General features: G+C 46.7%; 4 protein-coding genes and 1 long non-coding RNA gene across 34 annotated transcripts; 2 read left to right on the top strand and 3 right to left on the bottom strand.

Moving 5' to 3' along the window:
* The first annotated feature begins 2,623 nt into the window (after positions 1–2,623).
* Positions 2,624–57,781, top strand: TATDN2 (TatD DNase domain containing 2). 11 transcript variants are annotated; one of them, XM_057506698.1, is made up of 10 exons: positions 2,738–3,290; positions 3,430–3,837; positions 10,888–11,379; positions 21,968–22,849; positions 41,946–42,073; positions 45,056–45,239; positions 45,664–54,432; positions 55,079–55,153; positions 57,227–57,290; positions 57,537–57,781. In XM_057506698.1, the coding sequence occupies exons 2-7, from the start codon at positions 3,436–3,438 to the stop codon at positions 45,802–45,804; spliced, it is 2,229 nt and encodes a 742-aa protein (XP_057362681.1). In that variant the 5' UTR covers positions 2,738–3,290; positions 3,430–3,435; the 3' UTR covers positions 45,805–54,432; positions 55,079–55,153; positions 57,227–57,290; positions 57,537–57,781. The 11 variants fall into 11 exon arrangements, with proteins under 11 accessions (XP_057362669.1, XP_057362681.1, XP_057362663.1 ...); XM_057506680.1 differs by adding an exon at positions 56,708–56,785 and having other exon boundaries at positions 57,227–57,781; XM_057506672.1 differs by having other exon boundaries at positions 55,079–56,785.
* GHRL (ghrelin and obestatin prepropeptide) lies at positions 51,721–56,072 on the bottom strand. 2 transcript variants are annotated; one of them, XM_036923458.2, is made up of 4 exons: positions 55,934–56,072; positions 55,606–55,722; positions 52,625–52,733; positions 51,721–51,875 (listed from the first exon to the last, which is right to left on the bottom strand). In XM_036923458.2, the coding sequence occupies exons 1-4, from the start codon at positions 56,039–56,041 to the stop codon at positions 51,856–51,858; spliced, it is 354 nt and encodes a 117-aa protein (XP_036779353.1). In that variant the 5' UTR covers positions 56,042–56,072; the 3' UTR covers positions 51,721–51,855. The 2 variants fall into 2 exon arrangements, with proteins under 2 accessions (XP_036779353.1, XP_036779354.1); XM_036923459.2 differs by having other exon boundaries at positions 55,606–55,719.
* Positions 57,782–68,424: 10,643 nt separating the features above from the next.
* On the bottom strand, positions 68,425–104,071 carry SEC13 (SEC13 homolog, nuclear pore and COPII coat complex component). Of its 2 annotated transcripts, XM_036923454.2 has the most exons (9): positions 103,963–104,071; positions 100,850–100,894; positions 98,497–98,612; positions 96,063–96,214; positions 95,411–95,544; positions 79,885–80,018; positions 79,374–79,497; positions 78,358–78,504; positions 68,425–68,723 (listed from the first exon to the last, which is right to left on the bottom strand). In XM_036923454.2, the coding sequence occupies exons 1-9, from the start codon at positions 103,963–103,965 to the stop codon at positions 68,610–68,612; spliced, it is 969 nt and encodes a 322-aa protein (XP_036779349.2). In that variant the 5' UTR covers positions 103,966–104,071; the 3' UTR covers positions 68,425–68,609. The 2 variants fall into 2 exon arrangements, with proteins under 2 accessions (XP_036779349.2, XP_036779350.2); XM_036923455.2 differs by lacking the exon at positions 103,963–104,071 and having other exon boundaries at positions 98,497–98,646.
* Positions 68,666–75,109, top strand: LOC118931209 (uncharacterized). Its single transcript, XR_005032302.2, has 2 exons — positions 68,666–68,801; positions 69,229–75,109. It is a non-coding gene; the product is annotated as an uncharacterized LOC118931209 (long non-coding RNA).
* Positions 104,072–110,293: 6,222 nt separating the features above from the next.
* Positions 110,294–464,024, bottom strand: ATP2B2 (ATPase plasma membrane Ca2+ transporting 2). 18 transcript variants are annotated; one of them, XM_057506655.1, is made up of 28 exons: positions 463,882–464,024; positions 396,100–396,144; positions 358,982–359,080; positions 303,746–303,840; positions 224,723–225,239; positions 186,134–186,331; positions 179,890–180,147; positions 178,763–178,888; positions 167,530–167,655; positions 165,843–165,875; positions 164,605–164,664; positions 159,616–159,657; positions 158,632–158,790; positions 155,395–155,609; positions 151,715–151,957; positions 140,998–141,239; positions 139,736–139,970; positions 131,563–131,742; positions 131,280–131,367; positions 127,348–127,454; positions 126,679–126,870; positions 124,030–124,243; positions 122,198–122,409; positions 121,961–122,068; positions 119,917–120,099; positions 117,974–118,145; positions 114,050–114,104; positions 111,117–111,227 (listed from the first exon to the last, which is right to left on the bottom strand). In XM_057506655.1, exons 5-27 carry the CDS (start codon positions 224,919–224,921, stop codon positions 114,097–114,099), a joined length of 3,600 nt encoding a protein of 1,199 aa, XP_057362638.1. In that variant the 5' UTR covers positions 224,922–225,239; positions 303,746–303,840; positions 358,982–359,080; positions 396,100–396,144; positions 463,882–464,024; the 3' UTR covers positions 111,117–111,227; positions 114,050–114,096. The 18 variants fall into 18 exon arrangements, with proteins under 18 accessions (XP_057362647.1, XP_057362624.1, XP_036779332.1 ...); XM_057506664.1 differs by lacking the exon at positions 114,050–114,104 and having other exon boundaries at positions 110,294–111,227; positions 118,059–118,145; XM_057506641.1 differs by lacking the exons at positions 114,050–114,104; positions 117,974–118,145 and adding an exon at positions 302,778–302,954 and having other exon boundaries at positions 110,294–111,227; positions 463,882–464,023.
* Between the last annotated feature and the right edge of the window lie 98,383 nt (positions 464,025–562,407).

The following is a 562,407-nucleotide window of genomic DNA, read 5'->3' as shown; positions in this document are numbered from 1 at the left end:
AGGGTGGCTAAGAGATTGGGTGCTGGCTGTAAACGCTGGCTGTTAATAGCTGTGTGATCTTGAGCCAAGACAGGGAGTTACTCTGGGCTTCTGTTTCTTCATCTATACAATGGGGAGAATAAAAAGTACCTGTTTCATGGTTTGTTGTCAGGGCAAGGGGTGAATCCTGCCTGGTGAAAGCATTCAGCAGCCCCCCAAGTAAGGTTTGCTTTGTGCTGATATGTTACAAAACAAGGTGGGCTCCACCCCAGGCAAAGTTATCTCTGCTGACACCCATCTTAAGCTCTGGTGGCTGTGATGATTCACGCAGAGTGTGTGCCAGTTGCTCCAAATAGGACCTGGTATGTGGTAAGCACCTTACAATTATGAGCTGGGTGTTTCCAGGGCTGTTTGAGCAATAGAAGGCTGATGCCTATAGGATACTGGTTATCCACACGTATTTGCATTTCCAGACCAGGGCTTCCTGTGTCTCTGGAGAGGTAAATGGAGAACTTTGAGAATCTGATGAAAGCTATGGACCTCCTCCCTTCAGCAAGCTGTAAATACATATATATAACAATTCTGTATATGAATTCCAGGGGTTCATGGGCACCACAGTGTCTTTCCATTAATCCCATTAGGGAAGGCCTGATGTTTCTTTTTAAGTTAATTAGATGCACATTACCAAAAAACCCAAACAGTATAAAATGTTACATCATGGAAAGAAAGCCTTTTTCCACTTCAATAAGATCTTAGTCTCTTATTTCTTCTCCCCAGAGCAACCACTGTTACTAGTTTGGGGTATCCTTCCAGAGATGATAAAAACTTTTAAAATCTTTTTAATCATTAGGGAAATGCAAATCAAAACCACAATGAGATACCATTTCACACCTGCTCAGATGACTAGAATAAAAAAAATAGACAACAATAAGTGTTAACATGAATGTGGAGAAATTGGTGGAATTGTAAAATGCTGAGTCACTTTGGAAAAACAGTTTAGCAGTTCCTCAAAAGGTTTAAACATAGTTCCCATATGACCTAGCAATTCCATTCCTAGATATCTAAGAGAAATGAAAAGATACATGTTCATATTACACACCCGTGTTCATAGCAGCAATATTCCTAATAGCCAAAAAGTAGAAATAAGCCCAAGTGTCAATCAATGGATGAATGAGTAACAGAATGTTCAATATCCATATAATGTAATATTATTCCATAAAAAAGAATGAAGTACTGACACATGCTACAACATGGATGAACCTTGAAAAGATTATGCTAAGTTAAAGAAGCCCATCATTTCTGGTGATCACATTTTTACAAAACATCCACAACAGGCAAATCTGTAGAGACAGAAACTAGGAGTGGGGGCTGAGGGTTAGGGGAGAATTTTAGGAGGTGAGTAGTAATGGTCATAAGATTTGGAGTGATGAAAATGTTCTAAAATTATATTATGGTTATGGCTGTATAACTAAATATACTAAAACACCATAAAATTATACACTAAACCATTTTATATACTATAAAACCACTGAATTATATATGGGTGAATTTTATGGTATATGAATTGTATCTCAATTAAGCAGTTAGAAATACAAATACACAGAGGTTATTCTCAGAGAGTAAAATTTTTTATCTTGAGGCTCCACTTCTCATTATTTTATTAAATAATTATCATTATTATTTTGCTACACATAGTATTTCATTACCACTGTTCTGGAGCCTGTGTTTTTCACATCTGTCTTGGTCATTCTTCCTCAAGAATACTTTTGAAGGACTTCATTCTTTTTTCTGGCATTCCATTGTATGGATATTCCATAATTTATAATAATAGCTTCCATTGCTGGATATTGAGATTTTTTTTTCTTGCTATTACGAACAGTGCTGCCTTTTAAGTAGGTACTAATTTACACATCAAGTCCATCAGTGAAGTATGCGACTGCATTTCCCCAAATGTTGTTACTTAATAATATCATCATGCCTTTTGGTCATTGCCGATCTAATCGGTGAAATCAATTTATTTGTACTTTTTAAACCACTGAGGTGGAGCCATTTTTTCATATGTTAAAAGAGTCGTTGCGAGTTGTTTCTTTCTGTTCGTTGGTTCATTTCCTTTGCTCATTTTAATACTGAATTATCTTTTTGAGAATTTTTACATAGTAAGAACATCAGCGCTGTCAGGTGTCATGAAAATTTTTCTAAGTTTGCACCGTATCTTTTAACTTTGATACTTTTTTCCGGGCGGATATTTTAATTTTCAGTCTTTTTTTTTGTGGGCTTCTAACTTCTAATTCCAATTCTGCCTCTTTCTGGGTGTGTCACTTGGTCTCTCTGAGCCAGTTTCCTGTTCTGTAAATGGGGTGATGACACTGGCGTGGGGTCACGAGAGAATCCGGGTCTGAAACCGTCCAACGAAGGGTGCCAGAGTCCAGCCGCAGGGTGCACCACGACGCCCCCTTCCCCAACGGAAGCCAGGCCTGAGGAGAGCCGCGGCCTTGCCCCAGCTTCGCGCTCTTCGAGCCCACGTGATGGCTCCGCCCCGCTTAGCTTCCGACCAATGCTTCCAGGCCTCCTGACCAACAAGCGAGCTCCGTCTTGCTCGGAGTCCCGCCCCTTGCCTGCTTGAGCAATGGAAGCCCTCCTTTCGGCGCAGGACCCGCCCCCGCCGCACGCTGGGCGGCGGGCCGCAGGGCTTGTTCCGGGAGGCGGGCGCGACGGAGGCCAGTGTGGTTGGGTCTTGGAAAGGGGGGGACCAGCTGGGGGCCGCAGAACTCCGGCGGGCGGCGAGCGGGCGGTCGGGGCGGGACGTTTGCTAGGTGGGGGCTGTGGGGCCGACGGTTGGGCCGCGGCGGCAGGGACGGAAGGGGCGGCCGGCGGGCCGGGGTAGCTCTGAGGAGCAGACTAGGGCCCTGCCGACTTCTGAGGGGCGGCTCGGGCCCCTTGGGCCCGGGGCTGGTCGGCGGGGCCGCGGGAGCTGGGCGGGCTGCGCGCCCGGTCCGGCCCTGCCCTGCGGCCCGCCCTCAGCGTTCCGGGCCTCCGTGCCACGCGCCCGCCCAAAGACTGCATGTCCGGTCGCCATGTGTGGACCCTAAAGCGCCGTGTGGTCTGAAGCGCTTTGATATCTCTGAAGCGCTTTGACATCTCAGAAGTAGCGCTGTGCAAACTGAGGCGTTTGGTAATCGCGAAAGCACGTTGCAGGCTTGGAAACCGAACCGACGCCTTTAGTGTATCTTAGCTCGTTTGACTTCTCCGAAGCGCGTTGGCATCTCTGAAACCTTGAGAACTGTGATGGGCAGTGGAAAGAAGGGGGAAAGGTCAGTGAGGCCAGCCCCTGCCTCCGCCTCCGCCCTTCTGGCTTGTCCCCTCCCGGGGGCCCCGGGATAGCGGGAGTCTGCGGAGGGGCAGCCTGGAGGGGTGGTATTGGAATCCAGGTCCCCTTCTGGTATCTTGCAGGTGCCCATGGCGTCGGAGAGGCGCAAGGTCAAGTACCACTGGAGCAGCACTTCGGAAGGGTGTCCCCGCAAGCGCAGCTGCCTCCGGGAGACCAGTGATGTGGCCGCCTCCGGCCGGCCAGCTCATGACTCTGTGTTGCGTTCAGGAGGGGCCAGCAGCTCCAAGCGCCTGAAAGCCCAAGAGGAGGACGATGTGGCCACGCCGAGGTTGTCCTGGGGCTCATCCCGCCGCAGAAATTCCTCCTCCTCCTCCCAGTCCTCCGGCCCGAGTGTGGGCGGGGTTGCCTCCAAAGGCTGCCTGATTCAGAGCGCACGGGGGTTTATTTCGTCAGGGGAATCCCCTCTTCGCCCTGTCAACCCCTCTCTAGAAGAAATGGCTTCTCTAGAGGAGGAAGCCTGCAGCCTTAAGGTAGGTGGCTGCAATACTTTTGCAACTGGTGAAGCCCCTTCCAGGGCATGAGAAGTTGGGGATGGGAATTTTGGTGAAATGAGACTAAAAAAGGTATCTGGGGCTTCTTCATACAAACCCAGAAGACCAAGTAGATGGCCAGGGATTTGGCAACACTTTAGAACTACTTGGAAAGCTTTAAAAAATACTTGTGCTCATTCCCCACCCCCCCACCCCTTAATTGGGCTGGGGTGGGTAGTCTGGGCTTCCAGATTTTTAAAATGCTCCTCAGCTAATTGTATTGTGCAGCCAGGTGGGAGAGTGACTTCAGTAGAAGGTGGATTGAATGCTTGGGAGACATGTACTTGTTTTAGTTATAAATTTAAGGTTGTCTTGCCAATGGGTTTCAGCCCCGGGCAAGTTCGTTGTGGATTCAATGTGACCAAAGAAATTGAGAGCAAAACGTTGAGGTGAAAGGGTTTATTACCTGGCTTGTTCGCCCAGCAGTAGGTCAAGCACTAGCGTCTCTGCTTCTGCCCAGAGCACTGGTTGGAGCTCTTTATATAGAGTCAACAGCCCTGTATTGTCCACAGGTGTGCAGTGAGCTAGTCAACCAGGGCCAGGTGACAATCCTGGCCACAGGAACTCTCATTTTATCCACCAAGGTACTGTGTTCTTGTACTTTGAACCACTCTGCATCAGAACCAAAAATAAGAATTTGGTTCTTGGTGTAGTGTTTATCACCAAACTTAATGGTTTCTAGCACGTTGGGTTGGGACAGGGTTTGTTTTAGAGGTTAAACATTTAGTTCCCCCAAGGGAACTCTCAGGATGGTTTCATGAGTACTTAGGGCCAGACTGAGGAGTGCCTTTCACAGAGGAGGTAGAGCTCATCCACTCCTTCATTTTATATTTAAGATTAACAAAATTACTAGCTTTTTTGTGTGTGTGTGTGTGAGAGGTGAACATGAGTGTTAGAAATAGAAGCAAATACAATTCAGTCTCTTGGAGTCCACTGTTTCCCTGTGAGAGTAGAGTGAGCACTAGCTAATGTTGCCAACTGTACATTCGAAGGCCTCCGTTGTCCCAGGCAGTTGCATGGGATTCTCTAGTAACAAAACAGAAACCATTGCCCTCTTAAGAGTTTGGAGCTCTGGGTCTTAAGAGGTTAGGAAATTCTTTATGGAGAGGAAAGGGCTTATTTTGGTGAGATGGACTGCCTTGTAGCTACAGTGGTTTTATAAAAGCAGTACAAACAGGTCCTAAGAAAAGTGGGTTTGTCTTTAAGCCTTTGCTCAGTGCTTCTGTGGAACTGAGAAACTAGGCTGTATTTGGCTGTTTTTCCTGGGAAGCCCTTAAGTGAAGTGTTCCAGGTGTTTTCAGTTTAGTCTCACAATGCTTCTATGTGCACATGTCCCCCCCGCCCAATGGTGCGTTGAAAAGCTTTGTCTTGAATGTAAGAATACTGAACAGGACTCAGATATAAATTGGGTAAATATGGGGGTTTGCTCATACAGTTTAATCTTGTTAATCCTTGATATAATTTCAGTGGTTTGGGGCACAGCATAAAATATATCAATACATTAGATTTAACTTGCATGACAGTTACAGATATTGAAGACTGGTATCAGGAGGGACAGAAAATTAACCTTGTTTGGTCTTTCAGGTGTGCTACACCTGTGGCTCACACTGTCATGCAAACTGGGAACTCAGTCCTAATCCTAGCACAGACCCACCTTTTTCTCATTTAGGCCTGTGGGGTCTTGTTTTGCCAGGATAATTGAATGGTTAACCATGGAGCGATGAGTAGTTCTGTCTCAGGAGTCTTGGGGTCAGTGCCTTGGCTTCAGTCAATAAGCACTTGAATGTTGTGTGCCGAGCCCTCTGTTGGATGTGGAGCTACCAGGAGACACACAGTCCGGTGGGAGGACTGGAGAAGCTGCACACTTCGCTTCATGATGTGGTATGTTGGAGCAGAGAGCCCAGATGGAGGCTGGAGACCTAGGTAGGGGACAGAGTGCAGCAAAGTTTTTTAGCCAAGGGAATTTGGATTTTATTCTAAGCCATTGAGATTGTGCAGGGTTCTCTACAGAGGGAAGGCAGATTGGCATTTTCAAAAGATCAGTCATGGTGAGTGAGGATATGCTATGAGGATGCTGATGCTATCAGTCCTGTCTGCCCCTAGCACTGTCCACCTAGAGTGTGGGTGTTATTTGCAAACAAGCTAAGGTACTTTACTCCTCTTGATGAATTACGAAATTCCTCTTACCTTCTCCTCAGTCTGCACCTCCTCCCCCTCTGCTCTGCGAACTTGTTTGTCTTGTAAGTCCTAAGTTCTGTCAGCATGCACAGCTTGCTCATGAAAATGGCATGTTCTCCCCAGGTCCTTCTGAGGTCTCCTCAGCACTCTTACCTTCTACCCACCCATCCACCTGCTCTTTGCATTTGCTTTGTGAACTTTGAGGGGTACACACTTGGCTTTGTGGGTTCCCCTGCCCAAGCCTCAGCACAGATGTCTCTGTGCCATGTCACAGTATGTTCAGAGGGGAAGATGTTTGAGTTCATTCTGGGTGCTGTAACAAAACGGCACAGACCGGGTACCTTAAAAACAACAGAAATTTATTTCTTAAGCTTTTGGAGGCTGCAAGTCTGAGATTTGCCAGCATGGTCAGGTGAGGGCCCTCTTCTGGGTTGTAGACTTCCTGTTGTGTCCTCACCTGGCAGAAGGGGATGAGCGATCTCTCTCGGGGCCTCTTGTGTAAGAGCACTACTACCATTTGTAAAGGCGCCTCTGCCGTGATCTAATCATTTCCCAAAGGATCCATCGAATATCATCATCTTGGGGTTAAATTTCAACATACGAACTTTGAGGGGGATACATTCAGACTAAAGCTAGATTGGGCATTTTGGAATCCCTAGATTCCTACTGGCTATCTCCTTACTGTTGGTTCCTTATTACCTCTAGGACGAGTTTTGGAGCGGTTTTCTCAAATTCTAAGGTAACTGATGATCTTTGTTTATAAAGAAGGTTAAATGTGTTTATTATGAGCACCCTCACCTACCTTATATTTAGTCTTTGGTAAAGGTATATCTAAATTTCTACGTTAAATTTAGGGAACGAAGAGTGGAGGGGAAAATTTGGGCATTTATGATGTTACAGACCTTGATAAAATCTGATTCCCAGTGATTTACCTATAGGGTCTTGTGAAGTATATGGTATTATCTTTACATGTAGGTAACAAGTATTTACATATTGGTTATTAAATAATTGAGCACCTACTCTGTTAGGCACTTGCAACATGAGACTCGGTTAAATAACTTGACTAAGGCCATACGGCTTGTATGTGGCAGAGCTGTCATGTAATCCTTGATCAGTCTGGCTGTCAAGCCAGTGATCTTCTCACTGCTGCCCTCTGTGAGCATCTGCTCTGTCCTGGCCCAGCATTAGATAGGAGGGATTAGGAGGGCAAGACCGTTCCCTTGAGTACTCTGGGTGACACATCCCAGACACACAAAACCACTGTTTATCTTGGCTCTTGAGTGATGGTGCTTTTGTGTGTGGTCCTTTCCTGCATCTTCACTCAGCAGATGTCCAGTGCTTGGATGGAAGTCTGTGCTAGGGCCTGGAGATGCAAAGAATAGGGCAGTGGTTAGTCTAAGCAGTCATTCATCACAATGCAGTGTGTGGAGGTGGTACCAGGGATATTTGAAGTGCAAGGTATCTGTAGGAGAGGGGTGACAGGTGTGGGAGCTCTGTAAATTGTAAGTCCACTGGGAAAGTCCTCACACAGGTGTAATTTGAGTTCTGATAGATAAGGAGGAGGAAGGGACATTTCAGACAACAGAGACAACATGTGTCCAAAAAATGTCAGGAAATGCTGCTGGTCTGGAGCGCTTGGAACCCTCCTGGTTCCTGAGGGCCCTCCTCTCCCTCTTCTCTAGTTCCTTTCTTCATTCCCTGGGCAGCTGGGAGTATGGAGAAGAGTGGGAGATGATGCTCGGGAGAATGTTGGGAGCCAGCCTGTGAAGGGCTTCTGATGTCATGGTCCGGAGTCTGTGATGTGTTCTGTAGGCCAGTGCAGAGCCGCTGAAGGGTTTTAGGCAGATGTGACATTGTCACATTTTAAATGCCTCCTGGCACACTAGAGAGAAAGGATGGGAGGGAGTAGGCAGGGAGCTGGTTAGGAACTGTTAACATTGTTCAGGCTGGTGGTGATGAGGGTGGGACCAACCTCTCCACCTCATCTTTCCCTCCTGCCCTCAGAGATGCACAGTTCACCAACACTGCAGGAAAAATGAAATCTCTCCTTTTTGAAGCCAGGTGGTTGGTCTCTTGTCACGTGCTTTCTACCTAATCTTTACCTTCATAGCCCCCTATCCACTTTGAAACTCTTCTTGGGTGACCTGGATCCATTTCAAGTCCTCACAGTCTTGGACATTTCAGCTTTTAATACTGTTTCCCAAGTTTGGTATTTTTGCTGTCCTCCCTTAGTTTCCAGGATGTTAGAGGGAACTTGAGTTGGAATCCTGGTTCTGTCATGTCCTAGCCATGTAGCAGTTTCCCTCTCTGTAGGAGAGGGGTGACAGGTGTGGGAGCTCTGTAAATTGTAAGTCCCTATGAAAATAAAGTTTGTTATATTCTAGCCTTTTTTTTCCCCTGTAAGTATAGTCCTGGTCTTCTCTACCAGGGTTGGCACATGGGTGGCCCATAGGCTGAATATGGCCTGCTTGGTCCTTACAGTATTTAAAATTTTGGACAGTTCATGTTAAAAATATGTGCCTCCAATCCAAACTTCTACCTTGAGTTGAAGACTTGAGTGACTTCTTTTCCTTCCTCACTTCCTCCTCCTTTTGCTATTTTATTTTTCTCCCTGGTACTTTGCACTAATCTGTATATTGCTTTTCTTCTGGTTTTCCCTTCCCTCACCAAGTAGAACATAAGGTCTCAGAAGTTGGTATTTTTGTTTATTTTGTTGAATGCTGCCCTCCCAGATCCAGAACAGTGCCTGCTGACACATGGTAAATGCTCAACAGATACTTGCTGACTGGATGAAAAATGCATTCAGTTTTGAGATTTCTTGTTTTACTTAGAAAACCAGAGTCTATAGCTGTGGGTCTGTACTGCCAAGGAGCGGCAGATGGTTTGAGGTGATCTGCTGTGGCACTTCAGATGGTGCAGGGACTCCTCAGTCTGCTGTAGACCTCACCTTCCATTGTTGCCTTATACCTGGCTGGGGGGCAAGGAGAGGGACAGCTTGTCCCACAGGCAGAGGTGGAGAAGTCAAAGAAGGGATTTGGGCCTTAATGGAAAACTAGGTTATCAAGCATAAAGGGACACTGAGGCAAGAGTATCACAAGCAAAGGAGAAAAGATGTGTTTATGTATGAGTGTGTGATGAGTGAGAATGGCAGGTAGAGAAGTGGGCTGTGGAGAAGTGGGCTGGGAAGTTGTGGCTCTGTCCTGTAGGCAGGCCCATGGGGCCTTCACGTTTATTTGTAATATTTGTTAAGATTTTCTTAAGTATGGAAACATATAAAGAAAACCAAAATGGCTTATAATCTCATTTCCCAGATAATCCCTGTAGTCATTTCAAAAAATGTTCTAACATGTTAGAAATGGGTGAAATAGGTAAAGGGGAAGAGGAAAAAACTCAGAGGTTCAAATTGCAAGTCAAAGCCACTTTTTCTGTCCATCTCCCCAAAGTTAATAGCTCAACAATTTGAGTACTTCAGAAAAAAATACTAAGCCTGTACTGTTATCTAGATGCATGTATTTTCAAAGGTTTAGTAATTTTTTTTAAAACAAAGGTGTCACATGTGCTTCTTGGGGGAGAAAAATCAAATAATACAAAAAGCTTATAAAATACAAAAACTTAAGCCCCTTTTCCTTCTTTCCCTTTAATCCTAAAGACACCCATTAGAAACAATTTCTTCAGACTTTGAAATGCATACATGTAAAGCATTTTTGTCTTTTCAAACTGTGAGATTATTCTGCTTGTTGGTCAGCTTGCTTTTTACTCTCACTGTGTAACATGGACATCAGAGTTCCCTTATTCTTTAAAAAAGCTTATTGTTGTGTTTTATGGCATGTCTGTTTTCTTTATTGAACCAGTCCCTTATTGATGGGCTTTCTTGGAGTAGACTCCCTTTCCTCAGTAGGGAAAAAAGATTAGCCGGCTTAGTGTGATGTTCCTTTCACTAAGTATATATACGTTTGAGAGGAATTTAGTACAAATAGAAGCATAAGTTGTAGTGGCCATAGAGTGCCTTGGGATAATGGTAAATCCAGGTCACACAGCTGGGGAGATTTGGAGTTTACTGCTGTTGGGATGGTTCTGGGGGATATTATGGAGCATTCTTATCCCAGGCTGGGATTAAACAGGATTTGAGTTTCACAGCTAATTTATGCCCTCCTGATTTAGTGGGTTCAGAGGGGAAAAGAAAGGGTCTGAGACTCCACTTTTATTTATGTCTGAGCAGATTTGGGGTCCTGCGGATGGGTAGTTAGAGTCTCTGAATTGACTGTGGTGGGTTCCCTGGGGGATGGGACAGCTTCGAACACCAAGTTTTTGATTTTGTGGAAGGACTTAGCAGAGAACTTCATGGAGGCTTGGGGTGTAGTGGAAAGCATGCTGCCCTCAGGACGCAGGTGTCTACTCCTCCCTGGGCCTTGGGTTTCCTTGACTCTTAGCTGTGGGATTGGGTCAGCTGGTTTCTAGGAACCTTTCCAGTGCTAAAATTTGGAGCTTCTGTTCTGCTGGTGTGTGTTTTGGTATAGGTGGTAGTCCTTGCCCTCAGGGGGCTTATAGTCTAGTGTTATTAGACTGCTGATCCCTCACATCATCCTTCCTACTGCAGTATGAGGCTATTTTCTGATGAGCATTGCAGCCCCCTTTATGGGGACACTTCTCAGTGGGGTGGGATGGAAACCACCTCCTGGAGAGAATCTTGGTTGTAGCCACTGTCATTTCCACTTTGTTTGGTGCCATCACCTCTGATGTATAATTTGCCAAGTGCTTCATATATGAAGTCATCCTTGGGACAACCCTTTCACAATTTCTCTTTTCTTCCAGGTTGACTCCAAAGATAGTTCTCGAAACTCCGCGAACTCTGAATTTGCAGCTGAAGCTGAGGGTCAAAATGATACAATTGAGGAACCAAGTAAGGTCCAGAAAAGGAAAAGGGATAGACTTCGAGACCAAGGCTCTACAATGATCTACCTGAAGGCTATCCAGGGCATCCTGGGAAAGTCGATGCCGAAAAGGAAGGGAGAGGCCACCACTAGGGTGAAACCAAACATAGGAGAGCGTCCCAGCTGTGGAGAAGGGCCGGCCAGAAGTGTCACTGCACCAGCTCCTCAGGAAGGGAAAGAGTCAGCCCCGGAGGTGAGAGCAGAGGAGAAGGCTGAGCTGGAGAGGGGCAGCTTCTGTGGTAGGAGAGTGGTGATAGACCCTCAGGAGGAGCCGGCCGAAGAGCCGCCTGGTGACCGGAGGACAGTCATCGACAAGCATTCTCCACCCCTGGAGTTTTTGGATGACTCTGACTCTCATTTAGAAAGCCAAAAGGTGAGTCAGGCTCATGCCAAGCATGGGGTTTTTAGTTCTGTTGAGTAAAAAGGTATGTGGTCTTTCTAGTTGAGTCCTAAGTGCTAGTTATTAAAAGCAGTACTTTACTTACTCAAGACTCCAGGGTAAATTGGTGGTTCTCTTTTAACATACCTTTCAGAGTTTCTAAGACACATTCATCAATGCTATTTCTTTTCTTTTCTTTTTTTTTTTTAAGGATGTAAATGTTGGGATATGGCTCTAACAAGTCCAAAATAATAGGGGCTTCAAAAAAAAAAACAGATTTGCCTTAAGGAGGATGGCTCCCAGTATCAGGGATCCTAGTGTCTTCTGTCTCTCTGCTCTGCTGCCTCAAACCAGTTTCCATCTTGTGGTCTGAGATGGCTCCTCTGTTAGAACATTAACATTATCAGCCAGGAGGAGGAGGGAAGAGAAAAGTGTGCTCCCTTCCCTGTTCAGAGCTCGGTACAGAAGTTGCCCACATTGTATCTACTTATATGTGGTGACAAGAATCTAGAAACCTGGCCAACACATAGGGCAAGAAAGTCTGGAAAATTAGCTTTCATCTGGGCAGATTAATACCTAGATATATGTTTTGCTGTAGAACAAGGAAAGAATGATAGTGGAGAGGAAGTAGCAATTTAAAAAATTTTATTTTATTTTTATTTTTGGTATCATTAATCTACAATTACATGAGGAACATTATGTTTACTAGACTCCTCCCTTCACCAAGTCCCCCCCACATACCCCATTAGTCACTGTCAGCATAGTAAGATGCTGTAAAATCACTACTTGTCTTCTTTGTGTTGCACAGCCCTCCCCGTGCCTCCCCCACATTATACATGCTAATCGTAATGCCCCCTTTCTTCCCCCCCCCCTTTATCCCTCCCTTCCCACCCTTCCTCCCCAATTCTTTTCCCTTTGGTAACTGTTAGTCCATTCTTGGGTTCTGTGATTCTGCTGCTGTTTTGTTCCTTCAGTTTTTCCTTTGTTCTCATACTCCACATATGAGTGAAATCATTTCATACTTGTCTTTCTCCAGCTGGCTTATTTCACTGAGCATAATACCCTCTAGCTCCATCCATGTTGTTGCAAATGGTAGGATTTGTTTTCTTCTTATGGCTGAATAATATTCCATTGTGTATATGTACCACATCTTTATCCATTCATCTACTGATGGACACTTAGGTTGCTTCCATTTCTTGGCTGTTGTGAAAGAAATGTTTTTAAATGAGAGAAATTATAATCGTGCTCAGTTTATTCAGTCTCATGTTACTAATTCTTGTTTGGCCAGAATCTAGTTTTTTCCACCAGTTGTGCAGATTCTTGCCTCGTTATCCGAAATCTGTATTAGACATCCTTTGCTTAAATCTCCTTGGAGATGAGGAGGCTCTTTTGCAGGGACTTTTGCTGGATCTTCTGACAGTAACTGTTGGTAAATGACAGAAGACTTGAAATGGCCATTGTTAAAGATTTTGTGAGAGTTCATCATAATGCAGTCAATAAGGAAATTTGTTTATTTCTGTAAAATGTAGACTTTTAAATAACTATACTTACAAGTGATAACATACCAGAACATAGCAGATTTCTAGGAGTTTCATACTACTTCTAGAACACTTATATTAAAACTTATGTCTGTACAAATCTAAGATTTAGTGTCACTTATTTGACAAATCTCATATAGGTTTAAAAAAATTTTTTTGGCCTTTTATTGAAAGTGTAAAGCTTGATGTATTTTCACAAATGGAGCACATCACTCAAGGTGATGATAGGACTCCAATATTTCTAAATTATTGCTGTGAGAAAGCACTGTTTTTTAAAAGTTCCTGGATTTCTTTCCTGTAGCTCTAAGAGTAGAAGCTGCAATCTGTTTTGCTTCCCATATAGTTTTAACATACCAAATAAGAGAAGAAAGTCTCCTGACATATTCCAGAGATCCTCCAGAAAAATCTGAGAGTTAACTAGAGGTAAAAGAACTTCATTTAGAATCAGTTTTGGGAAGTATGTCAAAATTATCTAAATAGGTTTTAAGGTACTTGCCTAAATTAGAATTCCAGATCATTATGAAACAATACTTAGTTATCCACTTAACCAAAGTGGCAGTAAAAGATTTTAAAGGTAAATACAGAAGATTACATAGCTGTTGGAAGATTTAGCTCTTTCAATATTGAGATGATTCAGTTTTCTTAAAGATTAAGACAACAAGAAGCACAAGAAATTTTGATAAAAATTATTTTAAAGGCCAAATATCTTCACCATCTTTTCATTGTGCTCACAAGAGCAGACCAATAGTTTAGGAAGACTTTGTCCTTTTAGAAGGTAAGAAAATTAAGTATCAGGTTTACATAAGATCACTATTGATATTTAAAGCTTACTTGTGCTGCTCTAATAGCCAATTCAGTTTAATTTTAACCAGCTTAATCACACATTAAACTTCCTTATACACAAACCTCCTGCATAACAACTTTTCTTCTCACATTCAGGTTGTGTCCTAGGTTTTCCTTTGTTGGAGAGGAAGAAATTTCCTCTACCCCTTGAGGTTCTTCTAGCTGGTCTAAGAATCAAATTGAGATGAAGAGGAGAAAAAAAATCAAAGTTAAATTATGTACGTACGTACAGGGAAGCCATAGATGTGGGTTGCAAAGACAGGGAGAATATGGTATATGTCATCCTGAACCAAGGAGAAGGGGGAAGGGGCCTGAGAAGTCAAAGGAAAAGGGAAGTAACTCACAGGAATATGAGAAGAGTAAATGTTTAGCAAACAAAATACCTGATGGGCCACACAGAACAATGAGGCACAGAGAAATTTTTATCAGATTTTTTCACATTCCTTCCTATCATTCCTAGTTTACATTTATAATATAGCTAACTATGGTGATAGCTCTCCTCCAGGATTAGTCCCTCTGTCTAAATTATTTTTATGGGGTGGGGGTAGATCAAAGTAACTGAGTCTTTCGGGCCTTGTTGGTTTTTCAGCTCAAGTAGTCTGCATGGTCACAGTGGCACATCTTGGGGAGGCCTGCCCTTGGTCTCTACACCTTCATTAAATAAATAGCCTTTCACTTTTAAGACAAAATTACTTTCTTTCCTCTTTAACGTAAGTTTATGTCCATTCTTCAGACCTTCTTTTACCAAAAGCATGTATCTTTTTCTTGCATGCAGACATGTTTCCTTTTTTATTTCTAGTGGCTTTAATTACACTTAATAGAACTCTTCTAGAAACTTTAATTTCTGATGAAAACTAAGTAGTAAGCAATTGTGAACTGTTACACCAGCATTCTTTTGATGGGCAAATTTATGAATACTTTTCATAATTTCTAGAAACACGTGCCGCTTTGTAGTATAATCTTTCAGTAAGTACAAAACGTGTTTACTAACAGACCCAAATTTGTATTTAATTTCTCAGTAATAAGGAAGCCAAAAATAAACTAGTGAAGCATTAATTACTAACTAAATAAGATTTATCTTATTTGGAAGTGATCAAGATTTTCAATGAACAACTCATCTAATTACCTAGCTTAGCAAAACTAACAGTTCAGTTCATCAAAAAGATTTTTCAAGTTATTTTTATTTTATTAAAAATTTTTTTTATTAAGGTATGAGTGACATACACTCTTATGAAGGTTTCACATGAAAAAACAATGTGGTTACTACATTTACCCATATTATCAAGTCCCCACCCATACCCCAATGCAGTCACTGTCAATCAGTGCAGCAAGATGCCTCAGATCCACTATGTGCCTTCTCTGTGCTACACTGTTCTCCCTGTGGTCAAGTTATTTTTAGCTACACATATAATAGGTGAGTGTTGCTAAAAAGTTCACTGTATCAACACATCTCGGGCAAGGGAAACAAAATAAAAAATGAACAAATGGGACTACATCATGCTAAAAGGCTTCTGTATGGCAAAGGACACCCATCAGCAGAACAAAAAGGCATCCTACAGTATGGGAGAATATATTTGTAAGTGACATATCTGACAAGGGGTTAACATCCAAAATATATAAAGAACTCGCATGCTTCAACACCCAAAAAACAAATAACTCTATTTAAAAATGGGCAGAGGTTCTGAACAGACACTTCTCCAAAGAAGAAATTCAGATGGCCAACACGCACATGAAAAGGTGCTCCACATGGCTAATTATCAGGGAAATGCAAATTAAAACCACAATGAGATATCACCTCACACCAGTTAGGATGGCCAACATAGAAAAGACTAGGAACAACAAATGCTGGCGAGGGTGTGGAGAAAGGGGAACCCTCCTACACTGCTGGTGGGAATGTAAAGTAGTTCAATCATTGTGGAAAGCAGTATGGAGATTCCTCAAAAAGCTCAAAATAGAAATACCATTTGACCCAGGAATTCCACTCTTAGGAATTTACCCTAAGAATGCAGGAGCCCAGTTTGAAAAAGACATATGCACCCCTATGTTTATCGCAGCACTATTTACAATAGCCAAGAAATGGAAGCAACCTAAGTGTCCATCAGTAGCTGAATGGATAAAGATGTGGTACATACACACAATAGAATATTACTCAGCCATAAGAAGAAAACAAATCCTACCATTTGCAACAACATGGATGGATAGCTAGAGGGTATTATGTTCAGTGAAATAAGCCAGGTGGAGAAAGACAAGTACCAAATGATTTCACTCATCTGTGGAGTATAACAGCAAAACAAAAACTGAAGGAACAAAACAGCAGCAGACTCACAGAACCCAAGAATGGACTAACAGTTGCCAAAGGGAAAGGTACTGGGGAGTGTGGGTGGGAAAGGAGGGAGAAGGGGAATAAGGGGCATTACGATTAGCACACATAATGTGGGGATGGAGGGGCTGGGCACATGGAAGGCAGTATAGCACAGAGAAGACAAGTAGTGACTCTATAGCATTTGACTATGCTGATAGACAGTGACTGTTATGGTGTATGTGGTGGGGACTTGATAATGGGGGGGAATCTAGTAACCACAGTGTTGTTCATGTGATTGTATATTAATGATGCCAAAATAAATAAATAATAAACAAATAAATGAATAAATAAATAAATCCACATTATTCTAAACAAAAACAAAAAGTTGACTATCTATTCAGTTTACTTGTTCTTAGCTACCATGCCTAAGTTACCCTCAAAAACTTCATTAGATATCAAAGTCAGCCATAATCCCAAGCCTTTTTTTTAAATTACATTTTATAACAGATAACATCAATTTACTTGGTTTTAAATAAACCCAAAAAGAGTAAGTGTTTTAATTCTAATGCTTATAATATCTAAGGTATGTCTATTTAAATTAAACCAAACTTAAATCAGCTTTAATACCAAATATTTTCCCAGATCATGTGAACTTGAAAAATATTTGGGTTAGTTTTTGTAAGAATTGTTGAAAGTTTTGGGTTAGTTTTTGTAAGAATTGCTGAAAGTTGTAAGCCCAGTTCTTACAAGCGCTTGTCTGTCATATTCCAATTTGGCTAAAAACTTTTTCCATAAAGTTATTAAATCCTTTTAAATATCTTATCAGGTTTCAGCTGGAACAGACAATAAATATTTCTGGCAGTATTAGTCCCATGAAACCAAGAAGTGTCTTCAAATGGGATTTGAAATATATTTACAAGATCTGGAGTCACTCCCAAAGATAACCAAAGAAAGAACCAACAACCTACAATCCTAGGGAGGCAGAAAGCCAGTGAGACAAGCAAGAAAGCAAGTGCTATTCTGGAGAAGCAATAAAAAACCAATGGATTTGTTAAAGAAGGGACATCATGAAATCAGTCCTCAGACATTGGCCCTCAGCTGATCATTTGCAGGAGGGCGCAGGAGAAATTCTGCTCCTCCATTTCCTGTGTGTGTGTGTGGTAGACACTGTTTCGTTATGACAAATTTGGGTGTAGGGCCTGACATGCCAGGGGGAGTAGGGTGATAGCCCAAGTGCTTCCATATATATGGAAGTGGAGGAGCAGCAGAGGTATTCAGCTGAATTAATAGCTGGCACAGTTGGACAAAGAATGCATATATTTGTATTCACAGTGTATTGCACTGCCCACCAGGTGGATGCTGGTACATGCATCCTCTGATTGGCAGAGGCTGGAGAGAATGTTCTCACAAGGTCACAAAGCCAGGGTCTGAAGACACACAAGAAGACAAAAGGAAAACTTACATGCAGATTAACAGCTTTAGCTAAGCCTTGGGTTTTCTTGGAAGCCAAACTAATACCTAGGATGGAGTTGCCACAGGCTTGGGGACTGTGGTGTTAACAACGTGCCTAATTGCACAGAAATTTTCTTGAGGTTGGTGGGTGACCTAGTGTCAATCTGACCTGTTCTGTGACCTACTTATCCTATTATTGGAGTCATCTTGAGGTGGTGAGTGCTCTAACAGTCTTTAACTGCTTGACCTATACCTGCCAGTTTTGTGGCTCTGACTTCCAAGATGTTCTGTAGCAACAGGCCTCATCTCATATGCATATTTACAAATGACACAAAAGACACAACACACTCAAAAACTACAAGAAGGCAAAGGCCTTCCTTCTAAAGCAGGATCTGACATATTTTCCACAGGACAGAACATAAGGTATTTCATCACATTTTCCTCTCTTTACAAAATAATTCCAGCTGGAAAAGAGTACCAAAATTCAAGGATACATTACTGGCCACAGTTAACCACACCTCAGGGAGTATTGAGACCAGTCTGTATTAACAGTAAAACAAAAGTACATTAACACCCAAAACAACAGGGCACTGAAGGAAACAAAATCATTGGCCCCAAAACAAGGACAAGGGTGGTTATATGATTCCTTCTCACAGAATGTGGAAGTCAGTTTTTCTCTTTAGGTCTGTTATTATTTTCTTTATATATTTAGGTGTTCCTATGTTGTTGGGTGCATAGATATTTACAGTTGTTATATCCTCTTATTAACCTGATCCCTTTAGTATTGTGTAGTGCCCTTCGTCTCTTGTTAATCTGTTTATTTTGAAGTCTATTTTGTCTGATATAAGTACTGCTACTCTTGTCCTTTTTTTTTTTTTTTTTTGCCTCTACTTGAAGTATCCTTTCCTATCCTTTCACTTTCTGTCTATAGGTATCTTTAGGTCTGAATTGAGTCTCCTGTAGGCCACACATACGTGGTCTTGCATCTTTATCCAATCAGCCACCTGTGTCTTTTGATTGGAACATTTAGTCCCTTACATTGAAAGTAATTGTTGAAAGGTATGGACTGCTGCCAGTTTATTAACTCCTTTCTGTATGTTTTTGTAGTTCTCCATTTCTTTCTTCTCTTCTCTTCCCTTGTGATTTGATGGTTTTCTTTAGTGTTATGGTTGGATTCCTTTCTCTTTCCTTTTTTTGTGTATCTGTTACAGGCTTTAGGTTTGTGGTTACCATAAGGTTCATATATAGTCTCCTAGGTATATGACAGTCTATATAGGTTGATGATCACTTAAGTTTCAACACATGCTAACAGCACTATTATTCCCCTCTCCACATTTTATGTATATGATGTCATAATTTACATCTTTTTTTTTTTTGTAGATCCTTTGACTAATGTATAATTGATTTTACTACTTTTGTCTTTTGAGCTCCATACTTGCTTTGTAAGTCATTGGTCTGCCACTTTTACTGTAGGTTTGTTTTCCCTCATGAAAAATTGTTTTTAATTTTCCATTTAAAGAAGTCCCTCAATGTATCTTGTAAGGCTGGTTCCATGGTGAAGGATTCTTTTAACATTTGTTAAAGACTTTTTGTCTCTCCTTCAATTCTGAATGATATCCTTGCTGGGTAGATAATTTTTAGTTGTAGATTTTTCCCTTTCAACACTTTGAATATTTCATGCCACTCCCTATTGGCCTGTAAAATTTCTGCTGAAAAATCTGCCGATAGCCTTCTGGGGTTTCCTTTGTAGGTAACTCTCTGCCTTTCTCTTGCTGTTTTTAAGATACTCTGTCTTTAATCTTAGCCATTTTAATTTCTATGTATGTTGGTGTAGACCTCCTTGGGTTCTTCTTGGCAAGGGCTCTCTGTACCTCAGGACCTGGCTGGCTGTTTCCTTCCCCAGGTTGGAGAAGTTCTGAGCTAGTTCTTAAAAGTAGGCTTTCTGCACCTTTCTCTTCTCATTCTTGGACCTCTATAATGCAAATGTTGTTTTGTTTGAAGTTGTCTCAGGTAGCTCTTAGTATCTTCTCATTTTCAGAAATGCTTTCTTTCTGTTGCTCAGTACTTTCCACTACACTGTCTTCCGGATTGCTGATCTGTTCTTCTGCGTCTTCTAATCTGCTGTTCGGTTCTTTATTGCATTTTTCATTTCAGTCATTGTATCCTTCTGACTGATTCTTTTTATATTTTCTATGTTTTTGTTGAAGTCCTCCCTGAGTCTATCTGTTATTTCCCCCAGGTCATAAACAACTTAATAACCATTACTTTGAATTCTTCATCACATAGATCTCCATTTCATTTAGCACTTTTGCTGGTGTTTTGTTCTTATGATTGGAACATACTCCTCTGCCTCCTCATTTTGTTTGGTTCTCTGGTGTTCATTTCTATGTATTAGGTAGATCAGTTATGTCTCCTGGTCTTGAAAGTAGTGGTTTTATATAGTCAGTGTCCTGTGATGCCCGGAAGTGGAGAACTGCTGCTCACCAGAGCCAGGTGCTCTAGGGTTGCCCTGTGTGGGCTGTGCACATCCTTCTGTTGTGGCTGAGCCATGACTGCTGCTGCTGGGCTGTGGGCCTGGCTGCAAGCAAAGGCTGATTGCCATTGCTGTGCCTTACTGTGTAACACTGGTGCAGCTTAGTGGGTGGGCAGCTCCAGTGCTGGTTGGCTGTGGGTGGGTCTTGCACTCGGTGTGGCTGCCAGCAGTGAATGGTCTATGTGACTACTGCTGGGCTGGGCGTGGAGGGGATAGGTCTTCAGGGCAGGGCCAGCCACCTAGATGGATAATTTCAGAGCTAGCTCCTGCAAGTGGTCAGCTAGGCTGAGGAGTGGCTGGAAACATGACATCTGCCAGCCCTTTTACCCCACAGGGACTCCCTCAGACCCCTGCCACTTGGGTGCACTTCCCAGAGTTAATAAACCTCCTTTCAAACTGCTGCTTCTCTGTTGGGTCTCAGAGCAATCAGCCCAGCACTCTGGTCTCCACAGACAGAAGTTTGGCCTCCCATGGCCTTCCAGCTCTCCCTGGTGTTCAGCTTGACTGATTTTCAAAACCCAACGCTATGGGCACTTGTCTTCTGGGCGCAGATCCCCAGAGCCAGGAGTGCTGGGCATCTGGGTATTTGTCTCCTCTCTGCTCTGTTCCTCATTCTCTCCTGCTTGTGGTTGGAATGGGGAAAGAGTCTGGAACCTGGTCGAGCGTGGCTTTGACTCTTTACCTTCCTAAGTATGGTCTTCTCTTTTGTTGTTAGGTGTAGAAGGTCTGCTCTGCTCATCTTCTGGCAGTTCTCAGAGTAATCATGTTAGGTGATTAGATGTAACTGCTGCCTCGGTGTGTACCTCCTGTTCTGCCATCTTCCCACAGTTCTCCAAAAGCTGTTTTTGAAAAGCCCCCTAATTCTGATGTGTGCTAAGTTCAGGAACCATTTTACTATTTTTTCTATAAATTAATTCAACAAATGTCTATGAGTACTATATGCTAGGCAGTCTTCGAGGTCTTTGGGATGCATCAGTGAAGAAAAAACTTCCTGACCTTGTGGGACTTATGTTCTAGCAAAGCTAAAAATACAATGCAGTGTATGGTTCTGGTTACTGTTACCGCCTAGTTGCTTAGCATAACTGTTTCAGTTTGCTCTCAGTTGTGTGAGGGAGGAATTCAGAAAGATCTGGGTTGGGTAGGTCTCGCTGGGGGAGGAGGGAGTCTCTGCTCAGATATTGGGTTGGTTGCATCTGTAAGCATGGCGAGGCTGGGTGCCCCAGATGCCCACTCTCTTGACTGGCAGTTGATGTTGCCACCTACACGTGACTCCAGCATATGGTCCCAGGGTGGTTAGCTCCCCCTATGAGGAGTAAACTGAGAGAACCTGGGGGACGCTACAAAACCTTTCTGACCCCTTGGAAATTGAATGGTATCATTGGTGCTGTGTTCTTTTGGTTACAGGTGAGTCACCAGGTTGGCCCAGGTTCAAAGGGAGGGGTCAGAAACCCCACCTGTCAGTGGAGAATAGTGTCAAAAGAACTTGAAGGCAGATCTTCAAACTGCCATGACTGTGGTTTTGCATTTCGAATGTATTGGAGACTTGTTAGAGATGAGAAGCTGGGCACTGCTCTTCTCTCAAATCCCCAGTACACAGTGCATTCTCCAGGGCACTTTTTCTCAAGAGGGATCATTCAGAAGAGGGAGGGCATGCAGGTATAGTATCTCCTTTAGGGATGACATTTTGAGACTGTGGTTGTAGGTTTTTTCCCCCCAACCTGATATGACTGTTCATAGCTCTAACCTGGCTCATCTTCTGGAAATTATAAGGAAACCAGGTTACAAAGTGAGTTAAGGTAAAGCCTTTATCATGACCAGAAAAACAAGCCAGAGTTTATGTTCTTCTGATGACTGACTATGAGAGGCTGTCTTCACCCAGGAAAGCTCACCCATGGTTTCTTTTCTTTTTTGCAGCCTAAAGAAAGGGAGGTGGTGCTAGAGCACACCTCTTCAGGAAGTGACTGGTCCGATGTGGATGAGGTCTCCACAGTTAGATTCTCTCAGGAGGAGCCTGTCTCACTGAAAGTCTCTGCAGTTTCAGAGCCTTCTGCTTTCCCAACTGACTACGTCATGTACCCAGCTCATTTGTACAGTAGTCCCTGGTGTGACTACGTCAGCTACTGGACCAGCACTCCCAGGCCTTCTGGTTACCCCTCGCTGGGCAGCAGCAGCAGCGACACATTGCAGGTGGGGAGGAGCAGCAGGGGCCACCTGAGTGACTGCTCCTCCAGTTCTGCGGTGAGCTCCCCAAACACCTTCAGAGACCAGGAGATGGCAGAGGAAGGCAGGTCCCAGAATTCTCGTTCATTTCGTTTCTCCAGAAGCTCAGAAGAAGAGGTGAAGGAGAAAAGAATATTCCGGGAGGAGACACCTCCACGTCCTTGTGGAGGACACACATCCAGTTCCCTGTCAAGGAGCTATCGGGAGCCAAGCCTCGAGGAGGGTTTCATTGACACCCATTGTCACTTGGACATGCTCTATTCCAAGTTGTCTTTCAAGGGGACCTTTACCAAGTTCAGAAAAATTTATAGCAGCTCCTTCCCTAAGGAATTTCAGGGCTGCATTTCTGACTTCTGTGATCCTCGGACCCTGACGGATTGTCTATGGCAGGAGCTTTTGAAAGAGGATCTGGTTTGGGGGGCCTTTGGCTGTCACCCTCATTTTGCACGTTACTACAGTGAGAGTCAAGAAAGAAATCTTCTGCAAGCCTTAAGGCACCCCAAGGCTGTGGCATTTGGGGAAATGGGCCTGGATTACTCTCACAAGTGCACCACACCAGTCCCAGAGCAGCACAAGGTAATGAAGTTTTCTTTAGTTAGCATAGTTTCAGTTCCTCTGTTAGTTGTTCAGACCCCACTAAGGGTTTCTCTGCTTATGGAACCAAAGAATTTAGAATCCCTAGAAATTTAATTGCCCTTATCCAGACCATTTAGATGTCATTTGTCCAGTGTTTCCTAGCTATTTATCTTTCAGCTTTATTATGTGAGAGAGGGAGATAGGTATTTTGTGATTGCTTATGGCTAATGTTATGAATGTCAAGTGTTTGTTTTCTTTCCTTCATGGGAAGCAAAAAATTAAAAGTAAACTATATTTTTATTATTTTAAAGTCAGGTTATGCCCATTGCAGAATATTTGAAAAATATAAAAATGATAACTTCCCATTCCATCAGAGATAATGACCATTACCATCTTAATATCTTTTTGCACCCAGTATTTTTGAGCGTGGATATTTGGCAGGATAAGAGTAGTCATAGCATTTCAGCGAAGTTTCTGATTTGGAAAGGTGCAGGAAAAAGAGATGCCACATTACCAGGTTGAATCTGTTGTGTGCTGTCTTCCTGTTAGTACCTGTTAGGTCTGGGTCTGCACACCAAAAGTGCAGTCTTGGTGAGCGGGTGCATGGATCCCAGCCAGAGTGGAGTTTAGTGTACCAAGCTTGCCCCTTGGTGCTCTCCCCAGCCCTGCTGTGTCAACTTCTGCAGTACATGGATGCTGTGCCCTGTTACAGAGCGTCTGTGGTTAGCTTTGTGATTTATGAGAAGGAATCCTCCAGAACCAATGGTTTCTAAATTTTCCTTTGATCAAAGAGAAAATTAAAAGAAATTGTGGTGCTCTTCTGCTGAAGCCCAGGACTCCAGACCTTTGTATACCTTTAGGAGACAGAGATCCCAATTTGAATACAGCTGTCCGTGACAGCCAGTGGGCATGCACGGCTTCACAATAATTTACATAGGAAACAACTTCCATGTTCAGATGTTTCCAAAGGATCTTCTTTAAGATGGGTTTGGTAGGACCTGGTAGGTTTAGTAAATTCAGAACAGGATGATTTTTGACTTGAGGATCTGCATTTAGACAGGAGGTGGGATTTTTGTGTGTGAATATGTTCAGTTTTTTTGCTTTATTTACTGAGTTTCTAGTATAAGTAGTGTTTGTATTCAGAATTAGGTTCATCTTATTCATTAAATAAATTCCTCCCTGTCCAGAGTTCATTTCACTTCGGATGGTAATTTATTAGCCAAAAGTGAATGCGAAAGTACTAAATCTGAAACATAGGAAAATATAGATTTTTAAGAAAGTGAGTAATATTCAGTATTCTGATTTCCCAACTAGCTTCTATGGCTCGGGGCAGGTGTGGTATAGAAAGAGTAACAGTTCAGAAATGTATACACTAAGGCAACTGGATGGAGTGAGAAGAGTATGTTTAATAGTTGATGTTTATTGTATTCCTACCATGTACCAGGAAATACGGTAAGTATTTCACATAACTTTTTCCTTCATGTTGATGAAAAAATGCCTAAAGGCACATTGAAATAAAGACAGATTTTATTTGAGTTTATCAAATCAAGTTTTATTTGTGTTTATCAGAGTAAACTGAACATAGTCCAGGAGGCACAATTTATTCAATGAGTAGGTGTATTCCAGGGGGCTACAGACATGAAGGTTTTATATCCTTGAGGAGGTAGGCAAGAAAGTCATGACTTCAAAGGTATACGTTTCATTTACATAACAGGGCGAGTGTGTAGGTTAATATACGTCCTGACGCCAAATGGAATTAAGGGAAGGGATGAACATTCTTGCTTATTTTATAGATGCCGACCACAAAATCCCTGACTGACTGCATTTATGGGGGATGTTGAAACTGCGTTAGGTTAGGTATTCAGCCTGATTTAGTGACTTGGCCTAGCAGAAGTGACACCAGGTTGGGCTTGTGGTTTTCTTTTTAACATTTGTTAAATGTTATCAGACCTGCATGTAGAGGTACATAGAGCATTGCCACACAACAGACAACTTGAAGTGACAACAAGGTCTATTATTTGGCTTGGTGAGAATGGGACTCAGGAGTGGAAAATGGCGATTCAGAGGAAACAAATTGCTGGCCAGGGGAGGGCAGAACTGAATGTAGAAGAGAGGAAGATAAGAAAATATTTCTGTAAAATACTAGAGACTCCTAGGCTGGACAGGGGAAGTGGTTGCTGTATTCCTGATGTCAGTCTAAACTTCAGCACTGAAACAAGAAGCACCGGCGATGAGCAGATGCTGTAGTTGGATGTCTGTGTTGAGTTGGCATTTGCCTAAAAACTGAGTAGTCAGCAAGTTCTTGATGTGTCCTGCTGAATGTTTTATATTGCAGATTGAACAGGAAAAGCTTGTGGAAGGAGCATTTCTGGTCAGGTGACATGATGCCAGCTCTCGCTTGGTTTCTGTTACCTAATTATTTTCTGGAAGGATTGGAAAATAGAGAAAAGCCAAAGAATTTGGGGAAAAACCAGTAGTTGTCTTGCTACATAGAGCAGAACACTTTTAACTTTTTCCTTGTATATGTGGGTATTCCTAGATTCAACTATTGAACTTCCTATTTATTTAAATTCCTGTTTAACTTCTCTGAGAGATAGGTCCTAGATAGGTTGTATATGACTTGCACACATCAGCCAATGATTACCAGAATCTCTTGTTATCCGGAGTTTGAAAGCCAGGGTGAATGGACTGTCCTTTCGCACTTGGGCTGGCTGAACCAGGCTACTTCTGTGTCTTTTTTTTTTTTTTTTTTTTTGTTATCATTAATCTACAATTACATGAAGAACATTATGTTTACTGGGCTCCCCTCTTCACCAAGTCCCCCCCCCCACCCCATTACAGTCACTCTCCATCAGCGTAGTAAGATACTGTAGAATCACTACTTGTCTTCTCTGTGTTGCACATCCCTCCCTATGCCCCCCCCACATTATACATGCTAATCGTAATGCCCCCTTTCTTTTTCCCCACCCTTACCCCTCACTTCCCACCCATCCTCCCCAGACCCATTCCCTTTGGTAACTGTTAGTCCATTCTGTGATTCTGCTCCTGTTTTGTTCCTTCAGTTTTTCTTTGTTCTTATACTCCACATATGAGTGAAATCATTTGGTACTTGTCTTTCTCTGCCTGGCTTATTTCACTGAGCATAATACCCTCTAGCTCCATCCATGTTGCTGCAAATGGTAGGATTTGTTTTCTTCTTATGGCTGAATAACATTCCATTGTGTATATGTACCACATCTTCTTTATCCATTCATCTACTGATGGACACTTAGGTTTTTTCCATTTCTTGGCTATTGTAGATAGTGCTGCGATAAACACAGGGGTGCACCTGTCTTTTTCAAACTGGGCTGCTGTATTCTTAGGGTAAATTTCTAGGAGTGGAATTCCTGGGTCAAATGGTATTTCTATTTTGAGCTTTTTGAGGAACCTCCATACTGCTTTCCACAATGGTTGAACTAATTTACATTCCCACCAGCACTGTAGGAGGGTTCCCCTTTCTCCACAACCTCGCCAACATTTGTTGTTGTTTGTCTTTTGGATGGTGGTGATCCTTACTGGTGGTGAGGTGATATCTCATTGTGGTTTTAATTTGCATTTCCCTGATGACTTAGCAATGTGGAGCATCTTTTCATGTGTCCGTTGGCCATCTGAATTTCTTCTTTGGTGAACTGTTCAGCTCCTCTGCCCATTTTTTAATTGGATTATTTGCTTTTTGTTTGTTGAGGTGCGTGAGCTCTTTATATATTTTGGATGTCAACCCTTTATCGGATCTGTCATTTATGAATATATTCTCCCATACTGTAGGGTACCTTTTTGTTCTATTGATGGTGTCCTTTGCTGTACAGAAGCTTTTTAGCTTGATATAGTCCCACTTGTTCATTTTTGCTTTTGTTTCCCTTGCCCGGGGAGATATGTTCATGAAGAAGTCGCTCATGTTTATGTCCAAGAGATTTTTGCCTTTGTTTTTTTCTAGGAGTTTTATGGTTTCATGACTTACATTCAGGTCTTTGATCCATTTCGAATTTACTTTCATGTATGGGGTTAGACAGTGATCCAGTTTCATTCTCTTCCATGTAGCTGTCCAGTTTTGCCAGTACCATCTGTTGAAGAGACTGTCATTTCCCCATTGTATGTCCATGGCTCCTTTATCATATATTAATTGACCACATATGTTTGGGTTAATGTGTGGAGTCTCTTCTATTCCACTGGTCTGTGGCTCTGTTCTTGTGCCATTACCAAATTGTCTTGATTACTGTGGCTTTGTAGTAGCGCTTGAAGTTGGGGAGCGAGATTCCCCCAACTTCATTCTTCTTTCTCAGGATTGCTTTGGCTATTTGGGGTCTTTGGTGTTTCCATATGAATTTTTGAACTATTTGTTCCAGTTCGTTGAAGAATGTTGTTGGTAATTTGATTGGGATTGCATCAAATCTATATATTGCTTTGGGCAGGATGGCCATTTTCACGATATTAATTCTTCCTAGCCAAGAGCATGGGATGAGTTTCCATTTGTTAGTGTCCTCTTTAATTTCTCTTAATAGTGTCTTACAGTTTTCAGGGTATAGGTCTTTCACTTCCTTGCTTAGGTTTATTCCTAGGTATTTTATTCTTTTTGATGCAATTGTGAATGGAATTGTTTTCCTGATTTCTCTTTCTATTGGCTCATTGTTAGTGTATAGGAAAGCCACAGATTTTCTGTGTGTTAATTTTGTATCCTGCAACATTGCTATATTCCGATATCAGTTCTAGTAGTTTTGGAGTGGAGTCTTTAGGGTTTTTTATGTACAATATCATGTCATCTGCAAATAGTGACAGTTTAACTTCTTCTTTACCAGTTTGGATTCCTTGTATTTCTTTGTTTTGTCTAATTGTCGTGGCTAGGACCTCCAGTACTATGTTGAATAACAGTGGGGAGAGTGGGCATCCCTGTCTTGTTCCCGATCTCAGAGGAAAAGCTTTCAGCTTCTCACTGTTCAGTATGATGTTGGCTGTGGGTTTATCATAGATGGCCTTTATTATGTTGAGGTACTTGCCCTCTGTACCCATTTTGTTGAGAGTTTTTATCATGAATGGATGTTGAATTTTGTCGAATGCTTTTTCAGCATCTATGGAGATGGTCATGTGGTTTTTGTCCTTCTTTTTGTTGATGTGGTGGATGATGTTGATCGATATTCAAATGTTGTACCATCCTTGCATCCCTGGGATGACTCCCACTTGGTCATGGTATATGATCCTTTTGATGTATTTTTGAATTTGGTTTGCTAATATTTTGTTGAGTATTTTTGCATCTATGTTCATCAGGGATATTGGTCTGTAATATTCTTTTTTATGGTGTCTTTGCCTGGTTTTGCTTTTAGAGTGATGCTGGCCTCATACAATGAATTTGTAAGTATTCCCTCCCTTTTTACTTTTTGTGAAGCTTTAAGGAGGATGGGTATTAGGTCTTCACTAAATTTGATAAAGTTCAGTGGTGAAGCTGTCTGGTCCAGTGGTTTTGTTAGTTTTTTTTTTTTTTTTGTAGATAATTATTTTTTATTGAAGGGTAGTTGACACACAGTATTACATTAGTTTCAGGTGTACAACACAGTGATTCAACATTTATATACATGATAATTCTAGGTACCAGCTATCACCATACCAAGTTGTTACAATATTTTGACTATATTCCTTATGCTATACATTACATCCCGGTTACTTATTTATTTTACAATTGGAAGTGTGTACTTTTTTTTTTTTTTTTTTGTGAGGGCATCTCTCATATTTATTGATCAAATAGTTGTTAACAACAATAAAATTCTGTATAGGGGGGTCAATGCTCAATGCACAATCATTAATCCACCCCAAGCCTAATTTTCGTCAGTCTCCAATCTTCTTAAGCATAACGAACAAGTTCTTACATGGAGAACAAATTCTTACATGGTGAATAAGTTACATGGTGAACAGTACAAGGGCAGTCATCACAGAAACTTCCGGTTTTGCTCATGCATTATGAACTATAAACAGTCAGTTCAAATATGAATACTCATTTGGTTTTTATACTTGATTTATATGTGGATACCACATTTCTCTCTTTATTATTATTATTTTTAATAAAACGCTGAAGTGGTAGGTAGATACAAGATAAAGGTAGCAAACATAGTTTAGTGTTGTAAGAGAGCAAATGTAGATGATCAGGTGTGTGCCTGTAGACTGTGTTAATCCAAGCTAGACAAGGGCAATAAAACATCCACGTATGCAGAAGATTTCTCTCAGAACGTGGGGGTGAGGTTCTAAGCCTCACCTCTGTTGATCCCCAATTTCTCACCTGATGACCCCCCTGGGACTGTACCTGTCTTAGGTTGTTCCTCCCTTGAGGAATCTTACCCGTCTCTGGCTAAACAGTCGTCTTCCGGGGCCATGCAGGGAAATGTAAAGTTGGTAAGTGAGAGAGAAGCCTTATTGTTTGAAATGGTTAGCTTTTTATTTCTTTGCTTATTTATGCCCTGTGGCTTCTATGCCCAGCATTTGTCTTGAGGTATCTTTACCACTTGGAAGAATTATGATACTCGGTAAATTTGATATGAGGCACGAATTCTATTTAAGGGTTGTAATTAGGAAGGAAGAAGAAAAGCTATAGAAGTAGCAGGTGGCAGAAAACATGGGAAGATTGATTATTTCTTTGACATATCTTCTTGTAGAGTAACTTCAGCATGTATAGGTTTTAAGCTACTACTTAAATTGCGCACACACATTAACATAATAGGAGTATAGTTACATAACCAAAGCCTACCTGTAATTACCAGCCATCTCCAGTGAAACCAAGAAAACCAGTTAGGCACCTTAGGCATTTGTGAAAACTTGTCTATGATATGGTGGATATTGTCCAACTGAACTTGAACAGTCTGAGAGAAATCAGACAAATTAAAACAACCCATTCCTGGGGAATGTTCACATCCCTTATGTTCTTTTAACAGTAAATAGTCTGTAGTTGTAAGATTTTGGAGCGCTACAATTTGCACTTCTCCTAATTCTTGACTGAGTTCCAACAGTATAGATCCAGTCAAATTTGTTGTTTTACTGTATGCACAGGCCAGCTTAGATATCTCCTTCTTCATTCCCATGACAAGTCCAGGAACTGGTGGGATGGGTGCATCTACAGCTGTAGCAGTGCGTGAATCTTTGTTGGGGTTTTTTGATGATCATCTTCTGGTATGAGTCTTCCAGAGAGTGCTAATGTTGGAAGTTCTTTTTCATATCGTATCTTAGTTCATTTTCGGGGTAGCCCAATTAGGCTTTGATCCTCTGTATAAACACAAACAGGCCCTTTGCCTACACTTCTATATGCCCTTTATACCCTTGTGTAGAACTCATTGGAGGTCACCACACAGGAACTGCATTTTTTTTTTTTTTTTGGTATCATTAATCTACACTTAAATGACGAATATTATGTTTACTAGGCTCTCCCCTATACCAGGTCCCCCCTATAAACCCCTTTACAGTCACTGTCCATCAGCGTAGCAAAATGTTGTAGAATCACTACTTGCCTTCTCTGTGTTGTACAGCCCTCCCCTTTATCCCACCCCTCCATGTATGCTAATCTTAATATCCCCCTTCTTCTTCCCCCCCTTATCCCTCCCTACCCACCCTTCCTCCCCAGTCCCTTTCCCTTTGGTACCTGTTAGTCCATTCTTGAGTTCTGTGATTCTGCTGCTGTTTTGTTCCTTCAGTTTTTCCTTCGTACTTATATTCCACAGGTGAGTGAAATCATTTGGTATTTCTCTTTCTCTGCTTGGCTTGTTTCACTGAGCATAATACCCTCCAGCTCCATCCATGTTGCTGCAAATGGTAGGATTTGCCCTTTTCTTATGGCTGAGTAGTACTCCATTGTGTCTATGTACCACATCTTTATCCATTCATCTATCGATGGACATTTAGGTTGTTTCCAATTCTTGGCTATTGTAAATAGAGCTGCGATAAACAGGGGTGCATTGGTCTTTCTCATACTTGATTGCTGCATTCTTAGGGTAAATTCCTAAGAGTGCAATTCCTGGGTCAAATGGTAGGTCTGTTTTGAGCATTTTGATGTACCTCCATACTGCTTTCCACAATGGTTGAACTAATTTACATTCCCACCAGCAGTGTAGGAGGGTTCTCCTTTCTCCACAGCCTCGCCAACATTTGTTGTTGTTTGTCTTTTGGATGGCAGCCATCCTTACTGGTGTGAGGTGATACCTCATTGTAGTTTTAATTTGCATTTCTCTGATAATTAGCGATGTGGAGCATCTTTTCATGTGTCTGTTGGCCATCTGTATTTCTTTTTTGGAGAACTGTCTGTTCAGTTCCTCTGCCCATTTTTTAATTGGGTTATTTGTTTTTTGTTTGTTGAGGCGTTTGAGCTCTTTATATATTCTGGATGTCAAGCCTTTATCGGATGTGTCATTTTCAAATATATTCTCCCATACTGTAGGGTTCCTTTTTGTTCTATTGATGGTGTCTTTTGCTGTACAGAAGCTTTTCAGCTTAATATAGTCCCACTTGTTCATTTTTGCTGTTGTTTTCCTTGCCCGGGGAGATATGTTCAAGAAGAGGTCACTGATGTTTATGTCTAAGAGGTTTTTGCTCATGTTTTCTTCCAAGAGTTTAATGGTTTCATGACTTACATTCAGGTCTTTGATCCATTTTGAGTTTACTTTTGTATATGGGGTTAGACAATGGTCCAGTTTCATTCTCCTACATGTAGCTGTCCAGTTTTGCCAGCTCCATCTGTTGAAAGGACTGTCATTTCGCCATTGTATGTCCATGGCTCCTTTATCAAATATTAATTGACCATATATGTCTGGGTTAATGTCTGGATTCTCTAGTCTGTTCCATTGGTCTGTGGCTCTGTTCTTGTGCCAGTACTAAATTGTCTTGATTACTATGGCTTTATGTTAGAGCTTGAAGTTGGGGAGTGAGATCCCCCCTACTTTATTCTTCTTTCTCAGGATTGCTTTGGCTATTTGGGGTCTTTGGTGTTTCCATATGAATTTTTGAATTATTTGTTCCAGTTTATTGAAGAATGTTGCTGGTAGTTTCATAGGGATTGCATTGAATCTGTATATTGCTTTGGGCAGGATGGCCATTTTGATGATATTAATTCTTCCTAGCCACGAGCATGGGATGAGTTTCCATCTGTTAGTGTCCTCTTTAATTTCTCTTAAGAGTGACGTGTAGTTTTCAGAGTATAAGTCTTTCACTTCTTTGGTTAGGTTTATTCCTAGGTATTTTATTTTTTTTGATGCAATTGTGAATGGAGTTGTTTTCCTGATTTCTTTTTCTGTTGGTTCATTGTTAGTGTATAGGAAAGCCACAAATTTCTGTGTGTTGATTTTGTATCCTGCAACTTTGCTGTATTCCGATATCAGTTCTAGTAGTTTTGGGGTGGAGTCTTTAGGGTTTTTTATGTACAGTATCATGTCATCTGCAAATAGTGACAGTTTAACTTCTTCTTTACCAATCTGGATTCCTTGTATTTTTTTGTTTTGTCTGATTGCCATGGCTAGGACCTCCAGTACTATGTTAAATAACAGTGGGGAGAGTGGGCATCCCTGTCTAGTTCCCGATCTCAGAGGAAAAGCTTTCAGCTTCTCGCTGTTCAATATAATGTTGGCTGTGGGTTTATCATAGATGGCCTTTATTATGTTGAGGTACTTGCCCTCTATTCCCATTTTGTTGAGAGTTTTTATCATGAATGGATGTTGAACTTTGTCAAATGCTTTTTCAGCATCTATGGAGATGATCATGTGGTTTTTGTCTTTCTTTTTGTTGATGTGGTGGATGATGTTGATGGACTTTTGAATGTTGTACCATCCTTGCATCCCTGGGATGAATCCCACTTGGTCATGGTGTATGATCCTTTTGATGTATTTTTAAATTCGATTTGATAATATTTTGTTGAGTATTTTTGCATCTACGTTCATCAGGGATATTGGTCTGTAGTTTTCTTTTTTGGTGGGGTCTTTGCCTGGTTTTGGTATTAGGGTGATGTTGGCTTCATAGAATGAGTTTGGGAGTATCCCTTCCTCCTCTATTTTTTGGAAAACTTTGAGGAGAATGGGTATTATGTCTTCCCTGTATGTCTGATAAAATTCCGAGGTAAATCCATCTGGCCCGGGGGTTTTGTTCTTTGGTAGTTTTTTGATTACCGCTTCAATTTCATTGCTGGTAATTGGTCTGTTTAGATTTTCTGTTTCTTTTTGGGTCAGTCTTGGAAGGTTGTATTTTTCTAGGAAGTTGTCCATTTCTCCTAGGTTTCCCAGCTTGTTAGCATATAGGTTTTCATAGTATTCTCTAATAATTCTTTGTATTTCTGTGGGGTCTGTCATGATTTTTCCTTTCTTGTTTCTGATACTGTTGATTTGTGTTGACTCTCTTTTCCTCTTAATAAGTCTGGCTAGAGGCTTATCTATTTTGTTTATTTTCTCGAAGAACCAGCTCTTGGTTTCATTGATTTTTTGCTATTTTATTCTTCTCAATTTTATTTATTTCTTCTCTGATCTTTATTATGTCCCTCCCTCTGCTGACCTTAGGCCTCATTTGTTCTTCTTTTTCCAGTTTCGATAATTGTGACATTAGACCATTTATTTGGGATTGTTCTTCCTTTTTTAAATATGCCTGGATTGCTATATACTTTCCTCTTAAGACTGCTTTTTCTGTGACCCACAGAAGTTGGGGCTTAGTGTTGTTGTTGTCATTTGTTTCCATATATTGCTGGATCTCCATTTTGATTTGGTCATTGATCCATTGATTATTTAGGAGCGTGTTGTTTAGCCTCCATGTGTTTGTGAGCCTTTTTGCTTTCTTTGTACAGTTTATGTCTAGTTTTATGCCTTTGTGGCCTGAAAAGTTGGTTGGTAGGATTTCAATCTTTTGGAATTTACTGAGGCTCTTTTTGTGGCCTAGTATGTGGTCTATTCTGGAGAATGTTCCATGTGCACTTGAGAAGAATGTGTATCCTGTTGCTTTTGGATGTAGAGTTCTGTAGATGTCTATTAGGTCCATCTGGTCTGCTGTGTTGTGCAGTGCTTCCGTGTCCTTACTTATTTTCTGCCCGGTGGATCTATCCTTTGGGGTGAGTGGTGTGTTGAAGTCTCCTAGAATGAATGCATTGCAGTCTATTTCCCCCTTTACTTCTGTTAGTATTTGTTTCACATATGCTGGTGCTCCTGTGTTGGGTGCATATGTATTTAGAATGGTTATATCCTCTTGTTGGACTGAGCCCTTTATCGTTATGTAGTGTCCTTCTTTATCTCTTGTTACTTTCTTTGTTTTGAAGTCTATTTTGTCTGATATTAGTACTGCAACCCCTGCTTTCTTCTCGCTGTTGTTTGCCTGAAATATGTTTTTCCATCCCTTGACTTTTAGTCTGTACATGACTTTGGGTTTGAGGTGAGTTTCTTGTAAGCAGCACATAGATGGGTCTTGCTTTTTTATCCATTCTATTACTCTATGTCTTTTGATTGGTGCATTCAGTCCATTAACATTTAGGGTGACTATTGAAAGATATGTACTTATTGCCATTGCAGGCTTTAGATTCGTGGTTACCAAAGGTTCAAGGTTATCCTCTTTAGTATCTTACTGCCTAACTAAGCTCGCTTATTAAGCTGTTATATACACTGTCTGGAGATTCTTTTCTTCTTTCCCTTCTTTTTCCTCCTCCTCCATTCTTCATATGTTGGGTGTTTTGTTCTGTGCTCTTTCTAGGAGTGCTCCCATCTAGAGCAGTCCCTGTAAGATGCCCTGTAGAGGTGGTTTGTGGGAAGCAAATTCCGTCAGCTTTTGTTTGTCTGGGAATTGTTTAATCCCACCATCATATTTGAATGATAGTCGTGCTGGATACAGTATCCTTGGTTCAAGGCCCTTCTGTTTCATTGTATTAAATATATCATGCCATTCTCTTCTGGCCTGTAGGGTTTCTGTTGAGAAATCTGATGTTAGCCTGATGGGTTTCCCTTTATAGGTGACCTTTTTCTCTCTAGCTGCCTTTAAAACTCTTTCCTTGTCCTTGATCTTTGCCATTTTAATTATTATGTGTCTTGGTGTTGTCCTCCTTGGATCCTTTCTGTTGGGGGTTCTGTGTATTTCCGTGGTCTGTTCGATTATTTCCTCCCCCAGTTTGGGGAAGTTTTCAGCAATTATTTCTTCCAAGGCACTTTCCATCCCTTTTCCTCTCTCTTCTTCTTCTGGTACCCCTATAATACGGATATTGTTCCTTTTGGATTGGTCACACAGTTCTCTCAATATTGTTTCATTCCTGGAGATCCTTTTATCTCTCTCTATGTCAGCTTCTATGCGTTCCTGTTCTCTGGTTTCAATTCCATCAATGGCTTCTTGCATCCTATCCATTCTGCTTATAAACCCTTCCAGAGTTTGTTTCATTTCTGCGATCTCCTTTCTGGCATCTGTGATCTCCCTCCAGACTTCATCCCATATCTCTTGCGTATTTCTCTGCATCTCTGTCAGCATGTTTATGATTCTTATTTTCTTTTTCAGGAAGACTGGTTAGGTCTGTCTCCTTCTCTGGTGTTGTCTCTGTGATCTTTGTCTGCCTGTAGCTTTGCCTTTTCATGGTGATAGGAATAGTTTGCAGAGCTGGGACGAGTGACGGCTGGAAGAACTTCCCTTCTTGTTGGTTTGTGGCCCTCCTCTCCTGAGAGAACAGCGACCTCTAGTGGCTTGTGCTGGGTAGCTGCGCGCAGACAGGGCTTCTGCTTCCTGCCCGGCTGCTATGGAGTTTATCTCCGCTGTTGCTGTGGGTGTGTCCTGGCTCGGGCAGCTGCTCCAAAATGGTGGAGTCGCGTTGGAGGGGGAGCAGCCGGAGGCTATTTATCTCCGTAAGGGGCCTCCATGCTCCCTACAGCCCAGGGGATTAGGGTGCCCAGAGATCCCCGGATTCCCTACCTCGGTATTAAGTGTCTCGCCCTGCCCCTTTAAGACTTCCAAAAAGCACCTGCCAAAACAAAACGAGGACCACAAAAATAAATAAATAAATAAATAAATAAATAAATAAAAAATGGCCACTCGTTTTTCTTTATTCTCCAGCGCCAGCCTCAGGCATGTGCTCACTCTTCTTGCTGCCCTGTTTCCCTAGTATTGGGGTCCCTATCCCTTTAAGACTTCCAAAAGGCGCTCGTCAAAACAAAACAGAAAAAAAAGAAAAATGGCCGCTCGCTTTTCTTATGTTCTCCAGCGCCAGGCCTCCGGTACCCTCTCACCGTTCTTGCTGCCCTGTTTCCCTAGTATCCAGGGCCCCGCACACACACTGTGTCTGCACTCTGGCCCGGATGGCTGGGGCTGGGTGTTCGGCAGTCCTGGGCTCCGTCTCCCTCCCGCTCTGCCTATTCTTCTCCCGCCGGGAGCTGGGGGGAGGGGCGCTCGGGTCCTGCCGGGCCGGGGCTTGTATCTTACCCCCTTTACAAGGCCAAGGAGCTGGGTTCTCACAGGTGTGGATGTGGTCTGGATGTTGTCCTGTGTCCTCTGGTCTTTATTCTAGGAAGAGTTGTCTTTGTTATATTTTCATAGATATATGTGGTTTTGGGAGGAGATTTCCGCTGCTCTACTCACGCCACCATCTTGGCTCCACTCTTGTTTTGTTAGTTTTTTAAATTACCAATTCAATTGTTATATAACAGTCTATCTTCAATTGTTGATTATTTCAAACATAATCTATAGGTAGTTTTTCTCCCTCTTCCTCCTCATCCACACATTATGTATTAGATGTCATAATCTGCACTTTATATGTATCCCTTTACTGATTTCGTGAGTAGTTGATTTTGCTTCTTTTGTTTTAATTTTGTACTCACTTGGTAATTAATTATTCTCCTACCTTTAGGAGGATTTTGTTTTCACTGGTGAAAGCTCTTTAGCCTTAGGAACATTTCCATCTAGAGCAGTTCCCTTAACATATTCCTGTAGGGATGACTTTGTGGTGGTGAATTCCGTCAACTTTTGTTTATCTGAAAATTGTTTAATCCCTGCTTCAAATTTAAATGATCATGTTGCTGGGTAGAGGATTCTTTATCAGAGGTCGTTCTGTTTCATTACATTAAATTTATCATGCCACTTCCTTCTGTCCTGTACAGTTCCTGCTGAGAAGTCTGTTGATAGCCTGATGGGATTTCCTTTATAAGTAATTTTTTTCTCTCTGGGTGCTTTCAATAATCTCTCCTTATCCTTGATCTTTGCCGTTTTAACTTTCTTTTGAGATTATCTGAATGTATTTTCATAAGTGAATTGATAATTTCCTAATTTTCCAGAACAATCAGTAGACTATAGCTTGTCTGAGTTTCACAAAGTGACTATCCTCATGTCACCAACAACCAGATCAAGAACTTGAACTCTGCCCAGCACCCCAAAGCCCCCTTCAATCCCTCCCCCACCTCTTCTCTGAAGGCAATCAATATTCTACCTTCTATCATCACAGGTTATGTTTGACTCAATTAGAAATTTAAATAAATGGAATCATGTAGCATGTGCTCTTGGGTGCTTGACCTCTTTTGCTCAGTACAATGTTTGAGTTTCATCCATGTTGTTACATGTAGTGGTAGTTCATTTGCAGTACTACAGCACACCCCCTTGTGTTACTGTGCAAGCTCCACTGTCCTGTGGATGCATACTTTGTTCTTTCCTGTCCCCAACCGTCATGAATGCTGCTGCTGTGGTCATGCGTGTACATCTTTGGCACATAGCTGTACACATCTCTGTTGGAACTGAATCGCTACTTCATACAGTATGGCCTGTTTGGTCAGCCTCCACGGATATTGCCAGTTTTCCAAAGTAATTGCACTAATTTACATTCCCAGTGACAGTAAATGAGAGGTCCTAGTGATCTAAGCATTTTTTTCCAAGGTTTGGCTGGTTTTAAATTTTTATCAAGTAATGCATCTTCATGCCATTTTAATTGTATATCTTGGTGTTGTCTTGCTGGGGTTCCTTTTCTTAGGGGTTCTCTGTGCTTCCTGACCTGTGTTTCTATTTCCTTCCCCAGTTTGGGGAAGTTTTCAGTAATTATTTCCTTAAAGAGACTTTCTATCCCTTCATCTCCTTCTCCTTCTGGTACCCCTATTATGCAAATATTGTTTCTTTTAGATTGGTCACACACCTCTCTTATTCTTTTATTCCTAGAGATCCTTTTTTTCTGTTTTTTGACTATATTGTTTTCTGTTCCCTTATTTGCATTTCATTTACAGCTTCTTAATCCTGTAATAATCTGCTATTAAATCTCTCCATTCTGTTTCATTTCAGATACTGTGTTCTTCAGCTCTGAGTGGCTCTTTTTCAGGTCTTCTATCTTTTTGTTGAAGTCCTCCCTGAGATCTTGAATATTTTTCTGTAGAGTCATGAGCATGTTTATGACTTTTCCTTTGAAATCTTTATCAAGGAGATTGGTGATTTTTGGTTTTATTGAGCCCTCTTTCTGGGCTGTTTTGTCTTGTAGTTTTGATTGGAACATACTCCTCTGCTTCCTCATTTTATTGGGCTTTCTGTGTTTTTATTTTCTGTGGAGTAATAGCTTTATGAAGGAGGTGTCCTGTGGTGCCCAGCATCTCAAGATTCTACTTTCCAGTGTGGGAGCCCCAGCTGTTTCATGCAGTGGGTGGAGCCACCTTTCCTTCTGGCTTGTAGTAGTCTGATTCTAGGCATGCAATATGCTTAGGTGGTGCCTTTGTGATCAGTGCAGAAGTCTCCTGGAGTTTCTGGGGGCAGGGCTGACCTCAGCTTGGCCTGCAGCAATGGCAGGAGCTATAGGGTTATGTAGGTTAAAGCTCTGCCCAGGCCTGTCATGTAGAAACTGGCATCTGTTGGGAGGGAGGAGCTCTTCGGGCTGGATCTTGCAGGCACCTTCCCTTTTGGGTTGCAGTGGAGCCGAGAAAGCTGGGAGGTTCTCCCTGTGCCTATCCTGCAGCAAAGTCTGACACTACTGCTGGACCAAGTAGGTTGTCTGCTGGTTGTGCATGCAGGGAGGAGCCTCCGAGATGTGTTGCCAGTGAGAGGGATGGAGCATCGGGCTCCTGAGAGTTCCTGCCCTGTTCGGCTGAGGGCAGGCTGGCAAGGTATTGTCCACCTGCCCTTTTTCCTGAGAAGAGAGCATTGTCCAATACTCACCCCTCTGGCCCTCCTCCTGCTGCTGGGCAGTCTTTCAAACTGCCTGTTTTGCTTTTGTCTTGGGGAGAGGTGGAGCGTGTCTGTTCTCCACAAGTGGCTGGAATCTCAGCCTCCCCAGGTGTTTCATGTGTCTTTGTTGTCCAGCTCTACTAATCACCAGAACACCATGTAATATGGGCTTGTGCTCCTGTAGCAGATCTTCAGGGCTAAGGTGTTCAGCAATCCTGGGCTTCTACTCCCACCTGTGGGCTGGGGTTGGGGGAGGGCTTGGGTACCGCTGAATCTGGCTTTGCCATTTTACTCTTTTCTGTGAGATCTTCTCTTCTTCCCCAGATGTATGCATCCATTCTGTAGTCTGTTCTGTAGTCTTCAGGTCATTTTCAGATTTAGTTGTATTTTCATGTTTTCTGTGTTCTGGGGAAGAGGTTTCTGCCTTGCCTTCCTACTCCACCATCTTGTTCTCTGCCCCACCCCCCACTTCATCTGCATTATGACTTTCTTTAATGTCATGCTTGGATCTTCTCTTTCTATTTTGTGTAAGCATTATAGGTTTTTGGCTTATGGTTACCATGGAGTTCTTATATGACATCTGCGTATACAGCCACTTATGATAAGTTGATGGTCACTTGTTTAAGTGCATTCTAACAACACTACATTTTTATTACCCCTCCTCCACATTTTATATATATGATGCCTTCTCTAGCACCTTTGTATGTAGTGACTCCCTTAACTAATTTTAGATGTAATTGATCACAACACCTGTCTTTTTGACCTTCCGACTAGCTTTTAACTGATTGATCTACTAGGTGTATGTGTGCTTTCACTAGTGAAGTTTTCACTTTGACATTTCTCTTGCTTCTAGTTATAGTCTTATCTTTTCCTCTTAAAGAATACCCTTTAACATTTCTTGTAAGGCCATTTTAATGTTAGTGAACTCTTTTAACTTATGTACCTGTGAAGCCTTTTGTTTTGCCTTCCATCCTGAGTGATGACCTTACTGGGTAGTTTTGGTTGTCAGTCTTTCTTTTTCAACACTTTGAATATATCATGCCATTCCCTTCTGGCCTGTAGAGTTTCTGCTGAAAAAAATAATCTGACAGCCATATTACCTTTCCCTTTAGGTGACTGGTTTCCTTTCTCTTGCTGCTTCTAAGATTCTCTCTTTGTGTTTGATCTTTGACATTATAATTAGGATGTGTTTTGGTGTGGCACTTCTTCAGTTCATCTTACTTGGGACTTTCTCCACTTCCTGGACCTGGGTGTCTGTTTCTTCCCCTAGGTTATGGAAGTTTTCAGCTGTTATTTCATCAAATAACTTTTCTGCCCCTTTCTCTCTCTTCTTCTGGGACTCCTATAATGCGAATGTTTGGATCTTTAATGTCTCAGACCTCCCTTAATTTACCTCTTTTCTTTTCATTCTTTTTGCTTTCTGCTGTTCAGCTCAAGTGCTTTCCATCACTCTTGTCTTCCAAATCACTGATCAGTTCTTCTATGTCCTCTAGTTCACTCTTGACTGCCTGCAGTGGACTTTTTATTCTACTTATTGTATGCTTTGTCTGTGATTGATCCTGTTTTGTATCTTTGTAGACATTTTCACTGAGTTCTTCCGTTCTTCTGTCATGTCTGGTGTCATTAATTTGAACACTTTATCTGGTGGATTGCTTAACTCTGTTTCACCTAATTCTTTTTCTGAAGCGTTATAATATACTTCAGTTGCAAGCATTTTCCTCTGTCTCCTCATTATGTTTGACTTTCTGTGCTTGATTTTATGCATCAGTAGAAAGGCTCCAGTCATGAAGGACTGGACTTGTATGGGGAAGTTCTCCTGGACGGGCTTGCATGTGCCTGGTGATTTTGGCTGGCTGGCGGCAGACCTAGTGAGTGTGAGATGGGGGTGTCCTGATGTCAGGGCTCTCAGGGCATGGTCGGGGTTAGGGGGGACACAATTAGAGGGATTTCTGAGTGGATACTGATGGGATACATGCTGGCAAGGAGGCAGCGGGCCCAGGTGTGATCTCCAGGAAAGGCTCTCCTCCACAGCTACTGGCTCCCCGACCTGTGGCACAACAGCAGCTCACATGTGCTCCCCAGGGCTTGGTAGCACCTTGCTGTGTGTCTGCATGCAGCTACAGGGACAGGCATGGCCGAGGAAAGCCCTGCCTTGGTAGCTACAGCCTTCCATACCTGGTGCGCAGCAGCAGCTCACAGCTCTTGGGTCCTCGATGACCTGGTCTGTTACTGCAGGGCAGCCCCAGGCCCAGGTGTGGAATTCAGGGGTCCTGGCCTCCATGGTTCCTGGCTCCCAGACTGTGGTGCAGCAGTGGCTCCAGGAAGCCCGTCTACCCAGCTACTGAGGTGCCTCCTGCTGTGGTGCACTGGCCAGGATGTGCTACTCAGGGTAGCTGCAGCCTGAGTGTACTCTTTGGGCAAGGAAGGGGCTGGGTAGCCACCTAGGCCAAACCTGAAATAGTGTGTGTGCCCAGCCCTGTTCCCCCAGGAGTGCAAACAGTGGCGCCCAGGACACCTCTGACGACACCTCTGTGCTGGAGAGAGTTCCAGCCATTCACCTGCCAATGGTGGGTGCTTTAGTTCTGAGAATTGAGCTTTTCTGCTTACAGTCAAGGTGTGCTTTAAAGTGCGCATGTTTCCCTGTGCCCCAGGGCAGGGATTCTGCATCCAACTCCCTCAGTGATCCTCCTGCCCACAGAGTCCTTGCGCTGGGGTGGGGTTCCTTTTGTTACCATGGCTTCGTGTCTCCTGCTGCTTTTTTTGTGGTCTTTCTATCCCTCTTTGTGTACGTGCTCACTCAGGCCTTCGTTTTGCTTCAGGATGAATCTCTCTGTGTGTAGGTGTAAATTCAGCATGAAGGTGGGGGGAGAAGGTGGGTTCAAGCTCTCTCTATGCTCCCATATTTCCAGCATCAGCAGGCTTTTGAAGTGGCTTTAACCCACAGGCTTTGTCACTTGTCTTTCCGCAGGTGTTTGAGAGGCAGCTACAGCTGGCCGTGGCTCTGAAGAAGCCCTTGGTGATCCACTGCCGAGAAGCTGATGAAGATCTGTTGAGCATCATGAAAAAATTTGTGCCCTCAGACTACAAGATCCATAGGTTAGAAGGCTGGTGCCTCAGTGGCCAAATGGAATGAACACTTCTTTCTGTTTAGGATGTTAGGTGGAAAAATGAAAACTCACTACTCAGGATAGCACTGATAACACTAGATCTTTATGTAGTATCTTTTCTAAGGATTAACTATTGATTGAACCACATGAAATTTCGGATATTTAACTATTTTGTGCTTACAACATGGTAACTTCATATGGTTTGAGCTAATACCCTAACTCACCAATAAACAAGAAGCAGGCTTTTGTGACCCCTGTCCCATGTGGCTAATGTGGAGTCTTGGCTCTCAGAAGTGAGGGAGAGGCAGCTGGGGGTCCAGTGACTTAGCACACAGAATATTCCTAAAAAGGAATTTTCTTTTCTTTTTCTAAATTTGAAAGCTCACTATCACCCCCTCCCCTGACAAAGCCTAAGATGTGTTTTATGTGAATGTTATCTAGGGGTTCTTAAGTTCACTCTCTGATCTCCTACCATATGCCCATCCTGGGCATCAGCTCAGTCTGGGTCACCCTCCTCCCTGCAGGAGCTGAAGGAGACAGAGTGGTGACTTCCTCAGAGAGCGTGGGGTTGAGGTAGGCATAGGTGCTGCGGCAGCCAGAGCAGGGCCCGTTAGGAAGGCCTGGCTGGATGGGTCAGGAGGCAATGCCTGGGCAGGCTCTTACAAGATGGGTGAGATGGGTTAACTGAAAAAAAACAGGGTGTGGAACCCAGACCAGGTCTTGATGAGTGGCAGAAGCAGGGGAGGCTGTCAGGTCTCTGGGACCTGCCGTTTCGGTGCCAGGTAGAGAGAGTGTGGCACCTCTGACGGAGCTGTACACACCAGAGACCAGGCACAGCCACTTGGGCCTTCTGTGTTGGCTGGTTGGTTTTTCATTGCTTCATTTGTGGACTGACAGTAAAGGAAATCTAATGGGTGGCAGGTAGACCAGGGCTAAGATGGCCAAATGAGCTATGGGCCTGGAGGAAGCCCTGAATTTTCAGGTTGGTTAACGATACATGTTGCAATTAAGAAGAAAGTTCACCTGTAATCCCACTCCCCAATATTTTAACTTTTTGTTTCCTTACAGTTCATTTGACTGCATGGACGTAATTCTTACCTTCCGTAATTATAACCTTAGAGGAGCCACAGTTAAAAAAATTTTTTTTTTTAATTTTGGTATAATTAATATACAATCACATGAGCAACATTGTGGTTACTAGATTCCCCCCATTATCAAGTCCCTACCATATACCTCATTACAGTCACTGTCCATCAGCGCAGTAAGATGCTATAGTCACTACTTGTCTTCTCTGTGCTATACTGCCTTCCCCGTGCCCCCTCCACCCTACGTTATGTGTGCTAATCATAATGCCCCTTATTCCCCTTCTCCCTCCCTTCCCACCCACCCTCCCCAGTCCCTTTCCCTTTGGCAACTGTTAGTCCATTCTTGGATTCTGTGAGGCTGCTGCTGTTTTTTTTTTTTTTTTTTATCATTAATCTGCAATTACATGAGGAACATTGTTTACTAGACTCCCCCCATCATCAAGTATCCCCCACATACCCCATTACAGTCACTGTCCATCAGCGTAGTAAGATGCTATAGAATCACTACTTGTCTTCTCTGTGTTGCACAACCCTCCCCATGCCCCCCCATCATGTCTGCTAATAGTAATGCCCCCTTTTTTTCCCCCTTATCCCTACCTTCCCACCCATCCTCTCCAGTCCCTTTCCCTTTGGTAACTGTTAGTCCATTCTTGGGTTCTGTGTTTCTGCTGCTGTTTTGTTCCTTCAATTTTTTTTCTTTGTTCTTATACTCCACATATGAGTGAAATCATTTGGTACTTGTCTTTCTCCGCCTGGCTTATTTCACTGAACATAATACCCTCTAGTTCCATCCATGTTGTTGCAAATGGTAGGATTTGTTTTCTTACAGCTGAGTAATGTTCCATTGTGTATATGTACCACATCTTCTTTATCCATTCAGCTACTGATGGACACTTAGGTTGCTTCCGTTTCTTGGCTATTGTAAATAGTGCTGCGATAAACATAGGGGTGCATCTGTCTTTTTGAAACTGGGCTGCTGCATTCTTAGGGTAAATTTCTAGGAGTGGAATTCCTGGGTCAAATGGTATTTCTATTTTTAGTTTTTTTGATGAACCTCCATACTGCTTTCCACAATGGTGAACTATTTTACATTCCCACCAGCAGTGTACGAGGGTTCCTCTTTTTCTGCATCCTCATCAGCATTTGTTGTTCCTAGTCTTCTCAATGTTGGCCATCCTTACTGGTGTGAGGTGATATCTCATTGTGGTTCTAATTTGCATTTCCCTGATGATTAGCCATGTGGAGCATCTTTTCATGTGTCTGTTGGCCATCTGAATTTCTTCTTTGGAGAAGTGTCTCTTCATATTCTCTGCCCATTTTTTAATTGGGTTATTTGCTTTTTGGGTGTTGAGGTGTGTGAGTTCTTAATATATTTTGGATGTTAACCCCTTGTCAGATATGTAATTTACAAATATATTCCCCCATACTGTAGGATGCCTTTTTATTCTACTGATGGTGTCCTTTGCTGTACAGAAGCTTTTTAGCATGATTTGGTCCCATTTCATTTTTGCTTTTGTTTCCCTTGCCTGAGGAGATGCAATGAGGAGGAGCCAGAGTTTTTAATTCTGCTTCTCTTTTCATGTTGTAAGCACAACCTATTTCTGTGTTTTTGCCATATATATTCTTCGTGGTGACCATTTCACTGGCTCTGTAGCATTCTGCAGTGTAATGGGTCGATTGGTGAACATTACTCACCAAGAGGTCTCTTACCTGTGTTGAGCCAGCGCTTGTGTTTACTCTTGGAGTCCTTCCCCAGGCTGCAGTCCTTTCATTTCTGAGAATTATCAACAGGAAGTAATTGAAGGGGTAGTATGTCTAGAGGGAGTTGGGGGCTCCTGCAGAGGGGATTGTGAGCGAGCACTGATCTGAAAGTCTCCTCCTCCCAGGCACTGCTTCACTGGCAGCTACCCGGTCATCGAGCCCTTACTGAAGCACTTCCCCAACATGTGTGTGGGCTTCACGGCAGTCCTGACCTACTCCTCGGCCTGGGAGGCTCGGGAAGCTCTGAAACAGATTCCACTGGAGAGAATCATTGTGGAAACTGATGCTCCCTACTTCCTGCCTCGGCAGGTAGGGTGTCCTCATTCAGGCTGAGTTGAAGCACTGAGGAGAGAGGGTGGGGAGGTGGGTGGTTAACCATACAAGGTTGGCAGGGCCAGAGCTCCCCGACTACTAGGTCCCATTCTTGGCTGTGTAGGTATCTCCTTGTTGTTGCTCTGCAGAACCAAAAGTGAGGGGGCTGAGAAGCTGAAGGGTAACCACTCTCTTCCAGGCAGTGCAAAGCCCTACCCTGTAGAGGGTAGTCCAAGGAAGCGTGGGACCCTGCTCACCCAGAGCCCCCCATGACTAGGAATCTCCCTGCACCTGCAGGTAAAGGGGTCTCTCTAGGGCAGCCCCAAAGAGGTCCTTGCTGGGGAAGGGCTGGGGAGGGAGTTCTGTGTACTGGCCGCGTGCAGAAAGCACAGCGATGTTCTGAATGCTTAATGTCTTTCAGGTTCCCAAAAGCCTCTGCCAGTATGCCCACCCAGGTCTGGCCTTGCATACAGTTCGAGAGATTGCCAGGGTCAAAGATCTGCCGCTCTCACGCACCTTGGCCATCTTGCGTGAGAACACCAATCGCCTCTACAACCTTTAAGCTGAGAGAGTGCAGTCAGGAGTTACCCAGAAAAGGTCGTAAAAATCACATTATGTTTTTGAAAATCCGGACAAAAATGTTTTTGCTGCATTTTCTTAATGTAGAGAATGTTGTAAACATAGGCATGCATTAAAGCTGATCTGTCATGAGGAGACTTCATTTGGAACCTTCTTCCTTTTCTCTTCCCAACCCTCCAGGAAAACCAGTGGCCTGACAGAAGACAGGCTGGGTTTGAACTCCACGTGTATGTCCCAGGTCAGCGCTGTTTTCGGAGAGCCCATAGGAATGGAGAAAACGCAAACAGGATATTTTTCTTGAAACCTTGTCATAAGGCTTCTGCTGCTGGCTGGTGGGCAGGATCCGGCTGGGGTCAGAGGAGTGGGATGAAGGGTTGGGGTTTGCCTCATAGCCATGATGCTCTGGGGCAGTCGGTGATGAAGAGAGGCTCGTACTGGTGCAGCGAGTTTGCAGACCCAGATCCCCATTCTCTGCAGCTTGTTTCTGAGCAGTCTGTGAACAGTTACCCTCCTACTCATCCAGGCACATGTGGGAGTGTAACTTGGTTTTTGGTTCTCAGTTCTAAAAAGGAGCTCATAAGTGGGAGAGCTCCCCTGGGGACCTGCACTGGAGACCTGGCTCAGAGGTTGATTTTTCTGCACCCACTGCAGTCAGCCCGCTTCCTCCCCTGGATTGCTCTGCAACTTGGCCCTCTCTGTTGCTGCGTCACCTCTCCATCTGCACAGGAGGGACCTCAGGTGCCCGTCTCACTGGTTCCACTGCCATCAGTGTGGAGGGGGCACTAGGGCGCTCATTGTCCAGAGGACGTCCTGGCTGGTAGAGATCTGAACAGACTGGAAGACACAAGGAAGAGGCCTTCTTGAGGAAGAGGACCCCAAAGAGGGCGTTTCTGCTCACCGATGTTCATAGGGGTCGGTTTGCAGCGGAAGCTACCTGCTAGTCTGCTGTCAGGTCCCTGCCGCCCTTTGCTCCGTTTTTGCCCCCTTCTGGAATACTGGACCAAAAAACTCCTGTTTTATCCCATATAACAGCCCTCGTGTGTCCCACCCAGGTTGGGAGGTAAACCAATTTAAATATACAAAGCTCTGGTGGGCAGCCCAGCCATGTTTTATTGCCTCTGCAGAAGCTGGCCTGGTGTCTGTAAATCTTTTGGGCCTCTGCCTCTGTCCTTCTCAGTGTTGGAATTGAAAACCTCTCCTTTGACCTTTGAGCAGCCAGGTCATCCAGTTGTGAGCTCTGCTCTGCCCTGCCGGTGCCTTGTAAAGGTGTATTTGTTACAGGCCCTGGAAGGTTACAATGGCTAAGGGTTAAGTATGAGGACACTACACTTTGTCCAGAGGGTCCGTCACCCCAGTCCCCCTCAGTGAAACAGGCCATGCTGAGTCCCCTGCCTGCTTCTTGGAGGACAGGAGCTTATGTTGTAAAGTTCTTCACCTAATGCTGGATTCCTTTAGTGTTTTGAGAAGGTGCGTTTGAGCCTTGTAAGCTAAAAGAGAAGGGACTTACCACTTGCTATCTGTTATTTTCATCTTGCCCTGGTACACAGTTCACTGGCCTGAGAAATAGGCCTCTTTTCACTGTTGACCTTCCATGGATCAGCTGTGTCTGTGCCTCAAATTGCCTATATGGGGAATCCAGGGCCTTGTTCTACTTGGATCATTGGAGGACTGAGTATTTCGGAGTGCTTTGTCGCCCCCCAGTGGACTGCAGCCTGACTTGTCTCCTCAAGCCCTTAAGTCAGTGACTGCCCAAACAGGAAGCCAGCCGGTCCTGCGCTAGAGGATTAGAAGTGGACTGGTGGATGTCTCCCAGCCTCTGCAGTCCCCCTGCCCAGGTAAAGCACAAGGTGCTGTATTCTTTTATCTCTAGGATAGGATTATCATTTCTGTGCTGTTTGCAGTGAAGCATTAGCTGTATGGGCGTGAAAGCTGGAGGGCCATGCCTTGGATTCTGTTTTTGAGTGGCTAACTCGACTGTTCCGTGCTGCCCATCCCTATCCCTCTGTAGCCCATCCCTATACCCCCGACCATGACCATCTCTTTCTGGAAATAAAGTGATGGCTCTTCAGCCAACTCCTATGCTCTCCATGTCTGTGTAGATTTCTCTGAGAGACAACAGTGGTTTGGTGATTGGCCAGGTTTGTGACCTGAGGATCCAAAGTTCTGGAGGCCTTCTCATGTGTACATGAGAACTGTTGGAGTAACGGAATACCGGCTACGTGCCAGGTGTCCTCATGGGAGACGCTGTGTTCAGGCTGGACTGTAACCCCGGGAGGTAGGTGTTTCACTTGTGAAGAGCCTGAGAGATTAAATGTGAAATTAAGCTGGTAATAAGGGCACATGTCACCTTCTCAGCAGCTCTGCCTCTGAGTATCAGCTGTCATCTTACTACCTGGGGACACATATGTTTACTGCTTCCTGGCCTTTGAAACGTACATAGATACCTTCTTTTCTTTCTCTCTCTTCACAGAGCAGTGCAGTAGGAGGAGGAGGGAAAATCAGCCCACGGGGGTGCTGTGGGTGAATCAGTTATTCGTGGGCTTTGGCCTGTGAGCTCTGATGCCCTTGGGGAAACTTTGGAGGAAATTCTTTGACTGCTTGCAGTTAGTCCTGTCATTTTGTGCTAAAGTATTCTTGAACCCAAGTGCACAGCCAGAAGTAAACCTGTAAGGAGCAGGGTCCTGTTCCAGGAATGCTGAACAAATTGGAAATCTGTTGATGCCTCATGTTTGGGATGCATCACTATTTTCAGCATATTCCTTCGCCTCCTTAGCTCCTCCCCAGTCGAACAGTTGACTTGTCCACTCAGAGAGAGTCTGTTTTAGGCCGGAAATCTGCTGTTCTGGGTTCTTGGTGTTTCCACCTTTCTCTCTGTATTGTTTGGGACTAGCGCTAATCATTTACTGCCAGCACTTTAATTTTTGTGTCACCTACCTTTGTAAAAGAAGGGCAAATGGCCACTGAAACACAGAGGAGGGAACACTTCCCAGCAGATGGCAGCAGAGCTGTTGGTCAGTGGCGGCCACCTGCCTGACCACTGTTGACGCTGGCATGTCAGTGATGTTTGCTATTATTCAGAATGAGGCAGCCAGGTGTGGGTCTCCATTCTTCTGTTTGTACAGTCGTAGAGAATTTCTGAGCGCACATGTAAATACATGTGCAACTATACTAATGTACTACTCATGTTATAAAACACAAATAGTTTTTATAAGGATTTTTTTTCCCCACCAAGTATCTTGCCCACCCCAGGCATAAATACACCCACTTCAGGGAATCTTAAGTTAATGGTACTAAGTGATGCATGGAGGAGTAGGTCTCAGAAAGCTGACACAGTGACTGTGTGTGAAATGCTACGTGGTCTCAGTTTACTTTGGTAAATTTTATTTCTGCCAGTTGTGGACTTGAAAATGTCTTCACCTGACTCCAAGTTGGCCAAATGTATTATGAAAGAAAAGGAAAGATAAAAGGATCCTAGGCAATAGGACAGTAATACTGGAGGAGAGGCAGTAGAATATGAAAAGGCCTGGGTCTATGCACCACAGCTCTGGATATGAGTTGGCAGCGTATTTGCTATGTGACCTTGTTTGGTAGGTTGTTATGGAAAGTGATTTAGTTTCTCTGAGCTTCAGTTTTCTCCCTCTTAAGGCTTGTGAAAATTAACTGAAGTCATACTAATTACATGTGAGCATTTAGAACAGGACCTATTGCACAGGAGGCATGTAGTAAACGGGGGCTGTTGGAGTAACGGAATACCGGCTACGTGCCAGGTGTCCTCATGGGAGACGCTGTGTTCAGGCTGGACTGTAACCCTGGGAGGTAGGTGCTTCACTTGTGAAGAGCCTGAGAGATTGAATGTGTTGGTGTGAATCATCCGGCAGGTGTTCAAATGTGGGTCTGAGCCTAAAACCCACAGCTTTGCACCAACCGCTGCTCCCCAGCCCAGGTGTGAGTGTCTAGTCCACAGTGGGGGCTCAACCTCCACTTGAATGAATGACCTAGGCAAGTGGGCGAGCAGGGTTGTGAGTCCTTTGGGAAAGGGAGTGAGTCCTTGTCTGTGGGTCGGGGGGGAAGTGTCAGGTGGCCACTGGCATTCCTCCTAGGGCCTGGCACCCACTCGAGAGCCCAGTCCCTGGCTGCTGTTCCACCGGGTCAGGAGCGGTTTCCTGGGCCACTCTGACCACATGAGGGCCTTGATCCTCACGGGAAGAGGACTGTGGGCATGGTTAGTGATGGTCTGGGTTGCAGCTCTCCTAAATGATGGAGTGGGGGTGTGCCCGTGGTCTGGGACAGTGTGTTGGCCTCCCTCTCAGTGATGGGGGCTGGCTGGCCAGAGGCTGAGGATGGTCACTTCTGTCCACTTTCACTTCCTTTCTCCCCCTTTCCCCCCGCCCCAGTTCACCTGCTCTCCAATACCTTAAATTCCTTTAATGGTGAGTAATACCTTTCAATCTGTGATTATAACTGAGGTTTAGAGGCATACGTTTTCCAAAGCAAGGACTCAGTGAACTCACTGTGTAGACACATAGTCAGGTGTCTGTGGTCCCCTGAGAGATGGAAGAGCATGTGTGTGCTGTCCATTCAAGGATGGGCCTGTCGTCAACAGGGCCAGGACTAGAGAGATGGGGGAAGGTGTGTGAGAGGAAACAGGGCCCCTTTTCATGTTTTCTGTCTTGTGGAGGGTGCCACCTGACCAGGTCTCAGTTGTCATTAGTTACATGAGAGTGGACACCTGACCTCTGCCAGGTGGGCGATCTGGCTGTGCAGTGCACTGCGCGGCCTGCACTGGATCTGGTTGCCTCTAAGCCACTTCAGATAAGCCATTTAAAAGCCTGAGGATCTTGTTAAAATGCAGATCCTGACATATAAGGGCTGGTGGGGCCTGAGATTCTGCATTTGTAAGAGGTTCCCAGACAATGTGACCACGTGCAGGACCCTGGCAAGGGAGGCACTGGGTGTCGGTGTGCCTGCTGAGTATGACCAGTGGTTGTACTGGTGGGCCACGCCTTGAGTGCCAGGTGACCAGAACCATTTACTCAAGATACTTGGCTCCTAGAGCCCTCTGTGAGAGAGGCTTTTCCACAGTGTGGATGTCACCCCGATGTTCCCTGCAGAGGGCTGTCGTGCACACCCCTAACAGGTGCTCGTGCGTCTGGATCAGTAGGTGGCCAGTGCTTATCTTTGGAGCCTCCTTGTTCTTCGCCTTTTTCTCCCCTTAGTGATCCACCCATCCATCATCACCTACTCAGAAATCAGTGTTTATGCTGAAGTGTAAATGGCTAATAAGTGGCATTCCTTCCAGGAAGACTGGAATTAAGTTGTGGAACTTAAGGAGCAAGGCTCAGTTAGCTGGGAGCTGGAGTTGGAAATGTTTTGGAGCACCTCCCTGGTATCAGCAGGGAGCCTTGCCCACCCGAGGCAGAACCTGCTTTGCCCAGCCCTTCAGTAGTGGGTGAGAGGAAGGAGGGCAGTCGTTCCAGCCCTGCCAGCAGTGGCTGAGAGCCATTGTGGGCACCCCACTTACGTAGGATTTCAGCTGCCTGCTTTGGAACTCCCAGCATCCTGTTATCAGGGGCCGGTGGCTCTGATAATGTCAGCTGAAGTCTCTCTGACCAACAGTCTTTGCTTATTGTTGCTAAGCTCTCAGTGCAGCTTGGTGTGCTTAGGAAGCCCTGATATTTAAAGGAACTGTGCATTTCTTTCCTTTCTCTCTTGTCCTTCCCCCGGTAGTCTTACCTGCGTGTGTGAGTTGGTCTGACTTGGTTTTCTAAGAATGCATACCTGTCTGACCACATATGCTTCTCTTCTTTTCCCACTGACCATAGAACAAAAATTTTTTTTCCCAGTGAAATGTGAAATTTTCCCCTTTGGTGAAATTAATTCCCATTTTGAACACTCAGCCTACAGTTTGAACATTTATTCACCTCTTAAGCTAGTACCAGGCAGAGCTGGGAGTTGGTGCAGAAGTAATTTAAAAGCCAGGGGAGTGCCTCTTGAGTTGGAGGACATCAGATAGGCGGGCAGGTTCTGTGGATGATCACTTGGCTGCTGGGACCTCTGAAAAGCAAGAGGTCAAGTCGGAATTCCGCGCCTGCCATCTGACGGGGCTCTCCTGCCGCAGCTGTGCTGCACGTGATGGGCTGCTGTGATGGGGAGTGTGGACCATGTGACAGGGGAAGGTCACCTAAAAGCTGAATCTTGGTTTCCTTATCTGCGCCCTGGGTGTGTGGCTCCCCCGCCTGCCCGAGGTGGGTGGGGTGGAGGGCGATGCCATGTTGGTGAAGAAAGCAGATGTAGTGTGCTTCCAAAGGCAGGAGTTTGCCCCCTTGATCAGGAAAAAGTTGGGTGATTTCTTTTTATAGAGTGAGAGGGGATTCAAAACTAAACCAAAACCCTTTGCTTAACTGGCTGTGGAACCTATTCTGAATGCAGTTGTAGCAGTAATTCCTTTGGTTTGTGAAGTAAAGCTGCGTTGATACCAAATAATTTATACTCTCATAGTGGGTGTTCACTCCATTTTATGGCTAAGGAAATGGGGGTTCATTGGGGCCCCCAAACTAGTTAATGTGGTTGTTGTCAGAACATAGCATGTTCTCAGAATACAAAGACAGCACCCAGCCCCCTTCTGAGCTGCTCACGAATAGCGGGCCAGCCCACCCCATCACAGATATTTGGGAAAGAGGAATTAGAAGCTGTTTTTGAGAGGCAGGAGTCGGGGAAGAAAACTATATCGTGTTGCCTCCTGGGTGGGCTTACTTTTGGGATTCTGAGGAAATTGCATTGACCTGAGCCAAGCAAGGACTTACCATCGACCTCTTCCCAAAGGCTGTCCCGCAGGACCTTCCCCAGGGCCTGGCCGTGTTGGTGGTACTGAGCCCCTGACAGCTTGATTCCAACATCAAAGGGGGTGTTGAACTAGGAGGAGGGGCAGGGAGGACCCAGGAGGGGTCAGAGGCCACCCCCTGCCACCTCTGCCCAAACTCCCCCAGTCCCAAAGGAGGCCCTGGGCTCTTGGGGTCTCAGCACAGGGCGTGGGAGGGAGAAGGGGCTGGGGGCCCAGCAGGTACCACAAAGGGACAGCGCAGCCAGGTAACCCTGCCTTCTCAGGCCCGTTCTGTCTCCCCATCGTAGGAGGCTTACTTGCATTCCCACTCCTTACCTGTAAGGAGGTGGCTGATAAAAGCTGTGGGATCCCCTACTTCAACCCCCCTACCCCGCCTTGCAGTTTTGGAAGGCATAAGGTTGATTGCCAATGGTAGAATTTTGGACTTGGGCAGAAAGATTGGGGTGTGGGGGCACCGGGTGTATACAGCACCACCTGGGTCCTCTCCACACTGCCCCCACTTCCTTCCGTCCCAGGTGGCAGTCTCCTGCATGGCCCTTTGCTTGTTCCATGGAAAATCAGACAGGAAGCTGACCTTTTCCTAGAAAGATGCTCTGGGCCAGGTCCTTTCTTCTTTCCATGATGCCACCTCCTCCCTTCTACAGGGAAGGTGCCCCGTTTGCCCTGCTTTCTTGGCACTGGGCGGGATATCTTATTGGAGCTCAAAGCCTTGGGTAAACATGAAAGAGCTCTGTTTGCGGCCGTGCCACCATTTTCTCCAGTTGAGAGCAGAGACCATCTCTCTGTCTCTGTCCACCCAGTAGCTGCCTTGGCACCTGGCCATGCTGGTCACTGAGATGTCTGAACAAGTCAGTGGGCCTGCTGTCCTCCAGACCAGAGGTGTTATCCCCATTTTCAGGTAAAGCAGCAGAGGCCCAGAGAGGTTAAAAGACCTGCCTCAGGCTGCAGAGGGAGCTGGTGACCAAGGGCTCCTCCGCAGGACTCTGAGCCCACCAGCCCTGGAGCCTCTCCTCAGCTGGGGCTGCCACCGCGCCCAGCATGGGGCCCTCGCCTGGGCTGAAGGCCTCCCTCCGCGTCACATGGAGTCCTCGCTGCCTCCCTCCCAGGGAGGGGCCACTGCTACTCCTATTTTACAGATGAGCAGACATGCTTGGAGGAGTTATTAAAACGACAAATGGCTATTCCCTTTTAAAAATTTACCTTCCGCCATCGTCTCCACTGTGAAGGTGGAGTGAGTTTTAGGGAATTTGGGTCCTCTTCCGTCCCTGTGGCTAATGTGAGGTGGTCACATCACCTGAATAGACTTCTTAGGAACCACATGAGCACCAATCTGGGGACCCGCTGGCTGGTCTAGCACCCTGGAATCAGCAGCGGGGCCATCTGAGGCAGCATGGTGGCCGGAGATCTGTTTCTGGTGACTTGAAAAGGTCCCCCTAGCCTCTTGTCTTTTCTGCTTAGTGGGGGTTGTATAGGGAGGGGAGTGGGTAGGACTTGGTCACAAGTCTTCCAGCTGAAACCTGATTGTAGGAGGAAAATGTTGGGGGAGATGGAGGGGCCCCCAGTGAGTGGGGTGGGACCCTAGGATGGTAGGGGTTTGGGGGGGGCACCAGAGAGTTTGGCAGCCAGGTTTGCAGCCCCACCTCCCAGATGGTGCAGAGGCCGCACGGGCCATTTCTTCCAAGGCCAGCCTTCGCGCAAACTGGAAACTTCAGTTGTCCGAGCTGCGCCTTGTGTTGTCAGCCACAGAAACGTTTTCCCCATCTGGCTGAGGTGAGTACTGGCTGGCTGGGGCCAGCAGTCTCTCTGGGAAAGGTCCCTGGTTGTAGTTGAAGGGTTTGCAGGGATTGACTGGCGGTGTGGGTGGGTGGAGCTTTCCCATGTGTGAGGAGGAAGGGCCTGAGAACCCCTCTAGGCCGGTGAGGTCAGAGCGTGGGCTGGGGAGTCCATCCCTGGGGAGAAGAGGCGGGTGGGTGGGAGGCCGAGGCAGGACACGCCTCGGCTTGTCAGGCCAAAGGGACAAGTGAGAGGCACTCCCAGGCCACTGTGCACTCTGCTTGCCGGGCCAGACACTGGTTGTGAGCTCTGTCTTGTCTCCTCTTCCTTGTCTATAGAGTGAGGGCAGTTAATATCAGCTCTACTTACCTCACAGGTTGTTTGAGAGACCAAATGGTATGTAATGAGGGTAAAACAGTTTATACATGAAATCACAGTACACGGACCCTTGCAATTCAGTAATCACTGTTACTAAGTCCTGCTCCAGAGGAGTTCTGGTTCCACTATGTAGAGGTGTCCAGCCACCAAAACACTCATCAGAACCATTCCCTGAACCACAGCTGGTCTTTACAGAAGGTTCCAAGGATGGTGCCTATAAAATCCTTTACCACCTCCCTTGCCTAATCCTTCATTTCTCTCTCAGCTTTTCCTGTCCTGTGCACGATTTGTCATCCCAAACAAGCCTGCTGGCCCCGTTGTCATCTACAGATGGGGCCCGGTGAGTGCCAGCTGCTAGGGCTGTGCCAGCAGGAGCTCGCCTGGCCAGGGGCCAGCTCGGTGCACTCCAGCCCCAGGTGAGGGCTGAGCCAACCAGAAAGTGTTCTGCAGGGAAACACCTTCCGTCTGTGTGACCAGCTGTTTCTTCCTGTCTCTTGGCACCATATTTGCTGGGTCCCCTTTGAAATCGCCTGGGCCTGCTAGCACCCCTCCCTCCTGGGCTCACAGCTCCTTGTACCCCGTTCTGTAGTAGAAAAGTAGCTTTTCATAGAGGATTGCCTCTTGATGTGCAAAGACCTCATGGAGCCCAGTGCACAGTCAACTATTCTTGTGCTATTTTATGTTTCTTGGATAGCTGATAAGTGGGTCCCTGTTCATAGCCGTCTCTCCTTACCCTCCCCACTTCCTCATCCCCTCTACTGCCACAAAAACATAAACTGCCAAGGAGCCCACCCGCATTTCCAGCTCATCCTCTGCTCCATCCGCCTGACGTCCGTCTTCTGGGAGGAACCAGCTTTCTAGAGCTCGGGGCTGCAGTTTGGCTGGCGGCTTCTTGGACTCCTTTCTCTGCTGAAAAGAGGGGGTGTTCTCTTTAGGGCCCTAAGCTTCCACATGCTTCCAGAACCAGAGTGAGGTATAAGCCCATGGTCAGACACAAAGTCCTTTAGCTCTGGGAGAAGGCTGAAGCCCAGAGAGGGTGTACGGCCCAGCACACTCAGCCGGCTGCCACGTGGCAAGGTTGGCAATGAGATGCCCCGGGCTTTGTGGGGAGATGTCTCACCTGCACTTTCTGGTGTTCGGGGCTCAGGAAGCTGGAGCCTGCCATGGCCAAGTCCACCCAGAGCACGCTGAGGAGCAGCAGGCTGCAGATGGTCCCCAGGGAGGGCATGGCTCAGCTGGGTGGGGACAGATGGGCCTGGAGGAGAGAGGGGTCTCCAGGCAGCATGCCCTCCCCTCCCCGTGCCTCAGAATGCACTTGAGTAGGAGCCCAGCAGACAGCATGAGGGGATCCACCCTGGGGTTGTGATGACTGCCGAGTGGAGAGGCTCTTCCCACCCCTGCAAGAGGGGCTCTCTGCCTGCCTCCCTGAGGGAGGAGGGAATGGAAGGACATGCGTGCTCTTTTCCAAGGCTGTGCATTCAGGGCAGAGTGCCTGATAGTGGGACTCCCCATGTCCTTCTGTGCCAAGGAGCTTGTGCCAAGTTTCTTAAGGGGTGATGAAGGCGAACCAGCATGTTCCCCAGTCACCTGGGGAGATTGTGTCTCTGAGCAGCCAGGCTGCCCCAGGTTGTGTAGCCTTCCCTTCTGAGCAAAGGGCCTGTGGATGGCCAGTGGCCACAGTGTTAAACTCGTAAAGACCCTCCCCCCACCCCAATAGTCCAGACAGCAGACCTACCTGGGACTCCTGGTGTAGGTGGTGCCTGGTGGCTGCCTGGGCCTTATATAGGAAGCCTTGTGTTTGTTTTAAACCAGCAACCCCATCTCAGGGCAGCCTAGCTTCCGGGGGCTGATTTACATTCCTTGGGAACTAAAAATGCTCATGTCCTCTGGGTAGAAATCAACAGTGGAGGTCAAAAGTCCTGAGAGATTGCTGGGTTGGCATGGGGAGGCGCATCTGCTCAGCTGTCCCCAGGTGGGCATGGTCCTGGTGCAGGTGGGAGGCAGGGGAGAGGCTTGGGGGTCCTTTGCTGCTCTGTGACCTTGGCGTACGCCCCTTCCTGACCTTCCCTTCCTCCCTGGGTAGGATGCAGTTATTGTCCCTAGATCGCCAAGGGCTTGTCCAGCCCTGGCACATGCTGTTCCCTGACTGATGCTGCTCTGGCCCCCACAGACCTCTGGGGCACCTGGGGAGATTGTGTCTCCCAGCTGAGGTGATGTTCACGCCTCCTCAGTAAGGGAGACCCCATTGGATAGTGAGACTGCTGGCTGCACAGTGCCGAGCCACCCTCTCCAGGGAGCAGCTGTAGGGTCACTGCAAACAGTGGCCAAACTTCAGTCATTTCTTCTGGCTGGTGTATGGTAACTCTGCTTGGCTTGATGTTTCTTAATGTTCTGGCATGTCCCCTTCCCCCAGCCAGGTTCTCAGAGGGAACAGACAGGACCTGAGACAGAAGAGCTGTGACTGAGGACTGGTTCAGGTAATTACGGTGATTGGCTTTAGGCACAGCGCTAAAAATCCTGTGTGCCTCCCACGCTTCTCAGAGTGCCTTTGAGGATTAAGTGAGGGGATAGGTGTGAAAATCCTTTATATAAACCTGTAAAGTATCATGCAGAAGACAATTTGTTTTTACTGAAGTATCACTGATATGCAATTTTACATTGGTTTTATGTATACAACAGTGGTTCACCACTTACCCGTATTATTAAATCCTCCCCCCCACTAGTGTGGTTACTATCTGTCAACATAGGATGATGTTACAGAATCATCGGCTGTACTCTCCATGCTGCACTACTGTCCCTGTGACCAACTTATGATTGTGAATTGTTGTGCCTCTTTATCCCCCTTACCCACCCCAACCCACCCACCCTGGTAACCACGTCACTTCTCAGTATCTGAGTCTACTGCTGTTTTATTCATTCTGCTTTGCTTTGTTGTTATACTCCACAAATAAATGAAATCACATTTGTCTTTCTCCGCCTGCCTTATTTCACTGAGTGCAATACCTTTTAGATCCATGTTGTTGCAAATGGCAGGATTTATTTACCTCTTATGGCTGAATAACATTCCATCGTGTATATGAACCACATCTTTATCCATTCATCTACTGATGGACACTTAGGTTGCTTCCATATCTTGGCTATTGTAAATAGTGCAGTGATGAACAGGGAGGGGTACATATATCTTCTCAAATCAGGGATTTTGTTTTTCTTTGGGTAAATTCCTAGAAGTGGAATTAGTGGGTCAAATGGTATTTGTTTTTAGTTTTTGAGGAACCTCCATACTGCCTTTTACAGTGGCTGCACCAATTGACATGCCCACCAACAGTGCAGGGGGGTTCCAGTTTTTCCACATCCTCGCCAACATTTGTTGTTTCTTGTCTTTTGGATGGTACCCATTCTAACTGGTGTGAGGTGACATCTCATTGTGGTTTTGATTTACATTTTCCTGATGACTAGCGACATGGAGCAACAACTAGGTGTTGCACTAGGTGGAAAGACCTTGCGAATACATGCCATGGTTGCATGTTCTTGCATAAAAAGTTGATCAACAGTCCTGGGGGATTCCTTACCTGTCTGGAGTGCTTCATCTAATTGGACGCCAAGGCAGTGACTCCTAAGGGCTGAGTGAGTTGTCTACACGGACATTCTAGCATTTCAGAGGGCACTCCCTTGGGGCTGGGGCTCAGGGTTGGGAGGTTGGGAAGGGCTCCATGACAAGAGGCAGATGGTAGAGCTGGAGCAGGACTTTGGATGGAGGGTGTTGCTGCAAGCAGGGTGGTGCATGCGAAGGTGAGCAGAAGGCACGGGAGTAGAATGCTGGGGTGCCTTGGAGGAAGGTAAAATGGGGAGGTTGTAATGAAAGGCCTGGAAGGCGGTTCTGGGTCAGGTTCTGCACAGCCTTGAAAGCTGGTAGCCCAAGGAGTTTGAGCCTCATATGTAGAAGGGGGGCCCTGAAGGTTATTGAACAGAGGAGGGACAGAGCTGCAGAATAATGGAGGAGGTGGAAGCTTTTTATTTCATTGGAAGAAAAACTGAAGGGCAGAAGAGCCACAGTTTTCCTAAAGCCACACAGCCTTCAGTGGCACTCCTGGGACCCCACTCAGGTTCCTGACTAGAGTACAGTGCTCTCTGATGCACATCCTGCTTCCGCAGTGGACAGGTTTCCCAGGAAAATCACTCTGCTCTGAGCAGGATGGGACGGGCAGGACACTGAGGTGGAAGACAGCTGATCATCAACTGACCACCTGACTCACGGATTGGCTTCAGGGCTGTTGACTTGTGTAGAGACTCCAGGGCCAGTGGAGGCCCAGGAGGGCCTGCACTGCACCCCTCACACGTGGGGGACTAAGTACCTCCCGCTGGAAAACATCTTGCCCTCAGCCTGCTGTGGGGGCTAGAATTCCTCCTTCAGTCCAGCAGAATGTAGGCATGTCCCCTGGAGGCCTTCACTCTTGTGGGCCACCTGAGCTTAGACCTCTTGGCCCTGGTGCCCAGAAGGGCAGAAGGGGAGAAGGGTGGGGAGAAATCTGTAGGCTTCAGAGTAGACCTAGAGCTTTTTCAGAACTACTGCTGGTCAAAGAAACAGAAAACCAGCTTCAAAACCCCAGCTATGGTGACCAGGCACCTACTCAGTCATGAAGCGTCCACTTAATTTTGACCCTGGAGGCCTCTGGAGGCAGGAGCTCCAGTGTTGATCTTAGATACCACCACCAGCGAGCAAGCACCCACGCCGCTCTGTTATCTGTGGGAAGACAGGTCGCCTGCTAGTTGGGACACACCCTCACCACATACCAGAGTCGAGGCTGGTTGGTGGGAGGGGAGATCTGATGGACGTCAGAGCCACTGAGGGAGGAGCATGGTGACACCCGGAGAGCACCTGACTGCCACTTGGACTAGTGGAAGCAGGGGTGATGTGGGGACACACACAAACCTGAACAAGACAAATTTGGAAGAAGGCTGTGACTTGGGAAGGGACTGACTGTTCTCCTTGCTCACTGTCCTCTTTTTAAAAAAAAATTTTTTTTAAAGCTTGAGGTGTGTACAATAAAATGCACAAATCTTAGTGTGGTGCTTGGTGAAATATGATGTGTATATTCGTTCCTGTAACCATAGCCCAGCTTAAGATAGCAAGCTTTGTCACTCATTTTTTTCCCCCGTCACCTATTTCACCCATCTCTCTACCCGCCTCCCCTATGGCAACCACCAGTCTGTTCTCTATGCTTGTGATCTATTTCTATTTATTTTTTTTAGATTCTGCATACTGTGAAAACAGTATTTATTTTTCTCTTATTTCACTTAACATAATACCCTCTAGGTCCATTCATGTTGTCTCACGGATGGCAAGACCATTCTTTTTTGTAGCTGATATTCCATTATGTGTATGTATCACATCATCTTTATCCATTCATCTGTTCATGGACATTTAAGTTTCTTCCATAGCTTGGCTATTGTAAATAATCCTGCAGTAGACATAGGAGTGTGTATATCTTTTCAAATTAGTGATTTTTTTTCCTTGGGGTAAATCCCCATAAGTAGAACTGTTGGATGTTATGGTATTTCTATTAGTTTTCAGAAACTGCCATATGGCTTTCCACAGTGGCTGCACCAATTCACAATGCCACCAGCAGTGTACGAGGGCTCCCTTTTCTCTGCATCCTCACCAGTACTTAGTTCTTCTCTTGTTGATTTATCCATTCTGACTGGTGTGAGGTGATACCTCATTGTGGTTTTGATCAGCATTTCCCTGATGATTAGTGAGGTTGAGCATATTTTTGGGTGTCTGTTGGCCATCTGTATGTCTTCTTGGGGAAAAATGTCTATTCAGGTCCTCTACCTATTTTTTAATTGGATTATTTTTTTATGAGTTCCTGTATTTTGGATGATGAGCCCCTTATCAGATACATTGTTTGCAAGTATATTCTCCCTGACTGTAGGTTGCCTTTTCATTTTGCTGATGGTGTCCTTTGCTCTGCAGAAGTTTTTTAGTTTGGTGTGGTCCCACTTGTTTATTCTTGCTTTTTGTTTCCCTTGCCCAGGGAGATGTATCCAGAAAAAATTAATAGTGCTGATGTTCAAGAGTGTAGTGCCTATGTTTTCTTGTAGGAGTTTTAGGGTTGGGTCTAATATTTAGGTCTTTAATCCATTTTGAGTTTATTTTTATGTATGGTGTAAGAGAGTGGTCCAGTCTTCCCAGCAGCATTTATTGAAGAAACTTTACCCCATTGTATATTCTTGCCTCCTTTGTCATACATTAATTGAGCACACAGGCATAGGTTTATTTCTGGACTCTCAATTTGTCCCATTGGTCTATGGGTCTGCTCCTTTGTCAGCACCATACTGTTTTGATTATTGTAGCTTTGTAGTATAGTTTGAAACCAGGGAGCATGATACCCCCAGCTTTGTTCATATTTCTTAAGATTGTTTGGCTATTCAGGGTTTTGTGGTTCCATAAAAATTTTTAGAATTACATGCTTCAGTTCAGTGAAAAATGCCATTGGTGTTTTGATGGGGATTACACTCAATCTGCAGATGGATTTGGGCAGAACTGTCCTCATTCCTTTTACGTACGGATAACACCAAGGCTACTTCAGCATCTTCCTGTTCTGTATCCTTCTCAGAGCCTATTGGGTGCTCTGTGTATGCTTCCTCTGGGTTGCCTGCCAGTTAGTGATTTCCTTCCCACGGTGGGGCCTTTGAGGGCCTTCCTTACTGCATGGATGAGAAACACTCATCTGTGAATTACCTGCTGTGTGTAAATGGCGTCGGGGAACAGGTTAGATACTTTGGCATCTGAGAACAGATACTTTGTCCACTATAATTTCATTTATACTGGTAATAAGTTGGCTTACCAAGCACTTTTAAAAGTCTGAATGGGGCAGATTCTGGGGTTGTAGAAGTTTTATTTTTTGAGATAGATCTTTCTGGTAGAGGTTCTTTTTCTTCCTAGTTCTGACTTTCATAACTCTTAGGTCAGCATTGCTATATATCATGCCTCGAATAACAGCCTCATATGTAATTTTAAATTTGCTATAAATCACATTAAAATATGCCAACATAGATGAAATCACTTTAATAATATACTCTTTACAGTCTAATATATCCAAAACATTATTCGTTTGACATGTAACCAATGTAAACATGATTACTAGGACACTTGACATTGGTGTTCATTTTACTAAGTCTTCACAATTGGACTGTTTTATTTTTACAGCACATTTTAATTCAGAGTAGCCACATTTCTGGTGCTTAAATAGGCGCCTGTGGCTCGTGGCTATTGCAGCAGATGGGGTAGTTCTGGGTCGCTCATGGGGGCACTCTTAAAACTTCCTTAACCTTAGCCATGTGCTCTCTCAGTCCCTCCGGCTGTTGAAACCAAGCCTCTCCCACTGGGCTTCCTGTTCTGCCATTGTGGGGCTGTAGCCCCAGCAATTTCTTTCTTTCCCACCTTCAGTCTTCCTCTCAACAGCTTCTGCCTTCAGCCTTCAAACTACCCAGGTTTCTAATCCTCTAGTCCTGCCTGGATCCTGCCCTCCCCTCATGCTCCCATCTCCAGGCAGGATTTCCCTTCCCTTCCCTTCCCTTCCATCCCTTTCTCACTGTGCCGGCCCCTGAGAACACGATAGATTGACTGCCATCTCCACCATGGTCCTGGACCTGTTCTCTGACTTGCTGGTAGTGCAGCCTAAGTCTCGGGACCACTAAGAGCCAGAGGCCTTCAAGGTGAGGCCTTGGAGGGCCATCTAAACTCACTGCTGGGTGCAGCCTTGGGCTGGGCCGCACTGGATTCGTGGGAAGCTTGTAAGAACGCCGATTTAAAATGCCTCATTCTGATACTGATTCAGTAGATTGGGAAGGGGGTCCCAGAACCTGTATTTTAACGAGTACCTCAGGCAGATACTTTCTGAGTATAAAATTATACTTGGCTTCCAGCAGAAAATTTGGCCATGACTGTAAGGAAAAGATACAGTCTCTCCCTCAACATATATTTTAACTCCTTATTCTGGAAAATTTCAAACATACAAAAATGGTAGAGGAATATAAAGAGACTTGCAGCGCTCATCACCAGCTCCAGTTGTGCCACAGCTTCATCTATTTATCCTCCATGCTGTTACTTTTGGGGGGAATATTTTAAAAGTAAATCCCAGTGATCCTTAAAAAGTTCAGTATGCATCTTACCAGGTAGAATACCTAGTTGGTTTGTTTGAATCAGGGTCCAAAGCCCACCTCTGGTTGATTATCCTCTAAGTCTCTCAGTCTGCAACAGGCCCCCACCTGCTGCTGCTCTCTTCTGTCCAAGTCATTTATTTTAAAAACAGGTTATTTGTCCTGTACAATTTTCCACATGCTGGATTTTGCTGGTCACTTCCTGTGGTATTGTTTAATTGACCCTCTCGTTCCCATGCTTTCTGTAAACTGGTAGTTTTGTTCAGATTCAACTTTTACTTTTGACCAGAAAACTTCATTGTTACTGTTGTGTATTTATTCCCACATTCCAAATTACAAGTTGTACAGTGTCTGATGGCCCCACTTTTACTGATGATTGAAGAATAAGGTGTAGATGTGGGTTCAAGTGTTGATCCTATTCAGTTTAAAGTTCCCTGTTAACTTAATGGACTTACTTGCCATCGGTAATTGTCTTTGTCCATTATTAGGTAGTACACATGGTGATACTCTATTCTGTTGTTCCTTTCTACTCTATTAGCATTTTTTCACTCAGTTTTTTACTTACCTTGGCATATATGGCTTGTACAGTATGGGAAAGGCAAGATAAATACGTGATTTTTTTCTATTGACCAATTTTCAAAATAGGGTTGATGTCTTAGCAACTTCTAAAGTTTTTTTCTATCAGGAACTCATGGATGTTTAATGTAAGTGTTTTTATCAGTTATAGTCATTACTCTTTTAGATGCCTCCACATGTAATGAGTTGATTGCTATGGGCTACTAACACAACCCCATAGTTTTTAATCACTTCTTTGTTTTCTATCTCAGTAAGAAACCTTAGGCTTATCTTGTACGTGTCCTTCCTGACCTGAAATCAAGCATTTTCCTAAGAAGTCTTGGTTTTGTTTAGTGGAAAATAGTTTTGACACCCCACAATCTGGCCTAACTTGCTCTCAGGCCTTTTTAGAGATTAGAAAAATAAGTCATGATTTCATACTTTTTTTCAAATAAAATTAAGGTCACTGTTTTCGCTTCTTGAGTTTCATACTTATATTTCTTTACTTTATCTTGGTTTCTGGTTACATTAACAAAATTTGCCTTTATCTCATCGTATCTTACAATAGCAACATCATACTTTCAAAATAAAGGTATTAGAATTACTAACAATAAAACTACTAAATGTAGCTTACTAGGGATGTACAGACAAAACACTGTTAAAGTCACTTGAATATCTTCTGTGTGGTTATGCCATGGGCTTGACATAAAATGAAAAACACATTAGTTTTTCAGTTTTTAGGCATTTTTTTCCCTCCTATGATTCATTTTGTTGTTAATTATTTAACATTACATGGTTTCACAGTCAATGACATAAGACAAGGTACACGTGGAGACTCTGTCTTCCATCCCTGTCCCTTCCACTTTGTTCCTTCTTTCCCCCTATAAGTAACTTTTTGTTGTGATTCCTTTTCTTTGACCTATTCGTTGTTTAAATATGTACTGTTTAAATTTTCAAACTTTTGAGGATTTTTCCAAGTATCTTTCTATTGTTTTCTAGTTTATTTCCATTTTTAAAAGTTTTAGGTCCAGAAATTGATCTAATCTTGATAAATGTTCCAAATGCACTTGAGAATGTGTTCTCTCATATAAATGCCCGGTAGGTCAAACTGAATGATAGGTTTATATATTCTACAACCTTACTTACTTTTCTTGGTCTGCTTGTTTTGTTACTGAAAGAGGACTGTTGAGATCTCCAACTATAAATGCAGATTACCTGAGTTGTCAGTTTTTGTTTCACATACTCTGAAGCTCTATTTTAGAGGCACACACATTTAGAATAGTTGATGAATTGACCCTTTATTATTATGTCCCTCTCCCTCTCTATCCCTGATATTTCTTGAAGTCTACTTTATCTGATATTAGTATAGATACTTAAGTCTTCTTTTATATTGTTTGTTTATATAGTATTTTTAAAAAATTATGTCTGCTGTTTTAATCTGTGTTGATATTTAAGTGAGTTAAGTGAGTTTCACATAAACAGCATACAGTTGGGTCTTAAAAAAATCATTCTGATAATCTCTTATCAGGGTTCTCTCATTACTGTCTAGACTACTTGTATTTACTGTAATGACTTACGCAGTTTGGTTCAAATCTACCATCTGGCTATTTGTTTTCTACTTATCCCATCTGTCCTTCGTTCCTTTTTTTCCTTCTCTTTATGCATACTTATGGGTTGAGTATTTTTTTTTAATGGTATTTTCATTACTGACTTTTTAGCCATACTGTCTGCTTCATTCTTTTAGTGGTTGTACAACTTCAATAAATATGATGCCCCTTCATATATACTGTAAGACCCTTACAACAAAATGTCATTTCCTCACTTCCATTATTTGTGCTATTGTTACATATGTCTACATAAATTATGTAACCTCACAATGCACTCTAGTGTTTTTAGAGAGAGTAAGAAATAGAAAATAAGCTGTATTTACCCAGATATTTACATTTTCTGGTGTTCCATAGTGTTTGGTATAAATCCCAATTCTCATCAGGTATTCCTTCTGCCTAAGGAACTTCCTTTGACATTTCATGTCATGCAGTTTTGCTGGTATTAATTCTTTTAGCTTTTCTTCAAAGAAGTCCTTATTTCACCAGGTATGGAATTCTAGGCTTTTCTCTTTCCTTTCAGAACTTTAAATGTTTATGTTTTGCACAATTTCAGATGAGAAGCTGGCTGCCATACTTTTTATTTGTTCCTCTGTAATATGTCTCTCATTCTTTGGCTGCTTTTACAGTTTTTACTATGGGGTGTGTGTGTGTATGTGTATGTTTAGTGTTTCTTCTGCTCGGAGTTCCCTGATTTTCTTGGATCTGTAGGGTTACAATTTAACGCATTTTGGAAAAATTCTGGCTGTTTATTTTTTCTGTCCCCCTTTGCCCTCATATTTTTGTTTTTCTCCTTGGGACTGCAGCTTGCATATATTTTAGACTACTTGATACTATAACACAGGTCACAGTTGTTTCGTTTATATTTTATAAAGTTTTTCTCTCTGTGCTTCAATTTGTATAGTTTCTATTGCTATGTGTTCAGACTTACTGACCTTCTCTACTGCAGTGTCTATTCTGCTCTTACTCCCATCCGTGTGTTTCTCACTTCCAATATTGAATTTTTCATTTCTATAAATTCCATTTGCGTCTTTTTTGTATCTCTCATTTTTCTAATGTTCTTGTTCCTTTACCTTCTTAAATATATTTGTAATGGCTGTATTTAAGGTCTTTATCTGCTAATTCCATCGTCTCATTTCTGGGTCATGTAATTGTCTCTCCTGGTTATGGGTTATATTTTCCTGCTTCTCTGTGTGCCTGGTAAGTTTGGATTGGATGCTGGGCATTGTGAATTTTATGTTGTCAAGTGCTGAATTTTGTTGTTTTGCCTTTAAAGGGTGTTGGGCTTTGATCTGATACAAAGTGAAATTATTTGTGGATCAATTTGATCCTGTCAAGGTTTGCTTTTTCTGGACCTAATTTATGATGTAAAAGGCATGATCTTAGCACCCTACCCAAGGCCTTGCCCTATGTATTATGGTCTGGCTCTTGGGAACATGAACTGTCCCCATTTCTCTGTAAGTTCCAGGAATTGTTTGGTTTATTGTTTTTTGGTCATGACGAGTTCCACACCCTTCATATATGCAGGTTAGTACTTAGTCAAACACTCTGGAGACCCTTCTGCAGATTGCAGGAGCGTGTGTGCTCTGAGCAGCTCCCTCTTAGTATTCTGACCTGCCACTTCTGGCCTAGGCTTTCTGAACTCTGCTTTCTCTCCACCTGAGTGAGACCGCTTGACTCTTGCTTCTGCCTGGAAACCACCTCCTGGCAGTAAGCCAGGCAGGTGTGCCCCTGTCACTCGTTGCCCTTCTCCCAAACACCACCTGTTGTCCTGTGTCTGAAAGCAGTTCCCTGTACTTGGTGTGGTTTTCTAGTTGTTTACGGTCTGAGGGAAACTCATAGCTATAGTCCTTCATGTGTGCAAGTGGAAACCTCCCCATCTCTTTGAACTTACTTGTAAGTCAAAGCATATGAACCGTCTCCTAGTTTTCAGTTCACACTGGCTTGCTGAGTTTTCTCTTCAGAACAGATGAGTATCTGACACTTTTTGGGTTACCTGGCTCCTAAGACCCAACCTCCCTGCAACCTTTTACTTCCCTATGCTGGACCTGCACAGCTGTTATAGATAATGAACAGTCTGGGCCCATTCCTTAATGTTCTAAGGTTTGAAGACCTACCTACCTTCAAACCTGGGGGTTTGCTTGACTATCCTGCCTGCTGCTTTGTTTTTGTGAAAGGATTAAAAAACACTGTGGCTGCTACTGTCGTCTTGGCCTAACCAGAACTCTTGGTACCTTTTAAATTGTCTGTACGTTCATGTCATTTGCACTACTTGGCAACTGTGCTGGAAGATGATACAATATGATGCTTCCACTTGATGAGCCTATTTTGTGGTGAAAAAAACAAAATAAAACAAACCTGGGGTTTCCCTTGCCTCAGGAATGGCTAACTTGGTACTGCTCTTGCTAGTGGCAGTTTCGTTTACATCCAGATTAAGTGATCCTTGGTGTGGTATAAGGTACAGCTATGTTTGTTAGTGGGTTCCTGGCTATTGAGTGGGCTGGGTTCTGGCCTCTGTCTTCTCACTTCAACTAAAGTACTTCTATTGAACATGTGACAGAGGTGAAAGGTCTGGGGTGAGCACTACCCCTCAATTGTAGCTGAGACATCCCTTCCCTACTTTTGCCTTTGAGAGAGCTTTGGGGCTGAGATGGATCAGGATTCCAACACTGGCGGCTTTTCCACTGGGCAGGGGATAACCCTGGGTAGGCATTTTACCTTCTGTGCCAGCTTCCTCATCAGAAAGCCAGGGGTATGTATCTGTCAGGCCTGTTGCTGTGTGAACAGTTCAAGTGCAGTGCTAGCTGCTGATTCAGCGGAGGAGCTTAGGGCTTCTGCTGAGAGGTGATGCTCTTGATTAGGAGCAGACTGTGGTCCCTGCCAAAACCCATCCTTTCAGATAGGGTCAGTTTCTGTAGGTCACCCACATGTGTTATCTCATCTGAATCTTGCAAGATTCTGTGGAGTGACTTGGTTGGTCCCATTCTACAGGCAAGGATGGGCACTCCAGAGAGCTAGGATGACAGTCCCTGTCTAGCCTCCCTTTTACAGTGGTTTATGGCATCAGGATAAACTGACTCAAATATGCTTACATAGTGACTAACTAGAATTCAGACAGGGACCCAAGCAACTGGTCTTGGTTAATGCTGGTCTAATACACTGACCAACAAGAGAAAATGAGCTTTCAAGGGAGGTGTTAGGCTAATGCAGGAAAAATTGTAAACAACATGACTTTACTTCAGAACACCTTTGGCCTGAACTCAAAAGGTGCATAAAAATGGCCAAAAAACATATTTAAAATAATAATATATTTGAATATCATTCACCATTTCTTCATAATATGAATACTTTGAGCCAGACCTAACATTACAAACCTTATCACATCATACTAAGGCAAAGGAGCACTCTGGTTCTGTCTGTTCCCGCAGTTTGGTCAGCTGGCCTGGGAAGGGGCAGTTCTGGGATCTGGTCTTGTCACTGCTCATTCTGCTGGCCTTCTGTGACTGAGGTGGACACGGAACCCTGCCCCTTGTTGACATCACTGATGCACACCCACTGCCCGTCGACTGATTCCTTCCACAAGGTCACCTGCAAACCAGCACACACAGTCTGTCACAGGTCTGCACCCCTTATACCAAAGAGACCCCGACAGACTGCACTGGACAGGTAAGAATAGGATTGTGATGAAGGGGTGGGGAATTCAACAATAAGCACTTGGATCTGGGCACAAAAGTTCCTGAACAGCAGCTTTGCTAGCTTAGGCAGAAAAGGTGAGGCATAACCCCCATGTGCTGCAGAAAATGGTCCCTGGCAAGATCTGGGAGGTACCTGAAGGAGAGTCTCTCAGTTCTGCCCAGGCAGTACAGCTGCCTCATCCCTAGCCAACAGGAAGGGCTGGCAAGACCACCTACAAGCTGTGCACCTCAGCACCAGCCCCCTAGAGTGCTGGGTGGGTAGAGCTGATCGTCCCCAAATTACAGCCTGTAGGGCATGAGGTGGCTTGAGCCAAGACCAGAAATGGTGTTGGTTGCCTTAGGTTCCCTGATGCAGTGGGAAAAGCAGCTCTAATTAATCTCTCTCATGCTGCATACAGGCTTCAGACTGACAACCCTAATTGACACACAGGAAGTCCCCAGCTCTCCTTGTCTGCAGAACAAAACCAGTGGCCTCACCTGACCAGGATATTCTGTGCACACTCTTGCCTGATACAGTTCTCCAACCAGCCTTACTCTGCGTCCTGTTCTACTGCCCCAACTACAGTTGAGTAGAGAGCCACCCTGTCACAACCTCAAGCAATTGCCCTGCTCTCATGCTGTTACCAGCAGACATCCAAAACCTCTAAATAAAGTCTGGAAGAGGAGACCACTTCCTCCAATGTACATGTACCAATATAAGGAATCAAGGATCAGGAAAAATCAGGTAAATACTACACCACCAGAGGAAACAGATCTATCAAAGTACTTAGAATAATCCTCTTAAAAACACACAGACAGCTAAATGAAATTAGAAAAACAATGCATGAACAATACAAGTTTGACAGAGCAACAGAACTACCAAAAACCCCAACAAATTCTAGAGTTTGCTTCAAAAGCAGGACCTTTGACATTATCCAGTCAGGGGAGTTACAGGAATTCCAAGAGAAAGGGACAGGCAATAAATTTAAAGCAATAATGGCTAAAAACTTCGCAAACTTGGAGAGAGAAGACATCCAGATACAGGAGACCCAAAGAATCCCAAATAAGCAGAACTCATCAGGCTACACTGAGACACATTAAATTGTCTATTGTACAAATTGTCATTATACCTGTGAAGTAGTCCTTCAGAAATGAAGGGAGATTTTCTTGAACAAATAAATGCTAAAGGGAGTTCTTTGAGTGGAAGCAAAAGGATGCTAATTAACATCATCATACAAACTGAATGGTAAAAACAGTCACAGTTGGATTCTATAATATGGTAATTATTTTTTGCCTTTAAAATACTGTTGTAAGTAACCATAGTAACCACAAACAACATTTGTTACACATAAAATACATAAATTGAAACATGAATAACCTAAAATGCTAAGGGGATTAGTTTATCAAAACACTTTTTTGATTAAAAAGTCAAGGCATACTGATACCACAAAACATCAAAACATACAAAAAGCAGGATAAGAAGCAAGGAAATGACAAAAGTCCTTATTAATAATTACTTTCAATGTAAATGGATTAGCTTATCTAAAGCCAGGATGGCTGAATGGATAAAAACATAAGATCCAACAATATGCAGGTATAGAAGATACACCCTAGCCTTAAACAACACACACAGACTGAGAGTGAAGGGATGGAAAAAATATTTCAAGCTGATGGTAACCAAAAAAGAGTGGGGGATAGTTAAGGGTTCAATACATCAAGACTACGTAACAATTGTAAATATCAGTGCCCAAAGAAAACCAGAGCTAAAAGGAGACTGTAACACCCTACTCTCAACAGAAGGCTTATTAGACCACAAAACAAGTCTTGATGACTGAAATTATACCAAGTATCTTCTCTAACCACAATGGCATATAACTAGAAAGTTAATGAATACATAAACAGTTTTTGAACAACTGTATCAAAAAGTATTTTGAAACAAAAATGGAAATATACCAAAACTTATTAGACGCAGCAAAACAGTTTTAAAAGGGATGTTCACAGCAAGATTCTAAATAATTACCAAATTCTACACCTTAGGGAATAAAGAACCCGAGTCCAAATTAGCAAATAGAAGGAAATAACAGATTAGAGCAGAAACAAATCATAGACCAGAAAAACAGAATAACCCCAAAAAGCTGGTTCTTTGAAAAGATAAAAATGGCAACCAAGACTAACCAAGTTAAAGAAAGGACTCAAAAACAAGTGAAAAAAGAAAACAGTACAACTGATACCACAGATACAAAGAACCACTGTGGCTACTATAAATAACTGCCAACAAACTGGACAAATTCTAAGAAACATACAACATAACAATCAGAAAGAAACAAAATCTGAGTAATTTTCTATAAAAATAAACTAGAAAATAATTGTAGGGAGAGTGAATCAGTAATCACAACATACAAAAGCCCAAGAGCAGAGGGCTTCACTGGTGAACTTGACCAGTTAAAGAAGGATTAATGACCATTCTTCTCCAACTCTTCCAAAACAACAAAGAGAAGGAAACACACCCAAACTCATTTTATTGGGACAGGAGAACTGACTGACACTAAAACCAGAAAAATACACTATCAGAAACTACAAACCAATGTCCTTGATGAATATAGATGCGAAAACTGTCAAAAATAATAGAAAACCAAATTCAGCACATCAAAGGATTATTCACCACGATAAAATGGGATTTATACCTGGGATGCAAAGATGATTCAACTTATAAAAACCAATGTGATACATTAATAGAATGAAAGAAAATAACAAGATCCCCTCAATAGATACAGGAAAAGCATTTGACAAAATTCAACATCTTTTCATGATAAAAGCTTAATAAATTAGATATAGAAGGAATGTACCTCAACATAATGAAAGTCATATATGGTAAGTCCACCAGCTAACAGAGTAACTAGTCAGGTTTTCTCTCTGAAACTGTAGAGTAATGCCCACTCTTAGTACTCCTATGCAACATAATATTGGAAGTCCTACCTCGAGCAACCAGGCAAGAGAAATGAAACTGTCTTATTGGTAGATGACATGATTTAATACAAACAAAATCTTAAAAACTCCACTAAAAAACTGTTGGATCTAATCAATGAATTTAGTAAAGTTGCGGGATATAAAATCAACACAAAAATTGGTAGTATTTCTATATACTGACTATCTGACCAAGAAAATTTCCATTTATAAGAGCATCAAAAACAATAAAATGAATAAACTTAACCAAGGAGGGGAAAGATCTCTATTGTGAAAACTGTAAGACATTCATGAAGGATATCAAAGACACAAATAGATACTCATGTCAAGAGATTGGAAGAATTAATGTTACTACTACCAAAAGCCATCTACAGATTCAGTGTAATCCCTATCAAAATACCAATGGCACTTTTCACTGAACTAGAGCAAATAATTGTAAAATTTATTTGGAACCACAAAAATCCTGAATAGCCCAAGCAATCTTGAGAAAGATGGGGGGTATCACTCACACACGCTGGTTTCAAACTATACTACAAAGCTACAGTAATCAAAACAGTATGGTTTTGATTACCACAGGAACAGACTCATAGACCAATGGGACAAAATAAAGAGCCCAGAAATAAATCCACATCTGTACTGTCAATTAATATATGACAAAGGAGGCAAGGATATATGATGAGTAAAAGACATTCTTCAATAAATGGTGCTGGGAAAACTGAACAGCTACATGTAAAAGAATGAAACTGACACTGTCTTACACCATACACAAAAATAAACTCAAAATGGATTAAAGACCTAAACAAGATCTGAAACCATAAAACTCCTACAAGAAAACATGGGCAGTGCACTCTTGAACATCAGCACTATTAATTTTTTCTGGATATGTCTTCCTGAGAAAGGGAAACAAAAGCAAAAATAAGTGGGACCCCATCAAACTAAAAAGCCACTGCACAGCAAAGGACACCAACAAAACCAAAAGGCAACCTACTGTCAGAGAGAATATATTTGCAAATAATATATCAGATAAGGGGCTCAGCATCCAAAATATATGAAGAACTCATACAACTCAACACTGCAAAAATAATACAATTTAAAAAAAGGGCAGGGGACCTAAATAGACATTTTTCCCAAGAAGGCATACAGATAGCCAACAGACACCCAAAAAGATGCTCATGAGGGAAATGCAGATCAAAACCACAATGAGATATCACCTCACAGAATGAATAAATCAACAAGAAATAACAAGTGCTGGTGAGGATGTGCAGAAAACTGAGCCCTTGTACACACTGCTGGTAGGATTGCAGATTGGTGCCGCCACTATGGAAAGTAGTATGGCCATTTTTCAAAACACTAAAAATAGAAATACTATAAGATCCAGCAATTCTAATTCTGGGAATTTACCCCAAGAAAACAAAAATCACTAACCTGAAAAGATATACACACTCCTGTCTATTGCAGCATTATTTACAATAGCCAAGCTATGGAAGCAACCTAAATGTCCATGAACAGATGGATGGATAAAGATGATGTGGTACATACACATAATGGAATATTACTCAGCCATAAAAAAGAAATGAGGTCCTGCCATCCATGAGACAACATGAATGGACCTAGAGGGTATTATGCCAAGTATAATAAAAAAAAATACTGTTCCTACTCATATGTGGAAACTAAACCAAAAAATGGGAACATTCATGAAGACAGAATGGACTGGTGGTTACTGTAGGGGAGTGGGATAGGGAAATGGGTGAAATAGGTGAAGGGAAAAATATTAGAGTGTTTGAAATCAGTCTGCATCATGTATACATGTGAGTATATGCATGTCAAAATTCATCAAGCTGTACACTTAAATTTGCATTTTACTGTATGTGCCTTAATATACAAAATAAAAATATTAAAAACTGCTACAATTTGATAATTGATAGAGGAAGACAGCAGATCAGTTAAGTATGTCATTTAGTAAATAGTGGAAAAAGCAGCTAAGAGCTGAAAAAGTGTGCTCCTGGAGAGTAAGAATTAGCATACTGTTAAAAAAAATCATTAATAAAACCTACAAAACTAGGTACATGTATTGACAGAAAAAATAATTTTAAGAATTCCTGCTTTAGGTACAGACTTTATTCACTAAACATGCATTGTGCAGAGTACTATGGATTGAAAACATACTCAGAGATGGAATGCTATGGAGACAGCAGTAGAGTTCCTTGTAGGAAACAGGCTTACAAAGAAGATAAGGAAGCATAAAAGCATAGTGACAGAAGACCCTAGAACATGGAATATACAGCCAGGCACTTGGTTATGCCTTGTAAGCATTTCTGTAGGGCTCCCTGAGGCAAGTCAGGAGCCTGTTGCTTCTCCTGGGTGCCACCAAACCTGGGCTCTAGTCTTGACTTTGGAACTCCTATAGCAATAAAGAGGTTTGGATTACTTGTCCTTTGAGGGTCACTCCAGCTCCAAGATGAACTTGAGATGGGGCCTGCTTGATCTCTTTGGGGCCACTGTACACAAAAATGACCCTAGGCTGGGTAAAAGCCACCTGCAGAGGATCTTAAAGAGATATTTACCCACCATGTAGACAGCAGCATTATTCAGCAATAGCCAAAAGAAAGACTTCAATATCCATCAACAGATTAATAGATAACAATGGAATATTATTCAGCCTTAAAAAAGAAGGAAACTGATGACATGCTACTGCAGAGATGACCTCCAACTTGTGACTGGCTTATTATGGTACTCATATGAGGTCCCTAGAGGAGTCCACTTCCAAGAGAAAGCAGAACAATGGTTGCGAGAGGGAGCGGGGAGTAGTTTAACAGAGTTTCAGTTGGGGAAGATGAGTTCTGGAGATGGAAGATGGTGGTGATTGCACAACAGTGTGTACGTAACACTAACTGCATTGTTCACTTAAAAATGATTAAGATGGTAAACACCAGAAGGCAGATCCAAGATGGAAGTGTGAAAAGCCCTCCCCCATATACACGCCAAGTCTACACCTACACCTAGAGCAAGTCATCTTGGGGAAGAATGAAAGCATAAGTGAACACCTGCACCATAAGATTAAAAAAAAATACACATAAAAAATGGCAGGAGAAATGGAGACCCAGTAACAGAGAGACCCATCCCCAGGGCAGCCATGCAGTAGGGAGGGATATCACTGAGCTATCAGAACACAGACTCACCTGCCCTGGGGCACAGAAAAAAGGTGAAGTTGGAAGAGTTAAACCTGACTGCCAAATGGCAAAGGAAGAGCTGGAACTCTCTCTGGGATGGGAGGAGCTGTTAAGTGCCACTGTTCGCATTCTCCCTGGACACTCCTAGCTTGGATGGGAGCGGGGCGAGCATCACTGTTTGTACTACCCATGCAGATCCACAGTTCAGGTAAGGGCAGGGGCAGAGTGCACTCATCAGCTCCAGAGGTGAGTGAGGTAGCCTGCCAGCTCCCACCAAACCCAACAAGGTGGTCCTAGCGTGACATGCAGATTCACCGGTTTATACTCCTTTTATCCCAGACCACCCTGACTGCATGAACAAAAGGGATAAAATCTGTATGATCATTTCTATAGATGCTGAAAAAGCATTTGGAAAAATTCAACATCCACTCATGATAAGAACTTGCAACAAGGTGGGTATAGCAGGAACATATCTAAACATAATAAAGTCCATATAGGACAAACCCACCGCTAACATCATAGTCAATGGCAAAAAGCTGAACACTTTTCCTCCAAGATCAGGAGCAAGCCAAGGATGCCCACTCTCACCACTTTTATTCAACATAGTACTGGAAGTCCTAGCCATGGCAATCAGACAAGAAAAAGAAATAAAACGCATCCAGACTGGTAAGGAAGAAGTAAAACTGTCTCTATTTGCAGATGACTTGATACTGTATGTAGAAAAACCTAAAGACTCACCAAAAAACTATTAGAACTAATAAATGAATTCAGTAAAGTTGCATGTTACAAAATCAGTATACAGAAATTTGTTGTTTTTCTATGTACTAATCACAAACTAACAGAAATAGCAATGAAGGAAACAATTTCATTTATAATTGCATGAAAAATATTAACATACCTAGGAATGAACCTAACCAAGGAGGTGAAAGACCTATACTTTGAAAACTGTAAGACACTGATGAAAGAAACTAAAGATGACACAAATAAATGGAAAGCTATCCCGTGCTCATGGAGAGAAATAATTAATTTTGTCAAAATGGCCATGTTGCCCAAAGCAATCTATAGATTCAGTGCAATCCTTATCAAAATATCACTGGCATTTTTCACTCAACTAGAGCAAATAATTCTAAAATTTGTATGGAACCACAGAAACCCTGAATAGCCCAAGCAATCTTGAGAAAAGATGAACAAAGCTGGGAGATATCATGCTCCATAGTTTCTAGCTATACTACAAAGCTACAGTGATTAAAACTGTATGGTACTGGTACAAGAACAGATACATAGACCAATGGAATAGAGTCCAGAAATAAACCCAGGCCTACATGGTCAATTAATATAAAACAAAGGAGGCAAGAATATATAACAGGGAAAAGACAGTGTCTTCAATAAATGGTGTTGCGAAAACTGGACAACTACATGTAGAAGATCACTGTCTTACACCAAACACAAAAGTAAACTCAAAATAGAATAAAGACCTAAGTGTAAGCCATGAAACCGTAAAACTCTTAGAAAAAAACATAGGCAGGTATCTCGTAAACATTGGCACTAGTAATTTTTTTTTTGGATATGCCTCCCCTGGGCAAGGGAAATGAGCAAAATAAACAAGTGGGACTGCATCAAAGTAAAAAGCTTCTTCATAGCAAGAAAAAAAAATCAAGAAAATGACAAGGCAATCTACTGTGCAGAAGAATATATTTGCAAATGATATATCTGGTAAGGGGCTACTATCCATTCTATAAAGAACTCATGCAACCCAACACCAAAAAAGACAAATAACCCAGTTAAAAAATGGGCAGAATACCTGAATAGATATTTTTCCAAAGACAAACACATGGCCAACAGGCACATAAAAATATGTTCAACATCATTAATCAGCAGAAAAATGCAAATCAAAATCACAATGAGACATTACCTCTCACCAGTCAGAATTGCTACTCTCCAAAGAAATAACAAGTATTGGTGAGAATATGGAGAAAATGGAACCCTCCTACGCTATTGGTTGGAATGTAAATAGGTCTAGCCACTGTGGAAAACTACAGAGGTTCCTCACAAAACTAAAAACAGAAATACCACGTGACCTGGCAATTCTATACCTGGTAATTTACCCAAAGAGAACAAAATCAGTATGAAAAGACATATGCACTCTTAGATTTATTGTAATATTATCTGTAATAGCCAAAATATGGAAACAACCTAAATGTCCATCAATAGATGAATGGTAAAAAAGAGTGATATGTGTGTATATACATACATATAATGGAATATTACTTAGTCATAAAAAAGAATGAAATCTTGCCATTTTTGACATGGATGGGCCTAGAGGGTATTATGCTAAGTGAAAAAAGTCAGAGAAATATGAATACTGTATGATTTCACTTATACAAAGAAACAAAACAAATAAATCCATAAACTGAACACACTGGTGGTTCCCATAGGGAAGAGGGGTGGAGGGATGGGTGAAATAGGTGATAGGAAAAAAAATTAGTGAGAAAGTTTGGTATCTTGATCAGGGCAATGGTCACATGAGTATATATACACGTTTAAATTCGTCAGGGTGTACACTAAGATTTGTGTATTTTATGTACATCAATTAAAAAAAAGATGGTGAACTTTATTTGTATTTTGCCACCACTGGGGGAAAAAAGCTGCCTACAGAAAGGGAGAATGAGCCATGGCCATCTACCAAGATGCCATCTGCCATCAAAAGGCAGGGGTCATGTTGATTTTTCAAAGACATTTGCTCTGCTGCTATCCTGCCCTGCGCTGGCGTTTCTGTATACCCAAGCTTTCCAGTTGCTACTTTGGCTTTATATCTCTCCCTTTGTAAGGCTTATAGTATAGCAGAAATAGGTATACAGTGGGTGCATAATAAGTACTCATGAACTGTACTGAATTTTTTAAATATGCCTCCTTTTTAATTTAAAAATGTGACTTTATTAAAAAAGTTATTTAAAAATTAAAAAACATTTAAAAATTAAGTGTTGTGGACAAAAACCCTTTGATATTCTCTTTTGAGTTCTTTTTAAAATCTCTTTAATTTTCGGACAGTGGTGACTGCATGTCACTACAAGGTGAAATGGTCAAAGAGTTAGGGGGAATGCACAGCTAGGACAGTGGCTTTGGATCGAACTCAGGCCTGATTATTGGATAACTTTGTGATCCCTATGCAACAAATCACTTCTATTAATTTCTTTAGTATTTGTAAAAGGAAGGCAGACTATCTCTGGTCAGGCAGGGGTCATAAGATTTACTAATTAAGAATCATGCTCAACATGCTGTTCTCACGAAGATTCCTTCCAAGCCTGAGCTTTTCCAAGATTCACCTTCCAAAGTGAAACACTTAACTATGCTTTCTAGTGGGCAAAGTAAATACAAACAGTGCTCTGTCTGCTATGTCATGAAAATGGGGTGTACCTTATTGTCACCGCCCGAGACAGCCAGGATATTGGCTGTGATAGACCAGCTCACATGCCACACAACATCATTGAATTTGTGCAGCAGTTTAGGGCACCACGTATTGCCTGAGCCATCATCACAGGTCCAGATAAAGACACGACCATCCTGGGAAAAGACAGGCTAGAGTCAGGAGATGGGGCAGGGATCAGCATAGGTGATATCCTTGAATCTGGAGCCGTACTGGACCTTTACAGGAATAGAGTGGGGAATTTAGTGCAAAGCAGAGCCATGGACCTCTGAGGTCTCCATAGTTTTGATGATCAATTTTTAGCCCAGCATATGTGCTTTATCCCTTTGCCCCAGAAACACTTCAAATTGGTCAAGAGAGTCTCCCAGATTTCTTTCCTCATATTGGTTTCAGGTACAGACTTTGTCTCAATGGTCGATGCTTAAGTTCTCCCTGGGGTTTTCTCTATGTCTGCTAAGTTGCTTCCTTATTCGGGCCCCCTTCGGCTCTGTCTGTATTTTTTCATCTGAGGGAATGCCTGTCTAAAGACCAAACTCAGAGAATGGGAAGGGACAAGTTAGAAAAAAAAGTCCCTCTCAAATTTAGGACCAAATCATATGGCTCAAATGATGTATAAGGCCTGGCTTAACTTGTTTCTAGAGTGGTGGTGGCATATAATTAAAGGCTTGTCCTTGACCTTACTTTTGTGACCTGTGTGGGAAGAGTGGGCAGATAGATGAGTCCAAAGTCTTAGAATTTTTCACTGCCCTTGGTCCTTGCTTGGGAGCACCCTCAGAACTGTACCTGGGCACCTCCATCCCCTGATCCTCAATTTGGCCCTCTTGGCTCCTGACCAAAGCCACACTTCAGGATGACACAGCTCTACAAGCTCCCCCACAAGTACTGTCCAAAGGCGCCTGCTGTTCTGCCCTTACCTTTAAAGGGTTTTCCCTCAGGTGGACTGTAAGGGCTACTGAGACTTACTCTGAGATCAAATAACATGGGGTGCTCTCAGGTCTGAGCTGACCTGTGAGCAGCTGGCGATAGTGCTGGTGGGCAGGCCGATGGAGGGGGCCCAGGCCACATCCCGAACCCAGTCGCTGTGTGCTTCCAGCTTCTGCTCCTCTTTCCACTGGCCATCTTCCTCTTCCCTAACAGGGGACATCAGAAGGAGAATCTGGCAGGTGGAAGATCAAGTGACTGTCCTACACCTCCACTCCTCCCCCATCCTCCACAGGGGCCAAGAAGCTATTCCTGCTGATTTCATTCATTGAGTGGGATTTTCAGCTCACCAGCTAAAAAGAAATGCTCTGTTCCTCCAAAGCCAACTAGTCAGCAGATGGGAATCAGGTGAAGAGTAAAAGCACTTGAGCAAAGGGCTTTTTTTTTTAAAGGATGTCCTTCTGACAGATTAAACAGTAATGTATGGACAGGAGGGAAAGAGAAAGGTGATCCTGTTTCTTGTGAACTGTGGCTGAGCCATAGGTAGGGCAGAAGGTAAGAAGAGCCCCACTGAGGAGTCCACCAACCCCACTTACTTCCACAGCTTGATGAGGTTGTCACAGCCGCCTGATGCAAACTTCTTGATGTAGTTGGGCTTCTGCCCCGATGGCTGGTCTATGAGGCTTCCAGGCACAACGGCAGGGGCCCAGCTGACGGCATTGCAGCCAATCTGTAAAGAGGGCAGCAAGTGGGGGCTTTGCCCTTTTGCCTCATCCTAGAACACTGCCTCTGCAGACCTGAGGCTGCCTTTCATGTCCTGTCCAGTTCTCGGGGCTGGATCATGTAGGACAGCTGTTCAGTGAACTAAGGATTAGTCACCCATAATTCTCCTTAATGAGTCCTAACAGTGTTTGTATTTTTCAGCAATATGCATTTAAAGTAGGAACTAGGGACTCAGAAATTATAAAAAACAGAACATATTTCAAACATATGAAGGGAGGGCACAGAGTCACTAACTATAAGGCTTAATGATTTACTCTAAACCTCTCTTGTAACCACCACCAACTCAAGAAATGAAACTGCCATTTACCCAGGAAGCTCGGCCATGCCCTAGCTGAGTCACAGACCCTCTTCCCTTGTAAGTAAACACTATCCTATCAGTCTCTTCCTTTCTTCTTAAAGTTTTGTCACCCAAATGTGCATCCCTGGATGCTATAGTTCAGTCTTGCCATTTAAACATTTTTTTAATGATTTGTACATTTCCTAAGTTACAGATTCTTTCTGTATGTATGTATATATATATATATATATATATATATATATATATGTATTTTGCCTTATAATTTTTCCTTTGAAGAACCAGAGTCGTCTGACCTTAGTCTCAGGCTGGCTGTGCTGTTGCATACTCAGTTCAACTTGTTCCCCTGAATTCCTGAAAGTTGCCAGCTGGATCCAAGACTGAATTAGACTCAGGTTTGTTCCCTTTGCCAAGACCACAGGTAGGGGTAGACTCTCTCATCAGGAGGCTTATGTTAGATTCTCTCTTTACGTTACTGCCACTTGTCAATAACTTATGCCTCTTAACTTACTGGGCATTACAAATGGTGATACTGTGATTTTATTCATTTCTTTCATTTATTACACAGAATACTCTAGTCAGGGATAATTTTCTTCATTAATATTTGTTTCCCTGGGGGTAAGGACCATATAGAAAAGGCAGAAGAAATGCTTGACTCTTTCTGACTGCTTCCCTGTCATTCTCCAAAGATGACTGATTATGTCTTAAATATCATGAACTTGTGGATTAAAGCATATTTGCTGGATTTCAGTTTACTGCAAGTATTCTCATTTTTGACACTCAAACTGCCCATATGTGGCAGGAGCCTGTTCAAGTTGGCTCCTTTGCTATAACTCTAGCATGTCAACACATGTCTTTGATCATTTCTTTTCTATCTGGTACAACAAGATGTCCAGGCTCATCTGGTACACTTACTGCCTCGGGCCTGGGAGCAGCCATTTTTTCAAGGGCTCTGGTTTCTTTAGTAAGCAACTGTATTTCAAGACTATATCCTGGAAGAAAAGATGGCGGCATGAGAAGTAAGGCTGAAACCTCCTCCCAAAACCACATATATCACAAAAATACAACTAATCTTGAAAAAGCAACCGGAAAGAAGACTGCAACAGACTGCCTACATCTGGGGAAAATAGAAGACCGCATGGAAAAGCGTTAAAGTATCAAAGCCCCAGTCTGGTGGGACCCAAGCCCTCCCCCACACCCTAGCTCACAGGCTGGAGGAAGAAAAACAGAGCAGGGAGGGAGTAGAAGCCCAGGACTACTGAACACCCACACCTGGAGATCTGCTCCAGGAGCATGAACCCACATTACATGGTGCTCTGGAGATTAGCAGGGTTGGAAAGCAAAGCCAGGTGGAATACTTGGAGAGACTGAGATTCCAGCTGCTGTGGAGAAAAGGTGCCCACAACCAGCTGCTCCAGGACAAAAGGAGGGCACTTTGAAAGACTTCCCAATAGCAAGAAGGGCGTGAAAGGGGAAAGGATTACACAGAGTTTGCTTCTCAGGAGAAAGGACAGGTGGACAAAATCGTCCCGGCCTACATTGCCCAGCAGGTTGGGAACGTTCAGGAGCTTAAGGTGATCCATCCTCCTCCCTGGCAACACAGCACTGAGGTGCCCCCACTGCAATACGCAGCCTGCTGCTCCTTTCTCCCAGCCAGCACAGGTTCACAAACCTGCTGCCCCTGCCATTACGCCAGGCCAGCCAGAGGGTGGCCCTGCATATGGCAAGGTCATAACACAGAGGCTCCTCCCTGCATGCTTGGCCCACTAGCCCTGGCAGTGGAGGCAGGCACTGCAGCTGGGAAGCAAGAAAGACCTCTTTCATCCCAACAGGCATTGGCACCACTCACCTGTGACCCTCACCATTGCTCCAGGGGTGGGGCACCTCCAGAGAGTAGAGCTTCTGGGCACTAGAGGTTACCACCTACACAAAGTTATTAGTCCATAGGAATCATGAGAAATACGAAACAGCAAAAGAATCTGGTACAAACCAGAATCCCTCAAACACCAGAAAGAGGGCTAAATGAAACTGAAATCACCAATCTTCCTGATAAAGATTTCAAAATAAAAATCATAAACATGCTCATGGAGCTACAAAACTATTCAAGACCTCAGGGAGGACATCAAGAAAGAGACAGAAACTTTGAAAAATACAGTGTCTGAAATGAAACATAAAATGGAGGGATTTAAAAGCAGTTAAGATGAGGTGGTGACAGTAAATGAAATAGAAATTAGAGAACAGGAAAACAAAGAAGCTGAGGCAGAGAAAGAAAAAAAGATCTTTAGGAATGAAAGAATATTAAGAGAACTGTGCGACCAATCCAAACAGAACAATATTCTTATTATAGGGATACCAGATGAAGAAGAGAGAGAGGGGGATAGAAAGTGTCTTTGAGGAAATAATTGCTGAAAACTTCCCAATCTGGGGAAGGAAATTCTCTCTCAGGCTATGGAGGTGCACAGATCTCCAACACAGGGGACCCAACGAAGACAACACCAAGACATACAATAAGTAAAATGACAAAGATCAAGGACAAGGACAGAGTTTTAAAACCAGCCAGAGAGACAAAACAAATCACATACAAAGGAAAACCCATCAGACTATCATCGTACTTCTCAGCGGAAGCCTTACAGGCCAGAAGGGAGTGGCATGATACAATGAAGCAGAAGGGCCTCCAATGAAGAATACTCTACCAGCCAAGATTATCATTTAAATTTGAAGAAGGAATTAATTTCCAGATGAACAAAAGTTGAGGGAATTTACCTCCCACAAACCATATTATTTTGGAGGAACTGCTATTTATGGGAAGTGCACCTAAGGCTAAATAGCTGTCACCAGAGAAAACAAAACCACAGTAAATGACAGAGACAAATTAATTACTAAGCAAATGCAAAATTAAATCAACTACCCACAAAGTCAGTCAAGGGATACACAAAGAGTATAGAATATGATACCCTAATATATAAAGAGGGGAGGAGGAAGAAAAAAAAGAACCTTTAGACTGTGTTTGAAATAGCACAATTAAGTGAGTTAAGTAAGACTGTTAGATAATAAAAAAGCTGCCCTGAACCTTTGATAAACACAAATCTAAAGGCTGCAATGGCAATAAGTACATATCTATTGATAATCACCCTAAATATAAATGGACTGAATGCACCAATCAAAAGACATAGTTACAGAATGGATAAGGAAAACAAAGACTTGTCTATATGCGGCTTACAAGAGACTTACTTCAAACCCAAAGACACACACAGACTAAAAGTGAAGGGATGGAAAAAGATATTTCATGCAAATAACAGGGAGAAAAAAGCAGGAGTTGCAGTACATGTATCAGACAAAACAGACTTCAAAACAAAGAAAGTCACAAGAGACAAAGGAGGACATTACATAATGACAAAGGGGTCAGTCCAACAAGAGGATATAACCATTATAAATATCTATGCACCCAACATAGGAGCACCTATATATGTGAAACAAATACTAACAGAATTAAAGGGGGAAATAGAATGCAATGCATTCATTTTGGGAGACTTCAACACACCACTCAGTCCAAAGGACAGATCAACCAGACAGAAAATAAGGAGACCGAGGCACTGAGCAACTCATTAGAACAGATGGACCTAACAGACATCTATCTACAGAACTCTACACCCAAAAGCAGCAGGATACACATTCTTCTCAAGTGCACATGGAACATTTTCCAGAATAGATCATATACTAGGCCACAAAAAGAGCCTCAGTAAATTCAGAAGGATTGAAATTGTATCAACCAACTTCTCAGAACACAAAGGTGAAACTAGAAATTATGCAAAGAAAACAAAAAAGCCCACAAATACATGGAGGCTTAACAACATGCTCCTAATTAATGGATCAGTGGCCAAATAAAAACAGAAAGCAAGCAAAATATGAGACAAATGAAACAACAACTCAACAATGCAAAATCTGTGGGATGCAGTGAAACCAGTTCTAAGAGGAAAGTATATAGCAATACAGGCTTACCTCAAGAAAGAAGAACAATCCCAAATGAACAGTCTAAACTCATGATTAATGAAACTAGAAAAAGAAGAACTTATGAGGCCCAAAGTCAGTAGAAGGAGGGATATGATAAAGATTAGATGAGAAATAAATAAAATTGAGAAGAATAAAAAGAACCAATGAAACCTGGAGCTGATCCTTTGAGAAAATAAACAAAACAGATAAACCCCTAGCCAGACTTATCAAGAAAAAAAGCAAGTATACACATAAACAGAATCAGAAATGAGAAAGGAAAAATCACTACAGACACCACAGAAATACAAAGAATTATTAGAGAATACTATGAAAAATTATATGCTAACAAATTGGATAACCTAGAAGAAATGGACATCTTTCTAGAAAAAGTCAATCTTTCAAGGCTGACTCAGGAAGAAACAGAAAATCTGAACAGACCAATTATCAGCAATGAAATTGAATTGGTAATAAAAAACTACCTAAGAACAAAACCCCTGGACCAGATAGATGGCTTCACTGATGAATTTTCAAACATTTAGAGAAGACTTAATGTACATCCTCCTTAAAGTTTTCCAGAAAGCAGAAAAGGAGGGAATACTTCCAAACTCATTCTGTGAGGTCAGCATTACTCTAATACCAAAACCAGACAAAGACACCACAAAAACAGAAAATTACAGACCAATATCCCTGATGAACATAGATGCAAAAATACTCAACAAAATATTAGCAAACCCAATTCAAAAACACATCAAAAAGATTCTCCATCACGATCAAGCATGATTTATTCCAGGGATGCAAGGATGGTACAATATTAAAAAGCCATTAACATCATAACACCACATCAACAAAAAGGACAAAAATCACATGATCATCTCCATAGATGCTGAAAAAGCATTCAACAAAATTCAACATCCATTCATGATAAAAACTCTCAACAAAATGGGTATAGAGGGCAAGTACCTCAACATAATAAAGGCCATATATGACAAACCCACAGCCAACATCACACTGATCAGCAAAAAGCTGAAAGCTTTTCCTCTAAGATTGGGAATGAGACAAAGATGCCCACTCTCCTCACTTTTCTTCAACATAGAACTGGAGGTCCTAGCCACAGCAAAAAGACAACACAAAGAAATTAACTGCATTCAGACTGGTAAGGAAGAAATTAAACTGTCACTGTTTGCAGATGACATGATATTGTACATAAAAAACCCTAAGGAATCTATCCCCAAAACTACTAGAACTAGTAACTCAACTTGGCAAAGTTGAAGGATACAAAATTAATACACAGGGAGAAGGGGATTAAGGGGCATTATGATTAGCACACATAAGGTGGGGGGGTCACGGGGAAGGCAGTATAGCACAGACAAGTAGTGACTCTATAGTATCTTACTATGCTGATGGACAGTGACTGCAATGGGGTGTGTGTGTGAGGGGGACTTGATAATATGTATAAATGTAATAACTATAATATTTCTCACGTGAAATCTTTGTAAGACTGTATATCAATACCTTAAAAAACAAAAAAGGCCCTTTTGTTCCCAGACGAAGGTGACCTTGTTAGGAATGAACATGAGGTAAATAGACATGAGCAGCCAGGGAAGAGAAAATAAGGTTCAAAATAAAAAACCTCCCAGATAAGGTTCAAAGGAAAAACTGCCCAAATTCTGCCCATGGAGGGGGGCCCACGTGAGACAACAAAGGTCCCAACCAGATCCCAATGTGGGCACAACCAAACAGAAATAAGAACTGTCTAAATCATACCTCATCATGGGAAAGACATGCACACTGATAAGAATGGCTATACAGATGGACCTGTCAATCCACTAACCCGTTGTCAGAGGCGCCTCCTCGCCAGAACGTAATCTAAAGGCCTTTCGGCTAAGAGATGGGGCCTTTGTCTACCCTGACTCTGGCCCACTGCTCCCTTAGAGTGTATTCAAATAAAACTTTTGCTGTGCTTCATTATTTTGTCTCTGCCTTTCAATTCTTTGTTTTGGAGACAAGAACGGAGAAGAACCAACTCAGCCAGGTAACAAGCTCACCCAAAACAAGCCTCTTTCTGTTTGACTTCCTTGTCCTGCCTTTAAAATCCTCTCCCTTTCTGTTGCCCTTTGAAGTATCTCTACTTGCTAGAAGGGATGCTGCCTGATTCATTAATTGCTTAATAAAGCCAATTAGATCTTCAGATTTACTTGGATGAACTTTGTTTTTTAACAGTTTACTTATTCTAGAAATTTATAACAATGGAATCATTGTATATACTTTTAATTTGTTGCACCCAGTATAATTTTAAAATTCATTTCTACAGAGATGGAGACTGTGATATAATGAGTTATAAGAAATACATATTTGGTCATTCAGAGACCAAATAAATTCCTCAGAAATATTTGGTCTTCATCCACGGTTCCTGAAAAACACTTCAGAGCCATAAAGGTGAAATGGTGTTGCTCCTGGAGTAGGAGGTTTCCCGCCTGGGACAAGTTCTCTATGAATTGGATGAGACTGAATAAAGGCTAGGGCAAGAAGCTGGGGGCTTTAAAGGGGGTTTGATTCTCATGGCAGGTCTCAGTCTCCCATCTGCTCTGGCTTCCTTCCACCAGCCTCTGTTCTCTCCTAGTTCTCCCACCAGGCTTCCCCTTCTCCGCTCTCCAAGCCCCTGATCCCACTGCTTGCTCCCCACTCTCTCCCTGCACTCCCGGTGGCCTCTACTTCCCCACCCGTAGCGCCAGGAGGAACTCCTGGGCGGGTCTCTTGTGACTGGCGGACACCAGACCAATTACATACAAGGAACACGGGCATAGGTATTTCCTCTCCACCCCTCCCCAGGGCCTGTACTCTCAGTGACTGATCAGCAGCTCTGTCACAGGTAAACATCCTGACGCTATCATAAGCATGCAAAGCAGGCTCTTATATATACACAATGGGAGCTATTAAGGCCAAGTGGGACTCCTGGTCAGAAATTTCCATTTTCTTCACAAATGGCTATCCAGGCGGAAAAAGACAAATACCATACGATTTCACATATTTATGGATATAAAAACAAAGCAAAACAAAATGAAAAAAACAGTAGTAGTCTCATAGAGAAGTGACTAGTGGTTACCAAGGGGGAGGGGTCGGGTAGGTAGGCTGAGGGGAATAAAGGGGCACAATAATTCGCAATCACAATATAAGTTGCTCATGGGGATGATAGTATAGCATGAAGAATACAATCAATGATTCTGTAACATTTACGTTGATAGAGTAACCACAGTAGAGGGGGTGAGGATTTAATATGGGTAACTGGTGAAGCACTGTATTCTACATTTGAAACTAAGATTGTATATCAATGATACTTCAATTTAAAAAAAGGTGAAATGGCTTTCTTGTTATGTCAATGAAGACACTTTTTGAGACAGGGACTGTTGTTTTAGACAGAGTAGGGTGAGGGCCTTCAGAAGAAGCAAAACAGGATAATTACAGTCAGAACAACGTAACAATGTGCAGATAAACGTCTACAAAACTAGACGTTGGTAGAGTGGGGTGGGCATTAAGGCCAGTAAAGCCAAAGAGTTAACCAGTTAAAAATACAAAGCTCAGAAGGCCAGGAGGAACTTGACTTGGAATATTGAATACTCCCCAGACAAAGAAAAGTATCCAGCATAGGGTATGTTTTCAGTGTATAAATTAGCAACTGCTAAAAGGCCCAGCTTACTCAAGAAGAATTCTATCTTAAAGCTAAGATTGCATTTTAATCAGACAATAGCTCGGCCCACTTTGGAGGCAAGGCAGACAAGTTTTGATTGATCTGCTTCCAGACAGAAACTGCTATCCTGGGAGGGAATCTGATAAGACATTAAGTTTCTTCTTTTAATTTAACACAAAAAATTTACTGCTCTAAGATGAACATTCTGGGACCACTTAACAAACAAGTCCACACTCCCCTTTAAGTTTTGCTCCTATAACATCCCAGACCCTAAACCTTTAGGTGCTCCTCTCTCTGCGGGTGCTTGCACTTTCTAAGTGCGTAACCTTTTGCCTTAAACCTTTTTCCCAATCTTTCAGTATGCCTCTCTCTCTCTCTGAGGTAGCCCACATTCCCCTTTCTCTCAGTGTACACTTTCTCTCTTTAAATAAAGCCTAAACTTTCAGGGCACCTCTCCTCCCTGAGGTTGCCTGCACTTTTTCTCTCTTTAAGTAACTTTAAATAAAACTTTTACTCTGCTTCACTACTGTGTCTCTGCCCTTCAATTCTTGCAGCGGACAAGAACCAAGGAAAACAAACAATGCCCCCCTAACAGTTGGAACCTCCAATCTGCAGCCTGTGGGTCAGAAGCACAAGCAACAGCCTGGGACTTGCAACTGCAGCTGCATTTCTCAAATGATGTTGGGCATCTTTTCATGTGCTTATTGGCCATTTGTGTATCTTCTTTGGAGAACTGATAGGAAGGGGATTTGCACTGTATCATACCATGGGGTGCAAGGGGCCCACCATAAGAATAAAGGCTTGCAGAAATCTGACCCTTACAACCAGATATGAACCCAAGCATATGTGGTCAATTAATATACGATAAAGGAGCCATGGACATACAATGGGGAAATGACAGCCTCTTCAACAGCTGGTGCTGGCAAAATTGGACAGCTACATGTCAGAGAACGAAACTGGATTATTGTCTATTCCCATACACAAAAGTAAACTCAAAATGGATCACAGACCTGAATATAAGTCATGAAACCATAAAACTCTTAGAAGAAAACATAGGCAAAAATCTCCTGAATATAAACATGAGCAACTTTTTTCTGAATACTTCTCGAGCAAGGGAAACAAAAGCAAAAATGAACAAATGGGACTACAACAAACTAAAAAGCTTCTGTACAGCAAAGAACACATCAACAGAACAAAAAGCCATCCTACAGTATGGGAGAATATATTTGTAAATGACATATCCAATATGGGGTTAACATCCAAAATTATATATATAAAGAACTCACATGCCTCAACACCCAAAAAGCAAATAATCCGATTAAAAAATGGGCAGATATGAACAGACAAGTTTCCAAAGAAATTCAGATGGCCAACAGGCATATGAAAAGATGCTCCACATGGCTAATTATCAGGGAAATGCAAATTATTACCACAATAAGATATCACCTCACACCAGTTAGGATGGCCAGTATCGAAAAGACTAGGAACAACCAATGCTGGAGAGGATGTGGAGAAAGGGGAACCCTCCTACACTGCTGGTGGGAACGTAAGCTAGTTCAACTATTGTGGAAAGCAGTATGGAGGTTCCTCAAAGAGATCAAAATAGAAATACCATTTGACCCAGGATTCCACTCCTAGGAATTTACCCAAAGGATATAATTTCTCAGATTCAAGACAGATGTACCCCTATGTTTATTGCAGCACTATGTACAATAGCCAAGATATGGAAGCAACCTAAGTGTCCATCAATAGATGAATGGATAAAGAAGATGTCGTACGTATACACAATGGGATACTATTCAGCCATAAGAAATAAATCCTACCATTTGTAACTATGGATGGAGCTGGAGGGTATTATGGTCAGTGAAATAAGCCAGGTGGAGAAAGACAAACACCAAACGATTTCACTCATTTGTGGAGTATAACAATGAAGCAAAACTGAAGGAACAAAACAGCAGCAGATTCAGAGACTCCAAGAATGAACTAGTGGTTACCAAAGGGGAGGGGCTGGGGAGGACAGTTGGAGAGGGAGGGAGAAGGGGATTCAGGGGTATTGTGACTGGCACACATGGTGGCGGGGGGATCATGGGGAAGACAGTGTAGCACAGAGAAGGCAAATAGTGACTCTGTGGCATCTTACTACACTGATGGACAGCGACTGCAATGGGGTATGGCGGGGACACAGTAACATGGGTGAATGTAGTAACCACATTGTTTTTTCATGTGAAACCTTCATAAGAGTATATGTCAATAATACCTTAAAAAAAATAAAAAGTAAGCAAGTGCTTATACATCCTACAACTGGGATGAAGTTTGAAAACATTACACTAAGAAAGAAACCAGACACAAAAGGTCACATATTAAGTGATCCTTTTTATATGATATATCCAGAACAGGCAAATCCACAGAGACAAAAAAGCATGTGAATGGTTACCTGGGGAGGAGTAAGGGGGCAATGAGTACTTAATGATATGAGTGTTTTACTGGCATGCTGTAAAAATAGTGAAACTAGAGAGAAGTGGTAGCTACACATTTTGAATACATTAAATGTCAATGAAATTTTCACTTTATAATGGTTAATTGTGATATATGAATTTCACCTCTATAAAAAAATTAATTAAAAAAAATTTGACCCTGATAACCCACCAGAACTTGCTTGTATGGCAGTGCCTCTCACAAGGAGAACATTGAGCAAGATAGGGACACAGAAAGAAAGGATGCAGACCAGAGTCAGGGAGTGGAACAGAGCTGGGAACCCTCCAAAACAAGCTGTCACATTTGTTAACGCTACACGATAACTTAGAAAGGCTTTCCTTAACATCAGTTTATCAGGAAAACTAATTTCACATAAAAATAACAGAAAACTACTAGAGGTAAAAGAGCATACAAAGATTCCCTTATGAAGAAGAAAAGAATACACAGGAAAACATCTGTACAGGCAGTGAAGGAAGGACATGTGCACTAAACAGAATCAAACTCACCCACTCTTTCAAAGCAAGCTAAGAGATATTTTAAAAATAATAAAAGACCTGAAAAAACAGCACAAATCAAAATTTTTAAACTCAGAAATGAGGTGACAAAACTCAAAGAATTAGAAATAAAAACTATTTCAGAAATAAAGACTAAATTAGAAGAAATTTAAGAGCAAATAAACACAGCAGATAAAGCCTGAAGAGAAATAGGATGTGGAAAAGAGGAAATGTTTAAAAAAAAGAGAGAGAAAATGATTGAGAAAAAAATAGATAAAGCTGCCCAACATCATTAGAGAAATGCAAATCAAAACCACAATGACATACCACTTCACACCCACTTGGATGGCTATAACGAAAAAGACATGACAAGTGTTGGCAAGGATGTGGAAAAACTGAAATCCTCATACATTGCTTGTAGGAATGTAAAATGGTGCAGTAAATCAGAAAACAATTTAGCAGTACCTCACAAAGTCAAACAGTTTCCACATGACTCAGCAATTCTATTCTCACAAAAATTTGTATATGAATATTCATAGCAATATCACTCACAATAACTGAAAATGTCCTTCAACTAATGAATGTCTTAAAAAATGTGTCTATTCACATAATGGAATATTATTCAGCCACAAAAAGGAACAAAGCACTGATACATGCTAGGATACGGATTAACCCTGGAAACATGCTAAATGAAAGAAGCCAGTTACAGAAGACAACGTATTGTACAATTCCATTTAGAGGAGATGTCCAGAATAGGCGAATCCACAGAGACAGAAAGGAGCTGTGGTTGCCATGGGTGGGGTAGACAGGGTCTGCTGATGGGGATTCTTTTTGCAGTAATGAAAAAGTTCTTGAAATTAGATGGTGGTGATGGTTATGTACCTTCGTGAATATACTAAGAATTATAGAACCATATACTTTAAAAAATGGTGAACTGTCGGCGATCAGACCACACAAAGAAATAAAAGGCATCCAGATTGGCAAGGAAGAAGTCAAACTGTCTCTGCAGATAACATGATATTGTACATAAAAAACTCTAAAGAATCCACTCCAAAACCACTAACTCTAATATCTGAACTCAGCAAAGCTGCAGGATACAAAATACACAGAAATCTGTTGCATTCCTATACACTAATGATGAACTAGCAGAAAGAGAAATCAGGAAAACAATTCCATTCACAATTTCATCAAAAAGAATAAAATACCCAGAAATAAACCTAACCAAGGGAGTGAAAGACCTATACCCTGAAAACTACGGGACACTCTTAAAAGAAATTAAAGAGGACACTAAAAAGGAGATTCATCCCATGCTCTTGGCTAGGAAGACTTAATAATGTCAAAATGGCCATCCTGCCTAAAGCAATCTACAGATTCAATGCAACCCCTATCAAAATACCTACAGCATTCTTCAATGAACTAGAGCAAATAGTTCTAAAATTCATATGGAACCACAAAAGACCCCGAAAAGCCAAAGCAATCCTGAAGAGGAAGAATAAAGCAGGGGGAATTACACTCCCCAACTTCAAGCTCTACTACAATGCCACAGTAATCAAGATAATTTGACACTGGCACAAGAACAGACTCATAGACCAGTGAAACAGAATAGAGAGTCCAGATATAAACCCAAGCATATATGGTCAATTAAGGTATGATAAAGGAGCCATGGATATGCAATGGGGAAATGACAGCCTCAGCTGGTGTTGGCAAAACTGGACAGCTACATGTAAGAGAATGAAACTGGATTATTGTCTAACCCCGTACACAAAAGTAAACTCAAATGGATCAAAGACCTGAATGTAAGTCATGAAACCATAAAACTCTTAGAAAAAAGTATAGGCAAAAATCGCTTGGACATAAACATGAGCAACTTCTTCATGAACATACCTCCCTGGGCAAGGGAAACAAAAGCAAAAATGAACAAGTGGGACTATATCAAACTAAAAATCTTCTGTACAGCAAAAGACACCATCAGTAGAACGAAAAGGCATCCTACAGTATGGGAGAATATATTCATAAATGACAGATTCGATAAAGGGTTGACATACAAAATATATAAAGAGCTCACATGCCTCAACAAACAAAAAGCAAATAAGCCAATCAAAAAATGGGCACAGGATCTGAACAGACACTTCTCCAGAGAAGAAATTCAGATGGCCAACAGACACATGAAAAGATGCTCCACATTGCTAATCATCAGGGAAATGCAAATTATAACCACAATGAGATATCACCTCATACCAGTTAGGATGGCCAACATTCAGAAGACAAACAACAAATGTTGGCGAGGTTGTGGAGAAAGGGGAACCCTCCTACACAGCTGGTGGGAATGTAAACTAGTTCAACCATTGTAGAAAGCAGTATGGAGGTTCCTCAAAAAGCTCAAAATAGAAATACCAGTTGACCCAGGAATTCCACTTCTAGGAATTTACCCTAAGAATGCAGCAGCCCAGTTTGAAAAAGATATATGCACCCCTATGTTTATCACAGCACTATTTACAATAGCCAAGAAATGGAAGCAACCTAAGTGTCCATCAGTAGATGAATGGATAAAGAAGATGTGGTACATATACACAATGGAATCTTATTCAGCCATAAGAAGAAAACAAATCATACCATTTGCAACAACATGGATGGATCTAGAGGGTATTATGCTCAGTGAAATAAGCCAGGCATAGAAAGACAAGTAGCAAATGATTCACTAGTCTGTGGAGTATAACAACAAAGAAAAAACTGAAGGAACAAAACAGCAGCAGACTCACAGAACCCAAGAATGGACTAACAGTTACCAAAGGGAAAGGAACTGGGGAGAGATAAGGGGGAAAATGGGGCATTACGATTAGCACACATACTGTAGGTGGGTGGGGACATGGGGAAGGCAGTATATACAGAGAAGACAAGTAATGATTCTACAGTATCTTACTACGCTGATGGACAGTGACTGTAATGGGGTATGTGGGGGGGACTTGATAATAGGGGGAGTCTAGTAACCATAATGTTGTTCAAGTAATGATATCAAAATTTTAAAAATAAATAGATAAAATAAATGAAAAATAAAATTAAAAATTAAAAAAAGTATTAAAAAAAAGGGTGAACTGTATGGTATGTGAATTCTATCTTAATAATAAAAAAAGGTTAGAAACAAAACACACACACAAAACTCCCAGTTTCAGCTGCTGTCTTTAAACTGGCCAGCTAAGGTCTCTAGCAAATACTTGTTGACTATTTTGGGGTTACTCTTCTCCTACTGCTTCCTTCCTCCTCCTGCTAGGATACCAATACCATGCAGTTCCGTAGTTGTTTGTGATTCATTCTTCTCTGCTGCTATTTTGGAATTTGTGGAAATGCCTTGTTACCCACTTTTTTATAAAATGAGGTTTTGAGTTTGCTACCTAGTTGCTCTGTTGGTTTTTACATGGATATGTGGAAAGCCTGAAAAACTATGGAGTCACTCCCCACCATTTTCCCAGAAACCTCACAGTCTATTCATTTTTGTAAGTTAGTCAGACAGGGATCCTGAGGCCCCAAGTAACAAGACCATGAGAGAGGCTCCTGGGGCCTCGAGGGCTGGGCAGGCTGTGCATCCCCTAAATCTGAGAGCCTGTGTAAGTACAGTGTCAAGCTGGGAGCTATGCACTTTAAGTTTTCCTTTGGGTAGATTCCAGAAGTGTATGGGGCCTTCAGAGCCAGAATGGCTGTGCAGAGAGAAGGCACACAAATTCCAGGGTTCTGCCCCAGCACAGTGCCTTCTCTAAATCATTTATCTTCTGAGCCTCATTTGCCTCACCATGAAATGGGAATAGGACCTTTTACCTTGCAAATCTATATGTTTGTTAGTTTCTTCTTTCCTTCACAAACAATTGCGAAGATTACATGACACATAGTTGGGGTTCAAGAAATGTGTGTTCCCCACCCCCCTCCCAACTGTCCACAGTGCTTTCTTTTTTTACTGTTTCTACCTTAATGTTCAATAACTCAAAGTACAGGGAACTAAAATCTTACGATGCTTTTTACAACAACAATCAGTTCTCGGGGGACCCAATGACCACCGCAAGGCACGTCAACCTCAGGTGTCCACAGCAAAAGTGGTAGGTCCGCGCGATGCTACTGCTGCCTGGCAGGGCCCTGTCTCTCCCCAGCTGGTCAGCTTGCCAGGAGGAACCAGTGCCAACCCCTGCCGAGGGCTGCACGGGGCTGGTGCACCCTGGCCTCCTTGGATGCAGCCTCTGCCTGGTTTCAGAGATAACAGGTTAACAAGCACATCTGACTGGCTCCCCACCCCCACCCTGCTGCCACTGGCACAGAGCAGAGCAGTGACCCTTGTACCCCTCTGCGGGGTCTACAGGAGACACAAGGCAAAGTGACAGAGTCATCCCCTGCATGCAGGCAGGGCCTAGACTCACCGTGTGAGCGTTGTTGATCTTCTTCACTTCCCACTGGCCCTCTCCGGTGTAGGTCAGTAGGGAGATGGCCCCATCCGAGCTCCCACAGGCCAGGATCAGGCCATAGTCATGGGGGGCCCAGCACACAGAGTTCACTGCAGAAAGGAGGGAGGCACAGTGACCAGAGTTTGATTTCCAAAATTTGCTGTTTTACTGAATTTCTCAACTAAAATTTCAGAGATCAAAATACATACATACATACATATACACATACATAAAATTGCCAGATCATCAGGGGGAGGCTGCAATTCTGTCAATTAAGGAGATTAAAAAAAACCCATCACCTACTACTGTAATTTCATTAACTAAAGTCTATCTTAACAAAGAGCAGGAGGGACAATAACCTGAGACAGTTAAATGAATAAACCATTAAGATGAATAGTTATAGTGAGTAAGTCTGTAAGAAGCTCACTGTGTTGTCTTTGCTTTTCTCATTTTGCTCTGCACTGGCTTAGGGTCTGAAGGACTTACCTCTGCCGTGGACTAGCAGAAAAGCCAACCGAAGCCCCAGGGACAAACAAGGAGCATCGCAAGGGGAAAGGAACTAGAGCAGTAGCCAGAGGCCTTTGTCACCCAAGGGTCCCCCGCCCTCCCACTCCTGCCATAGTGTTACCCGAGGAGTCATGTCCTGTGTGCTCGTGTGTCTTCTCCCAGGTGCCATTTTCCTCTTTCCAGATAATGACTTTCCGGTCGTAGGAGCAGGATGCCAGGATATTGCCATACATGGGGTGGGCCCAGGCCACTTGCCACACAGGCCCCTCATGCCTGGAAGGGAAGACGGCCAGAGGCTGCTCAGACGGGCCAGAGGAACCCGCCATGCCCTGCAAGCCCCTACTTTGGACAGAACTGAATGGCTTCCTTGATAGGCAGATGCAGTATCTCAAGACAGAATAGCCTAAGAATTTCTGAAGGGAGAGCTGTATAATGGCATCTTTATAAAGGGACCTTTATTGGGCAGAGAGGATGCTGCAGCCCAGAGAAGTCACAGAGGCTCTGAAAGTGAGTCAGGACCCTCAGTGAGCCTCTGTCCCAACTTGGCAGAACCGCTAAGTGCCCCACAAATGCTCAGTATTTGCAGAGTGAGTTGTTTTTCGTTCTTCCAGATGGTCAATTTCTTGCAGCAGTATCCATTTCATTTAGAGAGTTTTCATTAGTCTTTTAGTTTGCTCAAAAGGCATGCCTCTCTCTTCTTTTCTGGTCATTATGCCTTCGTCTGGGTAAATGCTGCCTGAGCACATACCGGGTGCTGGGCTCTGTCTGGGGCCGTCTCTCTGGCCCAGGGCAGGGCGGACATCCTCCCACACAGGAGGCAGTGCGGCACAGAGGTGATGGGCCAGGCTCCTGCACACCCACTCCCCATTTGTTAGACCATGTCCTCCCCTTAGTCTCTTAATGGAGGTATCAGTAAGGCTTCTTTCATAGGGTGGTCAGGAGGGGAAATATTTATAACTCTTGTAAAGAGTGTAGACTAGTGCTTGGTACAAGGAAAGGAAAAAAGCACTCCATGACTCTTAGCTGTTATTGCTGCTCTGTGTTTGCTCCTTCACCCTGGGGCTGCAGATACTCCCCTACTCCTTCCTCTGGCTGGGAGAACGGCACATTCCCAGGTCCTACAAAGGAGCTGCTACTGAAATGCTCAGTTGACTTAAGTGTCCTACAACTAGCATAGTTTTAACTGAGGAAAATAGAATGGGCGTGTGAACTTTCTATCCCTTCAATATTTCACATTCTTCAAGCACAAGAGAATTGCAGAGCAGAAAGGACTGAGTGGCAGCAGATGTGATTTTTCTCTGCCAGGGGCAGCAGCCAGCCTCAACCTAGCACTCTCTGTCTGGCCAGGAGCTGCTGCCCAGGGAAAGTGGCATCTGACTCCTCAGTCACTCAATACTTGACACTCAGGAAGAGGGGTGCTTCTAGGCCCATCTCCCCAAACAGCATTTAGTTACATCTCCTTTAGTTCAGTTAACAAGTATGTACTGAGCAGCTACTTGTCAGGGGCTTGATCTCTCCTGTGCAGTCTGGTGAAGGCGACAGTCCCTTCTCAGAATAATGGCTAAAATATGCACAGCTAGGATTATAAAGGAAACCCAACTATACCGAAACATGGAAACTTTTAAGAAAAATTTGTGATACGTGACTTGTGTGCTTCTTTGTTAACACATTAACAAATTCCAGTGGCAGGTCTAATCACCTAGATTCAAGTAGTGATGAGCATAAATGCTGCTGTGAGTCAGCTACAACCACTACAATGTGATATGAAAACATCTGTGACTTCTGGTAACAAAGTGGCAGGTACCATCACTACTACTGTGATTTCTGGCTAACAGTCATAATCGGTGGAAATGTTAAATATCAGAGTCACTGAAAGTAAAAATATGATTTTTTTTCCCTTCCCTAGTTCACTCTCCACTGAATTCTATCCACAGAACCTTAGAGATCTTGGAAACCCAGATAAAGAGTCCCCATCTATTTGAAAGGCAGTGAACTGAGGGAAAGAACTAAAGATATGGCCAGAAAAATGAAAGCCAGGATCTTAAGAATCAAATTGCCAGGAGAAGAGTAAATCAAACATGTTTGTATTCACTCAATACCTGCCACAGGAAATTGGCAAAATTATGGGGTTTATAGAATCACTACTACATTCTTACATTACCATCCTGAGTGGCACTTGAGATGATGCTGGCTAAACTTGCAAGAAAAATAAAAGGTAGTTTCCCACCTTTGAACATAGCAGTAGCTACTGAAGGCTTGCTGTGGGGAGGCTCTACCTGTGGGGAAGCACCATCAGCCCATTTGACAGGGAGTAGGTGAGGGTTCCAAGAAGTCGACTGACTCTCTCACCCAAGGTCTTCTCGTGGGCATTTGGGGGGCAGAGCTGGGATTCACTCCTCGATCAAGTCTGCTGAGGAAAGCAGCTAGGTGGGACTCGGGTGTCCTCTTTGCTAACTGTACTGCAGGGCTGTGTGACCTGGGCTCTCAGCCTTTCCTGTCATGCCTAAGAAGCCCAGCCATTCTTCTACTCCCCACCCAGGGTTGCCTGCACTCACCCCCTGAGGTCAGCGATGAGGATCTGCCCTCCGTTGCGCACATCGAAGATTTTGACGGACCTGTCTGATGAGCAGGTGGCCAGGCGGGTGCCATAGTAGTCCATCTGTGCATCATGCTGCAAAGGGAGGACAGCTTGGGAGGCCCGCAGGCTGGGTGGGGCAGGTGGGGCAGGGCAGGACAGTAATCAGGACTCAGAGCCCAGTTTGAACCAAAATCTATCTGAATTTAACCTAACCTCAAAGAACCACCACTATCAGGCAGGAAGCTAGCATGTCAACATTCTCACTTGTCTCAACATCTTTCCAAAAGGGACAACAAAGACCATACCTAGCTGCTTATAGACCCTTTACATACACCGAAGTCCTTTCCATCCTGTCCCATAGGGTGGGTATGGGAGGAAAAAAGCTGGCCTAGCTTCCCTCTTCTTCCTCTTTCCTTAGGCCCCATGCCCTGAGGCTCTGTAGGCTACAGGGGAAGACACCAGATGTTCAGCGAGGCCCCAGAACCCAGGGCTAACCCTGATCCAAAGCAGGTCTCCTGACTACCTGTAGGCCTCAATCAGGCCCGCCACGATGCATATCTGGCACAGGATTCCATTCAGACATTTGGGCTCCTTCCTCCACTCATGCCCCTGGATCCTTTGTGCACCTTTGTTCCTGGGTTTCTACTTGACCTTTCTCCTAGTAGTATGCCCATTACCCGCTCTCCACCCAAGCCTTAGATGCGGCTGAGGTCTAGTCCCACCACTGACGAACAGACTTGTTTGATGTTGACTGGCCACCCAGACTGAGGGCTGGGCCCTGTCCAGAGCTCCTCGTCCACCTGGGCGATGGCTCCTTGGAGCTGCTATGCTGACCACCCTGCTGAACATACTGGCCCCTCCTGTTTGCTGGCCCTGTCTATTCCAAGAGACAGCACTTTCCTCAGCTGTCTCGCCTTGGGGATTTCAGGAACTATCAGCCATCACTCGTGGGGTTTTCAGAGCAATTACACCCTGCCAACAGAAGCGATCATTCTGTCTGCTTCAACATCCCTTCCTCACCTCCTGACCCAAGGAAAACATTCTGATTCCTCTTTGGACGTCAACCCTACACCCATTATTCCAGGTCTTGGCTTCTTGGAAGGCAGGAATGAAGGTGTTAAGATAGATTTCTCTGCAAGATAGATTTCTGAAGCCCTCAGCAGGGTGCTCTCACATACTTTGGGAGGAAGCAAGGCATCATACCTAAGAGATTTAAATCCTGTCTCCTTAGCTTACCTGCTGTGCAACCTTGGAAAAATTACCTAATCTTGAACCTCAGTTTCCTTACCTTTAAATGGGACTAACGATGGCATCTGCTTCAAGGGTTGTTTTGAAGGTTAAATGAGATACTGAATGGCAAGTATTCACCTGGAGTCTGACACTTAGTTGGCATGCCGACATTAGTCATTACTACTTTGCCTCTTCTGTTCCTCAAAATGAGCCCACACAAGTAGGCAGCATAGTCATTATTTTTCCCATTTTAGCTGTGAGGAAATCGTGTCTGGTTCAGAAAAGAGATTGCCTAGGGAATCTCAGACTGGATCTTCTTAGCTGAGGTACCATGCTATCTCCAAAGAAGTGTGGTCTTACAGCTGGACCACATACAACTGCTTTGAGGGAATATATACAACTTCGAAACCAGGCAACCTCTCAGAAGCCCAAAAGCAAGTACTGGCAGGCAGGGCGTGAGGGCAGGGACCCTGGGATGAAACGCTGTAAGCTGAAGGAGCAGGGTCTTGTTCAAAGGTTGCCTGGACTGCTTGGCCCTGCATGAAGCGGTCTGAATCTCTGCTGCTGAAGACTTTAACCTCTGAACCATCTCCCATGGCCCTGTTTTCTTATATTGAGCCCTGAGTTTGCCTCCCAGGAAACACCCTGAGTTAATGACTTTGGGTTCAAAGGGCTTTGTCTAGCCTGCTGTCTGTTGTGGTACAACCCGGCTCTGCCTTAGGCTTTCACGGTGCCTGCCCTCTGGTTTTGTATTCAGTCATCTTCCTGATCTCTCTTCTAGCTCCCTTTCCAATGGGGCTAAGAAGTGGCAGCAGCAGGAAGACAGGTGGAAAGACTATTGTCAAACCACTGCACCCACTGAGCCTCCATCCCAGAGCAGGTTACTTTGTTGGCCAGAGGACTAAGGGCCTTGAGCTACAAACCGTTCTCAGGCTCTTCCCATGGCTCTGCCAACTCAACCGCACTGCTGGGAGACTGACCCTGAGGCAACGGCCTGACTGGCAACAGCCGCAAAGCCACACAGGATTCATGCGAGAGCCAGAAATGCTTCTCTTCCACAAATTCCCATGTACAAGAGGGAGGGCTAAAGGAATACTTACAATCATGTCCTCATGGGAGGTGTCCACCGTGTTAATTACCGACACCTAGAACCAAAGATATCATTCATAAATGGACAGCAGTTAGAATGGAATCCTCTCATTAAATCTGACCACTTCTTATTTATTTATTTATTTTTATTTATTGATTTTTGCTATCATTAATCTACAATTACATGAGGAACACTATGTTTACCAGGTTCCCCCCTCACCAAGTCCCCCACACACACCCCACTACAGTCACTGTCCATCTGTGTAGCAAGATGCTATATAATCACCACCTGTCTTCTCTGTGTTGTACAGCCCTCCCCGTACACCCCCACAACACTATACATGCTAATCGTAATGCCCCCTTTCTTTTTCCCCACCCTTATCCCTCCCTTCCCACCCATCCTCCCCAGTCCCTTTCCCTTTGGTAACTGTTAGTCCATTCTTGGGTTCTGTGATTCTGCTGCTGTTTTGTTCCTTCAGTTTTTCTTCATTCTTATACTCCACATATGAGTGAAATCATTTGGTACTTGTCTTTCTCTGCCTGGCTTATTTCACTGGCATAGTACCCTCTAGCTCCATCCATGTCACTGACCACTTCTGAAGTTCCTGACTGCATTTGTTCATTTGTTTGTTCAGTAAACATTCACTCGAGGTAGCTTCTTTTTGCCAAGCACCATGCCAGCAATGGGAGACATAGATACAAATATGAGGTCCTTCTTGCCCTGAGAAGCTTACACATAAATAATCCTAACATAGGAAGATACATACTTTAATGGTGGTTTACATGTGCTACAGCAGCCTCAGGGCTGGTGGTGGTGATATGAACTGGGGCTTAGATGATGAGGAATCTGGCAGGTGGCACAAGGCAAAAATGTACAGTCCAGGCAGAGAGAATAACATGAGCAAAGAGCATGGATGGCAAGCAGTCCTGGCTACCGGTGAGGATGAAGAGTCACCGAGAGAGCTATGGGTGGTGTTTTCCCTTCTTGGTTACAGAGCCGCTCATGCTCCAGGCACTTTTTACATAACACAGTTAATATCTAACACTTGGAGAATTGATTCAAGTTTCTCCTGAGGGTGCTTCCTACACTGTCACCTACTGGGATCCAGGGTTTCACAGACTATAGGGCTGCAACACAGCTTCTTACCCATTGTGCAAGGTCCAGCTCAAATTGCAGCCCCATTCTTGAAGATTCCCAGATCCTCCAACTACCTGGACTCTGAGTATCTTCAACACTGGATGTCTACAACACTTTAAACTGATTCTTCCCCAGGTGAGTCCCCTGGTGCCGAGGTCTGTGTTGTCCACAGTTTTGAATCCTCTGGTCACCCAGCAAAGTGTTTTGCAATCAGAAGGAACTCAGTGACTACTTGCTGCACAAATAAGTAAATATATGAACAAAAACTGATAGTGCCCGACCACTGTTCTCTTAAAACTCTTGGGATGGAAAAGGGACTGAAAGGAGGTTTCAGTTTGGAACTAAGATTTCCTACTGTATCCTCCATTTCATCTTTTTCCAGCACAAGCCCTGAAGATATAGTCTGACTTGATTTTTCACAAAGGTGGACACTGGAAGAAGATGGCTGCAAAGCAGTTCAAAAGGTACACATCGAGTAAGAACATGTTCTTCCATCAAATTCTAGACTCCCTAAAAAGTGGGCCCCCACAGTCTGCAAAGGCAAGGAAGGTAGATAAAGAGAAGTCTCCTATGAGGGCCAATCCATCCAGGTTACAAAGTGTTTTCACATGTGCACTGGGAAGGACGAAGGGCAGAGTTAATAGGGCCAATCGGACAGAATAAGGCACTGACTGCCGCCCAGAGAGAGCACTTGCCAGAATCACGATCTAGTTAAAGGCCAATCTAGAAAATGAGTCCCACCTGCCAACTCCCAGCATACATAGCTTTCCACTCTAAATTGCCTATTTAAAACATAATGTAGTCTTTATACTGAAATCCCTAAATCACTGACTGAAGGCTAAGTAGGTTTAGGAAGAAAGTTTACTGGTAGTTTCACACCAGGTCACCAACAGACCTTAGAGATAATCAGCATTTTATTTTTAAACATTCTTATCCACCAGCCACGACTGGCGAACCATAATTCCAAACAAGTGCTTTTTTTTTTTTAAAGCTCCTTTTTAAAAAAAGCCCTTTCCTTGAGCTGGTTCTTCTTAAGTAGTAAGAGGCAGTCCTCAAAACAATTCAGGTCTTCAGAACCAGTTAATGAGTTAAAAATTCATTTAGAGAGAGCTGAATGTCACAGCCTAAAAAGACCCCACCTCTACCCAGCACCTGAAGACTAGAAGGCCAAAGAGAGGAGTAATTGCAGACACATTCCCCTTTAGAGCAAGAAATAAACCCAGCGTGCGGACTTCAACCAGGTTTCCTCAAGACCCCAGGCACGCCCATTTCCCTGACAACAATGGTTTACTGAGCCCCCTCACCCCCCCACTCTGCAGCAGGCTCAGATTAGATGCTTCATCCAGTAGTTCCTATTCATACAGTCAGTCAGTCAGTCACTGAGTGTGCAGGGAATGGGACACCACAGAGATTTAAAAAACTGAGCCCTTGCCTTCATTGTCATTCAGCTCATCCTTAACATCAGCTTCCTGAAGTGCACATAATGCGAGCGGGGTCCTACGCCGAGCAAGGATTTTCCACAAACATGTTGGGAGAGGTGGTAGAAGGGAATAGATAAGAGGGTTCGAATCCACTTTGCCACTTACAGCTGCGCAAGGGGCTTCATTCACCTCTCTGAACCTCACACTTGCTCGTTCGTAAAATGTTGGCAATAACAGCACCTACTTCACAGGGCTGGTCGGCGGAGATTATGAACAACGCTTGAGTTTACAAAGGGCTCAGGACACAACAGCTCCTACGGTGTGTTTTGGTTTTATTTTCAATTGCTGGGGCGAGAGAAGTAAGGAGGAGCCGGGCAGCGGCGCGGCCCGCGCATTCCGGGTGGTTCCGCGGCCTCCCCCGGTCTCCCCTTCCGCAAAGTCCCAGACCATGAGGCGGTGGAGGGGGGAGCTGAGCGGGGCCTTGAACCCCAGCGCGGTCAAGAAACCAGGGAGGGCCGCGACTGTGGCCGGAACCCCGCTCGGCAACCCCGGCCCCAACACTCACCATGGCTGCAGCGGTGGCGGTTCCCGGCCTCGGACGTGGCAGCTCTCGGCGGCGCCTCAGAACAGCTCACTTCCGGCGCCGGACTGGCTGCGGCGCCGCGGCGCGGAAGCCTCCGGGCAGCAACGCGCTCCTCTGGCACAAAGGTTCCGCGCTTCTCAGGAGCGGTGCCACGCCTTCCCACGGCCCCTCCCCTTCTCCAGGGAGAACGCGCGAGCGGAGGGGCTCTTGATTGCACAGGGAGCCTGATCCCCGGGGTTTTGGAATCTGAAGTTCTAGCCGATCTCTCCTGGCCAACCTTTCCCTTTAGACCCATATGTGAAAGGATTTATAACTCCAGCTTCACTATCCCCCCCGACTCCCTTCCCCGCAGCCCCGTCTCCCCCAACCCCGTTCTAAGTGCCACCTGCCTTTCTGTGAACACTGTAGGGTGATTATGTTTTTGGACGATGGGTAGACTGGTCCTAGTGCTTCCTTATTAGTCTTTCCTCGGGACCCAGGGTTGGGACCAGGGGCAGAGAAGGCCAGGGAATGCTTCCTGCCAGTGACTGAGCTCCTTCACCCTGCTCTCTCCAAGCCATGGGACCGACCCATGCCTCCAAACTGCCCCTTCCCCACAGTCCTGGGATCCTGTGAGTCAGACCCATCAGGTAGATACCGCAGACAAGGAGAGATTTTCTGCCAGGCTCCTGCAGCTAGAGCCCAGGACTCACTCGCTATGTCCCCAACCCTTAGGTCCCTGGCTTCCCGCAAGCACAGTGAGAATGCTGCACTGCTGGACAGAGCCTGGGGGCTCCCTTCAGCCACACTTGGTCTCACAGGCCCGGGCCCTTCATGGTGTTAAGGAATCAACGCCCATGTTCCTCTTGGGTAAGACACAATCCCTCACTTTCCTCGTTTGAAACTGGTGGGAAGAACCCTAGCTGGAGATGGTCATTGCTAGAGGGAAGATGTTAAGGCTCTGAGAGTGTGACAGATCCACATCAGTTAAGGAGCTCTGGAGAGGGGAGCAAGGGAGTGGGGTCTTACAGAACTCAGGGCTGGGCCTCTGGGCAGTAACCCGTCCTTCCACCCCACCCCAGCTTTCAAGACTCATTATTTCCTTCTGATGGAGAAATATTGCAGGGATTTGAGGGGGTGGTACTTGGGGTGAAGCAGGGAACAAAGGGGCAGGGCTCTTGGGTCTCCCATTCTTCAAGGGACAGGCTCTGGCCTTGGATCTGTAGCTATACCACTGATTCTCTGGGTGATAGGGTCACATCACTTCTCTCTGGAACTCACTTTCCTCAAGTAGAAAATGGGGATGATGTCATATCAGATATAATACAAATATAATACATGGGGAATAGTTGTTATTAAGGAATTTCCTGGTGTAGGCATGAAGTTGGAGAGACTGGGGATTTGGCAGAAGCAATGTAACTCTATCTTATTAATGAAGGTATTTGCTGTTGGAACGGAAAGGATTGTACTAGAGAGGTTTTGAGTGTTGACTCTGGCATCAATACCCTGTCTCCGTCTCACTAGGTGGGCACACCCATTACCTCTCTGAGCTGTTGTCTCCTCTTCTGTCAAGTGGCAATTACACTAATACCTTCTCTGAAGGTTGACGTTGGGATGAAATAGACCCTTGGATATGAAACTGTCTTTGGCAGTTGGATGGGCCTGTGGTGCCTGGTTTGGGGATCAGTTCTGCCTGAGAAGAGCTGGGACTTAGTGTGTGTGTATGTGGTGTGTGCCTGTGCAACCCTTGACCTTTGTACCAATATCGGGACTGTCTCTTGGTCTGGGCACTTTCTTGTTCTCTGGTGACCAATGCTCAGCAGAGGTCAGCAAAGTTCAGACTCTTAGGGTGACAGGCTCCTCTCCGCCTCCCCCTCCCTGGTAGGGGATGTTACCTACATCCTTTGTCCATATCTCCCATCACCTCCCTCTGGTTAATACCAGACCCCAAATCCCGCCATTCTTAGCATTCCCCAGTTTGTGCTCCTACCTCCCAGACCCTCTGCCCTGAATCTCCTCCTTCTCCTCCTCCTGAGGCCTCTTCCCCAGTCTTGCTCTCTGGGACTGTCAGTTATTCCTCATGGAAGGTAAATGACTCATAGTAGGTTAAACTTGTCTCCTGAAATGGTGGATGTGTGACTTGGTAGAAGGAGACTGACTACCAAGGAGCCGAACACCCTTGGGCACAGTGCCTTTACCTCCCAGGGACTCAGTTTCCTCCTGAGTTCAAATCCACAGAGGGCGGGGACCCAGCTGTCCTGCGGAAAAAGTCCTTGTGATGTGTACCGTGCCTGCATTTCCACGTGTGCATTTATTGTTATTGCTCAGGATAGTGTTGAAAAGGCAGACAAATCCCATTAATTACAAAGAGCACAAGCCAGAGATACAGAGATATAGTGTACAATAATAGCACAGTTGCTTCCCAGCCCATATTGTCCCAGAACCCCCCAGAGCCCAGGCAGCTTGTGGAAGCTGGAGGCGGCACCATTTCCTCGCTACTCTGTTATAAAATATGTGCACACAAGAGTTAGCAAAGTGTGGTGTCTCCCTAGAAGAAAAATCCGGAGGGAGAGCACCACGGGCACTACAAAACAGACTAAAGGGGCTGAGAAGGGTGGGCTCAAAGCAACCTCAAATACCTTGTTTTCAGTGGAGGGAGTGATGGGTGATCCGCCTCCCTCCACTTGGGCATGTAGGATCTCTAACAGAATCAGGGAAGCTTGCTGTGGAACATGGGAAAGACCTGGGGATTTTCTGCTGTGGTGTAGTTAGGTTTGGCTCTGAAAGATCCAAAGCCTTCAAGAAATACACCCCTGACCCTGCCCGGGATCTTCTAAGGTGGGATCTGAGATGTTTTGGGGTGAGTTTGGGTGGAAGGCATGTCACAGTGCAGCCGGTTGACAGCCTCCTATAAGTAAAGCAAGAATAGGGAGGGGCAGCCACGGCGGTGAGAAGGTCCAGGCAAGAGACTGCTGCATTGCCGAGGACCTGTCATACCACCACTGGAAACTCAGAATAAAAAGTAGTTCAGGAAAGGGAGGCAGGAATAAATGTTTCACCAGGACAATTAGAAATATAGACAAGTGGCCCACGTGTTCTGGTAGTTCCAGGTCTGGAAGAGACCCCTTTCTTGTTTGGACTGGGGTAGATGGAGGGCTCAGACTTTGGGTCCCAAACTGAGATTGGGGCTCAGTGGCCTCTCCTGATGACATCCTAGTTCAGGAGACAAGTGAGATGATGGGAGGAACACTGGGCTTCTGTTGTGATTCAGGGTGTTCTTTTTGTTTCTTCACAGGACACTCTTATTTAGTGACCCTGAGTGAACAGTACTTACAATGGTGGGGAAGATGTTTGCACATAGAATGACAGGCCCAGTATTTGGGGAGGAAGGAGGGCATGGGTGGAGATCTTGGCAAAATCTCTGTTTACCTGGAAGAACATATGTGAGACAATCACCAGGAAATTTTGTAAAAAAAGAATGAAGCGTTCTTATCCCACCATATAATAAAACATTCTATAAAGTGACGATAATTAAAACTGTGTGGCTGGTGCCAGGTAAGGGAACAGAAGAGAAATTCTAGAAATAGACCTAAGTCTGTCTAAGCTGTCAGTCAGTATGCAGTAAAGGTGGCATTTCAACATGATTGGGAAAAAGAGTGGCTATTCAATAACTGAGCTGCCCAGGAGGAGACAGGCCCACAGTCCTTGCCCCAGTGCAATCATTGTCATTGGTCTGGTCTCAGAAGCAGGGTGCCCTCCTTCTTGTCTACTCTGTGCTCTGGTTGGGACAAGGGGCCAAGGAGCCATGGTGAGGGGCTGGCGGGAACAAACAAGTCTGACTTAGGGAAAGGGCTGCCTGAGTTGCAGGAAGGAGCCCCTCAGTTTCCTCCCTGTCCACCTGTGAAGGTGGGTGACTACAGCCCCAGGGGGTCATTGAACGGGCACACTACTTGTCCCTCATCTGTTGTGGGAAGACAAGTTGGTGAGCTTAGACCTCACAACTGAATCTGCTAGCTTCACCTCGAGCCCTTGTCCAGAGGACAGAAAAGAAGCTAGCTGGATGGTGCAGTCCTAAACCAGAAAAAAGTATACATTACAGAGTATATAGTTACTATATTCTGTTTGATGTTGGTTTTTGCCCTTTTCTTTTAAACCACAGACATTTCAGACCACACTGCGGGAGTAAGAAGAGTCAGCAATTGAAAGCATAGCCATTGCATAGTATTAAATGAACAGAGACGGCGAGTTCTTTATTTACAATTATTGTCTAGATAAAAAAATTCATAAAAACAGATGAATGGTCGTAAATTATTTACCCCCTAATGGGGTAAACTGCCAAACGTACCCCATGCTGCTAGATATAGGACGCAGAGTACAAGCTTTATGTACTACAGTGAGTTTTGACAAACCAATCATTTCCTGTGTGTGTGTGTGTGTGTGTGTGTGTGTGTGTGTGTGTGTGAGCATCCATCATTCCTGACAAGAAAAGGCCAACACTAATGTTGGACATTCTTGGTCACTCCCGTCGCTCCCTATTCCCGAAGCTTGGCTCCGCTCAGAGAAATACCTCCTGTTTTCCTTGCATCCTGGCTCCAAATGAACAGGGAGCATGGCTTGCAAGCACAGCTTCCCTGATGTCATGGAATGAGGCCATGGACACAAAATTGGAACAAAGTGGCAGAGGGGAACAGAAACCCTTGAGAAAGGAAACTACAAAAAACATCATGTTCCAAATGCAGGTCTTCCCTTTCTCGGCAGGAGAGCAGTGGGCTGGCTTTTGGTGGTGTTTGTATTGGAATCCAATAAACATATGTGAGGGCTGGCCACCCCTTTGGGGATGCAGTTTCCTCTGCTGGGTACATTCAGAGATATTTCTTCACGACATTCAGGAGATGCTCTCGTGCAAAGAAGGTCCTCCTTCCAGGAAGGTTTTGCCAGGTTGGATGGGCTGACTTGGGACCCCAAACCCTCAGGTTTCTCCACAGCCATCCGGAGTAGGCCCTCCCAGCGGACTATGGCTCTTTTCCCGAGTGGCTCTCAACTTGTTTGTGGAAGAATTCTCTGGGCCTGGTGAAGGGAAGGGGCCAGGCTGAGACAGAGCAACTATGCGAGGGGTCCGTATGAGGAATGAATTTTGCAAACGAGGTGAAAAGTGTTTGGTTTTCCTCGAAGCATGGGACATCATCGATCATGGTATTCAAAATGTCTTTTGCACTGTACAAGTTTATGGAAAAAGATTGTATGCTGAAAAGTCTCAAAGCAAACTTTGTATTAAATACAAAAGTTCTTTTATGAAAAAAGCTGATACCCACAAAGTGCTTAGCAGTTAAGAGGCTGACATACAATTAAATAAACTCTTATTAAGTGGGGTTACTAGTGCTGTTATTGTCTTAGGGGGAAAATAACCACCTTTTCTCACCTGTGATACTGTAGGGTTTCAGAATGGCTTTCTGTCTGGGAAAGCAAGACTTGCTGTTGAAAGGCTACAGTATATATTGCGACTACAGGAAGACAATTTGGTTTAAAAAATCACACTGAATACACACCTCAATATACACATCATAAGGTTTGTTCGGATCTAAATAGTGCAGAGTAAAAGGCTATTCTTCAAAAATAAAAATAAAAGGAGCAAGTGTAATGATCTTCATCCAATATGCCAACAGCTCACCTGCTGCAATTTATAAGGAAATAAGCCCTAAATTACTAATTAAAAAAAAGTCAACACAATAGCATTTCTAATATTGCAACAATACCTCTATCTCTGTACAGACAGCGCCAAAGAGAACCTCATTTTGAAATGTTCCCAGTAAACTCAAGTGAGGGTCACTGAGAGAAAAGTCTTCCACCAATGCTTCTCGGGTTCCGGCGTCCTGGGGCCAGTGCTGTGAACAGGGAGGCCTCCTCTCCTCTTCTCCCTCCGTCTGCGGCCCATGGTGTTAGACCCTCCCGGATGGGAACTTGGGAGCACTTGACTGTTGCCTGGACCTTGGCGCTCCTAACATCATTGAGCGGAAACAGCAGGAAAAAATCAGAGCATGGCTATCGTAAAACATCAAGGATGCAATCCAGGGAAGTGTCTGTTGGGCTGAATGTTTTTACAGCATCTCAGCCACCAGTGTTTTTAAACTGTACAAATAGCCAAAGACGTTATCTACATGTTTGTAAACAAATTACATTCTTCTTTTAGGACATAAATAAGTTAAAATAGAGCTATTTAAGCAGAAACAAGGCAACATGCCGGCAAAGAAACTTTATATATCCATGTGTGTATATTTATATATATCTGTGTGTGTGTGTGTATATATATATATATATATATATATATATATATCTGCCTATCTATATGGACGTATACAATAGTGGAGAAGTATACGTTAATATAGATACAAAGAAATGGATATAACCGTGTGAGTGTCTATGAAGTTCTTCGGTTCCATTGGTGCAAATCTATTAGGTGAGTTAAGCTCTGCAGTTTGAAAAAGTTGTTAAATTAAACTATACAACTGAGACCATGCTGCACAAGCATTTCAAAACTCACAGACCCATGGACTGGATAGAGTCTCAAAGAGTCCATTTGCAGTTCACGCCTAAGAAAACAAACAAAAAACCCCTCCCCAATGCCCCCAAACCAAAGGAGGGGAGGACTGGAAGTGGACGGTACATTCATGCAGGGGATGCGCGGCCTGGTGGGTGCGTGGCTGGGTCCTGTCTGGGCGGGAGCCGGGAAGGGCTTGTTCTGGGAAAATTGCTCCCTCCTCTGAGCCCCTGGAGGAGATCCTGCCCCTTGCCTCAAAGTGAAAAAGAGTTCAAACAGCATCGCAGCCAGAAAAAGGGTCTGTTGGGTGGAAACATTGGTTTTCTCGCCAGTGTTTGGTTTCCTGTTGCTCGTTGCTGCTTGGGTGAGTGGGTGCCTGGATGGGTGGGTGCCCGGGAGGTGGGTGGCAGCGGGTCCTCAGCTAAAGCGATGTCTCCAGGCTGTGGATGGGGCTCCCTGGACTTGAAGAGGTAGCTGATTTGCTTGTGTCGGTCGTCAGGTTGATCCCGCTGTCAATGGCGCTGTTGTTCTTGTTGAGAGAGGAGGGCGGGCTCGAGTTCTGCTTGAGGGCGGCATCTTCCTCCAGGTCTGTGTCATCAATGAGGGGGATGTGGGGCTGCGAATCTTCGATCCGGAATTCAGGATGAGCCATGAAATTATGGATGGAGGTTCGAGACTCAGGCTTTTCTAGACCTTCATAGAGAGAGCTACGGAACGCCTTCACCACGCGGATCTGCAAGGAAAGCACAGGGGTGAGGAGCGCTGCCCTGGGGACGGGGTGGGGGGGAGGGGGCGACAGCCAAGCTCTGGGGGGCTCGGAGGAGGGGCGGGTGGGGCAGGAGTGGGGTGGTGAGGGCACAGCAGGTGGCTGGGCTCCACAGTCGCTGGGTGTTTTGAGCACGGGCAGGAGGGGAAAGAATGGAAGAAGAATGGAATATATGCATTCATGAGGTTTTCAAATTGTTTTGACTACAGTATTAGGACAGGAGGAATAGAGCCCATCAAAGAGACGATGGGAAACAGTGGTTAGAGGAAGCATGGTCCACTCGGCGGGCACCCAGACCTAGTGAGAGACTGAGCCTTGTTAACTTCAAAGCAGAGGTTCCACCATGCAGAAGGGGAGTGGGGCCAGGTGGGAATAAAGTAGGAAGGAGAAGAGGCTTAAAAAAAAAATTAATCTAAATAAAAAAACCCACACACAGTTAAGAAACCATACAACATGGAAGAGACAACGTGTCACCAACAGAAAAGGAGCAAAAAGGAGAACAGTTGGAGAGCCAGGATGAGAGAAGACACACAAGGGCCAAACAGAGAATGGGAACATCAAACCAAAGGCAGCGGAAGCAAACCAAAGCCAGCTCAGGGCTTTCTGGGGTGCAGAGCAGAGGCAGCCAGAAAGCACGAAGGAGCCAGGGGACTGATGACATTTGGGGCGTGAGCATGCCACGGTGGGGGTCGGGAACCACACGGCACACACAGACGGACACACGGCTACACTTGGAAGCCTGGACAATGTGAACAGAGGTCGTTTGTACCCAACGTTTCTTTCCTTCATGCATTTGGGAGGTAAACACTCGAGTATAGACTCAAAGCCCTGGCCAGTCAATGGAGTTGGCTTTGGGGTCCCTTATTTCCTGGGTGTTTTCTTTCTTTCTTTATTTGTGGCTTGAAAACACAAAACCAAAAAAATGGGGCCAGAATCAGATGGCCAAACCCAGCCCTGGGTGGGATTCTAGGAGGTATGCCACTGAGCCACAAAATAGAAAGTTCTTTCGCTTTCTATGCCCTGCTTGGAACCTGTGGTTCACTGAAGAATGGAAGGAGATTGGACACTGAGTCTTCCAGGTTAATGGAAGAGCCCTGGACTTGGCATCAGGAAGACCTGAAGCTGAGTCCTGGCTCTGCTCCTCCTGGTGCTCTGACCATAGGCAAGTCACACTACCTCGCCAGGCATCCTCTGTCCTGCCTTGCAGGGTGCAGAGAAATGGGACCCCCACTTTGAAGAGAGGTGTCCCTTCTCCAGGCGGTTGGGAGGGGGAGCCGTGCCTGCCTCTGCAAAGGGCTGATGGGATTGGGACAAAGGCCCCTCGCCCCCCCTCCCAGCCCTCCTCGCCGCGAGCCAGTGGCAGGGAAAGTGAGGCGGTAGCAATGCCCCCAAGGAGCAGAGACTCTGCCAAGGGACTGAGGATGCCCTGCGGGTCCTTCCTGCAGAGGTGGCTGTCCCCCACCATGTGCCTGAGGGAGGAAGAACCCCAGATGAGGCAGGTGTGGGGAGGCCCTTGTGGTCTCAGCTAAATCCAGGGGTGGTTCACTGGTGGGGCACAGATCGGAAAAGCCCTGGCCGTGGAAGTGTATTTTCTGGATGACTGTCTGATAGTTCTAAGTGTCATAGCTCAGGGCTTATTTTACTATTTTGTAGGGGAGTCTTTCTACTAAAGCACATCATATGCTCCTCTGTTGTTTAATTTAATGTGCACAGAGAAGAATTTAAGTGTGTCAATAATCCTTCTTGGTCTTGTGTAAGATCCCACAGTTTTGATTTTTTTTTTAAGTTTTTCTCCTTTGTTGTCAGCCATCATTACTAGTTTTGACTTTTCCTTGTTTTCTCAAAAGCATCTCTGTCCCTTTTCCTTCTTATGTGCTGTGGGCTGGGACTGTAGGGAACTCTGCTTGTTAAAATTGTGCTCTAAGTAAGAGGCATCAGGTACCAAGCAAGAGCCAGCTAGACGCCATGCATCAGTGCTGGCGCTCCACAAGGACCATTTGGCTGCTCTGAGACTTCTTTCTCCTTGGATTCCCTATCTGTGGCTCTGTAGAGATTATTAAATATTCTGGCCTCCAAATAGGTGGGCCATTACACCCTTGAGTAAGTAAAAACAACAACCAAAAAGGTGTTATGGGCCTCAGTTTTTTCATTTGTGAAATGGGAATAATAATTTTCATTGCAGCTGCCCAGCCTAGGGCCCAGTGTGTGCTGAGGCTGAACTGCAGTAAGATAACCAGCCGGAGTGCCTGGTGGAGGGAGGAGGGATGGTGGCAGGGCCCTGTCATGTGACTGATAACGCAGAGGGGACAACACACAATGAAATGTAGGCCCCTCCTCCTCCCCCTGGCATGGAGACAACAGAAAGGATGAACTGCTCTGGACAAGACTGTGGGGACAAGACTTTTCGGGACACCCCGCCACGGCCATCTCAAGAGTCCACTTCGGTTCTCTCCGCGGCTGAAATGGAAAAAAGTATGGGAAGAAAAAAGCTCTTCCATCTCCCCTCCCTGCCTACCCTACAGCCGACTAGGGAGGGCATAGGCTGCATTTGGGCATGGGGGTGAGGGGAAGGAACAAAGGGCCCAGTCTGTGGGACTGCAGACGTTTGGGTCTCCTCAGCACAAAAGGGGCAGGGAGACTCGCGCCCAAAGTCGGAGGGCTCGGAGGAAACACACAGGCCCCCGTCTGGGATGGGTGTGACATACTCGAATGTTTACCCGGCTTCAGGGAAGCCAAGAGTCTGGGATTGATTCACATTCATTTCAGGCTCAAGGTTAAAGACTCACAACCTTTTTAAATTTCACTCTCTCTTGCTGAACTCTGTGTCCAGGGTTCTCTAGCCCTCTAGGGAAAGAACACATGGAATATTCAGACAGCGGCGAGGTCTAGGGCCCCCCCCACCAGAAGCAAGCCATTTTCTCGCCAACCCAAGGTTGCACTAAATTAGTTACCAAAATGCTAGTGAGAGTTCCAGCTTTCTCTGCTTTCCTTCTTCCTGATGTCTCCCCCTAAGAGATGCGGACTCCTTGTCCTACCAGGCCTCAGAACCAGGAGTATGAAGGGCAAGTAGAGAGGAGATGCCCTGTCTAGCAGGGCCCAGTGTCTAGGAAGTGGTGGGTCTGTGGTAGGAGCCTGATGCTCTTGGCCTGGTGGCTCTGAAGGAGCAGGACCTTCACTGGTGAACATGGAGCCTGCCACAAACTTGCTACATACAAAGGTGTTTTTGAGACAAGTTAGAGTTTGAGGGGAGTAAGAAAGATGGTTATGCAGCCGGGCCTTGGGTCACAGACCTGAAGGCTAATTTTGTTCTTGATCCCCAGTCCATGCCAGGTTGCTAGAAATTCAAGCAGAGAAACAGTTTCTTTGTCTTTCTAGACCCCAGACTCCTTTTCACCATATGAGGCCGTGGGCACTGGGTCCAGACTGGATATTCAACCTCTGTGGGTTCCAGGTCTCTGGGCTTGTCTGGGAAGTGGTGTGTGGTTGTGGGAAGAATGAAGGCCTTTGGAGTCAGGCTTCTTGCAACTCACTTGCTGTGTGATCTTGGCCAAGTCCCTCTAATTCTCTGAGCATCAGTGTCTTTCTCAGTTAAATGGGTGTACTGGCAGAGCTGCCTTCCTTTTGTTTTATTTGTGAGGTGTATGTGAAGTGGAGGATGCAGGGAACTCTTTGGAAAATGCTGGGTGAGGCTCAGGTATAAGGCATTAGGGACATGCCAGTAAGTTTCTAGGGGAAGAAACAAACTCGTCTTTGAGTAAGTCAGGGGAAGAAAGTGAGAGAGCGGACCAGAGTTCCCTCCTAAACACTCAGATACCGGCCTGACCTGACCATCACGTCGCAGCATGCACCTGTCTGTCTGGGCCTCATCTCGCAGGGGTGCCGGGGAGGGATATGGGAGGTGGGCGGGGGGTTCCTTCCCCAATGTCAGGAGTCAGAAGTCAGCCCCAAGCACACACACCCTGCCCTAAGCCTTGGTAGTCAACTCTTGAACACCCAGGGGACATGAGTTGGACTCCTTCCAGGGCACACAGACCCTAGGGATTTTTGACTCAGCATGCACATGGCTACCCTCCTCTGCTGGAGAATCCCCAAGAGGGAGAGATCCCCCTGTGCAGAGGGGGCAGGAGGCAGCTCCCTCTCCATCCCACCGGATTGGGGGCCCCTTCTCTTTTTTCCTGGTCACCTGCTTTCCAGCTCCCTGTGGGAAGAAAGCCTTTTGGCTTCTGGGGGGACCGTACTCGGTAACTTAGAGCCTTGGAGACCAGGGGAGATGTCATGGTTATAGAAACTATTCAAGCAGAGGAGGAACTAGGCGATATTTACTTAGAGTTCACATTGTGACTGTGTCGACCAAAATGTGTGTGTGGAAACCACAGAGGTTGTGATCCCTTTTGGAACCAGTATCCTTGGGCAGAAGGGCCCCAGAATGACAGGCCATCGTCCTACAACAGAGAGCAGGGATACTAGATTCTCAAGGAGGCATGAGGCCTGGGGGAGACACAAGATGGTCTGTGGATGAGGGAGTCGTGCCTGACCAGCCTCCATGGGTCCTCTGAGAGAAGGAAGGGTGGGCAGAAGTGGGCATCGCTCTGAAGGACGAGTGTGGAGAGCTGATTGTTCCAGGACTGGCCTTACTAAAGGGTTTTATAATTGACAGAAGAAAAGGTAAGAATGAAATTGCCAAGATTTGAGATGATTGAATTATTTCTGCAAATCCTAGACTGTGAAAGCTAAGATGTGGGGTTCAACCAAGGGAAGACTTTCAAAGGCTGCGTGGGGCGGGCCCAAGAGGGCCAGATGGGCTGCCACACTTCAAGAAGGAGACTGAGGAAGGATGGACAAAGAACAGAGCGTGCACCCAGAAGCCAGACTTTGGGCAGTCAGTCCCAGCCGGAGGTTGCAGGAGTCACTAGGGAGGGTGGCAGGAACTGAAAACAATGGATTCGTTCCTAAGTGGCTCTTCAGGCTTGAACCCTTGGTCAGTGCGCTGATGGCGGCGCTGAGCAAGGCCAGGGCTGAGCAGAGCAGGAGTAGGTCAACTGGGTGAGGTTCTCTGATGCGAAGGGGGAGGAAGCTGGGTCCAAAGTGCCTCCTGCCCTGAGGAAGCCTGGCAGTGACTTCTTAGTGGCAGTGCCTCATAGACTCAGATACCACCTGCTCAACTATGTCTCCTCTTGATCTTGGCTCATCTGGCCTCCCCTCGGCTGTGTTTTTGTACTAATGAATGACCGTGGAAGGGCCTTCCACCCTTTTCTGCATCTTGCCTGTCATCTTGCATACCTGGCAGCACTGCCTACACTGCAAGGTCATGAGACCTGAGCAAATGCCATCAGGGTTGTGGGACACAAGCAAATGCCTTCAGGGTCGTGGGACATGAGCAAATGCTTTCAGTGTCATGGGACATGAGCAAATGCCATCAGGGTTGTGGGACACGAGCAAAGACCATCAGCCAGCCCTTTGCGGCTTGTGCCTCAGATGGCATAGCTCCTGCCCTGGTCTGTGGCAGGGGATGTGTGTTGTGGGTAGGTATTCTGTGTTTGGAAAGGGGTAGAGAGGCACTTTATAAATGATCAAGAGATGAGGCCTAGCATCTGTGCCTCACTGAAGAAGCCTGAGAGCTAAGTGAAGAGATAGGTACGGGGATCTGAGAGGAGTGGGCCTAAGGGCTCCCTTGCAGTTTGGGAGGGGCTGACTGGAGACAAGGTAAGGGAGGCAGGTGGGAAAGAGAGACTTACTCCATCTGGGCCTGAAGCCAGGGAGGGGTTCAGAGAGATCTAGACAAGGCCAGAGATGAGAGACCCTGGTCAGAAGCGGTGGTGTGATGAGATCAGCTTGGCTCCGCAGAAGAAAGTTAAGGAGGGCGTCACAGTCCCAGGCTATTTCTCAGATAAGGAAGGGCAGGAGCTGAGGGTTAGAGCAGATGCCTCAGGGCCTGCTGGCACCCAAACAGGATGCTAGGCTTGCCTCACCATTTTCCACCAGAGGTCAAGCTGAGTGGGTCAGGAGCCTTGTCCCTTCTAGGAAGGGGTTGGACTTTCAGTGTGCCCAGAAAAGTGTGTATAAGACAGCTGATGCCATCCGATGTGCAAGAGGAGAGGGCAGAGGGTTTTGGACTACTGTGGGTGGGGCCTCCAGGCTGTGATCTCCTTGGTGGCCTGGGACTGACTGGGACCTCTCAGCTATACAGACCCCTCCTTGGCTGGACCCCACTGTGACTGACTGTGACCTCTGAGGGCCATGACCCATGGTAACCCATTGCCTAACTCTGATTCTAAAAGACTGACCTCCTGGCCAACTCTGACCCTTGCCCTCATGCACCAGACTTTTCCTGACTGAGTATGACCTTAAACTGATTGGGACACTCTGTGACCCTGTGGTGGGCTGGGACATTTGATCACTGGAACCCCCCTGCTGAATGAATGGTGATCCTTTGACCTGGACCTTTTCACCACTTGTACCCTCATGACCCCCTGGCTGAGCAGCTAAACCCCAGACCCTGACCCCAGCCAACCCTGGCCCACTGAGTGACTGTCACCCCGTGACTGGCTGTGGTCTCCTGACCAACTGGAACCCTCCTTAATGGCTGTGGCCCCTCAGCCCACTGGGCCTGACCATGATGGCTGCTCCCCCCCACCCGTGTCCTTGGCGCCCCGGCCCCTGCCCGCCCAGCAGTGGCTTCGCTGGCGCCCAAGGCAGTAAGGGGTCACACTCACGCCCAGCTGCAGCAGGAGGAAGGCTGGTCGGAGAGGAAAGAGCATTGGACAACGACACGCGACTAGGGCTAGAGAGATTGGCTACGTCCTGGCTCTGGCTGGTGACGGAGGACTGTCTCCGCAGGGCCCCCTGAAAGGAGGCCCCGCTCTTGAAAGTATTGACTACTTCAATCTGCAACGGAGGAGAGAACGAGACAAGTTGCGAGAAGAATGAACACAACAGATACACGACTGACAGGCGCCACGCCACAAGGACAGCCGCAGCCACGGCAACGATGACAATGTCACTTAAATCAAAACAAAAAGTGCCAGGCACACTCCAAGGCTCTGAATGATGTCTGCTCAGCTCTGGGGCCATCCCAGGGAGGACACGGGCTGGACTTTGCCCTGTTCTAGCCGCGCAGGGGCCAGAGGGCTGGGCGGGGGGCTGGCAGGTGATTAAACATGGTGCTTGGAGGCAAGAAGGGTGCCTAGGCCCCTTGGGCCAGGCGCGGAGCCACATGGGGTTGGGGGGCATCTCAGTGCGGGCCATACCATTTATGAGCTAGGTGACTTGGGCAGGTTACCTCTTGCAGTTCCTTGTCCTTCAGAAGGGGCAATGCCACCTACCTGGCAGGGTCATGTAAGTGGTGAAGCACCTGGACCACGCTGGTACTGTCAGAGCCAGGCTGGGTGGGCACTCATGCCCGCTCAAGAAACTACAATCCCTCCTGAAACCTGGAGCCCCTGAAGGGCTCTGTGGCCAGGCTGGTGACAGCAGCAGGGCCGTGTGCACCGAGAGCTGCCCCGACCCTCAAGGGAAGTGGGGGCTGGAGGCCCACCGAGAGGGCTGGGTGCTAGGGCTCCTATTGGGGAGGAGAGCTCAGGCTGCAGCACAACTCTGGGCCTGAAACCTGCCCCCATCCCCTGAGTGCAGCTCTGGAGAGGAGTGTCTCCTGAACCTCAGTCACCCCTAAAACTGGGGGGTGGAGGGCACACCTACCTCTCAGGGGGCTGTGAAGGCCAGTGAGGTGATGTTTGGGACCCGCCCTCTGGGGCGTGAAGCAGCCCAGGAAATCTATTTGTTACATTAAAGTGACAGGCCTGGCAGGGCCAAGGTGGGGGGATCCATAGTACCTCCCAGTGTGTAATGAGGGGCAGCTGTGAACTTTCCAGAAGCAGCTCTCCCAGGTGATTTGGGCAAGAGTCCTACCCTCTCTTAGTTTCACGGTCCCCTCTGTCCCTCATCCCGTGGGGCTGCAAATGCACACTGTGAACTACAACTGCAGCTGGGCGGAGGGGCTTGTGAGAGCCTGTGGCCTGTGTGTGTGGCCGCACAGCTGCTGCATGTCTCTGTCCTGGCGAAGAAACGTGTTTCTGGCTGGACACCCATGCTGCATGTGTGCTCTGCATGTATCCTTGGTGTGCACACGTGAGTCTGTGTGCACAGGGAGACCTCAGCTTTGCACCCCAGAGCCACTTCCACACTGCTGTGGGGGCTGGAGGTCGGTGTCTGGAGCTCCCCAAAGAGGAGGAGGATGTGTGTGCGAGTGCAAAGGTGCCCGGACCTCACAGGTCCTGGAGGATCTGGGGTTGACGCTGGCCCGATGCTGCCCCTGTGGCCTTACACGGACTAGTCTCCAGCCTTGTGCTGCCCCTTCTGGAGGCTGCCCCACAGCCCCGATCCACAGTCACCCCCAGCAACCCCACAGAGATCCTCACTCACCTCAGCCCTGAGGGTCACCCCCTCTATCCCTTAGAGGCACCCCCCCTGCCCAAAACCCATAGTAGGTGTCCCCCTGCCTGACCCCCTGCCCAGCTAAGGAGGACCATTCCTGAGGAGGCCGCTGTTGCTTCAGCAGCCGTGCTAGTATGCATGTGAGGGACATGAGTGTGCAGAAGGCTGGGGGCTGGCACAGAGCCGTTCAGCTCCGCCACCTGCCTGCCCTGGGGACCTCCTGTACCTGGGTCTGGATCCGATTCAGGCCTCGGAACCACAGGATCTGGCCGCGCCGCAGCTCCCTCTCGGCGTGGTCGATCTCCTCCACGTCCTCATTGAGCTCCTCCTCCGGGATCTCCTCCTTCTGCGTGAGCCTGCCCGCCTCTTTGAGGAACTTGAGCCTGCTGGTCGGGATGGTGGCGATGACCTGCAGGGGACCCAGCCATCGGGACGGTGGGCGCTGTGCCTCCTCGGCCGCCTGCCTTCCCTCCAACCGACCACTTTCCTTCTTACCCACTCACCTAGTTACATTCACCTCACTCCTTAACTCAGCCCACTGTTCCTCAACTATTATTTGTTCAGCATTTATTTACTTATTTTAACATTCACTTATTGATTTGCTCTGGTACCTGGGTCTGGGGGACATAGTGGGGTATCTTGGCCTTTAGGACTTGGACAGATAAGACACTGAATATCCAGGCCTCAGGCAAGTCATTTAACCCCCCTGAGCTCTGGTTTTCCCATCTGTAAAGCTGGGGGCATCTCTGAGTTTGAGGATTAGGCAAGATGTGTGTGTCTAAGTTGCCATGCATGCATGGCCCATGGCTGGCCCCTGGGCACTGGGCTCATTCCTTCCGAGGCCACTGGGTCCTGGATGCCCTAGGGGCAGCTAGTCCTGGGACTCTGGGGATGGCTGTCCCCCCAGAAAGGAAAGGCAGTAAGGGAACGGAATATACTTTTGTTCTTAATCTTCCTCCAGAGGGCTTGTTTGCCAGGCTGAGGCCCGAGAGGCAGGCCCTGTGGGGAAGCCAAGGTGGCAGAGGCCAGAGACTCCTTTCATCTCTTACAGGGACAGGCAGGGGCTGGCCTGGACACAGCCTCAGAATTTCCCCAAGAGCTTCAGATCAGCACTCCTCAGGGGGGCAACATTTGCTGGCTTTAGGAATCTGCTCACCCAGATGCCAAGAGCTCTCTGAGGGTGTGGGGCCGAGTGGGATAAAGATGGCCTGGCCCCGAGAGTACTCAGGGAATGGGGGTGCTAAGGCAGATCTAGCCTATCAACTTTTCAAAGAAGCTCCAAAGTTTTAAAAAGTCTCTTTTAGACAGAATTAAAAAAATTTTTTTCTTTATCTTCTAGTTAATTTCTGCCATTGCAACTTCTCACTCTAGCCTGGGAACAGCTTGAAGGCAAGAATAATGTCTCAGGCCATTTGGGGCCCCCACTGCTTGGATGACCAAGTGCCTTTGGCTCCTGGCACTTGTCACAAGCACTGCGTCCCAGTCAGGTGCCTCTGAGCTGCAAGCTGTGAAAACTGTGACGGTGTGCATGTGTGTGAGTGTGCGCATGCCTGGAACTTGGGTAGAGTGGAGAAGGGTACTGGTAGGGGGATGTTCTAGAGTCCTAGCTGAAGGGGCACCTATGGAGTGTCCAGCTCAGTGCCCACCCAAGGTGGGGAGGATCTCAGATGGCCACAGACACAGCACTGAGGCTCTGCAACACAGCAGGGTTTGCCTCTTACATTCCCTCCTTCCCTTGGAGCCCTCTGAAGGAGCCTCTGCTTGGTGTCACACCACTTACTGATCTCTGTCAATCACACCACTTACAAGTTATCCTTTTAAACAACAAGCTGGCTTCCAGCTTTGAGCCTTGGCAGGTCATGGCATCTAGTTAGAGTTTAATTACATTGTTCTTATAGTATTTTTTTGTTAGCTTTTTGTTATGGTAAGTGATCAATATCCCATCATTTAGTAATATAAAATGGCCTTTTGAAATAAATTAGTTTAAAAAACTGATGCAATGTAAAAAAAATATTAAGTAAATAAGAAGATCAGTATTGTGTAGATATAAGGCAAAAATCACAGTGGCAGTGCCCAAACTACCAGCATTTGGGACCTGGGCCAGCCCTACTTACTGCTCAGAGGCTCAAAGATGGGGAGGGTCTCTCCAGGAGTCAGACAGTGAGTCCATGGCAGAGATGGGGCCCACTGGTGGGGCTCCTGGATTTCCCATCTGGTGCTCTTTCCCTTCCTAGCTAAGAGGTAGCTCCCGTAGCTCACCCATGACTTACCTGGCCCCAGACGAGCTCTCCTAACCCAATGAATATGCACCACATCCACTGGTCCAGCTGCAGCGGGGAGCAGCTGAATGGCTTCCCGCCGAACTGCACGATCACTATCTGGAGGTCAAAGCGGAACACAGAGACAGAGACAGAGGGACAGGCCGTCAGGGGTCAGTTCAGGGGTCTGGGCTCTTGGCACAGCGGGGAAGCCCACCCTGGCCCAGGTGAGTGTGGGGGCCTGACTACCTGGATGGCGAAGGTGCCCAGCACAATGGTGCAGAAGATAGGATTCCGGAAGATGCCATCAAAGACATTGCGCTCGCCGTGGATCTTACGGGCATTGATCTCGTTGAAGAGCTGCATCATGACGAAGGTGTTAAAGATGATGGTGTAGTGCTCCGAGGGTGGTGAGTGCAGGGGCGCGTTCCTCCCGCTGTCAATCTGGAACATCTTCTCACCTGCCAAGTGGGAGCTGGACTGAGGGCAGGGCTGGGGAAGATGCCCGGCACATGGGGGTCCACTTCCGTATGCGGGGTGGGTCACCCAGACAGGGAGGCATGCCTGGATGTTGGGGGTGCCTGTGCTGTGAGGTGGTCGTGTGAGTGAAGGGGTAACAAAACCCTTTCTTCTCGGAAGAAAGGCCTTGGGCAGACTTGATTCCACTTTTTCTGCAGAAATCTGATAAGGGTGGAGTGCAAGCTGTGTTATCAGGCAACATTGCTTATAAAAAGTGACCCCTTCTTGGCAAACCCATCCAGATCTGGAGGACTGGGCATGAGCTAGGAACACCGGGCAGGAGTCCCGGCTTTGGGCTCCCACCAAAGTGCTGTTGCTTGTAAATGAGTGTGTCCCTCACCCAGACTTCTGGGAGCTCATGGGACTGTTACAAGAATTATCAATTCCAACATGGAGGTGGAGCTTCTGGGCCAGGCTGGCTCTGGACACACTCATATGTCTCATTCTCTTACACCTGAGTGTCATGGGGTGGGGAGAGTAGCCCAGGCTGCTGTGGGGACACCGCTGCTGGCATGCCTGGAGCCATCCTGCATCCTTGTGCAGAACTGCATGCACTGGTGCCAGGAGGGCTTTCCCTGAGTGTGGGGTGTCCAGATGAATCCGAAATCACAGAGAGTAGGTGCTCAAGTGGGGAAGTCAGCGAGCAGAGTGGGAGCCTGCCCTCCTCTCTCCTCCCTCGCGGGACAGCTTTCTGTTCAAGAGGCTCCTAGCTTTGCATTTGCAGGACTTCCTCTATGGCTTTTCCTGGTAATCTTTACCATCATCCTGCCAACACAGCACCTTCAGAATGTATGACAGAGGACTGCCCTTTGAAGAACAGGGTCCACACCCCACCTGCATCCGTACTCTGGACTTTGAGGGCAAGTGCTCATTGGTCATGGAAAGCTGAGCTTATGGAGGGCCAGCCCCTTCCCCTCTCTGGGCCTCTCCATGCCCTGGGTGCTCTGAGGTGCTTATGGAAGCCAGACCTGCCTTAGCCCCAGCTGCATCTGGTGTTTACTCAGTCTCCTCCTCGGATCAGCTATGTGCCCCGCGTGCAAGTCACCTCACGTCTCTGGGCCTTAGGGCACTCTTTGTAACAGGTGGTGGCACAGGGTCCTGCCTCACAGAGTGGTTGGAAGACCTAAATGAGGGAGTCCAGGTGAAAGCTCTGTGGAAATAGCTAGTGGTTAGGCAAGTGTGTGGCACTCCCCCAAGGAAGTCTCAGTGAGGATACCTCCCATAGGGCAAGGAGAAGGTGCCGAATGGGTCAGAGGAGGCCAGTCACATCCCCCAGGGCCTCAGGCTCCTATGGGGCTGGTGTGAGGGGCATTAATTGGCATTTGGGCACCACTTTGCATGCTGTGTACTCAGCATCTGGAGCTGTCATCAGTGGAAAAAGCCCTGGCTTTGGAGTTGGCCAGACCCGGGAGAGGGCCTGGCTCTGCCCAGGACATGTTGTATGATGTTGAGCAATTAATCTTCCTGGGCCTCTGTTAGTCAGTTGGCAAACAGGAAGCCTGCTGTGGTCCAGAAGGCCGGGTGTGCCCTTGTGTCCCCGGCGGGTGGGGTGGGGGACTCACCAACAAAGAGCAGGGTGAAGATGAGGGTGAGCTGGTAGACGGCGTGGCCCAGGATGTTCTTCATCATGGTCCGAGAGATGAGGGGCTTGTTGCGGCCATACGGCTTCCTCAGAAGCAGGGTCTCGGTGGGTGGCTCGGTGGCCAGTGCCAATGAGGCAAATGTGTCCATGATAAGATTCACCCAGAGCATCTGCACGGCCTTCAGGGGGGAGTCCTGGGGACAGTGGCCGTGGGCAGGGCTGTCATGGGCTGCAAGGTGCCTGGCAAGGGGTTGCCCCTGAGGTCCCAGCAGCTCCCTGATGGAGGCTTGAGGCTGGCTCTGCCCCAGGGGGTGGGGGGTCTGCCCCTGGGTTCCTGAGTGGCACTGAGTAGGTTCACTAGGAGAACAGCCCAGCCCTGCCTTCTCCAAGGAGAAAACCGACTTCCCCAGGCCTCATGTCCACCTGCTCCCTGCTATCTGGTAGATCTGGCCACATCCCTACCATCTTCCCTTCCCCCTTCCAGCCCCCATGGACATACATCTCCTGGCCAGGCCAAGACGTCCCCCACCGCCTCTTGCACAGACCCCGTCTCCTCACCTCCCTCTGCCCTCTCCTTTCCACTCAACTATTAATGGCTCAGGTCTCTCCTATTTCACAAACAATGCCCATGACCTCTGTCTCCTGTTCATGACCATCCAATTTCTCTTTACCTCTTATCATCCTACTTTACCTCAAGCAATTATTGTGTATATCTGTGATTCCAAAAATAATATATTTCCATGGTAGAAAATATGGGCAAGTAAGGAATAGCGGAAGAAGCTAAAACTCATCAACACTCTCACCACTTACAGGTTCTTGCCCTGCACATTCTGGTGTGGATCCTTCTACACCTCTCTCTGGCTGGTATTGGGATCCGCAGTCATACTGTTCTGTGCACAGTCTACATGACTTGAGGGAACTGAATCCATTGTGCTCCTCCTCCCCAGGACTCCCCCTTGTGTCCTTGGCAACAAGACTAGCTTTTCCATGTCCCCAGAATGCCTTTCTCCAAGGTTACCAGTCCCTTTCTTGTCACAGATTGAGAGAGGCATTTTCAAGCCTCATCTCACTGACCTCACCGCTGCGTTTGGCCACTGCCTCCCCCTTGCGCTCCTGGCCCACTCTCCTGGTCCTCCTCCTGCTCTGTGGCTGCTCCTTCTCCATCACCCTCAGGGGTCCTCTTCCCCTGCCTTTAGGGTCTGTGCGCCCCATGGCCCTTTCTTCCATTTCATGCCTGTCCCCGGCTCTAGGTGCTTCTCTCTTCCCTCATCCTCCTCTCCCCAGACACACCTCCCCCTCTGGCTATAGCCTCCTCTTCTGGTGGAACACCTCCTCCAGGAAGCCCACAGGCTCTGTAAGCCCAAAAGCCAGAACTGAGCTGTTCCTCACCCCTCTGTTCTCTCTGAGTGCAGCTCCTGAGGCCCCTCTACCTGCACCCCATACACCCTCTCACCTCTCAGATGTTTATCACAGCCCCTCCTCCTGGCCACCTCTCCTGCCTCTGCCCTGGCTCACCACCTTCCCCATGACCCAGCTTCCTCTCTCGCGCATCAGTCTTCTCCAAGTGCATGTGCCTCAGGGTCAGGGCCCCCCCATCTCCTCCCAAGGCCTTCAGCCTAAGGCCTCAGGCAAGCTGACTGTCCCCCAAGCCACCACCAGAGGGAGCTTCTTGCCCACAGACCAGGAGAGAAGGTGCCGTGGAGTAGAAGTGACCCTCCAGCTACTACCCCATAGCTCTGACTCTCAGGGCTGGGGGACTGGGTGCTGCCATGTGCATCCTCAAGGGCTCAGAATGCAACAGAGGCAAGCAGCGTCTGCAGGCCGCAAAGCTCTTCAGGGCAGTGCTGGCTTTCAGGCCTCTGGGGACTCGTCTATGGGCAGGAGCCTGTCTGCCCACACGGCTGCCAGCATGGGCCAGGCCTCCACCCCTCCCCTCCTCAGCCCAGGCTGGCCAGACCCCAGGAGGAAGCAGGACGCCTTGGGAGCAATGGCAGGTGCCTGGTAGGTCCATCCTCTGAGCCTCAGTTTCTGCCTCTGTAAAATGGGGATCATTACAGCTCCCACCTCATGGGACTGAGTGAGGAAGCAGTAAGGCTGTGGACATCCAGGCCGGTTGGCTGGCTTCTGCTGGCCTCAGGACATGGAGCTGCTCAAGACTCAGACTGTGATCCTGACAGACAGCTGCCCCTCCCAGTGACACACGGTCCCCAACTCCCTCCTGCTGCCCTATCCTGGCTTCCGGAACCCAGACAGCACACCTCTCCCAACATACACCACAGCAGAACTCAGGCCCCCGAAGGTCCTGCTGGCTCCTTGTACCCAGCTGGCCCCAACCCCCCTTGGGCCCCACCACACCCCTGCCACCCTCTGGCCGTTTATGTGGCCAGGGGCCCTGCTTCCCTTGAGGATTGCCTCTCTGGCCTCCTGGAGCAAAGGCCAGGCCTGCACCTGGGTCAGGCAGCCACAGGGGGAGGCCTGACCTTGGGGAAGCCCCACGGCCTCAGGGAGCCTCTCTGCCTCAGCTCCCGGGGCTGGCACCTGCACCTGAGGTCTGCAGTGCGGTCCTGGCCCCAGCAGCCACTCCCCAGGCTTTGGCATGCCCTGCCCTGCCCACTCCCCGAGGGCCCACCTGTGTGATGCAGGCGCCTGTGAAGGCCACGATCACAGCCACCACGTTGACGGTCAGCTGGAACTGCAGGAACTTGGAGATGCTGTCATAGACGTTGCGGCCCCACATCACTGCCTTGACGATGCTGCTGAAGTTGTCGTCTGTCAGGATGATGTCTGACGCCTCCTTGGCCACATCTGTGCCTGCAATGCCCTGTGGGGACAGGGACAGGAGCCTGGGTGGGGTAGTCAGGGAGATCAGCAGCTATAGCAGCGCTGTCCTCATCCCCTGTCCTACTCAACCCTCCCTGCACACCCCCTCACCAAATGCCCAGCACAGCCGGACCAATGGGACACACACACACACCAATGGGACACACACACACACACACACACACACACACACACCCCTACTCCTCACACATCCAACAACATCCAACACCCAGCCCCGATGCCAACCCTCTGCTTCAGAAAGCCTCTCCTCAGCCCCTCCTCCTCCTCCCTCCCCGAGACCCATCTTTCAGGGAGCCTCCCTCTACCCTTCCAGGAAGACCCTGGGGGCCAGGCTGAGTCTGTGAGCATTAGGCACACAAGGTGGATGGTGTGTGAACTGGTTTGAGTGTACACAGTGCACTGTCCATACCCCCCGCCCTGCCAGGCCCTGCCTCCAGCCCCGCACGAGCGCTCCTACCATGGCGAAGCCCACGTCCGCCTTCTTGAGTGCAGGCCCGTCATTGGTGCCATCCCCCGTCACGGCCACCACCTGCCGCTGCTCAGTGTGTGTGCTGTCGATGATGCCTGTGGGGTGGGGCAGAAATATGCTCAGGGCCCTGGGATCCTCAGGGGGGTGGGGCAGCCTAGGCCAGCCTTGATCCTCAGGAGGGCCCTGGGCTGGGCACAGCCTCCTCTTTGGCCCCGCCCTTCCACCCGCCCTGGTCATGGTACTTCCTAGCTCCAGGCTTCCCATAGCTCCTGCAGGGGACATTGGGCATCTCAGCCCTGTGCTGGCTCAGGGCTGGGTTCCCCATGGTCTTGGCCAGGCTCACTTCTCCAGCACCCTCTTCACTCTCTACAGCCTTTGGCCACACCAGTGGCCACCCCAGCCAGCAACACCTCCCACCTCTTCCTGCACTCCAGGGGCCCCAGCTTTTCCTGGGACTCCAAGGTTTTTACAGCATCCTTCCATCTGCTCCCCAGCATCCCTCCCCTGCTCCCTGGGATCCAGTCATGCCTGAGGGGGGTATGGGCTGGGCCATTTGCCAATGACCCCTGACCCACTGTGTGGCCTTGACCTTTCTCCAGACATGCATCCTCAATAAAATATTCAACAAATAACAGGATGAACACATGGCATGTGGTCCCTTTCACTGAGCTAGGGCCTGTATAAAGGGTGTCATTGTTGGGCATGTGTGGGGTTTGTGCAGCCCTGAGCAGAGATGTCCACGTGCAGGACAGAAATTTGAGTGCCAGTCTTGACGTGTCCCTCTCTCGTTTGGCAAACCAAACCCAACACCAAGGCCTGTAGATCCTGGCTCCCAATCCCACTGGAATCCTTCCACTACTCTCTAGCCCCATCCCCTCTGCCAACAGCATCTCCATGCCCCCTCTGGGCTCCCCTTCCAATTTGACAGCAGCCTCAGGGTCTAACACCTGAGTCTGAACCTGTGTCTCCAGCCAAAGGCTACCTGGCCTCAGGATGACACCCATGTTCTCAGCTCTGAAGTCTGAAGTCCTCTGTGGTCAGGCCTCATTCCTTTTCTGATCTTGTTGTCTCACCCTCTTGTTGCCTGGCCACCCCCAATCTGTGCTCCAGCTACAGGAGTGGCTTATGGGTCTTGCAAAGCCTGCTCCCACTTGCCCCTGTGTCTGCACAGCCTGTTCCTTCGGCCAGCTGTGCCCATTACCCATCTGCAGTCTTATTTTGGCTGCTATGTCCCTGGGGAGACTTTGTGACCCCCCGAGGACCCCACCCACCCTACAGACCACTGTGGCTCTGATATGTGTGTCTCACTGTCCTGTACCTGGCAAACACCAACAGCCTGTGGAATGAGGGAATGAGTTTCTTGACTTGGGGCACTGTACACCCTAGTTTTTTCCAACTATCAAGGTTCCACACTCTTCAAGGCCCAGCTCCAAGGCCATGTGCTCTGGGAGTCATCCTGGGCACTCTCTCCAGCTGGTGGCAGTACCTGAGTCCACTGCCCAGAGCATCCCCTCCAGTTTGTCCACTTGGCATCTGAGGCCTTCATCCCTGCCTGGGGTGTTTCTCTAAGGTGGTGGTGGTGGTGGGTTTCTCAGTGGCTTCCCAGGCTGGAACTGGCCTTTTCACAGCATTCCTGCTGTTCCACAAAGGGGCCGGGAGCTGGGAGGGCATCCACCCCCAGACCCTTCTCCTGCACCTCCAGTGCTAACACGGCCCTGCCACTCCACTGACACTGCCCCCACCATGCCTGGTCACCAGGGGCTATTCTGCAGTCACCTCTATGGTCACGTCCCCGTCCCACCACTCTGGACCTCTCGGCGCCATGCATGCTGTGGACCACACCTTCCTTCCCAACAGGCTCCCTTCCTTGTCTTCCTGGATGTCACTGTCCCTAGCTGTCCTCCTACTCCTCTGGCTGCCTCTTCATGGTCTCTGCTGTCAGACCTCCACCTCTGCTCATGGCCCAGGTGGGAGCTTCCTGGGTGCAGCCAGCTCCTCTGCTCTGCAGACTCTGCAGTTCATGCCTTTGTCTTACCTCTCTACTGAGCCCTGACTCTACAGATGTCCAGCTTGGACATCTCCACTTGGACGTCAGAGGGCCTTCAGCTCAGCCAGAATGCATAAGTTTCCCCTCAGATCTCCCCTTCCCTTGCAGCTCCTAACATTCAGCTGCCCACTCAGAAACCATGGGGCATGCTTGCAAGCAGCAGGCTCTCAAACCGGTGTAGACTGCAGGAGTCCTGGACTGCTCACCTCTCTCATCCTTCCACCATATCCAAGTTGCCAGGCCCAGGCCCTTCCACCACCCAGACAGTCCTCAGATCTTGCAACGTCCAGCTGCACCTGTACTGGACCCAGTTCAGGTGTCACCTATCAAAGTTGGACGATCCCGGTGGTCCCTCTGCCTCCCCGTTACTCTCCACACAGCAGGGAGTGAGCTTTCTAAAACAATGCTTTTCCTGGCAAGACCCTCCCAACGTCTCCTGACTCTGGGCCAACATCATAGGTTATTAGCCTGGCATTCAAGGCCCTGCATGATCTGACACTGGCACCCCTTCTCCAGTCTCCTCCTCTGTCTCCCTCTCTTGCTCGAGGTCCCAGCCCCAGTGAGTTTCTTTCCACTTCTTGAAGGTGCCTGGAAATCTTTGCCTCTGGATTTTCACAGTGCAATTCTCTGCCCCGCCGGAAACACAAACACAAACCCTTTCTCCTGGATCCCCACTCCATCTTCAATGGCCTCTGATGTGACCTCTCTTCTGCAGCCTGAGTTAGAGGCCAGAGAAGCCCCAGATCCCCCTTTCTCACCCACCAGTGCAGCCTCTAGCTCTATGGAGGGACGCCACCTATTTAGTGTCTGCTGGATGGAACCTGGTTCATGAATCCCAAGACACAAGGACCGTGTTTGCCAAGAGCAGGGCCTGGCACATAGTAGCACATAGTAGATCCTCAATAAACATTTAGCAAGAGAATGGGTGAATAAATGAATAAGTGGTTGAGTAAGAAATGAGGATAGGTTGGGAGCCCCTTGCTTGGAGATCTGTGGTTGGAGGGCCCTGTGTTTCTGTTACCAGGCCAGATCTGCCTCCATTAATCTCCTTGGGCAGCACTTCGGGAAAAAAATCCAAGATGTCTTAGGGGATGGCTTTATCCGGAAACCTGCCCCCCATGGCCATTTTACAGATGAGAAACTGAGTCCCAGAAGAGGAGGGACTTGCCCAAGGCCACAGAGCAGATCAGTGGCAGGGTCAGGACTTGAACCTAGGGCTGTGTGGCTCTAAAAGTGTCCAGCAGCTGGCCACAGAGATGGGCTCAGCAACCGATGTGCCCTCGCTCTGGAGGGGGAAAGGTCAGGAAAAGGATACTGACTTTTGGCCTCATCTCTCAGGTTGCCATTCCCCAAATAGCCCATCTCTGGGGTCCTGGTTAAAGATTTGGTTGGGGGCCTCCAAGACCAGGCAGATCCAGGGTCTCAAACACAAACTCTGGGGCCAGACTGAGAACATTAATAAGTGGAGTGAGCTGGATGTCACACATTGAGGAGTGGTAAAGACTGTGTCAGACGTGAGAGAGCAGAGTCAGTATAAAGTCATTCTAACTCAACATTATTAAAAGGCACCATTACCAGCCAAATAAAATACATCTGGGGCCCATACAGCCCTCAGGCCCTAAGTTTCGGACCCTGGGTAGAACCAGTCCCATTGCTTCCTAGAGAAGGAAGAGCCCAGAGAGAAGATTCATAACTTCTGCATCTCACTGTGGCCCTCGGGCAGCTTCCCAGGACTGCAAAGTGGGTGGGATAAAGGTGTCCCCAGGTGTGGGGAGCCCCAGACAAAAGTCCCTTCTATCCTGGAAAGAAGCTGCAGGGACCAGGAGAGGAGGGGATTCTGGCCTCAGAATTGCCCGTGTCGCCCAGGTCTTACCTTTGACGAGGGTGTGCTTGTCTGTGGGGGAGGAGCGCGCCAGCACCCGCAGCTTTGGCCAGATCTTGTCGATTCGCTCCTGCTCAATCTGGAGGGGGTTGGGGGAAGACAGGTTGGTGGGGTCAGGGAGAGAGACTGAGGCCTGGAGAGGGGAGAGGTGTCACCCAGAGTCACTGGGCTCTTAGTGGCACACTGGCTGGCTTCTGTATAATCATGCAACCCCCGTGCCTGCCAGGCCCCTTCCTAGCTCATCCCCCGGAGACCCTTTGCGCTGGGCACATACCTCTCCCTTCTCATTGCGGATCCTCCGGTTGAACTCCTTGCCCTCCAGGCACAGGAAATCCTCCCCAGGATGGATGATGCCACACTTGATGGCGATGGCACGGGCTGTGTTGATATTGTCCCCGGTGACCATGCGGACTGTGATGCCTGCCCGCTGGCACTTGCGGATGGCTTCTGGGACCTGGGTGGGAGGGCAGAAGCCATGGGGGTGCGCACCACCTCGGGCAGGCCTTCACTGCTCTTACTCCAGAGTGAGCCCTGCTCCCAGGAGCTCCATTGTAAGGGGCCTAGATGACCACGAGATATGATAGTACATAGGGCACACGGGCCATCTCCTCCCTTCCTGTGCCCATGGCAGGCATTGTTAATTGATCACAGCATCCTCTGATTCAATGGTCTCATGTGGGTCTCACAATTATCCTCATCAGAATCCCAGGCAGCCGCGCCTACCACTGCAACAGCCCATCCTGAGCTGAAACCGCTGGCTATCCTGACCTAGGCAAGGACTTTGAGGAAGACCCCAGTAAGTATCCCCTCAGATCTGGCTCCAGGCAAAAGCACAGAACACTCTTCTATTGCACAGGAACTTGTGTCTGCTTTATCCTAAAAACTCACTGATAAAATACATTTGTGTATTTTCAGTTTTTTTGAGGGGGAATGTGACATTGGCTTAGAATAAATACAAATGATTATGCTTCATCTAAAATACATTTCCTTGAGAGAGTAAGGACTGCCTCCTGCCTAGACTATAATGATAGACCAGTGTTTGGGCCACTCAGGCCAGAGCAGACCCAGCTCATCAGAAGCCAACGAACACCCCTCCCCCACATGCCCTGCCCTCCCCAGAGCTGTGCATTTACCCAGCAATTAGGATGGGAAAACCAGCCTGGAGCTGCTGTCCCTTTACACACAACATAGATCACTCACCAAGAGATTCTTACCCATGGGCGGTGACAAATAATAAAATAAAGTGTTATTTGCTTTTGCTGAAAAAATGCCTTTTGAGTGGGAGAGGGCACATCAAAGGCAGAAAATCCAGTTGTACCAAAAGACCAAAAGCACTTTAGAATCTCAGGCCTGGAGGGGCTGAGTTCAACTCTCAACTGCTCTCAACAATCTTAGAGCCTGGGAGCTCACTCTCACCCCCGCCCTGCCAAGCCACTGCTGAGAGGGTTTGAAGACTATTATGAGCTGAATTGTGACCCCCTAAAAAGATATGTTGAAGTCTGAACCCCTAGTGCCTATGCATGTGCTCTTGTTTATAGATAGTATATTCATAGGGCTAATCAAGTTAAGATGAGGTCATTAGGGTGGGCCTCATCCAGTGTGGCTGGAGTCCTAATGAGAAGGGGAGATGTGGACACAGACACACACAGGGGGGATGTCAGGTGATGAAGGCAGGGATGGGGAGATGCTGCCCCATGCCAAGGTATGCCGAAGACTGCCGGCAAACACCAGAGCTGGGTAAGAAAGATTCTCCCTCATGGCCCTCGAAGGAACTCACACTGCTGACACCTTGATCTTGGACATCCAGCCTCCGGGTCTGTGGACAACATTCTGTTGTGGAAGTTGCCCAGTCTGTAGCCCTTTGTTATGGGGGCCCTGGCAGACTGATACACAGAGTCGGAGCCTGGCCTAGAGCTGGATGTGGACAACTCCTGCCCAGTGGTCCCTTTCTGCCCTCAGAGATTTTAGGAACAAGGATTACTCTTGAAAATACCTCACCCCTGTCCACCCCCATCCATGCCACCTGCTGTTCCTTGAGCCTGGAGTACCACCATCTCCAGCTGGAGTCAGTGCCTAGCCTCTCCCACCTCCCTGCCTCTGGCTTTGCCCTTTGTCCATTGTTCCCCTACCCTGACCACCAGTGACCTGTCTGCGGGACAGGTTGTGGTGTCACTCTCTTCAGGGGCTTACAGAGAAAATCCGGACTTCTAAATGTGGGCCTCTTGTAGTGGAGGGATAAATGAATGCTGTGGAGGGTCCAGTTGAAGACAGGCAGCCCTGCCCAGCTCCCAGAGCTGTGTAAGAGACAAGCTCTGTTGTGGCAGGCAGTGATCACCCTGTCATTGAAGGGCTAGAACAGGACGAGCTGACCACAGGTCTCTTCTGGGTACATTTCCAGGGCCAGGGAGGAGCCTTCTGGTGCCTGCTCAGGGCTCAGGGGCCATGTGAACAAGACCTCTGCCTCATGCCACAGTGGGTGCTACATAAGCAGTCAAGACCTCTTTTTAAGGAACTGGAGGGTATGGGGATGTGGAATGTCCAAGATCCCGCTTACATAATTTATCCTCACAATGGCTGTGACCTGGCCTGCAGCCCTCTGCTGTCTTCTGTCCCAGAGAATGTGAAAGAGCCACTGTTCTTTTGGGAACACACACCTTATCTGTCCCAAAAGGAATAATTTAAATTGTTTGATTCAAAGATGTTTGAGGTCTTGGAGTTGGAAGGAACTTTAGGTCATGACTCTGATGCTCTGCTCATTGCCTAGATCTCCACCCAGGCATTGCTGATAGATGGTAGGCCAGCCTCTGCTCGCAAGCCTCTATTGACAGGGTGGTCACTCCCTCCAAGGCTGGCTGCTCCATGGTAGAACAGTCTGTCATATTTGTTCACATAATCATCTTTTTCTCAGATAACAGAACAGTTACTCTGGGTTAGGCCTGTATTCTTGTATGAGGCATGGTCTTTGGCAAAGGTTGGCGCAAAGGGCTCTGGGAGCACAGAGGACAGCACCATTACTTTAGAAGGTAGTGGGTGGGGAGGAGAAATCTGTGAGAGCTTCCTGGAGGAGGGGAGCTGCTTCTGTCCAGGCAGCATTAACTGAGGCTCTGGTGCCTGGCACTGTGTCCGGGCTGGGGCTACCTAGATGGTTACTTCATTGTGGTCCTGGCTGTAGAGAACTCTCCCACCAGGTACACAGGCATAGATGGCAGGAAGGCTCTACAGGTGATCTGGAGGGGCTGAGGCTGAGGGGAGATGAGGGGTAGGGGCTGGTGGCCATGAAGTTGGAGAGGGGCCTGAGGTCTGAAGGTACTGCAGTCAGGGACTCCCTCCTGCAGGCCTGGGACCCATGGCAAGTCTGAACTGGGGATGAGGTGATGGGTGCTATGTTTTAGAAAAACTTGTTTAGCAAACCTATGCTTTCAAAACTATCTCAAAGAGGTGAAATCTGCCTGTCCAGAGTCCCCACCCTTTGGGCCTCCCCCAAACAAGCTGACTCTGGGAGAAGAGGGAGGCCAGTTTTTATGGCCCCCCAACCTTCCTCTGTGTGGTGGGGGCTTCTCTGCCTAAGGGAGAGAGGGTTCGGGGACCAAAAGGCTGGGCAGGCTTTGCACCAGGTCCTGCCCGAGCCTTGGTTTCCTCATCTGTAAAATGGGGATGGCTGTCTCTGAGGCTGGAGGATGCTGTGGCGAGGGGCGAACAGCAGCAAGCACAGGGACAACAGAGCCTGGTGGCGAGGGCGGGGAGGCAGGCAAGGGGTCTGATCCTGGTCTTTCTTGCTTGTTCTTTCTGCTTGAGGGAGAGTGGAAGGAGGCAGAGGGAGGGCATGGATGCACATGTGGTGGGGTGGAGAGGCATCTGGGGCATGGAGGTGTGGTGAGATGGTGTGGGCACTCCACCACAGCTCCTGGCTCAGGTGCCTTAGGGGCTGTGACCCACCTCCAATATGGGAAAACTCCTCGCAGACCTGGGAACATCTGAGGAACCCTCCCTGGCCACCTCAGCCACTCCCCTTCCTTTCTGAGCAGCGGGGCCCCTGACTGGTTGTCTTTGTTGTGCTTCAGTCCTGCCCTGCTTTAGGCTCTCATGCGCTCTGGGTCCACACCTCCCCCTTCACCAGACATTTTCATCAGGCTGTGGGATCTGGAGGGTAAGGACTGCCGGACACTCGGCACCCAGACAGGGCAGGGGCCCTGCAAGTGTGGGCTGTCTCTATGCTTACATCCCTTGAAGCCTGATCCGAGACATGATCTCACTGAGCCAGGTGAATGGGTGTGGACAGGGACATATAGACCCTTCACAGTTTAGCTCTAACCTCCCTTTCCAGACTTTCTTGTCCAAATTCAACTGTGGCACTCACCAGCCCCTGAACACTTAGCATCCCTTCCCTGCTCCTTGCCTTTCCTGGCACTGCCCCCGCTGCCTGGAATGCCCTCTCTCCCTTAATCCGTGTGTTGACAATCCCATCTTTCATGTGAAATGCTCTCTACTCAGGATGCCTCCAACCCAGTGGGACACTTCTTTAAACCCCGCTCAATGCCTCCTTTATTGCTCACTCATTCATTTGTACAACAACCAGCTACTAAACATCCGACTGTTTGGGCACTGAGGATCCAGAGATGATTAAGACTCAAGCCCCAGAGGCATTGATCTGGGTGAAATATGCTTTCCACATAAAAAGCTGTTAAAAAAAATTGTTCATTTGCTAAAATTATCCAAGATTTTTCTTACAGAGGAAAAACAGCCAGGAAATGGGTGCTTCCTGTTTTCATTAAATAAAGGCTTTTAAACATCTGTTGTTTCTGATGACAGCCGTTGTCTGTGACTCCGAGGGCACCAAACACCCACAGATAACCCGGAAAATCCCAGACCGTCGCTCTCCTGATGGCTTTACCCACACTATCTTCCATCAGCCTCAGAGATGTGCCTGAGGTACCGTCTTCCGGTGGGGGGTTTGGCAAGCCTAGTTTGATCTGCTCTGTCCTTTGTCTTCTCAAGGCAAGAAGACAAGGTGGAGATTAGCCCCTTGACAGATGGGGAAACTGAGAAAAGCAGAATTTTCTTTCTGGCAGCAGCTGCAAAACACATCTGAAAGTGTCTGTAGGACCCTTGAGGTAGTCCTGGCTGAGGGTCTCACAATTACCTGGGGGAGCTTTACAGAAACACACTCACTGTAGGCACAGACACTCCCCGAAGGTCACCCAAAAGCTGGTGACAATGGCTGCCTCGGAGCCCAGAACAGGGGTTTGACGTAGGAGTTTACTTCACCCTGTCTGTGCCATTGAACTATTTGCATTTGGCCCATGTGCACAAATCCGCTAGGCTAAAAACCAAATAAATCAAAAAGGCATCCCTGCTCCACTGGGTGATACTGAGTCAGCAGGTCAGAGCCTTTATACTTTCAAGGATTGTCCCCAGGAACCCTGCTGTGTCCCTCACTTGTGAACTTGCAACTCTCATTGTTCAGATGGGGAAACTGAGGCTGGGGGAAGTGCTGCCCCTGAGGTCTTCTATGACAGAGTGGCGGGGCAGGATTAGAACCCATGTCCCTTGACTCTGCTGTGTCACTCCATGAAGCCACTGCTCTCCAACACAGCATACAAGCTCTGAATCTACATCCTGGGGGTGAGCCATGGTGAGGAGGTGAGGTCGCCAACAGGGAACAGGGATGCAGCGCTGAGAAGTGGGAAACGGAGTGAGGGGAAGGGTTCCAGTCAGCTGGCTCAGAATGTCAGAGCTTGGAAGGGACCAGAGGGGCACCTGGGCCAACCTCGTATTGTACAGGGGAGGGGCTGAGGCCTGGAGACGGGAAGTGGCTCGCTCAGGCTCAGGTCTAGGCCCCTTTTCTCTAGTATAGGGGCCTCCAGGATGAAAGGGTTCCCAGCCCTGCTGGGTGGGACAGGTCCCCTTCCCAGTCTGCCTGAAGCCAGTTTCCCTGGACGACCCTGCTGGCTACAGAAAAGGCCAGGGCCCCAGCTCAGCCCCTCGGAGGCCCTGTCTCGCCTCTCCCCATCCTCCTAACTTCGCACTATTTGCCCTTTCATTTCGTGGCACCCAGGAGACGGCCCTGGGGCAAGAAGGCGGAAACCTGCTCCAACGGGATGTGTTCAGCCATTTTCAGCCAGACTTTGGGAATGTCTTTGCCCCTGTTTGGAGTCAGTGTTTTCATCTGAAAATGTGGGGTAGAGGAAGGTGTTTAGACTAGGTCAGCAGTTCAGGCCTTGGATAGTGCCCCTTTAGTGGACTGGGAAATCAGTTTCATGGTTGGTAATCAGCATTTAAAAAAGGAAAGAAAGAAATAGGAGAGAACAGAAAATAGTCAAGTGCTTCACAAGATTTTGTGAGGTTCTTATTTTGATTACATGTGCGTGCTTACTGAGTCAGGACATAAAACACGTTTTAGTGTTATGGGTCATGACCAAAGAAGTTATGTGTCCAGGGCTGCTTTCTACCCCACCTCAGGGCTGTCTCAGGGAGGAGTTAGGAGCTCTGGGTGTGGAGGCTGGAGCGGGGCTCTGGGCTTGGGTAGGACAAAGGAGACTCAGGCGGACCTCACGTGCTGCACAGGGAATTTCTGGAAGGAGAGCACAAAGGGAAGCCTGAACCCATTAGCGGCTGGTAATGAGCAGGCATCCCACAGGGAGGCTGATAAATGGCCTGTCTATCCAGGCAGAGATGCAGTCTGCAGGAAAATGCATGTGGGCTCTGGTGTTGGGCACCAGGGGTATTAGTCGCCTTTGTTACTCTAGGCTCTGGATGGCAGTGAGGAGGCCTGGTGTGTGATATGTTGGAAAGTTGGGTTTCAAGTCCTGTTCATTCCCATTCATTCATTTCACAAACACTTACTGAGCACCTCCCATGGGCCAGGCTCTGTAATAGGGGCTGTTACATGTCACTGGACCCAGAGTAATATATCTACTGAGTGGGAGGCATAAAGGAAGGGGCCCCACATTTATAGGCCACCTGCCTGGTGCTAGACATTCTGCCTGTAGGTTGTCTGTGCATGATCTGACACCTCACAGTATCCTGGGGTGTGTATGTGTAATACTATTATTATCCCATCTGCACATGAGGATATAGAGGCTCAGAGAGGTTATGCAAGTGGTCCAAAGTCACACAGCCAGTAATGCTGGGAATCAGGATCCCAAGTCTGATGCCTGAGCTCACACTCTAGACCCCTCTCCCTGCTGTCTAAACATGAAAGTTCACATCTATGACTTTCTGGTTTCACATGGTCTTTGGAACACAGAATCTTACAATCCCAGGGCCAGGAACTTGGAGAGCATCTTATCAACCCCTTTTCGCTTAAAAGAAGGGGAAACAGAGGCTCTAAGAGGAGTAGGCAACAGCCAGAGGCCCCCAGGGAATGCTGTCGGGGCAAGTGGGGAACACTGAAGCTACCCTTGATGGATGAAGGAAGTCCCAGTGGGCATTGCCACCAAATCCCACAGCCAAGGCCAGTCTGGACCCAGCTGGGGTGGGGCTTGGTTTGGGAGTCAGGTCTGGGCCCAGCAGCTGTGTTAGTCCTCAAGCCCCTTCCATGCTCTGCCTTTTGGCGGGCACAGGGTAAGCTGACATGCTCTGCCTGCCCACAGCAGCATTTTGGAGATTTCAGGCAGCTCTCTCCTCTCCCCACAACCTCTTATTACCCTGGGCGGCCTGACTGATCATGACATCCCAATGTCCCCTGACCCTGCAAATCCCCATCGCCGAATTCTCGGCCTTCTCCCCAGAAGCAGATTGAGCTACAGGAGCCTGAGGACCTACTGTGAGCTGACTCCCTGTTAGGTTCACTTATTACATCACCTCCCTTGATCCTTACAGGGAGTAGGGGTGCTGTCAACCCCCCTATTTATGCTTGAGAATTTAACCTCCAGTTAACTTCTTAGCTCTGTTCCCTTGGAAACAGGGAGGAAGACTGTTAGCTGAGTCACTAGGCAAGCATGCTCAGGCAAACTGGATCTGAGTGGGAGAACTGTACATGCTGATGGGGACACCACATTTGGGGTTTTCCTGAGTGTGGTGACCTTTGTTACTGGGTGTCTCCTTTGCAGGGGCCCTGGAATCTAGGCCTATAAACTTGTTACAGGAGGTCCTGGCTCCTCTGGGTCCGGAGGCTTCTCAGGCAGGGCAGCCCCCACGCTTGTCCCTTCAGGAGCCAGAGGAAAGGTCTCTCCGTGACTGGCGGGACGGCTCCAGGATTGCCCCCATGGCAAAGCAACACCTGCTGGCAAGCTGTGGGTTCTGCCCTATGTCCTGAGCAATTTAATGCCAATTGTGGCCTATGCTGGTCTTACATGTCTGAATTTTTAGGAGTTAGGTAAAAAGAAGACACTGTGAGTGTTTCAGGGAAACTGAGGCTCAGAGAGTTTAGGCAGCTTATCCCAGGTTCCCAGCAGGCTAGACTCTGCCTCACCCCCTTCCTGAGCCTGCTGGCCCTGGGGGCCTACCTCGGGCCGCACGGGGTCCTCGATGCCCACCACACAGATGCAGGTGAGGTCATTGAGGATGTCATTCTCATTGTCCCAGTCGGGCTCAGGGCTGCTGGGGAAGTCGCGGTAGGCCACACAGATGGTACGGAGACCATCGCAGGCCATGGGCTCAATCACCTTCTTTACCATCTCATCCCGGTCACGGGGCCGGAAGACCCGGGGCTCACCTGCCCCAGTGAGGATTTTGCAGCACCTGAGGGAGGACAGGAGGGAGATGGTAAGGTCCAGCCAAGGGCCTAAGGACCCTCCCTCCAGTCGGCTCGAGCTCCCCTCCCCCTCCCCAGTGATGCCCAGCTGGCCGTGGTTGGTCATTCAGTTCCCATCCAGTCCATTTCCCATAATGCTTCAGGGCTGGTACGGGCCTCTGGGCCCCAGGGAGGGATGAAATCAGGACCAACCAAAAAGTAATCAGGCAGCCTTCTTGCAATATCTGCCCAGTCCATTCAGCTAGAACAGATCTACTTTGAGCTGTTTTATATTCACAAGATTTTATCTGAAAAAATAGTTCCACAGCTAAAATGGTTTTCAAAAGGCATGAAACCTAGGCTAGTGGTTTTGACCCTGCTTGCACATTAGAATGGCTTGGGGAACACTGAATAAATAAATACCAGTGTGTGAGCCTAATGGCAGAGGTTCCATTTCAGTTTGTCTGGAGTGAGTCCAGGAATCAATGTTTTTTTTAAAGCTCCCTGGGGTGATTCCAGTGGGTGGCCAGGGTTGAACACCACTGGGCTAGACCAATCCCTTTAAGTTACAAGCAGGGAAACTGAGGCCCAGAGTGGGGGAGTGACTTGCTTAGTTCCCCAGGCTTATTTGTGGCACCTGGAGTCAGAGGAGACTGGTGAACACTGAAAATTGCTATCAACCAACTCTAGGCTAAGAGACATGAAATGAGAGATCTAACAGTGGTGATGGGAAGAACTTCCTACTAGTGACTAAAGGAGGTGGAAGGTGAGGACTATCTGTAGAACTTTTAAGAAGGAAATAGAAAAAGCAGTGGGCAAGCAGCCCTGGAGGTGGTCTTGCTGTGGGAAGTTGGGCAGGGCCCTCCCTGTGCCTCTGGGTGCAGATGGCTTCTCCAGCCCCTCCTTACATATATTATATATATTATAAATTAATATATATATATATTATATATACAGGACAGCCCGCACTGCGTGACCTCTTCCCCCCACCCCGCCCCAGCTCCCCGTGGCCCCACCGCCCACCAGGCTGCTTACTTCTTGAGCACAATCTCAGAAGCTCCCTTGCTATACATGCGGAAGCTCTCGTCCGGCATCTTGATGACTGTGCTCATGGACTTGCGCACAGAGTTGAAGGTGTACACTTTGTACAGCTTCTCCTCTGGCATCTGGCTGCGTACGGGCTCATAGTCCTGCTTCAGGTCCAGCACGAAGCCCAGCAGGCCACACTCTGTCTTGTTGCCCACCTGCCGAGGCAGGGCGCCCTCCTTCTCTGGGGACTGTGGAGAGAGGCAAGGGCGGCTCACAGGGGGTGGCCTCCAAGCCTTAGGGCTGCTGCTTCGTGGTCTGAGGGTGGGAGCCAGCCCCTGGCTGGCCCCTCTCTCCTCAGTGAGACTTGTGCACCGCCTCCATTTGCACCCAGACCCAATTCTGGCTCTAGATGAAAGGAATTAAGCAAGAGCAGCTTTTAAAAAAATGATGAACTATTTTAACCATAGGAACATGATAGAGAATACCAAAAGAAACAGTTGTGTACCCACCATCCAGCTTTGTAGAACCTTCACATTTTGCCATATTTGTCTCAGATTTTTTTCTTTTTCAAGAAGAAAAACATGACAGATAAAGTTAAATTCCCTGTGTACCCCTGCCCATCTGCAAAATCCACCCCTTATTCCAGAAAGAACCTTTATCTTAAGTTTGTCATTAATCGTTACACTGTGTACATTTTAAACTTTTGAGATAGCTCTACATTGATGTGCAGTGAGAAATAATTCAGAGATGTCACATACCCTTCCCCCACTTCCCCCACTGCTCACCTCCTGTCTGACTGTAGCACATCACAACCCAGATACTGACACTGATGCAATCAGACTGACCTCATTCAATTCACGTTTTACATGCACTCGTTTATGTGTGTGTTTAGTTTTATGCAATGGCCATCGCATGTTGCTTCCCGAGACCACCACTGTGAAGACACGCAACAGTTCATGACAAGGGCCCCTGGGTCCCCTTTTCACAGCTGCAGCCCCCTCCCTTGCCTCCCCTTCCCTGGCCCTGCCAACCACCAATCTGTTCTCTATGTCCGTAACTGTGTCACTTCAAGCATGTTATATACATGGAGTCATTCAGTATGTAACCTTTGAGCTTTTCTTCACTCAGCATAATGTCCTTGAGCCCCAGACATGTTGCTGCATGTGTCAACCCCTTGTTCCTTTCCACCGCTGAGCAGTATTCCATGCTATGGATGGCCCAACTCTTGGGATCTCAATTTAGGTTCAACAAAACGAAACTGTTATTTTTGTACGTCAAAGGTCAAACATTGGCAGTTGCATGTAGTCTAACTAATGTATGTCTGTATGTGTGCATGTTAAAAACTTCACATAAAGAGACCACATACATTCTTCTATACCTGGCTCTATTCACATAACATTACATTTTTGAGAGTCACCTGTGTTTATGGCACTGGTTTGTTCCTTTCTAAAGGCTCTATGGATGCCACTCTGTGAACAGCCACAATTTACCTCTCTATTCCTCCAGTCCCTCCCTCTTTTCCCTCTTTCTTTCCACTCACTCATGTAGCACATGCTCCTAGGTACCTGCTAAGTGCTGGTCCTCTGCCAGCTGCTGGACTGCATGAGCCCCACATGTCCCAGCCCCGGAGACTCAGTGGAATCACAAACCACATCTCCCCCAGCACCTTTCACTTCCTCGTGTGGCACCTGCCCACGAGCTGCTTGTGCCTCTGTGCCTTCACCCCTGCAGCTCTCCTTCCCGTTCCCTGCCAGGCAAACTCCTCCTTGCCCTTTAAGGACTAGCTCAAATACCTCTTTGTCTTTGACAGCTTTGTGGGTCTGTCTCCCCTTGAGGAAGTGCACTGTATTCCTCTCCTCGCTGGATTCTCAGGGCCAGCACAAAGCCCAGCACACAGAAGGCACTTACTAAATGTTTACTGGATAGCTCAATGCAGACCAGTATGGCAGGGGACATGGGGCTTAAACCATAAGAACAAGATGCCTCCATAACAAGGGCACTCGTGGTGGGATTAGCAGGAAGCTGTGGGAAGTTCATATTTGCAGGTAAACTCACCTCCCTCATGCTCCTGCACATACATGCACACACCCACTCACTCCTCCTACATTACAGTGAATACGCAGGGAGAGGTAAAAGCCACCATAGATGAACACAACCCCTAAGAGGTTTTGACTAATGCTTTTGCACCCCCTACCCTTGGTTAGTGGCTTTTCAATGGTCTCAGACCAGCTTTGCCCAAGAACCCTCTGTATCCTCATCCTTGGCCTCCCTCATAATGCTCAGAAGAGCAGCCCAGACAGGAAGAAGGTGGGAGTCTAGAAGATGCTGGCATGGGCCAGCTGTGCAGGACTGGACAGCAACTGGACATCTTCCTGGCTTACCTCCCCTTCCACAGTTAGGGCTCGAGTCCCATGCAATCACAGGCATCAATAATGCAATGATCCTGAGACCCAGGGATTCATAGGAAGAACAGAACCTTAGACCATAAGGCCATGTCCTCAGTTTCTCCATCTGTGAAATGGAGAGACTGGAGCAGATGCTCTCTAGCTGAGAGAAAAATCAACGCTTTCCAACCCTTTCCCCTTCAAGCAGGTCATGGTGAGGGATGGCAGAGCAAGGCAGAGCTGCAGCCTTTCAGTGGATGGTCAGGGGTCTGTGGCGGGGAATGAGGCTCAGAACACACTCCCCACTTCCACACCATGCCAAGCTCTGTCTCCAGCGTCACAGGCCTTGGAAGGCTCCCCACTCCCAAGCTCTTTGGTGGGATCTGACTTGGAAGCAAAGGTATCATTGTAGCTTCCCATTTCTGACATTTGGGAAAGTAAATCCTAAGCACTTTCCTTCGTCTCTGTAGTGTGCTGTTAAATTGTGCTTTTAAAATTTATATATTTATTTACTTTTTTTTTTTTTACAACTTTGTAATTAACCTTATGGTTATTTCCAGAGTTTATGTATTTTTCACAACAGTTTTTTTTCCCCTTCCATTAATGAAAGAAAATGACAACACCAAGGACTTAAATAAAAATGCCTAATTACTTATTTGCCCAAGAGAGCTGAGCAGTTATGCCTGCAAAACACCCAGCATTTTATTACTCTCTGTGAAATATGTTAATTTTCCTCTAAAAGAATTCCTAACAATCCATGGTTGCAAATGGCAGAGCTGCCTCCTCTGTAATTCAATTTGTTTCCGTGAACTTGAGCTCTGAAATTGCCTACGTGCATTATTAAGAAGCAGGGGCATTATTAAGAAGCAGGGGCTCGCCCCTTTTCTCTTTTGGCTTTTTTTATCTTGACAAACCCCAAGGTTTCATTATTGCCGTAGCCTTTCCAACAGTCTTTTATGTCCAGGGCTCCAATTAGGCAGCTAAGGCATCCATATTGTTTCGGTTTTGACGAACAGGAAGCAGGCCCAGGAGGGCAGTGAATTGCTTAGGGCCACAGACCCGCAGAGGGGCAGATCCAGGGCTGCCCAGGCCCCTGACTCCCGTTGCAGAGCTTCATCCAGCACATTTCCCTGTGTGGGTGTTGAGCCCTTCAGGAGTGCTGGGTGCAGCCACAGGCGTAACTTTGAGAGGACAATTCATGCTCCTGTTTGGGGCTGCTGGGGAGTGAACAGAGCTGAGATCAAGGTATGATAACTTGAAAAGCTACAAATTTTGAACAACATCTGCAAAAATGAGATTAAAAAAGTGTCGCTAGTATGTCTCACACTTCACACCCATTAGGATGACTATTATAAAAAAACTAGTCAGGAGAACAAGTCATGGTGGAGACATTGCAGCCCCTGTGCACTGTTGGTGGGGCTGAAAAATGGTGCAGCTGCTGTGGAAAACAATGCAGCTATTCCTTTAAAAGTTAAGCATGGAATTAGCATGTGATCCAGCAGTTCCACTTCTGGTTTTTACCCAAAAGAGATGAAAACCAGGAACTTGAAAAGGTATCTGTATATCCATGTTCATTATTCACAAAAGCCAAAAGGTGAAAACAACCCAAATGTCTATGGAAGGATGAACAGATAAATGAAGTGTGGTCTATACATACCAAGGGTATCTGTCTTGCTTATTTTTGCCTCCCACTGTGGGATAACCAATGAATCTGTGATGAATGAATAAATGAATAATTTATGTTTGTGTGTGGGGGTTGTTGCCAAGGGGAGGCCAGATAGGATGGAATTTTGTCAGAGTTTTGGCCCCCAGACTTGCCAGCAAAGGGCCTGTCCCCAGGAGCAACTCTGGTGCAAGGCTCCCGAGGAGCACGAGGTGGCAGTCACACCAGGGAGTCAGGGGATCTTCCTCAGAGTCCAGCAAGGTAGAAGGTCAGTGTGGGGGTCCAGGATGACAGACTGGGACAGGCTGAAAGCCCCTGTGGAGCTGCGCTCCTGGGAGGCAGACTCCTTGCAGCCCTTCCCAAGCTCACCAATGTATTTTGTGTGTATGTGTATATGGCATGTGTATGTGTGTGCAGTATGTGTGTATTTATGTGGCATGTGGGATGTCTATATGTGCATGTGTGTGTGGTGTGTGTTTTGTGTATGGTGTATGTGGCGAGTGTATGTGTTGTGTGTGTGGTATGTGCAGGGTGGTGGGGGATGTAGGGATTAATAGCTCTATTAAAAATCAGAATTCCCCATCCGGAGTTATTTGCTTTCTTTAAAATTGGAATGAAGTTGATATACAATATTATATTGGTTTCAGATGTACAACATAGTGACTCAATAATGGGGTTATTTGCTTTAGACTCTTCTCCCAGAGATAGTGTTTACAAAAAATGAAACCACAATAGTTGCTGAATTCAACACAAAGGCCCCTGCCATTTCACCATCAGAAAGAAGGACAGCCTACCCTAGGTCCCCATCTTAATGCCCTATAAAGTCATTTCCAGAGTCTTCCATGCCATCTGGCACCCTGGGCTTGGCCAGAGGTCAGTACTGGTGTGACTCAGAGGGACTTTGAGTCTCATTCAAATATTCAGTTGAGCCCTGAGTTTAAAGCCAGGAAATCTGAGTTCAAGGGTTGACCCTCTCCTCCCTAGAGCCACCTCCCACTTCCCCTTCTCCTAAACACTCTAGTTCTAAGATTCATGGGAAATAAAACCAAGCAGATCTTTCCTGTCTTTTAGAGGTTGTTAGGGGGTCCCTGTCACAGCTACTTCCATTTATAGAACAGGATATGCTGAGGACCTGGGGTTTCTGACTAGCTGAAGTTTGGCTTATTCATCAGGAAAGCCATATGCCAGGAAAATCCTTCTTGCTCCTTCCTCCAGAACCACTTCAGGGGCTCCAGAGAGATTTGTTTTTCTCCCAATAGTTTATGTTTTCAGAAATAGGCTGTAAACTTCCAACAATTCAGCTCCACAACTGCCCATCCTTAGTTTAATAATTCAAATGTTAACTGTAGCATCAACCTACTTTAAAAGAGGTCTCATAAAATGTAAAATTAAAGTCCGCCTGGGTGGTTTCAGTATGCAGAATAAATGCAGGCATAAAAGGAGAATGTTTTCCCAAGAAAGCACAGTGCCTCAAAAGTCTGATAAAGGAGCTATTTCCATTTTAAAGCTCAGCTGTAGCTCTGAGAAGTGGGAGGGGGTGAGAAGAAGCAAGTAGAAGTCTTGATGTTCAGGGTTGGAGATGACAAAGGAAATCTGAGGGTGTGCCAGGATTTCTGAGGCAGGGAAGCAAGTTCTGCCTAAACGATGATTCATGTAGCTTCCCTCAGAGAGCAAGCTTAGTTCCTAATAGAAATAAGAGTGGAAAAAAAGAGCACAACCATCCTCAGAGGAATGGGACATGGGGTTGAGGCTGGCCCTCTGAGAAGGCCCTCCTGGGATGCTTTTCCTGGCCTCCCCACTGGCAGCTTTGGGTCCTGCACCACCCTTCACCTCCGCCTGGAGTGGTTCTTCTGAGGACTGTGAGGGGAAAGCTTATTAAATGCTTATCGGCTGTCACCCCAGTCCCTCCGGCTCTTCCAGCCCCAGTCCCTCACTGCTCATCACCCAGGCCCCAGAGAAATACCCAGGCCACAGACCGCCTGAATGAGCTGTGCATATTCACGTCTCTGGGCCTTTGCAGGGCTGTGTCCCTGCCTGGAATGCCCTCGGCCCCTTGCCTACTTGGTAAACTCCTTTAGAATCTCTGGACCCACTTGGTGTTCAGGAGCAACCCTGGGCAGGTTACTTGATGTTTCTGCAGCTCAGTTTTCTGAGCTGCAAGATGAGACTGGTCATATTTGCCTTGATGACCTGGAAGAGAGGTGGAGGGTCAAGCAAGACAGTAGCTGGCAAAGCAAACTACAGAGGGTAAGGCTCAGAAATAATAATAGAGATAATGAGAATAATAACTGATGTGGATTGAGCACTTGTTATACATGTCAGGCACTGTGCTGGGAGCCCCACATAAATTTTCTCATCTGATCTTCACAACATCCCTGGAACTGCCTCAAGACAAAGGCGCAGCCAGGTAGGCAGGGCATGGACTTGTGGTGAGCTTCAAAGGCTCTGGATTGGACAGACCTGAATTTTGGTCCTGGCTCAGCCTCTTATTTGCTCTGGGACTCTGGGCACACTCTTTACCTCCTCCCAGGTTCAGTGTCCTTATCTATGAATTGGAGATGTGATGTCACCTACTTTATGGTGTTGACATATAAGGCAACATGGGGTAAGTACATAGCACTGAGCCTGGCTAAGTGAATATTAACGATTATGATGAATTATATGCTCACTTTACAGACTGGAAAACAGAGGCTTGATCAGGTTAAGCAACTTGCTCAGAGTCACATGGAGAGTGTTGGAGCTGAGGTTTGGACCTTGTCTGTTGGACTTCTGAGTCAAAGATCTTAACCATTGCTTCTCGGACTGGATGTTAGGACATCTGGATTCTAACTTCATTAACCCATGGGGTGATGTGCACAAGTCCCTTCCCATTATTGGACCTCAGAATAAAGTGAGGGGCCTGGACCAGGTGGCCTCTAAGATCTGTGAATCCATGTAGATGATACCCACAAAACCTCCCTTTGTGAATATTCATCTGTGTTTTTGTTCGTGTGTTTTAAAATAAAAGGCACTATCTAATTGGGAGGTCTCTGGATCAATGCAGATGAGGCTGCTAAGGGCAGCTGCAGAAGAGAGCAGCTCAGTACACTGAGGGTACTGAGAAAACATTGGTGTTAGCATGGCATGACAGTGTGCCCAGAGTTCCAGAGCACATAAGGGTCTGGGGCCAAGTCCTGCCTCTTGTTGCCATGAGAACAGGAAAGCAGAATGTAGAAATAGTCCTGTGCTGAGCCTCTTATCAATTCATAGTCATCCATCAACCACCATCCATCCATCCATCATCTACTCATCCATCCACCACCATCCATCCATCCATCCATCCATCCATCCATCCCTCTCCCTCCCTAGTTCTCACCTCATTGATTACATATCTATATATTTATTCACCAGTCAATTCACTTACTTCACCTACCCAACCAGTACTTCCCGAGAGCCTACGCCAGGGGGAATAGAGATGACTCAGCCGTGTCTCTCACTCTTAAAGAGCCCACAGCCTGCATCAGACAGCAAGAAGACTTGGCGTCCTTGTGGAGGGAGAAACACAGCCCTACCTGGGCGCCAGTTTTCCCAGGTCAGGCCCATTTCCCAGTCAGAGCTGAGGGGTAGTGTGTGTCACCGCATGCCTTTCTTGCCCTATCTCCTCTTGCATGGATTAGGATGTCCTGCCGTCTAGATTTCCTAGCCTGGTTTGGAGGGTGGCCGGACTTCCAGCCTGGACTGAGCAGCCCCCGACTCTTTTCAGGATTCCTGTGGGCCCAGAAGGGCAGTCTTGGAGAACTCCTTGGCCCCATATAGCTGGCAGGTTCTGGTGTTAATCTGACCCTACAGACCCCAGACCAAATTATGCTAAAGATACTGCAGGATTGGTTTCAATGACCAAGAACCTGGTATGCACACCATACTCAACAGCTGGCTTTAGGGTATCTGTAAGTTGGCTTTGCTACTAATTGACTGTGTGCCTTTGTGCAAGACCCTTTCTCTCTGTCGCCCTGACACCTCTCCTGTCTATTTGTTTATTGGTTAGCCTCTGCATTGCTACAAATGGAATCCTCTTTCAACGGATGATTGATTATATTGCTGAAAAATGACAACACTAATCATACTAGGGCTGAATATGTGTGGCATTGTGCTAAGCACTTTCCACTCACTAATTTCATCCTCAAAAAAACTTCATCATTTCCCCCAGAAAGGAGAGGCACAGAGACATTAAGTAACTTGTTAACATTCATGTAGTTAGTGAGGGATTTGAACCCAGGCAGTCTGGCTTCAGAGTGTTAGCTTTAATTGCTACCTAGTCATTCCAGGCAGCTCTGCTATACCTTCCACACTGATGGCCATCAGCCCGCAGCAAGGAGAACCATGGGGCCAGGGTTCTTTCAGAAAAGACCCAGAAAGAGAGACATAGGGGTCTTAGGATGCCAGGATTCAAGGCACAGAAGGGGATACTGGTGTCTAAGAGGTGAATGACCTGGCCTGATTACAAGCCAAGGATTCCAGTTCCCAGACTCCTGACCTCTCTCCAGTCTCAGCAGCTACACCTTCTCCCCAGGCAGACTGACTGACCCCTGTCCTTTAAGCCACCTGGACACAGCCTCAGTCAACCAACATCTGGAAATGAGATATTAGCTTTACCACTCAGTGCTATGAAACACTGCCTAATTGAGACATTGCTGTGGAGATGTTTCCTCGGCCTTCCTGGTGGATCCCAGAACTCCTTTTTACTGTAATTGTGTAACGTACATCTCAATCCAAGTCCACCTCACAGGGCTCTGCCCACATGGCTGCCCACATTGCCTGAAGCCTGCTCTGGGAATTGCCCCGCTCTGTCTCTGTCAGGTCTGCACGACGAGATCATTAATAGCATGTCAGTTATTTTAGGAAGGCCCAGGGAACAGAATAAAGCATTGCCAATCTCCCTTGATTCCCAGATCGGGGCTGCGGAGTGGGGGTGGGAAGAAGACAAAAACAGCGTCATTTCTGGCATCTTCCCCAGGAGTCTCTACCACCCGTCTGTGCATGTAATCCCGACCTACTTTCTTCTTTTGTTGGTGCTGCTTCCCTGGGCCTGTAGTTCAGGGGCTGATGTCCAGGCTGCTCAGCTGCAGTGAAGGATGTAGCTCCTGCAACCCGTGTTGGAGGCAGAAGCTACCTCCTTCTCCTCTTCCACCAACCCTCAGGCCCTCTCTACTGACTCACACTCTCCTCCCCATCTTGATACAGCAGCTGGCGGCTCCCACAAGGGCAGAAGGGAGGTCAGGGCTACAGCACATCTGGAGGGTTAGCAAAAAAGCTCAGCCACTCACCCAGATGCTCGCACAGCAAAATGCCCTACACCTGGGTGCCAACTGACCTCTGGATAGATAGTTCTGTGTTTCTCTTCATCCGTAAAGGTAATCTGTGCTTCTAAACCAAAAAGGGATTATAGCATGATGAGTTTAGGCAGCTCAGCTGAGACAGGACTATGACAGGTTTTCCTAATAAAACTACTAGTATCACTCTATTACTAATAACAACACTGTCAGTGGCAGATTGTGAAAATGGCCACAATTAGGCCCCTTATCCAAGCCCTTTGCAACGTGACTTTGTAGCTCTTCCCATCAAGAGATAGAGTCTATTTCCTCACTGTTCAAATCTGGGCAGGCCTCTTGACTTGCATTTGCCAATAGGATGCAGCAAAATGGTGTGAACAAGCCCAGGCTGGCCTGTTGGAGGAGGTGGGACCACACACAGCAGGGATGAATGGTCCCAGCTGAGGCCACCCTAGATCAGCCCACAGTTCTGCCACGGTCAGCAGAGCTGTTCACTTGAGCCACTGCAGATGCATGAGGGAGTCCCGCCAAGACCAGAAAAACCACTTAGCTGAACCCAGCCTAAATTGCTGAATCACAGAATTGGGAACTAAATACACAGTTTGGTTTTGAGACACTAAGTTTTGGAGTATAATTCTCTCCCTTTATCCATGGGAGATGTGTTCCAAGACCCCCTGGATGCCTGAAACCTCAGATAGTACTGAACCTTATATGTACTGTTTTTTCCTGCAAGTCCATACCTATGATACAGTTTAATTTATAAATTAGGCACAGTAAGAGATGAATAACAATAACTAATAATAAGATGGAACATCTATAACCATATTCCATAATAAAAGTTATGTGATGTGGTCTCTCTCTCAAATATCTCTTATGTCCTGTGCTCCCCCTTCTTTTTGTCATGATGTGAGATGATAAAGTACCTACAGGACGCGATGCAGTGAGATGAAGGATGTAGGCATTGGGATGTAGCCTTACGCTACTACTGACCTGACTATATGTCAGAAGGAGGGTCTTCTGTTTCTGGACTGCGGTTGACCACGGATAACTGAAACCATGGTAAGTGAAACCCTGGATAAGCAGGGACTACTGTAGATATGTATCAAAAGCTAACTGACAAAAATTTCATTTTTTGGGGGGGAAGAGGGCAGTAACAGAATCTAACAAACACAATAAACAAGGTTTTTTTTGTCACATGAACATCATAGCTAGGTCAAAGAGAAACAACTTGCTCACTATCTGAACAGCCCAAAATACATCAGCAGGATTTAAAAATATGAATCATGAAATCACGTTGCTCAACCTGTCCAGTACTTCTGCAGCACCCTATGGATGCTGCGCCCTCTAGTGGACGATGTGCCGCTTACCAGAATCTTGGTGGTGTAGGCGCTGTTGATGGCGATGGCGTTGACCAGCAGCTCCATGGTCTTGGCGTTGATGGAGCTGGGGTCGGGGATCTCCTTGTAGTGGACATCACCGACGTACACCTGCACCACCGTCATGCGATTGGTGGTCAGTGTGCCTGTCTTGTCCGAACAGATGGCCGTGGCGTTGCCCATGGTCTCACAGGCGTCCAGGTGGCGTACCAGGTTGTTATCCTTCATCATTTTCTGGGGGAAGGGGCAGGTGACAGGGCAGCAGTGAGGAAAGGGAGCTGGGGGCCATGGTACCCATGGCACTGGGTAAACACACAGTTAATGAGGCAGAGCTTCCATGTCTGCCCCTGTGCTTCCTGCACATGCAAAGGGTCTTGGTTGCTGCCGCCTCTGTCTGACACCTGGGCTCCTTTTGTATGTGAAGCTCTTTTCTTTCTTTTTCATTATTTGAGCCACTTAAAAGATTTGATTAATTGACTTTATTAACTTGCATTACAGAAATAATCTGTGTTCTTTAGGGAAAAATTAGGGAAAAGGATGATAAATTAGGGTTGGGTCCCCTATAATTACTTCAAATAATTTTTTCTTACACACTAATAGGAACAACCGTTCCTTCCTTAAGGGTTTTTTTCAAATGTGCCATCTTTCACTGGTGTCCGGTTTTCAACAGCCCTTTGATTTCACCAAGAGTAAATAAATTTAGGGCATATATGTTTATAGGCATATGACAATATCTGGAGAAATATCAACATATTAGTGTCATTATTTCTGGGTGGTGGAATTATAGGAAACTTACTGGCTTCTTTTAGAAAAATCTATAGATTCTGTTTTTTTACTATGAATACATATTATAACTTGCATAATAGAAGTCACAGTTTCTTTTAAATATAGATACACCAAAAAGGAAACAAATTAGCTATCATGTTACCACCCGGAATTGATACATCTTCTATATCAATATCCTTTCTTTTTAAATTAGAACAAAAATGAAGTTCTACTATAAATACTATTAATTTTCTTGCCTCTTTCATCCCAGATCCACACTCCTCACTTCTTCTAGGCTTTTAATCAAGTCATACAAATAGAGGAATTTTCAAGGAACCACCACCCTTAAAGCAAAGTGACCCTATCTGGCAAGGAGGGACATGAAAAGTTGCTAGAGGCTGAATTAGATATCGTTCCAGTCTGTTCCTAGGAATTTTATTTCTTTTCTTCTTGCTCTTCATTGTAACTCTTTATAACATGGGTACAAAAAGGAGTGCAATTAGAACAATTTTAATAGTAGTTCATGTTACTAAAAAAATGAGTATTGGTAGAATTATATGCTATTGCAGTTTCTTCTTCTTATAACCTAAATCTAAAACAGAATACACTTAGTAGTAACAATGACTGTATGTGGAATGTGTGATCAACAGCCATTTGAATTTGCAATACACTTTAGTTTGCAAAGTTCTTCTACACATATTTTCTTACCTGATGTTATAAGAATCCTGTGAAACCTTCCAGGATTCTTGTAATGCATTTTGGCAACTAAGAAGCCAAGGCATAGTGACTTAACCAGGGTCACACCCCGAGTGAGGGTTAAAGCTGGGATATGAACCCAGCTCGGTTTAACCTCATGGCCTGGATCATTCCATCAGAACTCTGCCTTTTGGAACTCTCTGAAGAATGTTTGTCTGCTTGGCTTAGGAATGTATAGGCCTGAGTATAGCACAGAGAAGACAAGTAGTGACTCTATAGCATCTTACTACACTGATGGACAGTGACTGTAATGGGCTATGTGGTGGGGACTTGATAATGGGGAGAATCTAGTAACCACCATGTTGTCCATGTGATTTTATATTAATGATACCAAAAAAAAAGAATGTATAGGCCTGGGCTGCCCAATATGGTAGCCACCTGTGCCTACTGGGCCCTGGAAATGTGGCTGGCCCAATGTGAAACGTGCTGTAAATGTAAAATACACATGGGATTTTCAAGATGTATGATGAAAACGGAAATGTAAAGTATCTCACTAGTAACTTTTATGTTGACTACATGTTGGACTGGTAATAATTTGAATGTATTGGGTTAAGTAAATTATATCATTAAAATTAATTTCATTTGTTTCTTTTTACTTTACAAGGAAATTTTAAGTCACACACGCAGCTCACATTATATCTCCACTGTATAGTGTTGATCTAAGTGGTCATTTTTATTCTTTTGATGGTCCAGGCTCAGAGAGGGGAGATTATGCCTCCTCTGGGGTGGGGTGCTATACTGTTGACTAAGTGACTGTATAAGAAACACTCCCTAAAACAGCTGAAAGCACCACGTGCCAGAGATACAAACTGTAGAAGGTGCAGAGGCTTACAAGTGTCTGGATGTGATTCACCCGCACCAACTCTGTGTGACTTTTAAGGAGATCCTGAGCTCAGCTGGGTGGCTGTGGGGGTCCCAACTCATGGCTGTGTGTGAGTCTCTACCTCCAGGCCCAGGCTCCCAAGCAGCTTTGTGGTGTGTGACCTGTTTGGGCTTGGTTTGTGGGATGGAGTTTCTTTGAGAACCCTAAAACAAGGAGATGATAAGGGCCATATCCTTTACACAGAGCCGCCACTTTCTGGCACCTGCCTGAAGATCTCTTTCTGTATGAAATTACATCGGTGAGCCCAGCCCAAATTCCAGCTTGGAAACTAATGCTCGCCATGCTCTCTGGCAGTTCTGCCAATATCTAAGAATGGGTACATTGTGTATAAATGTGGCCAGGACTCCACCCCTGCAGGGACATCCTGGCACTGAGGCCTTGGGAAAAAGGAGCATAGGGCCCTGCCCTCTGAGGTGGGAAACCACAGGGCCCATGGAAGAGAATGCACCCGAGGTGTGAGCCAGGCTTTAAGTATCCCCAAGAGGGTCAGACACTCAGTGCCATGGAGATGCCAGCCCACGCAGCCCAGCGTTTGGGCTCTGCAGATGGCTATGGGCCTGGGCGCATGGTGAGGTGGGGCTCTGCCATCAGGGTAGCACTTAGGAACTCCCCCACCAGACCCAAATTCCAGAATCAGCATGCATGGGCCCACCACCCTTCACCAAACTGCTTTTAAAACCTCTTATATATTCCGCCTTCCTGAAAAGAGGGGGCTTCCATAGAGTCAGACGTCCTTTTTGACTTAGGCATATTTCTTCCAAACTTAAGGGAGCAGACTCTGAGATTAGTGGTAGAAGTACTGTGGGTACTGTGGGGCTTGACTATGGAAGTCAGACTTCTGCTTACATTTGGTGGGACAAGGATGGGTTTGGTTCTGCACATGATGTCTGCTTTTTATATATATCTTAAAAGTTGAGTTGATTGTCAATGTTTAAAAATCAAGAGAATTTATATTAAGTCCAGGTTTCTGGCTTCTCTTGGAAAAATGTGAAAATTTGGGCCTGCATCTCTGCAAGGCAACACTTGGCCGGGCTGAATGATGGCTATCCCTCTAGCTGGAGTGTGGCTCTCAGGTTCACCACAGGCCCCCGGACTCCCTGAAGGCATGTGAGTTTTGGGTTCCTGCATGAATCCTCTCTCTGAGCTTGTAAAGCATCCATTCCTTTCTTTTTAGCTCTTCTCCCAACCCCAGCACTGGCCCCATGGGTCACCCCACAGACCCCACTGCAGGAAGCAGCCAATCTCAGTCCTGCTCTGTCCTTCTCACCTTCACCGAGTAGGCCAGCGAGATGGTGACGGCCAGAGGGAGTCCCTCGGGCACAGCGACTACCAGCACCGTGACGCCAATGATGAAGAACTTGACAAAGTACTGCACGTAGACGGGCGTGCACTCGGGCAGCCATGGCTTCTTGTTGACCACAAAGGTGTCCACGGTGAAGTAGAGCACCAGGATGATCACCGTGATGGCGGACATCACTAGGCCTGCAACACGGGTGGTAGGAGACTGCTCAGGGGGCTTCCGGGGGTGGGGGTCCCTGGGAAGTGAGATGTGGACCAAACCCCGGCCAAAAGGGCTCTGGGGTCAGGTAGATCCCAGCTCTGCCACTTACTTGCTTTGTGGCCTGGAGCAAGTCCTTGATCCTCACAGAGCCTTAGTTTCCTTCTCAGTACAATGGGAATGCATATCTATTTCATATAGTTTTGCAAAGATCAAGTGCAATGAATGCACGTACAGTGCCTAGCACAGTGGCGGACACTTAGTAGGTGCTCTAGACATGTGTGCTGAGTGACTATATGAATAAATAGGAATGTGCGTTATGCTCTCACACAGTAATGATATGAACTGGTACTATTTATTTCCTCATTGATTCAGATACATAGAAGTTCCTATTCCAGGCACTGAAGAGGACACAGTCCCTGCACTTGTGAAGCTGAGATTCTAGAGGGGATGCTAAATAAGAAACACACACATGAATAGGATATTCAGATATGGGTAATGCTGTGAAGAAAAGCCCCAGGATGTTGTGATAGAAAGTGACATGGGCTGAAGATAAGAAAACAAACCACATGTCCATTGACAGATGAAGAGATAAAAGAAATGTGGTCTGTATATTCAATGGAATATTATACAGCCTGGAAACGAAGGAAAACCCTGCCATTTGCAGTATCATGGATGGATCTGGAGGACATTATGCTAAGTGAAATCAGGCAGACATAGGACTCACATGAGGAATCTAAAATGGTCAAACTCATAAAAGCAGAGAATAGAAGGTGGTTGCCAGTGGTTCAGGGATGGGGGGAAAGGGGGCTGTTTTTCAGTGGGTATAAAGTTTCAGTTATGAAGATGAATTAACTTCTAGAGACCTGTTGAACAATACGGTATTGTGTACTTAAAAATCTGTTAAGAGGATGGATTGTAGATAAGTGTTCTTACCTAAAACGCAAAAAACAAAAACACCACAGAAGAACAGAAGGACATTTTTGGAGGTGCTGTTATGTTTAAAACTATGGTTGTGGTAATAGTATCATGGGTGTGCGCCTATGTCCAAACTCATGAAGACGTGCACATTAAAAGTGGGCAATTTTTGGTCTATAAATTCCAGCTCCACAAAGCAAAAAAAAAAAAAATTAAACAAAAGTACCATGGGCTGGTAGGGAGTGGCTACTTTAGGGAGGGTGGCCAAGGAAGACGTCCTGGAGGAGGTGCTATCTGAGCCGACAGAGCAACGATAAGAAGGAGCAGCCAGGTGATGACCTGCGGGAGAGTGGTCCAGACAGAGGTAACAGCAGGGAGCCCTTTTTTGGGTGAGGAAACTGAGGCTCAGTGAGGCCAAGTGGCTTTACCAAGGCCACAGGCCAGGGAGGCACTGCTGAGTTAGTGAATGTAGGGAGCTACCTGCCCAGATGCCCTGGGACCCTGCCTGCCCATTCAGAGGGCCCAGCCCCACCTGCTGCAGGTGCTGTGCAGGGGCCGCTGAGACCAGCAGCCTCGGCCAGTGGAGGATGGCTCCTGGGTGATTGGAGCCTCTTGTCAGGCAGTGCCTGGGAGTGTGCCCCACCGCAATCTGATGGCCAATGTCCAGTGGCTGATGTGGGGCCCAGCTCCCTTGCTGCAAGGCGGGACAAACCCTGCAAAGGCACTCGTGCTCCAGAGCTCCCGTGGGATTGGCTGGAAACAGGGACTCCTCCAGGAATCTCAGTGGTGTCTTCCCCAGCACTGGCTTCTTCCCCAGCCCTGTTGAGTCCCTTACCCTTTATAGGTCTCACCTGAGATTATTACCCCCCCAAATCCTGTACCCACCCATCACAGGCTCTGCTTTCAGGGAATCCAGCCCAAGAGAGAAGCAGAGGTGGGATGTAAACCCAGAAGTGCTTGACTGTGAACTCCGTTCTTGGCAGTGCCCAGGAGAGGGAGGGAGGGGGTGAGGACTCTTAGTTCCCTGCCCCCAGTGCTGCATTTCCTTCTCTGTGGCAGGGATGGAGGAAATCCCTAGGCCCATCACTCCCCCACCCCCACTCCAGCTGTGGAGCCTCAGAGCTGGCTCTATCCGGGTCTGACAGTCGCAGGGGTGGGAAGCCAAGTTCCCAGCAGCCAGGAGCTGTCACCAGGCCTCCCAGAGTTTAAATATAGACAGCCAAGCCTGTAATTTGCCTCCCTTCTCCATGCTGTGGTGCCTATAATTAGAGCCGGGAGACAGCCACAGAGGAGTGAGCAGCCAGGTGGGGAGGCCTTGGCATTTGCCACATCTTTACCCGGGAGGAGAGGCTAAGGCTATGTCAGACAGGCAGGGCCCACTCTGCAGCTGGGCTTGGCTTTCTGGGTCAGAGGGTCCATCACCAGCCATCAGCTGCAGCTCCAAACTCTTTAGGGAAGCCGGGTTGTTGGGCTGGGGCTCAGACAAGGGGTTTCTCACTGGACTCTTGGCATTGTCCTTAACCTCTTCAGTCTTCCTCTGTACTGCAGCTGAGCTGCTCAAATCCATCCTTGACCTCCCCTGCTCAAACCTCTTCCATGGCTCCCTCTGTCCTCAGGATAAAAGCTGAACTGCTAACTCCAGGCCCTGCAGGATCTGCCCCCTTCCAGCCACCACACCTACTGAGTGCTAAGCACTCTGCAAAAAAATCCCCTTTCCTCTTCACAGCAGCCTGTGAAGTAGGGACTGCTGGTATCCTAATTTGACAGACCCGAAGGCAGAGGCTCAGAACTAGGTAGAGTTACCTGCTTAAGTTCTCACAGCCACAGCTGGACAAGAACGCAGGCAGTCTGCTCCCAGAGCCCAGCCTTTTAGCTTTACTCTTTTGCCTGCATGCTAATTGTGTGCCTATCGTAAGGACTCAGACTGGTTGCTATGATTAGAGAAGGGTGGGTCTCAGGGGCCATCTCATGCAAGCTCCCCCTTTGCAGATGAGGCAGTTGAAGCCCAGCTTAGGTCAGGGCCCTGCCTGGGGACCCACTACATGCCCTGTGTATCCCTCACGACATCCACTGTGGCCAAACACTCACCTGCCTTGCCGATCTGCACAGCCAGCTTGGTGAGCTTGCCCTGTAGCACAGATTTCTCCTTCTTGTGCATGTTGGCCTTCTTCTTGTCATCAGCGTCGCCACCCTCAGCACTCTTGAGGGGTTGCATCTCCATGGCGGCCGCCCCATCCTGCTGTTTGGCTGCAGGGGGCAGAGCACAGACGTGCACATGCACACACACACACACACACACACACACACAGACACACACAGACACACACAGACACGCACACACACAGGTCAGGCTGCAGGGTGGGGGTACTGGCACCCACCCTGCCTGCCCAGGGGAGTGTGGTGAGGCCCTCACTCCCCTGCCTGGGCTGCTGCATGGCTGGCACAGAAGCCCTGTGATGTGGGCTCTGTCTCTTCTAGCTGTAGGCCCTGGTTCCAGGGCCACAGGCTGCCTAGGACTTGGAATCCAGGACACAGCAGGGAGTGACATAGCTCTACCCTGGCTTCCAGTGGGAGTGGGCTCGGGTCCCCTCTGAACACGCCCACAGACCTTTCCCCAAATGACCTCTTGGCTTTTCCCACACTCAGACAAGGCATAGACTTGGGCTCTACCCAGCTAGTCATTGGGCCATATAATGTTGGGATACTAACCTCTGCAGATGGGCTTAAGTGGTAAAAGAGAGTGTCCTGGTCCATGGATGTCAACCCTCTACCTCCAGTGTAGGACTGACTGATGGGCCGGGGACCTTACTCCTTTGCCCCTGTGGATCTCAAAGAACCGGCCTGAAGCCTTCAGCTAAGTGGGCAGCACAGCTCAAGGGCCTAGAGGAAGCTGGCTTGCCAGTGTCTCCTGTTCTCACTGGTTATGCCTTCATTTGGCTTGGTGCCACGAGAGTCACTCCCCAAAGACATCAGGCACCTGCAGGTGCACTGTGTCTATCTCTGGTGTGCCACTCAGAGCTGGTGTGGAGGGGCTGCAGGGGCCATAGAAGCTGGTTAATATGACAGGGTTACCTTTGCTCTGACTGGCGTCCACATTGCCGTCCTGCATTTTACCTATACGACAAAGAATTTTAACAGACAACAGAGAACAGACAACACGTCGGTCATCACGAAGACGCAACAGGGCCACGGACGTTCATGTCACAGATAGAGGGAGGGCTGGGCTGATGGCATCCCACCACGTGGGGATGCTGAGGAGGCCCCTGAGGTAGAGAAAACTTGCCACAGTGGCTGCGGGGTCTGTCTTGATTCTCTGGGGGCTTGAAGAGAGTGCTTCTGTGGGAATTACTTTGTCCCTCACCATCTTACAGCCTTTGAGGGTAAAAGGGACCAGGATCAGCTGGTAGGCAAAGGAGTGGAAATTCTCAGGTCCCCAGTGAATGAATTGGTTGATTTTACGGGCTGAGAGGAAGCAACAGGGAACAAGACTGAGGGAGAGAGCGACTGGTTCTAGAATGGGCGTTTGCAGTTTGGCCAACGTGTTCATGAGTTTCTGGCTCCAGGAGGGATGCGTCTATGTTCTCCTTTCCCTTCAGAAGAGCTGTGAAGCCACAGCATGGAGAGTGACACATGCAAAGGCCCCTGTTGCTCTGTTGCAAAATTCTCTCTCCTGGATTAAAAGACAAAACAGAAGGGTGGACTCCCCAGCGGTGGGCTCTGAGGTTCCCCAAGTGTGTCCAGGGGACTTGGTGGGAGTGCCCTGGCTCCCAGAGGAAAGCTGCTGGTCCTCCCCTCCATCTGGGTGTGTGCTCTCTATTCTGAGGCTGACCAGCGTGGGCCACAGAAGGCAGGGCAGTTTGGTGGGGTGCCCTCCACTTGCCTCAAGCCCTGCATACCTAGTGCTGGAGAAGAGGCTGAGTCTGGGGTTCTCTGACTCCTAATCAGGGCTGCGTGGGAGGCCCCCTACCCAGTCTTGGCCAGAAGCTTGTGGATTGGGATTGCAGGGTGGGAGGTACTGGTGACCACTACCTAGCAGCTAAGACATCTGCCTTCACTGGCTGGCACTGTGGGGAGAGGGTGCCCACTTGTCCCCTGAGCTCACCCAGAGCTCTGCCTGTAGGCCTTGCTGCCTGAGGAGGAGTCTGAGAAGGTCTGTTACCCTTGGACATGTGCCTTGAAGATGATTCTCACAGCCCACATTTTGGGAGAAGCCACCATGTGCCAGCTGCATCCTCGACCTCTGCAATTTCATCTAATCCTCACCACATCCTTGCAAAAAGGGGCTCCTGCATTACACCCACTTACAGATGAGAAACTGAGGCTGAGAGGGGGAGATAGCCTGTTCTGGTCTCAGCGGGTAAGTGGAGAGCTGGCCCCAAAGTGCCTGCATGTTTTCGTCCCAGTTGGGAAGAACGCAGTCACCTCTCAGCCCCTCTGCACCCAGGGGAGGGAATGGAGGCAGCTCTAGTGGGACTGGGCTCCCCAAATCCCTGTTTTGACACCAACTAGCTGTGTGGCTTTACCTCTGCCAGCCTCAGCTTCTGCCTCTGTAAAATGGGGATGCAACATTCAACTCCTGGAGCAGCTAAAAGTTGTCTTAATAATAACCACTTGCCCATTCAGCCTTTGCAGTTTTCAAGTATCATCTCTTTTCAGTTGTCTTGATACCCGGCAAGGTGGGGTGGGAAGAATTCTCATCACTCTCATTTTACAGATGAGGGAACTGAGGTCAAGGGAGGTTCAGAGGCAGCCCTAATTCATGGAGCAGCCTGATGATAACCCTGTGGCTGATTAATTCCATGCACACTATCGTCACCACGATAGGTGACTCAGGGAAGAAGTGCCCTTCCTGGCTTGCAGACCTACTCTCCTCACAGCAACTCACAGCAAAGGGACAGTGACGCACCCTGGGGTTTCAAGATAAAGGCTCCTGTTGCTCTCTTGTAACATTCTCTCTATTGGATTAAAAAATAAAACAGAAGAAGTCTTTTTAGCACAAACAAGAGTGAACTGAACTATTTTTTTAAGTATGATTTTATGAATTAGGCTGAAGGGTATCAGAGGACCCAACTTCAATAACTGGCTTTAGATGGTGTAGAGGGGCCTTCATTTGCATTGCGTATTACCAGATGTGTGTGCCTACTAACCAAGCCAGTGATTTCCTCTACCATTTCCCTAGTGACCATGTGCCCAGAAAAATAATCACCAGTGCATATGTTGAGGAAGAGAGCAGTGTTTTGGGGGTGCTTTAGTGCAGATGGCCTGGTTTCTCAGATGCAAGGGACTTATTTGGGGCTCTGCCCAGCCAAACTGGTGCTCACCTGGCCCAAAGTTGTGGTGGGGGGACAACCAGCTCTAGCCTCACATGGGACCTGGAAGACAGGCTGTGTTTCAGGGGAGCTGAGATGGAGGTCAGGACCCAAGATGGGAAACTAGGGGGGAGACTAAGGGGCCACTCTGCAGGTGCCAGCTGCAGCTTCGCCAAATGGCTCTGTTTTCTTCATGCATCACCAGGGACACGGGTGTGAAAAGCATGGATGTGGGGAATTTGTGGTAAGGGGACTTAATAACAAGCGTTGGGGAGACAGACCACTAACCGGGAGATCTGGGAGATGTCACTTCTCTTCCCTGAGCATCTGCTTCTTCCTCCGTGAAATGTGACAAATTCAACCCAGGCGATGCTTAAGAAAAGCACCACAAAGGAGTTGTGATGTTATGCCTGGAGTTAAGAGTGATGCATGATTAATTGTGATTACAGGTGATGTATCAAATAGCTATATGTTAATAAATATAAAATAAATAGTAAAATAATACTGGCAATCATAGGCTTCCAGGATGAATGGAATGTCCCCAACTTTAAGTTGGGAGGGGCTTGGGGTGTGAGGTCAGGAGAAATACTGCCCCCTGAGTTTGTTTTCAACATCCAACTCATCCTGATTTGGCTCAGAGGAAAGAAGGGAAAGGAATGGCTCATTCTCTAACTTACCAAGGCTCGGCCTAGCGCCTCTCAACCTTTAATGCACTGCACCTGCAGCCTGGAGCTCCCGTTAGGGTGCACATTCTCATTCAGTAGGTCTGGGGTGTGGCCTGAGATTCTGCATTTCTAACAAGCTCCTAGGAGATGCCCAGGGCATACCAATCCCAAAAGATTCAGCCAGGAAAGGTCCTGCAGCCAAATCAGCCTGGGAAGCACTGTTATGTAGAAAAGGCTTTAACTCTCCACTACAACCCAGCACATTCAAGGCACTGCAAAGTCCTGTAATGAGGAAGAAACCAATTCTCTCCATAGTCCTTAAATATCTTTGACCACAGGAGCCTTTTCTTGGGTGCACACCTCTTAATGCCCTTGTGAAGTTTACAAGATATACTTCATTGGGGAATCTCAGATCAGGAACTGGGGCACACACTTTAGAGCAAGCCAGGCCTGGGTTCAAATTCCAGCTCTGCTTTCCTGCTCTGTGACCTTGGACCAGTGTCTCAATCTCCCTGAACCTCAGTTTCCTCATCCTTTAAAATGGGGACAATAAACTCTGTATCATGTGGTTGTCATGAGGATGAAATGAGTCGGAGACCATGAAATGCTTGCAAATGCCTGGCATACGGTAGGTGGTCAAGAAACAATATTCCCCATCTTTCCTGAATTTTTTTTCTCAGCATACTTGTAGTTTTCTGCTACAGTTTGGAAGTGAAGCTGGCCCTTTTTTGGGACCAGCTCTGGGGGAAGCAGGGTGCCACCTCCTGTCTCCTTCTCCCCCACAGCTGTGGATTTGCCTGCATGGTTCTCCCTGTCATCCCTTGCCACCTCCCCTGATGCATGACACCTCCCACACCCCAAGCTGTCCTCTTTTCTACTCCTCTGCCTGAAATAGACCCATACCCGAATTAGCCCTTTTTGGCAAGGTGCTGCTTACAGAAGTGTCTTGCTTAGCCCCTGACATCTATTAGGTGCTTCCATGACTGGTCACTTGGAATCCAGTGGCTTGGCCAGAGGCCTGGGACAGGGGATGGGAGGATGAGGTGGGACAGGTCTCCATGTTTTCCAGGAATGGGAAGGAGTAAATGATGTAATAGATGAGGAACCCCGGGCCTGGTGCCTGTTATGCAGCAATCAAGAGAAAAGGCTTTTCCCTTCCTTTGGGGGATTCTCTGGGGTGACTCTTTCACAACTGAGCCCTAGCAGGTCTCAGCAGTTCAGGAGCAGCCTGGGTGGCTATTATGTTACCTAATTTGAGGACAGGGGACATAGCTGAGTAAACAGAAGTATCCTTGCTCTGAAGATGGGAGGATATAGATAAAGAAATCTTCTAAAGGCTTGGAGGCAAGTGAAGCAAGTGAATGCAATTCCTTCCTGACTGTGTGTAAGGAGGTTAAGATGCAGACCCCAGGTCCAGTGGCAGCCCCTTGCCCTGCCTGCCATCCCTGAGGGGGCCAGTAAGAATGCAGAGACTCAGGATGAATGCCCCAGCACAGACAGGAGCAGAAAACACCAGTCCACATCTGAGGGACAGAACTAGGCTTGAGCCCAAGCAAACCCGTGAAAAAGAAGAAGAAATGTCTATCGGTGGCTCAGCCATGCTATGGGGTAGGGCTGAGGAACTGAACCTGGTCTGAGTCCTCCTACCTTGAGGGAATTTTAGAATCAAGGACTGGAGCCTTCAATGGGGACCCAGATGCCAGTTTCAGCCCAGGTCCTGACCCCAGGCCTTTTTCTCAAAGCTGGGGCCAGGAATGTGCTTAGGAGAGGGCCACACCAGGTGGGATGCTGCTTCTTGGGAGCCGAATTGGAAGCCAAGGTCACGTCCCTCTTCCGGGCTCCACCAGGACTCAAGGGCCCATCAGCAGCCCGCACCATCTCGGCAGCCGCGAGTGGGCGCTGAGCTGGTTCCCCAGGGTGGCCTCTCTTTTAAGCACCTACCCACGTGAGAGGATGGCTGCCCCAGAGCTGCCCATGCACAGCGAAGATCTGCACATCCAGAACAGGGAAAGGCAAGCCCAGAGTTGGGAGTTGGGGAGAGAGATGCTTATCCAACCGAGACGGAGGGCTCGCCTTGGGAGACATACCATTGACTAGGCTGGTGTTGGCGCTATCGGCAGCATTTGAACCTGCTGCACCATCGGCCGCTGCGGGGGTGGGAAGGATGGAAAAATGCAGGGTGTCACAATGGAGCAAAGCAACAATGCAGAAGAGCAATGACAATAAAGACATGAACCAATTCGTGGGAAATAACAGGACTACATTCTTAAAAAAAAAATCCCTGTTGTAAATCAGGAAACTCAAATTTGGGGGTGGGGGGTGAAATGTTCCCATAGAGATACCATAGAGGCTGGAGGGAAAAACTCACACATGGAGGGTCTTAGAAATAAAACATGGATGAAATAAAACATGTGATCAACACAGTTAGGTGAATGGAATTGTTCTGTGGTGAGGTCTGAGTCTATGTGCCCTGCTGGGCCAACCAACCATGTTAGAGAGGGTTCTGGGAGGGCAGGGCATCTGGCTGCCCACCAGGGCCAGAGGGGCTGATGGCCAGGAGTCAATTCAAAATATTCACCAATTGGTATGGAGCAGGCACCAGCCATTCTGAGTGGGTATTTGCTATGACCATCATTGCTGGGTCCCAGAGGAACATCTATCGATGGTGGTGACTTAGGATATATGTCCTCAACTCAGGTCACCACCTATGGGCCACCTCCTCCTTCCTAACCAGCACTCGAAAGATTGCCCTGGTAAACCCCATCTGTGATGCCCCACCATTTAAAAGGTGATATCAAGCAGGTTGCATTTTGTGCATGGGACAGAGAAGGTATCAGTGAGTTTTCCTTAATTAAGAAATTCAAATTGGTATGAAATAGCCGAAATTCACTCTTGTTCTTTCTTGAGGTAGGGAAATGGGTTCTATGGGAAGGAGAAGGGAAAAAAACTACTGGGTGAGGTGGCCATGCCACGTGGTGAGAGGATGCTGGGACAGACTCTGTTGGGTGCAGGTGTCGGGGGAGAGGGCTGTGGGGACACGTGGTGGTGTATGTGGGGCTGAGGGCTATGTGGAGATGGTGATGGTGTCATTTACACTGGCTAGCGGGGTGAAGCAGTGGAAGGGCAGATAGGCAGGGAGGGGTGCTGGCTCATTCCATGGGACTGGCCTGACATAGGTGCCTAGTGGAGTGTCTGGAGGGACGGGGCCTCAGCTGTCACGTGGCCTCCTCCAGTGGTGTGCTGGTGCTCTAGGGCCAGGGCTCAGAGGTCAAAGGCTGTTGCTATTTCTAAAAGCCCCAACTACCCTGAGGATGTCTTACTGTACCTGGTAGCTGAAGGCCATCGCCCTTCTTCACACCTGTGTGATGATTTTTGAGACATGTTAATGATGGAGAAGCACACCCAGCCTCATCTGCATGTGTGCACATGCACGCACACATGCATATACACACACATGCAGCCACACACACCTGGGGTTAACTTGAAATGGGGACCTGTGGTTGTGGGCTCTAAGCAATGTGGAAGTGATGAACTTCCCTGGTGGAAGCGATGGGATGGGAATACCGAGGGGGCCAAGTCCTAGGTGTGCTGCTCACAGAGGGGCTGAGAGCTTAGGCTGCCCTGAGTTCCTCTGCCATGTTCCCTCTGCATCCCACCTCTTTCCTCTATACTAGCACCCCCATCTCACTGGAGTGCAGGTGTGCATTCAGTGAGGGACCCTGACTTGTGCTTTTGGGCAGGAGAGGCCTGTCTTCCTAGTAGCATTTTCAAAAACACAGATCTGGCCCAAGGAAGCTTCTCGGTGCTTCTGCCCCTCACCCAGGCCCCAGTGAGGTAAAAAAAAAAAGGTATATACACACACACACACACACACATATATATATACACACATATATAAAAATAAGGGAAAAGCCTGCCACATCCTGCCCAACTGCCCAATCTGTCCAATCTGTCTGCACCCTGGGGCCACAGCTTCTATGTCATTGTGTGGACGCTGTCCTGACACCCTCAGGGCCTCTTAGCCAGGACTCCATCCTCAGTTTTGACTGCAGCTCTCCCTTTATTCTCTCTAGCCTCTAGATTTCCCACATCACAGCTTAGCTCCATCGCTCTTGATGGTGGAGTTGCCATCATCTAAGGGGGACCCTACTAGAAAACGGTGCCCTCGGGAACAAGTAACCTTTAATCATGACCCAGGCTCTGTGCCTGGCTGGCCTCTGAGACCTGGAAGTAGCAGGGCTGTTCCTAAAACTCAAGGAGGGGCCAAGTGCTATCTCATCTCTTCCCCTGTACTCCAGATAGTACAGGTGTTGGGGCTCCTCTGCTGGAGCTTAGATAAGGCAAAAGACTAAAGATGTGAAAGGGGGCTGTCCCCAAGACCAAGTGTAGCTTGGGCCTTTGGATTTGCTTGGAGATGCACTTGTGACATGGGGTGTCAGCCCACTGCACTGAGGGGGATCCCAGGGGATAAGAAATCTCATTTCCAAGGGCAAGGGGAAGCCAGAATGCAGGTGAAGTGGCAGCTCTTGGGGGATGGGAGAGGAGACTTGAGCAGGTGACTTGGAGCCACATGTCTGGCCACCTTTCCCAGAATCTCCTCTGTCCATATCTGGGGAAAGTCTGTGCTGGGCGGATTTGCAGCTCTGCTCAGTGGAGTTGTGAAGAGCGGCAGGAATATGCCGGAGTGGAGATTTCTACTAGATATCAGGGGTGATGATGGGACCAGGTTACATTTGAGGCTGGAGACCCAACAAAGTGTTAAACACTCTTGACCTAACCCAGGATGAAGAAAAGGCCTTTGTGACATGACTGAACAAGACAGAGACTGGGACAAGACCCTGGAGATGGAACAGACAGAGCCCTCCTGGCCTCAGCAGGGCCTCAAGCATGTAGAAGGCAACTGCTGGCACAGGGCATGGACATAAAAGGCACTGAGTAACTATTTTGAGTGACTGAATTTAAAAATGTGGCTTTAAAGCTCCTCTCCTGGTCTGCAAGGGGGTTGGGCTTACCTTTCTTGTCTTTCTTCTCTTCTTCTTCACTGCCAGCCCCCAGCAGGGTAAAGATGATGCCGGTCTGAGAGTTCACACCCACGGCAGTCACCACCATACGTCCAGAGCCCTCCATCACGTGGGTCCCTGGGGAGGGGATGACAACCAAGTTACCATTGCATGGGCCCAACTCCCCTCCCCAAAGGAGTGGAAGGAACTGGTCCCAGTCAGCTACCAGCTCTTTGCTTGATGAGGTCCTGGGTGTTGCCCACGGTTAATGTTCAAACTATGTATATATGGTCAGTCTTTTGAAAATGATTTCACCTTAGGACAATGCTGTGATGGGCCTGGAGCTGAAGCAGTGCTATGCCTCAGTTCTCAGACCCCCAAACAGCTCAGACCTCCCATTTACTACTCCCTCCTGGAGAGTTTCTTCCTCCTTCTCTCCTTCCTCCTCTCCCACTGTTACAGGCCACACAGGGACCCCTCTCTTTTCCTTATTGATAATATCTAGAACCAGGCCTCATTCTGCTTAATTCTGCAACCAGCCAAGAAATGCCAACTAGGTCCTAGACAGGTCTGCTTAAAATGGGTTCCACCCACTTCCCAAATATTTGGGGAAAGAAGTTAGGGCTCTGTGAGCTTGGATAAAAAAACAATGGCATCTTTATTTTCACAAATGTGTAACTGAAATTAAGCATTTCTCCCCATTATGAACAAAGGCAAAAAACCCCAAGAGCATTAGTGGTGCCCATGACGCCATTACACACACAGTACAAGAACTGCAGGTATTTTCATATCATTTTATAGTCATTGTAATCATGATGCTCACCCTTATTTTACAACTAAGGCTGTTAATAGACCACTGGATATGCTAATAAAGGAGCATACAGTTACTGTATCACACGTTTAAAAAATTCAATTATTTCAACACATATTTGTTGATGTGATCCAGTGTGTTTTATGTTACACATTCAGAGTTTTATTCTGAGTAGGGGTAGCACAGGGCTCCAAGGTGCAAGAAAACTTAAGAACCCCTTTGCTAGAATTCTAGATTTTTTAAGCTGGGTTCCAAAACCCAGGAATTCTTTTGAGGGGCAGGAGGGAAAGCTTTGGGGGACCTTTGGTCAGAGTGGCTCCATTTTTATTCTTCTTCGGGGTCCTGTGTCAGTCTGAGAGTCTTAACAAGTCGCTCCTGTTAGGTAGGCCCCTTTACCATGCAGGCTCGAGAGCAGCTTGTCCAAGATTCACACAGGGAATTTGTGGCAGAGTGAGGATAAAATGTAAAGGTAAAAGCCCTGACAAATGTGCTATGTACATACAATGGAATATCATTCAGCCGTAAAACAAGGAAATTCTGACACAGGCTACACCATGGATGAGCCTGAGGACAATGTGCTCCGTGAAATAAACAAGTCACAAAAGAACAAAACCTGTATGATTCCATTTGCATGAGGTCCCTGGTTGCCAAATTCCCGGAGACAGCAAGGGAGTAGGATGGTAGTTGCCAGGGGCCAGGGAGGGGGTGCGGCGGGATGGCTATTGTTCTGTGACTACAGAGTTTCAGTTTTGCAAAACGAAAAGAGTTCTGTAGGTGGATGGGGGAGACGGTTGTACAATAACATGAACATACTTAATGCTGCTGAACTGCACACTTAAAAATGATCGAAATGGTAAATCTTACGTGTATTTTACCATGATTAAAAAGATACAAAAAGAAAAAAGGGAAACCCTACTGAAGCCATGGCGTCACTGGGGAACTAAGGGGACCCCAGGGAGGGCATCTGGGACGCAGCCCGGGAAGCAGCCGGCAGCTACACCAGCCCAGGTCTGACAGCAGGAGTCCCGGCACTCCCAGCTCTTTATGCTCAGGCTGGTGCTGGATATACATCACTGCGTTCTAGCAGCTTCCACGGAACTGAAGGGCTACCCACAGCCCAAATGGTGTTACCTGCAGAAGGCTCAGGGCACACCTAGGGAGGCCCCCTCAGTGGTCAGTCTATTTAGTAAAGAATCTAGATAGACTCTAGGTAAGTGAGGTTTGGCTCCCCAGGCACCCATTTTTTCTGACTTAATTGTTACCACTCTGGGTAGAAAGCTCTGTACAATGAAGCACCTACTGCCACCTTCAGCAGAGCGGTAGGAACCCAGGCCTGGCCTGGTGCAGCATCTCAGACCATCCTCAGGCTGCATGGTGAGGACCCCACTGGGTTTACCAGGCAGGGTCTGAGGGCTGATGTCCAGGGACACTGACCCCTGAGACTAAGTTGCCAATCACAAGCTTCTTGAACTCAGTTCTGCTTTTCAGAGTTTTTCTTTCTTTCCCCTCAAGATTGAATGACACTTCTCCTGTATTTAGGGTGACATCGCTAGCTGCCTTCTCTTTGTTTTCCAATTTGCTTCAGACTTGCAGTCTAGGTCAATGAACTCATTAGAATGTATCTAACCTAAGAGTCAAAAGGTTCTAAATCAGGACTTGAAGCCTTCCTTAGGCAAGCAATCTATTTTCACTTTTCAAGAAGTTCCACCCACTTCTTCCCTTTCCTTCTGGGATCTGAGTGATATCCTGAGATCGTGTGTGTGTGTGTGGGGGGGCACGTGTCCGTGTGTGCATGCCTGTGCATGTGTATGGTGGTCTAGCTTCACGGCTTCCAGGGTCTCATGATCTTAAAGTGCTTTACAGGGACAGACAGACACTCCCCAGTGAGTTCCTTCAAGGCAGGAAAAGTCTCTCCATCCAAGTCCTGAAGGCTTCCAGACGGGGCATAAAACCCAGCGAGCTGTTAGCAGCACCCAGATTCTCAGACGGCAAGCTCTCCAGCTGGCTCCTTGTTCACTCCCAGGACGGAGGGACAGCGTTATTTTGTCTCTGGGGCAGGGAATAGTGGGCACCACAGGATAAGCTCAGACACTGACTCCAGGCTTAGCGGCTCAGGCAGAGCCTGGAGCCCACCTATACCCCCAAGAAACACAAACAGGGGGAACCAGGGCCCACTAATGGGACCTTCATAATGGGACCCCTGTGCCCAGCACCTCACCCCCACCTTGCTCCCCATCACTGCCGCCCCGATGCCCTTCCCCACCACTCGCTCATAAACCTCCTCCTCTAGGTTTGGGACGAAGGTGCCCCAGACCCCCACAGGAAGACTTCATCCCCCCCCTCTGTACCGCCCCACTGCAGTCACATCAGAGGGTGCTTCTAGGCCCGGCTTCCCCACCAGACTGTGGGTCCCTCGAGGGCAGACTCTGAGAGCGAGTCTCCTCTTAGCAGAGCCTGGTTTGTAGCTGGAACGCTAGCACCTCTGTCATGACTATTTCCTTTTTTTTGTATTTTCCATGGGAGGCGTGTGTTACATTTATAATGGAGAACCTCCACACCCCCAATAAAGCTGCCTTTATGCTTTTACAAAGGGTCAAATTCATTCTAGCCTTACTGTCCCCCCTACATTTCACTGGGCCATCCCTCGCCACTACCAGGACTTTGGAGCCGGGCTGTCCCTCCTGCCAGAGGAAGAACTGAACAGACCAGGTCACCCCCCAGCTGCCGGATCCCCTGCAGAGAGCAGTGTTCAACCCCAGGGGCTGTGGCTCTCTTGGGGGAGCCACAGACATCCAAGTCAAAGGTTGGCTGATTAAATCTCCCAAAGGAAAACTGCAGGGATTTTGGGTAGAAGCAGAGGTGAGAACCGTTTGGGTGTGGGGACCTGGCAAGGCCTTGCACCAGGGCTTCACTGCCCATGGCTCCTTGACCCTGTCCTGCAGCCACCACCTCCTCTGGGCTCTCACAGAGCCCCTCAGAATTCACAAGCATGGCAGGCGGCCGTGGCTGTGTTTAGAGGTCCCTGGGCTGAGATGAGGGGACCTGGGAACCAGTCTGGTGTCTGCTTCTCATTTGCTGTGTGACCTGAGGCTAGCCCTTTCCTCTCCGGGCCTCATTTCTGTTCTTTGTAAAATGGGGAGGCCTGGCTTAGGTCACCAGCTCTCAGTGACGAAGCCTGGGCACCCTGGGTCCCAGGGAAACAAAGCCGCTCCTGGGTTGGGTAGGGCAGCCTCATTCGAAGTCTGCATCTTGGGGAGCTGGGATCTTGGTCTGGATCGGGCCAGCAGAGACCGTGTGGGCAGACTGACCAAATGTGGAGCTCTGTGTCTGGGCCACACTTGTTCATCTGATAGACACAGTGGACTGCCAACTGTGTCAGACTCTGGGGCCTGAGGCGGGGCATCCCCTGTGGTCCCTGCCCACTAGGAGCTCACAGTCTAGCTGGGGTTGAGGGGAGCAGGCAGGTCACAGACAACAACACAAGACTATGGAGATCCACAGGCCCAGCAGACTGGTGGGGTGCAAAGCCCAGACAAAGATGGGGAGGTGGGATGGTGCGATGGCAACGGGTCAGCTGAGCTGAAGCTCGGGCTCATAAAGAGAGGAGAGGGAGAGAAGCTGGATCACAGAGCGGCCTAAGTAGAGAGTTGGGTCTTTGCTTGGTATTCAACAGGGGTTCCCTGAAGGCATTTTTGGGGGGAGGAGGAAGAGAACTGATATTTACGGAGGGTACACCATGTGCCAAGTACTCTCCAAGCTGCATTTTCCACTCGGCTGTCACAACCACTCTGTGTGGACATTGTCACCACGCCCACTTCACAGGCAGGGATGCAGCCCAGACAGGTCATCTCTCATTCAGCCTGTCCGGGCAGAGCTGGGATATAGCCCCATGCATGACTCCAGGAAGGCTTGCGAGCAAAGTCAGAGGCTGAGCTGTTTGGGGCAGCCCCCAGGAGTGAGATGGCAGCAGAGAGAGGCAGGGGTGGGATGGGGTGGGGGCTGTGTCTGTGTCCAGCTTTGGTCCACTCATGAGAGAAAAGAAGCTCAGGCCCAGGGGAGCTTCTGCTTAAAACTTCCTGTTCTGTCCCACCTGACTCTTCATTCCCTCCCCTTGGAGGGGAGTTCTGAGGCCTTTCTTGGCAGCTGAAGCTGGGTCAGAACCTTCCCTACTGCAGGCTCAAAGCCCATCTCTGCCTCAGAACAGCAGGAAGTGGCCCGACCCAGCCTGGTCCAGATGTTGGGGTCTCAGGGCCAAAGCCTCATGCAGTAGCAAGTTGAGTGCACTGACTTCCTGGTGGCAGAACTAGGGTGGGGTGGTGGTGGCTAGTTTTACATAAAGGCTTTTCTGAGGCTTCTGAGCCCAGAATGGGCAAATGGCTAAGATTGCACAGCACATCAGGTACAGGCAGGTGCTTGAACCCAGGGCTCCTGGCTCTTCTAGGTTTGACTTTTCAGGCCTCTGTCTAGACAGGGAGAGGGGCAAGGTCATACCTTCTAAAAGGTCTCTTTCTGTGGGTAGACATATGAAGGAGGGAAGGAGGCCGTTTCCAGGCACAAGCACCAAGCACAGGCAGTATGATTCCCAGACCGATGCAGACCTTTCATCATTATTGTTATCAACGCAGTTAATAACAGTAATAACATGCTTGCAGAGGACTAGACAGTTGGCAAAGCATTTCAGTGCCCATGAGCCTGTCCCCCTCACAACAGCCCTGTGAGGTAGGTTTTGGAGCAACTGCAAACCCCAAGCCCCTCCACCCAGTGGCAGCCTCTCTGGTTCAGAGGCCCAGGGTCACCCAGCTGTGAGCAGAGGAGCCGGGACTTGAACCCGTGCTCTATCCACTACACCCCGCTGCCTCTCATGGAGAAGAGGCAGGGTAGTGTAATGGAGAGAGCGCGGGCCGAGCGGCAGATGGGGCCTTCCTGCAGTCACGTTGTCGTCCTAGGTTCCCTGGAGGTGGCAGCAGTGGTGGCAGGTCTGGCTTTCCGTGCCTGGCCTTCTGCGGAGCGGGCAGGGTAGGCCCCAGGCCCAAAAAGGTTTGCTGAGGTCCTGTGCAACCTCGAGCTATTACCACTCTGGCTCCAGGATGATGGAGGAGGGTGGGAGTTCTGTAGGGGACCGAACCAATGGGCCTGCTGGAGCCAGGCCCTGATGCTTTTGAGGACAGTCCCCACACTGGCCCTTTGGTCCCTGTTCTTTCCACGCCACATCAATGGTGCCTAGTCATTTCTTTTCCAAGGGAATTTACTGGAAGATGCTTCAAATAGGCGATGCTGCTGGGTAATAAAGTCACAGTGTCCTTGGAGGTGAGCTGGTGCATGGGGGCTGCAGGAAGAGCATGGGGCTGGGAGGCCAGAAGGCTGTGGTCTTGCTCTGGCCCTGCCCTCTGTGGGGCTTTACACTTCTGCTCTGGACCTCAGTTTCTCCAGCTGCAAATCGAGATAAGACAGGGTTCTCTAGGGATCTGTGGGTTTCCTGAAAGGCTGTAAAGTCACAAGTCTGGGCATTTATTTCTCCTAAGAGGAGTCATTGCTTCCATGGGACTCTCACTCATGACCCAGAGGGTTCAGAACCACTAGCCTCCAATGAAAAGCAAAGGGAAGCCGAGGAGCTGCTCTGTGTTGAAGGAGGCCAAAGAGGCAGGACATCCGGCTGCCACAAAGGGTCCTGCACTGGGCCTCAGCCGGGAGGATGCTGTGGGACAGCTGGCGGACGCAAACACGTATGGCAAATTAGGTAAGAGCATTGCATCAATGTTGACTTTCCTGCACTGGAGGCTGTGGTTACACATGAGAATGTCCTTTTCTGAGGAGACACGCCTGAAGCGTGAAGGGACCCAGGGCCATCATGTCTGCGTGGCCAGCGAGAGAGAAGACTCCTGAGAGAGCAAATGTCCAAAATGGTGACAACAGCTGAGTCGGAGGGAAGGGCACACAGGAATTCCTTGTACTATTTTTGCAACCTTTTGGAAAGTTTGAAATTATCTTAAAATATAGAACTAAAAAAAAACTTAGGCCCAGGTCAGATTTGTATTCCAGGGCCCACTCTTACATTGCTTAACTCAACATAGGCTTTAAAAAATTGGAATTTTTCACCAAACTCATAAACGTCAGGAGATGGTACATGCAAATCTGGGTTTCCAGCTCCCCAGCAAAGGGACCACTGCGGCCTTCCTGGGGGTGGGGGCGCTTCTGCAGGCAGCCGAGGGAAATACCGTGCTCCTGCTTTGGTGCCCACGCTCTCCCCACCCGGCCCCATGGAGTTGGGGACCTGTGATTCCTGGACATTTCCACTCTGTCCAGTTTGAAGATACTTCACATGGGCCTGTGTCTGCCTGACTCCCAGGTGGACGAGCTCCAAGCATTTGGGATTTTCTTCGTGCCTGAGCACTGGGGACATGGGAGTCTGTCTGAAGGCCTGTCTTCCCCCATTTGTGAGATGGGGAGACTGAGGTCCAGTGGAGGCTGGTGGAGAGCTGGCCCCTGGATGTTCTGCCTCCAAACTCTGGGCTTATTCCACACCACACAGCACAGCATCTCACATCAATGCCATTTACAAAGGACAGTCACATCATCCATGCATGTGGTCCCCACAACAGCCCTGTGGGGTAGGCTGTGGGGAAGGACCCTCCCACAGCTTCCCCAATGCATAGACACAGATGTGGAGGCTCAGAGGTGAAGCGACCTGTCCAGGGTCACAGGCCAGGTGTGGCTGGGCCAACTAACCCAGAACCAGAGTGTTCTTTACCTTCCTCTAGGCTGAACCAATGTGTTAGATGCCAGAAGGGGGTTTCTGAACAATGAGGACCCTGCAGCCTCCCCCAGCCTGATGCCTCTGTGTTGCCTCCCTGACGGTCACCCGGCTGGCAGGCCCAGCAAAGCCTGCTGACAGAGAAAAGGATTCAAGGAGTCTGGTTATGTGTAAAAATGAGCATCCAAATGGCAGTTATGCAGAGTTTAGAGCAGTGGGGAAGAGAGCAATCAAGGAAACCCCCCTGGAGGAGGTGGGCTCATGCAGGCTGAAGATGGGGAGGAGCTGGATGGTGGAGAGGAATGGGGCACCCCAGGGAGTGGGGAACAGGGAACAGGGAGACATTCAGTGTGAAGGAAGGTAGAGAAATGGACATTATGACACAACCTCATGAGCTGGGGCCATGCTCCTGGTTTACAAATGAGGAAATGGAGGCTCAGAAAGGGTAAGAAGCTTGTCCAGGGTCTCCCAGCCAATGAAGGGCAGTTGGGATTTGAACCCAGCTTATTTCACTCCAAGCCCAGACTCCACCCAAGGAACAGGGAAGGGAACTGACTTGTGTGGACATCCCTCTGCCAGCATTGTGCTAGGGAGGGCTTCACCTACCTCATATACCAGGACATCACTATGTTGACAAAGAGAAGCACCACCATCCATCCAAGACCACACAGCACACTCATTCTAAATCCTGGGTCTGGCTCAGCCTGGCCCGACTCTGCTCCTTCTACAGCATGCCAAAGGCAGCCTCTCTCCTCACTCTGGCTGAGAGTGCCTGAGCCCCTGCAGTGTGCAGGGCCCAGTGATGGAGCTGGGCATGACCTCCTGGTAGCCTCAGGCTCTGGGTTCCCAGCTGTTCAGACCTGTCTGGGTGAGAGGGTCCATGCAGAAGTGCATCGTGGTGGTGTCTGTCCATCTGCATGTGGCCAAGGATGGAAAGGGTGCATTTAAGTGAGACCCATCAGATCTATTTGGGTGGCAGGATGTTGGGTTTTGCTCTTTATTTTATTTGGAATGTTTGCATGGTGCAAAACTCAATCAACATTATGAGGCTGTGCCCACATGAGCCAAGCACAGTGTGGGCTGAAAAGTGAGTCCCAGGTGGTAATGGGGTTGAGTGCCAAAGGACAGTGGTGGTTAGTGAAGGCTTCGTGGAGGAGGTGGGGCATGAGCAGATGGGGAGGAGTTAAATGTGCAACAAGGAAGGGAGAGGGCCTTCTAGTTGGAGGGAATAGCTTCAGCCAAGACATGAAGGAGGGAACAAGAAGGTGGATCTGTAGCAGAGGTACAGGGTGAGGGTAGGTGAGGTGAATCTGTGACTCTCACAGCTGGGAGGTCATGAAATGCTGTGCCCATTCAGTGCTTGGGCCCACTCTACAACACCCCAACCCACAGCCTGTTCAGGTCCTGCTCACATACAATCAGTGATGGGGAACTCACTACCTTTCAGTGAGCCTCTTTTGTCCTAGAATGGTTCTGTTACAGAATTCCTCTCCTTCCAGTTAGGCTACTTTCTATGGGGCCAATTACGCCCTTTCTCTCTCGTCCCCATGAGCCTGGGCTAAGCTACTCCCCACTCCCAGCCCCACACAACTGTTTCTGAATGTCACCACTGCAGCCCACGGTCAGGTGTCATTTTCTTTGGTCTGGTTTGCCCTGCGCTCTGGTGATCCCAACTCTTGTTTTCTTTTTGCCATCTTCCCTGTGCTCATGGTTTCTGTGAACTTAAAGGGCACACTTTCCATACTGCGGTAGGAGAGAGCTCCAGGGAAGGCCACTAGTGACCTTCCACCAGCCTATCAGCAATCCAAACATCAGTACAAACCAACCAAAATCTGGCCTTTGGCATCTCCATCTCGCCCACAAGGACATCTTGGGAGACCTTTGCTCCTGCCTCCTGACACCTAGGGGCCCAGGGTCTGCCTGTTTACCTGGGCTTCCAGACAGATATATAGGTCAAGACCAAAGTTGGTTCAGCCTGGGCTGCCCAGCTGACTTCCCATCCACATCTGCCCTTCCCTGTCTTTTCAGAGTGTCTCTACACCTGTGCTCACCTTCTGGGCTGGCTTGTGATGCACTGGTCAGTTTTTCTCCCCAGCCTCCTGCCAGGCAACTACCCCTCCCCTCCCTTTCCCAAACTGTCTGGAACCTTGATCATCTACCCATGTAGGTCCAGTGCCTCCTCTTGACTTTGACTGACCTAAATGGCTCACCTAAATGGCAGGCTCCTTCCCCCAAGGATGACTGCCCATCTCTCAACCACTTCAGCCTAGAAGTTGGAACCAGGACCACAGGGCTATGACCATTTACCAAGTTCTCATGTGGCTCTAAGTTCCAAGAGGATACCTGAGGCTTTCCAGGATTTCTTAGTCAGATCCCAGGGCCTTTGTACTTACTGTCCCTCCACCTGGAATGTGCTTTCTTCTCACTGTTCTGGTTTCAGCTCAAATGCAAACTTCTCACTCCTTTCTACCATTCTACCCTGCAGACCTGTAGATCTTCTTTGTATTTCTAAGACATCCTGTATTCCTTCAGACCTCTGTGCCTTTGCACATGTTTGCCTCTGCTAGGAGGGCCCTTTCTCTACAACTCTGCTTGGTAAGCTCCTACTTATCCTTTAAAACTCAGCTCAATTCCACCTTGTCTGTCTGTTCCCCTCTTGCCTTTCTCACAGCTTCCTCACTCCTCTACTGTGGACTTTGCTGTTTCTAGGCTAATCGGGCAGGGGGCTCTCAAGGCCAAGGGGAAGGTCTGAATCTAGGGCAGGGGTTCCCAGAGCACTGCTGGACAATGAGGCCTTTTGATGTCTTTAGTGGGGGTTTTCTCATGTGGCTGGTGCCTCACCCCTGCAGGGTCCCCCCACCTCCTCTTTTGCCCTCTGTAGCAGCCAGAATGAGATTTTTAAAATGTAAATGTAATCAGCTCACTGCTTAAAACTATTCCAGAGAATCCTCATTACACTTAGAAAATTTCCAAACTCCTGCCTATGGCCCACGAGGCCTGACATCTGGGCCCTCCACTCTCTCCTTCTTGTGCACAATCCTCCTGCCTCAGGGCCTTTGCACTTGCTGTTCCCTCTGTCTGGTATATATTTCCCCCAAAAAGTCACAAGACCAGCTCCTTCTCATCATGCACACCTCAGCCCACACATGGCCTCCCTGACCTCCCCAATCACCTGCCTTCCATCATCCTGCTTCATTTTCATCACACACTGTTACCCTCTGGAATTTCTGCATTGTCTGCTTCTCCTCACTACACCACAAGCTCCTCAGGGCTGTGCCTCATCTGTCTCATGCACTGCTGTATCCCCAGCACCCAGCCCAGTGCCTGGCACACAGCAGGTATCCAAAAGGCTTGTCACCTGACTGATCCTTTCTGGTCCCTGATGAGAACAGGCTTCAGCGTGCAATTGCTCAGGAAACCAAGTCAGGAGAAGGTAAATTCCATGAAGGCAAGGATTTTTTTAAAATTTTACCCACTCAGCAGTGCTGGGTAAGCAGTAGGCTCAGTGTGTGTTTTTTGGGGAAAAGGGAAGGCGTTCTCATTTGGGTCTGGGCCAGTCAGGGATTTGGAGCCAAGGACCAAAGTCTCAGCCCTCCAGCCTCTTGAATGGGACACAGGTGTCCCCTCGCCACAGGGGCAGGAACGGGCAGTGGGAATGGACCCACCACTGGGCCACATCTCACCTGACAGCAGCATGGGGTCCTTGTCCACGGACTTGCGCACTTGGTCAGACTCCCCCGTCAGGGAGCTTTCATCGATCTTGAGGTCATTGCCCTGGATGAAGAGGCCGTCGGCAGGGAGGAGGTCACCTGATGGAAGGGCAAGGGAGTCAGCAGGGTCTTGGGTAGCTGGAGAGGCTGGAACATTCCTCAACAGTGTGACTGCAAGGGAAGGCTCACCACTGGGGACGGCTGCCTAGAGCTCCCAGGAACCAAGATAGTGCCCATCACAGGCCAACAGGCAGGTGAAGACTGGGGCCCAGGTGAATGGTGCAAGGCCAGAAAGCCTGAGCTTGACCCAACAACAATCCTGGCTTGAGTGGGAATGTACTTCATTCAGTTTATAAAGTACTTCTCTTGGCCTGGTGTGGATTTGGGGCCCAGATTCCTCAATGATTCATTCTTCTCCGGTCTCAACATGGTTTGAGGAAATTCTTTTATAATGGGCTAGCCTGTCTTGGCTAGGGTGAGGAGACCCGAAGACAGGTACATTATTAGAGGAAACCGAGCCCCTAGGGGTGAGCAAAGAAGGACACTCCAATCTCTTTCCCATCTTCTGCCTCCTCTTACTAAAGACATATCTACACTAAACCCCCTTTGGTGCCTGACATCTTTCTCCACGGCAGTATCATAGACCTAGAATGTCCACTTATCCACGTCCATTCCCTGTAACACCTTCTCTGGCCCCCAAACCATCTATCAACAGCCAAATCATAGATGGGAAATGGGTTTGATCTCCTAAACCCACTCTGGGGGTTAGTGGTCCTTGGAGTGTTTTGTTGAGAGGCCTTCTGAGGCTGTATCTAAGCTCTGACATGTGATTGATTAGTAATGTCTGGTATGGGTAGAAGTTCTGAGAGTGATGACACGTGTCATATATTTGTCATTTCTGATTTAAATGGATTCTGGAATCTTACCTTCTCCAGGAAGTAGCCTTCTACTTCCCAAAGGATCTCAGACTCAGGATCCTTGGGATCAGCCTTCAGGAACCCACTCCCTTCCCTGGGCCAGCCTTTCTAGGTCTGCCTGGCCTGTCCCACCTCTGCCCAGACTCCAGCTCTAACACCTGGTTCTGTGGCTGGGACACTTACCATATTTGACCTGGGCAATGTCCCCAACCACAATCTCGGCCACAGGGATCTGGACCACCTGGCCAGCCCGGACCACGGTAAACTTCTGCTCCTGTTCGATGCGGCTCTGCAGGCCCCGGAACTGTTTCTCTTTGCTCCAGTCATTGAAGGCTGTGACCAGGACCACGCAGATGACCGAGAGGAGGATGGCAGCCCCCTCGATCCAGCCTGCCTCTGCCTCTCCTTCATCCTCTGCCCCACCCTGGGCTGTCGCACATCCTGCAGAGAGCAGAAAGAAGCAGGTGGGATGGGGATGGGGTCAGCCAGGTAGGAGGGACCTGATTTAAATCCCAGCTTGGCCAAGTGAAAAATGCTGATGATCAGATGACCACAATCCAATTTATTCAGTGTGTCTGGGTGCCTAGCCCTCTGTAAAGAGCTTCACATGGATATGTGGGCACTCAGAGTACACGTTTCACAGGTGTGGAGACTGAGGCTCCTCAGAACAGGCCACATGATTTGCCCAAGCTAGGAAGGGCAAGTGGAAGCTAGGGTGTCTGCCTTCAGAGCCCACCAGTTAGTCACTTTGGTTTCCTGCCTTTGTTCTAGCTGTAAGTGACTTCACCTCTTTGAACACTAGTTTTCTCATCTGTAAAATGGGATGAATATTCTTTATTTCTGGAACCTATTGTGAGGACTGAAATTCAGTGAAGAGGTCCATGGTGTCTCTAGCACAGACGTGGCACAGAGGAGAGGCCTGGTTCATAAGAAGAGAGAAAAAGCGAGGAGGTAACAGAATGAAGACAATCAGTACTGCATGTGCTTTAGGGTCCAAAGTGCAGTTTTGCTGATGGCTTTTCCCTCCATTCTTCCAACAGTCATGAGGCAGGTCTCCAGGCAGCAGCTGGAGGGCAGGAACTGCAGCTCTGGACCTGCCCTCCAAGGAACTGGTCCTAATGCCACCACTGCCCCTGCCTGATCCTGGCTGACTCACAGCCCTCCCTGAGCTGCAACATCCTCATCTGCCAATGGGGGTCACTGTGACCACCTTCCAGGCTCAAGGAAAGGAAGGTGAAAACTCTGGCCCATGCTCAGCACACAGGATGCTCTTACTCAGCCTAGGACACCCCCACCCTGAGCTGTAGTCCCTTTCTCTGACCTCTTGTGACCCTGCATCTCACACCCCTGCACCATTGAACCTCCCAGTCTAGGTCCCCAAACTGCTTGAGGCCTGCCAGGACCATCATGTGACAGAAAAAGAAAAGTACCAGATACATCAGATTCAAAGGCCATTACTGCCTATTGGTGCTGAGCCCTGGGGCCTTTCCACACCCCTCCACACATCCTATTTCTTACATCTGCACAGGACCCAGAGAATAGAGAATAGAGTTTTTACCCCCATTAACAGGTGAGGAAACAGACTCAGAGAGGTGAGGTGGCATAGCCAAGGTGAGTGCTATAGCCAGGACTAGCCCAGGCCCTTTTTTTCCACTGGGAAGTGGTGAATGGCCCTCTCCGTGGGACATGACCCTCAGCAGGATCTAACCATCCATCTCCGGAAACCTCAGAGATGTTCCCTTCTACAGAGGCTAGACAGGGGACTGGGCCATTCATCCCATACGTGTGCCAAACATTCACTTTAATTCTCAAGCTGGCTGAGAGAAGGGAAACGGCTCAGAGAGGGGTGGCATCTCACCTGGGGTCACACGGAAGATCTGGAGTTTGAGTCCAGGCCTGGAGTCTGACACTGGAACTGGCCTGTCCACTGCCCCTGGGCCCAATGGACCCCCTCTGACATGTGCTGGCCTCATGTTGCCAAAGACCCATGGTCAACCATCTAGAAGTCCAAGTTGGTCCAAAGAAGAGAGAACAGCAGTTTCAAGAGATCTCAGCAGGAGTTTCTGGGAAGCCAGGGGTCAGAAGCAACATGATAAGAGGGCCAAGTGGTACCAGGGAATGTTTTCTGGTTCCTGGGAAGGTCGAGGTTCAGCTGGTGGGCTCAAACTCGGGATGGTATGGAACCCCAGCAGCGTGTCGCTGGAAAATTCCACCTTTTACTGAACCAGCTGCTCCCTGAAGGCTAGTACACTGCATTGTCCCATGAGGTTCTCAATGTCACTTATTTTTACCTTTGGGAATTTCAGATGTTTCTAATAATTTTAAACGGTTTAACTGGACCAGCCTTTGGTGGTCATGATAATCCTAACTGTGCTAATGATAACTGGCATTGGGTCAGCACTGAGTCTGAATCCTAGCTGTGTTACTTAATTGCTGTGTCCCCAGGAGCTAGCCACTTAACGACTGTGCCTCAGTTTTCTCATCCACAAAATGGGGGCAATGACAGGCACTCCCTCACAGGTGGCCAAGAGGACTGAGGGAGAGCCTTTATGCGAAGCACTCGCTCGCTGCAGGGAGCACAAGCACACTCAGGGAATGCCGCTGCTTCTTGTCCAGGGTGTGTTTGCACTTCTGCCTTTGAATTCCAAGCCTTCAGGGCAGGCTTGGGCCCCACGTTACAGAGGGAGCCAGCTGGACTTCAACACCACATGACATGAGGAGGAGGGGAGCATGGGTGCTTCTCTACCTCCGTGAATGACACAGTAGAGACCCCAAAGACTGGCAAATGCACATGAACCTTGCTACACAGATGCCCAGTATACAGAAATGCATGCTTTTGCTCCCCAGGGAAGTGACTCGAGGTACAAAGCCCTAGTGCTTTGCTTTACAGGACGCTGTCATCTCTGCCCTGCTACGTGTTCTGTACACGGAAGGCAGGTCTTTCCCTGTTGTGTGCTTCATCAGTGGGCTCCCTACCAGACTAGTTACTGGAACATTAAGGATTCTTAGAGATAGCCTAGGACAATAGAAAGCCTTTGAGTTCTGGAATTGAACCTGACTTCAAATCCAGGCTCTGCTGTGTGACCTTGGGTGAGTGACTTATCCTCTCTGAGCCTCAGTTCGGATAGATGTAATATGGGATGATTTTATGGACTTTGTGAGCTTAGGGCCTAGTGAGGACCTGGTGTATAGTGGGTACATGATAAACTTGGGTCCTTTCTCTCTTTTCATGAACTACACTCCTTGGACTGGCTTCTGGAAGCCAAAGGCATGTGGCTGAGTGGGATTTCTACCCTGGTCTCTTGACTCTCAGCCCTGCCTGGTGCCTTTGCTGATTCAACACCAAGGATCCCTCTGGGCCTTTGAGGGCACTCAGCCAGCAAAAGCCCATTAGTTTTTATTTCCTTCTGAGAACTGTGTGATGGTCACATGGTGCCTTGGGGTGGCCAGAAAGTGGGAGCATGAACTGCTGGGCTAGGCCTCTGGCTAGTAGCTACCGAACCCTGGGCACAACTACTGCTGCAATTGGTGCAACTGGGGGAAGAGAAGAAGAAGAAGAAGGAAGAGGGGAGTGGGCAGGCCCTGCTGAATTCTCCTCTGCAGCCTCTCAGACTGGGGCAGGGACAAGTTCTAGAGATGGTCACCACAGGGTCTGGGGGACCTAGAGCTGCTCTCGCTGGACCTGGGTTTTTTAGGGTGAGGCCTCTCACTGTCAGTGTGACCTTGGGGAACCTGTTTGGCCTCTCTGGGCCTTCTCTACACGTACATCAGTAAAATGTGGAAGCTACTTCCTAGATGGTTACCAGGGCCTGGCATCAAATAAGGGCTCTCAAAACTGGAAGAGCTGCAAACATTTTCTAAGCACCTACTATGTGCCTGTCACTCTGCTGATACCTGGCATTAGGGCAGCTGTTATAGGCAGGGAGTTTGGAGCAGGGGGTGTGCCAATCACGGCCCTGCCACAAACATGCTGTGTGACCTCTGACAAGTGTTTGGAGGTATCTGAGCCAAGAAAGTAAACAGCGAAGGGCTGTGGGATCTGCAAGACACTCTATAGCCTGTTAGTCTATCACCAGCATCGTTTTATATATGACTGATGAAGCCTGAGTGACCTGACAGAGGGTGGCCTGGCTACATGAGAGGTCCAGAGTTCAGAGCTCAGGGTGGGGCCTGGGTGTTGGGGGGAGCATAGCCACAAAGTGCAGGAACTTCACCGTGTGGGGCTGAAGTATATGCAGCTACCCTGGTTGACTCAGAGCAAGGCCTGAGTGAGTGTCTCAGATTGAGGCAGGGAGAGGTGGTGGAAAGAATCATAAGACTTAGGTTTAAAATCCAGCCCTATCACTATAAACTGTGTGACCTTAGGCAAATCCTTTCCCTCTCTGGGCCTTGGTTTCCAGCTTTCTAAGATGGAAGTGATGGCAGCCATCTGTCTGGAGGGCTGTTGATGGGGAGGCCCCTCCTGGCACACACTAGGAGCTCGATTTGTGCTACCACTGCACCCCTCTCCCGCACCACTCCCATGTACCCTCTGAATGGTAAGTTTGCATAAAATTAGGTCACATAAGGCCACTTACCCAGGTGGCACTGATTCAACCCCACCCCTTTCTGAGGACATGCAGCCAAGAGATAGGAGCAAGGGAGAGTTCAGAAGCCAAGAAGTCCTAGTCTGAGTCATGGTCATGCTGCTTCTTAGAGTGCGACCTCTCAAGTCATTTATTATCTCAAGGGCTTGTTTCCTGGGTGATGGCAGTGCCTCCCCACAGGGTTACTGTGAGGACCGAGAGAGGATCAAATGAACTACCACAGAAGCTTCCAGCCAGTGGTGGTTGTACAAATAGTAAGGATTATCACTATTATTATGCTTCTGTGTCACACCCTTAGCTTTCTGCAAGGCTCACTAAAGTGGCCATGTATGATGTTCCACATGTTTTCTAAAACTTCTCTTGCATCTCTTATAATGTCATGTGAGAATTCATCTCAGGACATGCTATCTTCTTAAAGAACTGGTTTTCCTCCTGGTTGATAAGTTGAGCTGTGTAACTCATCCTAATTCTGTTTCTGTCCTGGCGGCCAGGGAGCTCAAAGTCAAATTTAAATCTCAATCATGGTAGCAAATATAGTTGATTTATTTGCTTCCATTCCTTTCCTGTCTGGTCTTCTATTAGACCTCATCTTGTGAGATGTATCCTTCTTGCATCTTAACTCTCTTTGGAAGGAGCTCATGCAGAAAAAAATCAACTTTGTGATATTATGTATAAAACTGAGGTAGTTGGCCAGTAGACTTGGTTATTCAGTTTCTCAGGCAACTCTGGCTTGGGAGGTGGTGGGGGACAGATGTTCAAGGAGTCTCAGAGACTACCTCCTCTGGGGAAAATGAGGTCTGTAATAGGTATTTCTTATATGCTTTCAGTTTTTATTTGCTTGCCTGAAAAACTGAACATAGTAGGTTCATGTATTTATGTAGCACATTCATTGGGAAATGTCTAATCACAATTAATAAAATGAAGAATAAGATTTTAAAAATCAAACAACATATCTCTTCTGATGTTATATATCCCACAGTATGTGTGTGTATATCTATCTACCCACCCCCCCATCCATCTAGCTATACATCATGCGATAAGTGTTTAGAAAACTTTGCTCTCATAAAGGAAAGCAGTCATGGAGTGGGTGAAGCCCTTGCCCTTGGCAGGCACTTAGTTTCTGGAATGAAAGGATGAGGGGGGGGGTCAAGATTTTCCATCAGGAGTCCTAAGTCCTGACTTTCAGAAGAGTGGGTTTGCTCCAGAACCTTCCCTGGGTGTGTGGGACAGTGCTCTCAGCCCATGGACAGTGTCCCCATTCAGAACCTGGGGACAAATTTTGGGGTGCCTTCTCAAGACAGATACCTCCCGTGGGAAAACACTGAGCATCACCCCCACAAATGTGTACATTACACTGAACCAACCCTGGGACAGGGACGTGAAAGGGGAGGAGGGTCACAGGGACTGACAGCCCCTCTTGCACAGAGCCCCTAGGATGAAGTCCAAGAGGAAGGTGCAGAGAAGGAAGCCTGGGGCAGCCACATCCATGGTGGCAGCAGACCCTGCACCCACGCAGTGACCTCGGGCAAGTGAATGGTCTTCTCTGCACCTTGGTTTCCTTATCTCTAAAATGGGCACAACCATGACCCCTACCTCATGGGGTTGGCAGGAGGACAGCTCAGCCCAGAACACAGTGCACTGTAAGAGCTCAATAAACGCTCACTCTAATTATTTCTACTGTTGGTCCAACCTGTGCATTTCACACATGGAAAGACTGGGGGTAGGTGGCTTGGGGCGTGGCCCACCTGCCCTTGGCCTTGGCTTCTTCACCTGCAGGGAGTCGTGGCTGTGAGCCCCGCCTGTTGCCGGGTGGGGAGTGGGGCTTGGCAGCCCCCTCTTACCTTCATTACTCTCCCCAGGCGGGTGGTAGAAGGAGAGCCCCAGGGAGATGATGGCCGCGATTTCCAGGATGATCAGTGTCACGTCTTGCAGTGCTTCCCACACCAGCTGCAGGAAGGTTTTTGGCTTCTTTGGAGGTATAAAGTTTTGCCCAAAAATCTGCTTTCTCTTTTCCAGGTCTGGTGCGGTGCCTGGCAAACCTGTGGACAGGGTGCAGAAGGGTTGGACTGGGGGGCCTGGGAGAGACACACGCATTCCAGGAAATACTTCTGAGTGGCGCCAGTGCCATGGCGGAGGGCCGAGAGGGGCAAAAACCAAGCAGGAAACTCACAGGCCCAGCCAGAAGCCCAGGGCCCAATGCTGAGTGGGCTCCTGTGAGATGCCAGAGATGCCGTGTGTGGGGTGAAAGTGGCCCTCCAAAGTGATATGTCCATATCCTAATTCTCGGAACCTGTGAATGTGACCTTTTCGGGGAGATGGTCTTTGCAGATGTACTTAAGTTAAGGATCTTGAGGTGAGTCACTCTGGATTATCCCGATGGGCCATAAACCAAGGACAAGCATCCGTAAGAGAGACAGTAAGAGAGCAGGCCAGACACAGAAGGAAGAAGGCCATGTGGAGTCAGAGGCAGAGACCGGAGTGACGCAGTGGAAGCCAAGGGACAGGGACAGCTAGAGCCACAAGGACGCTGGAAGAGGCAAGAAAGGTAGTGTCCCCAGAGCCTTTAAAGGGAGCATGGCCCTGCTGAAGCTGGACTTTCGGCTTATGGCCCCCAGAACTGTGAGAAAACAGATTTCTCTTGCTTGAAGCCCTCTCTCTGTGGCCTCCCATTACGGCAGCCCCAGGAGGTGAATACACACCAGTGCTCCCACACACTTGCTCCAGCTTTGCATGTCTGCTCGCCCTCCGTGTTGAACCCAGACTTGGAGACCTCTGCCTGGGGTTGAATCCCAGCCTGTACCCCTTGCTCTCTGAGCCTCAGTGTCTCCTCTGTAATGGGGATGGCAATTATACTTAAACCAGGGGTGTTGTGAGCATCTTGGGTTGTCAGCACGTGTTTGCTGAGCACCCACTGGTGCCGGGCACTGCTTCAGACACTCGGATGGAGCAGAGAACAAGCTGACCTCCCAGCAGACTATGCCTTGTGCTGACAGGGTGCCAGCTTTGTGGCAGACACTCAAGCCATGCCGGCGGTTACAGCCTGTCTCATGGACCAGGGCAGTGAGTGCGGTCCTCATGTGGGCCCACTTCCAACTCACCGTTTCTTTACCCCCAGAAATTCTTCCAGACTCACCAATATGACCCTCATTCTCCTTCAGAGGCTCATTACTTTCAGAATAAAGTCCATGTTTCTCAGTCTGGATCTCTGGCCTATTGATTTGACTCCCAAGCTACATTTGTTTGCAGCCACATTTTCACTATCTGGTTCCACCCCTGCCAAACCAGGCCAGTCTTTTCCCAGCATGGCCTGTGTGTTCCTCCCACCACACATTTGCTCAGGGTGCCCCTCCACTTCCCTCTTCTCCGGTCTGTTCCCCTGTGTGTAAGTCCCCTCCCAATCTAATTTGCACCAAGGTGTGGAGGACCTGAAAGAGAAACCTCCCAGGTAGAATTCCCCCAGGGCAGAACTCTCTGTCTGGTGTGTGACCAAGGCCGGCCTCATTATGTACTGGCCCCTTTGGACACCAGAGCTTCCCCTCCCTTCTTTCCCTTCTTCAGTGAGGGAGACCCTGTGCCACCCCAAGTCATTGGTTTGTCATTGGGTTTTTCTGTAATGAGCACCCTGGCACACTTCCTGCCTTGTTCCTGTTGTTTGATAGGCAAGGAAGAACCTTTCCCCCCATCCACACTGGTGAGCCCATTCTCTGGGTGCCTCTGTGAGGAGCCTTCCCCTCCACCCCACGCAGACAGCAGCCCCCTGCCCTTACGTTGAGACAGCCTTCACCACACAGGGCTTCTTTGCTTGCTGGACCTGCAACCCATCTGGGCCTTGGTACCTTGAGGACAAAAACTGGTCTCATTCTTGTCCCTCAGGGCCAGGCACTGAGGCCACCAATCATCTCAGATCCTCCCACCCACTGAACACAGGCTACCTGTCCAGGTGTTGTGAGCATGGCCTGGAGTGGGTGGCCTGGGGTGTCGTGTGGAACTCAGCACAAATGGGCCCTTGCAGGTGAGCATGTCAGTTCTGTCCCTGAGGTCAGCCCAACTCTGGCTCTCCTGGGGCTTAATGAGGAACAGCTGGGGTGGGCATAGAGGGAGGGAGTGGGGAACATCCCTCCTTGGACCTCTGGCCTTTGTTCACTCCTGAGAATGGGGAATCTGGGGGATCCCCAGAACAGCACCACTAGCATGTGGGGGCTGGAGCACTGGAACATTATGCTGTTAGTTTTGGGGGTCTAGTGGTCTAATAACATACGGTTCTAGGATTCTAAGTCTGTTGTTCACTGGCTCATTCATCTACTCTTTCAAACAGCCCATGTTCCTCGGGCCTCCATTGTGATCCCAGCCTCAGTTTCACCATCTTGATAATAGAGGAGTTTGATGGGATGGATGGTCCCTGAGGATCCCAGGGGTTTGAAGGTCTGCAGGCCCTGAAGTGGTCCTGGTGGGGTCTGTTCACCTTTTTGGGCACCTCCTAAGGTTTGCTGTAAATAAAGGGTTTCACTAAGAGGAAGCTTAGCAAAGGTAGGGCCAGCCCATCTCCTGGGCTCCTCCTGACTGATTCAGAGAAAGGTGAGTCTCTGAATCTTCTGAGGGCCTATGATTCAAATGTTCTGGAGTCCATGGTGTGACCAGATGAAAATGTGGGTGTTCTCGAGTTCTGGGATCTGGCCATGGCTCAGGAGTTCTGTCATCTGGGGATTCACAGGCCTGGCATTGGGGAGTCTGAGTCCTGAGGCAGAGCACATGGCAGAGGTTGCAAATTTGAATAGCTGCAGGGCTGTGCAGGTTTTGTGAATGAGTGAAGTAAGGGGTGGGAGGCAACAGGGAGTGGTGGGGGCTGGGGCAAAGTAAAGAATCTCAGCCCTTCTAAATGGGACAGCTATTTTTTAGCATCCGTGGGAGACCATGGGCCCAGGATACTAGCAGATCTTCCAGTTCTTTAAGAGAAGCTGGGTACCTAGAATTTGATATAAGATCTCCCCATTAAAAACATTCCAGGGCCAAATACAACATATCTGTGAGCTAGATTCAGCCTCCAGGTTGCTAGTTGGAGATCCCCAAGGCTATGGGTTGGGGTAAACTAAGTCAGAGGTTTAAAAGGGGGGGGGCAAGAGAACAGCTTCTTTGTCCTTTCTCCTCTTTCCTGAGCTGCTCTCTGCCCAGCACCAGGCCCTGCCCTGCTCCTCACAGGTTTATGAGGTTCCCTCTCTTTTTCAGAAATAATAGCTCACAGAATAAAAATATCTGTGCATTCTGCTAGGGCTTTTCCCATGATAGAAACTGCTAGGCAGGTTCCACAACAGTCAACACAATAGTATATAAGCCCAAGATGGAAACCTCTGGTGTGGAAGCTCAGACGGGGTGGCTGAGATGGCAGAAGGTGGCCACAACATCTCATCCTCTCTCTTCCTTTCAGGGTGGTGGGCTGAGCTGGAGTTGGGGATATCAATCCCCAAGAACTCAGATGTCATGGGTTCAAATCCTAGCTCTGAATGACTCTGGGTAAGTGACTTTAACCTCTCAGTGCCTCAGTTTCCCCATTTGTAAAATGTGGGTAACAGCAGGGCCTACTTCACAGGATTGAAATGGGCTTCAGCAGGATGTATCGTGTAAGGCACAGACCGCTGTACCTGGCACCAGGTGAGGGTATTGTGTTATTATTGTCCAGTGCTAGGCGGCTGGGGTGATCAATCACGACCTCCTGGAGGAGGAAGACTTTGGACAGGTGGAATCAATGAGATGGGGAAGTGAGCAGTCAATGTGAGGACAGGCACAACAGAAGGGCCATGTAACTGTACATAAGCCACTTCTCCTCTCTGGGTCTCAGTCTCCCCACATGTGACATGAAGGACTGTCCTGGTTGGAGGCTGGGGCTGGTGGCTCTGATACTTTGTATCCAAAGACAGTGGTTTTGAAGACCTACACTGGGACAACCCACCTGGTCCAATCCACCTATCACACCCTTCCCAGGAAATCTCCCTGCCTTCTGGCTAAAAATGAACATGTCTGTTTTGGTGAGCAGAAACAACAGAGGCTGGTGTGAGAGACAAATGGTGTTAGAGAGGCAATTTAGATTAAAGAGCATCTCACCACTTAGCATATAAAAAATTAATATACTATATCAAACATCACTGGACAAAGCCAGCAAGGCCCTGAAAATTGAGACACACAGAAATGCCTGGCAATTAATGTCAGATGCTGCATGGGGTTGTGGGTTTTCAAACATGAGTTTCTTTTTGTACAAGAGGCAAGGACAGGGTAAGGAGTCAGGGTTATGGATGAACTTGAGCCAGTTACTTCATTCTTTGGAGACTCAGTTTTCTTACCAATAAAATAGGAGCAAGTAACCCTCTTGGTGTTGAGCCACATGCGGAGGAATGTGTGTGAAAGTTCTCTGCAAACTGTAAAGGCACAGTAAGTGTCCCTTCACTAGCACTTGTTCAAATTCTTCTATTAGAATAGAATGTATGTGTTCTATTAATTACATAAAAGGAGGAAGCCAAAGGCACCAGGGGGGACTTTGGGTATGTAGGACTTATTTGTTGCAATGGCTGTTTGCTGTCATTGGTATTTGAGGAATCTCTGCCCCACAGTTCATCTCTATCCAGCTGTCCTAGACACAATCTGGGTTTCTCCCAGCCCCTAAGTCTTCGCCCCGCCAGTCCCCATTCTTCTGCTTGAAATGCTTTCCTTGACCCAGCCTTGAGTGTTACAAATGGCAGCCTCAGGCTATCAGAGGCATCTTGTTTGGTTTGCACAGTGTTTATAAAAATGGAAATTTGTGGCAAACATTAAAAACTCAGGTGCTTCCTCAAAATCCTAATTCTGGCTCAGCCAGGGCATGTGCACAGACCTCAGGAATTGGAACCTGTGACTGAGAGCTCTCTGACCCAAACACTGGCCCCAACCTTGGCACTGGGAACATGTTTCCTGTTAAGGAAAGCTCAGGGGACAGTGAGCACCAGCTTAAGTCATTTGGTGGCAGAAAGAGCCTTGACTTTATCTGGCCCCAGAGCACAGAGCTGGAGACCAGGAAGAGAAGGCAAAGCACGTCTGGCTTCTTAGAGTGAAGGGTTTCTTCACAGGTAAGCTAAAGGTGGATGATCTAGGGTGGAAGGGAAGGGAGAGTGCATGCAGAGGCTGGATGACCCTGTCACCAGATGCCAGGTGCCCAGAGACTCAGGATCTTCCTATTTAAAGAGAGCTGATTTGTTCCCCCAGGCCTCCTGCTCCCTCCACCCCCACCTCATCCAGCTCCTCTCAAGGTAATGAAAGTAGTTAGGGTCATATTATATGTGTGCACCTAATCATTCACTTGATCATTTAATCAACAAGTACTTATTAGGTACCTACTATAAGCCAAATACTGTTTTATATGTTGGGGATACTGCAGTGAAGACAGGGGTGCCAGAAAGGGTTACCTGGAGGCAGTGTACCTGGGTGAGCTCAGAAGGGTTGGGGGTTAATCAGGTGAAAGGGCTGATGTGGAGAGAGGTCTGTGAAGGCAGAAGAAACCCCAAAGGGCTTGGAAGGAGCCAGTGTGGCTGGAACACCCCTGGCTTTGCCCCTCAGGAGAGGGGGCAAATGGTTCCACAGAAGGAGATATATCTACTCTGTGCTACCCAGGGCCATCATTTTGCAGGGGGTTACCTAATGGAGACTTTGGCTCATGGAACTCATCTTGTTGCCACCTTCCCCCTGCCTGCCTGGTAGCACTGAATTTGCAGTTCCCCTCTGGGAGGGGCACTGGAGGACTCTGGTGTGTGTTGTGCCTGTATAGCACCATCTTATTTCTCCTTTCTTTCCTTTGTCTGAATTTCCTCACTTAAGTCATTTGAAATATTTTTGTATGAGACAAACTTTTATAAGCTGCTTTGGAGGTAGGACATGCATAATTCATCAGAATTAAAAAGGGGTTACTGAGATCAATAAAGGCTGAGTTAGAGGTCAGAATGAAGGTGTGAGACGAGGGGTGGGGACACAAAATGCAACATACTTTCTGCCCTGGTAACTGGGCACAAGACTCTGTTCTTCCTGTGTGTGGAGCATTGAAACAAAGCACCTTGTGACAACAGCCTGGGCTCTATCAAAAAAGTGGTGCCTCTGGCCATTGGGAAGGGCTCAGGCTGAGTGTTCCAGGTCATCAGACGACCTCTGACCTCTTCTCTACTGCTTTGAGACATCGTGAGCATCACTATTTCCAGCAAAGAGACCCAGAGAAGTTTTTTAACTGCTGGTGGGAGCCAGAGTGAACCCTGCCCAGGAAGCTGGCTGATGCTCAGGGGACACTGTCTGGCTCAGTGGGCCTGCTGGCTGCCTGAGCAAATGGTTTCAAGTAAAAGGTAACCATAGTACTCACAACCCTCAGACTCTCCATTTGCTGTTCAGTACTTGTGCAAAAACAAACTGCTCCCCAGGTGCTGGAGGCAGTGGTTGGGGCATGGGTAGAAGGGAGCCTTGAGCAGGGCTTTTCCCAGAGGTGGGTGGGAGGGAGCCAGGCCCCAGTGACCTCAGACCTGGGTTCAAATCACGGCAGCTCTCTGGTTCAGAGCTGGTGCCGTGGGCAAGTCATTTTCCCTCTCTGATCCTCAGTTTCCATTTCTGTGACATGGGGATAAAAATACAGGTGTCTTGCAGGCTCAGTGGAGGATCCAGAGTATCATGGTGTAAATAGTGCCTGGCACATACTGGCCCTCATAAATGAGGGACGCTGCTGTTACTAACTACCACCACTACTGCTGTTACTCTGGGCCTGGCATGCACCTCCTGGATATTTCTGTCAGTACGGCTATTGTCTCAGGTTGTGCCAGAACCCACCACTGCAGATACGACATGCCGCTAACTAGATCCCAAGACCTGGTTTGGGTGCATCTTGCTGTGTGACCTTGAGTAGATCACTCCCCCTCTCTGGGAGGCCCTCAGGCAGCCTTACTTGAGGATCACACAACACCAAGGCTCTGACGTGTAAACTGTGAGGTTCTTGTGCTGTGATTGCCCCCTCGTGCGGGTGTGTAACTGAGGTGCAGGGTTCTTCTGTTGGGAAGATGCCAAGTCAGGCCTCTTGACACAGAGCCAGGCGGTCACACCTGCCTTGCTCCAGCCTGGTCTAGTCAGAGGTGGCCACGTCTGCTGGGATCGAATGCCCCGCAGAGACCCTGCCTGACTAAGCCAACATGAGACATTGATTCACACCAGCCTGATCCTGCCAACTCTGGGGCGGCTGGGAAATTTCATACGGAACGAGTTGAACATGCTTTCCCAGGACAAGCAAAGTAGCTTCATGGCTGTGCTACATGTATTTAAAAAACAGGAAGGGGCTTCGGACCAGGCGATGCCTACAAGTCACCTGGAAGGCAGGTGTTTGACTTAATGTGTGTGGGAGGCTGTCTGTGCAGTTGCATGCACTCTCAGGGCACACGTGGGTGTGTGGCACGGGGCTTCATGTGTGTGGTGGGGCATCCGTATACTTGCACCCTGTCAGAGGCTAGGGAGAGTGGGCAGCTTACAAAGACCTCACAGCTGGGATGTTTTGGGAATTCATGATGCTCCAGACAAAACAATAAAATGGGAGGAAAGACCAAGGTCTGACCTTACCTGAGACTGCTTCACAGCTCTGTGACCTTGGGAGGTGACTCTGACTCTCTCAGCCTCAGTTCCCTCCCATGCAGCTTGGGAATGACCACAGTGCCTGCCTCACTGGTCACTGTGAGGAGGGGATACATCTGATGTGCTCGGAGTGGTGCCTGGCACATGGCAAGGGCTTGAGAAGTGTTAGCTACTACTATTGGTATTATTGAACAACACTCAAGCCACAAGCTCCTAACTTGGTAGTATGGTGGAATCGCCAGGGAGCTTTAAAAAGTCAAGGCTGCAAACCTAGAGATTCTGATTGAACTAGGCTGGGGCGTGGCTGGCCCTCAGGAATGCCAGGGTTGAGTACTCACTGGTTTATGGACCAGCAGCTTCAACCTCATCTGGAAACAGGTTAGAAATGCAAATTATGGAGCCCACGCAGACCTGACTCCCTCTAGGGGAGGGGCCCAGATATGTGCCTATGACAGCCCTCCTCTGGGACCGGAGATGAAGCTCAGGTTGAAGAACCACTACCTGGGTGGAGGAGGGAGGAGGGGAGGGGAAAAGAGAGGGGAGGGGAGGGGAGGGGAGAGGGGAAGGTGGAGGGAGGGGAGGCAGGAAGGGGAGGGGAAGTGCTGCAGGCACATTCCTGCTTCTGAGCCTCCCCAAGCCTGGCACAGGGCGTTACTGCCATGGCATGTCGGGTTGGCAGCGGCTGGTTCAGGTCACACAGCAGGTGAGGCACAGAGGCTGGACCCAGCCTAGTCACCAGTCCCTCCTTCTGCAGGGTTGCCAGCTCCCTCAGGGCTGGTCTCTCTCCCTGAAAGCTGCCCACCTGTCAGGCTTACAACCTGCCTTGGGGCGGCAGAGGAGGGAGTAGGTGCTGTGGTTTGAAAAGCTGACAAACCCAGACTTGGGACCAAGGAGGATGGGATGCTGCGCTCAGAACACTCCATCCTGCTGGTGGCTGATGGGACACCGCGCTTGGGGCCCTCCATCCTGCTGGTGGCTGAATGAGTAAAACTAGAAACCAGGTGGGAAGAGAAAGGAGACCAGAGAGGAGATCAGGCAGCATGGGACCCAGAGCTCAACGTTAAGGTTGTGCACACAGTGGCCCTGCCCTGCTCTAGCTCCCCATTCAAAACTGCATCCAACTTCTGGATTCACGGTGGCCTCTCTGAGGTTGTCTCAAAGGATTCCTCCTCCCTCTGCTGCCAAGCCACATGCCCCATAACATGCCCAGCATTTGCTGACATTTGTCTTCCTCTGTCTTGACTCATCTGGTTCCTAGCACAGAATGCCCTCCTCTTCCCTTTGTTGAGCTGTGTAGTCATCTGAGATACAGATGAAAATTTACCACCACCTCCTGGAAGCTTTCCTTGATTTATCTAGCAAAAGTAATCCATCCTTCCTGTCCTTTCTTGATAGCATTTGTTACCTAGGTCATTCATTCACCAACACACTTACTGGACATATCTCTGGTGCCAGTTTTGGCCCTGGAGGGCAAATGCCAACTAGACCCACTCTTTGCTACCACTATCTTCTGGATGCTGATACCACCATATCCTAGAGGAGGCTGTTTGTGCCCGTGAACAGTAGGCCCTCAGGAAACCCCCCTCCCATCCCTCTCCTGCCTTTCTGGGGACAAGACATGGGGTTGTGGGTGCTGAGGCCATCCAGAAGCCCCTTAACACACGGGTGGAGTTGTGCCACCTGAAAGAGCCACTTAACAAGCCTGGGCTCAACAACCTCCTCTGCAGGAGAACAGCTTGTGCTGTGGGCATCCCTGTGGTCTGCATTTGCACCCGTCAGGGCAGTCGCTGTAAGTTTAGGACAGGTTTGGTGGCTATTGTCCAGTGTGTCTGGCAGGCACATGTGCGGTGCCTGGAGTTTACAATCACATCATGGTGGTGATTGTTCCTAATGGATGGGGTGCAGGGCAAGGGGTGTCTCTGTGATACATTATGGCCCCAGTTGGGGTTTTCTATGGATCCAGGGTCTCTACTAATTATGGGTGGAGGTCATGTTTGCCAGTTCACAGGCTCACTCGCAGACCCAGCATCCAGTCACACGTGGGCACCCCAAATGTGGCATTCGGCTGTGGGCATGGCATTGGGAAGCTGGCGTGAGTGTGCATAGCCATGGCACTGGCCGGGTCCTCTGCAGCATGTGGGTATGGGGTCCACTAGGTTATGTGCACATGTGTGGGCATGACATGGAATGGGAGCAGTGCTTGTGAGCACCACAGACACTATGTCCCTCTAACCATCTTACACACATGTGGACACACATTTCTCCACTGATTTAAATGCATCACTTTCTCCCAAGTCAGACTCTTACCACCCCTCTCTCCACTGTACAAATTCCCAGACCTGTAAAACCTCGCAGCTCATGACTCCAGAATTTCTACATGGGCTGTAGGTTGGAGGAAATGTGGGAGTGGGTGGTGGGGATCTGGTTGGAACATAGGTGGCCAAGGGCTCATCTTGAAGCTGTGAAAATATCAATTACCTATACCAAAGAATAGTGGGGGGGGTCCAGTGGAGCTGGGGACCCTGAATAAGGTTGCCATATAAAATATAGGACACCAGTTAAATGTGCATTTCAGATAAATAGCAAATAATTTTGAAGGATAAGCTATATGCCATATAATATTTGGAATGTATTAATACAGTTTTTTTTTGTTTATCTGAAATTCAAATTTAACTGGATGTCCTATCTTTTCTTTTGTTGTAAAATCTGGCAATGCTACCCCTAAAGCTCCCCCAGTCCTCTGTCCTTGGTTCTCCCACTGTTGGAGCAGAATAAGTCCTATGGCGGGACAGTTTCCCCCTCCCACTTGACAGGTGGGAAAAATTAAGGCTCAGAGATGAGAATGTGACCTGGGCCAGACTCTGGGCGACTCGGCTGCAGAGACGGGTTGGATTCCTGACTCCAGGCCTTTTTCATGGGAGGCAACGTTCATCTCCCTCAAATGAACAGTGAACTTTAAAGAACTGAGCCTTATTGTACACACAAAAATACAGCCACTTCATATTCTCTCTCTGTCAATATCATTTAAGAGATGATTCAGACTGTCCTGAGGTGACCTCTGAAAAGCCTTTATCTCATCCTATTGGAAAAATGGAGGCTAGAAAAAGCCATTTTTTTCCTTCTTCTATGAAGGGGTCTTGAGGGTTGAACACAGACATCTGAGAGGTTCTCATGAGAGGAGCTTTTCTATCCCTCCAGGTGGGGGCGCTCCGCGGAGCTGCTGCCTGCAGCCTCCCGGGTCGGCTTGCAGAAGCCCAGGGCAGAGGCGGCTGGCCTGGACCCTGACACTTACAGAGACCTCAGCAAGTGGCACTCCTCTCAGTTTCCTCATCTACAGACTGTAGCAGAGGAGCAATCTAACAGCCCACTGGAGTGAAGGTGCAAGGATATGCAGTATGGGAAGGTGCCTGGAACCTGGGCAGAATATCCCTTTCTTCCCTTTGAACTCAAATGCCACCCCCAAAAGGCATCTCCAGCACTGGCAAAGTATTCATGTCCTCTCATTGTTCTGTAGCCTTGAGCGACTCCTTCAGTGATGAAGAACCAACATCCACCCCTCAAGGTCCACCCCCGGTCCCTATTCCCTCCACTACACTGGAATCGCAGGCATATGGGTGCTAAATGTGCATGTATGTGCTCTCACACAACCATCCCTTTACACATGTGCCTTGCATTTAATTCTCCTGGCCACTTTATAACAAGGGGATTATCAATTCCACTTTAGGGATGGACAAACTGAAGCTCAGACAGGTAAAGTAACTTGCCCAGGACCACACAACTACAGCTGAGACTCGAATCTTTGAGGTTCCAAAGCTGTACTCTCTCCACACTGTGCCGGGTTGCCTGCTCCAGGACCCAGCACCAAATTCAAAGGCGACAACTCCACCACCCTCCTTGTTACTCTCAAGATAGGCTTTTGCTATAAACAATGACTTGGCAACAGACAAGAGCTAGCTCCCAGGGATGCCAAATACCTGAAAGGAAATGGGAAAACTGAGTCACGAGTCTGGGTGCTGCTAAATATTTGTGTTGTCACTGTGGTGTGGGTTCCTCCTTTAACATAAATAAAAGTCTTTTATCTTGAAAGAAAAACAGTCCACAAACCCTTCAAGAGCTACAGCATTTATAGAAAAATGCATTTCTTTCTTTGGAAAATGAGTGGGCTAAATAAACTGTGGTCCATCTAGTCTGTAAAATACTATGCAGAAGTTTTAAAAAATGAGATCCATTTATATGTACTAACACAGAAGGCTCTCCCAAGACAACTGTTGAGCGAAAAAAGCAAGTTGTAGAGTGAAAAAAGCAATATGTGTAACTTGATTCCATTTATGTAAAACAGAAAACTCTACAAAACAATAGTTCATATTTTCTATGGGCACATATATATATATGTAAATGTGTACCAAAAGGTCTGTAAGGATCTGCTCTAAACTCACGAAGGTGGAACCTGTGGGGAGGGGAAAGGGCACTGTGGCTGCAGTGGTCAAGGGGACCCTAGTTTTGACTGAAATATTTTAACTTAAACCAGAGAATGTGTTTATGCATTACTTAAATAATTCAAAATTTAATTTAAAGGGGAAAGTAGTGTAGTGTAAGAAAATATAGGTTTGTCTTGATAAAACCTTTGGATGGACTGGACCTGGGGACAAATATTCCAGGGTTAAAATCTTGTCTTCATTTCTTGCTATCTGTATGTTGCTGAATGAATAACTCCACCTCCTCTGTTGTATGGGCCATGGTGCCCAGCCCAGAGCCTGGTTGTAAAGATTAAAATGACTTAGCAAGTGTGACATGCCAGACACACATGCAGGTGCTCCATGTAAAACCCCCTTCATCTCCTCTTTCCCTCTGAGCCCTGTCCTCAGCTCCCATGAGGTTCCTCTCCTGTCCCTGCCCCTGTTACCCCATCCAGCAAAACTCCTACATCCAAAGAAATACTTATCTCAGATCCGACCACTCCCCTCTTCTGCCTGCAAGTTGCTTGCCCAGGTGGGTTCAGTAGACACCTCGCTGGCCCTCCTGCTCCCACCCTCAATATTCTTCACCCAGCAGTCAGAGGGATGTTTTGAAAGTATAAAGTGCATGGTGTTAATGTCAGGCCCTTATTTAAAATGCTCCAGTAGCCTCCACCACACGTAGAGAAGAATCCATGCTCCTTGCCAAGATCTGGAAGCCCTGTATGGTATGGCTCCTGCTTTTTTCTGAAGTCTCACTGTCCCCTCCCTGCCACTATGCTGCAGTGACACTAGCTTCTTTTCTGTGGCTTTAACTCAAGCGCTTTCCTACCTTAGGGCTTTTGCATGTGCTGTTCCCTCTGCCTGGAATGCTCTCCCCCTTTGCACCTAACTCAGCAGTCCTTCCGCTGAACCATCCTTCTCCCCTCTTTTTGAATGTTCTTATAGCTGCCTGAAAATCCCTTTCATTTAAATCCTTATTTTGATAATAATGTAACTGGTTTTTCTTAATGTTTGACTCTCCTGCTGACTCTAAGTTCCATGAGGGCAGGGACCACATCTCTCTTGGTCTGATTCACAGTAGATGCTCAATAAATATGTGGCTTTTCCTAGATACATTTCTTCCCTACATAGGAAGAAAGGAGGGAAGGAGGGGGCAATGTTTAACTCCAACGTAATGCCGACTTGAGACATTTTCATGCTGAGGACTGGAGGGAAAGAGAGATGCTTGGGGTCAGTCAACTCAAGTCACTCCTCAGGTCCAAGGCCATACAGCAATAGTCTCAGTGGCTTCCTCTGTCCTTGCTGCAGATGGAAGGGATGGAGGAGCCTCCAGCCAGACCCCCACAATAGCACCTGTTGCTGAAACACACCTGTCCAGTCTCATCCTGGGGCACCCTTGTACTTTCCACTTAGGGACCTGAAGTTACTACTGGGAAAAACTATAAGATCCAGTTTTGGACATAAACACAAGAAAGGTAGAGACCTGCACTTCTACCACACTAGCTTCTCCCCACTCTTACAAAGGGCAGCTTCTTTGAGGACCAGGAGGTGTTTCCTGGAGACAGATTCTTCTTCAGGATGAAAGAATTCTGGGGAAGATAGGAGAGTGCAGAGCAGGGATGAGGTTCATGGTGTGACACTTAAGAAGCAAATCAGAAAACCCATAAAGACCCCAGAAAGCTGAGAGTAACTCCCTTGTGAAAGTCGTTTGAGGAGCCACTTCCACATTCATTGCCATGTTTGGCTTGCATGACTCTACAAGGTGTGTGTTTGGAGTTTCATGTTAAAGATGAGGAAACTGGTTCAGAAATGTCTGGGGACCAACCCAAGGCTGCACACCTGAATGACGATGACACTCCTGGTGGCCATGAGCACTTACTCTGCGCTTGGCGCTGTGTGGGGTTTATTTCATTAACTTTTCATGGCTTCCCTATGACTTCATTTTGTCACCCCCACTTTACAGATGGGGAAACTGAGACATGGAGAGGTTAAAGAAACAAACCTACCCTCTGGATTTTGATTCCAGGTCTGCCTGAATCTAGAGTACAAGTCATAACCACTGTGCCATGCCCCCTAGAATGTGACCTTGAGTCTCTCTCACTGTATATCAGCTTTGTACGCTCTTCCAACCAGGCTGATCCCATGGAGAAGGCCGGAAAGGCATTATGAGTAGCCCCATTTTATGGATGAGGAAACTGAGGCACCAAGTGGGGAGAAAGTGACTCTCCCTAAGGCAAATCACAGAGGGTGTGGATCTGCACTCTGGATTGTCCATACCAGCATGCTGCCTCCTTTGAAGAGGAATGTTTCAGAGCCTTGAACCCTGACGTGCTCCTCACACCTGGGTCACCTGGAAGGTTCTGATCATGTGAGAGGCAGTATGGCTGGGAGCCTAAGGAGGGACGTGGAGCCTGAATCCTGGCTCTGTCATTTTCCATTTGTATGATTTAAACTAAGTTACATAAACAGCTCTGGGCCTCCAGTTTCCACATCTGTATACAGTGGGGACCACTGGTGTGTACCTTCTAAGTTGGTTATGTGCATTACATGAGGTCATGTACACAAGGCCCTCAGCACAGCTCTTGGTGCAGGGAAATACCTCAATTAATGGAAGCCATTAATGTACTATTGCATTTCCTAAGGAGCTGTGACACTTGCTTTCTGGGCCCAGGGCCACAGCCCCTTGGTCCTCCGTGACTCCAAGTTGCAGCTGTGGTAGGAGCTCCTGAGCACACTGACTACACCCACCTCATGTGCCCACCAACTGTCTTCTGCTTCGGGGCTTTTCCTGTGGCTGGGAGTTCACCAGGTGCCCCAAGCAGGGTGCCCAGAAGAGCTGGCAGTTACCAAGTCCTTGCCAGTGGGAGCCAGGAGTCCCAGCCTTGCACCCTGTAGGGGTGATTCTGAGGCTCACCCCACACGACCCCTGCAGGGTCCTGGTGGGTCAGAGCCCCAGACACCCATGGCAGTGACCAGCCCAATGGCTTACATCCCTCTGGCATTTCTCCTTACGCCCTCGCTCCTGAGACTCCCAAATATGCCAACTGACCCTGTCCTCCACTGCGGCTCTGCTTCTGGGGGAGCTCAAAAGGAGACAGGCCGGTGAGCAAGCCTTGTGTGAGCGACTGTGTGAGGAAGCCCTGGGGTCTGGCTTCCCGGGCTGACCTTTGTCCAATCACTGGCTGCCTGACCTTGCTGGGCCTCTGCTTCCTCTCCACTGAGGGGTTCGGATTCCCTCTTAAGGGCACTTCTTGCTCAAAAATTCCGAGATCCTCCCACAAACTTTTCTCGTGACCATATCATTTACTCAGGAAGCCATAAACCTTTCATGAGGGGCCTGCCAAGACTGCTGGGTTGGTGCGGTGGCTTCTCACCGGACCGAGGTTGGGGACGAGCCTGCACTGCATGTGGGGCACACAGAGGGAGGGGCCCCCTCAATGGTGCAGGGAGCCCCGCTGACAGTGTCACTTTGGTGGCAAACTTGCTATGTCCTTGCTCTGCCTCCAGCGTCCTGCTCTTTCTCTGCCTGGCCTGTCGCCTGCCTGGCTGCCCTCCAGCCCCCATCCTGCGGGCATGGCTCACAGCACCTTCTTCAGGAAGCCACTCCTTACCAGCCCCACTCTGACCTGATGGTCCCTGTTAGCTGCCTCCTTCCCCCAAAGAAGTTAAGTGGTATTTTAACAGACTCTTGATCACTGAATTTTGAACTCTTGAAAGGCAAGGCCTGTGTCATTTTATTTTGTGTCCTTGGTTATGGCTGCCCACAGTCAATACTCACTTTGTGCTTGTGGAGGGAGGAGGAGGGAGGGAGACTATTGGCTGTGACATTTCGGGCAATAGTTATAATGCTCCGTTACAACATATATAGGAAACCCTCTGGTTAGATCACTCATCCTCATAATTGTCACAAACAACACTTAGCATTTCCTCTGTGCCAGGCTCTATGCTAACTGCTCCTCCATGTATGAACCTATTTAATCCTTGAAATGACTCTTGGGGTGGGGTACTATTATCATTCCACTTTGCACCCAACTAGTAAGTGGCAGACCTGGGACTGAACCAAGGGAAGCTGGCTGCAGTCCAGTTCTGAACTAAAGCATTTGGTCTCATTCATTCATTCAATACATTGTGACTGCGTCTCTCTATGCCAGCACTCCACCAAGCACTGGTCGTACACTGGTGAGCAGAAACATCAGTTCCCACTTCCCTGGATTTTCTCCACCCACTTGGAAGCCTAATTGTGTTATGCTGTTTCAAAATCTTTTGGGAAAAAGTGGGTCATAGACTTAATTTTGATCCTCTGGGCTTTGAACTGAGTGGTCAGAGCATCCAGTGATTAACTGTGGCTCCAGGTATAACACTTTCTGGCTGTGTGACCTGAGGCAAGTCACTCACCTTCTCTGAGCCTCTTGGGCTATAAAATGGGAGATACTGAAGTTCCTGGAGGGCTGATGAGAGGGTTATGTGAGACACTGCAGAGCACACAGTGCTTGGCATAGAGTGGGCATTGATAAATGCTCCCTAAAGTCACCAGTTATACAACTTCAATTACATGAGGCCAATAGCCATGTCTAGACTCTATGGAGGAGGAAACTAAGGCTCAGGGAGGTGAAGTGAGCTCACACAGCTCTTAGTGGCATGGCCAGGACTAGAACCCAGGTCTTGAGATGTGAGTCCCACCATTCTTGCTCCATGTCACTGGCACGTGTGCGTGTCTCTTTTGGAAATGGCTAAGCATTTGTATCCCATGTCTCTCATTCATGCTGTTGCTTAACTGCACACTGTTGGGTGTTCTTTTGTAATTTAAATGTTTTGTGTGCCTCTCCAATAATTGGGCAAAGGCTATCTCTGTTGCTGCCCATGCAACAGAGAAGGGTTAGCACCTTTTCATTTCATGGGCCAGGCACCTCCTGCTCAGCAGGAAGCTGGCACCTCCCCCCTGCCAGGGGGCCTAAGCTGGTGGTGAGCACAGCCATGGGTTTGATAAAGATGCTGGGCTGGCCAAGGTTCCCACTAGAATGAGAGCCATGGTTCCACCGCAGAAACATACTCAGTGAATCCCATTGGAACAGCCATTGTCATCACCTTCCATCTACTAATTTGTGGCAAGACCCACTAAGGCCTCTATCTGGAAACTACCTTATTTTCCCTTTAAGTGTTACTTAGTCCGTTGTTTTGGAAGAAAATATGCTTCCTTCAGCAAACTGCTTCTGAAGTTTTGCTAACTCTAAACATTTGAGAAGCTGTGTATGTCTGGTTTTGGGAATCCAGTTTCTGGGACACCTGAGGACCCACAGGTCCCTGGTCAACCCCTTGGTAACATCTCTGTTGGGAGGTGAGTCTATATGCCTCTGGGAGAGAAGGGACAGTTACTGCGCTGACCAGCCATGCCCCTGCTCTAGCCAGGTTGAAAGCAGGGACATTGGAAGGACAGCTCTGATGCTTTCTTGATAATTAGAAGGCTGAGGAGATTCTTTTCCAGTTGTTAAGCTGACAGTCTGTGGAGAAAGAAAGGTTGCCAGGCCTGGCCACTGGTGAAACCATGCACAGCTCTGAGGCTGGCTTGTGCCCTACTTTGCCAGACTGTGAGATCTGTAGAGAGGCTGGTCAAGGCTGTCCTTTTACCTGGAACAGAGTCCAGCACATAGGAGGTGCTCAATAAACAAGTGTGGGCAAAATGAGTGGCTATCTGGCTATAGACCCCACAGTAGGAGAAAAGCTTGCTTCTTAAAGTCTTCACAAATAATTAAACTGAAGTCATTTGAGAACAAGCTTATCAGGAAAGCTATCAAACTGTGCCCTCTGAATATTATTATTCATAAGAATGAATACTTTTTCACTAATTGGAATGAATGTATAATAACAGCTGAGTGATTTTGCTTAAAAAAAGAGTTCTTTAAAAAAAAAAACTCTCAAAGAGTTTAAGTGTTTAAATTCTGCAAGCCTTTCAACTCTTTCTTTAAAAAAAAAGTTTAAAGGCTTACAGAAGGAAAAGTTTATGGTTCTGACTTTTTGACTTCAGGTGGTTTATACCCTGACCTTAACTCTGAGGGCTCACTGCTCCCACCTCTGCTCCTTCACTGCACCTTTCCCTCTTTTATTCTAGCTGTCAGAGTGATCCAGTGTGAAGGCTCCCCCTGCTGCCCGTAGGACAGGAGCAACAAATAAGTTTCATCTTGCACGTCAGACTGATAAGTAGGTACTACCTGGAGCTGAGTTTGAGGAATCTGAGCTTTGGCATTGATTAGTGACGTCGGCCACAGAGGTGGGTGCAGGAAGTGGGGACATGTGTTTCGGGTATTTGCTATGTTTCTCATCTGTTTTCTTTTGATCCATGGGACAGGATTTCAAAGGTCCCACAAAGTGGCCTGCTTGGTTGTTTTGTCCATGTCTCCAACTCAGCAAGTCTAAGAGCATTCCCATTGTTTCCCTCAAATCTATTCCTCTTTCAGATCATACCGACCAGCTTCCTTGGTATTTCTTAGATTTGGCCTTTCTTCTTCACTCTTAAGATCATTATCTGAATTAAGGTTCCCAGCATCTCTCAGCTGGCCATTCCTGCAAAGGTGCCTTAGTGGGTGTCCCTCTGCCCAGCCCCAGTGCCTTCTGACCCACGGTACATGCTGATATGAGTTCCCCTAAGTGCCTGTTTTGGACTTTTAATTCTCCACTCTGGACTTGCGATGGCTCTCAATGCTCAACAAATGGTGTCTAACATCTCCTATTCAGTGTTAAGATTGATTTTCTCATTTATTCATTCATTCATTCATTTCCTTTCCTTTCTTCTTTGTTCACATATTTGTTAAATAAACATTTTGTGATTGATGCCACCAAAAATGTCACATATGTGTTGTCTCCTAAGGATACAGATATAAATAATATATGACCTCTGCTTTGAGGAACACATAGTCTGGGTTGGAGAAAGACACCTAAAAAATGAATTCCAATCCAAAGTGATAAAATGCCACCTGTAATGCCTCTCCTTCCACCTTTGATTCCTTTTCCAGGCCTGGGTCTGTCACCTCTCCTTTGGGGATATGCCTCAGTGTCATCCTCTCCCAGCTTCTTTTTCTTCCCTTTTACAGCACCTACTATGCCTTTGTAAATACTATGATGGCCAGTTTGAGTTGATCTGCTTCTATTCCCTTTCCACCAACTTGAGCTCATTGCCTCATTTCTGTACAAGGCAAATTGTCCAGCACACAGTAGGGCCCCAATAAGAGTTGAATTGATTCAACCCCAGTTTTTGGGTAAATTTCTTGTATGTTTTATTTCTCCTCCCCAACCCTGATCTGAACTCTCAAATGGGCCAACCACCCATTTGCTTAGATTCTGGGCTTAGGGCCAGACTGCCTGGTCCTGCCACTTACGAATTGGGCATGTTAACCCCCACATGCCTCAGTTTTCCCATCTTTAAAATGGGGATTATGATAGTACCTCATAGGGATGTTGTGAAATAAGATGACTTAATAATATATGTTAATGTGTTTAGAATAGTATTTGGCACCTAGTAAAAGTATAGGTCACTATTCTGGTCATAAAGGTCTTTCCTTGCATTTTGGAAATAGGCTCTTCTTTCTCTTTTCCTTTGGGGCCGAACCCATTCAGTGTTTGTTTGAAATTTTCATCCTCTCCTGCTTGCATCTACCTTATATTTTGTCCCTTTCCTTGTGAGTTCTTGAGGTTCTCCAGCCTGGCTGGGAGGTTCTAGGTCTGTGGAGAAGGAAGGGTGCGTGGACCAGCCACTTCCATCTCAGAAGAATCATCGCCCCACTGCTCTGGGTCACACCTGGTTGCCTAGCAACCCGGAACGCACATCTCTGTAGTGGCTTGCAATTTTCTGGGGAACAAAATGTTCCCAGTGAATGAACCTCAAATCACATTCCATTGAGTTCTGTTCAGTCTGAGGCCCAGCAACAAAACCAGAATGAATAGAACCAAGCACCATGATATTTGGGGGCAGGACACTGCATTAGGAGACTGACTGGGGCTGGGGGTTCTGGCCGTGCCTGTTACTGGCTGGCAGGGCCATGGAGAGCCTGTCATCCAGGTCCAGGTCCAAAAACAGCCCTTGTCACCTCCTCACTAGGTGAGCCACTTCTCAGTCCTCACTTGCTAGAGTGGTGATTTAGTCCCTGTTTTTCAGGGCCTTGGTGAGAATGACCTGAGGTAAGCATCATGCACTCCTCTGTTCTCAGCCCCCAGAGGCTGCCTCACTGTAGAGGAGAAACCCCTGCTCCTCCCACAGGAGGAGCCCAGCTCGTCCAGCCCCTGCTCACTCCCCTGGCTTTACCTTTGCCAAATGCCCCCTCAAGTCCCGCCTCCCAGCCTTTGTCCATGCCCCCACCCCATTCTACATGCAGCCTCCCTTTCACTCACCAGATCTTCTCTGCTTCCTGATCCCAGGGTCCCCGAGGACCCAGGCTTATTCCTGATTGCAGCCCACAGCTTCTCTCCCCTTGAACACTTACTATGTGGACAATCCCAGTTACTCTTCCCCTGACGTGGCTCTTTTGCTTGTTACCCACACTGGAATGCAAACCCCTCAAGAGCACTGATGTTGTTCCTATGCAGTATCTATCTCCAGGCCTAGAACTATGCCTAGCACATAGTAAGTGCTCAAGAAACATCCAAGGAATAATGAATGAAGAGATGAAAGAAAGCTTTCCCAATGCCCAGCACTTCCTAGGTGTTCATGAGTGTTTGTGACTTTTACTTTAGGATTTTCTTTTCTGCAAAAGAGGGCAGGCTGACACCCTTGAGTCACATGCTGCTTGGCCCACCATCTACTGGAGGCAATTCTTTTTCAGGTATTTATAGCAAAAGATAAAAATACCTAGCTAGCAGAAAATCATCATCCTTGGCACTTTTCAGGGACAAAACTTCAGGACGGAGCTAGCATGATGCATCCCAAGAGGCTCTGAAATTTAAATACACAAAATATCTAAGATCTGAGGAACACACTGAAAGAGCAGGAGCTGGGGCCAGACAGGCCTGGGTTTGGATTTTGGCCCTGCAACCTGCTGGTGAATGACCTCGGGCACACTGTGCCTCAGTTTCCTCATCTGTAAAATAGTGATAATACTGAAATGAGGTGTGGTATACAAAGGGCAAATCCTCCCCATCTAGTGCTCAGAATTAAACCCCAGGGCTTGGGACCCACCCCTTCCCCCACCCCAAGCAGGGTTTGCACCAGCTTTCCCACATTGTGGCTACACTTTTCTTGTTACTGTGCTAGGGCCTGAAGTCTGGCTGGCTCTCCCGGATGGCAATCATTAGGAAAATTTAGGAAAGCCTTTGGGGGTGACAGAAAAGCTGGCAGTTCCAGATCAAACAGCCAGCTGTCTCAGGAGCCCATCATCGGAACAACAGAGGGACAGTTTTGCAAGCTGGCCTCACATTAACTGCAGCAGTCAAAAAACTGATTATTCCAAACCCCAGTGCTCACTTGCTCAACACTTTTTCCTTGTCTGGGTAATTAGATCTCCCAGGACTTCAAGAGGACACCGGCAGCTTTGTGCCAGCTCATGCGCCCTTGAGGCTGGCAAGGGGGTGGCAGGAAGTACGGCTCTGCTAGTCAGATCACAGCCCCTCCCTAGCTGGACCCTCTCCCAGGAACTGACCTCTAGGTAGGGATGAAAGGGACATACCCTTCCACATCAGACACAGAGGGAATGCAGGGAAGCCGGGCCAGGGAATGTAGAGGGAGGTGGCGGCCTTGGCCAGTGGATTTTGCCAGGGTTAGATTTCCATGGTCCCCAAGCTGAGCTGGCCTGTGAGTTCTGGTTGGAGGGCAGTGGACTGGGGAGCCCTCAGCATGAACACATGCATGCTATCAGCACTCATGTTTTCATTTCCTTAGAACCCCTGCTAAGTGCTGGGGTTTCAGGGACAAATGAAACTGCCCTTGTCATCAGGAAGAATAAAATCCAAAGTCTGGGATGGTGCCTAACTATCCACCATATGCTACCACTGCCTCTCTCAAGTGGAAATAATGCTTTAGTCCTTTAGGATTTGAACCAAAGTATGGTAATTTACAAAGCTACTCTAAGCATTCTACAGTTTGCCTCTGCAGGGATTTTTTTTTTCCTGCAATGGAGTTTGCCCAGGATTGTTCCCAGATGCCTATTCCTCTGGATTTGGCCACAGTTTTGTGATCCCTTTTTCTCCCTGAACACCCAATGGCCTCTTGGGACTTGGCCTCTCCCAGTTGATAACTTCAAGTTCTAACAGACTAGGGGGCTCTTTTTCCAACACTGTGATTTCTCCAAACTCATCTCAGCAAGGAAATTGATGGTGGAAGGGACACAGGACTGGGAGAGTTAGGAGACCCAAAGACAATTTCTAACTTCGTCATCTATTGCTGTGTGACCCTGCACAAGTCCTCTCTGAACGTCAAGTCCTCTCTGAGCGTCAGTTTCTTTATTATAAAATGGGAGGCTGAAAATGCTTCTCTCTCAGTGTAGCCATGATATAAAAAGAGATCAGAAAGTTATAGAGCCTGGCTGAGTGCTTGGCAGAGCCCAAGAAATGTACACAGGGGATCTGAAAACACTGAAGAGCAGGAGTCCATCAGAACTCACCCTCAGCCAACCATGGAAAGTAGTTCTTAGGCATCCAGCATGTCAGTTGAGGCTTAGGTTAAGTATTACCTCCACAGGGAAGCCCTCCTTGACTGCCCATTTAAGCTACCCCTCTCCCTCATCCCCCTCAAAGCCCTTATCTATTTGATATTTTCTTTTTCACTTATTTGTTTCTGTATTTTTTTGCTGGATTCCTGTAAGCTTTGTGAGGATGCAGATCTTTGTTCACTGCTGTGTCCCCACCACCTAGGGCAGCGTCTACCATCAAGTAGGTGGTCAATAAATGCTTCTTCCAAGGATACACAAATTAAATGAATGCAGTGATTTTCAACCAGAGGGTGGGGCATATCCCACCCGAAGATGTGTCAAAATCTGGTTGGGGTAATAAGGGTCAGGGCACCTATGGTCTCAACATTATAATTACTATAATTTATTTTCAGTTATAATCTTTTAATGTATTCTGGAATCCCAAATGGCATCAACGGAGGGGGCAAGCTCTGCAGCTGTAAAGAAAATTCTGGGACTCTGATCTCCTATGGGCCTGGCAGGCCGTGTCTGGGGACCTTGCAACAGGGTAGTGGTTGTGGTTGGATCAGGCCAGGGCTGCCAGCCACAGTGAGTTTAGATTTCATTCTGAGAGCAGCGGGAGCCATTGTGTTTTGAGCAGGTGGTGGTACAAGTTGATTCATATTTAAGTTTACTCTGGCCACTAAGGGAGAAGAGCTTGGAGGGGGAGAGGATAGAAAAGGAAGGGGCTTGTACACACATTATAGTCATTTAATTTTCCTAGTAACTCTGAAGATGACCATATATAAACCCAGTGTTCAGATGAGGAAACTGAGGCACAGAGAGGGAAAGTGATTCACTTGTGGTCACACAGCAAGTGAGAAGAGTTGCAGACACTGGGCTCTCAGTTGTGCTCCATGCCCTGCCAAATGGCTCCAGAGCCAATGGCCTCCAACCCCTGGGTCTGGGATTCTGGGCTCATCTTTTACAGCCCATGAAGTGCAGACTCGGAGGCCCTTGAGAATGTAGCTGGCCAGAAGGAGGAAGATGAGTGAGACCTAGAAATTGGGATCAAGTTTTTGGCTGTCCCAAAGGCAGATTAGGTGTCTGCCATCCCCAACCCAGGTCCCTCTGTCTTACATTTGGGCCTGACCTCCAGTGTATTTTTTAGCAACTGAAAACTCCCAGGCTTCTGGGTAAGAGTCCCAGTACCACTCTGTGGGGAGCATGGAGTCCTGGGGGTATCCCCACCCCTCCTGACAGATGTTTAAAAGCAAAAGGGGTGGCCTCATCCAGACCTGGGATTTTACTCCCACTTGGGTAAGTCACCCCTTTTGTGCCTCAGTTTCCTCATCTGCAAAATGGGGATAATACTGTCTGCTTGGTACAAGGTGGTCACCAACTTGGTCATTACTGGAGGACAGGGCAGGACTGCCTCTCTGGTCCCTTCTAAATTGGTCTCCTGGCCTGCCCTAGGCTGAGGCTTCTGTTGGCCACCAGGTGATTCTTGATAAGGGGGCCACCAGAGAAGCTTCACAGGTGGGGATGTGGTTCTTCACATTGGCCATCTGTGGCCATGAGCCAAGGACATGCAGCCCTAAGAGAGATCTAGCATCTTCCTGGAGGGTCAGTAGGGCTCCGTAGTAAATGGAATACACTAGGCTTAGGATGCCCACTCTGCCTACAGTTTTGAGATTGGGTCTAAGCCCTCATTTGGGTCTAAGCCCTCAGGGGTACTTTCCCCATATCTGGGCCACTCCAGGGCCCTGAGAGTCCCTATTCACCCATCTACCCTAGGGGTACTTGAAAAGACTCTTCAACTGTGAGTCTCTGTGTTCCTTTGGGGGAATCTGGAAGGGGGGCACTCTGGCAGTGTGATGGGAGGTCACCTGCTTTACCTCCCTCCTGGGAGAAGGTGAGGCTGGGCTGGGCTGGGGGTGTGGGCTGTGTGCTCTTCTGAGCCCCTGTACCTCACCTGGCTGGGTCCTTTGGTTTGCTGTTCTCAGGATTAAGCCCTGGATTCTTTCTAGAGACTCTGGACTTCAAACAATTAATGAAATTTTAATCAAAGAGAAAAAAATATAAGGACAAAATGTAACCTGGAGAAATCATCAAAATGATAAACAATAACGTGTGTTGGGTTTGGCCGTCTTCTTTTCTTTTGGGAAATTAGGTCTCCCCCCCACCCCGCTGGGAGAAGCCTTGGTGGCTCAATTGAGATGTTCTCTCAGCTCCCTCCTGGTCTAGGGGTGGGAATGCGACCCAGCCAGGCCCCTCACACGCTGTCTCCCTGGACCTGGAATCAGCGATGTGCAGGAGCTAGCTCACTTTGGCTCAAGAGGGTCAACTGTGAAACAGCTCTCACTAGAATTACATTATATAAACTTATAACTTATGTTATATTTAAAAAGTCCACCAATACCTCACACTCATCCCTTCCTAAATATTTTACCACATGTTACTATGATACACTCTCCTGAATAGATAGTCCACTGGATCTGCATGGTAGAAACCGTACATAACACTGTGGTACTGTGCAGCTTTTTCCAGCTCTGTGTGGATGCCACTGCACTGGTGATGTGGTGGGAGTATTCGCACCACGGAAATCAGCACACGCTGCAAACAAGGGCTCCCTCCCATCCCAGTGGCCCGGGTGTTACACATTTACCAACACACCACTGCCTGGAATCCTGAGTGACACAAGGACCCAAATAGCTGGAGCAGATTTTTCCCCACATCAAAGGGACATTTGCTCTGTCAGTCCTGCCACTGATCCTGCATGTCCCAATTTTCCCCCAGAAAACAGAGTTAGGCTTCCCAGCCCTTGCTCCAGCTTGGAGCATTCTGCCACAGAGCTTCATTACGCTCCCCAGACAGCTTCTGTTGCTTACCAGCAGCATGCCTTAGCGGACCCACCTTGGAACGACATCCCCACAATCGCGAAAGAGAAGATGAGAGGTAAACCATCACCCCTAATCTCACCCTGCAACCCTATGGCTGGCATATTCGGGATGCTTCCTTTCAGCCTCTTTCCCCTCGCATCTGTTTTTATAAATTTGTTGCCATGTACAATGCTAAACCCTGCCATTTTCACATCACCTATTCCAAGATCCTCATGTATGTTGCTTCATGTTCCCTGTACAATCATTTTCTGTAATGTTCCATCAGGCACATGGAGAAGCTGAAAGGGGCTCGATTGCTCTCCTAATGTTGGGCATTTAGGAATTACTTAAAAAAAAAATCACACAGGGGTGTGGTTAAAAAAGCTGGGTCTGTGGGTCGGGAGACTTGAGTTCCCATTTTGTGTTGTGTGAGCTGTGTGAGCTTGGGCAAGATCTCTCTCTCTGGGCCTCAGCTTCTTAAACCTATGATATGTTGGTGATGATGATAATGACAGTAATCGTCATCGTAGTGGCAGTTTCCATTCCCTGTGGGCTCTCTGCACTGTGCTGTGTGTTCTTACTCATACCATCATCTTTATTCCTTACAACGGCCTGGGAAAAATTATTAATTCACAGATGAGTAAACTGGTTCTGAGAGCTAAAGTCATTTGCTTGGCACAACACAGCCGGCAAGCAAGAGGCACCACTGGGATTCAGACCCAGGACATCTGCTACTTAACACTTAGGCTGCACTGCTCCTTCCTAAGGCCCACGGTGTGACAGGCTCTCGGAGACATACACAACCACACAGCAGGAAGCTTGCCTGCCCTCATCACAGTCCCCATCTGTTCCCATTTATGTCCGCACTTTACAGGAGGGAAACTGTGGCTCCAAGTGCCAGGTGATTATTTCAACTGAGAATGTTCTGGGTTGAATTGTGTTCCCCCACATCCATGTGCTGAAGTCCTAAGCCCCAGTACCTCAGCATGTGACCATGTTTGGAGCTAGGGCCGTAGCAGAGTGGGGTAGGTACTAAGCTGAGGTCATTAGGGTGGCCCTAACCATACAGGACTGGTGTCCTTATATAGAGGAAATTTGGACACAGAGACAGATACACATAGGAAGACAATGTGAATAAACAGGGAGAAGACGGTCATCCACAAGGCAAGGAGAAAGGCCTGGAATGGATCCTTCCCTCACAGCCCTCCAAAAGAACCAACTGGCTAACACCTTGATCTCAGACTTCCAGCCTCCAGGTCTGTAAGCCAATACATTTCTGTTGTTAAGCCACCCAGTCTGTGGTCTCTTGTTATGGGCCTCTGGAAATGAATACAGATGCAGGGCAGGGATGGATGAGAGATCCAAGATGCTATGGGGAGGAGGCAAGGCTGTAGTGGGGCAGGGAGGAGGGGCTCTGCCCCCTTTAACCCATATAGGGATGACTCAGAGGCCCCAAGCCTTGGTGCTGTGTACTTGGGCAGGCCCCTTACTGCTTGGGCCTCAGTGTCCCCATGTGCACCCTGGGATTGCTGGATGAGTTGGTACCTGAGAGCCATTCCAGACCTGTGGTGCTGTGGGTCTGTGCATTCCTCAGGCCCCTGTCCCATCTGCTCTGATCCGACTGTACTGGTGTGGCAGAGGGGCACAGCTCCAGGGAATGTTCCTGTCTGCTGTTTTGTCCAGCAGATGTTTCCCAGAGGCTTATCCACAAGCCTGCTCTTGACGTTATCATTCCTTCCTTGTCCTCTTTGAGCCCCCCTGGCCACCCCTAAGCCTAACTGACTGCCTATCCAGTGTCAGACACCCTGATCATACTCTGCCTGAAGGTGATAGTCTCTCGCATCTGACTTCTCCTGCTTTGCCTGATGCCTGCTCCTTTAGTAGTAGGTGCTTCCTAAGGACCTGTGCTTGACAAATGACCCAGGTGAATTAATGCCTGGGCATTTATAAAGTGTACTCTGTGCTGGGCACTCTTCTGGGTGGTATGATACAACAGTGAACAACACAGGCCCAAATCTCTGCCTTCCTGTAGCTGGCCTTCCTCCCCCAGCCCAGTGTGGGGCTTGTTAGCAAAGGACTTCTCCATGGCCATCTCTGTCATCTGTATGTTCTGTTCCCAGGCCCAGCTTCCCTCCAGGGTTCCAGGCCTACGAACCTAACCCCAAGGCCCTGAGAATGCACAGGACCCATACAAACCTTCCATTTTGCCCACAGCTTTGCTCCTTTCCTGTTGGCCCATCTCCACCATAAGCAGCCAGCTGCTGTCTTGAAAACTGAGTCTGTGTCAACACCTCACTCCCGCTTGACCAGCTATCACAGGCTGAGTCCTTCCACTTTGGGCTCCCTCCTATCACCACCATCTTGGCCTGGATGAAGCCAGTCTCCTGTCTCCTGGATGCCTGTCCCTCCCTCCCACTGGCTTTATCACCTAGGATATCTCCCTATTCCAGACCAATTGTCTTGGCCACACTGCCTTTCTGCTCAAGAATGTTCAGGGTCTTCCTTTTCTTTCTTAAGGTAAGCCCAAATCTTTTGGTTTAACATTCAGATCTCTTCATAGAGGTTCCTATATAGATTCTGGAGTTGCCTGCCTGAATTTGAAGCCCAGTTCTTGTGCACAATTTGTTGTGTGATCACGGACAAGTGATTTAACGTTTCTGTGCCTTAGTTTCCTCATTTGTAAAAATGGTAATAATACCAGTGCCTTCCTCACAGGATTGCTGGTAGGATTAAATGAGTTAATGATGTATGTAAAGCTCTTGGAACGGTGTCTGGAACATCTACAGTGCTCAGTTACTTTTAGCTTGCTACTGTTTCTAGCTACTCTCTCCCCCAAGCCCCAGCCAAACAGAATGACTGGTTCTTTCTTCTCTTCTTTGCCTCTGTGCTTTTGTCTATACTCTTCCCTCTACTTGAAGTGCACATCCCCCTTGCAAATCCTGCTTATTCTTCAACATCTTGTTCAAATACCACTTCCTCCATGCAGCCCTCCCAGATCCTTCAGCGGGAAGGGCTTGCTTCTGCCTCTCAACTCCACAGCATCTTGTCCAAAACTGTTCCACAGAAAGAGTAGAGGCTTCATCACTCAGAAATAGTCCCTGTGATCATTTGCTGGGACCACGGAAATTTCCAGGGGGCCTCCCTTTGGGGTGGAGGGTGATGCTGGCAGGTGGGTACTAGGGAGCCATCAGCTGAGGCACTAATTTCCACTGACTATAAATAACTCCGTGCCTGAAACCACAGCAGGGGCCTGGATTGTGCCAGGAGGAGTAAGATAATCATTGTGGGGTGAGGGGACCCTGCAGAGATAACTTACCTGCCCTGTCGGGGCCTCTCGTGTGACAGGCAGGTCTGGAGGGAGAGGCTGCGTCAGTTCTCTTGAGCTTTGCAGGCTCCAAACTGGGTGGACAACTGACGTTCCCCTAATGCTAGAGACGGTCAGGTCTGCAGTTACTGAGCAACACCTCTCACCCCTCAGCCCACTTGACAGATGAGGAAACTGAGACTCAGGGAGGTAAAGTAATCAGAAACTGGTATTCAGGCCCTCGGGCTTCTGGAAGCCAGAGAATTGTCACCAGGGAATTCCTATGGGCCTTTGGAAGGGCTCTGAAGCTGTCTGACAGGGAAGGGCCAGTGGGCTGGGGCCTGGGGTGAGGGGCCAGTGCACAGCTGTGGAAGGGCTGTGATGGAGTCTCAGATACATGCCAAGGATTTGAGGTCACAGTCTTCCAAGGAAAGTGGGTGCTAGGGTCTGGCTCTCAGTCAGTTCACCTTTGACCAGTCTGATGTGTGCATTGCTGGGGGGCATGAAGACAGTGAGTCTAGATTTCTAGGGTATCAAAGTCTACCAGATTCACCCTCTTTATTTTTCAGATGGGAAAAGTGAGGCCCAGAACTCGCAGGGCGGGCTCTCAGTTAGTAAGGGCTGAAGTCAGCCGGTCTCTGCCTGAGTCTTCCCAGCCCCATGTGTCTTCTACCACAGCTGGGTGGGCCCAGTGCCCTTTTCTTGCACCCCCTGGGGGCCCAGCAAGTAAGGCGAGAGCATAGCTGGGGTGCAACAGCTGTAAGACAAACTTCCCGAGGCACCGCTGTAGGCCAGGCACTCTGTGTGTGTTCTCTCATTTAATCCGCAGACCAGTAAGCATGGACCCTGGGAGCTGGATATGACCTGCTCCATTTTCTACAAGTAAAATTCGAGAACTTACAAAAGGTGGGCCCTAACTCAGGCTTTTAGATACTCCAGTTATGTACCTTTCTCCAGTATCAGAGGTTTTCAGTTTTTTTTTCTTTTTTTAAAACTCTTTGTTATAAAAAATAATTTTGCCAGATGTTTCACTGTGCAAAACAGATTTAAAAAAGGAAATGCTCTAGTACATGGTGGGGTGGGAAGCCCAGAGCCCCACCCACTTATCTCTCTGTGCTCTAGGGTATCTCTGTGGAACCCCAAGGAACGCCATATGAAAACCACCTCCCCAGACCCTGCTTCCCTGTGTTCAGCAAGTTCCTTGGCTCACCTGGCCCATGAAGACAAGCTGTCCTCAGACTTTCCCCTCATGGAACTCATGCCCATTTCACATAAACACCTATCACCCAAGTGGGTGGTCTGCACACACAGCATGAACAAACCGCCCGGAAGTCAGAGTCTACAACAATCCATCCCTAGGCTGTGGGCTGGAGTCCTCTGCCCTTTGAGATACACCCTAGGCTTCAGGCACGATGAATTCCTCACTTCGGCCCATGCATGCCCAGGCTCTCACCTCAGGAACTTTGCTCAGGCCCCTTCACCCACTAAGAGTGTCTTTCATCCCCATCTTTATGTAATCAACACCCCCATCCTTCAGACCTAGTTCAGAGGAAGCCTCCCCCGATTTTGTCTCCAATCAGGCAGAGATCGCCCCCTCCCTCCACCTTCAGCACACTCCCTCTTGCTGTAGAGTTATTTTTGTCAACAGGAGGCAGTAGATTAAGGGACTATGTGTGCATGTTCAGGAGTCAGCCGGCCTGGGTACCAGTCCTGGCAGGGCACCTTGTCAGTGGTGGTGCCCTGAGCTTCAGTTTCCTCATCTGTAAGCTGGGGATATGAACAGGTCCTGTTTCACAGGGGGTTGTGAAGATTAAGTGAGATAATGCTGTGATGCCCTCACCAAAGAGCCTGGTCTGCTGCAAGCGCTCAGTATGTGTTAATGGGTCTCTAGGATCTCCGCTGTAACCCATATCACAGACGGGGAGAGTCTTCAGGGCAGGGCAGTTCACAACTGAGCTCTGCACCCTCCTTGCCTGGGAATCTTCAGGCAGTTCTGGAGGGGAAAAGGTCAGGAGGGTCTCCCCCTTTCTCCCCTCTGGCCCTGGCCCCTGCCCATGGCTGCATCTTTCCTGCTCGTTCCTGCATTCCTCTGTGCTCCTATAGTTGTCCCCTGTCTGACACCCACCTTTCTGCAGCCCCACTCCTTGATGGCAAGGGAATATCTTGGAAGACTGTTCCTGTTTCAGCCTTCCCACCTGTCCATGTATAGCCACATCACACAAACACTGCTCCTAAAGAGCATATGGAATGTCGCTTCCCAGAAGAGCAATGTGGCCCAACACTGGATGTAGTAGGTGCACAATATATATTTGTTCACCAAATGACTGTGTCTGCCTACATCTCCACTTGGCACGACAGAAGCAGGGGGAAGCAAGGAGACATTCATTGAATACCTGCATCAATTGGTTCTGGGAGGTAGGTATTATTACCATTCCATTTACAGATGAAGAAACTGAGGCTCACAGGGTTGGAGTGACTTGCTCAAGAGCCTCGATGGTGGAGTTGGGACTCAAAGTCAGTGCTCTTCTCAGTCATTCTCTTTTCTGAGCACACACTAGGCTGTTTGTGTTTAGTGCATATTTATTCTGCAGATCAAAGATGTCTTCAGGACAAGGATCAGGGTTCCCTTCCTCGCCAAGCCTGTTTCCCACTCAAGGGGTCACTGTGAGGACCATGTGAAACAATCCACTGGGAGGGCCTGGCCCTGGTAAGTTTGCACACAATAAATTAGACACACTGTGTAGCTTTTGGACTCAGGCTTTTTGCATGGGGATCTGCACCGTGCGAGGCTCACCTGTAAATGCTTCTCCCACCGCCTGTACCCTTCACTTCCCATCTGGGTGCCTGACTGTGCAAATCACCTCCCAGGCCAAGTAGCATAGCTCATGGAACATGGTCCTCATAGTCCTGCCTGAATCTTCCCAGAAGCCCTTTGGTCAGTGGCAGACCAGGCCCTTTCTCTAACTGTTCTGCACTCCCCTGGCCACCCCAAGGCCTGCAGAACTGCTTGCCTAGCACAGACTCTGCTGCCCCAGTCTGGGAAAACAGAGAGCATTTATCAATCAACATGTGGGCTTACTTTATTGATGATTCAGAAAGATGTGTGGGTGGCATTCTGGAAAGCATCCACATGTGATTCATCAGACTTTCACAGAAAGCTGTGCTTTTAAGGGATGTTTTTTCCCTGTGCTGGTTGGGGTCGGTGGGTGTATAAGCATATTGCAAATCAAATACGGGGCTGACTTTTTTTAAAACCCATAAACTCACATACGTTGCTTGAGCCCACTGATTTGCCCAGAGAAGCTGTATTTTTCTACTTATTTAAACCCAACTTGTCCTTTGAAGTAACACAGAGAATCCCTATTGCAGAATAATACAACAGTGATGTGGATACTGCACCTCCCGTATGCCAGGCACTAAGCATTTTACACACATCACACATACTTTGATCCTCACAGCACATGAGGAAATGGGTGCACAGAGAGGTTAGATAAGTGGTCCAATGTTCTACAGCTGGGTAGATAGTGGAGCCAGGATTTGACCATGACACTGAGTTGGCCACTTCACTGCTGGGACACTAGTTGTATACCTACTATGCATGGTCAGTCCCATCTTACGCCAGCTACCTGGGTATACAAATTAACAGCGCCATGGTTTGGCTATGATCACTCAGTATTTGGTGCTTCTGCATCCTGCCTTTACTCCTCAGCTGCCTTCTCAATTCCATCCTTTTCCTCATCTGGACTAAGCACCCCTCAAGAGCACAGAGCATGCCTGCTCTTCCTCCGTGTGCTCCCAGCTCACAGAGGGGCCTTCCACGCAGTAGGCCCATATGCCATGTGGAGTTTGTGCCTCCATTCCCCTCCCTTCCCACAATCCCAGGTCTGGGTGCACTGACCTGTATCTTTCTGGGGTATGCAAGCATGTGACCCAGGTCTGACCTGTCAGCCTATTCCATCCCCCAGCCACAGGGATTGGTTCAAGAGTGGCCATGACTCCAGGTGGCTCAGTGAGGATCTGCTCTGGGACTTATGGAGGGGAGACCATGAGGAAAGAGGTGCCGGAAGCTGCTGGGGCCCCTACATGGTGAGGGCCTGCCTGAGAATGAAACCAACACAGAGGGGGTGAAAGACAGCAGGTGGGGGTGGGCAAAGTCCTCCACAGCACTGGGGAGGATCTGCCCGTGTATGAGGGACTTCTCAGTTACACAAGCCAGAAAACCCTTTTCTTGTGTAAGCCAGTTTGAAATTGTTCCTATCAAACAGAATCCTAATGGATAGAAATTTCTTTGTGAAGAATAGAAGATGATGATTCTTCTGTTGAAAACTTTCAAAGTACTTTCAACTCATTGTCTCCAAATGGCAGAGTGAGGTAGCACAATTCCCATTTTACAGATGAGAAAACTGATGTCTTGAGAGCCTGAGTATCTTGCCTGAGGTCATGAGCTTACTTGGTGGCAGAGGTGAGGCTGGAACACCTCCTCAGTCTTCATGCCTTCCCCTCGTCCACCCCTGCATGGGTTTGAGAAGGTGGCTATAGTTCCTCAGCCTCTTAAATACTCTGATGAGTTTTTCTCCTCCAGGCCTCACACGTGACAGGGTCCTGGGTCTTAAAATGGAGTAGGATGACCCCAGGAGAGGTGTTCTCGCTCATCTCTGGCCAGGCAGTGCATTCCCCATGTGGATCCTGTATCTGAGTGGCCCCAACTTCACCCTGCCTAGGACACTGCAGAACCTGGGGCTGCCTCAGTTTCCCCACTGTCCCTTTAGTATCCCAGCGATCCTTGGAGGGAGGGAGCACACAGAGAAATAGAGGGTCACAATGACAAAGAGAAGATCCCCACTCACTGCCTTCCCAGCTTCCCCTGGGTCAGGCTGGTGGCAGCTCCATGGATGAGAGGGCCCTGCTGGATCTGGGAGTGGTGTCCTGGTTTAATACCACATTGACGCAACACGAGGCACCATCCCCCTTGAACTGCTCTCCACAGCCTCCCTCAAATACACTCTCGCCCCCGCTTGGGCAGCATTCATACAAAATTAACCGGAGGTTCTGTTTCACATCACTCTGAAGTATCCAGTTGCCACCCCACCTTCCTGCTTCTCCATCTACTCTGTCCCCCTTCTTCCCTGAGTCATGCAATGCAGGGAGCACCCAGTGGACCTGTCTGAACTGCCCCTTCTGACAGCCCGAGGTGCGGGCATCAGGTGGGAACAGGAGGGCAGGCATGCCAGTGGCTCAGGGCAGTGCCCTCTGGGCTTGGGGAACTGAAGCCAATTGTTCCGTGGGTGACACAGGGTGTCCTGTGTCCTGTCCCCAGGCTGCAGCCTTCCATTTCACACAGGGAGGGGCAGAGGGTACCTCTCACCTCTTCTTTCCTCTCCCTTCCTTCTGTCCATGAATATTTCTCAATCCCCAAGGTACTGCACCAAGTGTTGGGGACACAGTAGAAAATGACAAGCAGCTCTGACCCCAGGGCCTCATAGGCCACCCCAAAACCCATTGCGCATCTTCCCAGACTCATCAAGAAGCCACGTACTCTGGGAAGCCCACTATGATAGCACATTAACTCTGCACTGTCTTATTTAATTGCCTAATTCATTCATGGAGATGGGGCTCATGCATGGTGTTTTTTAAAAGAAATATTTGGATATAATAATAGCAATGATAGTGAACATCATTTTGTGAGTGCCTAGGGTCTGCCATACACAGCATTAAGCCCTTCATGTGGATTATCCAACTTGATACAACATCCCATAAAGTAGGTAGTGTCATTATCCCCTTTTCACAGATAAGGCAACTGAGTCTCTGAGATTAAACAGAACCTCCCCTGCCCCCACCCAACAGCCCAGTGTCCTCTGAAGAGCAAGCCAGTTAGGATTTGAACCCAGGTCTCTACTCTCCGTTCTGGAAGGGTGTAGAATGAAAGGAAGCAGAATCTTACAAGTGACGGATTTGCCCAACCGTTGTCACCAGTCAGGCCTTCAAGTGGAGAATCTACCACTGCCAGGCCGCAGGAGCTGAGCCCATGGCCTGTGCTGGCAGTAGTTGGGGCCCTGGGTGAGCTGATTTCTCCTCTCATGGTGTCAAACACCCTCTATCGCTTGCAGAGATCTTTTTGCCTAAAATTAGCTGGATGTGCATGGGAAGGCTAATTTATGCATGGCCCAGAGCAGTTCCTCTAGTGTGACTCAGAGGCTGGTTCCTTGTTCACGTCAGCAGATTAGGGGCAGGGAGTAGAGGGAATGGCCAAACCGAGTCCCTGTCTGGAGTTGGTACAGCCCCAGTCCATGTGGCTTTTAAGCTAGAGGCCAAGCATTTCTCTAAGTTGGAGGAAGGCCAAACAGGGCAATAAATGTTGAATGTGAGAGAGAATGAAGTTCCTTGAGGGCCCCACATACCTAGCCATGGTCAGGCAGAAGGGCTTTAGAGCTGCTCTGGGCTGAGGGCACACCTAGGCGCAGTGTCTGATGGAGCCGTGTTCAGTCTGATCTGCGTGAACAATGGTGGTAACCTCCAGCCCTCATATGCCCCATCTGTAAAATGGGATAACAACACCTCCTTCCAGAAACATGCATAATAAGGATGCAGAGCAGCCTAGTTAGAAGGATTGCCCCATGTGCAGACACTGATTAGTGTTCTGGAACAGTCAGATTCCACCCTTAGTGGAGAATGTGACTGCTTCTCCAAAGTAATGATAATCATAATGAAAACAACAAGGGTTGACATTTACTGAGCACTTAGATATGGGGCACTTGGCCTAGTCTCAGTCAATGTTCACAACCCATTTTATAGATGGGCACATGGAGGTGTTCAGTCTCTGGGACTGAATCCTAACACATAGCATCACCCATGTGCCAGGTGTTGTTCTAAGCTACTTCATCTGTCCTCACCACAACCCTATTAGTCACTATCTATTATTATCCCATTTTACAAGTGAGGAAACTGAGGCCCAGAGGGGTTGAGTTATTCCACAGCTGGCAGAGCTGGGATTTGAACCCAGGTTGCTCAAGTCTGGGGTCTATAGCGTGATGCTCTTTTGATTCTCCCCAAACCTCCTGGACCCACCTGCACCCTGGGAGAACCCTCTAGGGACCAATACAGCAGGGGCCCTGATTAATCCCACTACAGGTTTTCCTCCTCAGGGATCTTTCTCATTTGGTCCTCATGAAAAATTAGGAAATCAAGGCCTGGCCCAAAGACATACACATAACTGAGAGGTGCAGAGCCATATTCAGAGCTGTCATTATCCTTCCCATTTTGAAGATGAGAAAACTGAGTCTCCTTTATTTTTCATATTATGCCTAACTTCTTGTAGGCTACCAGTACTGAGTGGAATTCCATCTAAGAAATGCTGCTACATGCTTTTCCTTCTCTTTCCTCCACAGCCAGGTTCAAATACCTCTTCCTCCAGGAAGACTTCACTGCCCACCCACCTCACCCTTCCTTTGAGCTCTGTACTCTGGAGAAGCTGATGTTTTGGCTGCTCAACTGTCTGAGCTACTCCCCATGGGCCAGGGACTCAGTGCTCATATCTCAGTTTTACTGGCAGTTATCCTCCCTTCTCTGTGCCAGGCACTAGGCTGGCGCTGGATATACAGAGAGGAATGGGCAGGATTCCTGGCCTCAGGCATGTTCATGCTTCTCCAGTGGCACGCGGTGGGGGATACACAGTGAACCAACTGGTAATGGCCCTGCACAGTGCTAGGGCTTGGCCATAGACCATTCAGTTTCCCAGGGTCTGAGAGCCTGCCAGGTGCGAGGGGGGGGGGTGGATATCTTTTTTTTTTTTTATCATTAATCTACAATTACATGAGAAACATCATGTTTACTAGACTCCCCCCATCACCAAGTCCCCCCCACATACCCCATCAGTGTAGTAAGATGCTATAGAGTCACTACTTGTCTTCTCTGTATTGCACAGCCCTCCCCATGCACCCCCCTCATTACACATGCTAATCATAATGCCTCCTTTCTCCCTGCCCCCTTCTCCCTCCCTTCCCACCCATCCTCCCCAGTCCCTTTCTCTTTGGTAACTGTTAGTCCATTCTTGGGTTCTGTGAGTCTGCTGCTGTGGGAGGGTGGATTTCTTAACCCAGGGTCCATGGCCTAACTGTGAGAGGCTGTGAACATGCTGAGAGCGTGAGCCCCATCTGTTGCACGTGGTTGGCCGTTTTTCTGAGGAGAAAGGCCACAGCTTCCCTCAGGTGCTCCACAGGGTCTGGGGAACAGAGACACTTAAGAATTCCTGACTTCAGAGAATCTCCTGGTCCCATTCAAAAGGCAAAAGTCACTGGGGCAACCCTGCCCCCTAGCAGGCCAGATGTGACAACCTGACACAGGGGTGACCACAGGCCATTCTGCCACAGGTAGGCATTCACATGAGGCTGAGGCCCAGGAACTGCCAGGCAGGGTCTGCTCCCATCTCAGGGCCACACATAGCTATTCCCAAGTCCTGAGCTAGAATCACACAGTGAAGAAGGGATGCTTCCTCTATTTCCATTCTCCCCACTAAAACAAAGAAGAAAATGTGTTTCTAAGCTTCTGCTGGCTCAGCACATAAGCAAAACATCAGCAACAACAGCCAGTTTGGGAAGAAGAGCCAGTCTTAGCTTTTCCTCCTGTCCCAAGAAAGGAGGGCCCAGATGTAGAGGGACAGACACCCAGAGCCACTGGGTACAGTGGGTGTAGGCATGGCAGCCTGGCCCCAGCTCAGCAGTGAGGTCTGTGGCAGCCTCTATAGGAGCTGTGCCCAGGGCAGCACCAGGACAGGGTACCTGGAGCTGTCAGATGGTGTGGGAGGGACCTCCAGCTTCAGACTTCTCATTTGTCTTATGATTATAAGAATTTGGCTGCTGGCTGCCTGCCTCCCAGACTGTGGTCTATACCTGGGGGAGGGATTGTCATCCACTATTTGGAATAATAATGCTGCTACTTATTGAGCACCTACTGCATGCCTAGGCTTCTATTAGGCACTGTGAGGTAGGCATCATCCCATTTTCCAGAGGAAGAAACTGAGGCTCAGTGCAGCCTCTGCACAAAGTTGCAGGATTGGGGAATGCCAGGGCAAAGCCTCATACCCATACTTTTGGGATTTATGTAGGTAACTCTTTTCCCTCATGGACAGGGGAAGTAACTGTGGGGAATGGGGACCCTAACTCTGAGCTCTGGTGCTCCAGCTGGGTTGGTTTCCCTCCTCTCTGTCTCATGGCACCTGACCTGGCTTCAGTCCCCTTCAGAGGGCCCTCCAGGAAACTGAAACCCTCTCTCACTGGAGAGCCTGGGCCTGCTTATTTTGAGAGTTGCACAAAAGCCCCACACCCTGCTCCAGAGCAAGACACCTATGAGTGTCTGTCTCCTTTCCTGTGACAGCTCATCGTCCTGCCTGCCCTGTCTTCCCAGCAGCCTAGAAACCCAGGGATCCCCAATCAGAACCTGCTTTTGGACAGACATGATCCAGCCCAGTGACAGGGGTTGGGAAGCTGGAATTGGCTGCATGGCAACAATGCTCAAGCCCAGATTGGGAGTTTCCTGGAGCTGGGGAAGCCAGGGGCTTGGTGGCTGAATCCCCAAATCCAACCACACCTACCTTCGACGGGTGAGGTTTTGAGGTGTCTGCAGATGGCTTCAGTGTCCCCATAAGTCTCCTTGATCTTGACCACAGCCTCGGTGCCCCGCAGCTCCATGAGGGAGCGGAGCTCCTCCATTGTGCACCCGAACTCGCCCCCATGGCTCGACTCATTTCTTTGGTTTTTGGAGTAAAAGTCGCTGTTGGTCATGTCACCCATGTTTGCCACTGTCCCTGCTCAGGGTGGGCCCGAGGGTCAGCACTGGACGAGAGGCTGCTGGGCGATGGCTCCGTATGGCTGTCCTCAGTACAACCTCACTGGACGGCTGTGGCACCTGGTGGCCAACTCTAGGTCCCAGGGAGAGGGGGCGGCCGAGGTGGGCTGCTGACAGCAGTGGTGAGCTCCAAGGGGTGTCCCCAGGTGTGGGGTAAGGTCCAGGGACCAGAGGGGCTCAGGGTTGTAGACCCAGGAGTCTCCATTCAGTGGGCCCCATGCTGCTCCTGGAGCTGGCATCTACATGGTCAGGGGTGGTAGCTCCTGTAGGGGCAAGCAGAGTGGTGACAAGGGTCAGACACTGGAGGCCTCAGGGGACAGGAGCTTAGGGAAGCGAGCTTGCACAAGCTTGCACATACACACAACCTGTCCCCCAAAATAAGACCTACTACACATGCACATACTCTAACATGGTGTTTCATACAATACCCACAACACACACTGCAAATCCAAATGTACCAGTGCCCACAATGAAACACATCCTAACCCCCTAATTGTCCACTGCGCTATGGAACACACTGGCTTCACAACACACACCCTGGTGTATACACACGCACTGACACACACAGCTCAGGGTGCCCTGCAACACCCAACCCACCCACTTTTAGGACCTATCCCGCCGCCATACATACATGGCGCCCACTTCACACACACACTGGTGGACACCCCTTTCCCTACCAGGCACAGTCTCACACAACCACATTTCTGGGTGTACATGTTAACATCCCTAACTTCTTCCCCCAAAAATGCCTGTGCTCACAGCCTTGTTTACAAACATGATGTGCCCACACAACCTGGGGCATACCTGCTCCTCCAAGTACAGAGCTCCAGGCCCACCTATAGCCTATAAATACACACTCAGGTCTCATGGGGCAGGGGATGGAAGAAGGTCCCCCACCTCCACACGGAGCCCCCAAGCACAGTAATCAAGGCCCTCAGCTTGACCAGAGAAGCCAGCTCATGCATATTCACCAGGACGTCGCTGAGCCCACAGCTTGGCCCCGAGGAGCAGCTGGGGTCCATGGAGCCCTCACCTGGGGGCCCCCACAGCCCAGCACCACTGACAGCAGCCACCACGGACCTTGGGGAGTCCAGCAGGAGGAGGGAGCTTTGGCTTCTTCCTGCCTGCCTTGCCGCCCTTGCAGGAGTGCGGCATCTGTGGGCTGCCAGGAGAGAATCCAATCCACCTGGACACCTGACACCAGTGGCCAAGGCCCAGGCAAGCGTTGGGTGACAAAGGGCTGCTGCTGAGCTTGGCTGGGCCTGGCACAGGGACCGGCCCCACCCAGCAGCCGTGGACCACTGGCCATCCTATGTCCAGGACAGTGAGAGAGAAGGGGAGGGCAGAGGAGAACTGAGCCCCCATCCCAGCCCCAATGATCTCCCTCTTGTCTCTTCTCCCCTGCCCCATCTCTTTCCTTCACAATCCTCTTCTCTTGCACAGAATTTTAGAGCTGGAGGCATTTTGGAGTCAATCTCATTTTCCTATAAGGCACCTGAAGCTCAGAGAGGTAAAGGAATTTGCTCAGAGCGACACAGAGCAGGAGTGGAGGGAGCCCAGAGGGGGGCTGGTCTCCTGACTTCCAGCCAGTCGCTCTTTCCCCTTCCCTAGGGGGCGCTCCCTGCTTTCTCTCTGAAGAGCAGAGGAAGGTGAGTGGACTGTGCCTAGAGATGGTCAAGAACACAGTATCTCTCAGAGCAACCCAGCTTACATCTGAGCTTTCTCAGACGGTGGCTGTGGGACCATGGGCAAGTTCCTTCACTATTCCAAGGCTTGGTTTCCTCATCGGTAAAGCAATAATCATTCTCTCCTGTCTCGCACTATCCCTCAATTCTCTGGGAACTAATTATGAACCATGTTCAAATCTGGTGTGTTTCCACCTGGGATGCAGGTCTTCCCTGACATGCGTCAGGTGTATCATGCCTCACAGGAGGGCACTTTTCCTCAAGGATAAAGTAGGAAACCTTATTTTTATACCGGGACCAACAGCTGTGGTAGGGAGTAGAACATACCATTGAGGCATCCACCTGATGCCTCAGCAGAGACACAGGACACCAAAGAAAGTGAGTGCTTGGGGCTCCCACCCCGAGTCCTGCAGGAACACTCACAGTTCTTGGCCAGCTGAGCATGCACCACCCCCAGAGGCCATGAGTTTGGCCTCGGTGGTGTCTCACTGGGAGGGGCAGATGACGCAGGGGCCAGGCATGCCTGTGTGCAGAGATGCTGCGGAGGTTAACTGGAAGGGTTCTGAAAGCCAGTTTATGAATTCAAATTCTAGCTCCTCCAGCTCCCGGCAGAATGGGATGCAAATTAGCTTTAGTTTTATTATTTTAAATGTACACATATGACATACACAGCTCAGGGTGCCCTGCTTTACCTAAGAGCCCTAAAAAAAGGGAAGGGGAATAACAGTATCTAGTTCATATGAGGCTTAAATGAGTTATTTTATGTCAAATACTTAGAACTGAGCCAAACACAGAGTAAGTACTTGGTAATTATAATTATATATGTGATTATTATCAGTCCGTAGAAGTGCTTTATGAGATAGCAGTCCTGTTATTCTCATAGAACACATGAGGAAACTGAGGCCAGCAGAAGTGAAGTGACTTGCCTAAGGTCACACAGCTAGTGAGTGGCAGAGCCAAGACTGGAACTCGGGCAGTGGATCCAGAGACACTCTGAGTCCGGACACTTTGTCGCCTCTTCTGGTACTTCTCCCTCATGGGGTTTGTATGATCCTCAGGTGAAGTACAGTATGTGAACTGAAAGTGATTTGCAGACCACAAGGGACTTTCTAAACTCAAGGTGCTGTTTTCTATCTGTCCCCCTGCTACCTGCAGCATGGCTTACAGGCACTGATAATTACATCTGTGACAGCACTGCTGTGAGAATTGTTAGCAGTAATTATATTTGTGATGATAATAGTAGGCATGAGTTTGTGTGTTACTGGAGATCTTAATGACTATCATGTTAGGATGAACAATGTTCTTCAACTATCCATCCATCCAACCACCCACCTATCCATCCATACATCTGACCATCCATTCAATAATTGTATTTTGGGCACCTACTTCATGCAAGGCCCTCGAAAATCCAGACATGGTCCCTGCCCTCCTGACAGTGGGGAAGAGAGACAATGAAATGAATGACTCCTATAACACGATGGGTTTGCCATGACATGGAGATCCCTGCTGCGGATGTCCAGAGCAGGAAGGTCTGAGCTGGCCCAGGGTGTCAGGGAAGAATTTTCCTCTCAATATGAGTAGAGAATATTTCCCCCCCTACAGGTTAAGTAAGACTTAAGTCAAAAGATGGACATAAGAGAAACCGAAACACACAACTGTCTGTTAGTAAAAGTCTGGAGGGGCATAGGAAAAAAGGTAAAGGAAGGGACCAGTGTAAACATTTATGGATTTATGGAGGCTGAAACTCTCGTATAACAAAATTAGTTGAAATCAGAACTCTGCCCCTGTAGGTGACTTATCTTAAACTCCCTTCTTTGCGATATTCCACTGCAGCTACCTTTTCCGATGTGGCTCTTCCCCAGCCCCTCTCACCCCTGGCTCCTGCATCTCACAGGGGCATGCATGAGACCACCCTGTTCTGGGCATCTTTGTCCTTCTAGGTTGAAGAGCTCACTCTGGTACTTTATCTGATTGTGGGGTTTGCTTGATTTGAGAGTGTGAAGTCCACTGGCACAGAAGCACTTGTATGATGCCACACAAATGATCTTCTGACAGACACAGCTGAAGACCTGGTAGTTTGTACAGAATCCATCATCTGACTGAATTTCCATACCTGTCCATCCCTATAGTACAGCACTCTCCAGCACCCAGGCCTTCACTTGCCTGACAATGGTCTGTGCTACTCAGCACAGTGTCCTTTTCTTGGAAGCCCTTTCTGACCACCCAGGACTGTGCAAATGCTCTTGACTACTGGCTGCCCCCCGTATCATGCCACAGTGTGCATTGCACACTTTATTGCTGTCTCCCTCCCCAGGAGCCTGAGAGCTCTGTGTGGTCATTAGCCATGTCTATTTTGTACTTAGTATGGTGCCTGCTATTCAGAAAAAACTCTTGGTGAATGAAACAGTATCTAGATCAGCATTTAGGTCATCTGTCCATGGGAGGTGTAACTGTAAGTAGGTCTTTGGACCTCAGTCTCCTCAAGTTCATATGCAGAAGGCCTAACCCCCAGTGTGATGCTATTTGGAGGTGGGGGCCTTTGGGAGGTAATTAGGTATGAGGGTGGAGGCCTCATGCATGGGATTAGTGCTCTTACAAGAAGACGCAAGAGACACATGTGAAGACAGTGAAGACACAGTGAGAACACGGCCATCTGTAAGCTAAGAAGATGGCTCTCAGTAGAACCTGAACCTGCCAGCACCTTAATCTTGGACTTTCAGCCTCCAGAAATGTGAGAAATAAATTTCTGTTGTTTGAGCCACTCAGTCTATGGTATTCTGTTATAGCAGCCCAAGCTGAGGCAAAGGCCTGGGTAGGGTATATAGCCAGTCCTGGGCCCAGAGAGGTTGAACAACACACTAGAGGTCACACAGTCAAGAGGGCCCAGAACTCATTGAAAAGCCCCTCCTTGTTTTCCAAACTTCAGCTTGTGATTCCTCCCCAGGGGCCTCAGTTTCCCCATGTGGAAAGTGAAGGCATTGGACTGGTGTTCTCTGGGGTCCTTTCAGGCATTGATATTCTAGGCCCTTTGGAATCCAGGAGAACATTCTGACAATATTGGATTTATGCATTTTAGTTTCATCTTATTAGCATTTAAATGACTCTGAACTGTTACATTTCAATGACTCAAGAATAGGTTAGGGGCGCCTTAATAAAATGTCTTTGCCAGGAGGGATGCTGGCAAAGGAAGGAGCAATGTTTTTTTTTGGAGGTAATTTAACAAAGAAGGAATCTATCTTTCGAAGGAAGGATTAAAAAAAAACAAACTCAAATCCCAAACCAACAGCTTTTTAAATTCTAACTGAGGGATGGTAGCTGGGACCATCACAAATGAATTATGTGCTAAAAATAACTTTCAAGATGCAGAATCCTTCTGCTTTAAGATGTGCTGAATTTAAATGACACCTTAATATGTATTTTTAAAGTCACCTTTTCCTTTGACTTGTTACTGCACCAATGACAGATGTGGGGGACACAGGTCCCATCTGCACATCCTGGGTGATGAGGCCTGGTGCTGCTATCTCATGGTTCTGTGACTTGGGAAAGGCTCTGAATCCCACCTTGGGCCTTAGTTTCTCCTCCCAAACAGAGCCAACCAAACAACCTACCTCACAGAGTTTTGTAAGGACTGACTGAGACAGAGCTTAGCCCAGGTCCTGGCACAGAAGAACTTACTAATGATGACTTCTTATAATGATAACGCATTGCCTGCCTCTGTCCTCTGCTCAACCAGACTGTCCCTCACACTGCTGTCCTTAACATGGAACTCAGACCAACCTGCCATACCCACAAGGCCCCTGGCGCTGCTAGGAAGGCTGGGGAGGGTCCCCGCTTATCGGTACAGCATACTAGGACAGTATTCCCTCTGCCCTGGTTCTAACTAGTTCCCTTGGGGCAGAACATTTTCCTGTATGCAAATTCTGGCTTCTGTAGAGCCCCTTGCCCCAGTGATGGGAATCCTCCTCCTTGGTGCTGACCCAGGGAAACAGGTGAACTCAGCCTGGGGCAGGATAGCTGCTCCTCCCTCAGCCTCACCTGGAGGGTCTTAGGTGCCCCTCTCTGGGGGAGGGAATGTCCTCTGTGTGTGTGTGTGTGTGTGTGTGTGTGTGTGTGTGTGTGTGAGAAGGGGAGAGTCGACTATGTGAGTAGGAGTGTGGGTGAGCATATGAGTTGTGGGAGTGCAAGGTCAGTGTGAGATGCTCAGCACAGCTAGTACACAGATTGGGGTACACCTGGGTCAGAAGGAGTGTGAACATGCCAGCACTGGCTTGGGCTTGGAAGGAACTTTGTGTATGTGTGTCTGAGAGGGTCCCTGTGGTGCGTCAACAAATGTGCACATAGTGTGAGTGACCCCAAAGGACAAGGTTTGCCATGCAGGTGTACTGGGGCATGTCAGCATGAGTGAGTGTCTGTGAGAGTAAGTGAACCAGAGTGTCTGTGCCCATCTCTGAGTGTGCAAGTACCACAGAGTGTGTGTGTGTGTGTGTGTGTGTGTGTATGTGTGCATCAAGCTGACGATGACAATCTCAGCTTTGAATTCGTACAGTTGGGGAGAGAGAGTGGGAAAAGAGAAAGGGAATTGAAAATGAATACCTCAGAAGCGAATTTAGTGCTATTTTTGGAAAATTCTTATCCTGTTAACCAGAAAAGGAAAATCTGAAAAAGAAAGAAAGAAAGAAACAGCCACGCATCAGCCTCGAAGGCACAGATGGCAGAAGTAGGGCCAAGGGGTGGGCTGTTAGGGACGCAGGGCTTTTGCATAGCTTCTCATCCTCCTGCCTGGCCTGAGAGAGGGTAGGTCCAGCCGTCAGCTCCCTACAAGGGTCAAGTCTACTCTCCATTCTCCAGAGCAGCTGACAGTGTGAGATGGCAGGAAAAAGCCCATTTCTGGTCCTACAGGTACCTCAGACACTACTCATCCACCCACCCACCCATCCTTCATCCATCCTTCCATTCATCCACCCTTCTCTTCCATCAGCTGTTCACTCATGTGTTCATCTGTCAGTCTCTCCTTTCTTCCATCTGTCCAACAATCCACCCATCCAACAAACCTAAGGCGGTGGATCTCATGCCTTGCCCTGGGTCCTGGGGTTCTAAAGAGAGCAAGGGAAGTGCTCAGATCCTCCTCCTGCTGCTTACAGTTGGCTCACTCTGCCACAAAGAGCCTCTAATAATCCCATGGTCAGAATCTGTGGGCTGAGTTGAGTGATTCTTGCACAACTTCTGCTTCAGGTTTTGGGATATATCCCAAATAGCACTTGCTTGGGAACCAAATATACTGTGTCCTGCTCTTGGCTTGACTACTAATATTAACAGTGATTGCTTAGCAAATGCTTCCATGGGCCATGTGGTATCACTGGCCCTACCTTATGGGCAAGGAAGCTGGGGCTCAGAGAGCCTACAGATGGTCAAAGCCATACAGACAGGGCCTGGCATACTTTAAATATGCCTGCTGGAGTCCAAAGCCTCTGTCTTTCTTCTGTGTCCCACTGCCCTTCACCAATTCACAGTATGGCCTTGGGCCAGTGCCTGCTCCCCTGTGCCTCAGTTTCCTTTTCTGTGAAGTGAGGGAAAACCTGTCAACCTGGACAGATACTCAGTCTCAAAAGGCCATATTAGCACTATCCTCAAGGATTCTCCCACCACCTGATCCTTGTTTCTGGAGGCACATGAACTCCCCCCACCCCCCAGGCTGCCTTGTTGCCCTGTTGCCCCAGCAGGAGTGGCCATCCCAGTGGAGGGCAACATCCTGCTTGGCTGGAGGCTAAAGACAGGAGAAGTGCCCTAGAATCTGGGAGTCACAAGCTGATCAGAATACACTTGCTGCCTCTGACATCCTCTTTTCCCACCCCAACCTCTGGTCAGGAGTGTTTGCCTTCCAAAATTTGTATCTTTATGTGCTCCTTGTTTAGAAATCTTCCCTTTAAAAAAATCTTTGAGAGTTTTTGTCTGAAGATAAAACAGTAAAATCACCAGCAGATGGAGGTAAGAAAGCCTAGCCAAGGCAGAAAAATGTAGGAGACTACTTCAGGGTCCAAGGCAGGGGACATAAAATAGAAGACTGGGGATGGTGGCTCTGCCTGGGATGGAGCAGCTGCACGGGACACGTTCTTGGGTTTCAGTGAAATGCCTCGGCCACCTCCCTAGCCTCATCTCTTGCCCAGCCCAACTCTCCCTACAGATGCATTGGACTCCTTGGACCCCCTTCGCAGCCCTGATTGCCCCAGCCTCAGATCCTAATTAGAGTGACACTGTCTTCATCCTCCTCCCTCTCGCTCACTCCCTGCTCTGTCCCCATGGACTATAAACAATAATCCTGAAGGGGGCCTGAAGGAAGGACAAAAACTGTTAACAGCAACACTTAGATCACACCTACTACGTGCCAAGTACCATTCTACGCACTTTGCATTTGTTATCCCATTTAACCCTCTGCAACGACCTTATGACACAGGTACTACCAGCACTCCTGTTCTACAGAGAAAACTCAAAAAGAGAGTGTAGTTATTGGCATAAGATCCTTGCTTAGGGGGTGGCAGACCCAGTTCTCAACACACACAGACACTCCTAAGGGTGCCCCAGGCTCACTCACATCCCTCTGACCACTAGATCAGGCTCCGGCCCTTTTTCCTGGTTACTATAGTGAAGCACAGGGTTCTGCTGTGTCAGTACTCTGGCCACACACAGCAGGTCACTGGCTGGTTGCTGAGTCCTCAGGCTCACCTCTGACCGTGAAGGGCTGGGGCCCAGGGAGCTGTCTCTGGGGATAATGTGCTGATGGATGGATGAGGGGAGGTGGGTGCTGGGGAGGGATTGGGTGGCTGAGCTCAGGGAACCTGATAACCATAGGCCATCTCTCTTCTGCAGGCTGACCAGCAGAGACTGGGAGTGAGTGCTGTCTGAGTGGTAATGGCGCTGACTTACACCCTGCTGGGGAGGACAGAAAAAAAAAAAGCAGGCACCTGGGAACTGTCTCCACTGGGAGCTGTCCCCAAGGCTACAGTGCTGACTGGGGATGTGGGGTGGGCTTTAAGGATCACGTGCAAAGGAGCTGTCCGTGCCCCGTGGTGCTAGAATAAAGCAAGGGGTTTTAAGTGCCCATGGGAGCTATCCAGGAGAGCAGTGCTGACTGACAGTGTGGTGTTGGGGAGCCTGAAGTTCTGGGTATGGGTGGAGTGGGGAAGGCAAAGGGCCTTTTCCATGAGTTCTCTGAATAAGCACGGGAGTTGACCCCAGAGATTTAATGCTGAAGCTCAAAGCCAGGTTCTTAGGCAATGCGACGTCCCAGTGAGCTGGCCTGAGCCAACAAAATGACACTATGCAAAAGGCCACGCTAGGATGCTTAGGTGCATATACAGAAGACCCACCTTGGCTCATTGGTGCCATCTGTCACCAATGCCAAAAAGCCCACCATTAGTGATCCATTCTTTTGCACTGTGCATGGTCCCCTCCCTCTGGTTTGGCTGGGACCATATTTAGTGATGGCATTTCCATTTGACTGAGTTTATTAAATTATTTTCCTCATGGAGTAGGGAAGGAATATTCACCTATAGACATGACAGGGGATGAGTCTTAAGTTGGGATATTACTTTTAAATAGGTGAGTCAGTCCTTTGGGGTCCAGGCCAGAGAAGAAGGAAGCTAAGGGTTAGGGGAAATTCATTCTACATGGTCTGAGAATGCAGAGTCCAGGAAATAGAACTAATGGAGAGGGAGAAAAGCAAAAATCAGGACTCTTGCATTCTAAGGAGGAGGTGATAAGAATGATACAGGCACTGGCAAGGCTGATGTATGTACATATGTGTGGGGTGTCTTTTAGATTCTACTTCTCACTACTGTGGCCAGTCTTCTAGGCTGAAGCAGAGCTTTCCCTGGTTTTCTGACTGTGCACTCATTGCCTCCCATGGCTGAGCCCAGGTTCTCTCTCTCAGAGTCTCCCTGGTGGAATGCCAAAGAGCTCTGTCAGGCCATCAACTTGGCCTCAAACCTGAAGGCAGGGAATCAGAAGGCAAGGAAGTCAAAGGAGCAGTGAGAGCAGTTCTCACTGGCCAGTTTCCTCTCCTTCTTACTCTGATAAAGGCTTCTCTGTGGGGAGCTCAGGAGACCCAGGGCAGAGCTACTCAATGTGCAGCCCCCTGAGGGCCACCTGCGTTGGCAGCCATTGGGAGCTAGCTGAAATGCAGGCCTCCAGCCCCAAGCCTGCAGAGATGAGTCAGTCTCTGGTGATGGGTGCTAAGAATTTTAAACAAGCAGAACTACTGCCCTAGAGCTTGGGGGCTCCAGCTCCAGTTCCTTTTTCAGCTCTCTTCCTCTTACAGCCAACACTCCCCCAATCCAGGGCTCTGGAATCCTGCCCTGCTCTCGTGGCCCAGCCTCTGGCTCAGAATCACCTCCAGGTTCCTGTCTTTACCCTTTCAAATGGCACTTCCTGCTAGGCCAAACCTGGGTGGCTCCTGGGGACAACTCCCACTGGCCAGTTCCAGCACCCTTTCCAGTCTTCACAGCTGTGCCCACGGCAGCACCCCCGCACCTTCTTCCCACTCTCCTATGGCTTCTCTGACCAATTCTTCCCTGAGGTCACATGGCTTCTCTGTTTTAGGCCAACTGTAGGCTTTTACCCATGTTCTGCCCTTGACTCTCTTAATTCCTCACAATTAATGCCCTGGGCAATGTCACCCATCTGGCATCAACTTCAGCCCTAACACAGGTGGTTCCCAAACTGACATTCCACCTTGCCCTTCCTCCCAAGCTCTAGAACCAACCTTCCATGGCTGCCAAATTTCTCCTCTGCAGGTCCTCCAGGCCTCAGACTCCCCTAAATTCCTTCATTCTTCTATGACCCCTGAGTCATTTATGGCGTCTACAGCACCCTCCCAGGTTCCAGGTGGACTATCAGGCTCACCTTTGACTCTTCCCTTCTTCACATCCAAACAGGTGCCCAGACCCAGGGTGCAGTGGGGCAAGGGCTCGGGCTCCCTCCTCTTCCTCACCACCCAGAGCTCCTGACTCCAGTTCAGGATCCTCATCTCCTGATCAGCCTCTCACTCCCTCTCCTTCCCTGTCCTCAAAGTGATGCCGACGATGACTCCCACCTACCAAATGGCTTCCATGTGTCAGGAACTGTATTAGGCTCTGAACATACTTATCCCACAATAACCACATGCGGTAGGCAATACTGTGCCTATTTTACAGATGAGAAACTGAGGCTCAGAGAGGTGAGATAACATTATGCCCAAAGTCACACAGCTAATGAGTGGCAGAGCTGGGGGTAGAACTGGGAGCTGTCTGACTCTAAAACCACCACAGTATGTTGCCTCTTTGATTTGACCATGCCATTGTCTGGATTAAAATCATTACTGGATTCCAGTGCTTAAGAAGACACACTCTTGTTTTCACAGAATCCAGGATCCTGCCTGATTGGCTCAGAGCCAGCTTCTCTGAGCCTGGGACCAAGTGGACTCCTTGCACTTCCTGAGCAATTAACATGCGCCTGCCTCCCACCTTTTGCACATACTGTTCCCTCTAACTAGGATAGCCCACAACCACTTTCCTACTGATCAAAACCTTTATCTCTAAGGCCAGCCCCAGTGCCAACTTCTCTGCGAAGTCCTCTCCAGTTCCTCTGTTCCAAATTTCAACCCTGTTCTCACTACCAGCCCATCACAAGCAGCTCATTCCTCGACTCCACACCCTCTACTCTCAGTCTTGGGGTGAGTTCTGCCAGCGTGCCTTCCCCACGAGACCATAAATTCTCTGAGAACAGCACCTCCCCAGCCGCAGCACCACCAATGCTGGTTCCATGACTGAGAAAGCAATCTGGAAGGACACTTGGGGCAGTGGGCCTTAGAGTTCAGTCTGCATTTGAGAAGTGACAACAGGTCTGCCAGACGGAAGAGCCGACGCTGAATGCCCCCAGGCAGCGTGCCACAGCCTTCCAGGGGTCAAACTGGCAAATCCCACCTGGATCCTATGAAGTAGCTAGATTGCCATCCCATGTCAGATAGAGCAGACAGAGACTTTGCCAGGTTATGGAGGTTGCCAGGGTCACGAAACTGTTGGATCTGAATCCAGGCAGTCTGCTGTCAGAGACCCTGCTGCGATCAGCAGCCTAATTCCCTTCTATGATGACTCAGAGGTGGCGGTGGCTCAGGCTTAGAAACTTTTGGGTTCTGGTGGGGAGGTATCCCAGCCCTTCTGGACCACCGTGGTCAAACCTGGCATTTCTGCCACACCCAGTGTTAGGTCCCATGGAGATCCTTGTGGCTTTGCCATTGTATTTTTCTCATGCCTCTTCTTCCTTCTCCACCCAAAGCTGGAGGTCAGGACAGGACATCAATCTGCTAGGAGGTAGGCCCAGGCATGCAGGGCACCCCCACATCGACCTTGTCCTCTGTGTTGGCTGCTCTGGCCCCAGAGCCACCCCAGTGGCATGCCTAGACGCTAGATCCCAAAATCCCATGTCCCAAGGGCCTGCAGAATCTCTCTGCCTCCTGCATCCAACGGGCCGGCAAGCTGATCAAATGCTGCCCCAGCCGGCCCACTCTGCAGCTCTTCCCCTGACTTGGCATGGCTGTCCTGGCCACTGCAGAGATGAACAGAATCTGCCCGGCACCTTGAACAGATGGTGCCACGTCTAAAAATAACGCTGCACCACACTCCCGGGTGCAGCTGAGTTCCAGCAACAGAAGGGGGTGCGGGTGGGGGTGGGGGCCGCTAGCTGCACTCACCAGCCATCTGCGCAGGGACAGATGTGAATGCAGCCTCCCAGGGGATACAGGCCCAGGGGACTCCAGCCTTGTTGAAGCTGCATAGAGCCACAGGCCTGCTGCTGAGGCTCTGAGCCCTGAAATGAAAGCAAGTGAGGCCATGACAGGTGTGTACAGCCTGGGTCCTCCCTATCCCACCTCCATACATTGGGTGGCTGGGATCCCTACCTAGAATGCCCTCTCTTCTTTGCTTGTTGTGTTCTACCCCATATCTGGGGCCCTAGATCTATGATCTCTAGTGTCATGTCCTCTTGTGAATTCTCTCCCCACTCTGAAGCTTCTTTCCTTCTATGGATTCTTAAACCACTTTTTGTCTGACTCACAACTTAGTAGGGTCAGAACCCCTTTTGTTTGAGGCTTAGAGTCAGAGAAGTCAGGGTTAGACCCCTTGCTCTGGGTGGCCATGGGAAAATCAAGGCAGCTCTCTGGTCTCAGTTACCACAGTTCTAAAATGAGACAATAATTGCCCCTACCTCATGGGGTGGTTGGGAAGATAATGTGAACCAATGTAGGGCACAGAACTCAGCCCAGAGCCTGGCTAGTGAGATGCACAATCAACCAGAATGATGATGATTTCCTGATGGGGAAATGAAGGTCCTGAGGTGGAGGGCACTGGCCCAAATCCATGGAGAAGGTGCTGGCAAAGCTGGTCTCAGGTCCAAGAGCTCTCACCTTCCTGAGCCATCCTCCTCTCCAGGGATGTGTTTCACCTTCATCCTTGGGCAAGGTTTTCCCAGAGTGCCAGTCTCTTCTCTAATCCTGGGAGCTGGCCTGGAGGACCTAAAGGACCCTCTGAAGATGCCCCTCCCCATTTCTTGCTAAGAACCAGCCCTGAGCCTCCTCTCCGGTCCTGCTCCCTCCAGCTTCTCAAAGAGGCTCAAGTCCTGCCAGAGTTCAAATACCAAAGTGCTTCCAAGGTCCCAGGAGACCCCAGTCCTTGGACCCTGAAGGTATCCACAGCCAAGAGACCCCTGCAATGCCCCACAAAAGCGCTGCTTTCTCTTCTTTCCAAGACTTGCCTGTCTACTGTCTTCCTCGTCCCAAGACTGGCGATGAGGCGACTTGGAAGAGTTGGGGAGGGACTCTGCTTCCCTCCTCCCTCAGGGGGCCATGGTCCAGCCTCTTCATCACCACTGTTCTGCTTTTCAAAGGTCCTTCTCTAGTCACCTCTGTGCTTTTCCATCCCAGGGCTCCCAATGGCTCTGGAGGGTCTCCCTGAAGAGGAAGGGTACAGGGACCATAGAGGGGACCTGTCTCCTGGACTCCAGTCCTCATGTCAGGCTGCCTCTAGGGCCGGCTCTCTGCGGTGTGTAATCCAGGGGCGTTTACGTGTTTGGGTTTCAGAGGCACTCAGAACCTAGGTTCAAATATTATCCAACTCAAAGTCAAGAAATCTTTCTCTAGCCCACCTCACTCACTCCCTTCGTCTTTAGATTTCTCAGTCCCTGATACCCTCTGCTTGGCAACACCTAAATCACTCCCTGCTCTGCAATGCCCACATTTGCTACCCTGGACTCCTTGCAACAAGGGCCTGACACGGCCAGAGCTACCACCACCCCTCTTTCCCTCTCCAGGGTCAGACATGACATGAAATGGGTGCCAGGTTTGGGGGGCTCTGTGTGTACATTTCTAGTGGCTGACACAGGCCTGCACAGATCTGGTCCCTGACCATCCTGTGTGTACTATGGGAGTACCCCAGGAAGCCCCTCCTCAGAGCAGAGACCACCAAGTGGGCACTGCTGTTTGCAAAGTTTGACAGAGAAGCCAGAAGAGGCCCCGATTCCCCAAGCTTACTTGAATTCAGAAACCAGAAGGGACCTCAGACGTCAACATCACTGTGCTGCCCAAGCCCCTCCACAGTACTTGTGTAAAGTCCTGCCTGTGCTTACGTGCTTCCAACGACAGGCAGCTCACTCCCTCTTTCCATGATAATCTATGTCAATGCTGCTGGTTACAAAGTTATTTAGGTTGAGCTGAAATTTTCTGCTTATGAACTAGTTTTCTGTTGTTTTACAGTTAAGGTGTGGTTTTCTGACTCATAGAGAATAATCTTGCTCCCTCTTCTCCCCTGAAAGTCCATGACCATGAGTGCATAGAGATGTGTGTGTGCATGCACCAGACAGGGCAGAGAATGTACACAGCTGTGCAACTGGGCAAGCATGTACAGATATGTGTCTGTGTGTCAGAACAGGGTGGGACACATGTGTGGTTGCATATGGGGTGTGTTTAGGCCTACCTGACCATGTCTTAGTGGGAGATGTGTTGAGGTTTGCAGAAAGTGTATGTATTTTGGAGAAAAGACACTAGACTGTGTGTGCAGAGGTGTGTTAGAAAGCCATGGGTCATGGAGAAGAGTTTTATTTCTATCTTGAGATAATCTTAATCTCTCAGTTTGGGAGGTGAGTGGGTAGTGAGAGGGGCACCCACAAAAACTCCAAACAGGACAGAAGGCCAGCCTGTAACAGATGCTCATCACTGTCCATGGGGCTGTGTGCAGGAGGCCCTAAGCCATGAACCAACCCCTAAGCCATGTCATCCGATGACTTTAGCTCTCAGGGAACTCTGCCATTAGGGTTCACCCTGAACAAAATGGAGTGTCAACAAAATGGCATTTTATAGGAGTGTTCCTAAGATGCTTTGCAGTTTGAATTCACAAAGAACCTGCAGATTATTTCCACTTCACAAGAAACTAAGGCTACAAAGATTCAGGGGTCTGCACTGGGTCCCACAGAGAGTGACATCTCCAGGGAGCAACTGGGAGCTCAGGATCCTGCACAGTACATGGACTGCCAGGGCTGGTCACCCTCAGCTATGGATGGGTAGGCATTGGGCAAGCCTGTCTAGGGGGTCTGCGATTAGCTCTCCTCACTCTACCGTTGTCCCTCTTTGGGCCTCAGTTTCTCCAAAAAAAAAAAAACGAGGTCTCGGATGGCTTCTAAGAGACCTTCATGAGCTGACTTGTGGTAAAGCTTGGACACTGTATCAAGACTAGAGAAGGGGGTGCCCCTGGTGCCTCATACCCCCGCACCCCAATGGACTTGTATTTACCCTCAGATCAGACAGAGTTATCTTCTGACACTCAGGCATCTGGGAAGGGGTGGGGGGAGTTTCGTGTTATTTAATAATAAAAAATCAACTCAGAGCTGCCTTGTGGGCCACCTGCCATGTCTCAGTGCAAGCTATTCCCTTCCTTCTTTCTTCTCTGTCTGGTAGACTCCTATTCACCCTGTAGGGACCAGCTCAGAGGAACCCTCCATGGTGAACTCTATGCTGACCCCACTCTCAAAGCAGAGTGAACTGATCATCCATGGGACTTGACTGTTCATGCCCTTGAGGCAGAGGACGGTGTCCATCCATCCCCGGGTCCAGTGCATCTGACAAACACAGTCAGTGCCTACCAGAAACTTGCCAAGTGGCTGTTGGAACCCATAGCTTGATTTTAGAAACTGAGAGAGAACAAAACTGCCTGAGTCGTAGACTCATCCATTTCTTCAATAAATGCTTGTGTTTGAATACAAATGCAGAGAGCATGTATTGAGCACCTACTGTGTACCCAGCACTGGCCTCCAGGAAGGAAGGAAGTTGTAGCTGAACTAGAGGAAATGAAATAACATTTCTGGCAGGGAGACGGCCACAGAAATAATAGCATTGTGTTAGCAGTAACAGTACTAAAAATAACCATAAAACAGCTAAGTTTTATTACTACCAAGTGCCACTTCTTGTAATTAGATTTTTTTCATGCATGGTCTGGCTCATACCCACAACAGTCTCTGAGGTAGAGGCTCTTATTTTCTCAAGTTTACAGACAAGGAAACTGAGGCTCAGATGGTGGGGTGACTGGCTAAGGTCATATCAGGGCCTGCATCAGGGTCTGAGTCCCAAGACTGTACTCTTGACATTGCCATTCAACAGGTTCCCAGACTTGGAATCAGCACAAATGCAGTTACCCCATGGTGGGGGTAACAGTGGAGTGATATATAGTACTCTGAGGGGACAGAGAAAGCCACCTCTCCCTCCTCCTCCCCAAGGTAGAGGAACGGCACCCAGTGTCCAAGTGGGCTGGCAGGTACGAGGGGGCCCCCGGGAATTTGCCAGCTTTAACATCCACTAAGGAAATCCCCAGTGGGATTCTTCTCTCCTACACTACTGACAGGTGCGAGGCAGGGGCTTTGGCTGACCTGCCAGGTGGGTGTGAGGGGTGGGAAGCAGATGAGCCTCGATCTACTCACCTTTAAAATGGGCACCCTGCTCCCCCTGCTGCAGAGTCAGAGGCAAGACAAAGGAGGACATACTGTGGAGAATGTCTTACAGTAACAGTCCTCGTTTATACAAAGATAGATAATGCCATCCATGGAAAAGGCCTCTCTGGGCCTACCTTTCTTCAGCAAGGCCACATTGGGTGTCCGCCAGCCCCCTGGCCCAGGGGCTGTGTCTAACAGCAAGTGATACAGCCAGGCTGATGGCTCCAGAATTTCACCCTTGACTTCTTCCAAATACTGTCCCCCACTAGCTATCTGCCCTGCTATTGAAGTCCACCTGCACTACCCACGGGCCTACTTGCCCCAGCCCCACCCCAAACACAGGGCAGAGACTGAAAAGCTACAAAAGGATTTCAAACTCATTTGGTTGTCTTTGAGGGTGACCCAGCCATAACAGATTCTAAGGAATACTTGGAATTATAAAACAGGCTTAAAGCCCATGTCTCAGCAATCAGTTCCCTGAGCAGCCGTAGGCCCTAGGGGAAACAGTTTCTCACCACCCCTGATCATTTGGCAAACTTCTGTTGAGGGCCTCTACATGCCAGGACCTGTGGGATGCCATGTGGATGGAAAGGAAGCAAACCTAACCCTGTTCTCAAAAAGGTTTTCATTGCTCTGTCTGTGTGGCATGGTGTCTGCATATTACAACAATTTAATAAAAATAATCACGATAAACTAACATTTACAAAAGCATCTCTATATTTCAAGCTCTGTGCTAAGCACTTTTTACACATCAACTCATTCGCTCCACACCATGGCTCTATGAGGCAGATATTTGTATTATCCCATTTTGCAGAAGATAAAACTGAGGCAATGAGAGGTTAAGTGACCTGCTCAAGGTCACTCAGGCAGAACACAGTATGGTTGGGATGAATGCTCATAAAATATTGGTTGTGTGAATGAATGAAAATGTGGGAGAGGCCAACATGCAGGTGATATGATTTGTTAGGTGTGGCCATGTAAAGTGCCTGGGCAGCTCTAGGAGGTAGCATCAGGCCTCTTGAGGGCAGTATGAGGAGAGGGTCAGGGAATTCTCCATGCTTTTGGGCAAACTTGGGCTACAGGCTTCCAGGAAGAGGGTGATGGTGTGTCAGTTAGCTGTGCCAGGAGGCTCCGATTTCTCTCTCTCTGAGCCTGACCACGTGCCCCACCTACAAAAATATCCCAGGTCAATGGCCCCTTTTGCCGTGAGAGGGTGGGCTCTGAGACAGACTAGACATGGGCAGGTATGAGAGGAGTGGGACGTTCATCCTGGGCTGGCCCAGGCAAGGGTCCCTGCCCTGAGCTCTCCTGCTCCCTGGGTGGACAGTGATGGGCCTCCTGCCTTTGGGGGGGGTGCTGCAGCTGGGCACCCTGACACCCAAGCCTCCTTAGCTCGTGCTTTGGTTGCAAGGCAACCATGCAGCTCAGGTTTCAGGAGCCAAGGACAGGGCCTGGATGAGGGCGTCAGTAAATAATAATAGATACAACCCAGCCCGGTGGGGCTGCTGGAGATACACCCTTCTCAGACTTGGGCAGGGCCTGAGTGGTCCTGTAGTCCTCTGGCAGATGGGGAGACTGAGACGTGGGAGGGAAAAGGAAGTGATCAGTGAGTTAGCGATGAAGGCAGGGTCTGCTGAGAAGGTTGGAATAGAAGTAGCAGTTCAGAAAGTAATGGTAAGTGTAGCTGTTATGTGCCCAGCACTGTGCCAGTGACTTCTCCCTCTGGGACCCAACTCATCCTTAAAACAGCACAGACAGGAGATGTTTTCACACCCATTTTATAGATGGGGAAACTGAGGCTCAGAGAGATTGCATAACCTACTTGAGATCACCCAGCTGGTGAATGGCGGAGGCCAGATAAGAATCCCAGTCAGTGTGACTCCGCAGTCTGTAAGCATCACCCCAAGCCCACACTGTCTCCAGGGACTAAGAGGAGTGCTGATGAGGCCTGAGGGACCTGCCTCACAGCTGGCAGTCTTTGATCTCTTGAGCAACCCCTGGAGTGGGGAGGACTGTTACTCTTCCTGTCTCAACACCGAGGATGGTGAAGTCAGAGGGCTAAGAGTGGTCCCAGGGTGGCCTAAGTAGTTGTGGGGATGTAGGATTTGAACCTGTATCTTTCTGGCTTCAAGGCCTAGGGAGACCTGCTGTGCTCAGTTCATTGGCAGAGGCCTATGGTGGCGTCCCTCAGCCCTCTCCCAGTGTCAGACACTGTTCCCCAACAGGGTGAGACTTTTGGGGAATAGAACCCCACTCCCAGCCACAAAGAGAACCAGCAAGCCCTAGCATAGAGCCGTGACCTTTGATTCCAGGCCACTAGACCTCTCCCTCAGCCACCCCCACCCCCACCTCCCGCAACCTGAGCCTGGCTGGACAGGGACATGCAGGTTGCCAGGGCGACAGCACATCGGATACTGACCTGAGGACCCACTGGCAGCACAGGGGAGGGGCAGACCTTGCCTCAGAGGGATGGCTGGAGGGGTGGAGGACAAGGGGCCCAGGGTGGCTGGTGGCGGCCGTGGTCGCTCTGTGGGTCAAGCCAGGCGCAAGCTGCTATTTATAATTCTGCTGAATGGGCCCAATGACCTGACCTGCAGTCTGACCTCTGGGAAGCCCAGCAGCTGCACAGAGGGGAGGAAACAGCTCAGGAACCTCCTCCCAGCCCCCAACCCTGAGCACAGGGGTGAAGGAAGGCATGGGAGGGAGAGGGATGGACAAAACACCCTCCTTCCCCCATCAGCTCCATTAGCCTCAACATCCACCCCTCTGGCCAGTCCTGCTCTCATCCCTGTGTTCCGGGCCAGGCTCTGCCAGAGGCTCTGGTCTTAATGGGCTCAAACAGAATGTGTGTGTGTGTGTGTGTGTGTGTGTGTGTACATGTGAGTGTGTATGTGCTTGTGCATGTGTGTTTGTGCACATGTGTATTTGTGCATGTACATGGGTGTGTGCACGTGTGTTTTCTAGGATGCCCCTCATGGGAGGCAGCAGGGGTGGAGGGAAAGAGAAAGGGAGAAAGAGAAGCTGAAGACAGAGATGAACTTAGGAGGCTGTGAGTGGGAAGAGAGGGGAGAAAGGGAGGTAGAGGAGGGAGAGAGGAACAGGCAGACTTCAAAAGAGATAAAGTGCGACACAGAGGGGGAGGGAGAGGGACAGAATGGGAGATGGAGAGACAAACAGCCAGAGGAACAGGAGCAAAGACACAGACACTGAATCAGGGAGAATGGGAGCAGAGAGACACAGAGGGAGGGAGGGGACGGTGGAGCTCCTAGCAAGTCCTCTTTGGCCCTGGTCCTGAAGCTGAAATACAAACATGACTCAGGTCTCCTGGAGTAGCTCAGGGGCCTGTGTCTGGGAGGAAGGAGGGCCCACATAGTGGTGCCTGCACAGACCGCACAGCCTCCTCAGCCAGGGCTAGAGCTCTGGCCTGGGCATCCCTCTTCCAGCCCCTCTTGCTGCTTGGGGGCACGAGCCAGGATAAGGACTTCTCCAAGGTCGCCACAACCCAGCCAGGAAAGGCACGGTGGCAGCTCCTGGGGCTCGCTGGGCTGTCCGCCCTCAGATTCGGGTTATTTTGGGAGCTGAACAGCCAGAACACATCCCCTCCTCCCTTGTTCACAGGCCAGTGGCTGCTGACTCAAAATATTCTCTCAAGGAAACCGTCTCCCTGAAATCCAATGTCACTTCTTCTGGGAGGCCTTCCCTGATTCCCAGATTTAATTCTCTACTTGCATGGGGCCTGGCTTGTACCTTCAGCACAATGCTCATCCTGGGAGAACCACAGGCAGTTGATATGCCCATCTCTCCCATCCAACTGTGAACTCTGTGTCAGGAAGTAATGGATCCCCAGTACCAAGTGTGCTGTCTGACACTCACTGCCCAGATAAGCAGCACCCACAACCACACAGAGGTAGCATCTGCCGGTGTTTACTGAGCACTTTCATTGTCCCAAGAACTTTACATGCACCATCTCATTTAACACAGTAGCCCTGTTATAGGCTTCATCAGCAGGCCCCATTTTGCAATGTGGAAAACCAAGGCTTAGAGAGGCCAAGTGGTTTGCCCAAGGTGTCACAATTGGGAAGCTGAACAAAGATCTGACCCAAGGCAGTCTGATTTCCCATCATATGACCACCAGGCATACTGCCTCCCTGGTCTAATGACCACTTCCACTTTCATGAATCTGCTCAAGAACCTTCAGTGGCTCCCCAGTGCCTCTCACATCAAATCCAAACATCCCGTCTGGTGCTACTTCCTTTCCTCTATTTGCGCTTCTGTTGTCCTTTCAGGTGTCATTCTCTCTCTCACAATCTTTTGCTTCTAGGCCTCCTGCTGCTCTTCTCTGATTTATTCATTCCAGTTATTTAATGAGCACCTACTGTGTGCCAGGCACACTGTGCTTGCTCCTATTGGGGAAGATAGACTGAGCAAAATGCTATGAAGAGAATAAGGCATTACAACAGACTGCCAGGGTGAACATGCAAAGAGCTGGGCCAGTGTATTTCAGGCAGAAGGAATGGCACAGGCAAAGACCTGGGGTTGGGATGAGGCAGAAAATGCTCATTATAATCCCAAGGGGGCCTGCATGGCTAGGGCTTATGAGTTAGAAGGAGTGAGATGAGGTGAGCTCAGAGATGGGCAGGGGTCAGATCGTACAAGGATTTAAAGGCATGGTGAGGAGTTTGAATTTTAGTCCAGGTACAGAGGGACAGCTCTTAAGAATTGTAGGTGGCAGAACAGCACAAAGTTTTTTGTCTTTTTTAAAAGACCCACCATCTATTGGAGAATGATTGTCAGGGGGTGAGAAGGAGAGCAGGGAGACAGAGGAAGCTACAGCATCATCCAGGCAAGTGGGGACAGGGCGCCCACTGCAGGGGCGCAGGGTGTTGAAGGGATGTAGGCAGGTGGGAGCTAGGAAGTAGAGTGAGCCAGGGGAGGGAGGAGAAGAGAAGAGCTGATAAAGACTCTGCCCCCAGCAAGAGGGAGGATGGTGGCAGCATTTACTGGGATGAGAGGCCTGGGAAGGAACTGGTTTTAGGGGTGGGTGGGTATGATCAAGAATCCTGTTTTGGACTTGTTAACTTTGAGATGCTTGTGAGACAACCAAGTAGAGATGCCAAGCGGCCAGTTGGATGACAAGTTGGGAATGCAGAAGAGAAGCTCCGGCTGAAGATATAAATATGGGAATCAGCAGCTTAAAGATGGTATTTAAAGCCATGGGACAGGGTGAGATCATCAAGGGAGAGAGTACAGTGAGAGAAGGGAAGAGGTTCAGAGAACACCCAGCATTTAGAGGTCAAGTAGAGAAGGAAAACGGAGCCATGCAGCCATACTGGCACACCTGAGTAGGTGACTTCCCTGCTCAAAGGCCTTCTGTGGCTCCCTACTACCCTCAGAACAAGGTTCAAAATCTTTAGCCCAACACCCAGCCTCTGCATACTTCTCCAGTCTCATGTCCTTCAACTCCTTCCTTGTACCCTTCTTTCCAATCAGGCTTCTGCCCAGGCAGCTCCCCCTGCCTGAAGTGCCCTCCTATGGACAAAGGCAAATTCTAATTCTCGCTCTTCTAAAGCTTTCTCTAGCCTGTGACCAGACTTTGCAACATGCATTTTTGTGTCTCTGTGGCCTTCGGATACACCACACTCTCACTGTCTTCCTGGGAGTTCCTTGGCAGAGGCAGCTGGTCTCCCTCTGCATCCTGCACCCAACATGCCTATGGTTCATGGTCAGCCCTCATGCACTCAGCAACTGCCCTCAAAAATGCATCATCAGAGCTGGGACAGGCTGAGAATGTGGACTTTAATCACTTCCAGTCTGAGCCTGGGCTGCTGCTATGAACAGACTTGGGAGAAAGAAGGTTAACAGAGGGAGGAGGTTTGCGGGTATGAGAATGAGGGCTGGCCATGCTGGGAGTTTGCTGGGCCTCCCATCTGCCACTGCAGCAGGAGGGGGAATAAATGAAAGGACAAAGCAGGGGAAAAGAGCAATCAAGTTCATCTTCCCTCACTACTGACCCAAGATCATGATGGGAGACTTTATTGTGCAGGAATATATTATAAATTTTCCCCAGCCAGAGAGGCTTTCTGCAGCAGCCTGAGGGTGATAACATTAAACACCAAAGTCAGGGCCTCCCATCACTCACTACTTTATAACCCCTTCTCTAGGGCTGTGTGGGTGGGTGGGGACTTCCGACTGTACAAGAGGAGGGGTAATCAGGTTGTCTTTAGCTGAGGTCCATTTAAAGGTCCTTTGTAAAGGTTTGTGTGGATTTACATTTTTCTGAGGACGAAGCTTGTGGTTTTCATCAGGTCCTCAAAGGAATCCCTGACTCCTTCGTGCCACAGAGACCCAGAATCACCATCTAGTGGGACCAAGTCAACTTCCTGCTTTTCAATGAATTCTGAGTAGAAACGGTATCAAGGTGGTAGAGTCCGGAAACACAAGGGTGTGGGATGGCTAGAGGGAACAAGGTTCAAGGCTGGGATCTCATGCTTAGAGGCCCTCAGCAAGGTAAAGCCACTTGAAAATCACCCCTCACTCCACAGCTTTCCCATTGTCCCAAGGCTCAGGATCCTGTAGTAATCAACTCTCCTCCATGCCGGTGTGATGGAGGAGGAAGAACTCAGGCGTGCTCTCTTTCAAGCAAGATGCAAAGCTAATTCTTCCAGATAGCAAGTTCCTGTAACTGTAATTGATCAGCCTCCAGTTTAGAGGAAATTAGATTCCATCTGACTCCAGCATTAGCCCAGGGAATAAGAGTGAAAGTGACAGAGCTGGGCAGAGAGCAGTTATTACAGACATATCCCAGTTTGGCCAGAGAAGTAGATGGATGGTCTAAGCTGCACCCCAGTGAGATGCCATGCTGAGCAGGTACCTTGGGAAAATGCTCAGGGCTCATCTGCTCAGGCATACACAACTAGACCCATTCCAGAAGTGGCCCAAAGTCACTTAGTCCAGTCATAAGGCAGGTGACCCCAGTGTAGGCCCAAAAGGCAGATTGTAGCTTGAAATACCAGCTGACTGCAGGAGCCTCAAATGTGGTTCCTCCAGCCCAGGCCTCATTGTGAGCAACAGACACCAGCTTCCTACCTGTTCTCTCTAACTGGATGTGTCCACTAGAATTATGCAACAGATCTCAAGTACAATTTACCAGTCTGTTCTCTATCATTTCATACTCCTAGGTGGTGAAGATATTCTATGTTTTCTTCTAGAAGCTTTATAGTTGTAGCTTTTACATTCAGATCTGAGTCATCTCTATTTAATATTTTTGTCTACTTTTCTTTTTATTGTAGTTAAACTTACATAATATAAAATTTACCATTTTAACCACTTTTAAGTATACAGTTCAGTGGCTTTAAGCAAATTCACATTGTTGTGCAACCATCCCCACCTTCCACCTCCAGAACTTTTTCATCTTACCAAACTGAAACTCTGTCCCTACTAAACACTAATTCTCTGTTTCCTTCTTTTCCCCAGCCCCTTGCAACCATTCTATTTTGTCTCTATGATTTTGACTAAGCTAGGGACCTCATACAAGTGTAATCATATAATATTTGTTCTTCATAATGGGCTTATTACACTTAGCACAATGTCTTCAGTGTCCATCCATGTAGCATGTGTCAGAATTTCCTTCCTTTTTAAAACTGAGTAATATTCCATTGCATATATAGAGCACATTTTGTTTATCCTTTCATCTGCTGATGGACACAAGCTCCTTCCCCCTTTTGTCTGTTGTGAATAACACTATGTACATGATGTGCAAATACCTGCTGGAGTCTCTGCTTTCAATTCTTTTGGATATATACCCAGAAGTCAATGGCTGGATCATATGGTAATTCTATGTTTAATTGTTTGAGGAACCACTGTACAATTTCCCACAGAAGCTGCACCCCTTTATTCCCACCATAGCACAAGGGCTCCAATTTCTTCACATCCTTGTCAACACTTGTTATTTTGTTTTGTTTTGGAATTGCCATCCTGGAATCTCATTGTGTTTTTAATTTGCATTTCTGTGATGGTTAGTTATGTTGACCATCTTTTAATGTATTTATTGGCCATCTGTATAGCTTATTTGGAGGAATGTCTGTTCAAGTCCTTTGCCCATTTTTGATTTGGGTTGTTTGTCTCTAGGGGTTCTTTATACATCTGGATATCTGGATATTAATCCCTTATCTAACCTATTTTTTGCAGGTGTTTTCTCCCATTCCATGGGTTACCTTTTCATTGTTGATAGTATCCTTTGATACACAAAAGTTTTTAAGTTTGATGAAGTACAATTTAATCATTTTTTCTTTTGTTGCCTATGCTTTTGTTGTCATACCTAAAAAATTATTGCTAATCCAATGTCGTTAAGTTTCCCTACTCTGTTTTCCTTTATTTCAATTCAATGTATGTATGGTCTGAGGTAGGGGTTCAAACATAACATATCTGAAATCCAACCTTTAAGCTTCCCCACTCTACCTCATTCTTCCCTGGGGCTCACTGTCACCACAAAAGGCCACGTCTCCTCTCCAGCTCAGAAAAGAAGTCACCCGTGTCATTTTTCTCTCCATTATCCAAGTCCGATTGATTTGTCTCCTTACATTTCCTTGAAACTCATTTCCCCACATCTCTACAGCCCCTGCCCAAGCTTTCTCATCTCTTGACTACAGTAGCCCCTTAACTGGTCTACCTGCTGCTGCTTGGGGAAGCAATCCCAATCACATCACAATTGCCCCCTCCCCAACTTTGCTCTTAGGATGAAGACAAAACTCCTTGAAGTGATCTTCAAAGCTCTGGGTGGCCTGCCCAGTCTCCGCCAGCCCCACCAACACCCCATTCTCCTCACTCTTTCTGTTCCAGCTACACTGCCCATTCTCTCCACCAGGCCTTTGTCTGTTCTGTTCCCTCTGCCAGGAATGCTAATGCTGTTCCTCCCCCTCACTGCCCAGTAAACTCCTACTCATCTTCTAATTCTTGGCTTAATTCCCCTTATTCAGGGAGACCTTCCCTGATTTGCCTACTATCTCCTCATTGTTATACTCATCATGGTTGTATTCAATATGTATTTGTGTGACTATCAGATTAATGTTCGACCTTAGACCACACAGGTAGGGCCTATTTCTGGGTTTTACTCACTACTGTATTCCTAAGGCCTAGCACAGTGTCTAGTACAGCATATAGTGGGTCATCAATAAATAGTTTGGAAAAGAAGAAAGGAAAGAAAAAAGGAAGGAAGGGAAGAAGGGTTGGTTTGTAGAGTGAAAACACTGTTTTCCTTAGCTAGAAAGGTCTTCCCAAAGTGGGATGCTATGATGTTCAGTGTATGATCTTGAGGGGGGAGGCAGTGACACTCACTTTTGTCAATTTCAGATTTTATGAGAACTTATGTGACAAACACCATACAAGTGCTTTCTTAGCTTCAGTTTCCTCATCTGTAAAGCAGGGATAGCAGCATTCCCCTGCAGGATTGTTATATTAGAAGAGATGACGTGTATGAAAGCACACTCTAAACGGGTGCTCTGTAGATGAGCTAGAGCTTAGCCCTGCTCCCAAATAAAACCAAACCCTCCTAGGTTCTCTGTGCCTCAGTCTTTTCTTCATAAGCTGCCAGACCTGGGAATGGACACATCCCTAGAATGGTACATGGAGACCCAAGTCCTTTCTCAAGCACGTAGTCTTTGAGAAATGCCCCAGGTACCTGTTCTGGGAGTCTTAAATCAGCTGCACTTGGAGCTGCATACCTGGAGACTGGGCTGAGCAGAAGCCTTAGAAAAATGCTCAAGGCTTATCTGCTTGGACATCCAAAACTAGATGCATTCTACAAGTGGTCCAAGATTTGGTCCAGACTGGTGCATCAGAAAGTGGTTGACTGCAATGTAAGCCCACTGTCTCCTACAAGTCTAGACTCTGGGCAATTCTTCTTTTGCATGTGACTTGAGTCAGTCTTCCTGGTGGGCAGGGAGACTTTTTAGCTGCCCATAGGTACCATCTAAAGGCCAGACAGGTCCTAAGGAGCTCTAGGACCCAGCCTGGACCCTGATGTTCTTCTCAGGTGCTCCTGACCTGCCCTGGACCCAGGCCTGGAGGAAGAGAAAATGACCATGGCTGAGTAGGAGGCTCCCCCAATTCTGGGCCTGCCACTATCTGGAGCCACTGCTGGGTGGGCTCTCTGCCCTTTCAACCCTCCTTTTCCTTTGGACCCCACTTAGAGGCTCCATGCTTTAAGCCCAGCTGGCCACTAACTAGGAGGGGTTTCAAAGATCCCAGGCCTCCAGCTCAGGGTGCTTACATCATCTGGGCAAACGAGCCCCAACACTAGGGACTGGCTGTTGTCCTGTCTCTGGCACAGCGTTCTCTCCCACACTCCAGTTCCTTTGGGGCTGAGACCCTGCCAAGTTCTTGCCAGTGCCATTACCCCTACCTAGACTCTAAGCTTGGTCCATGCTTTCTCCTAAGTCTCTCTCAAGCCCTTCTTCTTGTCTCCATCTCTACTTGCACCGTCAGTGCTCACGAGGGCAACTGCATTAGCCTCACTGATCTCCCTGTTTCTATGGCCCACTCTCCACACAGCAACCAGAGTGATATCCCTGAAACATGTATCATGTCACTTCCCTGTTTAAAACCCTCCAGTGGCTTCCAGAGCCCTCAGAATTAAGTCTGCAGCCCTCACTAGGATCTACCAGGCCAGGCCCAGGTGCTCTGGCCCTGCTGATCCTCTCAACTCCTCTTTATCTCACATATGCTCTGCTCCAGCTGCAGTAGACTTCACTCTGCTCTGACCACACCATCAAAAGTTATAAACCTTATCATCACCTCCTACCCCTATTCTGCATTATTTTAAAAACAACACTTTTAACAACCATACATTTTATATATTTACTTATTGTCTGTCTTCCTCTACCAAACTTTAAACCCTGTGAGGGCAGGGATCGTGTTAGGATGACCAGCTGTCCTGTTTTGCCTGAGACTAGGGTTTTCTGGGATGTAGGACTTTTGGTGTTAAAACCAGGAATGTCCCAAGCAAACCAGGGTAAGTTGATCACCCTAGATGGCTTGTCTGTTTGCCTAAAATCCCACTGCCCAGGTCGGTGCTGTCATATGCTAGGAACTCAGTACACAGATTGAGTATCTTTAGATGCATCCAGAATTCCCAGGCTCTCAGTTTCTCTGCATCCTTTCTGGCCTCAGTCCCTGGAACTCAGGAGACCCAAAGTCAGAGCCTGCACTCATCACTGATGCTTCAGACCTCAGAACACATCTTGCCACTTGCCACCTTTCGCAAGGGAGAAGCCGGGCTCAGAGAGATCTAGTAACTGCTCATGCTCTCTAGTAACTGCTCATGGTCACACAGTGAGCAGGTGGCCAAGAAATGAACTTGGGCAGCCCTTGGGCCAGATGGTGCCCTGCAGTATTTATGTGCACTTTCATTTCACCCTCATAGCCTGGGAGGTGGGCTCTATTGTTTGTCCCATTTTACAGATGGGGAGCCTGAGACTTGGGCAGTTTGCCCATGCCACACAGCTGTCAAGCCCTTAACTGCTCTGTAGTGTGTACCTCCTAGTTACCACCTGCTCTGCTCAGGCCAATTGACCCTCAGCCCCTGTCACCTAAACAGCCATATCTGGGTTAAGGGAAGCTCACCCCCAACCTTGTCCTAACCAGGTGGGTGAGAACTGGTTCAAGGGCAGCCTATTCCTGGCCAGACTGGTGGTGAGGAGGACAAAAAGTAGGCATTTCAGGGACTGGAGTTGAGCTGTACTAAGGCTGGAACCCCAGAGTGTGGTGGCCATGCCCCCCCGAGCTGTGTGTCCCCAAAGCACCTCCCAGCCAGACTCCCAAGCTCCAGGTATCCCTGCGACCTCATCAATCTCAGCTGCCTTCTCATCTGGTCCAACCCGTTGTGACTGAGCCGAGGTAAGCCTGTATTCTGCCCATCCACAGGGGCCTAAACTAAAACACCCTTCCCTCTGCAGTTCAGGGAGAGGATCCTCGGCCATCCCCAAACTGCCACTGCCACTGCCCCTGCCCTGTCCCTCTTGGTCAGAACACAGAAATGAAACTGGGCAGAGTGTGTTCCCCCCAGGCTTTTCCTCTCATTTAACTCCTCCAACCACCCCTTGGGACAGGTGCTTCTTTTTTATCCCAGTTTCATGGATGAGGAAACTGAGGCTCAGAGAGGTGAAGTCACTTGCCTGAGGTGACACAGCTCATAAGGGGTATTCTCAGAGATGGTTTCAGGGTTGTCTCCCAAGCTCATGTCTCACTAGTGAGGGTAATGATGAAGATTATCGAAATCACTACTGTTTACTGAGCCAGGCACTTCACATGAATTACTTCTCATTCCAAAGCACCCTGAGCAAGTTGGACATCACAGAGGTGAAGTGATTGACCAAATTCAGGTGGCATAGATGATTCCTAACGGGACCTGTCTTAGCCTCCCTCCCTCCTATCGACATACCTTCGTATCTACTTAACAACCAACCAACATTTATTGAGCATCAATAATGTGCAGGGCCCTCCCTGCAGTGCCAACACTGCCCTGAGCACTAACAGCAGGAGGAAATCCTGGGCTCCTGCAGCTGCTCTGGCTCCCGGCCCAGAGCAGCTGGAAATCCCTTCCTCAAGGCTGCCTCGACTCCAAACCAGGATCCCCTGGGTCCGATTAGCCATCTACTTGGGAGTCTCTCGCTGGGGAATTCTTCTCTTCAGGTTTTGTTCTGGGACTGCAGCTGCTCTGTCTCCTGCCTGGCCACCAAGGAGCTGTTTTTCATCATAAAGTTTGGTAGGAGAAGGGCCATGGGCAGTTTTCACAAGTCCATTGTTGGAAATTTCCATGGCCATGGGAAGGACCTGCTGGCTGGTCTCCAAATGCCTCCCTGAAAAAACTTCAAAGGAACTAATGGATGGGCCCACTGCAGCTTAGACAGATGCTGGAGCATCCACGGAAGGGTTCAGGGATCAGCACATTGGCATCAGCCTCCAGCCCAGAGATGGACGTCCAGATCAAGGAAAACCAGGACCCCTTTCTGTTTTGGGGGGAAGTAAGTATTCAAGGGCAAGAAAGGTGCTCCTCTGGGAATGAGTCAGAAGTCCAGAGTTCATTTCTTGGCCACCTGCTCACTGTGTGACCTTGAGCAGTTACTAGACTTCTCTGAGCCCGGCTTTTCCCTTGTGAAAGGTGGCAAGTGGCAGGATGTGTTCTGAGGTCTGAAACATCAGTGATGAGTGCAGGCTCTGACTTTGGGTCTCCTGAGTTCCAGGGACTGAGGCCAGAAAGGATGCAGAGAAACTGAGAGCCTGGGAATTCTGGATGCATCTAAGGGGACAAGAGGCTTCTTAGGAGGGAGGAAATGACCTGAACGCCCTAAGGGTCCTGGAAGGTGCTCTCTGGAGAGGGGGTGAAGAGGCAGCCTCCTCACTGCCCAACCACTCTCCCTCTTCCGTGGGCATGAGGTCCCTCCCGCTGCCTTTCCATGAGGGAAGGGCACAGGCTGAGAGATTTGCTCAGAGGTGAGGATCCTGGGGATGCCCTCAGAATCTCCCCATCTTCACCCCCCCAGCCATGCCACTGTTGCCAACTCCAGGGGCTCTGTGGTGCTCTGAATTCTCCAACACCCACCTGCTGCAGCTACCAGCCCCTACTGCCCCAGCCAGCTCCTCACCACTCAGGCTGCCCTACTCCGGGCTCTGTCCTCACTGAGTACCCAGGCGGTTTTGCTTACCCACCTCTGAGCTTGTCCTGATGAATGCCTGGCAGGGCCTCAGGGCCCCAGTTCTCCAGCTACAGCAAAACTAGGGCAATGGTCCAATGCAACACCTCTCCCTCCACCTAAAAGCTCTCCTCCCAGTTCAGGAGCACCCTCTTACACATCAGAGGCCCACAGCAGAGAACAGCCTCACCTGACAGCCCAGGAAGGATCCCTGGCAGGTTGGGCAGAGGCGGTTTCCAATGCTGGCCTGGGCATATGCCTCAGCTCCCCTCTTTCAGTGCAGGCGCCTTCCCAGCCCTGGGCCTCATTATCTTCAGCCTCCAGAGGAGAATGAGGCTGTGTCCCTCACACTGTTGTCATGAGGATAAGATGAGAAGGAAAGAGAAACCCTGGGCACAGAGCCTGGCCTGGAGCAGACCTTTCTCCCACCAGAGCCAGGGTGACCCCCTCCATGACAGGAGCAGGGTGAGAGTCCTGCATGGCTTCTGTTTGATGGGTAGAGAGGGGGTGTGAAGGGAAGGAGGCAAGAGATGAGGGAGGTTTTAGGAGGACAGGTAGCCAGAATTGTCATCTCTGCCATCACAAAAGCAGCACCTGCTTTTTAAATTGAACACTTACTCTGTTCCAAGCACCAAGTTAGGGGCTTCTTGCAGCCTCCTCACTGAAGCCCTGCCTGGGAAGGCTTATTACCGCATATTACAGCTGTCAAAACTGAGGGTCAGTGTCAAGGTCACCTGGCTGGTGGTGACAATGGCTAGGACCTCCGAGCTTACTGCTGAGCTCTGCACTGGGTGAGGGCATAGGAGGGGAGGGTGAGGTGCTAAGAAGTATTAGAAGGGAGACAGGTGATGGTTTTGGGTCCCCTCCCATGAGCGGCTGCTCAGAGCAAGCCAGGGGCACACCCCAGCACAGCCTCTTTCTGGCTTGGCAGCCCCTCCATGGGCTCCTCCAGCCCCGTGCTCCTGCTCCCTCTGCCTCTTGTTCATCTCCTCATGGGGGCTTTCTAAAGCAGTGCTTGTGAAATACAGCAAAGAAACAAATTTACTCTCCCTGTCTCCAAATTCTCTGGGGGTGGGTGGGTGGCAGAAACCCTGTCCATCCCTTTTGCTCACCTCCACAGAGAATCACAGAGGCCAGGGCAGAGCTCTGGCAGTCCTGGGCAAAGGGCTTCCCTATTCTGTCCCAAAGGCTGGCTGCTCTGGCTGGCTGCTCAGCCAGAGTCCGGCCCCGGGGCCTGGGAGTCAGGAAGTGTCACTCTGAGAGTGCTGTGTGTCCCGGCAGGGGAAGGCTCTGCACGAGCTTCTGGCAGGATCCTGTGAAGTCCATGCTCCTGGCACCCAGCCCTCAAGAGCCTGGAGCAGATGCAGGTCCAGGGCGTTCCCGGACTAAACCACCACCTCTGACCTGCTGCGGAGAGGTGGTGACTGAGATGAGGGGGACAGTCTCGGGGCTTGGAGGCATACAGGGCAGGAGCCAAACCTGAGGTGACTCACCCAGGTCAGGGACCATGTCAGCATCCTTCAACTCCATCTGCACCATGTCATTTTCTGGTCCAGGACCCTTCTATGGGCACCCTGATCTAGGGCAGTATTTGTAACCCACAGGTGGGTTCAACCTACTCTGTCACTTCCTAGCTGTGCAACTCAATGGGAATTTTATCACCATCTGCCTGGGACTGTGCAAAAAGTGAATGAGATAACAACCCCTTTTCCACCAGCAGCCAGAGGGATCTGTGTCTATTTTTTACCCCTGCTGAATACCCTTCAGAGTCAGGATCAAATCCAAACAACATATATGACCTACAAAGCCCCCTATGATCTGGCCTGTGATCATGCCTTCTGCCTCATCCACCTCTTTCCCCTTCAGTCATTTTGCACAGCCACAGTGGCCTTCAATCTTTGAACAAATCTAGCTTGTTTCCACCTCAGGGCCTTTGCATGTACTGGCTATTTTGCTGGGATTGCTTTCCCCAGCTGGTGGCACGACCAGGTACTTATCATCTGAAATGTCACTTCCTCAGTGAGGTCCTCCCTGACTATCCTACTCAAGCTGTCCCAGGCAGTCCCTTCTTTTCACCTGTCAATTTTCCTTATAACAGTCCCCACTGGCTGGAATTATTTTACTTATTAGTAAGACCTCATCTGTCTTTTTCACCACTTGTTCAAACTGCCTGACACATAGTGAGAGTTCAAGAAATATTTGTTAAATCAACAAATTAATATGTAATGGGTCTGAAACACAGTGGGACTTAAATGCATGTCAGTTCCTCCTCCTTTACCCATTGCCAGCACATCTTTTCCTCATGAGTACATGTGTGTGCATGCATACACATGACCAAAATAAACCTCAAGTGAAGCCAAAGACCGAAAATTCCAAACAAGAAATACCCTGTGTTGGGTGTTAGAAGGAGGACACTAGGGGCCCTGAGGGTTCCAAAACCTATTGTAAGGCCTTGTCTGGCTCACCTGAAGGCGCCCACTAAGGCTTCAGGAAGTCAAGGTCATGGGAAAGGGCAGAGGGCAACCCATCACCTCTCAGCATGAACTTGGGCAGTGGGGGAGGGTGGTCACTGAGCCCTGGGAGTAAGCTGCATTCTGTCTCTTATTCTACAGCTTTGTAGGGATGAAGCTGTGTCCTGTGGACAGAGACTGGTCTGGTTCATTTGTACCATGTCCCCAGTACCCTCAGCTCAGAGTCAGTTCTCACTGAATACTTGTTAACAAATATGTAATGAGGGCTGGGGGATGGACAGCAGGAAACAGGAGATTGGCTACCAGTGTCCATGGGAGTCACCAGCTTGGGACATGGAGCCAGGTACTGCCCAATGCCACCATCTGAGAGTACCTCCAACAGTACTTACCTCCTGTCATGCCCTTGCTCAAGAACCTGTAATGGCCCCCACTGTCTCCAAGAAAAAGTTCGGATTCTTTGGTCTGGCATTCAAGGCCTGACTGCTCTCCTCTCTCCTTGCCTTCCTGCTTCTTTGTCTTCATCCACCCCTCTATCCATCACTCCATCTACTTATCCATCCATCCATCCATCCATCCTTCTACCCACCTATCTATCCCTCCAGCTCTCCACCTATCTATCCATCCATACATCCTTCCTTCCTTCCACCCATCCATCCCACCACCCACCTATCCATTCATCTATCCATCCCTCCACCCATCTGTCAGTCCATCCATCCATCTGTCAATCCCCTCACCCACCCACCCACCCATCCATCTATCCCCCCATCAATCCTTCATCCAATATTCACTAAGTATTTACCAGGTGCTAGACAATGTGCTGTGTGCTGGGAAAGATTATCTCATCAAATATCCATTTGTAAATCTTTCTCTTCTACCTTCAAAACATATAAAACAATGTGACCACTTCTCCCCACCTTCACAAACTCTATTCTGGTCCAAGCCACCATCTTCTCTCATCATGTTTTGCAGTAGCTTCCTCCCCAGCCTCCCTGCCTCTTATCTTACCCACTAGTCTGTTCTCCCCCCAGCCAAAGACAAATCAAGTCCCTCTTCTGCTTGGAGCCCTCCTGTGCCTCCCATTATCCATGGAGGAAAAGACAAAGTCCATACAATGGCCCACAAAGCCCTGCATGGTCAGCACTCCCCACCTGATACCTCCCTGAACTAACCTCCCACCCGCTCCCTTGCTCACTCCCCTCCATCTTGCTAGCTTCCTCACTATGCCTTGAACCCGCTCAGGGCCTTTGCACCAGCTGCTCCTTCTGCCTGGAACCGACTTCTCAGACAGCCATGTGGCTCCCTAAGGTGTCTGCTCAAATGCTACCTTCTTGGGGAGACCTTACCTGACCCCTCAGTTCAGAACAACCTTCTTCATCTTCCTTCCCCTGACTTACTGTTCTCCATGCACTGGCCACTCCATGACATGCCACCCACTTGTGTCTTTATTTTCTGTCTATCTTCACCCACTTGCAAGCAAGGCCACAAAGCAATGAACTAGCTTATAGTTGGTGTGGGATTCCCAGAGACTGGTGCACACAGTAGGCCCTCAACTGACGTTTATGGAATGAGTGAATGCTCCCCTTTAGGTATGGGTGACTATTTTCATTTTATGAAGGACTTTTACATCCCTTCAGTGGTAGTGTCCAGTCGTTTGTTCATAATCATCCCTCCAGCTGCTAATTAAGCAGATTTGCCAGCCCTTCCCCATGATCGGAGCCACAGGTTCTCCCCACCCCACTTCCCCTCTCACCATCGCTGTCTCTCTCCAAAGAACCCCCAACATCAGCTGAGAGTCACTGTGCCTCCTCCTTGCTGCCCCTCCTCATCAGTTTGCCATGTCCCGCTCCCTTGGGAACCTGCAGCTCCATTCTGCCTGCGCTCATACGGACACCTGGGCAGCCCCCTCCTTGTGGGCCTCCACCCTCCTCCCTCCAGCCCGTTATCCTCACTAGACTCGTGGGATCTTCCAAATGGGCCAGTCTGGAAACATCACTCCCCAGCTTAAAACTTCAGCCCACCACCTTTGGCTTGACCTGGCTGTCTCTCTGGCTGCGTGCTCGCAGCCCACTTGGTGCCTTCTGCTCCCAGCCACCGGGGGTAGCCTCCACCCCTGCTCAAGCTGCGCCTTGCCTGGAGCACCCTTCCCACTTCCGACCTTCCTTCCAGCTGGCTAGCTCTTATTTATCCTTCCACTTGGCTGCCCTGTGAGGACCTCCTGAGGCTTTTCTGGGGCCTCAACCAGGCTACCACATCCGGGTGGTTCCCCCAGCCAGACTGTTAGCACAGTGGCCTGGAATTGCTGGTGTCTCTGCTAGATTCAGCGCCCTAGGATTATAGGGCCAATGTTGTAATGGTTAAGCTGGGGGCTCTAGAATCAGGCTGCTGGCTGGGTGCACTGAATGCCTCAGAGTCTCAATTTCCTCATCTGTAAAATGGGGATGATAACTGCCAGAGAGATGCTGTATTAAATAAATCCTGCAAAGCACTTAAAACAGTGCCTGTACACATGTCAGACAATGATGTTCTGATTCAGAACCTGTGCAGGAAAGGAGCCCAGGGGGCTGTGGCCCATAGGTGCATCTGGCTGCCCCAGGGGCCCTCTGGTATGTGCTGGACGTGCACCTGGTTGTGGCTGGGCCAGGGGGACCAGCAGATCACCTTGGCCTCTCTGTGATTTTCTTTTACTAAGTAGCCTGATTTGCTACAGTCGATATTTTAAAATATGTCTTATTTGCTTTGGGGGTGAGGAGAGTGTCTTTTCAGATTCATGTTTTCCACCCCTCTATTTTCTCTCCTGACCTTTGAGCCTGTTTTCTGACTTTACCTCCTGCCCTTGTTTGCACATGCCTTTTTTTAGCTGACTTTTTGCATCTAACCTTTTTATCTGAGCTCAGAGTCCCTGCCCCGCCTCTGGGTTTCAGGGCTACTGAGATGTCAAGAGGGCGATGACATTCCTGCTATGCCACACATCACGTCAAACACCAGCCCTGGGCCCACAGTAGGTGCCAGGCTGTGCTGGGCACTACATGTGTGCTAGCGCCTTCCTGTGGTAACAGGGGTACAGAGTAGGTACACCACTGCTGTTAAGCGGCAGAGCTGGCAGCTGCCAAGTCCCTGTCATCTGCATTAGCCTCTATTGCCTCTCATTCAAACACTGCCGAGCCACCAGGATAGCCACAGTACACTAAAGGGACAGAACAAAGGCATGGGTATGAAAAACATAATCCTGTAGAAAAGAAACAAAATCTCTCCCAAGTTATATCTGCCAGGAAGTGAAAGAAAAATCAAGGGGAAAGAACAGCATATTGACAGATCTGGTGACCCTAAGTCAGATTTAAGTCACACCATGGATTACACACCACCAGAAAGAAAAAGTGCTTCCAATGAAATTATGATGTGCTATCAGCGGCAACATCTATCCTAGGTTAAAGGATGTGAAAATGTGGAAAGAACATGCATCTCAGAAACAGCCAAACAGGGTATCAACAGTGGTTACACCAAGTAAACGTGGGATGTGGGGAGAGGAAAATTAGTCGTTTTGCCATAGACCCTTCTGTATCATTCCACTTGTTCGGACGAGCATGCCATTAATTTTATAATTCAAATGACTGCAGTTTAGAAAAAGAAAATAGGGTTTACCAAGCAGTTGCTATGTGGTTTCTTTTCCGGCCACCTCATGGTGCCCTGCTGGTGGGGAGAAGGCTGGTGGCTTGGGTGGGAGTGGGAGCGGGGATGGCAGGTAAATGTCAGGCACACTCTTTCCGGAGCTCTACCTGTGTGGGTCTAATCAGTACAAATTTCCCTTTATTAAGGCCAGCCCCCAAACCCATCATTAAAGGCTCTTCAAGTTCGAGAGTCCACAGTGGAGTCACAAAGCAAGCAATAAAGCCCCATTTCCCAGAGAACAGGCATCCAAGAGCTCTTCCTCCTGTATCATCCTCTGCTGTATTCTGCCTCACACCTTTGCTGTTACCTGGTGTGAGCCCATTTATAGACCTGTCTCTGTGCCCCCTCCCCAGCTAGAATGTAACGGGCAGGAGACTAGGATTGCATTAGTTTCATTTAAGGCTGCAGCCCTTGTCTGTCTCCTCCCTCTTCTCCTGTCTGTCCTGCTCTCTCCAGGTAAGCATAGGGAGGCTCTCTAAAGGCAGGTGGATTGAACATATGTCTCCTGGGCAACTTCCCACAATAATTTCTCCCTTGTCTTGTAGATACGGTGTCAAGTGTGATGCTGAGGAAGAGTACTTTTCCCCTTTGCTGCTGCACAGAACAGAGACTTACCCCTGTCTCAGGCCCTAGAATATGAGTGAATGGGACATAAGCTTCCTGTCCTCAAGGAGATGGTTGTCTAGAGGGATGACAGACAACAAACCAGGGAATAAACACAGAAAAGAATGTCCACTGTGATAAATGCTATTAGAACACAAGTGCCATGACAGGGGAAGCTCCTTTAAATAGATTAGGGATGGCCTCAGTGGGGAAATGCCACTTAGCTTGATGAGAAGGAGCTTATCATATAAAGAGAAAGAGAAAAAGCATTTTAGATGGGGAAGCAGCATGTGCAAAGGCCCTGAGGCAAGAAAGAGGCTGATGAGTTTGAAGTGTGGAAAGGAGGCTGATAAGCTCTAGAAGTGCGAGTGAGGACAGAGAGGCAGCCAGACACTGAATGGCTTACAGGCTACAGAAAGGGAGCTAGGTTTTTTCTATATATCACAGCAAGGACTATGGGGTTTTAAGCAGGAATATCACAGTCTGATTTATATTATTAAAAGGATCCATCTGACCACTTAAGGAGAACGGAAAATTAGGGGGGCAAGAGACCAGTGAGGAAGGTCATCTTTTCATTAATCAACATGTGTTTGTTCAACAATGTTCTAATGAAACTCTGAAAAACACAAAAATAAAAACAAACAAAATTCATCAGCTCCAGATGGCTCCAGAGGTCCAGAGATTACTGCTTGGGGGCTCACAGTCTACAGAGAGGCAGGAAGTCTTTCTGAATAAGAGGGCATTTAAGTGGGATTTTAAAGGATGGCTAAACGCTGTTCCAGGAATGGGCACAGCCTGGGCAAAGGTGCAGAGATGGCAAAAAGGGTCCATGTGAATGGGAGCTGTACTCCCATTTGCAGGAATGACTAAATTCCTGATTTAGTGGATGAAGTAATTATTAACTGATAAAGAAGAAGTAGTATGAAGGCAAAGCATGGAGGAAGATGCTGGAAGGGTAGGTGGGGATAAGTCATAGATGCTCTGAATGGGGGCTGTGGAGTCTGGACTTGATAATGGCTCTCCCTGCCATTCTGATTCCATGATTAATAATATTGGCTGATACTTCATAGAGCTTCCTATGAAGAGTGTCAGGGACTGTTCTAGGCCCTTAAGACCTATTAAATTATTTAATCTGCACAATAACTCTATGAAGCTGGTACTATCATTTACTCCTGTTTTACAGGTGAGGTGACTGAGGCACAGAGAGGGTAAGTTGCTCGCTCAAGGTCACACAGTTAGGAAGCACTGGGGATGGGAATCAAGCCCAGGCTCTCAGGTTCCAGGGTCTGCTCTTAACCACTGCCCTGTGCTGTCTCCTCCATCTATGATTCCACAATTCTGCATTCTGTGATTTTCTGTCCCTGGCACAGAAAACCCTCTCTGGGCAGTGTCCTTGGCTGCCCTTCTGAGTTCCTAAGAATATGATAACAAGGTCCTCAAAGTCCACGAACATGGCCCTATGGCTAACCTGTGTGACCAGGGGCAAGTCCCTGGACCTCTCTGAAAAAGCTGTGTGCCCATCTGTAAAGTGAGGATAAGAATGCCTTCTTCACAGGATGGACAGGAGGACTGTGTCGCTAGCTGGGGTGATAATCATAGTAGCTCTTAGGCATAATCTCTACAACAGCTAAGGTCACCCCCCCCACCCCATATGGGAAAAACTGAGGCTCAGAAAGGAGCCATAACTCACCCACAGGGACACAACTTATCAGTGGCAAACCTGGGATTTGAACTACAGTCCCCCCATTGGTGTCTGGTAAGTAAGTGCTTGAGAAATATAATCCTCTCTCCCCAGAATGTGAACCCAGTGTGCCTCCGAGCCTCTGAGGGTTACCCAGGTGGCTTTTAGGGAGTGAGCACAAAGAGCAAGCATGTGGCTGATTCCTGTGGTGCAGGCCTAGCATTGTGAGGGTACCCTGAACTTGCCCTGTGCCCCCGCAGGTGGCTGTGTTGGGGATATGACAGGCCCTGTTCCTGGCTGGAGATCTGGCCCAAGGCCTTGGAGCATTGGGGTGGTATATGGATTTGGGGGGTGGCAGCTGATACCGTGGACAGAGTCCTGGACTTCAAGACACTCACTCAGCAACCTTGGGCAACTCCACTCTGTGCCTCAGTCTCCCCTTGAGTCCAGTGTACACAGCAGGATAACAAGGACTGGGTTTCCTCCCCTTCCCGGCTCTGAGATCTTGCCTAAACCATCCCACTTCTCCAGGACCAGCTCTCCTCTATAAATAGGTCTAGATGCAGTTGTGAGGGTAAAGGAAGGTGTGCATGTATAGGGCCTAGCATGACATCTCTTTTTATTACCTGGAAGCCCCCAGGTTACCTTGAAGGCTGTAGTAAGGTCGGGGGAGATCATGGGCGGTGAAAGTTTGTTGGAAAAGTTTCAACACCAGTATTTGCACTCATCTTTAGCTGCTGCAGGCCCACTGTGGAGGTCTGACTCTGGAGTTCAGAGAGATTCCCTGGAGAAGGTTTTGGAGGGGCCAGGGCAAGGGGAGATGTTTGAATTCCCTCCCCATGAGGCTACCAGGGCAGACTCAGCCCTCTGAAAGGGCAGAGAAACACCTAGAAACATCCCTGGACCCCCATGTCCAGCCTCACTTACTTAATTCTGTTACCGCTGAGCATAGGGGTGGCCAAGGCCACAGATTCCTCCCTACAGTGGCCCCATTTTACAGATGAGGAAACTGAGGCCCTGTGAGATCCAAAGACTATGGTTGGTGAGGCCAAGTCTCAGGGCACAGAAGTTACTGCTGGTCCAGCCCCTAGCTGGGCATCTGCTAGCACCTGCTGCTGCCACCTGCCACTTGGGGCTGTCTGGGCTCCCCAGTGACAGTTGTTTCTGGAGCTGATTCATCTCTACGCTTGGTGAGGAGCTGGGCACATGGCCCGGCACACATTAAGTACTCAGCCAATATTGGTTTTATTGATTTACATTCTCTTTCTTCTTCCAGATCCTCCCAGCTTGGAAACCCGAAATTGGCTGGGGGTGGGATGGGGAGAAGGGCCTCATTTTAATCTGAAGTGAGTCATGTAAATTGATAAATTTAGAAGTGGTCGAAAGAGCTCTTAATCTCCTGCCTTCAGAGAGTTGCTAGGAAGAGACTGGTTCTCAGCAACCTTTGCATCCCAAATAATCACGTGAGTATGGATGCCGCCAGTGCCCAGCCCAGGCCCCCTTCACCACCCATAACCCTTGTTCCCCAGCTGCTGGGCTGTTATACCTTCCATTTGCCTCCTCTGCAGAATTACCCCAGGGTGAGCAGGAGCTGCTGCTGTTTCAGTCTTGCTCCTGGGGACCCCCACCCAAGATCCCTAAGGATGTGCACACACACATAGCCAGCCTTTCCTCCACCCTGTCCCTCCCCATGACCCTATCAGTAATGCCTGGGCAGCTTCAAATCTGAGACATTTAATTAAAGTCCCAGGGAGCCCCTTTGGTCCCAAAGTCCTTTTTTCAAAGATGGGAAACTGGTGCCCAGAAAGCAAGTGTGACGCGTCCAAGGTTGCTTGGAGTGTTTGTCAAGGCCAGGCTTCACCCAGGTCTCTGCTCCCTTCCTCCCACTCCAACACATTCTGTGGCCCTGGCACTGACTGTGGGACCAGCTGGCCAGCTGGGGCTCTTGCTCTCTGCAGGAGGTAGTTTTGCTGTGTCAACTCTGCAGCAGCCACTGAGAAGGCACTGGGAGGCCAGGAAGTGCTGGCTGGCAGGCCTGTGGGGTGGTTGCCAGGCTTTGCTGGCCTTGGGCACACCCCAGCTCATCCCCTTCCCTGGTTTGGCGCTGAACAGGCAGAAACCTGAAGGAAGAAGGAAACCACTTCCAATGAGAGCCCAGGCACAGTGGATGCACAACTGGTTGCATCCCAAGATCCCTCCGTTCCTCATAAGAATTACAGAGTCCTGGACTGACATGGGCAAGGAGGCAACATCAGGCTGGTGTCTGGACACCAGGGTCTGGTTCTAGCACTGTGAAGAGCCAGCTGAGTGACCCTGGGCATCTTGGGCCTCAGCCACCCCACTGGTAAAATGAGTGCAGTCTGTATTATTATTTTACTGAACCCAGTGTTTGTTGTAGCTACCATCTATTGAACTAGAAGACTCATTAGAAGTTCATGAAATAATAATTGCCTACACTTCTGCTAAGCACTGCCCTAAGCACTTTATTTAATTTTCACAGTAATCCCATGAATTGGATACCTTTTTTTATCCCCATTTTACAGATGGTGGGACTAAGGCACAAAGAAGTTAAAATGCTTGTACAATGTCACACAGCAAGGAAGTGGTGGAGCAGGAATTAGAATCCTGGAGTCTGTGTTTTAAACTTCTCCCTGCACTACTGTCTTTGTTTTTTGTTTTGAGCTGCCAATTATTAGGTACCTACTGTATACAGGCACTCTGCTGGGCATGGGATATACACATAAGCTTCCTGACTTCTCACAACAGCTCTTGGAGGTGTGTAGTCTCATGCCCATTATTTCAGAAAAGGAAATAAAGTCTCCTGTGAGGTGCACAGAAATGCCGAAGGTGGGAGATAGGCTTGTTCCCACCAGACTGTTCCCACTTGTTCTAAGTCCTGTATAATTCTGATGTTCTTTACCACATTTCATTGATTCTAAGATGCATCCGTTGTAAGATGCATTGCGACTTTATGTATACCTAAGAAAGCAAAAGGTGTGACTATTGTACTGTGACACACCACCAGCTGTAACAGGCACCCCTACTGCAGAGATGTCAAAACCTGCATCTGGGGACTCACACCGTCAGCTTCAATCACAACAGCCCTACAAGGTAGGCACTATAATTGTCCCATTTTATAGCTGAGGGAACCAAGGCTCAGAGATGAAGAACACACAACTGGTTAGTGCCCAGGCCTTGGGCTTGATGTTGGGAAGGCTGGGCCCAGACTTAGTCCTTAACCACTGTGCTACACGCCACTACATCAGCCCACAGGCACGGAGTAGAATGCTGGGAAAACTCAGACAGTGGTGCTCTGCACCCCTTGCCCCAGACAAGCTTCTGGCCCTCAACTGGTGCAGAGGCCTCAGGTAGGCTGGGGGACATCCCCAAAAGGCTTCCCAAGATCCCCCACCCCTCCAACAGCCTCAACAGAAAACTGACAGCTCAGCTCCCTGTGCCACCCTTGAGCTGATGTGAGGCGAGGTGTGAGGGAGCCAGGCTGGAATGAGCATCTCTGGCTGTGCTGTCTCCTGTGGTCTCCATGCAGTGGCCCCTGGGGCAGCCAGGTGTGGCCCAGTGGAGCAGTCCGAGCCAGCACGGAGAAGGCCTCTTATAGAAAACTGCCCTTAGGGTGGTATGGGAGCCCCAGAGAGACCAGCTCTCTTTCTTCAAAGCCCTACGGCTCTTGGACCCAAAATGGAGCCATGCATTCACAGCATCCTCCCACAGGCTCTTTCAACCCTGTGCTCCACTACAGCATGACTCCTCTGGGTCTTGGCAAAAATCACATCCACCCGCTTTGGACTAGGATTGCCCCTTTTGAGGATGTCTTTAAGGAAGCCTTCAGGAGGCCTTTCCCCAGAAGTAGGACAAAAGCTTGATGTATTTCGAATATATCAGGGCCCCATTTGAGAGTTTTCTATCTGTCATGTCACACACAGTATCTTGAGAGGAAGGTTTCTTCAACCCCACTTTACATGTCAGGATGCCAAGCTAGGAGAGGCAAAGCTATGGTTCAAGGTTACACAGCAGTAAACATTGACATTAAGATTTAAATTCAAGTCTTTTTGATGGCACAAGAGGAGGCCACTTTAATATCGACTGCTGCACAGATTCTGAGCAAAATGCTTCCTTTGCATTACTTTACCAAATCTTTACACAGAAAATAATAGTGTAATAGTAATAACACTATTATTACTCACATTTTACAGATGAGAAAACATCCTCTGAGCCTTCAACTGGACCATAATCCCAGGCTAGGCACTTGAATCCTGTTTGCCTCTTGTGACAACTGGGAAGGTAGGTATTAATGTTACCCCCATTTTATGGAGAAGTAAACCGAGATGAAGTTGTTCTACAACATGCAGCTATTTAATGGTAGAGCCGATTATTAGGATGTGGCTTGGAATAAGCAATTACCCTCCCACACATTAAATGAAAAAATATTTATGAAGTGCTTGAGGATACATTTTAGCTGTTAGTAATGACTGTTCTGATTAGCATGTTAGAACTTGGCAATTACCCCACAAGGACGGTGTTGTTGTCCCCATTCTCTAGATGTGGACACTGAGGGGCACAGAGAGTGGCAGAGATGAGAAGAGACTGTGGGTTCTCAATCTTCTGCTGTACAGGTCTTCTGGGGCTGGCAGGCCCTTCTCCTACCTCTACGCTCCCCCAGCGATTTCCAGCTCTTTTCTCTGGGGCCCTGGAGTCCCCATAGGCCCTGGGTCAACACATGGCTGGGTCCAGTTCCCGCTCCATGGTTCCTGGCTATAGGCATCCCCCAGACAGCTCCAAAAAGGTTAAAAAGGAGAAAAAGCACTTGGGTTCAAATCCCAGCTCTGCCCCTCACTTGCTGTAAGACTTGGGCATGTTCTTAACTTGCTGAGCTTTGGTTTCTTTATCTTTAATAGGTGACAGGAAGAAATGAGACACTGTGCAAAGGGCTCACTAACAGTAAACATTCAATAAATTTTAGTCACTGTAGTGGGTTGAATAGTGTCCCCTCCAAATTCATGTCCACCTGGAACCTCAGCTTGTGGCCTTATCCTTATTTGGAAAGAGTCTTTGCAAATGTATTTAGTTAAAGATTCTCAGATGAAATAATTCTGGATTTAAGGTGAGCCCTATAGCCAATGACCAGGGTCCTTATAAAAAGAGGAGAGGACACAGAGAGACCCAGAGAGAAGGGGATGTGAAGATAGAGGTGGAGATTGGAGTGCTGCAGCTACAAGCCAAGGATGCCAAGGATCACTGGTGACCATCAGAAGCTGGGAGAGAGGCAGAGGACAGAGTCCCCCTCAGGACCTCCAGAAGGAACCTGCCTTCTGACACCTTGATTTCAGACTTCCATTCTTAGAACTGTGAGAGAACAAATTTCTGTTGTTGAAAGCCATACTGTCTGTGGTCATTTGTTACGGCGGCCCCAGGCAACAATCATGGAGGCAGAATCCACTACTGCAGTTGTTACTACCTGGGACTTGCAGTGTCCCAGACCCCTCTGCCTAAGAGCCAACTGGCAGGAGGATCTGCCTTTACTGAGGACACAAGGCAGGTGGATCACCACCCTTCTTTCCAGGGGAAAGCATGGACCAGGGGGCTGTTACTACTGGCTCAAGGGTACCCACCAGTGACGGAGCTGGACCTGGCACCATTTCTCCTGAGCCTCAGACCAGGGCCTCTTGCCCTACAACTGGGCCCCTCTGCAGCCTCACCAACAACTCCAGCCCTGGCCCCCTCCCCTTATATCCATCAGGCCTGGCCCTCTTGCCCTTCACTCCTCTGACCTTGCAGAGGTTTCCTGGATTGCATTCCACGCTTCTAAGGTCTGCAAAAACACTCCCTCTGTCCACTGCAGGGCTCCCTACTGGAGACCAGGACGGAGCCCTCAGTACATTGCCCAGCACAGAATAGGTTCTCAGGAGGTGTTGAAAGCATCACCTGTTTTTTTACTGTCCTCTTAAAGCAACCCATTGAAGTGGGAAACCTGGACAACACAGTCCCATTTAAGAGAGCAAACTCCAAGACTTGAGGCGACAGGGACACTGACTCAAGGACACTCTTAAGTGGCAGAGGCAGGTCCTTAACTCAAACCTTCTGGCTCTCAATCCAGACTGATTCTCAACCTGGACAGCTCCCATTCACTGAGCCACACCCTGGGCTATGCACTTCCTGTCCACTAGTTTTCCCACTTGCCCCTCACAATAGCCTGAGAGCTGGGTGCTATTATCATCCATTTTACAGGTGGGTGAACTGAGGCTCCACCCCACTGCCTTGTTATCTCCTTTACCTAGTACCAGCTCTTAATGAGGGGTACAGCCAGACATCTGACTATCTCTGTCCAGGGGGACAGTCTCCCTAAAAATTTTATTTGAGGTTCCAACTGGGAGAGAAAAATGAATTACTACAGGTTCTGTGTCCTGGCCTTGGAGAAGGTAGGGTGGGCTAGGGTCCTCAGATTCCAAGCAGGGGACTACCCCTGACTCCCACACTGGAACTGCTCTGCGTGTTCCAGGCAGGGCTGGGGGAGGGAGCCTGCCCAACCCATACAATGTATGTGTGCATGTGGTACCCAACCCCTGCACCCCAGACAGATCCGCTGTAGCCATCTGGAGCTGAGGAGGGCAGGAAGGAGCTACATCCTGCACCTCAGGGTCCCCCAAGTCCACACCTTGACCCTGCACATATTATAGGCCAGCTGTTTCACATACATTATTTACAATCTGAGTCTCTTTGGAGCACTCCTCCCAGCCATACTGCCAAGAACATAGCCTTGTTCTGGATTTGAAAGTTGACCCATCCCTGGAAGGGCCTGCTTTAGCTGAGCAGGGTGAAGCCAGAGTCTAGGGGTGGAATAGGGGACCAGAGGGCTGGAGACTTGAGTTTCAGTCTCACTCTGCCACCAGCTTGCCAGGTGATCTCAGTTTCCCCAGATGTGGCAGGAGCAGGGGAACAGCACTATGCCACCCCCAGCTCTGAGATCCTGTGAACTCCCCCAAGACCACTCTCAATCCAATCTGATCCCTGGGGTACAAAACTAGAGAGATAAGAATCCTGGGGCACCTATGAAAATGCACCAGGGAGGATCCATTCATGCTTGAGAACCACCAGCCTAGAGACTCCCCTCCTTGCTTTCCTTCCTGACCTTGGCCGATCATAGCAACAAGGTGCTCACCCACTCTGGCTCCAGGCCCTGACGCCAGTCACACCTCTGTGCATTGCCCTCTACAGTATTCAGGCTCTCAGACAGCAGTGGGGTAAGGCAGGGCAGGAACAGGCAGGCCCTGGTCCTGGATGAGGAGACGGACGTGCAGACAGACAAAGCCACTTGCCCAAGGTCACCAGCTGGTCAGGAGGAGCAGCTGGGCCCAATGTATTCATTCCTTTAACTTACAGAGTCAAACATCTCGGGAGAACCAGAGGCCCAAACAGACTCCTGCTGCTTCATGTCTGGGGCCTGAGAATGGTTGGCAAGACTCCCTTCTCTCCAGAAAGCACAGTGTTATCTTGGCCAAGTCTCATCCCCTGGCTGACCCTCAGTTTCCCTCATTAAAGGAGACCAGGCCAGTTAACTTCAGAATGAACACATGTGCTCTGGCTTTCTAGGTGCCATCAATTCCACAGGGTAAAGGGATGGCAGAGCCATCCAGCTGCCTAGGACAGGGCCATACCTGCCTTGAGAGAGCTCTATCTTCACCCACAAGAGACCCTCTGGACCCTTTCTTGGTGCCTTGCCCCCATATCCTAAGTTCTTGGCCTGTTGGTTTCCAAGAAGTTGGCATCCCAAATTGGAGCTGGCCTCACACAGAAAAGGGGTAGGAGACTCTAAGAGGGGAGGCAGGGAGCCCAGTTGTTTGGTTTCTACCTCATTTCTGTTATGTTCCAGCTGTGTGATCTTGGGGCCTCACTTCTTCATGCAGCTTCCTTATCTGTGGCATGGGAATAACAAGGCTACGGGAGGCCCCTCTGAAGCGATGCATGAAGAGCAGTTAGGTCAGAGAATGCTAGCTGGCTTATTATTATTTACCCTAGTCTCTGACACATAGCTCTCCTGGGTGGGGAGGAAGGGATAGAGGGCCCAGGGAAGAACAGAGGGAGGGGCCTAGCATTTCAGTTTCCCTACAGTGTAAGCCACAGGCAGATTTTCTGACCTCTGGTTTGGAGAGGACTTTGGGAGTAGCTGGAGACATCCTGAGCTCCAGCTCACTGAGACCACCCACCAGTGGGCCAGTTTCTGGTGCCACGGAAGGAGGTTGGTGGGGCCAGTCTGGGCTCTTCCTGGTGGTTTGTACCATATGCAGTAGCTGTGCCCGCCCCTTCCTTTGTCTCTTTCCCAGCTCTGGGCAGCCTACCTGAAGAACACCAATAACCCAAGATGTCCTTGCTGAGCCCACTCACAGCTTCCTGTGAATGTGGGCTGGCCCTCCACTTAGGCCTGTGTGAAGCTGCCATGGCCATTTGGGAGCCAGTGTCCCTCTGTCCTCATGGGCAGTCTCCTGAGGGGCAAGCCTCTCCCCAGTGCCCACTGAGGCACCTTTACTCCCAAAGAGGATGCTCAGAAGTGAAGGGTCAGGTGTGTGCATGCAGCATCCACAGAGAGTACCTATATCTGTGTGCCCAAGCCGTCTTCATATGTGTGCAGCCTACATTCACCTGTGGGCACATGCCAGCTTGCTGTGCCTGCCAATGCACAGATAGGCATGCAGATGGCATTCAGGACACCACATGCGTGTGCTTATCACTTGAACACAGGGGCCAGCCTTCACATGGGCACATGTCACATTTCTAGCTGCTGCAGGGTACTGTGTGCAGGCCAATTTGCCCATATGTGGCCTACTGTATTCCTGTGTTAGCCCTACATTTACAGGTGTGGGTGCACACGTGTGTGTGTGCATGCTGCATTTGTGAGCATACTGTACTTTGCAGGTGAGAGTCAATGATGTGAGCTGTATTCACATGTATTGGGTGTATCTGTGGGCATGGACACTGTATATGTGTATATGATATGAACACATGATGTACTACTATGTGTAGTAAACCTGTATACGTGCACTTAAGCAAATCTGTGGATATGTACATGCCCTGATGCCTGATGAGAATGGGACTGGCATACAAAGGTGGCTAAATAATACAGGCTATCAGCACCTTTCCTGTACCCCCCTGCAGGGTTCTCCCAGAGCTGCAGCCACCTCCCTGATTCTGCTCCTTAAATGAAGTTAACAGGCAGAGGCCCCCGCAGCTTGTGCTCCAAGCCCCCTCCTACTGCTCACGTCAAAAGAGAATTTCTCCGGATGGTGCTGCCGCTCCTGGAAATGCCCCAAACGTCAGCTCTGCTTCTCCCAGTGATTTGGAGAGCAATGCAGGCACAGGGGAGCCTGTTCTTTGCTGGGCAAGGGGTATTCAGTGTTACACCAAGACCCTCTGCTGGCTGAGCTTGCCTGCTCACATACCCTTCTGAAGGTCGAGTCAGGCTGGGCCTCTGGTAGGGGATCCCGAGACCCCCTAGGACCCTTGCCTGACTGGGACAGTCCAGTCACAGAGATGTCACCCCACATCACCTGGGTGAGCAGAGAGCAGCCGTGTTGGAATGGCCACTTGGCAAGAAAGCGTGGTTGGAGGCAGCAACCCACTCTTGGGGAGTGCAGAGGCCCCCTGGTGGATTTCCCAACCCTGACCCTGCAGGGGGCAAGGAGGAGCCCCAGGTGCCTAGCTCTCAGCGGAGGCCACAGAGGCTAGCCCAGGAAGTGGGCTTCCTTTCGGGCCAAAAGTGCCAACTCCACCACCCAGCTTTGCTGCTGCAAAATGGCCTGGCCAGCCCAATCCTAACCCTCTCCTGGCCTTCTTGGGGACCTGGGCACTTGTCCCAGCCACATGCCTCAGCTGGCTTGACCTGGTGGTCCTGGAACACAGCACCCCACCCCACCAAAGGGGCCTCTGGGGGAGCTTCCCTCAGTCTCTTTCCTGGGTCCCTGTCCATGGCAGGCAAGGAGCACCCTCAGGTCCCCGGCACCTCCCTGGGACGAAGCTCAGAGGGGAGAGAACCTTCCCCAGGCTGCCAGCTGGCTGGCCTTGCATAACATCCATTGGGGGCATTTGCTGTCCAGAGGCTGCCGGAATCTACCTGAGACCCCGAGCATCCTCCTGTCTAAGGCTCCCTTGCCCGTGTCCCCAGCACCCCAGCCCTCCCCTCAATACAGGGACCCTCACACTAGTGTTTCCTTCAGCGGCGGCTCCCAATGCAGCCTCAGCTGCTGCCAGATAAACAAGTCCCGCTCCCCCCCCCCCCCCGACGCTGTCACCGCCACCACCATCAGCACTGAAAAAAATCAAATGAAATGAAACAACATAAAATGGGGAGGGAGGAAGGGGAAAGCGGAGCGGGGCGCTTTTTATTTTTTATTTTCTCATGCTGGGGGATGCCGGTACTTACTTGGCTATGAAAATCACCACAAATCCGGCACGGTTTCCAGGCGGGCAGCCCCGTAATCGCGGTGCGGCAGCTGGTGCCGCGGCTGAGCCCAGCCAGCGTGCCCGGGTCCCTCTGCAGACTGTACCATCCTGCCCAAGCAGGTGGGGGGGGCGGGGGGGCGGAGGCGCCGGCTTCTAGGAGAGCATCTCGCCGGCAAAATGCAATCTCGGGGGAGGTAGGGGCCGCCCCTGCCGCGGCGCTGGCGGAGGCTGGGGGAGGGGGCGGGCGGACAGGGAGGGGCGCCGGGAGGGCTTGTGCTGGTGGCGGGGCTGGGGGAGGAGAGTGGGGCGGGGGTGCTGGACCGAACCACCACGGTGTTGTTTGCGGTTTTAATTCCTCCCGTGGGATCATGAGGAACTGAAGTTGGCAGAGTCCCAGGAATATGCCCGCTCCCCTGAAGTAGGAGGGAATGTCAAGGGCAACGTGTGGGTAGGGTTGGGGCTGAGCTGGAGGGAGGGGTGGGGGTCCTGCCAGTGGCGGAGGGGAGGAGTGATAGCAGAGAGGATGGCCCTAAGTCGTCCCCTACTTTCTGGGAGACTCATTAGGCTGGACAGGGGCTCTGGTTTCTCCTCTTTTTGGTCAGGACACTCCCCAGACCTGGGGAGCAAAGGTCCCATGGGGGAGCAGTGGACTCAGCACAGACTAATCACATCTATGGTTGCAGAGCCAACAGAGCAGAGCCTGCAGTGAGAAACCTGCTGCCAACCAAACACTACAATGCAGCCCACACTACACCCCTGTGCACCCATACCTGCCTGACCTCAAAGCTGGCAGAAGACTCTCTCAAGGGGCCATTTCTTTGCTCACCGCTGCCCACTGGCAGGGGTGTCTGCATATGTCTCCTGCACCCACAAAATCTGCTAGGACATCTGCGATGAGTTGGGGGCTGCCTGTTTTGGGGACTAATGATGTCCAGAGGACCCTAAAGCCCCCAGTGAAGAGTCTGCAGGAATGAAATGCCCCAGCCAGCTGCCTGATTCCTGCCTCATCTTTGGCAGGCCTGCTGTCCCTTTAAATCCATACTGGTGGGAGGACAGCCCTAGGAGCAAGGTTAGGAGGTCACAGCAGGTGAAGGGACTTCTCTTGGATTCTGAAGCTCCCTTTCTACTTGGATTCTGAAGCCTTTCTCACTGCCCTGCCTCCTCTAAGAGGGGTGCCCTGCTTGGGAGGAGGGCATCGAAGGTGGAAGGATGTTCAGGACTTGTGTGTTGGGTGCCTGTTGGCGGGGAGAGGTTGCAGGGGATGGGAGAGTCGGGGCTGGGGGTTGCCCCAGGAGGCAGTTCCAGACTACAGCTGCCTCTTTCACCTGCCCCCACCCTCTGCCCACTTTCAAGCTGGCTGCCTGAGTGTCCCGAGCTGCTGCTCCATCCCTGGGCTGGCACAGAATATCAATTTGTCTCATTAAGCTGAAAGTCTGCACTGCACCAAAATCAGAACCGGCTGGGCAGTGGGGCCGCAGGAGGCAGAGAGCTGGGAGCACCAGCAGGAGGGCCCCTATTGGCAGTGCAATGCTGATATGCCCTTGCTTTTCACCCCCCTGACCTCACCAGGGTTGGTTTCATTCTGCCCCTCAGCCAGGCAGAGTGACATGCGGTGGGCAGGGGGAGTGGGGCGGCAGGGATGCAGAGAAGCTAAGGGTGCTAGTGCTGGGTGGCCCTGGCTCCACTGGAGCAGGCCCGGAATGCACCTGGCTGGGGTTCCAACAGAGCAGCCCAGGGTACCATGCAGAGAGGTTCCTGCCCCCTACCAACAGCCCGGGACAGGGAGCTCCTACATCAGCCCCTTCTGATGGGTGCAGATCGGTGAGGGCTCTGCTGGCCTCCCATCCAGGCAGACTTCTAAGTTAGCTCCCACCTCAGGAGGGCCAGGTCAGGAGTCTCCCCCTCCCCAGGATCTAGAGGCAGCCTCTGTCCCCCAACAAAAGGCCAAATGCAAGTGTTCTGAGATGATTGGGGTGAGGGTGGGCAAAGAAGGGCAGAGGGTGAGGGCCCGTTGCAGCTCATGTCTTGCCAGAGCAAATGTGTCTGTGCCAGGAATCCCACCATTATTACTGTGACATCACTGGGGGCAAACCATTTTCCCTGATTACAAAACAAACAGCCCACAAGGGGCTGGCTATGAGCCACCATTTCAAAAATAATAATCCTTTCGGTGTGTCCAGCGTACTTGATAGTTTGTAAAGGCCACGTGCAAAACAGTAAATTGCTTGATCCTCACAACTCTTACTGGAGTGGCTGCTGTGAGCACCCAAGTGGTAAATGAGGAATCTATGTGTGGTTCAGAGGTGTGTGGTGGCCAGGACAAGTTCCCTCAGCCAGGAAGGGGTAAACCAAAACTGTGACCCAAGGCTGAGAACTCAAAGCCCAGAGCAACCTACAGGTGAAGGTCAGCATGCTGTGGGCCAGCTGGGGGCCCCAACACTCACAAACTTAGGAGCCCTAAGTCCTGCCTGCTCAATGGCCCCTGTATCAAGTGGGCAGAGCCTTCACCAATAGACACCAGACTCCCTGGACCTCATGGATTTGGTTCCCAGAATCTAAGACTAGAACTGGAACCTGACTAAGCTTCCATTTCCTCTCATTTCAGGCCTGATATACTTTAGCTTTTGTATCCTCACCTCAGTTATGGGATAGTCCCTAACTTCTGAGGCACCTCAAATGTTGAGTAGCATAGTTTTAAAGGTTTTACTAATGCTAAGCCCACAAACTCCTATTCATCCTTCAAAGTCCAGCTCAAATGCCCTTTCCTCAAACAGTCCTTCAATTCCACCAACAAAATTAATTCATGTTTCTGGCTTAGCTTTGACTACATCATATTGTGAAGGAGACATTTTTCTCCTCATTGGGCTGTGACCACATTAGTTATGTCTCCAGCTCCCAATTTCCAGCCCTCAGCTTGTGGTAGGTGTCATAATAAAGGATGCAGGATGCATCTGCTGCTGTGTGATTTTGATTCATCAAATGCCAGAACTAGAAGAACCTTTAAGGACACCCATCCAATTCTCCCATTTCACAGTTGAGCAAACTGAGGTCTCAAGAAAGGATGTAAGCAGATTGCTGAGGTCATCCTTGAGGATGGACTCTGGCCACAGACATTTAGCTCCCTGCCCTGTTCCCTGTGCCTTCCCTTTCTGCAGCAGATATAGCTGGGATATCTGGCCTGTCCTTCCAGGATATGTTGGGGGGCAGGGGATAATGGACAGGCAAAGGTGTTGTGAAATCAGAAAACAATGGTACTAGTGTTGCAACTCCAGGAAGGTTGGAAACAACAGGTCAGGGTCACTCACAGGGAACAGGGGAGAGGCAGGAAGCTAGCCAGGAGAATTACCTATTCCAGCATGATTTGCCTACGGTGGACACGGGCTGAGGGTCAGGTTGGAGGAAAGTATGAGAAATAGGGCGGGGGTGAGGGGAGGGTTGATGGTGTTTAGCTGGCCAGAGCTGGGGACACGTTTGGGGCCAGAGAGTTGGGGGACTGGTGAGGGTCAGTGTGCCTAGGAATGATGGTGGGAGCTTGGTCCAGTCTGATGGAGGCAATCTGCGTAAGGAAGACAGTTGCGTAGGTCCAGTTGGGTCCGAGGGAGGCAGAATCAAATGCAATTGGAGGCCAGCTGTGTTCTCTCTGGGAGAAATGGATTCTGTCACTTTACGCCGTGAGGGGAAGCAGGAATGAGGGTACACCTGCCCTTGCCTTGCCCAGCTCAGAGTCTTCTGATGTCTGGGCAGGGGTCCTGGGGCAGCTCTTGGGTCAACTGCTGTCATAAAGAGCTACCTGCTAGGTCCTTAAGGGATGAGAAGCTATTTCCAAAGGCCCCTCACGTCCCTTCCTTGTCTGACCTTCACAAACACCCTTGGAGAGATTGGGCTTCTTCCCATTTCATAGAAGAGAAAATTGAGGCCTGCAGACTGCAAGTGATTTGCTTAGGAGCTACAGTCAGTGAGGGCCAGAACCAAGATCTGCACCTAGATATGTTGCACATAAACCCTTCCCTCTGTCCCTGCCTAAAGTTACCTATGTTTGAGATGCTGGACTCAGGTACTCCTAGGCCTATGAACTTAATAGGCCAAAGAAATGTATATCTGTAGGACCACATGGCCTGGCTTGTTCCAGCTCTTCCCTCCAGCCACCTTGGGGCCCCATATCTACTCTTACCACCACTCAAAACTCTCTCAGCCAACCTGATTTTGGGCCAAGATTTTGTGGTCCGACAGACCTGGGTTCAAATTCCTGCTTTCATTTACTGGCTTGTGGGACCTTGAGCAAATGACTCAACCTCCCTGAGTTTTCTCATCTGCAAATGGGGACAATAATGTCTGTTTGGCAGGGTTGCAAGCTAAAATATAATGGTAGCATTTATTATCAGAAAAAACTCAGGGTGTGAGGTTCTCCAGAATGTCCCTGGGAAATGTTGGTGGTGGAGGGGGTGCATCTCTTCCAGCCCCTCATTGCACTGGCATATGATGGTTCTCAGATACCACCTGTGGGGGCTGGGCAGTGCTGGGCAGTGCTAGGACCTTGACAGATCCAGGGCAGTCTGCTGAGACTCAAATCCAGGTTCCCAGTTCCCAGCAACCCTGCCAGTACTTGCTCCCTCATTACGGATGATGCAGGCTGACTTCTGGCTCACTCCAGCCACCAATCACATCAACATCCTACTGTGTGTTCCATATGGTGTGAACTTTGCAGCATCCTGAAAGGTAGGTTCTATTTTTAAACCCCATTTTACAGATGAGGAAACTGAGCTTTAAAAAGCTGAAATGATATTGCCCAAGGTTATAGAATGAGTAGGGGAACTTAGACTGAAAACCAGGACTGCGGGAAACTGAGTTCAGGGACCCTAAGGGAGGTGGGTGTGAACCTGGGTCTAGGGAGCCACACATGACCCTAAATTATGAGGTCAGAAAACCTCAGCCTGGTGGGCCTACCCCAGGCTTCCACTGGGTGGCACAGGTGTGTGTGATGGTTGACCTTGCTGCCCCTCTGCAAGGCCAGAGGCTAGGAAGAGGGGCTAATTAGGGAGCTGGCACTTTCCCTCCTGGAAGAACACAGAGCCTGGGGAATCAACAGCTGTTCTGGGAGAACTCCCTGGGGTAGGCTGTCTTTTCCGGGCCTGGGAAACATGTTCTCATTCATGCTACCTCTTTGGGTTAATGGTACCATGTCAGTGCATACGCGCATACTTGATGCCCACTACCATCTGTCAGTCCTGCCTCCTCACCTTGGTTTCCCTGCCTCTTCTCCTGCCATCCTCCCATCACTGACCCATGCCTGGCACCTAAGAGAGCTCTTTCAATTCTTCTAAACCTTTCTTTGACTCCCTGTAACACCCAAACTCCTAACCATGGCTCATGAGTCCCAGGTGACTATTCTAGACCCCTCTCATTATCCTCTGTTTTTCCCACACCAAGCCTCTCCTGCTCCTTACACAGACCCTTGCATTTCCAAGCCTCTATGTCTATGCATGAACCATCCAGACTGCTAGGGATGCCTTCCCTCCCCGCTCCTCTGCCTGGAGAACTCCTACTCATCCTTCAAGGCTCTAGCAACTCCTCCTCCATGAAGCCCTCCTGATTTCTTCCTTATCATTTCCCCTCAGTTCCCACCCCCAAGAAGAGTTTGTTGCAATTAACCTTTTTATGTTCATCTATCTTGTCCATCAGGCTGGGGGCTCCCTGGGGCTAGGAACTGGGTCTCATTTGCCTGCTGTATCCCCAGCACTGGGCACAGAACCTCAATAAATATTAATTGAACTGGTAAGTGCAGGCTTGTTGAATGAAAAGGCAATTCCCCTGGTGGCTTCGGATTGGTATTTGCATCTCTTTGTGGCTCTGGAAATATTCTTTGGACTTACTTGGAGGTCCTGGTTTAAGAAATGCTATTTTCTGAGTCTGTCAATGAATGGGGCTCTCTCTGCATGCCCACCTTGCAAAAGGGAAAGGAAGAACCCCAACTTCACTCAGATACCCTTGTCCAGAGATGTTGCAACTGGGACCAGGATGCCTGAGTCCAGGGCTAAACTCAAGGTGAAGTGAGGACCCAGGGAGGAGCCCCTGTACCTAAATGCTCCCTCCCAGCTACTTACAGCCTGGTATTTCACCATTGGTAATTCATTTCTTTGGATTATTCAGTCAGCAAAAATTTATTTACTGAATATGATGAATTGTGCTGGGGCCCCTAGTTAACATTTACGTATGTGTATCTGTGTTTTTACTCCTGCTGGAAGGCTGACTTCCTAGAGGGAAAAGAGGAGGAGGAAGAAAGAAACAGGGAGTGAGGATGATGAATCCAGGAATGTCATCAGAGGGAAGGGAATCTCATTTGCTGAGTCCCTACTATATGCCAGGCACTTAACACAGAGCTGCCACTTACTCCTCATCACTACCCCAGGAGAATTTAATGTTGAAAGTCCTTAACTTAGAAGTGAAAAACAAGTCCAGAGAGGGTGAGTGGCTCGCCTAGGGGCGCATAGTATTGAGCATTCAAACCTAGCACAGTCTACCCTGCAGCTGCCATCTCTCTGGGCATTCTCCCACCAGGGAGGCTTTGGGGACCCAGCAGGAAAAGAGAGGACAGGAATAGAGGGGTGACAACTGAGATGCTGTAAGCTGAGTTGTACCTGTGGACTGACCAGATGGCCAAACACTGCTGGGACTGTAACCAACAAGGGGTTGGGGAATGAAACATGTCCAGGCCAGCTGTCTGTGAGTTGTCAGAATGGGGTGGAGGCCACGGGGGCCACATTAGTTGTCTCTGTGAGCACTTTTCTGTGTGCAAATGTACATATTTATGTACATATAATTAACCTGCTATGTGGAAAAAATCACTCCCATTTTAATGATGAGGAAACTGAGGTCTGGAGAGTGGTGGTGACAAGCTGAGGAGTACACAGCTGGAGCCAGAATTAGAACTCAGATCTTTCTTGGATGGCGCAGAGGTGCTGCTGGGGTGCAGGCTCATCCCTTATGAGGCTTTCCATGTAGCCAGGGCTCTCAGAAGAACTGCAGCCCTTGTCGTGTCACTCAATCCCCACCCCGCCTCTGGAACATAAAAGGGCTCAGGTCTACTTCATTCCCCCAAAATGGCAAGGGAATGGGGGTGGGTGCAAAGTGCTGGGAGCTGGAGCTCCTTGACTAGTTCAAATCCAGCTCCACATTGATGGGCTGTGTGACTGGGCAAGTCTCTCAATCACTCTGGCCTCAGGCCCCTCATATGTAAAAGAGGCATGGCACCATCTACTTCCTGATTCTCTTTCCACTCATTTGTTCAACAAATATCCACTGACATGTACTACTTTCTAGAAAAGCCCAAGGTGTCTAGTCTCAAAAGGGTTTAGAGACAGATATGAAATGAAATAAATACACAAACTAATGTTAGGTTACAAAGGGATACAAGATGAAACGGCAGAGGCCATGAGCACTTTCAGCAGCAGGACCTGGCTGTCTCTGGTGGGAATGGAATGGGGAGTCACAGACCCCAAGGGGGTGATTACTGACCTAGGATATGAAGGCTGAGCAGGAGTTCACTAGGTCAAAGGAGGGAGTGGTGTTCCTAGCAAAGGGAATGGTATGTAGAAAAGGCCCTGAGGCTGGAAAGAGCTTAGTAATTCTCAAGGAATTGAAAGCAGGCTTGAAAGACAGAGGGAAGAATGTGGGCAAGAGCAGGAGAGTGGATGGGGGTCGTCTAGATTACTTACAGATTCCTGTCCTTATCTGGGGAATAGGAGGAACCTTAGAAGGGTTTTAAGGATTAAACAGGATAAGGAACATGAAGCCCTTGGTGAGGGGCCTGCGCCACAATAGAATTCCACAACGTTGTTAGCTGGAGGCACCATAATAACATTGCACCTTCCCCAGGTACCACATGCATTCCACAAACCAAGATCAGGACAGATTCTGAGTTGCAGACACATGAGCAAGCAGGAAATGGGTCCTGTTTGCACAGAGCCATGGCTCAGAAGATAAGAACATCTGGACATTTACAGAGTGCCCAGATGTGCTGGGTGCTAAACGGAGCCACCTGATAGAAGGGGAAACTGAGGTCAGGAGAGGTGAAGGGGCATGTACCTCCGGATCTTGGGAGATTGAGATGAGAACTGTGGTCTCAGGACTCTCAGTTCACTGCTCCCTCTAGGGCCATAGAGTGACCCTAATGGTAGCCTGTTTGAGAGCTGCTGGGCAGAAAAGATGGTATTACACAAATTACAAAGTGTAGTACTGAGAGGTGGCATTGACCGAACAACTACTGCATGCCAGGTACTGTTTGTTCTAAAAGCTTTTCATGTTATAGCTCATTTAAATCCTACCCTTTAAGGTAGTTTTGATCATCACCGCACTTTACACATGATGAAATGGAGGCACAGAGGCCACATAATTTGACCAAGGTTGTCCAGCTGGTGAGCAGTGTTGGGATCTGAATTCAGATATCTTTACTACCCTGCTGTAGATCTGGGGAGTGCTTGGGATGTGTCAGAGCATCCAGCCAGTGGCAGAAAGGAGAAGCACAGAAGCGGGACGTAGATCCAGAGCTGGGCTGGAGGAGGAGGGTGGGCAGATGAACTGTCTGCCTTCGGGAGATGGACGATGCTGAGAGAGTCTTTGGTGGCCTGTCCTCGTGAGGGTGACCCACTTCCTCCCCAGAGGGAATTCCCTATGGGAACTGCCTGTGGAACTGTGGCCCATCAGGGCTGGGAGGTGCTGCTGTGCCCCTCTGTCAGCCCTACCCTTCCATTTCACAGATGGGGACCCTGAGGTCCAGACAGGGGTCACCACCTGCCTTGAACATACTATGGCAAGGCCAAGGCTGGCTCCAGGGCAGCCTTTTAACCTAATAAGAAGCCCCCTGTCACCATGTGGGGCCACCTTGCTCAGAACTCATCTTCTCCAGATATGACTCCAAAGGGCATCGGCACAGGGGCACTGTGTGGCATGGGTGGCCCACTCTGAAGGTTCTCTGTGGATGGGACTGGTGTCAAGGCTGGGCTAACTTTCTCACTACAAGGTCGCCAACAGCTTCCCCAGGAGGTAGGATGGGCACTGGACCAGGAGTTGGCAGGGTGGGACTAACTGCTGTGGGTTGTGGGGGAGGAGGGGCATCCTGCTTTCTTGAGCCCACCCCCATCTCCTCCAGCATCCCTGCCCTGCCAACTTCACAGCCAGTTTGCAACAATGAAATACCAGAAAGTAATGGAAGTGTCTTGACAGACTGTAAGCAGTTTCTCAGATATGAGGTGCTATTTCTTTCTGGGGGTGCCAGCACATTAGAGCAGAGTACAAGAGGGATTTAGGGGTCAAAGATATGGGATGGAACCACAGCTCAGTCACTTATTATTGGGTGGCCCTGAGCTAGTTGTCTGGCCAACCTGAACCTCACTTTCTACATTGGTGAACTGGGAATAATCACACCTGCAAGTAAGAAAGTGTTGGGAGGCATGAATGAATAACATATATGTATGTATGTGGCACATAGTAGGTGCTCAGCAAAGTTTGGCTTGCTTATCTCTATTCTGCAATGGTGACAACACTTTTAAGTTATAGGAAATCTGGTCTTTGATTTCTAACAAAATGAGATGGAATCTGAAGATGTCATTGGTTCATTTCTTCCGCATTAATTGAGCCTGGTGGTGTGGGAACTGCCTCCTGGAGCAGGGCTTTGTAGGAGGGTATCCAGCTGCAAAGGAGGAAGAAGGGTTCAGAGGGTCAAGTGGGCCTCTGCCCTGGGTGGAGGGGAAGGTAGTGCTTCTGCTCCGGGTCCTCCCCATGTGGGCATTGTCTCAAACCTCTCAGGATCTCCCCCAAGGCGTAGGAACCATCTCCTCTGGGTGTTGGTCAGGCTCTCAGCCCCACAGAGGAACCCACCCATTAACCCTGCCTGAAAACCCAGCCCCAACTCAGGCTCAGAACTACCTTGGCTGGAGGCTGAATGGACGGCAGGGGTGTAGGTTCAAATTCTCACTGGCTCTGTGACCTTGGGCAAGTTACTTCACCTCTCTGAGCCTCAGTTTCTTTAACAGTAAGACAGAGATGATGTCTACCTCGAAGGATTGTGCTCAGAATTAACTGAAATACTGCATGTAAAATACTTTGCCAGTCATGTGTTACACACACAAGGACACCTAAAAATGACCCACAAGGTCCTCCTCTCTTCCCTTGAAGCAATAAGGACATAAATATTCTATCCTGGGTGGCTTGGTGTGGCGGCAGTCTTGCCCGCCCATATTTTGGAGTTGCCTTGTACTGGCTCATGAGAGCTGACTGTGTGTATCATTGATCTCATGTTGGTAGCTTGCAATCTGCAAGGTGGGAGCATTTACACCACAGGAACTGGTCACCGCTGCACAGCAGGGCACCCATCTCCCTGAGAGCCAGTTGTTAAACATTCACCAGCACATGACTGAGCCCCGGCAGGAGCTCAATTTGGCTGCCATTGCCTTTGGTCTCAGGACCTCTTTTTGCTCTGGTTCCCCTCACCCTGCTCCTCCCTGCCTCACCTGCCCTCGCCCCCTGCTCCCTGCGCTGGGAGCCTGCTCTTGGAACTTCTCTCTGATTCTCCTGCCATGGGGCTTGCTGAGGATGGTCACTGTGCCCAAAGGGACTTCACTGTCAGAGAAGGTGGCCCTGGTGTGGCAATGCCCTAGAAAACTGCTGGCTGATGATCTTTCTCTCTCCCTTTGCTTCTCACATTGTTGAACCCTTCCCAGCCCCCCTGCTCTCAGCCTCTAGCACCCCAGCCACCACCTTGTCACTCAAACTCTCATAGTGAAGGTTCCATAATGCCTGGCACTCACCACTCTCTCTTTCCACATCTGCCTCCTCTTCCTCCAGCCCTGAAAGCCTGCTAGTGGCCAGTGGCTATTGCATCTGGAGAGAGCCAGTCCTGCTCCCTTCCCCCTGGATGTCACTGGACAAGCTCATCCATCTCTCAGAGACTCCACAGTAAAGACAGTGAGACATATTGGGCTCTTGCCATGGGTCAGACACCATGCCAACAGTCTTGCTGGCCAGTCTCATTCCTTATTTCCTCACCTGCCGAATGGGGACAACAAAAGTGTCTCCCCCAGGGAATTAAGCGGTGATCCCCAGCAATAGCATTTGTGCAGCTGACTTGCTGATTGTAAAGTGTCATGCTAGTGCTGTCATTTCTACTTTGAAGGGAAATGCTTGTTTAGATCTACAATTTTAAAATGTGTTAAAAAAAATGCCACAGCCATGTTATTTACAGTCAGCTCCCATACAGGTTTTCTTTACCTTTTTTTTTTTTTTTTTTATCATTCCTTGCCTGCTTGGCTAAAAATAACAAATGACAAAGGTCATGTCTGCTCTTACCTATTGAAGGAATCTACAAAGAACAAAGCTTTCAATTCACTGTCTTGGTGAAGTGAGAACTCTCCTGCTGGCCACTGGAATCCTCCCTGGGTCTTGTTAGCCCAGGCTGAGGAGGTGAGGGGAGCTCAGGAGACCTGCAGCATCGCCCTGGGCAGGTAACTCCTGGCTTCAGTCACCTCTTCCCCAGCCTGGGGACGAAGGAGGTAGTAGAACAAACATAGACTGAAGGGTGGGAGTCAACAAGGCTGCCGTGTGGGTCTCAGTTTCCCCATATTCAAAATGAGAGAGGTGGGGTATATAGGTGCTGAGAATTTTCTCCTCATCCTAAGTGCAAAGGTGCACTAAACTTATTTCCCTCCCACCACTGTGGCCTCACCTAGTGAAAATCCACTGGCCCCTGATAATGGTGGTAGCACTGTTGATGCGAATAATCAGAGTCAATATTTGTGGAGTGCTGACAACATGTCAGTCATGTGCCTTTCGGCAGAGTAAACCCACTGACCCCACACACCCACCCTGGGAAAGGAAACTTGGCATCCCTGTCTGACAGCTGAGGGAGGGGACAGAATCCTGAGGCTGGGGTTGCACTCACATGTGGTCTGTCACCAGGCAGTTATGGTTCCTGAACGTGCAGATGAGAAGCCCCCAAACCTCAGTAATGACATTTGCCAGCCTGTGTGCAGTAGCTCATACTTCACATTTTTCTTTAAATCAACTCCTTCTTCAAAGATGTGTGCACCTAGTTAGTATTATATTAAGCACTCATGGCCACGAGATCATGGACTTGCTTTGCCAGTTGTATTTTTCTCCTAACACATTGAAATAAGTGCACAGCTATTAAAATAGAAATTGTGCATTTGTTCACTCCCCAGAATGGTGGCCTGTGTCTGCCCTTTGGGAACCATGGCTGCGGCCTTGGCCTGAGGGTGGATTTAGGTGGCTGATCTGATCTGGGTTACAGGAGGATCGCTTGGTTTGTAGAAGGGGCAGGAGAGGTATTCTTGGGAGGTTGATGCCCACCCTTATGACCAAGGTCTGGGGGAGCCAATGTGCCCTCTAGCTGAGGACTGCTTGTCACCCTCCTCCTTGGCCTCAGCTCTCCAGCTTCTCCTGAGCTCGGGGAGGGGAGCTCACTCCTGGATACACTCCTTTCCCAGCCATGAGCTGCTATAAGGCTGTTCTGACCTCAATGACTAACACACATTCCTGGCCTAGTTAGAAAGCCCCTCGCCTCTCATATTTATAGCCACCTCTCGACTCCGCTCGAGCCTCTGAGGGAGGCCTGGCCCTTCTTAGTCACCTGTGTGCTGCCCTGAGCTCTGCTTGTCCTGACAGGCACCGTCAGACCTTCCTCTCTGAGACAGGAGTGGAGCAGGGATTTCATCTTGAGTGAGAGCAGCCAAGTGGTTTCTCCTCCCTGGACCTCATCTACAAGATGGGAGCCATCGGACCACAAGGGTGGGCTGGTTGTGATGAGGATTCAATGAGATCCTGGTTCTGGAATATGAGTAATGACTAAAGCTTGTGGAGCGCCAACTATGTGCCAGGCTATGTTCTAAGAACCTGACACATATGAACTCACTGAATTCTTTAAACATACTATTATTTTCATGCCCATTTTGCAGAGGAGGAAGCTGAGGCACAGCAAGGGTAGGTAACTTTTCCAAGGTCACACAACTAGTTGGGATTCAAACTAGACTTCAGACTTGACCCACAGACTGGGTTCTCATCCATATAGTAGACTTGCCCCTGTTTGTTCCCTGCCTTTGGAATCTCCTTAATTAGCCGAGCCCATCACTCACTGTCTGCAATAAAGTGGCTGGGGTGGCCATGTTGCTGGCCCGGGATGGTTGAGGAAGTTAGCAAGGACATAGCTAATGAGGGAACAAAGTAGGAAGGGGCTCAGAATTACAGCTGGGACTTCTGTCAAGGTGGCCCTCTTCAGAGCTGGGAACTCTGAAGCTCAGAAAACAGGAAGCTCAGGCTGGCTATGTTATAAGTTATCTCATTTAATTCTCAGCAACTTTGGGGGATAGGCACTATCATTACCACACGAGGAAACTGAGGCACAGAGAGGTGAAGACTCCTGACCGAGGACACTTACCTACCAGGTGGCAGGCCTGGGATTGAAGGCAGAGCTTTTTGCTCACACCTCCAAACTACTAACAGTAGATGTAGGACATCAGCATGGTGGGGAGTTTACAAGGAGAAATTGTTGCCACTTGGTCTCTTCACATGCTTTCCCCTTGCTTTGCAGATCTGGGGGCACCGGTTTTTCAGGCCTTCAACCTGATCCCTCATGGTCACCCTGACACGGTGCAAAGCAGCAGTTGGGAAAATGTCCTGCCTCACTGCTCTTCCTAAAATCAGCTTTCTCAAACTCAAAATGAAGCTCCCAGCCATGGTTTCAGGATCCTGGGATGGAAAGCGGTGTCGGGCTGCTTGTCCTTAGCCAGAAAATCGATGGCCGACCCTGATTTAATTAGCTTTTCCTTACAGTGATTTAGGGGATCCTGTAATTAGCTCAGGGCCCGGAGGGAGAGGCCGTGTGAGGGAGCCAGTGCTGGAGCCGGCTGCAAGGAGTGGGGGTGGGGGTGGGAGGGTGAGGGGGTGTTGGGGGTGTGTGTAGGGCTAACGCCTTGCTTACCAGAAAGCCCTTTATTCATAAACTTTTATCCTGAGAATGTTCCCAGACACTAAGAAGCCCACAGCCGAAGGATGGTCAGTGATATGGGTGGGTGTTTAATCCCAGAGGGTTTTCTTCCTTGATCCCAAGTGAGATGCCTACTGATAGTCATTTTTGAGGTGTTCTATAGACCTTGTTAACCCCTCCATGTACAAACAAAATAGGAGCAGTGTGTAAAGAGACTGGGGGACCAGGGCGCTACTGCATTCTTCATAGATGCGGACAGCCCAGGGGCTTATGTGATTTGAGATGTAAAACAAACTGTGGACACCTTAGGGAATTCAGTCTGTGTGTGAGTAGAGAAGTCTGAGGTGGCCATGGGCTACACTTGTAAGGAACCCAGCACCTACTGCTGCCGTTCTCAGGATGCCTATGTGTCAGGGACCATGTTGAGTGCTTTCCCACGCATCATCTCTAACTCCTGCAATACCTCTGCTAGGGAGGCAGTATTAGCCCATTTACTGAAGAGGAAACAGGGTTGGAGAGCAGCAGTAACCTGGCCAAGGCTACCCAGCCAGAAAGGGCAGAGCCTGGATTTGAACCCAAGTCTTTCAGATACCAGAGCCTGTGTTCTTTCACACTGCACAGAGACGTGGCAGTGGGGCTGCAGATGAAAAGACAAGGAGAACTAATAGGTGCTGCCAAAATGGAGCAGAAAGAAGGGTGAATGTTCAGTTCAGTTTGTTTTTAATGTATGCTGTGCACCTACTGTGAGCCAGGCCGCCAAGATGAAAAGTACAGAGTATCTGTGCTCCAGCTCATGGTCCAGTGCACCTGTAGTGCTTAAGCCTCACTTGACCAGTTTTCCCTTCCCCAGTTGAGCAGCTGATCCCTCTCCCCTATGCCCCTTCTCCCGTCAGCCCCTCGACTGGTTTCTGTCCTATTCCCCATCCCCCACAACATTTACAGCCCCAGCCTCAGACTCTGCACTGGCTTTACCAGATGTTTTTTGGACCCTCAGGCTTTGCTTCTTCTCAGTTACCTTGCTCATCCCCTTCATCATAATAATCCTCTGTGTGAGGCTCAGGGAGGTTAATTAGCTGGCTCAAGGTCACGCAGCTAGTAAGGGGAAGAGCCAGGATTTGATCTCATGTCTGTCTGACTCCATAGCCAGAGGCCTTCTCAGTGATCCTGTCTCCCCTGTGACCATCACAGCCATCTCTTTTCTGCCTCCCAGGCCATTCCACGGGAAGTTACTTGCTTTGACCACAGCCCCTGCTGAAGCCAGCTTTGCACTTGTTAGCTGGAGGGAGGAGATACATTTTGGAAACCACCCAAGAAAAAGACACTTGAAATAACTTTTCTCCGTAGCTCCTGCTGCCAAAAGGCACTGAAGCCCTACTGGGAGCAGGCCTCTGCAGGACTCACGTCGATGCTGTCCGTTTGGCTGGGATCTATGGCTGACGTTGCATTCTCCAATTTGTTACCTCACAGACCCTCACTGCAGCCCTGGGAAGGGTGTCCTGAACCTCCCTTTACAGATGAGGAAGCTGGAGGCTCAGGAAGGTAATAGGGCTTGCTCAAGGTCAGGTCCCCACCTAGGGGTGGCCTTGGGAAACCTCACAGAGCCTCAGGTTATTTATCAGCAGAGATGATAACATGTTGGTTTCCCAGGGTTGCTCTGAGGATTAAGGGAGAGAAAATAGGTGGAACGGCCCAGCACAGGAGCTGACCCAGGAAAGGTGCCTGGCAGCTGGCAGATGTCTTTGACTCTCCAGATGAAGTGAAGATCATGGACCTACAGATAGTCAGGGTAAAGGAAGGCCCAGAGCAAAAGCTTCTCAAGCCATCGCTAGTGCAAACAGCCGGCTGACAATAATAACGGCTGCTTTCTGTTGTTTAAATATCCGCACGCACTGCCTCATTTCTTTCTCATCACAAGGCGCAGTGGGGGAGTACAATATTTATCCCTGTTTTACAGATCAGGAGATGGCAGACAGATGAAATAAGTGGGAACTAAAGGGCAGTTTTTCAATAGTAAAGAAAAAACAACTCAAGTTCAGAATATGGCAAGCCTGTACATTAACCCTTTTCCTAAAAAATACTCCTCTGAAATTTCTTTTCAGAACACGCCTCCTTTCTTCTTAACCCTGCTAGCTTTCACTTTGCGATGTCCTTTACTACAGAGCTTACTGCCGGCTCCCTCCCTTAGCTACTGTGAATGGCAGATGGTGAGCTCAGGAGCCCTTTGGAATCCTGGCCCCCACATGCTGGGCCAGGGCTGGGAGTGAAGCTTGGGCCCCAGACATTGCGAATCTCTGCTATGACTTTGGAAGGGGAGTGGCTCCTGCTTCCTTCTCAGCTGCACCCCTGATGCATGGTGCAAATGGCATCTGGTTAACAAACATCAGTTTTCAAGTATGCTACTGAAGGAACACTGGGCTGAGGGGAAAATTCCCCTTCCTGCTCCCATCCTCAACTGGTGTAAAGTGTTAATGATAACCCCGAAGCCCCCTGTTGCTTGCAGCTTGGAGAGGGGAACCAGGAAATGGCTTGTTGGCTCCACTAAGTGGTCAGACACAGGAACAAGCACTTCTCTCTGGGCCTCAGTTTCCTTTTCTCTAAAAGGCAGAAGAAAACTAAAAGAAAGCAAACTGGCAGAGCCAGGCTGGGGTAGAAACCAGCCACTTGGGAGAGCAGCCAGCTTAAAATAAATTTGTTTGTTTTGCTCAGAGCTTAAAATAAAATGGAACTAAGTGCCAATGTTTAAAAATTGGGGGATTGTGCATAAGAATCCAGATTTCTGGTTTCTCTTAAAATGGTGGAAGGGCTGCCCACCCCAGGTTGGCTGGAGGTAGGTGAGGCCATAGAGATGGGCAGCTGGTCACCAACTCAGTGTTCTCCCCATAAGACTTCATGAAGGGTGAGCTCTTGCCTGGATTCAGGAAGTAAGTGAGTTTACAATTTCTGGACCTTGATTGCCCCTGAAAGTCAGGGCCCCTCTGGGGAAGAGAGTGGGCTTCTGACATAAAACCTTTCCCGTTTATTTAACAAACACTCCCTATATGCCAGGGGTTGTTTTAAACATACCAGGTGTAGTCCTAAGCACTGTGCAAATAACAATCCACTACTAAATTCTCATAACAGCCTTGTGAGGTTAGTACCATTGTTATCACACCCATTTTACAGGTGAGGGAGAAAAGGCACAGAGAGGTCAACTCACTCGCCCAAGAAAGGGTGGTGTTGGGATTTGAAACCTGGCAGCCTGGCTCCCAAATCTGAGCTCTAGTCACTGTAGGTGATGTTATCCATCCATCTCTCCTTACAGGTTAATGGCCAGTCTTATGGCTTTGTCTCAGTTTCCAGGTTGCAATATGAAAGCTAGGTCATCATCCCTCCCCCAGTTTGCTATCTGTCTTCTGTATTTATTACTTCCCTCCCTTGTATGTCAATCAATTCCTTTAATCCTTCAACAATCCTGTAAGGCAGAGGTACTACTATTATCCCATTTTAAGCAAGGAAATTGAGGCATGAAAGAGGTTAAACGACTTGTCCAAGGTTGTGTGGCTGGAAGCGGCAGAGCCAGAGTTTGACCCAGGTCATCTGGCTGTGGAGTCTGCATTTTTGGCACCATTTATCTCCCTCTGTGCACCTCCAACCACTCACCCTTGCCATTCATTTCTTCCCTACTTCATGTCTTGATTCACCCATCATCCAACACTCAACTCAAACCCTTTGCTGGGCATGGGAGACACCTGTAAGGTGTATCAAGGCTGGCTGGGGCAGAAGAGTGACATCCTGCTCCCAGAACAAGAACTGCCCTGACTTCTCACTCTGGGGCTGCGGCCAGTGGGTGAACTGGTTTCCAACTGACAGCCCTGGAGAGTTCAGGAGGAGGAAGCAGCAGAGGGAAGCTGGGTGGCCCCCAGCCAGCTTCCTGCAGGGCAAGTCCTCAGCAAGGCCCTTAAAGATTCAGGAAGACCCTGGCAGCTCCCACACTCACACTCCAGACCCCACTTTTTGCAGCTGGAACACTGACCAGCCTCTTGGACCTGACACTGTCACCTACTCTGGGGCCCTGAACAAGGGGCTTCCCCTTTCTGGACCTCAGTTTCACCATCTGTAAAATGAGGGTATTAGAGCACTGGACATCACAAACTGGAGGTTTAAAGGCCAGATGCAACCCACAGATGTATTTTGCTTCAGGATTTGCAGAGTGCTTTTTCTAAAAATATATATATTTTTGTTTCAGAACAGTTTTAGATTTACAAAAAAATTGCTAAGAGTAGTACAGAAAGTTCCCATCTACCCCATATACAGTTTCCCCTATTATTAACAGCTTACATGAATATGGTACTTTTCTTACAATTAATGAATCAATATTGATATGTTAACATTAAGTCCGTACATGATGCAAATTTCCTTAGCTTTTACCTAAAATGATTTTTCTGTTCCAGGATCCCATCCAGGGTATCACATTATATTTAGTCATCATGTCTCCTTAAACTCCTCTTAGCTGGGATAGTTTTCTAGAATTAAAAAAAAATAATTAAATTTGAATGCCTCAGGGGGAATATTTTGGGGTTCTTAAGTATTCTATATTTTGATCTGGGTGGTGGTAACACATGTATAAATACATGTAAAAATCATCAAGTGGTATGTTTAAGATTAATGCAATTCACCCACTTAATGTATGTATACCATGCCTCAATAAAAACATAACTGAATGACTTTCTCCAATTTGCCACAGTCCCCAGCACTCCCTGTTATACTCCATTCAGAGTTTATCATTATTTTTAGCATCTGCTTGGCATCTGTCATCACCACATGGTATATAAACAAGCCTTTTCTAGTTAACTCATCTGTAAAATGGATATAATTATATTTTCTATCTGATAAGGCTGCAGCGAAGATTAACTGAGATAACATCTATGAAGTCCTTAGCATGGTGCCTGATGTAGAGAAGTATTCAATAAGTGGGAAAAAACATTATTATTGTTCAGGTAATACTGACATCATTAAAAAAGGTACATAACTCTCTTTTTCTCCTTAAAGGAAACCCCTTCGTTTCCCTCCTCTTCCTCCCCTCCCTCCTCTCTGTCTGTCCCTCTCTGCCAGGGAAGGACCAAACTCTGATGGCCAGAAGGTGGAAGGGACAGAGGCAAGCCTGTAGAGGTGGCCCACATCTGCCAATGGAACCGGGAGGCCCCTGAGGACGGTTTGTCCCCGGTGTTCAAGGGAACTTTGGTGGAAGCCGGAGACCCAATCCTTCCCTTCTTAAGGGGCCCTTGAGACAGAAGGAGTTCTGGAGTCCCCAGGCATCTCCTCTAAAAGCTGGGTCCCACCCCCCTTGCTTCCCACCCCACCCCACGGCCAAGGATCCTGGGAACAGAGGAAGCTGGAAGGTTTTTGGATGAGTGCTGTGGAAATCATGGGGAGATGTAACTTCCAACCCTGGCTCTTTGCTGGCCCAGCCTCTAGGGAGATGCCAGCTTCTCCTGTGTGGAGCCCCACCTGTGGCCAGAAGCAATGAGATCAGAGGGAGACAGGGCCTCCTATTGCAAAGAGAAACCAAGCTCTAGGCAGGATGTGTTGAGAGGTGACAAAAACCAGGGAGGGACAACAAGATGACCAAGGGAGTAAGCAGCAAGAGCAAGGACTTGGGCAGGAGGCCATGGCGGGGTCTCCGTCTTGCCCTCTGGCTCACTGTGGGATCGCCGGTCAGTCCCTTTCTCTCACCAAGCTGCCCTTTCCTGAGAATGATGATGATGATGATGATGACGATAAACAGTCACAGGGGTGGTGATGTTGGTGATGAGGTATAGGATAAATCCTCTCTGTGGGCAGCACAGTTTCTTCCTTACAAGTATCTCATCAAGTAGGTCCCATAACTATCTCCACTTCACGTATGAAAAAAATGGGAGTCAGAGGATCAAAAGCTTGCCTAAGTCTTCCCAACAATATAGTTTAAAGACACAGGATTCAAACCCCAGCCTGGGTCATCTCCTTTTTAGCTGCACCTGTGAAATGGGCAGGCAGCCTAAAGGGTCTTTTAGCTTTCCTTACAGCACTGACCTTATAGTCTCTGAAAGCTGGTCCCATGCTCAAGAGTAACAGAGCAGTGACAATGCTCAGAGCTAAGGGGTTACCTGTGCTAAGGGGCTGCATCTGTCACTCATTTGATCTTCACAAAAGCCTTATGAAATAGGTGTTATCACTACCTTCCTTTTACAGGGTGGAAAACTGAGGCCCAGAAAGACAGAGGTAAATGTGCAGTTACTCAGGTGCCAGTATTTGAGCCTGGGCCATCTGGCTTCAGAGCTCACACTCTTGCACACTTTAGCAGCCCTCTGGTGGAAGGGCACCTCTAAGGCTGAGTGAGGCCATGGACTATTCTCCCAGCAGGGCTCCTCATCTATTTCCAAAGGGCTTGTCTGGGCCAGGCCTTACCCTTCAGCCTCCCTCCCACCCCAGGACTCAAAGGCTTGCAGATCCCTTCTCTTATATTAAGTTGTTGCTATCTCAATAACCCCCCTGCTCTGGAGACCTGGGCCCCTGAGGGACCCAGCCAGTCGAGGGCCATGGGCATAACCAGCGAAGCCACCCTCCCATACCTGAGCTGGAGATGATGGTGAATCCCCCGGTGTCCCCTCTGCGTCTCAGGCCACGGACACAAACCCCCACTCTGACCTCTCAGTTTAAGCACCAGGAGCCACTGCAGAAGTCTGCAGCCTGCAGCTCCGCCCTGCGAGGTGGCCACGGCACCGGGTCCGGCTGCCAGCAGGGCTGCCTCTCTTTCTGGCCCTGGGATCAGTGAGGGGGGAGGCCAGGGTGGGAGGGGCGGGGGAGCATGGCTGGCCTCCACACTGCCGTGTGCTCGGCAGAACAGCGGCCTCTGCCAAAAGCCGCATGGGTAACAGGCATTTCTCTGCGCCCCCAGCTTCCTCCTGGGCCACTGTTCACTTGAGTCTTCTGATCCTATCAGCAGTGCCCTGGCTCCAGTCCTGGTTACCTGGAAGTCCTTTTGTCCTGAGGACTCCCTGTACGACTGGCTGGGGTAGGGTGGCCTGGGAATGTGAGGAAGGGCAGCCGCCGTGTATGCATCTGGCCGGACCCAGGAACTGAGGCTTCCCATGAAGTGGGCCACATGAGCTTGAACACTGGGGAGAGGCCAGCCCAGGAGAGGTGGGGAGGGCTTGGGCCAAACAGTCTGGATCTCATCTCCTCCAGGAAGCCTCCCTGGACTAATGAGGAAAAAGGTGACAGTCTCCCACCTGCCCTGTCTTTGGGACCCATGACATTCCTTGCCTGCTCCCTCATTTCATGCCCACCCCTTTCTCTCTGTTTACAGAACACAGGAAGAAAACACGTCATATTGCTTCCTGTCCAGTAGTGCGATGCGTCCTTTCCCATCACCACTGGAGAAGCAGCACCTCCACACAAGGGTTTCCCAACTTCTGCAATGTTTCTCTGCATGTGCCAACGTTTGTTTTATTTTAAATATTTCAGGTGTGAGGAACACGCCCCTATTTTTTTCACTTTTAAGTGAACTGATATTTTGGTAATCACGACAGCTCCCATTTGACAAATAGGGGAACACCTATGCTGAAGACATATTATTGAGTCAACCTAGTGACTTCCTTTGCTTCCCAGCCTTTCGTTTTTTAAAATAGGGTTTAAGCTGTGCAGGTTTCCTGTGGAACAAACCCGTGCAGGGACCACAGAAGGGCAATTCCTGCAGGGTGACTCCGGGGTGGTGATGTGTGGCACTCCAAAGCATGTTTATCTCTGCTGCTCTCTCACTAAGTAGCCCCAGACTGCTGCAGGTTTTCAGCCTGTGAATCTTATTTTCCTGACCCTTTTGTGTCTGCTCTTGGCTTCACTGCTGCAAGCTTTCCATGACTGCAGTGTTTCCTGCAGGAGCAAACTCTGTCCCCTGCGACCTCATAATGTACCCCACCCAGTGGCTTCCTTGCCTTCCTTTACTCAACAGGTGCTGAGCACCTACTGTGTGCCAGGGACTAGGGATAGAGATAGAACTTCAACTCTATACTCAGGGAGGGCGAGTGGTCAGTGACAGTGGTCCGTGTGCTGAGAGGGGTTAATCACCTCCTCTGGGTCACAAAGCTGGAAGGAAACAGGTTATGAAAGTCCAAGGTCCAAACAAGTTCTTTCCACTGCCCCACTCCTCCTGGGAACCTTAGGGCCTAGTGGGAAAGATGTAGCTAAACCAAATAAAATGCAGTTTGATACATTCTACAACAGGCATATCTGAAAAGCTTCAAGGACAGGATGGAGTATTAGTTTTCATGGGGATGGTTTTAGGGGGAGGGGTAGAACCTGAGCAGGGTCTTCCATTCTTGAGCTAAAGAAATCAGACAACTCATGTTGTGAAAAATTGTATCTAAAGTAAGAGTCACAATGACCTGAATGAGGAGTGCTGGGATTATTTATACGTAAAACACCTGAGCATGAAGTGCATGAATTCTGTGCTCTCTCTATTCTTTGCCAGAGAACAGATAGTGAGGTTCCTGTCCCTGGGAGTAACCAAGAAGAAATTTAAAAGTTACCAGTCAAGGATTCCAGGAAAATTTTCTATCATTGGGTGGGGTTGTTGAGTTCTTTAGTTCCTTTTCACAGTAAGATCCTACAAGTTTTATTTATTCTCAGCCTAAGAGAGAGAAGGCAAGCTCCTTCTTAGTTCTCCCCTGGCCCTGGGGCAGGGAGCCCTCAACTCCAGGCAGGCCAAGGCTGACAGTGAGGCCTGAGGAAGCTCAGTGACTTTGACCCCATTGGACTCAGATCAACAAATAGTTTTAAGCAATTATCTACCAGGCCCTTGTGTATTGGTCACCTTAATAACTCCCATGCCAGCCCCTGAGACAGGGCGCACTATGCCCAGTCTACAGATGGGCAAACTGAGGTGCGAGAGGGGTCCTGTAGTGAGTGACACCATCTGGTCTCTCCAAGTCCGAGCACAGTGCTCCTCCCACCTCAGCTGCCAGGGCCCACTGAAGACAAACCCTGTGCTGGGAAAGACCCAGAGTAGAGTTGTAGAGTTGGGGCCCAGAGGATTCTTCTCTTGGCATCTGAGGTTGGACACCTGACCTGTCTGCATGACACCAGGGGCCCAGCAAAGAGGGCAAGGCCTGCCATGAGATCAGCTGGTGGGGCTGGAGACGAGGGCATAGGAGTGGGCTGGTGTGGGCACGTGGCTACAAGAGTACCTTCCATCCTCGTGGCAACCCCATGATGTAGCCTCTGGTCCATTTCCAGATGAGTCAGCCGAGGACCAGAGAAAGGAGGTCACTCACCCAAGGTCGCCCTGCAGGGCCAGGTTTGAGCCCCCAGTTCACGCATGCTCTCCCCACCACACCATGTGCTCACCCCACTTTCTACAGGTTCTCGTTTCATTCTCACCGTGATGCCGTGCAATGAGCAGAACACCCCCAGAGACAGTGAGAACCCCCACAGCACTTCCAGGCTTGGGGTCACGCCTCAACTTCAACAAGAGGTACAGAGGAAGGCAGGTTTGAATGTGGCCAATGGCCAGCTGCCTGCTCACAGGGCCATGAGTCCACCATCAGGGACTGGAGGTTTCACTTAAGCATCCTTCTACTATAGCTCCTCTTTGAAAACATAAGCATTCCTGAGACATTTACTGGCCCCATTGCCTCCTGCCCCCAGAAGGGGCAAAACTTTCTGCCCTCTGGACTTCAGTCGGGGGGAGTTGATCCAGCAGTACCTTCATTTGACAAGCACCGGTTGGGGGCTGACTAGGAGACATGGCCTATGCTAGGTGCTGGGGGTTGTTCCTTGAAGATGCTTTTGCTTCGAGTGTGCCAGAGAGGACTTGGTACCTGGAGATGGGGTAGGGATCTCATTTGGCAGCCTCATCTCCCAGCTCTGCAAACCTGGGTGGGTCTTAGAGCTTTCTAGATGCGCAGGATGAGGAGCGGGAAGAGAATGGGGTGGGAATGGGGATGAGGATTTGTAACACCTGGCAGGGCACAAACTCAGAACTCTGGATGGTTGCACTAAGTCAGAGAGCCCAGGCACCTTGCCACAGGCCCCTTGAGCCACCAGGTCTGTGCAAAATGGGGGGCAGTCACCCCACAACACACAATGGGCTCCTGGCAGAGCACACCTGTGGGTGTGGGAGGTTTCCTCTGCCCAGCCAGATGGAGGACTCCCTGGAGGCTGCACCAAGAGCCATTAGGAGCCTCCCAGAACCCACCTAGCTCAGCACTGTCATTTGCAGGAGAGGAAACTGAGACTGATAGATAAAAGAGGAATGCCCAGCACCACACAAGGCCCTTTACAGACATCCCTCACTTCGTGGGAGGAGAAACTGTTCCCACTTTGCATGTGGGAAACTGAGACTGGACAAGTGGCAAGATTCACCTAGATCATAGCACTCAGACTGGCAGTGCTGAGATTTGAGCCCAGCACCCAGGCATGCATGCCTGCGCCTAGTCTTGTGCCCTCCAGCTGGTTCCCAGTGCCTAGTCCTTTGTTGTCAATGCAGTGTTGGAAATAGATGGTTGGCTCTCAGTTGAAGTGATGTGGTGACCTCCGATATTCAGGGTGGGGGAGCTTATTTTAAGAAAGAGGATCTGGCAAAAAGGGGGGTCTACTACTGACCCCCTCAGCTCTCCAGGGACCCATGCCAAGCTGGGGACACTGTGGGGTGATGGCTCAGAGCTTCTCTGCAGTTCAGACTTCTGTGTTGGCAGAGATTTGGGAGCAGCTCCCACCCCAGAATGAAAGATGAAAGAGTGATTAGTTATCTGATGGCACAAACTGTGAGTGGGGGTTCTACCCTGGTCTTGGGGCCCTAAGGAAGGGCATTTCCCCCTTCAAGGAGACAAAGACAGGAGGTGTGCTAGGAGAGAAGTGTCTTCTCCTTAGCCTTGAAGAACATTAATTGGAAGGGCCCTGGTGCTCCCAGCACCTGCCTGTCCTGTGACCTTCCCCTGTGACCACCTTGAAGGCTAGGACCCTGGCTTTCCATATTCCCAGAGTCCAGCACACAGTCCAAACCCACCTGCTCTTCAGGTAAGATCATGGCCCAAGAGACCCAGACTCGAGTTTTTGAGGCCAAGAACTAATGGGAAATCTCCTCGAAGCTGAGGAGTCAGTGATTTTGAGAAGGACAATGCCCTTTCAGAAAATGAGGTAAAATATTTTTAGAGTCTGTTTGAGAAATGTTATGAATGAACTGGAGGTCCATTCAGAATCAACTTCAAACAATTGTGATGGTGTTATGGGTTGAATTATGTCCCTCACCCTGCCGACCTCCAACAGAAAGGTGCTTTGAAATCTAACCCCCAGTACCTATAAATATGACCTTATTCAGAAATAGGATCTTTACAGAGGCCAGGAGGTTACAATGAGGTCATTTGGTGGGCTCTGATACAACGTGACTGGTGTCTTTATAAAGAGGGGAAATCAGACACACACACAGCTGGGGGATCAGAGCAGTGTACCCAAAAGCCAGGGAACACCAAAGACCACCACTCAGCCTTGGGAAACTAGGAGAGGGGTGTGGAACAGACCCTTACTAATGATGCTCAGGAGGACCAGTCCTGTCAACACCTTGATGTCAGACTTGCAGCCTCCACAATGTGAAACAATAAATGTTGCTTTAAGCCATACAATTGGTAGTGCTTTGCAGTCCCAGCAAACTAATACAGATGGCAGACTGCTTGCTCCCTGTGCTAGTGCACAGGAGAGTCTGACATGGTCCCAGCAGAAAGTTGCCTCGGGTCCTCACAACTTGAAGCAATTGTTCCCACAGGGGACCCCCAGGAGAAGAGAGACCCACTAAAAAAGCTTGATATCCCATGCTGGATACATTGGCTTTTCTCTCCTACTTAATTTAACTAATTCAAAAGGGAGGGGCTGTTTAATCCCATTTTAAGGCATATAAAACTGAGGTGAGAGATCATTTAAACAACTTGCCCAGGATTGCACAGCCAGGACCTGAAACTGGCAGGGGTGAACCCTGCAGCCAGGCTGCCAACACTAAACTATGCCACCTCCCCAGATAGAAGGCACGCAGAAATGCTTCTCAGGTGACAAGCTATCACCAGAGGTTTGGGGTGCACTGACCCAACCTCTTTGCTCATTCCCTGTATTTCAGACTCTGGGGCAGTCTGGCCAGGGGAAGGGCCCACATTTTTCTCAATTCTTTTATTGAGGAAAGCAGGATGGAAGGAAATGTTCAACTCCCTAGAAGGATAAGGTGTTTTAAGAATCTTTGAGTACTTTTAAAGCCCTGATTTGTGCAAATTTTCACCTTTTACAGAGCACTTTCCTAGACATTGTCCTGCATTCCCAACACTGCTCCCAGATGGGAATTACTGTGCTCATTTGAAGGAGGGATGAGTTGCTTTGCAAACTGGTGTTAGTTACAACAGCCTAACACATTGATCTGACATGGAAATTCTGCCAGTATAAGGAAGGATGTTTGTAATTTTTACTTAAAAGGGGATTCCACTGGGGATGTTTTGGGTGTTGTTCTGGCCTAGACTCAGAGTAAAACACTTCCCACAAATGTTCTCTGGCTCAATTAACCTTTCTCAGTTCATTTTCTCTTTGGATGTTCCTGCTGGCAAAAAGGATGATGGGATTTGATTTCTCATTTGGGTGGTTGCAGGCAGGTCAGGCTACAGGAGATCTTACTGCTTTGGACACTGAGGGGCCAGTAGGCTCTGGGGAGGACAGTTCAGCCTTTTATAGTCTCTCACAGCTCCTGAAGGGCCTGCCCTCACCCCTGGTCCAGTCCAGGCCTGGACCAGAAAGGGCGCTAAATGCAAGCTGGACAAGCAAGTGGCCTGGACCCCAGACTTGGAAATGCACACAGACCAAGTCAAATTACTTGTTCTTCATTCTCCTCTACTTCCACTGCATTTTGCTAAAAAACCTGGATTCCAGAGCGGGACATCCAGGGTTTGAATCCCAGCCAGGGTAAATAACATAAGTCTTTCAGTTTCTCCTTTTGTAAAATAAGGATAGTGTCTAACTCATGGGCCAGTGAAGACCTAATGATTACTATTTTTAAAGTGCTTAGAGTAGGGCCCAGCACATAGCCAGTCCTGTATTAAGTGATTGCTATTATTTATTATTATTAATTTATTCAGCCAATATGGATTGGGGGTTGTGTGTGTGGAATCAAACTGACTAGGCTCACACCCCAGCTTTGCTGGTTACTGGGCATTTTACTCCACCAGTCTGTGCCTTGGTTCCCTCTTATATGAAATGGGGATGATAAAACTGCATATGTCATGGACCAGTGGTGAGGATAAGGGGTTTGTCCCAATGCCAGGCTCACAGTAAGTGCTCAGCAAATCCTATGTATTCTTACTATTTATCTTTGATATCAGAGTTACAATGATTCCTGTCAGGTCAGGCCAGGCCCTCCACAGCTGCCTTGGGAGAAACTCACCATCACCTTGGACAGATGCACTTTGGAGGTGGGGGTTCAGCATCTGGGTCCTGGGAAGCCCCTCCTGTACCTTTCATGGATTCTTCCTGCCCACCCCCAAGACCCCAGCCTCAGCTAGCCCTTCCAAGCACACCTCTCACCACCGGTGTCTCCCAGCTGCAGAGGATGTTTTCCAAACATTCATCAGATTGCTAGAACTCTCCAGGAGCTCTGCAGCTACATGTAGATTGCAATTCAAACTCCTCATGGGGGCCCCTCTAGGCCTGGCCCAATTGGCCCTCAGTGGCTGTCTTCCGCCTACATCACCTAAGTTAGGCCCTTGCTCAACCCTACCAGGGCCACTTCCTCCCGGGGGACCTTCTATCTGCCCAGAATGCTCTTCTGGATCCCGAATGTCTGCACGGCTGGCTGCTTCTACCACTGAGACTCCAGTCAGATGTTCCCTCCTCAGGGGGCTGCCTGCCGCTCCCCACGCTGCCGCCCCATTTGGTTTAACTTGGCAGTGCTTATCCTGCTCTGAAGCTGTCTTCTTCATTTACATGGCCACCTGTTCTCTGGAGTGTCAGTACCTTGAGGACAAGGGTCTTGTTCGTTTCATTCACAAGGGTGTCCCAGGGGTACTTAAAAGTGTCGTGGTGACTGCGCACAGAGGATGCTCAATAACCACTCATCAACAAATAAACAGGTGGCTAAGCCTTGACTCCAAACATCCTTTATGGAAATGATAATGCATCTTTGTTATTATATAATAAAAGAGGTTGAACCCTATAGTGAAAATTCTACTACACAGTTGCCAACCTTGGGCCTGGGAAGCCTTTCAACCCATCTCGGGAGTTGGAGAGGGAAGATGTCACCTTCTCCTCTCGTGGATGGCTCATAGATGGCTCTCCTCAACCTCCTTCCCCACCCATGCCTGTCAAAAGCTGCTGGGTTTAAACTCCCATGTTTCTGTTCTGTATTATCGATCATTTAATATTCAAGAGGTGGCATTAAATAAATAGGGGAGCAATTATATAATGTGTTTGGAAATAATCTGGTTAGCCCCTAAGTGCTGGGGTGAGAAACAAAACTTCAGCAAAGCAAAAAGTTTAGGTGGTCTCTGAGGGCAGGACACAGAGTCACATGGCCAGTCTGCCTACCCGCTCCCTCCCCGGTTTGGGTCTGGAGTTACTCATCTTCCTTGGCCAGCAGGATGGGGTAGCAGAAAGCAAGGTCAGAATCTTGGAGTTGCATCCTGGCTCTCCCACCATCTGGCTGGAAAGTTACTTCTCTCTGGGCCTCTGTCTTCTTATCTGTGAAAGGGCTAAGAATGCCTGCTGCAAAGAGCAGAGGAGAAGACTCTGAGTCTGGCTCAGAGGACATTCTTTTGGAAGGTAAGTCAGGTCTGATGCTCAAAGATGAACAGCACAAGCTCTGGTCCTGACTTGGGTGGGGCTTGGGGCACAGGTTTGGACTCTGAGGTTCATGGCTATATATACAATGTGGACTGGCCAAGGCATAACAGAGGCCCAAAGAAAGGGCTTCAGGAGTCCAGGGGAAGGAGGGCTTAACCCCAGCAAAGAGCCAGAGAAACCCCTCAGATTGCTCACAGATTTCCACCCACATGGGCTGGCTCTGGAGGGCTGAGCATTGTGACCCTAAAAAGAGTGCTGCCCCATTTAACTAATATGCTTTAGGCACCGAGCATGTCTGTTCATCCCATAAGCACTTATTGAGCTCCTGCTATATTCTGGATACTCCGCTAAACACTTTACATGGACCATCTTTGCTTGGCCTTCACAGGAGAGCAATGCTGCTATTATCCCCATTTTACAGATGAGGGAACTGAATCTTAGTTTACTATGTGAGGTGAAGCTGCCTTTCTTCTCCAAGTTTTGTGCCATACTCCCTATTCAAATGCAGAAGGAGTGCAGGGGAATATTCCCAAACCCAAACAATGTTGCATAAATAATTCATGTGTACCCACCAGGATGGCAGAGAGAAGGTAGCTGCTGTCAAACACCATTTTCCTGCCCAGCTGACTGACACCGAATCAGCAGCCCCCCAACAGTGCTCTCCTCCCAGATCACCCCACCACCAGCCCCAGCAAAACCCATCTTCAACTCACCCCTCCATGTCTTCAGGTTAAATGAAAAGCATCAGGATTTGGAAAATGGGGCCCATGTCTTGCTGGCTCTGGGGACTGGGTGATGCAGTTCAGCTCTGGAAGAGGGGAGATGGCATTGGTTAGGGGTGGGTGACCTTACGGTCCCAATGAGGAAGGAATAGGGAGAGGACAGTGGTGTGGAGTGTCCCCTAGGTGCTGGCCCTGGGCTAGGAGAAGCAGGGGTGCCTCTTCTCTCCTCCTACCACCCAGGAGCTGACCCAGCCATATAGAATCCAGCCCCTGGCTCCCCTATTTTAAACCTGTCAGGTAGATTTCACCCCTTCCAGGCCATGAGGCCATCTGGAGAGCAAGTCCTCCTGCTGGCAGGGGTGTCAAGATGGGGGTCTCTTTGTCCTGTTTGCTGGCTGGTGTGGCTGGTGGGGCGGAGGGATGTGGGACAGTGATCAGGGCATGTGCTCTGGAGAGACAGAAGCACTTGGTCAAGTGGCTGAACCTTTCTGAGCCTTGGTTTCCCCATCTGTAGGATAGAGATAATAATACTTATTTTTCAGGATTTTTGGGAGGAGTAACTGAAACATAGTATGTGTAAATACTTTGTCTCCTAGAAGTGCTCAATAAATGGGTGGCAGAGGTCAACTGGGTACTACATGCTTCTCCAACAGTCTCCTTTTATTGATCTATCTATCCATCTATTCATTTATTTGTAACTTTCTATTTTGAAATAATTAGCCATTCAAAAGAAGTTGCAAAGGTCTGCACAGGGAGGTCCCCTGAACCTTGTCTCAGGTTCTGCCAGTGTTAACATCTCAAAAACCATAGTGCACTGCCTGAACTAGGGATCAGACCTTAGTACAATCTATGGAGCTTATTTAGGTTTCACCAGTGCCCATGCACCCGTGTGTGTAGGTCTATGCAATTACATCATGTGTGTACTTTTATGTAACCACCATAGTCAAGGTACACAACTGTTATATTACTATGAGCTTCCTTGGACCATCTCTTTATAGTCACACCCATCCCCTCCCCACCTTCATTCCTAACTCCTGGCAATCACAAATCTGTCCTCCATCTCTATAATATTGTTCTTTCAAGGACGTTGTACAAATGGAATCACTCTATATGTAACCTTTTGGGACTGGCTTTTTTACTTAGCCTAATTCTTCTAGAAATTGTTGCTGTGTATAAACAGTTTATTCCTTTTTATTGCTGAGTACTATGCCATGATATGGATATACCACCATTTGTTTAACCATTCATCCATTACAGGGCATCTGTGTGAATACTAGTTTTTGGCTATTATGAGTGAAGCTGCTATAAACATTTCTGTACAGAGTTTTTGTGTGACTGTAAATTTTCATTTCTTTGGGATAAATGTTGGAGTGCAATTGTTGGGCTGCATGGTAATTGCATGTTTAGTTGTTTTTTTCTTTTTTTTAAGAAACTTCCAAACTGTTCTCCAGAGTGGCTGTGAACCATTTTATACCCCCACCAGCAATGTAGGAGTGATCCAGGTTTTCTACACTCTGGTCAGCGTTGGGTGTTGTCATTTTTATTTTAGCCATTCTGGTATAATATCTTCTTGTGGTCTTAATTTGCATTTTTTTAGTGGCTAATGATGTTGAACATCTTTTCATGTGCTTATTTGCCATCTGTGTATCCTCTTTGGAGAAATGACTCTTCATGACATTTGCCCATTTTCTAACTGAATTGTTGCATTTTTTTTTTACAGTTGAGTATTCAGAGTTTTAAAATATATGTCAGATACCACTATTTAGTCAGATTTTTGTGGTTTGAAATACCTTCTCCCAGTCTGTAGCTTGTCTTTTTCATCCTCTTCGAGTTCTTGGCAGAGCACAAGCTCTTAATCTTGGTGAAGTCCAATTTATCATTTCTTTCTTTTATGGATCGTGCTTTTGGTATCAAGTCTAAGAACTCTTTGCCTACTCCTAGTTCTTGAAGATTTTCCTCTTACATTTTTTCCTAAAAGTTTTAAGAGTTAATTTTTGTATAAAGTGTGAGACAGGTAGAAGTTCTTTTGTTTCTTTGTTTTATTTTTATTATTTGCCTCTAGATGCCCAATTGCTTCAACACTTGTTGAAAGGTTATCATCTTTCTTCCACTGAATTGCCTTTGTACCTTTATCAAAAACCAGTTGGGCTTATTTGTGTGGTCTATTTCTGGATCTTCTATTTCATTTCATTGATCTACGTGTCATCTCTTTGTCAATGCCACACAGTCTCCATTTCTATGTAATAAATCTTAAAATCAGGTAGGCTGATTCTTCTCACTTTATTCTTTTTTAAGACTGTTTTAGCTATTATACCTCCTTTGCCTTTCTGTACAATTTTTAGAATAATCTTTTCTAAATGTGCAAAAATTTTGCTAGGACTTTGGTAGGAATTGCACAGACTCTTTAGTGCAATGTTGACTGTTCTAATCCATGAACACACTATGTCACTTCATTTATTGAGAATTTTGGTTTCTTTTATCAGTGTTCTGTATAGTTTTCAGCATATGAATCTTGTTTTTTCATGTTTTTTAAAATTTACACCCATGTATTTCACCTCTTTTGAGTGACTATAAATGGCTTTGTATTTTTAACTTTGGTGTCCACATGTTCTTTACTAGTATACAGAAATACAGCAGATTTTTGTATGCTTACTTTGTATCTTGCAACCTTCCTGGACTCTATTATTAGTTCTAGGGGGTTATTTTTTAATTGTTTTGTTTTTTGTTTCTTGTTAGTTTCCTTAGGTTTTAAAAAAAAATGTAGATAATGAAGTTATTTTCAAATAGAGATAGTTTTATTTCTTCATGTCCAATCTGTGTGCCCTTGTCTTATCTTATTGCAATGGCTAGAACTCCCAGGACTATTTGAATATAGTGGTGAGAGCTGACATCCTTGCCTTGTTCCCAATTTTAGGGGAAAACATTCAGTCTTTTAACAATTAAGCATAATGTTAGATGTAATTTTTTGTAGATGTTCTTTATCAGGTTGGGGAAGATCTCCTTTATTCCTATTTTTCTGAGCATTATGTCATGAACTGATGTTGAATTTTATCAAATGCTTTGCCTGCATTGATGGGTATGATTGTGTGAATTTTCTTCTTTAGTCCATTAACATGTGAGTTATAGTAATTGATTTTAAATGTTGAACCAACTTTGCACCCCTGGAATAAATCCTACTTGGTCATGAGGCATAATTGTTTTTGTACATTGCTGAATTCTATTTTCTAATGTTACGTTAAGGATTTTCATACCTGTATTCAAGAGGGATGTTGGCTTGTAGTTTTTATTTTTATTTTTTGTTCTGTCTTTGTTCTCAGGATAATACTAGCTTCATAAATTGAACTGGAAAGTGTTCCTCCTCTTCTGTTTACTTATAGACATTATGTAGAATTTGTGTTAGTAATTTAAATGTTTGGTAAAATTCTCCAGTGAAACTATCTAGCCTGTGAATTTCATGTCATTATTGACATATTAAAGTTTAAGTCTATGATATTATTGTTTTCTGTTTATTCTTTTTACTTACACAACCATATCTGAATATATTATAATTTTTACTTCAGCTGGCAAATATAATTTAGAAAGCTTAGAAGGAGAAACAGCTATTGCATTTACTCATATTTTTGCTTAACATGATATTTTTTCCTTCTCTGCTAGATTAGACAATTTTTATTGTCCTATATTTCAGTTCAAAGATTCTTTCCTCTCTTCCCTCTAGTCTGATGTTAAGCGCCTCCACTGAGTTTTTTTTTTAAATTTCATCATCACATTTCTCAGTTATAAAATTTCCATTTGGGTCTTCTGTATGTCTTCTACCTCTTTGCTGAGACTATTTTCTTTCCCCATTTGTCTCAAGTGTGCTCATCACTGTTCCTTAAAGTATTTTTATGATGGCTGCTTTAAATCTTTGTCAGATGATTCCAACATCTCTGTTTTCTCAATGTTGGCGTCTATTGACTGTCTCTTTTCCATTCAGTTTGAGATCTTCCCAGTTCTTGGGATAAGGGAATTTCAATTAAAGCCTGGGCATTTGGGGTATTATGTTAGGAGCCTCTGGATCCTATTAAAACAATTTTGTTTCAGCTGGCTTCCTCTGACATTATTCCAGCAGAAAAAGGAAAGGGAGGATTGGGAATGCCAGCTCCCTTTAGGTCTCTACTGATACCTCCCTAGCTGGGAGGGGAAGGAGTGCCTGTTATTGATCCAAATGTGGTCTCCACTGGCATCATGGGGGCTGGGGGTGAGGTCTTGTTACCACCCAGTGGGGAATGAAAGTTCTGGCACCCTACTTAGCCTTCTTCGACACCACCCCAGTGAGGGATTTGGGGGTACCTCATTGTAGTCTGATGAAGCTAGAAGCCTCACCTCTCCACTGGATCTTTGCTGGTGGGGGTGGGACCATAATGTGTTTTATAGTGTTTGGCTGGAGTAGAGCAGTTTTTTTCTTAAAGTGTCTGTTTTGCTAGGCTACCCCTTTCCTTGCTCTTTAGCTAGAGAAAACATTTTTGGGGGGATTTTTTTTTTTTTTTTGCCTATCTATTGGAATTTCCTCATTTCTGGCTTCTTCAGCTCTAACTTTGGGATCTATGAGGCAAAAAAGAAAACTCAGGACCTCACTACTATATTATTTGTTGGGTCCTCAGGTCCCTAGCAGGCCTGTGGTCTCCCTATCTTTCAGAGTTTTCTGATGTTTGTTTTATGTATAATGTCCAGGGGTTTTAGTTACACTTAGCAAGAAGAATAGGGAAAAGCACTTCTATTCCATCTTCCTGGAAGCAGAAGCCTGTTTGAAACCCTCTTAACAAGTGCTTCCCAGATTCCTGGAGCTGCCCAGAATTGCCTCTATCTTGTTAACACTGCTAATTAGATCAGATTTGCTGAAATGCTCTTCTTTTTCCATAGACTTCCAGCTTTCTACCTGATGCAGGTGAATGTCTACCTATCCAGCAGGCTGTGGACTTCTAGGAGGCCTTTTCCTTTCAAAGCTGTATGTGGGGATGGTGACTTGGAGCAGATCCCTAAAGGCACTGATTTGTTAATACTAAGTATCTACTGGGCATCTCTTTCAGGGTCTCCAGACATAGCTCTTTCAGCACTCTTCAGGGGAATACAAGAATCTGGGCATCACCACCAATTATAAATGGCTTAGATCAGGACATGAGAGTTCAAACCTTTGGCTCATTCCCCACTGCTGCTGGTTTCTCCTGCCTGAGTTGTGCTTTACCAGTTGTAAAACTTTAAGGAGAATGGGTATTATGTCTTCTCTAAATGTCTAATAAAATTTAGTGGTGAAGCCATCTGGACTGGGGGTTTTGTTCTTGGGTAATTTCTTGATTACTGATTCAATTTCATTGCTGGTAATTGGTCTGTTCAAATTTTCTGTTTTTTCCTGGGTCAGTCTTGGAGAATTGTATTTTTCTAGAAAGTTGTCCAGTTCTTCTAGGTTATCCCATTTGTTTGCATATAATTTTTCACAGTATTCTGTAATAATTCTTTGTATTTCTGTGGTGTCTATAGTGATTTTTCCTTTCTCAGTTCTGATTCTGTTTATGTGTGTAGATTCTCTTTTTTTCTTGATAAGTCTGGCTAGGGTTTATCTATTTTGTTTATTTTCTCAAAGAACCAGCTCTTGGTTTCATTAATTTTTTCTATTGTTTTATTCTTCTCAATTTTATTTATTTCTTCTCTGATCTTTATTATGTTCCTCCTTCTACTGATTTTGGGCCTCATTTGTTCTTCTTTTTCCAGTTTCAACAATTGTGACTTTAGACTATTCATTTGGGATTGATCTTCCTTCTATAAATATGCCTGGATTGCTATATACTTTCCTCTTAGAACTGCCTTCACTGCATCCCACAGAAGTTGGGGTATTGTGCTGTTGTTATCATCTGTTTCTGTATATTGCTTGATATCTGTTTTTTTATCTGTTTTTATTTGGTCATTGGTCCATTGATTATTTAGGAGCATGTTGTTAAGCCTCCATGTGTTTGTGAGCCTTTTTGTTTTCTTTGTACAATTTATTTCTAGTTTTATACCTTTGTGATCTGAGAAGTACAGTTTCAATCTTTTTTAATTTGCTGAGGCTCTTTTTGTGGCCTAGTATGTGGTCTATTCTGGAAAATGTTCCATGTGCACTTGAGAAGAATGTGTATCCTGCTGCTTTTGGGTGGAATGTTCTATAGATGTCTGTTAGGTCCATCTGTTCTAATGTGTTATTCAGTGCCTCTGTGTCCTTACTTATTTTCTGTCTGGTTGATCTGTCCTTTGGAGTGAGTGGTGTGTTGAGGTCTCCTAAAATGAACGCATTGCATTCTATTTCCTCCTCTAATTCTGTTATTATTTGTTTCACATATGGAGGTGCTCCTGTGTTGGGTGCATAGATATTTATAATGGTTATATCCTCTTGTTGGACTGACCCCTTTATCACTGTGTAATGTCCTTCTTTGTCTCTTGTTATTTTCTTTGTTTAGATGTCTATTTTGTCTGATTTAAGTACTGCAACACCTGCTTTTTTCTCCCTATTGTTTGCATGAAATATCTTTTTCCATCCCTTCACTTTTGATCTGTATATGTCTTTGGGTTTGAAGTGAGTCTCTTGTAGGTAGCATATAGATGGGTCTTGCTTTTTTACCCATTCTATAACTCTGTGTCTTTTGATTGGTGCATTCAGTCCATTTACTTTAGGGTGATTATTGATAGATATGTACTTATTGCCATTGCAGGCTTTGGATTCGTGGTTGCCAAAGGTTCAAGGGCAGCTTCATTACTGTCTAACAGTTTAACTTAACTCACTTATTATGCTATTATAAACACAATCTGATGATTCTTTTTTCTTTCCCTTCTTTTTCTTCCTTCCCCATTCTTTATATGTTAGGTGTCTTATTCTGTACTCTTAGTGTATCCCTTGACTGACTTTGTGGATAGCTGATTTAATTTTACATTTGGTTAGTATTTAGTTGGTCTACTTCCTTTGCTGTGGTTTTATTTTCTCTGTGACAGTTATTTAGCCTTAGGCATACTTCCATCTAGAGCAGTCCCTTTAAAATCCTCTGTAGAGATGGTTTGTGGGAGGTAAACTCTCTCAACTTTTGCTTATCTGGGAATTGTTTAATCACTCCTTCAAATTTAAATAATCTTGCTGGATAGAGTAGTCTTGGTTTGAGGCCCTTCTGTTTCATTGCATTGAATATATCATGCCATTCTCTACTATCCTGTAAGGTTTCTGCTGAGAAGTCTGATGATAGCCTGATGGGTTTTCCTTTGTAAGTGATCTTTTTTCTCTCTCTGACTGCTTCTAATACCCTGTTCTTGTCTTTGATCTTTGCCATTTTAATTATTATATGTCTTGGTGTTGTCCTCCTTGGGTCCCTTATGTTGGGAGATCTGTGGACTTCCATGGCCTCAGAGACTATTTCCTTCCCCAGACTGGGGAAGTTTTCAGCAATTATTTCTTCAAAGACACTTTCTATCCCTTTTTCTCTCTTCTTCTTCTTCTGGTACCCCTATAATGTGAATAGTGTTCTGTTTGGATTGGTCACATAGTTCTCTCAATATTCTTTGTTCTTTTTCCACTTGTAAGAGGCTCTCAAGTCTGGGCCTCATTTCCTCCCTTCCCCAGCTCTGGGAGGCAGGAAACACCTACAGCCCTTTGTGTGTGAACTGACTTCTAGAAGGCAGTGACGTATCCAAGACCACTTAGTTCCACACTGTCAGAGCCAGGATCACATCTAGGTCTTGTGACTCTGGTACCCATGTCATTTTTTATGCCTTGCACTGTCTGGCTCCAAATCTTCTCTGTATTTTTATCTAGGTCAGTGGTTCTCAAAGTGTGGTCCACTTGCCCCTGAGGCTGCCCAACACCCTTGTAGGGGGTCTGAGAGGTCAAAACTATTTACCTAATAACACAAAGATGCTATTTCCCATTTTCACTGTGTTGACATTTGCACTGTTGGTGCAGAAGCAATGGTGAGTAAACCTGCTGGTGCCCTAGCATGAATCAAGGGAGTGGCACTGAACTGTGCTAGTAGTCACTGTACCCTTCACTGTGACACAATGGAAGCTTGGCTTAGGAATATCCTGGGCAAAGCAGTAAAAATGATTAGTTTTATTAAATATTGACCCTTGAAACATGAAATGGGAAGCACAATGGAGCATGTCCCCTACACACTGAAGTCTCATGGGTGTTGTGTGATCATTTGAGTTGTGAGCTGAATTAGCCCCTGTTTTCATGAAGCACCATTTTTACATAAAAGAACCACTGACAGACAAATAATGGTTATTCAAACCTGGGTGTTTGATGGACATTTTCCCCAAAATGAACAAAGCAAGAGCACTAGGGCTTCAAGGAACACAACTGACAGTACTTGTTGCAAAAGATAAAATTTGAGCTTTCAAAGGTAAAGTTAGAATTTTGGAAAACGTGTATGTGCCACTGTGAGTCTGACAGTTTCTTAAAATGTAGAGATGTTTCTGATGAGGTCAGTGGTAAGATAACAAATGTGATTTTGAAAAAAATTATATAAAAAAATGTAGCAAAGATTTGAAAGGTCTTCAGAACTCAATGAGCCAATATTTTTAAAATGTCCAATGAATGTATGATGTCACAAAAGCATGCATGGCTAAAAGAGTTACTGAAGTGTAAAATAGAAAAAAAAGTGAATGTTAATGCACAAAGGTTCTACATGAAAATAGTCCTACATTTTAAAAGTAGGGAAAGTTCTTTGCATGGCTTCGGATTTTTTATTGCAAGTAACTTTTAAGGTGCTGTCTGTTATGGGCAGAATTGGTAGAGAAAATCTGGATATACAAAGAGACACCAGAGGTGTGCGCACAGAGGAAAGACCATGTAAGGACACAGTGAGAAAACAGCCATCTGCAAGCTAAGGAAAAGGCCTCAGAAAAAAAAAAACCCAACCCCACCAATCAACGCCCTGATATTGTACTTCCAGCCTCCAGAACTGTGCGAAAGTACATCTCTGTCGTTTAAGTCACCCAGTCTGTGGAATTTTGTCGTGGCATCCCTAGCAAACTAATACACTCCACTTGCTGAGTTTGGGTGTATTATCAAAGAAGAGTATCTACAATTATCTGAAAAGACTATCAAAATACTCCTCCCTTTGCCAATAACATGTATCTTGGTGAGGGTGGAATTTCTTCACATGCATTAACCAAAACATCATATGGCAACAGATTGAATGCAGAAGCAGATAATAATCCAGCTGTCTTCAATTAAGTCATTAAAGAGATTGGAAAAAATATCAAATAACATTACTCTTCTTACTAATTTTTTTTGTTTTGGAAAATGTAGTTATTTTTCATAAAATAGTTGTATATGTTACCATAATGGGCTTACTCTAATTTTTAAATGAATTAATAAGTAAATATTAAAGTCCCAGTTTTAATGGTAATGTGGATCTATAGTAGTCACATAAGCAAAACTCTTTTGGGTTCTCAATTGTTTTTAAGAATGTAAAGCATGGGAAGGCCAAAAGTTTGAGAACAGCTGATTGAGGTTAGCATTTCCTAAAACTGGTCAATCGAATAGGACTGTCAAGATGGTTACTATCTGTCTTTTAATTATCTAATGTGTTTTTCTTAATAATTTGTTTGAAGAAAACTTAAACATTTATTTTAGAAGGAAACTTCTGTCAGTATCGTCAGTGGAAAACCAGTGCCACTCACCACAAATAAAAGACCACACAAAGAAATGCAACAGGATGTCTTTATATTTAATGATTTCAGTTTCCCCTGTAAGGCCCTGAGCCCAAAGTCTTCTTGCTCTCTGCTCAGTTTAGTCAATGTTTAGTGGGGACGAGGCTACAATTTAAGATACACTAGTTTCAGACAGAACGTTTTGCCTTGATGTGATCTGGAAGACTGAAGGAGAACTGAAAATGGCTAGTTTTCCCATTTGGGGATGGGCTGTTATTTCATACCACCTCTTAGGTACCATCAGAAATGCATGCCTCACAATTAGGAATGCTCAGATTTAGTGGCACTAAAACTAAAAGGTGGGGAGTTCCTTCCTTCACAAGCCTTGTTTCTGTCTCCTCTAAGGGCATGGGAGAGAGTTCTACGCATGCTCACAGCTCAAGATCACTGACCTTGGCACCCAAGATTGAGAAATGGCATATTCTAGCTTAAAGAAGCCCATAAGATGTAGTTATTTGCAGCCCTCCTCCAAAATCAACTCAGTGCTTGGCTTGCAGACACCACAACTCAAGCTTGTGTGCTTGTCCACTTTTGATTCCATCCCCCTCTCAAATCTGTTTTTCCTCCCTTGTTCCTTTTCTGGGTGAATGGCACCATGGCCAAAGATGTTCCCAGCAATGTTGTTTCTAAGAACTCAGCTTTGGAAACAACTCAACAGGTCTACCAGCAGGAGAATATATCAACTGACTGCTCTACCTTCACATCAGGGAATATTATACAGCAATGAGCACACATTAGCTCCAGCTGTGGCAACCACATGGATGTGTTTGAGATATATAATATTGCCCCACAGAAGCAAGTCTCAGAAGGTTGCATACTGTGTGAAGCCATTTAAAAGAACTAAAACCAAAGCAGAACTAAATAGGTGGTGTAAGTGTACACACGTGAGGTAAAAAAAAATTTTAAACAGCATATGGGAATTCTCTGTACTTTTTTGCTCAATTTTGTTGTGAACCTAAAACTGCTCTTAAAAAATACAGTCTACAGGAAAAGAAAGAGCAAAGAAATGATAAATAATTGTTTCCTTTGGGAGAGGCAGGGGTTTGGGATGGGAACACACACAGGAATAGGCAAATTATTTGTGACATTCCAGTTCTCTGGGTGGGGTGGTGGGCCCACGATATATATGGTATTATTAAACCAATATAAATACTACATAATTTCTTTTGCATGTTTCAAATATAATATTAAAAGACATAATAAAGAAAAAATGTACAGTATTTGACCCAGTAACTTTGCTTATTAGGAACCTACTTGAAAGAAAATAACTGGAAATGTAAACAGTCATAAAGGTGTTCACCACATTGTTTTAAATCATGGCATAATTTGGACACAATCTAAGTGTTCAATCCTAGGGGATTAGTTAATTACCAAGCAGCCACAGGATAGAATGTTATGCATTTATTAAAAATCATGTTTAATGACTTGGGAAAATTTCATAACCTTGAGTGAAAAATGCAGAGAACTGAAATAGGATTTCAATTTTTATGACCCCAAAAAGAAACTTATTATGTTTATAGTAGAGGAAAAAGGTATTATGTTGAAAGATACAACATTTCCCAAGTGTCAACATTTGGTAGGGTTAAGGTTTTTGGTTGTTTCATAAAATGTCTCTACTTCTCTGCTTTCTATAGTAAACAAGTACGTAGGAAAATATTAGCACGGACAGATTAGTACAGGAAGACCAGCTTGCCCCTCTCCCAGCACCCTCACGGGCCCTTCCCCTCAAATGATTATTCAACTACCCCTGAGACTGGAGTTCAGTGTCAGATAAACCCCCATCAGCTTGACTCCACCAGGGGGCAAGAGAGGGAGGGAAAGAGCCTGCCTTCCAGCCTTCAGCCTCCCTACCAAAGCCCTGCTCAGTGTGCTTCCCCGACCCCCAGCCTGACCCCTCCTTCTTGGGCCCCCACCCAGCCCTTCTGTCCAGGGTCATCACCTATGGGCAACAGAGGAAGGGGTTTGCCAGGCTGTGCCCCAGTCATGGGCCTCTCCACACAACTGGGGCCACTCAGCCCCTATGTGGACAGCTCCACTCCAGGCCCAACCTGGGGTCTGCCAGGGACTCCTTGCTTGTGAGGTCCCTACTTTCCCATCACTTTACCTCTCCAGAGATAGAAATCAGCCCCCTAAATCTCTCTACCACATTTTCATTCTCTCCCATGATGAAGCCACCCACCTATCAGATCGAAGAGGCATGGCCTATTGACCCTACTGCCCCATTTTACAAATGGGGTGACTGAGTAAGACCACATATCTGAGGGTGCACAGCTAAAGATGGCCCAGCCAAGATTCAAACCCAGGCCATGTGGGTCTCAAAGCCAAGGCTCCAGAACCTCCGTCCCCACCAGTTAGTGCTATGCACTTACGCAATGTCCTTCTTTGAGTCAAAAATAAACCGAGGCTCAGTTCTGCTGTGCCATCTGCCACACACCAATTCAGAGGCAGAAATGTTGTCCTTCTGGAGAGGGAATACTTCTGCAGCCAGGAACTGAGCAGTAAGAGCCTCTGCACCCTCTCAGGTTTCCCTGGCTGGGGGCGGTCAATTATACTGATGTGGGAGAGAGGAGAGGCATTTGGGGTGGGGTGGGTGGCTGAGAAGTCAGGAGAGCTGTGGGCTGTGAACAGCATCCCTGGGCCAAAACTGATTGCTACTGAAGCTAGGCCTTGGGCAAGTCCTCTTCCTCTCTGGGTCTCAGTTCGGCTTTGGAAAGGGGTTGGAACATAAGATTCTTTCCTAACCTGATGAGGTCATATTCTGGGGGGCTGTCTTCACATTCCTGGTTATTTGGGGTCAACAACCACTGATGGGGAGGAGAGAGATTCTTAGAGGAACTGGCTGGCCCAAGGGCACCACATTGCTAACAACATCAACAAAAACGGTAAGAATACTCTCCTACCCGTCAGACATAGGCAGCTTACATATCCCAAAGCACAGTCTCCCATTTTACAGATAAGGAAACAGAATCAGAGAGGGAGAGGGGGTAGCATAAGAAGATTGAGATGGTCTGTGGCGGAAAGGACACATCCTGTTTCCATGCATCTGTTCCATGAAACTTCTGAATTTTGGTCCCCAGGGAAACTGCAGGCATGGACTTACCAGACACCTATCCAGGGAGCTAAAGCCCCTTGTAAAGCAAAAATCATCTTGTGCCAAAGGTGGGAGGGACTCTCCACCCAGGAACTTTTTCATTTGGGCATTTGCTGAATATGTTTCCTGTGCTACAAAAATAATCAATGAGCATCCTAGCTGGAGGGTTTGCCCAATGCTCTGAACATGTGTGATGCTCACTTCAAAGGCAGCTGGGAGGAGCACTGGATTAGGAGTCCAGTCTTGGCACTGTCACCTCAAGATGTGCCCTGGGATGAGTCCCTCCCTGGAAACTGAGGGGGTTGGATGAGGCAGCTCCCAGGGTCCTCACTGCTGTGGGCATTGCCCTAGTCAATACTGCAGGCATGTCTGCCATTTCTCAATTATCTTGTGTTAGCCAGGAGGGACCATGAATGTTAGAAGGCCAGAACCCTGCTGGCTCCGCTCACTGCTGCACCCCAGCACCTGGCACTCCACAGAACCAACCGTCACATGTAGATTGGTGGAGAGGTTCTACAAAGGAGATCCCTCAGGCATCTGTTTTGTATTACACAGAGGATGCTGGGGAAAGTCCCCTTAAGTCTGCCACTCATTGTGTGCTTAGTATGTGCCAGGGTCTGTTCTCCAAACTTCACACAATCCCACTTAATCCTCAGAGTAATGCTGAAAGTGCAGAGATGTTCTCCCTACAGCCTCTGCATCTTTTTGCCTGAGGACCTGCTCTGGTGGGCAAAACATCCTCAAGTTCTAGAGCAGCAGCGCCATTCCCCCTACCTCGGCAGCCCTCAGCCAGTGACTGATGGGAGTTGGGAGTCAGTGTATTCAGACCCCAGCTCCCTTGCTTCTTGGGTGGGAAAACCATGAGCTGGGACTCTATGTTGGCTTTTGGGTCTGCAGTGCAATTAAGCCCCAGTTGCCCATTGCTCCTACGAGCATTCCTGTGTCTCCCAAATAAATTATTAGCACTTGAATCATTATCTCATGATCTGCTTTTAGGAGAACGCAGCCTGAGATAAAAGGCACTAATATTATCCCCATTTTTATGGGAAGGAAGCTGATGCTCAGGAGGAGTAACTTTCCCAGGGTGACATGGAAAACCCAAATCTGAACCCAGACCTGTTTAACCTCAGATGTCTTGTTTTAATCATCACATATGCCAAGGGAGAATTAAGAGTGAGATTGAGAGTCTAATGAGAGGATGGCTACAGTGGAATATTAACTCACACACTCACTCACTCACTCATTCATTCATTCAAAGGCTAGCCACAGAGAACACAGCTTCTGAAATCTCAGTAGAAAGAGCAACTGAAGACTTGAGAACAATATGAAAACAATAAATATTTATTTCAAAGGGGAGCTGATAAGAAATATTAACTTTGAGAATTAGAAGCTGAGCAAATGGTACAAATGTGACAAGACACTTTACTGAAGAATAAGAATACTGAAGAATAAGCTGGAATTTAGAGCATTTTACCTCACTGCAGACTATTGCTTTTCTTTTTAGTCACCCCAAGATTAACTGAATAACAATATCTTAAGTTTTTCCTTTGAATTTTTTTTCTATTAACCATAAATAAACTGGATTCTAATTCTACAAATGAGATTTTATTTTGTTTTCAGAAACACACTTTTCTCTGTCGTTCTTTTTTAAAAAAAGATCTGGTGTGATCTGAGAAAGAGATCTCTTCTCTTTCAGGGTTAAAAACATCTCCATTTCTGAAGGACACATTCTCATGGTGTCAATTAAAGTCACTAGAATACAGGTTCTCATATATAGAAATTCGTTTTATAGAAACCCTAGCAAGACTTAACATATCCACTCCAGGAATCCAGGCTGCCTGGGCACCAACACAACACACTCTTCTGATAATGGTGAGGATCAATGTCACCCCAGAGTCTACAGTATTAGTTGCAGAGAGTTTTAAATAGTAGGAAATCCATGCTGGGTGAGGTCATGGTGTAAACCCAGGGGAAACATTCACAGTTGCTCTGAGAGAGAAGGAAGCTGTTATGCGTAGTGGCCAAGGCCTGATGCAGAGCAGAGCACAAACTCCAATCAGGCCAGGCTGCTGGCAGGATATGGCTCAGCCTACTGGTCTTTTGACTGAAAGGGGCAGTCTTAACTTTTCTGACTTGGGTCAAGCAAGTTTAAGGCTCGGACAAGACTGAGGTAGGTGGGAATGCATGTAGACCCTTTCTAGCCTTTCACTTCTGTTTAAGCCAACTTCCTTCTGGCCTGGCAAGATAGCAGAAGTGTTTTATTAAGAGGACTCCAGCTGGAGGCAGCCAGCATGCAAAATCGCCCAAATGACTCTGCAAATATTTTCTACTCCCCCTTTCCCGACACATGGCATCCCAGAGCTGAGCTCCAATTCCTAATTAGCTCACAGGACAGTGATTCGAATACCTGATAGAAGAACAATTAATAGATTCAGTGGGGAAAGATGGAAGACAGTCTGTGATAAAGCAGGGAGTGTGGTTTTAGGACCAGGCAAAGCAGAGGTGAATGGATTTTCAGCACATACCTTGGGCACAATATAGATGTGGCAAAAGGAACAACTTCAACAGCTCAGATGAGGATCTGTGATCATTGTTGCTGCTACTTGCAAAATACAATACTCACTATGATATTCTTCTAATACTCAGTTAACCACATGTATTCTCCACCAGCCCAGCTTTGGCAATATGAAATGGCAAAGTTGCATATAAAGAAATATTTCCCCACAAACACACTTCTATTTTAAGTGAACACAGATTTAGTAGATTTTTCTTTCTTTTCATAATAAATCAGAGTTCAAACTTCAAGCCCCAAAGGGACATAAATGCTCACAATTATGTTTCATTTGAAAGAGAATAAAATGTTATCATATTTACCTGCTTTTTGCTCTGTCTCTGGTTCCACAAGCTAACTAGGATGGCTGGTAGTGAGGAGTTTTGAATGAAGGCTGGTTAGGCAGCCAGGGCTGGGAGTGTCTTAGCCAAGTGGCCTCTGGCATATGTTTCCCAACCTGTAAAATGGGGATGCTAGCCCTGCTGGGCTGCAGGAAGCAGGACATAAGGACTGGGCTGGGCCAGCTTTCTAGGGCCTGTGGCAAATGGAAGCTAGGAACATTAACATTGCTTTTAAACAATGTCAAATGCTGCATAACGAGGGTAGCTGTGCTTATCATGGGGTCTGGTTTGGGCTTTCTGGAGCAATCCTACAGCAGCATTTCTGCAGCCTGAGAGGGAACACCCTTCCTACGGCAGCTGCCTTGGTGCCGGTGGTGACTCACAGTGCTGGCAAGGGGCGTGGGTGGGAAACCACTTAGGTATCACCATGGAATTTGATAGATTTGCCCCCGTGTAGCTGTTCTGTAGAGAAAAGGAGAAGGGGGTCCCGTCTCCTCTCGTAAGGCAAGTGGTGTGCAGGCAGAACAGCTTTCATTAGCCCGAATCCCTTCACTGCCAATGTAGCTAGAAGCAGAGAGCCTAAAGCACGTGCTGGCACAGGCACCTGGAGTGGAGGTCAGATCCCACCTTGTGGGGGCTGCACCTCCCCAACAGGTTCAAAGGCTCCTCAACACTTAACGTATGAAAACCAACATGCAACCTCCCATTTTTGAGCCCTGTGTATGTGCTGGGCCCTCTACCAAGCCTTTTATGAGCTGTGATTCACTCCATCTTCAGAACCACGTGTTCTTATGCCTATTTTACAGATGAAGAAACTGAGGCTGAAAGCAGGTTACAGAGCTGCCCAGAGAAAGAGCTGGGATTTCAGTGAGATCTGTTTTCAGAGCTCTGAAATATGTCAGGAGACTTTACAAACTGGTGTCTGAAGGCATGTAGGAAGCAGGTGACTGTTTGGAACTGCACCTGCTGAGCCCATGGTAGATTGAGGCAGAAGTGCTTATTTTTGGTGGCAGTCATCTTCTATGTGTTGTTTTATTTACTTTTCACAATGGTTCTATGGAGCAGGTGTTAATATTTCTATCTCATAGGGGAGGAGGTGGACATTGAGTTGCTTTCCACATGGGAAGACAGCTGCAGGCTGGCTGTCTTAACCACCATCCTCTATGACTTCTGGCCTCCAACTCCTCATCCACGCATTGGGGATATATGTAAATCACCCTCTCAGATGATGTAAGGGTTAAATGAGGTAACAGAAGGGAAATGCTTTAGAAACTGCAAAATGCTACCTGCATGCTAAGGAGTGTTATTATTTACTAAAATAGCTTAGTGGGGAGAGTACAGTGAGGTTGAGAATACAAGGTTCTGGATTCAATCCTAGATTTCTGCAGATCATTTAAGTGGCATGCTTCCCTGGACTGGAAGCTCCCAAGGGTGGGGATCATGTCTGGTTTGCCTCAGGTTCCCTAGTTTCCAGCATAGCACAGAAGGAATTCTTGCAAAATCTTGGCTGAACGATTCATGATTAATTCAGGAGAAGGGAAGAAAGATAGGATCAAGGGCTGGACATGGCATTAGGGCAATCAGCAATTGATCTTTCAAGTGGGGACACTTTTGAGAATGAAAAGGGTGCTTTTAATAGTCATAAGCCGACTGTTTCAGGCCAACCAGGACATACGGTCACCTTATTTGTTGGTCATGTTGTCTGATCCCTACACTGTAGGAGAAACTGAGTCCAAGTGAGAGGCACAGAGTTGGGATGGAACGCAGGGCTCCCTACTCCCTCACCCGCCTGTTCTTGGGAAGAGCCAGAACAGCAGCTCTGAGTGGGTGGAGCTTGTTGTTGAGGGCCTGCAGCTCTCTGGAAGGAATGGGCGTGATTGTTATAACCCAAAGTTTCTCTTGGGTAAATATCAACACTTCTGGGCCGGTTACTAAGGGCCTGAGTAGTTGCTAAGCGGCTGTATGACCTCATGAGGGGCTATTGTTCAGTGCTCAATAGGCATCCTTGAGTGACATTCCCCAACTCCCAAATCCCAGAGGCCCCTGGGGTTCTGTGAAAAGAAGCAAGATATTATAACAAGCAGGAGCAGTTGACAGACCCACGTTTGTTTTCTCAGGGTGGGGATGGGGAGGGGGCAGCCTTTCAGAGCAAAGCACAGGAAGGCTTTGAATATCCAGTAAGAGCTGTCAGCTGACACTACTAGTGACAGGAACACCCCAGGAATGAAGAATTAACCCCATGAGCAGTGGCTGACCCTCTGTAATACACTTGAACATGCATCAACTCAGTTTGTTCTCAAAGCAGCCATACGTGGTGGGGGTCATAGTCAGCAGCCCCATTTCAAAATATAGGGAGCTGAGGTCCAAAGAGACTAAACAGCCTGGCCAAAGCCTCCCCAGAATGTCCTGTTTTCCAGGTGTGGTGGGCAGAACAGTTGCCACCAAAAGACAGTATGTTCTAATCCCCTGGAGCCTGTGACTACAATAGGTTCTATGGCAAAGGGGAGTGAAGGCTGCAGATGGAATTAAGGTTGCTCATCATTAGAACTTGAGATGGGAGATAATCCCAGCTGATCTCGGTGGGCCCGATGACATCACAAGGATCCTTAAACGTGAAAAAGAGTCAGTATATGAGTGATGTGCTATGAGAAAGCCAATGCTGGCTTGAAGGTGGAGGCAGGGCCCCTGAGGAATGCGGCAGCCTCTAGAAGCTGGGAAAGGCAAGGAATCAAATTCTCCATGAGAATCTCTACAAGGGAATGAGGCACTGCCTTGATTTTAGCCCAGGACACCTGCACCAGACTTCTAAACTAGAGAGAAATTTAAAACTTGTGGTTTGTGGTAATTTGCTACAGCAGCAATGGAAAACTAATACACCAGGGTTAGGAAACTGCAAGATATTCACACAGTGCTTCCCCCCACCTCCAAGCCAGAAGGGGGGCCTTGGACATCATTCTGCAACTTGGAGGTAAGGAAACAAGAAGCCCAGAGAAATAGTGATTTGCTCAGGGTCACAAAGCAGGTGACACAGTGACAGAGACCTCCAGGGGTGGGTCAGATCTCCCCAAGGATATTAACACTGTCCATCAAAGGGTTGGGTCCTCTAGGCCATTCCTCTGCTGATTCCCTACCAACTGGCCTGATCAGGACTCTGGGCCCCAAATCCCATCCTCTCTGTCTCTCTTGGCCAGAGGCAGGCCAGTGGTCCATTTTATAACAGGCAGGAGATGCTCTCCTCCTATGTCCCACCACCAAATGCAGGTGGCCTGGAGTCAGAACTCACAGCCCACCACCTTGGAGCCTTAGTTTCCTCATCTGAAAATGGGCCCAGCACCCTCCACATCAAATGGTGAAAATACGGTATGAGAAGGTGAAGGGGAGGCTCATGGTAGCATGTGTGGCCCACAGCAGCTGCTCAATACCTGCTCTGCCTTTTTTCTGGTAGGCCCAGGCCCTGCCCTTGTCTCCCAAGACCACTGGCTCTAATGCCTCATCTTCCTTTGGAGCTCAGGAGCCTCATTCCCAGAAGGGTGGTATCTCTGCCTGGCACACAGAAAGCACTCAGTGTATGCTTGTGGAATGCACCACAGGATTCAAACCTGAATGCTCCTCTCTTTCTGCATAGAAAGCTCCTACATACCCATCAAGGTCCAGCTCAAATGTCCCCTTGTCCAGTGTCTTGCCAATGGGTTTCAGCCCTGGGCAAGTTTGCTATGGATTCAATGTGACCAAAGAAAATTGACAGCAGAATGCTCTTTGGGGTGAAAGGGTTATACCCAACTTTATTTCCAGGTGGCAGGTCAGTCACTAGAATCCCATTCACTCAGAGCGAGTCTGTATGCAGCAAGCTAGTCTCTGCCTCTGGGCCTCTCTGTCCGCACAGCCGTCCCACACAGCCGTCCTCTGGGCCTCTCTGCACAGTTGTCCCACACAGCCATCCTCTGGGCCTCTGTCCTTGGCGCTGCCACCACTCCAGCCTCTGCTCTGCTCTCCTGCAGCCTTGCAGCCCTGCCACTATGTCACGCCCAGAGCACTGGGCGGAGCTCTTTATATAGAGTCAACAGCCATGTATTGCCCACAGATGGGCAGTGAGCTAGACAACCAGGGCCAGGCGAGAATCCTGGCCACAGGAACTCTCATTTTATCCACATCCAGGAAGCCTTCCCTGAGCCCACTGTGCCAGGTCATGCTCTCTTCTTGGTGTGGGCTTCTGGCTTCCTGGTGGTACCCTAGATTTCATGGTTAGGGCCTGAGTCATGGAGACAGACACACTTGGGCTCCAATCCTGCCCTACCTGCACGATTCTGGACCTGTTACACTTTCTCTCTGAACTGCGTCTCCTCCGCTCAGTGAGAATGGTGAGAGTTATCTCCATTGTGGGCTGTTGGGAGGAGCCCCTGAGATGCTGCCTGGGAAGTGTTTAGTGCAGGGATGGCCCTGAATGGCAGTTGTTTTCATTAGAATGGATGTTACTATCTCGAATGCTTTCTAGCACAAAACCAAGGTCCCCAGGGTAGGAATGCATCTGATTCACCTCTTTGACAGACCTCAAATCTTTAGCAAGCACCTACAGGCCAGGTTTTCCTCTAGCACTGAGAGGACAGGGAATGAAGCCCCTGTACCCATGAGCTGACTGTCTAGTGGCCAGGGAGACAGATGTTGAAAAATCTACACAAATAAAACTAGAATGTTCCAGGGGGTGATTGCTTTGACGAAGCACAAAAAAGGCAGGGCAAGGGGCAGGAAGCCTCTATTTTGGGTAAAGGGGGCAGGGAAGGCCGCTCTGAGGAGGTGGTGTTTAAGCCCTGATAGGAGTGAGGGAGCCCAGCAGCCATAAGGGGAACAGTGTCCTGGGGAGGGAACAGAAAGGGCAAAAATCTCTGAAGAGGGGAGTATTCCTGGAGTGTCTGAGAAACAGCAAGAAGGCCACACAGTATATGCTCAGAAAACATGCAGAACTGAAATGTTATTACATTGTTTAGAGCATTTTATAAAAAATACTTAGTTAATGCCATTTGTTCTTTTCTATTTCATTAATAGGAAGCTCACATTCATTGAGCCTCCTCCACATAGTATGTCATTTAATACTCACTCTGGGTGGATATAACTGTCCCCATTTTGCAGATGCACAAAACTAAGGCTCAGAGAGGTGATATGTTTTGCCCAAGGTCACACAGCAGGTAGGTGGCTAAGTCAGGATTTGAACCCACTGTGTGATATTTAAGTTCTTGCTTTTCTCCTGGGACACCAGGCTGGGCTGGTACTTATGCTCTCTGATTCCTGCTTTCTTACCACGAATTACTTCCATTCCTAGGGAGTAACTTCCCTCCTTCCTTCTCTGGCCAGGTCCTTATAACCAGTATCTGTGGCCTTTCAGCCTGGATCTCCATTTTGAGACACCGAGGTGAGCAAGGGATGTAAGCTCTGGGGTGACCACTGCAGGCTCTAAAGGGGTTCCAGGGGCCCAGGAATGTCATCAGCTACGGGGGTCAATTAAGGTGCTGGAAGGCAGGCAAATGCTTGGGGACCACTTCTGACAACTTATGAAAAGTATACTGGAAAAGCCAAGCTGCAAAAGCTTTGTCAGTGGGCTCAGGTCTCTCACTGCCTTTGTGGCAGCTGGGCTGTCAGGACCAGGAGAGTCGTACTTCAGTGGTGCAATGGAAGGAAGCAGGAGAACCTTCTAGTAGGAGGGCTGATGGAGGGATGTGCCAGAGTGATCCCAGGGCATGGCTCCAGGAGTGACCAGCCTGCAGAGAAACGCAGGGGGCAGGGGTCGAGGGGACAGGATTCCCAGAGGATAGGGCACTAGAGCTGGCTGCACAGGGAGGGAGGAGAAACAGACTGGGCATTGAGGTAGATATTACAGGGCACCATCACTGAAGGCTGTGCTCAGGGTGGGGAGAAGGGTCAGAAGTAGTGGGAATGGGCGTTGTACCAGAGGGTGATGTTCTATACCATTATTCTGTTTTTATCCTTCCCCCTGTCCCTGGATATATTGTTCTAGCCCCTGGATCCTGCTGTACCTGAAGTCTGTTAACCTAGGTCTTTTAGTTACTCAAGACAATCAATTCCTTTTGAGGTTAAGCCAGTTTGAATCACTTTCAAAAGAAAGCCTTCTGCATTTAGTATTTATCTCAGTAAGTGGCAGAGCAGGGATTCCAGCTTAGATATGTGTGCACCTGAGGCCTGTGCTGTTTCTGTGCCACCCTTCTAAGAACTGGGAGGTGGTTCGCTGTGGTGGTAGGACCAAGGCAGTTGCAGAGGAGGGGCTCCAGAAGGGCCAGTGGCTGTGCCAGGCATGCTCCAAAGCTGAAGATGGTACTATGAAGGCACCAAGATGAGGGAATAATACAGGGACATTTCCCCCAGACGCAGAAGCGAGGCAGTACCAGGATGGAGGGGCCAGATCCTAATAGGCTACCTCATGGAATGAAGAGTGCTGCCTGGCATGGTGGGACCTCTGGGGCCTCTTTTGGCATGTGTGCCTCCTCCTTTAAGTCAGAGCAGCCTGATGGCCTTCAGGAAGCTGCTCAGCCCCCACTCTCAGACTTTGATGGGGCATGCCTTTGATGAATGCAAGCCTTGGCCAAAGCTTTACAGTCCCCAAACAGTGACTGGCCCGTGGATGTCTAGGTGATCTGTGAGCCACTGAGAGTCAGATATAAGACTTTTGCCAAGACTACAGGGGGTGAATTGCTTTCTTTATGCCAGGGTGACTAAGCTAGTATGATGAAGTCTGCGCTGCTGGGGGAAAACTTTTACCAGCACCCAAGAAGAGGATGCCTGATGGTGAAGCAAGCACAGGGAGAGGCAGAACTGAGAGACGGAGAAAGGGAAGAATAAATTCTGATATTTTCTAGCCCCTGGATCTAGCTGTACCTGAAGCCTGTTACCCTAGGACTTTTCTGCTACTCAAGCCAATATACCCCTTTTTGTGCTTAAGCCAGTTTAAGTCACTTTCAAGAGAAAGGCTTACATAGCTCCTAACTTTCTTGGAACAAAAAAGGAAGAATGGAACTCAGAAAAAAAAGAAGAAAGATGGACAAGGGGAGGGGAGAGAGAGAATTAGTATTTAATGGGTATGGAGTTTCAGTTTTGCAAGATGGAAAAGTTCCAGAGATGTGTTGCATAACAATGTGAATATACTTAACACAATTGAACTGTATACTTAAAAATGGTTAAGATGATAATTTTTTAAAAAACAGTGTTTAAAAAAAGATGGGAGAGGGGAGAAAGGAGAATGGAAAGGGGAGGAAAGGAACGTAGAAGAGGTGAGGGCAGAAGAGGAGAGTAACAGAAGGTGGCTCTGCAGCTTCCAGGAGTGAGACCAGCTGCTCCTGTCACCTATTCTGCTATTTTTATACCTGGTGGCTCTCAAGGTAACTTCACACCTGTTATCCCTGCCCTTCAAACATTCATTTGTTTTCCAACATTTTAGAAATGCTTTTCTTCTCTGAGAAACACTGCTAGCTTCTCTATGTTCCTTATTTTTTGAAATGCAAGTATTCCTGGAAGAGGTGATAAGCAGAACACTAGGAACCACTGGTGGGCACTACTTTCACACTCTGCATCTTAGTGAGGTAGCCAGAGAAGTTATCAGCCCATTCTATAGATAAGAACATCCAGGGCACAGACAGACATGCTCAAGGTCACCCAGTTGGTAAAGCTGGGGTTTGCATCCAGGTCCTCCGACTTCTGATCCTGCTCTCTGAGAAGGTTTGGGGGTGGGGGTGGGGGTGAGGCAGGCAGGGAGCGTGGAGGTAATTTGCAGAACTCATTGGCTTCTCGAGATTCATCCTAGGCTTGATTTGAACGAAACTTGAAGGAGGCATAAGGCCCACAAATGACATCTCTCTGCGTGTTACGTGTTCCCTCACGAGTTGCTCAGGATGAATCCTGGGTATCTGGAATACTATTTCCAAAGCAAAATGATTTAAAGATGCAGCAGGTGGTTCAAATGCCAAGAATTGCTTAATACTCTATCTTTCTCTATCTTTCAAGTTCCCATGCTGAACGATTTGGTTTCCATTCTGGGAGGAGTAAAGGTGCACCGACTTTAAGGAGCTGCTGACAGGAACAACGTGGGCCCCTTGCAGCCTTTGATCATGGCGCATTTAACTTGGACTTCTCAGACCTGAACAGCTGGTCTTGGCCCTTTCAAATCTAGCAGGCAATTACATTTTTACAAAAAGAAGTAGAAACTCCAGGGAAAATGAGATGGGAGCAACTCAAAGGCAGCAGCTGGGTTTCTGAACAAACCAGGGAATGCCACTGTGTAGCGGATGCCCTTTATAATGAGGTACCACAGGCAGAGCAGGCAGGCAAAGCCTCAGGAGCGGGGAGCCCTGCAGTGGGAATGTTCCACGTTTCTGGCTATGGCTGTGGATAGCCAGGAGCTGCTCTCCTAGAAGGGATACAGCTGGCCAGGTATTCAAGAGAGGAGCTAACAAGCTGTGGTATCTCTCTGAGGCTCTTTAATGCAAAAACCAAAGCAACTTCCCCATGGCAAGCCCCTTTTCTGAGTGCCAGGCAGCTGAAAAGCGCCTCAAATGTCCCATGGCCCCAACTGAGCCCCAACAATCTCTCCAGGCTGCTCCTCCTCCAGTCTTCCCATCTCAGAATATGAACCCAACAGAAGGTCAACCAGCTGCCTGCCGTCCATCGCTTGCTCACACCTGACCCACCACCTAAGCCCACAGATTCTCCATCCAGTACCTCTTTCATCTCTCCCTACAATGCCACCAGCCTCATCAGTCCACCATCATTGCTTGGCTGAGTGAATGCAGTGCCTTCCACCTGGTCTCCTGGCACCCACTCCTGCCCCCTATAATCCACTCTCCAGCAGAAGGGTCTTCTGGAAGCTGGGTTCTATCACGTGCAGCTTTAATCCTTCACTGGCTTTGCCATTAGGATGAAGTACAAACTCCACACATATCCTATAGGCCCCTACCCACCTCCTCACAGCACCATCTCCTGCTCTGTAGGCTCCACTCACACTGGCCTGCCTTTAAGGTGCTGTGGATAAAATAAGAGTTCCTGTGGCCAGGATTCTCACCTGGCCCTGGTTGACTAGCTCACTGCACACCTGTGGGCAATACATGGCTGTTGACTCTATAAAAAGAGCTTCGCCCAGTGCTCCGGGCGCCACACGGTGGCAGGGCTGCAAGGCTGCAGGAGAGCAGAGCAGAGGCTGGAGTGGTGGCAGCGCCAAGGACAGAGGCCCAGAGGATGGCTGTGCGGGACGACTGTGCAGAGAGGCCCAGAGGACAGCTGTGTGGGATGGCTGTGCAGACAGCGGGGGCCTAGAGGACAGCTGTGCAGACAGAGGGGCCCAGAGGCAGAGACCGGCTTGCTGCATGCAGACTCGCTCTGAGTGAATGGGATTTTAGTGACTGACCTGCCACCTGGAAATAAAGTTGGGTATAATCCTTTCACCCCAAGAATGTTTTGCTGTCATTTTCTTTGGTCACACTGAATCCATAGCAGACTTGCCTGGGACTGAAACCCATTGGCATGGCAGGTGCCCAGCACACAAGACCCATTCCCACCTCAGGGCCTTTGCATGTATTGCTCCCTCTGCCTGGACCACTTGTCCTGCTTCCGTCCTGGCAAATCTATCTCATCATTCAGGTCACTGCTGCAGAACAGTCTTCCCTGACCTTCTAACCAGAAGCCACTCCCATGGTGCTCCTGTATACTGCCTCCCATGGTGTTCTGTGCATGTCTTTCATAGCACTTACCTGGGGTGGGAATTGTGCAGCTACATATGTGATGGTGTATTTGATTCTTATCTCCCCCACCAGGCTGAGAGCTCCTGAAGCAAAGAGCATTTGTCCTGTGTACAGTTATACTCTCAGAGCCTAATACTGTGCCCAGTACACAGCCAGTGTTAATAATGGCCTGAATGAGTGATGGGAGAAACCAGCTGATCTGTGGATGCCTGGCCAGAGTGGGGTGTGGTAGCCGCTGCCTTTCATGGCGTGTGTGCTAAGTGTTGTATGGCATCATAGTGGTTAAGTTCCCAGGAGTCCCTTGACATTATATGTAATGTTTGGCACAGGGAAAGGATATGTCAGTTATTATTATTATCATCCCTGCTTCACAGATGAAGAAGCTGAGACTCAGAGAGGGGAAGTGACTTGCCCAAGGTCACATAGCTAGCACACAGCAGAGCCAGGATTTAACTGCTTTTTGACTCTTTAACATTGCTGCATTTAACTGCTAGGCTATCCTATACCTCCACGAGCACTTCACACAAAAGCTGCATCCTTTGTTCATTTCTAAAATATGCTCCCATGAAGGGCCCAAAGAAAGAGCATCCCTGCTCTTGGGGAACTCAGAGTCTGGAAGGTGGATGAGGTTCACCAATACATAAACAGTCCTGGCACTGCCTCAGGGGTGGGCGATCATACTCTTGAGTGCTCTGAGGTGGGGACAAAAGCCTTTATGGAAAAGAGAGCATTTGAGCTGCATCTTGAAATGTTTACCAGGGGCCAGAACCAATGAGAGGGCCCTCCAAGCTGGAGGGACAGCAGGAGCAGAGGTATAGAGATACGATGGGGAGCGGTAAGTAGTCTGGTGGGGCTGAAGAGTTAGGCATGAGCCTGGGTGTGTGGGAGAATGGGTTGAGATTCTCAGTCTCATTCCTGGTATGATTTCAAGAGGAGCTGCCCCCACTGCATGGGTTTTCTGCCTCATTTTCCCTTCCCAGTCCTTAGGATCTCTCCCACTGGGCCTTGGGGAAGGAGGGAAGACAGGTGGCTTCCAACAATGGCTGGATATCTGAATCCTTGAATTACCTCTTGAGCTGCCCTCCCCGCCCCCCACCAGTCCTTCTCAATCTCTAGTTCCTCATCTCTTCTCAGGGCCCGTATCTCAACAATTTTCTGTCTTTTCCCTTAAGGAAGACTAGGAAGGTATGGGCTTCAACTTGTTCATTGAATTGATAGCAGTGCTAGGTGAATATACAAGAATTAGTCAAGTGTCTGGTACTAGGATATTAATTGTAACATTGTTTATGATAGAGAAAAACTGGAAACAACCTAAATGCCCATCAATGGGGATTAACTAAATAAACTATACTATACTCATCTATGTACTGATCCTATTATGAATACGGCTGTTTTTGTAATAGGTATAGTTGCAATTTTATATGTATGTATAATAAATCTGATTTTCCACTGTGCTCTGGCTTCTAGGAAACTCAAAACCAAATATAAGGCATATTTATTATGAACTAATCTTTCCATTGTTCTATCTTATTTTCCTACCATTGTTTTCTGATTCCCTAGTTCATGTCTCCTCAATCTTGTTGCATTGCAAACAGGCTTTCTTTGTCTTTTAATTGTTATAGTAGTAATATAAGCACCTTATATTAAGTGTTGGCCATGGCTTAATACTGAGTCAAGAACTTTGCATTATTTTTATTTGCATTTGTATTATTTCATCCAATTCTCACATTGATCCATGAGGAAGATACTATCGCCACCACTTTACAGATGAGGACACTGAAGCCAGAGAGGTTAAGTAATTTTTGCAAGGTCAACTGCTCAGCAGTGGCTGGATCATGATGAAGGCCCAGTTTTGCCTGACCCCCGGGCCTGCAGTCCTAATCACTATGCCACACCATCTCCGACTAACCCAATAATCCAATCAAATCACTATGGAACCACTCTGACTCTCATCTTTACGTGGCTTTTCCCCTTCTACTTTCATAGGTGAGACAGCCAGGCATTGCTGGTTTAGGGCTGACCTTGTATAGTCTGAGAATCAGCCTATAAACTGATTCTCAGTTTATAGAGAATCAGACCTTGAACCAGCATGGTCCCCAGATTGACTCTGTAAGGGTGCAAGAAATACACCAAGCACTGCTTTTCAGGGCTGACAGGGACCTCATGGGCATCAAGGGTAACCCTTCCCTTTCAAATGACTGTCAGGCTTCTATTTGCTTACCTTTTATAAAAGGGAGTTCACCATTGACCAAGCAGCCCCTCCACATTAGTTGGCCCAGACTGTCAGAAACCTTTTCTTTCTAGTGAAATCTGCCTCACTCTAACCGAATATCATTAGTAACAACAATGAACAAGAAAACCCACGTCACTGTATTAGCCTCCTTGCTATGATTCTATCATTCGATTCCTGCAAACAATTCTCCAAGGGCAGTATTAGCATCCTCGTTTTGCCGAAGAAGAAACTGAAGCTCAGAGAGGCTAAGCGACTTGTCTGAGGACACAAGATCCTCAGTCATGCAGCCAAGTTTACAACAAAGATGGCTTCTGGTTTCTTAAAAATACTTAAGTTTTATTGATAGAATAGGTTATAGAGGTCACTAGTAAGTCTTATTTAAAAAAAAAAACTGAGTTGTAATTGACATATAATATCCTATTACTTTCAAGTGGACACCATAGTGATTTATATTTTTATGTATTATGAGATGATCCTCATGGTAGGTCTAGAAACTACCGGTCTGCTTATGCTTTAACGTCCACCTGTGAAGCCCAGGTCCACCCATGGGAGCCACAACATGCCCATACTTCTGACCAAGGTGGTCCTTGAGATAGTTGGAGGCTGATCTCTTCTGTCTCCTGGACATGGGAGATAGGGTGAGAGAAGGGCAGGAATATATAGAGGGGGATGAGCAGCAGTTATGCGAAATGATTCACAAGCCCTGCACTGATAGGGTTGCTACTTTGGGAACTTCCCCAAACCCCGATAAGAAGAAGTGTCAGGGATACAGCCAGATCTCCATTTTGGGTCTAGCCTTGTCTCTGAGGCTTAAAATCTCAACCCGGTTAGCTAGGGCCAAGTAGATCTATCATTTGGGAACAGACTCACACTAACCAAACTCCTGGGGCATGATTGATAACACCCACAGGGTGGCAACAACTTTTTGCTTTTGGTAATCCTTGGGTTGCCTGCCTATCCTTTATGTGACTTCGATTCTTCTATTACCAGGCAAGCAGTTCCCCTATTAAACTCCCTCTGCCTGAAGTACCTGAAATAATTTCTGTTAACCTGACTGGCCTGCACCTCCATGTCTACACCTGAGCTAAGCTGGCTCCACAGGCGGGCTCTTAGGCCAGCAGCCCTCTTTCCCTCCTCTATAATGCGGGGTATGTGCCTTGCCAAAATCTTTCTGCCTTCTGCTCAGCACTGGCTCCAAGCTGACCTTGCCTCTCTCTTCACCTAAAACATTCCCCAAATCTGCTGCACCCAGATTCTGGCAGGTAAGACTTTCCATTTTGAAACTGCCTCTAGATGTCTGATTTCCTTTACCATGTACTGGTTTTGTGACCAGGCCCTCATAGTCCTGGCAGTGCCTTGCTATTCCTTAAAGCACATCCATTAAGAATAATGGTGATGATACCTACCATTTCCAAACTCCTACCTCATGCCAGGCATGTTCCGGGTGCTCCATGAACATTACCTCATTTTGTCCCAGTGATAACTGCACATGCCAACAATTCCCAGATTTCCTGTTGTCTCCCCAAAACCATTTTCCTCTTCTTGCAGAGTAACTGAGATTTGGCTGGGCATATGGCTTCTCAAACAGACTACACTTTTCCGCATTCCCTGCAGCTAAGTGTAGCCCTGTGACCAAATCCTCACTGAGTGTCATACAAATGGAAATAATGTGTGTCACTTCTGGACCTTGACTTAAAACATTTGGGTATGTGCCTCTACCTTGTCCCCCTCCCTGAGAGTTGGAATGTGCTTTGCCAGGGACACAGCTTCAACCATACATGAGAGTAACATCCTAAGTAGTGGCAGAGCAGTAAGATGGAGAGAACAAGGGTCACTGAGTGACCTTTTGGAATACAGCATCCGTGGTAGACTAAAGCAGCCAATGGTTACCCCAGATAAATGATTCTAGCTTGGTTAAGTCACACTATTTGTTGGGGGAATCTCTTTGTTACAGCAGCCCAGTCTTTATTAACCTAATACATTTGGTGCAGCAGGTGGGGCTCAGGACAGGGAAGTGACCTATGTTCAAGGTCACACAGACCTCTGTGATTTCTGTTGTTCCTCATTTTTCACATGGGCTTAGTCACTAAGCCCTCACAACTTGAATTCTGGAAGCCTCTTGAATCCATTCTTGCTTCTTTGCCCCCTCAGTCATATCTCTGTCTCAACTCTTCATTGAATGTTACTACAACAGCCTCCTAATGGGTGGGCTCCCTGAAAACCTGGTCACAACAGTGCTGGGTGAATTGTCTCCCTAAACTCAGAATTGCTGGTGTGATGGCCAGGCTCAAACGCAACCATTTGCTAGCTCTCTAGTTGCCTAAGGATGAGGGCCAGGCCCCTGTGGCATTTGCAATTGGCCTTCAGTGTTCTTCTCCAATCTTTGGCCCAGAAGGGTAGCAATGAGTCAGACAGACCCGGGCTCAAATCTTTACCTATTCCTAGCTGGTTACTTGGGCAAGTTATTTCATCAAATGTAATGCAGTAATTAAGAGAATGGCCTATGGAGTCAGAATGCCTGAGTTCCAAACCTATAGACTAGCTGTGTGACCTTGAGCAAGTGAGTAAACCTCTTCATGCCTTACCTCCCACCTTGCCTCATTTCACTCATCCATGTTTCCACCTAATGACCTACTCACCTGTGCACACACCAGCTTACCTTCCCATCTGTCCATCATCCATCCATGTGTGTCTGCCCAACTATTGTGTCTGTCCACCCATCAGTCCAAATGTTTACCACCTGTCTGTGCACCCACCCACCCATTTGTCCACCTCCCCTCTTATCCGTCCATCTACCCACCCACTCATCTGTTTGTCCACTGGTCACATCCATCCATCTACTCGCCTGTCTTTGTACCCATCTGCCCATCCATCCATCCATTTATCTACCTGCCTGCCCATCCAGATGTCTATCATCCATTACCTGTCAACACCTACTGTTCCCTGCTAGTCCAGTAGGAGAACCAAGTTAAATAGACAACTTGAGAGGCCTGGGGTAAGAGCTAATGCTCATGCTTGTATCCGAGGCCACACACAGCTAACTAGGGTCAGGGCAGCATCCACCACCCCATTTCTGTTCACTATGCTAGTAGTTCTTGGCTCCATCTGATCTAACTCCCCTTTTATAATTGAGAAAGCAAATTCACAGATAACTAACTTAATAGCACATGTAATTTTAGAGGCCTATCATGCCCCAACTATAATATAGGGGAGAAATGAAAAGAAAGTCACCTATAACAACACAGTGGGCATTTCCGCATCACAGTGCCTGGGCAGGACGACACCAGAGCACATACTGAAACAGTCAGATGATGGATCCTATTCAGGAGGAAGAGCTTGGAGGAGAAAACAATATTCAACTGAGTACTGTCAACTTGTTTTTTATATTTGACATTTTGAAATGAGGGCTAGATAAATATATTCATAGATATACACTGGATCACTGGAAATGTGCCAGCTACTAACATGGAGGACAGGACTGTTCTATCAGCAAGCCAGATACCACGGGCGGCATTTGCTGGTCTGGAGTTTTACAATGGGGACAGTTCTTGGTGAAGTTCTGAACAAAATGAAATACAGCTTTCCCTTGATTTACTGGGTAGTTTCATTCCTGGAAATTCCGGGATATATTAACGTTCAACATGTAACACAGAGTTAGATTCTGGGGTTAGATATGAACAGATAGATTTTCACTGACATCAATGTTCAATGAGACATTCAATGCTGTGCAGACTCAGGACAGGTCTTTGATCTACATTGCAGGGACTATAACACCCCTGATCCTTTTCCATAAATGTCAGCAGTCCCCTGCCATTATGACAATCCAGAATGCTCCACACTCTCCCCACTGACAGCCAGACCAGGCCCCTCTTCCCACATCTGACTCTTCTACTGCCAGTCCCTCCTCCAAGCCAGAGTCTGACAGGACTAGTGATGCAAGGTATATTCTGCAACCTACAAGACTTTATCTTAGCTAGAGCTAATCAAATCACACTGAATGACAAAATCCCCTTTTGTAAGTTAGGGGCCATGTGTTGCAGCAAAAGTAGATTTGCAACTAGAAGTCCACAACCAAAGTGTCAGCTGGGTGACCTCAGGGAAGGTCTTTTGGCCTCTCTGAGCCTCAGTTCCTGGAATCACCAAATAGGAATAATAACATTTCCTGTGTTAGGATGAGGCCAAATCAAATCTCCATTTTCTAACCCTAATTTTGTTCATACTGACAGGAGAGGCATAGAGATGGGAGAGGGCCCGAAATCTGCCCCAGGTATCAGCTGTGCAGCCTTGGCAATATGCATGACTTCTTTGAGCCTCAGTTTCCTCATCTGTAAAATGGAGATGATAACAGGGGCTGCTTTACAAGAGAGCTGTGAGATTTTAGTGAGAAAATTCACACAAATTGCTTTGCAGAGGTGCTCCAGCCAGGGCAAACCCATAATAATTATTAGCTATATTGTTGTTACCATTTCTATTTATTATGATGGGCATGAAGAATATGTGCTGGGCTTGGGGAATGGGATGTGGTGGTGGAAAGCAATGACCAGCCTGGCAACTCCATGCAGCCAGGACTGTGTTTTACACACGGCCCCTAGTAGGTGCTCAGGGAATGAATGAATGGTTATTGGGTTCATGTTGAGGATCAATGAGTTGTCAGACAATACCTGTAAGGTCAAGAGGAGGGGGTGACCTGTGTGAAGGAGGCAGCCGTGACAGTTCTCTGAGAAGAGCTAAGACAGTATCTCTTGCTTGGCCAGCTCAAAAAATGACCCGTGCTCCCCAGGAGAGCAGAAGGCAAGATAAAGAGGCCCTTGGTTTCTGGGGCCAAGCTCTGTCTTTTGGCCGGGGTTGGGGGAGGTGTCAAGAAGGACCAAAGAAGGCGGGCCCAGTCCTTTCGAGGGGGCCCTGAGGATCAGGCCATGTCCTCAACACCATAGGCCATGCCAGCGTAGGTTTAGAGCTGCTGAATGAAAGGCAGCCCACTGGTCTCTGCCCAGCTCACAAGGAGGGACTGGGGAGAGCGCTGGGGTGCTTTCCTGGGTCAGGGTACTGGAGCTAAGCCAGCCTGCTCCCACTCTTTCCCAGTTCCCACTCCAAAGGTGCATGAGTGTCTTGGAGGAGAGGGTCAAAGCAGGCCTGTGCTTTTGGGCCTCTGGCATGATCAGAGGGTAGGGGTGGCCCATGGTGTGAAAAGCCACACATCTGGGTTCATAGAAAGAAAAACCTCCTGAACATAAAGCTTAGAGAAAGGCTAAATTTTCCAAGATAGAAAAAGACAGGGTCAAGTGGCTGGAACTCAGGGGAAGTTTGCCCTCCCACACCTCAGTTCTGACTGTTGAACAGTTTACTACCATCTATTTTTGGCTCCCACTGCTTCAGAAATGTCCTTTCAGAAGCAGGGCCTCGGGGAGCCACAGCCTCCTGTTTGGTTGGGAATCACCAGCGACTTCCCCGATAAGATCAGGCAACATCCCTTAATAGCTGCTCAAATGATTCTCAGAACACATTCCCAGCCTCGGCCATTCTTTCCAACACCCAAATGATCTCTTTCCATTTGCATGGTTCCCACTGTTCAGAAGAGATATACATAGCCTCATTTTTCCATTTTCCCTGACTTGTTTTTGTTCAAGCAACAGACTGGCAAACTAAAAATCGACCAACTGACCAGCGTCAGGGAAAAAAAAAAATGGATCAAGATTTGCCATCAACAGGAAAAAACAATCAGGCCAAATATAACCACAGCCACTGCTATTTGCAGAGCTCTTCCCATCTCAGCTGAGCCTCTAGTTAACTCCATGACGTGGCATCACTGTCCTCTTTTCCCAGATGATAAAACTCAGGCTCAGAGAGGTGACGTGAGTTACCCAATCTCACATTTCAGGGAGCATCAGAGCTGGGTGTCTCAAACCCTTATATGGCTCCAAAGTCCACACTCCACCCAAGAGTGGTAGTGACAAAGGCAACAATCATGAAAACAGTGTCTTCTCTTTATTGAGCACCTTCTGTATGCAAGGCACTGTCCTGATTATACAGGTGATATATTTTAATTGGCTCTCCTCACTCACATCCTACATGGAAGAATTCAGCCTATTTTGCAGGCGAGGAGACTGAATCTTGGAGAGGTGATGTGACTTGTCCTGGGTCTCATGTGAAGAAGTGACAGAAACAGGATTTGACTCCTTTACCTTCCCAATGTGTGGTACAGGTGCTTTTAGATGGTACCTTGACAGTTTTTTTTTTATTTTAGTAGTTATGGATTATTTTTATGAACCAGAAAAAAATACATAACTAGAACATAAAGCCTGACCTCCTGGATATTATTCCTTAGGACAAAACTAAGGATGATATTTAAATGATGAAAGTAAGTTCAAGGAAAAATATTAAGCTGAGTCTTGGAGCTTTGGGGAGTGTCTGGCTAGAGATGGCTCAGGTTCAGCCCTCTGCGGTGACAGGGGAGGAGGCAGGGACTGAGAAGCAAGGAGTCCTGCCAAGGCTCAGCAGCTCCAGGCTGTTAGGGTTTGCAGCACAGACTGCTCTCTATAGCCCCCGGGGCTGTCTCTATGTACAGACTCTATTTTACACAGACTGGGACACCTGGTTGGTCATAGGACTTTGGAGAATTTCCAGGAGTAGAAAGAGAGGAAATGAATTTGGGAAAGCTAAACTGGTGGCCTATTGGTGCCCTTTTATGGCTTATCTGGACCACAGGAAGAATGTTTAAAGTCCAGTCTGACCCATCACTCTGTCCCTGGGACAGACACCATTTACTTTGGCTGCATGGTGTCTGAACCTCTTCTTTAACTGGAATTGCTGCCCACCTTGTGACTCAGAGCCCACCATTCCCCTTAAGGAGCTGAAAATACCTGTGCTGGCCTCCCCACCTCCTTTGCTGGGCAGGCTCAGGCTCGTGACCCAGGCTCCATCGGCCAGGTGCAGCCGCCCCAGCCTTGGCACTGGGCGCTAGTGTGTGCAGACGCAATGACCTGGGAGTGCAGTCTTCCCCAAGCTGCTACTACTGTGGGGCTCAGGGCCTCACCTTGGTCAGGCAGCCCTGAGCCTGGTTCCTTGTCCTTGCTGAGAGTCCCTGCAAGACCCAACGTGCTTTTAATAAATCTCTTTTCTGCCAAAATCATCCTAGGAAGGGATACTCTTCCCACTTCCAGATTCTTAACCTTAATCACATCTGCAAAGTCCTTTAGTCATGTAAGGTAACATATTCGTGGGTTCTGGGGATTAGGATATGGGTCTGGGGGCCATTATTCTGTCTGCAACAGGTTGCCTTGTAGCCCACTGAGATTTTGGTCCATTCCACATGCAAAATACATTCCTTCCTTCCAAAGGTCCCCCAAATTCTCATCCCATTAGAGCATCCCCTTGAAATTCAAAATCTCATCTGAGTCTCATCAATTTAACAATCCCAAATGTCATCAGCTAACTCATATAAACTGGGTGGGGCTCTGGGTGTAATCCATCCTGGTGCATAATTCCTCTAAAGAAACAAGTTACCTGTTCCTTAAATATAATGATGGGACACACATAGGGTAACAGAGACATTCCTGTTAAGAACAGGAGAAAAATGGAAGGAAAAAAAAAATCACTGGTCCTAAGCCATTCTGAAATGAAGCTAGGCAAATTCCACTAGATCTCCAGGTCTGGAAATAAGCCTGTGTGGCTCAGGGTTTTGTCCTACGGGCTTGCCACTCCACCTTCTGAGTTATCCTTCTTTTCTCCTGAAAGGTAGTGTGTGTTTGCAGATGAGTGATTTTACCAGGTAGTCTGTGTCCTGTGAGTAGAATTTTTGGTATCTGACAGCCTATCTTCATTTCATATTCTCTTTTAGTCCAAGTGGGCAGTATTTCTGCTGGTATACCAGTCTCCAGAACCCTGTGGGTCTCCTGTGTATTCCACGGGGATTCACTCCATTAGATGAGAGGCCCAACCACAATCTTTCCTAGCTAATCCCTCCTTTATTTTCTGGCATTTGCTGAGATGACTAAGGAAACATGCCCTTAAGCTTCTGAGATACTCTCAGGTTTGATTGAGGGGATCTGTGACTCATGTCCTTAATCTCTTCAAAGAATCTTTTGTGTGACTGAATATTTTGAACTTTTTCTCCTTCTAAGGTATTAGCAGAAAGTTGTATAGCTGCACACTCAGCCTTTTCTCTAGAACACGATTTCCTGACAACAAACCTCTTACTTTTGGTGTCTTTTTCCAGTGAGACAGTCAGAGAACTCCCCACTCATCAAATACTGCTTCCTTTTTGTTTAACAATTCTTTCCTCAAGTTGATCTCTTTCCACTCACATTTTTCTATAAGCATCAGGAAGATACCTGCAGGCACACTTTCAATACTTTGTTTGGAAATCTCAGCTAAATTTCCACGCTCATAGTTTACAAGTTCTGCTTTCCACATAACTGCAGGGAACAATCCTACTAAGATTTCTGCCCCTGTATAACAAGGATCTCTTTCTTCCAGTTTTCAATAACATGATCCTCATTTCCTCCTGAGAGCACTGCCTTTAATGTCCATATTTCTACTAACCATATTTATATTTCTATACTAACAGTATATTCAAGGCAACCTAAGGTTTTTCTACCATGCTTCTCAAATATTTCTAGCCTCTGCCCACTGACCACTTCCAGAGCTACTCCACATTTTTAGGTATTTGTTAAAGCAACCACCTACCTGGGCACCAAAATCTGCATTTTTTTCTGCTGCTCTCATAACAAATCACCACAAACTCAGTGGATTCAAGCAACACAAATGTGTTGTCTCACAATTCTGTAGGTCAGAATTCGAACACTGGTCTCGAAGGGCCAGAATCAAGATGTTGGCAGGGCCACATTCTGCTCTGGAGGTTCTACAACAGAACCCACTTTCTTGCCTTTTCTAGTTTCTAGAGGCAGTCTGTTTTCCTTGGCTCATCTTCAAAGCCAGCAAATGTCACATCTCTCTGACTCTCCAGCATCACAGCTCTCTCTGACCACAGCTGGGAATCATTTTCCACTTTCAAGAACTCATGTGATTAGATTGAGTCCACCTAAATAATCCAAGATAATCTCCTCACCTGAAGTTCCTTAACCTTAATCCCATCTGCAAAACCTCTTTGGCCATGGAGGATTACATATTCACAGGTTCCCAGGATGCAGCGTTGACATCTCTGGGGGGCTAGTATTCTGCATGCCACATTACCAAACTCTCTGAGCCTCAATTTTCTCACCAGTAAAATGGGGATAATAACATTCCTCTCAGGATTGTCATGAGGATTGAATGAGAGATCTTGCCAGAAATGCAGAATTTCAGACAACACCCCATGCCTCCTGACTCAGAATGGGTTCATTTTAAACAAAATCCCTAAGAGATGGAGATGCACAACAAAGTTTGAGACACACTGGTGTTGGGAATTTAGATGGACTGTGATTCCTATCTCTGGGCTCTCACTCTGCTTGGCCACTAACTCACTTTAAAATCAGGGGCCTGTTCAGGTATCCTTCAAGAGCACTTTGAGCCGGGACATGGAGCTAGACAGGTTCCAAGGCTAATTACAACCTGACATTTTACAGTTTGATGACTAAAGTGCTAATGGTGCAATTGCAGGCAGCAGCAATTTGGTGAGTGGGAGGGATTTTTAGCAGGGGGAGGTTTCCTGGCACCCCTTAAGTCCCATCACTAAGGTGACCACCCACTCTGCTTAGCCACGAGGTCAACCTGGTCCACTGTTTGTGATTTTAAGAAATCAATGGCTTTCCAGCAGGCTGGGCTAGAGCTGTAATGGGCCCTAGTTAATGCTCCTAAAACAATGAAATCGTTAACTATCCCAACTGATTTTCCTCCATAATTAAGGCAAGGTTAAGAAGGTGATTACTCACTTTCTCTGGTCAAAATTATGTGAACACAAAGGATGGCCTCTTGGTGGAGAAAATTACATGGAAACCCCCAGTGTGCTGAGCAATGAACTGGCACAGGTTGGCCCCCACTGGAGCCTAGCCCAATGCTTCACTTGCCAAGAGCCAAGGACTCCCTGCCCCCTCCAAGGAAAAACCACTTTTCCCACAGCTTCTCAGCCCCTTCAACATCTCACCATGTTGGCCAGGCCTGAAGGGGGCCCTTCACTCCACCATGCCCAGAGAGGCCCACTTCGCCCACCTGAGCCCACCCTGCTCCCTACTCCTTAATGAAGATAGATTCTCACTGTCATTACTGAAGCACATATAGAAAGCTAGGTTAAATATAAAATTCTGGGTCAGTGAGCTGGCCTACTTCATTCTTTTCATCTATCTTGGGCCCCAAATGAAAAGAGAGAAATTTCTTCATGTTTCAGTTGCTCTAAGAGCCCGGTCTGACACTCCAGGGTTTAGGATGGGAGGACGTTCCTCATGCTGTGGTTACCCCAAGTGAAGAGGTGGCAAATACCCCTAAGACCACTTGGTGCCCAGAGGGTCAGTGCCATCACCCTGGGGTTCACCAGCAATCCTGAGATGGGCAGAAGCTGGGGAAGGCCCTTGCCTGAAGTGGGAGGACTGCTCAGGGAACCCCAGGGACAGAAACCTCAGCAGGGATGCTGGCTGGTAGGGCAGGTAACTGGGGGCCCCATGGGCTGTGAAAGCCGTCTATGCCACACAAAGTGAAGGGGAGCCAGCTCTCTGCATAGGGTCTCTAGTGGCTGACAGTCTGGAGGAACCCTGAACTGGATGCAGAAGCCTGGGTGGTTTCCACAAAGAGGTCCATGTGAGCAAAGGCATGGACATGGGTGTACTGCACACAGTCTAGCAGGAGCTGGGGGCCTGGAAGGTGGCAAGAGCCAGGTGAGCCTAGCCAGGCCACTCAAGCTCAGCTCCCAGAGGCACTGAATGTGAAGCTAAAAGCCTTCTTTTCCCCCGCAAGGACTGGAAAGGTTTTAATGAGCATCACAAGGAACTGGGTGAGGGGGATATAAACTAAATACGGCCTTTATTATCACTTCAGTGGCTTGAGCAGGAGGGAGTTTTACATGGGGTTGTAAACTGTTGAAGAAAACTGAAATCACTGTGGTGGTGGTGGCGGTGGTGTGGGTAGGGTGGTGCTCTTGTTTAAGTATACCTTAGAGGGATCCTTAACTAAAGGAAATGAGCAATGTTGGGCTCCTCCTCTGCACCCAGCAGTGTCCTGCATGATTTCCCATGGCATCCTGGCTAATCCTGTGAATGATCCAGTGAGGTAGGAATTAATAATCTCCACAGTGGAGCTAAGGAAAATCGTGTAATTGGCCCTCATTCTTGAGCTTGTCCTGAATTCATGTCTTTTGCTAAGTGACTTTGCAGTTACTCCCACTCAAGGAGTACAGTCAGTTTCCCTGCCCTGGCTTTGTCTGGCCATGTGAACTACATTGGCCAATAGAACAAGGTGTGTTACTTGGAATCGACACCTTAAGAAGTGTTGTGGGTTTCCATTGGCAAGGGTGTGCCTCTGCCATGTCTGTGAGAAGAACATTCCCCTCAGTGAGTTTGCTGGCTCCAGGCAGGGGCTCAGAGACAGATGAGCCAGCCTGGATCAGCCAAACCCTGGCCCACCTGTGGACTCATGAGTTGAAGAAGTACTTATTATTGTATCTGGCTGACTGTTGTGGTTGTTCGCTATACAGCATTACTATGGCCTTGGGTAGCTGATACACAGAGATAATAACAGAACCTATTTTACAGAGTTGTAGTGAGGATTCAATGAAAATAATCCATATAAAACTCTTAGACAAGAGTTTAATTTTGGGAAGATGAAAAAGTCCTGGAGATAGAAGGTGGTGACGGTTGTGCAATGATGTGAATATACTTAATGCCTTGGGACTGTATACTTAAACATGGTTGAAATGGTAAATTTGATGTTATGTACATTTTACCAGAGGAAAAATAGAACCACTTAGTGCCTGGCATGCAGGGAGTCCTTGGTAAATGTTAGCAATTTTTAGTAGGCAGAAGATGTGTGGTGAAACTATACACTCCAACTACACTTCAACGGTGATCAATTAAGTCCCCAGGTGAATTGCTCTGGAGTAATTATGACTGGCCTCTGCTCATTTCCTAAAAGAAGGGGCATAGGCTCATTCACGCTAAAGAGCTGAAGGGGCATTTGTAGTGGTGAAATGATATGGAAAATAATGTCAGAGCTGGAAGACTGTTTAGTAGTGTTTAATTTCAATCCCCTCATTGTGAGAAACTAAGACACAGAGAGGTGACCCCAAGATCAGTCAGTTGCTTGGTGACAGGGCTAAAACTGGAAACGAGGTCTCTTGACTCCTAGTCCAGTGCTCTGTCTAGTCTGCAACAGACAGGGACACAACAAGGCTTCATCTAATCGCTAATGGAATCTCAGGCACCTGCAGACTGGCTTTGGGGATTCCTTGTGCATCTCAGACCATGAGAGCAAGACACCAACCAACACACAAAGTTCCTCTGACATGGTGATAAGGAGATACAATTTTTTCTCCCCTCCTCCCTCTTTTAAAAAAAAATTAAGCTGAATATATTTTTGCATGGGATCTTTACTCCAGTTTTGGACAGGGTTAATTAAAAGAAAAAATACATATTAAAAGGCCATTTTGATTACTGCTACATGTTAGTAACGCAATGAATAATTGGTTGAATGTCTATGTTAATTGCTTCCTGAATCAGTGATTTTGTTGCTGAATGTCAAGGAGCTGTTGCTATTTTGAAATTAGGAATCATTTCAGGGCACTGGGATGGTGGCGCACACCACACAGTCACACAGTGTCCTCCTGGGTTTGATCCTACCTCAACTTCCTGTTTGCTCCCTTCATCCTGACTTCTCCATTTCTTCCCTGGATCCCTGTTTACCACCTACTCCTGAGACCAGTGGGTCTCAACCTTTGGTCTGTATCAGACCCCCAGGGGAGCTTACTGAAATGCATAGTCCCCCCTCCCCAAGTTTTGATCCAGCAGGCCTGGGAATCTGTATAGTTAACAAGCCTCTCAGAGGCTGGGTTGGGGGTTTCCCTTTGAAGATCTGGCTCAGGTAGAGATGCCCTATGAGGTGCCAGGTTCCAAACTCTGAGAATAACAGCTTCCCCTCACTGGGCTTCAACCCTCTGTTTCTTTGCTGGTGGATCTCCCTCCAGTCCAACTCATCTAAAATGCATCTATTACTGGCCTCCCACAACCTGCTTTCCTCTGTGAGCTGCCAGCGCAGTAGGTACTGGCTCTTCCCAAGCTTACCTGCTCATACCCAGAAGCCTTTTCTGCTCTCTTACCAGCTCTTCCCCAAACACCCATTCCCTAGCTAGATTTTGCCTGCTTTCCCCCATCGCAAATCCTGTTGAAATAGTTGTTTCTGTGACTTTAAAATGTTAGTTTCCATGAGTCCCTTTTGTTCTCACAATGGCCCTTTTATTGTCTCTCTGTTTCATGGTGGCAGTATTTTTTGTCTCTGAGCTGTTAATTACAGTGGCTTGGGGAAGTTATCTTCTGCTTCCTGCATCGTCTCTATTTTCTCCCAGTTTCTTTGTTTTGGTCTCTGCTTCCTTCAGCTGCTTTCTGAGCCTGGATGTCTGGGAGCTCTGTTGGGTGGGGGTGATCAGTGAAAGGTGGGCTTTGCTGAAGGTGCTGAGGTGGACTGTGGTCTGGGAGGCCCCAAGATAGCAGTGTCCATGGGTGTTTCTTTGGGGTCTGGTGAATTTCCCTAGAGTAGATTCATTCAGTCCTCCACCTGGGGAATTGCCTGCCTGCAGGCATTCTCAGAACAGGCTAGGCAAGGGGCTCGCCCCATAATGACCTTCTCTTCTATTGACTTTCAGTCCACCTCCTCCTTCTAGCACTGCACCCATCCTCAGCTGTGCCTTTAACACACTTTCCACCAAGCACCCCTCTCCCTAAGACTGCTGTGTTCCAGCCACCTTGGTCCAGCTCTTCTCCTCCAGGGTGCGGTGGACACTCCCTAAGGGCCCAGCGTACATGCCCCATTTCTGAGCAGCCTTCCCATTGCCCAGGTTGCCCTGCAGTCATTCCTCTTAGTCTCATGCACCTAGTGATGTCGCTAAGGGTATGGGCACTGTAGCCAGACTGCCCAAATTTAGGATCTACTAAGGCCTGGCAAGAGCTGGCCCCTCTGAACGGAGTCTCTGCCCTGTGAAAGTGGCATGATAGCAGGACTACCCCCCTGAGAGGACAAAGGAAGAGAATGTGCGCAAAACAGCACAGGCCTGTAAACAGAGCATTCGCTCTGTAAACGCCAACTCATCTTGTGGGCTGTTAATACATTTCTGACTTAAGAGTTGAGCAGACTCCCTGTTCAAAGTCTGCCATAACTGGAAAAGGAGGTTTTATGGTGCAGGACGGTGGTGACACAACCCGAGTGGGGACAGAGTCAAGAATGTTCTGCTGTGCTTATATCTAGGAATGAAGCAGGAGGGAGGCCACAGAGTCATCAAGACCATGGAGGCCTCAGAAAGAACCTCAGAAGCTCAAAGCAGGGGCCAGACCCCTTTCTTTCCTTTTAATGGACTTCTTCTAGCTTAGGGCATAAACACATTCCACAATACACAAACATATGGAATACAGGCAAAAGCTCCCTGACTCCTCACCCCACTCTCCCTTCCATGTTCCAATTAATTGAGAACCTTAAGGAAATAACTGAAAACACTATGCTTGTTTCACTTCATTGTTAAAAACACCGAATGTCAGAGCTCGAATTCTCTTTAAGGATCATGAAGCAGGTGGGGAAACCAAGGCCCAGAGGGGCAAATGGGCTTGTCCAAAGTCACACAGTGAGGGGTGCGGAGGGAGAGGATAGCCAGTATTCCCCAAGCCCAGTCCCATGCCCACACCAGCCTCTTCATGTCCCCACTTCCCCATTCCCCACACCACTGGCCTTGCATCAGGCGACAAGAAGCTGCACATGAATTCTTTCTTGGAGTCCTTCAGATTTTTGTAATTGAGCCTCCTCCCAGCCTTCCAAGTCCTCACAGCCAGGGCTAGGGAACAAGAAGTTTAAGGGGTGAGCTACTCCTGAATTTATCCCCAAAGAGATGTTAGAGGGCATGTGGAATTTATTTTCTTTTAAAACCTCTAAAGGAGTTTTTGTTTGATTTTTTTTAAAAGTGTCAAGTTAAGAAAAATGACAGTGTCATTAATCAAGAGTCTTAGCTAATAAAAAGCAGGTGATTTTCTTTGTGTTTTTTTTTTGCCAGAGCCTCAGTTTTCCTCATCTATAAAATGGGAATGTTAATTCTGACACTATGTACACCATTGGTGATCAATAAATGTTCCCTGCTGTGTTCTTCTACCTAGGTGTATGGAGCTCTCAAGTGTACACTTGAGGAAAATTTGACCATTCCACTGGATGCTGGAAGCAGCCACATAAAGTACATGCAAAGCCATATTCCAGCACATTACAGTGTTATTTCTAACAAAAATTTACAAGCCCCCTCACTGTCCAGTGACATAGAAGTGGTTCAGTAAATCATGGTACCTAGACTAGATGTTCTATGGCATGGTGATTAAAAATCCTAATTACATTGAACTTCTGGTAACCACGAATCTAAAGCCTGCAATGGCAATAAGTACATACCTATTGATAATCACCCTAAATGTAAATGGTCTGAATGCACCAATCAAAAGATGTAGAGTCAGTCACTGAATGAATAAAAAAACAAGACCCATCTATATACTGCCTATAAGAGACTCACTTCAAACCCAAAGACATACACACACTGAAAGTAAAGGGATGGAAAAACATATTAAATGCAACTAATAGGGAGAAAAAAGTAGGAGCTGCAGTACTTGTATCAGACAAAATAGACTTCAAAACAAAGAAAGTAACAACAGACAAATAAGGATATTACATAATGATAAAGGGGTCAGTCCAACAAGAGGATATAACCATTATAAATATCTATGCACCCAACACAGGATCACCTACATATGTGAAACAAATACTAACAGAATTAAAGGGGGAAACAGAATCCAATGCATTTATTTGGGAGACTTCAACACACCATTCACTCCAAAGGACAGATCAACCGGACAGAAAACAAATAAAGAGAGAGAGGCAGTGAACAACGTATTAGAACAGGTGGACCAAACAGACATCTACAGAACACTCCATCCAAAAGCAACAGAATACACATTCTTCTCAAGTGCACATGGAACATTTTCAAGAATAGATCATATACTAGGCCACAAAAAGAACCTTGGTAAATTCAAAAAGATTGAAATTGTATCAACCAGCTTCTCAGATCACAAAGGTATGAAACTAGAAATAAATTACTGAAAGAAAATGAAAAAGCCCACAAACACATGGAGGCTTAATAACATGCTCCTAAATAATCAATGGATCAATGTCCAAATAAAAAGAGAGATCAAGCAATATATGGAGAGAAATGACAATAATCATTCAACACCACAAAATCTGTGGGATGCAGCAAAGGCTGTGCTAAGAAGGAAATACATTGCAATACAGGCCTACCTCAGGAAAGAAGAACAATTACAAATGAACAGACTAAATTCACAATTAATGAAATTAGAGAAGGAAGAACAAATGAGGCCCAAAGTCAGTAGAAGGATGGACATAATAAAGATTAAAGCAGAAATAAATAAAATTGAGAAAATGAAACAATAGAAAGAATCAATGAGAGCAGGAGCTAGTTCTTCAAGAAAATAAACAAAATAGATACCCCTAGCCAGATTTATCAAGAGAAAAAGAGAATCCACATACATAAACGGAATCAGAAATGAGAAAGGAAAAATCCCTACAGACAACAAAGAAATACAAAGAATTATGAAAGAATACTATGAAAAATTATATGCGAACAAACTGGATAACCTAGAAGAAATGGACAACTTTCTAGAAAAATACAACCTTCTAAGGCTGACCCAGGGAGAAACAGAAAATATGAACAGACCAATTACCAGCAAAGAAATTGAACTGGTAATAAAAAAAACTACCTAAGAACAAAATCCCTGGACCAGATAAGTTTCATTGCTGAATTTTATCAAACATTTAGTGAAGACCTAATACCCATCCTCCTTAAAGTTTTCCAAAAAGCATAAGAGGAGGGAATACTACCAACTCATTTTACGAGGCCAACATCACTCTAATACCTAAATCAGACAAAGACACCACAAAAAAGAAAACTACAGACCAATATCCCTGATGAACATAGATGCAAAAATACTCAACAGAATATTAGCAAACCGAATTCAATAATACATCAATAAGATCATCCATCATGATCAAGTGGGATTCATCCCAGGGATGCAAGGATGGTACAACATTTGAAAATCCATCAACATCATCCACTACATCAACAAAAAGAAGGACAAAAATCACATGATCTTCTGATAGATGCTGAAAAAGCATTCAAAGAAATTCAACATCCATTCATGATAAAAACTCTCAACAAAATGGGTATAGAGGGTAAGTACCTCAACATAATAAAGGCCATATATGACAAACCCACAGCCAACATTATACTTAACAGCAAGAAGCTGAAAGCTTTTCCTTTAAGATCGGGAAGAAGACAAGGATGCCTGCTCTCCCTACTTTTATTCAACATAGTTCTAGAGGTCCTCGTCACAGCAATCAGACAACACAAAGAAATAAAAGGCATCCAGATTGGTAAAGAAGAAGTCAAACTGTCCCTGTTTGCAGATGACATGATACTGTACATAAAGAACCCTAAGAAATCCATCCCAAAACTACCAGATATGATATCTGAATTCAGCAAAGCTGCAGGATACACAATTAATACACAGAAATCTGTTGCATTCCTATACACTAACAATGAAATAGGAGAAAGAGGTATCAGGAAAACAATTCCATTCACAATTGCATCAAAAAGAATAAAATGCCTAGGAATAAACCTAACCAAGGAAATGAAAGACTTATACTCTGAAAACTACAAGACTCTTATGAGAGAAATTGAAGAAGAAACCAATAAATGAAAACACATCCAATGCTCATGGATAGGAAGAACTAATATTATCAAAATGGCCATCCTGCCTAAAGCAATCTACAGATTCAATGCAATCCCTATCAAAATACCAACAGCATTCTTCAATGAACTAGAGTAAACAGTTCTAAAATTCATATGGAACCAGAAAAGACCCCGAATAGCTAAAGCAATCCTGAGAAGGAAGAATAAAGCTGGGGGGATTATGCTCCCTGACTTCAAGCTCTACTACAAAGCCACAGTAATCAAGACAATTTGGTACTGGCACAAGAACAGACCCATAGACCAATGGAACAGACTACAGAGCCCAGATATAAACCCAAGCATACATGGTCAATTAATATATGATAAAGGAGCCATGGATATACAATGGGGAAATGACAGCCTCTTCAACAGCTCGTGTTTGCAAAACTGGACAGCTACATGTAAGAGAATGAAACTGCATTATTGTCTAACCCCGTACACAAAAGTAAACTCAAAACGGATCAAAGACCTGAATGTAAGTCAGGAAACCATAAAACTCTGAGAAAAAAACTTAGGTAAAAATCTCTTGGACATAAACATGAGCAACTTCTTTATTAACATATCTCCACAGGAAAGGGAAACAAAAGCAAAAATGAACAAGTGGAATTACATCAAACTAAAAACCTTCTGTACAGGAAAGGATATCATCAGTAGAACAAAAAGAAATCCTACAATATGGGAGAATAAATTCGTAAATGACATATCTGATAAGGGGTTGACATCCAAATTATATAAAGAGCTCACACACCTCAACAAACAAAAAGCAAATAAGCCAATTAAAAAATGGGCAGAGGAGCCGAAAAGACACTTCTCCAAAGAAGAAATTCAGATGGCCAACAGGCACATGAAAAGATACTTCACATTGCTAATTGTCAGAGAAATGCACATTAAAACCACAATGAGATATTGGTTAGGATGGCCTACATCCAAAAGACAAACAATAACAAATGTTGGCGAGGATGTGGAGAAAGGGGAACCCTCCTACACTGCTGGTGGGAATGTAGATTAGTTAAACCATTGTGGAAAGCAGTATGGAGGTTCCTCAAAAAACTAAAAATAGAAATACCATTTGACCCAGGAATTCCACTTCTAGGAATTTACCCTAAGAATGCAGCAGTCTAGTTTGAAAAAGACAGATGCACCTCTATGCTTATCGCAGCACTATTTACAATAGCTGAGAAATGGAAGCAACCTAAGTGTCCATCAGTAGATGAATGGATAAAGAAGATGTGGCACATATACACAATGGAATATTATTCAGCCATAAGAAGAAAACAAATCCTACCATTTGCAACAACATGGATGGAGCTAGAGGGTATTATGCCCAGTGAAATAAGCCAAGCAGAGAAAGACAAGTATCAAATGATTTCACTCATTGGTGGAGTATAAGAACAAAGCAAAATTGAAGGAACAAAACAGTAACAGACTCACAGAACCCAAGAATGGACTAACAGTTACTAAAGGTAAAGGGACTGGGGAGGATGGGTGGGAAGGGAGGGATAAGGGGAAAAAAAGTGGCATTACAATTAGCAGACTTAATGTAGGGGGGGCATGTGGAGGGCTGTACAACACAGGGAAGACAAGTAGTGATTCTATAGCATCTTACTATGCTGATGGACAGTGACTGTAATGGGGTCTGTGGGGGGTCTTGATGATGGGAGAAGTCTAGTAAGCATAATAAAGTTGCTCAAGTAATTGTAGATTAATGATAACAAAAAAAGGGGTGTGGGCAGAGGAGCTGAACAGACACTTCTTCAAAGAAGAAATTCAGATGGCCAACAGCCACATGAAAAGATGCTCCACATCGCTAATCATCAGAAAAATGCAAATAGAACACAATGAGATACCACCTCACAGCAGTTAGGATGGCCAACATACAAAAGACAAACAACAACAAATGTTGGTGAGGATGTGGAGAAAGGGGAACCCTCCTACACTGCTGGTGGGAATGTAAATTAGTTCAACCATTGTGGAAAGCAGTATGGTGGAGGTTCCTCAAAAAACTAAAAATAGAAATACCATTTGATCCAGGAATTCCATTCCTAGGAATTTACCCTATGAATGCAGGAACCCAGTTTCAAAAACACATATGCAGCCCTATGTTTATTGCAGCACTATTTACAATAGCCAAGAAGTGGAAGCAACCTAAGTGTCCATCAGTAGATGAATGGATAAAGAAGATGTGGCACATATACACAATGGAATATTATTCAGCCATAAGAAGAAAACAAATCCTACCATTTGTAACAACATGGATGGAGCTAGATGAAATAATGCTCAGTGAAATAAGCCAGGCGGAGAAAAACAAGTATCAAATGATTTCACTCATCTGTGGAGTATAAGAACAAAGCAAAAACTAAAGGAACAAAACAGCAGCAGACTCACAGAACCCTAAAATGGACTAACAGTTACCAAAGGGAAAGGGACTGGGGAGGATGGGTGGGAAGGGAGGGATAAGGGGGAAAAGGGGGCATTATGATTAGCAGACATAAAGTGGCAGGGGGCCTGGGGAGGGCTGTGCAACACAGAGAAGACAAGTAGTGATTCTATAGCATCTTACCATGCTGATGGACAGTGACTGTAAAGGGGTATGTGGTGGGGACTTTATAATAGGGGGAGTCTAGTAACCATAATGTTTCTCATGTAATTGTACATTAATAATACCAAAAAAATTCTAATTAGAATGTCTATAGCAGCATAACACTTAGTTTGATTGTGCATGTAAGTGGTTCTGGGCCCTACGATGTAGGATGTTATCCTTTCTCATATAAACTGAACAGGGTTGGCAGTATTACCATGCCCATTTTATAGATAAGAACATTCTGAAATGAATCAAAGTTAAAAAAGTATAATACAAAATTGGTTGTAGTTCATAATGATATCCTTATAATAATAGAATACAAAAAAAAAAAAAAGGCCAGACAGGAATACAAAATCCGATAGTGGTCATATATTTGATTTTATTTAAAAAACTTTCTATAATGTTGATTTCTTTACTTTGTAAATTTAGGCAGTGTGGGATAATAGAAAATAATCAGACAGACCCTACCCAAACCCTAGCTCTGGGACTTGACAACCATGTGGCACTGAATGAGTCATTCCGGTTATTTAAGCCTCAGTTTCCTGTTAGAGAAATGTGATATTTTGGGTGATTATTACTTTTTTATTTATCTTTGTCTCTAATTTCTAGCTATTCTTTAGGTTCCACTACACTTATAGTACTTGCATAACAGGGAGAAAAGATATTTAAAAATAAAATCTACTTTACATGATGTTTTAAGATTAAATTAGGTAATGAGTGTAAGGAACCCGGCAGAGCTTACAATAATAATTTATTTTTGCAATTTTTAAATTTTGATATCATTCATGTACAATTACCTGAACAACATTATGGTTACTAGATTCCCCCCATTCTCAAGCCCCCCCCACATATCCCATTACAATCACTGTCCATCGGTGTAGTAAGATGCTATAGAATCACTACTTGTCTTCTCTGCATATACTGCCTTCCCCATGTCCCCACCCCCCTACATTATGTGTGCTAATAATAACGCCCCATTTTCCCCTTTATCCCTCCATCCCCACCCACCCTTCCCAGTCCCTTTCCCCTTGGTAACTGTTAGTCCATTTTAGGGTTCTGTGAGTCTGCTGCTGTTTTGTTCCTTTAGTTTTTGCTTTGTTCTTATACTCCACAGATGAGTGAAATCATGTGGCATTTGTCTTTCTCTGCTTGGCTTATTTCACTGGGCATAATACCCTCTAGCTCCATCCATGTTGTTGCAAATGGTAGGATTTGTTTTCTTCTTATGGCTGAATAATATTCCATTGTGTATATGTGCCACATCTTCTTTATCCATTCATCTACTGATGGACACTTAGGTTGCTTCCATTTCTCAGCTATTGTAAATAGTGCTGCGATAAACATAGAGGTGCATCTGTCTTTTTCAAACTAGACTGCTGCATTCTTAGGGTAAATTCCTAGAAGTGGAATTCCTGGGTCAAATGGTATTTCTATTTTTAGTTTTTTGAGGAACCTCCATACTGCTTTCCACAATGGTTTAACTAATCTACATTCCCACCAGCAGTGTAGGAGGGTTCCCCTTTCTCCACATCCTCGCCAACATTTGTTATTGTTTGTCTTTTGGATGTAGGCCATCCTAACCAATATCTCATTGTGGTTTTAATGTGCATTTCTCTGACAATTAGCAATGTGAAGTATCTTTTCATGTGCCTGTTGGCCATCTGAATTTCTTCTTTGGAGAAGTGTCTTTTCGGCTCCTCTGCCCATTTTTTAATTGGCTTATTTGCTTTTTGTTTGTTGAGGTGTGTGAGCTCTTTATATAATTTGGATGTCAACCCCTTATCAGATATGTCATTTACGAATTTATTCTCCCATATTGTAGGATTTCTTTTTGTTCTACTGATGATATCCTTTCCTGTACAGAAGGTTTTTAGTTTGATGTAATTCCACTTGTTCATTTTTGCTTTTGTTTCCCTTTCCTGTGGAGATATGTTAATAAAGAAGTTGCTCATGTTTATGTCCAAGAGATTTTTACCTAAGTTTTTTTCTCAGAGTTTTATGGTTTCCTGACTTACATTCAGGTCTTTGATCCGTTTTGAGTTTACTTTTGTGTACGGGGTTAGACAATAATGCAGTTTCATTCTCTTACATGTAGCTGTCCAGTTTTGCAAACACGAGCTGTTGAAGAGGCTGTCATTTCCCCATTGTATATCCATGGCTCCTTTATCATATATTAATTGACCATGTATGCTTGGGTTTATATCTGGGCTCTGTAGTCTGTTCCATTGGTCTATGGGTCTGTTCTTGTGCCAGTACCAAATTGTCTTGATTACTGTGGCTTTGTAGTAGAGCTTGAAGTCAGGGAGCATAATCCCCCCAGCTTTATTCTTCCTTCTCAGGATTGCTTTAGCTATTCGGGGTCTTTTCTGGTTCCATATGAATTTTAGAACTGTTTACTCTAGTTCATTGAAGAATGCTGTTGGTATTTTGATAGGGATTGCATTGAATCTGTAGATTGCTTTAGGCAGGATGGCCATTTTGATAATATTAGTTCTTCCTATCCATGAGCATTGGATGTGTTTTCATTTATTGGTTTCTTCTTCAATTTCTCTCATAAGAGTCTTGTAGTTTTCAGAGTATAAGTCTTTCATTTCCTTGGTTAGGTTTATTCCTAGGCATTTTATTCTTTTTGATGCAATTGTGAATGGAATTGTTTTCCTGATACCTCTTTCTCCTATTTCATTGTTAGTGTATAGGAATGCAACAGATTTCTGTGTATTAATTGTGTATCCTGCAGCTTTGCTGAATTCAGATATCATATCTGGTAGTTTTGGGATGGATTTCTTAGGGTTCTTTATGTACAGTATCATGTCATCTGCAAACAGGGACAGTTTGACTTCTTCTTTACCAATCTGGATGCCTTTTATTTCTTTGTGTTGTCTGATTGCTGTGACGAGGACCTCTAGAACTATGTTGAATAAAAGTAGGGAGAGCAGGCATCCTTGTCTTCTTCCCGATCTTAAAGGAAAAGCTTTCAGCTTCTTGCTGTTAAGTATAATGTTGGCTGTGGGTTTGTCATATATGGCCTTTATTATGTTGAGGTACTTACCCTCTATACCCATTTTGTTGAGAGTTTTTATCATGAATGGATGTTGAATTTCTTTGAATGCTTTTTCAGCATCTATCAGAAGATCATGTGATTTTTGTCCTTCTTTTTGTTGATGTAGTGGATGATGTTGATGGATTTTCAAATGTTGTACCATCCTTGCATCCCTGGGATGAATCCCACTTGATCATGATGGATGATCTTATTGATGTATTATTGAATTCGGTTTGCTAATATTCTGTTGAGTATTTTTGCATCTATGTTCATCAGGGATATTGGTCTGTAGTTTTCTTTTTTGTGGTGTCTTTGTCTGATTTAGGTATTAGAGTGATGTTGGCCTCGTAAAATGAGTTGGTAGTATTCCCTCCTCTTATGCTTTTTGGAAAACTTTAAGGAGGATGGGTATTAGGTCTTCACTAAATGTTTGATAAAATTCAGCAGTGAAACCATCTGGTACAGGAATTTTGTTCTTACAATAATAATTTTAACAGAATAAACAGGTCTGAGAGGTGGGGAGGCAGGTAGAGGATAAGCCAGGGTGGGTAGACAGGAGGGCTGGATGTGTGGGTGTGGGAGACCTGGGGATGGCTTGCCTATCCCTTGGAAGGCAGACAGATGCAGCAGATCCTATTGTCAGCTTGCAAGGGGGTGCCTGACAGTGCCTGGGCCTGCCTCTCAGGGTCTGCAGGGCTGGGACACACCCAGGTCCCTCATGCCCACAAGGCCCGTGATTAAAAAACAGTGTTTCTGAATGCTTCATGAGGTGCTTCATATGGACTGTGTAATTCTTTCTGCACAATGGCTTTGTACCCTGAGTGCTGCTAATGTGCCCATTTTACAGATGAGGAAGCCGAGGCTTTGCCCAGGTTGCTGGGCAGAGTGAAGCCTCAAAACAAATCCAGGTCTCCTGACCATCCAGCCTCCAGAGGTACCTTAGATCCTGTGCTGACTTCCTTGAATGGATGGACTGCAACCAGAGAAAAGGGAGGACTTGATGAGTCTTGGTGCAGCTCTGCAAATGTCCTCTTTGTGGGCATGAGGTTTCCTGGCTGATTTCATCTTATTACCCAGGCCAAGTTCAATTAGATGGTTATTTAAAGGGCCAGCATCCATTTGGAGAGCTGGAGATGAGCTTGGCGTAACCTGGGAGGCCATCTTTTTATTTTTTTATTTTTTTATATTTACTTTTTTTTTTTTTAGATAATTATTTTTTATTGAAGGTTAGTTGACACACAGTATTACATTACATTAGTTTCAGGTGTACAACACAGTGATTCAACATTTATATACATGATAATTCTAGGTACCAGCTATCACCATACCAAGTTGTTACAATATTTTGACTATATTCCTTATGCTATACATTACATCCCGGTTACTTATTTATTTTACAATTGGAAGTGTGTACTTTTTTTTTTTTTTTTTTTTGGTGAGGGCATCTCTCATATTTATTGATCAAATGGTTGTTAACAACAATAAAATTCTGTATAGGGGAGTCAATGCTCAATGCACAATCATTAATCCACCCCAAGCCTAATTTTCATTAGTCTCTAATCTTCTGAAGCATAACGAACAAGTTCTTACATGGAGAACAAATTCTTACATAGTGAATAAGTTACATGGTGAACAGTACAAGGGCAGTCATCACAGAAACCTTTGGTTTTGCTCATGCATTATGAACTATAAACAGTCAGTTCAAATATGAATACTCATTTGATTTTTATACTTGATTTATATGTGGATACCACATTTCTCCCTTATTATTATTATTTTTAATAAAATGCTGAAGTGGTAGGTAGATGTAAGATAAAGGTAGAAAACTTAGTTTAGTGTTGTAAGAGAGCAAATGTAGATGATCAGGTGTGTGCCTGTAGACTATGTGTTAATCCAAGCTAGACAAGGGCAATAAAACATCCATGTATGCAGAAGATTTCTCTCAGAACAGGGGGGGTGAGGTTCTAAGCCTCACCTCTGTTGATCCCCAATTTCTCACCTGATGGCCCCCCTGCGACTGTGCCTGTCTTAGGTTGTTCCTCCCTTGAGGAATCTTACCTGGGAGGCCATCTTTACGTCAATAGTTAATGTGTCCATTTTATTAGGTGTCTGGCAAAACATTTGTTTGGTACTTTAAACTAGTGGTCCATTTATGTTACTGGTTAGAATAAATCTAACTTAAAAAAATGTGATTTAAAGAAATGCACAGATGATAGGATGGGTGCCTAGGTTCTCACTACTCAACATGGTCCTCAACAACACCTGAGAGTCTGACATAAATCCAGGATCCCAGACTCCACCCCAGTCCCACTGAGTCAGAATCTGTATTTAACAAGATCCCCAGGAGAATCATATGTACAGCAGAACTAGAGAAACACTGGGTTGGCTGGTCCACAGTAAGGCAAAGCCACCAAGGTGCCATAGGAAAGACTGAGAGAGGCTATCCAGCTCCAGACACCACCGCAGCCTCTACCAATTCTTAGCCAGTCTCTCCATTTTATGCACAAGACAGGGGCTCAGAGAGCGAAGTTTTCTTTCCTGATGTCATCCAGCAAGACAGTAGCAGATCTGGTCTAGGATCTTGGACTTTTGGTGTTCTAACTCCCAGCCATAACTCCTAAGGTATACCCAGGAGTATATAGGACTCTAGACACCTGAGGCTGGGCCAGAGCCAACCAGGAGTAGCCAGCAGCCCCTGTATGCTCATTAATCTCTCACCCTCAGAACAGGTTGTTTTCCTGAGAGGAACAATCAGTGCTTTTGGGGACAGAAGAGTCCCTGGGAAGGGGACTCCAGGAGAGCCCTGGGCTACAGAATGTAGACTGTCTTGCCAACTCACAAAAGAACAGTCTTTCCTGGCAAGCTCATGGGGATGCGTTCCTGGCAGCATGGCTGGGAAGAACAGGGTTACCAGGGAGCCCAGGACTCTCCCTGGGGATGCTGGAGGGGACCCAAGGCACTGTGCCATGGGGGGATGAGCACTGCCATGGCCCACTGCTGTCACTGAGGAGTGCTCCAGTTTTCAACCATCCACTTCATGTTCAGAAAACATTTACAATCACCTCTTCCATTCTGAGTCTGTCCTGAGCCCTGTTCCCTGAACTCTGGCTATGACACAGTCCCAGAATCTCACAGAGCCCGAGTCCCTGCTCTGACATTAGCAGTTTGGGGCAAGGGGCTAAGCATTTCTGAGCCTCAGTTGCTGCTTCCATGAAATGGCTATGATTATACACCCACCAGAGTGGCTAAAATGAAAACAACTGACTTTATAAGCATTGATGAGAGTGTGGAGCAACAGGAACTCTCACACATTGCTAGTGGGAGTGTGACATGGAATACCCATTTTGGAAAAAGGTCTGACAGTTTCTAAAGCTGAATCTATACCTACCCTGTGGCCCAACAATCCCACTTTGAGTAATAGAAATGAAAATTTATGTTCACACAAAGACATGACATGAATATTCATAGAGACTTAATTCACAATAGCTTAAAACTGGAAACTCTCCAAATGCCCACTCATCAGACAGCAGATGAACAACTTGTGATGGGGTCACACCATGGAATACTACCCAGCCCTGATAAAGGACAGACCACACATGTCTGAAACAACATGGAGGAATCGCACAGATGTGTTGGGTGGAAGGAGCCAGACTTGACAGAGAACAAACTATGTGATTCTATTGATGCAGGTTCAAGAGTAGGCAGAACCAGTCGATGGTGATAAAAGTCAAAGAGGTGGTTTTCTCTGGGTGGGTGAAGAGGGACTGACTGGGAAGATTCCCAAGGGATCCCCTCACCAGGGAAATGTGTTATAACTGGATATGGGTGGTGACTGCACAGATATGAATAGAGGTAAAAATCCATCCTGCTGTACACTTTAATTTGCTGTGCAATATTATTCAATGACAGAAAGATAGTGAGTGCATGTGAGACAGGAAGGGTCATCCCTGCCTCACAGGGGCCTTCTGAGGGTAGAAAAGAGACTGTACCTGGCTCCTAGTGAATTCTCAATCAATGACTGCTATGGATCAGTCCAAGCCTACTGGAGAGGTGGCACTTCTCATTCTCTCTGGTCTGGGTTTCTTGCTCTGTAAAACGGGAATAAGGAGGGACTTCAAGCTCATGGAGGTAATGCTGCAATGGTGCTCAGAACAGGACCTGTCTCCCAGGTACATGGAGGTATCTCTGTTGCTTCCCTTCACTCTGGGATGCTCACAGAGGGAGACCCAGAAAGTCTGCCCCAAAGGGCCACCCCACCCTGTCACCTCCCATAAATGCAGCTTCAGAAGTCATTTCATTTAGCTTGACAAGAACACTAGCACCCCCTGACAAGAGTTCTGGTACCCTGGGTACAGGGAGGCCCTGGGGGACCATGAAGCCACAACCTGGGGACTCTAATAGCAAGGACAGATTGAGGTCCCAACTATTCTACAATGGGGGAGCATGGATCATAGGCCTCATGTTATAGTTAGGGAGACTGAGACTCATAAAACTGACAGGGCTGGATGGTCGGGGAGTAGAACTCAAGTCCAGGTCAGTGGGAACCCAAATCCTGGCATCATTCTCCTGCAAAAACAGTAACCTTGGAATGCAGAACCCAAAGGATATTTACCAGCTATGTGACCCCAGGGGAGCTTCCCTCCTCTACTGGAACCTAAGCTCTTATGAGGTTAGGAGGTTTCTGTCTTTCTCTTCTTGTAGCCTCAGTACACAGCAGTGTGAGGCACATAGTAGGTGCTAAGTAAATACTTTTCACATGAGGGAAGTTGTGATTCCATGACGAGTGTGACATTCAAGTCAGCCTCACCTGACCCAAACTGACACTTCTAGGTTCCTTCCCATGATACCCCTGCACATTGAGCCTCCTCCTCCAACCCTCTGTTTTTGAATTTTGGGGCCTCATCCCTGTTCACAGCACCTGTTCCCTGCTCCCATGCCTTACTCTCACAGAAACTTTCAGGCCTGATAGAGAAGTGAGAGCTTTCTTTTTTCTGATCCTCTACAGTATCACAGAGATAATCATAACAAAGGTTGCTTCACAGACCAGGTGTTGGCAAACTACAGCCTGTGGGTCAAATCTGGCTGCGATCTGTTTTTGTAAATACAATTTTATTTGGATATAGTCATACTCTCTTGTTTATGTATTGCCTATGGCTGCTCATACACTATAACAGCAGCACTGACAAACTGCAACAGAACTTGTCTGACCTGCAAAGTCTAAAATACAAGCCTAAAAATGGCTCTTTACAGAAAAAGTTTGCTAACCTCTACCATACATTAACTGCAAACTATGAGATTTTCTATGTATTATTTTGTTGCATCTTCATAACAACCCAAAAGGAGCTTGGGAACTAGTGTTATGCCCATTTTATGGCTATGCAAACTGAGGCTCAGAGTTGAAGGGACTTGCTCAAGGTCATGTAACCAGTAGGCAACAGAGCTGGGATTCAAATCCATCCATGTCCCCTATTCCAATAACAGGCTCTAACTGCAAAAAGACAAACACCACAGGACTAGCTTGCATGTTGCAAGTAGATTCTATATGCACAAGAGAAATTCTACAGATGAGGGTAAATGGGCCAGAGGAGGCCAGAAGACTCTTGAAAGAGGCACAGTTTGAGCTGCATCATTCAGGGTGAGGAGCTTCATCTGGATGGGGGTAGGTGAGCACATGCAGGAAATCCGGGAGGACAGGCCAGATAACTGGGACAAGGCAGGGCCACAGGCTAGCTGGTGAAGGCTGGCCAGAAGCCGGGGTGATGGGGAGCCACAGAAGGACACTCTTAAAATGATGCTTATGGACGATCTGTCTGCAGGGTCCCAACAGGCTGCCAAGTCCACAGGTAGGAGGAGGAAAATACTGCAGGAAATTCCCTACCTAGGCATTGCAAGGAATTCCTAATTTCCTAAAAAGGACACGAACATTGAGTGGCTTTTGGCAGCATGAGTTATAAGTAAGGTTTTCCCTGTGGCCCAAATGTTGGCAAAAACTCCCTTTAGGGCAAAGCCTTGATTTCTTCAACTGTAAAATGGGGAATGCCATGGGCTCATGTGAGGGTTAAAGGCATTGATATTTGCAAAGCTCACTGAACAGTGCCTGGCACAGAGTAAGTGCTAGAAGGGTTTGCTAGGTAAATAGAGAACACAAATAAGACCTAACTTCAGCAAATATCAACTCCCAACTTTTTCACCCCAAATGATTCACATGCTGTTCAGAATTTGCTCCGCGCACAATGTGGCTAATTTAAACACTGCCGCAGAGTGGCAAACCTGAACGGCATTTCAATGAACACAAACCTTATTTTTAACAAGACACACTTTGGCACTTGCAAGAACATTTAAAAATACCTTCCCCATTCCAGAGCAGCACTGTGTGGCAACCAGGTCCAGGGAGAAATCCTTAGTTTGGGGTCATTGTTTTCTCTGAGACCTGGGTTCTGGGAAGGGGTGTCAGCTGGTATGGCTACAGAGGCTGCTGAGGGTGTCCATGGTTGGGGGGCTGGTAAGAGACTTTCCAGTGCATTGATTAACTTCCGAGTTGATAACAGTTGGTCTGTCTGCTTCCCCTCTGGACTGGGGGTCCTCAGAGATTCTGCATCTTCTTCTGTTCAGCAGATACACAGGGACACCACTGTACCGTGTAAACGGGGACTCCCATTCCAGGGAAAGACAATGAACATGGACATAAACAAAAAAGCCAACAAGATCATCCCAGAGAGTTATATGTGCTATCAAGAATATCAAGGACTCCTGTGTGTTGTGGAGGATGAGGGTGTTCAGGTGGTCAGGGAGGGCTTCCTGGAGGTGGTGACATTTGAGCTAAGAATGGAATGAGGGGGAGGAGCCCGTTCTGTAAGATCTGGAAGAGTGGTGGAGGCAGAAGGGATAGCAAGTGCCAAGTCCCTGGTGATTTTAGAACAAACAGAAGAGTGGGGGGCTAGATGGAGTGTGATGGGCTATGCTGACAGTGGCTGAGGCACAGTGGCAGGGCCAGACTGCATATGACATGGAGATCCATATGGAGGCCTCTGCAGGACTCCTGGGAGGAGGTGCTGGGTGGCCTGGGTGGGGACAGTGGCTCAGTGAGCAGTGGGTAAGCCACTGCTTAACCTCAGCAGGTATCATGCATACTGCATTTTACATGAACAGCATGCCTCTTGGATTGCTGAGCCTGGCAGTTCTGTCCTAGCACCGTGCCTGGCACATAGTAGGTATTTAATAAACATTTAAAGAATAGTCATCAAAACTACCCTTTCTTCAATGTCTGTGACAGGCCTTCAATGTCCAGCAACTTTGCTTGTTTTTAAATGAAGCGCATGCTTGTTGCATTTCCTCTCTTCCAGAAGGTTCTTGTGTATTCTTCCCACAACCTTGGTTTGCTGGACTGTTGGGTAAAAGGGACTCATGAATTGATCTGACCATGTAGTGTCTTGAAAGCCTTGCAAGGAGGCTGGGTATTGTGGGACTGTCACTCACAAGTCTCATGGCTGGGAAGGACTGCGTTGTGATTGATGCTGGGACTTGCAGCAAAATGTCTATGTCCAAGTGTTGAAGGAACAACAAATAGAGCAGAGTCTGCCACTAATGAATTATTTCTTTCAGAACTTTCTCAACTCCTAAGAAAATGCTTGAGGCATGTCTGATCTACCCTACAATATTTCTAAACAGTGTCTCATGAAGGAAAAACTGATTCCTTGACCCTAAGCCCCATTTTTTCCCCAACTTGAGCATATTTTAGTCCTCTTCAGTGAAACAGTGCTGGGATCTCAGGCTCCCTGCTTTGTCCCCCTACCCCCCTATTGCTTTCAGGTGGATGACTACAAAAGATGTAAATTGTTTTAAATATATTTCAGGAACAACCTCAGGTAACTTCACAAATGTAATCTCTTTTAATTTCCCCTGTGAGGGAATCAGTGATTCCCAATTTACAAATAAAGAAACTGAGGCCTGAGGAAATTACAGAACTTGTATCTGGTGGTGTTCAGACTCCCTGGGTGCTCTGCTCCAGAGCGTGCCAGGGCTACCCTGTCCTCCCACGGATGGAGTCTGAGGGCTGGAGGAGGCCCCACGGGGCAGGGAGGAGTGTCGTGGAGTCCAGCTCATTCCTTGAGTTGTGAGGTATGAATTAAGAGTTTTGCCTCAAGACTTTCCTTGGTCCTCTTCTTTTGGGGCTGACACAACCTGCAGGTGTCTGAACACGATCTTGGGGCCTCTCTGAGTGACACCCTGGATCTCTGTAGGGCTTCCCAATACACACAGGCACTTCTGTACCCAGCGGAAATTTGCAAGTGCTACAGTATCATGGATCACAGTCCCGAAAAACTGGAAAACTGTATGGAACCAAGCTAACTACTCCCTCCAGAGAGAAACGGGTGTGTTGTTCATGGCTAATATTCAGATAAGAAACATAATATTCCTATAATCACAACCCCCAGAGGCTGTACTCTTGCCATAACTCCTTATTACTTCTTACTTCTGGGCAACCCCTAAGGCTCTCACTTTACATTCCACGACTTCCCAACACTCACCCATGAATCCAAGCCCTCATATCCACCTGCCGAGTCCGTGTCAGGTGTCAGGGCTGGGCTACTGAACAGGCATCCTAAGCAGAATGGGACTCCACTCCACCAATCCTTCTGCCCTCCACCCCACCAACCTTTCTGCTCCAGGCTCCCCATCTTGGCAAATGGGCATCATCAAACCAGTTGCTCAGGAAAAATCCAGGAAGTCATCTTTGATTCCTCTCATCCCCCAACCCCTTGTATCCAATACCTGGGCAACTACTACTGGACTCTCTCTAAATATATCCTGAATCCGAGACCTCCCACCTCCCCTGCGCTACACCCAGGTCCAAGCCACCATTGTCTCTTACAATTGTCTCCTGTTTGTACATCCACTGGCAATAGCTTAGCTTTCACACAGCAGCCAGAATGGGTCTTTCCAAAGCACAAATCAGACCATGTCCCTCCCAGGCTCAAATCCCTGCAATGGTTCACACTGTCATCAGAATCCAGTACAAGCTCCATTCTATAGCCAGTGAGAACTTATGTGATCTGGCTCTGGTAGCTTCTCCAGCTTCTTTCCTGCCTCTCCCCAGTCACTCTCTATACCTGCCTTCTTTCCATCTCACCAACATGCTAATATGCTCCTGCCTCAGAGTCTTTGCACATGCCATTCCCCCTGCCTAGGACAAAGTTTTCCCCAGATGCATACCTACATCCCTCCCACGTTTCAGATCAAACCCCAGAGTTTCCTCCTCACAGAAGGCTTCCGTTACCACCATGCCTAATGCTGCTTCCCCATCACTTTCTATCATATCACTCTGTTTTGTAATGACCTCAAAACTAGCTTCTCTATTTGTTTACAGGTTTGACGCCTTTGTCCTGACACTAAGTGTAAATTCCATGAGCAAAGAGACTCTCCATCCTCTCTTCTGGGTTACTGGATTATCTCTGGCATCTAGAACTGCCCAGAAAATAGCAAGCACTCAGTAAACACCTGGTGACTTAATGACTCACTCAACGCCTTTGCTCAAGCTTCTTCCTCCTCCCAAACCTCTTTCCCCTTAGTGGTCATTTCTATTAGTCAACGACATTTTTAGAGAAGATAAATAGTGGCATTTGTTTACGCCTTCTCAAAATGAACATGTCATCTTTTTTGCCCAGCTATGTCCTTATGCTGCCATTATTGAAAAAAAAATGGTATTGGAGACTTTATTTTCCTCACATCTGCAACCTGCGGCCCCTTAATTCAAGTGATTGGCAAGAATGAGAGAAGGATGCAGGGAATGGCACCCCTGTGCCCAGGATCTATGCCAGAGCTTTCCTTGCATCCTCTCCTCTGAGTCTCTGTCATCTCAGCATCTCAGTGTGGCAGGTATGATTGTTGCCATTTTGCAGATGAAAGAGCTGAAGCTCAGAGAGTCTAGGCAATCTGCTCAAGATTACATGGTTGGCAAGTGATGGGAGCTGAACTCTAGGCTGCCTCCCCAGGAGGAGAACCCGTGAGCTTCCTCGAGAGAACCTTTCCCTCAACCTTGAAGGTCTAGTCTTTAAATGCTTCTAGGCATCCTCCCATCCTCTTCGTAAGAAGACACTGCTTAGAAACCCACATCAGCCTCTTCTTAGAGGTGTCAGAGGGAGCATCTTGATGGATTGCATTTCCAAAATAAGAATTCCTGCCATTTCTCAAGGCTTGACGGGAATCTTCCAGAGAAGGGCAGTACGTGTCTCTGTTTTAAACACACATGACATTCACATGTGGTCCATTTATCATGTCCTGCTCCCCAGTTTCACTCAGGTCCCTACTCAAAAGCTACCTCCTCAGAGAGGTCCCCTCTGTGAGGCCCTTCATCACACTGCCTCCCCAGCCCTGCTTCAGTGCTCCTCACAGCCCCTGTCACCTGCAGCTATTCTACTGGGTTATAAATATATGTTTATTTAGTTAGTCCTTTGTGGTTTCCTTCTGCTAGCATGTAAGCTCCAGGAAGGCAACTTTCTCTGTTTGGGTTTTTTCCCTATTGTCATGACCCCAGGACTAGAACCATGCCTGGTATTTATAGGGGGCTCAACAGATAACAGAGTATGTGAATGAATGAATTACAACAGAATTACTCAGTACTTATTTCATGACTTTCTGATATTATTCTGTTTTCTTTTCCTTAAAGTTTTATTATATAAGCAATATAAATCCATAGTGTAAATTTTTTAAAAATACAGATAAGCAAAGAGGAAAATAAGGTTCTTCAGTAATCCCATCACTTTACTGGTACATTTAGGAGTATTTTCTGCCAGATTTTACTTATCCATAATACAAATGTACCTTTTCACAAACTCATTTATTAAAAAATTACAAATGGCATGTTCACTGTATTCCAGGTACTGTGCAAGGCACTGTGCATATGAAATCCTGGACGGGCAGGATTTCCCAGTGATGGCACTGTGGACATTTTGGCTGCATAATTCTTTATTGTGGAGGTTTCCATGTGCATTGGCCTCTATCCACTGGATGCCAGTAGCTCCTCCCTAGTTAAGACACGTCTCTAGACATTGCCAAATGTCCCTGGAGGTTGGGGCAGGTGGGCAAAAATCACCCCATTGCTACTTGCTTGTCTAGAGTAGGAGATGGATATCTAAAGAGGATCATACCGTACCCTGCCTTGAGTGACTATCCATTGTCAGTGACCAATATTTCTGAAGTCATTTCCAAGTCCCTGAACACATTACTGACGGCTGCACCTGCCATTCCCACTGCTGGACATTTGTGCTGTGTACTTGACTCTGATGCAAAGGCAGATCCAAGAATAACAGAGAGCCCCCTCTGCCCAACTCTGGCAGGCTTTGCGCATCCTGACAGCCACGGTATCACCATAGATTTCTGGAGGGGATGATACTGGGTCACATACCTCTTGGCTACACCAGACACCAAGCTTCCAAGTCTTCTCCCTGAGCCTCCTCACTACATCTGCTCATACCCTGAGATACCAGAAGGAAAAGGCAAAGGGAACCTGGAAGCAAAAGCTTTTTAGAAGGGGCTGGTGAGGAGACCATTCTGTTCAGCATTCCCATTTCACAGATGTGGAAATTATGGCCAGGGGAGGGGAGGCTGGTAACCACCTGGCATGAATGTCCTAAGGGGGTTTTGGCACCATTTGCTGAGGGCCACTTGAGACTCAAATGAGATGGAGGCTGGGGGAGATGGTGCTTCATGATGACTACACCCCCCACACTCCCCGAGCACTACCACTGGGGCTCCCATGCTGAGGGAGTCCCAGGCATTATTTTACTCAATCTCTACCACAAAGAGGCAGAGAGGCTTTTATGCCCATCTTTTACAAAGTGAGGCTCAGAGAGGTTAAGTGTCTGGAAATTACTGTTAAGAAGAAAAGAACTAGAAACAGACCCTACTGGAAATAACCTCTCCTTTTAGGTTTCAAGTCCAGTTGGATTACCGAGAGTTGTCTACCACTGGCAGTGCCTCACAAGCCTGTACATTAATATGAGGGAGCACTGGGAGACAGTACAAGTTTCCCATATCCTGACTTCTGGGCATGAGTTGGGGCAGCAAGGAGGGAACAAAGCCCACAGACCTTGGGGTGAGTGTGTGTGGAGACACCAGTCTTTGGGAGGACCTGGGGACTGGGATGACTCAGGATGGACTCCTGTTGGGCAGAGCTTTATACATCTGGCTTGGTCCTCTGACCTCAAGTTACCCCCCCATTTGCCAGTACCTCCCTCTGTAGGGGATAAGAGGACTGGCCCTGAGAGGCCATTGGAATCCAGGGAGGGAGAGAGGTCCCCTGGGGGCCAGGGTAGAGTCAACCTTACAGCCGGGGCTCATACATATTCCCTGGCTCTTTTGGGGGGTCTCTTTCAGGCCTGGAGGTGCAGAGATAACCATGGCACCATGCCTCGGGGGCACACCCATCAAAGGAGGCAGACAGCTAAGAAGTGACTTTCACCAGAGATATGCCAGAGTAGAGGAAGCAGAGAGCCTGGGGCCGTACTGGGTTTCCTGTGGTGTGAGCAAGCCCTGACACAGGGCAGAACTGCCCAGGATGGCCTAGAGGGAAAGGCTCAGCTTCAGATGGGACATAGTCATATTTCCACACTCAAGACCAGTCCTTGTCCTGAGAGACCTCAGAAACTCCTCTCGGCCTCAGTTTCCAAACCTGCAGAATGATGTCACAGACCCAGGACTTGATGAGATCATGTATATAGAGCACCTAGCTCAGTGCTTAGCACTTCAGAGGTACTTAGTAATGCCCCCAACACTTATTAGAATGGCTAAAAAATAAGAAATGACAGCATACCAAATGCTGGTGAGGATGTGGAGCAACAGGGGTGCTTGTGTATTGCTGGTGGAATGCAAAATAGGATGCCCACTTGGAAAAAAAGTTGGGCAATTTCCTATAAAATTAAACATAACCCTACCATAAAACCAAGCAATCCCACTCCTACATATTTAACTGGGAGAAATAAAAGCATATGTTTATTACAAAAAAAGAATGGCTTTATTCATAATTACCCCAAACTGAAAACAAACTTAATGCCTCCAAACAGATGATCAAATAACTGGATCAACAAACTCGGGTGCATCCTGATAATGGAATGCTACTCAGCAATGAAAAGGAGTGAGCCACTATGCGGCAGAATCTCAAGTGCACCATGCAGAGTAAAAGAAGCCAGACTCAGAGGTTACATCCTGCATGATTCCATCCATACAGTGTTAGGGAAAAGGCAGGTCTAAAGATGAGGGATGCTGGGGACTTGGGGGAGGGGGGAGAGTTTGATTACAAAGTGATGGGGAATTAGGGGGGTGACGGTGTTCTATACCTTGATTGGGGTGGTGATTACATAACTATGCTTATGTCCAAACTCACAGAACTGTACGCTAAAAGGGGTGACTTATACTATATGAAAATTTTACCTCAATTAAAAAGAAACAGAATAAAAGGCTTCTCAAGCATTCTTGACTTGCTAAAGGTTGTAGGAGCACCCTGTACACAAATCCTTCCTCTCTTCAACTGCCCAGGGCCAGTGGGTTCCCACCTCCTCCTGCCTGGTAGCCCAACCTTTCCCACCCTGAGGTGGAGAGGGAAGCAGAGCTGTTCTCGGACCCATAATCCCATCCTCAGCATCCACTTTCCTTGGTGGCCCACCAGGGCCATGGAGCAATGGGTTCTGCTGGATCTCCCAACACACCTGTCCTCTGTACCTGAAGTCGTGGGAGCCAAGGGAGGGGCAGCTGTGCTCATGACCCTGGGGTCAGGAGAGAGGGTCTGAGGCTGGACATCTGCACATGTGTCTTAGACTCAGGGACTGGGGACCAGGTTTCAGAGACCAGCTGGCCATGTCTACTGGCACGAAGACTGGGCTCCTGGACTCTTGCCCTCTAGGTCCCCACACTTCACAAACTGTGGCATGATGACATCAGGCAAGAAGGGCTTCCTGCTGAAGCTCTGAAGCACCCTGGTGTTTGTCTTCAGCAAACAGCTCAGCCTAGGGTCGTGGGGTTGGGAGGAGCACCGGCCAGACCTGACAGCAGGAATCCCAGAGCAAGAGGCCTGAGTGGGGTGCAAGGAAGCTTACTCCACTTCAGGACCCACAGGGTGGGCACTGAGGCCTGGAGCCAACTTTAGTTTGATCCTCACCATGTTTTTAAAAAACCAGAGCCAATGTTTAAAGTTGGACTGTTCAAGGTGATACCTGTGAGCCACATGTGGCTATTGAACTCTTCAAATGTGATTAGTCCTATCTGACATATGTTTTACATGTAAAATACACACCAGATTTCAAAGACAGTATTAAAAAAAAGAGGATATGAACTTTCTCATTTTTTATATTAATTACACATTGAAATAATATCTTGATATATTTGGTTAACTAAAATAGATCATTAAAATCAATATTACCTGTTTCATTTTCTTTTAATGTGGCTACTAGAACATGTAAAATGATGTGGCTCAAATGATATTTTTGTTGGATCACTCTGGTTTAAAGATTGGGTAAGTTCACATAAAAATCTAGACTTCTGGATCCTCTTGAAAATTCTGGCAATAATAACTCATCAGGACAGCAGTGAGCTGGGGCTGAGTAGCTGCTGAGCTCTTTAGAGGGGACATGTACCTCCGATGTGTCACAGTCCCCACTATTCCCTGTTGCATTACACCTGTGCCCTTTCCCTTATTTACACAACCTGCTCAGTTCCTATAAGCATGTGAGTTTGTAACTCCTGGTCTACATATGCTTTATCTGAGCACATGCTCCTTCCATGAATATTTAACTGAATCCCTAGGATGTGCCAGGCACTGGGGATTCAGTGAAGAGCAGACACAGTGCCCTCCATTTGAATATTTACCAAACCTTAATGGGTCTTCTTCAGCAGTCTTGCCCTCACCAACCTGTCCTCCATACAACATGCCTGGCCATGTCACCACCCCTACTCAAAGCTCTTCAACGGTTCCAGTGACTTCAGGATAAAGTTCAAACATATCAGCTGTCCCAAGGCCTCTGTGACCAGCCACCATTAGTGAAGCCTCACATAACAGCTTGCCTCAGGGGCTATCACTGTTCCCCTCTCCCCTGAACCTTCCCTTTTATTTCCTCTCTACTGGATCACTTCTACCAGCTTTAAGCAAGCTGTGCTCTCTTCCATCTTTAAAACACGCCCTCTCTTGATCTCAGCCTTCTCCTATTGGAACGTTTCCGTTTTCTTCAAGGGCTAAAATCCCCTTCTACAATGTTTACTCTGAAGGGAATGAATAGCAGAATACTAAGCATTGTATCAGTCATAGCTTAAATTTTGCAAAGTGTTTTATAACATGAAGTTGGTAGTATTCAGGATGAGGAAGGTGAGGCCTGCATGGGTGAAGGCCATTTAACTAGTGTGATACAAATCCATATTTTATGGTTTTCAGCTCTATGGCATCGTCATCAACTCTGGATCAGGGCAGACCAGAGGAGCTGAGAGGCAATCTTCATCCCCAAAGGTGGGGGCAACTAGAATAAGAGAGGCCAAGTTCCAGAAGGTGGTCTGCATGCAGAGGCCAAATCTGATCAGGAGGCAGATTAGAGAACCCCAGTGTGGAGAAGGAGATCTGAGGCCCAAGTTTGCACTGACCCAACCTCAAGAAGGTCTGAGGCTGGGCAGAAGGAACTCAAAGACTGAGAACAACCATTGTGAAGCTTTCATCTTCCTCTTTCTTCATCTTCCCAGCTACCCTGTGCTTTTGATGTCATTATCATCTCTGATTTACAGCCTAGGAACTGGGCTCAAGAGGTGAATAGTTACTGCCACCCAGCTGATCTGCCTCATGACAATCCAGGTGGAAGGGAAATGGATGGTGGAGAGATGAGACAAGATTATCCAATGGCTGATAATTACTGAAGCTGGGTAATGGAGTACATGGGGTATTACCATGCTATTCTATGTTTTGGTGTTTTAAACTCTCCATAATTAAGAATTAAATATAAAGGTAAGTGGTGGAGCAGACATTGGAAGTCAAGTCTGGGTGGCTCCCACACCTGTGTGCTTTCCTCTCTGCTCTACAGGAGCTCTGCCCATTTCCACTTTGTGCTTTTCTGTTGGAAAAGCTGGGCACTCAAAGACTCACAGCTTCATTCTTCTTCCCCTGTGAATATGGAAACTTCAGCAACAAACTTCAACTAACTTCTTACACCCTATGGTGTACCTTCTGAGAACAGATATTTCTCTTGGGGTCATGACCATGAAACATTGATGGCCACATGTCTTTGACTCCTCCTAAGAGTCATGGTGTTCCCACAGTAGTTATATCTACTTAACTTGAATACAAATCTGTTTTCACTTCATTTCACACTGCTGTGTTGGAACATGACCATTTACCCCACTTTCTGTCTTCCTTCCACTTCTGTGCTATTCAGGGTAACATCAAAAACCTGATGTCAGGTTAGAGATGGATTTCAAATTCAATTCTATTTTAAAAAGAAAAGGAAAGGAAGGTCAGCTAGGAATTCAATCCAAATCTATCAGTCTTTGTTGGGTACTTATTGAAATCTGGCTAGTAGACCTATTAAGTTTGCAAGATTAGCCCCATTCTACAGGTGTGAAAACTGAGACTTAGAATGACTTAGTTACTCACACAGCCAGGAGGAACTGGGCTGGAATTTGTACTAGGTCTGAGGGACCACAGAATCCATACTTTCATGACCAATACACTGGTCTAGAATAAACTTCTTTGAGAGTTCACTGCCTGGGCAGAGAAACATCTGTTTACTGAACATCTATATTTGGCTGGCATTGGATGAGGTTCTTGTAATGTTCTGGCCCATTAACTCTTAGCCAACAAAGAACAGTCATCATCATCCCCATTTTATAGATAATGAAATAGAGGTTTAAGTGGCTAAGGTCACCAGCTTGTTGAGGTTTTGATACAGATCTGCCTGACCCCAACTGCAGTTTTTTTTCCAGATACGTGTTCTTGGTCCAGGTGTGGTAACCACAACCCAGTTCTAAGACAATACAGTTGGAGTCAGAGCTATACTAAGTTGACTGCAATGTTCCAGGAGCCCCTGATAGTCAGGACCCTGGAGAGCTCCAAGCACCTCCATGCTGATTGGCTCCATGATGCTGACCTCAGTGTACCTCAAGGCTCTCATAGGCCCTCCCTAGACAGATTCCTCCCACCCCAACCACGGCACAGATGGCATTTTCTGCTATAAGTGGTCCTTTAGCTCCAGGGTGCTGTCAGGTGCCTGGGGGCTTCTGGGGGAAGGAGGATCCTGCAGGTCCTCAGGGCATGAGGAGGGCATTACTCTTCTAAGATATCTTTTCTCCCCACCCTGCCCTGGTATCCCATCAAAGTGTTTCATACTTTTTTTCTTACAGTCTCTTGGGCATCTCTTCCCCTATGTGCAATCTAAGATCCTAATTAGTAAGGGTGCCTTACTGGAGAGTTCTCAATGGAATAATGTTTCCACTGCATACCACCTGGCAGTTTATAAAATACTTTTCTTGTGGCATTATCTTGCTCGATCTTCACAATAGCCCTGTGAGTCAAATATTAACCCACCAATGCAGATAAGGCAAGAGTCTCAGGAATAGCAGATGAGATGCTCAAGGTCATGCAGCTAAGAAATCTCTGAACTGAAACTTGAACCCTGTGATAATTGTAAGTTGCCCTGACTCTTTTAAAGAGACTCCATCACCTTCCATTAAAGATATTTAAAAAATCTTTTTTGAGATAAAGAATTATGTCTTTCTTATGTTTGAAAATTTTGTTTGGAGAGCCAAACAGTAAACAGGATGATAATCTATCACCTTTCTTGGATTCAAACATCATTAATAGATGCTTAAGAGGATAAAAGTGCAAACTCTTTCCATGGCCTGCAAGGCTGTACACAAACTGGCCTCTGCCCAGCTCTCTGACCTCATCTCTTATAGCTGTCCTCTTCTTTGCTGCTCCTGGAACTCACCAAGGTCATTCCCACTTGGTGCTTTGCACTATCTGCACCTTCTGCCTGGGATGCTTTTGTATAGCTGCCTGCTTGTTACTCAGTTCTCAGCTCAAAGTCCCCCTCTTCAGAGAAGCCCTCCTTGATTACTTGAGCTAAGGAGCCTCTTGTCATTTTCTCACGTCACCTTGTGCCATATCCTTCCTGGCACTCACCATTACCTGAAACAATTGACTTATAGTGCACTGTCCTCTCCACAGCAGAACCTAAATTCCATAAGGACAGGGACTCTGTGGGACTGAACATCACTGTATCACCAGCATCTTACACAGTATTGACACCTAATAAATGACTGCTGGATGAACAAACTTTATTGGTATCTCATGCATTGACCACAGATTTAGATATTGCAGGTCCCTACCATGTCTCTGATTACCTCAAGGGAAAATGGTTTCGAAAACAAGTTAAAAAAAAAATTTTTTTTTAATGAGCACATCTCATATCAAAGCTGTAGAGGGAGAGGCTGTCACTTTAGAATGGGTAAGAGTCACTTTAGTAGTCAATACAGCCCATATTTCTTCAAAGAGGGGAAAAACAGTCCCAGGCAGGATTATGAGTTCTTTGGCTGTTGCTCTTCCATGGCTTCATTTCAAAAGAAAGCTTGTTTCCTAAAGAAGGCTCAGATAATTCTGAAGGGCCATTTCTCTCTGTCCCTTAAGATAATAACCCTACTATCACCTGCCAGCAGCAGCCCAGAGACAGGAGAAACACATAGTCAAGAAAGCCATCGAGCCCAAACAAAGGAGCCCGCAGGGAGTCAGAGAGAGCTCTGACATGCCTGGTTTCTCCCAGGCATGCTCCGTACAAGGAGTCTCAGCACTGGCACGTGGCACTCCACAGGTGCGAGCACACACAAATGCATGCACACAGAGCACAGAAGTGGGTCCAGTCAGAGGACTAACAGTATTTAAAACCAGCCCCTTCAGCATGCACCCCTTCAGAATTCCATTGCGGCAGGGCAGTCAGAAACCAGAGGCTGAAAAGGAAAGGAAGCCACCAGCAGAGCTAAAGGAGGGGTCAGTAATGAACCATTATTTGCCTAGTGCTTCGGCCTCAGCCCCACTAGCCAGCGGGATGGCAGCCAAGTAAAATGGTTCAGATTGAGGGTCCTGGGGCCAGACTTCTGGGGTTTGAATCTCAGCTCCACCTCTAACTAGCTGTGACTTTGGATAAGTTACTCTAGTGCATAGTGCCTCAGTTTCCCCATCTGCTGAAAGGGAACAACAATAATATCCACTGCTTGTAAGTAAGCTCTATATACATTTTAGCTACTGTGGTTTTTTTTTTTTATTGGTCACCTCTTCTGTCAAATGGCCCTCAAGGCACAAACCCTCAGAAGGACACGGCAAGGAGTAAATGGGAAAAGGTCTTTCAAACAGTGAATGTCACATAATTAGAAGGGGAAGGATTTGAACAAGACCTTGGACTGAACTCTGGGCAGGTTACTGGGGTGAAGGCCCTGGACTTCATGGCTTCTTTGGAAAGGCGGGTAGCAGGGGGAGATAAGTGATAATCTCTGGCAGAGGAGACTCCTCTGAATGTACAGGATTTTCTAGCATTCAGGGGAGGGACAAGGTCCTCTGAGATGTGTACTCCAGAAAGGCCTCACAAAGAGGTGAATTGAGCACAATTTGGGGTGAATTAGGCTAGCTGTAGAGGTATGTGAAGGACAGAGCGCTGCCATAGTGGTTAAAAGCAGAGTTTGTAGGGCCAGAGTCCCTGGGTTCAAAACTCTGCTACTCTGCCCCTAAACTGTGTGACTTGAAGCAAGTGACTTACCCTTTCTGTGCCTCAGCTTATCATCTGTGAAATGGAGGGTAGAGTCCTTAATTTCATAGGTTGTTATAAAAATTAAGAGATGACATATGTTAAATACATAGCCTAATGCCACGAACTTAATTTTCTTAAGTAAGAAAAATGTGAGGTGAACACAAAGAAATGTGGTTTCTGTGCCTTCCAAATCTTCATCCTCTTGAGAAAACAACAACTCTGAGGCTACATGGATTTAAAGTAAAAGATCCGTAGCCTCTTCAGCTTATTATAAACTTATTTTTACCTCTAAATCTTTGCCTACAGGGTCCCCCTGACCCACCTATCCTCAAGGAGGATCTGCAGCTGAATAGGACAAAGTAAACAAGCAAGCAAGCAAGCAAATGGACAGAAAATCTGGGTCTGTACTAAATGTTTGTTGACTGACTGCACAACATGCATTTAACCAAGAAAATGGCATTTCCAAGGTGCCTTCTCAGCCCTAGAAGGAACCAAGCAGGGGTGATGACCTACAGGCCCAGGCCTAGACAGCACACCCAGGGCACTCTGATGTGCTACCTGTTTTCTCAGCCATTAATCTAGAAAGGCATTGTCCCCTTCAGAAGAAAGCATATCTTAATAACAGGTAAGTGATCCCACTTGCCCCTGCATTACCACAGGTCCTCTGTGCTAACAATCATCCTCAGAGAGGGGCCCAGTGCCTGGGATCATATTTCATTTCCCCATAGGAAGCAGAGGTAGGCCCTGAATCCTCTGGGGACTTGGTTTACACGCTGAGCTTCTGCTGGAGCAATCTTCCTAAACCACAGCTCTGTTACCCTGCCCCCTGCTGAATAACCATCAATGGCTCCCTATGGACAAAGTCTGGAGCCTTGGTGTGGCATTTGAAGCCCCTTAGAGACAGGCCTTCACCTATCCTCCCTTGCCCAGGCTTTACCACTCTTCACTGTTGGGTTTCCAGCGCCGGCCTCCCCCTCCTGGGCACTCCACTTTTATCCCTGGATTCTTCTCTCCCAGGTAGATTCTTCCTGACCCCTCTCTCCTGTTCCCTTCTCCAGGGAGCCTATCCTTCCCCTGTCTGAACTCCCTGTGGCCTTCCATTACAGCCTTTTCCCACTGACATTTCATAGCCGTCTTCCCCTGGACTGAGAGCCCCTTGAAAGGGGGCCTGGTGCTGTTTTCATCTCTGCACCTCCAGAACTGCCTATTATGAGGACTGACTGGCATGCAGCAAGGCAGAGACTGAGGGAACCTCCACAGATTGAATAAGCCCTGGAATGGACTCACATGCACAATGGACTTTTACACCATTGAAATTATGTCATGTTTTTAGGTATATTCTTTGCCCCAGGTTTTACCTAAGTGTATTCATTCAACCATTTATTGAGTAAATGATCTGTGCCAGGCACTGAGAGAATAAAATAGACAAAGCCCCTGTCCTCATGGAGCTTACATTCTATAGGAGACAGAGAGTCAATATGCAAGAATTCAAATAAACAAACAAGATGATTTTAGAGTGAAGAGTAACATGGCGGTGTGGGGCAGTACGGACTAACCCAGATTCTGGAAGGCTTCTCAGAGGAGGAGACATTTAAGCCACAATTACACAGATCAAAGGGAAGGTGAGATTGGTAACTCAAGCTGGGTTTTCCCACAGGCCTCTCAATTCAGTTTTGTCTGTGTTGTCTTGCTGATCAGCGGAGTGTATCTGGGCAAGAAACCAGCATGTGGCAGGCATAGAACATGATATCAGAGAGCAGAGGGGCTGGGGCCAGTGTGGGTAGACAGGCTGCCACCTCAGCCCTCCATCAGCATCTCCCTGAGCCTCTGCTGGGCCTGTATAAAATCAGAAAATATCTTTCTCCTGACCCAGTGTGTACCTGAAGGTTGTTGTTAACCAGATGCCCAGGGAGGTCTGGCACCCTGCAGGGTGAATTCTTCTGCACTGAACATGAACCAGCTGCTTACAGGCATGTAACTACCTGCCCTGGGCTCTCAGCACACCTCCTGCTCACCATTTTCTGGCTAGGGTGGCGGTTCCCAGCGTCTGCCATGCTGCTCCCACTGGGCCCTGGAGCAGAGGGCTCTGGCAGCTTGCTCAACCCCAGCCACTGTGTATTTAATTAAAATGGAATCACTGCCCACCCAGGAACCAGGGGGTAAAACAAAAGGCCCTTTCATGATGCAAACAGGCTTGGTGGCATCAGTGGCGTCAGCTATGGCTTTACTCACAAGCCTCTGGTTTCAAACTCCAGATGGGTTGGTGCTTTGGTTTCCCATCAGTAAGGACCTGCTGCAGTCCTCACCCTGACCCCAGCCCAGCCTGTGCCAACTCTGACTCTGGCCTGGATTCGGGTGTATGTGTTTGGAGGGGTGGCCTCTGAATGCCTGCATGCAACCGTCCTGGGGGGTACCTGGGGACTATGCTCATCAGAAAGCCAATTTTTTTCCTTCCTGTTAAGGAGGGAGGACCTGGGTGGATGAGCTGGAATATGGAGGGAGACTACTGAAAACAGGTGGGGGTCAGGCAGAAGACCAGATGAAGTGTTAGGGGCAGGGCAGGCCTGAGAAGTCCCCAGGAGAGAGGCTGAGTGTGTGCTTGTGGCTCATTGCCAAGCCGTTAAGGACTCCATCCTGGAGTCCAGTAATGCTCCCAGATTCCAGAGCACGCACATACTCTGAGCCGACAAAACCAGGAGGTCCTCGTGCATACAGGGAGGACAGCCCCTGGGGAGCTGGTACCTGTACGTGTGCAGGAGCCTGCAAGGCCTTGCCATCTTTTGCAGGGGAGATTGTTTCAGAATCTCTGAAGGTGGAGGAGACTTTGTGTGTCAAGCTTGGCAGAGGGCAGGGGAAGTGGCCACAATTTCTGGGCAGAAAAGGGGAAGGTGTCCCCAGAAGCCACAGCTGGAGGCAAATCTGAGCAAAGACACTCCTGGAACACTCAGAATCAGCACAGATATGAGTCAGGTTGGGTTGAATCCTGGGTCCAAGGTCCATATAATGGGGACACCCACCTGGAGGGTCCCTGAACCAAGCCCTGAAGCCACGCATGACATATTAAGCATCAGTCCTGCTAAGATGGGGAAAAAAGCAGGGAGAAAGGCCTGGGCCAGGAGTCAGGAGGCCTGGGTTTGACCTGGCTCTGCCTCAGGCAGGCTGTCAGACCTTCCCCTCTCCAGGCCTCGGCTGTCTCATCTGTAAAATGGAGGTCATAATTTGTACCTCTGGTCCCAGAGTAACAGTGAACCAGAAGGTCTCCAGGAGTCTTTCAATCTAACATTCTCTGTCCAGTCTTGGTGGTTCAGGATAAATCCCCCTCCCCATTAAGGCCAGTAGCTGAGCAAACCAAGTAGGGAGGGCCTCCTCAGAGGCAGAAGGGGGTGTTCATGAGCATACACATATCCTACAAGATCTCATACAACAGTAGGGAAGGCCCCAGGGGAAGCCCACAACCCCAGAACTTGGGTAGAGCCCAGAGGAAGGCTGACTGGAGCCCAGGCTGATGGGGAATTTAGCACAACTCTGACCCTAAAAGAAGCAATTCCCTGTTTCCCCTCCAGGCCCCCAGGGAGGAGAGGAGCTTGCTTAGTTTTCTTCATTTCTTCCAACTAAGCCTGCTCTTTGGCACACAAATTCATTAATATGGGATTATAGGAATTACAGGTGGCCCCACCCCAAAGGTGACAGAGGGCAAACTTGAGGGGCCTCCAGATACTCTCCCCACCACACAGAGGAGGAAACCAAAAGTTGAGCAGCTCCCCCAAGAAGGCAGAGGGAGTGCTGGGTTGAAGACCCCTGGGGACCCCTGTGACCCTTCCACCATCACCAAAAGGTAGAAAGCATGGGAAACGTGCTCACTTCCTTGTAACAAAAAGGAGAGTCGTCCTGGAACACCACCCACCACCCACCCCCAACCTCTTTCAAGCTCTTCTTGTGGGCTTCTCAAGCCCAGACTTCCTCAGACTCTCTCAGTGCCAGAAGGGTTAGAACATAACTTCAGGCCTGGCTTTCTGCAAAGCACGACACCGGATCAGGTAGGTGATTCAGGAGTTACCAAACGATGCTGCCCCACTGTGTGGGAAAAGCATTTGGCTCCTTTTATTCCTGCCAGTTATCTCAAGTTCGAAAGACTCAGCTCAAGGCCAGTGTGTCTTTAACACCCACTTCCCTGGCACTTGCTGACCCCTCTTTCCTTCTAAGGGGGAGAGACTGCAGGCCTCAGACCACAATAGCCTGGTAGAATTTAATCACACTATTTTTTTGTTTCTTTGTATTTATTTTGATGGTCAGCTTCTATGTATGACAAGTGATACATTCGATTCCATTTCAGTTGCATAATATAGTTTACCTTTAAAATAATGTCATCAAGCCCTCACAAAAAAAAAAAAAAAAAAAGGACAGACTTCCAATGGTAAAATAAATAAGTAACCGGGATGTACTGTATAGCATAAGGAATATAGTCAAGATATTGTAACAGCTTGGTAGGGTGATAGCTGGAACCTCGAATTATGTATATAAATGTTCTACCACTGTGTTGTACACTTGAAACTAATGTAATGTAATACTGTGCATCAACTACCCTTCAATAAAAAATAATTATTAAAAAAAAAAAATAATGTCATCAAGTGAAAGGCTGAACTGACAAAAGCAACAATAAGTTGATAATAGCTCAGGTGGTTTCCAGACCCAGTGAAGATTGTGGGGTGGAACACACTTGACTGCAGAAGGGGAAAAATGCACCCTCTGCAGATGGGTAAACTGACTTGCCCACGGGGAGCTCATGCAGAGCTGAGATCTGAGCCAGGCCACATTGGGTGCCAGCCCTCAGAGCCTCCCTGCCCTCCATTGTTGGGGCTTTCTCTTTGCTCTGAATGGGCCTCCTTTCTTACTTCCCAGCTCCCTCTCTCCCACCTTTTCCCTCTTCCCTGCTCTCCAAACCCTGTGATGCTCCATTTCAGACCATCCTTGCTCTGGTCAAGGGATAGAAACTTGAATAAGTGAGAACCAGTGAGGTGTACTGGAAAGAACTCAGACCTGGCAGCCAGCCCCAGGGGACTCTGCCCCACAAGGCTGGGCGAGTCTGCTCCAGCTGCTCACCTTCTCTGCACCAGGCCTCCTTTCCTCAATAAGAAATTATAGCAACGCCACTCCCCTGGGGATCATTGTGAGGCTTAAATGAGCCAATGCCTCTGAAACGCCTAGCCCAGAGCCTGGTGTATTTGGCAGATGCTCAATAAATGTTAGTTCTCTAATAGAATAGCTTCTTTTCAAAAGGAGTGCAGCATTGCTGTGAATGTCCTTGGTATATTCAATGACACTCTTGACAGCAGATGAGAAGCCTTAAAACCGCTTTAAAAATAGATAAGAAGTCATTTATAATTTGTACACTCATTGTTGGAATGCAAATGATGCTGCTAAAAGCCTGCTCTCCTAAGTGGGCTTGTTAAACCTTCAATCTGCTTAGCAAATCCTTTTCTTCTCTCAAGTGCAGGTAAAATCCCATAGCAAGAGTTCAAGATAGCAAAGCTCAGAGACTGGCTCCTGGGAATGAGATTTTATTATGTAGAAGCTATGGGGCCTGGGTAGCCCATGTGTTCTCCGCTCCCCGTGCCTCCGCAGCTGCCTTCATGGGGCCCGGGTGGTGAGAACTGTTCAGAGAAGATGTAGTCACAGATCTGGGTTCCAGCATTAAGGATCAGTCCACCTTTTCCTTTTCAGCCTTTTTCCCTTTTTAGCATTTTGAGGAACAAAACACAAATCAACACCCAAGAAATAAATTTCTCAACTCTCAGACCACAAAGAGAACAAAGTTCTTAGGGGCACCCTGGTCTCTCCTCTCCTGTACTCCCTAAGAAGATCTCTGCATATATTTGACTCCTCTTGAATCCCTCCTCTCTTCTCACACCACAGTCTTGGCCCCAGCCACTGTGACTTTCTGCCTGGGGCCCCATTAAGCATTTTATCCCATCTTTCTGCTTTGTTTCTACCCCCTCCAAGTCAGCTTCCATGTTGCAGGTAAAACACAATTCCCATCCCTTCACTCCTCTGCCCCCAGGCCTAACTCCCCAGATAAAGTAAAAATTCCCTTATTAAACTACAGAACAAGTGTTGATTAGGCACTGCCCATTTGCTAGGCCCTGGCCCCAGCTGTCAGACACAGGCCTGCCAGCTCAAAGCAGAGCCTGGAATCCACAGCTTCGCCTATTCTCATGCCACCACCTACCCCACTGTTAGGATCTAAACCAGAGGCTGCAAACTGGCAGCCCACAGGTGTATTTTCTCCGGCTTCCCCAGTGTTGGAGCAATGTTTCAAAGTCAGGAAATTTCACATAAAAACCCAAGTTCCTGGCATCTCTTGAAAACTTGGGAGACCTGGCAACACTGGGCCAGCTTTCCTTCACAGCAACAATTGCCTAGAGCTGAGCCCTACTTTCCCTTCAGAGCCAGTCAACCAAGTCAGAACACTCATAGCCCACTCCAGCCTCAGTCTCTCCATCTGTAAAATGGGGATATTAATAGTACCCCTATTGGGTTCTGTTGAGTATTAAATGAGACACCACATATAAAATGCTTAGCCCAGAGCCTGGCACACAGGCCAGTACTGTTGTTTTGTTATGTTTAGCATCTGTCCATCCACCCACCAGTGGTTTCCTGTGGGCCTATTTAGTGGTGGAGTAAGTGTGCTGTGCTCTGGAGCTATGGGGGCAGGCTTACATTCTAGTGGGAAAGAGAAGTATTAATAAATAAGGACACTTTGGTGAAAGAGATGCTGGGAAGAAGGTGTGTACTGAGTACAGTGGGAGCACAGAAGGGTGTGGTACATTCTGTCAAGAAGCAAGGGGAGTGCTAGGATGGAGTCTCCTAAGAGGGGGTGTTTTTCCATCACACAGAGTGAGAAAGGGCATTCTGGGAGGAGGGATGAGCAGAGGCAAAACCTCAGGACAAAAATAATCAGATGCATTGGAGAAACTGTAGGGGGGCCAGTTGGAGCAGGTTCTAATATTCACAGGGCCCAGGCACATGAGCTAGGTGAGAGAAGCAGGCTAAGGGTAATAGAGTATAGAGTGGTAGGCACCGTGGCCAACTGGAAGCCAGCCTGTTCACCACCTTCCTTGCCTCTCTGTTGGGCTCAAAGCCCATTCTTCCCACCTGACAAGTCACTGCCCATAGAGGGCAGACTGTGAGTAACTGGACAATGGCACCAGGAATCAGGTCTGGGGCATCAGGAAAGAAGCCCCATGTCCTGGGAGGCCTCGGCTTTTCAGGAAGTAACAGGAAAGCCCTGAGGATGTCACCATACAAGGAGGCTCCCGGGATCAGGGTCATCCTGAGCAGCACCAGCACTGGTCTGCTGTTTCCAGTGGAGAAGTTCAGGGTTCAAGTCCATCCCCTGCCACCCATGAGCTGTAAGAGACATTAGTCAAGATGCCCCATCCCTCCGAGTCTCAGTTTCCTCACCTATACAATCAGGGTAATAACTGTACCCATCTCCAAGGCTGGAGTAAATGGGAAGGGAGACAACACATGCCAAGTGCCCAGGACCTGTTTAATAGATGGCCATGGTGACTCTCAACAGAGTCCCTGGGCAAAGTTGTCGTCTGCACCATCCAGTTCCAGGAGCTCAGCCCCAGAGTGGCAGGCGGTGTGGAGACAGGAGCCTGCATTAAGGTCCTGTGCAGGTCTTGATGGTAAAACAGAACAGGTTGCACTTCAAATCCTCCTCCTGGCTAGGGTATCAGGATTGAGGTCCCATTCACTCTCCTTGGTTAAGACCAGTGGGTGAATATGTGGGCACAGGCATGTACATATGTGTGCATGTGAGCACTGGGGGCATGTGTCTCTATATGTTTGTGTGGAGCAAACGTGTCAATCCTTATGACACTGGTTTAGAACACTAATGCATGCATTCCTTGTATGTTTGCATATACCTCCTTATGTATAAGACTCTTCCCCATATGCTTACTCAGGACGGACCCTAGGCAATGTTTCCTTGATCACTGCTGTATTCCCTAGGGCCTGGCATATAGAAGGTGCTCAATAAACATGATGTATATACGTATATCAGAGTCAAAACACAGGCTAAGCATGCAGTAGGTGCAGGGCAAGATCTTGCTATTTGGCTGATGGCTGGTATGACAAGCTCAGTGAGCGCATGGGAATTACTAGGAAACTGGACAGTGTGTGTGTGATAAATCTGGCTTGGACTCGGCATCTCTCTCCTGGATTCTGCTGGGATAAGGGACTGAGGGTGCCTGCAGTATGCCACCATCTTGAAGTGATGTCCCTTTAGCATTTTTAGTTGTTTGGCAATATTTGATTTTATTGCCTCTCCTCCCTCCCCTTGTCTACCTGCTCCTCCTCTCTCCTCTCACTGAGAGGCCCCATCATCCATCCAGTCTCCACAGTCCACTTTGAAATCACCTCAGACCACTCCTTTTCCCTCGTAATTGGTCTTCCATTCAGCCTTGCCACTCAAACTCAGAAAAGAGCAGAGCTGTCTCCTGTTCCCCACCTCCTAAACCCACTTCCCTGGTCTAAAACCCTGGTCTCCATGAGTTTAAGGACATAGCTTTCTCCTTGAGGGTAGGGGGGGTCTCCCTGTGTCCCTCCTCACCCCATCCACTGTAGCTAGACTGAGTTTTCTAAGCTGCAAAACTGACTACATCACACCACTGTTTAAAATCTTCAGTTCCTCTCACTTGCCTACAGGATTGACTCCCAACTCCTTCACCTGGCATTTGAGGCCTTACATGATACAGCCCTGTCAGTCTTTTCTTTTCAGTCCTGCTGAGCCCATCACCACGCACTATAACATTTTTGTATGTCCAAACCTCTTTGCAGTTACATAACATCTTGGTTGTCTTTCGTCCCCTGAAAACTCCTACTCAATTTTCAAAACCCAACCCAAATAGCCCCTCATCTATAATCTTCTCTAGCACCCTGAAGTCCAGTTGGTCCCCTCCTGCCCTGGGTATACGCTCTCTTATTATGCATCACATGGCGCTACAGTTATATAAACAATTATCCTCCCAATAAGACTAGGAGCATTTCTGGGTAGAGGCTTCATTCTAGTCCTCCTTGAACCCCCTGGTGCCCAGCAGGGAGCCTGGCAAGTGCATGGCCCTCAGTAAACACCTGGAAAAGAATGAGGGAAGGAGCTAATGTCCTTCGGGGAAATCCTATAACCGCCTTGCTTTGGGTATGAGCCAACAGCAAACTTCCTTCCCCAGAATTCCAGGTCACCTCAAGTGTGGGCAGAGCCAAGTCCCACTGCTGCTTCACAGAATCACCAGGAATGGGTTCTTGAGCTGTTTCCTCCTTCAGTCTCAGCAGCAACAGCTTTATTGGCTTTTTCTAGAAGTCCCAGAGCCCATGGCTCCTTCCCAGCATCAGCGGGTCCATGGTTCTCACAGTCCCTCACTTACCCTTCCTAGTGTGTTCCGGGCCAGCTCTGATGAGGAGGTGGGCCTCTCCCATGACCTGGGCTCTGGTGCTCCAGGCTGGAGGGGTCTGCAGGGCAAGGAGCTGTACAGAGCTATGACTGCCAGCAGCAGAAGCAGACAGAGCCTCTGCTGCAGAGCCCACAGCCACCCCCACCCAGGACTGCGGCTCTGGCAGCCGCAAGGAGCCTCCCGGCATTGATCAGTCTTGCTACTACAAGTCTCCCCAGTGCGTCTGGCTGAAGCTGGGAGCTTTGCAAGGATGTGTAAAGAGAAATATAAAGAAAAACATCTAACAGAAGACCATGTGTGGGGACTGGACACTAAACCATTCGCCAATACAAAAATGCTACTGGATGGGGCACAGGAAAGCAAGGGGACCGTCTGCAAGGGAGGGGTGGTGGAGAGGGTTCCAGATAACTGGAGGTTAACCCTATGAGAGCTAACTCTTCTACCAGGTTTTGGTTTTGTTTTAATGGGAATGGGTATGAAACTCACAAAATAATGTGCAGCAGACCTCATTTGTAATTTAAACATCTTTTGATGACTCAGGGCTGATGAGGTGAACATCACAGGGACAATGCCTCTGGTCTATTTATGGGTGAGTGGGCTGTGAGGTCTGACACTGAGTGACCCCATACTGCTGGGTCACTAATGACCCAGGCTCCCTCTCATTCCACCTTCACCACCCTGCCCTGTTTCTGATGCCACCATGTTCTCAGTGGGCTCATCACAGATCTGGAAAATCCTGTGACTCAGTCTACCCTCCCTGACCATTTCTGGTTCCTTTGTTTCTTCCTGTCCCTCTGATTTTCTTCTTGCGTCTCTCTTCTCTTATCTATTGCTTTTTTTTCTGGCACTGACGGTCTGATGATCATATTCTTCAACAACCAAAGGGCATGAACCTTCTTTCCAGTCCTGACCAATTGGCTCTGTCCTCTAGACTTCTGAAGCCTCTCATTCCCTTTGCTTGTTTTTGGAGTGGCCCAATCTGGGTACTTTCACTGGGCATTTCAGGACCTTGAGGCTCTTCCAGGATTTGAGCCAAAGGATTCCCAAAGTGGGGTCTGACATGAACTGCATTTCAGGAGAGTAGGCTCCTAGGGCTTGCAAAGATGACAGAGGGGAAAGAGAAAGGAAGAGCCAATCCAATTCAGAGACCAGGATCAGTGCCAGCACCAACCTCAAAGATCCAGCCTGAGGCTGTGCATGCCAGGCAGACTCTAGACCTGGGCCTGAGACCCTGCTTCCCACCTGCTCCCCTGCTTATCAGCTGGGTCATCCAGGCCAAGTTACTTAGCCTCTCTGAGCCACAGTCTGCCTACATATAAAATAGAGAGACTGATGCCCACTTTCAGAAGTGGTACACATCTCAAGTGAAATGGCATGCATGAAGATTTCCACATGGTTCTTGACTTGGCGGCTGCTAGGGAGACATGGTTTTCTTTCTACTAACTGCCCCGTCCCTCAAATCTCCCAAGGGGCTCATGAAAAACACCAAGAACTAGGTAAGGAAGGTCCAGAAAGCTGTGAAATACATCCTACAGTCAGGAATCAGCTAACAGGTGCAAGAATCAGGGTTTCCAGAGGCAGCATGGAGTCTCCCAGGAGAGTGGAACAGGCACTGGCTTTTCAAGATCATGCTCTGCCAGTGAGAATCAGAAGTAGGAAGGAACCAGGCATCCCACACTCATTTTCCACTTGCCTTTGGAGCCCAGTCATTTTTAAACCCATTCCCCTGGCCCACATTTCAAGGCTCTTTCAAAATCATGCATGTGTGGGCATGGCAGGACATCATGCCCTCTAGCCTGAACCGTGAAGGGCTTGTCTCCAAGGTGCGTCTCCCCACACAGCCGAGACTAAACAACCAACCTGGTCACCGCACAAGGAGTCATGGGCTTCCAGGTAAAGTGACTGGCTTGACAGGTTCTGAATTGAGAATGTTCCAGGCCTTTCTTGCTCTCCAAGTGCCTAATGAGCCAGGAGTCCTAATACTCTTCTTGAAAACAAAGGTGAGTGTCTGTCCTCCCAAACCCACATATCACCCTGGGTCTCATCCATCTCCCCATTACCTCTTTCTTTTTTTTTCTCATTTCTTCCTCCTCCCTCCCTCCCCTTAGGAGATGTATACAAAGACTGAGGGAGGAGATGTCAATACCTACCAGAGGGGACCTTGGCCCCGTGGTCTACTCCTCTGTGAAATCGGAGGTGTAGGGGGCCCTGCAATGCCATGTATCTGTGCCACGCCTGGCAGAGCTGTGCACACTGCTGGAGGGCCCAGAGGGAGAGCTCCCTTGGAGACCATGAAAGGTTTTAGAAGCACATCCCACCTGGCTGGCCTCCCCAGGCCACCCCTCTTGACAGGTGACATGCAGCCCAACTGAGCCAGGATATGCCAATTTCACAGGTGGGAAACCAGGACTCAAGGCCTCACAGGTGTGCCTTTGTAGATCTGAGACATTTCAAAATCAAACAGCTGCCAAATCCCACCTCAGAGGGTACTTTCCTGATGTCATCCATCTGTTCCCACCCACTCCTAAATGATAGCAGTGACTCCTTGTTTTCACTGGCCATTTCTGCTAAGTGCTTTCTCCCTAAATATTATTTTAAGTCATGATTGTGTACCTTGGCAGGGCAGGCAGGGCTCACTGCTCCTGTTTTTCAGACAAGGGATGAGGAGGGCTTGCAGCAGAGGCATGCCCTGCCCTGGGTGAGTGCATGGCGGTGGTGGGATGGCTGGGGAGCAGGCTGGCTGGTGTGGGATCGACACCTGTGTCTCCAGCCCACAGTCTCCCTGCAGGAAAGTGTTCTCAGACATCAGCATCGTCTGGCCCCACTCCACTCTCCTGTTGGGTTGTTCCTGCCTCAGTCTGCCATCCTTCACCTCCATGCTCTGCCCCAGGTGGGGAGGGGTTACCCTCTCCTTGCCACAGGAAGGCAGCCTGAGGGGTTAGGAACCTGCTGGAGGCCACATCACTGGTGACCTTAGCAGAATCATGTTCTAGAAGGGTACTGGGTTTCTCCTGAGTGACTCAGACAGGATTTAGGACCTGTCCCTCTTTTGCTCCAAATGAGTCTGCCCAGGGACCTGCAAACTCACATAAGCTTTTCTGTCTCTGAGTTGTCCCTTCTCCCTACTTACTTTTGCCTATAAAAATCCTTTATCCTTTATAATCTGTGTTAACTTCTGTCTTGAGAGGACTGACTGAGAGTATGACCTTGGGTAAGTAACTCAGCCTCTGTAAGCCTCAGTTTCCTGGTCTGTAAAATGGGGACAATAACAATACTGTGAGAATTAAATAGGGAAATGCATTGCAAGGGCTCAGCATGTTTCCAGGAATAATATAGAAAGGCAGGCACTCAACAAAAATAATTGTAGTCATTGTTATGCCTTCTCCAGTCACTCCTATCAGAAGTGGTTTCTCCAGGCTCTACATTTCTGTCCTCCACATCCTATTTTTTCTCACTCTGTTCTATAGTATGGATAGTGCCTCCCATCTGTTCTCTCAACCACACTCTGAGCTCCCAGAAGATGCCCAAAACTCCTGACCCAGAACCGGGCACACAGGACCATTCCCTCTGGCTACCAGCTGTGCTATGCCAGTTCCCAACTCAGTTCTTCCAGGCTCTGCAGCCCTGCTGGAGCCTCTGCTCCCTGTCTCTGCTTCCTCACTGATTATTCCCACCTTGGTACCATCCACTTGGCTTCCATCACCTCCCCTCCCCTGAAATCACTCAGCTCAAGGTCGCTGTGGTCTCCGTCTTGCCAAGTCCAGGGTCCATTTCTTGGTCCTCCTCTTTTCTTGATTTGTAGCAGCATTTGGCACTGATGCTCACCCCTCTTTGTGAAGCACTTGCTTGGTGACCTCATGCTCCCCAGTTCTCCTCCTGCCCCTTAGGCCAGTCCTCCCATCTCCTCTGTTGGCTTCTCTTGTCCCCACCACTAACTGCTGGATGCCTTGCAGCACAGTACGTAGCTCTTTTTTCCTGCTGACCTACATTCACTTCTGAGTTATCTCATCCAGTCCCATATAAATATGATCTATATACTGATCTCTCCCTGAGCTTCAGACTCATAGATCCAACTGCCTACTCCCTGTCTCCACTTGGATGCCTAATGAACATATTAAAGTCAACATGTCCAAAACATTATTTTCATTTTCCCCTATCAATCCTAGTATTTCCTGGTCTTCTGCTAATCTTAGTAAATGGCACCAGCATCCACTCAGTTGTATAATAAGGAATATGACTGGCCTTTGTCCCTGGTTCCTGGGAGGGAGACTCTAGTGACAGAGAATTTCTAAGTGATAGAGGCGTCTTTGTTGTGCATGAGCCCCTGGGACCACATCTGAGTTCATGCTAATAAGCTGAGTCAGGAGTGGGGCTGGTCACCAGCAAGACCAACTATGGGATTAGAGAGCTGGGGCTTTGGGCCAGCCTCAGGGAAGAAGGGAAAGACAGAGACTGAGTTCAGTCATGTGGCTAATGATTCAGTCTCTCATGCCTACAAATGAAAGCCCAATAAAAATTCTGGACACTGGAGCTCAGCAGAACTTCCTGACTGGTCAACAATCAATGTGCTGGATGTGTAGATATGTCCCTTGTGGGACACCTCACCCTAAGTGTCTCTTCATTTGCCTGGTCCTGATCTGTATCCTTTATAATAAAGCTGTGATTGTAAGAGTGTGCTTTCCTGGGTTTTGTGAGTCATTTTAGTGAATTATCAAACCAGAGGGGGTTATAATTTATGGCCAGTCCATCACAAGTATGGTAGCTTGGGGACCCCACTGGCAGCTGGTATCCAAAGTGGAGGCAGTTTTGGTAGGAACTGTGTCCTTTGACCCATGGGGTCTGTTCTAACACTGAGTGGTTAGTGCCAGATTTGAATTTCAGCCCCCACGTGGTGTCAGAATACACCCCAAGAATCATCTAGTCAGAACACAGCCACTTCTCCCTGCTTCCACTGGTACCGTCCTGGCCCAGCCAACATCATCTGCTAAATTACTGCATCTGCCTATGCCCTGATCTCCCTGCTTGCACCCTTGCCCCATACTTCTGCTCTTCATAGCAGCAACAGGGATTCTGTTAATGCATGATTCAGCCCACCTCAACCCCCTGCTTGAATCCTTGCATGCTCCCATCTCACCTGGACTGAAGGCAAAGTCTTTCATGACCTAACCCCTCACCAACTTCCCTGATCTCACCTTCCACCACTTGCTGGTCAGCCACTGGAAGAGGTCTCCGACAAATGATTCGGAGTATCATAAAATCTTTTGCTTCGCAGCTGGTTGCTATAAAGATTTATTTACATGATGTAGAAGGGAGCACAATAGGGCTGACAGTTCAAACAGTTTGAGCAAAAGAAAAAAAAGATTTTGTCAGTGGGTAATAAATAGATGCTCTGAAAGCAAAATGTACCAGGTCATTGACTTCAAAAGTTACTGAGAGACTGAAGAGAAAAGATACACAATTGAGAAAAAGGCATTGAACACAGAATCTCCTAACTTGGGTTTTAGTCTTATGCCTCCCATTTCTCAGTTGTATGACACATGACATCCTCTCTTGGAGCCTCAGTTTTGTTTTCTGTAGAATGGGGAGAATGCTAATATTCCCTGGTCCATGTCCAAGAGTCACTGTGACAGTCCATGAGAGGCGGGTGGGTACAGACCAAGAAGATGTTATTTAGCTTACTCCTACACTAACACTTACCAGGGCAGGAAGTCCCAGGACATTTGGACAAGAAATAAGGAATCAGTACCAAGTAGATCTCTAGGAATAATGGCTGATTTTCAATCTCTCAGTAAAGTGCTGGGAGGAGAGATTTTGCTGAATTGGAGGAAAATGCTAAACCAAGTTGTTGTGCATTGTGGGGCCAAATTTTCTCCATCAACTGTCCCCTCAGCAACTCTGAGATCCTGGGCACAGGCCTGGGTCCCAGCCTGCACCCTGACACTGGACCTCGAGCAGGCAGCCTCTCTCTGGACCTTGAGGTCCTACCATCCTTGTCAGCCCACCTGCTAGGGTTGCTGAGAGTCAGAACCCCTCTGGCAATTAGACCATTGTCAGGCGCTGGCAGTTAGACTGTTGGAGCTCAGCTGGGGTGACAGTTTGGCAAAGGCACCCCCAAATATCTCTGCATATGTCCTACTTTCTGCCCTTGCCTAAATCCAAAATCTGGAGTCATCCTTGACTCTCTCTCCCTTTCTGCTCACATGTTGACTGTCATTCTCGTCTGTCCACTTCTCAATAACCACAGCCACCATCAAGTCCAGACTACCACCATTTCTTGCCTGGACAACTGCATCAGTCTCCCAACTGGCCTCCCATCTGCTCCTGACCATTTATTCACCACAAGCAGCAGCCAGAGCAGTATTTTGAAAACAGAAGTATTTCCCCATGACTCCCTAACTATAACCTTCCAGTAGATTTCTGATGTTGTTTGTCTAAAATCCAAACTCTCCTAACAATAGTGGCCTTACAGTGCTGTCCTCCTGCCTTCACCTCTAACCTCTCAACTCACCAGCCTCCCCCCTTGCTCTGTGTTCTAGTGATGCTCAGCTTCTGTGTTTACAATGCTTCCTGCTCAACACAGGACCTTTGCACTGGCTATGCCCTTTGCAGGAATATCTTTACCCTTATTTGGGCTTCCCTTTCCCTTGCCTTCACCTTGGTCCATCATCTAACATCTGTGACCTATTCAAGTAGATGCATACTCACACATTCTCCAATTTTCAGCTTAAACAAGCACTTCCTAAATGAAGCCAACCTTGATTCAACACTCACCCACAACCTCCCCAGCAGGCTGGGTTTTATTGCATTCATCACATTATAAATATTATTGGATTTTATCACCCCCATTAGGCTGTAAGCTCCATGAGGGTAGGGACCAAGTCTTCCTTGTTCATTCTCTCACCAGAGCCACACTCATAATAGGAACTTGATCATTTGTAAAATTTTATAGACTCAGCCTGGAATTGTTTTTGAATCTCTTATGTTCCAGCTACCTATACAGCTTATATCTAATCACTGATTTTTCCTTATATCATCAATCCCAGCCTACAGACACATGCTGAGCACCCACTTCTCAGCCCAGTGAGGCCTGGCAGCAATCAAGGAGATATGCAGACAGATCTCCATGATCTGCCAGTGCTCCAATGGAGTATGAGCCCAAGAGAAGGAGTGACAGCCTGGGAGGTCAAGAAAAGCTACCGGGTTGAGGGGCTTTAGGAATGGGGCCTTAAAGGATGCTTAAGAGTTTGCCAGGTTGGGGTGGAGTAGAGGGAAGGGCATGGGAAAAGGCCCAGGAAAATGAAATAGTACTAACACATCTCCCAAATTTTCTTCTGGAGTTTTGCTTCTAGAACTGACAACTAGACCCTCACTCTAGCACATGTGCAAAGGCTGCCTAACTAGATTATCTGCTACAGCAACTCTTAGCTTCTGTTCTCATTCTGCTCCACTTTTGCTCAAGAGTCTGCTGTGGCTTCCTACTACTTTCCAACTTAAATGTAAGTTGCCTACTATTGGATGCCTGCCTCAGCCTCTTCCCATCTCTTACTCTCAGTGACACATTCTTTCTCATTACTCTGACCTAGTCAGCTTTATATCTACTAAACTCAACAATTAAACCCTCTACACCCAACTTACTCACCTCTTCTTTTTCTCCACCACTGATTTTATAAATCAATATCACCTTTGAGTTGGTACTAAGAAAAACAGCTTTTCAAATTTGAGTTTTCATGTCCAGAAGTCCATTTGAATGATTTTATGGCTTATAGCTAACTCACTGTTTCTCACTGTAGTAGAAGTGCCAGAGGGCTTCCTGGTAAACTCACCTTTTTGTGGGCTGAACCCTTTTGCTCTGACCTTGCACAGCCCACTTGTGGTGAATGGACACACCTAGGAATGGTCATAGTTTTGCTTCTGGGTCTTGCTGGAGAGGTGACATGTTACCCAGGTGCACCGCTTGTGTTAGGTGTCTGAACACACCTCCCTGGGGACCTTTCAAAGACGGGACAATGTCTTCTCCATTTACCACCCCCTGATATCTCCCCAGCTTCAAGTCCTGTGCTCTGCAAAATAATTGGCCACAGTCACCAGGAATAGACTGCCCCTGTTATTGGGCCGAGTTGTGAGCCCAAAATTCATGTCACAGTCCCAACCCCTGGTATCTCACAGTGTGACTGTATTTGGAGACAGGGTCTCTAAAGAGATGATTAAGGTAAAATGAGGTCCTATGGGGGGCCCTGATCCAATATGAGTCATGGCCTTATAAGAAGGGGAGACCAGGGCACAGACGACACAGAGGGAAGACCCATTAGAATGCAGGGAGGAGACGGCCGTCTGCAAGCCAAGGAGGGAGGCCTCAGGAGAAACCAACCCTGCTGACATCTTGCTTTTGGACTTCTGGCATCCAGAACTGTGAGAAAAATAATTTCTGCTGCCTAAGCTACCCAGTGTGTGGCATTTTGTTGTAGCAGTCTTAATAAACCAATACAGCCCCCAAGGCCAATTCTCTCAGAACCATGGTTACAGGGATGGAAGAAGACCATGTGACACTGACATTGGCTTTGGGTAAAAAAAATTGTTTTGAGAAAAAAACCACTTTAGAATGAAATGTGCTGACATAACAATTCTTGTACAGCTGACTGGCAAAATGTACATACACACACACACACCCCACATTGACCACATTGGGTGGGGGTAGAAGTTTTCCTTAATGTAACTGCTCTTTGTGATAAACTAAACATTCATTCCACTGGAGGAAATTAGAAAATGCAGAAAAGTACAAAGAGGAAAGAAAATAAGTCACCTGTTATATCACCACATTACAGTATCTGTTTCTCTAATCTCTCTTTTTCCAACTTGCTTACTTATGTCTCTATCAATTTTTTAAAAATGCATTTAGGATTAATTCTGACAAGCTCCCTTTTCACTTAACACTGAATTAAGACCATTTTCCCCTACATTATTAAAAATTCATCTCAAACATTGTGTTCTATGGCAGCCCAGACCCACACTATCTGCATGAGCAGCTCCCTCAGTCCCCTGCTGTTGGACATCCAATGTTGTTTCCTATTTTTCAACTAATATAAATAATGCTTTAATAAACATCTTTATAGATGAATCTTTGCACATATTTTGGGCTACTTCCTCACAGCAAATTTCTTAGAAGCGGGGCTACTGGTTTCTTATATTTTGAAAGAGAAAACGTTTAAAAAATTCTTGAAACACTCAAGTAGGTTATGCCACTTCGGGGAGTGTAACAACTTCTGACCACACATATTAAAAGCTCCACAGAGTCTATGTATTTACTTTAGACATCTTTAAAAAAGGAAGAAATAATGAAAGAATCAAGAAAACCTAGGTTACCTGGCTGTAGTCAATGCAGGAAAGCGACATTCATCCCTGGCTACACCGAAGTTGCCCTTTAGGTGAGACCCTGGTTACTTAAGAAGGAAAGGAGATGAGCTGGCTGTATTTACAACACTGTGGAATGGGTACCCATTTTACAGATGCAGAAACTGAGGCACAGAGAGATATAGTCACTCACTTGCCCAAGGCTTGAAACCTAAGGACTGAAATTCAGTTTTATCTGGCTCCGAAGACCAAGGGCTTAACCATTACATCACACTGCCCCAGGGCAAGGTCTGTAGGGATTGGGCTTGACTGACTCAGGCACAAGCAGCTGGTCTGGACAGCTTCAGGACCACTCCCAGATCCAGCCCTGGTGTCCTGTTTGGCCTTCCAATTTCACTGGTGCTGGGTGTGCAGGGCTGGGAGGTTGCAGGGCTGGTGTGTGCCACGGGAGTGCATGAGCCTGTGAGGCCCAACTGACCCCATCAGATGATGGTCAACATGCCCACCCGGCCATTTGCTTATCTGGGTCACAAACACTCACTGCTGTGTTGACTGTATTAGAACAGCCACAGCAGTAAGACAGCCCAGAGAAGGATGCAGCAATATGAATGTCAAAGCAAAGTGTATATAGATAAAAGCAGGGAGGAACAAAAAAACACCCCAAAACACATCTGTGGCAACAAGTAAATGAATCTGTGAATAAATTGTTCTCTGTATTTTCCAACCTTTTAAAAATGTGATGTTGCTTTCATAGGGATGCTGTAGAAAAAAAGATTCTCTGAAGTCAGATGGACCTGGGTTCTAATCCTGCCTTTTATCAGTTTTGTGAGCTTGGGTAAGTCACTTCACTTCTCTGAGCCTCAGTCTTTTCAGCTGCAGAATGGGGATAAGCATTTCCTGTTCTCAGGATGATCTAAAGTAAGAGATTCCTATCAAATCCTCGGCACCATGCCCTGCACGAGTAAGAACTTAGCAAATACCACTTTCTACACACCACCTTGCTGAGCCCTGGAAAGGCAGAGAGATTAGGGCCCTGCTCTGAGAGGTGCTAGGCATGGGAAGTGAGAAACAATTATATTCTGAGGCAACAAGCACTTTAATGGAGGGAACAAACCAACTCCATGTTATTTTCAGAAAATGATCATGGCTTGCCTCTCCAGCTCATGACCACAGCAAAATCAGAGGAGGGCCATGTTCATCTTTGACAGCTCTGTAATCCTTCCTCCAGGATCACATTTTGCTTCTCCATAAAAACTTACCTGTCCCAAGTCCCAGTTCCTCAGGGCCCTGACAGTCAGATAATTTCTACAATAGATACAAGTATCCATGGTTTATTAGACCACCCCAGGTAGCATTTGGGAAAAAAAATGAAAGTAGTATGCACCTAATACATAAAACTCGGAGAACATAGAAAACTCATATTGCATAAAATATAATTTGGAAATAATCACTGCTAACCTACATTTTGGAGGAAGCTTTCAAAGCTTCTTCCTCACCCTCTCTGAAGGAGTGACACAGATGGTGATTTGGGTGCTCTGACAGGTCAGTGGCAGGGGGTTTGGGGTAGGCAAGGCTCTATCCTATCAATCACCCTGGGGTGACTATTGATTCCACCTAGGAATGAAGCCAGCTCCCCTACACAGACACCCCCAAAGAAGGACGATTTCTCCAAGCTTGGGAAGTAGCAGCTCTGGGCCACTGGCAGTGGATTGGCTGGCTTGTCCCAGGGAACACTCCATCCAGTCCCCCAGGCAAAGGAGAGCTATCTCCAAATGTTTGCTTGTAAAAAGATGGTTTGGAGCTGGGGCGTGCTTTCCCATTGACATCATGGCGGTGAGGGTCACAGACTGACCCACAGAAGTCCCACCTACCCAGGACAGGGGCCAAAGACAGCATTCCCAGAGCCAGCTCCACACAGTCAGTAAGCTATCAGGACTGTCCTCTGTAGGCCTCCAGGCCTTCATTCTGTTCCAGACCCAACCCAGACTGGGCCGGCATTTTTGGCACAGTGCGCACCCTTAAGTCCCAACATCAAAAAAAAACCCTTCAGTATGGCTGACCTCAGGGAGATAATCTAAAAATAATCAGATGGCATTAAAAATAACTAAAGTGTGAATGACTGATATGATAGTCACATAACCTACACATGACTATTGCTCTTTTTCTCTAAAGGACTTCTACTAATCCAAGCACCCATCTATCTGGCAGGATACCACACCAAGGTAAAGTGGTATCACACAGGCTCCATGGGACTGAAGCTTCAGCTCTGCTCCTGGCTTCCCTCTTCCTTCATGGTTACCCATAGGTCTTTGGGAGTGGCTGTGAGAGCTTGCTTATTGGGAAAGGTTAGGAAGGCTGGAGTAGTCAGGGTGGTAGGGGTCGGGAGACCAGTGGTGGTTGGCAGATGATGGTACAGGCAGGCAGTTTGTAAACGAGGTGTTTCTAAATGGGGTCACTATTGGCACTGTCGTATGTACACAGATGTGAGTAGTATTCCGAGTCCCTCCAAAGTGAACTGGGGGTCTTGTCTCTCACACTCACCTGTCTCCTGGGCTGCTCTCAGTCTGCACTCTGTGTGCGGGAAACCTACGAGCAAACAAGATGGAAATCAGAAAGTCCTGTCAGAGAGGCTTGTATTTTCTAGGTCACAAACTGGTGGCCAGAGATCTGGATCTGGCTGTTTAAATTTTAATACTTGTTTCAAATTTAGTATCTGAACTGGTCCCAGTATTTAGAAACTGAGAGATTTCATGCACAAGTCAGCTTTCTGACTCGTCTGGGGAGAGCTGCCCCTCTGGGCCACGTGCCAGTAGGACAGTCGTGGGCTGGAGCCATGCAAGCTGCCCCTCTAGGTCCACAAATGCTCCTCAGTCCCAGCCTGTCTGGCCTCTGTGGGTGCTCAAGGGTGCTGTCCCCACTTTGGTGGCTGATGCCAGGACCAGCACAGCCTGGGCGTGCTCCCCTTTGGGGCCTGCCTGGGCTCCTTCCCCTTCCCTTCTCCTGCTCCATGCAAATAAACCGTGAAGTCCAGAGGGAGAGGCCAGACCAGTGCCTTGGGGCAACCCAGGGTGAGAAGGTCGAGTCAGACTCCAGACAGCGTTTAGGTGGGCGACCCTGCTGTGCCCTCCCTGGTGGCTCTTTCCAATATCCCTGCTCTGTGGCTCTGGGGAGCTGAATCAGACAGGGCTCCGAGTTGTCAATAAATGACCCCTTGACAAAAGCGTGGGCAAGAGTGGTGCAGGTTGCCCCTGGGTGGGAGCAGACGTGGGAATTCTGTTGTCACCACCCCTGGGGTGTGGGAGGAGAGGATGGTTTCCACATATGGGCACGGAGGGGATTGTGTAGAGAAGATCCCTGATGGGAGCTGTCACCTGTGGTCCAGGCATGCAGGCAGCCCCAGGTGACCCTGAGGAGAGAGCTGGGAGACTAAACACCCCAATGACTCTCCCTGCTCATTTTATATCCTGCCAGGGCTCCCCATGGGCCAGTGCCAACAGGAAGCTGGGGCGATGGGGAGGGGATGCATTGATGCATATAGGTTGCCGCAGGGGTGGGGTGGAGAGGGCAGAGAGTGGGTCTTGAGGGGCAACTGGCATAAGTCCAGCACAGTAGCCCTGCCTCCCTATGCCCTGTTTACCCACAGTATCCACACCCCTCAGGTCTCAAGCCAAGGCTAACCAGGTCCTACCAACTGTCAAGAGCTCTGTTCCACCCCAGTGACAACTAGTTGGCTCCAACTGTCCCTAAGCCTCTCTGTTCTGCTCACCTGAACTAAGCCTGAGTTTTCTGCCTATCCACCAGCACCTCCCCTCCTCCCCACTCCTAGTACCTGGAGCCTGGCCCAGGCCCTGAGCTCCCTTCACTGCCCCTACCTGTTCTCTTCCACTGGACACCCTTCAAATTCCTCTCATTATGGAGCCAGGCTGTTCCCTTCCTGGAAAGACAGCCCAGCCCAGAGTTCACAGAGATCCAGGAGCAGAGCTGCACGGAACCCACAGGTGTGAGGTTGACGCAGAGCAGTCATGGGGACAAAGTGGCCAGCTGAGAACTCCCCTCCCCAAACCTCTTCTGGGAAAAACATGAGCCCAACAAGAGGCAGCCACAGGCGGGGTTTCATGGAACCCAGAGCTGGAAGTGACTGGGGAGATCATCTGCTTTGGCACCTGCTTTGTAGAGATGGGGAAACTGAGGCCAGGAGATGGGTGGGGCTTACATAGGCCACACTGCCAGAAAGCAGCAGAACCAGTGTTTTGTTTGCCCACCAGGCTGTCTCTTCCTCCAGGCCTGGGACACAGGACAGCTTGGCCATGTCAGGAGACTGGTGTTAGGCTGGGTTTGCTCAATGGCGATTTTACAACATTGGGGGATTTCCAGTTCAGTTACTTCTCACCCTGACACTGGGAGGCAGTTACTGTTAAAATTCCCATACTACAGATAAGGAAGTGGAGTCCTAGAGAAATTACCTAACACACCTTAGACCAGCACAGCAGATGAGCTCTGGAGCAGAGGCACCAATATCAACAATAATGACCATTGTTGACTCAGATGCTTTCTCTAGCATGGCCCTGTGCTGAGGCCCTTACACACAATTTATCCCATACAGGGTTTTTATGCTTCCTTTTTTACTAGAGATTTTCTATTAGTTTTTTTCACTTGGCTAAAACATGGAGAATATATATGTGTGTGTGTATATATATATATTTTCAAATTCATTGAAATATAAGTGACTTATAACATGATATAAGTTTAAGGTATACAATGTGTTGATCTGATACTCTTATATGTTGCAAAATGATTACCACCCTCTCATTAGCTAATACCGGTATGACATCACATGATCATCATTTCTCTTTTGGAGTGAGAAAATTTAAGATCAAATCTTTTAGCAACTTGCAAGTACATATGTCCTATAGTTTTAACCAGGTAAGACTTAACATGGGGTTATTTAGACACCTCCTGACCATTTTGTTCTACACACTCTTTTTCTGACCCTTCCCTGACATCTCAGGTCACATGAGGCAGAAAGCTCAGATTCGGCCACCTGTCACATCCAGTACTCTTCCGGCGATGTTCAAGGGGTCTCGTCTGGCTCTGCTGGACCCACCCTCTCCCACTCAAGGCCCTGAACTCATGGACACAGCAGCAAGATCCCGGGCTGCAGGCAGCCAGGCCACCTCATCAGCAGTACCTTTGTCTCCTCTAATGGGGACTGTTGGAATGAAAGATTGATGAGCAATCTGTCCCCACTGGTGAATTTTTATTTATGGAAGAAAGGAGACCCCAGCCCCTGGTCCCAAGCAGAACCACAGGGAATGTGGTTCTTGGGTGTCACCACTGTTAAAGTTACAACCATACTGACAACAACCATAAACCCCGCATCCAAGTTTTTCTTTCTGTAAATAAAAGTGATGGGCTGGGATGGGGAGTGATTGGTGGGAAAACTGCCAGAGCTCCAGAATGGAAAAGCTCTGGAGGGAAATAAGGGTAAGTGAGACTAAGAATCCAGAAGGTCTGGGCACGTCCGGGCCGAGGGGCAGCAGGTCCGGGAGCCTGAAGGCCATCCAGCTGTCAGTCTTGCCCTCTAAATTGTAGGTGACTGAACCTCACACCCTAGATCCTCTTCTGGTCAACAAGCTGAGATAGGGCTGAGCTTGAAGCATGGTCACAGTTTGGGGGGAGTGGCAATCCCACGTTTGTAGAGAGAGGGGAGACCAGGCTTCAGGTCAGTGCCTCAGAAGAGCAGGATGCTTGTGGGATTATCTGCAACTCAGTTCAGTTCAGCCCAATTTCAAAGGCCTGGGCTTGAGTCTCTGCTTCGTCATTTACTGGCCCATGTTCTTGAGCAAGTCACTTCAACCTCCCAAACCTTGGTTTTCTTCTCCATAAAATGGGGATAGAAGTAGCTATGGTGGAGGGTAGTGGTGAAGGTAAAATGAGAAGATGTGGGAAAACCCTGAGAGGCCTGCTCAGCAAACACTGAGTTCTTGATGAATGTTAACTATAACAAGGAAGAATAAACCACTAGTTCTGCTCTCAGATTGTTCATAAACTGGTGGGGATCACATACTGGCTAAAAATAAAACTTGCAAGAAAGAATGCAGTGAGGGTAAAATGGCACTACAAACACCAAGGGTGAGAATTCAGGGTAGGAATCCTTTTGACCTGGTGGTAGTAATCAGGGGAGGCTTCCTGGAAGAGGGGACTTGGAAAATACTCCTCCAAATGCTTTCATTCTTTTCAAGTTCAAGGACTAATCTCCTTGGATGGGAAGGCTTCCCCAGCCTGAAGTCCTCTCTAGGCAATCTAGGCATCAGTGAATGTGTATTTGTTTTTCAGTGATACTACTGTTTAGTCAATAAAATCATGAGTGATAGGCTCCCAGGGGCACCAGACTTTTCACCTCACATCCTACCTCCTCCAAATATCTCCAGGAACCTTCCCAGGATTGTTTCAGCCCATGTGGATCCCACTCTTCTCATGTGCCACTAGCACTCAAGGCCCAAACCATATGCCCTAAATACCCTGCTTGCAGGGGAGGAGCCTGGCTCTAGTCCCATCTTGGCCCCCTGCTCCAAGTGAGATGCTGGGTTAGTGCTAGCCACTCTCTGTGAACAAGAGAGTTGGAGTAGATCAGAGTCCCTGAGAGTGAGCACTGGTGGGCACCAGTCCTTTGAGAGGCTCCCTAGAACAGGGTACCATGTTTCATGCTGTAGCCCCTACTTCCTTCATAAATTTCACAAAGCAATGAACACATCAAGGCACTGACAAGTCCTGCAACATAAAAACCAGCTTAGTTTTGCTAGACCCAGCATTTCCTAAACTAATTTGTCTCTTGAACCTTTTTGGAGTAATGCCTATTAACACCCACAAAAATAGCATTTCTCAGAATCCACTTTGGGAAGGATGGCCTCAAAGGCCTCTCAGGTACCTTCCTGCTCTGTCATTCAAGCATTCAATGTAAGAATCTGGGTCTGGAATTACACTCTCTGAATAACTACTCCAACATGTCTCTGCTGTATACCTGGGTAAGATGTGAGGGTGCCCTCCTCTAGATTCATGGCAGGCACTGTGTCTAGATCTCTGTCATAACAATCCTTGCACTACAACCATGGATGTCTCTTCTGTAGTGGACCATAAGCTCTTGAGTGGGGGAACGTGCCTGGACACTGGGGTGTCCTATAGGGCTTGACAAGCTCAGTGCTTGAGACACACAGTGTGTGCTCAGTAAATATATTGAATATTTTTTATTCAAAATATTTAACAAGTGCTATGGCCTTGGCATGTACTAAGAGGGATGCCAGCTATAAATAACCTACAGGACTCTCCTGACTGAGCTTGTCAATCAAACACCAGCCCTGGTGGAATGAAAGAACGAGTGAATGAATTTCAAGACTTACATGAAAGACTATAACTATTAACTAGAGAGAAAGAGCACTTCCTAAGGCAAAACCCCATGCTGTGTTTTCCCCTTCTGGGCCTCTCTGGTGTGGTTGTTCAGATCTCAGGTGGGGGCTGGGTAGTACAAAGATGACCCCTCCCCACCATGACCCCAGGCTGGAGCCAAGACTGCATGAGAAAATGGACTTTTCTGTGTCCTCAACAGAGCTGGCAGCAGCTTTAGCATTTCAAATTTCCTTTTGCAATCTGAATCCAAATTGAACATTTTTTCAAGTAAATAATACCCTTGATGACAGTATTGCTGCAGGAGGCTCAGCAGCCCTCAGACGCTCCGAGGCAAGGATGTGCAGGAAGCCATCAGAGCACAACACAACCCCAAACTAGATATTCTGGCTCCATCTACCAGACTCCCTGTCTTCCAAGGGTGTGAAGAGTGAGTGGGGCATTTCAGAGCCTGGCATTACTAACAAACATTTTCTTCTGCTCATACCTGGTGATGCCACAGGAAAATTCACTAAGATTACACACTGTGGATGCTGCACTGTCGTGGGCTTTGGGGACCCTGGGTCAAGGGTTAGAGAAGTCTTGTGGCTGGAAGTAAGATTAGAATGGGTCAGGGCCCTCTCTGAGTGACAGGCAGCACCTGATGCCTGCTATGCCCCTGGATGGGATGGCTTCAGATTTCCATATTGGTTTCCCTCCTCAGTCAGGATTTGAAGTAGATACCACCTGGTTTGAGTTACAGAGTCCTGCTCAGAGCTTCCTGACCCTCGCCTTCTGGGAGGTTTGCAGGGGAGGTGTGAGACCTCAGGAGGGGCCAGATCCAGGCAACATCGAGGGGGCTCAGAAGAGAATAGCCAGGACAATACCCAGCCTGATGCTACCAGAGTAGTGTTTCCCCCTCTGGGGCAGGAGTGGCATCCGCATCCAGGGACCTTCAGGGTGGCCCCCAATGCCACCCCATGAATATTGAGGCCCACTGCAGGGAAACCACTCCAAGAGCAGAGTCTCCTAGTTTACCTTTAAAAACTCATCAATGCTGGCTAAGTATTTTCTTAACCAAGCAGAGCAGGCCTCCACTGGTGGGAAGCAACATCTACCTAGAATTTAATAGCACGAGCAGCTTGCCTCCTTTTTGAAAATATTTTTGTGGTTATTTTCTACGTATGACAGCTGTTACCCTTTTTTGCCATTTATGGCAGCAATAAGGTTTCGTTCTAAAACATATTTTTGTTAAAAAAAAAGCTCATTTAATTAAAAACATTAAGTGTTTTTTAGTACAAGTGGTCTCATCTACGAGGGAGGTATATGAGTGACTGGAGTCTGGGAAACATGCATCTAGTACAACCTGCCCAATCCACAGATGTGCACTGAGTCTAGATGGGAGGCACTGAATCCCAGAGCCTCAGCTTCTAATGTTAACACACACAGCCTGTTAACAGTAAGAGCTAGGATGAAGGAATCAGGGTCAGGGTGTCCAGACTCCTTTGTGAAGCCAGGCTGTGAACACCTTCCCTTAGAGTGGTCCTCACAGTGCAGGGGAAATGCGACCTTATAGACCTGCTACCTCCAGGGTACTGGGACTCTGCAGAGGCCAGAACTAGGTCTTTCTTAACAGTTTACCCCACAGAGCCAGTCACAGAACTGGTTTCAGTGAGAATCTGGTAAAAGGGATGGGTGAGTGGATGGACAGATGGATGGTCAGGTGGGTGGGTAGATGGCTGGGTGGGTGGATGGTAAAGAGACAATTAAGTGGATAGATGGAGACATAGATAGAGAAGGGGGTGGGAAAATGGGTGGAGAAATAAATGAATAAATTGTTTCACTGATAACTTAGGGTCTCCCTCCCCAGTTCACTCATCCAAAGGTATTTTCATTCTGTTGGACACCTAGCAGAAATTGCTTTGGGACAAAAGAATTGGTGGTGAAATGTCAGATACCATGATAGACTGGTAGAGACAAAGAGCCTTCCCATCTGTGTCACCAGGGAGACCTTGAGGCAAAGGTGAGCGACACTGTCCAGATTTCCCAGAGCCTCAACTTCTAATTTTGCTCTTGAAACTCACCCTCTGACCTTGGATGAATTCCCTCCCTTTCCTGGGCCTCAGTTTCTCCATGTGTAAAATATGGAGGGATGAGTCAAACAAGTCTCATTATCTTGGCATCCTGTGGCCGTCCTAAGGCGAGAGCCTCTCCAAGTATGTCCAATGCTGCCGGCAGGCACTGATCTCAGTCAGACTTGGCTTTTCTAAGAAGCCTTTCTGTAAACTGATGTGCTGAAGGCAGCCAGATGATCAAGTAGCCCCCAAGAACAGAAGAAGCAGTGGGTTCCACAATGCACTGCCTTTGGAACCAGATATACAAAGGAGAAAACGCCAGAAAGGCTGGTGACATGCGGCCAAGTTCTCAGTTCCCTAAATGATGCATCCCTTCATAATCAAAACCGTGACGCACAAGGGATGGAAAAACCAGAGGTGGGAAGATAAGGGAGGAGCTGGAGGGAGCAGCTCAGAGCACAGGCTCCTGGGTTAGCCTGGCCTGGGTGCAAATCCTGACCTTGCCCCTTTTAGCTGTGTGACCCTGGGCCAGTTCTCCCATCTCTCTAAGCCTCATCATAATTTTCTTCTAATACAGGAGCACAGTAGTGCTCCATTTCATGGGATGGTTATAAGAATCAAAGAAGTAATCCATGTACATGTACTGGGCTCCATAGATGCTAGTTCACAGTCCCTGTAGTCTGTGAACTACAAGGCAGGGTCTAGATCTTGTCCAGTAGGATTTTTCCCAGTGGGCAGCATGGGAGTGGATGTTTGCTCACTTACTAAGTGTTTATTGAGCACCTACGATGTGCCAAGTTCTCTCCTCTGCTCTGGGGACTCAACAGTGAGCTAAGACAGCCCCAGTGTCTAACCTTGTAGAGTTTAAAGTCTTGGATAGGGGATGGGGAGATGGTCACTTACCAAATGGTCACTCAAATAAATATTAAGTTTCACTGAGGCAGGGTCAGAAAAGGGGAAAATATGATAGAGCGGTGTCTATGTCAGGGCCCACTTTGTCCTGGGGCAAGGTCATCAGGGAAGTGAACTGAGACCTGAAGGATGCACAGGCTGTGAACAGGTAAAGGTGTTAGAGGTGGAGGAATGGGTAACAGAGAGGTTTAGCAAGTGCCAAGGCGCTGTGGCAGGAGAGGCATAGTGTGTTCAGGAATCTGAGGGGCAGCCAGTGTGGCTGGAGCAGAGAAAGGGGCAGTGTAGTATCAGATGAAGCTGGAGACATGGGTAGGGGCCTGACTTCCCAGAGACTCATAGGCCACATGCAGGGCTTTGGTTTTTTCCTGGGAAAAATTGGAAGCAATTAAAGAATGAAAAGTGGAAGAGTGAGGGGTCTTGCCATTGTGATGTGGAGAATGAATGTAGGGAACCCAGAGGAGGCTAAGAGCAGTGAGGCAGTCATGAAGCTCTCAAAGCAAGAGACAATGGTGCCCCACACTGGGTGGTGGCCATAGAGTGGAGAGCAGCCAGGAATAGCCCTCATCCAAGCTTTGGCAAATGACTGATATGCAGGGAAGCAATGCTCATGAAGTCCAAGAGGATTTTTCCTTGTGTGGTCTCTTAGGGCTCTAAACTCAGTCTCAGCCCATGGATCAAGGAAGTCCCTCCCCAGAGGCCTCAGTGCAGGACAGCTTCCCTGAAGTAGGATGTCCATGCAGTAGTTAAGATGATGCCATTTACAGTGTCCATCCACAGATTTTACAGTTTACACCCACCTTTTATAGCCTTTATCATATTTGATCCTCACAACTAGTCAAGGTGGGAGACCTCTAAACCCCAACCTCTTTCCTGACTCTCTTTTGAAGAATAAAAACAACAATAATCATAATAACTATTGCTATACAGGTGATTCCCATTATTAGTGGTAGTTATGTACTATAAAATACCTGAGAAATGAATTAGTAAATACTGAACCATTGCTCCTAGGGGAAATACAGGGATAGGTTTCTGCAAGCTTTTATTTACAATATTTTCATCAATTGATCAATACATAACTGCTTTATGTGTGTTTCTGTGTAAAGGTACTTTATTTTATACTTACTGTTGGCGCATTAACATTGAACTCATGGCTAACAGGGTTATAACTCATGCCTGAACAAAGCTTACCCAACACACATATTTTCTCCATAAGACACAGCACAGCCTTCTTGGCTCAGGGACACCAGACAGCGTTTCAGCACTGCACTTGGGGGCCATTTTAAACAGTGAAATCACCAAACAAAAGTGCAAAAATGAGGAAAATGTAGCACAAAGTAGACCACAAAAGAGCACACTTGTTCAAACAAGAGGCAGAGTGACACCTTGTTCTACCTCAGCTGGGAACTTGTGCACTGGGTGCCTCAAAATTTTCACTGCTCTGCATATATCAGCAAATGACGGCGAAAGCACCGTGGCTACTGATTTGACTGTATGAATAAATGTTAGCAAGTAGGTGAATTAAACAATAAGGTATCTGTGAAGAGTGAGGATCGACTGTATTTACTATTCATTTGTTGATCTGACACATATTCTTTGAGGGTCTCCGGGGCGCCATGTGCCCTTCGGGCGTTGGGGAGGGGCGCACAGCCTGCTCTCGCGGGGCTGACCCTTCATTCACTGAGCACATGCTCCATGCCAGGCAGCCTGCAGCCTTGCCACCGGCACCATCTGGCCTCATCACCTTGTGGCCGGGACTGTTATTTTTCAGAGGAGACAGAGAGTTCTGGTTGCAGGCAGAGTCCCACAATGGGGAAGTGGCCCAGCAAGGATGACAACCAGGGATGCTTCCTCTGGAGTCCAGTTCCACAGCCCAAAGCTTCATCTGCATGTCCTCATTCTAAAAACTATTTTCACACCAGATTTCTAAAAACCCTGTTCATTTCCCCCTTCCTGCCAAGTAAGCAGTTCAGCTCACAAACTATATTAATCCCTGGCATAAATTCATTTAAACAAAATATTGCCAAGCAACGCAAAGATAGAAATCCTCTTATGACCCACATGGGTATCGACGCTATGCATTGACAGAGGGCTGAGCCTCTTACATCTGACTGTAAACAGACCCAAATCCTGGAGCAGAAAGTCCAGGCAGGCCCGGAGGACAAGAATGACCACTTGCCATGGCAGGGGGCAGGGGCTGCACTTCACCTGCTAGTTTTGCTGTGAGCCTCCCAGATCCCTATAGACAAAAGACAGCAATACTTAAGTGTGGGACAGTTTTTAGTGAAAACCAGCTTTAAGATCCTGACTATTTAACTTCCCCAAGGCCCAAATACTGCATTTAAGACTTTATAAAGCATTTTCACATGTGGGCTGATCTACTTCCCTCCAACTGAGAGGTAGATGGTGATGTTAGCCCAGTTCAGAGAGGGTGAGAGCAAGGCTCAGGGAAGGAGGGAATTGCCTAGTGTCACACACCTGGGCAGGACGCGGAGCTGAAGTTTGACTCCATGTCTGTTGCCTCCCAATGACGCAGTCTTTCAACTACTTCCTCTGGTAGAGGAAGAATGGTTTCTTTCTTTGAGTTGATCATATCACAATTGGAAAATGTGTTCCAGAAGTAATAGCAGAAAAGGAGGGAGTGGGTGGTTACACACATAATCCCTAAGCCATGTGGGCTGGTTTTGCAGCCCTGCCCTGCCATTTGTCAGCTGCATATCCTGGAGCAAGTTCTTTTACTCTCTGTGACTCGGTTTCCTCATCTGTAAATCCATAAAATAGTATCTGCCTCAGAGAGTAGTTGCAAGGATTAAGTGAGTCAATATTTGTAAAGTTTTTAGCACAGTTTGCCACTTAGTAAATGCTATGCATTTGTTAAAAATTTTTAAAAACTAACCTAGGCATAAAGCAAAGGGAAAAGCATTTGACAAATTTGTTGTTTCCTGATTCAGTAGAATTATGTATTGATTTGTTGTAATTGATGTTACTACTAATAGTCAAGTGACAAGACCTATAGGAACTTAAGGTAGGAAAAGAGTTGTACTACAACTCTGCATTTAACTGTTATTAATCTATTTTATACACGAGGACTTTTTAGGCTCAGAGAGGTGAAATGACTTGCCCAAGGTCACACAGCTTGTAAGTGGCAGAGTCAGGATTCCAGCTCCATCAAGCAACAAGGCTGGTGCTGTTAACCACTCTGCCTCCCTTCTAATCAGTGGTGCCCAACCTCCTGCTAACTGCGATGGGCTTTGGGAGAGAAGGTCTTTGCCCAGGGGCTGCTGTGGACACAGCGGGACAGACCATGCAGAGTAGACCCCATTCCTGCCCCCAGGCTGACCCTGCACAGGGTCTGGCAGCCTAGAAGAAAACCCAGGGCTCCCAACATTATGAACAATGTGCCACTCTCCCTAAGGCATTGGGTCCCCTGTATTCTGAGCAAAAAGGAGCAGAAATGTCTCCATGTCAGATACAGCTTCAGGATTAAAACCACCGATCGCTCTTCAGAAGATACCAGAAGATTTAACATAAGTTGCTGTCAATTTCCCAATTTGTTTCTTATAGAAGAAGTTTCAGGAGGGCTATTTTCTTACCCTGGTTGGCTTGCACCCAAAGCTAAAATACCATCCCACATCTAGAAGAGAGGATGAACTTTGAAGTTAATGTGAAGTGGCCCATGAGGTCCCCCACTTGGATCAGGAGACTCGGGTTCAAGGCCTGGCTCAGCCACTATCTGGCTGTGTAACTTCAGGAAAATCCTTTCCTTCTCTGTGCCTCATGAGCAGTGGGCCATGGCTCCAGGCCGAATCCAGCCGACAGATGATATTTTGTTACTGTCTCAGAGAGAGTTTTAAAACTTAGGAAAATTACATATAAAAGTGCAGATTTCTAGATTTTCTTAAAAATGGGAATATCTGGCTCTTGGGTTGCATATTCCCACAAGATGAACTAATGGATGGCCTCGTTTGTGACTGTTCCCTTAGAGAGGCCCCAGTTCCCACCACTCCCCACTGCTTATGCCTACCTGGATGCAGCATGGTATCAGCCTGGCCCTAGGGACATTTGAGTTTTCCCTCATTGGGGTAGGTAAGTATCCTCTGTGGGTCCTTTAAGCATAATGTTTACTGGTTTCAAGAGTGTCCCTCCAAGTCCCTCCAACTTTTATTGTTCTGAGGCCCAGTGGGAATAGGACCTCGCCTTACTCACAATGCTTACCCCAGGGCTTGGCAGGTGCTAAATTTCTGATGAAATCCTCTGAGACAAAGTTGACTGGGAAGCTGGAATGAGCACTGAATGAGTCAGGAGGGCCTGGCTTTGAGCTCTGGCCCTGCCACACAGGGACACTGGGCATGGAGGCTCCCTTCCTCCCCTCCTGGGCTTCTCTTTTCACATATAAAGAGGACTGACGAGCTCAGTCAGGTCCTCTTGCAGGTGACAAGGCCCTGCAAAAGCTCAGACACTGAGGTCCTGGTTGATCTTTTCAAAGGTCATGGGCCCCTGTGTTGTGACAGCCCAGGGAAAGTGCTTATTTCTGCTCCCCTGACTGGCCCTCCTGCTCCCCACCCTACACTGGGTGGCTGGAGAGCACAGCCCTGCCATGAGGCCTGGTCCCATGGGGAGCTGTGGGCTCCTGGGGAAAAAAGGATCTTGTCTTTGGGGGGAAGCAATGACTTTGTGACTACTGACTGGGTCCTCAGAAACCCTGGCTGAGTCAGGGGTCCCTTGAAATGAAGATGATAAGAGGCAAATATGTGCAAGGGCTAGGTGGGACCAGTGTCCCCAAGCAATGTGGATCTAGGCTTGGTATCCTCATTCTGCAATTTTCCAGCTGTGTGACCTCAGATGAGTGACTTGACCTCTCTGAGCTTCTTTTTTCTCATCTATAAAGTGGGACTCCTAATCACTATCTTACGGGATCATTGTGAGAATAAAATGAGTTAACACATTTGCATGCTTCACAACTGTTATTTCCCCCACCTTACTCCCACTTCTTAAAGGTTTCTGCTGTCCAATGATGTAATAACAGAGGATATGATTCCCTCCATCCCAGACTTGCCACCCATCCCCAGAAACAATATATTTTTCTTCCCCAAATTCCACTCTCTAGAAACCTAATACTAACAATTCATTATTTACAGTTAATGAGACCTCAGTTGTTAATGGACACAGAACAAGACTAGGGCCTATCAATGACTGACACTTTATTTAGCATGAATTTGTTCAAAATCAAATGCCTTCTTTTCTGAAGGAAAGATATGGAAATGGGTATTTTAATGAAGGGAGGGCACAATATTGAAGCATTGGACCTTCACAGAGGCCACAGGGTGGGCAAAACTGGAAAACTGCTGGGAGAGGCAGTCTAACAACCTTCAATATTTTATCACCTCCCGAAATAATAACCCTGAGCAACAAAGCTTAGACAAATGTATATTCTGAGTATCTGACAAGAGTGCCACAAGATATTCCGTCCAACCTTCATTCTACAGTTGAGGCAGGGCAGCCTAGTTATGGTCCATCCAACAGCCATTCTCCTCTCTTCTCTACGCTGTCAAGATAGAACAGGATCAGGAAATACCTGACATTTACTTTCCTAGGCTCCCTCCCAGCTAAGGGTACCCTCTGATCCATTCTTTAAGACTTGGCTAGAGGGATCCCAGGAAAGATTTCTCTCTCCAGACCAAAGACAGAGCCACAAGGAGAACCCTTCTTCCTTGCCCCCTTTCTCCCTGTGTTTGGATGCTTCCTGTGAGGAGGTGAGGTCTGAAGCAGTGGCAGCCATTTTTCAGCCGTGAGGCAGACACAGTGAGATGGCACCAGATCCTTACCTGGGGACCTACCACACCAGATTTTTACTACTTTAGTGCTTTAGTTGTATATTCTATTACCTCTAGATAAAATGTTCCTTCATGATGCACAAGGTAATGTGATTTGCTTATAGCCAACTCACTATTAGCTGGCAGTGGTGGCTACATGGTAGACCCTGTTTTCCATGGTTTCAACAGCACCATAGCACCACATCCCAAGGTGATCTTTGCTGGGACCCCACCCAAATCAGCCTAGGACACATCCCCAGTGGTGGCCCAAGTCACTCCTCTACTCAAGTAGTGCATCTTCTCTGGCTTCTTACAGATACACCAAGCCAGTTCCTAATCCTAACCAACTGAACAATCTCACAATGCCAAAAAGAGCCCCAGAACCTTCCCATGGTAACCTTGAAAAAACATGTCTTCTGGGGTCACTGTGACATAAAATATAAAGCACATGTACATAGGCTTTGAAAGAACCAAGCAAAGGCCATCCTGGGTCATCCCTCTGCCTCTAGAGGGATGGTCTGTCTTCTCCAAGAAAGAAGAGCACACAATTGCCTTTTGCACCTGGACCCATGTCAGGGCAGCTAGGTCACCCAGAAGGACCCTTGCCTCTCTCTCCGGTACCTCCCCTGTGAGTCTCCTGGCACCTAGAACTCCACATGAGCACGTCATACCTTATGTGTAAGACTTTGCCCCCTGCCAAAATACAAATTATTCTGCTCTTCCTCGGAATGAGCTTCAGGTCACTCTTTCTACGGACAGGTTTGGTGGGAAAGCCCTGTTATATGTGGAGCCAGGGCTTTCTGTCAGGTGGCCAGAGGTCCGAGTTGTGGGTGTTATTCAGCTTGAAGCTGTCACAAAGAAAAGGGAGATGACCCTGTCTGTGTGGTGTCAGGGACCCTGCATGGCAACTAGGGGGACACAAGCCCTACGTGACAGAGGACAGAGCCATCTAACATTCACAAGGTGAGTGTCCACAGGAATCAGTGGCTCTCACTGGCCCCAAGGGTACAGAGGTGAAGGGAGTGATGGGGACTGTGGGGGCTTGGAGAGTGGCCACCCCTCAGAGCTCAGGATAATGTGAGCTTCTGAATTTTCAAGAGAAGTTGGAAGTCCAGGCTTTTCCATCTCCCAATTTGGGGATTTTGGCAACTAATTCCAGTTTAAAACAGCAGGCAGGGTAATTCAATGTACATAAAATTAAACCTGCATCTACAGGGCTAGTCTGAAGAGCCCCAGTGTAGAGGCTGTGATTTAGTTTTAGTGGTTAGGAGTGTTGCAGCTCAAATAATCAGTAAATGGCTCTAAAAGCCACATGCAGCTCCCTCCCCTCCAATGACTGCTGAGGACTCCAGGCAATGACTTTCTGGCTCATAAGGTGTGTACAGTGAAGTTTCTCCACTGTGCCACTGTGCCAATTCTTCCCATGTCCCAAGACTCTGAAGCCAACTCTATCTCTTCCCCCTGCCTTCTGCAGTATTCTGAGCACTCAGGATTGCAGGGACAGACAAGAATCAGAGGTGGCTGTTTAGCACAACCTGCCATGATAGGGCCTTGCTGGCAAATTCCACCGGCTCCTCTTAGGTAGCATTCTGCATGCAGTGATGTCAGGGCATCCACATGCATCTTTCCATAAAGTCCTGCTCTTCCTGAGAAGGATGGCACTCTCTGGGTCATTCTCATCAATCCCTGCCAGCTTTGCACTGACCAGGCAAGGCTGGCCTCTGTAAATGGTCCCGTAGGGGGTACTTCACTGAGCACTCCCTGGCCTCAGCTCAAAGACATTCCTACCAGCCAGGGAGGCTGTGGTGGTGGCTCTAAGAGTCCTCTCAGTTCTACCTGTTGGACCTCCTGGGGACATGGGCAGAGGCAGAGGACCCCTGGGAGCCACCCAAATCATGGCGCTGGGCCCCCAAACCTGCACAAGTTCTTGGAGATCCAAACTGTGCCACTCTGCAACTGGGTGACATCCCATAACTATGGCCTCTAAAAAAAGGATGAAAGTCCCAGGCCTGCTGACCTCTTGGGGGTCAGGATGTGGACAAGCCTGATGCATAAGTACTGTTCCAACATAAAGGCTAATTTCTTTTCCTGTGGCCCATGAGTGCTCTCCTGGCATTAGCTCCCCTGCTCTTGTCAGCACAGTGACAAGTTGCTTTGCTCACCCAAACTCTCTGCCTCTGAGTGCCAGGGACCTGCAGACAGCAATGTGAAGTGACAGTGGGGGAGGCTGGGCCATTTCCCAGGAAATGCACAGGGCTTGTCTTGAAAGGCTGGCTTCAGGCCCATACCACCTTTCTGGGCTGGAGGAGGCTGGGAAAATGAGCTCATTCAGGCTGAAGGGCCTGGATGCCTAAGACCCTAGGGAGATAAGGAAGAACTTGTAGAAACAGGGATTATTCTAAAAGGCAAAGCTGGTCCATTGCTTTCCTGATTTAAATGGCTCAGGGTTTTCTACTTCCAGCCAAGACGGAATAACAGAGAAAAGTTTACCCTCACACCTACAGAAACCTAGGACTAAACATATGAAACAATAATTTGTTTGCCACTAAATAGCAGTGATGGTCAGTGATCGCTGAAAAGTGGGAAGTAAGAGGTGGGCCCAGTGACTGTAGCAGCTTATTGTCTGCAGAGGTTTCCAGGCCATGGCTCAGGTTGGAGAACCCATGTGGAACCCAGTGCACTCCCTGAGTTGAGGAGAAGAGCTGAAAGTCTGGGACAGAGGGCTGGAGAGACAAGAGCCATGCAGAGAGCTCTGGAGATCAGCAATGGTCACCTCCAGTATTCAGCTGGTACTGATTTGGCCTGTATGTGGGACAACTACCTAAGGCCAGGGAAAGAACCATCCAAACTACTAAAGGGGATGAGGCCTGACATTCAGGCAGGGCTGGGAATAGTGCCTGCTGTCATCAGCCAGACCAGCAAACTTCTGGGGCATCAAGTAATCCGAAGGGTCTTGCCCTAGCAGGGGAAGAATACTTAGCTCTGAGTTGAGCACTGCTTCTGGTCCTATTTGACAAATGTTCAAAGCAAGACCCCAAATGATCAAACTGCTTCCAAGTAGCTTAACTACATCTCAGACAAAGCTTAAGAATATTGCTGGAGATACAAAAATATCTAGCACCTGATAAGGTAAAATGCAGTATCTGGAATCCAAGAAAAAATTACCAGTCATGCAAAGAAGCTGGAAGTTATAATCATAATGAGAAGATAAATCAATCAAAACTGACCCAGAACTGATCCAGATATTAGAATGGGCAGATAAGGACACAGTAACAGTTATATAACTGGGCTCCATATGTTCAAAAAGTTAAGTAGAGATAAGGAAGATTTAAAAAAAGACATAGATTAAACTTTCAGAGATGAAAACTACAATTTGTGAAGTGAAAAAGACATGGGATGAGATCAACAGTAAATTACACAGTGTGGAAGGAAAGATTAGTGAAATTGAAAACAGCCATAGAGACTAAGTTGAAACACAATGAGAAGAGAGAATAAAAAACTGAATAGAGTAACAGTGAGCTGTGGGACTATAAGTGCCAAACCTAAGTGAACTGGAGTTCTCAAAGGAGCAGAGAAAGGGGAGGGAGTGCAGAAAATATGTGAACTAACAGCTGAAAATTTTCCTTCGTTCGATGAAACTATAAACACACAGGCCTAGGAAGCCCAAAGAATCCCAAACACAAGAAATGTAAAGAAAGGACATCCACTTTGGATACCAAGTTTTATCCAAAACAAATTTCTCAAAACAAGTGATAAAGAGAAAATCTTAAAAGCAGCCAGAAAAAGATGCATTATATATGGAGAAGTAAAAATAGCAATGACATATTTCCCAGCGGAAACAATGCAAGTGAGAAGATAGCAGGGCAAAATCTTTAAAATACAGAAAAAAAAACAAACAAACTATAAACCTATAAGCAAAAATATCTTTCAAAAACAAAGGCAAAATAAAGACATTGTCAGACATACAAAATCTGAAAGAATCTGTTGCTAGCAGAGTCACACTAACAGAAATGTTACAGGAAGCCTTTGAGAGAGAAAGTGATACCACATGGGAATACAGACCCTCCCAAAGAATGAAGAGCATTAGAAAAGGTTAGTATGTAGGCAAATATTTAAGATTTTTAAAAATTATCCAAAACTTTAAAAAAGATATTGGTTGTTTAAACAGAAATTAACAAAGTAGCGGGATGATTACAACATACACAAAAGTGCATGTCAACAATAGTAGAAAGGTCCAGAGGGGAAAAATGGAAATATCCTATTACAGGCATATTACATATGAAGTGATATCTCTTGAAGACTGTGATAAATTAGAGATCTCTTCTATTAATCCTAAAGACAGGATTAATGTAACAAAACAAAGAACTAGAGGCAATATACTGACAAAGGAATAGTATCATAAAGATAATCAATCCAAAAGACAGTAGAAAGAGAGGAAGAATGAGTCAAAGAACAGATGGAACAAATTGCAAGATGAGAAAGTTAAAGCTAACTGTATCTATGATCAAATTAAATATAGTGGTGTAAGAACCCCTCTCCCAATTAAAAGGCAGAGATGGTCACACTGGATTGAAAAAATAAGACAACTCTATGCCTCCTACAAGAAATGCACTTCAACATAAAGGTACAAATACATTCAAAGCAAAAAGATGGGAAAAAATGCTAAGCTGACATTAATCAAAAGCTGAAGTGTTTATATTAATATCAGACAAGGTGGATTTCAGAACAAAGAACATAAATGAGGATAAAGAAGGTTATTTCACAATAGGTAAAGGAATTAATCAGCAAGATGATGAACAATCATAAATATTTAAGCTCCTCATAAAAGAGCTTAAAGTATATGAAGCAAAAACTGGTGGAATTTGCAAGGAGAAACAGACAAAAATTCACAATCATAGATGGAGATGTCAATAATTGATAGAACAAAGGATAGAAACGTAAGAAAACTTTTACAACCTTAGGCAGAGATCTAGGCAAATATTTCTTAGACATGTTGCCAAAAGCACTATGTATAAAAGAACAAATGGATAAATTGGACCTCAACAGAAACTGAAACCTTCTGCTCTTTGAAAGATATTGCTAAGAAAATGAAAACCAAGTCATAGACTCAGAGAATATATTTGCAAACCATATATGTGATCAGGACAAATACCTAGAAGATACAAAGAACTCTCAAGATGAAATAGTAAGAAAAAAACAAAACAAAACAAAATGAGGGCAAGATTTGAACAGACATTTCAGCCAAAGAAGATACACAAATGGCAAGTAAATACTTGGAAAAATGCTCAACATCATTAGTCAAGATGGAAATACAAACGAAAACCACAGTGAGGTATCACTACCCAAGAATTGGAATAATGAAGGCCAAAAAGGCTATGAAACCAAGTGCTGGTGAGGACGTGACACAGTTCAAACTCTCATAAAATGCTGGTAAGAGTGTAAAATGGTACCACCACTTTGGAAAACAGTCTAGCAGTTTCTTACAAAGTTTATTACACATCTATGATGGGACCTAGACATTCTACTCTGAAGGATGTAGATTTTGTTTATCCAGGAGAAAGGAAAATACATGTCTTCAGGAAGATTTGTACACGAATGCTCATAGCAGGGTTATTTGAAATATTCCCCTAGTGGAAGCAACCCAACTGCCTGTCTATAGGTGAATAGATAATAAACAGTGCCGTGTTCCTATAATGGAATATCACTCTACTGGAATAAAAAGAAATGAAGTATTAATATATGCTACAACATGGAAGAATATAAAAATAATTCTGGTTCAGTGAATGAAGCCAGGGCAAGAAAAAAAAGTACAAATTGCATGATTTCATTTGTATAAACTTTTAGGAAATGCAAATTAATAATTTGTGGTGATAGAAAGCAGATTAGTGTTGACTGGGGATCGGGGAGCTGGGAGCGGCAGGAGGGAGGGGGCTACAAAGAGCCGTGAGGAAACCTTGGGGCTGATGGATGTGTTCATTACTGATAGTGGTGATGGTTTCACTGGTGTATACCCATGACAAACTTATCAAAGTGTATGCTTTAAATACGTGCAGTTTATCATATATTAATTATAACTCAAAAAACTGTTTAAATAATTTAAAAATTTTAATACAATACAAATTTCTTCAAGAGATCTATACAGCCCTTAAACTAAAGCCTGGATTCCTCCAAGAGCTTACAAGACCCTAAGGAGAGTAATCTGTCACCTAATGCCACGTTCAGCCTTCCCACAACTGCTCTCCATGCCACCTCCATCCCACCTTCCCGCCCAACCTCAAAGGGTCAGCCTCTAGCCACATTCAGCTTCTCTCCTTCCCAAAGACAGCATACCTAGTCTCGTTTCCAGGCTTTTGTATTTGATGTTTCCTCTGCCAGGTACACACTTCCCACTTTCAAATTCACCCAGATAATTCCTGCTAATCTTTCAGTTCTGGAAGCCCCCATTAGGTAATGCTCTTTGCTCTCATACTTACCAATCTGTATTATAATCATCTGTTTAAATGATCTCTCATGTTAGGTTCTCTGTCAGCATGTGGTGATTAAAAAAAATCCCAGCTCTCCCCCAGACTATGTACTCTGTAAGGGCAGGGAGCAAGTCTGGCTGGTTTACCTTGGAATCCCCAGCACCAAACACCTGCAAAGAGAATTTACTATGTGCCAGGCCCTGTTCTAAGCACTCTGCGAAGATCAACTCATTTAATCTTCACAGCATGCCTCCAAGGTAGACACAATTATTATTCTCATTTTCCACTTGAGAAAACTGCAGCTCAAGATGGTTGAGTAACTTGCTCAAGTTCACACAGAAAGGGTGAATTTTCTGAAGCGTTTGAACCAGGCAGTCCAGCTCTTAATGACAGGGCTATACTGCCAATGAAGTGAACAGATAAGAATTTTAGAAGTTTCAAATATTAGATCTCAAAACGGTTTTGGGGTCATCAGGTCCAACCTCTTGATACGCCCCATCGTTCTGGGGGCCTGACTTCTACTCATACCAGGCTGGACACCAGGCCCAGCTAATCAGATCATCACATCCCCTTGGCCGTGGTGATTGGATAGGAGTGGACATGACCCAAGCTTGGTTGATCAGGCTCAACAAAGCCTAATTTCAGGACTTCTGGAGCTACTGAGGAAAAGGCACTTGATTTCTTTTGGGGTCTCTGAGTTGGTGAGACATAAGCTTGGAGCTTCTAGGGACCATCTTTAAATATCATGAGGGACATGCAGAATAAATCAGGCTGACAAGTGGAACAGACAAATTGGTGCAGATTTGGTGTCCCTGGATCCAGCCTTGCCTGAAGCCATACAATTTTAGTTGTGATAATCTATGTAATCATCTTTAAAAATTTTACCACAGTTGGAATTGAATTTGTAAAGCTTGCAAAAAAAATTAGAAAATAATAAGACCAGGTACTACTAACAGAAACTGTGCAGCAGGGCAGTATTGTAATAGGGAACACAAGAACCTCAGAATCCCAGAGCTGAAAGGGCTCTTAGGCGTCTAAGTGTGTGCTGTGCTAATCATCACACCTGCCACTACATCAGGGCCATTCGACTTGAGAGGGGTGTTTTCTAAACCAGTGTTAAGTTCTGAATCCCCTGTCTGTCCACACTTCCTTGGGAGACTGCTCAAAGACAGCTGCTCAGACTCAGCTTTAGCTAACACAAAGGTGGTGCCTGGGAGGTTCTGCGGTGTCCCCACTTCACAGATGAGAAGCTGTGCTCATTGGGGAGCTGGCGGAAACCCACACTTTGCATCCTCCCTTGATCTGTCAAATAGAAGGATGAAGGAAGGGGCTGCTGCAAGACTAGAGGCCAAGACAGAAACTTCCAAGAACCACCTCTGACTGCTGTATTTGTCACTGATGCTTACTTGGGAGCAAATGAGGGTAAAGAAGCAGCATTTCTTCATCCAGATGTAGGTCTGTGGGGGTAAAGAAGGGTCCTTATCTTGCCTGCAGGAGAGTGATGGCCATGGGGGAGGGTCTCACACCACTGACCACATCCTTGGACACCAAGCACAGATTCAAAATAGCCCAGTCAACAGCCACAGAAGGGGTTACTGTTATTAACGTCAATTCAAGAGTGAGGCAACCGAACCTCAGAGATGAAGGGATTTTGCCCAAGGCTATACACTCAGTGATTAAGAGTCAAGACCCATTGAGACCTAAATCCAGTACATCTTCTAACACAGCCAGATAGAAAAGGTGACAGCTAGAAATTAGCATGACAGTAACAGTAACAGTAAACAGAGTACTGTGTACTCACTGTGGGTGGGCTACTGGGATGGATACAGTATATAATTTAATCTTTACCACACACCCAGCAGAATTCACCTGGAGTGGCTCAAATGAGAGACTTTAATGCAGGGAATAGTTGCAAAGTATGGATGGGGATCCAGGATGGGTGTCAAGGCCCATCCTGATACCTAGAAGGTATCAGCTGGATGACAGGTTGTTAGTTGTTACCTCACCATGGCCAGAGGGACAAAGAGGAGAAAGAGTGTTAGTAAAGTCCAGTGGCAGCTGGAGCCGTGGTAAAGGCTCCAAAGTGAACAGGGAGAGAGGAAGAAATAGGCTTGCCTTTCTCTCCTCCCACCCTCCAACCTCCTGTGGGTGCTTCCCACCAGCCAAACCCAAGCTAAAGCTGAAGGGCAGAGCAGCTTAGGGGTATAACCCATGTCCTTGGGGGTCAGCCTCCAGGACAGAGGCAGATGGAGAGTAGACCTGGTTAGGACCAAAGGGTGACCAACCACCCTAGTCTTCCTAGGGATAGTCAAGTCTTAGCACTGAAAGTCTTGCATCCCAGGAAACCCTTTCATCTCAGGCAAACTGGGATGGTTGTTCATTCTGGTGGGTGACAAATGGAGAGGAGCCAGTATGAGGGCAATGCTCTTATCCCCCTTGTACAGAGACTGAGGCCTGAGAAGCTGAGTCACTTATTCACACAGCAGGTGGTAGGATTTGATCCCACATCTACTTAAGGTGCTCTTCACCCTATAGGACTTGTTCTGAAGGTGGGGGATGAATCAGGAATTGTGCCCAAGGTTGAGACAGAAAAACACAGGTGGCTCAAAACAGGAGAAGACAGTGCAACAGCTTCTCTCCAAATGGGCTTGACTTCTCTATCATGGAGAACCATCCTCAGGCTACAAACATGGAGGAGGGGCACAGGAGTCAGCAAGGCACAGTACTGGCCTGGGGTCACTTGGTTTCTGTAGGGGGACATCCTGGGGAAGTGAGGGACCTATGACATGATCTCCCAGTAACTGTCTGAGATCTGAGGACCTGTGGGAGGGCTAGGAGGCAGGAGGCAGCAGTAACCTTCCTGGGGATTCCTGGGCAGCTTCAGGGATGGAGCAGGAGTGCATAACCAAGAAAGCGGGGCATAAGGCCTGGCTGTTGTCCTCAGCCTGCCCCAATACCCACCAGAACACTCTTGACTCCCCCCTTCTTCCCAGGGCTCTCTGGGCAGAGAAGCAAGAGTAGTGCAGGGGCTTGGTGTCTCTTGATGCTTTTGAGGAAATGTTGGAGAAAGGAGGACTAGGTCCTAGTACAACAGAGGGACTTAGGGCTTGGATGACCAAATGAATTTGGGAGTGGTGACCAGAGAGGTGTCTGATAGCACATGGCTCTGCCCTGATTCTTCAACATGATCATTGATCTGAATGAGAATGTCAATGGCTTCCTGACCAACAGTAGGGATGTGTGGCCTAAGGCAGGGAAGATTAGGGAATCCCTAGGGTGAGGAGGAACTGCAGAGTCTCAACTGAACTCAGGTCAACAAGCAACCTTGGGACCTCAACTGAATGTAAGGAAACACACAGAAATGGAGCAGGATCCACCACGGCAGGGGTGCAGGTGGAAGACAGGGCGATGTCACTTTATAGGCAACTGTTTGCTCAGTAGAGTCAAAGGTGGAATGCTGCACACAATAAAGTGAATCTCAGACTGGTTGACTAGAAGGCAGTGTCTTGACCAGAGATTGCAAACTCTGGCTCTCCAAGGGCCAAGCAAATGATGAACAATGAGGGATGGGTGGGGACCACGGAAAATGGAGAACCTCAAGTCTCATGTCACACAGCTGATTCTCAGCCCAGCACAGAGTAACCCAGCATAAAAGTCAGGCAAGAATTATCAACAGATGCTAATTCTAGGGGGAAAGTTTGTAGAGAAGCAGGATATTTACATGGTTTTCAAGGGTCTCCCCACAGGTTGGGGGCAAAAATGGTAAGGACATGGTGGAGAAATTAAATAATACCTTGCCATATAGTCAAAATGACTAATTCCACTGTTAGGCATATGCCCAAAATAATTGAAAACCAGTAGTCAAAAAAATACATGTATATATATGTTCATACCAGCTCTATTTACAATAACTAAAAGGTGGAAACAGCCCAAAAGTCCATCAATGAATGAGTAAACATAATATGGTCTATCCATACAGTGGAATATTATTCAGCTCTAAAAAGGAATGAAGTTCTAATAAATGCTACAATATGAATGAGCCTCAAAAACATTATGCTAAGTGAAAGAAGTCAGACACAAAAGGTCACATACTGTATGATCCCACTGATATGAAATATCCAGAATAGATAAATTCATAATATAGGGACAGAACTCAAATTGGTGGTTATTTGCAGGGGTCGGAGGGAAGTGAGGAACAGGGAGAACTGCTAAATAGGCAGAGTTTACTTTTGGGCTGATGAAAATGTTTTGGAACTAGACAGAGGTGGTGATGGTATGATATTCTAATGTACTAAATCCCACTTGTTCACTTGGAAAATGGTTCATTTTATGTTAAGCAGTTTCAACTCAATAAAAGAGTATTATATCAGTATTAGTTTTAGGGAGTAAATAACTGTATTGTGGTTATGTAAGAGAATGTCCTTATTCCTAGGAAATATAAACTAAAGTATAAAGGGAATAAAGGGAAATGTGTGCAAGTCACTCTCAAATGGTTTAGGAAAAAATGCTATATAGGTACATGGGTAGATAGGTAGAGTTAATCTGTGTAAATGGTAAAGCAAATGGAGTAAAATGTCAATGATACACATTACATGTCACAATGTACATGTCAATGTCAATGATAGGTGACTCTAGGTAGAATATATGGGTGTTCTCTGTAGTACTGCAACATTCTGTGATCTTGAAATTATTTCCAAATAAAAAGTCCAAAATAAAAAAGAGGGTGGTGGGCCAAAGAAGCCAGGGGAAAAAAGCTTTAAAGGGCATTAGTGGGGTAGTTGATGATTTGTGAATACAGACAGTGGATTAAGCAATAGCACTGGATAAATTCCAGATTTGGATAACTGTTCTGGGTTTTTGTTTTTAGGAAATACACACTGAAGTAATTAGAGGTGACATGTAAGAAGGTCTGTAGCCTGCTCAGAAGCTGTACACACACATGAGCATGCACATACACACACACAGAGCAAATGAAGAAAGTGTAAACACTGGGTGCTGGTGAATCAAAGTGTCCAAGAATTCTTTTGATTATTTTTGTAATTTGAAATTATACCCCCAAAAATGTTACAAAAAGAAAAAAGAGGTCATGATGGAGACGGGGGTGAGAAAGCAGGTCTGTGAACTTGTTTGCATTGATCTCCTTTAACACCACCCTGGATGATGTCAGAAACATGGTGAACACATCTTCCCAGAGTTCCCATTTTTCCTTCATCACAGCTAGTCTCTGCTGGGATGATAGTCTGGGCTTCCTTTTATCCTAGAACATTTCTATCTCCTTACGTGCTTAGCATACAGTCAATGATGGGCTGAGGTGGCCTCACCCTCCTGTGTTTTCGACATAAGGCCTGTTCATATGACATATGGGATCTTGGCTGCGGTGCCACTGAACCTGGGAGTAGCCCCCCAGACCCCAGTGGGATCCTGTTGCAAAGAGACTAATGCATGAAGCCAGGCCCCAGGCCGTTTGGCAGATGCTGTCTATCACAGGCAACTAAGACCAGAGACAAGCACCCAAAGCCCACCCTTTTGCCTCTCTGGATTCAGATGCCATGGCTTATCAGGGCCAAGGGCTGACATGGTGACAGGAGGGATGCTGAACTGGTAGGAGACAGGACAGCAAACAGGGTGTCGAGAGGATTCTGGCTGATATTGTTTGTGAGGATTTGTGTTTATAAGCAGGGCAGATTGCCTATTTGGGGATATCAATGACCCTCCTGAAATCTATAAAGTTTCTGCAAGTCACACTGGTTTCTGACCTTCTCTCATTGTCCTGAGGATGCTTGAGAGGACACAGATGCTGCAGTGATAGTTCTGGCAGCTGCATCACTTTGCTTCTCAAATTCTCCTTGCCAGGAATCCCTCCACCTCTTCCTGTCCCAAAGCTCCCCATCCAAGAGACAGCCCCAGCCCTTCTATCTCCAAAGTCAGCCTCATTGATCAGAGCGCATTAGGACACCCCTGTTCTCTGATTTCCTGTGGCCCTCGTGGTTCCTCCATTCATGGCTCAGTTCCATAGATGCCTTCTACTTGTGATCATTTCCTGAGTGTGTCTGGCCCACAAGGGCCTCTATCAGCTCTTTCTTTATTCCCCTTCTTCACCCCCAAAGTCCCTATGCACAACCACCCACCCAGAGAACACTGAGTGCTGCTGGTGGACTAAGTCGAGGGAGCCAAATGAGTTTTGTAATGAGAACAATCCTTGAGAAACATTTTTCCAACAGCAGCACAAAGGATGGTTGGAGAAAAATTAACAACAAACCCATCAATCATCATGCATTTATTGAGCATTGCCTGTGTGAGCCACTGCTAAGAGCTTTGGAGGAGTCAAAGACAGATAAGACACCCCTGCCTACTCCCCATACCCCCACCGGAACTTAATTCAGGTTGAAGAGACAACACGTGGGGAGTTACATAATAATACAAGGCATGAAGCACCCTGAAAATCAACAGCATCAGAGACGGGGCACAGCAGGATGTGATTAATTGCCAGGTGAATGAGGGACTACAAAGGCAGGTTGGATGATGCTGTGATTCAGCAAAGCAGTGGGGCTCCGAGCATGAGGGTGAGTGTGGGCAGCCCCTTCCACAAAGCAAGGATTTGGGAAGGGGGAAGGATTGCAGAAAAAGAGGAATCTGAGTTGTGTCCAGCCCATGGGGAGGATTTCCACAGGGGAAGATATTACTGGCAGGGGAAATGGGCCCATAAAAAGCAAAATCAGGGAAGAGGACATATGTTCAGGGGCTTTGTGTAGGTGAGTCTGTGAAAGAGGAGGGTGAGTGGTGGGAGCTGGGCTGGAACAGCAGGCTGGGGTGGATGGAAAGTGCCCTCACATCTGACTGAAATCTGAACAGGACTTACCCCGGCCCTGCTCCGGCTTCATTTTATTCTATTTTTCTTCTCTGTCCCGCCTAGTAGTCTAGGTTTGATCCTTGTCATTAGAGAAGCCAAGGAGCACAACCCATGAAGAAGAGGATGGTTGGGACCATCCCCGACCACGTGACCACCACTGCCATAAGAAAGTGAGGAAGACGGACACAAAAAGGGCCCCCTGGGTTTGTCCACAGTGGGGTCGGGAGCCCTGCTAGGGTTTCAGAGGATGGGGGTTAGGTGTTAAGCAACAGATGTAAGCTTTTTTGGAAATTCAGGTTGGAGAAGGAAGAAGAGGCTAAAACAGATCCTTGGACAATCAAATGGGAGTATATCTCCCTCAGCAGAAGAAGCCTGAGCATGTCTGAGAGGAGAGGAAAAGAATATGAGGGTGATCAATAAAAGGGCAGGCAGGTGAGGAAATCAAACTCGGGTGAGTCCAGAGAATGCACAAAAGGAGGTGTCTGCTTTCACAGAGCAGGTGGGAAGGTGGACATCCAGAAACGGTGCAGGGGGAAGATGATGAAGCTCACACAAGATGATCCTCGTCACCTGATTCCAGGCAGCTCTCTACTTTCCTCCGTGGGATTACATCCTCCATGATGTAATCCCAGAAAAGATAGTATGACATGGGAACGTGAGGACTGACAGCAGAGCAGGGCGTGCATCTGGCTGCAGAGCTGAGAGCGCTGGGAGCAGTATGCCTAGCCATTTCAGGGAATGGTGCCTCGCTTCACTCTATCCACACGGTGACTCACGGGGATGCCCCATGTAAGTACAGAGAGGTGCTGCCCCCTGGCAAAGCTGATTGGTTCAGGAGTAGACACCTGACCTAACTAGACCAATCAGATTCTTTCCCTGAGATGTTAGAATTTTTAATTGAGAAAGAGAAATTAAGATTCTCCCTTCCTGTGGCCCAAACTGAGGGCTGGTATACTCAGGGATTGGTGGCCGGGTGAAGTGAAGCATAATAAAAGACAGGTGATAGTAAGAACAAAAATTGAAAGGCTCTGAGAATCTTCCAGGGTTCTCAGTCCTCTTCTCTATGTACTTTCACTACCTAGATGATCTTATCCCATCTTAAGACTCTTTATGCTGATTACTCCCTTATTCATTTCTCCAGCCTGGACCACTGAATCTGCCTGCTTAACATTTCATCTTAGACTTCTAATGGGTCTCTCAAGCTTGATATATCCAAAACCAGACTCCTGATATTCCTCCCCACCTGCTTTTTTGATCATCTTCTCCATCTTTGTTCATGACCACTCCATTCTTCCACTTTTCAAACTCAGAACCTTGCCATCATCCTTGATTCCTCTAGAACATCCTGTCTACTGTTAGGAGATAACCCAGAATCTGACCATCTCCACTTCTTCTACTGTCTCTTTCCACTATTATCTCTGTCCTGGATTCTGGCAACACTGGTATCCCTGTTTCTGCCCCAGGTCTCCTCCTAACAGGACCAGCCCTGTTCAAGGCAAGTCTCATCCTGTGCCTTCTTGCTTTGAAACCCTCCAGCGGCCCCCCATTGCCTTCAGAATGAAAGCAAAACGCTTGCAATGACCCTGCACAGTCTTGCCGCCACTGCAGTTGTGCTCTCATCCATCAACCTCCTCTTCCCATCACTCCCTCACATCAGCTACACTGGCCTCCTGACACTCCAGCCCACTCCTGCCTCAGCCATCCTCATGTCTCTCTCCTTAACTTCTTTCCAGGCATTGTTCAAATGTCACCTTGAGATTTTCCCTGATTGCCCTGTTTGAAAACTGCAACCCTCTCCCTTATCACTCCCAGTCCTTCTTCCCTGATCTTTTTCCACAGCACTTATCACCATGCAACACACAATATGCCTTACATGTTTATTCGCTGTCTCGCCTAGCTCCAGAATAGTGCTTGGCACATAGCTGGAACCCTGAATGAATGAGGGAATGAATGAATGAAGGAGTGGGTTCCCTGTAGCATGCCAATTCTTCCATTTTGGCATATGGCAACCAAAATTGGATTCTATCTCTACCAATAAAAGAAATGATTAGGTTAAATGAGGTGAATGATGTCTATTCAGGACCAGATGTGGAGTTCAGCATGAAGCTCTTGGTCATTTAGGCTCTAGATGGGATTGAGGATGGTAGAAATAATTAAGCTAAATTAAGGGGGCAATGGGGCAGAACCAGCTGTATTATAACTAACCAGACATAGGGGACCTCCCTTCTTTTTGACAATAGCTGTCAATATCATTTCCAGACTTAGGAGCTATTGCTCAATACCTCCAGGAATATGGAAAAGAGGGAACCAGGGTCTGGCTGAGAGCCTTACTGTAAAATCAACACAAAGTCACCTTCAACTGGTTCCTAAGTCTGTGAGGCTTGGCTGTAACTTGCCGGAAGTTATTAGCAGTGAAACAAGTGAATTGTTAGGCAGACATGGTGTGCAGGGAACACAGAGGCAGATGCTAGGTCACCACTGACTTCCATACCCACACCCAGACAGATGAATTTCTACACTCATTCTGCCTAATTTCTCACCAGCTCTTAACCCCATTCCCCACCTCTCCAACTGGAAACAGTCTCTTCGCTTGGCTTCCATGACCAATACCTTCCTGGGTTTCCTCCAACATCTCTGGCCATGCCCTCTGCACATCACCTCTGTAGACAACACTTCCTTCACCCAGTCTCAGAGTTAAAGCCTTCAAGGCTTGGGCCTAGGCCTTTGCCTCTTCCCAGACTTTCTTTTGTCCACCCCTATGGCCTCAATTTCTACCCTTTCACAAATGATTCACAAGTTTCTATCTCCAGTCCCTACTTTTCCTCAGAGCTCCAGCCTCCCAAATGACATTTCCTCTTAGACAACTCAAAAACCACCTGTGCTCAAAGAGACCCAAGAAGAACTCAGGATCCCAAACTCCCCAAATCTGTCCTCCTTAGGGGTCCCTGGCTCAGAGAAAGTACTATTCTCTATCCCACTGCATTTGCCAGAGATCCAGAGGTTATCCTGATACCTTTACCTCCAAATCACCAACATGTCCCTCATAACCTGCTGATTTTTCCATCCCCAGTCTTTCCCAAATCTTTTCACTGTTCTCCATCTTCATCCTGCCCTTGCTCCCAGCCCATGTGGCCACTTTCCATCCTTTGGACCCCTGCAGGAGCTCCTCACTGGGTGTCCCCACATCCTCCCTTCCTCTTCCCAATCCATTTTCCACACAGCAGCCAGAAACAATTGTAATCATGTTGATTCACCCTTTGCTAAAATGTTTCTCATGGTCTCCTACTGTTTTTAGGGTATAGGTCTGCACTGACCACATGTGACTGCTTTAATTTTAACTAATTAAAATTAATCAATGTTTTAAAATTTTTAATTTAAATTAAAATACAAACAAAGGTCAGTTCCTCAGTCTGACCTCTGTCACATTTCAAGGGCTCAGTGGCCAGTAGCTCTTATGTTGGACAACACAGTTATACAATGTTGCCAACATGACAGAAAGTTCTGTTGGATACTGTTGGTATAAGCAGAACTCCCTATGGTCTCCCACACGCCCATGTGGTCTGCTCACCCATCCAGCTTCATCTTGTACCATCTTCCTACCAATCCCTGATTCAGCTCTACTGGCTGACAAACCGCCTTCTAACAAAGGCCCTTTGCATATGCTGTTCTACCAGTTGGGAGCACTCTTCTCTTATTAGTGAAGACATCTGCAACTCCTATTCAGCCTCAGATCTCAGGCTGGCTGGTTGGTTGTATGATTGGATGACTGAATGGATGGAAAGACAGATGAAAAGATGAATCGATGGGTAGGTAGATGATGGGTGGATGAAGGTGGCAGTAGCTTTAGCCAGCATCAAGGGTTATAATCTTTTGATCAGTCTTTACCCATTGGGAGATAAGAGTCCTGAGCTTGAAGACATTCTGCACCCCTTCCATTTTGCTCCCCTGCTTCAATCTAGGGCCATTTTCTGATGGCCATGTAACCTTATAATCCAGGGGAGATGCACTGATCCTGCCAGTTCCAGGTTTCTGGCTGGGGTGATGGTGGTTCCACGGTAAATCAATGCAATGGCCTTCTATTTTGATTTGGTTTCCTGTGGAGCCTGGAGCTCCAAGGAGAGAATATCCCAGTACAGATAGTGAGGCTACTTTTCACTATAAATGAATTAATGGGCTTTTCTGGTGTCTACTCCTGCCTCAGAGGTGGCCTGGCCAGTGTGAATTGGCTTCTGAAGGTATGACCCTACACACTGCTCAGAAGAGCAGAAAGGTTTCCATCACTTCCAGATGAAATCCATCACTCACCCATAGCTACACAGGGGAAAATGAATGAAGGGCAATGCTCTTTAGGAGTCAGACATGAAATGAGCTTATAAGTGAGATCTTTTAAACTCCCAAAAGGAGACCTGTCCCATTGCTGGTTTTGCTCACTTTAGCAAACTAGACTATAGTTTTAACTTTGTCACTTGGGTGTCATTAAAATACCACATGCTGATATTAGAGGGTGGCCTGAATCCAAAGAGGTCTTACCTGCATGACTATTTGGAGGAATGCAGCAAAAGTCTGTGTTCTTGAGGCAGCTGTTATGGAAAACAGTATGGAGATTCCTCAAAAAATTAAAAGTAGAATATTATGTGTTGCAGCAATGCCACTCTTGGGTATATACAAAAAAGAACTGAAAGCAGGGACTTAACAGCAGCCATGCTACACCCATGTTCATAGCAGCATTATTCACAATAGCCAGGAGGTGGAAGGAATCCAAGTGTCCATCAGTGGATAAATGGATAAACACAATGTGGTATATATTCACAATGGAATATCATTCAGCCTTAAAAGGAAGGGAATTCTGACACATGCTACAACATGGATGAACCTTGAGGACACTACACCAACTGAAATAAGCCAGTCACAAAAGACAAATATTGTATGACTCCACTTGCATGAGACCCCTAGAGTAGCCAGACTCATAGAGACAGAAAGTAGAATGGTGGTGGCCAGGGGCTTGGGGAGGGGGCAATGGGGAGTTAGAGTTAACAGAGTTTCAGTTTTACAAGATAAAAAAATCCTGGAGCAGGATGGTGGTGATGGTTGCACAACGTGAATGTACTTAATGTCACTGACCTGCCCTCTTAAAGATGGTTAAAATGGTAAATTTTATGCTATGTGCATTTTGCCGCAATACAAAATATCAAAACAAAACAAAACAAAGGCAGTGTCCTCTGCTGGGTATTTCTAAGGTAAGCACTCGGAGCAGCAGGCTGGCTCTCCTCCTATGTGAGGTTGTGATAGGCCACCCCTAACTTCCGTTCAGTGGATACACCCCAAAGCCCAAAGTTTGGGCTCAAGACGAGAAGGCCACACAGTGACTCTGTCACTCTGATGCTGCCTATCAACCCATCCTGGGAACACCGTTCTCAAGATTTAAAAGTGCCCAAATTTCATCGGCTCTGAGTGAATTTGATTTTGGAAAGTCCAAAGGTATGCTTAGCCACATCTGATTGGATAGGGCAGGATGGGGGAAGGAAGGTGCCAGAGTTGAGTGACCCACCTGGGACATGAGAAACAAGGTGGGGCTACAACATAAGCTACCCAGAGCCTCTGTGCAGCTTGCTCAACTCACCCTCAAGACTGCTCTCCATGTACTTTCCAGAATATTCTGCTAAGCATAGAATACCTGGACATAAATCACTGCACCTTATTCATTCACCAATAGGTCTTCCCTTATATCAATAACAAGAATGATAACTAACTCCTCCTGAGCTCTGCATATCAATGTCATTATTATATTATATTTACTTTCACTATATCCCCATGAGGGTCTATGTTACACTGTTATTATCCTTACCTTTCAGACAATGAAACTGAGGCTCAGGGAGACTTGCTCAGCTCAATTATAGGCCTGCACTGTATGTACTCCATGCCCCAGCTTCACAGAGAATCCTGACTGTCATATCCTCTCCTGTTTCCAGGCCTTTGTGGAAGCAAACGTCAGGTTGTTCTCTCTTCCTGGAATGGCCTTCCTCTCCTTTCTCTACTCAATAAAATTTTGCTCATCCTGCACATTCACTTCCAATATCCTCCCTTCTGCAAGGATTTATGGATCATTCTAGGCATTATAAGGAGTCATCCCTTCCTTAAGGTCTTTCGGACAGCATTAACCTCATGATTATTGGACTTACTTGGAGCCTGGAAATGTGTTAGGCATTCTGCATTCATTAGCTTATTTGGTCCATGCAACCAACCCTATGAAGCAGGCATTATTACAACTTCTATTTTAAAAGTGATAAAACTAGAACACAGAGAGGTTAAGACCCTTGCCCCAGGTGACACAGAGAGACTAAGGGTGGACCAAGAATTTAAATCCAGGCAGCCTGACTCCAAAGTCCTTATTAGAGTATTACTATTATTACTGTATGCTCTGTGTGTCTGTCTGTCTCCCACAGTAGACTGTGAGCTTCTCTAGGGCAGGGCTGTATTCATCTTGGAACTCAGGGCCTAGTTAGAACCTGACATATAAAAAGTCTTGATAAATATTTGCTGAATTAGCAACTGACTGACACAAGAAGGAGATGGCAAAAAACCATTAGTGAAACAATTCTAGATGCATTCACCACAGAGTGAAGCTAAGTGTCCAAGTGAAGGAGATAGGAAATACATACTACAGACAGTTCAAGGAAGAAGCCACAGGTGTGGGTTGGGAAGTCTTCCTGTAGGAGTCAGGCCCTAAAAGAAGGGTTTTAACCTTCCAGGAAGAGAATGTAGAAGAAGGGATTCCAGTATAAGCAAAAGCTAAGAGGAGTGAACCCATGGATCCTATGCTTTCAGGATACACTCGTCTCTTCCTTCTGGGGTAAAAGGCTCTACAAGGAAAGGGGTAGAGTGAGTGCCTGGAATCACGTAATGCACTGCCTTTGGGGAGCAGTGGTCCTTTAAAATCCCCTGGGAAGCTGGCAAAAAAAAGCAGGCTCAGGGTTTCCCTGGAGATTCACAAGGCATGGGATCAGGGAAATTTGCATTTTCATAGCCCCCAAGAGATTCTGACTAAGCTGTCTCAGACCACATTTAGAGAAAGGCCGCCATAGTGACCAGCAATGTGGCCTCCATTCCAGGAGCTACCACCAGAGTCTCCTTGGGCCTGGGTGGGCTCAGAGGACCTGCGCAGCTTTAAAATGCTTTACCTTAAGCTAGAACTAGCAAATAAAAGTACAAATGCCTGTCAGATCATAAACCCAGCTTACCCAGATGTCATCAAGATACAACACAGAATAATGGTGGACCAGAGGAAATGTACTAATCATTCTTAGCTTACCTCGGTTCTTCCCCTTCCCTTTGCCTCTCCACTTTCTTCCCCTCTCCTTTTAGGATCTGAAGTCCTTTGAGACAGTCAGGTCTCTCAGTTCTTCAACTTTCCTGCCTCACCTTCCCCTCTAGGACCTACATGTCATCCATGCACCAAAAGTATTAGTACCACCTGGGAGCTTGTTAGAAATGCAAATTCTCAGGCCTCACCCCTGCTTAGTCAGAATCCCCACAGTTAGAACAAACAAATTCCACTCTTCTAATTCCCCAGGTACTTCAGAAGAATATAACCTGGTTGTAACCATGGCACTCTAGTCTACTAGACCCTTGTTACTCCAAGTTTGGTCCATAAACCAGCAGCATCAGTGTTACTGGTAGTCCCTAGAATTCCAAGCCCTCACGGCCTGTCTGATTCTGCAGCATTACGGGATACCAGTTGATATCACATGCACATGACACTCAGAGACCCTTGTGACACATGGCCCCACATTCCCTCAATTCCCTGGAGCCACCTGCCCATGTGGTCCTCTCAGTGCCCCCCTTTCCACTTAACCATTTTAACAGTGATTCTATGTCTTACCAAGAGAACTTCCTTTTTTCCTTCCTTCCTCTTAAACAGCCAGACTCAATACATGCTTTCAGGAGTAACAGGAGAAAACCTCCCCCATGACAAACTAGAAACCTGATTTAAAAATCTTTCCTACTCACACACCACCTCCACCTTCATCAGTGCTTGATTTACAATTAATTGGTATATTTAATAAGCCTTTCAACTCTTTACAAGCCAATGCCATAAGAGGACAAAACATTGCCCTCTTGGAAACATACTGAGGAAGAGGAAAAACAGTCCCTCGATCGATGAGCCCAAACAAAATAAGCTTTCAGTTGCACAGCGGTATCCTCAGGGATAGGTTAAAGTTTCTGGAGAAATCTCAGTAAAGCATCTGACTTATTTCATAGGCAATGGGGACAATAGGAGAGGGGTGGCGGAGGGTTGAGGAAGGAAGGTGGGGGAGGAAAAAGACGGCAAGGCAGGGCCTGGGATGCAAAGAGATGAAGCCTTTAAATGAGAAGGAATTGCATCTCTGGATGGGTTTGGGTCAACTTCTGCCAATCATTTCTCTTTTGTACTCTGCTAAAACAGGATGGGATCAGGAATTGAGACAAGAAGAAGTGGCCAACCTATTTTAGGATTGACAGCAAATCTGTCTTGCTCTTGGCATCCCGTAGCACTCTGGGGATGCCTCTCCTTCCTTCGTCTCCTGCATATAACTGGCTGAAGCAGTGACCTTCACTGGTAGCTCCTTATTATCCAAAGGATAATGTCCAAATGCCTTACCTGGCATTCAAGGCCTTTTGCTGACCAGCCCTGGCCCCTCCCCAGACTCTGATTCTTCCACACACACCACTCAAATGCAGCAATTATTTGTGCACACTTACTACATGCCAAGCACTGCTAGAGGACATTGGGATAAAGAGGTGAGAGAGACAAGGTCCAGTGGAGAGATGTGAGATAGATAAGAAAACCATTGAACAAGCCTGCTAACTGGAGTTGTTGTGTTATAAATCCAACAGGGAATTCAACAGGGCAATGTGCTGGGGTGTGACTTCTAAGACATGACATAAATTGAGACCTCAAGGAAAAGAAGCAGCCAATCCTGTGAAATCTGGAAGAAGAAACTTTCTTAGTCCAGAAGATAGCACAGCACATGGAAATGTCCTGGGGCAGAGCAAGCTTCCAGTGTTCAGGGAATAGAGTTGGCTAAGGTGACTGGAATATGAGTGACGCAGGACAGAGGAGGAGATGGGGGAAGAGTCTGACTGGGCCAGAACCACCAGGGCTGGTTGGACATGGAAAGACATTTAGATTTTTTTCAAATGGAAGAGGGAGTCACTTTGTTTTGGAGGACGCTCAGTGACACACAATCAGATTTTCATTTTTAAGATGACTCTAGCTGCTTCTGCTTGGAGGGGCTTGGGTGGAAGCAGGGAGAAGTCAGGATGTGAGAAATGATGAGGCTGAAGTGGGGGGACATATATGCCTCCCTAACAGTGTCTTTCACACACCCATACCTTTGCATGAGGTATTCCCTCTTTTCATGATGCCATTCCCACCGTCTCCACCTGAAAAATCCCACCTGTGCTTCCATGGGCTGCTCCATGTCAACCACACATCACCCACCCTCATGCCTTTGAGAATATGCTGCCCCTTCCTCTGGCCTCACTTGGGCACGAAATCTCTCTCTGCTTTAGCATGGAAAAGGCCTGAGCTTCAAAGTCAGACCACAAATGGCCCAAGGCCAGGCTCAGCCACCTCTGGCTGTAAGACACCTGAGAAAGTGGCTAAATGTCCTCAGCCTCAGTTCCCTCATTTGGGGAATGGGAAAGTTACACTCCGTGCAGAGCCTGCCATAAGGACCCCTGTGAGTAATATATAAAAGGACTGCTCTGGGGAGCCCCCTAGGACAGGGAGAGCAGGACAGGGGGAGCAGGACAGGGACAGGAAGGGAGCAAGCAAGGGTGTGGCCCCAGGCAGAAGTCTTGAGGGCGGCGCTGCAGGTAAGTCATACCTCAGGGCTGCCTGGCCCCAGAAAGGCAGCTGGGTTTTCGCCCTCCCACACCCAGCAGTCACATCCTGGGTCCACACACTGGAGCGGACATGAACTCCCAGGCACTCTGGGTCCTCTACAGGTGCTGGGAAGGCAGCTCCAGGACGCTGCAGGCGGGCTGTTGAAGACCTGAAGGCACTGCCGTGGGAAGCAGAAGCACTCGCAGCTGGGGGAGGGGAGTGCAGGCACAGTGGGGGTGCGAGAGGGTCAGAGCTGTGCCCACTGCACTGCCCACCTGGTCTGCATGGGGCAGGGAACTTCCCCACCCCTGGGGAACAGGAGGCTATGATCAGCAGTCTCATTTAGGACATGTTGGGCTCTCCGAGGACAGGCCTGGGTCCCCACCGTCTTTGTTCATGGATGAACAGTACAGAGTGAGGAAATGCCCTGTGGTTACAACTGTTTTACAAAGATACCAACTCACCCCAAAACCCGGGCACCAGGCAAGACAGTGAGCACTTTCTAAGGGACTTGCTGACTGCTCACATCTACCCTGAAGGTCAGGGGTCACATCACTCCCATGTTACAGATGAGGAAAAGCAGCCAGGGAGGGCAAGCAAGGTCCCAGGGGTATTGGAACCCTGCGCTGTTTCACTCCTGAGCTGGGCCCCTGTGTCTTTTCATCCTGTGTTTCTGTCATCTCCCTGGCAGGTTACTGTGGGAAGATCACATCTCCCCTTCTCTGAAGACCCCCTGTGTCCTCATGGCCATGAGGACTTGATTTGTCCTTGACAGAGTAGCTTCTGGTGCCCCCAAGGAGACCCACACCCCACATGCCCTCTTCCCCACCAAAGCAAAGCCTCTCTCACCTGGCCCCTGACTCCAGAGCAGGGGAAGAACTGACTCATGAAGGCTGGAGCTCCTTTCCTGAAAGATGTGCATCCGGCAAGCAACAACTGGGGCATCACCCATGGGTACCTCTGAAGGCTCCTTGGTCATGGGATTTGGCTTCTCTGTAGGCTAGACCTACCCCCACTGCCTTGCATGACCCCACAAGCTTTTCTGGAATTTAGGGACTAATCCTATTTTACCAAAACTCTCTGTGAGCCTCAGACCTGGGTCTGTTGAGCATATTTTTTATTTGCTTTTTCTCAGATGTTAAGAGAGATGATAAAAGATCACTGAAACATAAGAGAAAAGGTATTTGTATTTGATCTCCTGGGTGCCTTGAACAGGAAAGGAAATGGAGACAGCCACCTTTGCCTAATATGGGGAAGAAGAAACAGCTCATCTTTCCCCCACAAATTTTAGTTTTCTTCCAGTCTCTGCCATCTCTGCAATTGCCCAGATGCCTAAACTAAGAACCTGGGGTCGTCTGGATGCTCCCTTCCCAAATTCACTCTGTCACCAAGTCCCATCATTCTGCGTCCAAGCTGCTCTCAAATCATGCCACTCCCCTGTCACTGCCACCACCCCCTTGCTGAGCCTCTCACCCTGACAACTGTGGTGGCTCCACCTGGGTTTCCGCACCCACCCCAGCCCTTTACCAGCTGAGCTTCTGGGATTGCAAATCGGCCTGCATCACCTCATAACCAGCTCCCCAGCTCCCCTGCTTCAAATACCTTTTCAAAAAAGCTTCCCTTTGCAATGGGGATAAAAACCAAATTCCCTCCAGGGCTTGTCAGGCCAAGGTCGGCTCCACCCATCTCAGCCCATGCCACCCCCTCTTCTCTGTCTCAGCATTCTCTCCCTAGACTAGCTAACTCCTCCCCATCCTGCAGGCTTTGGCTCAACACCACTTCTTCAGGCAAGCCCTCCCTGCCCATGCTGCCCTAGTAACCTCCACAGCCCTGTGCAGCATGGGTGTCTTTCTCACTGCAAACACAGTGGCACATGCAGCTGTCTGGTTCCTGATTAACATCTGTCTCCCAGCTGACTGGGAAGGCACCTCATCTGGTTTTGCTCCTTATTATATCCCCAGCACATCCATGCCTGGCACATAGTAGGCCCTCAATAAATATTGCGTGGATGAGTGAATGAAAGCAAAGATGTATGGGAACTTGTGACTTTTGAAACTGCTTTTGAGCTTGCATGGAGGACATGCCAAGGATTAATTTATTAAAATTTAGTTTCCACATCCCCTCCTGACATTTTAAGCTCCTGAAGGAGTAACAGGCAGGGTGTTACCTCTTGCTTTGGGGTCCCCATCCACCCCAGCATAGGGATAGGCAGATGTCAGAGCTGGCAACAGAGAGAAATCCCTCACAGAAGGAAGAACAGACCAAAGGCTGACCCTGAACCTGCCAAGGGAGGACTCTGCTTCTGTCCTCATTGTCAGGAAAACCTTGAGGGGACTTGGGATGGAAGGAACTTCCAAGATTCTCTCGAATGGCCCCCACTATCCATCTCCTAGAGAAAGCAAGCAAAAGTCAGGTACAATAAAGACTTGCTTTGGGTTCTAAGGAACCTTTGTCAGAGCAGAGTTCATGCTTTAGAGTGTTCCTGCTGCACACAGCACCCCTGGCTGCTCAGCCAAAGACTTGCTTAGAAGTGCCCAAAGGGTTTAGCGTGTCAGAGAATCCCTCTTCCCCTACATGTCAATGCTGCTTCTAGAAGAAGAGCCTTGGCAGTGACTAACAGACAACCAGAGGGTCAGGCGAAGCAACTCTTCCAGTTGGGGGTAAAAACACTCATGGCCTTGTCCCTGATGCTGGACAGGCCCTCTAGCTCCTCTGACTCTGAACCCAGAGGCCCTCTCTGTCCTTCTCTATAACCCTGTTCCTTTCCTTCCTGGAAGCCCTGATGCTGGTCTACACAGAGCTGCTAGCCAGTACCCAGCACCCTCCCTGTCCTCACCACATCCCACCAAGCCCTGGGGTCAGCCCCATGCCCCTTGCAGGAGGCCTCTCCAGGTCACTGCTGATGGTGACTGACTCTCACTGGATCATAGTCCCTGTGGCCTCTTGTTCACTAGGATTTGCGTATGTCCACCTGCCCTTTTCAGATAAAGGAGATCTGGGCAGATCTGATGGTCTCCATCCACTCACCACCCTGCACAATGCGTTGGTGGAAGCCCCAAGGAGAAGTGGATGCATGGATGGGGCTCAGCTCCCTGGCAAGCTCCTGGCCATCTTTCTCTCACTCCCCTCCTGGCCCCAGGGGCCCCTACTGTGTTCAACCTCTTGCCCTGGGGAGAGCTTGCATGTGGCCAAGGGGCACAGGCTCCCACCTCCGGACCCACTTTTATCCAGAGCCTGGTGGGTATGGCTGTGCAGAGGAGAGTCTCTCCCCATCAGGAATACAGAGTTTGGCTGTACTATTCTCCAAGTTTTAAAATTCCACCACCTGATGTTTTCCAGGCTCCCTACTTTAGCGGGGTTACCAGGCAACAGGAACTATTTCTTCCACCCCTTTAGGTTCCTGTGAGGATCCAGGGAGTGTTTCCAGCCTCACTGGGGCTCCAATAAGATGGTGCCCTGGGGAGCTAGGAGACCCAGCTTGGCCTCTAGCTGGCTGTGTATCCTTGAGCAGACCCTTCCTCCTCCTGGGCCTCAGTTTCCATCTGGAATATGAAGGGACTTGCCAGAACTATCTCAGAGGTGGTCTCTACCAACACTGCTCTTTGCTGGGCACTGTTCAGTAGTCCTTGCAATGGCCAGAAGAGTTAGATATTCCCCCCATTTTATAGATGAGGAAATTGAGGCAGAGAAGCAGTTATTGGCTCAAGGTCACTCAGCTGGGGAATTTCAGTCTGGGCCTTTCTAATTCAGAGCTGTCCATGCTCTCAGACACCACAACTCAATGCCCCTGGGTGATTTTAAGACATCTCGGGGGGCTGGAGGGGGCCCAGACACATTTCTGTGGCTGAGCTTTCTTAGTATAAAATCCCTCAGAAACAAGGCAAGCAGGGAAAGGTTTCTGGGTTTCCTGCTCTTAGAATGTAACCTGGGCTACATTCCACACCAGGAAGTCCCACCAAAGTGCCACATCACCTGAACACTCAGCTGGGTCAACAATGACCAGAGACTTTTGTATGTCCCATGTCCTTTCATCTTCACAGAGCCCCAGAGCTCAGCATGGCACCTTCACAGGTGACCCCTCTGCACAGATGCTAGCATGAGGTCGGGAGAGGGAAGGCCCTTGTCAAGTTACAGTGTGCCCCAGTTCATACCCAAATCGTTCCACGCCAGATCCAGGGTGCTCTGAACAGGAGCTACATTCAGAAAGAACAAGATGAAGAGATAGGCAAACACGATCGGTGGCCAAAAACTCTGTCAGCTCAGGACTCTCTCCAGTCCTCTGGGTAAATTCCAAGCTCCCTTCCTCACTATGCAAAATAAACAACTGAGACAACCTAATTAGAGTGCGGAAAGTTCTGAGTGATCTGTTTTCAAAATCAAGGGCTGTTGTTTCATTTTTAAAAAGAAGCAGCTGAATTAGGATAGAAAATGTGGGAGTGGGCAGGGGTGGGGGAGATCGCAGGCCCTCCTGGTGGCTGCTCGGGCCCCACCCTGGCTTCTGACCATCCAGGCCACATGACCTTGGGCACAGAGAGGCCAGCACTGGGACATGGCTTCCCAACCTATAAGATGGGGGCGTGACACTGGGAACTCACAGCAGCTCACTAGTGCCTTAGACTTTAGGGTCAACTCCATGCTTCTGTGCATTTGATTCCCATGACAAATTTGAACTATAGGTCTCATTATTGTCATCATTGGATGGAAGTTCAGAGAAGTTAAGTGACTTGGCCACAATTACACAGCTTGAGAATCAGAGAATTGGGATTCAAACCCAGACTGATCCAACTCCTGATTCATGCCTAACCACCACAAGCTTCAGAAGTGAAATTCTATACCTTTACGAAGATTATAAATACTAATAAAGATATTAATGATATTGAACAAATAGAGCACATACTATGTGCCAAACTGACCCTCCTGGCTCCAGGCATGCCTCTGTCTCAGGGTCTTTGCATGGCCATTGCCACTCCTGGAAGGCTGTTTTCTAGTTATCTTTATGGATCCCTCCCTCATCATCACATACAGGCTTTTGCTCAAATGTCACCTTCCTGGACCCCTATTTAAAATTTTACCCCCTCATCTCTACCCCAAACTTCAGAGGCCTCTGTCCTATTTCATTTTTTCTCCATGGCACTTCTCAGCATCTAAAACACTCAGTGTATTTTATTTGCTGTCTGTCTCCATGACAATTTTCCTTTGTTCAGGGCAGGGCTCCCCATTTGTTTGCCTCCTGCTGTATCCCCCGTCCTGAGCACAGAGCACAGCACACAGTAGGCACTCAGTGGATCGTGTTGAATCGTGACTGTTCACAGAAGCCTGAGGAGAGAGGCTCTGTTTTGTCCCCCTTTTACAAATGGAGCCCAAGAACCTGTCCCAAGTCACACTGCTTATAAATGCTAAATTCAGCCCAGGAAGCAAACATTGAGTAACTGAGCTCTAAGAATATAATGGGGGGAAGGGGTTCCTTTTCGGATTGGGGGAGGAGCTTGGGGGAAGCCATAAGTCCTCACCAGACCACGGTGAGGAACTATTTACCAATTGCTTTTCTCTTCTTGTCCAAAAGAGAACTCAGTTTGGGACTCCAGGAAGGGTGCTGATGGTATATCAAACACAGGGCCCTACCTTTGGGTTTTAGCCTTGAGGTGCTGCATGATACTGCTGAGCAGGGCAGGGTAGGGGGCATTGGGGCAGCTTCCCAGAGCTCCTCCTGGCCAGCAACCCATGCCCCATTCTTATTCTGCATCCAGAGGGACCCCCATCCCCTCTTTTCCCTTTCCTCCCAGCTCCTCCCTGATTTCTATGTCCTGGGCTCACTTCTTCAGCCCTTTTAACTGGGGCTTCTCACACTGTCATGCGGCAGAGCCGCCTGGGGAGTTCTGAATAAGGAGCTGTGGGTCAGCTGGCTGATGGGGCCCAGGGGCCTGTACTGTGACCAGCTCCCCATCAGCTGTGATGTGGGTGACCATGAACACCTGTAAGCAGCCCCCTCAGAGGCTGTGCCTTAGTCTTGGTCTTGGTCTGCTTCCCCCTTTGCCCTGGAGATGGGTCCTCATTTTACAAGCAGGCTGAACATTTAGGAGACAGGATTTCATGCCATGCTTTTATCCTCGAACCCCAACCCTGAATGCTCTGTAGGTGCTCAATAAATGCTTGAGGGTTGGCTGAGGTCAGCCTAGTGGGGAGTGATGACTGATTCACAAGATAAAAGACTCAAGAGCCAAAATTATCCCAACAGGCAGAAACACTGGGCCAGACGGAGAATGATATTCAAGGGGAGATGAAAGTCAGGCATCTGGAATCAGAAAATTAAGTACAAATCAGTAGAGATTTACTCAAAAGTAGTTTATGAGAGAAAGACTTGACAGGGTTAATATGAGTTAACATTGTGATGTGGTTGCTTAAAAAAGCCGAAGCAAAATTAGGTTGCACTAAAAGAAGTAGAGTATCGAATCAAGGGAGGTGATGATGTCCCTCTTTTTGGACTAGGTCTACCTCAGCTGGAGTGTGATATTAGACTCCTTTTAAGAGGGATATTGACAGGCATTTATCACTCTGAAGATAATGACTGAGATGGCAGTTTAGGGTTGTATGGAAGGGGAGGTATCTAAAAATCATTTTACCCAAAGAACAAAGTAAAAATAACAAAATGGAGAAGGTTAGCCTGGGGAAGATAAATACTGATACCAGTTTTTAAATATCTAAAGGATTCTTATGTGGAAGAGGGCCTGGACCTTTTTAAGTACTCCAGAGAGCATAAGTAGAAGCATGGTAGAAGCTGCAACAGGAAATAACTTAATCTAATATTGGAATTGAACACAAAAACATTAGTGTTTTCCAACAATGGAGCTGATGCCCTATAAGGTAGTAACTTCCCTGTCACTACAGGCATCCAAGCAGAGCTGGCTGGCTTCGATGCAGGGAAGTTATAAAAAGGGTTTTCTGCATTGGGTAGGAAGGACTATCAGATGACCTCTAAGGTCTCTTTGGTTCTGAGATCCAGAATGTTTCAGGTTCAAATGTGCTCATTTCTCATCTGAACAGTTACCCTCTGGACGGCAGATGTGACTAGCATCCTGGCTTGAAGCATGCTGTCCTAAAGACACACTAAGAATTGAGGTTCGGTCCTGTTCTCCCAGTGAGCCACAGCATGGCAAATAGCACAGAATGCAGATAGCACAGAACGCTTGTGGTTAAGGAGACGGTGTATGGCAGGACACAGGCAGAAGGCCAGGGGTCCCAAGAACTAGCTCTAGTTCAGCTACTGACGTGCTCTGTGATTTGGGCACCTCTTTGTGTCTCAGTTTCCAAAATATGCAGTGGGGAGGTATGGGCTAGGCCTACACATCTCAAACTGCCATGTGCGCAAGGCCCACCTGGGAATCTTGTTGAAGTACAGGTTCTGACTTGGTAGTTCTGGCACCCATCCTGTCTGAACCCTAAAATCTTGAGTTCCAGGAAGGCCACATTGGAGATTCTGCATTTATGGGAAGTCTCTGGGTGACGCTGATGCTGTCTACTGGGGGCCTGCACTTTGAGCTGCAAGGATCTAGCAGTCTCTAGGTCCCTTCTTGTCTGGACAGTCTGGGATTCCAGAATACCCTCCATAAGGGAAAGGAAGAATTTGGACAGGTGCCTGCATGGCTTTGAAATGCCCCTTCTTCAAAGTAGGAAACTGGTGGTGAAGCTGTAAAGTCATTTAGGGTAGATGAGGTGGTAAACACACTTGCCTCTTAGCTAATGGGAGACCCAAGGATATTGGTGGCCTCAAAGGAGCCCCTTCCTAAAGGAAAATGCATCCCTGTGAAGTCCCTATGATATATCATTGCCACGAATCCCGAGTCACAGAGAAAGATGAAGCTATTCGGACTTCTGTAGTATGCACTGTGGGCTGGGGCCCCGAGTTCCACTGCCCTATGTGTACAAATGTCTGTATTTGCCTGTTAGAGAGCGTGACTTTACACAATGCGACAGCCAAGCAAACATTCGTTAAGGTATTCTGGACCTGCTAACTATCCATGAACCTTTGCGATCAGACACCCCCACTGGTTAAATAACACGCTTGGGTTTCTGCTGAGAGAACCACGAACAAACGAGATGCTGAAAACCCAGGGCAACCTCAGCTTTCCTAATCTCCTGGCACTCCAGTGTCCAACCCTGTAAGCAAAACGTGGACAAACTCATGGCTTCAGGAGACGCCCTTGGATTTTGTCCCTTAACAGCTGGGCATATATGGAGAAGACTATTTTTGGCTCCTTGCTCTGATGACGAGGAGGAAGAGAAAGGTGCCAGGGAAAAGGTCAGGCAGGTGGGGCTAAGCTTGGTTAACGACTAGTTTAATGAGCTCTCTGGAAAGCCCAGGTGTCTTCCAGTTTCTGCTCTTTCTAGGATTCCCAGCCCAATGGCCTGCGTCAAGAACACAGCTTTGCATTCGGCACAAGGCGGTTTGGATTAATCATTATTCATGCCATTCCCATCACTTGGAGCAGGACCCCTGGCTTGTGTCCAGGCAGTCACTAAATTTTAAAGGTTTGCACATAACTGGCCAATGAGCAACGATATGACCAGGGTATGCAGAACAGGATTAATAGGGTCATAAATTTTTATTAAAGGTCACTAACAGATTTATAGAAAACACTGTAAAATGACGCTTGTTTTCATTAGCACAGATCCTACCCTTTGACAGAAAGAGCCTGGGCTGAAGCAAAGCCAGAGGGCTTTCTTCAATAACAGAGATGCCTTTGATTCAAGCTTTTATAACCCCAAGGGAATCAACGCTGAAATCCCCAGGGCTCTCAGCTAAGGAGGAGAACATTTCCAGGATTTTTCAGAGAAGACTTGGTGGAAGTTGAAGGCTGTGATGGGCAGAGCTGTCACAGCACATGGCTTGGCCACTGGCTTTGCCACATGCTGGATGGTAGCCTGGGCCAGTCATTTCTCCTCTTGGAGCCTGCTTCCCTCTCAAAAATAGGGGTTGTGATGTCCACTCCTAGGAATGTGGTGAGGTTTCGATGTTATGATTGCCTCCATGAGCAAGTCAGAATACACTAGGCTTCCCATCAAGTTCATCACCACTGATTTTATTTCCCAAGTATATGTCAGTTGCCTGAATAGACTCAGTTTACCAAACAGTAAAGGCACATCTAGAGCCCTGCATTGGAAAGGGTTAACCTCAAACTCAGGCTGGAATGCCTCACCGTAGCTGCTCCCAAATGGAGTGTGTCCAGATAGCTCAGGGCTCTTCGGGGCTTCTACCTCTGAACATCACTGCCAACATCCCTTTCGAGGCTGGTGATAAATCATCCAAGAAATTACATCTCTTTACTTTATTTCTCATTTTGAGCCAAAGCCTATCACTTGATTTATAATCTTTATAAGACTGTCCTACTGTCATTTTGTCCTTTTCAGAAACCTCATCTACCCTTGCAGTGAGCATCTACTGTCCACTGAGCCCCAATTTCCATTAGAGAATGGCCTCCATTAGAGTTTGGCCTTCTCCATCCCATGGGGCTTGGGGGAAGCTGTCAATCACTGTGCCTCTCCTTGCCAGTTATGGCAGCCCAAGCCTCTATCCACAGTGATTGGTCTAAGGGGAAGTCACGTAACTGAAGCTGGGCCAATCCCAGTACACCCATGAGATTCACTTTATGGAAAGAGGAGGAAGAAGACTGTCCAAGTTTGTGAACTGTCTGCAAAAACTACATCAGCCCAGAATTACTGGTGACCATCTGATCTGCCATGAGGAAAAAACCCTAAAGAATAAAACCAATAATGGAATGTGAGCTGTGAAAAGGGAAGAAAACCAAGGCCTCATAATATGATTTGAGCCTCTGGATTCAGCTGTACCTGATGCCCTCACCCTGTACTTTCCCCCTATGTGAGCCAATGCATTCATTTTTTTGTTTGGTTGGTTTTTTTGCTTAAACTAATTTGTGTTGTGATTTGACAACTGGCAACTGGAAGACTTCGATTAAATACCACCCTTAAAGGATCCATCAATTAATTACCTCATGCAACAATGATCTATTTAGTGCTCACTCTGGACTATCTTTCTAAGTGGAGATTGGGATGAATATTTATCATCTTGGGATTTTGGGGCAATGGGACCCAGGCTCTTAAAGGCAATTTCTAAAGAGAAGTGTCCAACATGTCTGGGTCCAAGTCCAGCTCTTAGAAGCAGGTTGGTAGCAATACTGACCATAGCAGTGATCACAACAGGGCTCACACTAGCAATGGAAGCTAATCAACTGCATGGCAAGTTCTACTAGTGATCATTGTCAACTGGATGGCTATTTTACTTGGGACAATGTTAAATTTAGACAATGGTTGAGTTTCTGCTGTAATGAGTTAATCATGGAATACAGTCGGTCAGGATTGGGCTTCAGGTTAGAGGGGATAGGAAAAAGGAAGCTAAGCCTGAGAAATTGTGAAGGTTCACACTTTGGAGGGAATTTTCCAGAAACTCAACTGAGCTGTGGCATCATAAAGACCAGGTGATATGACTCTTTAAGTCCAGATCACCCATGACACTCTGCTTCTCTAAGGGTCCTCTCTTAGAGCTCATTTTCTCATCTGCAAAATGGGTGTATTAATTCCCTACCATCTAATCCTCAGGACTGCTGCAAGGATCAGACAAAGCACTCTAAAAGGCCAGGCCCAAAGCTTGCTTTCCAGTGAAAACAGGTGCCCAATTGAAGGAATAAAATCTGTAGTCTGGAGTCAAACCAGTAAGTGTGTTTGCTGGGACCAGATGGGTTGTGAAGAGGCACAGAACAAAACAGATTATCTTCAAGGAGGTGGCTGAGCAAGCAGAGTGCTGCTGTGGGTTTTGTAGAAATGACTCTTGGAAAGCAAGTACTGTCGTACATCCTGTGGAGACTCTAACTGAGGTGTTCGAACCTCACTATGAGACTACCAGGCCTCAGCTAAAGGTCTCCTTGCTCACCTGTGAGAGTGTGTGTGCTTCCCTCTCTTCTGTACAAGGCCACATGCACCTGGCTGAGAAAGCAAGAAGGGTTTACATCCAGCCTACTATTTGCTTGCCAACAGTGTGTCCTGGGACTGCTTCTGCTTGGAGAGAGTGCCCTTTCCTAATGTGCACAAAGGTGCCCTATGGTCTCGTGGTGGGCATGTGCATGCACAAATACATACATGAGTGTGTACATGAATGGCAGCAGTAGGGACCTATGTATGAAGCTTTATCATGGGCAAAACTTTGGCAACCAGAATTCTAGTTTCATTCTTCCCTGATTTATCCTTTAAGCCCTGAGTCAAAGGCTTCCCATTTCTAAAACTAAATTTCTTTTTACGTGACATCTGGACTTTTTAGCTTAGGATACCAAAGTACAACCTTCAATCAGATGGATCCATTTGGAGCAAGGGTGACTTTGTTTTAATGAGCCACTCAATCTCTTCTCATGGCTAAATCAAAAAAATGCTTATTTCATCTCCTCTTCCCCTTTTTGATTTCCGTGGACCTAGAACCTTGTGGCTGCCCCTATTCAAGCCAGTTGGGATGGGAACTTAAATTTGTTTAAGCAGAGGGAGGTCATGCCTCTCTGATAAAAGACAGTCTGGTATGTAGTGCTGTCCATGGGAAAGCACTAAGAGATCAGTCAAACTTCCCACCTGGTTTCCTCAAACCAATGTTAGTGGGGGACAGGGTCTGTATCTTGGGATGCCCCCCACAAGTATCTGTGAGAGATGTCTCAAAAGAATAGAACCATTTCTGTTTTTCAAAGAGAGCAACTATTAAGCACTCATTATGTTCCAGGCCCTGTGCTAGGCACTTGTTGCATTCTCAACAAATCTTCACAACAAGCTGATTGCACAGGTAAGTAAACTGAGAACACTTTCTAAACAGTAATTTCTATGCCCCCTGAAAGATAAGACTAAGAATGAAAGTTAGGCTTGATTCATGGAAGCTTCTAGTTCTGGAACATTGCAGTGGTGGGTGGTACTGAGGCACCTAACATGCTCAATTTATAGATGGGGAGATTGAGGCCCAATGAGGAGCCTGGGATATTTGAGACAAACAACTGAGGGTCTGGAGCCTGTCTTCTGAAAGGGTCCAAAGGGTACTGAGAATACAGGGCCAAGGCTGACATCGGTTAAGCATGGCCCAAAGAAATAGTACAGAGAAGTTGCTTCTACTTGAAAGACCTCTTAATACACAGAAACCTTAGGAAATAAAGAACATGGGCTTGGAGCCCCAGTTCTGCCTCTTACTAGCAGACAATTAACAATTGGATGGATAAGTAACCCCTCAGCATCCCAGTCTCCTCATATATAAAATGAGAACAACACAAATTACTTCCTTAAAATATCGTTATGAGGCTTAAGTGAGATAAAATCCATGTCAAATGCTTAGACCAGTGGGTGCTGCTTACCAAGTACCCAAGCATTGTTGACTTGTGTTATCGTGAGCTTAATGCTTCTGTTGCAAAACAAATAAAATACAAGATGCATTTCAGGACAACACTGTTTTCTTCAGTTTAGGATCTTCTGGGAATAACTTTAGAGGAAATTTTATCTAATCAGACTTTTTAGTCTTAGTGGAAAAACAAAGAACTAGGTGATAAATTGATGGGAATAAAAAAGGTCATCAGGACTCAAGACACCTGCCAGTTACTAGTTGTGTGGCCTTAGAAACAATAACAGTAGGTAGCCCAAAACTGATTGAATAGTGTACCAAGCCCATGTTGGGATTTACATATACATATTCATTATCATTATTCATACTCATTAAGTTCTTACCACAACACCCGTGAGGAAGGTATTAGGTATTTTTCCTATTGATTTTTCCCACTCTCAGTTTCTCTAATAGTGAGAGGTCAGTGCACACCAGCCCACCGCATGGGGTTATCAGGAATACCCGTAAGACAAAATATGTGAAGTTGCTTCTCAGACGCGAAATCCTAGAAAACAGACGGTTGGTCACTGCTGCCTGACATCAGCCATTCTCTGAGGAGCTCCAGCCACAGAAAGGGTCCCAGTGGCCACCCCAATTTCAAGGTGTGGTGCCTGCCCCTGGGGAATCTGTCATCAGTAGGTTGGCACTTGAGAGCACAAGCCAAGAATAATGGGCATGTGTCACTTTGCAGCGCTCTTCCACGGGTCCTTTGCCTCACATTCCCACTGTTCAAAATCAGAAGGGACACATTTTATTCAGAAATTAGTCTGAGCCTGTTTTAGTTATAGATTTGTCCCTGTTGGTTTGGCCAAATGACCCAAGTCCTCCAAGAGAGCCACCAGAGAAAGAAAATTTGCTTTTGAGGGGACGAAGTTAAGGCAAACAGACCTCCACATCAGTATGATTTATCCCTTGCCAGGCCACCTACAGCCAGCAGATGCAGCCAAACCAGCCAAGTCATTTTACAAAGCCCACAGAGTGCTTACTCACCAAAATGCAGGCCATTAATTTCCTCTGGACAACAGATGGGCAAGACGGAAGCCCTGGCTTGACTGAGGATGGAAATGCAGTGACAAAAGAAGCCGCCCAGAAAGGTATCCGTGTGGCCCTCAGTTAAAAAAGGCAAAGCAAAGGGATCGTGAGTTTTTCCCTTCACTCTCCTGATGTGGAAACCACCTGGGCCGGTGGGTATGCTGCCATTACCTGGTAATGAAGGGCTGAAAGGAGGGAAGGCCCACGACTAATGGGGAGGATTGACAATGGGCAGTCTGTGTGTGTACATCAGATCTGAGATCCAAGACCATCGGCCCATTTTTTAGTACTAGTCAGTTAAAGGGCTTGGGCCTTCCTATGGATCTAAATAAGAAACATAGCCTTGAGTTATCTGAAGCAGATCGCAATGTATTCTACTAGATCCATCAACCTTGACCATCCTGAGCCTCCCTTAGAATAGCCCTGGGCTAGGACGGGGTGGGGTGGGGCAACCAAGGGATTTGGCATAAATTAAAACTGGGATTGAGACTTGCCTTTATCATTACAAACTCAGGGGAAGAGAACTCTCTGCACCTCAATTTTCTCATCTGTGCAATGGGAACAATTATTATCTATTTCATGTATTAGTTCATAACATTAAATAAGATTAAAGCCCTCCCAAAATAAGATAATTCAGTGTTCCCCAGATTTGGGAATGTCCTAGGCCAGTAAAAATTTAAGAAGCAAAACAAAACCAACCAACCAATCAAAAAACATTAGATAAATCAACACAATGTTTCCAAATACAAACACTGAAAAAAAGACCTCTTTCTGGTATCAGCATCATAGAAGAAAGGCCATTTTAACACAGAGAGAGGAGGAAGGTTGTAATCTCAGACAAAAGGGCCTTCTTTTCTCTAAGCTTTATGGAAAGCACCCGACTGTCCCGCACCTTGCCTTGGACCAAGAACCCTGACGTGGACCAGCACTGGCCCTCACACAGTTGCAGGAAACCCCTAAGACGATGTACTCTGCACATGGAGGGAGCCTGCTGGATGTTGGTCCTGTGCCTTATTTGTCATTCTGCTGAGTTTTGAGGCATTTGTTGCATATCCTCCACCCAGTGGTGGGCTTTGCACATAAAGGTGTGCAGGACCCAGGTGCTTGATAGAGTAGGTGCTCAGTGAAGGTGGGGGGGTGGGGGGTAAAGGAAGGAAGAGCATCCTAGAGAGAGCAGAAAGCCAGTCCCAGAGATCACGGAGAGGTCAAAACTGAATGGAGGAGGGCCAACCATCCACCCATATACACCAATCCATCCCTGCCAACACCAGCTCCACACACAGAGGAGTCTGTTCTCACACTGCAGAGCAGACACAAAGACTCTGGGGACAAATCACAACAATGATATTCATGTCAAAAGAATATAAGTCTTCATTTTAAATAAGCAAAGCAGAAAAGGGACTGAGAGGGAGCTAAATCATAGATATGACTCTATTCACTCTATGGGACTGATACAGGAGAGGATAAACCCGATTCTTAAATGAGGTCCTTTTAAGATCAATAGGAGGCTCAACATACAATCCACTGGGTGAGCCACCCTTATGGTGGAACCTTGTGCTGTCATCCTCTAGCAGCTGACACTTACTGAACACTCACATGTGCCAGTGAAGATTAGGTGATGGATAGATGGATGGATGAATGAGTAGATGGATGGTTGAATGTGTAGACAGAGACACATATGCAGATCTTCATCTGTAAAACGGGAGATAGAGATATCTCTATATCATACAAATTTTTGTAGAGTGACATTCATAAATAACCACACAATAGATCCTGCCATGAAGAAAAGCATTCCAGGCCATGAGTGCCATGAGGTGGGTCCCCTGGGCTACCATGTAAAGCTACTCCCCTTACTGGTCTCCAGGCCCACAAGCCCCAGCAGCTGTGGGAGGACTGGACCAGCAGCACTATCTGACCAGGAGAGGGCCTGAGCCTCTGGGCTGCTCCAGCTGCGGTTCCCTAGATCCCCAAAGACAGCATTGCTGCAGGGCTCATGGGTTTCACCTGACAAGCTGTGCTATTAGCACCTAGCTCACATTTCTTTCTCCTGTCCTCCATGCCCATGTTCTACCTGGAGCCTGACACAAACACCAGAAGGGGAGGTGCTCATTTTACCCATGAAACGAGCTGCCATGTTTCAAAGAACCACAACACAGAACACAGGTCCATTCCCATCATGTGTGGGTCCAGCACCAAAGGCCAGCACCAGAAGTCACCAGGAGGTCCCCATGGTCTCCATGTGACTGTACTTGGGAGGTGCTCAGCAAAAATCTCATAATCAGTGAATATTATATTTCCATTCCTCTGTCTTAGACATGGACACTGAGGCAGAAGGAGGGAGATGGGCCATCCTCCCATGTCTCAAGTGCATGACCCCCATGAGGTTAAATTCTCCAGGATCACAGAGCAGCTCACACCCAAACCTTGATACCCTGAGACCACACTCCTTCTAGGAAGAATAGGGAGATGATGGTTTTCTTCATATATAAAGGGTCTGATATCAGCAAAGGGGTCAGATGCTGGGAACCTTCCCATAGAGTGTCTCCTTTAATCTTCAAGCAGTGCTACCTTCTGATCCCCACTTTATAGTCAGGAAAACTGAAGTCCATAGAGGTCAGATGACAGGAAGTGGAAAAATCAAGATTTGAACTCAGCTCATTTTAACCTTCATCTCTTGTACCGGCTGGCTCTGAGAAGGTTTTGACGAATCATAATAAGTCAGAAAGGGAGTAAGAAGAATCAATCTTCCCAGCAGCTCTATTTTCTTTTTATTAATTCAAAATCTGCATATTTTTACGAGACATGCAAACTTAAGGAGCTTGGAGTTGGCAAGCAAACAAAACCCGAGCCAATGTTGATTTCGATTTCTGCTCAAAGGGCAGACGGAGTGAACACACAGATGCAGGCATTAGGATCTGCTCTGGTGTAGTGAGCCTAAAATAGCTGATGGCCAATTCCCTGCCTCTCTCCCCAACCATCATTCATTAATTTCTGCTTTGTGGGTGCTGAGGCTCATGGGCTGCAGACAAGTCAGCTGACCTCCAAGTGTTTCTCTGCAGCAGGGTAATAAATGTTCCCAAGGACCTGGCAGGGAAACAGATGAGGGGACACACTGAGGTCTTGATCGTGGCTACTGGATACCCACGTTCTGGGGGGATCCCTGGGCTTGAAATAATTTCCTCAATAACCCCAAGAGCATCTTCATGTTTCACCATCTTGGCCGACACTCGGAAGGTTTGTGACCCTCTGACAGGGACAAGTGCAGGGCCCTGCAGCAACTTGTGTGCTGTGGACCCCGAGGGTGCAGGCTCCCGGTGGGTACTGGGTAAGCTGCATGCCTGCCTCCGCAGCCTGAGGATGGCGCTGGGCCAAAGCCACTCATCCAGGATCAGGTCACAGGCTCAAATCAGGCCCTCAAGACATATTTAGTGAATGAATGAATGAGTGAGTGAATGAGGGAACTGCTTGGAGACTTAGTGTTCTTGCTGGTTAGGTTTTCCTACCACATAAAACTCTTATGTGGTTTAAGGTAGGTGAATGCATTCTCTTCTCTTCCTTTAAGACCCAAGTACTGTCTAAGTGTTACTTGTGTTTGAAAATTCAGCACTTGCCTTGAAAAAATCTCAACTCCTATTGACTCAGCAGACAGTTCCCGAGGGTCTGTTCCGTGCTCTGTCGAAGCCACACACGGGGGTTACAGAGCTGAAAAGACAGAGTGAGCTACAGAAGATCCCCATCTGAGAGAGAGGAGCCTTCCCCTTGAGTCCCAGGAAACATGATGGATTCTCTAGCAGGCCGAGTGGGGAGGAAAGAGAGAAGAAAACACACCCCAGGCCCTAAAACACTCACACTGCTTCCAGGGAATTTCCATATGTCCCATAATGGACTTCCGCATCCAGCCGTTTATCACTGTGTGCCTAAAAACTTACACGAGGGGCTGGAGCCTGAGATCAGACAATGTATGAACATCCACTTTCCCCCAAACAGGACTGACAGGAGGATTAGATGAGATAATGTAGGCAGGTGTACCTGACACGTTTCACAAACCACAAAAGTGTGCAATCATTCTACAACCAAAAGGCAGGATGGACAAGTAAGGCCCGAGACTTGACAATCGCAGCCTCCTGGGATGGGAATAGTGGGGAGGATGTGTTCATGCAGACAAAGTTGAAAGAAAAGTAGGAGGGATGCTCAAGGTAGTGGAGAGTCAGTCAGCACTTGGCAGCATTATTGGGAAGTAAAGCCAATATGCCATTGCTAAGGACCTCATGCTTCCATTGGCCAACCTGTAAAATGGGGACAATTCACTCTTTCCTTCAGCAGATATCTGAGTTCCTCCCCTGTGCCAGGCCTGCTTCAGTGTGGAGATATTGAAAGAAACAAGATGACCACAACTCCCTGCCCCCGGGGGCCTTATAGTCTAGTGAGGTGGGCCAGCATAGTGCATGCCAAAGCTTGGCCTTCTTTTATTTTACTGCGTTTCTTTTTCTTTTTTAAATAAATGGTGCACTGAATGCCTGATTCTGCATCTTATTCTTTCTTCACAGTGCTATGGTCTGGTGATAGGACCACATTAGTACACAGGGACATGAATCGACCTCATTTCTTTCTTTGTGTATTCCTCAGTGCAAATACTCTGTGGTTTATTTTATCAGCTTCCTGTTGCATGACATGAACCCCACAGGGGCTTGGACTATTTTGTTCATGGCTATATCCCCAGAGCTGGGCATAGTGCCTGGCACATAGTAGGTGCTCAATAAATGATTAGTCGGTGAGAGAATAATTTGATTGTTTCCAGTGCTTTTATATCAAACAGTGTTCCATGACCATCTGCATAAGCCTCCCAGGGCACAGGACCCTGTCTCTGACAGACACTAGCAATAGTGTGGACTTACCAGGCCAGAGAGCCTGTGTATTTGTTTTAAACTTCTTATTTGGAAATACAGCTTCATAGAAAATTTCAAGGAAATGTACAGGGAAGCTCCAGGCACCTTTTCTCCAGCCTACCCCAAAGTCAGGATCTTGCATAAATACAGTATATCAAACCAGGATAGGGACATTGGTACAAACTACAGAGCTTATTGAGACTGCACCAGTTAGGCAGGCACTCAGGTGTGGGTGTACGTGCACCTGGGCAGCTCTATGCAATTTTATCACATGTACCTTTCTGTAAACACCATCACCACTACCACCAAGATACTCAACTGTGCCATCACCACAGGCTCCCTGTTGACCCCCCTTTATGGCCACATGTCCCTCTCTGCATCCCTAACCCCTGACACCCACTAACCTGTTCTCCATCTCTGTAAGAATGTCATTTCGCTAATGTTACCTAAATGGAATCCTGTAGTACGTAAGCTTCTGGGATTGGTCTTTTGAACTCCTTGAGGTTCATCCAGGTGGCTCTGTGTATCAACAGTTCATTTCCTTTGAATGCTGAGTAGCATGCCATGAGATGGTTATACCTTAGTGTATTTAACCCTTACATGTATTTCTAATTCTAGTAGATACTGCAAAAAAGGCCCCTCAAATGGTCTGTGGCATGGAAACTCTGACCAGCAGTGTATGTAGCACCTATCTCCCCATGTTCTCATCAACTTGGGAGCATCAAACTTTTAAAGTTCTGCCAGTCTCATGAGTGAAAATTGATCTCTCATTCTTTGGGAGCATACATTTTCCTGATTCCACAGGTAAAGACTCTTATGGAAAACTCTGCACCTCAAGGGAATTCTGGGTGTCAGGAAGATTTTAAGGAGGGGTGGCCATGTGCTGTGACAGCCCTAGAGGCCAATGCTGATGCTGGCAGTGGTACAGATTAAAGGCAAAGATGGCTCCAGTTAAAGGCCTGCCTGGACCCAAACCCTTTCAGTGTGACTTGGCCATCAAGAGGTACCATCTATTTCCCCACTCCTTGAATTTGGAGTGACCTCGTGACTTGCTTAGCCAACAGAATGCACTAGAAGTGAAAATGTGCCAATTCTGAGCCTAGGTCTCAAGTCCTCACATGCCTCTGCTCTGTCTCTCATAGCCCTGCTACATGAACAAATCCAGGTGAGCTGCTAGAGGATGAGACACTGCATGGAGCAGAGATAAGCCATCCCAACAGATTATTCTAGGCCAGCCAACAGCCAGCACCCACCCCTCCCCAAACATGTGGGAGGGCCCAGAAGGATCAGCAAAGCTGCATACTGACCAGTGGCAGGACACAGACGTAAGAGGGAACCCGGCCAGGACCAGAAGAACCATCCAGTCATCCTGTAGATATTTCAGTCATAATACAAACTTATTGCCTATGACAGAGTTCAGGACAGTTTGTTATATAGCAATAGCTAACTGAGACACCAGTGCAAGAAAAAAGTCTCTAGCCAGACCAAGCTCCCTGGGCACTGTGACAACAGCACAAGATGGATTTGAAGGAGTCTCTGGCAAATTAAGTTTCAGATACCTCTGTTCCAATATACAGAAGTCCCAGACAAGTTCCCCCACTCAATCCCCAGCCCCCAGCCACCCACTCCCAGTAAGGAATTTTAACAACTTCTGTTAAAGATGGTTCTAGTCTTAACATGACAGTGGGTGAGAAACCCAAAGTGGTGAAATGGCCTCCTCCCCAGTCTCACCCTATGAAACATGGGTGTTTGCAGTTAAAAATACTCTTTCCCCTCCCAGCAAACATGGAAACTGTCCAGGGTCAGCCTCCCACACACTTCCACTCAATTTCTGACTCTGGTTATAAAACCTTGTGCCCAAAAATAGATTTCAAGGGGATTTCATAGACATGTTCTCAGGCATAATTGCAGTGTTCCTGCAAACTTTGGAGAAATTCAATTTCAGTCTTTGAACATACACTCTTCAAAGCCCTGCCCCCCAGGGCTTCAGCATCAGGAAGAGCTGTGATTGATTCCTCTCCTTCTGGTTCTCCCACAACGAGGGCAGGTGTCAGATGCAGCTGTTCTCAACATGTTTCTGCCCCATTTGGTTTTAGCCGTTCACTTCTGTGCCCATCCCCAAATTGCCCAGCCTCGGGCCCACACACCTGCCCAATCCTTGCTGGCTGCTTGGCTTCCCCTGACTCCTCTTTGCTCTTTCTTCCATCCTTTGCCCTTCCTTTCCTTCACTTCCACAGAACAAAGGCATCCCCAGACACCTCTTTTTGTGATTCTGATCCCTTTTGTCATCACAGCCTCCCCTTCCACCTCACCCAAGTGCAGACTTTGGAACAAGGGGGCATGCTAGAAATCAACCAGCCCAACTCCCTTAGTTTATAGATGAAGCCTGGAGAGCTAGGCTAGGAGGAATTAAGTCAAAATCAAATGTGGAGGTGGTGCCCAAGGCAGAACTGGAACCCAGGACACCCACACCAGGGTGGTTACCTTTAGATCTGTTTACCCACCAAGTTCTAAAACAACCACAACACTACTGATAATCATCATAACTCCATTTATTAAATTCTTATTATATGCCAGGAATGGGGCATGCATTTAATTATCATTATCATTTTACAAATGGACAAATATAGAGAAAGCAAGTATTCTGCCCAAGGTCACAGCTATTAATTGGCATATCAGGGATTTGAAGTCAGGTTCGATGCCAAAGACCATGACTCCTCAATCCCACCATGAATCCCGTAATGAACACCTCTTCCATGGGGATTTTTCACCCGCATTTTCACTGCACCAAGCCTTTTCCAGGCCCTTCTATCAGCTTCCAGACCCCTCCTTTCACATTCACTCTACTGCCTACTGGTCTGAGGGAAGCCCTCTATGGCTATGGCAGCCTCTTTGCAGAAGGGAGCCAGCTTTTCAGAACACATACCTATTTTCTTAGTCAAGCTCCACCACTTCATGGCTCTGTGATGTTGGGCAAGCAGCCTCACCCTCTGAGCCCTGGCTTTCCCATCTACAAAATAGGAATTGAATGACTCACTTCATAGAGACACAGGGAAGATGAGATGGAATAAGTCAGATGCCCAGCACATAGTAGGCCCTCAAGACTGAGTCCCCTTCAGGCTTAGTGGGTGGCTTCACCACCTCAAATCCGTTACACAACATCTACTCTCTGAGTACACAAGTGTTTTTCTCTACCTCTGGGCTTCACAGTATCTTGTCTTTAATGGTTCTTGTCTTTCTCTAGGAACCTATGGAGGCATTTACCTCCCATGGCACGTCCAGAGTCCAGGACCCAGTTCCCTATCTTTAGTTTCTATTGTCTTCCCTGCAACTGTATTGTAATGTATTGAGAGGAACACCATTCCTATACTCTCTGAAATACCTAAACCATCCCCAAATCAAGAGCATTGGCATTGCTGGTGGTGCACAGAGATTCCTAAAATCTCAGGTTTTGATGGAGTCTCCAGAAATACCTACTGACTCATTCCATTCCATTCATTCAACCTGTATTTTCTTATCGACCATGTGCCAAGCTGTGCTAGCCTGCAAAGGACATGAAAGGAATAAGCCCCAATGTCCTGTCCTCTCACAGCAACCAGCCTAGCTGGGGAGCCAGGAGAGTGAATGCACAATTGGGCAGCAACAGGGGACTGTCTTCCCCAGTGTCCATTCCTTCCTCCTTCCTGTTTGGCAAACACCTTCTGTGCCCCCAACTGACTCAGAGGGCAGTTCTGGTCCTTTCAAACCACTGGTCCAATTCTCTGGGCTGTGATTGGTTTAGGCATGACCATGTGACCCAATTCCAGCCAATGAGACACAAGGGGAAGTTGTCGGAAGTTTCTGGGACAGGATTCCTCCTAAGATAAAAGAAACAGGGATCTCCTTGCTTTTTGCCCTTATGGGATGCTTGTGAGGGCAGAGGAGAAGGGCAGAAACACTGTGTTTTCAATGAGCCACTGAATTAGCCACCTCCAGAACTTTTGAGTATATGAGAAAAAAAGGGTCTTGCTATTTGTCAGTTGAGTTAGGGAATACAATTCACTGAAACCAAAAGCCGCTCCCTGGTTGACCGGTTAATACACAACAGTTAATGCTCTGCTGATAGCCTGCAGAACATCCTTTCTGAGTCCTGCCCAGCTCTGTCTTGCTTTTGGGTGTGGGTGGGGTGGGTGGGGGACCGTAAGGAAAAGTTTCACAAAGAAGGCACATACGACCAGTCTTCCTTTTCAAGAGTGAGAAAGAGCTGGCCTATCAAATGAGATGGTGTCTGCAAAGACTGGAGGCATGAGCTGGCCCAGGGTGTGTGCAAAGGAAGGTCTGGAGCTGTGAAGGAGCCCAGATACTGTAAATGAAGACAACAGAATCTTTTACCACAGCCTCTCCAGGCCTCTCTTTGCTCCTCTTTAAAATGGGGACAGAGAATTTCCTTGCAAGGTGGTGGTGAGGACTGAATGGGACTGTGCACACAAAAGTGCTTGAAAATGTCTGATTCTACATAAATTATAACTGCCATGAACATGGAGGATGACTCATGTAAAACCAGGGTCTGGGGACCTCTAAAACCAGCTCCCTCCACATTTCGCCCTCCCCATCCCTGCTTTTGTTCCTTCCAAACTTCCAGCCCAGCCACAATCTCCCTTTCATCTCTCTCTCTCCCTTTGCAGGTTTCCCTTAAGCCAGAAATATTTCTCTAGCTAATCATACCACAGTATTCTTCTCTTCTTTCATCCCAAACAGCTTTGCCTGATTCAGTGACTCCTCAGGAAATTTCTGCACACATGCCCAGGGGTTCACATACAAGAATGTTCATCACAGTGTCATCTTTAATAGTGAAATTCTGGACACAACCTAAGTGTCCATCAGAAAGGGATCCATTAAAGAAATTCTGGCAGAGCCACCTATGAAAGATGAGGTAGAGGTATATTTATTGATATTTAAGATGTCCATATCCTACTATTGAGTGAGAGAAATGTACAAAAAACCCCACTATCTATCTGTGTACCTATCAATCATAGAGAAATGTATGGAAGGACATTTGACAAAATGTTAATGAAGGTTAGCTCTCTTCTATGGCATTTTATTTCAGTTTCACTTTCTTCTGAATACCTTTTTGATACCACTTGAATTTTCTATAAACATTATGTAACATGTCTATAATCAGGAGGTAAATGCTACTTTTATTTAGCAAAGGGAAAATTATAGAGAATCGAAGCTAGAATCCACCTTCTTTGGGCAATCTCACCTTAAAGTCATGTGCAACAGGATTGGAGAGTGCCAATTCTGCTAACCTGGAACCCCTGCCATGACACTCCACCACTGTTTGGAAATGTTCTAGTGTGAGTCCCTCACCATGCCAGGCCAAGCTCTAATGGCCAACAAAATCTCTCACATTAAAGAGGACTCTCACTCTCAGTACTAAAACTCTGCCTTCTGTGCCTCACAGAACAAGCCTAATGTTCTCCTCTTCCCCCATGCATCTGTCACTCTCTACCCCATCCACTCAACAAGTGACATGATTTCCTGGGGGATGCCCATTCTAGGCAGGGCATGAGCCAAGGTCTGGAAATGTCAATCATGTGGCCCATTTCAAGGATGCTGTGGACTCAACAGGCAGAACATGGAGCACATGTGGGGACAGAAGCAGATGAGGCCAGGGTGAAACTGGAAAGGTCCATATATGCCATGCTAGAGAGAGTGGCCTTCACCTCACAGGGCAGTGGTTTTCATCTGTTTTGTGTTCGAAACACCTTCAAATACTAAAATTTTTGGCATTATGCTTAAAGGAATTAAAAGAATTAAAACCTATCTCTACACAAGTTGTGATTATTTAAACTTACTCCCTTCCAGTATCAGTCTGGATAGGCCAGGTTATGCTTCAGTAACAAATAAGCCTAAAGTGCCAGTGGCTTAAAGCCAGAGCTTACTTCTCACTGATGCTACACGCCCACTGTGTGTTGGCTGGGGGCTCTGCCATGTATCATTCTAACTCAGGAATCAGACTGAGGAAGGCTCCATCTCCATGCTGCCTCAATTGTCAAGGGAGGCTAAAGGAGAAAGTGGCTAACAGTGTGCGGGTTATTAGAGCTTCCATCCAGAAATGACACATTGTCATTTCTTCTCAAAGTTCATCAGTCAAAGCAAGACACACACCTATAACTAATGTCAAAACAGGCGAGGAAGACCAATTTATCATGTGCCTAGAGAGTAAGGAGCTGGAAATACTTCTATAGCATGAATGACTTAAGCAAATTGCTATATTAAAAAGAAGAGGGAGAAGAGGAGAAGGTGGAGGAAGAAGAGGGCAAAGGAGAGAGATGATATTTATGATCCAGGCTCTTTGCTAAATCCTCTGCAAATCTTAATTCCTAAAATAGTTCTCTGTGCTACTTCTATTTCCCTTTTTTCACTACTGAGGAAACTAAGGCACAGAGAAGTTAAGCCCCTTGCCCAAAGTCACACAGCTAGCAACAGGGCTGTCTAGAATTTGTTCCTAGGTACTCTTAACCATTATTATATTACTGAGCAGTCAACTGTGAATTAGTGCCAATAAAAACATTATTTCTGAATTCACCTAGTTTCTCTTTGCACTGATTTGCTCAGAGAGAACTTTCCTGGCCTCGTGTTCTTATCTACTCCTGATGGCAACATTTAGAAGATTCCATTCAACATTGCATCTCTCTCCAGTGCAAGTTCACCATACATGGTACCTCTTATGTCCCATCTATATGGTGGGCCTTCTTTACATGCCCACCCCTCACAGCTCACCCAGTTCTGTATTACGACTACTGGTTGTTCACCTTAACAGTTATTTTCCTAAAATAGCACATCAGAAGCAGATTTTCCAAGTTGATCACATGTTGACAGCCTGCCCATGAGTTTTTATGGACAGCAATTATTGCTTAGGCAAAAAGGCCTCATCCTGGGGTTTTGTTATTGTTGGTGTTGGGTGGGGGGGAGTGACTATGTTTTATAAGAAATCCATTCATCTAACACACATTTATTAACCCCTACTATGTGCTAGGGCCTGAGAATGCAAAGTTGAAAGTAAAAAAGACCCAGTCAGTCCAACCTTCCAAGAAGTTTAGTGATAATTGGGCAATAGATACTGAGGCTGTTTTTCCTCTGTGGGTATTGTCCCCTTCCCCTTATGTCACTATAGGGGCCTAACATATCACTGTTTTCTAAGCTTCTAGCCCCATGAAACAGGGAAGTTTCAACATCTATATACTCCCAGAGTGGGTGCCACTTAGTGAGGCCAGCTTGGAATTGGAAACCTATGGTCTGGGTTTGAGATCTGGCTCATCAATGAGTAACCAACTTATGGGAAAAGAAAGCTGTTATTTATTGAGCCATATAATAGACTTGCTCTGAAGATTGAAAAGTATAAAGATATGTGCAAAGTGTTCTGTGAATTTTAAGATGATGATGATGGCAGTGATAATGGCTGGGATCTAGAAAGTGCTTACTGTGTGTGCCAGTCACCATTTCAAGAACCTGACTTGTTTTAATTCCTGTCATTCCTCATAAAAGTCCCCATGAGGTAGGTGATGTTAGTATCCTGTTTTACATATGAGAAAAAAGAGAGCTGAAACCACTTGCCCAAGATTGTACTGAAACAATTAGAAAGTGTAAGCCTAGCAGGCTGGTGCAAATGGTAGCTGCTATTATATTCACATGGACTATTTCCTCTCCTCTCTGAAGGCAGACTGAACCGTTGCTGTTATTGTTAATGTTTCCTCCTTCTAAATCAAAGGATCCTTCATATTAATTATGGGGGAAAGTGGTGCTCATTCTTGCCTGAAATCATAAATATTCACTCACCCTCTGGTTCACTGTATTTGTGCATTGAATTGGGTGCTCCCAAAAGATATGCTGGAGTCCAAACTCCTGGTACCTGAGAATGTGACCTTAGTTAGAAATAGGGTCTTTGCAGATGTAATCAAGTTTAGATGAGGTCATACTTGATTAGGGTGAGCCCTGTTCCGACAGGACTGGTGTCTTTATAAGGAGAGAGATATCTGGAAATAGAGACACAGACGGAGGGAAGACAGCTGTGTGAGGACAGAGGAAGAAACTGGAGGGACACAGCTCCAAGCTAAGGAACAGCAAAGATTGCTGGAAATCATCAGAAGCTAGGACGAGGTGAGGAAGGATTCTTCTGTACAAATTTCTGAGGGAGTAAGGCCCTGCCGACAGAATGGTAAGAGAATATATTTCTATTGTGTTAAGTGTCACAGTTTGTGGCAATCTGTTATGGCGACCTTGAGAAACGGATACAATCATGTATTGAGCATCTACCATGTTCTAGACCCAATGGGGATATGATGTTAAATGAGACAGGAACTCAGACCCTAACATACTCAGTCTTTTAGAGCTGGCTTAGTCAGAACTCTGGTCTGGAAAAAATTAAAAACTAACTAAACAGTGGTTTGAGTAGCAGGAGACATGAATTCTAGGTCAAGTTCACCCCCCCAAATGCTGTGTGACCTTGGAGAGATTGCTTTCGTTGGTTGGGGTATCTTTTCACTTTTTCTGTGAAATCAAGGAGTTGGCCTAGATAGTCCTCATGGGGTATCCTAGCTCTAAAATTCAAGGACCTGCTAGGTGAGGATGGGTAGGAAGGGGCAGAGAAAGCATGGCAGCCTCCCATTCACCTCCCCACAACCTCCTTTATGGAGCTCTTGCACTCTGGGCCACTCTTTCTCTGCCCTAGTCACCCAGGGCAGGAACCAGACAACTGGGGGCGGCCACTATGCCCCAGAGCTGCTGAAATTATGCAGACTAGCCAGCCACTCTGAAGCCTGCTTACCCCGCCTTGCCTGCTCCTTCCCGCAGAAGCCACGGTAAAGGCTCCTGCCTGTTTTCCTCCTGCTCCCTGAGCCTCCTGACCCATGGGGTGCTTCCCTGTGTGGTCCCCCTGGTGCAGTGTGCCCCCTTCCTTTTGGGAACTGTGAGTAAGAAACTATCTTTTCAATGGCAGTCATCTGATCTACTGGCCTCATCATACCTGAATAATAATAAAATCTACATTTTAAAACAGGGACAATATCACCTACTTCCTAGGATTGTCATAAAGATTAAAGCAGATAAACATGGAAATGGCATCTGGCAAGGGCTTTTAAAATGTTACTTTCTTTTCTCTCCCCCCTACCTCTCCCTACCCGAATCTTTTTCTCCCTCTCTCAGGATTGGCTACATAATTCGTGAGACCAAGGGCAAAGTGACAATGTGGAGCCCCCTGTTCAAAAATGATTAAGAATTTCAATACAGCAACTGCAGAGCATTAAATCAAGTGCAGGGCCCTTCTCAGCCAGCCCTGGGCAATTGTCAGGTCACACTCCCATGAAGCTGGCCTTGCTCCTTTCTCCTTCCCTACCTTCCATCAAGTTCTCTTCTGCTCCTCACATCTTTCTAGCCTTATTTTCCAATCCCAAGACCTAATAATTTTATTTCCTCTGAATGGATTCAAATTTTTAGATACCACAAAGCTCTAAAAATTCTCCTTCATTGGGGAGGGAGGAAAGGAGGGCAGTCTGAATTTGTAAAAAGTATGAGAATAAGGCATTCCTAAAGAAGCACAGTTTTATTACTCTCACATTTATATGAGGCAGAGGTGACACAGAGAGGAGGAAGTTAGAGTTTTTGGATGTGATTTAACAAACAGAAAAGATTTAACTTATGATGAGAATATTCCTTATTTGCAAGTGATGTTACCAAAACCCTCTCTTTTAAGCAGGTTACTATTTCTCTTGTTGGCAATCACTGGTGAAACCTTTTTGCCATGGATGCTGGTAAAATTCTTCCACAGTAATTCTATATAACAAAATGATTTCCCTTACCTTGCCGGCAATCCATAGTATAGATTGGGTTACAGAAAATTCTTGTCAAAGGAAAATCCAGTTCAACAAATTCTCTCTATTCCCTGTCTATGGAATAGTCACATCTCCACAGCATCTTTCTAAAATGCATAGCTCATCCATTGCCATAGCACACCTCTCAAGGATTTAATCTTCACTGGCTCCCACTGTCTCAGACCTAACCCTGTTCCATCACAACTGGATCTGGACTGATTTGGGGGTTGTTTCCCCAAATAGTCCACAAACCCAAAACCTCTGAGCCTTAGCAACCTGGGCCTGGAATCCCCTCACCCCAACCTGCCAGAGTCTGTCAAAATCCTAACTCATGTTTCAAGGTCCAGCTCAAAGGTCCTCTCCTCTGGGAAGCTGCCTCTGACATTTCCAGGCAGAGTCTGTGCCTCCATCTGCCCCCATAGCACATCTATGACAGCATTTGTGCTCCTGCTTAACAGTCTTCTGTGTGTCTCTTCAAGAGAAAGTGAGACTGCACTTGGGCCCTGGGTCTCACCCATCTCTGGAGGAGGGCAGTGCAGCCCAGCAGTTAAATGGCAGAGGAGGCCCCAGCTCTACTGCACCAGCTGCATGCAGATGGTAACACCAGCTTCACAGCACTGTGATAATCCGAAAGTGCTTAGCACAGGACCTAGCAAAAATCAAGTTCAAAAAATATTAACAGTTCTCCCTGAACACTGGTATGAACACGAAGTCACAGGATGGCTACACATCCCAGTTTCAGGGGATAGCCCTGGTTTATGCCGGGGTCCTGGTGTTGTTAATAATAATAATGTCCTCTCTCAACCTCAGAAGTATTTCAGTTTGGATGACAAATTATATGGTCACCATAGACAGCTGTGATCAGGTCTGTTTTATTTGCCAAAGTATCCAGGCACATCAAACAGTCCTTAGCACATATTAAGTACTTAATAAAAATTTGTCAAATGAATGAATATGTCTTCATTGCCAAGCAAGTGCCTGGCACCTGGTAGGAGCTTCATAATGGCTAGATATAGCTGATGTCTCTGTATTTCCAAGCACTTCTTTACTCAAAGAAGACATGAATCAAGGCTTCTGAGTGGGTGAGTGAATGAATGAATGAATGAATGAATGATAAGACCTACCCCCCACCATCTCCTCTGTTGCCGGTAGTACCTCTGGGGGAAGGCACAGCATTTCACAGAGGTAGGGAGAAGAGTAGGTCAGGTGGAGGAGGTGAGGATGGTGCTCCTCCCATGAACCTGTAATGAAGAAGAGGGTCTCTTCCTGGGGCAGCTGGGCCCTGTCTTCCTTTCCCAGCTAGAAATAAGGGATTGGAAGCAGCAGAAAACCACAGCCTAGGTTAGCTGGGCCACTAGGTCCAGTGGGCTCTAGAGGGTGCCAGCACCTTTGCCTCTGTGGAACATTCCATATGGAGTATGGGTGCTCAGGGTTCCCACAGCTGCTGCCCCCCAGGAGCCCACATAGCTCCAGAGTGAAAACCCACCTAAATCTAGGTGCCAGAGCAGAAAGAAGAAGACAGGGATGATTTCTTCCCTTTCAGGCTCAGAAAGGAAATTTCACATGTTGGTAGCCAAAAATTTTTGGACACAGACCATGCACTAGGCATGATGGTAAGAACTTTTAAGAACATTAACTTAGCCATCAGTAAAGCCCTACGTGGCAGCTACCCTCATTTTACACATGGGGAAAGTGAGTCAGAGAGGGGAGATGACTTGCCAGAGGTCACACAGCTAGTAAGAGACACAGAGTCCCGGGGCCCCAATCCACCAGGTGTAGGAACCAAACAGGAGTCCTCTCCAACCTATTATAAGAAAATCCAGCTCTTGCTCCTTCCAGGCTGGCTGTGTGATCTTAAGGCTGGCTCACCCTCTCTGGGCCTCACTTCCTTTTCCAAGGCTAATGTTCTAGGAGGCTAGGACACACCCGATGGTAAGGATCTCACTTCCTCCTGAGACCACAGGGCTTCAGGATGACCAGGCCCTAGGAGAGTCCAAGTGTTCAGGAGCACAATGATCCACCAGGGGAGCGAGGGAGTACTTGCCTGAGTCCACTTACTGAAGAAGCTTTTGCCACCAGGCTAAAAATTGAAGCTGTGGATCTGAGAACCCAGCTAAGTGTGGGGCTCAGAGCTCTTGTGTTGCCAGGTGGGAGACCCCTGTACAGTGCTTCAGGATGGGCTGTGGGCAAGGTGAGGGGCGCCAGGAAAATGCGAAGCCAGAGATGAGAGTACCTGGCTCAGGGTCTGCCAGCGCTTAAGCTCTTAGAAGGTTAGAAATCGCCTTTGGGGTGGGGAGAATCCCCCAGCCCAGGGTCAAGGTCCACAGCTCCGGTCATGTCCCTGGCCTGCAGGAATTGGGGCCTGGAGAAAGGGGGCCCCCAATACTGGGGGGAAGCCAGGCGGAGAAGTCAGAGCCAGCTGAGAAGGGGGAAACTGGGGGTTTTAGCGCCCTGGACGCCCCCAGCTCCGGGCTGCCGTGAGCCCGGAAAGTTTGCGCGCGGCAGGTGCACGGCGCGCCCCCTCCTCGAGCCTGCAGACACCGGGTCCGCAGGCGCCCACCCCGGCCGCCCCGCCCGCCGCCTGGTGCCCGCTCAAGGTCACCGCTGACAAGGCGCCTGCCTCCGCGAGCGAGGGGACCCAGGACGCGCTCTGGCGTGAGTTCTGGCTCTGGCCCCGCCGGGGTCTGCGACGCCGAGCGCCTATGGAAGGGAAGCAGGCAGGGAGACACAGACTGAGGGAGAGGGGAGGAGGCCCAGAGCTCCGGGCCCGGCCGCCCCTGCCTCACCTGCGCCGGGTCCGCGAAGCGAGATGCTGCTTCTGCCGCCGCCACCGGTGCGCGCCCGGCCCGGTCCGGCCCCGCAGCGGCTGCGGCTCCTCCGCCGCAGCTGCCCGCGCTCGCCTCGCCCCACCGCCCCGTCGCCGCCCGCCGGCCTCCCTCCCGCTGCCGCCTCTGCCACCGCTGCACTGCGCTCTGCCCGCCTCCCTCCCTTCTTCCCTTCCTCCCTCCCTCTCCCTCCTCCCCCGGGCGCTCCCCCTTGGCCCTCCCCAAACTCCGCACGGAGAGCGCCCCGCGGGACCCAGAGCGCCGTCCAGCCAGCGCCCTCCTCTACGCGCGTGCGGGGCGGCCGTGGGAGGGGTCTCTGGCCACTTATGTTAGCACAGCCCCTTACCCCACCCACCCCCACTGTCATCCTCGCCTTTGGAGGCATCCCTCCTCACCCATCCTTTCCCCTGGGTCAGGGCACCCCAAGACTCCCCAGCACGACTGGAACCCATGACTGGGGTCACACGGTGTGAGATGAACTGAAGTGTGGAGTGGGCGTATGGGGAGAGGTAGCATTGGGGTGGGGGGCTGGCTGGATCAATCCTAGGGAGTTCAGCTAGAGGGCATTCAGACCCTGAGAAAGAACTGGAGTAAGGCGGTGTCACCTGTTGGCCCCGAGCCTCCAAACTAGGAGGCCTAGGGCCTAGAGGAGGCCAAGAAAGGAGCCCTGCCTGAGAAAGGCAAAAACCTCAGGAAAACACTGAAAGTACCTCCCCAAAGCAGGCTTCCCCTTTTGGCGCAGGCCCCAGGCCGTTGAAAAGTCCAGCTTCACCAGGAAGCCTGGCCACCTGACTCTCAGCGCCTTGGTCTGCTCCATACTATCAATTAATCATGTCCACTTGCTTATTTATTTATTGGCTTTATAAAAAGCCAAATGCACTGCTCACTGAAGAGAGAAGACGGTTCCCTATGGGGCTGGAGGGTAGGAAGGGCCTGACTGTGGAAACTCCTCCTCCCCAGGACTTGGCTCCCTGAATGTGGAGCTAGGGCCAGGGAGCTCCTGGGCTCTGGGTGTCTGCACACCTGTTTCCTGGGAAAGGCTGGGACGTTGCCACCATTCGTGAAGCCAAAATTCACCATGGCCTGCAGCTCTGGGATGGGGCAAAAGTCACCCACTATTGGGGGCTTAGGTATAGAAGGAAGAGAGGGGCCCTGGAAGGCCAGTGACCAGAGGAAATCTGACAGGTGTTAAGAGGAGGTGTCTCCAGGCTCTTGGCTCAGAGCACTCTGTTCTCACTGCTCCACACTTGGCTTGGCAGGCGGCACCTACATCTCCTGCCACTAACCTGTTCTCTCACTGGGGCACCCAGAAGGCATCCTCCCATGGATGCCTCACCAACCTGTATCTCCTCCCACCTTTCCCATCCTAGTTAATGACACTGCAGTGTCCCCAAATGGACAGCTTCAGGCATCCCCATTACCAAGTCCTCACTGATGGGGCCTCCACAGTCTCCCTGGAATCTGCTTTATTCCCTCTGTTGAAAGGCACTCTGTCAGGCCCCCAACACCTCTCTTCTGGATTCTCACAGTGGCACACAGGCCGTCATGAAACCAGATATGGATCATGTCCACTCCTGCTCTAAAACCTTTCATAGCTCCCCAGTTCCCTCAGAAGTCCCATAGCCTCAGGCTGCCATTCAAGGACTTTTGAGCTCTGGCCCCAAGTACCCTTTTGACTCCTTTCCCACTTTGTTCACAGTGTACTTCTGTGATACACATTTAGCAACCTACCATGTCTGTCTCTTCTGCTCCTTCAAAGTAAACAACTTTCCCTCTCCCAATCTGTCTGCCCAGTCACAGTGTCAAGACTCAACTTTAGTTACTCTCTCTATGAAGCATTTGGAATCCAGCAGGCAAGCTGAAAAGGCAAAAGGAATGAGTGTGAAAAGCTGCAAAATATTAGGCAACCCAGTGCAAAAGTGACTCCACAAGTCCTAGTGACAAAACTCACCAGCTGTGTGACCTCAGGCATGCCCTCAACCTGTTTGTTCATCCGTTAAAGAATGATAAATTCCACAGGCTCCTCCAGGGTAAGCACTCAACAAATGAGAGCTATAATTATTCTTGAGCACCTACTATGTACTAAGGCTCTGGAATTTACAAAGTGATTTGGTAGGGATTTGAAGGACAGCAAGGATTTGCAAACTCAAATGCCTATAAGGACCAGTCAATCTGAGTGAAGTGGGCTGGTCCTGATTTATGGCTTGCTCCTCTGGAATCCACTAATAAGAAAAAGCAACCATGTATGTGATGTGACAAATAGCAGCAGACACTGGCTCTGGGGCATGCCATAGGAGTGGTGGAGACTGTGGCATCTGCCCTCTTAAGTGGGCACAGCTCCACTTGACTATGGCTAAGCGGGAATACAAACATCAACCACCAGTTATGTATTTTTTTCAAAAGAAGCTGGACATCTTGGTTTTTATGTGAATACTCGTGATCTTTAAATATTACCAACTAATTAAAAAAATTTAAAACTACAAAAGCACCAAACACAATATAGCTGTGGCAGGTTTTTGGCCAGCAGGCTGGTGGTTTATGACCTCCAGGTTTGCAGGAGGAAGATCAATGTTACCTATTTACACTCACACACACTCCACCCTCTCTTCTGTCTCACAGAATGTGTTCATGTCCACCTCACAGGTGCAAAGGGTCGTGGAAATGGAGTAAAGGAGCACTGCACCACAGCTGACAGGATCGGGGTGTCAAGTGAGGCATCTGTTTCTGCCCCTGCTGCATGTGGGAACTCAGACAAGCCACCTCTCTTCATTGAGCCTCCGTGTCCTCATCTGATAATAGGAGGTAGGGGAGAAACTACTCAGATGTGGCAAAGGTTATGTGAAGTGACAAGCGTGTTGGAAGCGAGGATACAGGAGGTTCCACTGACAACACAGAAGCATATCTGGTAGTGAGGGAACATCAAAACCTGGATACCCAGGAGCCCTGCTCCACTAAAAACAGGGCCCTGATGGACTCTTGAAACTTGAAGGCTTTTTGAGAGATGCAACTGGCAGCAGATGTGAGGTCAACGACGGCTTCCCTCTGCTGGATGAGGAAGAAGAGATGGGGGAAGTGACTGGCACATGGCAAGCTAGTGACATATCATCTCTGAGTTCATAAGAAGCAGAGAGAGAAGCACCAGTTCCTCTTGGCCTGTTAGAAAGGCAGGGGCCAGAAGTGGCCCAGAGCCAATCTGGGAATGATAGTGTGATCTCAGGGCCCCATCAAAGTCCCTCAAAAATGGTTTTGATGGGATGGGATTAAAGCTGACTTTATTTTCCGATTCTCCACAATGACCATTACTATTTGGTCTCAAAGTTTTTAAATGCATAATGATAATCCTACTAAGCAAAAAGGAGGAGACATCTAAATAAATCAATGAGTATGATGTTTATCGGATGGAAGCCAACTTTAAAACAACATTCCCTAAGCTAGATTTTTACCTCACATATTTTAACTTGTTACTAGAACTCTAAAGAATCAGGTCTCCAGAGTCAGAATCTCCAAGGAAAGGAGGCTGGAAATGTGTATTTTACACTCTCTCTCTATCTTATGAATAGAAATTTGGGCTGATACTGAGCTATACAAACATTTATTGAGCAGGGGATAAAGGAAATAAGAGTAGGGCTCACCCATTAAGACTCTAAATGCAACTAGGAAAAACCAACTCCCCAAATACAAGGCAGGATGACATACTCAAGGCATGAAGTACCACCAATGAAGATTTAACACGGATTTCCTCTGGGGAGGATGCAGGGCAGAGAGGAAAATATTTTACCCTATATATTTCAGTCTCTGTTAGAATCTTGTACAAGAACCATGCTCATATGTTTCACTTGTGCAGTTTTTAAACTTAAACAAGAAGGAAAAAACACCAAGTGCTGAGGCAGCTCTGGAAGGAACAATTAATTCCTTAGGCAGCAAGTGAGGAAGATTCCAGAGGTAGAATTTTAGCTGGGTATTGAAGAAAGAGTACAAATGTTAGAAACAATAGCTAAAGTCTATGTCAGTTACTATTTTTAGTATTTTAAATATACTCATTGATTTCATCTTTTCAACAATTCTGTAAAGCAGGTATCTGTGAGCAGATGTTATTGATGTTCCACCCTGGCCTCTACCTGTAGGCACATCCAGTCCCTAGCTTTATGGGTATTGGCTTCTCACACCTGCACCCTTCTCTGGATGATATTATCCTTAGTTGATAAGGAGCCACTAGGTGGTAGCAACCTCTAAGGTGCGATTCATGCTTCAGCACTCCCCCTGGGATTAGGCTGAGGGTGGGCTTCTCCCGAAGCCACATCTTTGCTGAGTTTCTTCCCTCCTTCCCCATCCTCTCTCATTCCCCTACAGGTTTCTCCCAAGCACACTCTCTCAGTAAATTCTATGCACAAGACTACCCATATCAGACTCTGCTTCTGGAAGCCAGACCCAGATCATTTTCTGATCCACATTTTGCAGTTGAGGAAGCGAAGGCACAGATCAGCTAAGGCACTGATCGAGAGAGAGGAAGAGCCAGGCCAGCTGACTCTTCTCCATGCTCAGGAGGGTTTCTCTAAGAGGATGACAGAGTAGGAGCAAGGGAATGATGGAGAGAGACAACAGAGATAGAGGGTGAGAATGCAGAGGTGAGGGGTCTGATGTGGTTGGAGTGTGGGCATGTGAAGTGAGATGCAGGGAGAAAGGCAAGGAGGAGTATGACATGCATCCATAGAAGGTCTTGGGTCCCATGCTGAGGATCCATCCATTCATTTTTTTGACAGATGTGTTCCTATGGTAAGCCAGCCCATTCAGGATTCAAAGATTAATGTGTACAAATCCTTTCCCTCAAGAGGGGCAGGTCAGAAAAGGGGACAGACCCACACAAGCTGAGATCTGCAACCGACCCAAATGCTCTAGAAAGCAAAACTGAACAATTTTAGCTGAGTTCTGCCATAAGAGAAGGTAGGTACAGAGCCCCTCCTTGAAATGGAGGAGAGACAGAAATAACAGAAATGTGTTCAACACCACTTCTCCATGGAAGAGAGTGGCCCTTGGGCTGAACATCGATGATCCTGGAGAGGATGGAGAAGACTGATTCTTCCATGGAACCGTGTTCATCAAGATGAAATTCAACACAGACCAAAAGCCTCATTCTACACAGTGGTTCTGAAGATGTGACCCCTCAAGTTTGGATGGGGGAATTTCCATCTGACTTGGCAGTCATGAATTTGGTGGAGAGCCCTGGGGATTCAAGTTGACTATAGGTCTAATATACGCCAGGGGTGGCTGCTGGAAAACTAATGCAGTTGGAGGCAGGAAGACCTGTCCTGCAGAGAATGCAGGGGAGGGAGAGGGAGTTTCTGGGCCACGTGTATGGACTGTGACACAGCAGAGGGACCAAGAGGGTTCTGTGGGGCTAGGGGGCCACTCAGAGGTCAAACTACAGCTCTAACAGGCATAACCCTCCACAGAGCTATGCTAGGTGGGAAGATGCACTGAGTATTCTCTGGGGCTTCCTTCTGCCTGAACCCAGGGTGGAATCTAATCCAGACCTTGACGGATGTTAGGACCCAAGAAGTGAGAAGAAGAGGGTGTGGGAGAGGAGAGTTGTTAAGCCCAGCAGAGGGAGGAGGAAGGGCTTTTTCCCATAAATATGTGGTCTTTAAATGTCATCTTTGGTGAAAATACAGCAACCTTTTGATGGTGAGACTCTGAATGGCATCCAGAAAAGGTGCTGGTGGTGTACCCCAGTATATTCCTTTGGCAAATACATGAAACTCTTTGTCTGAGAACTTCTGTCTGACTGTGGGAGCATCAGCACACAGAAGGAGCACGCCAGGCCTGCTGGAGAGCTAATATCCCTGGGAGCCACCCTCAATGAGTAGCTGGTGGGAGCTGGCATCTTTTCCAGCCCCCTTGCTCCTCAGGCAGGATAGCATTGAGCCTGCTGGTCTACAGGTCTACACAGGGGACGACTTGGCTGCGATAGTGGTCAGCTGCTTGATGACCTCCTTCCTTTCCTTCCCTGCCTCACCTCCTTCTCCCCTACTGGTCTTTCCTGGAATCACCTCCTAAATGAACTACCTGGGTTTGAATCCTGGTCTCAGAATTCATTTAGGGGGGAATCCAACCCAGGAGAGCATCACAGTTAAACTTATGGGCTCTGCAGTCAGAGGGCTCAGGTTTAAAGCCCAGCTCTGGCTTTTACCTGGGTTAGGTAATTAATTGCTCCAAGCCTCCATCTCCACATGTTTAAAATGAGGGTGGGGTAATAACTGTACTTGCCCCATACATTTCATGTGATCAATTGTTCGTTCCACAAATATTCATTAACACCTACTATGTACCAGGTGCTATTCTAGGCTCTATGGCCACAGAGGGAATAATACAAAATTTCTGAGCTCATGAATTTGCATTAGTGAGAAAATCAGATGGTAAATAAATGTATAATACAAGGCAGTGATAAAAGGGCAAGGAAAAAAGTAAAGCTGAATAGAGAATAGGGTTATTTGAAATGTTAGTGAATTAAATGAGGTGATTCACACAGTGTTGAGCATATTGTGTGGCACACAATAAACATTCAATATGTGTTTGCTAATAAAGTCTTCACCATCATCCTCATCATAACCTTTTCTTACCACCCTCTCCTGCTATTTGCTCATTGATTCATCTGAAAAATATTTATTGGTCCCTTCTCAGGGCCAGACCCTCTACTAGGTGCTGGGGATATTCTGATGAACAAAACAAATATTATTTTGACTTTCATTGACTCCTAGTTTGGTGGTAGAGAATAATACTCAATGAAAACACAAATTGACATATATTTATATCCTGAGATAAGTACTTGTAAGGGAAAACTAAATGCACACTGCACTGTAAGAGAAGAACATGAGCAGGTCATTGTGGTCACAAAGGCTTCTCTGATGAAGGACTGCTTGGGCTAAAGACTAAAGTGGAGTTAACAGTGTGCAGGGGTGAGAAACACTCAGGAAAGAGGGAAGAGCATGTGCAAAGGTCTTGGGGTGGGAAAGGAACAGGACAAGAGGGAGAATCAGAAAGAAGGTAAATGTGATGGAGTAGAGAGAGCAAGGGGGATTGCGGGCAGGAAGAGGTAGGCAGGGGCCACACAATGCCAGGCCATTCTATCATTTATTGAGCGCCAATTTATATGCCAGTCTCTGTTTTAAGCACTTTATAAGTATTATCTCATTAAGTCTCAAGCAACTCTTTGAGGTAAGTATCTTTATTATAAATTTTACACCCAAAGAACCTGAGGCTTAGATAGGCAAAACAATAGGGAATTAGAAGATGTGTGGGAGGTTTATGGTAACTGGTTGAGAAGCTGGTTTGGTTGGGAGTGAGCAGGAGAGGGAGCGAGGTTGGTAGAAGGCTCCAATTCTCAGCCCTGAGTCTGGCTTCCTGGGATCTGGGGTGTTGTCACTTCCCTGAATCTTGGTGTTGTCATGGGTAAAAGGCAGGGGCAAGGTGGACGAGACAGGCTCAAAGTCCACCCCACTTGAGGAAATGTCACATTGTGCTATCTTTTGCATCAGGAAAGAGAACTAGGAACCTAGAAAGACCACCCCATGCATAACCTGTTGTAGTAAATGACATTCTGTTGGTTTTAACCTTCTGTCTGTCCAGCACCCTATTGGAAATGCAGCTCTCTGAGGAAAGATGGAAGCTATCCTGGTGCCCTCTGGCATCTGGCACAGTATGGGTATGGGGGATAGACTTTAAAAATGTTTGCCAAATACAGAGTTGCCCTTAAAGCAGCCTGATGTTTTAAAAAGAGCTGGTAGCTGTGAACTTGCAACAATATCTCTGGGGTCAACAGAAAAGGCTTTGTTCCACTGCAGTTTTCCATGTAGAGTGGATTCCAAAGGCAGGTCAAAGTGCCCTTCTTGTTATGTTGACAGAAAAAAGAATAATGGGAATCCAGCTCTGCTTTGTCCACAGAGAGGGAACCTCCCACTAGAGATGGAAGGGCTGGATCAACAGGGCTTTTTAAGTCCAAAAGAGGCCTGTCCTGTGGGAGGTCTTGAGTGTTCAGGGCCAAAGAAGAAGATCTCGTCCTAAAAAGATGTCCAAGTTCACTGAAGAGACACCAGCCTGGGTCCTGAGACATCTGGGAAGACTCTGAGAGACATTCCAGAAGGCTGGAGTCAGGGAAGTTGTGTCTTGATTTTCAAGCAAGGAAAAATGTGATATCTGGGTAACTATACCCAGAGCACTGGAAGACTATCCCTGTGATGAGAGGGATAAAAATGGGTGTTAGGGGCCTGCCTAGCACCAGGCTCTACCTCCAGGCACTTTGGTCAACAGTAATAAGGAGCTTGCAGTCTGTTGGTGGGCAGAGGTGTAAGATGCATTAAGAGCAGAGGGGAAGGGAGGTGTGGTGAATTTAAAATGGGTTTACGCTATAAGACCTTTGTTGTTAAACCAGTGTGGTGCTGGCAAATGAAGAGATGCACACTAATGAAACAGAGTAGAAAGTCTAGAAAAAGACTCAAATCCATACAGGAACTTGGTATATGATAAAGGCAACATCTCAAATAAGTGGGGGCATAAATGGACTTATTAATGAATGATGTTAGGATGAATGTGGAGTCATCTGGAAAAGGATATGGTTGGATCCATACACTGCACCATATGCTAAATAGATCAAGTGGATCAAAATTCTAATTTAATAGGAAAAACATGGACCCTTAATGTACCAAAATAAAGCTTAGGCAAATTCCTTTAAAACCTTGGCATGAGTAAAGTCTTTCTGTCACTCAAAACCCAAAAGCCAGAAAACACAGAATTGGTGAATTCAAGATAAAAAAATCATTAAAATTTCTATGGGAAAAAAATACTAGTAAAATCACAAGAGGCAAATGACAAATTAGGGGGATAAATGTATCTTATATCACAGACAAGGGTTAATTGCCACAATATATAAAGAGCTTCTAGAAATCAAGATGAAAAGCCCAGCAACATAATAAAATGTTCAAACACATGAACAAGCAGTTTCCTCCATACCCCAAAATAAACCCAGAGGCTCTAAAATAAATGAAAAGCTGCTCAATCTCACTTGTAAGAGAAATGTAATTTAAAACTGATGAACCGTTCAAAAGTCTGTCAGAGAAGCTTGGGAAAACAGATATTCTCATACGTTGCTAGCAGGAGAAAAAGTAAATTCAAATCTATGGAGGGAGATTTGCAGTACCTGTCAAACTTATAAATACAGCTACTCATTGACCCAGCAATCCCACTGGTAGAAATTTGTTCTACAAATATACCAGCCCACACATGGTACATATTCCTGTAGCACTGTCCAGAATACCAAAGGACTGGAATGACCCCAAGTGTCTATCAGCTGAAGCCACGGTAAATAATGATGGAACATTTACACAATGGAATATTCTTCAGCTGTATAAAGAATGAAGAAGCTCTGTATACAGTGATTGGGAAAGAGCTCTAGGCTATATTGTGAAATGAAAGAAAGCTGGATGCAAGGCTATATTAGTATATGTAGCACTCAACCTTTTTTTAAAAAAATTGATTTATTGAGATGTAATTTGCCAGTCATAAGATTCATCTGTTTAAAGTGACAATTCAATGCTTTTTAGTATAAAGAGTCATGCAACTATCACCATAATCTAAACTTTATAATGTTGTCATCAACCCAGAAAGAAGTTTTAGTACTCTACCTTTTTTGTAAGAGAAATAGACGCCCCCCCCAATAAACACATATATATTCACACACACACCACATATTTGCATGTGTTCTCATGAACTCTAGAAGGTAAATGAGACACTAACAGTGTGGTTGGAAATTGGAATGTTGTATAATGTCGGAGTTGAATGTGCATAGGAAGAACTGGTAGGACATGAACTGGGACAGGACAGTGGGGGACAGATTGTTTAGGGCCTTAAATACCAGGAAAATGGGTTTAGATTTTATCTCATAAAGTTCAGTGCTGTCCAACAGAACTTTTGGTGATTAGGGAAATAGTATCTATCTGTGCTGTCCAATATGGTAGCCACACGTGGCTACTGAGCACATGAGATGTGGCTCATGTGACAGAGGAAGTACATTTAAAATTTTAGTTAACTTTAATTAACTTACATCTAAACAGTGGCTTCCAACTTAGACAGTGCAGCACAGACCATGGGGAGCCATGGAAAGTTCTGCAGGTGGGGAGTGCACAGCCTAATTTCAGTTGGAAGGAGTTTGTGAAGGAGGGATCCAGGGGGCCAAATGGAGGTTGGAGACAGTTGGAAAATGGCTACCACAAGGTCAGACAAGGAGGGGGAACCCTGACCCAGAGTAGAGGCCTGGAGCTGGATATGAAGGGATGGGGGTTGGAGAAAATTTTAGAAGGGAATGTGGGTAAGGTGATGGATGAACAAAGTGAGGGAAGACTTGGGGATGACTGCAGTTCTAGCTGGGGTAGCCAAAGGGGTGGGGAGAACATGAGTGGAGGGACCCTGGGGTGAGTGGGGGTGTGGTCAGGGCCACTGATAAGCTTCCACATTTAGAGCATGACCTCAGTTCCTCACAGGGCAGAGGAGGCTGCCAAGGTCTGGCCACTGCTCCCCTCTCCATGCTCACCTTCTCCCACTTCCCCAGCTTCAGCCAGCTCCACTTATGCTGGCCTCCTCTGTGTTGCCCAACACACGAAACTCCCTCCCACCTCAGGGCCTTTGCACTTGCCACTCCACTTATCACAGGGCCTGGCACACAGTAGGGCTCAAAAATATTTGGTGATGAATGAAGAATGAGAAAGGAGAGAAGGATGGAGAAAGCTTTTCACCTCCAGCTTCTCCAGGAGAACTTTCCAGAGACTTGGGGAGGAGTGCTGTGTCTACCACGGTGACCTGCATCTGGGCTGAGGACACAGGCTGTAGTTGGGAAAGACCCAGGGGATAGGATCCCGGGTTTCCCAGACTCTCAGAGTGACCATCTAGAAAACCAAGTCCACACAATCTGCCCAAAGCTGCTGCTCCTTGCTGAAGAAGGTGGCACACCATCCAAGTGAGAACTAAATTTCCATCAGAAAGAACCCTCAAGGAGGAGAGACCAGTCTGAAGACTGCGTCTTCCAGTGGAAGTGTGGGGGTGCAAGAGCACTAGGGCTCTGGTACTGAACTGACCACGGTTTGATTCCTGGCTCTGCCTCTGGCCAGCTGTGGGAGCTGCTCCTACTTTTTCATCTGAACACTGGTGGAAGTAATTCTTATTTTGCAGGGGGGTTGTTAGAAGTAGATGAACAGATATAAAAGGCTTGACACATAGTAGAGCTACTATAAATGTCATCTTATCAGGAAACCCCATGACCTGTGAGACCTCAATTCCTAATAAAACATGTAGTAGAGTACCCGATGGGGCAGGAGTGAGCATATTCTGCTCAGAAATGACTTGTCCCAGTCAGAGATGATGATGATGGTGCTGATGATAAATAATAATAATAATAATAATAATAATAATAATAATAATAATAATAATAATAATGGCAATTGTACAGTATTTGTTAGCCAGGTACTGTTTTAAGTGGTTTGCTTTTATCAGCTTTGTGAGGTAGATCCCATTATACAGATGAGGAGGCAGGGACACAGAGAGATTGAGAAACTTGCCCAAGGTCATAGCTTTATGTAGGAGAAGTGTCCCGTGTATGCTCTCAGCCAAGACTTTCTGCTGGCTCTCAGAAAATATGCACTCATGTGCGGGTCCCATCTCTACCCATAAGCCCAAGAACTGGATCCTAATAGGGCTGCACCCTGTTTGCTGGGCAAGCACTGGAGTATCAGGAGGTAACCAGAACAGGAACATGGGATCAGCTGACTAAAGAGGACCAAGATCCCAGGCCTCAGAGTCAGAATACCTGGTCATTGGGCAAGCCTCACTTCTGAGCCTGTTTCCACATCAATAGAAGGGAAATCATGATCACCTTGACGGCTGTCACTGAGTACAAGATGGGGATTTCTATGTAAGGCAGTGACCACCATCCATACATGCCAAGTACCCCTGTCTTAGGAATAAAGGCAGGTGTGGTGGGGGGTTATGGGGGGTTAGGAGGCAGGGTGGAAGAGGAGAAGCAGTGGGGTGCGGCATGGAATGGGGTCAAAGTGCAAGCACAAACATGGAGAGCTGTCACAGAAGGTGAAGTGCTCCCCAGCCCCATCCACCCAGGACTGAATCTGAGGCTGGGCCCCAGGAAAAACCTTCTCATTAGGAGGAGAAATGCAAAGTTTGCCAACAACCCTGATAATGACCACATAAAATTATGTATAAATGTGGAGAATGAGAAGAAAAGATAGAGAGTGAAAAATCTTGTGTTTTGGTTTAATTTTTTTGTCCTTTAATGCTGAAGAAATGCAAATCTGAAGAGAATAAATCATGATGGCCTCTGGCCTCTTGGCCTTGTACTTCTGCCCAACATGGTTATCTTCCTGTTCACTGTGGGATGCAGCCAAACCTCAGTGTGAGAGCTGCCATGGACCAAGTCTTGTATTTCTACTGAGATGCATGATGCAGCCTGACATGTAAGCTACCATGGAGCCACTGGAGGCCTTCAACACAGCCACAAGGGCCCCTGGATCACTTGGGCTTTCACCGGATCGTTCCCCTATTTGCTGAGCTCCTTCTGGGGCCAGGTCCCACACTGGGTGGAAGGAGACACTCATTCAGAGCTCACTGGCCCATGTGAGAGAGAAATAGTCCAGGCTGACAAAGTACTCTTCTCTTAGACCAGGGACAGCTGGAGAGGCTTCTGCGAGGAGGCAAGCTGGAGTTCAACCTTATGTGACAAACAGGAGTTATCCAGGGGTGTGTATATGCCTATGTGCATGGTGGGCAAAATGACGGTGGGAGGAAGGGCATGCCTGGCAGCAGGTACAGCAGGAGCAATGGCAGTGAGGTGGGAAGCAGCATGGTATACGGAGGGGACTAGAAGCAACTCAGAATTCTGGCACATGAAGTGGGAAGCTTTTATTACAGGAGATGAAGTGGCATTCCACTTTAGTAGAGGCCAGAATACCCCAGACCTCAGGAGCCACTCGAGGGTGGTTAGATTCCATCCTGAAGGTGACAGGGAGCTGTGGGTCACCTTCATGATCACAGTGACAGAGATGCATTTCTGGAAGAGCTTCTGTAACTCCACAACCCCCTCTGCGTGTGACACTCATGAATGCAGAGGCCACATTTGTGGTCCTGGGACCAAAGTTCTGCCCTTCAGGTTTTCACACTTCCCTGGTGGTGGCTGCCACCTACACCTGATGTAACACAACCTAAAAAGTCTTGATGTTCAAGGCTTCAGGATCTGTGAAACAAATCAGTCATCTACATTTTAGGCCTGAGTGAGGAATTTGATAGAACAAGTGCCCTATAGATTGTCCCAGGAAAGACATATGAGACAGACCCAGGGCTTGTAGAGCCAGGGAGGCAGATGTGGAGTCAAGACAAAGGTGAATGTTCTCATGGTCAGAGCTGCCCAGTGACCAAATGGTCCCCTCTGAGTCACTCAGCAGAGCCTCCCCAGGCTTTCAAACAGGGACAGGTAGTTGTCGGTCAAGGCCAGCACCACATGAGGGAATTAGATCAAGACCACAGGGCTCTCCTAGATGAAAACAGATCATCCCTTCCCCACCCTCATCACTCCATTTCTCCAAATGGTGGCCATTGTGTTCAGAATAGAGCCTCTTAAAGGTTTGCTAAGAGCAGATGAAGACCTGCTGACAATCCTGAACTTATTTGTTAAAGAGTAGTTTGTAGAAAACTGAAGCTGTTTTTATCTCTTTTGTTTTGCTTCCTACTATGTCTATTTATTATCCCCTCTGGGATTCAGCTAGCCAAAAAGGAAGTTGATGGGGCAAAAAAAGAACTCTGAACAAGTTCTCTGTGGGGTGGAGGAAATATGCATTTTAACCTGACAGCATGGAGAAACAGTCCTTGTTCCTCAAAGATGAGGCAAAATCTAAATGACTCTTTTGTGTGTCCACAGGACTTTTGTGAGAGGCATCCAATAAACAGAGCCATATTTACAAGGCATCTCCTTTCTTAACCTCTCCTCATGAAAGCTGAGCTCTTCCTTGTCAAGTGCTTCCTTCCTGACCAATACAATGTGAAGATGGCAGCACAATGTAGCCCTCTGGCTGCTGCCAGGCTGCATCTAATCCTCTATGCTGTTCTCCCCCTACCCCTGTTCTTGCATATTCTTAGGCCCCACCTCTTCTTCATCTTGAAGCCCCGTGACCAGGTGCCCATAGGGTGTCACAATGGAGTAAGCCCTGGGGCTGGGGTCCTGGCTTTGCTACTTGGTGGGCTTGGAACTTAGGCAAGTGGCTAAGCACACTGAGCCTCAGTTTCCTCATCTGCTAATTGGGGTTAGTGATCTCCACCTTCCTGCAGTGTTGAGAGGAGAACATTAGGAAAAGCTGGAAAAGCCCCTCAGGCAGCAGCTTGCACACACAGCTGCTCAGCAGGCCCGCACTGGACTCTAAAGGGCCCTGTTGCGGTCAAGCCTTGGCTCTGGCACAGCAGTTAGGATGCTCCAAATAGCCCTGGTGCTCCCTGGCCTCCCCTTGCCATTGACTTAGGGTTGCATGACTACCTCCAGTTGATGGACTGCAAGCCAAGGGGATGCGTGTTATTTCTGGGCTACACAGATAAGAGCTTATGCACCTGTCCCATCTCTTCCCTCCACACCTTGGAGACTTAGAGGCTAAAAGTGGAGATGACAGAACCAAGGGGTCCTTGAGTTGCCAGATGGAGAAGAGATTTTCATGAACAAGAAATATACCTTTCTAATACTAAGCCACTGAGATTTTAGAGGTTTGTCTGCTCCATTAGTTAATATGCCAATGAATTAAATCAAGCAGTAAGCATTTATTAGGACATTCACACACTACATGCCAAGCATCACCAGCTGCCAAGCATAGAGTGATCTAGGGGTGTTTGGCAGAATTGCATGGACTGTGGAGGTTGGGGAGACAAGGCTGAAGATGGCATGTGAGGTAGAATCAAACTTTCCCCAGAAAATTCTATCCATTTCAATGGAGCAGGATCGTTTGGGGAGCAGAACTCTGTATGGGTTACTCCTAGCCCTGCAGTTTGCAAACAGTGAGTTTGACTACAGGGAGAAACAAGAGGGAGGTCTAAATGGAGGGGCCTGGTTGTTCCAAGATCTCAAAGTGACAACTGCAGCCCTACAGAGGGCTTCCTGCAGGGCTGACTCTCATCTAATATGGAGACATTTCAGACACTGCCCACTCTTACGGTGTTTCTGTGGGTAGAGCTAGGGCAGCACAGACTCAAAATTGGCATCTAAATTAAGTCAGTAACATGTAATTCCACACCACTGTCCTTGTCCTTATAGAATCACAGAGCAATGGCCACATACAGGCAAGATTCAGTTTGTTTGGGATGCTTCCACCCAATGCACTTCCCTTGTAGGAGTGGTTGGACCATCAGAGCTATGTCACTGCAGTGGGGACAATTTTTCTGAAAGCCTGTGTTCTGGGCCTGCCCAGGACACTAAGGGGTGAAGAGAGGAAAGAGAGCATCTCTAAGACCTAGATGCCCAAAGTCAGCCATCCTAGACTTAGGGACAACGATGCCCTCAGACCAAAGTGACATCCCGCTATGCCCCATCTGAGTCTAGGAGCTTATAGATGGCCCCACGCAATTTTTATTCAATGCCCTCTTACCCACAAACCCCAAAGCTTCATGCCCACCTGGTGTTTGCTTCTTGGTTCCCAAAGACCTTTCTCACTGTGAGAATGATGTCTCCATTTCACAAGTGGGAAGTCAAAACCTAGAGAAGTCACATGACCAGCTGGAGAAAATGTCAACACCAAAGGCCACATCTCTTAATTCCTAACCCAGGCTTCTTTCCAGTTTACCAAGAAGGAAACAAAACCTCAAACCACCTGAAGAGGACAAACCCTGCCTGCCAACCCCGCAGCATCCTGTTGACACAAAGGAGTGCCCAATCCCATACTTAGCAAACACGACCATATCGTGGTCTTGGCCTCTGAGGGGCCAGATTTTTTTCCAAGTATCCCAGATGCACCAGGATGTAAGGTACTATTTGCAGCCTGAATGCATTAATCATTTAGAGGCTGATATCCAGTTTGGAGTGTGGTTGGATGTCCACTCATCCATCCTCACAAAGCATACCCCAGATCGATGTTCGCCTTGGAGCCAAAATTGGAAATGCAGTCAGACTCACTGGGCAGGCCATTACTGAAAGCAGCTGAAAGTGGAGAGATTCGGACAGGGGCCAGCCCTCCCTGGTAATGCCTGATAACAGTGTCCAGGATGCACAAAGCACTTGGATTGCCATGTACCTTCACACCCATTGTCTCAGGCAATCTTTACCCATTATCTCATGCAATCCTCCCAGCAGCCCCAAGAAGGGTAAGTCACACCTGCCCCATTTGCAGAGGAGGCACTGAGGTTAAGAGAGGCTGAGTGAGTCATGTAGCCACACAGCTGGTCAGTGGAGCAGTGGGATGAGCAGGGGGTTAGCCCTCCACTGGCTGTTCTTCCCACAGAGCTATGGTACTGTTGTATTTGGGTTGGCTACAAAAGGACCAACAAAAGCCTTCCTGCCCTTGCCCCCTTGCCCTCTCCCATGAGCCGGCTGCAGCATCCTGCATCTAGGGTGGGGCTGTTGAGCACACTACATGTATCAGGGGACCAGTCTCTCCCCCCTACTCCACACTGCACAGCCATGAGCTATAGGGGACATGGCCGTACAGTGCAGTGGCCTCATCCCACCCTGCTCTTCCAGGTGAGCCATGATACCTTGGGGCCTAACTTTGGAAAGAATGCTGGGGAGTGGACTGGAAGGTGGTTTTGAGTGCAAGGGAGAGGTGCCAGTGGCAGGTGATAGGAGCCTGGGGTTTGGGAGGAGGGATGTGTTAGTTACAGCTGTGTCATGGGAAGACCCCTAGCTACACTGCAGGTCTGGGCTGGAAGGTACTGCAAGTGGTGGGAGAGCAGAAGGGCAGTGAGAAGCTGGGGGACTCAGCGAGATGGTGTGGCCTGAGGACAGAAGGTCAAACAGGCTGCAGAAAGGAGCCAAAGGAAGCACCTGACCAGAGGTGGTGTCTATATCTCTGGAGAATGAGTGAGCAGCAGGGGCTGAATACCATGCCAACTTCAGTTCCAGAAAAAGAAGAGAAGAAACCTTGTATAAAAGCAAATTCATTTATTCAAGGCATATTTATTGCCTTCTCTGTGTCAGGCCCAGAGGTTAAGAATTTATAGTCTAGAACTAGAAGACATTTAGAGAGCAATCACATCAAACCTAACACCATACAGGCAATATTGAGGTTCAGAGAGGCACAGACATTGACTTAAGCTCACACAGCAAGGGAACCAAAAAGGGAGTCACACTCAGATCTCTGGACCTCCAACCCAAAGCCCTCAGTGCCACCCTGAAAGTTCCTTGTCTGATGGGCCCCAGACATGGATTTCTGGAGGCATTTCCGGGTATTGAGCCCAACACAGCAGGCTCATTCTTCGCAGCTAAGCAAAGATCCAGTGTTTACAGACAAGTTTAGTGCTATCACTCTGCTTCCCGGGTACAAGACAGCTTTGCCTGAGGTCTCCAAGAATCAACCCCCCTTGCATAAGATGCTGGCCCTGCTGGTCCCTGTCCCAGCTCCTCACAGGATTTGTCTGCCCTCTGTTCTCTGATTCTTCTCATTCCTCCCTTAGAGCTGGGATTCACCCTGTGTCTCACTCAGTCATTCCAATAACCTCCAGGGAATTTTTTCTTGAGTAAATGACTCAGCAAAAAAGGAATAAATAAAAATAAGAAAACAAAAAGGTGGGCTATGTCACAACCCAGCAAGGTGGGTTCAACCAGATTACCTCCTCCAAGCCACAGAGACTTCAGCACTTGTACTTCAGAAGGCTGTATTTTCTGAACCACAGATCAGGCTGCTTGGACAGAGGAAAGCCAGCTTTCTGACTAGGTACTTCAATGCTCTGGGCCTCATTTTACTCATCTGTAAATTGGAGGAGAAGAGCACCCACACGTTCGTGGATTCCTGAGCAAGTCATGTGAGGAACGGTTTAGCCTGCAGCCCGGCACACAGTCAGACCTCAGTAAGTGTAGCCGGCTGTATGGCCAGCTGGGGCCTCCGTGAGAAAGGCAGGCTGCACAGAGAAATGCTGTTTTGCTGGTTCATGGTGCCATCTCTCACACTTTAGCCCGCCTAAAAGTCATCTGAGGAGATTGTGAAAAATCTACTGCCTACAGATTGCTAAATCTTCCTGCATCCCGCCCTCAGACTCTGGGATGGGGTTTAGGAACCAGTGCTTTTGCAAACTCTGGGTTGCTGTGGATCCCAACGGCCATGCTGTAAGGTGCACAGTGTAGGTCACTAGATGGTTGCTCAGGTGATCCCATAGCAACAACGTAGCCTTTGGAAAGCAGATGGTGTCAGGCTAATTCTGTGATGGGGTCACAGGATGAGGAGCTGAGGATGAAGGTGGCCTCTGCAATGGGCTCTCCACCAAGGGGCTAAGATGGAACGAGAGAAGCTGGGAGGTTCAGGGCCGTGCTGGTGAATTACACCTGAGTTTGTCTAAATATCAGGTGTGGCCCTGCCTCAATTCTGTGGGCCCCACAGTCATTTCTGTTTAACCGAGCACTGTTCCAGGGCTCCCAGATTTGTGCTTGGTTTGCTCATTCATTCGCTCACTCACTCATGAAATCCGCAAACGTGATGAACCCATCCTTGGTGCCTAGACTAGTGTGTGTTTGGTACCAGGCTCTGTGGCAATAAAAGCATTGTGACCTTGAACTTGTCACCTCTCTGAACTATCTGTAAAGGGCAAAGCAACAAATATTTTAGAGGGTTGCAGTGAGGATTCAATGAGATTATGCATTTGAAGTGCTCAGCCCCTGAATGATAGGGGTGGTTACTTTTTCTATAGCATGAGCCATTTCATCATATCCCAGGAGCAATGAACTTTCTTCAGTTCCTCAGGGGCCCTGCACTCTCTCGCCTCCAGGCCTTCATCATGCTGTTCCTTCTGCCAGAAACACTCTTCCATTCCTCAAACCCCCTTTCCACATACATACACACTGCCTGGCTAATCTGTCCTTGAGGACTCTACTGTCCCATCTTCAGGGGAGCTTTCCCTATCACCACCCCTGAGTAGTTGAGGATCCTCTGTCATGCATTCCTATCACACAGTGTTTCTCACCTTTGACACTTTGGACAATGGGGCTGCATAATAGTTGTGGAGGCTGGTCTGTGTGTCATAAGAGGGTTGGCAGCAGCCCTGGCCTCTATCTGCTAGATGCCAGTAGCATCTCCCACACTGTGCAACCAAAAACATCTCCAGACATTAAAGCCCTGCACTCTCCACTGCAGGGAGCAAAATTGTCTCCAGTTGTAAACCACTGGGTTAGCACCTTGTTCTTCCACCAGGGACACACTACCTATGGATGACTAAGTGTTCACCATCTGTCTTCCTTGAGAGATTGTAAGCTCCATGAGGGCAGAAGCTGGGAACACCTCATCCATGGATAAACCCTCAGTAATGAACTCACTTCCAGGCAGAGAAAGTACTCAAGAATAGTTGTTGGATAGAGGGATGGATGGATGAAGTGATTTGTCCAAAATCACACTGCTAGCAAATGGCCCAGCTGGACTCTGACCTGATCTCTGCCTGCAGAACTGGTAACAACTGCTGAGGTGCCCCATACACGATCCTGCATAAGAGGTCCAGTGTCATGACAGGACTGATGTTTGAACGTCATGGAGAAAGCAGAGAGAATGCAAAGAAGACCTTGCAGATGACCAGAGCAGGAGACTGGCAGGTCCTCCAGAGAGAGGAGAAACAAGGGCCATTTGTCCCAGAGATGCAGACCACAAAACATCCAGATGGGTGTCAGCTAGTGGTGGGCTGGGCTGAGGGGAACAGGGTCTTAAGAGACAAAGGATGTTAGAGCTCCAGGCTACCTAAGTAACATGCAGCACTTGTTAAAATACAATTTTCTGAGCTTCACCCCGGACCTGTAATGGAGCCCATAATTCTAGATTTTTAAGTAGCATCCTAGGTGATTCTTATGATAAGAAAAGTTTGAGAAATATTACTCCATGTCACAAAGACAGCATGAAAAAATTAGAGTGAGTGATGCCAAACCTGCTTGCTTTCATTCACTCATTTATTCATCAAGCATTTAATGAGTACCTACTATGTGTCAAGCTGTTAGGTGTTAGGTGCAGGGGAATGAGTAATAAACAAGACAGATAGTTTTTGCCTTTCAGCAGCCTATAATCTAGTGGAAAAGACCTCAGTGACTTAGTGACACAGATAATTGAGTGCTGCAAAGTCAGGATTACTATAAGCATATAAACAGGACACCTAAACATAACTGTTTTTTTTCCTTTTTGTCCATACCCCCTTTTATTCAGCCCAAGACCTAAATTCTTCCAATCAGATGCTTCCCCCTTGGAGTTTTTCTATCTGCAGTGAGTGACCAAAGGAGTAGGGACAGTGGGTGATGCATCCTGAAGGGGAAATAGGTAAGCACAGAACACCAGTCTAGTGACCGAGCTTCCTGCAGTGGTGGCACCTTATATTAGCTATCCATTGCTGTGTAACAGATTACCCCAGAACTGAATGGCTTAACAGAATAAACATTTATGATCTCATGGTTTCTGTACATTATGAAGCCACTTAGCTGAGTTGTATGGCCCAGAGTCTCTTGCAAGGCTGCAACCAAGGTGTCAGCCAGGGCTGCAGGCTCAACCAGGGGAGGACCAGCTTCCAAGATCATTCATGTGCTTGTTGGCAGGATTTGGTTCCTCACACAGTGTTGGACCAAGGGCCTTGGTTCCTTGCTGGCTTCTGGCCAGAGGCCTCCCTCACTTTTTTGCCATGTGGGTCCCCCACAGGGCAGCTCTCGACATGGAAACCCTTCCAGGAGAACAAGCGAGAGAGCAAGACAGGGTGAGCAAGATGGAAAACATAAGAGTCTTTTTGTAACCCCATGTAAAAATTAACAGACCCCCATGACTTTTACAGCATTCTATTCATTAGAAGTGATTCACTAAACCCAGCACATACTCAAGAGCATGAATACCAAAGGTGGCAATCACTGGGAGCTATTGTAGAATCTGTCTACCATACAACCCAGTGAGTCCTATAGTGGACTCTGCTAATCTAGTGTTCTCCTTCCTTGATCCCAGCCTGCTCCCCAAGACCCCCTCTCCAGCCTTCCAGGAGATCCCATGTACTGCCTCATGTCCTTTTCTGCTTAATCCTTTCCTGGTGTCTATCACAGGAAATCAAGAATGTTGGTTAATGCAGAACTCCTGGCAGGGATAGAATGTGGGTCCTATCAGGCAAATGAGCAGAGGGATGCTATATTAGTTTCCTAACTAAGTACAGGCATACCTTGGATATATTGTGGGTTTTGGGCCAGACCATCACAACAAAGCAAATATTGCAATAAAGCAAGTCAAATTAATTTTTTTCTCAATGCATATAACAATTATGTTTATACTATACTGTAGTCTATTTTTTCCTTTTATTTATTTTATTGATATACAGTGTTTATATTAGTTTCAAGTATATAACACAGTGGTTCAACTGTACCCATATTATTAAATCCTCACAGCCACTACTACAGCTATTATCTGTCAGCATAGGGAAAATGTTACAGAATCATTGGCTGTATTCTCCATGCTGCACTACTATGTGACCAACTTATATTGTGACTGAGAATTTTTTTGTCCCTTTATCCCCCTAACCCTCCCCACCAACCCATACCCAACCCCTCCTCCATGGTAATCACAAGTCACTTCTCAGGGTCTATGCTTCTACTGTTGTTTTGTTTCTTTTGTTTTGCTTTGTTGTTATACTCTACAAATAAGTGAAATCATATGGTATTTGTCTTTCTCAGCTTGGCTTATTTCACTGAGCATAAAACCCTCTAGATCCATCCATGTTGTTGTAAATGGCTGGATTTCTTTTCATTTTATGGCTGAATAATATTCCATTGTGCATATGTACCACATCTTCTTTACCCATTCATTTACTGGTGGACACTTAGGTTGCTTCCATATCTTGGCTATTGTAAATAGTTCAATAAACACAGGGTGCATATATATTTTCAGATCAGGGATTTTGTTTTCTTCAGGTAAATTCCTAGAAGTGGAATTACTGCCTCAAATGGTATTTCTATATTTAATTTTTTGAGGAACGTCCATACTATTTTCCACAGTGGCTGCACCACACCAACAGTGTGGGAGGGTTCTCAGTTCTCTGCATCCTTGCCAAGACTTATTATTTCTTGTCTTTTGGATGGTGACCATTCTGACTGGTGTGAGGTGATATCTCACTGTGATTTTGATTTGCATGTCCCTGATAATTAGTGATGTGGAGCATCTTTTCATGTGCCTGTTGGCCATTTGTATTTCTTTGGAGAAGTGTCTGTTCAGGTCCTTTGCCCATTTTTTAATAAGGCTATTTGTTTTTTTAGTGTTAAGGCATTATACTATTGTCTATTAAGTGTGTAATAGCATTATATATAATAGGTTTTAAAAATGTGCATTCTTTAACATAAAAATATTTTATTGCTAAAAAATGCTAACCATTCATCTGAGCTTTAGAATTATAATCTTTGTGCTTGTGGAAGGTGTTCCAAATGGAACAATATTCGTATTATAGGGGTACCAGAAGAAGAAGAGAGAGAAAAAGGGATAGAAAGTGTCTTTGAAGAAATAATTGCTGAAAACTTTCTGAAGTTAGGGAAGGAAATAGTCTCTCAGACCATGGAGGTGCACATTATCTCCCAACACAAGGGATCAAGGAAGACAACACCAAGACATACAACAATTAAAATGGCAAAGATCATGGATAAGGACAGACTTTTAAAAGCAGCTAGAGAGAGAAAAAAGGTCAAAACAAAGGAAAATCCATCAGGCTATCATCAGACTTCTCAATAGAAATCTTACAGGCCATAAGGGAGTGGCATGATATATCTAATGCAATGAAGCAGAAGGGCCTCAAACCAAGAATACTCTATCTGGCAGGATTATCATTTAAATTTGGAGGAGGGATTAAATAATTTCCAGATAAGCAAATGCAGAGAGAATTTACCTTCCACAAACCACTTCTACAGTGCATTTTGGAGGGACTGCTATAGATGGAAGTATTCCTCAGGCTAAAAAGCTGTTACCAGGGGAAATAAATCCACAGCAAAGAAAGTTGAACAATTAATTACTAAGGAGATGCAAACTCAAATCAACTACCCCCAAAGTCAATCAAGGGATAGACAAAGAGTACAGAATATGATAACTAATATATAAAGAATGGAAGAGGAAGAAAAAGGAGGGGAAAAATGAACCTTTAGGTTGTGTTTAAAATAGCATACTAAGTGAGTTAAATTAGACTGTTAGATAGTAAAGGAATTACCAATGAACCTTTCTTTGGTAACCAGGAATCTAAAGCCTGCAATGGCAATAAGTACATGCATATCGATAATCACCCTAAATGTAAATGGTCTCAATGCACCAATGAAAAGACACAGAGTCACTGAATGGATAAAAAAAACAAGAGACTCACTTCAAACCCAAAGACATACACAGACTGAAAGTAAAGGGATGGAAAAAGATATTTCATGAAACTAAAAAAAGCAGGAGTTACAGTACTCGTATCAGACAAAACAGAGTTCAAAACAAAGAAAATAACAAGAGACAAAGAAAGACATTACATAATGATAAAGGGGTCAGTCCAACAAGAGGATATAACCATTATAAATATCTATGCGCCCAACACAGGATCACCTACACATGTGAAATACATACTAACAGAATTAAAGGGGGAAATAGAAGAATGCAATGCATTGATTTTAGGAGACTTCAACACACCACTCACTCCAAAGGACAGATCAATCACACAGAAAATAAGTAAGGACACAGAGGCACTGAACAACACATTAGAACAGATGGACCTAATGGACATCTACAGAACACTCCATCCAAAAGCAACAGAATACACGTTCTTCTCAAATGCACATGGAACATTTTCAAGAACAGATCATATACTAGGCCACAAAAAGATCCTCAGTAAATTCAAAAAGATTGAAACTGTACCAACCAGCTTCTCAGACCACAAAGGCATGAAATTAGAAATAAATTACGCAAAGAAAATGAAAAATTTCACAAACACATGAAGGCTTCACAACACGCTCCTAAATAACCAATGGATCAATGACCAAATAAAAACAGAGATCAAGCAATATATGGAGACAAATGACAACAATAATTCAGCACCACAAAATCTGTGGCACGCAGTGAAGGCTGTGCTAAGAGGGAAGTATATTGCAATACAGGCCTACCTCAGGAAAGAAGAACAATCCTATATGAACAGTCTAAACTCACAATGAATGAAACCAAAGAAAGAAGAACAAATGAGGCCCAAAGTCAGTAGAAGGTGGGACATAATAAAGATTAGAGCAGAAATAAATAAAATTGAGTAAATAAAAGAATAGAAAGAATCAATGAAAGCAGGAGCTGGTTGTTTGAAAAAATAACCAAATAGATAAACCCTAGCCAGACTTATCAAGAAAAAAAGAGAGTCTATACACATAAACAGAACCAGAAATGAAAAAGGAAAAATCACTACGGACAACACAGAAATACAAAGAATTATGAGAGAATACTATGAAAAATTATATGCTAACAAACTGGATAACCTAGAAGAAATGGACAACTTTCTAGAAAAATACAACCTTCCAAGGCTGACCCAGGAAGAAACAGAAAATCTGAATAGACCAAATACCAGCAAAGAAATTGAATTGGTAATCAAAAAACTACCTAAGAACAAAACCCCTGGACCAGATGATTTCACTGCTGAATTTTATCAAACATTCAGTGAAGACCTAATAACCATCCTCCTTCAAGTTTTTTAAAAAGTAGAAGAGGAGGGAATACTCCCAAACTCATTCTATGAGGCCAACATCACTCTAATGCCAAAACCAGGCAAAGACCCCACAAAAAAAGAAAATTACAGACCAACATCTCTGATGAACATAGATGCAAAAATACTCAACAAAATATTAGCAAACCAAATTTAAAAATACATCAAAAAGATCATCCATCATGATCAAGTGGGATTCATCCCAGGGACGCAAGGATGGTAAAACATTAAAAAATCCATGAACATCATCCACTACATCAAAAAAAAGAAGAACAAAAACCACATGATCATCTCCATAGATGCTGAAAAAGCATTCAAAGAAATTGAGCATCCATTCAGGATAAAAACTCTCAACAAAATGGGTACAGAGGGCAAGTACCTCAAAATAATAAAGGCCATATATGATAAACCCACAGTCAACATCATACTTAACAGTGAGAAGCTGAAAGCTTTTCCTTTAAGATCAGGAACAAGATAAGGATGCCCACTCTCCCCACTTTTATTCAACATAGTACTGGAGGTCCTTGCCACAGCAATCAGACAACATAAAGATATAAAAGGCATCCAGACTAGTGAGGAAGAAGTTAAACTGTCCCTGTTTGCAGATGGCATCACATGGTACATAAAAAAACCCAAAGAATCCACTCCAAAACTACTAGATCTAATATGCGAATTCAGCAAAGTTGCAGGATACAGAATTAATACACAGAAATCTGTTGCATTCCTATACACTAACGATGAACTAGCAGAAAGAGAAATCAGGAAAACAATTCCATTCACAATTACATCAAAAAGAATAAAATAACTAGAAATAAACCTAACCAAGGAAGTGAAAGACCTGTATTTTGAAAACTACAAGACACTCATGAGAGAAATTAAAGAAGATAAACTTCCTAATTACAACCCTTAAATAGAACTCGTGCCTCATATCAAATTTACTGATATCATAATTCTTCCAAGTGGTAAAGATACCTCAAGACAAATGCTGGGCATAGAAGCCACAGGGCATAAGTATGCAAAGAAGTAAAAAGCTAACCTTTTCAAACAATGAGGCTTCTCTCTCACTTATCAACTTTACATTTTCCTGTATGGCTCTGGAAGATGACTGGTTAGCCAGAGACGGGTAAGATTCCTCAAGGGAGGAACAACCTAAGACAGGCACAGTCGCAGGGGGGCCATCAGGTGAGAAATTGGGGATCAACAGAGGTGAGGCTTAGAACCTCACCCCCTCTGTTCTGAGAGAAATCTTCTGCATACGTGGATGTTTTATTGCCCTGGTCTAGCTTGGATTAACACATAGTCTACAGGCACACACCTGATCATCTACATTTGCTCTCTTACAACACTAAACTATGTTTTCTACCTTTATCTTGTATCTACCTACCACTTCAGCATTTTATTAAAAATAATAATAATAAAGAGAGAAATGTGGTATCCACATATAAATCAAGTATAAAAATCAAATGAGTATTCATATTTGAACTGACTCTTTATAGTTCATAATGCATGAGCAAAACCGAGGGTTTCTGTGATGACTGCCCTTGTACTGTTCACCATGTAACTTATTCACTATGTAAGAATTTGTTCTCCATGTAAGAACTTGTTCATTATGCTTCAGAAGATTGGAGACTGACGAAAATTAGGCTTGGGGTGGATTAATGATTGTGCATTGAGCATTGACTCCCCTATACAGAATTTTATTGTTGCTAACAACCATTTGATCAATAAATATGAGAGATGCCCTCAAAAAAAAAAAAAAGATAAACATCCCATGCTCAAGGATAGGAAGAATTAATATTGTCAAAATGGCCATCCTGCCTAAAGCAATGTGCAGATTCAATGTAATCTCTATCAAAATACCAACAGCATTCTTCAATGAACTAGAGCAAATAGTTCTAAAATTCATATGGAACCACAAAAGACCCCGAATAGCTAAAGCAATCCTAGGAAGGAAGAATAAAGCAGAGGGGATTATGCTCCCCAACTTCAAGATCTACTACAAAGCCACAGTAATCAAGACAATTTGGTACTGGCACAAGAATAGACCCATAGACCAATGGAACAGGCTAGAAAGCCCAGATATAAACCCAAGCATATATGGTCAATTAATATACGATAAAGGAGCCATGAATATACAATGAGGAAATGACAGTCTCTTCAACAACTGGTGTTGGCAAAACTGGAAAGTTATATGCATGAAAATAAAACTGGATTATTGTCTAATTACATACACAAAAGTAAACTCCAAATGGATCAAAGACCTGAATGTAAGTCATGAAACTATAAAACTCTTAGAAAAAAACATAGGCAAAAATCTCTTGAATATAAACGTGAGCAAATTTTTCCTGAACGCATCTCCTCGGGCAAGGGAAACAAAATAAAAAATGAACAAATGGGACTACTTCATGCTAAAAAGCTTCTGTACAGCAAAGGACACCATCAGCAGAACAGTATGGGAGAATATATTCATAAATGACATATCCAACAAGGGGTTAACATCCAAAATATATAAAGAACTCACATGTCTCAACACCCAAAAAGCAAATAGCCCTATTAAAAAATGGGCAGAGCAGGCAGAGAGAGACAAGTACCAAATTATTTTACTCATATGTGGAGTATTAGAACAAAGAAAAACTGAAGGAACAAAACAGCAGCACAATCACAGAACCCAAGAATGGACTAATAGTTACCAAAGGGAAAGGGAGTGAGGAGTGTGGGTGGGAAGGGAGGGATAAGGGCGGGGAAAAAGAAAGGGGGCATTACAATTCGCATGTGTAGTTGCGGGGGGCACAGAGAGGGCTGTACAACACAGAGAAGGCGAGTAGGGATTCTGCAGCATCTTACTACACTGATGGACAGTGACTGTAATGGGGTTTGTGCGGGGGACTTGGTGAAGGGGGGAGCCTAGTAAACATAATGTTCTTCATGTAACTGTAGATTAATGATACCAAGAAATAAATAAATAAATAAGCCAGACAGAAAAAAAAATGGGCAGAGGATATGAACAAACACTTCTCCAAAGAAGAAATTCAGATGGCCAACAGGCACATGAAAAGATGCTCTACATCACTAATCATCAGGGAAATGCAAATTAAAACCACAATGAGACATCACATCACACCAGTTAAGATGGCCAACATAGAAAAGACTAGGAACAACAAAAGCTGGGAAGAATGCAGAGAAAGGGGAACCCTACTACACTGTTGGTGGGAATGTAAACTAATTCAACCATTGTGGAAAGCAGTATGGAGGTTCCTCAAAAAACTAAAAATAGAAATACCATTTGACTCAGGAATTCTACTCCTAGGAATTTACCCTAAGAATGTAGGATCTGAGTTTCAAAAAGATATACGCACCCCTATGTTTATCGCAGCACTATTTACAATAGCCAAGATATGGAAGCAACCTAAGTGTCCATCAGTAGATGAATGGATAAAGAAGATGTGGTACATATACACAATGGAATATTATTCAGCCATAAGAAAGAAACAAATCCTACCATTTGCAACAACATGGATGGAGCTAGAGGGTATTATGCTCAGTGAAATAAGTCAGCCAGTGAGAGACAAGTACCAAATGATTTTCCTCATTTGTGGAGTATAACAATGAAGCAAAACTGAAGGAACAAAATAGCAGCAGACTCACAGTCTTCAAGAAGGGACTAGCAGTTACCAAAAGGGAGGAGTGGGAGAGGGCAGGTGGGGAGGGAGGGAGAAGGGGATCGTCAGGTATCATGATTGGTACACACGGTGTGTGTGGGGTCACGGGGAAGACAGTGTAGCACAGAGGAGACAAGTAGTGACTCTGTGGCATCTTACTACACTGATGGACAGTGACTGCAATGGGGTATTTGGGGGCACTAGATAATAAGACTGAATGTAATAACCACATTGTTTTTCTTATGAAACCTTCATAAGAGTGTATATCAATGATACCTTAATAAAAAAGAAAGAGGCATTGGCTTTGCACATATTTTACATATATACTTTGTACATACTGAAAAATCTTTAACTCGGTAGTAAGGAAACAAGTTAAAAATTTTAAACAATAGCAGTTTAACTGAGCAATCTGGCAAAAATTGAATAACAAACATTAGGGACTTCTGCTTCTGGCCACAACTAAGTAACAGGGGACAGATTTATAAACATACATACACACACACACACACATACACACACACAAATATTGCCTTAAACAACTAAAAAGAAAAACAGACAAAATTATATGAAAAAATGGTCTTCAGTTATTGGACAATAGAAGCTCAGTACAGCAATCCCTGAGAGAAGGAAGACAAATGAAGGGAGTCCTATGATACCCCAGCTTACTTTCAGCTAAGAGTTTCCAGACCACACAACAGAGAAAAGGACCCCACAGGGAGACTAGTCATCTTGTTGAGTTGAGGAGCAGAACTGACAATTCTTGGAGCTTAAGGAGGCTAGAATTTTGGGGACAGAGTACTAGAGAGTAGAATGCTGCACAGAGAGGCTCTGGAGAGCTTTAGAAAGTTCCCCTGAAATCTTAAATCAAGTACTGGTCAGCTCATGTATGTGAGGAAGCTATCCAAGGCTTAGGAAGGAACCACTGAAAAGGAGTAGAAGGGAAAACTTTCAATTTCCAACCTCACACAGGTTCTATAATGGTTTGTATTCACACCAGCCTGAGTGGGAAGACCTTCTAACATACAGGCCATCATGTACTCAGAAGGCTATTTTCTCAGTAGTAGGGCCAAAATTAGGCCCAGACTAATGGATGATCTGTTCCCACAAAACAAGCTTAATACCAAGCCTCAAAAGGATCAAACTGTTTCCTAGTGACTGCATCTCCAACAAATTTCAAAAGTATTTAAAGAAAATTGAAGAAATCCATCAACCAACATTAAATTTACAATACATTTCTAAAGAATTACTAGGCATGCCAAGAAGCAGGGAAATGTGAGCTACAATAAGGAGGAAACTCATTAAATTGAAACAGATCCAGAAGTGATGCATAAATAGTATTAGAATTGAATTTAAAAAGCCATTTAAAAAATGTATATATGTTCAAGAAGATAAAGGATAGCAAAGACATACAAAAGAAAGATATGGAAGATAATAAAAAGTCCTAAATAGAACATTTAGAGATTAAAAGTAGAATAGTTGGGATATGGAGGATTATCAGCACATTAGCTCTAGCAGAAGAAAATATTAGTGAACTTTATGAATAGCAATAAAAACTATCCAAAATGAAACACAGGGAGAAAAAAAAGAAGAAAATCAACAAAGCACCATGTGCTGTGAAATTAGGGGCCTGATATTCATATGACTGGAATCCCTAAAAGAGAGGAAAAAAGAGATTGTGGGAAGGACTAAAAAGAAAAAAAATCCCAAGAAATAATGGCCAAACATTTAAAAATTTTGATGCAAACTGTTAATTCACAGACCCAAGAACTCAACCAACCCCAAACACAGAAAACATTAGAAAACTACCCCATAATCAAATGACTCAAAACTAGTGAAAAAGAGAAAATCTTAAAAGCAGCCAGAGAGAAAACTATGTACAGAGAAACAAAGGAAAAAAAGAATAAGATCCAACTTTTAATCAGAAGCAATGAAAGCCAGAAGAAAGTGGAGCAATATTTTTAAAGTACTGAAAGAAAAAATTGTCAACGTAGAAGTCTCTACATAGTAAAAACATCTTTCAAAAATGAAGAACAAGGGAGCAATTGGAACCCTAGTCTATTTCTGGTGAGATTATAAAATGATGCAGCTGCTATGGAAAACAGCCCGGCCATTCCTCAAAAAGGCAAACAGTTACCATATGACCCAGCAATTTCACTCCTAGGTAGATACACAGAAGAACTGAAAACAAACTTCCACACAAAACCTTGTACATGAATGTTCACAGCAGCATTATTCAAAGTAGCCAAGAGCCAAAACAATCCAAATCTTCATCAACTGAAGAATGAATAAACAAAATGTAGAATATCCATAAAATGGAATATTATTTGACCATAAAGGGGAATGAAGTACTGACACATGTTAGAACACAGATGAGCCTCAAAAACATACTAAGGGAAAGAAGTCAGATATAAAATGTCACACATTGTATGTTTCTAATTATATGAAATGTCCAGAATAGGGAAATCTGTAGACAGAAAATAGATTAGTGGTTACCTAAGGCTGGGGGGAGAAAGGGTAAATGAAGAGACAGTAAATGCAAATGGGTATGGGGTTTCTTTTTGGGGGGATAAAAATGTTCTAAAATTAGATAGTGGTGAAGGCTGAATTGTACACTGAACTGTCCATTTTAAAAGGGTGATATTTAATGTAAATTGTATCTCAATGGAGCTGTTATTTTTTTATTGAAATATAGTATATGTGCAATGGTATATTGATTTGAGATGTACAACATAAACTTGCAACAATTATATGCATTACTAAATGCTCACCATGATAAGTGTAGTTACTTACCATCTGTCAACAAAGAAATTACAATATTATTGATGATGCACTCCTTTGTTTATCACAACATTATTTACAAAAGTCAAGATATGGAAGCAATCTAAAAGCTGGGTTTTTTTAAGTGAGATAAATATATTTTCAGTTGCACAAATAGTGAAAAACTTCACCATAAGCACTTCAAGAAATGTTAAAGGAACTCCTTTAGGCAGAAGGGAAATTATAATCAGATGGAAAATATAGATCTATACAATGGATGAGGAATACTAGAAATAATAAACATGGTTTAATGAGAAATATGTTTTTAAAATCTCTCTAAAAGATAGTTAATTGCATAAAGGAAAAATAATAACTTGTTGTGGGGCTTATAAAAAAGTAGAAATAAAACCCATGACAGCAATAACACAAAAACCAAGAGGGAAAATGAAGTATTCAGTTGTAGGGTTCTTACATTTCCACCTAAAGTGCCACACCTGAATGTAGATTAACTTGAAGATGTATGTAAACTCTAAAGCAACTGCTAAAAAATTGAGTATATAATAAGCCAAAAAGAGAGATAAAATAGAGTCATAAAAAATACTCAATTGGGGGCGGAGCCAACATGGCGGCGTGAGTAGGACAGTGGGAATCTCCTCCCAGAAACATATATATTTTTGAAAATACAACAAATACAACTAATCCTAAAAGAGAGACCAGAAGACACAGGACAACAGACAGAATACAACTACACCAGCGAGAACCCAGTGCCTGGTGAAAGGGGTAAGATACAAGCCCCACCGCGGCGGGACCCGAGCGCCCCTCCCCCCAGCTCCCGGCGGGAGAAGAGTAGGCAGAGCAGGAGGGAGACGGAGCCCAGGACTGCTAAACACCTAGCCCCAGCCACGTGCACCAGAGCGCAGGCACAGTGCATGCGTATAGAGGGCTGGTAACTAATGAAATAGGGCAGCAAGACCTCTGAGCGGGTGCCGAAGCTGATGCCCCTGTGACAAAGAAAAGCGGAGGCTTTTTGAAAGTCTTAAAGGGACCGGGATTTAACAGCTGGACGGAAACAGCATAGGTCACAGCCCAGTGGCGGGAAATTACAGGGAAAACCGGGCGCACTAACCCCCCGGGCAACAGCTCTGAGACCCCTCACGGAGGTAAACAGCCAAACAGCTCCCCCCCACCGCCACCGTCCATTACCTCTCTGGGCGCTGCGAAAGCAAGAGAAACAGCCTAAGGCAAACCCCGCCCACAGAAAGGGAGATCCATTCATATCGGCCAGGCACGACACAAAGACCCAGCCTACTCGCAATTACCCAACACAAGCCACTAGAGGTCGCAGTTGTCCCAGTAAAGAAAGGCCAGTAGCAAGTGAAAAGTTTGGCCCTCCCAGCCGACAGTCAATAGCACCTGTCAACATGAAAAGGCAAAAAAATATGATCCAGACAAGACTAACCCAGACAGCTTCGGCATCTGCTACATCTTCACCTGATAAGGAACCTGGGGAGATAGATTTAACCAGTCTTCCTGAAAAAGAATTCAAAACAAAAGTCATAACCATGCTGATGGACTTGCAGAGAAATATGCAAGAACTAAGGAAGGAGAATACAGAAATAAAACAAGCTCTGGAAGGACTTCAAAACAGAATGAACGAGATGCAAGAGACCATTAATGGACTAGAAAACAGAGAACAGGAACACATAGAAGCTGACATAGAGAGAGAGAAAAGGATCTCCAGGAATGAAAGAATTTTAAGAGAGCTGAGTGACCAATCAAAAAGGAATAATATACGCATCATCGGAATAGCAGAAGGAGAAGAGACAGAAAAAGGGATAGAAAATGTCTTTGAAGAAATAATTGCCATAAACTTCCCCAAACTAGGGGAAGAAATGGCCTCTCAGACCACAGAGGTACACAGAACTCCCATGACAAGGGATCCAAGGAGGGCAACACCAAGACACATAATAATTAAAATGGCAAAGATCAAAGACAAGGAAAAAATATTAAAGGCAGCCAGAGAGAAAAAAAAGGTCACCTACAAAGGAAAACTAATCAGGCTATCATCAGACTTCTCAACAGAAACGCTACAGGCCAGAAGAGAATGGCATGATATACTTAATGCAATGAAACAGAAGGGCCTTGAACCAAGACTACTGTATCCAGCACGAATATCATTTAAATATGAAGGAGCAATTAAACAATTCCCAGACAAACAAAAATTGAGGGAATTTGCCTCCCACGGCCCACCTCTACAGGGCATCCTACAGGGACTGCTCTAGATGGGAGCACTCCTAAAAAGAGCACAGAACAAAACACCCAACATATGAAGAAGGGAGGAGGAGGAATAAGAAGGGAGAGAAATAAAGAATCATCAGACCGCGTTTATAATAGCTCAACAAGTGAGTTAATTAGACAGTAAGATAGTAAAGAAGCTAACCCTGAACCTTTGGTAACCACAAACTTAAAGCCTGCAATGGCAATAAATTCATACCTTTCAATAATCACCCTAAATGTAAATGGACTGAATGCACCAATCAAAAGACACAGAGTAATAGAATGGATAAAAAAGCAAGATCCATCCATATGCTGCTTACAAGAGACTCACCTCAAACCCAAAGACATGCACAGACTTAAAGTCAAGGGATGGAAAAAGATATTTAATGCAAACAACAAAGAGAAGAAAGTAGGTGTTGCAATTCTGGTATCAGACAAAACAGACTTCAAAATAAAGAAAGTAACAAAAGACAAAGAAGGACATTACATAATGATAAAGGGCTCAGTCCATCAAGAGGATATAACCATTATAAATATATATGCACCCAATACAGGAGCACCAACATATGTGAAACAAATACTAACAGAACTAAAGGAGGAAATAGAATGCAATGCATTCATTCTAGGAGACTTCAACACACCACTCACTCCAAAGGACAGATCCACCAGACAGAAAATAAGTAAGGACACAGAGGCACTGAACAACACATTAGAACAGATGGACCTAATAGACATCTACAGAACTCTACATCCAAAAGCAACAGGATACACATTCTTCTCAAGTGCACATGGAACATTCTCCAGAATAGACCACATACTAGGCCACAAAAAGAGCCTCAGTAAATTCCAAAAGATTGAAATCCTACCAACCAACTTTTCAGACCACAAAGGCATAAAATTAGAAATAAACTGTACAAAGAAAGCAAAAAGGCTCACAAACACATGGAGGCTAAACAACACGCTCCTAAATAATCAATGGATCAATGACCAAATCAAAATGGAGATCCAGCAATATATGGAAACAAACGACAACAACAACACTAAGCTCCAACTTCTGTGGGACACAGCAAAAGCAGTCTTAAGAGGAAAGTATATAGCAATCCAAGCATATTTAAAAAAGGAAGAACAAGCCCAAATGAATGGTCTAATGTCACAATTATCGAAATTGGAAAAAGAAGAACAAATGAGGCCTAAGGACAGCAGAAGGAAGGACATAATAAAGATCAGAGAAGAAATAAATAAAATTGAGAAGAATAAAACAATAGCAAAAATCAATGAAACCAAGAGCTGGTTCTTTGAGAAAATAAACAAAATAGATAAGCCTCTAGCCAGACTTATTAAGAGGAAAAGAGAGTCAACACAAATCAATAGTATCAGAAACGAGAAAGGAAAAATCACGACAGACCCCACAGAAATACAAAGAATTATTAGAGAGTACTATGAAAACCTATATGCTAACAAGCTGGGAAATCTAGGAGAAATGGACAACTTCCTAGAAAAATACAACCTTGCAAGACTGACCCAGAAAGAAACAGAAAATCTAAAAAGACCAATTACCGGCAACGAAATTGAAGCGGTAATCAAAAAACTACCAAAGAACAAAACCCCTGGGCCAGATGGATTTACCTCGGAATTTTATCAGACATACAGGGAAGACATAATACCCATTCTCCTTAAAGTTTTCCAAAAAATAGAAGAGGAGGGGATACTCCCAAACTCATTCTATGAAGCTAACATCACCCTAATACCAAAACCAGGCAAAGACCCCACCAAAAAAGAAAACTACAGACCAATATCTCTGATGAACGTAGATGCAAAAATACTCAACAAAATTTTAGCAAACCGAATTCAAAAATACATCAAAAAGATTGTACACCATGACCAAGTGGGATTCATCCCAGGGATGCAAGGATGGCACAACATTCGAAAGTCCATCAACATCATCCACCACATCAACAAAAAGAAAGACAAAAACCACATGATCATCTCCATAGATGCTGAAAAAGCATTTGACAAAGTTCAACATCCATTCATGATAAAAACTCTCAGCAAAATGGGAATAGAGGGCAAGTACCTCAACATAATAAAGGCCATCTATGATAAACCCACAGCCAACATTATATTGAACAGCGAGAAGCTGAAAGCTTTTCCTCTGAGATCGGGAACTAGACAGGGATGCCCACTCTCCCCACTGTTATTTAACATAGTACTGGAGGTCCTAGCCACAGCAATCAGACAAAACAAAAAAATACAAGGAATCCAGATTGGTAAAGAAGAAGTTAAACTGTCACTATTTGCAGATGACATGATACTGTACATAAAAAACCCTAAAGACTCCACCCCAAAACTACTAGAACTGATATCGGAATACAGCAAAGTTGCAGGATACAAAATCAACACACAGAAATCTGTGGCTTTCCTATACACTAACAATGAACCAACAGAAGGAGAAATCAGGAAAACAACTCCATTCACAATTGCATCAAAAAAAATAAAATACCTAGGAATAAACCTAACCAAAGAAGTGAAAGACTTATACTCTGAAAACTACAAGTCACTCTTAAGAGAAATTAAAGGGGACACTAACAGATGGAAACGCATCCCATGCTCGTGGTTAGGAAGAATTAATATCGTCAAAATGGCCATTCTGCCCAAAGCAATATACAGATTTGATGCAATCCCTATGAAACTACCAGCAACATTCTTCAATGAACTGGAACAAATAATTCAAAAATTCATATGGAACCACCAAAGACCCCGAATAGCCAAAGCAATCCTGAGAAAGAAGAATAAAGTAGGGGGGATCTCACTCCCCAACTTCAAGCTCTATTATAAAGCCATAGTAATCAAGACAATTTGGTACTGGCACAAGAGTAGAGCCACAGACCAATGGAACAGACTAGAGAATCCAGACATTAACCCAGACATATATGGTCAATTAATATTTGATAAAGGAGCCATGGACATACAATGGCGAAATGACAGTCTCTTCAACAGATGGTGCTGGCAAAACTGGACAGCTACATGTAGGAGAATGAAACTGGACCATTGTCTAACCCCATATACAAAAGTAAACTCAAAATGGATCAAAGACCTGAATGTAAGTCATGAAACCATTAAACTCTTGGAAGAAAACATAGGCAAAAACCTCTTAGACATAAACACGAGTGAACTCTTCTTGAACATATCTCCCTGGGCAAGGAAAACAACAGCAAAAATGAACAAGTGGGACTATATTAAGCTGAAAAGCTTCTGTACAGCAAAAGACACCATCAATAGAACAAAAAGGAACCCTACAGTATGGGAGAATATATTTGAAAATGACACATCCGATAAAGGCTTGACATCCAGAATATATAAAGAGCTCACACGCCTCAACAAACAAAAAACAAATAACCCAATTAAAAAATGGGCAGAGGAACTGAACAGATGGTTCTCCAAAAAAGAAATACAGATGGCCAACAGACACATGAAAAGATGCTCCACATCGCTAATTATCAGAGAAATGCAAATTAAAACTACAATGAGGTATCACCTCACACCAGTAAGGATGGCTGCCATCCAAAAGACAAACAACAACAAATGTTGGCGAGGCTGTGGAGAAAGGGGAACCCTCCTACACTGCTGGTGGGAATGTAAATTAGTTCAACCATTGTGGAAAGCAGTATGGAGGTACATCAAAATGCTCAAAACAGACATACCATTTGACCCAGGAATTGCACTCCTAGGAATTTACCCTAAGAATGCAGCAATCAAGTATGAGAAAGACCAATGCACCCCTATGTTTATCGCAGCACTATTTATAATAGCCAAGAATTGGAAGCAACCTAAATGTCCATCGATAGATGAATGGATAAAGAAGATGTGGTACATATACACAATGGAATACTACTCAGCCATAAGAAAAGGGCAAATCCTACCATTTGCAGCAACATGGATGGAGCCGGAGGGTATTAAGCTCAGTGAAACAAGCCAAGCGGAGAAAGAGAAATACCAAATGATCTCACTCATCTGTGGAGTATAAGAACAAAGGAAAAACTGAAGGAACAAAACAGCAGCAGAATCACAGAACTCAAGCATGGACTAACAGGTACCAAAGGGAAAGGGACTGGGGAGGATGGGTGGGTAGGGAGGGATAAGGGGGGTATTAAGATTAGCATCCATAGGGGGGTGGGAGAAAGGGGAGGGCTGTACAACACAGAGAAGACAAGTAGTGATTCTGCAACATTTTGCTATGCTGATGGACAGTGACTGTAAAGGGGTATATAGGGGGGACCTGGTATAGGGGTGAGCCTAGGAAACAAAGTGTTCGTCATGTAAGTGTAGATTAATGTTAAAAAAAAAAAGAAGTTCCTGTGTGGTGACCTCCAATGAGCTCTACACAATGATATAAAGGGCATATAAAAGTGTAAGCAAAGGGTCTGTTTGTGTTTATACAGAGGATCAAAGCCTAATTTGGCTACCCCGAAAATGAACTAAGATACGATATGAAAAAGAACTTTCAACATCAGCACTCTCGGGAGGACTCATGCCAGAAGATGATCATCAAAAAAACCCCAACAAAGATCCATGCACTGCTACAGGTGTAGATGCACTCATCCCACCAGTTCCTGGACTTGCCATGGGAATGAAGAAGGAGATATCTAAGCTGGCCTGTGCATACAGTAAAACAACAAATTTGACTGGATCTATATGGTTGGAACTCAACCAAGAATTAGGAGAAGTGCAAATTGTAGCACTCCAAAATCTTACAACTACAGACTATTTACTGTTAAAAGAACATATGGGATGTGAACAGTCCCCAGGAATGGGTTGTTTTAATTTATCTGAATTCTCTCAGACTGTTCAAGTTCAGTTGGACATTATCCACCATATCATAGATAAGTTTTCACAAATGCCTAAGGTGCCTAACTGGTTTTCTTGGTTTCACTGGAGATGGCTGGTAATTACAGATATGCTTTGGTTATGTAACTGTACTCCTACTATGTTAATGTGTGTGCACAACTTACTTAGTAGTTTAAAAACTATACATGCTGAAGTTACTCTACAAGAAGATATGTCAAAGAAATAATCAATCTCCCCAGGTTTTCTTCCGCCTGCTACTTCTATAGCTTTTCTTCTTCCTTCCTAATTACAACCCTTAAATAGAATTTGTGCCATATATCGAATTTACTGAGTATCATAATTCTTCCAAGGGGTAAAGACACCTCAAGACAAATACTGGGCATAGAAGCCACAGGGCATAAATATGCAAAGAAGTAAAAAGCTAACCTTTTCGAACAATAAGGCTTCTCTCTCACTTACCAACTTTACATTTCCCTGTATGGCCCCGGAAGATGACTGGTTAGCCAGAGACGGGTAAGATTCCTCAAGGGAGGAACAACCTAAGACAGGCACAGTCGCAGGGGGGTCATCAGGTGAGAAATTGGGGATCAACAGAGGTGAGGCTTAGAACCTCACCCCCCCCGTTCTGAGAGAAATCTTCTGCATATGTGGATGTTTTATTGCCCTTGTCTAGCTTGGATTAACACATAGTCTACAGGCACACACCTGATCATCTACATCTGCTCTTACAACACTAAACTATGTTTTCTACCTTTATCTTGTATCTACCTACCACTTCAGCATTTTATTAAAAATAATAATAGTAAAGAGAGAAATGTGGTATCCACATATAAATCAAGTATAAAAACCAAATGAGTATTCATATTTGAACTGACTGTTTATAGTTCATAATGCATGAGCAAAACCAAAAGCTTCTGTGATGACGGCCCTTGTAATGTTCACCATGTAACTTATTCACTATGTAAGAATTTGTTCTCCATGTAAGAACTTGTTTGTTAAGCTTCAAAAGATTGGCGACTGATGAAAATTAGGCTTGGGATGGATTAATGATTGCGTATTGAGCATTGACCCCCCCTATAGAGAATTTTATTGTTGTCAACAACCATTTGATCAATAAATATGAGAGATGCCCTCACACACACACACACAAAAATATATATATATATACACGCACTTCCAATTGTAAAATAAATAAGTAACCGGGATGTAACGTATAGCATAAGGAATATAGTCAAAATATTGTAACAACTTGGTATGGTGATAGCTGGTACCTAGAATTATCATGTATATAAATGTTGAATCACTGTGTTGTACACCTGAAACTAATGTAATACTGTGTGTCAACTACCCTTCAATAAAAAAAAAAAATACTCAATTGGCCCAAAAATAAACAGAAAGAGGGGACAATGAATAAAGAATAACATGACAAATGGAAAGCAAATAGCAAGATAGTCGATTTAAACCCAATCATATCAATAATCACATAGAACTTAAATAGTATAAATACCCCAACTATAAGCCACTTTGAATATAAAGATGCAAATGAGCTCAAAGGGAAAGGATAAAAAAGGACCTACAATTTATTAAAGAAAATTGGGGTGTAGCAGGGTGCCTAGGGACAAGCTGGGTACACCATGGATTCCTGCATTCTACCCGGGGACAGGACTGGAAGGCTGTGGGTCTTGAATGCCAGGCTGAGGGGCCGGCATGGACTTCAGTAGGCAACAGATTCACTGAAGGGTTTGAAATGCAGTGTGTGGGATGCATGGGAGGGTTGGCGGGCGTGGGGGGCGGAATGTGCAGCCTGTAGACTGAGACCCAGCAAAGTCAGGAGAGATGGACACCTGGACCACTGCAGAGACAGTGGGAGATGCGTGATGTGTTTGGGAGACCACAGAGGTGCCTGAAAGGTTGAAGAAGGTGGAGGGCAGAAAAAAGAAAATTTGACCCACACGGCTGAGAGACAGGTCCATGGCATAAGGACAGGAAAATGAGAAGGAAGAATGGTTAGTGTGTGGGGAGATCCAGGTGGGAGGAGGGATGCTGGTCTATTTTATCTTTACAGTGCGTCAATTATGTGACAAGCTGTTGGCACTGTGGAGAGTTCAGAGATAAGAGAGGGTCAATTCCCACATTCTGGAAGCAGAGTCTGCCTTACCAGGATCTGTATTATCCTGATCTGCATTATGAACCCCTGGGAATGCTCCAGAATGCAGCATTTGCCTGCTTTGTTTGACTGTTTGAAGAGCAGAAACATAGCAGTAGTTATGAATTATTGAGCATTTATTGCATGAAGGCACTTTACCTGCAGCCAGGCTTTCAGGGCCCACACCCACTTTGCAGTGCATTGCTGAGATGTGAGGAATCCCCCTCACAAAACCCCATGCATGTCTTACTCCTGCAAATGTCATGTTTCCCCATCAATAAGGTTTGGATGACAGGGAATAAATTTTCAGTCCTGTTGGAAGAATTGAAGTGGTAACTCAGACAGGTAGAGCTGTACCATGGGGGAGCTCACTGAGTCGGGGTCTTTACCCTCTGCACTCTGCAGCACACCCGGGAATCCCCTTGTTCTCTTCCAGGCTATTGGCGACATAGTAGTGCTGGGGCAGTTTTAAAACGGTGGCACACACCTGTAGGAGAGGGTGCCCCTGTTTCTTCCCCTGTGAAGTAGTAGGACTATTATGCCCATCTTACAAGGAAAGGCTTACAGGGGTTGAGTGACTTGCCTGAGGAAACCCTGCTAGTAAGGGCAGAGACCTGAACCCAGGTCAGTCTGACTGAAGATTCCAGTCCCTTATCTCCATATACTGAGGCTTCTCTGGGCTGGGGAGTTTGAGCAACATTTTGCAAAATGCACCTCTGCAGTAAAATAAACTTATGCTCCTTCCAAACAGAGAAAATAGGGGCATGAATACAAGGTGAGCCTGCAGTATCTTGTGCCACAAAGTAAGGAGGTATTCAAGGGATGCTGGGGGCATGTCAAACGGGCACACGAGGTAGCCTGAAGGAGCTCCCACTGGCCAAATCTGGAACAATCTGAGCATCAAAATAAATAATAACAGTAATGGATTATGACCCTTTAAATAAAATGGGCACCCCTGAGTCCATACACACACACTAATGAATAAATGGGAGGGGAGAAAGCTTTTCCTTACAGTAGGATTGCTAACTGATAAATTTAGAATTTAGATGGAATGGTGGAATCAGAAAACCACCACTTGGCAACTGTCTTAGTAATAATCAGGCAAGAATCAGGAATAAATGCTACAACCAGTGGGTGAAAGTTTGATGGGGAATGGAATATTCACATAATTCCCAAATACCTCCTCTGCAAAATACTTTTTGGTGACAAAGGTTAAAAAAAGAATGTTACTGTGGAGAAACCTGGCAGACACCACCTTAGTCAAGTGATCCCAGTTAACGTGATCTGTAATGGGACAAACAGAAATTGGGTGCTGCCAACAGGAGGCAATGAGAAGGCTACACCTCTTCTGTGATTTTTCTAAAATGAGCAATCTGAATCTAATAATGAAGAAATCGCAGCCAAACTGAAGCTGATGGGTATACTGCAACCATCTGGCCTGTAATCTTTGAAAGAGTGAAGGTTATGCAGGACTGAAGACGACTCAGGAGCTGTTCTAGAAGGAAGGAGACAAAAGAGATGCTATCCAGGGCTGGATCCTTTGCTATAAGGACATCACTGGGGACAAGGATAGTTGGTAAAACTTGAATGAGGCCTGAGGATTATATGGTTATAATGCACTGATGTTAATTTCCTGATGTGGGTATTTGGGGCAAGGAAGAGAATGTCCTTGCTTGAAAGAAATACACACAAAACATTTGGGGTCACAGGGAATCATGTTAACAACTTATTTTCAAATGGTTCGGGCAGGTGTTGGCGATACCCCTGGGTATCTCAGGAAAAGGCCTGGCCTGACTCCAGGGGTCTCGGCCTGAGGACAGCCTTTGCTTGCACACTGGCAGCAGAGCAGAGCTCACCACCCTCGATCAGAAGCTGTCATTGTTAGCAAGTCCTTCCTCTTGTCCCATCACTCAGCTTTGAAGAAGCTGCTGTGCACCCCAGAAGAACCAGATAGATAGATACCTTCTGACTTAAGCATTTGTCAGTCTGACTGGAAGTGTCCCGATGGCTTCAGCCTCCCCTCTCAAGGCTCTGCAGCGATGGCGCCCCCTTGTGTCCACGGAAAGATCCTTCCCAGGGAGAGCAATTTCTCCCTACCACCCCCAACCCAAATGTACTTCTCCTTGGACTGCCCAGCCCACTTACTCCCACTCATTTAGGCATCATTCTTTGTTCACTCAAGCAACAATTGTATATCAGGTAACTATGCTTGACCCCAGAGGTACAAAAATGGATCATCCCAGGCTTTTAACATCAAAGAGCTCTCAGTCTGCTGGAGGGACAAACTACTACACCATAGCAGGTCTGTGCCCCCCCTAAAAGTAAACACGAGGAGCTCTGGGAGCACCCAAACTGACCTGGGAAAGCTTCCATGAAGAGGTGACCACAATTCAGCCTTTTTCAGCTCCTTGCTGCCACCAACCTGGAGTTCTCCAAAGCTCACTACCCACTCCCCTTGGGCTTCTGGTTCTGTGTAGGCCTGACTGACAGAGAGCTACACTCCCAGGGTCCTCGACCGAATCCGAGAGGAATGAATCATGACTCAGCCAGTCCCTCTGGATAGCCCTAAGGCACAGCTTCCCCTGCTGATACTGATGACAATGATAATGATATTGATATAGACATTAATAGTAGCTACCATTTCATGACTCTTTGTTCCAGGCACTGTGCTCAGACCTGTACAACATCCCATCAAGCAATCCTCACAACTACCCAGTAGGTAATAAGATTATTCCCATTTTACAGAGAGAAAACCAAGGCTCAGCCAAGTTAAAGAGGGAATCTCACTAATCACCTTGCAGTCACTGAGCCTACAGTTTCCCATGGTCTGCACCCACAGTCCCTGCTCTTCCTGCTGCTCTAGCTACTGAAGGTTCCCATTTCTATCAAAGGTCAGCTCTGGATCCCATCACCTTGCATGTTCCAGAAATTTAGCTTTATCAGTACTTTATAAAGCTAACCTGTTGTTGGACATCTCGCCTTCTTTCACCAAGGAGACTGGAGTGAACACCAAAGCTGGTGAACAGCAGGGCCTGGACTTTTACTGGGCATAGGGACAGTTACACTTCTCTGTGTCCCTTAAGTCCATCATCCTTGGTGGACACTTAGTGTCCATTACTTGGAAAAATTGCCTCCTGTTTTAGCACTGATACTGGTTGCAAGCCATCCGAACTGCTATTTCCAGTGCTCAAGCTGATTCTGGTTCGGAGATATGGCTAGAATCTTCATGTGATGTCACGGGGGGTATCAAGTGGCCATTTTGGGACAAGGGTGAACATATTCCTGGAGACTGCTCTGTGCCAGACTTGGTCACACTGATTTTATTATCAACTCCTCACAATGGTCCTGCATGAAGGAGTTTAGTTTCACAGAGGTAAGAACCCTGGAGACCTTCAGATCCATTCTCCAGGCCCCCTCACTGCCTTGCCCTGAACACACTACACATTCATTTACTTGCTCACTGACTATATTCCCTACAAGCACATGAGCTCTATGAAGCAGGGACTCTGCCATCTGTACAGGCAGGTCCAGAATGGGGCCTGGCACACTGTAGGTGCTCATCAATATTTATTGAATGAATCAAGTCATTTGCAAGCCCTGTCCACTTGACCTCTGATGACTCTTTTACACACACCCCACCCCGTTCTCAGTGCTGCCACTCTAGCTACAAGCCAAATCTCTGGAGACGGCTTCCTCTAACCCCTCGGGTGTTCAGCCATCCTACATGGTTGTCTTTCTGATCCACACTGCTGTTCACACCACTCTCCTCCTCAAAGACCTTATCATTGTTATCATGATGACTTCTATTTGATGAAGACTGTGAACCTGTCACCACTACCACATTAGAAGTTCCCCCAGTATCCTGGGGTTTTTATTATATCTATGGTAAGATGGGGAACCAGAAGCTTGGGAGGTTAAGTGCCTTGTCCAAGCTCACAGAGCTACTACTGAGCTGGGATTTGAACCCAGGTCAGTGTGAGTCCCAAGGCCCCACTCTTGGCTGCTGTATTCTACTTCTGAGCACAGCCTTAGTGAGCATCAGACTGGAATGTGCATCAGAATCTCCTGGGGGAGACTCATTAAACATGGATGACTGTGCCCCAGTCCCTGAGTGTGTGATTCAGGGGGTCAGGGACTGAGCCTGAGAATCTGCATTGCTAATACATTCCCAGGTGGGGCTGCTGCTATAGTCTCACACTCAAGAACCACTGACCCAGAAAAATGTACAGCAGCTTAAGCAAACAGAACTCTGTCTACAGTTTCAGGAGACTTGTGGATCTCCTGTACCCTCTCCGTATATCTCAGGCAGAGGAGGGTCTGTGGGCCTCACCTTAAGAACCACATTCAGAGAAACAGTGTAAGTAAGATCCTTGGCATTCCAAGCCCGTGAGTTCTGTTCAGCAAGTTTCTGTTAAGCGAGAGGCATCCGCGTCTCAGTCCCTATTCCCTTTGCAAATCTGACTCTTCCTTAATAAAATTAATTATCTGACCTTGAAATGTACCATAGCTGACATTCCACAGAAAGGCCTTTGCTTGTCTTACCAATGTAAATGATAAATATAGGGCCCGGAGCAATTTCTCTCGGAGATATCGTGTCAGTATTTTAATAATTGTTGAGCAGAGCCTTGGGAGCCAATTACAGAACTAGGGCAGTTTTTTTCTACAGCTACTTTGTTTCCAGCTCCCAGAACTTGTGGGCATCTAATACTGATGGGTCAGAAGGGTTTTGACATCATTTCCCCCTTGCATGAGCGGTGCATAGAATTTGAAATTTTGTTCCAGTAAAGCAGATGCTGGGGGTTCCTTCCCTGCCCACTCCTTCCTCCTCACCCCCTTTCCCCTTTTACCAGCCTCCTTGCTAAAGCCAAGTTACCCTGGGATCTGAATCTGGAGGCTGAAGATCTGCCCATTGTCGGCTGTGGGCAGTGGAGCCCTCAAGCCTTCCTCCTTGTTCTGGGAGCTCATACTGTCTGTCTGGCCTCAGGGGAACCAGAGGGACCCAGGCCAGGGGAGCTCTTGGGCCAGTGGCAGGTGAGGCCTCACGGATGGTCGTGGGGTCCAGGACCCCCTGGGAGCTTGCCTGTGCCCACTCCCTAACACTACAGGGTTTCCCCTTCTAGGTGCACACCTGGCAGGGGCCCGAGAGGCTGGGTGGCGCTGTCACCCAATTCCAGCACAGACCAGTAACAGTCACTCGGTCCTCAATGAGAACCTTGGGAAATGTAAATCGAGTCATGTTACAGCCTGCTCTCCACCCTCCACAAGCCCCACCATACCTGGAGGAGGACAAAAACTCCTTCTCTAGCCTCCCCCAACCTTGCTGATCCCATCTCCCCTGCCTTCCCCCTTGCTGTGGCCCTCCATGATGGCCGTGCCCATCTCCCCAGAGAGCCATGCGGCTGGTTCCTAACGTGACTCAAGTCTCACTCAAATGTCACCTTCCCAGACATCCCCAGCTAAGACAGCACCCCCATCCCCTTGAGGCCTATACCCTGCTACATTTCTTCATGGTGCCAGTCATCACTGTGCTGAGTGTCTAGTTATTGCGTGTCTCTTCACTAGAGTGTAAGGAGCTTGAAGGCAAGGACCAGGTGTGTATTCCCAAACACTCAGTATAGTGAATGAATATAGTGAATGAATGCTACCACTGATGAAGTATTACCTCCCACCCACCTTGCAAAGTGGGGATTACTGTCAAGGTCACACAGCAGTAAGGTGGACCTGGGCCAAGAACCCACGTCTGTGGGACTCCAAGCCCATTGGATGGGTGGTTACCTAATGGCAGCTCAGGCTGCGCTTTGAGGCAAGTGAAGGTGGCTCCTAGGAAAGACCAGTCCCTGGTGACAGCATGCAGGAGGGGGTTAGGCAGCATGGGAGACTGCTGCATGGCATCTGGGGGTACCCCAGAGGGAAACTGAGGGCCAAGTCAGGGCCCTAAGCAGACCTCAGGGTAGGACCTAGAGCACACGCCTATCTCCCAAAGGGGAAGGGGATATTAGAGGCTGTCTGGGGGCCAGGGATGGTCAGGGCGGGCTGTCCCCAAACCTTTACAAGCCTCACACATATGATTTATGGAGCTGCTAACATGGTCCTGTCTGTGATGGGTCTGGGCAGGGCTGACACAAGAGATGGGGGGCTCTAGGTAGTTTTGCCATAAACTTCTTTGCTGTAGACAACTTCCACATGCATTTTCACTGCATAACTAATCAGCCATAAGGCAATTTTGCTATACAAGATAAAATAACTGGTTGACAGCTTGGTTTCATTTCTCCATTGACAAAATTCCCATGTTTATATTGTATAAATCATAGCTAGTCCTCAAAATGGTCTATACCATGATAAGTAGACATGGTGGTCTTAGAAGTGGGTGTTGACAAGTAAGTATATGGACTTGATACAAAATAACCGTGATAAAACTTACTGGAGGTGTGAAATAAGAAAGTGTAAAGCCCAATTACATACTGCACTATAGCAGGAAATGAAAACTTGCAGTTATAATGATAACAAAGCTCTGTTACAAATGCATTACAGCATTAGCATTTCTTCCTACATTTACCATAGAACTTTGGAACATCTATCAACAGACATGTGACAATACGCCAAGAAGGAACGAGAGTGTGGAAGGCTTTCAAGATGCAATACACAGCTCAGTCACACATATGTACCCCAGTATTTGGAAAACTGATACCTCTCCTAATGAAGGAGGAAATTAATAACTAATTATGTTATTTTTTTCATGTTTCATTATATCCTTTTAAATGTCCCCCTTTTTTGTTTTTCATTATTTTGCCTTTTACACTGAAACTGCTTTATACCAATTAGTTATTCAGTAAAAATGCTTGAGGCAAAGATGTCTATGGCAAGGATGCTAATGGTGAGAATACTAGACATGGAGATGGGGTGTCAAGCACAGCATAGGGAATGTAATCAATAAGATTATAATAACTTTGTATGGTGACAGATGGCAACTAAACTTATTGTGGTGAGCATTTTGTAATGTATTAATTGATGAATCACTACGTTGCACATCTGAAACCAATATAATAATATGTGTCACTTACACCTCAATTAAAAATGTATACTATAAAAAAAAGAGATGAGGTGTCAGCAGAGGCCAGGGCTGGGGGTCACAGACCCTGCTGGACAATTGTCAGCTTCTGGCCATGCTGACAGAGGTGGCAGAACTGTCAGAGGAGAAGGATGCTCACTGCTCAGAAGCATCCCGGAGCAACAGGCATGCAGAGGAAGGTCATGGGTATCTTAACTGTTAGGGCAGTTCAGGGTCCAACACTGCTCCGAAGAGGCAAGCGAGAGAGAGTAGTTGAGATTTCTCCATTCCACGCCAAGTGTGGGGCCAGAGGCTTTATGGGCAACCGTTGGTAGGATAACTGCATCCAGCTGGAGTTTGAAGAGAGATGCCAAGGAATCCCAATGCAAACAACAAAAATTAGAACGAAGAGGAAACAGTGCAGCATCTCCCAGGATGATACAGAAATGGGCACTTTCCTTGGAGGCAGAGAAGATAAGGCCAATATGAAAGGGCTCAGAATGACTTGACCAGGGCTTAGGATTTGCGCCAGATGAAGGCCTAGGAAACTGGGCAGAAGTAGCAAGACTCACATTAGCAGCCTGGCCAGAGGGGGAAGGCTGCCTATTCTCTCCTGCACCTCCTCATACGTACATACAACTGCCTTGGTTTCCCAATCTCTGAGATGGGACAATGGCCAGCCTTGAAGGATGTGGTGTGCCCCAGACAACCAGGACAGATGGGAAGTCCCGTCCTGGTCTCTGACCCACAATTTTCAAGTTGACTTTTGAGGAGAGCATCCACTTGCCTCCAAGACACTGCTTGTGACTCCCTTTGGTGAACTCCCTTTCCAAAAGCACCTGCAGATCTGGGGCTCAAGTGTCATTCCTATAAGCATTTGGAGTCCCAGATGTGTGCCAGGTGCTTGAGACCCTAAGGTGAATTGAGTGTGACTCCTGCCTCACAGGTCACACAGCCTGGTGGAAAGGGCATTTGGGTGAATCAATGAGGACATCAAATGCCAGTCTCTAAACATATTCAAGAAATGCAAAGCCTCTGCCCTTCAATAGATTTAATTCTTGACCACTTGGAGCCAAGGTAGTGAACAAGGTGAGTGAACTAGTTGGGAAATTCTGACAGACAGACTCTGGAACCAGACCTGGGTTTCTTCCCCGGGTAGGCTAGTACCCTGACTTCTCTGGGCCCAGTCTCCTCTGTTGTGAAGTGGATCTACTACTGGTCCCCATGGCTGGTGGCAAGGATGAAAGGAGATTAAACCCGTGAAATGCTGGGTGAGCCCCATGCCCATTCATGGTGAGGGCTGTTACAACTCCAAGCCCTCCTTAGGAACTGAGAAGGTGTGAGCACTCCAGGTGAGTGCAGAGGTGGGCCAGGACTTGGGGAATACAGAAGGCCATGAGAAGAGGAGGGCTGTGCTCAAGTCAGCAGAGGTTCCTCCAGCTTCTCTCACTCCATGATGTACTGTGGGGACACTAGTGTCCTTAAAAGCAGGACAAGCCTGCCACCCAGTGCTGCTAAGTGCCATCACAGCAGCCGGCTGGGCAGCTGCTTCTCTCTGCTCCACCTCAACATCCCCGAGCCTGGGCCTAGCTCCTGGGAACCTTGATGGCCTCTGTGATGACTCAAGGCTGCCACTCTCCCTGTCACCTGAGAAGTCTTTCTCATACTCAATTCTGCAATCATCAACTTGCAGGTCACCAGAAGGACTTGAGAGAAGCCCTGCAGGTCACGAAGGGCAAGTGCAGCTGGAGTCATTCATAGCAGCAAAATGACTGCTTCCGGAGCAGCCTCAATGGGGCAGGGGACCCAGAGGACTATTAGGCGCCCATTAAAAATGATCATTGTGAGATCAGGGTGGCATGGGGGAGTGCTGATGCTCTATCAGAAAATGAAAACAGGCAGAAAACAACTCTCTGCCTGGTCCACTCAGAGACATTCAGGCCAGGTGGAAGGACTGTACATGATGTCTCCTTCTGTATTTTCATGATTATTTGCAGTTGTGTTACATAGACCATATTACTGTATTTCTATGTTATATAAATCATATATTATGTATTTTATTATATGTATATGTATATTTTTATTTTAATTTTATTATTAACAGTCCTTACTACTCTGTGTCCGGCACTGTCCTCCAAGCTTGACACACATTATCTCATTAACCCCCACACTGACCTGTGGCCTAGGAACCATCATTACCCCCACTTTACAGATGAGGAAACTGAGGCACAGAGAGGTGAAGTAGTTGGTCCAGAGTCACAGAGCTAAGATGAGCCAGAGTTGGGATTTGAACTCAAGGCTCTTGGCCCAGGGCCTGGGCTTCTAAGCCATGATGCCATAGAGGCTTCCTACTCTTAAAACTTCTTGGGGTCATCAGTACAAATCCTAGAGGAAAAGGCACTTCTTGGAGAAAAATAATTTTTAAAAGTTCTACCAGGGAACAGTTGTATACACACTTCTGGTCTTTAGTTGTACTTTATAAACAGCTCTATATTTTAAAGAGAGAGAGGAGGGCAAAAGAGGGAAAACACCCCCCCCAACAAGGCTTGTCTAGGCTGAATGTATGGAAGACTGTCTTCTGTTCTGTGCTTTCTTTATCCCTGTCTCTCCTTCATAGGGTCCTGTCCCCATCCTCAGCCACTCCTCTTCTTACTTTTTAAAAACTTGGTCTCATGAAAAGTCCTGATCAATGGATCAAAAAAGAATGATAGGAAATAGGGAGTTAATGGTGGAATTCCAGGCAGGAGGTGGCAGGGCAAGAGAAAGGAAGGGAGGGTGCGAAGAAGCAGCAAAGGGAGAGACAGGAGACCTGGTGATGGCTGAGCACCCAGCACATGACAAACGGTGCCAGTTACGTTCTCATGTTCTCTTAGTTGAACCCTGTTGCCAACCTATAAAATAGTCATGGCCCCCATTTAAAAGTGAGGAGACTGAAGCTTCAAAGAGTTTGGGGACTTGTCTGCTTAGCTAGAAAGTGGTAGAACCAGATTCGCACCCAGTCTCCTCAGCTTCACGTGTGGAGTTTACTATGTGTTCTCTGAGCCCTTTGAGTAAGCCCAGCATGTGCTGGGAGCAGGGGGTACCCAGAGGAGCATGACCCAGCTCCTGGGCTCCAACATCTCAGCCCAGACTGGGCCCTCATGTCCAGTGGGGTTCTTGAGCACACACTCCTAATTCAGGCTGGGCCAATCCTTGCTTTTGGACTGTTGGAATATTACACACCCATCAAGAGGGTCCTTAAGAAGACAATGCTTTCTACTTGGACACAAAAAAAAAAAACAGTAAAAAGGAAGCGGAGAGCATGTGCCAAGGAAAAAGGTGAGATTCAGTAACGTAAGTGACTTTGCCCCTGGTTAGCTGTGTGACCTTGGGCAAGTCACTTAATCTCTCTGGGCAGCAATTTCCTCATTTGTAAAATGGGTTGATGCCTTGGCTCAGGCTACCTGACTGGACTCCAGGAGGCTGTGAAATAGCATCGTGGTTGCACAAGTCAATTGTAAACTGAAAAGCATTTTGCTACACAGACAATATTATGATTGTAATAAAGTATTATCAATTGCTTTCTACATTTCCCTTGTAAGTAAAGCTGGTGCTAAGGGCTTGGTCGTTGGACTGAGAGAATCTGAGAGTGGCCTTGACCATGGGTGACTCTCCTAGAGGCCCAGAAACAGTGAAAAAGGACTGTTGCCCTCATCCCTGCTTGCATCTGATACCTCTCATCAATGTGCCCATCAATGCAGTAGGCATCTCCCCCTGTTTTATAGATGAGGAAAACTAAGGACAACTTGCCTACCCTCCCTCTGTATGTAAGTAGCAGAGTCCAGACACACCAGGTTTTCTGTCTCTTTAAAAACTCTCCCTCTCCCTCCCCATACACTCCCCCCAAAAACCCCCATTCTTCACAAAGGAGGAAGACTAGAGGCAAGGCTGGCATGAAAAGGCAGCCCAACTGCCTAAGAGCAAAGACCTCATTTATAAAACCAAAGAGAGTCTTGAGGAAAGTTAATTGAAGTGAATGAAATCCCGAAGAATTTAGCACTCAATTTGAGAAACTATTTTTGGCTGAACTAAGATGAAAAGACAAAAGAAAGTGCACCAAAATTGAAGAGAAACTAATTTAGAAGACATAATAAGGAGCAAATTTCTCAAATTTCCTCAGTGCCCAGGAGACGTGATTATTCAAGAAATAATTAGATGCTATCCTGGGGGTAATGAAAGCTAAAAATGAAGAGGAAAGAAATTGAAAACTGCCAAAAAGGTCATGGGCTGTTCTCAATATTTTTTCCCTTTACAGATTTGAAGATGCAAGAATTTAATTTGTGAAAGAACAATAAAGCCGTACAAACTACTGGAAGAGGAAATTGAGTTGGGACAATCTAAGCACCTCATCAATCTGTTCGGAATAACTCTGCTGGGAAATGCAGACCCAGGTGTATCTGGAGCTCAGGAAGGGTGGGCAATCCCCAGATGGCTGGAGGAGGGCAAAAGCATGTCCCCTGCCCCAAAGCTGAATTTCCCTAAGGGATAATCTGAAGGATCACAAAGTTTTTCTGTAAAGGGCCAAGTAGTGAATATTTTCAGCTTTGAGGGCAAGATAAGTTTCTGATGCAACTACTCAATTCTGCTGCTATGGCGTGAAAGCAATAATAGCTAGTATGTCAATAACTGAGCATGGCCTTGTTCCAATAAAACTTTATTTACAGAAACAGGCAGCAAGCTGGCTTTGGCATTCAGGCCATAGTCTACTCCACTGCAGCTGAACAGCACCTGGTCTTCTTATTTGTAGTGTAACCCTGTTCCTTTCTACCCCAAAACATTAGCTATTAGAAGAATCTTCCTCAAACCTAATAGTGATGATGATGATGATAATGATGATAAAAAGATAGCTGCTACCACGGAGTACTTAGTATCTGCTAGATTTGGTTCTTAGCACTTACATGACAACGACTATCTTCACAAGACCTTTATGAGGAAGGTACACTTTTACAGATGGGAAACTGAGGCCCAGAGAAGTGAAGTAACTTGCCCAAGGTCACACAGCCAGAGCCAAGATTTGAACCCAGACAGTCTGGCTGTGGAGTCAATGCTCTTAACCACCGTAATTTACTGCCTCTAAAATGTTTAGTTCCAAATTCTTCAGGAGCTTCCCATTGCTAACAAGATCATGGCCCAACTCCTTAACTCAGCACACGATGTCATTTGTGACTTGGTACATCTTGCCTTTCCAGCCTCCTCTTTCTCTAAGCCTCATCCCTGCCCCATGCATTCAGAACCTCTTGAGGAACTCTATATTTCTATGCCCTCATTCATGCTATTCCCTCTGCCTGAGATTCTCCTTTCCTCTTTTACTCACTAATACATACTCTACCTTCTAGACTCCATGCAAATATCATCTCCAAAATGTTATCCATGACCCTACTGTTTATTTCAGGTTGATCAAGTCACTTCTCTTTGGGTCTTACTTTCAATGCCTACAAACTGGTGGAGGGTAGTGGAATGGCTGATTCCCCAATAGCCATTAACACTTTAGTATGAATTACCCTATTAGAATAGCCTGGTTTCCTAGGAGTATCTTGAAGGAATGAAAAAAAGAAGAAATAAATTCAGGTGTAACAAAGAGAAAGGTTGTTGTATGACTCATTTTATGTTGAAAACTTTGATTCTACCTAAATCTGGAGTGTAGCTAGCTCTCTGTTTGCCTGGGAGCCTGACAATCTCTCTCCAGCCCATATTCCCCTAGAAGCCTGAGCTCTGTCAGACTGAGCTTTGAGCTCTGTACCTGCTTAAGGAGAACTGCTTTACTTGAATCCAGATCCCTAACTCCAAGAGCAGTGCAATTTTCTCCACCCCATACTGGGTAAAGAGCTGCATTTGTCAGGCGAGGCAGCTTGATTAAAACAACCCTTCAGAATAACGACTCCTTCTGCTCTAACTCTGATCCTTCAAGGAAACTTTGACTTGTAAATTGGTTTTCATCCAATCAAATCTGATTGAAATCTGTTATTCCCCAATGCACTTATTCAAAACATTTTTACTCTTTCATCCATTCTTTCATTTTAAAATAACTTTGACCTGGGAATTCTTACTCCTGTCCTAGTATATTACACCCTTTCATCCTGCTATCCATATATCCTTCCTTCCATCTCTTCTTTCACCCATCCATCCTCCCATCCATTCTTCCATCCACTTACCCTTCTTTCCATTGATCTTCTATCCAACCTTCTTCCCATCCATTTCATTCATTCATTCACTCAGGAACTGGCTGAGTGTCCATTGGAGCATTACTGGGGGTTCAGCAGATAGGGTTGAACCAATGGGGGAAGGACTCAACCTCATGGGGCTTACAATGGAGTAGGGACAACAGTCAGGGAACAAGGACCTGCTCTCCTTTCTGCCTGAGTCTCTCCCTTCTCCTGACATTATCTACAGGAAAACCTGGGTCCTGTTTCCCAGGTACCCAAGCTCCTGCCCCTGACCTTCCTCACTTTCCCTCACCTCCTCCTCTCTGTTCCTCAATGGTCTGTATCTCCTCCCTCCTAGGGGAAGGACTGTTCTAACTCCCTTACCAGTTTCATGTTTATATTCAAAAACTACCATACTGGTCTGAGCCACTGAGATCTGTGGTCTGGACTATTGCAATAGCCTCCTCACCCATCTCTTCTTGCTCCTCTGCAAGTCTTTACTCAACTCAACATTCAAGGTTCTCCATGTACAATGCCAGTCAGACACTGACACTTCTTTGCTCCAAACCCTCCTGTGTTTGCTATTTCACACAGAGAAAAGCCAGAGTCCTTACACATGATCTCTGATTCTTCTTCTGCTCTCCCCCTACTCACTCCACCCCAGTCACACTTTACTGTTTCTCTAACACACACCACCTCAGGGTCTTTGCACTTGCTATTTCCTCTGCCTAGGGAAATCTTCTTTCATCTCTCCCATAGCTCAGTCTCCCACTTCATTTGGTACTTACAAGAATGTACCTCAGCAGTAAGCCTTTCTCTGAACACCCACTCAAAAAATGACATCCTGTCCCCTCCCCATCATACTATCTCCATTTCCCTGCCTTTTTTATCCATGACATTTTCTGCCACTAGACACAAAATATATGTTTATTTATTTGTGGTTGTCTTTCACCATTAGGATGCAAATCCCTGAAAGCCAGGGCTTTTTCTGTTTTTGCTCTCTGTTGTATCTCCAGCACTTAGCACAGTTCCTGCAAAAGTAGGTGTTTAATATGGAATGAATGAATAAATGTCCATCTCTCGACCAATCTTCCTCCTCAGCCTGCAAACATGTCCAAGCCTCTATTTTTAAAACAAACAAAGCAAAACAAAAGCCCTTCCTTGCCTGTTCAGCTTATCCTTTGTTATTTCTTTGCATTGCCATCTGGATGCGAACTCTTTTTTAGGTAATTGCTATCAACAAGCACATAAAATTCTGAGTTCCTTTTCTGACCTAACCGTTCCCTGTGAACACTGACAAACGTTCTAGATGTCATGTGGCTTAGGGTCGCACTTTCCACATTTCCTCCATTCTGGCTCCACTTCTCAACTTTTGCCACATCCATACATCCCTTTATGCTTTTGCTTCAAAATCTTTCCTTAAAACAACTCACCTTTTTATTTGAATAAAGCTATTCTAAAAGAAATCTTATAATGCTACTAGAAATAGGAAATTAGTGTGACTAGCCATAATTAGAGCACAACTGTAAAAATAAAACAAAAACAATATGATTAAATTCTAGACAGAGACTGTCACCTTTGCGGGGCTCTGGGGCAGCAACCTCCCCTGCCCTTTGCTCTTTGTAAAAAAAAGAGATCTTTGAGTATCAGAGAGACCTGTGAACTATGCAGCATGGTGACCATAATTAATAATGTTCTACTGTGTACTTGAAATTTGCTAAGAGAGTAGATCTTAAGTGTTCTCACTCACATACAAAAAGGTAATTATGTAAAGTGATAGGTGTGTTCATTAGCTTGTGGTAATCACTTCACAGTGTATACATATATCAAATCAAAGCACTGTACACTTTAAATATTTACAAGTTTATCAATCAATTATGCCTCAATAAAGCTGGCAGAAAAAAAGACCTGGGAGCACCACGCTGAGTCCTTCTAGTAAAGTTACCAGGAACTGAAGGCCTTTGAGATGCTCTGACACTCTCAAGTGTCACTCAAAGGCATTTAAAGCCCTGAATTCATGGCATTTAATGTCCTGCCTGTGTTCTCCCAAAACTCAAAATTCATTTTTTGAGTGAGGCATAAGCCTTCCTTTGGAATATTCTGGAATGGTGGAAAGGGAACCAGACTGTGAGGCAGCCCTGAGGCTATTCCTTGCCTGGTTCCATACATGCACGTAATCTCAGACAAGTCACTTCTGCCCTCTTGACCTCAGTTTCCTTACCTTTAGGAAAAGCTGTTGATCTGGAGGATTTCTGATATTTACTATAAATTGGGCCTTATGTTTATCATTTAATGATAAATTTAATATCCTACTAAGTTAATACACTACAACTCATTGAATCCTCCTATAGGAAAGTACATTGTTTCTGGTCTTTCCCAGTGTGAATTCTCAGTGCTCTAAGTATGCTTTTTCCCCTTGTAACAACATTTCCCTTATTTTTTGGTTATTTCATAGGACAAATGTCCAGAACTGGTATTCCTACATCAAAGTATATGGGTCTCATCCTTGTATATGACCCTACCAAAGGTTTGTACTATTTCATGACCACACATATAACAAAGGGTCAGTACATATTCATTGAATGAATGGATACTGCAACCAGTTTCCCCTGCTTTGATTTGGGCATGGTGTAGGAAGTGTGGTCAAGCTATTCCAAAGGGCAAAAAGATATTCTAACAATGTGGCAACTTAGGGAGGAATAAGGTTTTTCTAGTCTGGAGAACTTCAGGATTATTCAAGTTCAAATCCAGGTTGGGAATAAAGTGAAGTCAATGGGCATCATTTTTCAAGAAGATGATTAGAATGTATTTTCTTCTCCCACTGGAGGAAGGAAACACTCATTCTAAGAAGAGAGGAAAAGGGAGAGAAAATGAAAAGGGAGAGAAAATGAGAGGAGAAAGGGGAAAAAAGAAAAAAAGAAAAAGAGAGAAGAGAGAGAGAAGAGACTATTTAACTTGATGGACAAATGCAATCAATGAATAAAGAACAAAAAAGTTCCAGACTTATGTTGAAAACATTGGCATGGAAAGATAAAATAAGTTTTTAAAAACTGGTTTTAAAGCCAATTAAAAATATTTTTCTGAATAAGCTCCAGGTGATGTGGCAAAGTGGTCTCTGAGCCCTGAATCCTGTCATCAGGAACCTGGACCAAGGAACCAGCATCAGAACAGAGAACGAAAGTCAGAGCCAGGTCAGGACCCTGGAGAGCGCCAAGCCTGCTCAGCGCCCAACAAACCTGACCAGGCAGGAAGTCTGCTTCCTGCAATCTCTCCTGAGTATTAAGGGATTGGAGTCTTCCATGCTTGGCTGAGGCTTTGTGTTAACCAGGAATGCAGACACTGGAAAATGGAATGTTGGAGCTGAGAGTGGCTGCCACTGATCTGAGATTCCAACCTCAGACCAGACTATATCATCCCATCACCCTCTGTGGGCCAACTTCTGGGTCCTGTGTGCATTTGAGTCTAGAGACCATTGGTCCCTTGTTCTGCCCATATTAAGTGAGAAAACTGAGCCCCAGAGAAATGAAATGAATTACCCAAAGTCACCCTGAGATGACGCCTCACATTCTGAAGGGGAAATAGATACATAAAAGGTTTGGGGCCTATTGGACTCTGACTCCTCTCCAGAGGGTGGCACTGGACCCCCATCTAATGATCCCAGACTAGTTGTATGCAAAGCCTAGGCCCTGAAGTTCTCTGTACTTTACTCCATCTGGCTTTTCCTCTTTTCTCATCAGAAAGCATACAATGGAGAAGCTTCTTAAAAACCAATAAATGGCTTATGTTTCATGAATAACAGCCATTGTGCTTGCCCTGGCTCATTGGACAGTGACTGACTCCTCACTGTTTAGACAACTTATGAAGCCCAACTCTGTCCAACATTTTCTTTGGTTCTGGTCTAGCTAAAGCTTATTCCCTTCTGGGGCTTATCGCTGTTCAGCTAGTCAGCTATGCATGTAGGAGGAGCTGTGAATCTCAAGTGGCTACAGCAATACAAGATAGCTGCCTCCTGATGCCAACTCTCTGAAGCAAGAGTCACAATACAGCTGAGAGAGAGAAAATGTCTTGATTAAGGTCAATAGCAAATACAGCAAATAGCCAGAGCTGCAGACAGGGACAGAGAAGCCAAACCGTTTCAGACCCTAGAAGAGAGAATCTTGTCTCAAAGTAAAGCCCTCATTACTCATCTCCTGGGGCCTGCAGGACACTCTCAGGTGAGTCTGGCAGTGGGTTTTACCCCCAGGTAAGGGGGGTAAAATGTTATAAGGGGCATAAAAATGTGGTTTCCTGTTCCCCCTCCCCCTAGGTGAGTGTCCCCTCACCTAAGCAGGATGAGGTCAGAAACTTCATACTTGAAGATGAACAGTCTTTCTTACGGGTTAATGATTGCCCTTCTCTTTGTGTCTTCATTTAGAATGCAACTAATGCCGCAAAGATAAAAGACTTCCAAAGCTGGTCTCTAGCCAAGGGTAGTGTATTAATCAGGATTCTCCAGAGAAACAGAACCAATAGGGAACACACACACACACACACACATATCATAGGATATATATAATATCTATGTGAGAGATTTATTATAAGGAATTGGCTCACACAATTATGGAGGCTGAGAAGTCCCACAGTCTGTTATTTGCAAGCAGGAGACCCAGTGATGCAATTCAGTGCAAGTCCAAAGGCCTGAAAACCAGAGGAGCTGATGATGTAAATCCCAATCTGAGGACCAGAGAAGATGAGATTAAATGAGATGTCCCAGCTCAAACTGTGAGAAATTAAAAAGAGACAACTTCGTCCTTTCTGCACCTTCCATTCTACTCAGGCCTCAACACACTGAATGGGGTTGTCCCACTCTCTGCCCCAGCACATTGGAAAGGGCAATCTAACTGCTGAGCCCACTGCTCCAAATGCCAGTCCCTTTCAGAAACACCCTCACAGTATGGCCAGGATACCCAGAAAAAATGTTTAATCTGGTCACCCAATGACCCAGTCAAGTTGGTATATAAAGTTAACAATCACCCTGAGGGCTGGGTGAACTTGTGCTGGTGGTACAGGGTCATTTGGGTCCAGGCAAGCAGGAGACAGTCCCATCACTGCTCTTTTCTTCCATCCAACATGTGAATTCAGACAAGGTCAGGTTAGAGCTGCAGCTAGTAGAGCCCTGAAGAGGAGTTAGTAGAGCCCACTGACTGTTACTGCTCCTCCTGAACACCAACAGCTACATTAAACACCCATCCTAGAATCACCCAACTACTAGCTAGCAATTATTTGGGCACTTACCACATACCAGGCTCCAGGCCAGTGCTTTATTCCCATTAGCCCAGTCATTTGCACCATCCTATAGACAGATTATCCCCATTATACAGATGAGGAAACTGAATCTTAGATTAGGTATTTCATCAGGGACTCCCAGGATGGAAAGACTAAACCAGGGCTTAGACTCAGGCATACAATTGCAAAGGGCCCACTCTTAACTCTGACCTTGCTCTTCTTTGAGAACTGACCCCCACACACACCAAATTGTGCAGGGGTTATGGGAGTCAACACAACAGATACAGTCCTTGCCCTTGTGGGTACTGCAGTTTGCGGGTAGTGATGTCCAAGCATGTACTGTCTGTCTGACACTGTGCTTTACTATATCCAGTCAATGACTTACATGACAGCCCTTAAAGGTGAGGACACCATTATCTCCATTTGATACAAGAGGTTAAGTATCTTTCTCCAGGGTCACACAGCAGGGTCCCACACAGACAGGGTGTGTAAGGGGCAAGTGAACAGGCACTCATGGTACCTCAGTGATATCCAAAAGGATCAGGGTGTGTAGGTGAGTACTGGGACTTTTCCAGAGTTCCCTGACTAACTGCCAGCCTTCCAGAGCTAGAGTCCTCTAAACCAGAGGAAGGCTAATGTTCTCTTTGCCATTTTCTGCAATTTCTTGAGGCAGTTTCCCTGTCCCCAGTTTGCTGCAATTTGCTGTGTGGCTTGATCTCTCTGAGCCATCATGCCACCTACCTGGAAGGATCAGTATGATGATCAAAATCAGTTAGACCACGGGAGAATGTTAGCAGGTGGGAGCCTGATATATGTCAGCTACTTCTCCAAAAATCTCAGGACAGTAGTGAGGTCATGGGAGATCCACACCCTGCACTGAGAGAACTATTAGGTGATATGGAACATGCCAACAAGCAGCCAAACGCCCATAGATGTAGCCCCTTTGGACCCTGTATTGAATTTCCAGCATCTGGGCCTCACTGAGTACCACCCACTGGGGCTCAAGGGGCAGAGGCCCTTCCAACACTGGTGCAATATTCATTTGGCCACATGAGGGCAGCATACACCCACACAATGCCCAGCTGTGGCCTCAGCGATTCTTGGGCATGGGGCTCCCCAAGCAGTTTCCGGGAGTGAGGGCTCAGGCACAGAATGCCAGGAGACCTCTCCCCAATGTGCCCACACCCCCTGTTCTGCTCAGTGTTCCTCCTCCCTACCTCCTGGTTCACAGACATCATGAAATCCTCTTTTTACCTTACACATAGGGTAAGTGCTTCGTTTAAAGGTTAAAGCCACAGGCTAGACACCATCCTATCACTTTCCATTCAGTCAATACTTACCGAAAACCTGCTTCACACCAGGCACTCTTCTAGGTGCTGGGGACTAAGCAGTCACTAAATAGGCAAAGATTCCTGTCCTCACGGAGCTCACAGTCTAATGGAAGTTATTGGTACCCTCCTCCATACATCTTATCATGAAAACATTTAAATATGCAGAAAAGTTGCAATAACTGTACGGTGAACACCCATAGACCCAGCACCTTCTTTACACACTAATACACTTATTTATCCCTTCATTCACCCATTCTACTTTTTTAGGTATTTTAAAAAGACTTGTAAACATCTCTATATCTCTCTGCTCTAAGTCATTTCTAGGGCTCTGTTTATTAATGCTCCTTTAAAGGTAAATTCAATATATAGTGAAATGCATGGAGCCTAAGTGAGCCACTCATGGGATTTGACAAATGCACACACTTGTGCACCCAAACCTAATCAAGACAGAAACCATTATTAGCCGTCTTTTGTTAGTTCTGCAACTTTGGGCTGATTATTTAACCTTTCTGAATTGGTTTTTTAGGTTTTTAAAAGAACAATAAAGTTGTTGGGAGCACTAAATGATGTGATATGCGAGAGTAACTGGACCATGATAATAAACACATGGGTTACACAGTCAGCCTGCCTGGTGCGGAATTCTCCACCATTTTCTGGCTGTATGACTTTGTGCAAGTTGTTGATCTTCTCTGAACCTATGTTTCCTCCTCTTAAGTCAGTCCTAAGACTTACATTTTAACAATGGTCTCAACCCTGGCTGAACACTAGAATCACCCGAGGAACATTTCCTAAGTATTTTGAAATATATAAACATACTTTCAGATGGAGAATGACTGGAGTAAGGAGGAATGGGTTCAGGTAGCTATTCCAAAGGCCTGGGCAGACCTTGGTTAAGAAGTACCCTTTAGCCTCCTGGGCCTCAGTTTTTTCATCTTTAGAGTGGCTTCATTGTGGGTTTACTGTGAAACACAAACAAACTAATGAATATGAGAGGAGCTTGTGAGCTGTAAAGTGTTCCATCCTTATAAGAGAGCATTATTTAGGAACACTGGAGCCAGAAAGGAACTTCCGATTCATAATATGGCAGAATTAACTACTTTAAAGAAGGGGAACCAAAAGCATATGGAAAAATCAAACTTTTTGTCACATTTGAGTAAATTCACCCTGGCCCAGATGATACCTCAGACCAAGGGGATGTAGCGACCCTGAACAGTTCATATTCTACCTCCTTCAGGCAGCCTTTCCTAATCACACTTGTCTCTTTCCTCTATTGTCTGCTTCACACAATTTGTAACTTATTAGAAACTCCCATGGTTTCTACAGTGTAAAAACAGAAATTAAATTTGTGGTATATGTAGACATCACCCAATGATTCAGCACTGACAGGTAAAATGAAACCACTCTGCCATTTTTCCTGATATAAAATTTCAATAAATATTGGCTGGCAATGTGAATTATTTTGTTTCCCCAAATAGAGTATGAATTCTTTGAGGGCAAGGCCCTATTATTCTCTTCTGTATTCCAACAAAGTTCTAAGCATTATGGATAGTACATGTCCTTAAGCTACCTCTCTTTGACTGGAAAGGCAGTGTGCCAAGGTGGACATGGTCTCTGGAGTAAAATAATCCTGACACAGTTCTGCCACTTATAGTCTGGGTGATCTGGGGAAGTGACTTCCATTCTTGAAGCTCAGTTTCCTTACCTGTAAAACAGGGGAGCATACTGCCTCTCTTGCAAGAATACTGCAAATATTCCATAAGCCCTTGTAGGCAAAGCCCCTAAGCACAGTGCTGGCACAGAACAGCTGCTCACTAAATGATGATGACTTGTTATTAGCATGAATGCTATGGTATAGGAAGGAAAAGATGAGACAAATTTATAAAATTACAAGCCAGACTTGCTCACTGGAGCCTGACACAGAATGAAAAGATACCCTCCAGTACCTGAGACAGGTGAGTGCATAAGTACTTGTCCCATCATCTGGCTGGCTAATATGGGAATTTGTTACTGTAAAGGTGGCAATTTCTGGGACAGAGATCAAGAAAGGTTTAGTCAAATTGTGTCTGAAGAGCTCATAGTACCCAGGGGAGAAGGAGGTTGAGGGCCTCACCATGCCAACTAGCCAGAACAAGGCAGGAGTGTCTGGGGAAGTACCTATCTACAGGGTAAGGGAAAGAAGGTGAGCCTGGCAAGTAGGATGGCAGCAGGTGAGACACTACCCCCGAGGTGCAGTGCAGGCAGCGAGGAGAAGGTGCCCAGTGAGTATTCTAGCTGGTGAGTAGAAAAATACAGCCATCTGGGAGCAGGTGATGGGCAGGGATCCAGGGATGCAGAGACAACTGGCATCCACTGAGCATGCCCGGTGCAGAAGAGGGTCAAAAAATGAGAGAGAGAGAGAAACACGAGAGGAGCTTGGCCCAAAGGATGGAGCTTCATTCAGCGCAGCAGCCAAATGAGCATGCAAGGTCAGGGAGTCTGGGTCACCCATGCCTGCACCCGAGAATCAGCAGTCAGCTGGGGGTTGTGAACCCACCCCTCAGGCTGCCCTCATTACTCTCAAGGTGCCCCAGTCCACAGCCTGGTGAGCTTCCCCAGAGCAGCTCCCTCTGCCCCCAGCAGAGCTGTACAAAAGTCCCTTCCCTCTCCTTGTCAGGGGCTGTCAGAGCAAATCTGTGGCAGCATTCTCATGTATGCTCCACAGAGTCTGAGAGGCTGGGTGCTTCGGGGGACTGTCAGATTTAACAATGCCTAACATTTCTGGATGACATCAGGGGATTTGTTCCCTCGGTAAAGCTGTGGAAGATGAAGCTGGGTGGGTCTCTAGGGGAAAAATAGAAGAAAAGAGAAATCTATTCAAAATGCTACCATCTTGACTGCACTGGGACTTCTAAACAGGTCCTGAACCAAGTAAGAGCCGAGATCCCTCAGTTCTCATTCCCAGTTCTGTTATCAAGTTGTGGGTGCTGGGCCTCCATCTCTTCATCTGTAAAATGAAGATGGTTACGCCTGCCCTGACTAATGGGGTGAAAACTAGGCTTAGATATGAGAAAGCTTTTCGGGGAGCACAAAGTGATGGACCAAGGGTAACAAGTGGCCGATCTATGTGATGTCAACTCTGCTTGGTGGTGGCTGCCTGATCACTGGGTTGAGGATTCTGAAACCGAGTCCAGGCCAAGCCTGAAGGAGTGCTGGGGTCGTTCAGCTATGTCCGCCACAGGTACAAGAGCGGAGGGCCCCTTCCCATAGTTCTAAATGTTTATAAGGTATGATTATTGCCATTTCTTCTTCTTTAGCACAAAGCCAAAATGACTCTGAGAAGAAGCCAATAACACAGTCCCCATGAGGAGGCTTTTGTGTTCATCTCATTATACTGCTTTTTCTTTCTCCCTTCTGTCCTCCTTTTTCTTTCTCTTTTCTTTGTTTGCTTGTTTTTATTCTTTTGTTCTGGCTAGTATGACGAGGCGAAGTAGACTCAGGACAGATTTTAGGATCAACAACATCAAACTCTGAAGGGCAGAGAGCACTGGAAGCCAAGGTCAAATTGGAAGAAGTTAGATGCACTGAGGGCAGCATACAAAGGGTGACCCAAAGAAAGTAAATGGGCATAAACACCAGGAACCACACTGGGGGAGAAGAGGCCCATTCTTGGAGGGAAGGTCAGGGACACCAGAGGTCTAGCCAGGAAGGGAGGGACAGCATGAAGGAACCCTGAAAGGGTGCGCCCACTGCTCACCAACAGCAGTCACTCATGAGTGTGGAAAGAGCAAAGACTCTGGTGGCAGCTTAGTAGCTGCACAGCTCCATGACTCAGATCAGCCCTGCACCTCCAAGCCTCAGTTTTATCGTCTGTAAAATGGAGACCACAATCCCACCAGGGGGCTGTTGTGAAGATCAAATGACACCCCGGACATAGCAACATGGCACCCCTCTCCTGCCAGCATGGGGTCCCAAGTTAACCCCTGCTGGCTTAATCTGGGAGCCCAGGGCCAAAGACATGGGGTGTGCCTGTGAAAGACAAGACAGTGTTGTCTGGGTCATCAATTATGGATGGCCTCTCTTGTCCCTGTTCCTAGGCCCTGGCAAATCCAGAATATTCTAGATCCCAAGTTTTCCTGGGATTTTGACCCATCCCTGTTCAGAGGTTTCTGGCTCTTTCTGGTACCAGTTTTAAATGGTGCTGGGAAGGAAACCTGTGGTTCTTTTCTTTGCAATTGTTCTAGAACTTCAGAGTACTCCTGGAGGCAATCATGATTATTTACCCATCGCTTGGGGTCCCAGCCCTTTCCCAGGATCTCAGCCCCCATTTAGAGGGCACCAACATTACTGGGCTACAGATACCTCTCCCGGGACATGTGTCTTCACAATCTTCCTTGAGAGGGAGGTGAGGAAAAGCACGGTGAGTGTGGGTATCAGACCCAGGTCCCTGCATTCCAGTCCAGCCAGGCCAGGCCACTTTCTGACTCAGAGACCAATGGCCCCTCTCTGGGCCTCACTTTCCTCATCCTCCAGTATGGTGACTATGGGACTAAATAAGATAATATGTATGTATATAAATGCTCTGTAAGCTGCAAAGCACTGTGTATATGTTAACTTGTGTCCCCCCCACACCCCACAGAAATTCACAACTCAAAGTACATCCAGGGGTCCTATTCTGTGGCGACCGGAAGCAGATGGCCCTGCTTCTCTACATTACACCTGCATTACTGCCTCATTTCCAGCTCTGCCCCTTCTTCACTCCCATTAAAACTATACCATGTAATTTCAGGCCTCAGGGCCTTTGTTGAAGCTGGTTCTTCTGCCCAGAATACCCTTTCTCTCCTTGCATGGCAAACTCCTGTGCATCCTTCAAGACCCAGTGTCAATGACAGTTCCTCTGGGAAACCTCTTTGTTTGATAACCTCCTCTCCAGGCAGAAGCAGTGAGCCTGAACAGATCTCTATTTTTGCATGCTGTATTAGAATAAGACTGGAGAGGACAAACTGAATTGGCTTGATGCGTACATCTCCTGACCCAGCACACAGTAGGTGCTTAGCTAGTGTATGGACTTGCACCCATTGCCTTCATGCCACTCACCCAAGACTGGCCATGTGTCTGGTTTACAGAAATCAACACAGACTCCCTCCTGTCCACAACTCTTGATTCTTGTTAGGCTTAACTCATGTTCTCTCAGATACTATGGAGCAAAGCTGTACCGAGGCAGCCCCAGGATGCTGTATCCCTGTGTGTTGGGGGCAGTGGTCATGGAGGAGCCAACCAGGAACTCTGAATGCTGCGCATTGCCATGGAGACAGGGCCCCGTGGGCCAGCCAGGCCCGAGCTGGTCAGTGAATGAATAAACGTGGCCCATTTTTCTGCCTTTGTTCAGAGCCTCCCTGGGGCTTCCTGCTGTCAGCCCCAGCTGTGGGGAAGGCGGAATTTGCCTGATATCGCTGAGCCGCCGCCTGGCAGCACTGAGTCTGGCCCAGGCTGCCCCACGCCAAGATTCATGCCCAGCTAACAAGCCCCACTTTGTTCCTGTGGGAAAGTCCAGCCCCTCAGGAAAGAGCCCTCTCTCTGGCCAGCCCCTGGTCTGGGGACTTAGCGAGGCAAATAAAGCTCCATCCGTTGGTGACAATTCACAGGCCCCAACGTCTACCTCCATGCCCGGCAAGATGGGTAGATCTGCTCTGGGAGGTGGCACTCTGGTGCATCCTTTTGCCTCTCATCTGGGAGGCTGGAATTTGGACCACTGGCCAAATGTCTCCCATCTGCCCCAGGCTCTGATTTCAAAGTGGGGCCTGGTAGGGGCAGGTAGGCCTGGGCTGGGGGCAGCATGGTATGCATGTGCGGCCCAAGAGAAGTCAGGCTGGCTGACCCACCCCTGCCCCAGAGTTGAGTCCCAGTGGATTTACAGACACTCCTGTCCATGCCCCCATGCTAGGTAGAGTCCTGATCCCACCACTGGCTACACAGGTCTCCTTAGCCTCTAAACATCATCTCACCAACCTCAAGACAAGGATGCTAAGCCTGGCTACCTCCTAGGATGTCACTGTTATTGACAGTGATAAGAAGTAGCTTTATTTAGTGCTAGTTCCATGCCAGGCACTCTACAGAGGGTGTCCCATGGGTTCTCTCATTAGAAAGTTTCTCACAATGAGAATTTGCCCGCTCAGATGTCTACAGGGAGCAGCAGGCAGGTAATATGAAGGAATGCCGCAGCCCAGCAGTGGAAGAGCAAGGGATATTGGGTGCTGTGGACACTCAGGATCCCTCCTTTGCTTAGAAGGTCCCCAGTGACTCAGTGCTGGCAACTGTTCCCATGTGGGAATGTGGGTCCAGCCTGACTGGATCTTCTGATTGTTTTTAAAGGAAGATGGAAATCTGGATTTTGATGGGTATATTCTCAATTTGTAAAAATGCAAAACAATATATCATCTGCATTTAAGGTAACACTGCATATACAGCATGGGGACAATAAACACAGAATTTAGCACAGTGGTGACCTCTTAGGGGAGACAGGCTGGGAAGGGGGCTCTGCAGTCTTGGGGTACATGTATTTATTAAGCTGGAGGTGGGCACATGGATGTTTATTACATAGTTATTTATGCCTTATATACACATTACTTATTTCCTTTGGAATGCATGACATGAACTATATAATAAAATATTTTGAAATCACCTGGAAACCACTTAAAACCTATTTTGCAGACCACATCTAGTCTCCAGGCCTCCTGTTTGTGACACCTGCCCTATGGCTTAGGTAACATCATCCCCAATTCACAGATGAGGAAACTCCTACTGCAGGGGTTAAAGCCACTCATTCAACGTCCTACAGCTCTGACTCCTGTGATTTGGGTGCTTCCAGAAGCAGAGACTGAGGCAAAGGTTTGAAGGAAAATAGTTTATTGGGAGGTGCTCCCTGGAAACACAACTGGGGAGCATAAAGTGAGACAGGGAAGGGAATGAGAGTAATTGAGGGTGTGCCCTCAAGCAAGTGACCTCCGTGGGCAGCTGGAGCTGGGTCCTGCTGGGAACCTCTGGGAGACAGGACAAAACATGCACCTCTAAGACATCCTGCCTGATGGATGAGGGAGCAGGGGTGCAGGCTCCCCATCAACACTGGCTCAGGGCTTCTCCAGAAGGTGTTAATTTCCCAGGTGTTTCTGGCCTGCTGCTGGTGAGGGCAAAGTGGCTCTAGGACCAGACAGTGCTCTCAAGAAAGCGAAGCAGGACTACTAGGTAGAACCCAGGAGGGTGTATACTGAAGGGGTCATGGCAAGAGGCTAGGGCGGTACACTAATAACAGCACTGATGACATTGCTACAGGGTTTGGGAAACCCAGGTGGCTGAACCTCCTACACCATGTCACTCACCTCAAGTGCCAAGTGCTCATATGCACTTGCCTGAGTAGCTCCCTACTACACAGCTACTGAACCAGAATTGTATGGGGAGGGGGCAGGGTACAGGCAGGTATGTTTTCAACATGGTCCCACATAATCATCACAGACACTAAAATCTTGGTGTAGGAGATGAAGCCCAGACTCTTAGCCTGCCATTCAAGGTTGCCACCACATTCGGCTCCCACCCTTCCCTTCCTGTCCCTGTCCCAGCACCCTAGATTGCAGCCCCCTCAACCCACTCCTTTATCTCTCCAGGAAACAGCAGGCCCTGGGAATTGCAATGCTTGCGGATAAAGTTTATGTGCAGCAATTTCAGACTTGCGGAATTTAAGTAACTGCCCAAATTGAAGGTTTCTGAAATTACTCCACTTATCTCTTTTTGGCCTTATGATTGCTTTTTATAAATTGAGATGATGGAAATGTTTCTCTCTTCTATAGAGAGGCATAAAGAGAACCAATTCCATTTTGTAACCCAAAACACAGGCCTTAATTTTCTATTTCCTCTGCAGCCACAGTAAAGCTGTTAATCTTTAAACCTGCACTGATAGTTCCCATCATGAATGCCAAAGGAATCTAAAAGCTATCCTGATTTCTTCCTTGGCGTTTACCTGAATTTAACCCTGTAAAAGACATCAGCAACCTAGGCATTGAGATCATTAGGGACCCTTTATGATGAAACTTTTTTTTTACTCTCTTGTACAACATTTATTGAGTAGCTACAATGTGCCAGGCACTGTGCTGGATTACGGGGATGCAGAGTTGAGTGAGCACCACCCCTGACTTGGAGAAACTCAGGGTGGCTGAAGAGAGATGGAGCACAGCTCATCCCCTTAGCCTATGTGCATGTGATGCCTCATTTCAGGATAGCCAAGGTGCAAGGGTCTGACCCCGACCATGGTGCCCTGATGCAGAACACAGCTGTGGCAGCTTCTACACTAGCCCCTTCCTTAATCTTTCCGGAATCCTTTCTAAAGACCACTGATGAGAGGAATCTGAGCACAAAATGCTTCAGAGACTCATCCTGTTTTTCCACTGTCCCTTCAGGGTTTCAGGGTTTCTGCATTGGGGAGAGCTCTCTAGCTGGGAGCTAAGGTGTCTTTAACACTAAATATTCTTCTGTTCAACAAGAGGGTCCTGGCAATAGTAGGACTTAGCGAAAAGGTCTTTCAAATCAAGGAGGTGAACAGGTGAACATTAGCTCCTTGGAGGTGGACATCTCATCATTCTTGCAAGGAGAGGAAAGTCAAGGGGACATGATTCAAGAGGGAGAAGAATGAATTCTTAACTGAGAACTTAAGTTCTCTTACATACCTTAGGACAAACTTATTCTATAGGGTGAAGATGTCCTTGGAACACAGAGTATCTGAATATCCTTTAGGAAAAGGTTTAGGATCTGGTAAGTCTGAGAACATGCACATTTTTGCAGAGGTCCCAAAAGAATGGATGGAGATTGACAGCAAGATACCACTGACACTGTTGAGGAGCCTGATGTTTCCTTTAAGGCAAAGGCCATAGAGACAGACCTGTTTCTAGTTCAGAGACAAATCTGGTGATGTTCCAGCATGTGCCCTGGTGAGAGTTCAGGCCACCAGCACTGCTAAGTACCCCCAAGAGACATCAACCTGCCTGTGCTACAAGTTATAGGCTAGGAGGCTTCTGACAGCATCAGACCTTTGAATCAACTGGTTCTCCGGAGGTGTTACATTTCTCTGGTCCATCTGGACTGTCCTGAACATTCTGGCTATAGCTAGTCTGCTTAACAGGTGCAAGAAACAGCTACAAATCAACCCTAGCCCCTTCTGAGTACTGGCTGCTGGATCAAGCTTGTTGAAGGCCAATTCCCCAGAATTTTATCAGTCCTCTTAGAAGTGGTTCTGAATGTAGCTGCCATTGGAATCACCAGGGGAGCTTCAAGAAATACCCATACTGAATATCACCCCAAGAGATGCTTAGGTAACTGATCTAGGGTGTGGCCTGGGCATCAGGATTTCTTTAAAAGCCCCCCAAGTGATTCTGATGTGCAGCCAAAGTTATAAACACTGACCTAGAAAGATCAGGTGGAAGGCCCTTGACTATCTCCTTCTTTAAAAACAATGCTGCATGTTCTCTTACAGGTTCTGAGAGCCCCTACAGAGCATCCCTATTCAATCTCAAGTCTCCCAAATTTATTGAACCATGAAACTCTTTTGTTTCCTAACATTATGACATTGGGGAGAGCTGCATTCTACAGAACACACTTGAAGACACGCTGGGGATAGAGCATTCTATAGAGTGAAGGGGTCCTTAGGCTGGCAGGGATAAAGGGTCTGTAGAGGCACATCATTCTGACTTACGTCTGCCCATGATGGAAGGTTGTATGATTGATCAAAACATCTGCTCTCCCTACACTGACCTCTTGCTTGGCCATGTGACCTGCTACAGCCAATGAAATGTGAGAAGTGGCACATGTCCCTTCTGGACAGAAGCTTTAAAAGCCATTGCCTGGTGCCACTGAGTTCTCTGTTCTCCCTTTACTATGAGGCAGTAACATCTCAGACAGGGGCTGCTCTGTCAGCCTGGAACCTGAGTGAAAGAAACATGAAACAGAACCACAGCTAAATCCCAAGTAGCATGAGTAAGAAATAAATCTTTATGGTTGTAAGCCACTGAGTCTTGGAGTTACTTTTTACCACAGCATAGCTTAGTTCATGCTAATTGACACACCGGCGGAAATGATACTGGTAACACACTTGGTCTTGCCATAACATACTGGAAATTTAGGCTAAGTATTCAGGGCTTCTATGTTATTTGACTTTTTCCTCTTGAGCATATATCTCATTAAAAAGCTTATTTAAAAGTATTTCAAGTGTTACCCTCATACTGACCCTTGTGGATGAAATCTTCCTTCTGCTCAGACTGGCAGGGTCTGCTGGAAACTTTAAGCACATTCTTTGTTCAAGCAAGTCAACAAAATGCCTTTCCTGGAGGAGATGCCTAACCTTTTAAAAATACCCTTTCAGAACTTGGATGTGCAGAAGGAAACGCTCTGGGGGATATGGCTTTAAAAGTAAAGTAGTGGGTGTTATTTTTGGTTTCTGCCAGCACACATAGGCTCTGGGTCACCCACCTGGAGGGGAAATGGCTCAATCAAAATGTCAAGGCAATAATTTCCACAAGACCTTTCAGCTTCCTGCTCTGGGGACAATTAGGCAGAAGACAGTAATGTATATCCATCCTCTGGAAAGACGTCCAAGAACAGCCTGGAGCTCACCCTTTTACTGGTTTACTTGAGCCAGCTGGATTCCCTAGGTTTGACCCCATATGAAAACACCTCCCTCAATCACTTATCATAGTGCCTGTAATTCCACCATTAAGGTTTTACTCCTCCTGGTCTCCCATGGTGCTCTGTGATAGAGCTTAGCAAGGTGGAATCCATGAGCCTGCTGGCTTGTGAAAAGGAGTGTGTGATTGGCATCAGTTTGGAGGATCTAAAGCATAGTGTGCCAGGATGGACGTGAGCCAGGGGAGACACTAGGAGCTGTCCCTTCTGGAACCAGGCCAGGGTAAGGCTAAGACAAGCACAAGCCTCGCACCACAGACCTGGTCAGGGCTCAGCAATGAGCAGGACTGGTATTCAGCCGGTATGTACTGAGGCACCCAAACAACATGCAACAGTTCCCTCATGTGTGACTAGCTGCTGTCATTTTGGAGCAAAGCTTAATGGTGTACTCCCAGGCACAGACACAGGCACAAGACACATCCTAGCTATTCTGTAAGCTCCAATTTCCTGTTATCAACACTCCCCTTCATCTAGAAACCAAAGGGAATGGAGCCTCCTGCTCGACAGACACCTTGCAAGTGATTTGCTTTTGTCAGCTGAAAGTAAGGCCCATGGGACTGGAACCTAGGTGGTAAGTTACCAAAAAGTGAAAAATGGGCACAGAGGGAGGTGGAGGTTGGAGAGCCAGACACAAAGTTCTCCAGCTTCTTCATGTACAGAGGAGCTGCCTGTACTCTGAAAGGGAAGAGCAGCATTAAATTTATTGAGAGCTGGGAGGATTAAGGTGAATGCCTGTACTCATTGGGTTTCCATCAAGACCAGAGCAACCAACATACTCAGGGTTAAATGTCTGGGAGAGAGGTGGAAGCCTTCTGAAAGGCCCTACAAAACTGCAGAGTATCCAGAATATATTAAGAGCTCCTATAAATCAGTAGGAGGACAGCTATCTCACTAGATAGCTGGGTGGAAGATGAACAGGTACTTTACAAAGAGAATGTCCAAACAGCCACTAGGTATACATAAGGAGGTTCAGCATCATTACGGATCAAGGAAAGGTAAATTAACACCACAATGAAATACCTCTATACACCCACCAGAATGGCTATAGCACAAGAAAGACAATACAGTTGTTTTCAAGGATGGGGAGCACCTGAAGCTTACATATTTTGGAAGTTTATGGATGGATCTCACCAACATAACATTGACCAGGTACAAAGCACCTACGTGCTGTAGGACTCTGTTCCCATACAGTTCCAAAGCATACCAGCAGGACTCAGGACAGAGATTACACTTGCTGAGAGTGGAAGGTGACTTGGAATAGCACAAAGTCTGGGATGTTGTGTGCTGGAATTTTCTTGATCTGGGTGCTGGTTTCATAGATGTCATCAGCTAGTGAAACTATGTATGATTTGTGCATTTTTCTGTATGTCTGTTACTCTTCAGTAAAAATTAAGTGAAAGCCTTAAGGAAAGTATTTCTGTGTTCATTCCCTCAATATTCACAAATGCCTGAGGGCAGAAAAATTACTGAAATAAAATAGCTTTCCTGAAAAATATTTACACCACTACATTTCCACCCCTTTTGGAGATACTGAAAGAATAGCCATGTCTGCTAACATAGGTCTCTCAAAGAAGAATGTTTGGTGTGCAGAATCTCTGTGTGAGCAGATGAGAGGGTTTGTTCTGTGAATTGTTTGTGTCCCCTTTTAGGCTCATATTTAACAATTGTTTGCCTAGCACCTGAAGTGCTCTATGAACTTTCACCTATAGCATCTCATGTCATGCTGCCAATAAGTTGTGAAGGAAAGATGATGACCCACATTTTACAGACAAGGGAAGTAAAGGCTTGAAACAGGCAGACAGCATTCACAAGGCTACATGGCCATGTGCCAGAGCTGGGGTGTGAGCCCACAGACAACTGGCTCTGAGGCCAGTGTTCCTCTGTCAGGTCACAGCTGCTTGTTCCCATTGGACCGAAAGTTCTGAAGCTTGAAAGGAAAGGAAATTCTAACTCAAGTACCATCTTTCATTAATTGTAAATCATTTCCTTTCCATCCATCAAGTTCTGTTTAACTCACACAAGCACATATGCAGCCACTGTCAAAGCAGTCTGCACGCAGGCTCCGGGACTGGGTACCCCAGGGGCTCCTTGGCTGTTGGCAAGGGTAGTGGGAAAGGCAGACTGGGGCCATGTCTGCACAACCTAAGGGTGGCTTTGGCTTTTTCTCTAGAAACATCAGGCCCTCTACCCACAGGCCAGATTCAGCTTTCAAAACAACTCCATAGATGCCAAGTCCTGATGCCAAAACTGGAGAGCAGGCCTCGGTCCCACCTGGAGAAAATAGGGAGGGTTGTCTGAGGCTGAGTGGTGGGGGACAGAGTGCTTGGGATCGAGTGCCAGTTGGAGCTTCCCAGAGGTCTGAGTATTCAAATCCAACTGCATTCAAGTTGGTGAAGTGCTTCCTCTGTGTCCTCTTACCTCCTCCAGACACCTGGGATCCCCATATCCCTTCCCTTCTCCTGTCCTCAGAGAGAGACCCAACCACTTTAATGTACTACCTCGGCCAAGACCCCATCTCTCTCAGGGCCTCAGTCTTCTCGTCTGGAAAACACGAAATCTGGACTATATGGATTTCATAGTAAACCCTTCCCCACCCGTTTTTTTTTCATATTTGGGAGTCTCCCAGATCTCATTGAAAGCAAAATACCCAGGCCCTATCCCTAAAGACTTAAGATGGGGACCAGGCTCAGGTTGAGGCTAGGGCTTCTGTAGATTTCAACATGATCCCTGAGCAACTCTCTGATGCTTATTAAAGTTGACCCTTTATGACCAAGGGTCACAAATATGGCTGACTCAGCAGTTTTAACACCTCCCAAAAGATTCCCATTAGAGGAAGTGTGAGAAACAATGATCTCTAGTTAAGGCAATTTCTGCTTGAAGAAGTTCCCTTAGTTGGCATCTGCTCTAGCCACATAACCATAATACATGAAATGCAAATAATGGCTTCCTTGACCCTATGACAGGCAGGCAGAAGAGGCATGGTAGGTTCCTGGAGCATTGTGGCAGCATCCTGGACCCCATCAGAGAGAATTCTAGGCTGTATCTTCTGGACAAGGCAGGGCTGGGGCAGGCCGGAGGGAGGCAGGCCCAGCTCCGCCTCATAAATCACGAGCCAGGAAATGGAAGGCAGGCACCCTTGCCTCGATAGATACTACACATTAGATGCTTCACTGGTGCCCCACAAGGGAGCTTTGTGATGAGAGAGGCCAGGAAGAGGGGCGGGCAATTAACATAAATAAAACCTTGGGCCAGCTCTCCCCCAGGGTCTCCCTGCTCTGCAAGACTCCTCACACAGGAGCTGGAAACATGGTCTTTTTTTTTTTTTTTTTGGAGGGGGAGCATTTGGCTGTGTATTTGAGGGCACACAAAAGGCCCTCAAAAAGGAGACAGAAATCTATTACCCTCCTGGCCAGAAAAAGCCCCGCTGGAGGCCAAGCTGAAGCCAAGGGCCAAGAAGCCGTCCCAGGAGGCTTCAGGGAGGCCTCTGTGAGTAGACTAGAGGAGTGGCTTGCAGGGTCCCCCGAGGGGCTGCTGGCTGCAGGGAAGGGCACCTTTTAGCCTCAGGAAATCTGGGACACTGGGTTTAATTTCAGGCTCCCTGCCAGCAAGGGGTCTAGTTGAGGAACTGCAAAGGGGTGTGCCTGGGGAGTGGTGACTCTGGGGAGTCAGCATTTAGATGTGCAGGCCCTTGGAGGGCTCAGACGAGGCTTAAAGCCTAGCCCTGTGCCCTCCATGGGAGGGGGCACCCTTGTCTGCTTCATCTGCCTGGAGTGAGGGGCTTTGCCTCATTTAGACAAAGGCTCCAACTGGGTGTCAGGAGGCCCTAGCCAAACTTTGTTTGGCTTGATAACAAAGACGGTACCCCTTTAGGAAGTACTGACACTGTGGCAGGCACTGTGCTAAAACTGTCTGTGCACAGGAGGCAGTGTAGCCTCATGTTTAGTAAATAGATTTATAGTCAGATATAGCAGTGCCTCGTTGTGTGACTGGCCACATAACCCACCTCTTAATGCCACAATTTCCCCCACTACAAGATGTGGGTAATGTGCTACTCTGCGGATTCAGTAAGACAATGCACATGAAGAACAGTGCATGGCACATGGTAAGTTTCTGTTACAGCAGCAGTTAATCTGTATTCTTTCTTTAGGTCTGGACAACATGGAAATATAATTATATATTGGTTAGAGTAATGCCAGCTGCTTTAACAAGTAAACCCCCACAATTCAGTAGCTTAAGAAATATTTTTTGCTCACATGCTCCAACTGCTTGGTTGGAAGACAGCTCTGCTCCACATGGTGATTCAGGGACCTAGGCTTAGAACTCTGGAGACCTCTGCATCTAGCTGGAAACTGAAAGAGATGATGAAGACAATATACCTGCTTCTTGACCACACTGGCCTGGAAGTGACACACACCTCTTCCACTTACATTCTGTTGGTGAGAACTAGTAACCTAAGTGCATGGAGTGCTAAGAAATGCTGTCTCTAGCTGGGCAGCCACTACCCAGCTCTATATTACGGAAGAAGCAGCACAAGCCATGGAGGACAGTCAGCCAGCTTTGCCACCTGTTATTTAAGGATAAAGATGCTGATCTCAGGGAGATGAACTTACTCAAGGCAGAGCAGCTTGTACATAGCAGTGCTGAGATCTGAGATATCTGTCTGCTTCAGAAACTGCATGTCTTTCCACTGACCAGTCCTGTCTTTGTCAGCTGAGATAAGATCCTTCAACTCAAGGAAGGAAAGAGTGAGAACCTGACCTTGAAACTGTGGCCATATCAGCCACACAGTCCAAGCCAATTCAAGCATCTTGGTAGATGCAAGAAATTGCTGGCAAGGGTTGGAGCAAAATGGACAGATCCCAAATGGTGTTTAATACTTAAGGCTCCAATGGATAAGACCCTAGCTGGGAGCAATAGTCCAGTTCTGAAGGTGGTCAGGGTGCAGCAAGTTAGAAAGGAAGCACAGGGAGAGGGGAAGGCCAAGTCTGTTGGGCTGATCCAACATGTGTCTTCTGGGGAGCAGAAGCAGCTCATCCCTGAGCTGGGTGGCAGCTAGGATAGTCTAAGAATATGTGTGAGGGTATCTTGGTTTGATTCTCCCAGAAAAAGACTTGAGGCAAGTGTTCAAACAAATTATTTAGAATGCGATGGCTCTTATCAAGCACATGACCCCTGTAAGTAACTGGAACCTGGGGGCCTCTGGGGTATAGTGTGGAACATGTCTCAGAGCTACCCCAACAAGGGTTTTTGCTGGCCAGTTCCCCATAGTAGGTACCCATCAGCATGCAGATGGGGTACATGTGGGAATCAACAGCACCTGCTCTCTGGGTATTATCCTGGGCTCAGAATTGTGGGGAGGGACTGATGTTGGCAATAGGCTGGCTGGTGTATTTCATACCTTAGCCAGGACTGGCTTCAAAACTATGGTGAATCTGTGGCTGTATGTACAGGCAGCAAATCCTGGTATGACCATGATGTGGGAGGGGAGAGAAGTAACTGTATCCTCCAGGATGGGAAACAAAGGCATGGAGGATGCTTGAGGTGCCCGAGCCCCCACTCCAAGGCTCACCATCTACAGGACACATTCCTTCCTGCTCTCCTTCCCTACTCTGTCCTTTCCATGTCCAGACCACCTCACTTGTATCCATCCACTCGATGGGAAGTAAAGTAGGGAGCCGAGAGCACACAGCAATTCATGGCAAGGCACACAGCAGGACAGCCAGGCCAGCAGGCATGTGCTCCAGATGGCCAGGGAGGGTCCCTCTCAGGGAAGCAGTGCCCCCAACGTGGTCCCTGAAGGCACACCTCTGAGGTCTTCTCTCCTCTACTTTAAGAAGTTCTGCGGAAGATGTCAGTCAGATTAAATGCTCAGTTAAATGCACTGAAAGGTAATGAAGTGTAATTTCCCTGCTGGAAATACGAAGATGACTGGGGGCTGGTGGGAACAGCAGCATCTTCCAGCCAACTCTTGGGGTCCCAGATTTGAGGCCAGAGGTTTGGAGAGTTTCAAGGACAGGGAAGGGTCACAAGTTCATGACTTTGCTCTATCAGAACTGTACAGGGGCACCTAGAAGGTACCTCAATGTTTTTTGGGCAAGAAGTACAGGCTGACACCTGGTAGTTCAGTAGTGAAGATCCTTAGCCTGTCGATAGGGGGCTAAGAGGGAAAGAACACTCTGGGGCTGGGGGTTCAACTTGGAGAGAGTCATCATGACAAACACTGAAAACAGATGGGGCTTTGGACCAGACAGACTGGGGTTGAATTCCTGGTTCATCACTTACAAGGTATCTGACCTTGACCAGGTAACTTTACCTGTTTAGCCTGAGTTTCCTTATCTGTAAAATGGAAACTATGATAGCAATATCTACTTTCTGGGGTGGTCAGGATTAAATGCAGGAAACTATAGAAAATACCTGATACATAAGAAGCACTCAATTATCTTTTATTAAGGAAGACAACTGTGATATAATAAAATTACTAGTAACTTATGAAGCACCTACTCTGTGCTGATACTGCCAAATACTCTACATGCATTTACTTGTTGATTCCTTTCAAGCAGGAAGCTGGCATCAGGTAGAAGTAGAGACCAGACAAACAAGCCCAGGTATAAGAGAGGGTCCAGGTGAATGGTCAGCAGGGGACACAGGGCAAAGCACACTTGGAGGTAGTTGCAACAAACATATATGTGAGAAAGGGCCCAACTTTGGGGTGCGGGGGCAGGAGAATCCAGGATGCGGTGATACTTGAAGTCTAGCAGGCAGTGCATGTGGTTTAATTGGGATGTTGAATCAGTAGCATGCATATCACCAGTCTACAGCCTGGTCTCTGGCAGACTAACTAATCAACCCATCATAGAATGGTTCCCTGGAAATCTCCAAGTCCTTCTCAGTGAAAACTGCCAAATGAAATTAAATCAACTTGTTGCCTTTGTACTCACAAAGGAACGCATGGAGAAGGGGTGGGTCTGAGAAATGGGAGTCCTTCACCTGATACTGGGCGTGCTGCTTTCAGGCTCAGCCTTATAGGAAGTAGGCCTTCTCCATGCCACTGGGGAGACGACTCCCCATGCCTCCTTCCCTATAACATACACACCCTTGCAGGCCAGGATTGACTCAGGAAGGCAGCAGGGGCTGAATTTCCAAGTTCAAGAGCAGTAGGACTGCAGCTAGCAAAGGCTGGAGGGGACAGAGGCCACTGGTGGTCCCTGTTCCAATCAGTGCCTCAATTTCCCCATCTGGAAAATGCAGTGGATGGAGTAAATTCTCCAACTGCCTCCATTTTCCTAAAAACAAACCAGCTGACCCTGCTACAGGGATATCTCCAGAGAAGATATTTTTGGCAAGGAACACAGATGAGTCTGGTCCCAAGGAGCTTCCCCTGGGAAGAATCAAGGTGCAGAGCCAAGGCTGAAAAGATTTGTCAGAGAGTCTGACAAAAGCCATGCTCCATGAGGCATATTGTGGCATTTCTCAGAGCTTCCTAGGTTCTCCAGTCTCCTGAGTATGAATTGTTCATTTTATGCTTTCCCGATGCCATCACTCAATGAACCAGCCAGCAGATGCTCCCTCCTCATGATACCTTTAGGACAATGCAGGAAGAGCTAGAAACTTCTGCAATGACAGGCATTCCTCTGTTTTCCATTTTGCTTCATCCAGGCCACTGTGCTCCCCTTCCAGTGTCTTCTTTCTCATCCCTCTTACCCTGTGTCTTTGTATTTCTTAGCTTTCACTCATCTGAGCTTTCTCAGTGAGGGTTGCATAATTGTAACCTAAATTCCTCTACACTCTTTTGTTTTGTGTGCATTGTGACTGATGATGTGTGCAGATGCCTTTATATAGACCAGTCAGTGAGACAGACTGAGCCTGTATGTGGATTTTTAGCGAGGAGAAGAGAATTGTGCAGATCAAAATGCCAAAGCCATTACCGAGGTTGTTTGAAGTGGCTAGTCTTTTCATTTTATCTCTAAAGGGCTCTTGCTCAATGCCCCTGGCCTTCTGTCTCCTGTGGGTGCTTCTTCCCCTTCCACTTAATCATTACCTACCCAGATTGATTTCTACCTCTTATCACGGCCTAGAATCAGATCCAGGAGCCGGCAAGCCAGCCATGGTGGCCTGCACCAGAGTTGGAAGGGGTGTGGGAAGGAGTCTGAGTGTGAGCTGGGTGACCTCGCCACGTTTCCAAACCATATGAGGATTTTTCTTTTTTAATCTCATTTTCAGAATATGCCTGGGGTTAATTCAGACTCACGGTAAAACTCCTTCCTTTTCCTTACCCATCTCCACTTTCAGCCGAATGAAGAGCCCTGGATACTTGGCAAACTGTAAACACCAAAGACAGATTCAGCAGCGTTCCCTAGGATGTGGGTGGTGGGCGGCCCCGGCTGAAATGAGGGGGCCCTCCACTGAGTGTGGAGAGTGCCGGGTGCTTGTGTCAGTGCTGAGCTGCTCTTTACATTTCCCAGCTCCATGGCTCTACTGAAGGTTCTCCGTGGTGCTCACGTGACACATTCTCTCTTGGCTGTTTTACTTCCTGAACTTCACTCCCACCTAGACTCCAATGATGCCCACATCCCTATTGCCCACCCTGACCTCTCCCACAGACTCAAACCCACATATACGAGAGCCAGCTGAACACATCCACCTGGATGTTCCACCAGCAGTACACACCTAACACGCTCAAGGCCAACATCATCATATTTTTCTCTGCTTGCCAATCAACTCTCTCCTGGATTCCCCAGCTCAGGAATGCAACCCAGCCAGAACGCAAGCACCACCCGACTATTCCTTCTCATTCCCCCAGAACTGCCAGACCTAAGAGGTTCTGCAGATGCCTCTCTCATTGCCCCTTTCTCTCATTGCCCCTTTCTCTCCCTGCCCTGTCCCCTCCTGATGTAGGCCACCTGCCTCTGTTGCCAGGACTACAGCAGCAGCCCCTTCCCTCATGGACCTTCCCCTCTTTTGAAATCTTTCTCCTCACTGCCATCCAGGTGATTTTTCTAAAATGTAAATATCAGATACGCAACTTCAAGAGGACTAGATGATAAGCTCTGTGGGAATTGGAACCTCCTTTGCCATTTTTATGAGTCATGGTTCTGGGAGGAGACAGATGGCACACACACCAAGCTGGGTAACTGAGGACAGCTTAATCAAAGGGCTACTTAGATGTGGGCCGAGTTTAGGGAGAGGAACAAAGATGGTGCAGTACCCAGGATGAGCAACAGCAGGAGCCTTTCCTTGCTGAGGCCTGAAGGTCAAGAAGAGGGAACAATTTCCTTGACCCTGAGAGAGCTGTCTGGAGAGGGCAGACTGGCAACAGCTATGGCCTGGGGGATTCGGGCACTGCTTATCCCACAGGGAGGGAACTTGGGCAATAGATACCCCAATCTCCCTCTCCATTCGCCCTCTGGTTTCTTGCTAGTGCTTCTGACTTGCCTCTCTCACCAGCACCCAGAGGGCCCGGGTGACTGCTGATGCAGTCTGTACTGGGCAGCCTCTCCAGGGCACAGAGCAGCATAGAAACATGGCCCAGTTGACTGGCAGGAACTCAGGGAAGATCCCAGAACACCAGTGGTACCACTGACACCCAGGTACCAACTACTTGGATAGTCAAATAAACCAACACATCAATCAGCATTTCCAAATACATGTAAGAATGGAGCCTAGACTCCTGGGCGGGCATTAGGAAACTTTCATAAATCTGACCCAACTCTCCCTCCACATGCCAAATCATGACTTCCAGCTAGGACAGAGCTCCTTAGCCAAGGCACCTCTCAAATGCCACCTGTTCTGGGAAGCCTTCCCTCACTTCTTCAGAAAGTTATCCACCTTCCCACAGACCAAACTTATTCTCTGCTTTTATTAGATCATGCAGTGCTTTCTACTCAAATCTCTTAATATGTCTCTCTCTCCTCAACACATGAGCACTATTATATTAATCTCTATATCCCCAGCATCTGATACATATAAGGTACTCAAAAAAACATTAAATACTTAATAAAAAATGACAGGATTGACTTGTGAGAAATGATCATTACTAATGCACACACTGGAGGCAATGAATTTTCTATCCATTGCCAAAGATGGCTAGAGGTTTACCTTCTGATTTTTAAAACTCAACATACCTTATGGACTTGAGATCAAAAGCTATATAAAAATTACCATATATATACAGTAATTCCTTACTGGATGATAAAAGCACCAAGGTAAAGACTTAAAGGTGCTTCAATTCAGACCTAAGCAAAGCCAAGACAGTAAGCTGGCACCAAGTGAAAGTACCCCCATCGAGAGTGAAGTGTGCCAGCTTGCAATTCCCGCTCAGCTTCTCAAGCATCATGAACTAATGGAATTGAAAGCTACTGTTTGGAAGCAAAGTTTACAGTCCACTTAGCGATGGAGAGGCATTTTGTGGACACAGGCAATGAAACTTGTTTTCATTTTGAGGTCTTTAAAATCTAATTTCCATGCAAATAGAAAAGAATGTGTTTGAGAGTGTCGACTTTGGGATTTGTTTGAGCGTCAAGTGGCATGACTAATATTTGGGGGTTGGAAAGGGTCCAAGGACACTTAAGGAATTTCAGGATTACAAAAGAAACCAAATATGTTGTGATTAGAGCATTCACTGTCCCAAGCAAATACATGAGCTGGCTCTGAAGAGGAGCGACTTTGCACTGCCCACCAGCTTCTGAACATGCTCCCAAGAATCTGTAATCATATAAGATCATTGTTCAAACTTTGGTTAAAAACTCATTTATCCAAATGTTTTTAAAATGGGTTCTTAAATATTAAAAAGAGGAAAAATGCAAAATATTAGGCCTGAGGGACAAATGCTCCAAAGGTTCAAATTAATATGCCTGTGATATACTTATCACAGGCCTGGGACTTCCACTTTGAAGTGGAAGCTCTTGGCTCTGGAAGGACCTTTGTCCTTTTGAAAAAAAATTCTGGGTAATGGCTCCCCAGTTTCTTTCTTCTTTCCTCATTTCTTTAGGGCCCAGAACCAGAAGTACAGCTACATGCCCCTTTCTATCCTAAGGGGACAATCACATTCACTAGTGGTAAGTCCCCTTAAAGGGCCAGAGAACTGTTGGTCTTTCCCTCTGAGATCAGAAAAGCTGGCTGCATCTGAAAGATCTGTGGCTTGACATCTGTCGATCTGAATTTTGCTTCATTCTCATTTTTACTTAAACAACCCTCTTTGCACCTTTGTTGCAGTTTTAATCTAGTATCCTGGCAACCACCTCCAAGGGCCTTACTCTCTGATGAGAACAGGGAGGGAGGAGTAGACAAACATGTCTTAAATGGAGGGGAAGGAAGGGGAGACATGAGGGAGGGAGGATAGAAAAGACAGAAAGAAGAGAGAAAGCAGGAATAATGAGAAGGGAGAGAAAACATGACAGTAGGAAGAAAGGGGATGAGATGGAAGGACAGGGAGGAAGCTTTGTGTTCACCAGGCCAGAAGTCACCAGGGCCCCAATACCACAGTAGTGATCCAAGACAAGCAAGTAGGTAAATCAGTGTTTGAACATCTGCCCCACCAGAGATGGTGGCCCACTGTGTGACCCTGAGAACCCAGCACAGCCCCTGTTCTCTAAGATGGGAGGGTTAGGCAGGCTGCCAGTCGGGAGCCAGATTGCCCTCAATTAGGAGGTGACTTTATCTCAGGGGCTCATGGCCCCACCTAACCTTTGCTTAGTTTCTTACCCTGAACTTGCTGCCACCTCAAGGCCCAAGCTCAGATTCTTGAGAACTCTTGTGTTTTCTGACTCATGCACTATTTTTCCTCACCTCAGCTTGCAGGAAGCTGTTGATCTAAGTATTTTGGTTACTGAAAGAAGTGATTTCTAGTGACGTGTCTTCACCACCCAAAAGGAGCTCAGTTCTTGGCTGCTCTGGACCTGGTAATGCAAACATGTGCAACAGTTTTCCTTGGACCTTGGGAGACTCTTAGCACCCTGTATTTTCTACCCCAACTCAGCACAACAGATAGGAATAGCAAAAGAATTCCTGAGGCATTCTAAAATATGTTGCCACTGGCTAAAAACCAACAAGAATCTTTAAACATACATCCAACAACATGTAAAGTGTTGTCACATACTAATATAACTTTTTCTTCAAAAATGTTGGGATGACATTCCTGGTCTTGCCCATTGGCCACAGGGGGTATTGGTGAACTGAAAGGAGACTTCACGTGGAGCTGATGTCCACACTGCTGAAAGGAGAATTTTTATGCCATCATTCCTTGAAAAACACAACTTGCCAAAATTAAGAAGAAGGAGTAAATCTGAATAATCCTATATTCTTTAGAGAAAAAAGTAAATAACTCTTTCTACACATTAAAGGTTCCAATATTATATCATCTTATCTCCAAAACAAACAGGGGACATTTCCTAACTTTTTATTTTGAAACCAACACAACCCTAATACCAAAACCAAACACAGACATTACAAGTAAAGTACATTATAGGTCAATATTAGTTTTGAATAGAGATATGAAAATCCTATACAAAGATCAGCAAATTGAAAACAATGATATATTTTTAAAAGGATAATATGTTATGACTGAGTGAAGTTTATTTGAAAAATGCTCATGTTTTAATATTCAAATATCAATACATTTCACCACATCAACAGAAAAATCATATCTCAAAAGATTCATAAAAAAATTTGATAAAAGCAATACCTGTTCATGATAAAAATCTCAGCATTAGGAATAGAAGAAAACTTCTTTAAACAGATAATGAGTATGTATAATATATGAATGGTTATTGATGAAATATTGTACTCTTTCTCCCCATGTTTGGGAACAAAATAAGGATGTCCATTATCTTGCTCACAAACTGAAACACAAAGCAAACAATGGGAATTAACTGAAGTTATTGGAGCTCACTAGATAATCAACATAAAAATCAAAAGATTTAAAAGGGTTTAAATAATAGTAAGTTATGTTTTTTAACTACAATGGGATTAAATTAAAAATCAGTAGAAACTAAAGTAGAAATCAGTAACAAAAGAACCAGAAAATCTCCAAATACAGGAAACTAAACAACATATCCCTAATCAATTTATAGATCAAAGAAGAAATTATACAGGAGATTACAAAATATTTTGAATTGAATGAAAATAAAAATAGAACATATCACAATTAGTGGGATGCAGCTGAGACCATACTTACAGGGAAATTTAAAGTAACATACTTGTATTAGAAAAGAAGAGTTTCAAACCAATGCCTTAAGTTCCTAGCTTATTATTCTATTCAAATACATTCCTACTAAGAAACTAGAACAAGAACAGCAATTTACACTTCAAAAAAGCTGAAAAAAAGAGAGGAAAAAATTTAAAATCAGTCATATAGAAACAGAAAATGACAGAAAATTTAAAAACTGGTTATTTAAGAAAACCATTAAAATTGATAAGCCATTAGACAGACTAATTAGGGGAAAAGAGAGAGATGACACTGATTGCCAATATCAGGAATGAGAGAGGAGACATGACTACAGACCTTACAGACAGTAAACATTATGTATAAATCTATACTGATAAATGCAACAACTTTAATGAAATGTTGGAAGAATTCCTTGAAAAACATAAATCACCAAAGCTCACTCAAGAATAAATATATGCCCTAACTAGTCCTAAATCTAGTAAGAAACTTGCTTTTATAATTAAAATCCTCTTCACAAAGAAAATTCCAGGCTCAGATAGCTTCATTGGTTAATTCTAAGAAACATTTAAGAAAGATAATATCAATTCAACACAAAGTCTTCCAGAAAACTGAAGAGGAGAGATCACTTCCCAACAAATTCTGAGGCCAGCATTAACCTGATAGTGAAACCAGATTAAGACATTACAAGAAAAAGCAAAACAAAACTACAGACCAGTGTCTTTCATGAACAGAGATCCAAAAGAACAAAACTTTAGTAAATCATCACTACAATACACAAAAGGATCATGATCAAGTGGAGTTTATTCCAAGAATGTAAGGTTGGTTTTACATTTAACACCAGTGTTATTCTCCATACTTACAGACCAAAAAAGGAAGAAGAAAAAGCATATGATCATCTCAACATATGCCAGAGAAGAAACGAGCACTAGCATTTGACAGAATCCAATACCCATTCAGAATAGAAACTCTAAGAAAACCAGGAATAGAACTTCCTCAACCAATAAAAGTGATCTATAAAAGCCTACAACTAACTTCATCACACTTAATGCTGAAAGACTGAATACATTACCCACAGATCAGGAGAGAGACAAAGATGTCTGACCTTCCAACTTCTATGTGATGTTATGCCAGAGATCTGTCAAATGCATAAGTCAAGGAAATAAATAAGAGGCATATAGCTTGGAAAATAAAAAATACAACTGTATTTGTAGATAACATTATAGTCTTTGCAGAAAAATCTAAGGAATCTACCAAAAAAAAAAAAAAACTGCAATAAGCAAGCTTAGAAAGATGGCAAGATACAAAGTTAACATATAACAATTAATTGTATTTCTACATTCCAGCAGCAAATGACTGGGAATTGATACTTTTTAAAACACTATTAACAACAGCATCAAAATATGAAATACTCAGGAATAGCTTTGAATAAAAGACAAGACTTGTACATCAAACCTATAAAACAGTGGTAACAGAAATGAAAGAAAGCCTAAAGAGATGGAGAAGTGTTTGTGAGAAAAATGTTTGTGAACTGGCAAAATCAACATTGTTAAAAGATACTAATTATCACAAATTTGTTCTACAGATTCAATCTCAATCAAAATCCTAGCAGGGTTTCTTGGTAGAAATTCAAAAATTGATTTTAAAATGTATATGGAAATACAAAGGACCTAGAATACTCAAATTAGTTTGAAAAAGAGGAACAAAATTGGAAGATTTAGAAAATCTTGGTTTCAAGATATATTATACAGCAACTCTAATAAAGGCAGGTTGGTATCAGTAAAAAGGTACATCTGTGCAACAGAATGGAAAGTCCAGAAATAAATCCACATATACATGGTCAATTGATTTTCAACAAAAGCACCAAGGGAGTTCAATGGAGAAGGGATATTCTTTTCAACAAATGGTTCTGAAACAGCTGGATGTTTGAAAGTAAAAAATGAACCATTACCATATCACACCATATACAAAAATTAACTAAAAATGGATTGCAGATCTAGATGCGAAAGCTATAAAACTTTTTAGAAGAAACCATGACAGAAAACCTTAATGACCTTAGACTTTGCCAACAAATTACCAACTAGGACACAAAAAGCATAAACTATAAAAGAAAAAATAAATGAATTCGTTTCCATCAAAATTAAAAACTTTGATCTTCAACAGATACCATCAGAAAAGTAAAATGGCATATTACAGACTGAGAGAAAATAATTGCAAAACAAATATTCAACAAAGTATGTAGACTACAATTTTAAATTTACAACTCAGTAGTAAGAAAAGAGCCCAATAAAAAATGTCAAGAGATTTTAACTGGCATTTTATCAAAGAAGATGGTAAGTACATGAAAACATATTCAACATCATTAGTCATTAGGGAAATGCAAGTCAAAACCACAGTGAGATATCACTTCACAACCACTAGCATGGCTAAAATTAAAAAGACTAATTACTTCAAGTGTTAGTGAGGATGTGGAGCAATTGGAACTTCCTTGGGAATATAAAATATTATAGTCACTTTGGAAACCAGATTGTAGTTGCTTTAAAGTTAAATAAACCCCTACCATATGACCCAGACATTCTGCTCCTAGGTATTTACACATGACATGAAAAATGAATATAAATGTCCACAAAAAGACTTGTATACAAATGTTCAGAGCTGTTTAATTTTTAATAGCACAAAACTACAAAGAGCTCAAATATCCATCAACTGTTGAACAAATGAACTGTGTTAAATTCATATAATGAATACTTAGCAACAAAAAAGGAACCAAGTATTGATACATGTAGCAAGTGGCTAAATCTCAAGATAATTATCTTAGTGAAAGAACTCAGGCCCCCACTCAAAATACATATTGAATTAACTTCCATTTATATAAAAATCAAGAAAATGCAAACTACTATACAGTTACAGAAAGTAGATTGGTTGTTGCATAATGACAGGCAGAAAGATATGGATAATAAAGTGGCATGAGGAAAGTTTTGGGAGTGATGGGTATCTTCATTATCTTGATTGTGGTGATAGCTACAGTGTGCAGATATATATCAAAGTTTATCAGTTGTACAATTTAAACATGTACAACTTATCAATATAAACATGTTATTTTATATTAAACATTTAAGCATGTACAGCTCAGATATACCTCAACAAAGTTGTAAAAAATCAAGTGTATGCTTTTGAATTTTCATATACTAACAACAAGCAATGGGAAAATGAAATTTTAAAAGTATCTCCAAGAGCACTGAAAATGTAAAATATCTAAAAATAAATATAACAAAAGATATGTAAGACCTCTACATTGAAAATGAAAACACATGACTGACAGCAATCAATGACCTAAATAAATGGAGAGACATTCCATGTTTATGATAGGAAGACTCAATATTGCCAATATGGTAATTATCCTCCATGTGAGCTATAGATTCACTGAATTCCAGTCAAAACCCCCAATTGTTTCTTTTATGGAAATTGAGAAATTGTTTTTAAAATACATATGGAAATGGAAAGGGTTTAGAATAGCTAGGGCAATCTTAGCAATTCAGACAAAATTGGAGGACTTATATTACCAGATTTCAAGACTTAGGGAAAAAACTACAGTAATTAAGACAATGTGGCATTGGAACAAGCACAGAGAAACAGGCTCATGGAACAAAACAGAGAGCCCAGAAAAGATATACACTTATATGGTAACATAATGGTGTCACTGCAATTCAGAGGAAAAAAGATGATCTTTTCAACAAATGCTGCCAGAGCAATAGATAACCATATGGAAAAAAAGAGAAACTTACCTCCTATCTTATACCATATACAAAAATAAACCCCAGATGGATCATAGAATTAAATGTGTAAAGTAAAACAATGTAACTTTTAGAAGAAAATATCTATATGTCTTTAAGCATGCAAAGATTTCTTAAACTGAAAACAAAAGCACAAAGCATTAAAGTTATTAAAAAGGAAAGCTACATAGTGGAAGAAAATATTTACAATACAGATATCTGACAAGATTCACATCCAGAATTTAACAGGAATTCTTACAAGTAAAAGAGGCAAAAAAAAAAAAAGTGGAAAAATGGGCAAACAGGCATTTCACAAAGGAGGACATCTAAATGGCCAACAGGCCTGAAAAGTGCTAAACACCATTACCCATCAAAGAAATGGAAACAGGCAAATAGAAACCCAATACAATACCATTAACACCCACCAAGATGGCTAAAATTAAAAAGGCAGAAAACATTAAGTGTAACAAGAATGTAAAGCAAACAGAACTCTCATCCATTGCTGGTTAAAGTATACGCATTTTGAAAACTCATTGGCAGGATCTACTAAACCGAAATAAATATACCCTATGATCTGGCATTTCTACTTCTTAGGAATATAACCAACAGGAATGAGTTCATATGTTCATAAAAAGACATAGACAAAAATGTTCACAGCAGCAATACTTCTAATAGCCAAGAGTGTAAACAACTACATAAGTTGCAGTATAATTCACACCATGGGAACAAACTGTAACCCTGTGGATGAATCTCACCCTGATAATGCTGAATAAAGGAGCTAGCCAGACCCAAAAGAGCACATACAGTAGGATTCCATTTCTACAAAGTTCATGAGCAGCGAAGAGTAATCTTCAGTGCTGGAAATCAGAGCGATAATTCTTTTAGGGGCAACCGTGACCGAGAGGGGACATGACAGGGCTTCTGGTGCTGGCCATGTCCCATTACTTGATCTGGGTCTGGCTCACCCCGTGAAAATTCACTCAGCTATACAATTATGATTTGTGTACTTTCTTTAAAAAAAAGTTTGACTTACAGTGTGGAAAGTGCTGTGATAGGGTGCTAGACAGAATTTGGTTGGTGTGATCAGTCAGGGAGAGCTCCTTGGAGGAAGCGGAATTTAGCTGAGAGCACTTGGCATGGATAATCTCCACAGCAGCCTCTGCAGTAGGCTACTATTACCCCAGTTTACAGACAGGGAAACTGAGGCTGAGGAAAGGTGAGGTGACTTATTGAGAGCAAATTGTCACACATGGATCTCTTAAACTACTGCACAGGACTCCCTATCCTGGGTGGAAGAAAGTCCACCTTCCACAAAGTGTTAGTTTTCTTGCAACTTCCTAATGTAGGGAACTGTATAATTTTAAGCTTTTCGAAAAGCTTACAATAGTCCAAGGATTCCCATCATTGCCATCACAGACCTCCCCCTCCAGGGACCCAGGCATACAGAACAGGATCCACTTGCCTAGGGTAACAAAAGGGCCTGGGAAAGGTAGGCTGGGCCATATCCATGTGTGAGGAGGAGTGCAGGGACGACACCAGTTGATTTGGGGCTCCCTTTTGCTGCCCATAGTTTTTTGTCAGTTGATTTCCCTCTGAAGATCCTGCATTAGAAATGGTAGCATTTACTTAATTTTGTTTTGTTTTGTAAAACAGCATAGGCCCTGGAATTAGGCAGATGACCATTTGATTCTGCTCCTTACTAGCTATGTGACCTTCACTAAATAGCTTTATCTCTCTGAGCCCCCGTTTCCCCATTGGTAAGGTCTGGCTTACAAAACCCCTATTTTCGGACACTGCTGTATGGGAATGCTAAAGCTAACATGGGGCACAGCACACCATGACATTCAACAAACAGTACTTGAGCTCTGGTCTCCGTGGGACCCCAGCTCTTTTGCCATGCAGGTAGATGCCTCCTGCTTTCAGCCCAAGATCATCCTCAGAGTTCAGAAGCCATGTCTCAGTTCAAGGCAGGGTCTCTTTTTCCCTCCTCAATTGCCAGAGAATACTCACTTTCTTGACTCCTGACCAAGTACAAATTCTTGCTAACATCTCTAAAGAACAACATCCTCAAGAGGTGGGGAGAAGTGAGAAGTTGGTCCCTGGAGCCAGGATGGTTTGACTTTCATCTGAGTCACTTGCTAGCTGTGTGCACCTGGATAAGTTTCTTAATCTCTCTGGGCTTCCAATTTCTTATCTGTACAATGGGGTAACAATCACACCAATTTTATGGGATTGTGGTGAAACAGGATGTGAAGGCTCCTTGCACATTCACTGGCAAACTGGCTGTGCTAAAGAGATGTCTCCCCTCTTTTTCTTTTGCTATTCCCATGGATTCTAAGCCAACACTTTCAACCAGAGACCCCTAAAAAATCTTAATTTACTCCAGGCCTTTCTAAAATCTTAGCAGCAGATTGATATAGCTATTTAAAAGGACAAAAATCAGTATTGATTTTCATAATAACAACAGCTAACTTGCATGTAAAAGGAGACCCAGTTCATGACCCATGATGCTTACTAGTTTAGTAGGGAAGGTGGACATTGATTCACAAACCACAAGCTCTGAGAATAAAGGTGCATGGAACAGCTCATTTGCTTCTCAAAAGGACCCTATGAGATGGATACTTTTATTATACTCACTTTTCAGATGAAGAAACTGAGTCTCAGAGAAGTTATGATTCTTGTTCAGAGTCACCCAATGGTAAAAGGCCGAAGTAGGATTTGAACCCAGGTCCTTCTTTACCTACTCTTGCTATGAAACAAATGAACGGGCTAAGAATGAACCTCAGCAAAATTCTCTCCCTGTGAAGCAGAGGCTAACAATTCAAAAATTTCAAAAAGGAGTCAGCAGTTATTAAGACTGTTGTTTGCAACATAGGTGAGAAGGTGGAAGAGACGACAGACCCCCAAAGATGCCAGTGCTGTAATGTTTTGTTTTGAAAAGCTGTCAGAGGTTGCAAAAGCATGTGGTCTCACCTTTTATTTCACAGAAGAGTAAAATGAGGTTCAGAGAAGGAAAGAGATTTGCTCAAGGTCACAAAGAATTCACTAGTAACTGGTTTCACCTCATGTCTACATATCAATTCCAGGAAAGACTCTGATTGGCTCTTTTGGGTCACATGTTTATCCTTGCACCAATCACTGTGGCCAAGGGGCAGCCCTAGTGCCTCAGTGACAACTTGTGTCCTAACACCTTGAGTGATAGCCCCACCAAAACCAACCAAATACTCTTCTTTGAGATGCCATGGGACTGGCTCCTCCTCAGGTCTTGGGCTACAATGCTATCTCTTCAGGGAGGCCTTCCTCAACCACTCTCCTAAAAGGAGACCCCTTCCCCTGACCTTGTTGTCCTTTTCATTTTTTTCTCCACAAACTTATTACTCTTTGACATTATTTCTCTTTCCTCACTAGAATAAAAAGCAGCTAGAATATATTTTTCACTAGAATATAAAGCACTAGAATTAAAAAGAGGGGATTCATCTAATTTCTTATGTATCCCCAGTGTCCAGAACAGGACTTGGCAGATAAATACTTCTGAATTAAAAAAAAGAGTAGGGGAGATGTTTCTCAAAATATCTGGAAGAAGACAAAGGAACGTATGCTGGACACACATACAACACCCACAACAGCCACTATGGAATTCTTGGCAAATCATTTTTAGAAAAAGTGATAAAGGAATTACTTTTTCAATCAGGAAAAAAAAAAAAAAAGAAAGAAAAGCTAGTGGGAGGTCTGTGATCTTTGCTTTGTTATCTACCTCCCTGACTAGGCTGACACCTTCTTGATGGGAGAAATGGGGACTTAATCATCTTTGCCTGCTTAGCACTTTTCAGAGTCTGGCATGTACTAGGTGCCCAAATAAGGGTTGGAATGAATAAATCCAGTTGTAACATCTTAGTCTAGGTTTCTGAAATGTTAATGTGCATTCGAATTACCTGAAGAATCTCGTTAAAATGCCGATTCTGGTTCAGGAGGTCTGAGTGGGGCTAAGAGCCTGTATTTCCAAGGGGCCCCCAGGTGCTACTGAGGCTTCCATCATGAACCACACTGCAGAGCAAGTCTCAGTCTACTGACAAGGAATCTGTGAAATCTCACATACAAAGAGGTGAAATAAAGACACACGAAGGGCTTTCCGAAAAGAAAAATGGTAGGAGGACCTGGAGACCTGTATTCTAGTCCCAAGTCTCCCAGCGATGAGCCAGTGAACTTGGGCAGGTTTCTACGGCCCTCTGAACCTCAGTTCCAGTAGTCAGGCCAGGACTCCTTCACCGGTGTGTCCTCGCACATGGTGTCTGAGCCACAGCAGCAAGGATGGGGATTGGTAGGGTGGGGTTGTGGGGATCGGGGGGTTGGGCAAGGGAGAATGTCTAAGGTTGAACAACCCAGGCTACCCTAAGTAAACTCCTAGAACTTACACATTAGCATGCTTTCCAATGATATGAGGAAGAGTTAAGATCAACATGCACTGCAGAAAACAATCCCTGAACCCTCAAGGCCGCTGGCCAGCATGGTTATCCCAAATGTCATACCTAACTATACATTCTCACCATCCACATTCTTGCTGTTTTTCAGTTTTCTAAGACTGCTTTCTCCCACTAGCTGGACTCCTCCCTCTTTAATAAGGACCTTCTGACCTCTGAATCTCACCCCACCCACATCCTGGAAAAAAAAAATCCACAAGAAAGACCCTCTTATGCCTTTGCCTAACAAACAATAATAATAAATGACAATGATAAAAATGATAGCTTAACATTTATTAAACATCAACTTTATGTCAGAGGTATTGTTAGAACCTTTCTTAAATTATATTGGCACTTCTCAAAACATGGTAAACATCAATTACGACATGTGATGTACTGACAGGTGTTATTTTAATAGTTATATTATTAATGGGTTGCCTTCTATTTGTGGTAAATAATATTCTTTCCACATAGGGTAGCGATATAAAGTCTCATTTAAATGAAACAAAATGAGTCAATATAAAAGAAAAACAAATTAAGATTGTAAGGAGATACCACTTCACACTAATTAGGATGGCTCTAATAAAAAAATAACAAGTGTTGACAAGGATGTAGAGAAATTAGAATCCTCATACACTGTTAGTGGGAAAGTAAAATGGTGCCACCATTTTGCACAACTGGTCTTGTTCCTCAAAAGTCTAAACCTAGATTAACTGCATGACCCAGTAATTGCACTCCTAGATATATACCCAACAGAGTCGCAAACATTATGTCCATGAAAAAAATTGAACAAGAATGTTGACAGCATTTGTCATTAATAGCCCAAAACTGAAAACAACCCAAATGTCCATCAACTGGTGAATGTATAAAAAGAATGTAGTATATCCATGCATGGGAATATTATTCAGCCATAAAAAGGAATGAAGTACTGATAAACTCTATAACATGGATAGCTTTTTAAAACATTATCCTAAGTTAAAACGTCAGACACAAAAGGCCACATATTTTATGATTCCATTTATATGAAATGTCCATAACGGGCAAATCCAAAGAATCAGAAAGCAGATTAGTGGTTTTGTAGGGCTGGGGGTGGGTTGGGTAAGAGAAAAATGAGGAGTGACTGCTAAAGGGTACAGGGGTTATTTTTCAGGTGTTCAAAAACTTTGGTGATGCTTACACAATGACATGAATATATCAAGACCACTGAACTGTACACTTTAAATGGGTAAATTGTGTTAGTGAATTATGTATCAATAAAAATGTCATAAATATAGATAAGTATCAGATAATATTACAGATGACACAAAGTAGAAAACAGCATTAAGGAGACAAATATGGCAAATAAAATTTTGAGAAACACTGGATTAGATCAGCAATTCTAATAACCCCTAGGTCAATGCTGTTTTTTTCCTGTCATACAGGAAACTGGACTCCAAAAAATGAAATTGTTGGACAAGAATTTTAAGAATTGTTGGACCTGAGTTTTGAACCCAGGCTGCTGACTCCAGAGCTAGTGCTCTTATCTGCCATGCTACCTGGGCTCCCAACCCTTGAATTCAGCTCCCACCCATACTTTTCTGATGATGCCCCACCCCTAACAGTGTTTCTCTGAGACTTGGGTCTGACCTACACCAATAAGCATCACATCCAGCTTTGACTTGAGCTAGAAGCCAAGACAGAGGTACTGGTGCTAGTTTCCAGGTAGTGGGAAAGAACAAAATCATTGTACAGAGGGGGAAACTGAGGACCAAGTCACACTAGTCAGAGACACCACTGAGACAACTGTAGAGAGGTTTATGTCTAAGATGACTATCTGTTCACCACATATTATCCCTTGTACAAGCAGAGTTATTACTGGAAAATGGCTGCTCAGCCCATAGATTACATCTCCGAGATGCCCTTATATCTGGGTGTGGCTTCAGGGTTAGCCAGACTTCAAGATGACTCTCAATGACCCCTCCTCCTGCTATTCACAGCCAGTGTAGTCTCCTCCCACATCTAATAGGATTGACCAGTGTAACCAATAGGATGTTGCAGAAATAATGGAATATAATTTCTGAGGCTAGGTTATAAAAACATTACAGCTTTCACTTTGCTCTCTTGGATCATTTATTTGGGGGAAAACTAGCTGTCCTGTCCTGAGGACACTCAAGTAGCCCTCTGGAGAGATCTAAATGGCAAAGAACTGAGGCCTCTTGCCAGCAGCCATGGGAGTGTGCCATCTTGGAAGAAGGTTCTCGAGCCCCAGTCAAGCCTTCTGATGGCTACAGCCCAACCAGAAGGTATTTTAACTAACCTTTTGAAAAGTCCTGAGTCAGAACTACTCAGAGAGGCTGCTTCTTATTTCCTGACCCACAAAACCATAGGTAGTAAATGTTCATTGTTTTAAGCCACTAATTTTTGGGATAGTTTGTTATGCATCAATAGATAACCAGTACACTCTATGACTAGTTCTTGTCAATGGAATGTGAACTGAAAAGCTATGTGCCATTCCAGGACCATATGGTTATGAAATGAGAATGCTTTTTCTACTTTCTCTTCCCCTTCCTACAGAAAATAATGTCTGTTTTTTCCCAAAGGTGTACCTCTACATCTATGTTCATAGCAGCATTATTCACAGTAGCCAAAAGGTAGAAATAACCCATATGTCCATCGACAGTTGAATGGATAAACAAAATATGGTCTATACATATACAATGCAATAGTAGTCAGCCTCAGAAAGGAACTTGTGACACATGCTAGATGAATCTTAAAAACATGCTACATGAAATATGCCAGTCACAAAAGAACAAATACCATATGACTCCACTTATATGAGGTACCTAGAATAGTCAGTTACAGAGATAGAAAGTAGAAAGTTGGCTGTCAGGGGCTTGGGAGTTGAGGAGGAAAAATGGGAATTACTATTGAATGGATATAGATTCTCAGTTTGGGAAGATGGAAATTTTCTGTAGATGGATGGTGGTGATGTTTGCACAAAAATGTGAATGTATGTAATGCCACTGAACTGTACACCTAAAAATAGCTAAAATGCCAAATTTTGTGTTATGTATATTTTACCAAATCTTAAGACTCGGTTGAGATTCACATTAAAATATCTTCATGTGTCCAAAAAGAATTACTCCTTCTGCTGCCCTGGCCCCCACAACTAAGCTTCTGTGTTGAACACTGGGACTTTGGGTTGACTAACTCTTCTCCCAGCCACTATTTGCCAGACAGAATCCTGTTGCAGACAAAAAGAGTGGGATTCCCTGTATTTAGGATACAGGTTCAGTTGCATGTAACAGGTATCCAAATAGCACAGGCTTAACCAAGATAGAAATTCATTTCTCCCACATATGGTCTGGAGTGGGCAGTGCAGGACTGGCATGGTGACTCTGCTCCGTGCAGTCATTCAGTGACCCATGCTTCTCTCTTGTATGCTGCTGTCCCCAGGATGTTTCTCTTGCCCACATGGCTCAAGACGGTTTATCACCATATCTGTGTCCTAAGCAGCAGGAGGAAGAAAGGAGGGAAGAAGGAGCAAGTCTCTTCTCTTTAAGACACTGTCCTCTGGGGTCTCTGTACTAGAAATGGAATGCAATTGCTGCCTGATGTATTACCTGTCCCCTGAATCCTCCAACAAGATGCTGGCTGCAATTTGTCTTGCCATGGCAGCCACAGAGGTTCCCTGCAGTGATCTTGGGAGCCCCATGTCGAACATGACAGAGCCACAACAGATGGAACCTGGGTCTCTGCATCTCTGCATGGAAGACTGCCTGTCAAACATTTACAAAAGGCTTTTCATAAGTGAGAATAAACCTCCAAAGTATGAGAGCACTGAGGCTTCAGAGTTTATCTGTTATAACACCAGCATTGTCCTAACCAACACAAAGCTTCATGATTGGAGCTTGGGAAGTCATATTACACAGTAAGACTGAAGCCAGGCTGGGCAATGGAAAGATGACTTTGGGGCCAGGAGACCCAAACCCAAACCCCAACAACCCCTTACTAGCTATGTTGGCCATTCAAATTCTCTCAGGTTGGTTTGCTCCAATGTAAACTGGAGATGATGATAAAACAAACCACACACTATTTGTGGTGTGGACTGCAAGACAGTTGAGAAAGATGTTTGGGGCAGGGGCAAACACCTGTCCCCTTGCCACTCTCCAAAGAGGAGAACAGATGGGCCGTTAAAAATGGGCAAGCACATTATAACTCAAGGCTTGATGAGAAGCAAGTGGGGTGCCTGATCTCTAAGTCATGGCTGAATACCCAGCCTTGGGCAGGAAACTGCCTGCCTTGGATTTGTCCACAGCTTTGATTTAAGACCTTAAATAGCCCCCCGAGAACTTACTCGGCTGAGATGCAGATTGGGTTTGCAGCATAGACCAACTTTTTCCCTAGGCAGCCCAGGGATGACGGTCTGTACTTCCTCCCATTATTATCTCAACTGGCAGCCTGGTCTAGAAAAGCGAGGACACTCAACACTCTGCCTGCCACTCTGGGGAGTGTGACAACCACACAGGTGCTCATGGCAGGATCAAAAGCACAGGTGCTTCAGGGGCCAGGCAGAGAATATAAAGTGTGAAGAGACATGGTGCCTTAATAGTGACTGGCTGGTACTGTGGGCTGTGTGACAAACTGAGCACTCAATTTAGCCCGCAGCTGAACTAAAGGCTCAAATCTGTATTGCCCCTTACCTCCCTAGTTTTTCTAGACAAGTACTGTCTAATAAAAATATAATGGAAGTCAGAGAAGTAATTTAAAATTTTCTAGTAGCCACATATCAAAAAAGTGTAAGGAGAAAGATGAAATTAACTTTAATAATATACTTCAATTAACCCAATAAATGATTCTGATCCCCCACCACCAGCAATTCTCCACAACCACCATCCAACTCAATTCCGACACTATCTACCTAGAGATAGCATCAGATGCCGAAGTTAAGGGCTCAGTCCTACAAGGCTGTTCCCTCCCGCCATGTTTCAGATGTCAATCACAAATCCAGTCTGTCAGTTGTGCTTCTGGCCAACAGGCTATAAATCAGAGGTTGCCACAAACCCCCTCCTCGGGTTCAATTACTTTGCTAGAGCAGCTGACAGAACTCAGAAACAGCTTATTTACTAGATTACCAATTTATTGTAAAAGGATATAACTCCAGGACAGCCAGATAGAAGAGCACAGCTCCCCTCTAATCTCTACTTGTTCACTAATCCACAAACTCTCTAAACCCTGCCCTTTTGTGTTTTTACAGAGGCCTCATTACATGGGCATAGTTGATTAAATCATTGGTCACGGTTGATTGGTTCAACCCCCAGCCCCTCTCTCCCCAGAAATCAGGAAGTAGGACTGAAAGTTCCAACCATGGATGGATGGTACCCCTGGCAACCAGCCCTCCATGCTTTTAGCTTTCCAGAAGTTATCTTATTAATATAAACCCAGTTATGGTGGGAAGGGCTTGTTATGGATAACAAAACATCCATTTCACCTTTATGGCTCTAAAGGATTTTAGAAACTGAGGACAAGAGACCAAATATTATGACAAAATATGCTCCGATTGCTCTTTTCCCTCAGGGAATTCCAAGGGTTTAGGGAGCTGTGAGCTAGGGATCATGAACAAAGACCAAACATATATGAGAAAATATATTTTTTCTGAATGACCAAATATATATTTCTTATAAATCACATCACATCCAATATCCAAAATATCATCTCAATATGGAATCAGTACCAAAAATATTGATAAGCTATTTTACATTCTTCTTCTTTTTACTAAATCTTTAAAATACAGAATGTGTTTTGTACATCTCAATTAGACTAGTCACATTTAAAGCACACATCTCTGGTGGCTACTCTGCTGAACAGAGCAGTTCTAGGTAGCTGGCATCCCCCAAGCCCACCAGGCATTTCTATAACTCCATGCCTTTGCCTATACTATGGCCTCTGCCTGGCATAGCCTCCTCTCCTTTCCCCACCTGAACTCCTGC

Source organism: Manis pentadactyla, chromosome 1 (assembly GCF_030020395.1).
Source record: "Manis pentadactyla isolate mManPen7 chromosome 1, mManPen7.hap1, whole genome shotgun sequence".
In the NCBI taxonomy this organism is placed as follows: Eukaryota; Metazoa; Chordata; class Mammalia; order Pholidota; family Manidae; genus Manis; species Manis pentadactyla.
This window is presented reverse-complemented; position numbering and strand designations above follow the sequence as displayed.

Excerpts from the sequence above, each read along its gene's own strand:
- TATDN2 (XM_057506686.1), top strand. The coding sequence starts at position 3,436 with ATGGCGTCGGAGAGGCGCAAGGTCAAGTACCACTGGAGCAGCACTTCG. Across the intron at positions 3,838-10,887 it reads AGGAAGCCTGCAGCCTTAAG|GTTGACTCCAAAGATAGTTC; the intron begins GTAGGTGGCTGC and ends CTTTTCTTCCAG. Across the intron at positions 22,850-41,945 it reads CAGTCCCAGAGCAGCACAAG|GTGTTTGAGAGGCAGCTACA; the intron begins GTAATGAAGTTT and ends GTCTTTCCGCAG.
- GHRL (XM_036923458.2), bottom strand. The coding sequence starts at position 56,041 with ATGCCCTCCCTGGGGACCATCTGCAGCCTGCTGCTCCTCAGCGTGCTC. Across the intron at positions 55,723-55,933 it reads CCGAACACCAGAAAGTGCAG|CAGAGAAAGGAGTCCAAGAA; the intron begins GTGAGACATCTC and ends CCCTCTTTTCAG. Across the intron at positions 52,734-55,605 it reads AGGATGAGCTGGAAATGCGG|TTCAACACCCCCTTTGATGT; the intron begins GTGGGCTCCTTG and ends CCCTCCTCCTAG.
- SEC13 (XM_036923454.2), bottom strand. Across the intron at positions 80,019-95,410 it reads AGATCAACAACGCTCACACG|ATTGGCTGCAATGCCGTCAG; the intron begins GTGAGTCTAGGC and ends CCCTCTTTACAG. Across the intron at positions 78,505-79,373 it reads CTATCGCCAGCTGCTCACAG|GATGGTCGTGTCTTTATCTG; the intron begins GTCAGCTCAGAC and ends GTCTTTTCCCAG.
- ATP2B2 (XM_057506664.1), bottom strand. The coding sequence starts at position 224,921 with ATGGGTGACATGACCAACAGCGACTTTTACTCCAAAAACCAAAGAAAT. Across the intron at positions 131,368-131,562 it reads TCCGCAATGAGAAGGGAGAG|ATTGAGCAGGAGCGAATCGA; the intron begins GTATGTGCCCAG and ends AACCCCCTCCAG. Across the intron at positions 124,244-126,678 it reads CAGGCGCCTGCATCACACAG|GACTCCCCCCTGAAGGCCGT; the intron begins GTGGGCCCTCGG and ends CACTGTCCCCAG.